Source organism: Leopardus geoffroyi, chromosome E1 (assembly GCF_018350155.1).
Source record: "Leopardus geoffroyi isolate Oge1 chromosome E1, O.geoffroyi_Oge1_pat1.0, whole genome shotgun sequence".
Classification (NCBI taxonomy): domain Eukaryota; kingdom Metazoa; phylum Chordata; class Mammalia; order Carnivora; family Felidae; genus Leopardus; species Leopardus geoffroyi.
This window is the reverse complement of record NC_059330.1, coordinates 20272082-20803969: the sequence shown is the minus strand read 5'-3', so window position 1 is coordinate 20803969 and position 531888 is coordinate 20272082. Positions and strand designations below refer to the sequence as shown.

The following is a 531888-nucleotide window of genomic DNA, read 5'->3' as shown; positions in this document are numbered from 1 at the left end:
CATCCCCATCAAACAGACCTGCTTGTCCCTGCAGAGGCCACACTGGCTTTGCACCTCACTCCCGCTACTGCTGAGAGGATGTCCAGGCAGGATCGGAGGGTGGAGGTGCCTAGTGGGGAGGTGCCTGCTGCGGCAAGAGAGAGCTTCCTTTCCAGGCAGAATCTGTGTCTTCACGGCATCATGTTAATTCCAAGGGGATGGTGCCTGTAGCCTAACTTTCCCTTTCCCCATTCCCCCATCACTACCAACTCAAGATCTCCCCTAAAGCCTCATATGGTTGGCGCCTTCCTCCTCACGCACAGATGCGCAGAAAACACTGCCTGGCCCTTGCTCTGCCTTCCAGTCTCTCACCATCATCCTCCCTCTCCCCGCCTCTCCCCTGCCTGATCCACGAGCATAAGGAAGAGGTATTTCCCCAGTGACCAAATGAGAAGAACCAGGTAGCAGGAGCTAGGAGCGCCTGCCCCGTCTCCTTCTCTCGACAGCTGTGCTCTCTGGCCTCAGTTCCCTTAATTTGAGGATGAAAATAATACTGTACCCATATCTTCGCAGAGGATCTCTGGAGGCCCCTTCAGACTTGAGGCACGTGAGGCTCTGCTCCCCCTGCGCGGGGGGACAAATCAGACCAGCCACGCTCACACACGCGGTGGCCAGGAGGCAGATGGGACACAGCATCCCTGAGATGCCTCCTCCCAAGCACCCTTTCAGTGCGGGGATACGCAAGGCTGTTGCCAAAGCTGGGCTTTAATCCTTAGGGACTGAGTGCAAGGTTGCTGGAAGGTGCCCTGTTTTAGTTTTCTGTCGCCGCTGTAACAGGTTACCACAAACACGGTGACTTAAAGCACAGATTTATTGTCTCCGGATTCTGGAGGTCAGAAGGTGGACACAGGTCTCCCTGAGCTAAAATCTAAGTGTCAGCAAGGCTGTCTTCCTTCCGGAGGCTCAGGAGGAGCAACCGTTTCACCTTTTCCAGCTCCCAGAGGCCACCCACGTTTTGTGGCTGGTGGCCTCTGCCTCCCTCAGCCAACCTGGCAATGATGGGTGGAGTCCTTACAGCACACAACCGTGACCTCCTGGGTCACATCTCCCTCTATCCCAGACCCTCTCCTGCCTCCCTCTTCCACTTTAGAGGGACTCTTGTGATTAGATCAGGCCCTCCTGATAACCCGTGATAATGTCCCCGTCTCAAGGTCATTAACTTAATCACACACTTCAAAGTCTCTTTTGCCATGCAGAGTAATATATTCACAAGTTGCAGGGATTAAGATGTGGCCGTCTTTGGGGGCCATTATTCTACCTACCAAAGGCCCTTTGGACCATATAGACTATGGCTCTCATTTTCCAAATGAGCAGACCCGGGGGTGGGAGGGTGGGGAGGGTGGGTGATGGGTATTGAGGAGAGCACCTGTTGGGATGAGCACTGGGTGTTGTATGGAAACCAATTTGACAATAAATTTCATATATTGAAAAAAAACAAAAGCAAAAACAAATGAGCAGACCCGGGAGAGGCGGGGAGGGACTTGCCTTGTGTCACACAGTGAGTTGGTGGCCATGCCAAAGCTATACTCCCAAGATCCCAGGCTCATAATTCCATTCTAGACCCACCAAGATGACACAAAAAAAGAAGCACTGAAAGTAATCATTTTTCCAGACATTCCCAGGGAGTGTGGAAGTCCCTCTCCTTAGACAAACACACGCCTCACTGCATCAGGCTGGAAAATATCCTACTGGTGCCTAGACTGTCAGATACAGAGGAACAGCAAATGTCCTCAGGCTGCTCCCATCGGGGACAGGAACAAATGAAATTTCTAATCAGTGAGTTGGGAATCTATTGGAGGTTTCTGCCTTGTTCCAGTTTAACAGTTTCATAAATGTTTTAAAAATCTATATCTTAAGTTGCAATTTGAACTGCTTCATTGGATTTCTGGCTTCCTTTAAAAAAAAACAACTTCAGATCAATCTGTGATGGAGCACAGAATATTCTCATGGATTTGGATTGCTTCATGGCTCACCTACGTACACACCCCTTCCGATTTAGGGATTCTGGTTTTGTTCATCTTGGAGCAGGCCTGCATACTGAACCAGTTTAAAGGGAAAGAGACAGGAAATTCGAAAGAGTAAATTAATAGCCAGCTGCTGATTGCTGTTAACCAGTGGTTAACCAAAGACACAGTTGTATGCCTGAATTCTTGGGAGGGGCGAGGTGTTTTTTTCTTATCATTACAAACAAGTAGCCATGTGTGTAATCATTTCCTTAGTGAAGACCCGGGGACATTTGGTAGACAGAAGAGACTTAGGGCTGTGGCACATTTCCAAGAGTGGCCCAAAGGATGAGAAGAAGGCTGGGCGTTTGGAACAGTCACCAGTCCAAACCACAAGGTAGAATTATCAGTGACGTCAAAGGGCCAGATCGATCAATCAATCAATCGATCGATCAATCAAATAACGGCACGTAACCTCAGAAATAGAATCAGCAGAGTTGGCTGCAGTCAGGGAGAGGAAAGGGAATAAGCCGTTCTGTGAGTACAGCCATGCCAGGGACTGAGCTGGCTGCGGGCACACTGTTGCTTTGTTGTTTTTGGCAGAGAGAAACAGAGTTATTTTATTTTCCTTTTTCCAGCTTGCAGCTATTTTTGTAAGAGTCTTCATGAGCACGCCTGGTGAGAAAGGTTCACAGAGGGTCTCTGGAGAAAGGTTCTTGGCGAACTGGGAAGGCGGAAGGGGGAGGTAGACACCACCCAGGGGCGTGATCTTGGTGGGTACCTGTGTTCGCTCAGGGGAAGCTCAGTTCGGCCTGCCTAACCCTAGAGACCCAGGGAGAAACCTGGGACCTCTTCCTCCACAAACTCGGTGGTTTTCATTTGATTTTGAGAGTTAAACTCGAAGCAGAGGTGAGGCCCTCCAGAAAACAGCAGTGCGATGAGCTCCCCATTACAGAATAGAAAAGGGGGCTCCGAGAGGCCACGGATGCCGCCCGCCCTGATCCACTCACAGCCAGGGCAACCTCACGCTGCATAGAACAAGTTTCCTGGCGTAGCTGGGAAGGGGAAACACAGGAAGAACACAGGATCACTATTGATTGTGACTCCCATTGATTGGCTGTCCAGTATGTGCCAGGCACTTGCCTCCAAGGGATTTACCATGTGAGCAGGGAATTCTGACAAGTAGACAGACGACTACAAGTTCTGCAATGGAAGGAGAAGGAGAGAACAGCACCCGCCAAGCGTGGAGGGTGGGGGGGGGGGGGGGTTCGTTAGAGCAAGGACACCACCAATGTAGGTCCAGGGAATCTGAGCAAAGAAAGGGGAAACTGTCCACAATGACCACTGAGAGACAGGCAGGTGCAAAGAATGAGGGGCATGCTGTCACTAAGGCCCTTCAGCTCTTTCCCCTGCCTTCCCAGTGCCTATGACGGTATTTCCCAGCCAGGGTCTGGTTTATTTCATTCTTCGGAGACTCCTGGCACATGGAATCATCTCGTGCATGCATCTGAATATTCCTAGGACTAATAGGTTGGGTGCATTTGGGGCCAGAAGTTCCCTGGGGATCAAGAAACAGGTCAGGGGAGAACCAATCCAGCCCGAGGATAGGCGGGAGGCGGAGAGTCTCTTACTAATTCAGTTTAACATTTGCCCAACTCTATGCTCACTGACTTTGCAAGAGCAAAACAACAGTGGCACAGGCTACAGAGAGTCAAGGATTGACTTTCCAACCCATTTCTGCAGTAAACCGACCAAAGTTAACTTTGGACAACCTACTTCACTTCTCTGGGCCTCAGTTTCCCCCTCTATATAAGAAGAGGGGGTAGGAAACAAACAAATAATCCCTTGGCGGGAGTCTATGAGTCATAGAGTCATAGAGGAGTCATAGAGTCTATGAGCGCAGGCTGAGAATGGGAGTCAGGCATTTAAACAAGTATTTAATGATGCCTGGTTTTCAGGGTAATTATGAGGCTTCAATGGGCTAAGGAAAATACTTTCTATCTTTTCTTCTTTTCTGTTTTCTTCTTGTCAAACATGGAATCTTAATCTTGTTTGGATTCAAAATAAAATGAAAGCTATGAGCTCTCTCCCCAGGGGAAAAAAATGCACATGGTCACTGAGATATATGTTTTATTATAGGAGGGTTATGGACCCCCAGAGCCCATCTGCGACCCCCTAGGGATGCCCTGAGGCTAGGCAAAGATTCCCTGGTCCAGAAAGAGCCAACCTTTCCTTCTCAAAAGTGCCACAGCACCACAAAGAGCAACCAACACTTCTCCTAAAATGACATAATGGCTGTCATTTTTCAATTTACAGGAGGGAAAAAGAAAAGATAGGTAGGATTTGATCAATTTCAAGTTTCTCCCCCCATAATTTTTTTTAAACCTTTGGCACCTGCTGCAGCTTGTGTGCTAATGAGTTCCCACAGATGGCAAAATGAATGAGCGAGCAGAAAATGAATATGAACAGAGAACCTTGAGATGTGATTTCATAAAATTATTTTATGCATGCGATGATTTTGAGGACTGAGGAGACCTGCATACATAGAAAGCAGCTGCAGCTTGCTTTGCAAACATCCCTGTGGCCCGGTTCTTAAGGAACGTGACCACTGGCCCCACCGTACACATGCAGGAAATGCATGCCTTCTGTTCTCTGGGGGCTATTGAGCCCCAGACACACACCACTGTTGACATCTCATTCATTTCCAAGCAGGAGGGTAATGTTTTTTCTTTAAAAAACAAAATAACAATGGGGGGGCCTGGGGGGCCCAGTCGGTTAAGAGACTGACTTCAGCTCAGGTCACGATCTTGTGGTCTGTGAGTTTAAGCCCCACATAGGGCTCTGTGCTGACAGCTCAGAGCCTGGAGCCTGCTTTGGATTCTATGTCTCCCTCTCTCTCTCTCTCTCTCTGGCCCTCCCCCAATCTCTCTCTCTCTCAAAAATAAATAGACATTAAAAAAATTTTTTTTACTTGAAAACAACCACAACTAATAATAATAATAATAAATAAATAAACAGCCCCTGATAATGCCTGTGAGTGATGCATTGGGATGGGGAATTTGAATGTCTTCTCTCCTTGAAGCTGCTCTCCACGCCATGCCTCTGAAGGAAGTGGCTCATGTGGCTAACTTATCACCATCATGGGCCATTTGTCTTTAGAAGAATTCAGACTTTGTGGTGTCCTTTCAAAAGGAATTATATCCAAGTTAAAATAGGCCCAAGACAGGCAGCTCTCCCTGCCCATGGGTCCTGTCCCGTGCTTTAATAAAATCACCTTTTTGCATCAAAAAGAAAAAAAAAGGGCCAAGACAAAGTGATTGGTGGGCACCAAAGCATACCCAACTCAACCAGTCTTGGAGGAAGTCAAGGAACAGTTGGAGGAAGATATCCTACCACCAAGCAGGGTCTCTGTCCAGAATCCCTCACCCCATGGACATTTTCTGTGTGCCCACTATGTGCCAGGCACTGTGGGTTCGTATACCAAGAAGACACAGCTTCGGGGGCTCAGGATCCAGTTGGGCAGAGGCGGGCCACAGATGTGCATGCAAGAATCTGAGCGGTGAGAGAGCTACAGCCAAGGTGCACAAGGCACAGTGCATCCCGCGTGTCTGCAGGGCTGAGGTGGTGCAGGTTTTGGCTAAAGCCTTGCCTGACAGGCAAATACCAGAGCACAGGCTTAGAGGCAGAGAAGAACCTGGGGGGTCTGGGAAGGACAGACCCCTGATGAATGGGAGTGGGCTAGTTTCTTTACTGCCCTCCCTCCAACTGTGCCTTCCCAACCCCAGGGGTCCCGCCAGCTAGAGTCCACGGGCTGGTCAGCTGTGGGGACCTGACATGCTGAGGACAAAGCACAGCCTTTGAGGTCCAATGGCTCCATCTGAATCCCAGCTCCACCAACTGCATTACCATGGCCAAACTCTAGAACTTCTCTGGAACTCAGTTTCCTCCTAAAAATCTCTACTTCTTAAGCACGCTGTGAGGGTAATGAGATGAACTATGGAAAGAACCAGTGTGGTGCCTGACACATGATGAAGCCCCGCCCTTCTTACCTGCCAACTCATGGACAGTGGCTTCTACTGAAGCATCAGGAAGCATTCTGGGCACATCGTAGAAGAGAGGCTTGTGCTCAGTTTGTAATGCTGGCCATAGGCAGGAAGTGGTCACACATATGCCACCCCATAGAAGGTGTTCAGTAAGGGCTGGACCCCATCTGACCAGGCCAGCCTCCCACTCTAGAAGCTTCAGGCCAGTGCCTGGAGTGGAAAGAAAATAGGTGTACCCAGCTGAGATGGTGAGTCTCCCAGGCAGAGCACAGGAACCCAGCTCAAGAAGAGAGCTTGGCAGAATCCCCCTCAGCTGCCAGGAGTCTCTGCCTGCTTCAGATGTACCTCCAGGTAGAGAAGAGATAGCACCTTAGGGAGCCAATCATCTTCTGGAGCATTCATCCCACTCAGCACAGAAGATCTAGAAAATCCCATGTCCCATTAGTCTCCTGGAGCCACACTAGTCAAGAATGAGCTGACTTGGACTAAAAAAAAGGGAAAATAACGTACTTCATTCTCCCAGCTTTCTGTAGAAATCTCTGCCACCTTGTCCAAACCATTCCCCTTCTCCTTCTGCTTCCCCTTCCCACAGTCTCCCATCTTCTCCTCCTCTGTCTTAGCAAACTGTTGAGGACATGGCACAGGCTTCCCAGGTATGCCCCAGATCCCAAGACAGCCAGGACAAACGCTTACCATTCCTCCCCAGGTGGACCCCCAGAGCTCAGGGAAACCAAACAAGGGGCCACTATTTCTTTAAAAAAAATTTTTTTAACGTTTATTTTTGAGACAGAAAGAGAGAGAGACAGAGCATGAAGGGAGGAGGATCAGAGAGAGAGGGAGACACAGAATCAGAAGCAGGCTCCAGGCTCTGAGCCATCAGCCCAGAGCCCGACGTGGGGCTCGAACTCACGGACCGCGAGATTGCGAGATCGCGACCTGAGCTGAAGTCGGACGCTTAACCGACTGAGCCACCCAGGCGCCCCAAGGGGCCACTATTTCTTAGCGCCCCCCCCCTCCACCCGCTGTGCCAGGCCCTGTACTAGGTGCCACACTGCTCTATATTATGCGATAGACACAGTATTGCAAGGTGGCCTTTATCAGCTCTTCTGGCCCCTGAGGAACACTGAGGCTCAGAGAGGTGGAGTGACTTTCCCAGGGTCAGGTAGCAAGGATAAAAGAGGGGGCAGGGGGAACACTGGGCCAGCTCTTCCCAAATCATGCTGAACTCTGTCTATAAGACATAGCCAAGGGGGAAGTAAGTGGCATTTGGATGAAAAGTGGCCAGGGTGGTCCCCCTGAGAGGTAGAAAGTCTCCCCAAGGGGGCTCAGGAGGGGCAGCAGGTCCATCTTGAGGGATGTCTAGGGCCTGACACATAGCTGGTACTTAATACCATTGCATGAATTGCTGCTCTCTTGAAAGGTATCAGGGCTCATTCATTCACTGACTCAGCAAACATTAGCTGACCGCCTACCATTCATTCTTTCATGCATCAGTCATGCATTCAACAGGTTCATTCATGCACTGAGAACCCACTATGTGTCAGCCACTATTCCAAGTGCTGGAAATAGAAGGAACAGACCCATCTCCTGCCCTCATGGTGTTTACAATCTAGTATAAGGAGATTGAAAAAGGATGTATGTAAATTCACACGTGCATGAAATCATCTCAGACAGTAATACACGCTACGGAGGTAAGACAGTGACAGGAGGGGAGAGGAGTTTCCTTCAGCTACAGGGGTCAGAGAAGTCAATCTGAGGAAGTGAGATGGAGACAAGAGCTGGTGGAAGAGAAAGGAATAGCCATGCAAAGATCTGAGGAAATGGCATTTCAGGAAGACAGAGGGCAGGTGTGAAAGCCCTTCCGTGAAAACAAGCCTATTGCCTCAAAGGACAGCATTGATCAGCTGGAGTGTAATGATGGGGAAGAGTGGCAGGGGCTGGTGACAGGTATGAGGCAGCATGCTACACCCAGGGATGCCAGGGATGCAAACCAGCCACAGCAAATTTTCTGAACAATTAAGAGATGATGTATAGGTGTTGGCTGAGCCGGCCTCGTGAAAGATCTTGTGTACCAAGCTGAGGAACTTGGTCTTTAACCTGAAGGTGAGAAAAGTCATTGTGGCCAGAATGCAAGGGAGTAACAGGGTGGAAAGCTCACTGCAAGGTAGGAGGCAGGATGGCAAGGGACATCCTCACAAGGCCATTGCAGGCGTCCTAGGAAAAAAGTGCCAAGGGCTTGAGTTTAAAGTAGTGGTATCTGAGATGGAAAGAAGGGACAGTTTTCAGATATATTAAAAAGGTAAAAGAGGGGCGTCTGGGTGGCTCAGTAGGTTAAGTGTCTGACTCTTGATTTCGGCTCAGGTCATGATCTCACGGTTCGTGAGTTCGAGCCCTGTATTGGGCTCTGTGCTGAGAGCTCAGAGTCTAGAGCTGCCTTGGATTCTGTCTCCCTCTCTCTCTGCCCCTCCTCCCCCTCAAAAAAGTAAAATAAAATAAATTTAAATTTAAATTTAAATTTAAATAAAAGGTAAGACAGACTGGACATAATGAACAATGGAAAGTGGGGCGAGAATGTGATGTGGAAGCAGGGAGATGCCAGGACATAGCCTGGTTACTGTCCTCAACCTGAGCACATCACTTAGAAATTGAAACTTCCAGGTTAAATATAGACCATTTACCCCTCATGTACAGATGAGGGCTCTCTCCCGATTCTTCTCTTCCATCACTACCTGCTCCTGGTCCGCCACCAGGCCTCCAGGATCCTTTGTCCAAGCCTGACCGCTTCCCAACCCCATTTTTAGGGGCCCCAAGGCCATCACACCACCCTAGAGCCTCCAAGTCCTTTTAACAACTCTTGCATCTATCCGAGGACCTCACTACCCACTCCAGAGTGAATGGCACTCAGTGGAGCAATCAACTGATTGCAATCAGCAGAAACATAAAGTGATGTTGAAATAGACTGTATGAATCATCCAGAGATAATGGGCCAAGGGTCTCCAGCCAGGTGAGCAAGACAGCGGACTTCAGGTGACCCAGAACAACCACCTCTCTGCAAAGTACAATGACCTAAGAGCACACATGGAATCATATTGACCTGGGTACAAATTTATCTCTCCTGTCTCCTTATCTGTAGAATGGGGATAACAAGGAGATCCCCATCATAATAATTGCTCTAGGGTCTAGATTCAGTGATGCATGGCACATGGTAGGCACAGTGTTGCTTTGATACTAAAAAGAGAGCAGTATCTCCCTACGACTTAATGAGAATATATCCATTCATCATTGATCCCCCAGACCCCCAACTCCCAGCAAGGACTTTCTCCTTCACCACTGTCCACTTGTGTGAGTAGCTCTCAAGCTTTAGCATCACCTTGACTTGGAGTCAAAAGCTCCCCTGGGGAGGTGGGACACGAGGCAGGGCCAACTATACTCTGGCGATGCGAGCAACCCAACACGAGGCCAGCAGCGGACAGGAGACTGGCCTGCCTCACCAACTGTGGAACTCAGACACCCTCCGCTGTTTGCTGACCAGTGGATTTGGAGATGGCAGGTTGGTAGGGAGGGGCGGTCAACATCCCAGTCATCTCTTCTCCCTGGGAGACGCCAACCGTGCAGAGAACTGCAGGGTTCTCTGAGTCCTTTCCAGAAGAATCTACAGTCTCAACTCAGGGCTCAAACTCTCAGACATCACCTCAGATACTTCTCTTGCCACCACATCCACAGTGATCCTGAGACTCTGCCCACCTTCCTCCTTCAGACACATCCATCCTGAGGACTCTGAGCTCGAGGTGAATGGGAGACAGCGCCGCCTCCTTCAGAGCTTCCCACATATTGAGGAAAGCAGAGAAGTATGGTGTGCTGCCTGAAAGCCATCCACACCCTCCACCCTATCCTCCAGCCTCCCAGCAAGGGTCAGCAGGACAAGGGGTAACTTCCTTACCCAGGCTGGGGTGGCCACCAGCACTTGAATTTCTTGCCACTAGAGGACACTGGAGAGCAGGGTGAGAACCTAGCTGAAGCCCAGGGTGGTGGTTTCCACTCACCACCCACCACCCCTCCTTGGCTTCTGCCAGTGTGTTAACAGTCACCAACTGGAGGGCCAGGGCACTGTGGCCACCCCTGTGACCAGAGTCACAGAAAATAAATGTCCCAAGGACCCTCCCAGATAAGCCAGGGGTATACCACACCAGACCCGGGTAAGGTTACCAGATAAAATATAGGACACCTAGCTAAGTTTGAGTTTCAGGTACATAACACACAGTTTTTTAATATAAGTGCATTCCATGCAATATTAGAGACACACATGTTGTAAAATATATTTGTTGTGTATCCAAAATTCAAATTTAACTCAAGCATCGTGTTTTGGTTATCGTTTTTTGCTTAGCTAAATCTGGCAAACCTAGATCCAGGTAGAGGGTCTAGGAAACTCTACCAGGCATGGGCAAGGGAGGCACTGACCCCCTCCTCCGCCCCCACCAGGCCTCCAGAAATGGAAGCAAGACTTCCATGGTAGGCTTTCTGGAGCCCACCTGCAGCCCAGCCCGGTTGGACAGTGAAGAAACCCTGAGATGCTCTGGCTCTGACATGCCATCAGGAAACACAGCGATAGCAGAGAACCACACTTGGGTTAAACCACTCTTTATTGGTTGGCTTGTCTTCCCAAGCCTGCGTCAGAAACCAAACCACATCTCCCAGCCTGCTGTGCGTGGCCCGGTCCATCCACAGAGGATCCTACAAGTCACAGCCATCCACCCAGTCCTTGAGGTCCTTGCCCTGGCAGTGACGCCTCCAGGCCTCCCTGAGGGTGAGGGATGGGGAAGAGGAGAGACCAAATCAGCTGCAGCCTTTAGTCCCTGCTCAGAGAAGAACAGGAAGGAGGTGTGGACTCTAAACCAGAAGTGAGGTAAGGAAAGGGGCTAGAAAGGGAAAAAGGGACAAGTAAACCCCATTAACTAACAAAGAAGGGGTAAAAAAGGAAGACAACGGCCCTTAAAAAGTCATCTGTCTAGGCTCCTTATTTTACCAGTAGAGATACAAGGTAATTTGTTCAAGTTCACCCGGAAGGCAGGGGCAAAGGCCTGGACTCCTGGCGTCCAGAGCCCTAGTCCAGTGCTCTTTTCTTACACCATGCTCCTTCTGCTGACAGTAATGCCACCTTACAAGCATACAGCCCTTTACAGTCTACATAACACTGTCCTATCCCTCACTCATTTGTCTGCACTCCCCCACCCTCGGCAGCCCTACAACATAGATTAAGCAGGTATCATGTTCCCTATACTCCAGATCAAACACTGAGACTCAGATGCAAATTACTTGCCCAAGATCCGTAGCTAGTAAATGACAGAACTATAGCCACAGCCATGTCTCTTTGGCTACCAGTTCTGGTCTTTCAATTGTTGGTAACTATAGTTTATGGGCTCTTTCAGGACCATTACCTTGCTCCTGCCTCACATTAGCATCTTGAGGAAGGAAGATAAACAAGATCCTGGGGTGCTGCAGTCCCAAGTTGTCAGGGGTTCCAAGCTTTGGTAACTCCACGATGTCAATGTCGAAGAGCCCAATGACCAATTGTGCCCCTAAAGGGCCTCTATAGATCCATCAATGAAGTGTGGTCACCTGGCTCGTTTGTTTCTCCCGTTAGACTGTGAGACCCTCGAAGACAAAGACTTGGATCTCAGCCTCTCTGAAGCCCAGCACCCAGCACAGAGCCTGGCACTCTCAGTATGTGCAGGTGAAAGAAATAAACCGTCTCTTTCTACTTTCTGGAACCACAGCCTGTTATTAGCCTCAGCCACATCTCAGGGGTGATACCTGACATCAATTTACTCCCAGTGCATAAAAGAGCTGTTCTTTCCTTTAACCCAAAAGGACCCATGTTTTCCATCCCAGGGTGGGGTATCCAAGGCCTCAAACCCTTAGACTCCTGCCGAGCCTGCACTCACCCTTCCTGACCTTATAGCTGTGTGTTATGTCCTGCCGATCCTGCCCCACTCCAGATTCCGGTCCTGGAATGTCAACTGTTCCCAGGCCAACACATCTCCAAAGCTGTAGCCATTGTCAAGGCACATCTTGAACCTTCTTTAGATTCACAGTCATTTCTACCTTGTCCTCTCCCTCACTGCCACATATCATCTGTCCCCATGCCTCCTCCACAGCCCTCCTAGCCAACCCCCCTCCTGTCCATCACCCCTGCAACTGTCCTGGTGCAGACCCTGGATCTCTCACCTGGACTCTTGCAAATGCTTCCCCACCATCCCCCTACCTCTAGTCTCTCTCCCTTCCCTCCCCTCCTGGGCTGACATTCACTGCCTCCCAGACTGCTTTACCTGCCTTGTGACAGTCACATCTGTCTGTAGTTCCGGGGCTGCGGCCACCTAGTGTATTTCACCCTCCCCACATTCCGCCCCTGCTGGTGTCTCATCCAGAAACATGGGGAAAGGGAGGTTGGAGACTAAGCAGTGAGACCCCCATCAGAGAAGGCTGTGGGGCCACTGCCTCAGACGCCGCTCTGCGAACCAAAGATCTAGTCCAGTGCCCCATGAGATGCTCATCCAACTCCCTTGCCTGTGAGGATGGTGGCTGCAAAGGCCATCTTGTGGGAAACAGGCAGGAAAAAAGAAAGTTGACAGGATGAGGCTCCGGGGCGCCCACCCATGCTTCAAGCAAGGAATTGCTTCCTTGATCCGTCATGCATCTTGGGCTTTTCTACCAAAGTTAGTTTAGATGAAGATGCCACAGTTAAAGAAGCAAACAGACGGACAAGGTTGGCTAGACCCGGGTCTGGCGGACCTGTAGGCAGGCACCCTAACATAGGCACATTTTGGGAGAGCCAGGCTTGTCTCCATGAGCTGCAGTGAATTCCTCACCCTCCCTGACACTCAGCGTGTTGTCCATAAATAGCGATCTCTATGGTCAAAAGTCACGTGCAAACCATAGATTGTGAAGCCAGGGAACGGTGGCCAAAATAAAGTGAACACTCAGAAAAGAAACTTCCCTCTTGCTGTCCACTAGTCCTGGCCACATCACCCAGGGGGGTTCCAGACCACGTCACTTACCAGCTGGCCAGCCCCTGGGGCTGTTGAGCTATCTTCATGGCACAGATGACAGTGTCCTTAAGGTTAGGATTCAGCAAGTCTGGGGTGGGAGGCAGAGAAACATGATATGAACATGATGAGGGAACAGGGGACAGTGCTAGACATCCACACTCTGTTTCTCTCTCTCTTACACACACGCACACACACACGCCTTCCACAATCCTAAATGCAATCCTGTCTCTCAATCCCTGTCACTGTATCACTCCCCTCCCCACATTCCTATATCTCTCAGAACAGTCTCCCATCCGGGACCCCAAATCAGATTCATGAAGGACCCATGCTCATCACTTGCCTCATCCCTCTGGGCCTCCCACTCAGATTCCCACTCAGAGATAAAGGCAAGGGGAGCAAACCACCCCAGGAAAGAAGCAAAGGCAGGTGCAGAGGCCTGGCCCCAGGCAGCCCCAAGCTCAGGCCCGACCCTACCGGAGCAGTACATCTGGCACCAGTTGGGGACATCTGTGCTGAGATTTTTGCACCATTTCCGGCTGCTGATCTGGAAGATGCCATTGTTGGTGCTCCCATCGGCTTCATGGTCCACAGCAGCTGTATTGAAGCCACTTGTGAAGTAAGCAAGACAGACCCCTGCATAGGGTGGAGACGCGGGCCTGAGGGTCAGATGACCGAGGCCAGCACAGACCAGGACACTCACGGTGCTGACGCCACACAGTAGCTCCTCCGAGCCTCAGCTCCTGCTTCAAGGTGGTCAGGGCTGCCGGACTCCCGCCTACTTTGCAAATGACTCCATCAAGGCTCAGGGGAGCAAGTGACTCACTCAAGGTCACCGCAGCTACCAAAGAGCAAGAGTCGAGACTGTTCCCTCAGGCCTCTGACTCCTAGAGCAGCCTCCCTGCTACCTTACCACTCAGCACACAGTGGGTCCCAAGAAATCTTTGTGGGCTGAATGAACAAGAAAGAGCCAGATCTTTAGAGGCAAGACGAGGAAGACACAGCTGAGCTAGCAAGGAGGCAGGCAATAGAAAAGAAAACAAAATGAGTCCAGATGTGGCTGGACTTCACAGCTTCCCAAAAATCTACCAGCAGCTTGAAAAGTTTGGTGTTACTGGTTTGCTCAGTCTACCCTAAAAGTCAATGGGACTATAGGGGCGCCTGGGTGGCGCAGTCGGTTAGGCGTCCGACTTCAGCCAGGTCACGATCTCGCGGTCCGTGAGTTCGAGCCCCGCGTCAGGCTCTGTGCTGATGGCTCAGAGCCTGGAGCCTGTTTCCGATTCTGTGTCTCCCTCTCTCTCTGCCCCTCCCCCGTTCATACTCTGTCTCTCTCTGTCCCAAAAATAAAAATAAAACGTTGAAAAAAAAAAAAAAATTAAAAAAAAAAAAAAAAAAAGTCAATGGGACTATCCTATCCTCTTGGCAGCCATTATGATTAGGGTACTAAGCTATTCTGTTCCCTTGGCAGGTGACCTTAGCAGCAGGGGTAGAGGATGAAGGAGAATGCTGACCGGGCTGCTTGTGGCCTGCCTCTAACGTATCGAACTTGTGCTGAGTGTCACCTACCCATCATAGAACATTTGATGTCCAAAGGAGAGCTGAAGCTCGGAAAACTGCCAAGGCCACACTCCCTGAGTGAGAGCGGGGAGGGAGGCTAGGAGGAAGGGGAGGCACCTGGGGGGAGCCTGGGGCAGCCTGGAAGGGAGAGGGGTTCTCACAGTCAGCCATGCTGTATCCCCGGTATCCCTCCATGCCGAAATCCTGGAGGGCTCTGGCCAGCTCACAGCGACTGTAGACCTTGGCCTGGCCGGAGGTGAGCAGGCAGCTGAGCAGAGTAGCAAAGGCCAGCAGCATGATGCCCGGCGGGCACAGTTGCCTTCTGGGGGCCCAGCTCCTGGCTTCCATGCACAGCCCCTGCCGCGCTGGCTCACAGCTGGGTTTTGAGATGGCAGACAGCTCAACAGCCCTGGCCGTCCAGTCACAGAAGGTTACCCTTTGGAAGAAAAAGAAAACCAGGGCCTGAGCGTACCTGGGGAAAGGGGCAGAAGGCTCCGACATTGCAAATCAGCTCCCTTGCGGCCCTGACGAAGCATCAGCCACGCCTCTGAGATTCGAGACCCAGGAGAGGGTTCCCTAAGGCCCTCTCCTCTCCATCTTGCTCTATCCTTTCCCCAGCAGCTGAGAGGGGAGGCCACATGGGGAAGAACATGAGCCTATTTGGAGCTCCATACCACCTGCCAGGCATGATCGAATCCCAAAGCCCTGTGTTACACAACTAGGAAGGGGCAAAATTTGGAATGAGACCAAAGTTTACAGGACTCCAGAGCTCCATGAGTTATGGCCATGAGCACGTGTTTCCGGAGGGCAAGGGCCCAGCAATGTCATCACAGTGTAAGTCAGTCCCTAAAACCCGGCCATCAGAGGAAGTCTCTCCTAGTGCTGAGCCTGGACTGAAATAAAGTCCCCTGTACAACACTGCCACCCAGCAGCCCTCCCAATGGGGCAGCCCTTTCACATACACATGGCCCCGAGGTGGTACTGAAACTCTCCTGTATGCCCACCACCCTTTCTAAACCATCACCTTGCAAAAGCCTCTCTCCTTTGAAGCTCTGACCTCGGTTCCTTTGGCTTGCCTCTCAGCTCTGGCTCTGTTGGCCAGCCCTCGATATCACGGAGGACATTCGTCCCTGGTTATGGCTTCCACTCTGTCTCAGCCACCCACTCCCATGGCCTTGCCATCCCTGCATCTTACCCCCTCCCCTCCTCCCACAACCCTCCATTCCAGTGCCTCCTTGACCCCAACCCCTGACACATCTTCCCACCTCTCCTGTGACCTCTATCCCACCACACCTGCTCTCCACCTTCAGAGATAGACACCCAAACCTCCACACACCTCACAAAAGGGTGTCCCTGAAAACCCCTGGCCTCCAACCCCAATGGGCCTTCAAGCCATTGAGGGTGACAAGTGGATTAAGGGTGGGGCTTCTCAGTGAGCCCTGAGTTTGAACCCCACCTCCTCACTGCTCAACATCTCTGACTTTGGACACTTCCCAAGCCTCATTTTCTTCAGCTATGCGACGAGCAAGTGAATAATACCTGCCTTGTAAGATTGTTGAAAGAATGAATGAGAAGAGAAAGGCACGGGGAGAACTTAGCTCTTTGTACTAAAAATAGGTTAGTTATTTCTATTATGGAGTATTTCTGGCACCAGCACTAATGCTCGTCCTTGGCCAGCTTTCTCTCTCCCATTTCCCTCAAAGAGTATTCAAGACGCTCGTGGCTGTCCACAAGCCTCCTCCCCTCCCTGACCCACCCCCAAGCTCCCAGAAGACCTCACCTCCTGCCTCACTGAGGCAGCAGTGGCCTCATCCTGCTCACCTCCACCCCTCTAGCCTGACCATGCGTCGCCCCAGCGCTCGTCAAGGTCTGTCGCATCTGCGAACTCCAGATTTCACCCTTTCCTGCCTCTCAACCTTGCCCCATGGATCACCTCTCCTCTCTTGGGGTCCTCGGCACCTCCTCCTACCGCCTCTCCTTCCTCTGATGCATGGATGCGCTTGGGTCTCGTCATTATCTATACTGACTGGTCTCTTTCCCTCTCTTCTCATGGAAATGTCTATGGGAAAAATTACCCCTTTCTCACCTCCCCTTGTGCTCTCAGCCCCATGACGGTTAGCTTCAGCACCACCACCACTCGCCTGAAACTGTTCTGCCCAGTTCAATGGGCCTTGTCACTTCTCGTCCCACGGGGGCCCTCAGCAGCCCCTCTCAGGGCTGACCAATTCACCTGTGGCCTCTCTTCCTTCTCTTGGCTTCCATGATGCCCCCTCTCCTGGGTCCCCTGCTTCTTCTCAGGCTATTTCTTCTGATTCCCTTTATGGACTCCACTCTGCCTATGTCTTAAGTGCTGGCATGCTCGTCAGCCTTTTTCCCTCCTCTCTTTCACGTCAGGATACCCTGTGGACAGCCCCACTGTGAACTGCCACCCGCGGCTGATGACGTCGTATTCCGTCTTCCCCAGAACGGTAGACGTCCTGTGCAGCTGCCTCCTGGACATCTCCACTTGGATATCCCACAGTCACCTCAGACTAAGCATGTCCAAAACAGAACTGATGTCCCCACTAAAATCTGCTTCCTTTAAGTCTTTCATTTCCGGGTTTCAAACATTCTTGGCTTTAAACACATTTATCCAAACTAGAAATATGGATGGCATTCTTCACTCCTTCTGTCACTACCCCCCTTCACCCTTCCCTAACCATAGATCCCAAAGTGCCACTGATTGTACCCTCCCTCCAAGAGTTCAGACCACCATCACGGCATGCTGGTGGGCTCCTTACATCTAGTCCTGACTCTTCTTCCGAACTGTTCTACACACATTTACCACCATGAGTTGTTTTGTTTTTTTTTTTAAACAAAAAGCCTGGCCACCTGACACCCTGCGTTGGCTCCCTTCATCATTGCTCCTAGGCATGGTCCACAAGGCCCCTGGTGACCCAGCCATGTGGACCTCTTTTCGCTCACACAGTGAGTTCCTGTAATGCCATACCGTTCGCTCATGGTGATCCCACTGTCTGAAGCAGTAGCCCTCTCCTTCTTTTCCATGGCTAACTCTTACTATACTTGAAGGGTCACACCAGAGCTGAGTTCTCCAACACCCCCACACTCCTCGAGCACCCTGTGCCTCTGCTGTCCCTCTGTCACACTGGACTGTAATATGCATGAGTCCTTTCCCACCATGAAGTGAACTTCCAAAGAACAATGGCCATCTTGTTTCTCTTCACATCCTAAGCGTCAAGCAGAGCTGCTGGTTTGGAGTGGCAGCTTAAACTGAAGTATCCTGAGGTCCTGACCCCAACAGCCTGAACCCTCCTCAGCAAAGTTGGAGGCGGGGAGGTCAGGAGTCAGGAGAACCTCACTGAGTTCTCCAAACCTGACAGACACTGAGCTGGGCCTTTCCTGGATGTTTTCTAACTTAATCTCATCTAATCTTCTCAACAACTCGAGAGGCGTAGGAGAAATATCCCCCTTTATGGATGAAGAAACCAAGTTGACTGCTACATGAAGATTGTTTTTGACTTTTTGTAGCCAAGAGATTTAAAACTAATTTCATCTTGAGGGTTTCACGGCAGGTCAAGGTGTACAAGGAGTAAGGTCTGATAATTCAGAGACCAGACACCCGCCAGCAAGGTCTCCTCTCTCTCTCAGCTGGGTGCTCTCCCAGCCCAGGACTAACCCCCCTCCATTTCTGACCATGACCTTTCTTTTTCCATGCCCCTCTCTGGCCAGGCCAGCCAGGGACTGGTTAACAGCTGCAGAAAGAGGGGAAGGGGGCTCACTGATCAGGTGTCGTCCCCACCAGAGCTGACACAGCAGTGACAGTGGCGGCAGCAGCAGTGACCCAACACCCTGCTTCAGCTCAGTACACCCCCATGATAGTGCTAGTGCCCCAGGCACCCAGCTTTAAGAGAATGATGCGAGAGGGCAGGCTCCAGGCTGATGTAGAGCCTTCTGGAACCTCCCAGTTATGTGACCTCATCTTCTAGAACCATCTTTGCCCACTGAGCTTCAACTGGCCCCCTGAACCCCTCAATTTCGGGACTGGGAACATGTTAGGAGTAGCTAGGCCCAACGCTTCTTGGCCATCTACACACACACACACACACACACACACACACCACAATATGTTGAAGGATGACTCCTCAGCTCCCGACAGGACCCTGGTGGTTGCCCAGGGATGACAATGGCAGGTGCACACCGCCCCCTCAGGCAGCCTCCCTCACCGTCAAACTGCTCGCACTGGCAAAAAGTTCTTCCTTAGTGCTGAGCCACAGAAGGCCTGCCTTCTGCATCTGAATGATGATGGTTCAGCGTGGACAAGCCTAGGACAAAGGTGATGCCACGGACCCTAAAGCTTGAGGGACAAAGAAGTGAAGTGGAAGGACATGTGACACCTGTGTCTGTGCCCCACAGGGAAGTCTTTTTCTGTGATCAGTTCATTTCACTTGTTAATTCAAGGTAGTTAACATGCAGTGCAGTCTTGCCAGTGATTCATCTCTTACATATGACACTCAGTGCTCATCCTCACAAGTGCCCATCACCCCTTTAACCCCTCCCCCCATGCCTCCAGCAGCCGTCAATTTGTTCTCTGGCTGAATAGCACACCATTGTGTGCATATACCACATCTTCTCTAACCATTCATCTGTGGAGGAACATTCAGGTTTTTCCACATCTCAGCTGTTGTGAATAACGTTGCAGTGAACACGAGAGCGCTAATATCTTTTTGAGATCCCCATTGCAATTATTTCAGAAAAATACCCAGAAGTGGGACTTCTAAACCATACGGTCATTTAATTTTTACTGTTTTCCACTGTGGCCGCACCGTCTTGCATTCCCACCAACAGCGTACGAAGGTTCCAATTTCTCTACATCTTCGCCAACGCTTTGTGGTCCTTTGTTTTTTTGGTAAGAGGCATCCTGATAAATATGAGGTGATATCTCCCTTGTGGTTTTGATTTGCGTTTCTTGAATGATTAATGACATTAAATGTTTTGTGTTTTTGTTTTTGTTTTTGTTTCACATATACCTGTTGACCATTCGCATGTCTTCTTTGGAGAAATGTCTTTTTGGCATCAGTATTTCTTTAAAAAAATTTTTTTTAATGTTTATTTTTGAGAAAGAGAGAGATACACACAGAGTGCGAGTGGGGAAGGGGTAGAGAGGGAGACACAGAATCTGAAGCAGGCACCAGGCTCTGAGCACTCTGCACAGAGACTAATGTGGGGCTCAAACTCATGAACCTTGAGATCATGACCTGAGCCGAAGTCAGACACTTAACCAACTGAGCTACCCAGGTGCCCCATGGCATCAGTATTTCTTAAAGGCTCCCCAGATGACTCCAGTGTGCAGCCAGGCTTGAGCATTCAGAGCTCTGGACTTGAGCTAAGTACACCCAAGTTCAATGTCTTGCTCTGCCCCCTACTGGCTATTTAGCCTGCCCTGCCCACTAGAACCACAGCACTCAATCTCCCCAAGCCTCATTATGCTCCTCTGTAAAATGGAAATAATCCTTTCGTAATGCATGAAGATGCCTACCACTTAGTTCAGTACATTTTAGCTCTTGCTTTTATTGTCTGGCCCTTGGTGGTGATTCTGTCTGGTTGAGATTTGGGGTTTTTACTGCATTGGCCTGCTTTTACTATTTTATCGCTTCTTTTTATTGAGTAATCTTTCAGCTTATTTTATTTTATTGTATGTTTTGTTATTTCCCACTTGACTTTCACTTTTAACTGGTGAATAAGAAACAGCAGCTCAAAAGGAACAGTTATGAGGGCAGATAAGGTCCCAGTTGGGGGTCAGTGGGTCTTTATTTCTCCACTGAGCTCTGCGGGAGACTTTCCTGTTGCCCCAAAGGCAGCTCAGATTCTTGACCACATCCTAGTAGAGACCCTCCACTGACTCCTTGCAGGTTTAAGTTCCCCAGAAGCAGCTCTTACATTCCTGGTTCTCAGCCCCCGGCAGCACATTAGAGAAAATGCTGATGCCTAGGCCCCATCCCAGGCTAATCACATCAAAATCTCTGGGGTGGGGCTCAGGCATCAGTATTTTTTTTTAATGTTTCCAGGAGATCCCCAAATGCTACCGGGGCTGAGAACCACTGTCCTAACCAGACTTTTTATAGATCCTTAAATATGTGATAATGCTTTGCATCCATGTCATATATGCTATGCTTCATGTTATTCCCTCTGTCAAACACATCCTTTCTATCCAACTCCCTGTTGGCTTCTAGTCCTTTAAACATCATTGAAGCTGGGCTTCCTCCTCTGGCCCACTTGGGCTGAGCTGGGAGTCCCTGGTACCCTTGCACAGCATCTGACGCTAATATGTCATCTTGCCTCCATCACATGACATCAGTACCTTCTTCATTGCTCCCAGCAGACTGGGAGATGCCTCACGAGTCCCCTATGTCTATTTTCCCATTGTGAAGAACAAGATTTTTTAGGGGTGCCCGGGTGGCTCAGTCGGTTAAGCGTCTGACTTCGGCTCAGGTCATGATCTCGCGGTTCGTGAGTTTGAGCCTCCCGTTGGGCTCTGTGCTGACAGCTCAGGGCCTGGAGCCTGCTTCAGATTCTCGGTCTGCCTCTCTCTTTGCTCTTCCCCTAGCTCATGCTCTGTCTCTCTCTTCCTCTCTCTCTCTCTCTTTTGTCAAAAATAAATAAATACTAAAAAACTTTTTTAAAAGAACAAGATTTTTTGGTTTTTTTTATTTTTTAAAATTTATTTGTTGTTTAATTTACATCCAAGTTAGTTAGCATATGGTGCAACAATGATTTCAGGAGTAGATTCCTTAATGCCCCTTACCCATTTAGCCCATCTCCCCTCCCACACCCCCTCCAGTAACTCTCTGTTTGTTCTCCATATTTAAGAGTCCTTTATGTTTTGTCCCCCTCCCTGTTTTTATATTATTTTTGCTTCCCTTACCTTATATATATCTGTTTTGTATCTTAAATTCCTCATATGAGTGAAGTCATATGACATTTGTCTTTCTCTTACTAATTTCACTTAGCATAATACCCTCCAGTTCCATCCACGCCGTTGCCAATGGCAAGATTTCATTCTTTTGGGTTGCCGAGTAATAATATATACCACATCTCCTTTATCCATTCATCCATCGGTGGACATTTGGGCTCTTTCCATACTTTGGTTATTGTCGACAGTGCTGCTATAAACATTGGGGTGCGTGTGTCCCTTCGAAACAGCACATCTGTGTCCTTTGGATAAATACCTAGTAGTGCAGTTGCTGGGTCATAGGGTAGTTCTATTTTTAATTTTTTGAGGAACCTCCATACTGTTTTCCAGAGTGGCTGCACCAGTTTGCATTCCCACCAACAATGCAAAAGAGATCCTCTTTCTCCGCATCCTCACCAACATCTGTTGTTGCCTGAGTGGTTAATGTTAGCCATTCTGACAGGTGTGAGGTGGTATCTCATTGTGGTTTTGATTTGTATTTCCCTGATGATGAATGACGTCGAGCATTTTTTCATGTGTCTGAAGAATAAGATTTTTTAAATTCTAGGTAAAGAAATGAAGAAATGAAAATCACCTAGTCAATTGATTCAGAAACCTTTTAGCCCAGGGTACTCTCTCAGGAGAGCACTGAAACTGGTCCCAAAAGAGTGTGCCAGGGACACTGTGGACATGGAAAAAACAAGTCCTCCTCTGGCCACATGTAGGGAGAGGCTGGAGCCCCTAGGGAAAGACCTGTTCACTTGGTCCATCCAAACCTAGTACATCAAAAACAGAATTCACCTCTTCTCCATAAGTGATGTTTCTGTTTTTTTCACCACCGATCACAGTACATAGTGTAATTGCAAGATATGGTTATCAGGAGTTCTTAGGCATATAAAGTCACTAACCCTACACTAACTAGTCTCACACCAGCATATTCTTTTAGTTTTGTGTCTCCTTTATCATTCTATCTTCCTTCGTATAATGGTTAATTTTATGTGTCTACTTAACTGGGGCACAGGGTGCCCAGATATTTGGTCAAACATTATCTGTGTGTCTGTGAGGATGTTTCTGGATGAGACTAACATTTTTTTCATTGCAATATATTTGACATGTAACGTTGTATACGGTTAAAGTGCACAACCTATTAATTTCATACATTTATACATTGTCACATGATTGCCATGGTGGTAATAATTAGCCACCGTGATACATAATTATTTATTTCTAGTGGTTGGAATAATGGAGTTCCAATCTGCTGGCAAGTTTGAGTATTATAATACAATATTATTGTCCATATTCACTACACTGCGCATTAGATGAAATTAACATTTATTTATTTTCTTTTTTTTAAAACATAATATATTGTCAAATTGGTTTCCATACAACACCCAGTGGAAATTAACATTTAAATCAGATAAATGTAGTAAAGGAGATTGTCCTCCCTAATGTGGGTGGGCCTCATCCTATCAGTGGAAGACCTGAATAGAACAAAAGGATTGATTCTCCCTGCATAAGAGGTAACCCCTCTGCCTGCGTTCAAACACAGATATCAGCCTTTTTCCTGCCTATGGAATCAAACTGAAATATCAGCTCTTCCTGTGCCTCAAGCCTGCCAGCCTTTGGACCGGAACTACATCATTGCTTCTCTTGGGTCTTCAGCTTACCAACTCGCCCCACAGATCCTGGGACTTGCTTGCCTCCATAATTGCATAAGCCTTATCATAATTTTTTAAGTGTGTGTGTGTGTGTGTGTGTGTGTGTGTGTGTGTATGTGCGGTCACCATTGTAACCAAACATTTTTTCGGATATGTAGATATAGATATATACATCCTACTAGTTCTGTTCCTCTGGGGAACTCTGACTGATCCCCTCCTTGTGTGAGGTTTGTAGAAAATCATGTAACAGTTGTCAGGTTCCTCAGTTAACGTTATTCCCTCCCTTGCCCTGGTGCCACTACTGCTGACCTCCTGCCCACCCCTTTTACAGTTTGTGGCTTCTACAGCACAGGGCAGCTGGCTGAGAGCAGCAGACCTCGGCTGGGGTTCTGATATTACAAAACTTACTAGCCCTGTGACCTCGGCAGGGTACTTAGCCTCACTGCCCCTCAACATCTTCACCTATAAAGTCAAAAGAACAGCCACTCACGGGGCTGTTGAGAGGATTAATGATATAACATGCAAAGCATCTTATACAGGACCTGGCACCAAGCAGACTCAATGAAAAGGTGGTTTCTAATTATTAGTATTTTGGGGGGAGGAAACCGAGTAACCGTTCTTTTGAGAAGTGCACCTGAATTGTCAAAATGAGCTCCGAGTAAAAGCACCGAATGATACTGCAAAGTAAAAGCAGGAAGCTTGTTTTAACCTATCGGAGGCCTTTTCTTCATCCAAGTCTGTGCTGTGTTGGCCCTCGCTGAAGTCACAAGATCTCTGGATGAGCAGGGAATTACTCTACTAGCATTCATCTTCTGGGACTTACATCGCAGGGATTTGCTCTCAGGGAAACCAACACCGCCCAAAGGAAAAGGGAAGACATCCGTCTTCACAGAAGTGCTTGTTCATTCCTGTCACACTCTCCCTCCTCATCCGGATGGCCCCCAGAGGTCAAAAATGGGTCTCCATCTCTGTTCCTGCCACTCTGGCCGGTGCTCAGCCTGACTTCTCTGGGACTGCGATGATTTCCTAATGGTCTCTCTACGCGACCTTTGGTGACTCAGTGCAGCAGCCAGATGGTCCTCGGCGGTCTGACCTCTCTCTCCACTTCTCCAGCCTCAGCTCCCTGCACACCCCACTCCCACCCCCAGCCTGTGGGCTTCCACAGGCTTCCACCAACTCTTTCCCAAACTCATTGGCCAAAAATCTCTCCCCCTGGGCACCAGAGAGTTCCATTTCATCCTTCAAAACCAGTCTTGCATTGTGACTTTTGCAGGAAGTGCTAACCCAACACACTCTACCTCCTGAACCCTGCAATTTGTTTTCCAGCCCCAGCACCTTTTCTCTCTTTATCATAGAACTACCACATTACATTGTAATTGACAGTGTGCTTGACAGTAGCCCTGTCTGCCAGCTCTTCCAGAATGAGGAGTATGTTCTGTTTATCTCTGTATTTCCTTAACTATTAATGGCTGAGGCACCCAGAAGGTACCAAATAGCAGTTAGGGGAGTACATTTAAAAACACACTGGTTGGGGAGAGAGAGAAATGGATGAGACTATAAAGATGTTGTGTTCTCTCTCCTGACTGGGATGGTGGGTACACAAATGTACGCATTATAAAGTGACATAAGACAGGGTGCAAAGTGGCTCACTTGGTTGAGCGACAGACTTCAGAGCAGGTCATGATCTCACGCTTTGTGGGTTCGAGCCCCGCGTCTGGCTCTGTGCCAACAGCTCGGAGCCTGGAGCTGCTTCAGATTCTGTGTCTCCCTCTCTCTCTGCCCCTCCCCCACTCGTGCTCTGTGTCTGTCTCTCAAAAATGAATAAACGTTAAAAAGTATTTTTGAATAAAGTGACATAGGATGACACACGCACATTGTGGCAAAGTGGATGTCCCGATTTTGATAGTATACTATAGTTATAGAGGATGTAACCATGGGGGGAAACTGAATGAAGGGTATAAGGGATCTCTCTCTACTATTTCTGCAACTTTCAGTGAGTCTCTAATTATTTGATAATAAAAAGGGTTTTCAAAAGGAAAAATGCACAGGCTAGTTTTACTGGTTCTGACCAAGCTAGTAAAATAATGGGAAATAAAGGGGCAATCAACTCTGGAATTTTTCACAAAGTCTAATTTAAGATTACTTAAAACCAACTAGCTAGAGGGTGAATGTTAGAAGCATAACCCAAGTGTGCTTCAATATCTGGCTTATCTAGAAATCGCACCAAGTTTCTGCTCTAAAGGCCTTCCAACCAGTGCCTAAGTGGTTAGAACCCCAAGCAGAATGAATCAGGTCCATGCAGCTGTGGGGCTGAAGGAGGTCACCCAGGATGAAATCCCCGGAGGAAAACACAAAGCTGCAGTTACACTATCATCTGAGCAGACCGAAAGAGGCTGAATGGGAGGAAGAAATCCACGTGCTTGGCTCACGACTTTGGGAAGCCACAGGACCGAAAAATCTGCGTTCGGGTCCTTAGCACTTTGGGACCCATCACAAGATGGAGATGTTGAAAAGTGAGGCTTCCAGCAAAGTGACGACTTCAAAAGCTTAAAGCCTCTACAAACTGAAGGCCTCTAAAATCCTGAGATTCCTAGCAACCAGGGTGAGCTAACAGCCCAATGATTTCAAGAGCTTAGAGCCCTAAGAGTCTGGGGCCCCTAATAACTGATGATTCTAATAACTTGGGGCCTTTGAGAACCATGAAGTCTTTAATAAATTGAAAAATTGAATAACCTGCGGCTTCTAACAACCCAAGACCTATAATAAACTGAGACTCCTAGCAACCCAGGTCTCCTAGCAACCTGGGGACTCTAATTATCAGAGACTCCTAGCAACCAGGGATATTGTACAACCTGGGGGCCCGGCACACGTCCACCCCTGGTCCCAGACTGCTTCCCACTCTGCAGGGACTGCCCACTGAACCTTGAGAGGCAGTGTGACCTAAGAGACAGAGGCAGAATTGGGAACCAATGGCCTGTGTTCTGATTTGACCACTCACTACATATATAGCCTTTGGCTTAACCTCCCTATCAGTTTCCTTACATTTAAAATGATAATGATTAGAATATTTTGCTCAGAAAAGTATTATGAGAGTCAGGTAAGTAGGTTTATGGGAAAGCACGTTAACAGCTGTACATATGCATGTTGTCTTTTCTGACAGCACCCTCTCTCCTCCCATCTCATTAGCCGCCATATTGCATCATTTCTTCCAAAATGGCTTTCCCATCTAGTCCAGCTCCATCACCACCACCAAAGTCACAGACCTTCTCCACTGTCTTTGCTGCCACCAGTTATCTTTCCAACACACAAATGCCATCATGTCACTTTTGCCTGCAGGCTTCCTCTGGCTCCCTTGCTCTTGGAGTCAGATTCAAACTCTTGGCCATGGTACATAAACTCTTCATGATCAGGTTCTACCTTTCCAGCTTCATCTTCAGTCACTCTCCCAACCCCCACTTCCTTCTTTCACTCCTAAAACAAACCCGAGATGGCGGTATTATCTCAGCTTCACAGGTACAGAAAATGAGACTGAAAGAAGTAGCTTCCCCAAGTGCGTACAGCCTTGAAGCAGTGATTTGAAAGCCAAGTCTGACTCCAAAACCCATGTTCTTTGATGGCAAAGACATCACTGCCTCCTGGAAGCTTCCAAGAATGTGATTCTCTGGTTACTCTCTTGAAAAACCAACTTTGGTCTTTTCCCAAAGCCCCTCCACCCTTTTCTGTGCAAGCAACTGGACAAATTTCAGCTTTGGTGGAGCTTAAGGATTTACACCAGGGGGCGCTATCCTTGCACACAACAACCATAAATGCACATCAGCCCTAAGAGACTACTGAGACCACGCCCAGCAATGCTTAACCTGTGGCCTGTCTCACTTGGCCATATGGCTCATGATGTAATTTTAAGATAAATGGTTAGAAATCTGCTTCCATGTTGCTGCTTCTCAAAAAGGCCCAGTTATTAACATGTTAGTGTCTTTAAAGGGGCATTTTTATTGACATCTTTCCTGTCAATGAAATAGGTTAATCTGAGTTTTAAGAATATACATATTCCTGGGGCGCCTGGGTGGCTCAGTCAGTTGGGCGGCCAACTACAACTCGGGTCATGATCTCGAAGTCTGTGAGTTCGAGCCCCACATCAGGCTCTGTGCTGACAGCTTGGGGCCTGAAGCCTGCTTCCAATTCTGTGTCTCCCTCTCTCTCTGCCCCTTCCCTGCTTGCTCTCTGTCTCTCTCTCTCTCTCTCTCTCTCTCAAAAATAATAAACATTAAAAAAATTTTAAGAATATACATATTCCTCCATAAAGCTACTCTCATCTTTAATTAAAATTAATTCAACCTATAAATACCGTTACAGGTTCGAGTGTCAAGATTGGGAACATGGGGAAGTGGATGGGGAGAGCAAAAAGACTGCTCACCGGTGGTGCAGTCTGACATCCCCATCTTGTCAATGTGAGGACAGAAATCCCCAACGGGAAAACCAACCGCCCCAGGGCCCACAACAAGTAAGAGACGAGATCTATCTTTCCAGAGCACAACTTCATAGTAACACTCCTACTGTAATTGATGAAGAATACACAAGAGGAGCTCCCTGACCTTATTGTTCATGGGCCCAGAGCACATACTAATGAACAGTCAGCCTGGGTATCGTATGGGGCTCCCTATCGTGTGGAAGAGAGATCGTACTTGATTCGATGGGTGTGTTCAACCCTCTGAACATCTACATCTTCATCCTGGAAATGGAGAGAATAACATGTACCCCTCAGAAGGTCTGGCTTTCATTCTGTGTCCCCTCTGACACTTTCCCTGAACCTAGCTCTCTGAATGCTGTTCTCTCTGGGCTGAGTTCAGAGACCCCAGCAGAGACCCCAAAGGTGCTGGACGATTGGGCTGGGAGGAAAGATTTTGTCCCCCTAGTGCCCCCAAAACAATTTCTCTTCCAAACTGCAAGGGAAGAGGCTCCAGGTTCTTGCTATTCAGTGGGCCTGAAGTGGCCTTCAACTGGGAGAGTGGTTTTGTCCCCCAGAAGACACTTAGTAATGACAGAAGACATTTTTGGTTACCACAACTGGGGAGAGGCATGCTACTGGAGTTGAGTGAGTAGAAATAAGGGACACTGCTGAACATCCTACAATGCACAAGGCAGCCCCCGAAAACAAAGAATTATTCAGCCCAAAATGTCAGTAGTGCTGAGCTCAAAACAGTCTTATTTATATACAGCATAAAGCAGCCTCGGTCTCGTTCCCCCTGTGCTCCTACGTTCTGTGTGATGCCGGACATTTCATCTCTAGGCTGCATTCAGTTTCCTGACCCTTGAAATAAGAGATTTTGGTGTGGTCTGATGATCAGCACAGCCCCTCCTAACACTGTCATCCTCTAGCTATGCTTCCTAATCACCCACCTGGTGACTTGGCTTATGGTGTTTTCACTCACCATTCGCAAAATTGAGAGCGTCCTCGTCTCCATTTCTTCAACTATAATATAAGGACAATTATACCTACTTCACCATTCCTACGTTGGTGTGAGGAGAAAGGGGGAATGACCTTATACATAGTTGGTGCCTAATAAATATTGGTCTTTGAAAAAATAAACATCATAATGGATTAGCAGAGGGAGAAGTTCAAGGGAATTATGACTTACTGAAAAGAGTCCTCATTCAACAGCCTCCGGGCCAGAGGGACCTTTGAGACAAGAAAATCCTCTTTTTTCAAAACTTTCCAAGAGGTAGCTATGAATCTTGGGCTTTGCAGGGAGTCAGGAGTGGAAAGCTCTTGGGTTTTGGTGATCCACAGGCCTGTATTTGGGCCTCTGACCCATCCTAAGAGAAACATTTCTGTCAGGAAGGAAAAAAAGTTTCCAATGGAAGAATCATTTCAACAGCTCAACCAATAAGGGGTAGAGTTTACAGAGCTTTGATGCCAAGTCTGACCTGAAGTCAAGCCCCTCTTCTGCCATTCCCAACTGAGTGACCCACTTGTCAATAAGGATGATAAGAATGCAAATCAATTAGAAGCCTTGTGCATTTCACATAAGGGAAAGCATCCAGTAAGTGCTTAACAAATGTTACCTCTTGTTATTACGTGCTAAGAGCCATGTATTACCTGCCTTGGCTTACTTACATTCTTATTCAAGATTTTAATGAAAAATCACAAACATTGTCAAACCCTCTATGGTTCCATGAAAAAGGTGCTTGGTGGCCTATGCTACCCTCCCACTTACACACACACACACACACACACACACACATACACACTCGCATCCCTATATACATGGAAAAGCTAACGTTGGGCATTTAATCAGGGTGAAGATCTGGAGGATGAAGCATATACTCTTGTGTTTTTTAAACCGCAGCATCTTCTCCCTCCCTCCCCTGCATGCCAAAGAACAAGCGAGTCAGAGAGGTTAAGATGACTGCTCTTGACCATATAAAGTGGGGAAGGCATCCGATGAGCACTGAGTAATGTACAGAACTGCTGAATCATTATATTGTGCATTTGGAACTAATTATACTTGAATAAAAAAGGGAGGGGAGGCATTGCCCTACCCCTGAGCCTCAGTAAAGAAAGCAATCCGATAAATCAAACTCTGTCCCGTGGGTAAGCCAAGACCATCTTTACTGATTAAGGGTCAACAAGGACGTAGATAAGTTAAGCTGCACAGAGACCTAACATTGTGAAATGCCAAGTCCCATGGCTAACCATCAAACACCAAACATCCAAAATACAAGGAGGGGTGCCTGGGGGCCTCAGTCGGTTGAGCGTCCCACTCTTTAACTCAACTCAGGTCTTGATCTCAGGGTCATGAGTTCAAGCCCCAGGGTTGGGCTCCGTGTTGGGTGTGGAGCCTACTTAAACAAACAAACAAACAAACAAACAAACAAACAAACAAAACAAGGAGACACTGCTCCCAAGGAATGATCAGAGCCTATGTAGCTCCACTATATCTAAAATCCAGGTCACTACTGTCTTGTAAAGGCTCCCACGTGGGGACAACAGCTGAGTTCAGACCCCACACTGCTTAAAACAGCCTTGCAAACAAGTACGGAGTTCATGGGACTGAAAGGCAGTCATGAACTCTTGGGTGTGTATTTCTGTTCCTGGGAGTGCAGAGTCAGGCTTGGCAGAAGAGACAAACAGGAAGACAGGAAAACAGAGGAGATAGATAGAAGACGACAGTCGGCACCCCTAAAAGATGCAGGCAATAGCTATCTGGTTCTGGTTTCTTAAACATTCTTTTAATTTAAAGTAATTACTGTCCCCAACGTGGGGCTTGAACTCACAACCCCGAGATCAAGAGTCACATACTCTACCAACTGAGCCAGCCAGGTGCCCATGGTTCCTTAGACATTCTAAATAAGAAGTGGAAATTTGCAGCATGCCTAGGTGGCTCGGTCATTTAAGCATCCAACTCTTGATTTTGTCTCAGATCATGATCTCATGGGTGTGAGATCCAGCCCCGCCTCAGGCTCCATTCTGAGTGTGGAGCCTGCTTAAGATTCTCTCTCACTCTCTATCTGCATTTCTCTCTCTGTCTCTGAAAAAAGAAATGAAAAGGAGAGGGGAGGGGAGGGGAGGGAGGGAGGGAGGGAGGGAAGAGAGGAGAGGAGGAGAGGAGAGGAGAGGAGAGGAGAGGAGAGGAGAGGAGAGGAAGGAAAGGAAAGGAATGGGGAACACCTGGGTGGCTCAGTCAGTTAAGTGTCAGACTTCTATTCAGGTCACAATCTCACAGTTCGTGAGTTCGAGCCCCATGTCGTGCTCTAAGCTGACAGCTCAGAGCCTGGAGCCTGTTTCAGATTCTATGTCTCCTTCTCTCTCTGCCCCTCCCCTGCTTGTGCTCGCTCTCTCTCGCTTGCTCTCCCTCTCAAAAATAAACATTAAAAAAAAAATTTTTTTTAAAGAAAAGAAGTGGAAGCTTGCCCCTCTCCTGAATAATCTTTCCTTTCTCCAGAAAAGGTAGCTTTAGTCATCACTCAGTTTCGTCATCAAAGGAAGCTAATTTTTACAAAGGTAATGGAGTTATTCCAGAAGCTTTATCTAACTGTATCACCAGAAGAATTCAACACCTGGCCTTAAAAGTGCTCACTGCCTTCTAGTCTTGGGCCAAAGGGGTTGAGAACAAGCCAGATCAGGGCTCAGGGCAGGGTTGGGTAGAGGGAGAATTTCAACTGCAGGGCTGGCCTCTGAAGAAGGCAGCCCTAAGGGCTCATGGTGCTAAGTTCAAACAGGGAAGCAAGAGGGAGGGTGAAAGTAGCAGATGCCAGGAGGGCTGCTCTGGCTGGGAAGAGGGCACAGCAGCAGTGGGTCTAAGCAGCCAGCCAACACCAGGTATACAGAAGTCACCCTGGAAAATCTGTCCATCGGGGGGAAACAAGTCTTCACCAGCAAGTGGGTTAGACAGCAGGTATCTGGCTCTATTTTCTTGTTTCTCACTATCTGTGCACTGCCTAACCCAGATGTTGATACATAACAGATGCTAAATAAATACACAGAGAACAAGTGAGTATATGACAAAGCCTCTGTAGACACTAAGTCCTCACTCACCTCCTTCTTGCCTCCACCTGCCTGTAGGAATAAAAGCGGATGCCACTGCAGAGAGCAAGGAAGTGGAGAGGCCACATGGGAAGGGGCTGGCCTTTGGCTCAGTTCTAGAAATAGCAACAGCCTACTTGCCCAAAAGGCACCGCCGAGACTGTGCTAGCAAATCAGTAACGATAAGCGTCACAATGCCCCCCCCCCGCGCCCCACAGGACGCTGTGACCTGAGAGCCAGATGTTCCATTAGACAACAATCTCCTGCACCTGAGTCCGAGGGAGGCAAGGAGTGAGAGTTGCAGCAACCCAGCCGGTTGGGGCTGAGTCGTGGAACAAATCGGGGTTGTTTGCTACCCGTTGTCTGGCTCTGCTGGCAGTCAGGTGTGACCCAAGGCATCCTCTATACCTGGTTTCTAGGAGGTGCCCCTTCTGGATCCCATATTGAGACCCAACCTTCAGGAAGGCCTGCTCCTTCTTAACCATGGCTTCAGATCCCCGGACCCTGGATGAGGAAGAGCTCCATGAAATCTCCTAGAAGACGGGTGGTTGTCAAATGATAGTCCATGACATCGGGAGACTCTGCAGAGACATCCCAGGAGGCCCTGCAGGGGAGTAGAGGGCAGGATTCAGCGAACCCCCCCACATCTATCAGAACAGCTTCGCTCTTGTCTATATTATATATTCAAACTCCACGTAAGGATTTGTTTGAAGAAAAGTTCTGAAGCTAAAAAAGTTGATGCCTGTGCTAGATGGATTATTGGTCTCAGACCTTCACTCCCCTGTGGGAGCGTTGTATACCCACATTCTTACTGTGGCTTCACGGTGGACAGAGTGTATATCCCCATGCTTGGACCATTGGGATGCTTGCATGACACTAGCAAAAACTTGCAATGTGCTCGTGCCACTGGACCTACCCTCTAGAACCCCTTCCTTTTTCAATGAGAAAAGTTTGCCCCAGTTAGCTACAAGCCCAAGGAGGCACGTGGAGAAGACTTGGACCCAAACTACAGCGAGAAGCCAAGCTGAGCTGAGCCCACTACAAACCAGCCAAACCCTAGCCAACATGAAGGCCTATAAGCCCAAAATAAATACTTCTTATAAGCCATTGACATTTCAAAGTTGTTTGTCATACAGCAAATAACTAACCACACAATGCTTTTGAAGAACCCTTCCCGGCTTTCATTTAAACAAAGAATCTGGGCCCTTGGAGAAGAAAAAGAGAAGTTGTAGAAGCAGTTGTTGAAGGGGACGGGGAGAGGGGGGAGGGGGAGGGGAGGAAGGGGAGGAGAAGGAGGAGGAGGAGGAAGAGGAGAATAGTTACCATTCAACCATTCCACCTCTAAATGATTACATATCATAGAGCAAGGTTCAGAAATTTTTTTCTGTAAAGGGCCAGAGAGTAAATATTTTAGGCTTTCTAGCCTATGCAGTCTCTGTCCCAACTACTCAACTCTGCCATTTTAGCATGAAAAGCAGCAGTAGTCAATACTTTAATGGATGCCTGTGGACTGTGTTCCAATAAAACTTTTTCTGGACACTGAAATTTGAATTTTGTGTAATTTTCATGTGCCACAAAATATTCTTATTTTTTAACCATTAAAAATGTAAAAACTGGGGCGCCTGGGTGGCGCAGTCGGTTAAGCGTCCGACTTCAGCCAGGTCACGATCTCGCGGTCCGTGAGTTCGAGCCCCGCGTCGGGCTCTGGGCTGATGGCTCGGAGCCTGGAGCCTGTTTGCGATTCTGTGTCTCCCTCTCTCTCTGCCCCTCCCCCGTTCATGCTCTGTCTCTCTCTGTCCCAAAAATAAATAAACGTTGAAAAAAAAAATGTAAAAACTGAGGCGCCTGGGTGGCTCAGTCGGTTAAGCATCAGACTTCGGCTCAGGTCGTGATCTCATGGTTCCTGAGTTCGAGCCCCGCGTCGGGTTCTGTGCTGACAGCTCAGAGCCTGGAGCCTGCTTCAGATTCTGTGTCTCCCTCTCTCTCTCTGCCCCTCCCCCATTCATGCTCTGACTCTCTCTGTCTTTTTTTTTTTAATTTTTTTTTTTAACATTTATTTATTTTTGAGACAGAGAGAGACAGAGCATGAACGGGGGAGGGTCAGAGAGAGGGAGACACAGAATCTGAAACAGGCTCCAGGCTCTGAGCTGTCAGCACAGAGCCCGACGCGGGGCTCGAACCCACGGACCGTGAGATCATGACCTGAGCCGAAGTCGGCTGCTTAACCAACTGAGCCACCCAGGTGCCCCTGACTCTCTCTGTCTTAAAAATAAATAAACATTTAAAAAAATTTTTAATGTAAAAACCATCCATCCACAGTTGAATGGATAAACAAAATGTGCTATATACATACAATGGAATATTATTCAGCTTGAAAAGGAAGGAATTCTGCTACAACATGATGAACCTTGAAGACATTATGCTGAGTGAAATACGCCAGAAACAAAAGAAAGAATGCTGTATGATTCCACTCATATGAGGTGCCCAGAGTAGTCGAATTCGTAGACAGAAAGTAGAATGGTGGAGTGGAGAATAAGGAGTTATTTATTGTTTAATGGGGACAGAATTTCAGTTTGGGAAGATAAAAAGTTCCAGAAATGGATAGAGGCAAGGTGAATGTATTCAGTGTCAGTAAACTATACACCTAAAAATGGCTAAAATGTCAATTTTTAAAACTTTTTTAATGTTTGTTTATTTTTGAGACAGAGAGAGACAGAGCGTGAGTGGGGGGAGGGGCAGAGAGAGAGGGAAACACAGAATCGGAAGCAGGTTCCAGGCTCCGAGCTGTCAGCACAGAGCCCGATGCGGGGCTCAAACCCACGAACCACAAGATCATGACCTCAGCCAAAGTTGGTCTGCTTAACCGACTGAGCCACCCAGGTGCCCCTAAAATGTCAATTTTTTTAATGAAAATTAAAAATAGTAAAACCCATCCTTAATTTTTGGCCCCGTACAAAAACAGGTGCATAGTTTGACTTAGGGGGCATAGTTTCTAACAATTTAACCCTAAGGAAACTCCCACAATGTGTCCCACCAGTACTGTCTGGGTTAAAAAAAGAAAGAAAGGAAATATCCTTAATATTCATCAACAGGAAAATGGAGAAATACATTATGGTAGAATTATTCCATGGAGAATCCAATGATAAGTGGAGTATGCTACAATTTATATATAAAATTTAAAACCCTGCTGAACAATGCTATGTTGTATTAATGGATGCATAAATATGTACTAACAGTGTAAAGACATACATAGGAATGATAAACAGTGGATTCATGGTAATAGTTACCTCTGAGGAAGAGGGAGAAGAATGGGAAGGGGGGGTGTAATATACAGGAAGCTTCAATTATATCAGTAATGTTTTACTTCTTTAAATGAGATCTGATACAAATATGACATAATGTTAAGATTTGATAAAGCTTAATGGTGGGTAAATAGGTATTCATTATGCTCCTTTCTATTCTTGTCTAATCTTTGAAATATTTCACGATGAAAAAATTAATTCAGAAAAAGCAAAGGGAGGAACAAATTAAAAAAAAAAAAAGGAAACCATCAATTAATTTCAAAGCGTGCCAGTAGCAGCAACAAGAATAACAGAAGAGGCAATCAGTCCACCTCACTGATCCTTCTGGACTTTCTGGGGCTTCCTCAGCTCACCTCAGTGGGGCAAAGCCGATGCAGAGGCCCATGTTCAGAACCTAAGGCTGGCTCTGCCCCTTTGGTTTGTCCCTGTGTGGCTGGAGAAGGAAGGCCAATAGAGCCCAGACCACCATACCTGAGAACCATGTTCCAGGCACAACCCATTTTCCAGATGCAAACCTGCCCAGACCCATAAGGCACAAGAAGGCATTTCAGGGTTTCAGGACATTTTCTTGTGAAAACCCGAGATTCTCTCTCACCAGTACCTGAAAGATGGAGAGAGGACAAGCCAGGCTTCTCTTGGGGACTCACTGTCAATTCACAAACAATTATTGACCTTAGCTCTTACCCATATTTAATGCTGTCAATTAGGATTAGACTGGACTGAAAGTAACAGGAAACCCAACTAACAGTGTCTTAAACAAGACAGAAGTTTACTTTTGTCTCACGAGAAATAAATCCAGAGGTAGATAACTCAGGGTAGCGTGAAGGTTCTGTCATTCCAAGGATGTGATTTCTCCTGTTCTGAGATGACAGCTTGAGCTCCAGCTACCAGATCTGCTGTCCAGGCAGCAAGACGGAAGAAAGGGAGAAGGACCAGATTCTTCCCTTTTAAAGGAGTCTTCCGGAAAGCATCCTATGATCTTTCCACTGACGTCTCCTTAGCCGGAACATAGTCAAATAGCCACACTTACTCCAAGGAAAGCTAGAAATATAGTCATGAGACCATGTGGGGCTCCATGCTGACCGTGTGGGTGGAGCCTGCTTGGGATCCGCCCCTCCCCTGCTCACTCTGTATCTCTCTCTTTCAGAATAAATAAGTAACCTTTTTTTTTTCCAAAACATAATGATACCTATGCTATACCTATGTTGCGAAGATTGAATGAATGAATAAATACAAAATACTTGTACTGATACCTGGCACACAGTATGAGTGTATAAGTGTTAGTATTGTCCTTATTAGACAACAGTTGAAAGGCACCTTAAGGAAGAACTAAGGAACACAGAGGATGTTCTCCCAGAGGTGTCAGCCCAGTCCAAAGGTAGGAAGAGGTGACAGCTGAGTCAAGACCTCAGGGATGAGCACAAGTCCTGAGTCTCTCTCCAACCCCACTATTTAAGGAGGGTGCCAGCACTCGTAGGCTCTCCCTAGGCACATATTCTATTTGAATAGGACTAAGGAAAACCTCCAAGAGGTTTTACCTTGAAGGGAAGGAAGAGTGATATGTCCTTATTCCCCACAGCAAGCTCTCCATGGCGCTACGGGCGTAAAAATGAAGGCCTCCTGACACCTAGAGAAAAGTACATGAATGAAGGGAGCGCTGGGTGGCTCAGTCGGTCGAGCGTTAGACTCCTGATTTCAGCTCAGCACATGATCCCAGGATTGTGAGATTGAGTCCCACAATCGGGCTCCATGCTGAGTGTGGAGCCTACTTAAGATTCTCTCTCCTTCTCTGCCCCTCTCCCCTGCTCACTCTATTTAAATTAAATTAAATTAAATTAAATTAAATTAAAATTTTAGAAGTACATGAACTTGGGGCCTTGCTCTGTCTTGGCTCTCATACCACATTCCAGGTATTCTGGTTCCTTGTTCACAGCTGGCAGGCAGCCAGCACCGCACCACCCAGTTTCACCTTCTGAACTTTATCCCCAAGCAGAAAATTGTCTCTTCTATGTACTTCAGAAAGGGGCCACCACATAGGATGACACCACAGTCCATCTGGCCCATGGAGGCCTGAGGGACAGGGCTGTCCTCCCCAGTGCCAACCCCCCCAGGGAGGAGCACTTCATTCTCCCAGGGGCTAGTTCCAGGCTTTTATAATGGGACTTGAGTGACATCAATTCTCATCCCAAATCTGCTACTAAGTCACCCTGTGGCCTTGGGCCAGTGCCTTGACCTCTCTGAGCCTTGAGTCAGTGGGAATAATCATATCCGGCTCATGAGGTCCTTCATTTGTCATGAAGATTAAATGAAATACTGTATGTAAGGTGTTCAAACAGCTCCCAACATGCAGTTGGGCCCCCGTGCACGTAAGGCCCCTCGTCTCCTAAGGTTCCCTCAGCGTTAGCCTGCCCCAGCGCTGTGATGGTGAGACCTGTTAGGGGTTAAATGACTTCTCTTTTGTGTTGTCCTGAGCATTCCTTGTGTCTCTGAACTTAAAGGAGTTTACCTTTGAGCTTTTCCACAGTGTTTATGCTTTTTCAACTTCTTATCACACCTTTTCCATGATGACAGGTGCCCAAATCAGTGACGTGGGCACACAAGATCACAGCCAAATGGGAAGCAAATATCAAGTTTATTCATCAACTCTGGTACATTCCAGCTCCCAAACCACAGCCTTTCCTAGCATTTGCGATGGAGAATTCAGAAAGTAATCAAGGAAATACACAGGACTTCCGACACTCCCAAATGTGGGTATTGGAACATATCACCACACACATACACACGCCCAAAGCTTGCCTGCTGAGATGGGACTGGGCAGCTCAACTACACAGATGTGAACCTTCTAGAAGATAGTCCTGGGCCTGAACCAAATGTGCTCCCCTCTGAGATGACGTAGAAGAGGAGCAATCTGTTTGAAGTTGGGAATCAGAGAAGAAGCAGCCAATCTGGCTCTTGATCCCGAATCACAGTAGCCCCACCCATCAGGAAAAGATGACCCCATAAATGTTAGCCTTTGTCCAGCGGTCTAGACGCTCCTCCTGCGCAGGAGCAAAGACTGTTATGGAGAGTGATACCGCATGCTCTCCAAGAAAGGGGAGAAGAGATGTTGTCTCTCACCCAGCCACACAGGTATCCCCTTTTTAGCCTCAGCTTGAACTATAGCAAACCCCCACCCTTGAACATGCCCACACATGATCTGGAATGATGGAGTTTGGCCTCATTGGTAGACTGCTCACCCAAAGAGAACACAGACACTTGACTAAAAACATGTCCAAACCAGAAAACGAGTGGGAAAATATTGCATGCTGTGTATCTAGTATACAAGGGAAGGTGTTGCTGAACCTTGTTCCCAGAGTCCCTGTGGTTGACACCCTAAAAATAAATAGAAACACGGTGACTCATCTGCCATTCTGAAACATTAACCCAACAGACCAGTCAGCCAGGGTCATAGGCTGACACCAAGAGGGATTTTATCGAAACTTCCTGAGGGCAGGATCCAGCACTCACCCTCACACCGGCGAGGGTCGCGACCCAATGGTTGTGTCCAGTACGGAATCCTGGGGCAAGTAATGCTCTGGGAATTACTTAGGATGCATTCTCTCCCCAGTTCTTCCCTTACCAGCCACATGAGCTTGAGGAGCTGGTTCCCTTCTAGGCCTCGGTGTCCTTCTGGCTAAGTCTCATTTTCCTAATTTCAAAACAGGAATAGCAGTTGCTACCCCTATGCATCTTCCAGGCATGTTGTAAGAAGCCCGTGGACTCCACTGAGCTGGGTGTGGGATGTGTTCCCCCAGAGAGGGCATGGATGGTACACAAAGTCCCATCATGTCAGAAGCTAGTCGAACAGCAGTGACTCCCAGCAAGGGAGTCTGGTTCACCTTTTCATAAGCCAAATGGTGCTGGGTCATCTGGAAAGATAATGTGAGACAGTCTTACAGGCAAGAATAAGGCCAAAGTTGTAAGGAGCAAATTAGGAAATCCCATTTGTAGAAGTAAATACAGTTGACCCTCGATCAAGACAGGGGTTAGAGGTTATGACCCCACGTAGTCGTAAATCCCTGTGTAACTTTCGACTTCCCAAAACGTTAACTACCAATAGCCTACTGTTGACCAGAAGAAGGCTTACCGATGACATCAACAGCCTATTAACACCCAGAGGTATCCTTCACTGTATCCTTACAATAAAGTAAGCTAGAGAAAAGAAACGTCGTTAAGGAAATCATAAGGAGGGGCTCCTGGGTGGCTCAGTCTGTTGAGCGTCCGACTCTTGATTTCGACTCAGGTCATGACCTCGCAGTTCGTGGGATCAAGCCCCGTGTCTGGCTTGGTGCTGTCAGCTTAGAATTCTCTCTCCCCTTCTCTCTCTTTACCCCTCCCCCACTCACACGTTCTCCCTCTCTCTCAAAATAAATAAGCTTACTTAAAAAATCATAAGGAAGAGGAGATACATTTACAGGGCCGTACTGTAAAAAAGTCCACATATTGGTGGACCTGTTCAATTCAAACCCTGATGCTCAAAGGTCAACTGTAATGAAAAGCAGAGAGAGAAATGGCAAAGGTGAGAGAATGAAACAGAAATCACTTTAAAAAAAAATCAAAGAAGCAAAGTAAGAAGTCTGTGTTAACAGAATCCTGGTAATTAAGAGAGAAAGTCAAGGTGGCAGTGGGAGTATAGGGCCACCACAGACGTTCTGCAGAAACACGAGGAGATCAGAGAGCTGCTGTCCAGCCGAATGAGACAAGACCCAGTGAGGAAGTGTGAACAACGGAGCCGTGTGTAGAGTCCTGTTTCGGGAGCACAGTGAGCCTCAGTGAGAGTGGGGGGCAGGCCGTGGGGGAAGAATATGGTTTCCCAGGCCAATTCCAGAACTGGCCAAGCTGTAAAACCAAGATAGTGCCTTCAGGGACTTAGGATCTGGCTCCGGAGTTCTCGAAACTGCCTCAAGACAGAGCAAACGTCAGACTGCTGACCCAGGAAAAGGAGAGGGCCAGCCAAGAAAGCAGCAACACGTTCGGAAGGATGGTGGGCAGCTGGGGCCAGCTGGAGGCCACTGCTGTGGTTGACTCCCACCCTACCTAGCAGCACAGCCTCAGTGCTGGGGCTGGGGGGCCGGCGGGGGGCGGGGGGCACCAGCAGATCTCTTGCGATGGCAGCAAACTGCTCAGCCATCACAAGAGAAATCACAGCGGGGCCAAAGAGGACGTCGTAGGGGAACTGTCGCGTCAAGATCCAGAATGAGCTTTGGACCAGACAATGGGCCAGAGGAAATGTCTGTGGGAGCTTCGGAGGCAAAGAAAATGCCAAACAACTGGGGAAGAGAAAAGAAAGAACCTGGAGAGAAAAGTGCGCATAGGGACTGAGGGTCAGACACAGCATCAAGGTGGCCCAAATGTGCACCACCCTAGGACAGGGAGGGACCAGCAGAGAAAACGTAGGTCATTTCAGTACTTTTTCTCCTACTGGAAAGCTGGAGGGGAAGGCTCTGTGAAAAGCTTCTCTAGGATGGGTTGAAGCCCTGAGTCATCTGCTCTGACTAATCACCCCTGCTTTCTGGCTTCCCAGGTTGAATAAGGGGCTTCTCTTCCATTCTCCTCCAGCCTCTGTGCTTGCTTCTGCCTTCACATTATATTAAAATCATTTGTTTGCACATCTTTCCTTTTTATTTTTTACATTCATTTATTTTTGAGAGAGAGAGACAGAGTGTGAGCAGGGAGGGGCAGAGAGAGAGGGGGACACAGAATCCGAAGCAGGCTCCAGGCTCTGAGCTGTTAGCACAGAGCTCGACTCAGGGCTCGAACCCACAAACCGTGAGATCATGACCTGAGCAGAAGTCAGACGCTTAACCGACTAAGCCACCCAGGTGCCCCTATTTATACATCTGTCTTACCCATTAGGCCAGTGAGTGGTTCTCATCCCTGGCTGCACATTAGGATGTCCTTTAAAAAATAACGATGCCTAGGTCCCCACTCAAGACCGATTAAAGCAGGACCTCTGGGGTTAGGGCTTTTGCATTCGTACTTTTTAACTTTTTTTTTTTAATGTTCATTTATTTTTGACAGAGAGAGAGAGAGAGACAGAGCATGAGCGGGGGAGGGGCAGAGAGAGAGGGAGACACAGAATCTGAAGCAGGCTCCAGGCTCTGAGCTGTCAGCACAGAGCCTGACACAGGGCTCAAACTCACAGACCACGAGATCATGACCTGAGCTGAAGTCGGATGCTTAACCAACTGAGCCACCCAGGTGCCCCTTGCATTCATATTTTTTATTGAAGTCCTCATATGATGATTCAAATATGCCATCGGGTTTGAGACCCACTGTTGCAGACTGTGAGCACTTCAAGGTCAAGGACCAGGTCATGGGTGTTTGAATCTCCAGATGTTTAATGAGAGGATAAGCATGGGTAGCAGAAGATGAAGACCAAGAATCCAGAAAAGAAAAGCAGGGAAGTGTCCTGCATAAGAGGAGAAAAGTAGTGATGGGAGGCTGAGAAGCAGAAGAGAATCTTCAAGAAAAAAAATAAATAGAAGAGAATCTTAAAGATGCCAGGGGCAAAGGAGGAACCTGGATGGAGCTGCGTGATCCTGAGGTTGTCTCGCATAACAAATCTCTCGTTAAAGCTAATATGAAGCTTCAATGCAGAATAAACAGCACCTGCTTCAGAGAGAAATGAGGTGGAGAGGAGTCAGAAATGTGAGTTTCTGAATGTGCCGTTACAATGGACTCTGGGGGCCAGAGCCCTCGTTCTCCACGAGGCGAGTGGGGGCAGAAGCCAAAAGGAAGAGAAAGAACAGAATGGTGATTTTGAGAAGCACTGAAACATGGGAAGGCTTATGACAAGGAAGATGAAACTCATGATTTAAAAATAAAACGGGAACACAAGAGAAAGCAAGCTTGAGAAAGAGAGTGGAGTGAATTTGTAAATCATCCATATGCACGTTTGCTCAAAACGCTATTGTTTTAGCAGTGGGGAAGGAATTAGAGGTAAATAAAATATGCAAATGCATTTCATAATGAAAAATCCTGTGATGAACAACTGAGATAATCGTTATGAAAACTCGCTGAAAAATACACGACATGTTCTAGAAATGTGAGGTGGCATGATTAGCATGCTAAGATACAAGTTGCTGTGTGTGCCAAGAAATTTGGTTCTCCAAATGCAGGTCATTGGTCAACTAAGCAAAGGCCCCCAAGTCTCTTAGTTCAGTTTCAGAGAGCGCTCAAGATGCAGGCTTTCCAGGGCTAGGTCTTGGAGGAGAGCAGCGCTTGCCTGGTGTCCATATTAGGTGCCCTGGGGCCATCCCTGGTTGGAAGAATCGGGTTTAAGTCTCTGGCTATAATACATAGAGCCAGAAAATAGAAAAGCATAAAATAAAGGGAGCAGAGCGGTTAAAAGGAGAGAAGGGAGATGTGTATCTAACATCTACTGAATTGCCTCTATGTTCCAGGCATGGGGCATACGGTATTTCATCTAACCATCAAAATAACTCTACAAGAGCGTCACACTGGCCCAAGATCCTATGAGATGTTGGAGTGCCTCATGGCCCTCTTCTATTTTCACTCCATTCTCTCTCCCTAGCATCGGATCCAGAGCTATACCTTGAACAATAATGACCAATGAAAAATCTCCAGTCTTCTCTGAGATGTAGTCATTATGCCTAACTCCACACAGAAATCTCAAATGCACCTCAAACTCTTCAAGTCCAAAGCACATGGCTTCAACCTCCCCCACCCCTAACCTGTTCCCCAAACTTGATCCTCTTCTGGTGTTTCCTATATCTATGGGGATAGGGATCCCCATGTAGGTGTGCAACCCTGAAACTCAGAAATCTTTCATGAACATTATTAACCCATACCCAAGTCCTATTTATTCTCCCCTAACTTTCCATCCCCCTCTCCCTGCCTAGACCAAGCTGCCATCTTCTCTTGCCTTGTGTGATGCAATCACATTGGGTCTCCCCTTTCTTCTCTGGCTCCCTCCAATCAATTCTCCACATAGAAAGCAAAAGGACTTTTTTGAAATACAAATCTAATTGTTTCTCTAGCCCCACCCCACTCCAACTTTACCAGCTTTGAACAAACCATCTGAATGAATTCTCATTGTTCTTCAGATAAAGACCAAGGTCTTTTGCATAGCCTACAAGGACTGGCATGATTTGACCTTCAGCCTCATTGTCACCTTTGTCTTCCTCTCTGTGTACTCTCCAGTCACACTGGCCTTGTCTCACCTCTTGTCCTTCTACCAAAGGACTTTGTGACCCCACTCCTCAACATCTGAATTCTACTCATCCTTCAGATAGTAGATCCCCTTTAATAGAAGCTTTCCTTGACATCTTGATAGATCAGTATCCCTAATAATCTTTCATAAGATTCTATTTCTCTTCTTAAAATACTCGAAAAACTTTAAATTCTACATTTATTTTGTTTAATCTTTAAGTAGGCTCCACACCCAACATGGGGCTTGAACTCATGGCCCTGAGATCAAGAGCAGCCTGCTCCACAGATTGAGCCAGACAGGTGCCCCTAACTCTACATTTATTTAAGCAATCATTTGTTTAACATCTGTCTTCCTTCACTAGCCTATAATTCTATTAGGGCAGCAGTTGTGTGGTTTATCTCTGCCCTGTGTCCCCAGCACGTAGACAATGCTTGGTACATAATGGGTGTCTGATGGAATTTGCAGAAGGAAGGGAGGCAGGCAGATGGGAAACGGCATGGCTAAGGAGTGGCAGAGTCAGGATCCAAACTGGGGTCTGACTGCCTCCAGATCCCAGGCTCTTTCCTGGCAACAAGGAAGAGAGGAAAAGGGACAGATAAGAGATATCTTCTCACCATCTGGTCCGGACTAAGAGAGGCAGACCAGTGCCACTGTCAATGGAATTTTGTCATTGGTCTTCCATTGGTCATTTGTCATTTGACTGCCAGGCTATGCCTACTTAAATGAAACTCTATGCTAACTGGCTCCATGAGGCATTAAGAGTTATTTGGATCACTTGAATTATACCTTCGATTGTTCTCCATTGTTCTTAGAACACAGTCCTAACGTCTTAGCAAGCTTTCTTGGCTTTTTCTGATTCTCTTTCCAACCCCCTCTCCCATCACTGTTTCTTTTCATCTCAGATTCTAACCAAACATGCCATGTTCCTTCATATCCTACCCTGGGACGTGCAGCTTACTTCCTGCCTGCCTGATCCACGTCGTGTTAGTGCTTCAAGACTCTACCGGCCTCTCCTTATCTCTGTCTCTTTGATCCCTGATTATTCCCACCCTTAACCTTGGGCTGGGTTTGTGGTGGATAAAGGAAGGTTTAATTTCTTCTACTGTTTTTCTGCTTTGCCTTGGCTTTTGTTTGTTTGTTTGTTTAATTGGGTTTTTTTTTTACCACTACATCTAACCTGTGAATATTATTATTAATCACCCACCCATGGCACTCTGCTGCTTCAAACATTTCAACGATATTTATTTGATCTCTGGATGAGAGAGGATTTTCTAAGCATAAAAGCAATGGAAGAAATCACTAAGGGAAAGAAAATCAATCCATTTGACTACACCAAATTTAAAACTTCTGGACGTCAGAAGCCATTCTAAACAAAACTAAAAGGCAAATGACAAGGCTGGGGAAAATATATGCAATAAATATGACAAAGGGTTGTTATCCTTCATATATAAAGAGCTCATATAAGTCGATAAAAAAAAATATTAAAATCCCAGGAGAAAAGTGGGGAAACGACATGAATAAGTAAACAGCTAATAAACACATGAAAAATGTTTAACTTCCCCAGTAGTCAGGGAAATGCAAATTAACACAATGCTGAGCCATTGTTCGACTATCAAATTAGGATAACATTAAAGGCTGGGGAGGGTGCAGAGATCACTTGGTAGTTTTCCAAGAAAAACTAAGAGCTTTTTCAACTTTCGATAAATCCCTATCACCCAGAGGAAAAATCCAGAGTCTAGTCCTCGACCCGCTCTCCTGGCTCATCTCCAACACCCCCTCCTCCCATCCGACACTGGTGGCAGTAATTTCCTGAGCACAGGAGGACGTCCTCCTGCACAACTCCCCTTCCTGGGGCCTCTGTCCCGCTCCACCTCCACCTGCTCCCACCCACCCAATCTCCTCCCCGCCAACACCTACTTCTTGAAAATTCTGAGACATCACCACCTTCCGGAAACTCTCGGGAGCCGGGTTAGGTGCCCCTGCGCTGTGCTCTCATTACACGCGTTCCCTTACTTAGCATTTACTGCATTATATTGAAAATGACTCTTTATGGGTTTCTTTCCACCTTAGATCATATGCACCTCAAGAGAGGCATTATATTTTTATTCATTGCTAGATCGTGTAGATGCTCAACAGATGACTCCTGAACTGATCAATCATGTAATAAATTAATTATTCCATTTTGCCCCATAAATTTTTGCCACTAATCTGGTACATGCACACTTTACTTAAAACAGATCAAATTAAGTCATGTTGGATGGAAAGAATGCCTCACCCATGCCCCAGCCCTCATTTTAGCATCCATGTACTATCATCTTGTGGGTTGTAACTGATTAGTGAGCCATGAAATTAATTTATGGGTCACAACCATCACTTTTTAAGTGAACAATATTAAAACTAGAAGAAAATGGGACGACACTGGTATCTGTTATTTCCTTCCCATTATGGATTTCCCCACCCACCGCCCCCAGGCAGGCGGGAGTGGTTGGTTCAGAACACAAAATGGGGAGTTGAAGTTCCTGCTTGAATTTTTTTTTAAAAAATTTAATGTTTGTTTACTTTGAAAGAGAGAGAGGGCAGGGAAGGGGCAGAGAGAGAGAGAGAGAGAGGGAGAGAATCCCAAGCAGGCTCTGTACTGTCAGCACAGAGCCCAGTGTGGGGCCCAAACTCACAGAACTGTGAGATCATGACCTGAGCCGAAACCAAGAGTCAGATGCTCAACCGACTGAGCCACCCAGGCGCCCCTCCTGCTCAGATTCTTATTAGCTGGAGGGAAGTTACCTATCTCTCTAGGCTGTGGCTTCCTTATCTGTAAAGTAGGAATGATAAAAACACAGATGGATGAAGCAGTGAGGACCCAGTTATGCCACAAATTCTTAAACCCCTGCTCATCAGCATTTCTGACAGAGACAGGTTCCGTATCAGCCAGAAGCAGACCCGGGCACAACCCCAGTATTTCCCTCTGGCACTTTCTTTTCTTTTTTTTTTTTTTTTTTTAATTTTTTTTAATGTTTATTTATTTTTGAGAGAGACAGAGACAGGATCTGAGTGGGTTAGGGGCAGAGAGAGAGGGAGACACAGAAGCAGAAGCAGGCTCCAGGCTCTGAGCTGTCAGCACAGAGCCCGACGTGGGGCTCGAACTCACGAGCTGTGAGATCACGACCTGAGCTGAAGTCGGATGCTCAACTGACTGAGCCACCCAGGCGCCCCTCCCTCTGGCACTTTCTACTCTGATGCCTAGTCCCTCTTCCTCCTTCCCAACCGGTTGCCCACCCTGTTTTATATCATGATTGGGTCGTGAGCCTTTCCGACTCAGGGGGGAAATGTGTACTCAGTGGCATCAGGCAAATTGATGGGCCTGAGACTATTGTCATAGGGTATGAAGGACTCTTTCTAAATTGCTAATCTGACCTTGTCACTCCCCTGCTTAAAGCCTTTCTGCGGTCCCTATTTTGCTCAGAGAAATAAAGCTCTGACTCCTCAATAGGATCTATAGGGTCCTCCGTGATCTAACATCCTGTCCACCCCACACTCCAGCCTCCGCAACCACCTGCACTTCTCAAATCAGCCATGCTCTCCTGGTCCTTTTCTGTGTTGTCCAGTTTGCCCAGAACACCTCTTTGCCCCTTGACGGTCTTGACAGGGGCATCTGCTCCCCCAGGGTTTTTTCACTGACTCCCATCTCCCTGCTCTGTGCCCCGTCGGTCCCAGGCTAGGCACCCCTCCATCACCGCACTGCCACAGCTGTGGTTCAGTCGGCTGCTTATTTGTCCCTCTTGCTTCTTAAGGACAGGGAGGGCACTTTTTGTTCATAGCCCCAGCCTCTAGCACACTTCTCTCCCAGGGTGAGCAAACTGGACAAGTTTGGTGGGGCAGGAGGGCTTAGAAGTGAGGTAGAGGAGGGTGGAGGAAGGAAAGAAAGAAATTGATGCAAATTCTTCCTTTGACACCTTCCCAAGATGTCCCAGGTCATAAAGCAACTCAGGGATTTTGAATTGTAAGTCGTCTTGTTTTTGACAGATCAGGTGCGTGCATTTTCTATAGGATTGGACACAGAGTAGAGCCTCTGGAGAGAAGGAACTTCTGGAATGAGGCAGGTCAGGGTAAGCACCAGGGTGGGCTGGGTGCCAGGAACACGTGCTCCATCTGGAAGATGTCACAAGCTGGAGGAGGCTCCCTGGGCCATTTTCTGGAGGAATGTGAGCTTGAGCAATCAACCCTGGAAACACTGATAAGAGGTGGAGAGATCCATCTTTAGGTTGCAAACAGACCAGGGATGGGGCAGGGACAAGGCTGGGCCACTCTCCCTACTGCAGTGATTCCAGCATTTTTGGCCGCTCAGTTCCAGAGCTTACGAACAGAGACTCCTGCTCAGACAGAGCCAGGGTCACAGAGGTGCTGCCATCTGGGTCACCTGCCTCAGGGCATGGGCGGATTCGGGGAGAGAAGGATTAATATCGGCTAATCAGTACCAGGCACACTACGGGGCATTTCACACACACACACACACACACACTTTGATTGACACGCCAACCCACGAGGTAGTAAGGAGCCTTGATTTTATAGATGAGAAAGCTAAGGACCAGAGAGGTTAAGGAACTTGTCCAAGCTTACACAGTAAATGACAGAGTCCAAATTTGAACCTAACTGTTTTGAGTTTGAAGATCTTACTCGTCTCATACTCCATGCCTAACCTTGAGTCATTCCGTCTTCACAATCTGGGTCTGACGCTCCTACTCCAGGGCAGGGCAGGGGGTGGTGTGTGTCACAGGAGAGCTACCACCATGCAGAAAGCCACTAGCGAACCGGGGACCTGCGACGCGTCCATCCCCTGGGAAACCACACCAGGCTGGATCCCCCGTGCTCATCAACCTGGCCCTCTCGGAGAAGGTAACTTCGGCCAACTCGCAAAGGGCCAAGAGGAGCAGGGAGGCCTCCTCCCCCAGATGGTGCTTTCACCTCAACCAACACCCACCTTATCCAGAGACTTATTTGTCCTGCATTGGAGACAAAAGAGAAACGACGCAGCAGCCAGATCGGAGATCTTGCAGTCTAGCAGACACTTCCCAGGCGTTCAGCAACCTCTCCTTGCATCGACCCAGGGATTCAGGGAGGCGCCAGGACTTGCCAGGGCTCACAGAAGGTTGGCAACAGCGGGCGTTGCTTCAGGGATGCTGGGAAACTTCACCTCCACCCCCCACCCCCACGCCTGCTGGGTGGTATTTAAGATGCCAATTTGGGGCTGTCCCTTTTTGGCTTAGGGCTCTGACCCAGGTTCAAAGGCAGGGACATTTATACCTGTGGCAGCCATTGCAACCCCTTAGCAGAAAGTGGTTCCCAATCTCATTGTGAATGTAGGTTTTTGAAAGGAAGGGAAAATATAAAACAGAAGGACTGTGGATGTCTGTTTGTGGAGGCCACGACATGGAAAATTCAAAGTGGCCTTGAGGAAGTTCCCCATTCATACCTTACCAGCAGGACAAGTTAGCTACTTAGCATGTGTTCAGAGCTGATGGGAATGGACAATCCAATAAGGCGGCCCTGCAGTCAGGAATCCATCATCAGTCCACAGCGAGCTGACCCAAGCTTTCCTCTCCTGACTCCATTTCCCAGGTGGGAACCCGTACACAGAAGCATCCTGCTTTCCAGGAGAAAATGGACTGTGCCCAACGGGACATTTCAGTGACAAACAAGGCTCCAATCTTGATCTTGGAAATATGGGGTCCTGGTTCTCTAGAACCAGACAGAGGCATCTGCTGACGAGTTAGGACACAGAAAATGAAATGGGACCAGACTTGGAGATCCAAACATGCCAAACAGCACAGCATATGAACCAAGGCAGCTCCCAAGCCAGAGCCCTGTCTCCCAAGAGAAACATTGGCTCTGAGATCCTGGGAGAAGCAAAGTACTTCCGGCTCTCCTATATGCTTATGATGGCAATTAAGCAACTCGGATGTATGTCTGGACTATGTGATTGGGATTCTGGGTCCCACAAAGGTCTCATGTCATAAAAATGCCCCTCGTCTTTCAATATTTGCAAAAACAAACAGAACCCAAAGAAAGGGGGAATACAACCTTCACGGATGTCATTGCTCATGCGGAAACTACTTTATGGTGGGATCTTCACTTCCGCCTAAACTCTGAAGGGTCTTGAAATACCTCTTTTTGGGTCATATGCACAATGTGTCCTCAGGACTCTCAGGCTCCCTTCTCCCACCCTGACTTCTCAAATACATCGCACTGCACCCCATACGTCCGAATGAGTCAATAACCACTCGCTTGACGGAAGTCTAAGTGTAAGTGTACTGTCCTCCTAGTGGTAGGTAGGTAAAATTGCAGGCCCAATGACAAGGAAAAATCAACTCGTTGCTCACTTTCAAAGGCAAACCTGGGAAGGGGAAGAGGGACTCAGATGCCCCAGGGACAGGGCAGATAATACAAACAAATGAAACAGACCAGGCGAGTGAGAGAGAGCGAGTGAGTACAAGCCCTGTCAAAAGACACAACTCCCACTGAGTTCAAGTTGATTGTCTTCTGCAGATGCATTTCAGAGTTGCCTTATCTTCGGATTGTTTAAGAGAAGCCAGAAACTCTGATTTCAGGGCAAAACCCTGTGATTTCTAGGTGGTGGCTCAATTTTCTTGAAAACACTAGGTGGGCTAAATAAAGCTGCCGGTCTACCAGTCTCTAAGGCTCTGCTGTGCAGACGGTGCAAGCCGTCTCCTGGAACCGCGGTGTTAGACTGCCACTCACCAGTCAGCATTTGCTACTGCAGCAGAGGCATCAGCTCGGCACGTACAGCTGAACCCCTGAGAACTCACGCTACGGGGAGAAGCGGAAGGTCCGCTGAGCCACCCAGGGACGGCGGCAGGCTGGCCAGCAGGCACTAAATGGCCGACTGCTCCTGCAGGAACCCTTCAGGGCCTGGGAGGCCTTTATCTGTCTCAGAAGCCAAGGCTGCTTCTCGAAGGACTTCCAGGTGTTCCTCCGCAGCAGACAGTGACTGGTCGATCCAGTCCAGGCCCCCGGTCAGGTGGCAGGCATTCCTGGTCACCAGCACCAGATGACTGACAGACAGGAGCAGGGCAGTAGTCCTAGAAAAGGCAGCAGGATCAGTGTCCCTAGGGAATGAGGGATTGCGCACCAAAGCCCACATGGACAGACTCTGGTCTGGTGTTCTCCAAACTGGAGGCCCTTCCCCGGGAGGTTGGTGATTTAAAGATGGCTCCACACTCCAATAAATTTGGGCATGGCTGGGCTAAACAACGTTAACTGAAGCCTTCTCTGAGCCTGTAACATGCATGATAAAGCTGTAAGGACAGAATACAATGTGCTGTGGCTCACTAACTCATTTAAGACTGTTTTCTGCAGCACACCTATTAACATCTCCCAGAAGAGGTTCTGTAGGACTAGTCAGATCTAGTCCATTGGATGAGTGCATCCCCAACTGTTGCCCACTTAAAAACACGATAGACGTACCCCTGCCTGGGGCATCCCTTATTGATTTTGAATCAATAAGGCCCCGAGCTGGTTTAGACCACTCTAAAAACAAAATTTAATTGAAAACCAAACTGAGGAGGAGTGTTTTCTTTCCCAGTATTGAAAGACTCACTGTAGAATATCTTTGATGGAGTGAGTGTATATGATGCAGGTGGGACTGTATCAGATTCTGAGCCCGTAGACACAGCGGGGCGGAGCATGGGAGCAGGGCAGAAAAACCAACTGAAGCCCTGGGAGCCACTGTAATCACTGCAGTCTGGCAATCATCACACAGCAGATCTATGAAATGCTCATGTAAATCCAAGAGACAAAAGAATCTGCTTGTTCTAATGAGTTTGCATCTGGTAGAGGAGTAGAACGTCAAAAGCCAATGTATACTCAGTGTACTACGGGAGGATCACAAGCGGGGGTCTTGGGTACGTCCTGTGGCACGTGAGCACAGCTTGAGCCCAGCTGTCCCTTCCATCCTTTGCCCTGCTTACCACCTGCCCCACCCACCCACCCCCTGGGCAGCACTCACAGCTAGGGCGTGTCTGCTTTTTGGGGGGAGCGGAGGCAGATGGGGGAAAGGGGAGGGAGTGAAGGTGCAGGTAGGATTTACCGTGGCCAGACGTTTAATCCTAAAAATTCAAAGTCTAAGACTGGCTCCCCCTAATCCCAGGCTTCAGGAAGAGCTCGGGCCTCTATCACCATTCACACTCAAATGAATGGGGCCTGCAGCCCTGGGAACCCAATACAGCAGCCTTCTCCACAACCCAGACAGAGGACCTCACAGATGTGATAAAAACAGTGAGCTTCTCGCATGAGAAACCGAATGACCCCTCCCCCCCTCCTCACCGAGCATCCAGGAGTTTGGGGTCCAACGGAGGGTACATCGATTTCACCACATCGTCCACTCTGTGGGGAGGCAAAAGGATTTCAGTAGTTCACTTCCCTGGTGTCCTTTTCTGTTCTTCCTCCATTTCTACCTTTCTTTGTCTCGATCTTCTCTTCTGATACTGAAGAGCCCCAATCTTTAGTGACTCTTTTCTCCAACTGCTTTTGCCTTCTCAGACAGACTTGAACAGGAAGACTTCTGGTTCGATTTGGGGAGTATTTTGTTTTTGGGTTTTGTTTCAGTCCCGATAGTTTTTAAAAAGTGTTAAGCTCGCCCTTCTGGAATGATGGTCAAGATATGCTACTAAATTAAAAGGGCAAACTGCCAAACGATATCTAAAGTTTGATGGATCCACTGGCATGAAAATAAATAAACAAAAGCTATGAAGTGCAGCCGCTGAGCAGTGTGGAGGAATACCCAGCATTCAATCGTGTTACTGCCAGGGATTGGGGTGGAGTGGAAGTTGGGGTTCCTTCACTTTCCAATCTATTTCTGCATTTTGACTTCCGTTAAGTATTTACTACTATTGTGTTTTTTAAAAAAGGTTAAATATAGTTATATAGAACACACACACACACACACACACACACACACACACACACAAAGCCTACAAGTTTAATTTGGGTCCAAACTGCTCCAATGGATTTCCTTTACATACGGTACGATTCGTCGTTAATTTTTTTTTTTTTTTTAAATCAAGTTCAGAAAGGAGCTGCTATTCATTCTGATTTGCACGGTTCAAGATTTTCATCCAAATCCTCGCTCCTGGACTGCGTGGTAGTCAGGAAGAAAAAATAATGATACATTGTTTGATTTTGAAAAGCACTTGAATAGATAGGTAGATGCCCTCCAATGTTCTTGTCTCAGGGCTGAGGGGCTGGTGAGGAAACGCAAAGAACATCAGCGGCCGTCTTCGCCAGCCCCTTTCTCTGTAGTGCCCTGGAGCTGAAGCCACTCGCCTTGAAACTAATACGCTATCAACACACTTATGTGGAATAAATGGAGCAAGAAAAACAACGGGGACAAAAAAAGGCCAGATGAAGAAAGAAGTGTTAAAGGCAAAAAGATAAAGCAAGGGCACTGACTGAATTATGGCAGGGAACATTCTGGAAGCAGCCCAAGGGGCTCAGTAGGACGGGCCAGTGTGCACCAGGTTAGGTCCACTCTCTGAGCAATGCCACACACCCCCCCGCCCCTCTCGAAACAGGGCTAATCCCCAGCCCCAGGGACTTCCTTCCTCCCCAGAAATCTCCATCTCTTTCCTCCTCCCACCACTCCCGGCAATGCCTCCTCGTGACAACCAGGTATCACAGGAACTGCGCAGGCCCCAGGGGTGGCTCTTGCAGTGACTGGAAGCACGATGAAGGTCCAGCAGACAGGAGCAGTGCAGAGTCTCTACTAACAAGGGGTGGCCAGAGGAATGCCTGGTGCTTACCCAGGGCCTCGGCTGCAGGGCCTTCTGGCCAGGCTGGTACAAGTCCCACAGCTACACCCACCTGGGACAGCTCCAGTTCAGAAAAGCCAAGAACTCTTCTGAGCTGAGTCCCTCCCTGGGATTATCTCCTTCCTACTTTCTCAACTCACTGGACGCCCTGGACAGAGTTCAAGTGCTCCAACTCTCATATTCCTTCAGAGGGCTGGTTCCTCGTGATCTAGCCGAGGCCATGGCAACCAGGAAACCGAGAGTCCCTGGAATTCACAGGGAGTGCCACCATTCCAACCGGGGACGTGGAGGCACTGTCCGGGCAGTAAGGCTGCCTGGCTGATTGAGAAAACATCCTGGACCTGGCCAACTCCCGACTGAGGCACATCCACATACCAGCCACCAGATGGCAGCACAAACCCAGTACCACCCTTCTCCCTAAGAAAAGGGCTTTATACTTCTCGACAAAGTCAAGCCCAAACGAGGGGGTGTAGTTGTTGACTACAATCCTGCCGGTTGCCTCCCACGTGGGGTTTTGCAGACAGCCTGGCACTTGGGAGATCTGGATGAGGTATGGCTTCTCTTCCCCCCATCCCCACACCCAGTCCTGGAGGCTGCTGGCTGGGCCGTGGCTGGGCCAGTGGTTGACAGGGAAGTGGCAAGGAGCAGGTCCCTGAAACTGGTCTCCAGTACAGATAGGGCAGGGTGGGGCATGGTCGGTGCACGAGGGTGTGGACACCGGTGGGAAATGTGCTTCCTGGCCCAGAGCCTGGGAAGAAGGGAAGGCAGGCAGCCCCGGCTGGTGTGGGGCTGAGGGAGAGGCAGCAGACACAGTGGGATCTGCAGAATGGACTAGAAGAGTCGGCCCTAGTCACATGCTAGAATTCCCCAAAAAGCCAACCAGAGGAGGAGGCCCATGGGAGGCGGGGGGCACTGTGTGAGACAAGTATCTAAACCCTGGCTTGGTCTCTGAGAATCTAAACCTTCCTGGATGCTCTGTAAATGTCTGGGACGCCTGTAACTGAAGTGACCTATGTAGTTTCCTCAAGGAGCCTGGCCCGCCTGCCACCTCAGCTTCCGGTCCCTCCCTCCTCCCCGTCCCCCCACTCCCCGCAGAGGGTGAGGACCTCAAGGCCCACCAGCTCACCTGGGGCTGATCCGCTTGGCCACCACGATGATGTCACTGACACTGGCTGAGGTCTTCATCTTGGCCCCGGAGCCCATTGTCATGGCAACAAGTTTTTCTGTCAGAGTGTGACAAATCTAACACAGCAAGGAGGGGAGGGGTGACTGAGGGGGGGGGGCGCTCCAGCTCCCCCAAGAGTTTCTGCTGCCCCCACAAACAAATATGGCCCCTGCCTTGGGTTCCATCCCACACCAGGGGCCCCTAACCTAGTGGGCAAACTGAGTGAAAAGCACACAGACGAGAGAAATGGGATGGAAACGGCAAAAGCCAAGGGCGCCGTCCAGCGAGGAGGGAGGGGTGGGAAGCTGAGATCAGGGTCACGGTTTCGGCTTAGAGAAGTCTAAGCTGAATTAATCTGTCTAAGAAAAATCATGTGCTCTAATTTCGCCTTGTCGTTTAGGGGGAAAAACCTACTTTCTATTCTTTCACCTCATGGTTTAGTCTTCCAGAAGGCTAGATCTCCCCAGTGGGGCACCCTCAGGAACACAGCTGGACAAAGGACAGCTGTCCCCTTGAAGCACATCTTCCAAAAGCAGCACTTAGTTCAACAATTATCTGGGGTGACACCACGTTTGTCAACACGGCCATGGCGAATGAGTCTTCGGAAAAAGCAGGAAAAAGGCATGACTACCGCCCGAGGCCTTTCTCATCCATCAACAGTGCTGGCCACCCCCAAAAGCTTGGTTCCCCACTTCCACACCTCCCCGATGTTAGAACCTGGATGTGCTTCTTTCTGTTCCTGGCAAGTAAGTGCCATTACCTGCCGCCTACTTGGGGCTGGAAAAGAGGGTAGAAAGAAGGCCAAGAGCTCACCCAGGAGAGAGCCTAGGCCCCTCCTGCAAGTCTCCACCACAGGGACTCAAGGGCAGGTGGCCAACCAAAAGGGCCTTCAGACCCCAGGGCCTCTCCCCTCTCCTTGGATCTGAGAATCTCAGGCTGGACCATTGATTCTAATGCAGTAAGACTCCTTCCTGCTGCTGACTTATTCCCCAGCTCAGGTGTCATAGGCAGGGACGGGGACAAAACCTGGTACCAGGACACATGCTAGCTGGGAGATGGGAAATGAATATGGTATAATTGCTCTAGTCATTAGACCTGTCTGTAACCATATCTACACCCAAAGAGCGTCTTGGAATTAAATAATCCTGGACCCTAGGACAACTTCCTAGTAGACACTCCTTTGTCCCCCAAGAGAGACAGCTACAGGAGACGTGGGACGAAAGACATCATCCTATCTGTACTGAATGACACTGGAGAAAACATGGGCTGTTTCTGAAATCTTGAATAATTACTGGACAAAAAGATAAAGGTTGTAGTTTCCCAGGTTACTGCGATGAAGAAACCGCCAATATCTGCAACTGACCAAATATTTCAATATTATTCTTATCACACAAGGATTAAAAAACCAAATGCTGGGGCACCTGGGTGGCGCAGCCGATTAAGCATCTGACTCTTGGTCTCGGCTCAGGTCACGACCTCTCGGTTTGTGAGTTCGAGCCCCACGTCAGGCTCTGTGCTGACAGCTCAGAACCTGGAGTCTGCTTAGGATTCTGTGTCTCCCCGTCTCTTAGCCCCTCCCATGCTCATGTCTGTCTCTCTCTGTCTCTCAATAATAAATAAATGTTAAAAAAAATTTTTTTAAAAAACTGTAGGAGACAAGACAATCATTAAAAAAAATGCTAACAATATAAAAATTACCCCAAACTATAAAAACTAGCCAAAACACAAACTGGATGCAATTTTTCACCCAATCATGGAGGTTGCAGGAATTAGAAGAAAAAAATCTGCCTTCAAGTACAATACTCATGGTTTGGATTTTTCAACACCACCGACCGTCCCATGTGGCTGACTATCGTCCCAGCCAGAGAGGGCCAATGAAGGACTTTCTAGTAACTGGGGAAGTCCAGATACAGAACTCAACTCACTGAGCAAAGGGCTGAGCTCTCTGTTAATGAAGGAAAGTGCCCAGAGAGAAGCTGGGGAGCCCACTCCCCCTCAGCAGCTACACAGACTCGGGCACACTGCCTTCCCCAATTGGTGAAAATGTGGCCAGTGACCACGTATGTGGCCTTTCTCACAGGCCACTGTATTAGCAGGACCAGGTGAAATAAAACCTTTAAAGGGTCTTGAGAATGCTCGCGTATAACAGACCACCCAGGAGGGAGTGGAAACAGCAGAAATCCCAAGCGTCAGGCATGTTTAAAAACCTTCTTGCACGGGTTCAGGGCCCTTCCTAAGATGCCCTTCAAGAGTCTGGGCACAGAGGCCCCTGGGTGGCTCAATCGGTTGAGCATCTGACTTCGGCTCAGGTCATGATCTCACGGTTTGTGAGTTCGAGCCCCACATCAGGCTCTGTGCTGACAGCTCGGAGCCTGGAGCCTGCTTCCGATTCTGTGTCTCCCTCTCCCTGTCTGCCCCTGCCGCGCCCTCTCTCTGTCTCTCAAAAAAACAAACAAATGTTAAAAAGAAAAAAAAAAAAAAAAGAGCGTGGGCACAGGGGTGATTTGGTGAGCCCCTCCACCCCCTTATCTCATGGGAAATCCAAAAGTATTACCTTCAAGATGGCAATGCAGTGGGACATGAGACCCCTGGGGAGACAAGAAGAATCTGTCAGTGCTCCTCCTTGCAGGCCCACCTGGCTCCGGCCACCAGCTCGGCTCCTCATGTAGCTCTGACCCACCGGGACACCACCGAGAGCAGGACTGCCTCAGGGTTAAACTGAACAGGTCCAGGAGCTAAATGAGGAGGAACCTTCTTTCCTTTCCCTTCCCCTCCTGTATCCAGCCCACTCTCCCAGGCAGCACTCACCTCTCAAGGCACGCTTTCTGAGAGTTCTGAGCTTCTGACACTGTTCCCTCCACCCCGTGTGACTTTCCCCTTATTCTCAGCCTCTTGAGCACCTCATCTTTCAAGGCCCAGGTCAAAAGGCACTCGCTCCGGGACAGCCTTCATGCAAGCCACCTCCACCTCCCCACCGCAGGCAACTCTAGACATCACCTCCTGTGTGTGCCCACGGCGCTGTGCAGAGACCCACTAACGTTTCGGAGATAGTGTATTTAGTAGAATTCCTAACAGCTGCACTAACTGGCCCAGTGTCCTACATGCAATGTCCCCCACACGTCTGCTGGTGAATGACAATGGCACAGAATGGCACACACTTCTCAACATGTAGAGGCTCCTGCCGGATGGAGAGATCCCTGAGGGATCCTGGAGACAAAGGCTGCATCCCTGGAGCCTGGGTGTCAAATTCACGGGCCCCCTAAGGATAACCCAAGCACATCAAGGTGACTCTGTAACAACCTCTGCCACACGTCTATGGGCCTCAGTGTTTAGATCTACAGAATGGGGGGAGGAAGGACAAACACTGTCATAACAATCTGATTCTCTACCCCCCGATGCTGAGGGCCAGGAAAGAGCTGTAAGTGACTCAGTGCTCCCGGATGCCTGGTCAAGTGCTGTGGCAAAGGAACCTAGAAAAGGGCACCCAGAGGCCCATGTGCCATTTCCAGGGGACTGAAGGAAGTACGCGGTCCGCGGTCCCCCAGGCCTTACGAGGCATCTTCGATCCAGTCTTCGTTCTCCAGAATGGCCTCGATGTGGGGGTTGGTGATGACCACATCATCCAGTTCCAACTCAGACGGCTCCGACTGGGTCTCCATGGCACCGATGAGGTCCACAATGGGCCTGGAAGGAAATGCCCAGGTGAGTGGTTTCGTGATAGGTGACTGTCGCTGACCCTCTCCTCACCGAGGCCCACATATCCCCCAACAGGATGTAAAAAGTTAGCAAGTTAAAGCAGTGACCCCTTGTCCTGGAACCACATTTAACCTTAGTGGGACCACAGGTGCAGGTGGGGCACGTGGCTAGACATGAGTCACAGAGGCAGGCAGGGCACTAAGGACAGCTGAAGCAGAATGAAATGAGCCACTAAGAGAAAGGGCAGGGCCACAGCCATAGGAGGCAGAGAAGGACAGGGCTGCTCCTTCAGCACAAAATAACAGCCTTCTTAAACCCATTTTTCCTTCAAGCCTACCTTTTCCAGAGAAGCCAAAGTTCCTATTACCCAAACCTACCTGGTCTGCAGAATTACTGTCGGGAAGGACTTTGGTCCTACCCCCTCCTCGTTCTACTGGAGAAGTAGGAGGAATCACAACACTGACTTTACAACAGGGGACGCCAGAGAATTCCGTTGAATAGCAGAACTTTCCTGGGTCATATAAATGGGCATTTACAAATTATCTACCTCTTTTTTTTTTTTTTTTTTTTTTTTGACGTTTATTTATTTTTGAGACAGAGAGAGACAGAGCATGAACAGGGGAGGGGCAGAGAGAGAGGGAGACACAGAATCTGAAACAGACTCCAGGCTCTGAGCTGTCAGCACAGAGCCCGACGCGGGGCTCAAACTCACGGACCGTGAGATCATGACCTGAGCCGAAGTCGGACGCTCAACCGACCAAGCCACCCAGGCGCCCCACAAATTATCTACCTCTTAACAGAGATGCTGATAGGATTCAGACAGAGGGATAAGAGAAACTAAGGGTGACCTGCCATGGTCCCTCAAGGGTCGATCCATTAAAACACCCCTAAACGGAAAACTAGATCATGCTTACAAAATAGATTGCACATAAAACGCATCATGAAGAAATCCGTGCAAAGAGGGAGACAGTCCTCTGCTGGGATTTCACACAACCCAGTATCTGCTGCTTCCATGTGTGGCTGGAATGCAGGCCTGGGATCTCCGTTCCTACGAGTTTGGCTGGAAAGAAGTTGGATGTATTCAAATGCTAAGGGAAGTGGCCACTTCTGGATAGATGGCCGCACCTTTGTGGTAGGTGAGCCCGTTCGGTCACTTTCTCCTTAACTAAGTGACAGAGTCAGAGAAGGCTCAGGACATTGCTAAGCTCCGAGGTCTTTCTTGGAAAGGGAGCCTTCGGGTACCATTTTAGAGACAAAAAGCTGAGCTAGAGTTGTCCACTACCAAACTCCTTGGGCTCCTCTCTTTTTTTTCTGCTGTTGGAGCCCCTGGCAGCACCCACCCCTCCTCCCTTCCCCTCCCCGGGCCCACTCACTTGGCATCATAGCGCTGCAACAGGTCTCGAGGCCGGCAGTAACGCTGCCTGCAAACCACCACCAAGGCTGCAAACGAGGCCAGGAAGATGGTGGCCAGCACACCTATGGCGACAATCACCACAGTCTCCATGCTTCTGGGTGGCTCCCTCGGTCCCAGTCACGTCCCCAGCAGGAGCTAAATCTTGAAGGACACAAGGGCAGAGCAGACCTTGGTAAAGAAGCAGCAAAAGAGAGTGGGGCAGCGGGGTCCTACCTGGGGGGGGGGGTGCGGAGAGCCAGGTTCCCCCCAAGTCACCTGCAGAGACCTGAGGGCCTGAACAGAAACGAGATGCATTTTATGTCATGTCCCAAATCTGCCTTTTGTCTAATTAAGAGTTTGCCACCTGCTGGACCAGGTTGGCTTTTCAAATCTGCACAAAAGGAAACATCATAACTAACACCGTTGTTTTCACATCTACACCAAGTGCAGGAAAGAATACCCTCCTAAGAAGGGCAGGATTGCATTTACTGAGAATCTACTCTGTGCCTGGCACTTTGTGTGTTAACTCTTCTAACAATCCTGAGGTAGGTATTAGTATTCCCATTTTACAGTTGAGAAAACAGGTTCAGGAAGGTTAAGTAATTTGTCCAAGCTTCTGTAGTCTGAAAGCAGAAACCCATTCACTTAAACCGGGCTGGGCATCCACCTCCCCTCACCTTTCTAAGAAGGGAAGAAGATTCTAAACATTGTGGAAAGGCATTTGACTGTCACTTTCCGTGTTGGAAACTTACAACTGATGGTAACATGTTCATTGCCTATTGTCTGTTCTCATTCAGGGGGTTCTTCCACACCTATCCGAGACTCAGGCGGAGGAACGAGGGCATCTCAGAGAACTATGTATTCATCGTAGGCTCCTACTAGTGTGCCTTTGAGCAAGTTTCTTCCCCTGTCTGGGCTTTAATTTCTCCATCTGCACAAGAGGGGCCTTGGTCTAGGCGTTCCTATGATCCCAGGATGATGCAGAACTTATTCAATACTACATGCCTCAGAGGGTTTGGACGTTCCCGGTTGGCATTCAATAAGTATCTACTAGGCACCAAGCACTAGGCTGGATTCTGAAGATTGGAGATAATTGAGACATGAACCCCAAACCTTGAGGAGCTGAGAAACAGGTGTACAAATGGACACATGTTTTCTGTTTGCCGGTCAACCACTTCCCCAGCTCAACTCCTGTGCTGTGTCACATGCAGAGAACACGGACAAGAGGTAACTCTACTTGTATGATATTTTCTGAGAAAGCCTTCTTCCCAGGGCAGATGTTGTTTGAGCTGGGTTTTGAAGGATGAGTAGGAGTTTGCCAGGTGATCAACATATGGACTTGGCTGGCTCAAAGTGCCAAGGAGGCCTTTCTCAAAGGTTTCACAGAGCTGTCCCACCACCTGGAACTCACTTGCTCAAGAGGCTGAGAAGGCTGGGGTCTGTCTCTTTTATTTCTGTATCTCCCATAGGAGGGGGGGGGGGGAGTGGGTGGGGAGGGTAATTCTCAGCGTCTGCCTCAATTTCTCTAGATGTGTGTTTCCCTACACTGTCCCTCCTGAAGGGCTACCTCCTTTAGCCCTTTTTCTTTTCTCTCATTTCTGTGTCTCTGTGTTTCTCCATTTTCCTCTCCAGGCATCTTACCCCCTCCCCAGCGTTTCCTGCCCCCCCCCCCCCCCCGCCCCTGCACCGTGGCCTCCCAAGACCACCCGCTTTGTTTCCTGGCTTCCTGTGGGCGTCCTGAGTGTGTTTCTCTGAGTCCCTATGAGCGTTCTGAGTTTTTGCGGCCTTTCTCGGAGCGTTGTGTCAGAATGTGTTTCTCTTTTTCTCCGTGTATTTTTCTCTGTGTGTTTCAGGATAAGTTTTTGTCTCTTTCTCTGTCTTTGTGTAAGCGTGTGGGTAGGTCTCGGTTTCTTGGTGTGTGTGTGTGTGTGTGTGTGTGTGTGTGTGTGTGTGTCCTCCACCCTCTTCACCGCCAAGGGGCTCTAAATCCACCAGGATAAAACAGCCCCAAGCCTCCGCCTCCTTCCTTCCCCCTGCCGGGAACACCCGTCCCAACGCCCAGGTCGGAAGAAGGGACCCCCGGCCCGGCCCGGCGCGAGGCTCGCAGGGCTCCCAGGCGCGCAGCTCCCGCTTTGCCCAACTTGTGGGCGCCCGGGCTGCAGTGCGCGGGCTCCGCGGCCCCAACAAAGGTGCCGCCGGTCCGGCCCCCCACCCTTTCCCGCCATCGGCCCCCATCTCCGGGCCCCGGGACCCCGGCGCGCCCGGACGCCCTCCCTCCCGCCGCTCCGGGGCGCGGCGAGGCCCACCCACCTCAGGCTGCGGCCGCAGGACGCATCCCGGGGGCGCTCCGGCCGCCCGGCCCCGCCGATGGCAAAGTCCGGGCTCGGGACTCGCGAGCGGCTCGCAGGAGCGGGGCATGCCGTGAAGGAGCTGGGCTGGCCGAGGAATCGAGATAAAGTCCCCGGGAGCCAAACCCCCAGGTGGGGGGGAGGGGGGCGGGGGCCGGCCGCCGCGTCCAAATCCCCCGCTGCCAGGCGCCGCCGTCCCCGCCGGGCCGGGGGTGGGCGGGCGGTTGGGGCCGCGGGGAGGCGCTCCCTCAGCCACCCGGCAGGCGCTCCTCGCACCCCTCCCCCCTCCCCCCTAGGGCCCCAGGCTGAGAGGGAGGCCGCAGGGTCCTTACGGCCACCCAACCCCTACGGGGCTGGCCGTCCAGGGCGGCCGTGGAGCCCTAGCAGATTCCGCTGTGGGCTGGTCAGGGAGCCAGTGCGCCCCGCTACACACCGTGGTTTAAATCCTGGCTCTGCCCCTCTCTAGCTGTGGGCAACTTCTTTCACTTCCCTGTGCCTTGGTTTCCTCATCTGCAAAGTGGGCCCACTACTTGTAGGCGTGCTCAGAGCTGATAAAAGGGTCAAATGACATGATGCATGCAGCGCATTTAAGAGTGCCTGACCCAGGGTAGATGCAAAGCAGCGTGAACTCTCATGACAGTCTCATCCACACTGGACACACAAGCAGGCCCACCCCTAACAGTTGCTGTGCCAGGGACAAGTGGAGAAATGCAGGACTCTGGCTGGCTGTCCTGCCCCTTCTGTTTGTGCTCTACTCCAGCGACCAAAGGGAACTCACACTATTGGTTCACCAACCCTGCTCTGCAAACAGCCACCTCTCTGCCATCCCTCAAGCCTAAGGATGCCCACACCAGGAGGTACGGGTTGCCTTGGAAGGATGGAGGTGAACACAGGCTCTGGAGACAGGCTGGGCTTTGGGGGCAGACTTGTTTTCAGAGTCCAGTGAGCCCGGAGCATGGTCTAGAAGAAGGCATGAGTTCTAGATGGTCATCTCCTTTGACCCTCAAACTCCTAGCCCTGTAAGGAAGAGGCAGAATCAGAGTGAGGCCCACTACAGCCTGGGAGTTAAGGCAGACACCCCATCAACTAATCTAAGGTCAGTACTGGTGACAAGTCCCAAAGGGGGCAGACTAGGTCCCAGGCAGCTTAATACAGTCTCTGCAAACTGCTCACTCCTAGGTTACTTGAAATCCACAGAGGTGGTTGTGGGTTTTTGTGGGGGGGTTTGGGTTTTGGGTTTTTGTTTTTTGTTTTTCTTTTTTTTTTGGGGGGGGGCTTACAATTAAAAAAAAATCTAGTTGCCCACATTTTAAAAAATTAACAATTTCACTTATACCTACAGATTTCCAGCTTCTCTGGGAAATTCAGAAGATCTCTCAAAACACAGCCCCTATGGCATGGGTAGGAATGGTGAGTAGGAGAGGGGCGGCTGCCATCCCCAGGCCTGCTCTCCTGGCCCAGGACTTTCCCCACTGCATACAATGCATGTGCGTGCATTCACAGCTCACCTGTTTTATGGAGAGCCTGACCCAGTGACCAGCTGACACTCAGGGACAGGAAGGCTGAGGGATGATTTTGCTACCCTCTAATGGGCTTTCATGGAGAAGCCATGTCAGGGAGCAGGAAGTCCTGATAGCTGCACTAAGAATCAAATTACCATGAGACAGATTAACAGGAGAAAATCAAATTTAATAGCGGACATACAGGGAATCCACACAGACGTGGAAATTCCCAAGACGGTCAGGCAAAATGGGGTATATGTGTCATTCTGAGCTAAGGAGAAGGGGGTAGGGGTCTGGGACTTCAGAGGGAAGGAATACGAGAAGAAGAACAGATATTTGGTGATTGGCTGTTTGCCTGGCTATACAGATGGCCGTTCAGATAAAATTTATCTCTGCTAATAACCCTTATTCTGGAAAGACCCTCCAGTGTAGATTCTTCTATGGAGTTAAGGGAAAAACAAAAGTTTCTCTTGAGCTGTAGGGTCTCACTTGCCTTCAGCTCAAAATAATCTACATGCCAAAGTAGCCCATTCTGGGGTGTGGGGAAACTGTCCCAAACCCCTTCAGCTCTATCTGTTTAAGGAAAATGGGCTTACAGCAAAGAATGGGAATGGGTAACTGGGGACAATGAGTGTTTCCAATTTCTTGGAAATACTCTGAGAAGGATGGAGTGCTATTTTTGTCTCAGTGGTTTAAACATTTGGTGGCCTTGAGGTAAGAAGCTAAACCACATGATAAAGAAGAGGTTGTATGTGTGTATATGTAGAGACCATATACACACACACACATAGAAATACACATAGATATACAAAATGGAATACTACATGGCCATAAAAAAGAATGAAATCTTGCCAGTTGCAGCAACATGGAGGGTATAAGGCTAAGTGAAATAAGTCAGACAAAGACAAATATGATTTCACTCATAGGTGGAATTTAAGAGACAACGTAAGTGGGGCACTGGGGTGGCTCAGTTTGTTGAGCATCTGACTCTTGATTTCAGCTCAGGTCATGATCCCAGGGTCATGGAACTGAGCCCTGCATCATGTGCTGAGTGTGGAGTCTGTGTAAGATTCTCTCCCTCTCTTCTTCTGCCCCTCTCCTGCTCATGCTCTCTCTCTCTAAGAAAAGAAAAGAAAAGAAAAGAAAAGAAAAGAAAAGAAAAGAAAAGAAAAGGAAGGAAGAGGGGCACCTGGGTGGCTCAGTCAGTTAGGTATCCAACTTCGGCTCAGGTCATGATCTCATAGTTTATGGATTTGAGCCCTGCATCCAGCTCTATGCTGACAGCTCAGAGCCTGGAGCCTGCTTCAGATTCTCTCTCTCTCTCTCTCTCTCTCTCTCTCTCTCTCTCTCTCTCTCCTCCCTCTCTCTCTCTCTCTCTGCCCCTCACCTGCTGGCACTCTCTTTCTTCTCTCAAAAATAAATAAAAACATTAAAAAATTTTAAAAATAATAAAAAAAGAAGAAACCACAAAAAAAAAAAAAAAAGAAAAAGAAAAAAGGAGACAAACCATAAAAGAGACTCTTAAAACTAGAGAACAAACTGATGGTTACCAGAGGGGAGTGTGGGGCCACCGCATCAGGTGGTGGCCCCGCGGCCAAGGCAGTGAAAGAATTCACCCAGGGCAGAACGAAGGAGATAGAAGTTTATTGGATACATTGCAAAGGAGCAGCGGGCAGACAGCGAAGGAGAGACTAGCTGCCAGGAGGCAGTGGTGGGGGGCTGTGGTTTAAGGGGGAAGGTGAAGAGGTGTGGGAAAGTGTGGAATTTTCCTTTTTTGGTACCTGTGCCCAGTTGTAAGTAATCCATTGGTCAGCTAGGGATTATAGATATTTTGAGATGGGTCTCCTTTTTCTTCCTTTTTTTTTTTTTTTTTTTTTAATTTTAGAGACAGAGAGGAAGCACGAGTGGGGGAGAGGGACAGAGGGAGAGAGAGAGAGAGAGAGAGAGAGAGAGAGAGAGAGAGAGAGAAATTCAAGCAGGCTGCATGCTCAGCACAGCCCATGACCCTGTGATCATGACCTGAGCTGAAATCAAGAGTTGGACACTCAGTGGACTGAACCGTGCAGGTGCCCCAGGGTGGATCCCCTAATGGGCGTGTTTGTATGCAGCCTGGTGGTCACTGTGGGCCCTCGTACCTCACTCAGCTTTCCATCGCTCAGGTTGGTTGCCTAAGACCAGCCTTTACACGGAGGTGGGGGTGTGGTGGGGAATGGGTGAAACAGGTGAAGGGGATTAAGAGCACACTTACTGTGAAGGGCACTGAGTAATGTATAGAATTGTTGAATCACTATACTGTGCACTGGAATATGTGTCATTCTCATGTATATGTCTTACGTGAGAAGGGTAGGGGTCCGGGCTTAGAAGGGGAGGAAGCCCATCAGCTGGAAAGGGAGAGGAGATGCTTGGAAAACAGAGGTCACCCTCTTAGGTAAAAAGATCAGTTTCTTAGGTAAAAAGAAATCTCTGTTGATAGCTCTCTTCCGGTACAGGCTTTCCTTTCCGCTGTAAATCTAGACGGTTGAGGGAGAGATAAAGAACTTTTCCTGAATCTGCTGGGTTTTGATTGCTTTTAACTCAGAATAATCATGCTAAAGTGGCCCATCTTGGGGCAGCCTGCTCTAGGCCCCTACACAGGTCTTGGATTTTATGATTCTTGTAGGAGAGATATGAAAGAAAACTTCAGCCTTGGGGAGTTTATAACACAAACGGAAAAGACTGAAGAGAAGCAGAATTTGTCACCCCAAAATATGTTTCTGTGGCATAAGGATTGATTTAGGCTGATTCTTTTCTTTTTTTTTTTTTAATTTTTTTATTTATTTTTGAGACAGAGAGCATGAGCAGGGGAGGGACAGAGAAAGAGGGAGACACAGAATCTGAAGCAGGCTCCAGGCTCTGAGCTGTCAGCACAGAGCCTGATGCGGGGCTCGAACTCACAGACTGTGAGATCATGACCTGAGCGGAAGTCAGACGCTCAACCCACTGAGCCACCCAGGCGCCCCTAGGCTGATTATTTTCAACAAATAGCAGATAGGAGAAGCTCTGAAAACCGTTAGAAATTACCCTTTTACAAAAGAAATTTACATGTAGAAGGGAAATCTCCATTTGTCTTGTTTTTGTTTGCTTGGCTTGGCTGGGGACAATATACTTTATTGATGACACCTGTGGAGGTGGGGCTCCCCAAGCCTTTCTCCTTCTTCAGGGGGTCTGGGATGGAAACTGCATAGAGGTCAGGAAAATTCTCAGTGTGTTGGAGGATGAATTGGGGAAAGGACTCCCCAGCAGCTGGGGGCCTTTGTCTTCCTCTTGCTCTCACTTGGGGCTGGTGGTCCAGGGGACTCCTACTCCTTGGAGCCATGTAGGACCATGATGTCCACTACTCGGTTACTGTAGCCAAATTCATTGTCATACCAGGAAATGAGCTTGGCATAGTGGTCACTGAGGGCAGTGCCAGCCCCAGCATCAAAGGAGGAAGAGTGGGTGTCGCTGTTAAAGTCATAGGAGGTGACCTGGTCCTCACTAGAACCCAGAATGCCCTTGAGGGGGCCCTCTGATGCCTGCTTCATCACCTTCTTGATATCGTATTTGGCAGCTTTCTCCAGGTAGCAGGTCAGATCTACAACTGACTCATTGAGGGTGAGGACGTGGAAGGCCATGCCAGTGAGCTTCAGCCTTGGTGGCACCAGTAGAAGTGGGAATGATATTCTGGGGAGCCCCTCAGCCATCACACCACAGCTTCCCAGAGGGGCATCCACGGTCTTCCGGGAGGCAGTGACGCATGGACTGTGGTCACAAGTCCCTCTACAGTGCCAAAGTTGTCATTGGATGACCTTGGCCCAGGGGGCCATGCAGTTGGTGGTGGAGGAATTGCTGACAATCTCGAGGGAGTTGTCACACTCCCCATGGTTCACACCTGTCACAAATATGAGGAAATCAGCAGAAGGGGCAGAGATGATGACCCTCTTGGCCCCACCCTTCAAGTGAGCCCCGGGCTTCTCCCTGGTGAAGACCCCAGTGAACTCCACAACATACTCAGCACTAGCATCATCCCATTTGAGGTTGGCGGGGTCTCACTCTTGGGAGATAGAGATGGGGTTTCTGTTGACAAGTTTCCTGTTCTCAGCCTTGACTATGCCATGAATTTGCCATGTGTGGAATCATACCGGAACATGTAGACCATGTAGTTGAGATCAATGAAGGGGTCATATATGACAACAATATTCACTCTGTCAGAGTTAAAAGCAGTCCTGGTGACCAGGCACTTAATGTGGCCAAATCTGTTTACTCTGACCTTTATCATTGTGTCTCCTGGATGCAGCTGGCACTATTCCAGAAGATGCTGCTGTCCATCAAATGAGGAGGAGCAGAGAGCTGGGAAATACCCATTTGTAAAGCTGTTCTCCCTGTCCCAGAAAGAGAAGATAATCCTAAATCGATAGAAACTTTTACCAGTGGGGAAGGCACCAGCTTAAATTTGCATAACATACCCTTGTTTCCTGTGCTTCCCCCTATCCCCCACCCCCACCCCCACCCCCAACTTCCCATAACTGGCCTGGCCCCACCTCCTCCAACACCTTTCTTTTGTCTTTAGCTGGAGGTGGTATTTCAGGTGGTGGCTTGGGCCGGTTCAGGGAGTTATTCCATTTTCCTGGGAGTCTCCCATGTGTACAGGAGGTATACATGTTATTAAGCTTCTGTTTGTTTTTCTCCTGTTAATCTTTTCATTGCATGAGGGTCTCAGCTAAGAACCTACAAGGGTAGAGGGAAAATTATTTTTCCTCCCCTATAAGGCCCAAACAAACAAACACGTGGTGTAAATGCCCCATTAACTATCCACTAGCCAGCTGCAGGGAGGACAGGATAGTACTATGGCTGTGCCAGTGCATTTACTAGCCAGCTGTCTCCCATCATTCTACCAAGCCCATGCCCCTCAAGTCTCCCTGGACTGACCTGAGATGAGTACTCAGTGTTCTTACTTGCAAGCTATCGAAACTGATTGGGAAGGGGACTTGTCGAAATGACATGGGGTGCCCACAGAATCAGCAGGAAACTGAAGACCCAGATTAGGAAATGGACAGGTACCACAGGGGCTCCAGGGGCTGGGTGCAATTGCCCTGAAATGATTGTGACCCTCTCTTCAACTTTACCCTTCCTTCTAGATTCAAAGTTCTGAGTAGGACTCCTCTCTGTCTCCAACACGGGAGGTACAAGCAGTACCCTTCCTTCCAATACGTCTACACGCAAGCGGGTTTTCTCAAAAAAGGTAAGAAGGATGGTTGCTGGACAGCTCCTCAAAATTCAAGCATCCTACCTATGGCCTCTCCTCACTCAGTCTGAATGCCAAGCCGTAGCAAGAGTTTCCAAATTGAAGACTGAACCCGGTGGTTAGAGAAGAGAAGCCAGCAGGTCATAAATGGTGCTGAGGGCAATAAGGAGGAAAGAGTCTTCATTCTGACCAGTGAGTGCAAGCTTGTGCTCTGCCAAGGCAAGAAGTGAATATTTGTTGAGCACCTACTATGTACCAGACACTGATTAGGCCTCTTACATGCCTATCTCCGTTGATCTTCTCATCAACCCTGGAAAGTCAGTATGTTCATGTTTGCAAGAGAGGAAACAGACTCAGAGGGATGAGGTGATTTACCCGAGCTCTTGCAACTTGCACGTGGTAGGGCAGGGAGTAGACTCAAGTCTCCCTGGCATCAAAGTCCAAACCACCCACACCAGGAAACTGCTAGTTCCTCCAGTGACCTGGGCATCAGAACAGGGCAGGTTGTCATGGCCCTGGCCATGGCTACAACAGATAAAGCCAGTCTATCCCAATTTCGTGTGCACTCTGTTAGGGAGGAAGAATTTACTCTGCCCTTCAAGGTCCTCCTGGCTGGACTGAGACTCAAACTGACATCAGACGGACTAACATGTAAAAGCAAATTTCATTTCGTACTTATGGGGAATCCACACAGACATGGAAATACCAAAGACGGCTAAGCAAAATGAGGTATATAAGTATTTCTGAATGGAGGAGAAGGGGGTAGGGGTCTGGGACTTTAAAGGGAAGGAATGAGCGCCTGGGTGGCTCAGTCACTTAAATGTCTGACTTTGGCTCAAGTCACAATCTCATGGTTCGTGAGTTCGAGCCCTGCATGAGGCTCTGTGCTGACAGCTCAGAACCTGGAGCCTGCTTCGGATTCTGTGTGTGTGTGTGTGTGTGTGTGTGTGTGTGTGTGTGTGTGTATGTGTGTGCATGTGTCTGTCTCTCTCTCAAATATAAATAAATGTTAAATAAATAAATAAATAAATACATAAATAAATAAATAAATAAATAAATAAATAAATGGAAGGAAGGAAATTCACAGGAAGATGAAAAAGAATAAATGTCTGGTAAACAATGTCTGGGCCCCTCAGAAACAGTGGGACCTTGAGGACTTTCATCGAACAGGCCTTGCCGGGTTCCTCCCTGGCTCCCATCCCCCCATATCATAGTGTAGTTATCTACGGTAATAGCTCTCTTCCTGGCAGGTCCTCCTCTCAATTCTTTTTAGGCAGTTGAGGGGGAGGCAAAGAGCTCTTCCTGAATCTGCTGGGCCTAGCAGTCACCCCACTACCTATGATAGATGACAGAAGATAGGGAGGAGCCCAGCTTTTCTTCTAGACTAAGCCAGGTCCCACTGCTTGGGTCAGGGAGGCATCTGGGCCCTCTCAGATCCCTGAGGACAGTCAACTCTTGGAGAGTAGTAGAGAGGGGGGGGTCTTCACTCAGCTCTTGAATCAGCTGGATTGACAATCCCCAACCCCCACCCCAGGACAGCCGTGGGCTGGAAGAGGCTTGTGTCACTAGCCAGCATTGTCCAAACCCCGCATGGTTTTGGGAATGCCCAGACTTGTCCTACGATGCTTGCCCTGAATCCCCAGGACAGCAGGACCCTAGCAGAGAAGCCCCAGTCCGAGCGAACAGCCTCCAGATTGCCTTCAGTGCCCAGACAGTCCACCTCTACTTACCCACCTGAACAGCAGCTCCTCTGTCCCCGTAGAGAGCCCAGGGCTGGTGGTACAGAATCCCCCAAGGGACAATGATGGAGAGAATGGGGTGGGGCTTGAGTGGCTCCCACGTGGAGCAGATCACCCCCAGATCATTTCATACAAGGCTGCTTTAGGACCTGCACGGAGCAGGTGCACTTCAAGGAGTGGTCACTGAGTGTCACCGCTGCTTCCTAGGCATGTGCACTCGTGGGTGGGCTAAGGCTGAAGCATGCTGGAGGGAGAAATTCCTTCTTTGAAACTCGGTTTACGGACCTGATATCTTCTGTGTCTTCTATGTCCTCACCCCTCTCATCCCCTGTCCCTCCTAGCTGGCCTGGATTGTCCATCATGGAGTTGCTCCCCGGCCTCTCTCCTTCCTGGTTCAGAGCAGATACCAGCGGCTGGAGAAGGTCACACAGCAAGATGGGCTTTGCCATTGGTTCGTGATCACAGGCCGAACACAGGCACTCATTGCTGGTGAGCCATCTGTCCCCAGGGACCCAGGTCTCACTCTCCTGCTCCCTTAGACAACAGCTTCATTTCATCAACCCCCTCACAGCCCTCTTCCACTCTCACTGGCTTCCTTCTGAAAGAAAAGATGCGGTGCCTTCTTCACCCTTTGATCATGAAATCTCTATACTTACCAGTGTTTTTATTCATTCTTTCCTCTTTTGCTTCTGCTCTGAATCCTACCCCCTCCTTCTCAAGGTCCTGGATCCTTTGCGTTTTTCTATGTTCTTCTGACTTACTATCTCAGCCCATCCTGCAGAATCCCCATCAGCAAACGATTGAGCTCATCTTAAATACCGCTGTCTGCATACCAAGTGCCTCTGTCTACCCGCCCATGTCTCTGTTCCCTCTCAGCACTAAAATTCTCCTTATGTCTCAATGCCATCCAAAAAGCTGTCTCTTCTGGCTACCTCCATTCGTTCTTCTGCCTGCTCAGATCTGCCTGATGCCCTGCCTTGCTCCAGAGAGTTGACTTCTCAAGGTCACTATGATCTCCATGTCGCCAAATGCCCTGGATGTCCATGTCTCTTTTTGTAAGTGTATTCTTTTTTTTTTTTAAGTTTATTTTGAGAGAGAGAGAGAGAGAGAGAGAGAGGAAGCGGGGAAGGGGCAGAGAGCAAGGGAGAGAGAGAATCCCAAGCAGGCTCCACGCTGTCAGCACAGAACCCGATGCAGGGCTCGGTCTCACAAACCTCAAGATCATGACCTGAGCCAAAACCAAGAGTTGGACACTTAACTGACTGAGCCACCCAGGTGCCCCTCCGTGTCCCCTTTCACACTGTCCCCAGGATTGTGCACAGCGGACCAGACCACTTTCTCTTCCCTTGGCCTCCATACCACCACCCTCTCCTGAACTCTCAGATCTCTCCTCCTCGGTGTGTCCGTCCTCTACCATCTGATTCTAAATACTAGAATTTCTTTAACCTCGGTTTTGAAAAGTCTTGTCTTTTCCTTTTGACCCCATTTTCCTAGATGATCACATTCATTCCTTCTGATTCATGTACATCACCTTTTATACCGACAATGCCCAAACTTACATCTTTGGTTCAGTCCTATCCATTCAGCATCTCTATCTGCAGTGTTCACTGGTGTTGAAAACGTGTCCAGAATGGAATTCTCAACTGTCGCCTCTCCCCAAACACCTGTCTTCCTTCCTCCAGTCTTCGTCTCTGCAGCCAGCACCACAGTTCACCACACGGCTCAAGCCCCAAACCGAGGAAGCCTCACTTTTTCCTCACCCCTCCCCCATCCTGTTAGCAAATTCCATCTCAGATTCATTTCAACGTTTATTTATTTTTGGGACAGAGAGAGACAGAGCATGAATGGGGGAGGGGCAGAGAGAGAGGGAGACACAGAATCGGAAACAGGCTCCAGGCTCTGAGCCATCAGCCCAGAGCCCGACGCGGGGCTCGAACTCACGGACGGCGAGATCGTGACCTGGCTGAAGTCGGACGCTTAACCGACTGCGCCACCCAGGCGCCCCTCTCAGATTCATTTCAAATCCCTTCACTTCTCCCCCTCTCTGCCAACCACCCACACTCACGTGGGCCACAGTCATCTCTCTACTACACTCAGACAAGATATCTCTGACTAGCCTTCCCATTTGCACACTCTTCAATCCATTCTCAACACAGCAGCAGTGATGGAAATGTTCTGTATCTTTTTTATTTTTAATTTTTTTTTCAACGTTTATTTATTTTTGGGACAGAGAGAGACAGAGCATGAACGGGGGAGGGGCAGAGAGAGAGGGAGACACAGAATCGGAAACAGGCTCCAGGCTCTGAGCCATCAGCCCAGAGCCTGACGCGGGGCTCGAACTCACGGACGGCGAGATCGTGACCTGGCTGAAGTCGGACGCTTAACCGACTGCGCCACCCAGGCGCCCCGGAAATGTTCTGTATCTTAATCTGGGTATATATATGTAAAACTTTGGGGTGTGTTCAGATTTGTACACTTTACTGGAGGATAAAATTCAACAACAACGGCAAAACACCCCAAAACCCACAAAACTAAACAAGATGTCAGTTCCCCTGTTAGAATCCTTCAGTGGCTTCATACCATCTTCGGAATAAAATCAAACTCTGCATGACTTGGCCCCGGTCTTTTTCTCCAACCTCCTCTCCCACTAGACTTCTTCCTTGCTTGCCAGAACCCAGCTTCCCTGGCTTTCATTTGGTTTTTTCTAATAAGCTTCAGCTTGCCTGCCTGCCTCAGGACCTTTGCTCAGGCTGCTCCCTCAGCCCAGAATCCTTCCCCATGCTTAGCACCTTTCTTCCTTCACATCACCTACCAAGGCTTATCCAGACTATCACGTCTAAACTATATCAGCCCATTTATTCTTTCTGCTCCCAAATCATTATATTTTTATAATGCTACTATAATTGTTTTGTTTTTCTACAGTTAGGACCAGCTTATACATTTGACACCCACTACACACATGCTATTAGGCTAAGTGCTGCATAGATAACCAATGCAATGAGTCTTATACTCAAAGAACAAACAGACCCTTTTTTTCTTTACTTTTTTTTTTTTTTTTGGCATTGTTGTTCTTATAAATCTAAGTAGAGGGGCTTTAAAAAAAAATCATGCATTCATTCCAGGACAGCAGTCTCTAACCCTGGGGCTGAAGATGGGAGAGATGGTAAGTACATGGTATAATGGGTGAAGCTGTGTCCTCCAAAAAGACAATGGGTAAGTTCAAGTGGGAAGAAGCATGCCTAAGAAAAATTTTAAAGCCATAAAAAATAAGCATTACATACACAAGACAAAATGCCTTTATTTTTTTCCCACAAATTAAGTCAGAGGCTAAAAGCACAGGACCCAGAGACCACCTATGATACCTCGTCTTCCGACTCAGCCCTCTGACATATCTGATTATTTTTGACAAATGCAATCATCTCAACAACAGAGCCATTCAGAACATTTCATTGATACAGAAGCTCTTCCAAGAGGATCTCTGTTTAACTGCTCCAGGGATCTCTCTGCTGGTGATGGTTTTTCTGTGGTTGTAGAAGGACAATCTAACCACCTCCAGGCTAACCTGTTCCAGCAGCCAGTCCTCCAAAGAGCCCAGTGCATCCGAGATCCAGGAGCACCCACCGAAGTCTGGGTGAGTCCGGGACAGAAATGGCACAAGGGTAAGACAGAGCAGTGTAGGCTTCGCACCCAAAGCTGGCAATTTATGGTCTAACCCAGCACATACGCCTTCCATGGATTCGTGCGTACATGGGGCCACACGAATCACCACAGGTACGATGGTAGGGATGTGAGGAAAGAAACTAGGTCATTGTATCTATCAACTGTCTGAGGAAGATGGGTAAGGGGAATTTGTAGCTGGTGAGAAAGAGCACCTTTATCTGTAGAATACACACTAACTCTGGTCACTTAAACTTTTGTGCCTCAAGGGCACCTGAGTGGCTCTGTTGGTTGACCGTGGCTCAGTTCAGCATCCCAGGTGGGTTCGAGCCCTGCATCAGGTCCCGCACTGAGCGTGGAGCCTGTTTAAGAGTCGCTCTCTTGGGGGGGGCGTCTGACTTCGGCTCAGGTCATGATCTCACAGTCCGTGATTTGAGGCCCTGCGTTGGGCTCTGTGCTAACAGCTCAGAGCCTGGAGCCTGCTTCAGATTCTGTCTCCCTCTATCTCTGCCTCTGCCCTGCTTGCACTCAGTCTCTCTCTCAAAAATAAAATAAAATAAAAACATAAAAATTAAAAAAAAAGAGTCTCTCTCTTGGGACACCTGGGTGGCTCAGTCAGTTAAGTGTCAGACTTCAGCCCAGGTCATGTTCTCACAACTCATGAGTTCCAGCCCCACATTGGGTTCCTCACTGACAGTACAAAGCCTGCTGGGGATTCTCTGTCTCCCCCTCTCCCTCTGCCTCCTCCTCCACTTTCACATGCTCTCTCTCAAAATAAAGAAAGAAACTTAAAAAAAAAAAAAGATTCTCTCTCTCTTCCCCCCTCACACTCTTTAAAAAAAAGAAAAGAAAAAACTTTTGTGCCTTAATTTTTCCTAACAGAGGTGGAATTAACATCCAACACCTTCAGAAGATGGAAAATATAATTTTAGTTTTTTTAAAGTTTGAGAGCGAGAGTTGTTTTTCTTTTAAAGTTTATTTATTTTGAGAGCAAGAGAGAAAGAGATAAAGACGGGGGGGGGGGGGGGACAAGAATCCCAGGTAGGCTCTGTGCTGACATTGCGGACCCAACACAGGGTTCAAACCCACGAACCATGAGATCATGACCTGAGCCAAAACCAAGAGTTGGACACTTCACCAACTGAGCCACCCAGGCGCCCTGATAGAAGTTTAGAGTAGATGTTCACACTCTGTATTTCGTATTAGTAAGCATCTTGTTTGAACACTTCTCAATTTGCAGCCTTACCTCCTTGTGCCGACATGATCTCCAGCCACGCTGGGAAAACTCGCTCTTCCTCGAATGTGTCCCTACGTTTTCTGGTCTCCATACCACTGTTGATCTCCCATCTCTACCTACCATGCTGACACCCAACCCCACCTTTCAAATCCTATCCACCCTTTAGGATTCTTCCCCAAGAACTCCTCTGGCTTATCTGTGTTCTACAACTTCCCACTAAAGATCAGGGCTCTGTATATTCTCAGAACCTGCATCACACGCCACTTTATGTCATTCATGACTTCGTCTAAAGTTAGAGTGGCAGCTGGAATCATCAGGAGAATGATCTCAGGTGCCCTGAGAATCACCCACCCAGGACTCTAATCCTAGCTCTGGATGGGCATGAGATGTCATATAAGCAAGTAATATTCTCACATTGGGCCTCAGTTTCTTTTTTTGTAAAAGGAAAGGCTTGAAGCCGTAGTTGAAAGGTTTCTCCATGTCCTCTGTGGGCCCATCCTGCAGGACTTGTGAGCCCCTTTGCGATACAGACCACATCGTTTCCATCTGAGCTCCCCAGCAGACCTGGCTTCTACTGAGACGCTCCATACATTAATCCAACCAACATGCTTTATCCTCACATGCCCTGAGGGGCTGACCCAAGGCACAGACCCAACCCTTGGGAGACTTGCAGAAGCAGAGTGGCCTGCCAGACCCACGCAGTGAAGGACAGGCCAAGGACAGACTAATGATTAGAGGATTACTCAGTCCAAGAACTCGCACAGAGAGCCCTTCCAGAAAATGCAGGTTCTCAGTGGGGGGCAATGTCTCTGGGCATTTTCAGTTGGGAGACAGGGTGCTACTGGCATCCAGTGGGTAGAGGCCAGGGATGCTGCCCAGAATCCCACCATGCTCCAGACAGCTCCCACAACAAAGAATGAAGCAGCCCCCAAACGTTAAGTGCTGGGATTGAGAAACCAGGCCCTATATCACGTATTTCTTTCCTTCTCCTAGCATTCCTTCATCCCATTTTCCCCTTCTTCTCCTAGGATAAGCAACAGAGTCCAAATGAAACCCCTGGAATACAGGGGGCTTTTGTAACCATCACCCGTGAACACTCAGCCCTGCCCTATCGTCATGGAGAAAATTCAAAATCAAGCCTTCTTACATCTGTCACAGAATTACCTTCTTCTCTTCCCCGTAGCTTCTTCCAGAGGGGAAGCCTTCTCTGATTTTGTTCTCTGCAACTGTAGGCTACGAAGTGAGGTTGGGTGGGCGGGAAGGAGGAACGAAAGCCTACCCGTGCTAGGTACATTCGAAGTACAGAGCACCACTTAGTGAAGACCTGCTGTAAGTGCCTCTTCACAGAATAAGAACAGACGAGGTGGTGAATCCTCTCTCTGTAAGAGGGCATTTAAGAATCAATTTCTAGATCGCCTGTCAACAGATCCAAGAGAGACACGAAGAGCTCAGGTGTTCAGAGTTACTGCCAACAGACAGCGAGCCCAGTGGGAAAAGATAGCAACCATCTGCAGATCCAGTTTATCGAAGCTGTTTGCACACAACTTTTCAGGAATTTGGGCGTGAAGAAGGACCCCTGTGTGAGAAAAGCTGAAATCAAGAACACACCCAGGGCCACTCACATGACACGGGTCTCGACCATTCTAAGCTTCCATCAGGAGAGCCTCAACTCACTTGCTTTAGGATTTTCCCCCATGTAACCAAGATAGGCCTCCTCCTTCTTCCTCTTCTTCTTCCCAGAGGCTGAGCTGGCCCTCCCATACTTCTCTTGGGCTGCAGTTAAAGTGTAGTCTTCTTCGGGCATCTTAGGTGGTGTAGGCAAACGCAGTACATGCGGAAGGCTGGATCCTTAACACGTCTAGGTCACAGCACTGGCTGGAGGCAAGTGAGCGCCTCAAAGAGGTTTGCTAGGGGGAGCTGGAAGGCACGCTCTCCTAATAAAATCAGTGGCTAGTGACTTCACCTGCAGGAGACAATACAGAACACTTAAGAAATACTAGGTGCGGAGTCTAATAAGGCAGGCTGATGGTACATTCTGGAAAAGAGCTTGAGGTGGGAAACTCAAAATGTTAACCTTTCCTCTGTTCTTCCCATGTAAAAGAGAGAGTGACCACTTTGACCTGACGGCCATTAACTTACCAGGCAACACGGATCTCCGCGGTGATTCCTTTTACGTGTGTGACCCCAGGTGTTCTTATTATAGTGGCTCTTGGCCACAAAGATTTCCATTCAAAAGGACTGAGCCTGGGATCCTGGAAGCTGCATCTTTTGCTAAAGCGTCCCAGGTGAGTTGGGGCCACCTGGGTGGCTCATTTGGTTACGCATCCGACTCTTGGTTTTGGCTCAGGTCATGATCTCCTGGTTTGTGGGATGGAGCCCTGAGCTGGGCTCTGCGCTGACCGTGCAGGGCCTGCCCGGGATTCTTCCTCTCCTTCTCTCCCTGCCCCTCCCCTACTCTCTCTCTCTCTCAAAATAAATAAATAACCATTAAAAAAAATAAAAGCATCCCAGGTGAATCTAATGACCAGCCAGATTTAGGATTCATTGGTCTGTAAAACCTTCCCGAAGCAACCCCACAAGATCAGGGGTTGGGGTTCGAGGAACAGCTCTGCACGGATGTGCCCTGTGTGTGTGCATTTCCACTGGGAGGGGTACCTGGCTGTGCAAGAGCAATTAGGAACTCAGGTGACAAGGCATGAATAGGGAAGCCAGGAAGTCACTGTACCTTCAAGACTGAAGGTTGAGAAACCCTAGACGGAGAGGTCGCGGACTCCCCGCAATTAGCATTATCAGCTGAGCTACAAGGAAATGCCCAGCCTCACACGAAGGAACAGATAAGAGGATGCCAGAGAACCAGGGTGTCAAAAGAAGAACCAGAACAGAACTCCTCCTTCTCTCAGTTATGAGCCACACTGAAGCCCCAGCTCAGGGGACTGGTGGGGACTGATGCCCTGGGAGCTCCCATTTATCGAGCCCTATGTACCTGACCCCATACAAAGTGTGTAATGTACCTTATTGCAATCAGTTCTCAGGGCAACAATGTGAGGTCGGTATTCGTATTACCGTCACTTTACAGAAGAGGAAACTGAGTCTGGAAGGGCTCATGTGACTTGTCCGGGGGTCCCACATAGTGCACGATGGCAGGACCGGCCCCTCCTTGAGCCTTTGCTCCTAACCCCATGCCCTGCCGCCCTTCCAACCCGAACGCCAGAGCCCCACTCTCCTTGTCGTTACACACGTGTGCTCTGCATGGCTGCTGCGTGCATTTATTCATTGATGGAGAACTTGGAATGTAGTTCCAAGAACTTGGAATGTAGCCTATCTGTGGTGCAGGCTCAACTCCCCTGAATGAATTCTTTGGTGACAAAGAACTATGCTGAACACTTCTGTGAAAAGAAAAAGACAGTCTATGACCTGGCCGTCAAAGCACATCCCACCCACCGCCTCAACTACTACTCTCCTTTTCCCGGCTTCATCGCTCATTATCTGTCTAGTTAAAAATGCAACATATGCATAGAGCGTATATGATGAAATGCACTGGGTGTCTTAATGCAACAAAGTAAATACAAATTGGCAGAAGTCATCTGTGGGATGGCACTCTTCAGTGATGGGGCAATGGGGAACCAAACGAGCACTGTACCGTCCAGAAGATGCTGGAGAGCACTGGAGAAGGGTGACAACAGAGGTGATGTTGCCGTGGGAGTGTAGTAAGAAGCCCTGGCCAGATGGCACTCACTCATTAAAAAATACTCAGCAAATTGTGATCCCCTACTAAGTGCAAGGCCCATGGAAATGGTGCATGGAAATGGTGACGAATTACCGAGAGGAATCACAAAGCTGACATAGGGAGAAGTCATAGGGTGATCAGAAGACTCACCAGCATCTGTTAGAAATCTCAGTCAGCTAAAAAGGATATGCGATAAATTGCCTGCTAATACATTCCCTATCCTGGGGGCACCTGGGGGCTCAGTCGGTTGAGCATCCAACTTCGTTCGGCTCAGGTCATGAGCTCACAGTTGGTGAGTTCAAGCCCTGCATCGGGCTCACTGCTGTCAGTGCAAAGCCCACTTTGGCTCCTCTCTCTGCCCCTCCCCTGCCCACACTCTTTCTGCCACAAAAATAAACAAACATTAAAAAATAAATACGTTCCCTATCCTGAAGATAAAAGAAGCAGTTACACTAACAGCAATGCTAACTTGTATTTAGTGAATGCTCAGTACCTGCCTTGAATTATACAAAGCACTATATAGACATCTCACCTTGTGGTTTTAATACTCAGAAGTATAGAAGAGAGGAGGAAACCGAGGCTTATAAAGATAAACTAATTTGTTTAAGGTCACACAGGCAGTAAGTTGCGAAGCTAGGAACTGATCTCTGATGTGTCTGGCACCAAAATTCCCATCACTATTTCTCCCAAGTTAGGCCTCCCGCCCACCTGCGGCAAAATCTCCTGAGCTGCTTATTGAAATGAAGATCCCCAGCCGCCATCGATGCCTCGGTACAAGTATCTAAAGCTTGGGTGCCACTGTATCCCTAAGGCCTCCTGAGAACTGTATGGGGAAAATGCTCCTCTGATCCAAACCCTGCTCAGTACAGAAGGGCTAATTAGAGACTTGGAAGGGGTGGGGACACTAGGAGAAAGTGACTGTGACGTGGCTAAGCACAGTCAGACACAGACCTTAGACACTGAGAAGGCTGACTTTACGGAGTTTAGTGATAATTGTGTTAGAATTCTACGGATAGAAACTCTAAGAGGGAGATCGACTTGAGAAAAATAGGAGGCTCTTCCTTAACTGGCCGTGACCTTGGCTCTCCTCCTTGATTGTAATTCACTTCGACCTGGTCCTATCTTGGTGGACTATCAGATCCAAAGGACAAACCAAGCTCATAAATAGGGGTAATGAGTAACAAGAAGATGGGACAGTTGGGATTCAGGGCATGGAGTGTCTGGGGAGTGACTCAGGAGTAAGACTGAGTGAAATGGTGTTGGAGCCTGCTTTTGTGCGGCGACGTCTACGTGGAATGGGGGTAGCCTGGAGCCTGCTTTTGTGTGGTGACATCTACGTGGAATGGGGGTGGCTGAAAGAGTCAAGTGGCCCAGGTAAGTCTGGCATTGCAGCACACAGTAGAGGGGATTCAGACATTGGGTGGGACACTGGACTACATAGCTTCTGAGGTCTCCTGGTTTTGTGGCTTCTACTTTTCCCCTGTATCATTTCTTTAGGGTTCAGGTTGTTAGAATTTGGAGAGAAGCACTGCTCATATCATTTCTACTTCTGGATAGTCCGAGGAATTAATCTTGTTGATTCAAAAAAGTCAGAGGGGCACACTGTGCATTACATTGTATTTTGTTTATTTTTCACACTGTGCATTTTAACATCATCTTATTTCGTGATCTTCATTCTAGGAGATGAATACTGCCAAAGCTCACCAGTTGAGAAACTCTGGGTGAACGGCAGGAGGAGAGGGAGTTTGGGGGACAGATTAGAAGATGTCACCTTGGGAATGATGTCACACTGTTCCTGGAGTGTCAGCACTATAGATACTAATCGAATATTAATGGTGGATGATATTAGTACCGAATAGTTGCTACTTTGTCAGGTGGAGGTAAGAAAAGAATCCAAATTTTTCCCAGCCCCAGCAATATCTTATTTAACCTCTACACGAAGCTTTTATTTATTTATTTATTTTTTATTTTTTGTATTTTGAATTTCCAGTTTTTTGTTTGTTTATTTTTAATATATGTTTTAAATTTATACCCAAGTTAGTTAGCATATAGTGCAACAACAATTTCAGGAGTAGATTCCTTAATGCCCCTTACCCATTTAGCCCATCCCCCCTCCCACAACCCCTTCAGTAACCCTCTGTTTGTTCTCCATATTTAAGAGTCTCTTATGTTTTGTCTCCCTCCCCGTTTTTATATTATTTTTGCTTCCCTTCCCTTGTGTTCATCTATTCTGTGTCTTAAAGTCGTCATATGAGTGAAGTCATATGATATTTGTCTTTCTCTGACTAATTTCACCCAGCATAATACCCTCCAGTTCCATGCACGTAGTTGCAAATGTCAAGATTTCATTCTTTTTGATTTCCGAGTAATACTCCATTGTATATATATCACATCTTCTTTATCCATTCATCTGTGGATGGACATTTGGGCTCTTTCCATACTTTGGCTATTGTTGATAGTGCTGCTATAAACACGGGGGTGCATGTGCCCCTTTGAAACAGCACACCTGTATCCCTTGGATAAATACCTAGTAGTGCCATTGCTGGGTCATAGGGTAGTTCTATTTTTAATTTTTTGACGAACCACCATACTGTTTTCCAGAGCTGGTGGGAATGCACCAGCTTGCATTCCCATCTACACCAAGCTTTTAGAGGAGAAAAAAAAAATATGGAGAAAAGAAGGCCACCCCCCCCCCAATTAAAAATAGGAATAGGAAGGGACTGGGGTTACCTGGAGAAGATCCAGGGTGCTGCCCTCCCTGACTTCTCTATCTTCCTCCCCCAGCATGTTGTCTCACAAATGCTCACTGCCACATTGGGCAGTGGAGACTACCCACTACTCAAAGCAGAAGCTTTGAGTTCTGGTCTTAGCTCTACCAGCACCTTGCTCTGACCTAGTCAAAGGCAGGGGCTCTTCCTGGGACTCAGTTTCCCTAGGGAGTATATGTTTGATTATACAACCATTGAGACTCCTTCAAATCTTGCTATTCAAAGTATGGTCTGTAGGGTATCTGGCTGGCTCACTTGGTAGAGCGTGTGACTCTTGATTTCGGGCTTGTGAGTTTGAGCCCCAGGCTGGGTGTAAAGATTGCTTAAATGAAAAAAAAAAAAAGTATCATCTGCAAACCAACAGCAGCAGCCCTTGGGAATCTTGTCAAAATGCAGATTTCGATTCAGTAGGCTGGAGGTGGGACCTGAAACCCTGCATTTCTAACAACATCCCAAGTGATTCGTACACACTTTAAGGTTTGATACATCCTGCCTTAAGACATTATCAATCCATCAACTGATTGTGGTCGTGCCTTGTTGCTTTCCCTCTGGTGGGTTTCTATCACACCCCCAAATGTTCTAGTTCTAGAACCACTTCCAATGGCCAGGATAGATTGAGAGTTAGTGATTTTCTGGCTTGGGGCTTGGAGAAATGCCACAGGCTCCTTGAAATAGAATACTACACCCCCACACACCCATTTTCCTAATAAATAAGCTCACTAATTAATTCATCTACGCGATTCAAAAAATATGTACAGGGCATCAGGCACAGCTTGAGGGCTGGAGATAAAAGGGTGAGTAGAGTATGGCCTCTGTCCTGGAGACTTTAGGGACGAGGCCTGGACAGCCAACTTCAACTCAGTGTGATAAGCACTTCTGTAATTAGTAAAGAGGATACATTCCAGGGAGATGTTTATAGTCAGAAACTATGTTTTCACAGACAGGAAGAGTTTCTGGAGGCTGTCCCAGGCTGCCTCCTCTACCATGGACGCTATCTTTCCTGTGGCCATAAACATGTGGCTTCTCTGCCCACGCTTGGGAATGTGCTATGGGACAGTCCCCATCTGATGACTCACAGGATACTGACAATGATGGTTTCTTGAATTCTTCTCCATTCCCCAAAGATTAGGACCTGTGGTATGACCCTTCCCTTAGCTTGGGCTTCTTAACCTGGGATCCATAGACAGGTTATTTTGGGCAGAGGGACAGAGGGGTCCATGTATAAACTGGTTTTTGTGTGTGCTTAATATACTTGTCTTGGGAGAGAAAGTCCACATGTTTTCATCAAAGGACAGTGGGTTCTTCTCTCCTTCCTCTCTTCAGCTGATATACCCCAACTTCCTCCCTGCTCAGGTTGACTATGTTAAAAGGAGCTTTGTCTGCAGTATCAGCCCTTCCAAAGAGTTAAGGAAAGATCCTTGTTCCCAACTCAACACTATCACAGGTAAGCACAGCTTTAGATCCACAGGGACAGTAGGCATAGAAATCCCTAGAACCCAATGCACCCCAATGTTTATAGCAGCACTATCAACAATAGCCAAAGTATGGAAAGAGCCCAAATGTCCATCGATGGATGGATGGATAAAGAAGACGTGGTGCATATATATACAATGGAGTTTTACTCGGCAATCAAAAAGAATGAAATCTTGCCATTTGCAACTATGTGGATAGAACTAGAGGGTATTATGTTAAGCGAAATTCGTCAGTCAGAGAAAGACAAATATCATATGACTTCACTCATATGAGGACTTTAAGATACAAAACAGATGAACACAAGGGAAGGGAAGCAAAAACAATATAAAAACGGGGAGGGAGACAAAACAGAAGAGACTCATAAATATGGAGAACAAACTGAGTGTTACTGGAGGGGGTGTGGGAGGGGGGATGGACTAAATGGGTAAGAGGCATTAAGGAATCTACTCCTGAAATCATTGTTGCATTATATGCTAACCAACTTGGGTGTAAATTTAAAAAACAAATTAAATAAAAATTAAAAAAGAAAGAAGAACTCCCTAGAACCAAGAGCCAGGTCCTTAGCAATTGGCCAGCTGATCTTTGTCTTTAATAGCTATAGGTGAGAAAATGAACTTTTTAAGTCACTTTCTGGGCTTTCAGGGTGGTGCATGACAGTGAGCTCAGCGATGAAATTTCCCTTTCCTTTGTTCTGTGAGATGTCTATAGAAGGGTAGGGGAGTGGAGCAGGGAGGTCCATAGGTGGGCAAGCCACCAGGGATACCAGTGAGGCAACTGTTGGGTCTGCTTTTACTTTAAAAAAACTTAGGCATCAGTAACCACAGAGAGCATACACGCTGCCTTTGATGTACCATTCATAGTTCAAATCCAGTCTTCAGCATGAAAGAGGAGGAAGCATCTTTTGGATAATACCTCAGGCAGAGAGTTCCACGTAATTTCTAATATGGATGTGAGTGCATTATCAAGTTATTTTGCAACATAAAGTTTCCTTTCTACTTCTGCTCTAGGATGATTTCAGCTTATAAAATAAATGTATACAAGAGCCTTTGAATATGTTGTTTTTCCTGGCCTTCTTGCTTCTGTCTTGCAGGACTCCTGCTGGGGTGAGCTGTCTTCTTGAATGCAGGGCACCTGGTGAAGGGAGGGCAGGGAGGTGGGGCAGCCCAGAAGCATTCTGGGAGAGAACGGGAGCAAATATTTGCTTTGGAAAATTCAGAGTTGATTTTCAAGGATAAGCCAGTAGCAGGTCAACTGCAGAGGAGTTTGGGGAACAATAGCTTTTGTTTAATGTGAACATACAGTGCACAGGCTTGGCCTCAGGACAGAAGTGAACACAGCCCTGAAACCTGCTTCTAGGGGCAGGAGATGAGAATAAGGTAAACGCTGCACAAAGACTGACCTTAATGCAGAAAGTCTACCAAGCGGTGGGGGTGGGGGGGGGGAGGGGGTTGCTGACAACCTCACATCGCACAACCCATAACCCATAGATTCACAGACCATCCCCTATTCATTTATCAAGCAAGTGTGTATTAAGAGCTTTCACATCTGAGGCACTGTGCTACCAGGTGCCAGAGTTACATCCAAGAACAGAACAGACATGGCCCCAGACCTCATGGCTCTCTCTCTCGTGAGAGATGGACAAGAGGCTCGAGTGTATTCAGTGTTGAATGGGAGTGACATTTCCAGAGTGCTGTGGGGGTACGGAGGAGGGACAGCCAACCCTCACTTAGGAAATCAGGGAAGCCTTCCTGGAGGAAGTGATGTTGGGGCTGAGAGGTAAGAGAGGAGCAGAGGTTAGCTAGGCCATAGGGGTGAGGGGTGAGACAACAGGGAAGGGAATTTCAGGCAGAGAACAGGTGGCACCCTCCTTGGGGCATATTTGATGACATTTACATATTCAATTATTTAAATTATAAATATATTGAAAAGATAAATTATTTAAATTATTTTTGGGGTTTCGAATGGTCTGTTTGGTATCTATAATCTCCTAGCATATCTGTGGGAACCAGACCTTACAGACACTCCTCACCAGAGTTTTCAAAGTGTGTGTGGCTTCTTCAGTCGTGGAACATCTGATGTGCAAATTTCTGATGTGACTTTAATTTCTAAGTATTATAGGATTTCTAAAAAATAAACATTTTTATGTTAGGACACTTTTAGACTGTTATTTGATTTTTTAACTTTATTATTTTGAAATAATTTCAACCTTACAGAAAAATTAGAGGAAGAGTGCAAAAAAGTTCCCACACATTCTTAAAATAAAAAAAAAATTTTTAATGTTTATTTTTGAGAGAGAGAGAGAGAGAGAGATAAATGGATAAAGCAAATGTAACAAAACATTAATAATTGGTGAATATAAAGAATGTGTGGGAGGGGGCGCCTGGGTGGCTCAGTCGGTTAAGCGTCCGACTTCAGCTCAGGTCATGATCTTGTGGTTCGTGAGTTCAAGCCCCGTGTCGGGCTCTGTGCTAACAGTCAGAGCCTGGAGCCTGCTTCGGATTCTGTGTCTCTCTCTCTGCCCCTCCCCTGCTCATGTTCTCTCTCTCTCTCTGTCTCTCTCTCTCTATATATATATATATACACATATCCACATGTATTATTATTATTATTCTTTGCCAAACAATTTGAGACATCATACTCTTTACCCCTAAATACTTAGGATCCATCTCCTGAGAATAAGGACATTCCCTTCAGAACCACAATATAATGATCAAATTCAGGAAAACCAATAGTAATGCTATGCTACTATTTAATTTACAGTCTGTATTCAAATTTCACAGATTGTCCCAATATTGTCCTTTACATTGTTCTGGTTAAAGTCCAGGTCACAAACTGCCTTTAGCTGTGGTGTCTTTTTAGGGCCTTTTAACCTGGACCAGTCCCTCAGCCTTTTTTTGTCTTCCAAGCCATTGATATTTTTCAAGAGTACAGGTTGGTTTTTTGTAGGATGCTCCTTAATGTGGGTTTATTTGGTGTTTCTTCATAATTAGATGTAGTGGATACATTTTTAGCAGGTAAGTGATATTATTATTTCTTTCCAAGGAGATGATATCACTCATCATGTCAGTGCGTCTCATTATTGGTGATCGTAACTTTTATTTTGGCTTTTAGTATATTTTTAATTTATTTTTTTATTTTTTAATATTTTTTAATGTTTATTACTTTTGAGAAAGAGAGAGAGAGAGAGAGAGAGAGAGAGAGAGTGGGGGGGAGGGGCAGAGAGTGAGGGAGACAGAGGATTTGAAGCAGGCTGCATGCTAACAGCACAGAGCCTGATGTGGGGCTTCAACTCATGAACTGCAAGATCATGACCTGAGCTGAAGCCAGATACCCAACCTACTGTGGCTCCCAAGTGCTCCCCACCTTTTTTTTTTAAGGTTATTTTATTTATTTATCTTGAGAGACACACACAGAGAGAGAGAGAGAGAGAGAGAGAGAGAGAGAGAGAGAGAGACAGCAGAAGTAGGGGAGGGGCAGAGAGGGAGAGAGACAATCCCAAGCAAGCTCCGCACTGTAAGTGCAGAGCCTGATGTAGAGATCGAACTCACCAACCATGAGATCATGACCCAAGCAGAAATCTAGAGTCAGACACTTACCCCACTGAGCCACCCAGGTGCCCCCTGGCTTTTAGTATATTTTAAGCTGTAACACAAACATACATATCCAAATGTGTTTATATCTAAACGTTATCACAAAGGAGATTAATGATGAGCAAACCTGTTCTATATTATCTTCTTCAAATGCATATTTCAGTGTTTCGTTTCTCCGGCTGTCTCTGTGTATATTGAAACATTTTGTAAATGTATCATTGATTAATAAATTTGTAGCTGTGCACTGGCCTTTAAAAAGGCTGAATGTAACACTCTAATAGTAACAAATTACTGCTTCCCCATGTAAATCAGGATTTTCTTGATATTGTACAACCAAAACAGTGTTCAAAAGTAAATCGGAATCCCGAAGCTGATTTAAGATGATAGGGACCCCCAATGGACAGACATGGGTTCAGCAAAAGAGCCTTACTGGTCTCAATGCCTGATTTTATATTAATTTGGGCTTATAAATTTATAAAATACATTTTGCATATGTTCTGTACATGTGTTATATGTTGGGCTCCTGTCCAAGATACTGATAAAACACACACACACACACACACACACACACACACACACACACACACACAAGAGTTCCTTTGCTCTGTTCATTTGAAAACTACAGCTACATCCCATTGTAGATCCTACCCACTGTGGGATTACTTTTGCCCTAACAACCCCAGGGCTCAGGGAATACACACACATCCATTTCCAATGGGTCACTGAGTGTGCTCCCTTGGTTGCTCGAAATTTCACAAAATTTAAGTTACTAAATTTAAAAATTTTTAAATCTTAAATTTTGTCCCATCCCTCACTCCTATGGCCTCACCAATACAAACATTTTAGGAATGTACCATATTATGCAGTTACCTGCTTAGCCACTGACTGACCCACATAATGATCCAAGCAAAGGACAGCCCTACCTTGGAAAGTGTCTAGCCCAGAGGCCTTATTCCCCAAACGAGGACACTGAGAGCCAGAGAGGTGCCTTCTGAAGAGGGAGAGCTGCTAATGGTAGGCTGCAATTGAGCTCTGCCTGAGCCAGGAGTTGGGGTGGCTTTCTTTCTTTCTTTTTTAAGTTTATTTATTTTTGGAGAGAGAGAGAGAGAGAGCGAGAGAGCACATGGGGAGGGGCAGATGGAGAGGGAGAGGGAGAGAATCCCAAGCAGACTCTTCGATGTCAGCTTGGAGCTGGACTAGGGCTCCATCTCACGAACTATGAGATCATGACCTGAGCCCAAATCAAGAGTCCCACCAACTGACCCACCCAGGTGTCCCTGGGGTGGCTTCCTGATGGCAGAGGTGGCTCCCTCCTGAGGTGATCAAGCTGCCTTCCCCTCTCTCTTGGCTAGAGTCGGTTGTTGGCAGCGGAAGCAAGCCCTGAGCGGGGTCCTTCCGTCTGGTTTACTCATCTCAAATTCAGCCATGGAGTTGGAGCCCAGCCAGGTCCTTGGGAGCCTCTAGATTTCCTAGCAGATTTCCTAGAAGATGGTCTTAAGGGAAACACAAGTCTGAAGAGGTGCAGCTGCCTTAGAAAGTCAGAAGATAATATATCTTCATCGGGAAAATGTAGTCTAAGTTCCAAAAGAATTTTCCAAGCTCAACCAATGTATCTATAAATTGGAGACCACTTACAACTCATTCCACTCTATTAAACCGGTGCGGATTTCATATCGACATAAGCAAGGCAGCACAATAGCTACTTGCTGGTTGCCAACGGGGATATGAAGAAATTTAGGGCATGGCCCTGTGCTCAAGAGGCCTGCAATAATCCTAGGGAGATGATGCATTCATATATTAAAAAGACTTATTAATAATATAAGGTAATGTCGGATGGCATGCTCAGGTCAGTGAACAGAAAGATGGATCACGGAACACTGAAGAAGGGAAGCATTCTGCCATGTGGCTCGTAACTCGAGCAACCTGGATGTAACTGTGGCTTCCTCACTTCCTAGCGATGTGGCAAGTTACGTGAATTCTCCAAGGCTCTGGGCATTTTAAGTGTCCTCCAGATGTTAGCTATTATTACTCTCTCTCAGTCCGTGGGCGAACCATCATTTCGGGGATGGAGAGGACGCGAGCACAGGAGGAGGAGGGGGGCTTCGCGGCAAGGTGATAGAACCAATCATAAAGAATTATCTTCGCAATATCTCCACGAGCTGCTTCTGGAACTCAGTGGGCAGCCATCAAGTATCGTGGAGCAGGCAATTCTGGAAACCTGATTCCACCCACTTTCCTACGTCGGTCCTCCTCGGCACCGCCCACCCTCCCCCCCGCCCCGCGAGATTCCAGCGCCCGTCCCCAGGGGGCGCTGCCGCCCCGCCGCCCAGGCCGGGCCCGGCGCGCGCCCGCGCCGCCCGCCGCGCGCGTGCGCGCCGCCCAGGTGAGGAGGCGGCGGCCTGCGCCGCGGCGGGGGCGGGCTGCTCGGCCGGCGGGGCGGGGCGGGGCGGGGCGGAGCTGGAGAGGCCTGGCCGGGGCGGGGCGGGGCCGGGGCTAGACCAAGGCCAGAGGCGGGACCAGCCGCCGCCGTCTCCGTTTCGGTGTCCCGTCCCCCACAGCTCCGGGCAGCCGCCGCGGGAGAAGCGGAAACTGCCGGGTGCGCCGTGCCGGCCGAGAGCGCGCCGAGGAGCAGCGGGGCGGCCTCCGTCCGGCCCGGACCCGCCGAGCGGCGCGCGGCGCCCCCTCCCCCGCAGCCCCGCGCCCGGCGCCGCGGCCCCGCCCCGACCCCGCCCGAGCTCGCCGCGCGCCCCCCCGCCGGCCCCCCGCGACCCGAGCGCGCCCACCTGAGCCCGTCCGCGCCCACCTGAGCCCGTGCGCCGGCGCCATGGCGGAGCAGGAGAGCCTGGAGTTCGGCAAGGCGGACTTCGTGCTGATGGACACCGTCTCCATGCCCGAGTTCATGGCCAACCTCCGGCTCAGGTGAGGGCGGAGCGGCCGTGCGCCCGGGCGCGAGCCTGCGCTCTCCCGAGAGGGGGCGCCCTTGCGGTGCGGCGGGACTGGGGGTGTCAGGGGCGCGCCGAGCTCGAGGGATGGAGTGCGGCCGGATGGGGGTGTCTGGGGGCCCGCGGAGCTCGGTGGTCGCGCGTTCCCGAGAGAGGACGCCCCGGGGTGTGGCCGCCTCGGAGTGTAAGGGGCGTGTCGAGCCCCAGGGCTGCGCCCTCGGGAGATGGGTGTCCGGGGCGCTGTCCGGACGCGGGGGGTGGGGGGAGGGGTGCGAGTGGTGTGCGGGCGGCCAGCGCGCGGCCCCAGGTGAGTGGTGTGGGCGGGCCGGGTGACCTAATGGAAACAAAGGTAAAGGAAAATAGGAACTTTAGGGAGAGTTGTGGCGGCCACGAAGGCCCTGGGGAGGCTGGAGGGTTGTTGTGGAGAGAGACTCGGGTCTCATCCTGGTTTTACACTTGGTTCGTTTCTTTTTCTTGTTTTTTCCCTTTTTTCCTTTTTTTCTGGCGCGGTTCCATCCTGTCATTCAGGATGCTGTGGAGCGGTCCCTGAGCTGTCCCGGGACACTGGCTATTTTTTAGTTACTCTCCTAAACGTAATTAGACACGTTTCCAGACATCGAAGAGACTGCTCTGCTGGCCAGTGCCAAGATAAACTGTCTGAATTTGACAAGGCATTCATGGTTTCAGTTTTTTTCAAGCAGTTATGGATGGAGCCCTTGTGTTACCGACATCCTTGAGAATGTAGTCACGACTCAACGCCCAAAATGGGCTTCCAAGACTAATTTATTTTAAAAACCCTTCGACGTGTGATTATTTCACTCTTGATACAGTAAAATGTAAACAACTGTAAAGTAGTTTTGAAGGGCGCCTGGGTGGCTAAGTCAGTTAAGCTTCGGACTCTTCGTTTCGGCTCAGGTCATGATCTCGTGGTTTCTGCGCGGGAGCCCCGGGTGGGGCTGTGGCCGCCGACAGCACTGAGCCTGCTTGGGATTCTCTCTCTCCCCGTCTCTCTGCCCCTCCCCAGCTTTCTCTCAAAAAGATAAACATTAAAAAAATTTTTTTTAAGTAGTTTTGATTTTATTTTGTTAGACATTACAATAAATGGAGTTTTGAAAATAACTGAGTCTTTTTTGGGGGGGAAGGAGGAGGTGTTTCCTGGAAGTTCTAGCCTCATTTCTTGCAAGGTTTATAGCTAAATATCACTCCAAAAGCTTATAAAGTAAAAGTCATGATCTAGGTTTGAGTGCTTAACTAACCCTGCTTCTTAGTATTAATTGCCCCTTGTTAACTTTAATTTAAGAATTAAAAAAATGTTTTTTGATCTTTGGAATTGCAGACCCCATAGGGTTTTCCTCTGCTCTTGGCCAGGCTTCCCAGAGTATGGAACAGGGGCACAGATCTGAGTTCTATACCTCTCAACTACAAACTGACCTTGAGCCAGTCTGTGTGTCTGAGTTTCCTAATTTGTGAAACGATGAGGATGTTCACAATTTTTCAGCACCTACATTCTTTTCTGCTTTTACATATCATTGGTTGCAAAGTAAGCATGGGGCTGGAATCTTAAGGAACATTATGAAAGTGAGCCTAACTTGGGGTGCCTGGATGGTTCAGTCGGTTAATCGTAGGACTTGGGCTCAGGTCATGATCTCGCAGTCAGTGGGTTCAAGCCCGGCATCAGGCTCTGTGCTGACCAGCTCAGAGCCTGGAGCCTGCTTCAGATCCTCTGTCTCCCACTCTCTCAGCCCCTCCCCCACTCATGCCTTGTCTTTCTTTCTCTCTCAAAAATAAATAAACATGAAAAAAAAAATTAAAGTGAGCCTAAACTTAACTTTGCAGTTTGGTTCCACATTGTGCAAAGTACTTTAGGAGGTAAGGTGGGAGTTTCCCCAAAACTGTAAGATGTATCCTTACCCCTCAAAGAGGTGGCATGTCAATGAAGACAGGGAGAAAAGTGGAAATTTTTCTGTTGATTAAAATAAAAAGTTAAGAAAACAATAGAAGAGTTAAGCTTTATAGAGGTAAGGTGATTCTCGGCCAAGAAATTGTACAAATGAATTGTTCTGGAGTTCAGAAGAGGGAGAGGTGCTCTAGGTTGGCTGGGAAACACAACATAGAGAAGTTCAGGTGAGTTGCAAAGGATGGGTAAGATTGGTCTAGGTGGAGAACATTCCAGGTGGATACAGTGGTGTGAGCAGAAGAGCGGAGGCGAGAAAGGTGGTTCTGTTTGGTGGTAGTGAATACACTAAGTTGTCTGGAGGAGAAGGAGTTGGTGTTGGGGAACTGTGGGAGGAATCACCAAGCTCATTAGAGCTAGAGTAGGGCTGCCTTCACACTCAGTCGCCAAGTCAGTCAAGGTCCTAGCTGTTCAGACACGTGCATGCATCTGTACGTGTCTCGTCCGTGTGTATAGCCGACAGCTCTGAGAATTGGGTGCAATTGTCAATGTGCAGGTTCAGTGATTGTTCATGGTTTACTTCTAACTCGGGAGTAGTTGGTTCTCGGTAGCGATAAACACAGTCTCAGCAAAGGGTACTAGCAGTACCCCTGCCCTCCTCTTTTACCCAGGTGGAAAGCAGTCCTCTCTCTCTCTGATAGTCAGGATTTCCTATCACCCTGATATCCCTCCAGGCAGTTTTAGTGTTTAGTTGTGTCAGCTACTGGGCTTATGCTGTTGTGGCCCTTGGACATTTGTTTCACTTTGCAAAAGGTGACTGGAAACACTGCAGATCCAGATGCACTTATGTGACGTAGAAGTGTTTTCATCTCTCGCGACACGGGTGGTTGGGCCATACCCCGTGTAGTTTATGGTCGTAGATAGGCAAAATTTGAGTATTTCATCTTTAAGTGGATGTGGGTTCATGAGCCCAATCATTCTTGCCTTTCCCAAGCTCTGGCTCCTTCTCTTACTCCTGTCAGGGGGGTCCTGTCCTCCGCTCTGCACCTGGCTCTTCTGCAAGGCCCTCTTCATTTGTGGTCTGTAACATAGTTAGGCACTGAACACTGTAGCTGTTTCAGGGGTCTGTAGCATCCAAACTCAATAGTAGTTTTCCTGATAGCAGCACCCAGCATGATGCTGGGTACATAACACATTTCCTGGTGACAGCATTTTTCTTGCACAGAGAGAGAAAAGAGAGAGAAAAGGTTAGTTCGTTAAAGGTTTTTTGACATTGTTCATTTGGAATTATCTTTTCATTTTCCTACTCTGCCGACCTTTCTTCCCCTCTTGGAGCTAAAAGTTGGTTTTTAGACAGCTGTCACAATTGATGTAACTTTCCCCCATGCTGTTATTATTTTCGAAAGTTGACGTCAGTGTGTGTCTGTGCGTGTGAATCGGATGAGGCAAGATTCAAGGGGTGATGTGTGTTAGTCTATCTGTGAAGGAGTTTCAATTTATATTTCTTACTCTTGTACGAAAAACTGCTAGTATTTTGAAGGTCGCTTTCTTTCTGTCCTAGAAGTCCCTTGCCGGAGGAGATCTGTTCTATTTATTTCTTTTTCCCTTTTGGTGGAGGTGCTGGTGGCTTTGGTGGCAGTGGTGAGCTCCTTGCTGCATTTTCAAGGGACTGTGCCCAGGAGGGAGATGCCTGCGCAGACACCTCCCATCTCCGTGGTCAGGCCTGGTTCCTGCCAGCAACCCTAATGACCTGACCGCTTGCAGCGCCGGCCACAGTATTCCCACCATATTCTGCTTTCTTTGCAGCCACTTCCTTTCGGGACCTGGAGCCCTTTGGTTGGTTCCTTTTCTCTTTGCTGGGCCGTTCTTGAACTTGAGCTCTTTCAGCACCAACAGCAGCCCTGCGCCCTCTCTCCAACTTAGAATCCCGGCAGAGCCAGCTGCATGGGACATCTGGTCCTCCTGTGCTCCCCTGCTCCCCACTCAGCCATATGTGTGTGTAAAAGGGAAAATGCAAGCCGCTGCTCAGGGCTGATCTTGGGCCGAGGACAGCATCCCGGGGAGATGCTCTTCACAGGGCAGCGAAATACACCGTAGGCTTCCAGGGGTCCTAACTTTGTTGGTGATGGTCGCTGTTTTGAGCATCAGGCATCTGCTCAGCCTCGTATCTTGGCTCCTTGGAAATTTAATTTTTCCTCCCCTCTTTTCTTACCGGTTTTTCTCTTCCATATAAGCGGTCATTTAAAATCGTGACTGCCAAAGCTGCAGGCAACTTCTTTTAACCTAACACAACCTGTTATCAGACCCTTGCTTAGACCTGGGCTTCTCAACTCCAGCACCGTTGACTTTGGGGCTTGGGTAATTCTTTGTTTTGGGGGGCTGTCCTGTGCATTGCAGGATGTTTAGCAGCACCCCTGGACTCTACCTGCCAGATGCCAAGTAGGACCACTTCCTTCCCATTTATGACAACTGAAAATGTTTCCAGATACTGCCAAGTGTCCCCTGGGGGAGGGGTGAAATTATCCCCAGTTGAGAACCCCTGGCCTAGGTTGTTCTCACTGCCTGGAATGTCCTCCTTCTTTCCTCACCCCTGCTCACATACTCTGCCTGTCACTCTTACTCGTCCTTTGAGACCAGTTCTGAGAAGTCTTTCCCAGTCTTCCAAGTCTGGATTAATTATACTCTTACCTGTGTCCCCAGGATACATGGACGCTTGGTCCTAACTGTTAAGAGAACCGGTCAGGTTATATTGTTGTTATCTGCATACCAGCCTTCCCACCAAATAATGAGGTCCTCAGAGACAGAGAGCCTATCCAGATGTGGATCTAGGTTTTGTGGTCCTTAAGACTCATTGCAATTGGGAGGGGGGACCATCTTTAAGAAAAGAGTATTAATTGTGAATGCCAAATTAGATAGAGGATTTTGGAAGAGGACAGTGCCAGTGAGTGGCTGTGAAACAAACCCATCTCTGATCCTTTTGTGTTTCCTGTCGTGCTGGGCACCTGTGTGTTCCATACATTTTTACATGAGTTAACTACGCCATCAAATGTTGGTTGATTATTCTTCAACCAGTGGAATTCTTGACTTAAAAAATGCACACAATCTTCTCAAAATATTGTTCTTATCTAATATAGTTTAACCGTGTGAGGGCAGGACGAATGAGTTGTAGAATTACACACATGCACGTACACACACACACACACACACACACACCCCACACAACCTCTGTACTCTTTCTCTGTGGCTGCTTGGTCATTTGGAAAATTTGGTGGGACAAAGGGTACCTCTTTCTTGCCCAGGGCAAAACCTGAGGTACTCTGGGTGGTCTTAAAGCATGTGTAAGTCTGCAGTTGGTGCAGAGTTCTAGTTAGAAGTAACCATAGTCGGATTTACAGGAGAGGTGAATGGCACACTAAATCTTTTTGGCTTCCCTGTGAAATTCTTTGGCAACCACTTTCAGAGGCCTTCAGAAGAGGACAGTTTGCTCTGTGCCTGTTTTGCACGTTGGCCTCATATTGGGACAAAAATGAGCATTTGGGTTTTGGAGCTTCCATTTGGAGTGAATCACCCTGCCGTCTTGTTTCCTTTCCTACTCTGTGACAGACTTCCAAGACTATTTTTATTCAGGGTCATTTGTTGACCCTGGAGACTTCTGCTGAATTTAGCTCCCAAGTAGAGCCAGATGTGGGTGGAATTGAGCACTCAGAAGCAGCTACTGGTGCGTTGCAGCACGGTTTCTGAAGGGCTCCGCTTCCACATGAGAGAGGTGGGCATTGGCCTTGTGCTTGACTTGAAGACAAAAGATGGAGAGTCTGGTATAGACAGAAGTGTGTTTACTTAATGTTCCACGTGCAAGTGGTCTGCACTATGAGTTATCCCAGTGTGGACAGCCGATGGGTTGCCATTCTCACCGAAGTCTGAGCCAACTCAGCAAAAAGTACCCTGTCTCAAGGACTGGCCCCATTGTATGATGATTCTGTCATTCATTGCCGTGTTGCTTTGGGGACTGGATTGGGTTTTTGCGTCATTGCCCAGCCACTGCTAAGTCCATCTCGTGGGGGACTCTTCTGTCAACAGTGGCTCTAGCCCCATTGGTGACGAGCCTCACTGACATAGCTTATGAAAATGGCAGCTGTACTCTCATACAGAGGTTCAGAGGGTCACAGCATTTAAAAATATACATTCTAAGCCTCTGTCTTTTTGTCTGTTAAATTCTTTGGTCAAGATGATAGTCTTATTTCCTCTGAGAAGCAGACTCCTGTTTGTTCAACTGCTATATATAATTACTGGTTAGATCTCTTTATAGAATAGCATTACCCAAACTTTAGTTTGGGGCACTTATGGGAAGAAGAAAAGGTGGAGCGTGCTTGCTCAGGGCATGGGGCTCAAGGGAAAGAGCACAGGATTTGAGACCCGACTGACCGAGTTCAAATCCCGGCCTCACTTCTGCTCTTTTTAGCATTATGACTTAGGGTAAGTTAACATCCCTAAGTTTCAGTTTCTTTATGTATAAAATGATTGCTTTTTAGGGTTATTGGGATGAAATCACATGATGTGTAAAAAGTGCATGGTTAGTGCTTGGTACACAATTCCCTCTCAACTAATGTTAACTGTCTTCCTGAATCCTTCCCATATGGCCTTGTCTCCCTACCCTGACCTCATAACTGATCCAAAAGCTAGCTGTTTTCGCCTCTTCCTTCCTCACTAAGACAAATTCATTTGGTTTTATTTGGGAGGGGCAAAGATGAAAAATATTCTAGATGAAGTTGGGGTTATCTAGTGGAGAGGGCAACAGCATTGGAGATAAACACATCTGCACCTTACGTCTCTGTCCACTTACTACCACCCATGTGGCCTTGGACAAGTAACTTAGCATCCCTGAGCCTCAATTTTTTCATCTGTAAAGATGATGTTATTGTGAAGATTGTATTGTAGCACCTGTAAAGCACCCAAAATCATGCCTAATGTGCTGTGACTCTAGTCTTTGGGAAGACGAAGCAGAGTGGATCCTCAGCGGGTGGTCCCCAGCTCTGTCTTCTCAGTCTGCCCTGTGGACCAAGCACTGTTGCTATTCCCAGTCCCCTCCATAACTGTCACCCTGAACGTACTCATTCCTAATCCTGCTCCTCCAGGTGTGCCACCGTTTAGTCTCCAGAAGTTGTAAACTCTTTGGAAAAGGAAATCAGTTCTTCATATTACCCATAAATATTCCAAACTATTTTATTCTTTGTGTCTACTGTTCTCTGTTTTTACAAAGGTTGGTGACTTTGGTGCCTGAAATCCCAGGTGCTATAGCTGGGTGGTGAACTTCAAGGATAGTCTTTAAAAAAAAAAGTCTGCTGGGCACCTGGGTGGTGGTTAAGGGTCTGACTTTGGCTCAGGTGGTGATCTCATGGTTCATGAGCCCTGCATTGGGCTCTGTGCTGACAGCTCAGAACCTAGAGCCTGCTTCAGATCATGTGTTTCCTTCTCTCTGCCCTTCCACTGATTGCGCTCTGTCTCTCTCTCAAAAATAAATAATACACATTTAAAAACTTTTAAAAATCCGTAGTTTGTTTCCTTATGTGATTATAATATATATGCATATATATGTGTGTGTACACATGTGTGTGCATGTGTGTGTATATATATGCAGATACACACATATGTCTATAATTTAAGCTTTTAATTCCAGTTAACATACAGTGCTATGTTATTTTCAGGTATACGATAAGGTAATTGAACATTTACGTACAACACCCAATGCTCATCACAGCAGGGGCACTCCTTAATCCCCATCACCTGTTTCACCCATCCCCTCCCACATCTCCCTTCTGGTAACCATCGGTTCTCTATAGTTAAGAGTCTGTTTCTTTCCTTTTCTTTCTTTCTTTCTTTCTTTCTTTCTTTCTTTCTTTCTTTCTTTCTTTCTTTCCCTCTCTCTCTCTCTCTTTTAAGTTTATTTATTTTGAGAGAGAGAGAGAGAGAGAGAGAGAGCAAGCGAGCAAGAGCAGGGGAGGGGCAGAGAGAATCCCAAACAGGCTCTGCACTGTCAGTGCAGAGCCCTCCACAGGGCTCAAACTCATAAGCTGTGAGATCATGACCTGAGCCAAAATCAAGATTCAGACGCTTTACCAACCTAGGCACCCCAAGAGTCTGTTTCTTGATTTGTCCCTCTCTCTCATTTTTTTTTCCCTTGCTATCTTTCTTAAATGCCACATATGAGTGAAATCATAGGTTGTCTTTCTCTGACTTATTTTGCTTAGCATTATAGACCTTATGTATTTTTAGTATAATCTCCTCGCTTTAAAACTAGCAACTACTTTGGGAGGCACCTGGGTGGTTGGTTCAGTTGGTTAAGTGTCCAACTCTTGATTTCGGCTCAGGTCATGATCTCATGGTTCATGAAATGGAGCCCCACGTCGGGCTGTGCACGTGGAGCCTGCTTGGGATTCTCTCTCCCTCTCTCTCTCTGCTCCTCCCCTGCTCACACAAGCTGTCTCTCTCTCTCTAATAAATAAACACTTATGCAGAAAGCTAGCACTACTTAAACTCTTGCTGTGTGCTTATCACTCTAGTGTGTACTTTGGTGAGGGTTATTTTTTAAAAGGTCATTCTTTGGGGGATAGCTGAATTGGGAGTAAAAGATAACTTAATATCAACATAGCATATTTTTAAAACAGTGCTGGTGACAGTGTGTGAAGGGCTCATGTGTTATACAGTAATATTCTGAGGGAATTCAGACAGCGAGAAAATGGGGTTGGGAGTGGGGAGCACGTGCTCTGTGGCAGGGGTAGAACGCAAGCAGACCCTTGGAAGTAGAAGGATGGCGTCTTACTTGGAAACAACCCGGGTCCTGCTGCCTGATGGCTCACAACACACTAGCCTTCTTTCCTTCTCTCTTGCCACCCACTCTCAGCACGAGTGGGCTGGCCCTGCTGCTAGCCAACTTCCACTGCTCAGGATATTTTCCCCTACATCGTCTGCACTTTTTTCATTCCTGTCTTCTACTGCTCCCAAACTCTCCCAACTGGAGACAGAGTTAGGTGGATAAGAATTCTCTTACATTGGCGTCAGTTTGCTCTGTCCTTTTTTCAGACGCGTGGTCAGGATCAGTTAGGAGGAGGGAGTGAGCATCTAACTTCTGAGAAAGTTTTGCAGCAGGTAACTGTTCAGGGACCAGGCAGACCTGGGGTGGAGAACTGAACTCTGGTGGGTTGTGGGGGTGGGATGGGCAGGATATAGTGGGAGCTCAGTTCATTCTTGGGAGGCACTCTGATGACAGGGAGGGTGCCAGAGAAAAACTTTGCTCAATTAAAAAATTTTTATCTGTGACTCATCTTTGGGCCTAGAAGAGGGAAATGGATTTTTTTTTCTTTATTTTGTGTCTAATTACAAAACTTCCAAGATTCAGCACCCAGACTGCGTGGTGAATACTATGATCATTCCATTGTGGGTTAAAGAGACATTTGTGAGTCAGCCTGTGAACCTAATCATGGCTTTCAATATTTCTTGGTGAAATAGAATGGTCTACTTTTGTGGAAAGTGGACCATGTTAAAGTGAAGGGCTCTGATAAGGACTTCAGTTGATGGAGACATGATTCGAGAGCATCATCTGATTCCTCCTTGGTGCTTTGCCCACTTTCCAGTCTCCTTATTATCTAACCTCACCCCTGAAAATATCCCAGTTTATATTCCAGGCATAGCTGCTCATGTGGAACTGGTTACTGTTACATCTGAACAGGACCTCCTTCATTTCCCTTATGTTTCTGCTCCTCGGTGCTCCGTACAGAAGTGTATTTCACTTGAAGAAGATGAAAGCATTAACTCTAGTAAAGCTATTTTGCTTTAATAAAAAGATTGTTTACTGCTTGCTGAACATAGCTTTTTCCAAAAAAGACACAGGCCAATTCATAGTGGTAAAAAAACAAAAACAACAACTTCTGGAATAGATGGAAAAACCTATCACGGAGCGAACACAACTTTGCTTTCATTCCTCTCCTCCCTGTGTCTCCCACGGCCGTATTATGAAGACCTGGTCGGGGAGGGCACCATGCCACTTATATACACAAGGGTCACATAAGCGCTAGAAGCAAATGAGTTAGTCAAAAAATGGCTTCATCTAAAACAATGAAGCAAACACCAAGAGAAACTCAAACAATTTTTTTCCCCTCTGACCACAAAGTCTGCTTTGAGTAACTTGTACAATAGAAGATCGTCCGTAGCGGGGTCAGGGTGATGGCGAATGACTCTATCTCAAATCGCTGCTTTGTGTTCAATATAAAGTCAAGAAAAATTTTATAGTCAATTAAAAAAAAAGTCAAACTCTTTAAAAAAAAAAAAGCTTACATTTATTTTGAATAACCCTAAAATTGGTCATGTTTTAGTTTGGACTTTTATGGACATCTAGGTCATTTACATTTTTTTTTTTATAAGAATAGTCCTTGATACGAGATTGAGTTAGCCTGATTCTGCCATCCTAGCCTATGTTCCTTATAATTAAGCAACCTTACCAAAAAAAAACAAAAAAAGCAAAATAACAAATCTGTAGAGTGAATGTCAGTAGGTACCACTCTGAGGCATTTCTAGCTCCGTTCAACCTGTCCTGTCATATTTCTCATATTTGTGCCCTGCTTCTGGTCTCCAAGTCCTGAGGGCAAGAACTTTATCTTAAGAAGATGAAGTCTTCTTTGTCTCCAAAGGCTCATTTCCATGCATTAAGGACAAAATGTTTTCCCCTCTAAAAACGAATGAAGAAATGAATGTATAATATTTCTGCATCTTTGATTCCTGCCTGAACTATGTATTTATTGTATTTTATATAATTATATAATCGCATTTTTCTGTTGTTGTGACTCCAGTCTTTGGGAAGATAGGAAAATGAAACTGTCATTGCTCTTGGGAAAAAACACACTCAAATAGATAAGTTTTTGCGAAATGGTAGACCTGTTTTTTCCTTTGAAAGGGCTAATAGAACTCAGACATATGAAGCCTCATATCTTACAAGAGGAAGACGTTCTCACTGGTGCTGTGATCTTGAGCTGTCTTATTGTTGCTTACCTTGGCAAATTGACTACCTTTTTACCAGCTTTGTATAGTTTTGTATCTTTGTGGAATATCTCCAAGCCACATGCTTTTTTACAGCAGATCCAGGGTCTGAGCTGATGCAGGTAGGTGCTGTCTTGTGTCTGCCTTCCGTGGTGTCCCTGGAGGTGCCTGAGAGGCAGGCGTGGAGTAGGACTTTAGGCCTCCTGCTCCTTTCTGCTTCCTGCACAGCAGCTCTGCTTCTTACGTACCGGGGTCCCCAGACACTTTTGTTCAGAAGGGAATGCTGTCCCGTTGGAAAAACAGTTTGAAAACCATTGTTCCAGGTGATCGCTTTCCAGATGGCTTTTCTCCTTACAAATATACACAGTTAGAAATATGTCCAACCAAAATGATTTAAAAAGTGGCAGTGCAGTATGAAGTAATGAGCGAAGGAAATAAATTTAGTTATCCAAATTTAGACATGGCTGTATTGTACTCTTCGACTTCTACTTCCTTCAGTTTACTTCAGTTCTTTGGGCCGCTCTAGTCTTAAACGGGCCTGGTCCCTACTGCAAGGTCATTTTGGCAGATGAGATAACAGGTGGGTTATTGTTCTTAACACATCCTACTCAAATGTCAGTGCTGTCTCATTTTTGCTTCCTTATATGGAAGATGAAGAATGCAAGTTGACTTTTTTCCTCAGTGACTTAGATCATCATGATCGTAGTTAGGAACAATTGTTTTCATGCCCTTGGGATTTATTGAAATACGTGTAATGTTTTGCTCCACACCAAATTGATCTAAACGGTTCAACTTTTTTTTTAATGTTTATTTTTGAGAGAGGGAGAGAGAGAGAGAGACAGACAGACAGACAGTGCAAGTGGGTGAGGGGCAGAGAGAGGGAAACACAGAATCCCAAGCAGGCTCCAGTCTCTGAGCTGTCAGCACAGAGCCCGACGCAGGGCTTGAACTCACAAACTGTGAGATCATGGCCTGAGCAGAAGTCAGACACTTAACCGACTGAGCCACCTAGGCGCCCCTAAACAGTTTAACTTTTTAGTGTATATTGGGTAAGTTTCTACAGTTTCTTTCAGTGAATTCTTTCTCTGTGAATTCTCTTCCCTCTTAACTTGTTTGTTTAATCTCTGCTTATAGGAAGGTATATAAAAAAGGAGTTGATGTGTTCCCATGAGGACTGAAGAACTGAACTGGGTACATCAATCATAGGGCATGAGTTTGGAGACCTTTGTTTTCTATCTTCTCTGCTCAGAGTTTTTTTGTTTTTGGTTTTGGGTTTTTTTTTTTTTTTCCCATGGCTTTGATGCATTTGGCTGGAAAGGCAGGTTGGCCAATGCTGAGTTCTGAGTAGATAAGGTGCTACTCTAAAATGTATTGCTGCTGTTGGTATTTGAATTATTTCTGTGGTTGAACAAACCAAAGTATGATGAGTGGACTTCTCATACCATGTGAACTTCAGTGTGAACTTCGTGATTGCTTGTTGATTTGTGACAGGCAGCAGTTGAAGGCAGACTTTGTCACTGTTCGCATCCCTGCTTCTTAGTTTCCTGTTTCATCTGGAAGCTTTACTGAAAAAGAGACTCTTTCTTTAACTTCTTGATTTATTCTGGGATGGTGGTTCCCAAGTTTGGCTTGTATGAGAATTACTCAGCTTTTAGAATATGTAGATGCCCTGGACTCTCCATCCTGGAGCTGCAGGTGTATTCAGCCTCATTAATGCTCAGGTGATTCTAATGCCCAGCCAGCTTAGCAACCACCACCATCCTGAGCTGCCGGTTTTTCACTGCACAGTTGTGTTCTATTGCAGCTAAATGGGCCGTGACTGTAATGTGAGCCGACTGGTATATTAACAAATGTATCCAAACAATCAGCGTTCTTAGTTCTGTTGTGATTATTAAATCAATTAATTATTTGATAGTCATACTTTATTCTTCATCCTGACGACGTGCTTTCTGTTCTTTTATCCAGTGGTTTTGGTTGCCCACTGTTATCATACTATGTTTTTCTTTCTGTCACTAGATTGTCCGTACAAAAAAAGTATAATCATACCATCCTTGTTAATTCCTTGATATATTTCCTTATGATACTTTGAACATATGTAAATTTATAGATTTTAAAATTTGGGATCTTCATGCTTATACCAGATACAATTTTGTAAATAGTTTTCTCATATGATAAAGTATCTTCAGCATTTTTCCATGTTACTAAGTTGTCTTTGAAAGTATGACAGCAACCATGGCTTCTTTGTCTTGCCTGGGGATGCAGGGGAACCAGGCAGACGCAGTTTCTTGTCCCATGGAGCTGACAAACCAGCAGGGGAGACACACAGAATTGGCAAACAAAAGAATAATAGTAATACATAGTAATAGGCTCTATGAAGGGCAGGCACAGGGTCCCCTCATGGGAAAATGGCAGTGGCGTGTGTGCGGTAGGTGTGCATGTCACAGACGAGGCATTTCACGAGGAGGCCGGCTTCCCCCGAGATCAGAAGGCTGAGGAATCTGTGCAGGGGAGGCAGGTGTGCAGAGGGGGAATGAGCTAGGGAGGGCAGTTCGAGCCAGGCAGAGTGAATCACGGGGGAAGGAGAGGGGGAGATAGTGACAGATGGACGCTTGGTGTTTTCAGAACCTGAAGGGCATCCAGTGAGGCCAGAGTCTCCAAGCAGGGTGGGGCCAGGCTATGATGGAGCGCTGTCAGGGCCCACACTTTGCCAAGCGCCTTTGGGAAATGAAGGATTCAAGCTTTGGATACACTGGAAGCAACTGTAGGGCTTTACACTCCTTGCAGTCACTTCAGGGTGATAGCATACTTTTAAGTCTGGGCTTTCTTAGTTTAGTAGCCAGAATTCCCTGGGTCTGATGGCTGTTCTGAATGTTTGTTTTTGTCCGGTTGGGGAATAGAGTGCGGAGTTGGCGATGGCTTTCTATACTTTTCCTTCGATAGTAAACACAAATACAGTCCTGTTTTGATCTGTAGTCTGACAAAGCTATTTCGTGGAGTAGTCAGCCCAAGAGCAGTGCTTTTGTTGGTCTGAAATCAGTCAATCTTGACGGTAACTAATAGGCTACAACTGATTTTTGGGGGCTTTTTTTTTTTCTTTTCTGATTTTATGCCTCGAGCAATAGAAGAATTCTGAGCGATGAAGTCTCTGAGTCATAGAATTTTAATGCCAGAAGGGAACCTGGAGGTTATCTCACTGATGTAAAGATACATGGAGTTCAGAACACAGAAAGTATGTGATTTGTCCAGGATTCTTTTCTCGGTTAGTGGCCTGGTTACTGCTAGAGCAAAAATTTCCTATATCCTAGCTGTGTATTTATTCTTTTGCTTTTCCTCTCTCAGCTCCATTGCTTTGGAATCAAGTAGCAGTTCTTAAACTTCCTTTATGATTACTCACTTAGAACATGCTTGCTTAAAATGATCTGAACAGGTTGAGACAATGGAAAAGCTAACAATGTAAATAATAAGTGAGTCTCTAGTTCTACTGAAGGGCAACGATATAAACACAAAATAACATTGAGAGAGTGCCAACGATGAGGGTTTTATAGCCTATGCTATGCGTCAACATTGATCTGGAAATGTAGGCTTGGAAGTTCTCCTCTGGCTCAATTCTGCCTCTCCTGGAGGGCCGAGTAGTTCCCACAGCACCCAGCGTCAGTTAGAATGTTGTTGGCTGCAACTAAAAGAAAACCTGAACAAACCTGCCGACACAAAAAGGAAACCTACTATCTCACACAAGCAGAAGTGATAAGGGAGGCTCTGGCCAGTCCTCAAGGGCTCTGACTCCACTAGTCTGATTATCTCAGGCCTGCCCTTCTTTTTATGCTGGTTTTGTCCTCAGGCTGGTGGAAGGCTGGTGGAAGGTGATTGGGGTGGTTCCCTGTATCCCACCCAGACCCCCTCACCTCCAGAGGAAGGAGAGGGGAACATGTGCTGGTCTTGTGCTTCCCTCTTAGGAAGCCCCTGCGAGATGTCCTCACATCTCCTTGGTCAGCATTTGCTCACACGCAGATTATTGAACCCGCCACTGGTTCAGAGGAATGTGGTTATCACGATTGATTTGGAATAGTCAGGAGCTGAGGATAGAGTTCACTTTTCCTGAAGCACCTGACTGTGTGGAAGGGAGTAGATACCAGAGCAAAATCAGATTCCTTGTTCTTTTAGGGAGGAATGAATTTTAGGGACAGAATAGGACACTGGAGAGGCGACCAAGAGTACCTACTGTATATACTTTCACAGGCTGTGCGGACAGAATGGTGCTCACTCAGGAAAGAGTGCTCGGTGGGATGGGCGCACTTGAGACCACGTCACTGAGGAATGACTGAAGGAACCGGACAGGAGACATGATAACACAGTTCTCCGGTTCTCGTGGACACCAACTGCGTGGCTTACAAGTTTAAAGGGCACAGTTCTGGCATTATCTACACAGAGATGGCATCAGACCCCACAGATTAAGGGCTGGGTCCCACCAGACTGCCCCCCACTTCAAGACACCAGCCCCAAGTCCAGGGTGTCACTTGTGCTTCTGACCAACGAGCTGTAAATAGGAGATTGCTGTGACCCCTTCCTCAAGTTTGACTGATTTGCTAGACCAGCTCTCAGAACTCAGAGAAACGTTTCCTTGTTTGCCTTTTCCAAATAAAGAGCATAATAAGGGCTGCAGGTGAACAGCTAGATGAAGAGGTGCAGAGGCCAGAGTCTGGAAGCATCCTAAGCATCGGAGCTTCTGTCCCTCCACACTGTGGAATATTATAGATCACACTGGAAGAACACGGCTGTGTGTGTATTGGCCAGAAAGTATGCCACGTATGTGATATAGTTAATGAAATAAGTGGTATAATTCCTTTTTTTTTTTTTTTAATTAAAGAGGTGAGTAGCATTCCTTTTTGCATTAAAACAGAAAGAAGCAAGATGAGCATGGGGTATTTTGCTGTGCCGGAAAACAAGGAAGTCCTCAGAGAATGATGGAAATGTAAAGGAGACATAGAAACCAGTTTGAAGGAGCTCCCATTGTCCAAATCGGGGTCAGTTTGAGCATCAAGCTGAAATGGGAAACTATAGTCCATACTTACATAAACTAATAAATTAATAACTGGGACTTTGATGAGGAATGAGATATTTACTTAGTATCTCCCTACAAAATGCTCATTAATTAATGTCACAGGAAAAAAAGAATGTTGCTACAGTGAAGCCTGGCAGACACTGCTTTAATCATGTGACCAAAAGCATGTGTCCCATCAGCATCAGTGATGGGACAAATCCGATCACATACCATGTGCACAGATGCAGTGGGAACACAGTATCATTTCTGTGACATTCCTGCTGAAGGTGCATCACCTGAATGTAAGCAGAGCAAACATCCGGCAAATTCAAATTGAAGGACAGTCTACAAAGAAACTAATCTTCAAAAATGTCAAGTTAATGAAAAGGAAATACTGAAGAAACATTCTAGAATGAAGGAGACTAAAGAGACATAAAGGTAGAAGCATGACTCTGAGCTGGATTCTTTATAAAGGACATTATCGAGACATTTGGTAGCATTGGAATGGAGCTTGAGAATTCATTGTTCGTAAATGTATCATACTTGAATTTCCTGGTTTTGATGATTATGTTGTGGTTGGGTGGGAGAATGTCATTGTTTGCAGGAAATATATATGAATGGGTGGTGGGGCATCAGGTCAAAATCACTGTCAAGTAATTCAGCAAGAAAGAAGGTATTTGCAAGTTTTTTGGTTTTGTTTTGGTTTTGGTTTTGGTTTGTGTTTTTTTTTTTTTTTTTTTTTTTGGTAAGTTCGAGGTTTTTTGTTTTTTGTGTTTTTGTTTTTGTTTTTTAAGTAACTTCTACCTAACATCAAACAGGTTCTGAAAGGATGTGTGGTGAGTTTCTGGTTATGGGGATTTATTGAAACTGAAGTTGGAGGTCTACTCACCAAGATTGTTGTAAAGGGGGTGTCATGCATCTGTAAGGTTGCTTTACATGGCCTCTGAAGCCCCAAATTCTAAGATTCTGGGTGTCTCTATGCATATTTTAAAGTAATAGTTGAATTTATTAAATGATGCTTATGCCTTAAGTTATTAGGAATCAAATGAGATTGACTTTTTATTCAACAGGTATTATCTAAAACTTTTTGCTAGGGGCGCCTGGGTGGCTCAGTCGGTTGAGCGTCTGACTTTGGCTCAGGTCATGATCTCATGGCTCGTGAGTTCGAGCCCCGCATCGGGCTCTGTGCTGACAGCTCAGAGCCTGGAGCCTGCCTCGGATTCTGTGTCTCCCTCTCTCTCTGCCCCTAACCCACTCGCATTCTGTCTCTGTCCCTCTCAAAAATAAACATTAAAAAGAATAAAAATAATAAAACTTTTTGCTAGAGACTATATACTAAGAACCATATGTAGCTCCCTACAAGTTTGTGATATACTTGGGTGAAAAGGGCATTGACATAAAAAAAGTATATGACTTCCATAGAGTAGTGTAGAATAAATGCCAGGTTGTCGGTACCAACATTATGCAGTTCAGACCAGGGGGATGTTTCTGTGAGCTTTGGAGATTAAGGAAGGCCTCTCTGAAGGTGTGAGATGGGGCTCAGTGTGGAGCATGAGTAAGACTGAGGTATGCATGACCTAAGAACAGCAGGAAGAGCATTCCTTGCAGAAGTCCTCTGTGAATGGTACGATGTGTTCAGGGACCAGGAGAAGACGAGTCGGACAGGTTTGGGGGGTTCATATAGGAGAGCCCTGCATTCAGATCACTATAGTTAGAGAGACAGGACTAGCTTCCATAAAAGGGAAAATGAGGAGGAAACTATGATTGGGATAGCTATGAGACATAAGGCACTGTGTTAGATGGTTCCTAATTCATTTAATTCATTCATTCATTCCTTCATTCATTCATTTATCTCTTTTAATCTATTCAGTTCTACAAGATAGTTGTTACACTTATCCAGACGTGAAACATGTATTCAGAGAAAGAAAATGACTTTCTCAAAGTCACATTGCTAATTTAAGAGGCAGTTTGAATCTGAAACCAGATTGGCATGACTTCAAAGCCCATACCCTTTCTCCTACCTGTGCTGCTGCTCACATAAGGAAAGGAGCAGGGGCAGTGATACAGAATAAGGATCCTGACTATATGGGTAGATGTTGAAACCAGTGTTGGAAAAAGGAGAACGCCTCTCCCATTGAGATCGAGGTGCCCATGGGACATGTCCGTGGGATGTAGATCATCAAAAAGAGGCCAAAGAGTGAGCAAAGGGCCACAGGCTGAACCCTGAGGAAATCTACATTTAAGGGACAGTCAGAAGAAGGATTCTAACAGGAACCTGAAGCGGAGCATCCAGGGAGGTTGGAAGGAAACAGCAGAGTGTGCTATCCCAGAGGCCAAGAGAAGGGGAGTGTGGGCGGTGGGGGTGAGTGCTCCAGAGATCAAGGAAGAGGAGTCTGGTAGATACAGTGCTGGGGAGTGCCTTGGAGACTTGAATGAGCACGGTCTCCTTGGGGGGCAGAGGTGGAAGGCAGTCAGTGGGGTGAACAGTGAGTGGTGGGGGTGAAGGGGTAGAATCGGCGAGTGGTGGTGCAGCTTTTAAGAAGTTTGCTCTGAGGGAAGGAGAGAAGCCACAGCTAGAGGAGGTTGTAGATGGGTTTTTGCTTTTCTGTCATTTTTAAGCCTGGAGAGTTGAATATGAGTAAATGGTGAAGGGAAGGAGGCAGGCCAGAGAGCAGTTTGAGGGAGGAGAGAGTCTAATCAAAGGGTGAGACCCCTGAGGGGATGAGAAGCCAAGTGCTGGAATCTGGAGAATCAGTGGGGGTCAGGATGTGGAGGAAGGGAGCTGCTGAGCTTGTGGTTTAAATGCTCTCTCTCTCTCTACCTCCAGTGCATCAGAAGCCTTTCTGTGCCCATGCACGGTGACCTCACCGACCAGAGCATAGCTGCATGGTCCATGGCATTTCTAAAACAACCTCATCCACGAATAGCACCTGCATGCACATCTGGGTGATGGCAACTCAGGTTGTTTAAAACTGCTCGATTCAGTGCTGTCTGTATGTTGCTATTTGTTCTGAAATATCTTCCATAAAAGTGGGTGTAAAAGGGGGCGCCTGGGTGGCTCAGTTGGTTAAGCAACCGACTCTTGATTTTGGCTTAGGTCATGGTCTTACAGTTTGTGAAATCGAGCCCTGTATGGGGTTCTGCACTGACAGCATGGAGCCTGCTTGGGATTCTCTCTCCCCCACTCTCTGCTCCTCCTTTCTCTCTCTCAAAATAAATAAACGTGGGGCGCCTGGGTGGCTCAGTCGGTTAAGCGGCCGACTTCGGCTCAGGTCGTGATCTCGCGGTCTGCGAGTTCGAGCCCCGCGTCGGGCTCTGTGCTGACCGCTCGGAGCCTGGAGCCTGTTTCAGATTCTTTGTTTCCCTCTCTCTCTGACCTTCCCCCGTTCATGCTCTGTCTCTCTCTGTCTCAAAAATAAATAAACATTAAAAATAAACAAACAAATGTAAAAAAGACAAAATGATTGTAAAAGGAGAATGAGAATGAATCCACCCTCAGGCAGTGAAAGCTAGTCCTGTAGCCCATCGTAGCAGGGGACAAGGAGTGTGAGCTTCAGCTTCACACTGTCTGTGCCACAGGGCACCTGGATGGCTCAGCTGGTTATGCGTCCGAACCTTGGTTTTGGCTCAGGTCATGGTCCCAGGGGGGATTGAGCCCCTTGTCGGGCTCCTCACTGGACGTGGAGCCTCCTTAAGATTCTCTCCCTCTCTCTCTCTGCCCCTCTCCCTTGCTCACTTCTTTCTTTCAAAATACCAAAACCAAAACAAACAAACACAAAGAAACAAAGTGTGTGCGCCACACTTCTCAGAGCTGATTACATTTTGCCACATGTGTTACTTAACTCTGTCGTGGCCTCCTTTTTCACTATTTAGTTTGGGTTCTAAAGAATTGTTTTGATCTGTAATAGTTGACAGATTTTTGGCTTTTTGAATGGTATGAAGCACACAAAAAAAAATAGTTCTAGATCTACAGTCTGGAAATAAGGGGAAGGCGTTACATTAGGAGCTAAAATGTAGTAAGGAGTAAGAACCAAAACTAGGGAAGAATACAGGTTTTCGTCAGTGGTGGGATGGAGAAATAAATTGTGATATTCATATGACAGAATAACTAGATAACAACAAAAATGAATGAACTACATCTACATGCATCAGCGTGAATTAATCTCACAATCATAATATTGAGCAAAAGAACCAAGACACAATACAAAACCATCTGTGCTCCATCTATATAAAATTCAAAAACAAGCAACAATAATCTGCGATGTTAGAAGTCAAGATAGTGGTTATTTTTGGAGAGGAGAGGAAGAAGTGGTTAGGAGGAGGTGACAGGAGGGCTTCTGGGGCTGCTGGTAAGAGTTTTCTTGATATAGGCGTGGCACACAGGTATGTTCACTGTGGTAATTCATCAAGTTGTGCATTTATGACTTGTGGAATTTTATGTGTTCCTATTATACTTCAATAAATTGTGTTTAAAAAGGATTGAGGAAACAGTACAAAAATCAGCAAGTAATTAAGAGTTGGTAAAAGTCCTTTGATCTATGAATGGCATTATAAACCTTTTTGCAGCCAATGAGGATTAACCAACAGTTCTATTAACGTCAGCTGAAGATATGTCATGACTTCAGGGGATTTGCAGAGGCTGGAAAAGCGACCGCTAAATATAAGATGTATGTATGTATGTATGTGAGGCGACATTCACACGTGTACATATGCATTTGTATATCATACGTTGGTGTCCCATAGAGACCACAGTATAGCTACTTAGTATAGCACGTGGATTCAGCCAGCAAAGTATCCAGCAAAGTATTCCTATTCCCTACCCCCAATTCCTGTGTTCTGTAGCTGTTGTTTCAACCTTTATTCGTGCCTCTTCAGCCTTTACCCTACGTTTATTACTCCTCTTCAGATTACTCTCTCTTTTCATTTTGAGTCTCAGATGCCTTGAAAAATTGCACATTTATGGGGTGTTTTTAATCCCAGGTTCTGCTTAACTAGCTTAGTTGGTTCCTGCACAAGAAGTGAAAACTAATTCTAGGGGCCCCTGGGTGGCTCAGTCGGTTGAGTGTCCGACTTCGGCTCAGGTCATGATCTCACGGTTCGTGGGTTTGAGCCCTACGTCAGGCTTTTTTTTTTAACTAGTATGCAGATGCCATTTATTTGGTCCATAAGTACAGTGTAGTCGTATTTGAGTTCTACAAAACACCAAATATAAATAACCTGAAACTGTAACAATACACAAAAATTGGCTTCTTACACAGACATACCAGGCAGTACAAGCTGAAAACTTGAGTAAATTAACACACAATTGTCAGCACAGCTTGCTCAGAGCCTGGAGCCTGCTTCACATTCTGTGTCTCCTTCTCTCTCTGCCCTTTCCCCACTCACGCTCTTTCTCTGTCTCTCAAAAATAAATAAATGTAAAACAAAATTATAAAAAAAAAAGTGCAAACTAATTCTAATATTAGTTTGTTACATGAAATTAAATCTGTTACCACTATATATACTTCATATAGCATAGCTTAAAGTGAAACAAGAATTACTTTTATTATTTGTAGTTTGCAATTGGTTTCGCCAATGAGTTCCGCTTCAGGCCAGGAAAAACTGCTGTTGATTTCCTTAGATGTATGTGCAAGCTTCTTCACATTCAGGTTTATTTCAGGTGGAATTTTGTTTTTTAGAAGAGGGTGACTCACTTATGAGGAATTTTAAATAGCTAAGCAAGGGAGATCTCTGTTTTTCATAAATTTTCAATTGTGTCCACTCTGCCAGCATCCATTTTTATTTCTTTATAACCCTTTATGAGTTAGGTCTTCATGATAACTCTGATTAATAAACTAAACTTCCCAGAGATTACCTATTGCATGGGTTTGGAAGGAACAGAAAAGAAATGCTCCATGAAGTGAAAAGGAGATTTTAGTGTTCTCTAGTTTTGACTGATTCCAGCATAATTCCAGTTGTTGACATTGCTAGTAAAAAGAGTATCTGACTCCCTCCCCCCCGCCCCGCCCCATTTTTAGGAAATTAAGCAAATTTGTGCCTATGTTTGAAAGGAGTATCTATATTAAAGGTGACTTTGAAAAGTGGGCCTCACGTTTGGAAAAGAAAAAGCTAGTGAAAAGTTCTTAGGGATTGAGTTAAAGAAAGACTTGCATACTTTAAAAATCACTGCAAGATAGCTATGTAAACTTAAGGCAGATCCCACAGTGTCATAATGTGGAACTTATTACTTGTTTCAGTAATTTGCTTGTTAAAAGTTACTCTCTTACATATATTGATTCTTAGAGCATTGGTTCAGTTGTGTAGAAAAAAATTCTTAAGTTGTTAATTCATCTTGTATTTTGTTTCGTTTGTGAGCCAAATCATCCATTCACTTAAGCATTTAGTGCATCTAATTTTTTGCCAATTGTATGCTAGGTTTTAGAGAGACAAAGATGAGTAGAATTGTACCCATGACCACGTTGAACCCAAATCTAGAGGGAAAGGCAGATACAAATAATCACAGCAGTGTGATGCAGGCTGCAGTAGAGACACAGATGGTGGGCTGCAGGACCTCAGAAGACCCATCTAACTGTTTCTGGGCCAGGGAGGGGTGAGGGGAAAGAAAGCTTTCTAGAAGAGACATTTGCACTAAAGGATGAGTAGGGCGTTCTCAAGTGGGCATGGAAAGAGTGAGTTCAGGAAGTCCCATGCTTGCATCCTTTCTAGATTTCATTATGTGGTATTAGGGAACCCTTGAAGGTTTTTGAGTGAGGGAGACGGCTTGATCAGGTTTACATTCTAGAATAATAGCAGTTGGTACTGTGAAGGGGATATATCATCTCATGGCCGAAGCTGGAGGTAGGAAAGCCAGTTAGGAAATTACTGAAAGGTGAGAGCACGGAGGAAGAGGGAGGAGAGAAGGAGGCATGGTTGCCGGATGTCCTGAGGAGGTGGGTGTGAGTGGCCTTGGTATTTAATTGGGTATCAGTGGAGCCAGAGGGTAGTCTGACTCACCAAGGTAGGAATTTGGGGATGGTGGTGCTAGAGGAAAGATTTGGAGTGTGGGATGGAGGGTAAGATGGCAGGTTGAGGCTGTTGAGGTTCTCTTTCTTTCTCTTTCTTTCTTTCTTTCTTTCTTTCTTTCTTTCTTTCTTTTTCTCTCTTTTTTTTTAGAGAGTCTGCGAAGAGGGATAGAGGGTGACAGAGAAATTCTTAAGCAGGCTCCGTGCTCAGGGTGGAGCCTGACATAGGGTTCGGTCCCACAACCCTGGGATCATGACCTGAGCTGAAATCAAGAGTCAGATGCTCAACCAACTGAGCCACCCAGGCGCCCTGAGGCTGTGATTCTTGTGAGTCATTACACTGGATTGTCTAGAAGCCACAAAACTTAGAGGAGTGACAGGTACTAGGGACATAGGTGTCAGCGTCTTCTGGATATGATGACACCTGATGCTTCTGGAGTACATGAGATTACTGCGGGAGAATGCATACATTGAGAAGAAAAGACACACACCTCCTTTCAGAAAAAGAGTTTGGGGGCGCCTGGGTGGCTCAGTCGGTTAAGCATCTGACTTCGGCTCAGGTCATAATCTCACGGTTCGTGGGTTCGAGCCCCGCATCGGGTTCTGTGCTGACAGCTCAGAGCCTGGAGCCTGTTTTGGATTCTGTGTCTCCCTCTCTATCTGACCCTCCCCTGTTCATGCTCTGTCTCTCTGTCTCAAAAATAAATAAATGTTTAAAAAAAGAAAGAAAGAAAGAAAGAAAGAAAGAAAGAAAGAAAGAAAGAAAGAAAGAAAGAAAGAAAGAAAGAAAGAAAAAGAGTTTGGGTCCTCTTATTGAATTTGTTTCTCATACATGGGTTTTTACCCCCCTTCTCAATATACAAATGACCCTTATGGAGAACTTGGAAAGTGCATAAGTATTAAAAGACCATGAGATTCACCAATAATTCAATTCTTGTTTCCCAAGAAAATTGCTATTAACATTTGGATTATTTTCTTCCAGACTTTTTTTTGTGCATATACTTTCCATACAGTTTAGATACCACTGTATATTTTTTCCATTGAGCATTAATTCAAGCACAGTACTATCTTATTAAAATTATAAATAACATTGCATTTAATGTTTCTGTGTGAGGATTATTTCTTTTCATTATTTATGATTACAATGTTTTCTTGCTTTTGATTACAGCATTTTCTTAGCGTGGGTTCCTAGAGGTAGAATAACTTGGTTGAAAGGTATAAACAAAGGCAAAGCTTTACATTTTATTATTTTTTTATTGTAAGTGGGCTCTGCACCCAGCCTGGGGCTCGAACTCACAACTCTTGAGATCTAGAGTCGCATGCTCTACTGACTGAGTCAGCCAGGTACCCCTAAAGTTTTACATTTTGTTAAGTGTTTTTCAAAATGGTTGTATTAATTTATACTCCCACTGACAACAGCTCTAACATTTAAGGAGTTCATTAGACAAAAAGTCAGTAGAAGAGGTAGATGGACCAGAAAGTAATGGTATGAGAGAGGCCCTCAGAGGAGAGGATTTCTAGAAAGAAGCATCGGCAGTAGTGAATGCTGACGTCACAGACGCCAAGGATGGACAGACCCATCAGGTTTGGTATACAGGTGGTAGCATAATGGTAGGGGGTTAGCCAGCTTACAGTGAGCTGAGAAATGGATGAAGCAGACGTGTTCATTCTGGAACATAGCTGTGAAGGACAGGAAAGACAGGGTTGTTATGTAGAGGGGCTCAGAACTGATGGAAGGGATGGTGTTTGTTTTAAAACATTTTTAAATTTTTTATTTGTTTCAGAGAGAGAGTGTGAATGGAGTGTGAACAGAGAGAGAGAGATTGATTGATTGATTGATTGAGAATCTTAAGCAGACACCACATTCAGCATGGGCACGACCCTGGAATCATGACCTGAGTCAAAATCAGGACTTGGACTCCCAACCGACTGAGCCACCCAGGTGCCCCAAGGATGTCATTTGTTTTAAAAGGTGCCTGAGATGTTGGCATATTTGGGGGGAATAGGAGATGCTGAGGAAGTGAGAGAGGATGGGGTCCCAAGCTCCAGGGCCACGTCTTTTTCAGGGACAGGAGGAAGGGTCATCACGCCGTGAGTATAGGCTGCTATGCGGCAGCTGGAGGTGCTTCCATCTAACAGATTCATTTTTTCTGGGAGCAGAAGGCAAGACTCACTTGAGAGCGGAGGGCACACAGAAACTTCAAGCTTGAGGTGAGGGTGAGCGGGTTCACATTCTGACGTGGGTGCTGGTCGAGGGAGCCGGTCAAGGATAACCATGAGGATCACCAAGTAGTGTTGAAGGTTCTCCTGAGGTTGAAAACCACGAATCTGTAGCTCCCCATCATGGGTCTGGGCAGTTTCTCTGGCATTCTCAGCAGCCCAGGTACAGGGGAGAAGCAAAGCAGTCAGTTGGCCATCTGAAAAAATTTCCTGCACAAGTACATTAAATAACTTTAAGTACAAGGAGGTTTATTCCTTCACAAATGAGAAAAAAATAGATTGACTTCCATGGAAACCTGATGACCAGGCTCCATCCAGGCCTTGGTACTACTCTGTTCCCTGGGAATTCACTGATTCTTGTCATTGAGTTTTACAAAAAGTTGGTTAAAGTAAGAAAGGTTAGGAAAAGAAAAGTTGGCATATTCTTGTATGACACATCATAAACAAAAACGAGGTACATAGGTTGAGTTAGGGGAAAGCAAAAAATAATTTTTTAAATGTTTATTTTTGAGAGAGACACAGCATGAGCAGGGGAGGGGCAGAGAGAGAGGGAGACACAGAATCGGAAGCAGGCCCCAGGCTCCAAGCTGTCAGCACAGAGCCCGACACAGGGCTTGAACTCACCAACTGTGAGATCGTGACTGAGCCGAAGTTGGACACTTAACTGACTGAGCCATCCAGGCACCCCGGATGATTGTTATTTTTATGAGAAAAGTTAATATAGTTAGTTTGATTCTCTCTTAACATATTATAAAGAAATATTTTCTTTATTCATCCTATTATTTTTTCTTTTACATGGTTTTGAGTGACATCAGTTTTCAATGGATATAAACAACCATTCTTGGGAACAGTAGCTATTAAATTGGTTTGAAAGCTGCTTGACAAGGATGAAAAAAAATATTATTTCCCAAAGGACTGCAGTAAGGCTGATGACTTTTATGCCAATGGAAGGCCAGTTTTTAACCACAAAAATTTCCCTGTAACCTTTCATGATTGGAAACATATTACTTGCTATTCAAAAACACAAGCAAATTAGTGAGGAGAGTTTCTAAAATAAGCTGAAGGGTTAGACATATAATTTGCGGATGCCATGTCATGATAGTGAAGTGTATTTCCTTCTGTGTTTTGTTTTAGACTGTAGAGAGTACATGAAACTCTACAGTCCAGGCTTCAAACATGTTTTTACAACTCAACTGTAAGAGGAGGACGCTTGATTTTTAAGCACGGCTTCTTCCAAGTGTATATGTTTTACTATATAATGCTTATTTCTAGCAGTGTATTTCTTCTTTTATAATATATAGTTTATCTAACTTTGTGTTGATGCACAGGAATTTAGGGAACTTGGCATTGTCTTTGAAATGGCTGTGTAGGAGCATTTTTATTATAGGGCAATTCTCTTAAAGCATATATTTTAAAGAACAAATATGAGCTACATATGCTGACAGTAAGGGTGCAGGAGGCCGGGTTAGAGAGTAACTGCACCCGTAGTTCAAGCTGGAAGTAATCACTGGTCGACAACATACCAAGAGTGTGTTGTGCTGTAAGGAGGGAATCAATTTTAGATGCAGTGTGACCATCAGAAAGCTAATGACAGACTATGGTGATTCTTCAAACTAAAGGTGTCTGCAGCATCCAGAACATTCTGTTTCCTTGCTCACTCAGAGACTCAGCTACCACAGAACTACTTGTTTTCCTAAGGAAATGTAAAGAGAGAGATGAATTAACTTCTTTGGCAGCTTTTCACTTTGGCATAATTTAAACTTTCCAAAAAGTTACAGGAGTTCCCACATACTTTTCACCCAGATTCACCAATTGTTTGATATCCACCAATATTTGAGAGTGAATTACAGACATCGTGCCCTTTTACTCCTAATGCTTTAGTGTGTACTTCCTAAGGACAAGGAGAGTGTCTTATGTGACCACAGTGCAGGTATCAGAAGCAGGAAATTTTACACTGAATTAGATAATAGTCTTGTTTCAAAGTCCATATTTGATTTTGCCAGTTGCCTCCGATAATGCCTTTCATAGCAATTTTTTTTCTGGTCCAAGATTCATATCATATCTCTTTCATCTCATTTAATCTTGATTAACTGAAGTGAAAGGGAGGGGAACACAGGCTTCATTTCATGCTTTTGTTGTATACAATCTATTTCAGCATCTTCTCTGAGAACGGAATGATGGAAGGTTTTATGTAGCAGTTATCATATAGGAAATACCTGTCTTTCATGGTTCATCAGTTAGTAACTTTTCAGCAGATGATTTACTTTTGGACAAGCAACCACTGGTTCTTAAGAAGTCTTGCTATATGGGTACCGTTGTGTGCTGCAGTATTAAGCTTTCTTTTGTTCAAAGCGGTCTTTTTTTTTTTATTTTTATTTTTTAATGTCTACACCCAACATGGGGCTCAAACTCACGGCCCTGAGATCAAGAGTCACACACTACTAACTGAGCCAGCTAGGAGCCCCACAGGACTTATTTTTAACATGTGTTAGCTACTATTTCATCATACATTTTGTGTAAGTTCCTGGTAATATGGTTCTAAAGTATGTCCTGTGTCTTATCTTCAGCTGAGGAAAGATGAGAAATGGCCATCATCTTTCTGCCTAAGGCCGGTCATTCACTTTTCTTTTCACTGGGCTATGGGCTAGAATTATTCTCTGGAACAGGTGAACAAAGCAGCATATGCTTGTGATTCCAAAAGCATTCGTCACCTTCACCATGTTTGTTCCATTGAAAATTGCATGACAGTTTCCTGTACTGATGTTTCATTCTATAGAAGTTTTGCAGAGTTGACATTGTGCTTCTAATTAATTCCCACAAGAGATGACGAATTCCCAGATTGAGATTTTTATTAAAAGTCTCATGGCCTAAATAGAATCACAAAGCTAAGAAATACAGTACAATTTTTAAGCAGTTATTTTATTTGATTTTATGATTCTATGGAAGTGAGAATTATGTTCTCATCTATTCTGTTGTGTTTTGTCTTGATTATTTTCATTTTTATGAATGTTTGGCTGCAAAAGGATATATTGTTCCTCCCAAAATTTACCTTGGAATATGTTTTCTTTGTGTTTATATTGTCAGTCTGTTTCCATTTTTATTTAGTGATTTGAATTTTTTTTTGTAAAGTTTATTTACTTATTTAAGTAATGTCTACACCCAGTGTGGGGCTTGAACTCACGACTCCAAGATCAAGAACAGCATGCTCTTCCAACTGAGCCAGCCAGGTGCCCCAGTGATTTGAAATTTTTGATGGTTTTTGTACATAAAATGAACAGTTTTCTAAATATCACTAATTACTGTCATTTATTTTTGCAAGACATATTTCTATTTCAGATGATAGAATTTCAGCCCCTAAAGCACAAAACTAGATTTTCACCTGAAGATACATGTAGATGCTTACCTACAGATGACTTATAAGTGTACTAAGCCTCAGTGACTTTGTCCACATTGCAGACTCTGTTATGCTGATCAGATATAAATATAACAGTAACATGCATGATCGCATGACATATATGCACTTTTTTGGTAATGCCTGAGATGATGCTGAAGTAGGTATTCTGCTATTTGACCTTTCAGAAGTCAAGATCAATACCACGTACGGGTGTCACACGATGAGCTGACTTGTCGTTTCATTAAGCCCAAGTTGCATTGCAGTCCAGTTCTTGAACTCTGAGGTACCAAGTCTGTGTGAGGCAGGATGAGATACCAAGACACAGTCTTAGTTCTGTTACAGAGGAGGAAGAGGGCAAGTGGCTGCTGGGTCACAGCCCCCGAATCATTGTACCACGCCTCAGCCTCGTCTTGTACCCCTTTCCCACTGCTCGCTTTTCTGGAGCGGTACCAGCTGTTTTTCAGTTACCCTAATTTGGCACAGGTTTTTTTCCTATAATTTTTCAGCGATTCATATTTTTTAGAGGAAGATCCTTAAGTAATATTTTCCTTTCTTTTAAGAGGGCAAAGCAAGGGTGTAGAAAGCCACCACATGAGTGGAAAATGTTCTTGGAGTGGGAATCGCATCATTTCTGTGGTGCTGGAAATATTCTCTGCCACTGTCCAGTTCGGCAGCCACTAACCACATGTGGTGGTTGAGCTCTTGAAATGTGACTGGTGCCACTGAGGAACTGAATGTTACATTTTATATCATTTTATTTGACTTAAATTTAAATAGTCACACGTGGTCAGTGGCTACCATATTGGATTGTTCAAGTTAACACTGTCATTCACCAGTCTGAGACCGTCTCTGAACTCAGGCTACTTATCTTAAAAGTAAGGATTATCTTTTGCATAGACCTGAGAACCAAATACCATCGTGGATATAAAAGCTCTTTGAAACTCATAAATTGAAAATATGAAAGGACTTTATCCATATTATGGCCCCGCGGTCTTTTTTCATAGCAAAATTGGAAGCAACTACTTTTCGTTGCTTATCTCAGTCCTATTCTTTCCCCTGTTCCATTGATTGCTGCTTTTAATGGGGAAAAACCTGTAGTCTGTCATGTAAATAGGGAGAGGAAAGCAAAATTAAGATAAAAAACTAAATGGGGAGACAAAATAATTCATTATTGTTGAATTGTGGTTGAAACTTACTGGCTCTTAAACAGGTTTGAAAGTGAGGGGCGCCTGGCTGGCTCAGTTGAGTAAGTGTCTGATTCTTGATCTCAGCTCAGGTCTTGATCTCAGGGTCTTGAGTTCAAGCCCCTCATTGGGCTCCCAGCTGAGTGTGCAGCCAACTTAAAAAAACAAAAAAAAAGAAAAGGTTTGAAAGTGAAAATTGAAGACAGATTTTTTGATAAATGAAAATTATATGTATAAAAATTCACACATACATATATGTCCATTTTTTTTAATGTTTATTTATTTTTGACAGAGAGAGAGAAAGAATATGTGTGTGTGTGAGCTAGGGAAGGGCAGAGAGAGAGGGAGACACAATGTAAAGCAGGCTCCAGGCTCTGAGCTGTCAGCATAGAGCCTGATATGGGGCTTGAACTCACAAACCATGAGATCATGACCTGAGCCGAAGTCAGATGCTTAACTGACGCCCCACACACATGTCCATATTTTAAAATATGGTCAAGATAGAAAGTTACAAAGACAAAAATAAAAATCACTCAAAATCTCACCATCCAGAATAGCTATTGTCAATGTTTTTGTTTGTTTTAATTTTTTTCATGTTTACTTATTTTTGAGGGCAGGGGGAGGAGAGTGTAAGCAGGGGAGGAGCAGAGAGAGAGAGACACAGAATCTGAAGCAGACTCCAGGCTCTGAGCTGTCAGCACAGAACCTGATGCGGGGCTTGAGTTTTTGAACTGTGAGATCATGACCTGAGCTAAAGTCGAACACTTATGACTGAGCCCCCCAGGCACCCCAGTGTGTGTTTGTTTGTTTTATTATTTATTTTATTATTATTTTATTTTTTTAATGTTTATTTATTTTTGAAGGAGAGGAAGGCAGAGCATGAGTAGGGGAAGAGCAGAGAGAGAGGGAGACACAGAATCTGAAGCAGGTTCCAGGCTCTGAGCTGTCAGCACAGAGCCTGATGTGGAGCTCAAACCCACAAAATAGGAGATCATGAGCTGAGCCAAAGTCAGATGCTTAACCACTGAGCCACCCAGGCGCCCCTGTTTGTTTGTTTTTTTAAGTTTATTTATTTATTTTGAGAGAGTGTGTGAGCATGAGTGGGGGAGGGACAGAGAGAGGGAGAGAGAGAATCCCAAGCTGGGTCCATGCTGTCAGCACAGAGGAGCCCAACACAGGGCTGCAACCCACAAACCTTGAGATCATGACCTGAGCCAAAATCAAGAGTCAGATGCTTAACTGAGTCACCCAGGAACCCCATCTATGTTTTGATGTGTCTTTTCAGGTATCTTTTTCTTATACATGTGTAACTTTGTAAAAAACACAAATATGGTGGTGAGGGGTGCCTGGGTGGCTCAGTTGGTTAAGCATCTGACTTGGGCTCAGGTCATGATCTCAGGGCTCCTGAGTTCAAGCCCAGCATCGGGCTCTGTGCTGATAGCTCAGAACCTGGAGCCTGCTTTGGATTCTGTGTGTCCCACTCTCTCTCTCTGTCCCTCCCCCGCTCACGCTCTGTCTCTCTCTGTTTCTCAAAAATAAATAAACATTAAAATTTTTTTTTAAAAAAATGGGGTGCCTGGGTGGCTCAGTCAGTTGAGCATCTGACTGTGGCTCAGGTCATGATCTCATGGCTTGTGAGTTCGAGCCCCATGTCGGGCTCTGTGTTGATAGCTCAGAGCCTGGAGTCTGCTTCGGATTCTGTGTCCCTGTCTCTCTCTGCCTCTCCCTCACTTATGCTCTGTCTCTCTCTCTCTCTCTCTCAAGAATAAATAAAATATTAAAAAAATAATAAAATCCCCACAAATATGGGAACATGCTGTGTTAGCCTTCATTTTAAAAAATGTATTATTGATATTTTTACATGTGAATAGACATACATCTACTTAAAAGATCTATAGGTTTTTAATTACAAACATAATAGTTACACAAAGTTAAAAATTCAAGCATTGTATAAATATAGAATGTACAAAAAATTTTCATAATTCATATCCCCCATGGCATTATTAATTGGTGTACAGGTCTGTCTTTAAATACATATACATATACAGGTATACATACATATTAGTGTGACTTTAAATTTTGTTTTTATAAAAACTAAACTACACTGTATATACTTTCTTAAGCTTGTTTTTTCACTCAGCAGCATATGTTTTGTACACTTATTTAACATGTTATTGTATTTCATACAATGGCATATTTAATCAATTTAGTGGTGAGCTGGTTTCATTTTTTTGCTAATAAATAGATATCATTGTACTAACAAATATCTGTGTGTGTGTGTGTGTGTGTGTGTGTGTGTGTGTATGTGTGTGTGTTTTTTTGGTATAGATTCCTAGAAGTAAAATAAGGAGTCGACGTGTGTAACTTTTTTTTTTTTTAAATTTTAGAAACAGAGCATGAGCAGGGAGAGGGACAGAGGGAGAGAGAGAATCTTAAGCAGTCTCCACACTTAATGCAGAGCCCAGTGCGGGGCTTGATCCCACAACCCTGGAATCATGACCTGAGCCAATATCATGAGTTGGAGGCTCAACCAACTGAGCTACCCAGGAGCCCCAAAGTGTGTGTGCTTTTAATATTTTTATATTTATTGTGAGATTGCTGTATAGGGAAGTAACATTAATTCAGCAGAGCATGAAAATGTCTTCAGAATGAGTATTGCCATATTCATTTGGGGAAAAAAAAGCTTTATCCTTGCTGGTGCATTTTCTTCATGTTAATCTTAGCTTGAAATTCAGCTAGATAAGTTTATGTGGACATATTGTTAGGGAACTATAGAGCCCACATTTTGCCTGTATTACCTTGAAGAAACCCACTGCCATTCCTTTAGTTCTGATTCCTGGATCTGTAAACTGCTTCTTCCTCCCTTACTTCCATCTCTTACATTCCCCTAAAAGGTAGGGAAATAGAAAATTCAGTGACTCTGGATTTCCTTGGCATACCACATAGAAAACATGATTTAGTGACTAAGAAACATAAGGCTAGTAGTCAGTACTAAGCATTCCATTTGATTCATTCAACATTCCGTTACTGATTTGGCAGGTTATTTGGCTTTGAATACATTTTATATAAACACACTTCTCCATTTTCTCCTCAGTCACCAGAGTTTGTTCTTTGTAAATACTCAGTGTGGTGTATGAGCTTTAGAATAAGATGGAGTTTACTTCTTTGGCTGGTTGAGTACTTTATATATATATATTTTTTAACATTTATTCATTTTTGAGAGACAGAGTGCAAGCAGGGGTGGGGCAGAGAGAAGGGAGACACAGAATCTGAAGCAGACTCCAGGCTCTGAGCTGTTAGCACAGAGCCCGACGTGGGGCCTGAACCCACAAACTGTGAGATCATGACCTGAGCTGAAGTCGGGTGCCTGACAGAGCCACCCGGGTGCCCTGGCTGGTTGAGTACTTTAAATCAAAGGTATTTCATAGACTCCAGTTAAACACACACACACACACACACACACACACACACACACACACAGTTTGGCTTAAAAATTGAATTTAAGAGTAATTCCTGCTCTTAAAGAGAATTAGGAATGAAACAACAGTATTAACTGTGTGGAGTAAAAAAAACAAACAAAAAAACAAAAAACATGTATTGAAAGAAATAGAAAGAAATAGTGATTTGGGTCAGGTAGAGTCTTGGAGAGCTTTCTAGAAGAAATTAGATACTCAACCTGGTTTTTAAAGTTGGTGGGATTTTGTGGTCTAGATACATAGCGTGGGAGGTGTACTCTGAATGAGAGTGAGGAGAAGGCATGGAAAACACCATGGGTGCAAGGTTGAGTGCCAGCAATATCTTGGAAATAGCATACAGCTTCCCCTGACTGGAGTAGATCATCTGACCTGAGAAAAAGCAGGAGAGGGGGAGGGGATATGGGCAAGAGAGAGGAGGAGAGAGAGTGACCCAAGTGTGTAAAGTGTGTAAAGACTTGGAGGAATAACTGAGTATTTTTATTTTATTTTATTTTTTACATTTAATTTTGAGAGACAGCACAAACAGGGTAGGGGCAGAGAGAGAGGGAGACACAGAATACAAAGCAGGCTGCAGGCTCCAGGCTCTGAGCTGTCAGCACAGAACCCGATGTGGGGCTTAAACCCATGAACCGTGAGATCATGACCTGAGCCGAAGTTGGATGTTTAACCGACGGAGCCACCCAGGCGCCCCTAACTGAGTATTTCTGACCAACAAAAGTACTAGAGAAACCGTCAGTCCAGTGTGAATCTGACTTCTAAAGGGCCCACGTGAGTCCTGTCCACTGGGACACTGCTGGACTTAACTGTCTCAGAAAACTTACAGCCACCTAAACTTCTCATGCTTCACGAAATTCCCTGTACTCTTCGTCATCTCCCCAAATGTCATCCCTGGTATTCCCACACTGCGTCCCACTTCTCCTCCTGACTCAGGATTATCAACTCGTACTCCATCACATCCGTCTTCTCAACCTTGAACTGCATCATCACACTGTTTCAGGGACCCTCGCCTGGCAAAAGCCAAGCCCTGGACCTATCAAACTGGTCTTTTTTGTTTGCTCTTATGATAGACCCAGTACAAGGGCTGCTGAGCCTTGCTGGAGAAAATTAGGCTACTTAGTCAATAAATTTACACTTGCTAACCTCACTTGTCTTAAATCTGCTGGGCTATCCTCCTCGGCTGTGTCCTAGGCTTCTTTCTCCCATTTCGTGCAGTACCTTTTTCATATTCTTTCCATTAGCCGCATATTTCCGTCTTGCTACTCAAAGAAGTACTTCTTCAGACCTGAATGCCCATTCCTGCTGGCACTTCTGCACCCATTCTCTCCTCCTTCCCTCCTGTCTCAGTAGAAGATGTGCTCATCCTCCTCTGTTAGGCCAGTCCCATCCTCCCTGTCCACAGGTCCTGTCTCTTCTCATCCTCACAGGGACATGAACTTCTCAATTATGACTTTTCTCTTTTGAATATTAGTCCTTGCCCTCTCTCCTGCATCTTTTCCTTCAGTATTCAAATCTTGCAGTGGTCACCTGGTGTTTTACCAGACTAGGACCAGCCCCCCTCCAATCTAGTCAAGTATAACTCTGGGAACCACAGCATAAATACAAAGCAGTCCTCCTTTTGGCCACCGTTGATTGATCCAAGAGTGGACACCTGACTTGAATTGGACCAATCACCGTTCTTCACCAGGATTTTGTATTTGAAATGAAATCCTGTTTCTCTCTCTTTTGGTGGCTGAAATTCAGAATGCATACATGTTTGGAACTGTTGGGAGTCAAGTTCTATGTGAAGATTGGAGAGTAGAAAACAATGATAGCAATGAGAAAACAATGAGAGAAGAATGTGAATGAATTTGAATCGATTATAGCAGAAAGGTAAAAACAGCATCCCCTGAGCTTATTTTACAAGCAGTGATTCCCAGCCCTTTTCCTGTCATGACCCACATAGAAAATGGTAATATCAGTACTGCCTGTTGAGGGAAATGGATAAGGCTGCGCTTATGGCTGGTAGGCACACCTGTAATCTGAGCACAGGTTAGGAAGCTGTGTTCTACAGTGTTCTGGGAGAGCACACCTGTAACCCACACCCAGGTGGGGTCACCCTGTTCCAGTATCTGGTTCCAGTTCTTTGCTTGAGTCCCAGTCTGTAGGTCCTGTGAGATATCGACATAACCTTCCCGTAGATGTCATTTCCTCCAAGCTGCCTTCCTGAACTCCCAGCTGCTCCTCCCGTGTGCTCCGGTAACACCCTGGGCCCTGTACTCTTAATTATCTAATTATTTGTATACCCTGTTGAACTGTGAGTCCCAAGAGGGTAGGAAGCACATCTGCCGTTTTATCATTATAGCCCCAGTGCCTTGGAGTGTCGTAAACATCTCCCGAGTGAAGGAATTATGTTCTGCGCAGATAAAAAGATTAAGAAGCAGATTGTAACTAGAACAAAGTCTTAAGTAAATATTCTTTCTTTCTAAAGGAGACAACTTTTGAATGGGCGCCCTGGAAAGGAAAGTGCATGAGAACTATGTCTTTCTGGCATTTTCACTCAAGGAGCTTTTTCAGAGCATGAAAGCTTCCAGTTTCTCATATTTCGACTTGAATTACATATCTCAGTATTCATATTGGAAAATAAGACTCAGGCCATCTTCAGAATAACAAATCTCTTGTGAAAAAAAAATGCTTCAAAAATCCTGAGAATAAATATGCAGGCATAACAACATGGGCAGTTTCTCTGTTGTCCGCTGGCAGAGTTATGTATTCATTCTTATTTATCAATACTGAAAACTATAAGGAGGGTCAGTTTCTTTCTCACAGGGTCAGTCTCCTTCCTCTGAGGTTCTCCTTCATTCTCTTTCCTTCTCTGAAGGTAGCCCTTTACCCCGATTGGTTGTCTGTCACAGAATTTCCACGTTTGGTGCTTCACTCTGCTTTGGTGTGAGAGACCAGACTACAAGTGGTTAGCAACTGTGTGTGACTCCATGTAGCTTGACCCAGATTTTTAAAGCATTAGTCTCTCCTAGGGTCTTCCTCGTGCCTTTGGTCCTTAGACCCCACTACTACGGCTTCTAGCTATTTTGGTAAGCCTCCATATGCTTTGAATTCTGGCTGAAGTTTTTTTCTTTATTCATTGCATGGCGTTTGTAAAAATAAGGTTCTTTCTTCATTGGGATGTAGGCATATCTCTGTTTAACACTGAATTTAAAAACTGGCGTCTGGGTGGCTCAGTCATTTGAGGGATCCAACTTCAGCTTGGGTCATGATCTCGCAGTTCATGGGTTTGAGCCCCACATCAGGCTCTGTGCTGATGGTGCAGAGTCTGCTTGGGAATATCTCTCCCTCCCTCTCTTTCTCTGCTCCTCCCCCATTTACTCTCTCTATCTCTGAAAATAAACTTTAAAAAAAAAAACAGCTGTCCATCTGGCTCTCTCCAACAGCTGGGCCTGCCTTCTTGGCTTAGAGCTTAGTGCTCCCTGCTTTTGCTTCTCTTTGGTTTTTGACATTTCCTGTATTTATGGTCAAAATTAAGACTCTGCTGTCCTGCCTTTCTTCCCTTCCATTTTTGTTTTGCTAACCATACATTATTTTTGCATAATTATATCACAAAAGGAGATATGGCTCAGCAGCAATTATTTCAAAAACCTTAGGGGAAACAATATATGAAGTTGTAACCCTTCATAGGTTAATTTAAACACTTAATGTAAGTTAAAATAAAGTCCCAATTGGATTGGAGTGGAGTCAGGTGTACAGGAGGGAACTTGGCTAAGTAATTTCAAAATTAATATGGAAAAAATAAATATGTGATAGTGGCATAGAAACGTTTGAAAGAGAAGAGTATGGAACCAGGATATAATCTAATCTACCACTGGTACTCCAAGTAGCTTCTTGGCTGTCCTCTTGACTTCTTCTAGTAAAGTATTTTTCATCTTCTTATAGCCAAGTAGTCTTTCTAAAATGCTTATCTTCATGATTGAACTCTTCAGTGGCTTGCCTCACCCTCAGGATAAAGGAGGAACCCACTGAAGGTCTTGCATGACCTCACTGGACCCTTGTCCAGCCTCAGCCACCTTCGTGCTCCATTCGCAGTGAAATGCTCTCAGCCTCTGCTAGCGCAGAGCTTTCTAGCACACCTCCCCCTCAGCCACAAGACATCACCCCTCCAGGAACCATTTTCTCATTCCCCACCTCCAGGTTAGGGGCCTGTTAGCTCACTCTGCATATCCTATCATCCATATCACACACTATTGTCACTGCCCATTGACTTGTCTCCATCTTCCTACTAGCCCGTAGGTGCCATAAGGACAGAGACCAGGTGTGTCAGGTTGACCATTTTAATCCTAGAATTTAACACAGTGCAGGTGCTCAGTGAATATTGGCCAAATGAAATAATTATAAGGCTGTATGCGATGTCTGTATAAGGCTATAGATGTTCCCCAATACAGCAAGAATAAAAGGACAGATTGAAAGAACTGAAAAGACAGCCCAGGAGACTGCTGCATGTATAAAAATTTAATAAGTGATTAAGTATGCATCATACATCCGAAGAAGAAAGGAATATTTACTTGATAAATGGTACTGCCACAGCTGGCTATCAGTTTAGGAAAAGATAAGATTTAGAGATGAGTCCAGTACAATACCCTCAAAAAAGGTTGCTAAGGAATTAAAGAGTTAAATATTTTTAAAAACTGGAAGAAAATGGATGTGAATATTTACAGAGAAATACTCATAGAGTATGTATATACAGAATATTGTAGAGAAAAGACTTTTTAAGTTTATTTATTTATTTTAAGAGAGAGAGCTTGCACGTGTGCACATGCGAGCCAGGAAGGGGCAGAGAGAGAGAGAGAGAGAGAGAGAGAGAGAGAGAGAATCCCAACCTAGCTCTGCACTGTCAGTGTGGGGCTCGAACTCACGAACTGAACTCATGACCTGAGCCAAAATCAAGAGTCAAACACTTAACCAACTAGACCACCCAGGTACCCCAAGAAAAGACATTTCTAAGGTAGGATATGATTACAGATTTGACCACATAAAAGTTTTAAAAGCCCAAAGCAAATTACATCCCAGGAAATGATTCTAGTAAATAAAATAAATAAAAATATCTTAAAAATATCACATATATTGTATATTAAATATATATAAAAGGAAAAGAAAAAGGTTAATATGTTAAATGAATGAGAACAATTCTAAAGACCCCAGTAGGTAAATGCATATGCAGAAAATGAACAGACCATTTGTAAAAGTAAAGTATAAACAGCAAAATTAAAATATTTTTAATTTTACTAGTAGTCACAGAACTAAATATTAAAACAACAAAATACTGATAATTTTTTTCTATCAAACTGATAAAAAAAATTTTTTTTAAGACAGAGTCGGTGAGGACATGGTAAATGGATATTCTCACGCATTGTTGAGTACCAACATCAATTGATAGAGTTCATTCTGAAGCTTTTTGGCTCTGTGTATATCAATACCAAATGGTCATATACATTAAGTAACTCTACTTCTTGTAAATCTAGGTTAAGGAAACATTTTAGGTACAGATAGAGCTTTAAAAGATGGTCATCAAAGCATTTAATTACAGTAAGAATTAGAAGTGGTCTAAACCTCCAGCAGTAGAAAAATAAATGATGACTTATCTACTTGAGAGAATAATACATAGCTATTAAAAATGAATATGAGCCACATCTGGGAGAAAAGATTTTCACAATATATATATCTGATAAAAGACTTACAACCAGAACATAAAAGGGACTCCTACCCAAAAAAAAAAAAAAAAAAAAGGCACTTTAAAAAGAAGAAAACCAGATGATACATTCCCCAGAGTAACTAAAAGTAAAAATCCAAATATTGGTGAAGATAAGAAGCAGATAAACTCATTTACCTATTGCTGGGGAGAGTCACTTTGGAAAACCTTTCTCAGTATTTCCCAGGCCAACTATATACCTGTCCTATGATTCAGCACTTCTAACTCCTAGGTATATACTCAGGAGTAATGAGTTCAAGTGTCCACCAGAAGACATAAACAAGGTTGTTCCTTGCAGCTTTAATCAAAGTAGCCCCAGGGCACCTGGGTCTGACTCTTGATTTTGCTGTTTCTTGGTCCAAGGGTCCTGGGATCAAGCCCCATTGAGCTGCACCCTTGGTGGCGTGGAGCTTGCTTGAGAGTTCTCTCTCTCTCTCTCTCTCTCTCCCTCTACCCTGCTGCATGTGCACATGTGCTCTTTCTCTCAAATAATAATAATAATAATAATAATAATAATAATAATAATAAAGTAGCCCCAAACTGGAAACAACCCAAACGTACATCAACAGGAGAATGCATTAAACAAGTTGTGGTATACTCCTATATGGAATGTTGTGTGACAATAACAAGAGAACAAACGAATGACACACACAACAAACAACATGAACAAATCTCACTGACATCATGGTGAACAAGAGAAGAGAGATCAAAGGAGCACCTCCTAAATGATTCCATTTATGTGATGCAAGAACAGGCAAATTAGTTGATCATGACAGGTATCAGAATAGTTACCCCTGGGCGGGAGAATTGACTGAGAACAGGCACAGGGGAACCTTCTGCTGTGATGAAAATTTCCTGTTTGTTAATCTGTATGCAGTTACAGAGGTCTATACATATGTCCAAATTCAACAGACTCTATGGTTCATATGAATGACCCCTTTACATTTCTCATTAATAAAAAAAAAAAAAAATGGAGGAGATGCCTGACTGGCTCAGTCAGTGGAGATTGCAACTCTTGATCTTGGGGTTGTATGTTCGAGCCCCATGTTGGGTGTAGAGATTACTTTAAAAATAGAATAAAAACTTTTTTTTAAAAATTAAATAAATAAATAAATAAATAAATAAATAAATAAAAATTTGGGGAAAAATTGTATATGTGGCCTTGGATAAGTCAGTTCATTTTCCTAAGCTTTAATATTCTCATTTGTAAATCATAATAATACTTAAGTTGCTGGTTTACTTTTAGAATAGCACATGGTCAGTGTGTAATAAGTTGCAGTTTATTTTCAACTAGAAATATTTTTAAATGATTATGATATGTGAAATATGTATAACTTGAATAATATGGTTAGAGAAATACAAAAGAAACAAAACTCCATTATGCATTAAAAAATTCACAAAATTTATTCAGTAGATGTCTTTAGTTGGCGGGATTAGTTTTTTCTTCCTATTTTTAGTTTACAAAAATGTTTAATGAGCATTGCTTTTAGAATGAAACCTATTAATCTTCAAACATTAGAAAAATTCAGTCAAGGGGCACCTGGCCGGGTCAACTGGTAGAGCATGTGACTCTTGATCTCAGGGTCATGAGTTTGAGTCCTGCATTAGGGGTAGAGTTTACTTAATAAAAAAAATTGGGGGTGGTGGTGCACTTCAGTGGCTCAGTCAGTTAAGCATCTGACTGTTGATTTCGGCTCAGTTATGATCTCGATCTCATGGTTCATGAGTTCAAGCCCTGTGTCGGACTCTGTGCTGACAGTGCATGGAGCCTGCTTGGGATTGTGTCTCCCTCTTTGTCTCTGCACGTCCCCTGCTCATTCTCTTTTTGTCTCTCAAAATAAAACATAAAAATAATTAATAATTAAAATTGTAAATTTCAGTCAATAGTAAGTTCAATATGAACCTACAATTAGTGTGAATCTCTAAATATTCTCTTTTAGGTTAGATTAATTGAAGAGGATTAACTACAACTAAGGAGTGATATTTATCTGGTTTTAGGTGCTACCATTCTATTTTTTAAGTGTTGTTCTTAATTTATTTTTGAGAGAAAAAAAGAGACACAGAGCATGAGCGGGGGAGGGGCAGAGAGAGGGAAACAGAATGCAAAGCAGGTTCCAGGCTCTGAGCTATCAGCACAGAGTCTCCTGAGGGGCTTGAACTCATGAACTGCAAAATCATAAAGAGTTGAAGTCGGATGATTAACCTACTGAGCCACCCAGGCACCCCTAGATGCCACCATTCTAAAGGGATATAAACCTAGAAGATGTTCAGAAAAAGCACAACCAGGAGAGCAAAGAGATTCTGGGCTGTGGAATGTGAAAGAAGGCAGAAAGAACTCTCGGAGAAAAAATACCGAAAAGGATCTGATGGCTGTTTTCCAATTAGAAAGGCATTTGTGTGACAAAGCATTTGTTGTGTTCCCTGTGGTCTCAAGCAGGACTGGAATCAGCAGGTAGAAGCCATTCCAGGGAAGAGGTTTCTGGGCTGGATAAGAGAACCCTTTGTGGCAATGCTGTTCATGTATTCAAGACATTGATGGAGTGCTTTTCTGTTGTAGGTGCTCTGCTAAGTGTAGAGTTCGAAGAGTAGGTAAGGCATGGTCTTCAGTGAGCATGTACAGTGACGAAGGAGCCTGTGCGTAATGTTTTCAGTGCTACAGCACAAGTATGAACAGAATGTTCTGAGGGCACAGTGGAGGCAGCTTTCTCTTCTGCAGGGAATTGGAGGAGGTAACATTTCAGTCAAGTATTAAACAATGGATTAATCAGTGTTTGCCAAGGAGCCACGCAGAGAATGGTATCTGGAGCAGAAAACCAGAGCTGTGTTTGATGAGCCTATCAAGGTATGTTTGGGACAAATTGTTTAGGATCTTGTATGCCCCTTTATAGGCAATGGGAAGTTATTAAAGACGTTTAGGAAAGGGAGTGGTGTGCGTTTAGGGGGTGATATAACTCCAGCCATGGTGTGTAAGACCAGCTGGATGGGGAGAGACTGATGGCAAGATGGAAGTTGGGGGAACATCCTAATTCTCAGGGGGCAGATGATGCTGGCTGGGCAGGGAGTTGAGTGTTACTGGAATGAGGGGATTTGATCGCATAGCATGCATACCTGAGGGAGACCCAAGAGGTCTCGATGACAGATTGCTTCATGGGTTCAGAACTGGGTAAGGGGGAAGAAGGAATTGAGGGTCATGCTTGCAAAACTGGGGGCCTGCTGACCCTGACCTTATCCACAGGCACCGTTTGATCATGGTTGTAGGAACAGGGGAATGGACACCATCATGTGTCTGCTCCACGAGGGCAGGTACCATATCTGTTTGTTCACTGCTGTTTTCCCAGTGACTGGGACAATGAGTGAATGAGGAATGAACGAATGAACGAGTGATTTGCCATCTCTCCCAAAGTGGCCTACTAATTTGGTGGCAATTCTTGGACTTCTGTCTTTTGTACTTAATTAATATTGATCAGGTTAAACATGATGTCAGATGTTAAATTTTGGATAAGTGGACTCATTTGTTCATTTAGCAAACAGTTATTGAGTGTCTACTCTATGCCAGGCACCATTTTTGACTCTAGAGGAAACAAAAAAGACAAAAGTCCATGCCCTCTTGGAGTTTTTATTCTAGTGAGTGGAGACAATGAAACTAACAATGAAGAAGGAAGATACACAGTGCATTAGATGGTGGCAGATACTGTGGAGGAAAAGTACAGAGAGGGGCGAGGTAGAGGGGGAGTGTGGTGTGCAAACTTCATGTAAGGTGGTCAGCAAAAGCTTCATGGAGCAGGTGACATTTTAAAGAAGTGGGGATGTGAGGAGGACAGGGGGGTCAGAGCTCAGGGTGAATTGGAGTCGGGAGTGCGGATGGAAATCTGTGACACGTGTCTGAGATCGGAAGCCTTGGAGGGTTTGAGCAGAAGACTGATGTGATAGATCCTAACACGGTAACAGAACCACAGAGAGAACAAACTGAAGAGGAGGCAGGGGCAGAGGCAGGGATTCCAAGTGGGAGGCTGTGCGATGATCCAGGTTAGTCGATGGTGGCTTGCACCAGAATGGCAGCAGCAGAGGCGGTGGGCAGTCAGGTTCTGGATGTTGTCTGAGGGCAGGTACTGCTGGCAGATCAGCTGCCGGGTGGGGAAAGCAGGCTTGGGGACAGTATCGGGAGCTCAGCTCGAACACGTTACATGTGTAATGCCCCACAGACATCTAACTGCAGATGCTAAGTGGGCAGCTGGATATACTCTTCTGAGGTTCAGGGGAGAAGTCCAAGCTGAAGATGTAAATTCCATTCTGAGAGAACTTGTTAAGGGAGTGTAATTTATGAACACCCAGGAAGGGGAATGCCGTACACAATAATGTGTGCTTTAGAATCATGTAGAAGTGCCTTGGGAAGATTTCAGATCATGTTTTGTAGACACGAAAACGTTTTATAGATCAGATAAATAAGTTGCTCACCTGTACCCAAGTGAAAAGGTGTTTGCATTTTAAAGGACAGTGGATTCTTAAATCATGTATAACCCCTATTACTTGCATTTGCTTTTTAGTTTTACTTTGAAAATAAAACATGCCTTTTTCCCAAGTCAGTAAAATTAGTGTAATAACATTTTTATTTTATTTATTTTTTAAAAATGTTTTTATTTATTTTTGAGACAGTGAGAGACAGAGCATGAGCAGGGGAGGGGCAGAGAGAGAGGAAGACACAGAATTCAAAGCAGGCTCCAGGCTCTGAGCTGTCAGCACAGAGCTGGACGCGGGGCTCGAACCCACAAACTGTGAGATCATGACCTGAGCTGAAGTTGGACACTTAATCGACTGAGTCACCCAGGCGTCCCAACATTTTTATTTTTATTAATTTTTTTAATGTTTATTTTTTTTTTCGGGGGTGGGAGGCAGAGAGAGGGAGACAGAGGATCCCAAGCAGGCTGTGTGCTGGCAACAGCAAGCCCAATGTCGGGCTCAAACTCACCAACCATGAGATCATGACCTGAGCCAAAGTCAGATGCTAAACTGACGGAGCCACGAGGCACCCCTGAAATCGATGTTTTCAAATGCAGCTGCCTTGACTCCAAATTTACTTTCTTAGCTTCTTTTGCCCTTCTCATTAGTGTTTGTTCTCAGATTTTAAGTGAATTTTAACAAGCATACGATGTAATTAGGAAACATTGCAGAGTTTACCAGACTTAATCCCTAACTTAGGAATATCGGCTGTCAGAAGATTGGGAGCCAGAAATCATATTTAAGCATTTTTATAGCTGAACACTTCATAATATATAACCACGGATACTGTATTTACTCTAGTGTTACTTAGGATTTCCTAATAGTATTTACTTTAGTAAGAAATTGTGGAAAATAGCCATCTTGATACAGTGGTATGAAATGGGGGATTTATTTATTGGTTAGTGAAATCTTTCCCCTTTCTTTTAATGTTTAGCCTTACATACCCAATTAAGTAGCATTTATTATTAACTGTATGTGTTGCGAAAAGCATTTGACCATGTCTGGGATTAGGGCAGTTGCCTCAGGCACCACCTGAAGAAGACAGAGCCTGAGTTGGTGAAAAGGTGGAACTACATTCATTCTTTTTTTTTTTTTTTTTGAGAACCATTTATGGAGAGTCTACTCTGTTTCAGGCATTTCCTTCAATCTGTAGATGTTAGATGTAGAGAAACTGAAAACAGGCTGGAAGATGGTGGAATACAACACAGTGCTCTGGTAGGGGAAAATAGATTCAAGAAGCATTGGGAGGCAGCCCCCACAAGTCCCACTCAGCTCCACGTCATTCATATACTGACAGGAGCTGACATTCATGTAACACTATGTGTCAGTGACAGTTCCAGCAGTTTACACGTATTAATTCTGAACAACAGCCCTAAATTAGCTTAATTTTGCACCTGGGGAAACAGACGGAGAGGTGTAACTTGCCCAAGTTCACACAGCTAAGTGGTAGAGCCAGGATTTGACCTAGGTAGGGTATCACTTTTTTGAGTACTTCCTTCCTGCCAGGCTACTGTATGAATACCTTACGTGCATTCATCTGATGAATGCTTTTACCACACGTGGAACATCGTCCCCCTGTCCCCAAGGCTGTAGAAGCCTAGAGAGCCAGGTAGCTGAAGTCACACAGCTGGTAAGTGGCTGAGCCGAGACAGGGGCTCAGGTATGACTCGGTCTGTGCCACTGCATTGCTTCACTTAGGAAAAGTCAGGAGACAGTGACAGATGCTTTGCACTCCTGCGTAATGACTACGGCAAGCCTGGTTACCTGATTAGGCAATTCACATTCCAAGAAAAGGAAGCAACAGGTCAACATGGGCTTATCTAAATATTTGTTTAAGAGTAACATGGAGGGGCGCCTGGGTGGCTCAGGTGGTTGAGCATCTGACTCTCCATCTCAGCTCAGGTCTTGATCTCAGGGTTGTGAGTTCAAGCCCTGTGTTGGGCTCCACACTGGTGTGATGCCTACTTAAAAAAAAAAAAAAAAAAAAAAGTAATTTTCACCACACATGAGTCTAGTTACTTGCATTATACCAGTAATTAATTATGTGGGTTTTTTTTATTACTGTGTTTATTTAGATTTGAGCATATGTTACTTTGTAATTGATCCTAAGCCTTCATATTAAAAACAAATTAGTGGAAGCCTGATGATCACATTTCTCTTTAACAGATATTTTAATGGGATTACTAAGTATTTCATTATCTGAAAGCATGTAATGCTCTATCAGCATGGGTTTTCCTAAGCAGTGTTCACGAATTAGTTAGAACAAAAATGAAATTCCATCTGTGAGAATTTACTTTGCTGCCTTTATATTCAAGGGTATTTTTCATAGGTTTTCTTCATTAAAACTCAGCATGATCTAACATAGCAAAAAAAAAAAAAAAAAAATTAAAGCCTATTTTTCCTCAAGATGAACATGATGTGCTTTGAAAAAAATATTCTCGGGGCGCCTGGGTGGCGCATTCGGTTAAGCGTCCGACTTCAGCCAGGTCACGATCTCGCGGTCCGTGAGTTCGAGCCCCGCATCAGGCTCTGGGCTGATGGCTCAGAACCTGGAGCCTGTTTCCGATTCTGTGTCTCCCTCTCTCTCTGCCCCTCCCCCGTTCATGCTCTGTCTCTCTCTGTCCCAAAAAATAAATAAACGTTGAAAAAAAAATAAATAAATAAAAAAGAAAAAAATATTCTCTTAGCAGAATTTTGAAAGAATTTCTGATTAGATTAGCACTCTCAAAATTGCTGCTTAAAAATGTGTTGCATTCCATTTTTTAAAATTTGTGGCATTATTTCTTCTATCTGTTGATCACAGGCCAGTGATAAATTAAAAAAAATCTCATCCTTCCCTGTCTTTTGCACTCATGTCAGTATCTTTTAAGATCTTTTCCTTTTGGGGGCGCCTAGGTGGCTCAGTCGGTTAAGCGTCCGACTCTTGGTTTCTGCTCAGGTCGTGATCTCACGGTTTGTGAGTTCAATCCCCTTTTCCTTTGGTTGTAGAAAATTTAGAAAATGAGGTTTAAGTAAAAGGGAAAAAAAAACTAATTCTTATATTTTGTGATAACTGTTTTTAATATTTTGTATATATCTGCCCAGACTTTTTTTAGCCTACATATAATAACTGTGTAGAGGTGAAATGAATGCCTATGTGATTTTATTTTAAAAATAAAAATGGATTCATGCCATAAATAGGTACAAAACACTTTCATGTGCTGTCGTTTAAAAACATTTTTATGTCAGTAGATCATATCTCTGCAGCATTATTTTTATCCACTTTGCACCCTACTGTATTTCAGAGCATCAGCTCTGCCTACCCCACTTCAATCCAGTGTTAGTGGCTCCTGGGGTGCTATGCTGTTATACACTTTGTGTATGATAGTCAGTGATAATTATGTTGTGATAAATGGCATTTTCACTGGATGGAGGAGTTTGCGTTAATGATGAATATCTTGATCTAAATGTTATGACTCTGTTCAACCCAGTTATTCAGAACACGGTTGAGGTGGAAAAAGTAAATTTAATTTCATGAAAGCTGAAATAGATCTTGTAATCAGTGCCCCTTATTCATAGAGACCATCTCAGGCCTTTACCTGGGGCTCTTTTTCTCTATTACTTTAATTAGGACTCTAGGACCAAGCTTCAGTTACCTGGGAAAATTGATGATACCTCAATTAAAATGACTAAACCTATTAGGTCAACTCTTTTATTCTTAGAAGAAATGTTTATTTCGTTAACAGTAAGGGGGAGGGAGAGACCTTTTATAAGGGATCGTGTACCTCATAGATACTTTTTGTTCCCGCTTCAGAAAACCCCACAAGGCAGGTGTTCTGTCATGTCTGTGTCTCTTGTCTCTCTACTCATTTCCTCATTTTCTTGAAAAACAAGAGGAGACTCAAGGAGCAGCTCCTAGCAAGCGATAAAACTGAGGTACTGCCACAGGAATGACTGGACGCCCACGTTTCCAGGATTCATGCGAAGGTGTGGATAGGAGTCAAAGTGGAAAAAATAACTTTTGATTTGGGTACATGACTTTATCCACGTATTTGAAAATAGGCATGTCTGATATTCCGGTCAATATCTGCTAAAAAAAAAAAAAAAGTGGGGGGGGAGATGAAAGCACCCTGAGAAGCCCTTGCTCAGAAATACCCTTAATGTATCTAGTTTCCTACTCAGGGCCTGCTCAGCTCCTCCCTGTTAGCTGACTCTTTCTTGCTACTATTTCAAGATCTCATCTTAAAAGTAAATGTTTTGTAGTTTATTTTGGCACCCACCCTAGCATATTTTCTTTCTATCATTTCCATTTTTGTCCCTAACTTATTTTCTCCTGCCTGGGTGGGAGTGGGGTGGTGTAGCTCAGGGTGTCCCGAGCCTTGGAGTCAGACCTGAGATTTACACCCGCACTCCATCATCCACTAATAGCGTGGCTTCAGGCAAGTTTATTCAGCTTGTGTGTGCCTCAGTTTCCATAGCGGTAAAATGCAGAATCAACAGAACCAGTAATGCAGAATATAGTCCCATATGTTTATCGTTGAAGTTCAAAGGAGAATAATGTATAGGAAGTGGCAAAACTTACTCCTATAGCCCTTTCACTCCTTTGAATAATATGAAGTGAGTGATTTTGCTCAGTGGCTTACACTGCACATTCCCTACTCCCCTCCCTCCCCTGGTCCCCACCCACCTCCTGCACTGGAATACAAGATTTAAGACAACATCGGAACAGGGCATACCACTGCCAAGAGGCTTCTTCTCTGGGTGACTCCCACGTACACACCTGTTTCCTGTCTTCTCCTTCTAATAACACGGAAGAATAAAAACGCAGTCTGATCTACTTACACGAAACAATGACCTCTTACCCAGAGCCTTTTTGGAAAATAATTCCTGCCATTTGTATCCCTGGCTTCCACGTCAGCTCATCCGCTGAGGTCTTACTTGAAGTGTTTTCAATGTGCTTGTAACGTCTTCCATGCTCAGTGTGTTTATTCTTTGCCCGGTATTTAGCGGTTAGTGATCATGTGCTTTCGCCAGTGGTGTGGTTCTGACTTGCTGTTTTTTGATGCTTTTCAATGTTGTCCATTTTCTTTAGTGAAAATGCAGTTAATAAGTAAGGATAGGCACCAGATTTTACCTGCAAGTCAGATTTCTGAAAATAATTTTGAAAATGTTTGTCTGCTTAAATGAGAAGGGTTTTTTTTTTTTTTTTTTAAGCTTGCATTTTCCTCATTGCTTTGGCATAAAAGATAATTCCTCCTGTACGTAGTCACTGAGCGTCTGTTTTGTGGACTTTAGATTCTGGAGAATTTGTCTTTGAACCTAGTAATGGCTTTTTTTCCTACTTTTTGGGTACATGTTAGTTGAATGGATTGAAGGTTGGGAATACAGAGAGCTAAGAAAACACTGTGCTTTTTAAAAAATAATGTAAGGCTTTCTACTAAATTTTTATTGTGGTAAAACAAATACATAAAATTTACCATTTTAACCCTTTCTGAGCGTACATTTCAGTAGCATTCAGTGTAGCCATCACCACTGTCCATCTCTGGAATCTTTTCGTCATCCCAAACTTAAACTCCATGACTATTAAGCACTAACTCCCTATCTTACCACACCCCACCCCCAGCCCCGGTATCCACTATTCTCCTTTCTGTCTCTATGGATTTGACCATTCTAGATATCCCGTGTAAGTGGAATCCTACAATATGTGTCCTTTTGTGATTGGCTCAGTTCACTTCGCATGTTTTCAGGGTTCATCCACGTTGTAGCAGGTGATAGAATTTCACTCTTTTTGAAGGTTGAATAATATTCCATTCTGTGTTCAGCACCCGCATGGTTTGAACTGCACGGGTCCACTTACATGATTTTTTTTTGGTAAATACCCTATGGCAATGTAAAAGGATCTTCTCTCCCAGGTGATTTTCTTTTTTCTTTTTCTAAAAAATTTTTTTAACGTTTATTCATTTTTGAGAAACCGAGACAGAATATGAGTTGGGGAGGGGCAGAGAAAGAGGGAGACACAGAAACCGAAGCAGGCTCCAGACTCTGAGCTGTCAGCACAGAGCCCGACGTGGGGCTCAAACCCACAAACTACAAGATCATGACCTGAGCAGAAGTCGGACACTCAACCCACAGAGCCACCCAGGTACCCCTCCCAGATGATTCTCTCTCTTTTTTTTTTTTTTTTTATTTAAAAAAAAATTTTGTTAACGTTTATTTATTTTTGAGACAGAGAGAGACAGAGCATGAATGGGGGAGGGTCAGAGAGACAGGGAGACACAGAATCTGAAGCAGGCTCCAGGCCCTGAGTTGTCAGCACAGAGCCCCACGCGGGGCTCAGACTCACGGACCACAAGATCATGACCTGAGCCAAAGTCAGACACTTAACCCCAACGGAGCCACCCAGGCGCCCCGCAGATGATTTTCTTAATAACATTTTCTTCATTCTAGCTTACTTTATTTTAACAGTACAGTATATAACACATATAAAGTACCAAATATGTGTCAGGGGACTGTTATGTTATTGGTAAAGCTCCCTGTCAACAGTAGGGAGTTTATTAGTGTTGAGTTTTGGGGGAGTCAAAGTCATACACAAATTATTGGCTGTGCACATTGTGGGGGGGTTGGTACCTTAACCCCCATGTTGTCCAAGGGTCAACAGTATATAACACATTTTATTTCTTCATCCCATCCATTGATGGACATTTGGGTTGGTTCTCTGTTCAGTTCCTCTGCCCATTTTAAAATCAGATTAACTGGGTTTTTTGCCATTGAGTTGGAAGGATTTTTAAGTATATTTTGGGTATTAACTTCTTATGAGACATATGATTTGAAAATACTTTTTCCCATAGGTTGTCTTTTCATTTTGTTGATAGTTTCCTTTGATGTAGTCCGACTTAGCTTTATTTTCATTCTCTTTGCTTTTGATGTTAAATCCAAAAAGTTATTGCCAAGATGGACATCAAGGAGCTTACTACCTGTGTTTTCTTCTAGGAGCTTCATGGTTTCACATCTTATGATTAAGTCCTTTATTCATTTTGAGTTGATCTTTTTGTAGGGTGTAAGATGGGGGTCCAGTTTCATCCTTTTGCACGTGGCTGTCAGTTTTTCGAACACCATTTATTGAAGAGACTATCCTTTCTAACCCTTCTATGTTCTTGGCTCCTTTGTTATAAATTAACTGGCCATACATGCATAGGTTCATTTCTGGACTCTGTATTTTCTTTTACTGATCTATTTTTATGCCAATACCATACTGTTTTAATTACTGTAACTTTGTAATATAGTAATATTCTGTTAACTATTACCTATTAAGTTAACTTTCAGCATGCTCAGGCAATTAAAAATACCAAAAGCATTTCAAAACTCTGTGAATGTGCACACGTTACCTTACTTAAAGTTCATCCTGAAATGAGAAACAACCTGTGGTATAAAGGAATGTAGTGTGGACATTATTATTTTAATAGTACTTAATTTGGGTTTGAAAACGTTCCACACAAAGCTGAATAAGCTCAGCAAGTATTTCTAATATCACAATTTTCAAATAAGCCACAGCTGAAAAAACAAAGGTGTGCTATTCTTTGGATAAAACCTTCTATTCTAATTAATTTTTTCACCTGTTTTAATTTGAGGTACTTTTCTATCCTTCTTGTTTTTAATTACTAAAGAAAACACACTAGTAACATTCAATCTGAATCAAGTAAAATGTGAAATTTTCTCTCTCCCCTTTCTTCCACCAATCCCACTCCCTAAAAGTGAGCACTGAAAGTCTGGTGTATCTCTTTCCAGAGCATGCAAGCATCCGGACAGCCAACTAGTTGCATGTATGAGGAGGGAGAGAGGAAGAGAGGAAGGAGAGAGAGGGAGAGGGAGACAGATCCCATGAGTGTGTTTGTGTGTGCGTGTGTGTGTATACACACACGTAGTTTCAAATTAAAAGACAAAAGGCACCGTGCCATAGTAATGTTCTACAGTATGGTTTCTTTTCCACTTAATGCAATATGCCCTTAATCTTTCCCTGTGCCACTATACTGAGTTCTGCCTTATTCTTTCCAGAGGCTACATCCTGTGTCTCTGTTTGAGTAGAATCATCCTGCTATGCACAGATCTAACTGTGATGTGTTGGCATTATAAGCACACTGCAGTCAATACTCTTGTATATGTATTTTGACACATTTGAGCTAGTATTTCTGTAGGATAGAGGCCTAGAAATAGTATTGCTGAGCCATTTGCATGTGCACATACCCATCATTTTAAGGCCCTTTGATACATTTTACTAAATCCCTCTCTCAGGTGCTTGTACCTATTAACGAAAAACTTTATCCCTTTGTCACTAGATTTTGCGATTGTAAATAGCGTTTGCTGATCTGATGGGTGAAAAATGGTATTATTATTTTACTGTACATTCCTGGATTGTTAGTGAGGTTGAATGGCTTTTCCTAGACATTTCGGTTTCTATTCTAGCTATTTCTATGTTCCAAAGTGCCGGTTTTTATTAGACTGTTTGTCATATTCTTATTGCTTTTAATAATTTTATATGTATTACTCCTGTCTACTGTATAGGTTGGAAATATTTTTCAGTTTTTCTTTTAACTTTGTGTGTAGTAACTTTTGCCAAAAAAAAAAATGTTTAAAATTTTTATGTAGTCAAATCCGTTGGCTTTTTATAGCCTCTGGGTTTGGTATTGTGATTGTGAAGACCCTTCCAGATCCAAGATTATGAAAATATTCATCTACCTTTTTGTTTATTATGTTAAGTTGTGAATACATTTGTAATTTACCTTTGCATAAGATATGAGAGTAGAGATCTATTTGTTTCAGCATAGAGGCTCACTGGTTTCAGAGCCACTTATTGAATAATCTGTCCTTTACTCATTATTTAGAAATATCACCTTTGTCACATGCTTTTCATATGAAGGAGTCTGTTTCACTGTGTTACCCATCCAGCTGAGAGGCAGTTGTGTGTAGTGAGTTAGACCAGAGAGAGCATCAGCTCTGGAGGAAGAGTTCCTGGGTCAGACTTAGCCAGCACTTACTGGCTGTGTGACCTCAGGCAGAGATCCCATCTTCCTAAACCCCAGTCTATTAACTAGGGGTGGTGTACTGGCTACTTTGCAGGGATGTGAGGTTTAAATGAGATAATACCCATAAAGCATGTTAGGGCAGCATCTGCTTGCCTGACAGGCAAGGATTGGAAGAGCAGTAAACTGTTAGTATTAATGTCATTACCATAACCATGAGAGCTGACCCTTCATACTGCATTTTGCTGTGTGAGAGGACAAAAATCTCTTCTTCTTTACTTTTCCAGAGTTGAACTTCAAAACCAGCTTTTCAAGTTTCAAAGTGAAAATTCCTTAAGATTTCGAATGTTAATTGCATTAAGTTTATTAGGCCAGTTTTGGGAGAATTGCTTTGTTCCAAGTGAATGTTCAGTGTTCAACATAGAGTTTGATTGTGATCTTGAGTCAGCATGAGTTTACTGATATGACATATATACTTGGTTTTAGTTCTGTCTGAATTTGAATATATTGTTTGCTTTTTACTTTCTTAAATGGGTTTTACCCTGTGTTTGGTGGCTGCATTGGTTTATGTGTATTTTCCTTCTGATTAATTTGAGCATTTACAGTTAGTTTTAGGGTTTTTTCCCCTAGGAGTTACCTACGTAACTACAACTTGATGTTCCGCTCTCCCTTCCATCACCCGATTTTGGATTCGCTACGTTCCTATTATTAGTTTTTTCAAGTGATTTTCAGTTAGGGTTATGTTTGGTTTTTATGGACTAGAACTCCATCCCCAGTGGCTTAACCGAATAGGGGACATTTTCCTCATAAAATGAACAGTATGGAGGTGAGCGGTTGGGTGGGTGCCATGGCTGCGCAGTGTCACCGGTAAGCCTGGCACTTGGTGCTGTCCCACTTGGCTGTCCTTGGCTTCTGACGTCACTGTTCCTGCTCATCTCATGGTTATGCCACAGTCGGTCCACCATCTACGTTCCAGACAAGAAGAAAACAAGGAGGCCAAGGAAAAGGGGTGCCTCTATTAAGGATGCAAAACTTCCTAGAAACCCTACAGATAGGTCTTACTGACCAGAACTATGTCACAACTTCACCCTGGCTGTTACCCTTAGCTGGGAAGGTGACTATTTCTAAGTGGGCACATTGCGTCCCTGACCCAAATTGGGGTCCTATTAGTAAGGAAGAAAGGTAGAAGGATATCAGGTAAGCAATTAGCTCTATTGGGTACAAGTTCACTGTTACACTTTTTTTTTTTTAAAGGATTTTCGTTTTGTTTTTTAAGTTTATCTATCTTGAGAGGGAGCGTGCATGAGCAAGCACAGAAGGGGTGGAGAGACAGAGAATCCCGAGCAAGCTCTGTGCCATCAGCGTGGAGCCCAGCTTGAGGTTCAAACTCACAAACCATGAGATGATGACCTGAGCCAAAACCAAGAGTTGGGCACCCAGGCACCCCTACTTTTATACCTTTAAATGATAACATGTATTCATCATGGCTAAGACTGCGAGTTCTAAGAAGTATCTGCTGACCCCCATTATGGAAGATGAGGAAGTCAAAATATTTAAATGATCTTCTGCTTTTCTTCCTCCTCTGTCTTCTGAATTTTGCTAATTACGTTATTATTTCTAACATATGTCATTCTTTTATAACATTTTTATTCTCTCATTTATGAATCCAGCATCTGCTTCTAGTCCTTTTGCTACAGTTTCTTCCTTCGTCCCTGGGTTGATAACTATTCATCTGTTGGTTTCTTCAGAATCGACTCATGTGAACTATTTCATTTCCATCCTTGCACGTTTTTAAGTAACCGCCTGATGCCTTTGTACTGAAGTGACTGTTGGGTACAACATTCTGCAGTCATACTTCTCTTTGTATAATCCTTGCTGTTTTCTGCAGTTGAGTATTCCTGAAAGTCTGAAGCCAGCCTGATTTTTCCTTCATAGGTGGCTGTGGCCTGATTTTTTTTTTCTTTTTCTTAATGGTCATGGAATTCATTTTGGGGGGTTTGTTTTTGTATCTTCAAGGCACAGTAACCTCACTGTGTCTTGATGTTCATTCATCTCTATTAGTTTATTGTAGAACGTATGTAACCCTTCACTAAGGTCATTTAAGGTAACTTTTTTAATTTATTGAACTATATCCCAGAACACCTTTTCAGCTCTCTATGTTCTTTTCTCCAGAAATCCCAGTCAGGGAGCACCTGGGTGGCTCAGTCTGTTAAGTGTCCATCCAACTTTTAATTTTAGCTCAGGTCATGATCTCACAGTTCGTGAGTTTGAGCCTCGAGTGGGCTCTACACTGACAGTGCAGAGCCTGCTTGGGATTCTCTCTCCCTCTCTCTCTGCCCCTCTCCAACTTGTGCTCTTTCTCTCTCTCTCTCTCTCAAAATAAATAAACATTAAAAAAAAAATCCCCGTCGGAATTTGTTAGTTTGCCATTGTCATTTCCTGTATCTGTTATTTTCTGTCTGATCCTTTTGTTTTCCATTTTATCTTCTCAGTTTTTCAAGTTCATCTTCCATAGCCCGAGCTGTGTTTTTAACAGGTTCTTTGCTCCTTTTTGTTGCTACCATTACTACCTTTTTTTTACATATTGACTTGATTTTACTCTTCCTCTCCTTTCTGAACTCTGCTAGTTCCTTTTTTTAAACTTTTACTTGTATCATTTGTTTTTTATTTTTTTAATTAAAAAATTTTTTTAATGTTTATTTACTTTTGGGAGAGAGAGAAAGAGAATGAGGGCAGAGGCAGAGAGAGGGAGACACAGAATCCTAAGCAGGCTCCAGGCTCTGAGCTGTCAGCTCAAGCCCAGTGATGCAGGGCTCAAACTCACGAACCTCAAGATCATGACCTGAGCAGAAGTTGGACGCTTAACTGGCTGAGCCACCCAGGCGCCTGTATCATTTCTTTTCTTTTCGGAACTGTTTTATTTTTGTTTACAGCTCTTATTTCATAAAGGCTCAACAAATTACTGATAACAAATTATCACATATTTAGTGACTTCAAAGAACACACATTCATCATCTTACATTTCTGGAGGTCAGAAATCTGACGTGGGTCCACGGGGTGAAATCACACTGTCAGCACACCTGGGTCCCTTCCTGGAGGATCTCAGGGAGAATCCCCCTTGATGCACACCCTTCCCAGCTGCTAGAGGCTGCCTGCATTCTGTGCTTGGGGTCATTTTCCTCCACCTTCGAAGCTAGCAGTGGTAGGGTCAAGTCCTTCTCACATCACAGAGCCCTGAGCTCCCACAGCCCCATCTCCTTCCAGCTCTGACTTCTCTTGTGTCCCCCTCTTCATTTTTAAGAACACTTGTGATTGATTACATTGGCCCCACCTGGGTAATCTGGGCCACTCTACCTCCGTTAGTTGATTAGGAGCCGTAATTCTATCCAGAACCTTATTTCCTCTTTGCCATGTAAGGTGACAGATTCACAGAGGTCAGAACATGGACAGGTTTGGGGGTAGGAGTGGGGCATAATCTGCCTACCACAGAGATCATTTTAAAATTAATGGTTTGGGCCATGATTTTTACCTAGTCTGGGAAAAATTATCTTGGAATATATTCTTTTTTTTTTTTTAATTTCCTGCATTCTTTCTCTCTCTCTCTCTCTCCCTCTCTCCCTCCCTCCCTCCCTCCCTTCTCCCCTCTCTTTCTCAGTAGTAATTTTTAGAGATAAATTTATGTTTGTTCATAAGTAAGAGGAGTTTTTCCACAACAGGCTGTTAGGGATTGGGGGAATAAAGGTAGGTGGTAGTTTGCATTTAGGTCTCTTCATGGATATTCAGTCCTAAGGCAGGACTCGCTCTCCCTACATCCATAGGGAAGCCTCACGCCAGTCAGGGGTGTGTTCATTTGTGTGTATGTGTGCATGTGCATGATTGAGTTTTATATCTCTTCAGCTGACAGGCTCCTGGCCACCCCTTATTTCTCTTACCACAGTATTGTACCTTTCTTATGTAATTCTTAAGGAGAAGTTTTAATTAATCACCTTGTTGATTTTGAAATATTCCTAGAAGACAAACAATGAAAGTAATGGTAATAGTAGACATATTAGTTATTAAGTGTGACTGCCCACCACCTACACCTTTTAAAGAGAAACTATTCTGCTGTGGCCTTGCCTGGCAATGGCTGTGTTTCAAGCCATCTGACCCCCCCCCCCCATGTCCATCCACCTTCACCCTGCCACAGCTGCGACTGGACTTGATCCAAGGATGCCCGCCTGTGGTCTTACCAGCAACCTGTGGCTTGATTCAGAAAGTTTAAATATATATATATATATATATATATAAATGTTTATTTATTTTGAGAGAGTGTACGAACAGGGGAGGGGCAGAGAGAGAGGGAGAGAGAGAATCCCAAGCAGACTCCGCTCTGTCAGCACAGAGCCCAATGTGGGGCTTGAACTCACGAACCGTGAGATCATGACCTGAGCCGAAATCAAATGTTGGATGCTTAACCCACTGAGCCACCCACGCACCCCTTGATTCAGAAAATTTTAAGCACCATGTCTTTGGAATCTTCAGTCTCAGCCAGTTACTAGTAGTGTAACCTTACAAGTAGTTCATGTTACTCAAGGTTCACCATGCCCCAGTTTCCTTTCTGTAAGATATTAGATCCTTTATAATGCCGTTTTGAGAATTAAAAATAGTTAATCCACATAAAATCCTTATAACTGTCTGGCTCATCCTCAAAGCTCCATATATGGTAGCCATTACTATTACTCTATTAGAAATTTGGAATTAGGAAACCAAATAAGTAATAGAGGTACCAGGAGAGGTACTATAGCTAGAGTGTCATGAGATAGGACAGTGGTTTTTACTCCTTTGTGGGGTTATTGCCCCCTCCAGGACTCTGATGAAAGTATAGAGAATTGCCTGCAGAGGAGTGTATATGCATATGTCACATATGCAAGATCAAGGTCGAAAGCACCTCATGCAGAGAATGAGGGGAGGGGGCTGAGGCAAGGCAAAACCGTATGGGAGTCAGATTTATGAAAGCACAGAGACTCATCAAATCAGAGGGAGCTGTTTCATAAACATGGCAGAGTGGACTGACCGAGGAGAGAAACAGCAGCCGTGAGTTTCTCTAGAACCAGCCTCGGTTCTAGGCCCAGCAATTCCTGCCCCAGGAATCCTCGGGGATCCCTGCTGGTCTCCTCACTTCCCTGGATGGAACCAAGGTGGCCTGGGTCTCATCTCGCGCAACCAAATTAGCCGGACAGAATGAGTGACACGGCTGACTTTTACGTGATGGATTATTGCTGCGTCATTTCGGATGGCCTTTAGCCAACTGTATGAAGTTTTCCTGTGGGTGTGATTGTATCAACAGGCCCAATGCTTTCAGAATAAAGTGAATAACCAGCTGTAGTGGCTTTCCAACTGCTGACTTCCTTTTCTGTAGGTTGAACCCTTTCCAGGCATATCCTACTTTTTCACATTCCAGTTTAAGGAAAAAACAAGGAAGAGGTGGCATCAACCTCTGTAGTAGAAATCTTTTTAATTTTGGTTAATCTTTTAAAGTTTTTGAGCTGAAAATGAGGCAGAACTTTACAAGATTTTAAAGATGGAAAGAATTTTAGAGATTTTTGGGTTCCCCTACTTCTTTCAGAAATAAAGGAGTGGCGCCTGGATGGCTCAGTCGGTTGAGCGTCCGACTTCAGCTCAGGTCATGATCTCGCGGTTCATGAGTTCCAGCCCCGTGTCGGGCTCTGTGCCGACAGATCGGAGCCTGGAGCCTGCTTCGGATTCTGTGTCTCCCTCCCTCTGCCCCTCCCCCCGCTCATGTTCTCTCTCCCTCTCTCTCTGTCAAAGAATTAAGAAACATTAAAAAGTTTTTTTTGTTAAGACATAAAGGAAAGCGGACCCAGCATCATGTTGCATTCTCTATCTCATTTAGTGCTTGAGACAACAACCTTTGTGTTATGATAGGTGAGGTAACAGGCTTAGAGAGATTAGCTCCTTGCCCCAGATCAGAGATACAGCAAGTGGTAGAGCTAGGATTTGGAACCTACATCTTTCTGACTACAAAGCACAGTTATAACGCCTCCCTGGTCTCTAAACCTCAGGCTACAGAGGAGGCTTTTACGTTTCTTTCTCTCAACATGGTCTTTCACCATCTCTTCTAGAACAAAAGGCTGGAAATGTACATGCCCCACTTTTTTTTTTTTTTTAATGTTTATTTATTTTTGAGACAGAGAGAGACACAGCATGAGCAGGGAAGGGGCAGAGAGAGAGGGAGACACAGAATGTGAAGCAGGCTCCAGGCTCTGAGCTGTCAGCACAGAGCCCTACGTGGGGCTCGAACTCACGAACTGTGAGATCATGACCTGAGCCGAAGTCAGACGCTTAACCGACTGAGCCACCCAGGCGCCCCCATGCCCCACTTTTTTACCTGTGGGCCAGAAGGCTCTTGCGGGCACTCATGTAGTCTCCAAAGCAGTGCATTATTGACCCACTTCTAAGGTGGAACTTCTGTTGGATATTCAGCCAACCTTTCCATACAGAGGCTTTCCCGTGACACCACAGTGTGGTGGTGCTGGTGACCATGGGCAGAGACCGCTGGGGCAGCAGTGATCCAGTTTGAGTATTAGCATAAATAATGTATGTTTACAGAGTATTTGCAGGAGGAAGGAGTGGTTAAGAGCACTGACTCTAGAAGTAGACAGCTTGGGGGAATCCCAGCTCTTCTGTGTAATACTTGAGTGACCCTGGGCAAGAGTCTACAACCTCTTCAGTTTCCTTATCTGTAACATAAGAAGTGTGTAATCCATCAGATTATTGTGATCACATGTGTAATCCACCTAGCACAGTGCCTGGCTTGATAACGCTCAGTAAGTGTTAGTTGTTACACTGCTTGTGAACGGTTAGGAGAAACAGCAGGAAGAGGTAACATCAGTTTCTTACTGAAATTCTCTCTTAGTTTGGTTAATCTTTTTTAAGTTTTTGAGTTGATTTTTTTAAAAATCATTTTTTATTTATTTTGAGAGAGCGAGAGTGCGAGGGAGAGAGAGAGAGAGAGAATCCCAGAGCCTGACATGGAGCTCGAACCCATGAACTGTGAGATCATGACCTGAGCTGAAGTCAGGCACTCAACTGACTGAGCCACCCAGGCACCTCACTTTTTTAGGTTTTTGAACTAAAAACAAGTTGTAACTTTATAGGTTTTTATAGCTGGGAAGGATAACTATCCTTGAAAATGGCAACTCCTGTGTTGAGCTGACAAGACCAGTTTTTAAAACTGCAATCATTTTGAGTGTCTGAGTATAAAATATTTGTTTTCAAAATGCAGAAAATGTATATACATTTTATGACTATAATGAAGAGAGGTAGAAATACATTCTTTTTCCAAGTTGTTTTGTTGCTGAACCATTAAATAATATGGCTGTTTTCCTGTTCGTCAGCAGGGTAGAGAAGCTTCAGTCCTATATCTTCTAGGACTATAAAAAGCTTAGTTTTCCTATGCCTTCTTACAGTGTTGCAGTGAGGTAACTAGTAGATGAATACTATTTTTATTTTACTTATAGCAATATACCAATATTTAACTTGAAACATTAACTCAGACTTCTTTTCTGGTTCACTACCCAGATGAATAATTTTCAAATATATTTGTTCTCATAGACTATATGATTTGTTCTAGGGCCATATTTATTTCTCTACTTTCCTAGACATTTCCATGCACAATGGAAGTATTAGTAGTTTGCACAGCTTACTACCAATTAGTGTATGAATTGTGCCAGTGTACAACTTATTGTGGTACAATGTACATGTTATACAAACTTACAAAATACAATAATGTGTAGTTTATTGTAAGGTGATGATTCAGGACAGAGTTTTATGCATAAATTTGACAGGCTGGCATTTGTGAGTACAAAAAATTTCCATATGCATTTAGGATTATAATAGGTTGGCCTGGAAAGGAGTTTAGAGACTATTCTAGACTAGCGTCTCATTAAATAGAACATTGCGGCATAAATAGCTACTGGTGTAGGTTACATCGATGAATGATGGTAATTTCCCCTTCCCAAAAAGTTTAGACGATATGGCTTCACTTGCCATTTGTCCTCCCTCTTTTGGGTTAAAAAACATGACTATCTTGTATTTGAAGAAGACAAATTAGATTCTGTTTTTATGGTAAAGATGGATTAGGGTTTCGGGGCACCTGGGTGGCTCGGTTGGGTGTCCGACTTTGGCTCAGGTCGTGATCTCACGTTTCGTGAGTTCAAGCCCCCTATCAGGCTCTCTGCTGTCAGCACAGAGCCCACTTCAGATCCTCTGTCCCCCGCCCCTCCTCCACTCATGCTCTCTCTCAAAAATAAACAGTAAAAAATTAAAAAATGAAATATGGGTTAGGGTTTCGATACTGAATACTAAACTCATACTTAATGTTATGTCCAGGAATTTTCTGCAGTATCAGCAGTTGGGTTGTTCATCTATTACATGTAGACTACTTTTTAAATATAAAGCAGTTGTCTCAATGAACTAATATTCACTAGTTACAAATAAATAGGGTAAGCATGTTAAAAAAAAATTGTATTCAAATGTTTTTTTCCTTCCCCTAGTATTTGAAGATACAGTTAAAGAATTGTAGTCTATTGCAAACTTGATTGGTTAAGATCACACTATATTTAAAATTCAGTTTTAATAGCATTACAGCCATTAAATGGGGAGAAACCAAAAGAATTATTAAAACTATTTCAAAGCTCAAAACTAGAGATAATAATTAATATTGGAGTAAGTTTTCAGTCCTTCCTACTACAGCCTGCCCTGTTCCCTTGGTCTGGAACATTCTTAACCCTTCCCCATCACCTGTCTAACCCTTACTTATCCTACAGGGCCCTGCTTTTGTCTCAGTAAAGCCTCCCCTAAACCAGGTCTCATGTGAAATACTGTTTTGCATTCCTCTTTCCTACCTCTAGTTTATCTAGATTATAATAATACAGTTATTGGTAATTTTTAAGAAACCGTGCCCCCCAGTTAACTGTATGTTCCATCAGGGTAGGAACCAAATGTGTCTTTTTTGCTGCCGTCTCCTTCACGTTAAACATCATACTAGTACATAGACATCCTCAATAAGTAGTTACTGACTGGTGGATGAATGGATTCCTTGTTTAGGATGCTAAGCCCTACTTCACATAGGGCTTCAGATCATGTTAACTGCTACTAGGTCACCATGCGTAAAGGATTTGTTTGGGTTTGCAAGCCCAGAAATTTAGTTTTACCATTTTGATTACCAGATTTATTGGTACTAGCTAATAAACTTACAAGAAGCTAATTTATATGTCAGAATACAATTTTTAAATTTACAATGGGAAATGTACCTAGGAGCTGGAACTTATGGCCTGTACAGATGTGGCCGAGACAGTAATCACTGAATAACCTTGTATTTCTCTACATTTCCTTGCCTAGCCTGCTGTTAGGTTGGGATCGCATGACCAGTACTGGCCACCGAACTCTGAGCAAAAGTGGTATGTGTCATTTGGGGCCAAGGTAATTAAGAGCCAATGTGCTTTCTTCATTTCTCTCTCCTTTGCCGTGGTAGCGTTGTAGGCCACGTGTTCCAGCTGGCAGATCTGCAAGATGGCGGACTGCCTGACTGCACGACTGCACGACTAAGTTTACGTGAGCAAGAAGTAAACTTTTATTGTGGTATCCACTGGGATTTCAGGGGTTTATTTCTTCCTATAACATAAGCTAGTATTATCCTGATTAATAAATCAGGAACTTTCTCTTGGTTTATAAATTTCCATTCAGAGAAACTAATTATGAATCTGGAGGTTGTCTCTTGGGAAAAACCTCCATATGTGGGTCTTCACTTGTTTCCTTGAGCTTGAACTACCTAAAATGATAACTATGATTTACATAAAATTATGAAAATAAGAGTTAACAAATGAAAAACTTAAGACACTTAAGTAATTAATATCCACTAACTAGGATCTTGTACTTTAGAAATAGTATTTATGATTCTTAGTGAACCACGAGTTTGGAATGATTTCTTCCACCGTAATATTTTTAGTATCTTGTTGGTGAATCTGGAAAATCTAGGTTGAAATGAGCAACTTCCATAAATCAAGATCTTAGAAATCTTCTGTTTTTTTCTATATTCCTTCAGTTTTTGTATTCTCCAATTCTCGTAGCAGTAGTTTATGCAATGAAATGGATCTCTCATAGGGTAATTTTTTTCATAAGGTATTTTTCTTTTTTTGTTTTTTAAGTTTATTTATTTTGTGTGTGTGTGTGTGAGAGGGACAGAGAATCCCATGCAGGCTCTGCACTTTCAGTGTGGAGCCTGACACAGGGCTCAATCTCATGAACTGTGAGATCATGACCGGAGCCGAGATCAAAAGTCAGACACTTAACCGACGGAGCCACCCAGGCACCCACATAAGGTATTTTTCAACAGTATTATATTTGAGTACTTGAATTCTTACTTCCTTTGAGATAGGCTCTGTACATATGAATAAGTCTTGTGTTTTGTCTTCAGAATTTTCCCATCTGCAGCAGAGACTGCCAACTATTCACCAAAACTTATTTCCTTTCTTTTTTGGTCACATCTTCTCTTGTAGTTATATGTGTCTTGTGACTGAGTACTCACCAGTGGAATTTCTGAGGTCTGGCCACTTCCAGGGCTAACTCATAAAAGCCCTCCCCCGTGTGAGTCTCCATTTCTGCCTCTTTTTGCTGTCCGGTGATCGGTGCCTAAAGCGATTAGGAAGTCCTATGTTGAAGATGGAGGAGTTTCTGTCAAATGGGTCACTGAATGACTTCCTGGAGCAAAGGCCTACTCCCCCACCCAGAAACATTTGTATTGGACTAATGTGTGAATAACAAATAAACTTCTCATGGTAAGCCACCGAACGTTGGAAGTTTATTTGTTATTGCAATGAACATTACCATAAGGCAACATTTAATAGCTAATACAGCAATTCCAGAGTAAATATTTAAGTTGTCAAGAATGATTAACTTATGTCTTAATTTGTAATGTGTTCCATGCAGAAGAAACAAAAGTTTCATTTAGAATAGGCTGCTGAGTCTTAGTCTCATTTTCATTATTCCAAATTGCTTGGCTCTTCCTGAAGGAGCCAACCAATGGCCCCTCTGATTAAGTAGGCCCTCTGTTTATCCTTCTTCCTCCCACCCCATTTTATAAGGTCATATTCTGTGTTTACAAATCCAAAGCGCATTTACTCTTATTTGTAAGTGCAGTAGGAAAAAGAGAAGGGATACATTTAAAATTGTCAACACAAATGTAGTTTTTATGTGACTGACTGGGGCTCTGGCAGGTCACTTTTCTAAAACATATTTGCTGCCTTGAGAAATTTACCAACATGTAAAAGCTACTCTGGTTTCAACCCTCTACCTAATGCCAGGGCCAGAAATCTAGCTGTTCTTGACTTGTCTCTCTCCTCACCATTCCCACCCAGACGAGGTCAAATCAGTCTCCTGAATATATTTTGAACCTGATTCCCACCACGTTCTAATTTCATTCCTTCTTAAGGGAGCTTTGGACACAACTCTCTCCTGACTGGTCTCCCTAGCTCTGGTCTTAACACCTTCATGACATAGAATTCCCTTTCTACAATGCAGAACTCAACAGCTCATGCCTCTCCTTTGCTGATGGGTGTGAATGACTCCATGCTTATAAATTATATTGGCGTGTTGGAATTGTTCACGGGCAGCTCGTGTCACCATGTGGTCAAAGTTATTGTGAGGGCTAAATGGCATGGGCATGAAGTTCCTATCTAGCCTGGTGCTTGGCATTTTTTCAGGACTCAGTAAATATTCTTTTCCTATCTGTGAGTGACTTAGTATCTTGTTTAGAGACAGCGAGGGTGTTGTGACACTCTGCTCCTCCGCAGGTGGAGGTGTCTCCATGGTGCTCTCCGTGGTCCTGCACAGGAGTCCTGGGCCCTGCCCCGGCCCCGGTCCTCCGCTGTCTCTCCAGCTCCCTCGTGTTCAGTCTTTTTTACTGTTAAGCCTCGTTCTTCCCCTCAGAGTGAACCCATTCCTTTATTTTTTGCCTTCAGAAATTTTGTGTTTTGTCTCCACTTCTGTGAATACTGCTAATTATGACTAGGCTGTTTTCCCTTCCTGTGATTCAGATGTAGGTAAGATGGTGCACAGAGTTAAGAGCATTTATTTACTCAACGGTCAGACTGCTGGGTTTGAATCATGGCACTAGCACTCAGATCAAGTCCCCAACCTTTGGAACCTTTGGCAAGTTACTAAACTGCTCCAGTCCTCTTTTCTGCCATATGTAGAAGAGGAGTTGTAAGGATAAAAGGAGTACTTCTTCTAGTACTTTTGGAATGGGGTCTGCCACCTAAGAAGCACTGAATAACTGTTAGCCGTTATTAGTCATAGTGGGACCTGGAGACCTCAGATACTCTTACGTAGCTCTCAGTATCACTTATGTGCTGAAGCACCCTCTCCTCTCACATCTTGCTTTCCCTCTGGTATCCCACAGGAACTCAAACTCAGCATTCAGAGCTAAGCTCATCACCTTTTCCCTGTAGCAGAGTGCTTTGGCTACAAGTAGCAAAAAAAAACCCAAATAAAAGTGACCTAAACAACAAGGGAGTTGTTTCGTTCTTGTAGCAAAAAGTCCAGACGTAGGATGGATCCAAGGTTGCATAATCTTATTGCTCAGTCATGTCCTCAAGGACCCAGGTCCTTCCCATTCTCTCAGTATTTTGACTTGTCCTCTTAGGCTGGCTCCCCTCACCTCAAGATGAAGATTCAGGCACTGTGTGCATGTGACAATGTTCTAAGAGGATTTCTACCTCATTTTCACTCAGATCAAGGAAACTTTCCTAATCTGATCACTGACAAGGGGACAGGAATTCCCAGTTTTAGTTTAGACTAAGATCCATCCTCCTGGAGCTGGGGATAAGATTCTGTTCCCTGAGCAGGTGACTGGGAGTGAGTTGGGAGGGGAGTGAACTGAGCAGAATCAGAGCTCTGCTGTCCAAGAAGGGCCTTGGGGGATGAATTTGAGTAGAGAGTCAACAGTGTCTGCTGCAGAGTTTGAAATATTTTGTAATTAGAAGGAAAAGATCTAGGGTCGCCTGGGTGGCTCAGTTGGGCATCTGACTCTTGATTTTGATTCATGATCTCACAGTTAGTGGGATCAAGCCTCACATCAGGCTCTGCACTGTCAGTGCAGAGCCTACTTGGGATTCTCTCTTTCCTTCTCTTTCTGCCCCTCCCCTGCTCATACTCTCTCTCTCTCTCTCAAAATAAATAAATAAACATTAAAAGAAAAAGAAGGAAAAAGACCTAAAAATGAATTGGGAGTCACAATGAAGTCAGGAAAACTAGGTGGTGGGTATTGGTAGAAAATCAGTTTAGGAGTGGGGCTGGAGCATGGAGGACAGATGTGAGGGGCATAGCTGTGGCATCCTCACTGGCGTGACATAGGGATGGGGGGAAGAGCTTCATTTGGTTTCTATTTTTTTCTTGGCTAATTGGGTACCCTTCATGGAGATGATGAAGACAAGAGGATGAGTAGGTTTGATGGACAAGGATTTAACTGAGTTGTTTTAAACAGAGTCTGGGGTGCCTGTGAGACATCGTCATGGAAGTAGCCCATAGGCAGTTGGAAGAACTATTTGAACTGGAAATACAGATTTCAAAATGCTGCTCTTCAGCCCCCAAAGGTTCTGCCCCTTCTCTCCTTCATTCTTCTTTTTTTTTTTTTTTTTTTTTAATTTTTAAAATGTTTATTTGAGAGACAAAGACAGAGCATGAGCAGGGGAGGGGCAGAGAGAGAGGGAGACTCAGAATCTGAAGCAGGCTTCCATCCAGACTCCAAGCTGTCAGCACAGAGCCTGACACATGGCTCAAACCCACGAACCGTGGTGAGATCATGACCTGAGCCGAAGTTGGACGCTCAACCGACTGAGCCACCAGGCGCCCCTCTTCTCCTTCAGTCTCATGTGATTTCCTAGTCTCCTTTGAGCCCTCGTCATCCTTTATTGCCCATCTCAGTTCAGTAGCCCTCTTTCTTTCTTCTTAAGGAACCCCTGCCTTGGTGAAACCATCCTTTCAATCATTATCTGTGTGCCAGGGCTTCAGTGTAACGGTGAGAGTCAAGTAACCATCACTTAGAATTAAATTCAGGGGTACCTGGCTGGCTCAGTTGGAAAAGCATGCAGCTCTTGATCTCAGGGTCATGAGCTCAAGCCCCACGTTGGGTGCAGAGATTACTTAAATCAATAAATACAACTTTTTTTTCCTTTATTTTAGAGAGAGAGAGTGTGCATGTGCATGTATACACATTAGCAGGAGAGGGGCAGAGGGAGAGAGAGAGAATCCCAAGCAGGCTCCACACTCAGTGTGGAGCCTGACACAGAGTTCAATCCCACGACCATGGGATCATGACCTGAGCCGAAATCAAGAGTCAGACGTCCAACTGCCACCCAGGCGCCCCATAAACCAATCAATCATTCTTTAAAAATTTAATTTTGAATTTATAAAATGAAATAATTTAGTAGATCTGCTTTTTGAAAGGCCATAAAAATTATTACAACAAACAAAAACATCTCCCCAACCAAAATACTTCCATCCCCAAACCCCGGAAGTTGTGATGAGTGGACAGAGTTATTTAAAGTTATATTAAAAGTACAGATTTAATCTTATAGTTCCCCAGAATTATAAACATGAAAACTAGTGATCAGAAGTACTCGTTTTCAGTGTGCTCTTTAGACCTCACTTACCCGTGGACATCCCTTCTCACAGTCTGATGCCGGCTGCCCAGCTGCCAACGTACATCCACCAAACCCAAGAACCCTGAACTTCAGGGTCGCTCTTGGCAATTCTTCCCTGCTTTTCTTGCCAGCAGCTCCCCAACCCTTCCTCCTCAGCCTCATGTCTGCCATCTGGGCCCTCTTCTGTTCAGCTTCCTTGCCTTTCAGATGCAACCTATGTCACATTAGTCCCTGTCGGTCACTACGATCACTGTGCTGCCGTTTTTCCAAAGGGTTTGCAAACACCTTTCAGCCACATCAGTCTCCTTGCTATTCCCTGGTCATACCTCTCCACTCACCCGCACACAACTGGTCTTACTTTGTCCTTGCCTGTCGCGTATCACCCTCAGCCCCTCTTTAATCCACTTCCGCTGTTAGGTCAAGAGGAAGCATCAGCTAGTTTTGGCCTGCCTCTGGGGCGGCTTGAACACTGTGAATTTGTTTTGCAAATACTACATAGATTATTAGCTCACCTGACAATTATAGTTGGACCTCTTCTATTAAGATAATAATATGAAAGGTTTGGGCATCTGACTGACTCAGTGCGAAGAGTATGCAACTCTTGATCTCAGGGTGGTAAGTTTGAGCCCCACACTGGGTGTACAGATTACTAAAAAAAAAAAAAAAAATAGGAAAGATAATGTGAAGCTTTTACCCAAATATTAGCAGTTGTTATTACTGCTGAGCGCGGAAACACAGCATGAATGCCTCTTCTTTTAAAAACAGCCCTAGAAGAGTATGGGGAGGCAGGCACTCTCATTGAGAAGCAATTTAGAACTATCTTTCAGAATCCACCCTAAATATACATATGTGCATGTGTATATACATATGCATATATATGCACATATTTGCATATGTACATAAGGGCTATACAATTTATATATGTATAATTTCTCAGGGCACATAGGAAATTGTTAGCATTGGTTATAGTTAGAGGAAGGTACTGGAGATTGTGGGATAGGATGTGAAGGAAACTTCCATTGCATTCCTTCGTGTGCCTTTTGAATTGTGATGGTTGATGGATTACTTATTTAAAAAAATTTTTTTTCAACTTACCATTCTATACTCAGGAATTTTATTTCAAGGAATTTACTTACTCTACAGAAATATTTGTATAGAGGCACCTGGGTGGCTCAGTTGGCTGAGCGGTTGAGTGTCTGACTTCAGCTCAGGTCATGATCTCACGGTCCATGAGTTCGAGCCCTGCGTTGGGCTCTGTGGTGACAGCTCAGAGCCTGGAGGCTGCTTTGGATTCCGTGTCTGCCTCTCTCTCTGCCCCTCCCCTGCTCACACTCTGTTTGTCTCTCTCTCTCTCTCTCTCTGTCTCTCTCTCTCTCTAAAAAACGAGTAAATGTTAAATTTTTTTTAAATATTTGTATATGTATTAGCAGACTTGTGTGTAAAATGATGTTAACGATAGCATGTTCATAGTAACGAGTAACAAGAAAGCTAGGAGCAACCTGAGAGTCTAGTAGGAGTGCCCCAGCAGTTATGACATAGCTGTACTGTTGTTTAGAAAAACAAGGTATGCACATACGCTAACATGGAAAGATTGCCGAATTAGGATAGGATGGATTATGCTTCAGTCACAAACACCCCCCAGGTCTCAGCTGCTTAACATAACAGGGGTTTATTTCTCACTCACATAAAACCTATGGGTCCAGGAGACTCTCAGGACCTAGTGAGCCCTCGGGCTGCTTTGATCTTGTGGCTCCGCCTCTCACGCACACAGAGCTTCCTCATTCACCTCGGCAGTGCCATGCCAGCTTTTCTGTGCTTCGGCCCAGAAGTATGGACGTCTCACAGCTGTTGGCCAGAACTAACACCATGGCCCCGCCTAACCACAAGAAGGGGTTGAAATGCAGAAGAAGAGATGGAATGTCTGGGGTTACAGCTCTGTCTTTGCCATATGCAAACATGGAGCCACAGGCCCATAAAGTTTTCTGGAAGGATCCAGAAGAAGTGACTAACAACAGAAACCTCTGGAGAGTGGGACTAAGTCTTACCCTGCTTGAATATTTTTACCACTATTTTTTATATTTTCAGCCTAACAATAAAATGTTTAAACCACCTTTAACACTATAGTTTATAGTAGGATTCATGCATACTAACTTCTGTGGGGTTTTGTCAATCTGGTTTAGGTTGACCCTGGAGTCTTTTCATGAAAAGAGAAATTCAAGGTTGAGAAATCTGAATTATACAATTGTTAGTTTACCTTAAGTGAAATTATTTTATAGCTCTATTATGTAAGTGGGTATGTAATATGTGTAGAGCAGAGAGAATTGCAAAATCCACCTGTATTTGTCCTTCCTTATGTTATCGCGTTAGGCCATGCATGTGGCCAGTGTTATAAAATGGGAAAAGCCATTCACCATGTATTCTGCATCATTCCTTTCCTCAGTATGCTGGAACTAAAGGGCAGGCAAAGAAATAAGTAATTCATTCACCCTGAGCAAGCAAGGAACTGACTAGCATTGCCTTGGAAAGCTAAACACCCAATGAGCTATAAAAATGCAGTAACAGATGACCTAATTCTTACCCTGAAGAGAAATATTTTAAAAGTGTATTAATCTCTTTAGGCATTCCAAATAGGAGGGTTCACTTTTACAGGTTTAATGCACTCTTTCTACAAAGCCAGACATTCTCATTTACAAACGAGGTATAAAATAGACATTTAAACTCTAATTGAAAAAATAAAGAGCGTGTAACACCTTAGGTGTGGTGGCATAAGGTTACTTTTATAATCGTGTTCTCCCATCTCTCATCAAACCCCAGGACAGCTTAATCCCTGAAGTTACACATGGCCCAAAAAGAGCGATGTCGTTTGAACTCGGGGAGAGTCTCTAAAACCCCAGCAGAGAGTGCACAGCTTCCAAAATAACTCTTCCAGGATCAGGTCCAAGGCCAATGCTGCTTTGGAAGAGCTCAACTCCAACCTTGGTGTCTCTTTTTTTTTTTTTTTTTTTAATTAAAAAATTTTATTAGAGGGGCGCCTGGGTGGCGCAGTCGGTTAAGCGTCCAACTTCAGCCAGGTCACGATCTCGCGGTCCGGGAGTTCGAGACCCACGTCAGGCTCTGGGCTGATGGCTCAGAGCCTGGAGCCTGTTTCCGGTTCTGTGTCTCCCTCTCTCTCTGCCCCTCCCCCGTTCATGCTCTGTCTCTCTCTGTCCCAAAAAAAATAAATAAACGTTGAAAAAAAAATTTTTTTTTTTTTTAATTTTATTAGATATTGTGAGCTGGGGTGGGGGGAGGGTTGGGGCAGAGAGAGAGAGAGAAATAGAGTCTTTAAGCAGATTCTGATGGGGCTCCATTCCATGACCCTGGGATCATGACCTGAACCAAAATCAAGAGTCCAATGCTCAACTGACTTAGCCACCCAGGTGCCCCCCAACCTTGGTGTCCCGATGGGGCTGCTTTGACCAGGGTTAGACTGCTGAATATATCAGCCTTTTAAGCTCGTACTTTTTCTTTCAAAGAATTCTTTTGCTTTTGAGATTATTTATGTTTTATGTGTAAATGCCACCTCATTTTTATGGTTTTATTGCTCTATCAGTCATCCCTGCCAGTAACACACTTGACCATCAGTTTTGGCTCCAGACTCAGTATGTGAGAGATTCATACCTCAGGGCCCACCCTACTTCAGGCTCTTTTGGTCTTCCTTTCTCTGCACTTGCTTTCACCATTATAGTCCATTCACTCCAACTGTTACATTGGGAAAAGATGTGTCTTTTCCAGACAAAAAAGGCTGTGAATGAAGATCATTTTGCCAAGGATTGGGGATTAAGTTAAACTGGATTAAAAAGAATACAAATTTTATTTTCCTGGTGAAACTAATAGTGCTAAACTATAAATTTAAAACAGGCCCTGTTAAAAATTTAAATGATTGTAAACATAACAAGTAATGAAAATAACTGCTTATACTTTCTGAGGTTTTTATGTACTTTTCCATGAGAGCTGTTAAACTATCCCGAAGGATTAGTGCTCCTACTGTGGAGGATAATACCCAGCTTGGGTCACACACGGCCTCACCGTAAGAATTTCACAGCATCCAGGATGGTCTAAACTTTGTGAACAAAATGAGTTCACTGATCTCACTCTTGGCTGTCACTGTAACGTCAAATTGCCATCAAAGTTTCTAAATGTCCTCCATTTCTGTCCTTCCACAGGCTAAGCAAGAAACAGTTTGCAGACTGGTGCCCTGGGAGCAAGTGTTCTGGGAACTAAGGAGAATGTAAAGAAATACAGGGACATTTGAAATATTAAATAGCAATACAAAATGAAATAGTTTAAGTAGGGTAATATTGGAGATGCCCCAGCACAGCATCCGCTTAATAAATTGTAAAGACAGCAATTGTCTTCAACCTCCAGTGCAGGGAGAAAGCTTATTCAGGCTAGAGATGCCACACAGAGAGCCTTATGGAGATGGTAGGACTTGAAATAATTCTTAAGGGATGGAAGGCTGTTTAAAAATACAAATTGGATCAATTTTAAATTATGAGTAGTTGTAGTATCTTGATTAACTGATGAATTGTTCTATAAGCCAGAAGTGAACTTAAACTTAGTCATACTGATTAGTAATGTATAAATCCTGATTTTACCAGATAAATCTTTTTTTTCTTTATTTTGAGAGAGAGAGAAAAAGAGAAGGAGAAGGAGAATGTAAGTGGAGGAGGGCACAGAGAGAGCTTGGGAGAGAGAGAGAGAATTTGTCAGTGCAGAGCCCAATGTAGGGCTTGAACTCCCAAACTGCAAGATCATGACCTGAGCCAAAGTCGGACGCTTAACTGACTGAGCCACCCAGATAAATCTTAAGGTCAGCCTTTAAATGCCAAGGGAACTCCCTTGCTTGTGTTCTTTTTGAAAACCTTAAATTAAAAAAATTAAAAACAAAAGTCTTAGTTCTTTTGAATCATCTTCGCAACTACTGTGTTTGAATCAGCTTCTTTGTAAGTAGCGATACTCAGAAGATTCCTTTAAAGAGCTCTGTTTTGCAGATGTTGTTGTGTAATACGGGTTCAGTCCTTGCCAGCTCAGTCTTCCTTTTTTGTTTATACTGCATGTAGTTTGTACTGCATCACTTCCTTTGCAAGAGAATTGACTGCGGGGTCCTAGGGCAGGGTCATTTTTTTCATTGCTTTGCACAATGCCTATTACCTATTTCTGGTATCAGAACTTTCTATTAGTCATCACCAGAAACTATTATTACACCTGTCATCTGGTAGTGTGGTGAGCTGTTTACAAGTTACAGATGAATGTGTGTGTGTATTTTTCCCCCCAAACCAATTTTATTACCTATAAACATTAGCCCCATTTTTAAAATAGGATAATATCCCTTAAAAATCCATTGTCCCTAGCCCTGAGTTTTGGCACAACTTGGTGCGCATTGCAAAACACGAACCATCTACTAGAGTAATAGCTGCTCCCTTTATACAGGGCACACACTTGTCTCGTCCCCTCTGTGTCCTATGGACTGCTTTTCTGCTTCACTTACCTATCTTGCCGGCCTGGATTCTGTAGACAGCTTCATTTGATTAGGGGCTAGTGCGTAAGAGCCAAAACCACACCAAAACAAAACCTTCAGCTTTACCAGCGCCATCAGCTACCTTTCCTAATTTGAATTATGTGCCATTTGAAGAACAAAATGATATTTAGCTGACCCCTGAACTACATGGGGGTTGGGGCACTGACCCTCCATGCAATTAAAAATCCAAGTGTAGGGGCGCCTGGGTGGCGCAGTCGGTTAAGCGTCCGACTTCAGCCAGGTCACGATCTCGCGGTCCGTGAGTTCGAGCCCCGCGTCAGGCTCTGGGCTGATGGCTCAGAGCCTGGAGCCTGTTTCCGATTCTGTGTCTCCCTCTCTCTCTGCCCCTCCCCCGTTCATGCTGTCTCTCTCTGTCCCAAAAATAAATAAACGTTGAAAAAAAAATTAAAAAAAAAAAAAAATCCAAGTGTAACTTTGACTTCCCAAACACTTGACCAATAGCCTACTGTTGACCAGAAGCCCTACTGATGCTATTAACGGTCGACTGACACATATTTTACATGTTATACGTATTTTATACTGTATTTTTATAGTAAAGTAAGCTAGGGAAGAGAAAAAGTTATTAAGGAAATCCTAAGGAAGAGAAAATACATTTACAGAATGTACTGTAAAAAATCTGTGAAAGTGGACCTGTGCAGTTCAAACCTATGTTTTCAAGGGTCAACTGTATAATCCTGTGGCTGTAATCGGTTGGGCCATTTTTGAAAAGTAGGTTATTATAATTTGTATAAATAAATAAAATATTGTGTGTATGTATATTTCTGTGCATATACATACACACGTATTTGAGAATAAGACAATATGAAAACATACTGACAATTGAGGAATCATCTGAGAGAAGGGTATTTGGAAGTTTTTTAATGCTCTTCTGAGAACTTTTAAGTTTGCAATTATTTCAATATGAAAATTATTTTTAAAAGTCAGAGCTAACTCTCAACCACAGATTGTCAACAGTAACAAAGATGTTTCTTCCCTGAGTGATTAATCTTTTAGTCAGAATTTGAGGAAAGGAAACATTTAAGGCCAACATAATTGATACCATGTCTTACAAAGTTATTTTCCAGCAAAAAAAAAAAAAAAAAAAAAAAAAAAAAATTCTTTCCTGTAGTTGATATTAAGACCAAAACTCAGAGAAAATATTTTTTGTATGAATTAATAACCAAAAAATTTGTCTTTGCATCCAGTTTTAGTACCCTGACATAAGAAAGCATTCAAAGCAGAAATGAATGCATTGCCTCTCTGAATCTAAAGAAGGACCTTATTAGCAAAGTGTATACGTCTTTGCTACTGTGTAGGCATCCACGTATCAGATATTTTAAACAAGCAACAGATCTGAACTGTTTGTTCATTCGTGGTGATGAATTTGTGCCAGTTCAGCCCCACACTTTGGTCTAACCAATGGTATGTGTCTCCTAGAAGGCCAGTCAGGATAAAAGCTGTATTCCGCATAGCCACAACAGAGGACAAAGATAGTCAACCATAGAATTCATTCTCCTTATTTTCCCAAACAAAGTGAAACTGTTGGGCCTAGATTTGGAAGCCTTTTCAGCCTGCTGCAGTGTCCTTTTGATATGCCCCTGTCATTCTTTGAGAACTTCCTTATTTTCTGGCTCAGTAAGATTCCAGGCTCATCTTGTGCTTTTTCCTGTCCCAGTGAGGAAATCAGCCATTTCTCCAAAAAGCATTGGTATCGTCTCTGTGTGGCATTTGGAAATCAAGATTGGGTAGTAGGCATAGTTGTTGGGTAGTGACATAGTAGGTATGTCATTGCTTGTAGACTTTGTCAGAAGAGCTTGGCAGGTGGTGGATGGGGGGGGGGGCAGGAAGGGATGGAGCGGAGACACACAGATGTGCTATTTCTTTTGTGTTAAATACCATCGGTTCATACCGATATCTCCCATCGCAGTCCGACTCCACGGGGTTTATTTTAGCCATCTCCTTCGAAATTTGTAATTTCCTTCCGCAGTAGTGAGAAAACGGCTCCCTCCATCCTCAATATTTTACTTATTTTCTCAGTCCTCCCGAAGGTAAGTAATTTCCCTCCCATGTGGGCCGCCTCCCGACGCCTACCCTGCAGGACACCCCTACCCTGCAGGACACCCCGGCTGCACCAGCGGAACCCTTACCCTGGCCTCCTCGTGTGCACTCACCGGGCCAGCTGATCTGTTGGCCAGACCCTTGACTTTTTAAGCTTAGACGAATTATAAGCACAAACTTGAGACAAAGTATTTCCTGAAATTATAAAATCAGAATATTAATTTTTTACCTTCAGTCACATAGTTTCATTTCGATTCTTATTCACAGAGGAAGATGGGACTTATTTAAGGAAAGCTTTGGAAATAATGCTATTGATAAGTAGGCTTCGCTTTCCTTTTACTTTTTGAGATGTAATATTAACAGACGTTTCCGGAAACTGTTTACTGAGCACGGTTGAACTGGAGGACAGCTGCTTTCTGGGGGCAGCTAAATCTTCTCTCACTGGCCTGGGAAGCTCTGAATTCAGTCCTGGTTGGGATGACACTTAAAAAATAAATATGATAGTATTTGCCTTAAATTTGTGACCAAGCTATTTACATAAATTCCTTTCTCGGTTTGATCTAGCAATAAAAATGATTTAATTCTGCTTTAGGAACTAAGAAAAAATAAGGAAAATTATTTGTTTTTTCCATTTCCTGATGTATTTGATCTGTTTTTAGTTTTTGACTCTTTTCTTTGCCACCACATTCTTATTCTCTTAGTTCACTTCCTCATGTCTGGTATTCCTGAGTATAGAGAGCGCTGGGCTATTTTCCTGAGTGCAGAAGGACTGACAGCATAAAGCAGGGTAGTAGAATATCTGTATCGTGTTTGTCTTTGGAATGTGTTGATTTTTATAATTGAATATGAGTCCATTTCATATTTTGAAGTTTTTATAATTCACCTCTTCATGGTTCCAGGTCCCTCCTCCCTTAGTAAAAATTCCCCTGGATGCCACAGCAGTATACTAGGAATAAGCAGAAATAAATTTGAAAGAAATCTGGCTCACGGCCTCTTAGGAGACATGATTACAATATGGGAAAAAAGTTGCAAAATGCAACATCTCAAATAGCATGTGACGATGGAAACCCTTTGCAGAGTGGTAATAGTTGATGTCTTTTGCCTTTTATATCTTCTTTAAATTCCTCCATATCCAGCTCCCTTGTCCTTACCATAACAACTCTATTGCAGAACCAGCAGGCATTATTGAGGGGCCCCAGTGAGCAGCACTTGGTACTTCACTTGAGGATGCCATCGGACCCTCTTAAGCTTCCTTTGGGGTCTGTTGGCATCAGAGCAGTGACAGTATCATCAGATCAGCATCATGAAAATTCCGTGTGCCTCCAGACGCTCCCAGCATCAGAATAGCCCGTGTGCCAATTTAACCTCCTCCTGCCCTTGAGGCTGCTGTCCATTGTCCTAAAGCAAGGCCACCTAAGTGACACCAGTTCTACAGGCTGATAGGGGAAAGGAAGTTAACCCCTCCTCTACATTAGACACAAAGAAGGTTGTTTAGAAAAAATAAAACCAAAACCCAAAAATACCCTCCAACCACAAACCAAGAGAAAGTGCCAAATAGAAGAAGTATAAGGTTAATGCCAATTTTAAAGCTTTACTTGAGGAAATGTGGCCTTATTGGGTGTTATAGACTTGTGACAAAGCCAAGGAGAGCCAGCTGACAGAGTTTCTGACCATTCATTCATTCAATAAAAATTTTTGCTGGTTTTAAAATCCTCTGCTCCGTTCTGTGGTTCACCCAACAGAAACAATAGCCAAACACATAACTTAGGAGCATCTGGGAAGCTTTCCAGTTTTCCTGTTTTTACACAATCCATTCTGTAACAGAAATAGATCTCCTTTCGAGGCCAGTGAAAGCTGTGCTTGTAACTGAGATTCCTCCAGGCAGAGATGATGATTAGGTGATTGCTTTAATCGTATGGTAATTTCCTTCTCACCTGTAACTGGGCATATGATGTCAACAAAAGAAGGTTTGGAAATTTTTCTATTAATACTTATAAAGTATAATTAGCAACAGACATGAAAAACATCTGATTGCAGTTCTTGGCACAGTAAATGTTAGTTTAGTGTGACTTTGTTTTCTGAACTTAAAACAGGTGTTGTCACAGTCGCTGAGATGGAAATAATCCATTCACTTGGCTGCTTAAAACCATTTATTTCTTTTCAGTGTTTCCTGCCACAGGTCCTACCCAGCTTGTACCTGAAAGGCCCCTACCTGGTCGCCTCAAGTGTCAGTAGCTCTTAGGAAAACCTTGCTTTAGCTATATCAGAGCCTTCCTATGTGACGAAAATCGGCATAAGGAATTCCGGTTTTTAAAAAGTGATGTAGTAGCCTGATTAGGTTTTCCATCATTCACTAAATTAGGCAGAGTGACAGAGTGTACAGGTTAGGTTTCCTGTCGCCCAGAGAGCCGAATATCTAAGGCTAGTGTAAGGTGAAAAGGATTCCTCTCTGAGGGTCAGGGTAAGAGTGTTCAGTACTGTGGTGCAAGTGGCTTATAGTATTTTAAATGCATAATTGTTATCATGTCATGTAATTGTGCATTTCTACCAAAGGGGTTTCCAACTCCAGCCCAGGTCTCGCTCATTTTCCTGAGCAGTGTTGACTTAGAAATAGGCTAATCCCTTGGTTAAGGCAGAATGCAATTAACCACTTCCCTAGGCATGCCAGAGAACCAAATGGTTAATACAGTAGGAAATCATTTTTAAATGAAATGGACAAAAAGGATATATATAAGTTTTGTATATATAGAAGTTGAACCTTGTGTTGGAGAAATTGTATTTGTCACTTGTTGGTTGGAGGACAAAATATAGTGTCATGTTATTAACAGGAAAAGTTTCATTCTTATTTTTTGGTCTAGATCTTTATGTCTGTCATTATTAGACAATCAGCATTTATTTCATAGCTAAATAATACTTATTGGGATGTATTCATATGCTAACCTTATAAAATATGTAACATCTTCATTGTATGTGTGCGTTTGTGTGTGCTTTACTGATTTCATTTTTTTTAATTTTTTAATGTTTACTTTTGAGACAGAGAGCATGAGTGGGGGAGGGGCAGAGAGAGAGGGAAACACAGGCTCCAGGCTCTGAGCTGTCAGCACAGAGCCTGACACGGGGCTCAAACCCACGAACCACGAGATCATGACCTGAGCTGAAGTCGGACCCTCAACTGTTTCAGCCACCCGGGTGCCCCATGCTTTACTAATTTTAAATGCATGGGAGTATTTAAATATCTGTTAGTCTGAGGACCTATAGTTTATAAAGACTCTTAACGTCACTGAGAGTGATTTTACTGTGGTCCAGTTCACCAATCTCTGTATTTCCTCTACTAGGATTTTGGCAAAACCAAGCAGTCAATTAAATAATTAAATACTGTCTAAAAGCTATGTAGTGACAAATGATGACCAAAACAGACAATTTGCATTCCGTGGTATGGATTTGGTCAGCTTATAAAATTTATAATCTCGTGAAAAGAGCAGTTTTCCTTAGAAGATCAAAATGAAGCCATTTTGGGATTCATTTTCAGCAGTGTGAAGTTACACGTGCTCTAACCTAACAGTGATTCTCCGCCCATCGTGGACATGTCCTGACTTTAGCTGTTGTAGAGACTCTTCTGTCAAAGTGGTTAACTGAGTGCCCTGTGAATGGCCAGTACCCTTCTCACTGCAGTGACAGGCTTGAAAGTTGAACCCTTTTCAGGTATCCCCAGCAGACAAAAAAACAACTGAAAAGCAGTACATTTCCAGATGTCAGCCCAGGTGCTGTATTTGCGGGCCCTGATTTGCTATGCCATATCTGACAAGGTGGGTTTTTTTTTTTTAATGTCCTCAAGACTTAATCTTGTTTTCATTGAAATATACTATAAAATGTTCTGTTTCCTTTTGCTCGGTAACTAAATAGTAGTATTTGGTAAAAGTGTCCTTTATGGTCAAGAATTTAGACAGTGAGCTGAGAAGGAACTATTGTATTATTAGGAGTATTATTTTGACCGCATTGCCTGGGACCTTGGTCAATAGCCTTCAGGTGGGGAAGGTGTTGTGTTTGTTTCTGCCATTTCCTTATACTGGGAAGGGAGAATGGCTGAGTAACTTGACATAATCAAATTCAGGTAATAAAAAAATTAAAATAAAACCCAATCTCTTGTCTCTTACTGGGCAGCAGGGCATGTGGCCTCCTCACAGAATTTGCCCTCGGCAACAGGTAGGGATTTCTGGTCGCCCTCCCTACGTTCTTGGTACTCTGCATCTGCCATCCTGTGTGTTGTTGCCTTTGTGTCCAAAGGATCAGGTTTAATTAGCTCCTGAGAGAAAGAAGAGTGAGACTCATCCTCACTTGGCTCTTCTCAGGAATCTCAGACCCAACACAGCCTGTGCGGCTCACGGTCACCTTCCAAAGTCAGGCTCTTCCTCTGCTGCCCCAGCGCTGTATAACAAGTGCCGTTGTGGTCAGCCCCACTGGTCGTGTGAGCAACCTTGACCCCTCCCTCTGTTCCACCTCTCACATCCAGTAAGTCACTCTATCTAGTCAGTCCTGCTTCTGCTCTGAAAACCTGTCCTCTGCTCCCTCTCCCCACAGCTCCACCCCAACCAGGGCCCCAGTCATCCCTGGCCAGGACCCAGGCAGTGGGATGGGACCCACCGCCAGCAGTGGCCTTCTCACTGCTCCACTGCCAGGCACTCAGTCCTCTCTGGCCCACAGTCACAGGGGCTTGCAAAAAGCAAATGTGATCAGTGCCTGAAATCTGCCCTGGAGATAACCTCCAAAAGCCCACGACACTGCAAGGTCTCACCCACCCACCCGCCTCTCCCCTCGCAGCCCTCACGTCTGTCCTCATCACCCTGAATTAGTGGAGAGACGGGTCTGCCTGTTCGTTCCTTCACCATGGCTCCCAGAACAGTGCTTGGGACGTGGGCGCTAATAACTACTGCGTGAATGAACAAGTGAATACAATAAAATTACAGACAGCAATAAGAACGTTTAAAGTTAGTATTTCTCTGCAAGGCATGTCTTACTGTATCATAGAAGTGTGTTTTGAAAAAGCAAGCGTTGGGCCTCCTGGGTGGCTCAGTCGGTTAAGCATCCGACTTTGTCTCAGATCCCATGGGTTGGTGAGTTTGAGCCCCACATTGGACTCTGTGCTGACAGCTCAGAGTCTGGAGCCTGCTTTGGATTCTGTGTCTCCCTCTCTCTCTCTGCCCCTCCCCTGCGGGTATGCGCTCTTTCTCTCAAAAATAAGCATTAAAAACATATTTTTTTAAAGAAAAGAAAAAGCAAGTATTATCTAAAAATGAATATATCAAAAACAAGGGTTTTTTTTCATTACAGAAAGGAAGGAAGGGGGTACCTGAGTGGCTCAGTCAGCTCAGGTCATGATCTCATTGTTAGTGAGTTCGAGCCCTGTGTCGGGCTCTGTGCTGACAGCTCAGAGCCCGGAGTCTGTTTCTAATCCTGTGTGTGTGTGTCTCTCTCTCTCAAAAATAAATAACATTAAAAAATGTTGGAAGGAAGGGAGGAAAAGGTAAAACAATTCAGCCAGGCATCTCCTGACCATACTTTATGGTTAGCTACCTTTTGCGCAGCTCAAGGGAAGAGAGGTTGCTCTGGAAAAGCAAACCAAGAGATGAACTCGGGAAGTCAGTCAAACCCCTGTCAGTGGCCCTCTCACAAGTTTCCTGTGTCCTGTGGAAAGCCTGAACATTTTGATGGAAGGTTTTCTGACTTCAGAGGGTCCCTGCAAACTACTGGGAGAACGCTTTCTGGACACGATGCCGAGCTAGATCAGGATTCATTATGCTGGCACAGTGACCGCCACTGTGAGGGTTAGTGGCACAGATGCAGCGCCCCGGAGAAGGGGGCCTGTCCTGCCATCCAGACGGCCTTGTCACAGGACTTCATGCATCTCGCTGTACCCTAACCCTGTGCCAGCAGTGCTCCGAGTGTTGCAGTGAGCAGAGGGTCTCACTTCTTGAAACCGTCCCGGGAGGTGGGTGCCGATGTGATCCCACCATCTCACTGATGGGCTACGGTGGTCTCCTCAAACGTTCTCTTTTCAAGGCCTCGGTATGTCAATAAAAAGGCAAAATAAAGCATCCTATTTCAGGTGCTCTGAAGGCAGTATATAAGTCAGGAAGTGCCTAGAGCTACCTATATGGAGACTGTATAATCACATTAATAATTCAGATGTCAAGAAATTCAAATTTGGGATGCCTTCTTTGGACCCTCCCACTCCTAAAACTGGATTAGGTATCCCTTGTCTAAGCTTCCATAGTATCCTTTCTGTCTTTGTTATTGCCTTAAATCTTTTCTGAAACAGTATGGTGGGGGTGTGCCCACCCATGTACACGCACGCACACACACATGCGAACAAGAAAGAGAATAGGAGCAACAGGGAAATGACAGATTTTTTAAATGTGTACTTTACTTATTCTGAGAGAGAGAGAGAGAGAGAGAGAGAACACAGGAGGGGCAGAGAGGGAGAGAGAGAATCCCAAGCAGGCTCTGCACTGTCAGCACAGGAGTCCTATGTAGGGCTCGAACTCACAAACCGTGAGATCATGACCTGAGCCGAAATCAAGAGTTGGATGCTTAACCGACTGAGCCACCCAGGCGCCCCTTAAAAATACGTAATTTTTAAACCTCTGTCACTGTGCTTACTACATGGCATTGTCTGCGTCTGGAAGTCTTTGGTACAATAATACCATATGCCTTATTCTTTGTAACTCAGATGTTCATAAACGCACACAATCAGTAACTAGCAGAATCAGGATTCAAGCCTAGGGCTCCAGGGCTGTGTGACTCTGATGCTCATAATCTTTCTAACAAACAGTCCCTGCCCACTTCAAGAACTTGCAGTCTAACAAAGGGGATTAAATGAATTGATTCCATCACACAGAGGCCATGATTTTGCCAGAAGCAGCAGCAGCAACAAAATGCCTTCACCCTTGGGAGAGATTCTCATCTAACTGGGGAGAGTGAACTGAACATATCGGAAGTTGGCAGTAAGCTGATGATCATTGCATAAGTTGCCTCCATCAGGGAAGAAAAGGGTCAAAGTTTTGTGTACTTTGAAAATAAAACTGCCTTATAATCTGTCCTTTCGAAATGGGCCAGCATCGTTGGTTTAAAAAGCCACACCCAGAACACAAACTGTAGCTGGAAGTATAAGTTGCTGCAGCCTCTTTGGAGAATGATTTGGCAAAAATTCACAAATTTAAATCGTGCGTATCCTTTGACGTGGCAACTTTAGTTCTAAAAGTGTGTTCTACAGGTGTATATACACATATGCACAAAGACATAGATGCCGTTGTATTTATAGTTGCATTGTCCATGATAAAAAAGGTGAGTAACCACCTAAAAGTCCAATAGGGACTAATTAAATATACTATTGTGTGTTCACTCGTGAAATGAAATACTACGTAGGCATAAAAAATGAGGCTTTTCCCTATTTATATGAAACTATTGCCAAGATTCATTATTTCAATTGGAGAAAAAATGTCATTCATGTATAAGACTATCTGTATGGATATGTATGTATTTGAATAACCTATTTCTATTTTAAATTTTTTTAATGTTTATTTATTTTTGAGAGACAGAGACAGCATGAGTGGGGGAGGGGCAGAGAGAGAGAGAGAGAGAGAGAGGGAGACCCGGAATATGAAGCAGGCTCCAGGCTCCGAGCTGTCAGCACAGAGCCTGACGCGGAGCTCGAACTCATGAACCGTGAGATCGTGACCTGAGCTGAAGTCGGTCTCTCAACTGACTGAGCCACCCAGGTGCCCCTGAATAACCTATTTCTAGAAGAATTTACAGAAAACCAGCAGCAGTAGCTGCCTCTAGCCAGGGAGGTTGTGACAAAGATGAGAAACGCTTTTCACTATCTAATCATTTATATTTGTTGGATCTTTTACTAAGAGTCTATATTGCTTGTGCAAAAGCAATAAATAAAAATCTAAACCTCTATGAAGAAGCTTGGATTGTTTACTGGTAATTTTAAATTTGTATATAATTTCACATTTATAGAAAAATGCAAGAATTATAAGAACCTTCCTATGAGAATGCCTGGTATTTAGTTGTTGGGTCTCTTTGATTTCTTATAATATAAATAGTATTTAGCCTTTCCGGGTTTTTTTTTTTTTTTTTGATATCCAAAAGTTGTATTTAATATTTTTAAAATGTCAACAAATTATAGATTCATAAAAGATAAAGCTATACAGATTTTAAAAGTATAGATGATTTTCTTTAATTCTATTCAGTATTAAGTGAACAGAGTATATTAATGTTGGTTATCTCATATTGATTAGAATCTCTAATGTATAGCCTTATATACCTTTGGTTAATTAAAAATAAAGTAGCTAACAAAAGAAGTAAATATACTTTCTTTAAAAAAGATTTTCAAACAACTTCCTGTCCTGGAGTATCTCCTTTTTTTTTTTTTTTTTTTTTTTTAATTTATTTATTGTTTAATTTACATCCAAGTTAGCATATAGTGCAACACTGATTTCCTTAATGCCCCTTAGCCATTTAGCCCATCCCCCCTCCCAAAGCCCCCTTTAGCAACCCTCTGTTCTCTATATTTAAGAGTCTCTTATGTTTTGTCCCCCTCCCTCTTTTTATATTATTTTTGCTTCCCTCCCCTTATATTTATCTGTTCTGTATCTTAAATTCTTCATATGAGTGAAGTCATATGACATTTGTCTTTCTCTGACTAATTTCACTTAGCGTAACACCCTCCCGTTCTATCCTCGTAGTTGCAAATGGAAATATTTGGTTCTTTTGGATTGCCGAGAAATACTCCATTGTATATGTATACCACATCATCTTTATCCATTCATCCATCGATGGACAGTTGGGCTCTTTCCATACTTTGTCTCTTGTTGATAGTTTTGCTATAAGCATTGGGGTACATGTGCCCCTTTGAAACAGTACACCTGTATACTTTGGGTAAATACCCAGTAGTGCAGTTGCTGGGTCACAGGATAGTTCTATTTTTAGTTTTTTGAGGAACCTCCATAATGTTTTCCAGAGTGTCAGCCTTTCTGTTGTTGTTGTTGTTGGTTTTACTGTGAACTTTCCCAGTTATTTTGTAGAATGTCCTTCAATTTAGGTTTATCTTCTGTTTCCTCCTGGTTAGATTCAGGTTAAATGTTTTTGGCAGACACCACAAAAGTGATTGTTGTGTCCTCACCACATCATATCAGGAGGCACAGTATTTGTGTTCTAAGCCCTGTGGCTACAGGAAAAGAAGCTTTAGGTCCTTTTGTAGCACTTCAGCTGGGAATTTGAATCCCTGAGCCACTCTTTTCATTCATCACTTTGTCCAGTGACATTAAGAGTTAACCAGCCAACCTCATATATTTGTTAGTTTTCCAGAAATCTTTGCAAATATACTCACAATCACCCAGCTTCTTGTTTCTTATAAGAGGTTGATTAAGAGTATTCATTGGAGATATGTTTTTTATTGCTAGATCGCACCATGGACTATCACTGTTCTTCTTGCTACTGGAAATAGAGTCATTAGTGGCCTTAAATCTGATCAGAGAGCCATTTCCTGAAACTCCAGAAACAACTCAGAAAAACGCTTTCTTAAAATTCTGTCCCTCTAGAACCACTCTCAATACAAAATCCACATAAGTCGGACTGCTCCAGAGAAACAGTACCAATAGGATGTATGTGTGTGTGGTGTGTGTGTGTGTGTGTGTGTGTGTGTGTGTGTGTGTGTGTGTGTGTTTATAAACACACATATAGAGAGATTTTTGGCTCACACAGTTATGGAGGCTGAGAAGTCCACACTCCTCAGTCAGTAAGCTAGAATTTTAGGAGAGCTGATGGTGTTAGTTCTAGTCTGAGTCCAAGTGTGAGGGCAGGAGAAGACCTGTGCCCTAGCTCAGAGACCATCAGGCTGAGAGACAAAGCATTGTTTCTTACTCACCCTTCTGTTCCTACCAGGTCTTGGCTGGAGTGGATGAGGCCCACCCAGTTGGGTAGGGCACTCTGCTTTGCTCAGTCCTACTGACTCTAATGTTTCTCTCATCCAGAAGCACCCTCACAGCACACCCAGAATAATGTTTGACCAAATTCTGGGCACCTCCTGGCCCAGGCAAGTTGACACATAAAATTAACCATCACGGGCACATATGTCAATTTGTGTCAATAGTGGTGATATTAACTTTGAGCACCTGGTCAAAGTTAATGAAGTCAAAGTTAATGGCCACTTAATGCTTACAGGGTTTCTCTCCTGTAAAAGTTATCGTCTTTCCCTTTGTAATTATTGAGTAATTTGCAGAAGATACTTTGCGGCTGTGTAACTATCCTGTTCCTCATCACACTCTCAGCTACTGGTTTTAGCATGCACTCATAATTCTCTAACTCAACGTCATTCCACCATAAGGAAGAGCTTTTACTTCTCCAGTTCACTTCTATTTTATATCAGTACGGACTCCTAGATTCTTATTTTATTTGGGGGGTTATAATGTCACTGACATTACTCATTTTAGTGCTCATGTGGTTCCAGATTTGGCCAGTGGGAGCCTTTTACGCTGATTCCTGTTTCTTTTGCTATGTCCCTGTCATTCTTTGAGTACTTCCCTACATTCTGGCTCAAGAAGACATTCCAGACTCATCTTGTACTTCCCCTGCCCCAGCTCCAGAATTAGCTTTTCTCTAAGGATCCCTGGGTCCTTTTAGTTAAGAAGAATAGTGTACAAGCCAACATCTGAGTGTCCTTGCTTCTGAGCTCCCTCAGAGGGCAGAGCTAGGAAATGTGTGCTCATGTCCACATCTCTCTCTCTCCCTCTCCCCTCCCTTCAAGTCACTGCACCCCACCAGTTTGAACTGATACCTCCAGTTCCAAGTCAGTCCTGCATACGTTGCAGCTTCCTTCCCTAACAGTGAAAAACATGTCCCAGAGGGTGAGTCAGAGTAGATACTATTTTAATTATATTTTCCTGGAATATAAATTACTGTTTGTATCCAGAGTACATGAAATTGCCCATGTGAAAGGAAAGGTTATTTTCAGTTGAGCATCAGGATGTGGCCCATTAAAAACTAGGTGATATCCTGCTGTATTTAATCTCCCCTCCTCCCACTTTTGAAAGTCATAAGGAAATAAGAGAAGTGAAACTAAGTACATAATTTAAAAAAAAAAAGTAATGATGGTAGGCGATTTAAAGTCTTCCATACTTGACGGCCTAAATTTTCTCTATAAATAGGATGCAAACCATTTGCTGAGAAAATGGAGGTGGGCTAAGGGGACTCATTCATTCCTTCCTTTATTTTTTGATTCATCGAATATTTAACCATCCCCTGTAAGTTCCAGCACCGTATTGCATGCTGAAGATAAAGCCATGAACAAGGTAAATATGGACTGTATTCCTCTGGAGACAGAAAGTAAACCAACAAGTAAACCAACAAGAAGCTCCTTGTGGTAACTACCATAGAGGAAACAAGTGGGATGATGGTGGATAGGTGCAGTTTAGATGGGGAAGGATCTTGTTTTATTCTTGGCCAGAGCAGTCATCAGGAATGGTTAACGTGAGATAAGCCAGTATCGGGATGTCAGATTGGCTTGACATTAAGACTTCCCATTGAAAAGATTTAAGGATAGGAATGAAAAATTAGATTTATATTTTGTGGAGAACGGTTTAAGAGGGAGTCCTGCCAATGAAGGTGATACCTGCGATGGGGAAGACACCTGTGACTCCATACTCTTGCTAACGTTGTTCACTGTCAAAATTCCTCATGTGTAGGTGGAGAATTGTACCCTGTTGTTGGTTTGATTTGCATTTCTTTAAACATGAAGTGAAACTGAGACACTTTCATAGAATTTATTTTGGTATAACTAGTCGTATTAGTTTCCTAGAGTTGCTATAACAAAATACCACAAACAAATTTGCACAAATGGGGTGGCTTAAAAATAAGGTCAGACATTTCTTGTCTCACAGTTCTGAAGACTAGAAGTCCAACATCAAGGTGTCAGCAGGGCCAGGGTCAGTCTGGAACTGGCGGGGGAGAAATCCTTCCTTGCTTCTGCCTAGCTTCCCACGGTGACGTTGGCTCACAGCTGCGCCTGTCACCTCTGTCATCGCGTGGTGTCCTCCCCGTCTGTCTCAGTCTTCCCATGGCGTTTTCCTCTTCTCATAACCCGGTCGTGTTGGATTAGGGCCCACTCTAATGACCTCATCTTGATTACATCTGCAAAAACCCTGTTTCTAAATAAGGTCACTTTCACGGGTACCAGGGATTAGTACTTCAGCATATCTTTTGTGGGGGAGAGCACAATTCAAGGCATCACACTGATGGTCTATGGATTTTGTTTTTCCAGGTGGCTGACCTGTTTTCTGACACACTCTGTCGACATACGTTCTTGGTGTAATTGTTTGCCATTTTGAAATGTCACCATTATCACACCAAAGTCTTCAGAGACCCAGTCACGTGATCTCCATTATCTCCCTCTTCTATACTGCTTTCTACTTGAACTTTGTTTTTCCACTTCATTTTGCTTGCTTTTCTTCTTGTCTGTATGTTCAGCAGTATCCGTTCCCATCTAATATCTATCTATCTATCTATCTATCTATATATATATATATATATGTATGTATGTATATTTTATTTTGAGAGAGAGCACATGAGCAGGGGAGGGGCACATGGAGAGGGAGACAGAGAATCCCAAGCACGCTCCCTGCTGTCAACATGGATCCCACGGACCAGGAGATCATGACCTGAGCTGACCAACTTAACCAGCTGAGCCACCCAGGCGCCCCTCATTCTGATGTCTTTTAATGTGGTCTTCATTTCTGTGGGGTTTTCTCCTCTTCTGTTGTTTCCCTGAGCTCCTTGGTTTCTCATCTCCTGTTTCAAAAAAATGGTTTTAAACATTTTTTCTCTATTTTTTTAAAAATGTTTATTTTGCAAGAGAGAGGAGGGAGATCATGCGAGTTGGGGAGGAACAGAAAGAGAGAGAGAGAGAAAGAGAACCCCAAGCAGGCTCCTCACTGCCAGCGCTGTGCCCCATGTGGGTCTCCATCTCACAAACTGTGAGATCACCACCTGAGCCGAAATTAAGGGTTGGAGGCTCAAGCAACAGAGCCACCCAGGCACCCCTGGTCTCTCTATTTTTAAGTGGTGTTTTCTTTGTTCTCTTGGTTTTTAGAGGGCTATATTTTCTTTATGTGTTTTGCTTCCATGCAGAAATATTTTTCCAAAGTTTTTCTCCTTTATGACATACCTATTTTTCATGGGTATTCTTGATCTGCCTTTTGTCCTATCAGTTTCTTTGCCTAGTCTTTCTTATCATGTCTTATCCTGGGCCCCATTCTGGGTCACTTTTGATTATTACCATCTTTGAGTAAATGTGGTTGGTTTAGTTAGTTATTGGATTAGTTAGTTATTGAAAGAGAGTATGTGGAATGACCAGTAGATAGCTGAGTTTGGGATCATTATTATTTTTTTTTTTCATCTTTTAAATTTATTTTTGAGAGAGACAGAGTGTGCATTAGCAGGGAAGAGGCAGAGAGAGAGGCAGGGAGAGAATCCCAAGCAGGCTCCTCACTGTCAGTGCAGAGCCCTCTGCGGGGCTCCCACCCACAAACTGTGAGATCATGACCTGAGCCAAAATCAAGAGTCGGACGCTTAACCGACTGAGCCACCCATGCTGAGTTATTTCTCACTTTGACTGAAATGGCAAGAAGCTTGCCTGACTCGCAGGCAAGCCCTGTGAGCATGCCATGAGACATCTGGGAGGTAAGGTGGCACCTGTTTTCACTGCTCAATATCACCTGCTGCAGAGAATCGTACCTGCTTTTCCTCGTTTGCCTCACCACACCGACAGTGTAATGCATTACAATTGCATTGTAATTGATTGCAGTGCAATTGCAACAATGTAATGTCTACTCATTTCTTCATTCAGTCCCATCTTGCAACTAACTATTCAGAAGTGCCAAATGGGACTCCTTTTGTCCCACAGCCACCAGCACCCTGAGACTCTGCCATTCTCAGAGAAGATGGTTGGTTTGTCCCCTGGAGAACCGCAGCCTCCTGTGGGGGGCGCTCTGCTCTGGAGCCTGCACGCGCACAGGTGCCTGCTCCCTCTCGGCAGCCTCCCTCCCCCGCGTCTACTTTTCACGGCACCTTGCAACTGTTCTTCCTAGGTCATGTTTCAGAGTTGAGGCTAGGTGTTTGTCCCCTAGTAGGTAGTTTTCTGGTTTCATTTCGTTTTGTTTTGCTTTTGAAGGAGTGGGAACCTGTTGAGGATGGGGGGAGGAAGAGACGGGTGAGGACAAGGTATTGTAGGCAGAATGAACCTGTGGGCAAACCATGAGGTCGTGGTGTCCTTGGGGACCGTAAGTATCTCATTAATGTAACAGCAGGCTGAGACGGAAAGAGGGGATCGGGAGGTGTTGACGGTGGATGTGTGGTGGGCAGTTAGGAGAGTCAAGTGAAGAGGAATTTGGAGGCCGCGTCACAAAAGGCCTCGCGTGCTTCGCGTGCCTCGCTCTGAGCTTAGTATATTTCTCTTTCGGTTCCTCATTGAAAGGGGTGTTGTGATCATCTTTGCCAACATGGTACCTGCCTTCATTACCTTACCTATCATTTGTTAGTATTTATTTGCAACACTTCCCTGCACTTTGTTCATCTTTTAATTCCCAGAGTCAGGCCCAGTGTCTGGCACAGAGTAGATATTGAATTAATATTTGAAGAGTGCATTATAAAAGTTTGTCACACAAGCTTCGCACACAGAGATGCCTTCCTTGGTCTCTTATAAGAGGTGGCTTCACCCTGTTTGTCGCTGAGGATCGTGACACTAGTTCCTCATGGAATGTAGGCATTAGCACTACTCTTATAAGAGGTGGCTTCACCCTGTTTGTCGCTGAGGATTGTGACACTAGTTCCTCACTAATGTGGGCATTAGCACTACATTACCTTAGTGCTAACTTCATACGTGAGGCTTTCCCAAGCAAATTGGAATCTTGGGTTGGTGTTACTGTGTACACTGGCACCATCTAGTGGTGATTTTAAGCCTTAACCAAACTGAAAGTTTCATGTGTGGTAACCAACCTGAGAGTTTCAAGTAAGTTTTTAACATTTTATAAATTACCGAGGCATTGTATTTAATACCATAATTCGTTGACCTTTTGCCGCTCTCTTCACGATAATATTTGTGCATTTGATGCTATTATGCACGTAGTTTATTGTGTTTTAGAAACATGATGTCTAGAAGCTTTGATAAGCAAAATATTCTATTTGGAATAAAATGGAATTTACTGATTAGGCAGACCTGGAATCTTAGAACAGCATTCTAATCTCATATGTTATTTGCTGTGTCTTATTTCACAGAGTTCCACACCTGTGAGGTAATCTCTTTTTCCCAACATCTTCCTCCTCCTCCCCCTCCCCCTCCCTCTCCCCTCCCCCTCCTCTTCCTTCCCCTCCCCCTCCTTCCCCTCCTCCTCCCCCTCCTCCTCCTCCTCCTTCCCCTCCTCCTCCTCCTCCTCCTCCTCCTCCTCCTCCTCCTTCCCCTCCTCCTCCTTCCCCTCCTCCTCCTTCCCCTCCTCCTCCTCCTTCCCCTCCTCCTCCTCCTTCCCCTCCTCCTCCTCCTTCCCCTCCTCCTCCTCCTTCCCCTCCTCCTCCTTCCCCTCCTCTTTCCTCCTCTTCTTCTTCTTCTTCCTCTTCTTCTCCTCCTCCTTCTTCTTCTTCTCCTCCTCCTCCTCCCCCCTCCCACTCCCCCTTCTTCTTCTTCCTGTTTAGACAGTGTTTCTAAAACTAAAAAATCATGTCCTTTTAATTCTCATCCTTGAAGACAGCTGTTGAGAATGTCCTGCAAATTTTCAGGTTAAGCCAGAAAGGCTTGGGTAGTGAACCTTAGCCTTTCATTACTTTTGGGGGGTGTTTGAACATGAGTTATGTGGACATTTTGCTTGTGGCTTGTTGTTCGTTGATTAACAGCTGAGGCAGGGAATCAGATTATGATTATTGAATTGATTCTTCACATGTAGGGATTATTGTGATTTAAGTAGAAACGTTAATAAAATAAAAGCATTTATTAAAAATATTTTTCATGCAGAGTGTAATTGGAAGCATAGATTAATTGCCCACCCCACCCCCTTTTTTAAGTACTTACTCAATGCCAGGGTGAGAGTGCGGTGCAATTGTCTGTTTTACAAGTGAAACCCATGGAGGTGAAGTGGTTTTACAAGGTCGCACAGCTATCGTATTTGCAGTGTGAGCATTCAGACCCAGATGTAAAGGACTCCAAAGTCTGTGCTTCTAACCACCATGTAAACTTGGCATCCAACAGTTAGGCTTCCCAGGAAAACCACAGTAGAAAAATGCACAGAAAATCTTAAAGTGGTGATTAATAGCTTTTATTTAAATATATATTAGCTATTTAATAAAACCTTGGTTTTAATCTACTGTTGATTATCAGCATCTCTTTGTTTCCACTCCTAATTATAGCCAACAGCCTTCATTCCATTGTGAAGGAAGTTTAAGGTCCTTGCCCTTGTGGTCCCAAAGAATTAGTTATTTCCCTGCTGCTCTGGTCCTGAGCAAGAGTTCTTAGAGATGTGGTCGTTGTCCGGGAACCAGCATTTAGCCTGTCTTGGTGCTCCCTTCCTTCTTGGATGGGAGCTCTGTGTCCTTCCTGTGCCTCTCAGCAGGTGGAGTGTGTTACCAACAACTTGTATAGAAATGTCCATTTGGGTGTTGGCCTAGCTCTGGTTCATGTGTGTTTATATGTGTGAGTAATGTATAAACCGTGACTATATATGGGTTTTCTAAGTTTTATATTTAAATTTTTTCTTGGTAAATATAGACACACGATTTTGTGCAGTTGAGTCATACTGTATATGCCAGGGGTTTTCTTTTTCCCCTTTGTTCCTAAAGCTTCCTTCCATCCACCCACACAGCCTCCCTCCTCATCACCCTGTTATATGTAGAAAAGGTATGTGAAACAGAACACGTAGTCTTCCATATTTTTCCATGCTCGTGTAATCACTTATCAAATATATCTATGCACGGTGATACATACAAATCACATAATGGGCAGCATTCCAGAATTTTATGGTAAAAAGGTGGGATCCTGTTAGAAATACTTTATAAAAAAATACACATACCTTTCAACCAGCTGTCTCACAGAAATAAAAGCACTGAGTTGTAAGATTATGTGTCAGGAGTATTTCCTACAGTATTATTCATAATAGCAGGAAGGAAGGGGAATGATTGACTAGAGAATGATAATCTATACCATGGAATTTTAGGCCATCATTTAAAACAATGAATTTGAGGGGCACCTGGGTGGCTTAGTCAGTTGGGCATCCGACTTCGGCTCAGGTCATGATCTCACGTTTCGTGGGTTCGAGCCCCACATCGGGCTCTGTGCTGACAGCTCAGAGCCTGGAGCCCACTTTGGATTCTGTGTCTCCCTCTCTCTCTGCCCCTCCCCTGCTTGCACTCTGTCTCTTTCTCTCTCAAAAATAAATACAAACATTAAAAAAATTTTTTTTAATTTTTAATAATGAATTTGATGTATGCCAGAAGCGTCTCCTCTATGACTCTGTTATGAACTTTAGTGTTCTTATTCCTTTACTGACGTTTTAGTGCAGATTCAAGAGGGAGAAAAAAAAGAAATGTATTTGTACAGTTTTCTTTATAATTGAAAATCTGGCTAAGTAGATTCCAAGACCTGCTTTATCTTCTGTTTCTCCTTTTACTAGAGCTCTTAGTAGCACCTACTTATCCTTTCATATTTCAGAAATAGGAACTATCCAGTCCACAAAAAATTAAATTCTTTCTTCTTTCCTGGCTTTTAACTCCTACTGGTCTTTTCTGCCAGCAACATCTGAAGGGGCACAACCTAAGCATTGTCTCTAAAATTAAATTCAGAATTAACGAAATGTCAGTTCAGAAACCGTTCCCGGGATATTTGGATTTTCTCGGAAATGAGGCTCTTCGGAAAGACAGTGTTTCTTTGTAACCATAGCTGTTCCTTTTTCCATCTCTTTTGGTCCTGTGCAGATTTGAAAAAGGGCGTATCTACACATTCATTGGAGAAGTCGTTGTTTCTGTGAATCCTTACAAGTTGCTGAACATCTATGGGAGAGACACGATTGAGCAATATAAAGGACGTGAGCTGTACGAGAGACCGCCTCATCTTTTTGCAATTGCTGATGCTGCTTACAAAGCTATGAAGAGGCGCTCAAAAGACACTTGTATTGTGATATCAGGTATTCAGAAGGGATCCCCTGTACTTTCAGGGTCAAAATCCACTTAACTTAGTAGGCACTCAAGGATCCAAACTGTTGAATAGATCTTTTTTGAAGTTAGAAAGGTAAGCAATTTTATTGGAGAAAAAAAAAAGTACAGTGAGCATTAACCAAGAAATCCTTTCTGACCAAAGTGTAGTCTCGGTTCATTTGCAAATACACATTACGTGTGGATGGGCTTCTGGTCAATTTTGTAGACTGAGCCATCATGCACGATTCTTCCTCTCACCTCAAAGACATAAAAGTACTGGATAAAATGTTAACAAAAAGTCATTTTAAATAATAGCAGAATGAAACCAAGAAAATGAAGTCCTGAGTTACCAAAAATGAAGAATGAACTCAAAGTCGGATTGGTGGAAGGGACCATACAGGCATGGGGACCAGGGATGGGCTCTCAGAGCCAGAGGCTGGAGCTCTAAAGCCTGAAGAGCAGAGAGACAGGTGATAGACTCTGTGTGCCCGAGAGCTGGAGCTGACCCCTCCGAGTAAAGCTGAGCTCTTCGAGGAATCTTGTGTAGTAAATTGAGGACAGGGAAAGTATCTGCCCGCTGACCCAGGATGGCGTCTCCCAAACTGTGGGAATTTATTTTGGTGCTAATAATACCTCACATCTGCATTAGGGGCTTTATACTTTAAAACTACTTTTTTGATCTTCATTCCATTTTGGTTATCAAAACTGTCGGGTGGTAGGACAGTTGTGTTTCTACTTCATAGGTGAGAATATTAAGGGTCAGAGGAGTTATGTAACTTAATGTTGGAGAATTATATCCTAGGACTATGTTATATTAAATGATAAAAGCAATATTGCCTGATTATAAAAGAAAGAAGGGAGCAAACAATCATGTAAGTGTTTAAGAGCAAAAGCCCCTTCCCTCTGAATAACCTGTTACCCCCAAAACTTCAGCAGTAACAGCTGTTAATTTAGTGTTGGTCCTTTTATACATTTTTTCTGTATATTATACATAGAGTCACACATGCATATGAAATTGTATTATAAACATATTACAGAATTACGTTATAAACGCTATTACATGTGTTTTTCCATTTAACAACACAGAGTGGGCACTTTTCCTTAGCATACATACCTCTACGGAAGCAGGGGGTTCTCAACAGTTGTGTAGGATTCCATTGAATAGTTGAATCATTTATTTTGCCTGGTCCTCTACTGACAGGCATTTTATTTTCACACTTTAGCTGTGACACATAGTATAGTCTGCAGAAATACTCCTTAAACCTTTGAAGATTATTATTATTATTGTTGTTGTTATTATTTGATTATATTCATATTTTTAGTATTTATGTAGTATAAATTTCTGCAGGTGGAATTCTTGAGTCAGGAGGCATGTACATTTAACAATTGGGTAGCTCATTCTAAATTGATCCCTTCTTCCCACATTACACCAGCTGTCATGCTCTCTCTGTGACACCGTGTCTGGAGCCTGCTGTTTTGTTTTGCTTTGTTTTCACCAAAATTACTCTAACTTTAATTTTCTGGAGGAATTATTTCATCCTCATGAAGATTAGAAGAAATTTGCTATAGAGAATGAGGTTTTATGAATTTAGCCATGGCCACTGTTTGAGGCACTAGCTTGTTGCTTTCCTGCTATACTCAAGAGTCACAGCTGAGTACAAAGACTTTGGTCTAAGGAATTTGTTTACCACAGTTTATCTCTTGATATTTTTGTGCTAAATCTTAATTTGTAATCTACTTGTTATTTTACTTCTTTAGTAGTTTTACTTTTTTTTTTCCAACATTTTCAGATCTGTTAGAATCTATACCATATCAAGATAGGAGGAAATAACTCATAAAAGCAAACAATGAAACGTAAAGAATTTTAAGTAACTAACATCAGAATTTGCAATTATTCTAGTAAAAACTAGCTTCCTCTTGGTTTAAGTTACAGTGTTAAGCCTTGCACAATTTTTCCCCCAGGGGAGAGTGGAGCTGGTAAGACTGAAGCCAGTAAGTACATTATGCAGTACATCGCGGCCATCACCAACCCCAGTCAGAGAGCAGAGGTTGAAAGGTAAGGGCAGAATAAAAATGGGGAGACATGCTGATCGGAGCTTCATTTTCTTTCTTTCTTTTTTTTAAACATTTATTTATTTTTGAGAGAGACAGAGACAGAGCACGAGTGGAGGAGGGGCAGAGAGAGAGGGAGACACAGAATCCGAAGCAGGCTCCAGGCTCTGAGCTGTCAGAGAGCCCGATGCAGGGCTCGAACTTGTAAACCCTGAGATCATGACCTGAGCTAAAGTTGGATGCCTAACTGACTGAGCCACCCAGGCGCCCCATTTTTCTTTTCTTTTCTTTTTTCTTTTCTTTTTTTTTTTTTATGTTTATTTTTGAGAAAGAGTGCAAATGGGGAAAGGGCAGAGAGAGAGGGAGAGAGAGAATTCCGGTCAGGCTTCATGCTGTCAGCATAGAGTCCATGAACCCACGAACCGTGGGTTCGAACTCACGAACCGTGAGATCATGGCCTGAGCTGAAGTTGGACATTTAACCCACTGAGCCACCCAGGCGCCCCAAGGAGACATTTTTCTTAATTGTGACACATCCCACTTATCATTTGGACTTTGCAATCTCCTATAACAAGGATAAGAATGTAAGTTATCTTAATTTCCATGGCAGCTCAGGAGAATGACTGGCTGGGAACTAACTTCATTTTGTTTTTAAACTCAGTTGGTATAGTAGAGTAAGGCATTTGTAGATTTACTAGTCTTTCATGAGCATATCTCACCAGAGTTTTAAAGATAATTGCCTTGGGGCTCCTGGGTGGCTCAGTTGGTCATGATCTCAACGTTTGTGAGTTCAAACCCCACATTGGGCTCTATACGGTCAGCAGAGCCTGCTTTGGATCCTCTGTCTCTCTCTCTGTCTCTAACAAACACAAAGATAGTTGCCTTTGTTTACCATAAGCGTGGAATCGCCCCTCCCCACATTGTAAACGTATACTTCTGTGTGTGTGTTGTGTGTGTGTGTGTGTGTGTGTGTGTGTGTGTGTGTGTAGAGAGAGAGAGGAGGTTGTGGGGTCACTTACGGCGGTAGTGGGTTGGCTGCATTCGGTTATTTCAGCGGCCACAGTTATTTCTATAGCAGGCATGCTTGTGTGCTGGTACAAGAGAAATTCTGTCAGTGAAGTAAAAACAAAGATTTAAGGTCTAGCATGAAGTTAAAAAGTATCCACTGGGAGACACTGCTTCCTAGAAAGTTAGCATTCATTGAATAAAGAATGAATTAAGTAACTGATACAATGGAGAGATTTCATTCAAACAAAATGAGCCTTTTCTAAACTAATAAAGACCGTCTTTATAATGTATAACTAAATGCAATAAATTTCAGTGTTTTAGGCTTTACAAACAAGTACTTTTAAAAATTGTATCATTTTCTGTGTCACCCATTCTTTCTCTTGAGAACATACCTTTTTTTTTTAATTTTTTTTCATGTTTTTATTTATTTTTGAGAGAGGGAGAGAGACAGAGCATGAGCAGGGGAGGGGCAGAGAGAGAGGGAGACACAGAATCCGAAGCAGCATCCAGGCTCTGAGCTGTCAGCACAGAGCCCGATGCGGGGCTCGAACTCACAGACCGTGAGATCATGACCTGAGCCGAAGTCGGACGCTTAACCGACTGAGCCACCCAGGCGCCCGAGAACATCTTTTTTTAAAGATTTTTACTTATACAAATAAAACATGTTCACTTAAACTAAAAATTATAGTCTTTTGTCCCAGGTGGAAGGTCCCTGAAATCCCACTCTGCAAACTCCTCCCCTGTCAACCTAGGAAACTATAGTGAAGTGTACTCTTCCCTCCAGCCTTTTAAGCATCGACTAACGTATGTGCATATACACATACACTCACGCATACACACGCACAGTCCCTGCCACACATATTATTTTGCAACTTAATTTCTCATTCATTAATATGTCCTGTGGACATCTGTCTCCATCAGTTCACACTGTAGTAGGAAGACAGTTACTTTTACCCAACCCTGTTGGTGGGCAGTTAGGGTTGACTGGTTTGTTTTACTGTCGCAAATAACGCTGCTGTCAGCATCTTCGTATGAACCTTTGGATGTGCTTTAACAAAATCTAGTTTTCTAAAAGGCTCGGCCTGGAAAACTCTCTATAAGGACTCTCGTTTATCTGTGTTCAAGAGTGAAGAATATGTTGCTCAAGTCCAACTGCGTCTTGGAAGCCTTTGGAAATGCCAAAACCAACCGTAATGACAACTCAAGCAGGTTTGGAAAATACATGGACATCAACTTTGATTTCAAGGGGGATCCTATTGGTGGACATATCAATAACTACTTATTGGAGAAGGTAAAATGTGTTTAACGTCGGAGGGGAATGTCTTCGGGTGCCGAATTTTGTTTAAACCTAATAGTGCTTATACAATTTCTAGAATGACTTCAAAGTAGCTTTTAATCCTACTCTGCCTCCCTTTGTGCTTCTCAGTCAGCTTTCATGACAAGATATTCTCCTTTTGTGTTCTTGTTAGTTCTTAGGATATCAGGTTGGGAAAGGCTCGAGCTTTGTAGATAAGGATTTAGGGGCGCTTGTGGTGGGGGCGGGAGTGGCATTCGAGTATGTGCCACCCTCCGGGTGAGGTCTGGCCAAAGACCAAGCCAGGACTGATCAGTTCCACTCTGGTGACACCACCATCTCCCATGTGTCATCTTGTTGTTTTCCTTAGTGCACCACAGGACAGCTAGCGGGTCCAGTTTCTGAAATTACACTCTTCTCACAGAATCATGCCCGTACAACAATCTTTTATAACTGAGGTATAACTGACCTTTCACATTGTGTATGTTTAAGGTATACAACATATTGATTTGATATTCCCATCTATATTAATTTGAATCTCATTTTCTTCTGGTTTCTATTCGTAGCATCCTTTATGGCAGTGTAATGCAGTATAATCTAATTTTTAAGTTTATTTATTTATTTTGAAAGATACAGCATGGGGGGGGGGGTGGCAAAGAGAGAGGAAGACAGAGAATCCCAAGCAGGTTCCACACTCAGCATGAAGCCCGACCCGAGACTCAGTTCCACGAGTGTGAGATCACAACCTGAGCCAAAATCAAGAGTCAGACATTCAGCCAACTGAGCCACCTAGGTGCCCCAGTATAATCTATTTTTTTTTTTGTTAAGTTGAAGTCAGACTGGTAAGGAAATAAGTGTTTTTGTCAGTGTCAGTTACAAAAGGACTGGAAATCCCAGGTATTACCAGTCTTTTTCCAAGATGTTTTAGGGCTTCACTTTATGTACCTAGTCAATCAAAAGGACCCCTTTGAATGAACATACATTTTGAGCCCTCTCAGAGCAGCCTTTTGGAAGCTAAGGCAGGGGCCTTTACAGTCTGATCTTGCTCAACTGATTTTCCTACAAGATATAAGGCATTGCTCTGAAATGCCTGGCAGACCCTGGGGGAAGGCAGTATTGTGAATATTACTCCCTAAACATTCCTTCCTGTTTTCCCACTTCCAATCCTCCTTCCCCCAAAAATTCCATCTTTAGGCTCTGGGTTAAAAAAAAAAAAAGTTTCATTTTCAGAAAGTTTAGGGAACTCTGTTTTAAGCAGTAAAAAGAATAATAAAAATTGCACAGAGGAGGCCTAGTTTTAGGTGGGTAATCCATGGGGTCTGTTAGGACATTTAAATGCACTGTTGGTATACGATTTCCTGAGAATTGTGGCTTTTTGACCTTGAGGTGCGTTCTCAGATTAACGATTTCATGTGGTGTTTTTTAGTCTCGAGTGATTGTGCAACAGCCAGGAGAAAGAAGCTTTCATTCTTTCTATCAGGTTAGTATTTGCTGTTGTGCAGGTAATCGATCATTTGCCCAGTTGTACCAAGGATGAATATTCTATATCCGGGCTCTGCCCTGTCCTGGGCCTCCATTGCCTCCGTTGGCCCACAACACATTACACATGTGCACACGTGCACCCAACCCCCCCCCCCCCAACCCATATGCTGCTTCTGAGATGTGATGAGCGTGATTGTTATAAAGAACTAGTCACATGACTGACTACCTTGGTTGAGCATCACATTTCTTTGCAATGTAGAGAGTAGTTTAATATCTGTAAAGGCTTTTGAAGTGGTAAGTTCCGAATATGTTAAATTAATTGTGTTTTATTTTTGATAGAAGCTGTTGTTCCCATATTTGGGAGCCCCATGGATAGCAATACAACTTCAGTTTTATTTTGCTCATGGAAGCTATAAAGCAAGATGATTACTTAAAACGATTATGAACACAAGGGAGGATTGTCTTCTTTATCCCATCAAAGCTCTGATTGCTTAGGAAAAAAAATCTAATATGTCTTTTGAGAATGCTTTTAGAGTTTAAGGCAAGATCTTTTAAAATAGCCTTTCTGTTAGCAAGTCTTCATGTTCAGAGAACAAGTATGATACATTATTACAAGTTTTAAAGCCAAAAGTAATATAAACCAATGCTAATAAATAAAGCGGGTGATCCAATGAAGCAGTGCTGTTTGGGATTTGTACAAAGAGAAACTATAAATCAGTAAGATTGATTTCCCTGTGGAAACTGTCTCTGCAGGTAATTGAGCGGTGACAGTTGAAGTTGAATACAATTCAGCAGAGTTCAGTTTCTTCTAGGAACTGCTTTAAGGGTGCTCGTTCGTATGTACAAATTCTGGTGTATTTAGTTTAAGAGATCACTTTTCAAAATCTGATAATTATACCTTTTAAGTAAAACAAAGCATACAGTTTAGTGTAGAGAGTTTAAACATGCTGCCTTCCAAAGGCATGTTCTGTATAGAAAAGCTACCCATATTGTGCTTGTGTTTTTGTTGACGATTCACCATGTTTTCATTCAACTATTTTTCTACCAAATGTAGAAGAGTTCTTTTTATTTCCAGAACCCATAACTTCTCCCCAGTATTTTTCCCACCGGATGAAAGTGTTAAAATTGGTCTTTGTTCAACACTGCAGCCATGGTTATTTATCCGGTGGTGCTCCTGCCTTGGATACAGAGATTGATGAGGAGAGGCTGTGTGTTTCCAGTGTGGTTCAGCATGTGACTGTCTGCTGATGTCTCTTACTTCTGTGGCAATATTGACTTTTTCTGAATTCTGAAACGCAACCCGATCCTGTCTAGATAATGAGGCTGTTTAGCAAGTGTCCATCACAACCCACAGGCACCTGTTTGACAAATGACCATAGTAAAAACAAGATTACCATTGCCAGAATGTTTGCTGTAATTGGTTGTGTATGTAACTTACCAATTTATTTCTAATTAAATATTTTTTCAGCTACTCCAAGGAGGTTCAGATCAGATACTACGCTCTCTACATCTCCAGAAATCCTTGTCATCTTACAACTATATCCGCGTAGGAGCTCAGTTAAAGGTAAGGGCTTCTTCTCTGAGTTGTAGAATCAAAGAATCAGAGGGGACATTAAGTAAAAGTCTAGTCCAGCCTGATGCCTTTAAGCAAATGAGTGACTCTTTTCTTCTTCTGGTTTTTAAATTCTCGCGGACAGAGATTCACTACATTGTTGGTCAGCAACTTCACTCAACAACCATTTCTGTATTTCATCACCATCTGATGGGAAAGAAGTTTCTGTCTTGTGATCTTGTGTTTTCTTTGAACTTTTAACCCTATTCCTTTTGACACTATGAAAAGATTGATAGGACAAGGAAATCCACCTCAAAAGAAGATACCGTATGATTTGGCCACAGGCGAGTTGGGAAGACAGAAGGAACGTTAAAAGCACTTTGGTTGAAAATGAGAATCAAAGACCTCCATTCACTATTATTTCAAGTATTGATTTTAACGTATACATAGTTTTGTGACCCCTGGAACATTTCTATTCAGCCTCCAAAATTTTCCACTTTTTTTTTTTTTTTTCAACGTTTATTTATTTTTGGGACAGAGAGAGACAGAGCATGAACGGGGGGGGGGGGGGGGGGGGGCAGAGACAGAGGGAGACACAGAATCGGAAACAGGCTCCAGGCTCTGAGCCATCAGCCCAGAGCCTGACGCGGGGCTCGAACTCAACGGACCGCGAGATCGTGAGGTGGCTGAAGTCGGATGCTTAACCGACTGCGCCACCCAGGCGCCCCTCCACTTTTTTCCTCTTCATTTGCATGCGGGTCCTTTGCACTCACATATCAGATGCTTTTCTCCTTTTTTATTTCTAATTAGTTTCCTGCCGGTCACTTTACAACTAATCCTAATAACATAGTAGTTTGTTGATGGTGGGTTATAAAATGGTAATTACAATATTATCCTGTTTTGTTAGGGGAAAGGTATATAAATACATAAAGTAAGCTATGGAGGGAAATAGACCAAGGTTTTAATTACTGATTCAGGTTGGATGAGGTTACAGGTACATGTTCTTGTACTCTTTCATATCTTAAATTTCTTCTATAATAAAAAATACATTGCTTTGTAGTCAGAGGAAAAATAAAAGAATTTATGAAAGGAAAGGATCCAAGGTGTGGGAGGTGGTTTTTTGTTTTTTGTTTTGTTTTGTTTTTGTTTTTTTTTTTATTCATCTGAAGCAAATTATACCTGCATTGCTGATTTAGCCATATTTTTATTGCCATGCATGGAAAGAAATGATATTTAGGCTTTCACGATTAATTTTCCGTTGTTTGACTTTCAAGTTGCCTAGTTGTTTTGTTTTGTTTGCTTTTACAGTCATCTCAGAGCAGGATGTTTGGGTGAAAGTTAATTGAAAACAAGACAATAGAGGGCAACATTCGAGCCTTGAGCTTTCTGAGAGTAGGTGAGCGGCCCTCAAAGACCAGAAGGGGATTATGAAACCGGCACTTAAAAAGCCCGTGACCAGAGGGGCTCCTGGGGTTTCAGTCGATTACACATCCAACTCTTGGTTTCAGCTCAGGTCATGGTCTTGTGGTTCCTGAGTTTGAGCCCTGTATGGGGCTCTGTGCTGACAGCTCAGAGCCTGCTTGGGATTCTCTCTCTGCCCCTCCCCCACTTGTGCTCTTTCTTTCTCAAAATAAATAAACATTAAAAAAAGGAAAAAGCCAGTGACCAGAAATGTTCCTCTTTAATCAAATTGTCTTATTGACCAAATTACTTTGGACCCGGTCATGTGGCACCCCCACAGAAAGCCTTTGCTCTAAGCTAAATGTAGCTTGGGTTCCCTTTTCCAAGAGTTTCCCAGTCCTCTTTTCTCTGCCTTCCTTTTTCATCCTCTCTAACAGAAACAAAGACATAATGTGTGATCATAGTCCAAACCTAAAAAACGAAGCACCGGCAGAAAATAAAAATAAATAATAACTAAACTAAATAATAACTAAAGCTTACCATCCAGAGATAGTTATTGGTAATGGTTTATGTATATTCTTTTCTTTTCCTTTCTTTTCTTTTTCTAAAGATTTTATTTTTAAGTAATCCTTACATCCAACACGGGCTTGAAATCATCACCCGGAGAACAAGAGTCACATGCTTCACTGACCCAGCCACCCGGGCACCCCTGTGTATATATATTTATGAATGGAATCATGCAATAAACTCTGATTAAATAAGCTTGCTTTTATTAAATCATAATCATTAATATCTTCCCATTAACAAATATAAGTTAATAGCATGATTTTAGTAATTATAAAGTATTATACTCTGTGTCACAATTTTACTTAACTACCCTAAAATATAGAAATCATGTTGGCACAAAAACAGACACATAGACCAATGGAATAGAATAGAAACCCCAGAACTAGACCCACAAATGTATGGTCAACTCATCTTTGACAAAGCAGGAAAGAACATCCAATGGAAAAAAGACAGCCTCTTTAACAAATGGTGCTGGGAGAACTGGACAGCAACATGCAGAAGGTTGAAACTAGACCACTTTCTCACACCATTCACAAAAATAAACTCAAAATGGATAAAGGACCTGAATGTGAGACAGGAAACCATCAAAACCTTAGAAGAGAAAGCAGGAAAAGACCTCTCTGACCTCAGCCATTGCAATCTCTTACTCGACACATCCCCAAAGGCAAGGGAATTAAAAGCAAAAGTGAATTACTGGGACCTTATGAAGATAAAAAGCTTCTGCACAGCAAAGGAAACAACCAACAAAACTAAAAGGCAACCAACGGAATGGGAAAAGATATTTGCAAATGACATATCGGACAAAGGGCTAGTATCCAGAATCTATAAAGAGCTCACCAAACTCCACACCCGAAAAACAAATAACCCAGTGAAGAAATGGGCAGAAAACATGAATAGACACTTCTCTAAAGAAGACATCCGGATGGCCAACAGGCACATGAAAAGATGTTCAGCGTCGCTCCTTATCAGGGAAATACAAATCAAAACCACACTCAGGTATCACCTCACGCCAGTCAGAGTGGCCAAAATGAACAAATCAGGAGACTATAGATGCTGGCGAGGATGTGGAGAAACGGGAACCCTCTTGCACTGTTGGTGGGAATGCAAATTGGTGCAGCCGCTCTGGAAAGCAGTGTGGAGGTTCCTCAGAAAATTAAAAATAGACCTACCCTATGACCCAGCAATAGCACTGCTAGGAATTTATCCAAGGGATACAGGAGTACTGATGCATAGGGGCACTTGTACCCCAATGTTTATAGCAGCACTCTCAACAATAGCCAAATTATGGAAAGAGCCTAAATGTCCACCAACTGATGAATGGATAAAGAAATTGTGGTTTATATACACAATGGAATACTACGTGGCAATGAGAAAAAATGAAATATGGCCTTTTGTAGCAACGTGGATGGAACTGGAGAGTGTGATGCTAAGTGAAATAAGCCATACAGAGAAAGACAGATACCATATGGTTTCACTCTTATGTGGATTCTGAGAAACTTAACAGAAATCCATGGGGTAGGGGAAGGAAAAAAAAAAAAAGAGGTTAGAGTGGGAGAGAGCCAAAGCATAAGAGACTGTTAAAAACTGAGAACAAACTGAGGGTTGATGGGGGGTGGGAGGGAGGAGAGGGTGGGTGATGGGTATTGAGGAGGGCACCTTTTGGGATGAGCACTGGGTGTTTTATGGAAACCAATTTGACAATAAATTTCATATATTATAAAAAAAAAAAAAAAGAAATCATGTATATTGAAGATACTTTGGGTTAAAGGGAAGATAAAACTCAATTGAAAGTCTCCAAAAACAATCAGGAACTTAATTGTCTCACATAACAAGAAACCCTGAGATGTGACAGTTCCGGAGTTGGTTAATTTAATGCCTTCACAGCTTCGGTGGGGATCAAGATGTTGTTTGTTTCTTCACCTTAAAACTCCCCCACTTCACTGGATTTGGTTTGTGTGCTTAGGCTGATCTTCCTCACGGTCCCAAAGTGGCAGCAGCAGTTCCAGGAGTCACAGGCAGAGGAAACGTTCCTGGCTTATGTCCCGTTTTAGCTAGGGAAACCTCATGTCTTTCTTACTGACCAGAATAGCATCACAGGCCCATGGCTGAGCAGTCACCTGGTCAGAGGAACAGGATCACTGTGATTAGTTTACACCAGTGAAGATTTACCCCTGGAGGCTGGGGGAGAACCAGTCCTGAAGGACACGTGCACTTGGAGAGAGGTGAACAGATCAGGGTTCTAGCAGCCCATACTTCCCCAAGTAGGACATTTTTTCCCCCTAGTTTCTATGCAATTCCAGCACAGTTGCAGCTTCTAATAATACTAATATCTGATACTTGTCAAGTGCTTTTTATGTGCTAGCAACTAAGGAGGCATCTCACGTAATTCTCATTCGGTTCTCACGGCAACCCTGTGAGAAACGCGTTATTATGCCCATTTCACCCATGAGGAAATTGAGACTAGATGAAGTTGAGTATCTTGCCCAAGGTCAGAGAACCAGGAGGTGGAGGAACTTGCCTGGCTGCATCCTGGGTACTAGAAGAACATGTACTCAGAGACCCCTTCCCGTGTCCCTCCTCACGAGATGAGCATTAGGCCAGCTCCTTGATGTCCCAGCCAGAGGAGAAATTCACCCAGGAGAGGACCAGTCGGGCTCAGGCCCTCTGGAGCTGCTGCTTTGGGAAGACTTTGGAGATGGGCAGCTGACCATCACTTCACTGTGAATTTCTGTAGACGTGTTTGTATTTCCAGCCTGATGGCTGCAGCTCCTCGAGGCTGGTGATCTGTCTTTGAACCCCTGTCTTATTCTGATTGGGCCGCTACAACAAAAGTGCCAAAAATTGGGCAGCTTTTATACAACTTTATTTCTCACTGTTCTAGAGGCTGGGAAGTCCAAGATAAAGGCACCTGCGGATTTGGTGAGGGCCTCCTTCCTGGTTTATAGATGGAGTCTTCTCTGTGTCCTCACAGGGCAGAAGGGATGAGGAATCTCTGGGGCCTCTTGTAATGGCACTGATCCTGCTTCTTGAGGGCTCCACCCTTGTGACCTAATTACCTCCCAAAGGTCCTACTTCCTAATTCCATCACCTTAGGGAGGGCGGGGGGTCACGATTTCAGCATAGGAATTTTGGAGGGATACAAATATCCAGTCTATAGCAACCCCCCAAATCAGGTAGATCTGATGCGCTGCGTGCTTGTGAAAAAGTGGTTGTGATTCCAGAATATTCAATAGCCAGCTGAATGATTGAGGCAGGCCGGTTTGCTTTGGGGGGGCCTGCTTTTCCCCACCTGTGAAATAAAAAGCCTGACTGTTCAAGAGAGAGAGTGTTATTCCCAGCCTGTACAAGAAGGCTAATTCTAGGGGGAAAAAAGCCACCGGCAACAACAGCCAGATGTGTGTCTCAGAGGCTCCCACAGCTGGTATTTCCGTTTGTGATTCCACGTCTCATGTTTTCTTCACTTGTGACCGAGTGGCCGTCAGCTTCTGTGAGGCAGCTCAGGACTTGCTCCCTCACTGAAGGTTCCAGACAAGTATGTGATGCTTGTTTTGCCTGATGGTGGCCATCTCGCACACAGATGGACATTGTGTGTGCTGAGTGATGTTTCTGCCCCTGAAATAACTTTCATTTTCTTGAGGTACTTGGTGAATTGCTACAACAGCCTCAAGACCTTGGCTAAACTTGAATGTAGTCTCATAATTGGTAGATGTTCACGTTCGTCTGCAATGTCGGCGACTTAAGTTCTCCGTTTTCATTCCCAGTCTTCCATCAACGATGCTGCAGAATTCAAAGTAGTAGCTGAAGCCATGAAAGTAATTGGCTTCAAACCTGAGGAGATTCAAACGGTGTATAAAATTTTGGCTGCTATTCTTCACCTGGTGAGTAGGAACGCCTTTCAGAATATGTTGCTTCCCTGTGGAGACAGGAGGCTCTTTCGGGAGACTTTGCATTTCCCCTGTAGCTTTCAAAAGTAATTTACATGAAGAAAATTTCTCTCCGTTTTGAAGAAATTGCTGTATCTGTGGTTCTCTCCATCATTTTATAACATTATGAAGGATTTTCTGAGCGCTATAGGTTTTAAAACTTAGCTGTAGTTAGTTGTCTTACTGGTACATCAGATTTTCAAGCGTTTAATTCCGAGGATTCACGTATTCAGTAACCACGTGACTACCAGTGGTATAACCTAAACACTTCTGAACAGAATACATTTCTAAAAGCACTTGAGACGTAGAATCATCAATTATCAGCACTGGAATTTTGACCATCTCACTTTTCATGTTGGGAAGTGAGCCCTAACAGGGTGGCATGACTGGTCAAAGGCATAGCCAGGTCACGGTGGCCGACACTGCAGACCAGGTTGGCCAGCTCACGGGTCAGTCATTTTCTCCGATACCACAGCAAACTCAGAGGACATGGGGGTCTGCTTGTCAGATGTCTTTCGTTACCATTTGTGTAATTATAGATGTTGAAAACATAATGAACATGGAACCTTAGAAAAAATGAGGGACAACATGAGTTCAAATCTGGAATAAAAGTCACCTTTTACTTTAACGTGGCAAGATTTAACTTCTAGTGAAATGTGCGGGACCTGTATAAAAAGTATTGTAGGGTAATATAACTGTTCTCTTAAAGAAATGTCCCTAACTAGGAAGACTTTAACATTATTAATCGTCCCATTCTTTCAATCAGTTTATAAATAAGGTGCAACATTATCCTTCAGAAGCCAAACAGGAATTTCATTTTTAAGTTGACACAACGACTCTAGAATTTACCCGGAACAACGAACATGTAAGAAGATCAAATAAATGTACTAAAGAAGAGTAGTGAGGGGGTGGGGGGGGGGGGAGAAGGGACGTTACGAATTCTACCAGATTTAAAATGATAGTAAAAGTGACAGTGCTTTACAACTTGTTGCACAAATATATCATCAGATTAATCAACAGATTGGTTCATGTGCCGGACAGTTGGTAGGTGGTTAGTAAGTATTTATTGCTTATTGAATAAATAAAATATAGATAGACTCACAAACTTGGAAGGGGGGAGTTTAATATATACTACAGGTGACATTTTAAATCAGGAGAAAAAGTTTGACCGTTTGTTCAATAAATAATATTGGAGCAACTAACTACCCTTCTGAAAAAATAACGTTAGATTCTTTGCACTACACAGCGACATAAATGCTAAGTGAGTTAGAAGTTTAAACGTAAGGGGGAAAGCGGTATATTAGAAGAAAATATTAAATATCCATAAAATCTTTGGAGTGGGAATGGTCTAAGTATGACACAGAGTAAGGGAAACCATAAAGCAAGAGATTCATAGATGTGACTACATAAAAATGTAAAACCTCTGTCCATCAGAAACAAACAGTGCAGATGAAAAGATAGGTGGGTGTCTGGAGAAGAGAGATGGGCAGTGCACTAGATTTTTATATAAACGTGATGTGTGTAAGAAATCTGTGCTACAAACAAGGTCACGTTGAATTTTATCTTAAGTTGGCAAATATGTCCCGGATGTAATGTTTCAGAATCTGGCTGGAAATGGTGCGTCTTGTTTTTCTTCACCCTGCTTTAGGGAAATTTAAAGTTCGTGGTGGACGGTGACACGCCTCTCATTGACAATGGCAAGGTTGTCTCTATCCTAGCAGAATTGCTCTCCACCAAGACGGACATGGTTGAGAAAGCCCTTCTCTACCGGACGGTGGCCACAGGTCGCGACATCATCGACAAGCAGCACACAGAGCAAGAAGCTAGCTATGGAAGGGACGCCTTTGCCAAGGTGGGATTTTAACTGACACTCTCGCAGGCCTGGTGTCGACAGACCTTTACCAAGGCTGCAGGAGTGGCTTCTTTGTTACCTTCTTGGTCTCCTGTCCACCCACCCCTCTTGCTACTTCTGTGAGGATGTATCCAGACGTTCCTAGAAAGTGGGTTAAGGCTTTTAGAAACCATGATGTTTGGGGCCATCACAGTCTCCATAAAACCCCCTGACTGCGAGCATCATTCTCAGGACACATTCTGAGGAAAGTGAAGCTCACTGACTGGGAAGCTAATGATGGGCCCTCTCCTCGTCCTGCATTTTGCTTTGCTCCGCCAGTGTTTGATGAAGACCACCTCAGGTTCCCCGATGGAGTTCTCATCCCTTGTCTTTAATGTCTGTGTGGTGATGGCACCATGATTTATTAGCCATCCTCCTCCTAAGTCATTCACCTTGTTTCCTTTTTCTGCCACGACAGATAATGCTGCCAGATCCATGTGTGTGTATCCCTCCACACCAGCACTTTTATTTCCGTTGGACAGACTCCCAGGAAGGAGCTCACCAGAGCTCGGGACACACTGATTTTAAACTTTAAATTTACTGAGTTTATGGGTGGACGGTAATACTTGATTATTACTTTAATTTTCATTGCTAGTGTATTTGAGCGTCTTGCCATATTTTTTTGTAAGGTATTTAAATCCATTCTGAGAATTTCCTGGTAATGTCCTTAGTACATTTTTCTTCAAGGCCGCTCTCATTTTATTGCCAGTTTGTAAGAGCTTGTAACTTTAACTCTTTATCTGTTATCTGCATGGCAAGTGTTTTGTGTCCCCAAGTTTACATTTCCTTGTTTTCTTGGTCTTTTGGCTGGTTGGTTAGGTTGCCGCATATTCTGTTTTTACCTGTAGAAGTCTCAGGCTTGGTTTTTAGTCTCAAGAGGAATTTGGATTTATCCGAGTGCAGCGGAGAGTGGGAGATTCTAAGCAGAGGCAGTGACAGCAAGTCTGCGTGTTTAAAACGATGGCTCTGGCTTGAGCATGGCGAATCTTATGGGGGCTGGGGGTGGCAGTGAGGAGACCGTTACGGAGATAGTTCAGCATCCAGGAGAGAGACCATGGCAGGTAGTGTAGAAATGGGGAAAAGAGGATGATTTGAGACAGACCGTATTTGGGATGTGAAATCCACAGCCCCTGTTTGTCTGGGGAATGATAAAATCAAGGGTTATTCCTAATGTAGTCTGGCTTCAGCCTATGTCTCCTGCTTCCTTCCACACCACACTCCAGCCTCCTTTCTTCATTCCAGTGCTCAGGAATTGGAGCTTGTCGTTATCCCTTTCTCCTTCCAGCTGTAAGGCCTCGGCACATGCTGTTGCCTCTGCTTGGATTGCTTTTCTCTCCCCCTCTTTCCTGGCCAACTCTTACTCATCCTTCTGGTCTCAGCCCACTTTCTCAGAGAAGCTTTCCCTGGCCTCCGAACTCTGAACAGGTTTAATTATCCTCAGATCCCACGCAACTCACCTTGAGAGAGAGAGAGAGAGAGAGAAATTCTTTCCTTCATTCTACTCCCTATGCTCCTTGGAGATTGAGACTGTGTTTATGTTTGTTTAGTACTGTGTCTCCAACAACCTGCATATAGTAAGTACTCAGCAAATATCTGTTGAATGGATGAATGACGAAATTCCTAAATTTCTGGTGTCATTTGTTCTTGGTTAGAAGTAGAGTATGAACAGTTGTCAGAGGTAGGAAGATCAGGATCCTAGCGGTACGTGTGTCTGTGATGGCCGCGAGACCTCTAGGCATGTTGTCAGGTAGGCTGGCAAGCACAGGAATCTGGCGCTTGGAGGAGAGATCTGCGTTGGGGGAATATTACTATTACATATCACTATTATTATGTTACTACTGTGTAATATCTAAGGAGATGACTCAGGAGGTGTTAAGAGAGTGAAGAGGACTGAGGCCAGTTAGGGGAGACCCTATCAGAGGTCACCAAGAAGGAACAGCCAGTGAAATGAGAGGAAAATTAAGGTAGTGACATATCACGAATCCCAGAGAGGAGAGTGTTTCCAGAAAAGGGTGGGAAACCAGGTGGAGTGAGACTGAGCGTCTAAGATGTCCATATAGAAGCACAAGAAAGTGCCTACATTGAGGCGCTTGGGGTCCTTGATGAACCATTTCAGGGGAGCGGTGGGAGGTAAGCAGAGCCTAGAGTGGATCAAAGAGTAAAGGGGAGGCGAAAACTGGAGGCAGTTTGTGTAGATGAGTGCAGGTGGAGACAGTGTAGCTGGAGGGAGCTGTTGACAATGAGTGTGCTAAAGATGTGGCACCGCAGAGCGTGTTTGTATCAGCACGTGCGTGTGTGTGAGTGTGTGGTGCGTCTGTCCACAGGTGTCTTTGTGTGAGTGTCCTTGGGTATTGGATATGTGTTTCATTCTCAAGGACTTCAAACTGTGGTCTTTGGTCCAGATCTTTACGTAGCATTGTAAATCAGTGTTTATATTTTTAGAATCCATAGGGCTCTACTGGGACATAGATATTAACTCATTGGTTCCCCGTGTTTTTGTTTTTGTTTTTGTTTTTGTTTTTTTTTTTTAATTTTAGAGAGCACACACGAGCAGGGGAGACAGGTAGAGGGAGAGAGAGATTCTTAAGCAGACTCCATTCTCAGTGTGGAGCCCAACACAGGGCTTGATCCCACGACACTGGGATCATGATCTGAGCCAAAGTCAAGAGTTGGACGCTCAACCGGCTAAGCCGCCCAGGCACCCTGGTTCCCCACTTTTTAATACTGGATGAAACTCACAATAAAGCAATGGAACAAACTCTATAAGGGAGTCGGCCAATTATTGATGTAGCTGGGCACAGAGACACATGTGGGGATGGTGTTGGAACTCCATAATGACTGATAGTAATCTTTAAAAAACCCAAACCATTTACTTGAGTGTTGCATACATCATGTCGTTTTTCTTATTTGGAAAAAATTTTGTTTTAATGTTTTATTTATTTTTGAGAGAGATAGAAAGACAGAGTGCGAGCAGGGAAAGAGCAGAGGGAGAGGGAGACACAGAATCCAAAGCCGGCTCCAGGCTCTGTCTGAGCTGTCAGCACAGAGCCCGATGCGGGGTTCCAACCCATGAACCAAAATAGCATGACCTGAGCCAATGTCGGACACTTACCCAACTGAGCCAGGTCAGTGCCCCTTCATCATGTAGTTTTTTTTTTTTAATTTTTTTTAATCTTTATTTATTTTTAAGAGGGAGACAGAGTGTGAGCAGGGGAGGAGCAGAGAGAGAGGGAGGCACAGGATCCAAAGCAGGCGCCAGGCCCTGATCTGTCAGCACAGAGCCCGATGTGGGGCTCGAACATCAACCGTGAGATCATGACCTGAGCCGAAGTTGGACTCTCAACCGACTGAGCCACCCAGGTGCCCCCATCATGTAGTTTTTAAACAGGTGATGTGCATTTCTAATTTTTCTGCTTAGAGTAACAACAGCTACATTGAATGGTAAGGAGAAGGTGGATGGTAATGTAAAACTTACCGCAAATCTAAACAGAAGACTCCGTCCCATGTGAGGACTGAGAATTAATGATGTCGTTTTCCTCACAGGCAATATACGAACGCCTTTTCTGTTGGATTGTTACTCGCATCAATGACATTATTGAGGTTAAGAACTATGACACCACAGTCCATGGGAAGAACACTGTCATCGGTGTCTTGGACATCTATGGCTTTGAAATCTTTGACAACAACAGGTAAACTGGACAAGGTACTTAAAACTCTGTTGTTTATTTTCTAATTCTTTGAACCTCATGGATTCCTCTTCCTACAGCTTTGAGCAGTTCTGCATCAATTACTGCAACGAGAAGCTGCAGCAGCTCTTTATCCAGCTGGTTCTGAAGCAAGAGCAGGAGGAGTACCAGCGGGAGGGGATCCCCTGGAAGCATGTGAGTGGGCTTCTCCGGGAAGCACCTTCATGTGCTTCATGTGTCAGCGACAATGTCAGATCTTACCATTTTAGGAGTTTTGTTTTAATCTTCTCGAGTATGTGCAACACGTAAACATTAACTTCCCTTTTGGGGATATGCGATTACAAGTCACGTTCAGGGTTGATAGGTGCGACTTCTCTAAGCTGCTGGCCTGCCTTGTTGGTGCCCAGAAATGCTGAGTTACCACCTTTGCACTTTCTAGCTGATGCCACATGGGTTTTCTGGTTTGTATCTGTCTAGGAGAGTTTAGTGTCATTTAGAAGTTACTCGGAGCAGTGACTTTTGCCTTAAATTGGCTGGACTTTGCTTCCAAATTTAGTTTGTCTTCTTTCCTTCCTCTTTCTCCTCTTATTTCTACTCTGTAATCTAAATGGCATTGTTATCTCCAGTTAATATGGTTTATATTCTCTGAAATCCATGCATGGAAACACCTGCATTTACATTTATTTCCATTGGCTTGCCTTCGTGTCACACCTTGTTACCACCTCATGCCCCTTTGTGAACGTTGACAGTTGTTACAGTCAAACAGTTGCAGTGAGGTAGAACCAGGAGCGGGACTGCCCCAGGACACAGGCCCCAGACGTCACAGCCAAAAAGCATGACTTACTTGGCTCTCTTGTTGCTTACCATTAGACCCCCTGCTTAAGACAGGATGAAACCTACTAAACTGTTCTTTTAAATTTGTATTTTTAAACCGTCTTGAGAACAGACTTGAAAAAAAATGCAAAAACTTTTGAGTTTCCACACGTCTCTGTGTTTATAAAACTGTGTTTGTCCTCTTGCCAAATAGAATAGTGTTTTTTAAGTATCCAACGTAAAAGTAAAAAGCTATTTGAGGTGTTGTATGTAAATTACTTTTATATTTCTTCCCACCTTCCTACTTTCTGTCTCCTCCCATTCAGAAAGGGAGACAGTGGTATAATTAATAGCTGTCCTGCCTCAAATTTCATATTCACCTTCCATCATGTGTTAAACATCAGAATACCATAAGAAAATTTTGTTCAAGTATGTTAGTGTAATTTTACCAATTTACAAATGAACCAAAAGGTGTATTATTACTTTATAATAGGATCACCTACAATTTTGATTTACACCGTGAACTCTCGTGGCACATTGGAGATGGAATTCAATTAAGTTTAGATGCAGCTTTCTTTGAACGGATCTGGTGTACAATTTAATACACAGTATAACCGAAGCTTAGATTTTTATAGCAAATTTAATCATGAAACTTATGATTCAGATGTGATTCAGAGATACTGGCCAAAAATACCCTTTAATAATTGGGGTATCCAATTCCACAGGCATAGCTGATAAGGAGAAAAGTCAGCAGTTCTAGTAGGCTATTCCAAACATCTGAAAAAGGAGCAGAAGCCCTAAAAATGTAAAAATCCTTAGCAAAATAAACCAGGAAATAAATGTCCTAGAGGGGGCAAAAAGCTAGATCCAAGGTAATTGTCACTGTACTAACTACATGCCAGGTCTCCCCAAATTAAAGTCTCTATTCTGGGTAATTATTTCCTTTAAAAACTCAATTTCTGAACATAGTGATTGATTTTGTTTAATGTTTTTTTATTATGGAAGATTTCAAATACACATAAGAGCAGAGATCGTAATATAATAAACTCCATGGACCCGTCACCCACCATAACAGTTACAGTGGGTTGCCAGTCTTGGGTCGATCTGTACCCACCCACACACCCCCAGATTATTTTGAAGCAGATCTCAGACATCATATTATTTCATCTGTAAATATTCCAGTGTGCTTCTCTGAAAGATAAAGCCTTTTACATTGTATGGCATTTTACAAATACCGTAACCATGATACCATTATCAAAGTAAAAAAAAAATGTAATGGTCATTCCTTATTATCCTCAAATATCCACGCAGTGTTCACATTTCCTCAGTTGTTTTACAGGTTTGTTTTTACAGTTTGAATCCGGATCCAGGTAAGGTTCTTACACTGTGGTCAGTTGGTAGGACTCTCGCATACGTATAGATTTCCTCCTCCATCTCTTGTTTCCCTGCAATCTTCCAACGAAGAGAACGAGTCGTTTGTCCTGTGGACCTGCCCACAGTCTGGATCCTGCTCGTTGCATTCCCTTGGTGTCATCTGATATATGTCCCTGAGCCGCGTATGTCCTTGGTTGTTAGATCTGGAGTCTTGTGTGGTCTCAGAATCAGTGTTTTTCTGCCAGTCTGTTTCAGAGGTGGTATATGTGGATTCCCATCAGAAGGTCCCTAAGCTTGACTCACTTTTGCAGGCTTTTGGTGCTGTAGTTTACAAGTCATTTTTGGCTGTTGAGAACTTGACTGTTAGGCACAAAGCTGCTCTATTTGGGGTGGGAATGGGAGCTCTGTGCCCCTGAGCTACTCGTCATATCTCTTCTTGCCCCCTGGAACCCCCAAGAAGCCTCCTGGTAATCAAGGTTGCTGGAAGAACCTGGTATGGAAGCCACGACTTTAAGCACTGAAGTAACATTAAAGTTACAAACTAAAAGTTTCTGAACTTCTCAGCAAAGACTAATCGCTTTAGTTTTACAATTGGAACTTTAGAGGACTTAATTATTTTGTCCCTGGGACAGAAGACTTAGTCTTTAATTCCATACTCCCAAAGTCTAAGACTTCAGCTAATAATTAGTATAGAGTTACTGCTTTTTGAGAATAGTAAGGATATTTTTTCGAAAGATGGAAATAACTTTTTCTCCCTAATTAGGAAATGTAATACATGTCCACAGTAAAAGTAAATATTTAGGCCAAGGTTTCCCCACCTCTGCAAAGTTGACGTTTGGGCCAGATGAGTCTTTGTTATGGGGCTGTCTTGTGCATCGTGACGCCTAGTGGCCTCTTCCCATGGCACATGTGGTCATGATCACCAAAAATGTCCCCCAGCAGTGCCACATGCCCCCTGGGGGGAAAAGGTCATCCTCTTGAGACTCACTGATTTAGCAAACTAGCAAAAGTATGAAAAAGGAAGTAGAAGCCACCCAGTCTGCAGACGTTCAGTCCATGGATACAGAAGAGAACTTGGAAGAGTAGGGGGAGAGCTGAAACCCACAGACAGATAACCGGCATGAGCACCTGGAGCAGGAGTCCACATGAGACTGTAATAGTCCATTGTGAACGTATAGGTCTTATGGTAGGTGATGGAGACGACACTCGAGTTTAGGTACCTCCTGAATGAGGGGGACACAGGAACACACAGGACTAAAAGTGTGATAGCAGACTGCCCACCTTCAAATGATGTACAGCTAGCCTGAGTTAGTCCGGCGTGAGTGTGGTGAGATTTGTGCTGTAGACCATCCAAATAAACAGATGTAGCAGAGGAATTTTGTGTAAACTCTGTGTATATTGAAGTTGCTGAAAGGCAGATGTTATTTGGAACTTCTTCTTTTTTTAATGTTTATTTATTTATTTTTGAGGTGGGGAGGGCAGAGAGCAAGGGAGAGAGAATTCCAAGCAGACTCCACACTGTCAGTGCAGAGCCGGACATGGGGCTCTGTCTCATGAACCGTGAGATCATGACCTGTGCTGAAACCAAGAGTCAGACATTTAACCGACTGAGCTGCCCAGGTGCCCCTGAAAAGTTTATTCTTCTCTTTTGTGGAAACTTTCATCTCAGAATTAGATTTTTTTTTTTGTATTTTTCCCAGAGAAATCTCAAAACTCTGTTAAACCCATGAATGCTTTTTAACTTTGGGGAAGCTGGAGAAGATGCTCTTTTGAGTTTTAGTCATCTGGGGCCATACAACTAAAAATTCAAGTTGTGGTATGATACCTTAACCTCATGAAGTAACATATCGAATAACACTTTAAGGTTACTTGTCAGTCCTTAGTGGAGTGTGGCTCTTGTGGTTAATGGCACACAGATTGGGAGATTGAGAGTATGAAGGAGTAGGGTTAGGTATAGGATTCAAACAAAAGTTAGTGATGACAGAAATATCACCAACTTTATCCTTTTTGCCTTGAGCTATACTCAGGTAACACAAAGTGTTCATGACAGAGTCAACAAGGAAGTTAAAAACTAAACCTGTGGTAGAACACATGCTCATTTTAGCATCAGACCTCGTTAATGCTACTCACATACGTAACACCAAGGAAGCTTGACCTAAACTCCTGAAACCAGTGGAGGCATCGGGGTTTTGCCTGGCCCGCTCTCTGTTCCCTCTGGACCTGCTTCTGTGCTGTGTCCTGCAGATTGATTACTTCCGTGCTGTGTCCTGCAGATTGATCACTTCCGTGCTGTGTCCTGCAGATTGATTACTTCAACAATCAGATCATCGTGGACCTTGTGGAGCAGCAGCACAAGGGGATCATTGCTATCCTAGATGACGCCTGCATGAATGTCGGCAAGGTCACCGATGAAATGTTCCTCGAAGCGCTTAACAGCAAATTGGGCAAACATGGTCATTTTTCCAGCCGAAAGGTAGTGTGCTTCATGAGAACTTCCTCTACTTTTGATGTGTAGGATTTTCCCCATTGCTGGACACAATTAAATGGTTTTAAATGTTGGGTTAAAAGAGGTCCACTCAACTAAGCAAGAAAGAGCATAAGCAATCATGAAGCAACTTACTACTGTAAGTAAATCCTGCCTGTCTGGTTTATGGGATGACAAGACTGATAAAAATCATAATATCCAGGAGAGGGAGCTCCAGACTATTCAATTTGCTAGAAATAGGAAAAATGAACATGATTTTAGAAAGCATGATGTCATTTATAACCAATAGGTACAGAGGCCTTGTTCATGTGCTAGAATTTTGTTCCTGCGTCGGATAATTCTGGCACCAAAAACAGCTTTTGTCCTTGACTTTTTACTGTCATCAGTTATAAAACGTAGTATGTGTCCTCTGCCATAGTTCTTCAGGCTATGTGACTTTCTTGAAATGAGGGGAATTCTAGCTGTAATTCTCGTTGTTACAAGGAATTCGTTCCCTTAAACGAATGGGTATCTTTTAAACTCCCCATTTTTCACATTCTAAAAATGTCGTTAAACAGATGACATTTCTGTAATGGGTGGTGGCGGTCGGGGTTATCAGACCTTTGTGCCGTGCCTCGCAGATACTATGTTTGTCCTGGGCGGGGCAGACCGTCATCCTGGTGGTCCGCCGACACTCTACCAATACAGGCGTGTCTAGCAGCCATAGACTAAAGTAGGAACAGGTTCCGTGCACCATCACTTCCATAAAGAAAGGAGCAAACATTTCTGCTCCTCCATATTTCCATGTAAATCTTTGACACACTGCCATTTTTCTTTTTTTGCACAAATAGATCTATTTTCTGACTTTGTCCCCTTTGAAACTGTGTAATCAGAAGAGTAAGAATCCACAATTAACTGGATAAAAGCACAAATCATTGAGAAATAGATTACTGACTGATATTTATGTTAGGCCAGTTTATTTCTAAAAGATTCTCCTTGGTCTGTTACTGAGGACTGACTTGGATCCCTCCTACAAGTCGGTCGGCTGTCAGATACTACGGTCTGACCTTTGACATGAGGGTTCTGGTCAGAACATTTCCCACATTTGATACAAGGACTTGCTGTTTCCAGGCGTAATCCTGGATGCTGGGGACAGAGCAGTGAGCCAAGTTAGAAGCAACCTACACTATTTAGAGCGATCCATTAAAAGATGGTATTATTACGTGGGCAGATGTCCTGTCTTAGAGAGCTGGGTTACCCATGTCCTTTATAATCCCAGCCCAGGTTTTGGAGACTCACCTACATCCTGCCTACCAGATGGTACCTAATCAGTGTTTGTAAAATTGAATTGAATTGGTCACGATTATACCAAATAGATCTTATGGAATATTCAGTTTAAAACTAAAACATGCAAGGCTCCACTTCATTTAAATAAATTAACTATGAGTCTCATATGAGAAGTGACCTCATTTTGATTCACCTTGGCCATTTATACACCTGAATTAAATTTGTCCACCAAATATTTTGAAACATAATCTCATTCTTAAAGTAGCAACTGTACATAGTACTTTTAAGCAGTTGCCACTGATTTAATAAGAAATTGTGAGGGGCGCCTGGGTGGCGCAGTCGGTTAAGCATCCGACTTCAGCCAGGTCACGATCTCGCGGTCCGTGAGTTCGAGCCCCGCGTCGGGCTCTGGGCTGATGGCTCAGAGCCTGGAGCCTGTTTCCGATTCTGTGTCTCCCTCTCTCTCTGCCCCTCCCCCGTTCATGCTCTGTCTCTCTCTGTCCCAAAAATAAATAAACGTTGAAAAAAAAATTAAAAAAAAAAAAAAAGAAATTGTGAAATGATGATTTATCTGCAGAAGTGGGAATTTTCTTTCTTTTTTTTCCTTTATTTTATTTTTTTTTTAAATGTTTATTTTTTTTTTTTTTGGAGAGAGAGAGAGAGATGGGGGGAGGGGCAGAGAGAGGAAGAGAGAGAATCTCAAGCAGACTCCACAGCTGTCAGCACAGAGCCTGACGTGGGGCTTGAACTCAGGTACTGTGAGATTATGACCTGAGCTGAAACCAAGAGTCTGAGGCTTGACCTACTGAGTCACCCAGGCACCCCTTTTTTTTTCCTTTAAATGTGGAAACCCAGGTTTCTCTGACTCTCAAACCAGGTAGCTCCTTCCTCCAGGATTTGTCATCCCCCAGACATGTCCTGAGATATTGGGACCTTTAAAGTGTCCCAATTAATTTCTGGGATTATTGCCCTAATGAGGGAAAGAAATGAAATAACCAAGCAGTCAGGATATTTTCATCACTATGAACCTTTCCTTTAAATAATGCTATACTGCTGTATGCTAAGCCAGGTATTATCATTTGCTATTGGTTACATGTTATCTTGAGTTATGGGCGTGTGAAATAAGTTTCTGCCTTGTATTTATTTATGGGGCTGAATTGTTTTTTAGACGTTAAAGTTATCATGGAGAGACAGGTAAATGATCCAATAAACCATGAAATTACTATTTAAAGTATTGTGAGCGTACAAAGTTAAATGATAACATAACTTCTTTCCAGAAAGTAAAGAAAAATCTAAAATCTTCTGCGTTCAGATTGGTTGAGACTTTGCAGTATCCAAATGTGAGAATACTCAGCATAGGCATCTCCTGGGTCCTTTTCCATGAGGAGCTTTATAAATAAAAGGGTTTTGTAAAATGGTTAATGAGAGACAGAAGGAAAGAGGAATTCAATTTTTTGGAGATCCCTCTGTATGTTATGTATGTTATGTTGGTCTCTGTATCTCATTTCACCTTTAGAACAACTCTCTGATAGAAGTAATTATTAAAGTTGAAATGAAATTAAAAATTTATAAAGTATTAAGTTTAAAAAGTTAAGTTAAAAACAGAACCAAGATTTGGACCTCGGAAATCTGACGCTCATTTCCTGGAATTATTCACTTGTCTAACTAATAAACTAATTATTCCTTTACTAGTCCAGTTATCAATATAGAAGCCACCATACTGAAACTTAAGTTTTTGTACGTAAGTGTACTCAGTGCTTTATGGATTCTTGGATGTCTGCTTTAGAACCTGTAGGATGTCAAGTGATCCTTCACAGGGCAGACAAAGAAGTCTGGGTGTTACTATAACAAGGAAAATTACAGAAAGCAGTGGAGACCACCAGGCTATAAAAAAACTGCCTGTCCGGAACGTATTCCTCTTCCATGAGAAAGAGCTGCAGGAGGCTGATCTTCTTTGAAATGATGGCCTGAACTTGAGTCCCAGCTTAGCAAAAGACAGGTTAGCCAGGCCGTTGTGTACGTGGAGAGCACAGACATTACATCTGGTCCCAAGAATCATCAGAGCTACCACTTACAAGCCATGTGACTTGGGCCTTAGTACGTAAAAGAGAGCTCATAATACTTAACTTACTTTATCAGTTGTGAGGACTGACTGAGACATGTGCATTTAGCAGACAGCAAGCCTTCAGTGTGGTGCTCCTTGAGTGGAGTGTGGAAGAGAAAGAGACTCTGGATAGGCTGGGCCGCACCCAGGCAGCAGCCAAGATTTTAGCACTTCTCTCCCAGGGACTTGGACTTCTTCCATTTTCCAGCTCTTCCCTCCCCTTGCCACTATCCTTCTCTGCATCCAGCTAATGGGAGGAGAAAAGGAAGTGCAGAAAGGATCGCCCACTTCTTACCAGATTTGGCCTGACATAACCACACTTCCTTTCCACTCACCGTCCATTGTCCAGCACCTGGTCACTTGGCCATATCCAGCTGCAAGGGTGGCTTGGAAATGAAGTCCAGCTGTGTGGATTTCCTGTGTAAGCTCGAAGGTTTTGCCATATAAGCCTCACACGGTGGGGCATTATCTCATTCATAATGGTATCATGATTTGTGACACTATCATCATCTTATATGAAATTGGAGTATATTTTTAGGAAAGTGAAAATAGCCATTTTCAAAATAATCTCCTTATTGATTTTCTTAGCTCTGCGCCTCAGACAAAATCCTGGAGTTTGATCGAGACTTTCGAATTCGACATTACGCAGGTGATGTTGTGTGAGTATCTTACTTTGGTACCTAATGCGATGACTGGCATGCAACTTCATTTTAGAAAATATAACCAGAGAAAATAAAAACTGTTTTCCTATTTATTTGCATTTTTCCACCATTTCATAGGCCAGTATATTTTCATCTCCTCACTTAAAAAAAAGGGCATAGCTTCATTCATTCCTTGTTTTTCAACCATTTCTTGAACCCACACTATGGCGGCCATGCACATAGTGTGGCCACTATGGCATAGATGCCACTCACATTAGCTGATGGATAAATAAATCGTGGAAGAATGTTAAGAACATATAGAAAGATGGGTAAGATGGGTCTTTTTCTGGAGAAGCTAACAGTTCAGTGGTGGGTGTAGCAGATACATAAGTCACTCTAACGAAGAATGAGAAGGGTCAAACTAGAGATGTGCAAGGCATTATGGAAATATTGAAGAGAAGTCATTAGCCCAGGGCAAGGAGTATAGAGGGGTTTGGGGGGAGGAAGTGCTATCCAAGCTGAGTCCTAGAAGTGAGAGGCTTAGGGGAAAGAGGAAGGGAGGAGGGAGGAGGGAGGGCATTCCAGAGCCGAGAGCCACCCCTGTGTGTGAAGAACTACAAGCAGTTGGGTAACTACAGGAAAATTAGTTTTGCCATATTACTTTTCAAATGTTAATTGAAAAAGTAAAATTCTCATAAGCCAATTTTTCTGGTCACAATGTAAGAAAAGTAGACATTGATAAGAAAATATGACTAAAAATATAACCACCTTAGCATCTGCGTTCCCTGGGGCTACTATAACAAACAAGTGGCTTAACAAGAGAGAAATCCATTCTTATTCCGAAGGCCAGAAGTCGAACTCCAGGTGTCCACAGGGCCACATGCCAGGGGTTCTGGGGGAGGATTGTTCCTCGCCTCTGCCAGCTTCTAGTAGCTTTTGGCTACATGTCTCCAATCTCTGCCTCTGTGGTCACAATGCTGCCTTCTCTTCCGTGTGTCTGTGTTAAATCTCCCTCGGCCTCTATCTTAAAACTACAATTGTGATGGCATTTAGGGCCCACCTGGGTAATACGGGATACACTTCTCTTCTCAAGATCCTTAGCATCATCACACCTTTTGTTGTGTAAGGTCACATTCACAGAATCCAGGGAATTTGACAAAGATGTCTTTGGTGGGGGGGGGGGGGTTGCAGTTCTTCAGCCTACTACACTTAGGATGCTTTGTCCACTGAACACTGCCTCTTATCTTATTATTGTTTAAAGTTTCCTCTTTTCCTTTGTCCTTCTTTTATACGTTAGGAGTTCTATTCATCAAACCCATTACAGGAAGAGATTACACAACAACAGAAAGGCAAATGATCATCTCTACAAATGCTGAAAAGACATTTGAAGGGATTTTAATAGCTGTTCCTGATTTAAATTAAAACTGAATCATAAAATAATATGGCTCAAGATTATCACCCCATCTGTCAAACTAGCCATTAGTGCTGGAATAGCACCATATTCCACTTTTTCTGGTCCTGTTCCCAGGTTCCAGAATACTAAGAGGGAGGATCCAGCGCGGTGCAGACATCTCCCGCTGAAAATGCAGGCCTCACTTACAGGACACTTTCATACAGTTCAGAAGCATAAAAGCAGAGCTGATCAGAGGCCATAGAGACCAGCCAGCCCGTCCCCTTTGTTTTACAGATTAAAAGGTTTATGTAAAGTCTTGACTTATGTAAATTTTTACCCAAGGTCACACACTGCAAGTTTCTGGAATAGCTGAGACTGTAGCTAGGTTTCCAGACTCCTAGTGCTGGATGCTAGCTGACCCTTTTGAGGGATCTCCAATGCCTCAGACGTCCCCTTCTCTCTTTCAGCCCTTCAGTCCCTTTCTAGATTCTTAGTGGATATCTCCTTTGTGCACAGTGTGTTATAAGGTGTGGTCTCGGCTCACGAAGAGCTTCCCATGTAAGATGCATGTGTACATATATGGTTGTGTGTGTGTTTATTTATACCCATAAATATGCATGTACATATATATCCAGACACTTACATGCATACATCAGGACAATAAAAGATGGTCTAAAATAATCACCACATGACTAATAACAGTATTGTCAGAATTTAGAATAAGCACATGATGTAGTATTTCTGTGTGATAAATCCAGGAAGGCTGATGGTAGCTAGTCCATAGATTCTAGGAATTATTTTTAAAGGGAGAAGTGGGAAGGGTGCTAGAAATATTCAGGAAATAGTAACTAGGTCCATTTAAGTGGACTGTATCCTTTTTGTAGCATAGAGAAGTAGAAATGTCTGGAAAAGTAGATTGAGATCAAATCATAATGAGAACTTAAAGGCCAAAATAAGGACTATGAAGTTTGAATGTTACAGGTTAGACAATAGGTAAAGAGTCAGGTGGCTTCAGGGTTTCAGTCAAAAGCGACTTGAAGGTCTTAGGAAACAGATCTAGGATGCGGGAGGCAAGGAAGTCGTTTTGGACCTGGTGACCTTGAAGCTCCTGTGGGCTGTGCAGCCTGAAGGAATCTTCTTAGAGAATCAAATATGTGAGGTGAGAACATCAGCGAGGGGTCTGGGTTAGACATCTGAGAATTATCTACACTGATCTGATTGTTAAGGACAGGCAACAAGGTAGAGCCGTTGGGAGCAGGTGCATCTGGAGTTCCTATTTGCCTCACACCTGAGCCTCTGTCCTTGTCACCCTGAGTCCTCCATTACTTTCCTGCCCCCAGCACCACCCTTACTGCCCCTGGAGTCCACACCTGCCCCTGTAACAGAGCAGCTCCGATCCCTCCTTCATCACCAACTCAAGTTTATGTGGGCACTCAGCACCTGACACTGTCCCTCCTGGTTTTCTCTCAAGCACTCCATGCATGTGCCTGCTCCTCCCCCTTCATTTGATCTGCTTCCCTGTGTGATCTCCCTTCCTCTTTCCCCTCTGCTTATCTAAATCTTACCGTCCTTTGCAGTTCTCCTTGGATCCTTTTATCCCACCCTGAATACACTGAGAGAACCTTAGGCAAGTCACTTGACCTCCCTACGAAGAGACTAGTAGTTCCTGTCTGTTGCTGTTTTGCTTTGATCTTAGGAGTGCTGGATGATAAACACAGCTATCTTTTTGAGAGTCCCCTTTTTGAGGTAAGCAGTAAACAAGCAGTAGAAAATGGCAGTCTTAATCATAATGATTGATGTTTGCTCTCCTTTTGAGGAATAAAAACAATATGCCCTCCACTTAGTAGGTAAATTTGGAATTTTTAAACACAGGACAAAATGGACAGTATCAGCTCCACAGATGATTGTTTGCATCATTAAACTGGAAAGGCCTGTAGATTTGTAGAGAAGCTTAAATGTGGCTCTTGCTTAGTGAATAATGCATGTTTTCTGTGGTTTCTTCCCCTCTATTAGCTATTCAGTCGTTGGATTTATTGACAAAAATAAAGACACTTTGTTTCAAGATTTCAAGCGCCTCATGTATAACAGGTAGGATTGAAATTTTATTAACTATCTTTCCATTAAGCTCTTTGACATATATATTGCATAATATGTATGCACATGATTACTTTTATGTGACAGCTTTAAGAGCTTCTGGCAAATTTTCTAGTTCTGTTTGATCATATGAATGAAATAATATATTACTTTGTGATTATGGAATCTATCAATTTAGGGCAGGGCCCTGCTGCTGATATCATTTTCCTTGATCTCCCTTGGGTTGCCTCAGTTTTTCTGTTCACTGCTACCATCCTTCTGGCACCCCTACCGGTGTCCCCAAAGTAGGCCAGTGGCAGATTCCCATGGTAATGCCTTTGCCTCCAACTAAGACACCACTTTTAATATCAGAGTGGCATCTGATGTCAGTGTTGACAGAATCTGAGTGGACAGAACCTTTTCACAATCCAAGAAAATGTGGAAAAGATGTGGTTAAGTAAAACCAGGCAAAGGATAGTAAGTTCAAACCCAGTAGGAATGCTTTGGAAAGAGGCCCATAAAGAAGACATTCTTAGCCAGTTTCTTCTTTGGGACTAGAGATACATGTAGTCACTCATATACTAAATCTGCATAGTCAGTTGGTCGGGAGATCATCAAAAATGTGTTGCACACCTATGAGCCATACATTCTTCTATGCCCTGAAATCCAGCTGAGAAAAAATTTAGGCTATTGCCCCACCCTCACGAACCTTCTACTCCAGTGGAGGTGACCACTTATGCAACAAAATAAGTAACTTTCTGGTAGTGACAAGTTGCCGTGAAGAAAAATAAAGTAGGTAGGAGATTGAAGGTTATAGACAAGGAGGGTCAAGGGAGGCATTATCGAGAAGGGTGGTCAGAAAAGGCTTCTTAAAAGAGGTGACTTTTGGGACACCTGGGTGGCTCAGTCAGTTAAGTGTCCATCTCTGGATTTTGTTCAGGTCATGATCTCACGGTTCATGAGATTGAGCCCTGTGTTGGGTTCTCCACTGACAACACAGAACCTACTTGGGATTCTTTCTCTCCCTCTCTGTCTCTGCCCCTACCCCACTCGTGTGCGCGCTCTCTCTCTCTCTCTCTCTCTCTTTCAAATAAATAAACATTAAAAAAAAAAAAAAAAAAAGATGTGACTTTTGAGCAGAGACCTGAATGAAGTGAGGGAGTAAGCCATGAACACGTGGTGGAGGAGAGCATTCCAGGCAGAGAGCAGCCAGTGCCAAGGTGCCAAGGTGGGAGTGAGCGTGGGTATCTTGAGAACAGGCTAGTGCTGCTAAAAGCAGAGTGAGAGGTGGGAAGAGTAATACAGAATGAATTTAAGGAGTTTGGCAGGGTGTGGATCAAGAAGAGTCTGTGAGCCAAGGTAAGGATGAAGTATGAAGAGAAGCCATTGGAATTCATGGTAGGGCGCGATTTATATTTTAAAGAACTCACTAGGGCTACTGTGTAAAACACATACTATAAAGGGCAAGAGTAGAAATGAAGAGACCAAATAGACTAGTAATCCAGATGGTAGTAAGAGAGGTGATGAAAAGTGGTCAGAACGAGTGATACTTCAAAAGTGAGGCCAAGAAGATACGCTGATGGATAGGATGTGTGGTGTGAGGGAGAAAAACAGAAATCCGAGACGGTGCCTGAGCACTGGGGAGGGATGCTTGCGGAGGGGCCAGCTGGGTGGGGGAGACCCAGCGTGTTGTCCTGGACATGTTATAATGTTGGACGCTCGGCTGGAAATGCCAAGCAGGCAATTGTAGGTCCGCATCTGGAACTCGGGGTTAAGGAGGAACTGGAGCTATAAATTCATGGTCCCTAGTCTATTGACAGTATGTAAAGCTGTAAGACTAGATGAGAGTAATGAGAGTGAGCACAGATAAATAGAAGAGGTCAAAAAGACTAATCCCTGAGACTCTCCAGCGTTCGGAGTCGAGCAAAAAACAAGGAACTAGCAAAGGAGACAGGGCTGCCAGTGAAGTAGGAGGAAAACCAGAAACCTGGTGTCACAGAGGCCAAGCCAAAAACAAAGTGATTTTCTAAAATATGCATGTATTTATTTTGAGAGAGAGAGCAGGGGAGGCGCAGAGAGAGAGAGAATCCCAAGCAGGCTCCACACCATCAACACAGATCCCGACGCGGGGTTCGATCCAATGAACCGTGAGGCGATGACCTCACATGAAATCAGGAGCCAGATGCTCAACCGACTGAGCCTCCCAGGCACCCCCCAAAAAAAAATCATAAACTCTGTGAAATACCGTCAAAAGGGAAATGCTGTGAGGGCCGAGATTAACCATCGGATTTGCTGACATGAAGGTCAGGTGGGCCCTTGACAGCACTGGTCTCAGTAGAGTCGTGAAAACAAATGTCTGGTTGAGGTGGGCTCCAGAGAATACGGACTATGAGATGTAGAGACGTTGCGTTTAAACGGTTCTTTCAAGAAGTTTTCCTATTAAATGGTACGTCTGTATGGGTGTTGAAGCCACCAAGTGATGGAGCTGTCAGCACCAGAAAGTTACAGAGACATGGGAATGCAAGAGGGGTCCGTGGAAAAGCTGGTCATGGGGAAAAGGGACTTTCAGAAAGGAGTTCCAATGCTTGAACTTTCAGTTAAGATGCACCCATTTTGAGGGACGAGTGATGGAGTCTGGTGTTGCTCCGCGGAGTAAACAGCCTCAGTCAGCCAGTGGCAATATCAGCATGAGTTGCCAGGGGAAGGCACCCAGGATATGTAGCAAGAGGCTACAGAAGGTGGCATTTATTACCTTCGTTGTTTTTTTGTTTTTGTTTTTTTATGTTTGTTTATTTTTCACAGAGACAGAGCATGAGCATGAGCATGGGCAGGGGAGGGGCAGAGAGAGAGAGAGGGAGACACAGAATCCGAAGCAGGCTCCAGGCTCCGAGCTGTCAGCACAGAGCCCGATGCGGGGCTCGAACTCACGAACCGTGAGATCATGGCCTGAGCTGAAGTCGGACGCTCCACTGACTGAGCCATCCAGGCGCCCCAGCCTTCATTACCTTCGTGAATTTTTTCTGGCCCACAGGTCCAGCTCAGTGAGAGGAACTCCACCTCCTAGTGTTGGGCTCACGTAATCCCAAGCTCACAGGATTCGTGTAGAAACAAAGCTGCGTGTGGGTTTATTTCCAGTGAAAAATCTGACCATGACATGGAATATTTGCATTGGTATGACAGGCTGTCCTCCCCTATTGGAAAACTTGCTTGGAGAGTCAAATAGCAGTGAGAATCTAGTTTATTAACTGAAAGTGAAAACTATTACCCATAGAATCCATAGTGCTTAGCTGCTTGTGTGTGTAAATGGAGAGGAAGGGAGCCGGCAGGTGGCACGCCAGGTGCACAGACTTCACTCTTGACTTCCTCACTTCTAAGCCATGCAACTTCTGTCTTATCTATTAAGCCTACTGGGTTTCTGGATATATAAGGTTCCCTTTTAAGAAAAGGGTTCTTTTAGACATTTGAAAACTATTTTATTATTACATTCATGACTTACGGGCCTGAAGAGTTCTTTCTCTTTAGAATGATTGTATGGATCGCTTTTGGTTCATTATATATGAATTCAACTATTTAACAATAATCATAATAAACATCTTATTTCCTTCATTTCCAACCTTCTCTCCTCCCTCCATTTACCAAGTAATATGGGAATAATCTCTATGGCCAACAGTGAGTAAGGTGGAATTTGGGGCAGCAACCGCATGGACTCAAAGTCTGCGATCTCCAGTCTTTGGGCTGCATCAGAATTTTCAAAGCACACATGTTCTACTTTCTGGTAATTCTATTCAGTAAGTGTTAGGGAGACACCCAGGCCTCCTCTGAACTAAGGGTTGAAAACCATTACCTTAAATCCTCTCTGCTAAAGACTAGAATGGAAGATTTCAGGAGAAACGGTACGCCCTTATGCGGTCATTTTGATGGTCAGTGCTCACCGGGAAACTAGGGACAGGAGCAGGGAGGGGTGAAATGGGGACCCTGAGCCACACACAGATCATGGGGTTATTTTAGCGCCACTCCGGTGGTAGTCAGCACCCCCCGCTAGCAGCGGCGAGGGGTGGGAGTGCTGCTCTGTACAGGCCCGGTCAGTCTTCAGCTCTCCCTTTTTCCTCTCTGCTCTCTGCGCACTTATTCTGGCATCTCACACCTGTCATTTCGGGCCTCTGCGTGCAGAAGTTTACTAGGTATTTGGGGAACCACCTCAGTTTTCTCAGTTTTACACCAGGGAAAGAACAGCGGGCAAAGCGATGGCAGTAGTAAACACAGCAGAGAATGTCCTTGCCGAGTCCTTTCTCTCTCTTCTCAGCCCCCAATTAAAAAAAAAAAAAAAAGATTTCTGACAAATAGCATCGTACGATGACAGGTGGTAGCTACTGGATGTGAGCGCTGCATGACATTTAGAGATGCAGAGTCACCGTTTGTACACCTGCAGCCGATGTAACGTCATGTGACAACTGTGCACAAATAGGAAGGAAGAAGGGAGGGAGGAAGGAGGAAAGGAAGGCAGGAAGAAAGAAGTTTCCAGGAAACAACAGTTTGAGTTCCAATTACTTTAAAATCAAAGACACCCAAAATGAAACAGGAAGCAAATCAGAGTTGAGACCACCACGCATGTTGTAAAAAAACGTCTCCACAGAGCTAAATGATGATTTTTACATAATTTTTAGCATTTAAACTGGCCTGAAGTACACCATAGGAATTGGATGGCAACAGTCTTAGTGTCACATCAATAAAATATTGTAACTGCCAGTAAATGAGTGTGCAAATTCAGCTGCAGTGAGGGATTTACTGGAAGGCAATGTAAACATGGTTCTTTTATATTCCTGTCTGCCTTGTTAGAAAGAGCTGGCTTTTTGTCGTGTTATCTGTTCTGTGTGAGTGTTTCTTCCGATGAGAAGCTCCTTTCGTGCCCATGTTTTCTGCCATGCCACATTGAGCATCGTTTTTCACTAGTGGCTTGTCCTCCTCCTGCGGACCACCCAAATCTTTTGATTTTATGTATGTATTGTAAGAGCCGTGTTAACCATTTGAGGGTCCTAGGTAATGATAATGTAGATGTCACTTTAAAGAAGTTTAAAGAATTTTTTTAAGTTTATTTATTTAAGTAACCTCTGTACCCAACCTGGAGCTTGACCTCACAACCCCGAGATCAAGAGTCACATGCTCCACAACTAAGCCAACCAAGTGCCCCAAGAATCTTGTTTTTTTTTTTTTTTAAGTTTATTTATTTATTTGGAGAGGGAGGGAGAGAGGGGCGGGGTGGGCAGAGAGAGGGAGAGAGCAAATCCCAAACAGGTTCTGCACTATCAGCAGAGCCCAACACAGGGCTTGAACTCACAAACCATGAGATCATGGCCTGAGCTGAAACCAAGAGTTAGATACTTAACCAGCTGAGCCACCCAGGTGCCCCAAGAATTTTTTAAATGTAGGATAGTTTGGACACATCTTCTCCATCTGTGATATGGTATCTGCCACTATGCTCTCTCAGCATAATTTTCTGGATGGAGTCTTTTTTCCAGGTAGGCTTTGTGACTCCAGTCTGCAGTCCACTCGTGGCTCCAGGGTGCAGTCCACTCGTGGCTCCAGTCTACACTCCACTGTGGCTCCAGTCTACACTCCACTGTGGCTCCAGTGTGCACTCCACTGGGGCTCCAGTCTGCAGTCCCCTTGTGGCTTCAGGGTGCAGCCCAGCAGGATTCCTTAGCAGTTTCTATTCAGCTTATTTGAATGTAACATTCTCATTGCTCTTTCTGTGCTTCTCAGTTCAAATCCCGTGCTGAAGAATATGTGGCCCGAAGGCAAACTGAGTATTACAGAGGTGACCAAGCGACCTCTGACCGCTGCCACCTTGTTTAAGAATTCGATGATCGCTTTAGTGGACAACCTTGCATCAAAGGTAATTATTTTCTTTTCTACGTATCCATTTTATCGCCACTTTTGATGGTGGTCAGCACCATTTGCTGTCATTGGTTCCCTCTTGATATATGTTATAGAGAACGTATGATTCGCTTTTTAGGTGATTATGATAAATTGCACTGAACCATATAGATATTTAAAGTGAATGTTGTAATTGAATTCTTATCCCTGTTTTGTTTTCTTTAACATGGCTGGCTGAAATAGTTGTATGCCAGATGAAATGCTTTTCATTAAATTTGAGTTTTTTATGGTTGCTGACAAGGGGAAACTCTTAGTGAGATCTTTAAAAACTCTACGTATATAACTAAAATAGAGTGTGTGCTTAGCAAAATGAGCTTCAGCCCTGTACTGAAGAGAGGGCTTGGCTTAAAAAATAAATAAATCTTGAATTAAACAGTAATATGCCAGGGGCGCCTGGGTGGCTCCATCAGTAGAACGTCCTACTCTTGCTTTCGGCTCAGGCCAGTCTCCTCTCTCTCTGCCCCTACCCCACTCATGCTCCTTCTCTCCCAAAATAAATAAAGATTTTTAAAAAACAGTAATATGCCATCTGTATCTCGTGTCCATATACAAAATGACCAGATAGAGTTTCAAGAGGAAGTTTAGTATTTAAGTATTGTCCTTAAGCTGTTACAAAAGTTGAAATAAAATGTTGTATTACTGACCATTGTTTCTTCTTTTTATTGTTCCTTTCAGGTGTAGTACTGTTTGATAAGTTAAGTCTGTTTCTTTCCCCCCATTAAAGAGCAGATTTCTAGCCCAAACTGCTGCTGTTGATAAGTTTGATAAATTAGGCAGCATTCTGGGGCTCATTATTTTTATTCTTTTTTTTTTTTTTTTTTTTTTTTAATTTCCCTGTTCTGGTGCTTTTCATGTGTTTTTTATTCTTCATTATTATCTTTTTAAAAAAAAACAACTTCCTTTCTAAGAATTTAAATGTATGCTGTTTCTGGTTACTTCACTGTGGATAAATTAGGCAAATGCACAAGAACACATCTGTTCAGTAGCGTTCTATTCCATTTTGTCAGGTTTCTTCGGCCCCACATGACAACAAATAAGCACAATTTGTTGACTTGTAGAATCAAACCTCCAGAAAGGCAGGGCTGAGGATACCAGGACCGAAGACCAGAACACCATTAGAAGTGTTCCTGTTGTCCCTTAGCTTCTCTGTGCATGTCAGCTCCAACCTGCATCATCCTGCAAGAGGGACGGTGAACCTAGAAGGGAGGCGTGTGACCCAAGAAATGGAGAATACAGAATCTTATAAAACATGCTTATAGAATATGTTATGGTTTATAAAACATATTAGATGTATTTCATTAACTACAAAAGAATCACCATTATTTTCTAAAATTGGTGTTTAAATGTGCATTTTTAAAAAACAAAAATTCCAGGGACACCTGGGTGGCTCAGTTGGTTAAGTGTCTGACTCTTGATTTCAGTTCAGGCCATGATCTCGGGGTCATGAGATCGAGCTCCATGCCTGGTGTGGAGCCTACTTAGGATTCTCTCTCTCCCCTTCTCTCTGCCCCTCCCCTGATCGCATGCACACTCTCTCTTTCTAAATAAAAATTAAAATTCTAGAACCATCTGTAATTTCTGTTTCAGGAATTGCATTCAGCTGCTAATAAAAGAGAGATCCCCAAATGAGGGGCTCAAACAAGAGAGACATTTATTTCTCTCTCCTGTAAATAAGGTACAGAAGAAGGTATTCCAGGATGGGTATGGCACCCTTAAGATGGTTAGGGAGTTGGCTCCCTTCTGTCTTTCTGCTCAGCCACACTTGGCACTTGGCGTCCATCCTCCTGGCCCCAGGTGGCAACTGGGGCCTCTGCCCTAAGAGACTTCCTGCGTGCCTCACACAGCATGCTCCTTCCATCTTGTTTGCTATGCCAAGTTTCCAGGGAAGCTGGGAAGTGCATTTTTATTCTGGTCAGCAGCTCACCTAGCTAGAAGTAAGGATTCTGCCTCAGAACAAAAGATGCTGGGTAGGAGGTAGGCAGCGAGCCTGGCAGTCTGTGCTATAGCTTCCCAGTCTGGGTGTTCGTGGAGGAGCGGGAATGAGGGAGAGAACAGGGACAAGAAGAGGAATAAAGACATCCTCCCAGCCCAATAGAAGGCAGGAAGGTGGATGGGAAAGCAACAAAGGAAAACGTTACTTTTAGAAAACACAAAATAAATGTAAATAATCGGTATTCACCGTAAATGTAAATAGACTAAGAAGACTAGACAGATGGAGAATCCAGGCATATGCTTGTCTAGGAGACACTGAAACAGAACAGTATGCAGAACGATGAAAAAGAAAGAGGTGAGCAAGAATGCATCAAGCCCTTCCCCCCCCCCCAAAATGATTAAAAGCAATATTAATGTGAAAGAACATAGAATTTAAGACAAAAAGTAGTAATACAGATAAAGAGATCAATAACAATAAATGAAAACACCCAAGACAATAGAGTCATTTTGAACTAGGTACCTACCAATATAGCTGTGATTATCCATAAACTCCATAAAGCAAAAAAGAACCTGAAAACAATTTTAAAAGGAAAGTTGACAAGTTCACAATCCTTGTGGGAGATTTTAAACCAGCTGTACCAGAAACTGATGTTTCAGGCGGACAAGTAAGAAGGCAGAAGCGTTGAAAACCAAATTTAAACTTTAATGGATCAAAAGAACGCTGCACCCAGGGAATAGGAAATACATATCCCTTTCAAGTATACATAGAACATTTCCAAGAACTGGCCACATACTAGATCACAAAGGAAGTTATAACCATTTAGATATAGTCTCCATCCTCACAGCAAATAAAAATAAAGGGCAGCCTTTATTTATTTATTTTTTTAATGTGCTTGGGAACTTGAGGGAAAAATTCTCTCCTAGATAACTCACATATTGATGAGGAAATCACAATGGAAATTATAAAATACATGGACCTACATGATAAAGAATTTATCAAAATCTGTAGAATGCTGCTAAAGTGATCCACTTGTTATATCTTTATTAAAAAAACAAGATTGAAAGTAAATGAGTTAAGTTCACCTCTCCACTCAAGAAACCGGAAAAAGAATCCCAAAGAAAATCAAAGACAGAAGTAAGAAAATGGCTTTTAAAAAGCAAAAATTTAAATTAATAGGTCAAAAAATTAGTCAAATAGACAAACCTTTAATGAAACTGATAAAAAAGAAAAAGCAATATTATGAATGAAAAAAAGGTGTATTCATATAATACAGAGATTTTTATAAGGCATAGAATATTGTGCACAACTCTATGCCAGTGAACTTGAAAAATTAATTTTCTAGAAAAATATGTTATCAAAATTAACTCAAGAAGACATGGAAAATCTGAATAAATTAGTAACCTTAACGACTCTGAATTACTAATCAGAAGTCTGCCTTCTCCCAGGTTTGCCAAGAACATGAAGCCCAGATGGTTTTACAGATACATTTTATAAATCCGCCAAGAAGCCAGTAATTCCTATTATATATAAACTGTTTTGGAGGATAGGAAAAAGACCACTACCCAACTCATTTTATGAGATTAATATTCCCTTCATAGTAGGTTAATATGAGAAAATAAAATTAGATACCAGTTTCATCTAGGACCATGGGAAGATCTTAAAAATATATATGACTAATGCATTTGCTGGGAACATAGTGAAGAAAGCGCCTACTAAAACCGACTGAAAACAACTAAGATGTTAGGTAAAACATAAAAATCCACTTCTTGAATGCAGCCATGAACTAATAAGAAAGTAAGGAACATGCAGGCCACAGACTGAGTGAAGGCAGAAGTTAAGGAAAAAGAAGATGCTGTCTCTTTGGGGATTTGTTGAAGTAGGTAACTTTGGGCATAGGTGTTCAAGGCTGGGTCCTCAACTGAAGCCCAGGGCCTGCCCAAAGTAGAGTGTCTAATAAGAGATTATACACAAACGTGCATGTGCACACACATGGGCAGGTCTCCAAAGGACTGCATCCTCAAAGGGATGCATATAAAGTGAACAAGAAATAATCCCTCATTTTCTGAAAGGAAAACTGCCTATATTGGTCCATGGCCCTGAGCCGAAGCGGGAGTGAACACTTCTGGAGAATTATCATTGTAAGCAAGTTTTCATGAGGTTTTCAATCCAAACTCACACTACCTGGATGGCCTAAAAAGCTTAAATCAACAGTTTAGTTTGAAATGGTCATGGCCAGGGATCCCCAAGCATATGATAGAAGCAAACAGTTTTTTTTTCCTTGAAGAAACCACCTTCAAACCAGACCTTCAAGAATTTCCACAGATAAAGTTTTAAGGAAAATAAGGAGTTCACCACAAAGAATTACTACACACATGAACAAAGTACCAGGTGCAAGAGTCAGAGTCATGAAAACTTCTTAGAATGGAGTTATCAGAAACAATACAAGAATGTTTAGTATGTTTCAAGAAATCAAAGGCCTAAAAATATGAGAAAAAGCAAGTAACTAGGCAATTGATAGAAATTAAAATTAGCAACTCAAGGATAGGTTTAACATCAGTTTAGACAAAGCTGAAGAGAGAATAGAGGAATGAAAGAAAGAAGTGGGGAAATTATCCAGGATTCTACTTAGACCAAGAAATGAAGCAAAAAGAAACACTATTAAGAAACATGGAAGACAAAATGAAAAGGTCTAACGTGCATCTGATCAGTTACTCATGGAAAGGAGAGGATGGGCAGAGCAATATTGGAAGGTATATTGCTGAGAATTTCTACAGTGATGAAAGATAACACTCTCTTGGAGTCAGGAAGTCTGGTATATCCCAGGCTGGAACAGTTACAAGAAATCTGCATCTAGGCACATTGTGAAATCCCAGAACATCAAAGACTAAGAAAATGCCTTAAAAGCAGATCCACTTAAAAGAATAACAGGCTGAAAGAAAAGAACTGTAAACCAAAATTCTGTGCAAAGAGAATGAATTTGTTTCAAGAACAAAGACACAATAAAGAATCTTTCTGAAAAAGAGGAGAGGGTTACAAGCGCACTAAGGGACGTTCTAAAGGATATACATACATATCAGGATGGAGGAAGGGTATACAAAATGAAAGTCTGAAATGCAAAAAGAAGAGCAAAGAAATTGGTAAATAGGTGGGTGTGCATAAATAAACTAAAATAATATTGGATTAAAAATACAGATTAGAATAGGGGTGCCTAGGAGGCTCAGTCGGTTAAGCGTCTGACTCTTGATTTTGGCTCAGGTCATGATCTCACAGTTTGTGAGTTTGAGCCCCACATCGGGCTCTGTGCTGACAGCACAGAACCCGCTTGGAATTCTCTCTCCCCCTCTGTCTTTCTGCCCCTCCCCTGCTTGCTCTTTCTCCCTCAAATAAAAATAAACTTTAACAAATACAGATGAGAATCCAATAGCACAATAATAGTATATAAATTAGAAGGATAAGGGATTAGAATTCAAGTGCTTAAGGTCATCGGTTATTCAGAAAAATAATACAAACATTACTTAGCTTGTAATCCTAATAACACACAAATGCATATTAAATTCCCTCGTGTAGTCAGTAAAAGAATAGAAATGAGTTGGGTTGAGGTCAGAATGAGAAGTAAGTAATCAGTTCTATAAAACATAGGAAAGAGGAGACTAAAGAACATAGAAAAGCCAGGATAAATTAAGATGGTAGAAATAAATCCAAATATAGTAGTGATTACATCAAATGTTAAAAAAAAAAAAAAAGATACAAATGGTCAATTTGGTCAAAGAAAAAGAATCCAGAAAAATTAAACATTTAAGTTTAAAGTTGTATCAGACAAATTCTGACAATCCAGGGTCACCCCAATCCAATTTCAGGATCTGGAGTGGGTCAGCAATGGACCAAATTGTTTTCCATCCACTTTGGACTCCCAGGGTTAGCTCTTTAGGATTGCAGACCAGTGTCCCTTGTCTATGGCTTTGGGTTCCAACTTGCAGCCCCCTGGCCCCACAAGGCCATCAGAAGCTGTGGTAGTCTCGTGGCTGTCCAGATGAAAACTGCCCTGAAGTCCGGCCCCACTGCTTTCCATTGTAGTCTTACTCTCATCTTGGTTATCTTATTAGCTCTCTGATGCATTTGAGAAGATTCCCCCCCTTCCCATATCTGTCTAGCGCTTTTCCTAATGACTTCATCAGGAAGGTTGTAGCATTGCTTGGTCCTCCACCACCAGAAGTGGAAGTCCTGACCCCTCACTTTGTCTCAGAATCTACACAATGTATTCAATGCATGCCTTGTCTCCCCACCTGGATTATAAGTCTTTTAAACATAGGGAGTGAGTTCTACTAATTTTATATATCTCTTGATATCTCATGAGGTGCACCCTAAACAGATGGTCAGTAAATTATTAAATGAACTTGAATTTGCCTGTGACTCTATTTGGCAGTGTTCAAAGCAAGTTAGATAGGCAGATGTCTAACTACAGTGCCTTCTGGCTAATACATAGACCGATCAGTGTGCCTTCACAAATAATGTTTTTTACATAAAATAGAGGGAGAAACAGGCTAAAACATGCCAGAGAATGAGATCAGTATTAACTCTTTCAGTTTAATCTTTATAAGACTCTTGAATTTGTCAAATTTAGAGTTTCTTAGGCTGAGTCAGTCTGGATATTTATAAACGAGAGAGGAGGCGGCATTTATAAATTGAGATAGAATGCTGATTAAATATAGAGAGAGTATTTCCAGTAGATTCCTTAACTGAAGATTTTATATTACTGAACAGGATGGATAGGATTCCCCCCCCCCCACCCCTTAGTTGGTCATTAGTGTGTGAGCTAGTGTTAACTTCCTGTGCATCATCAGTACTGGTAAAATTCCATTTAACTGGTTTTTGTTTAGTGAAGTTACTTATACTACTCCAGTAATACCTTATACAAAGATTGCTTTGCCCACATAATTATAAATTATTGAGTTCAGAATATTTCTAAATTCACACTGTAATTTTCTTTTTGACCCAAAGGTCACCTAGAATTATGTTTCTTAATTCCCAGACGTATACGATTTTTCTAATTATCCTTTGCTCTTGATTTCCAGCTTAATATCATTTGGTCAGGGGATATATACTCTGTGTGATTTCAATCCTTAAAAATTTGTTAAATGTTCTTTATATATTTTGTTTATATAGAGAGAAATAACTTGTGTTATACTCTGTACACATCCACTAGATCAAGGTTGCTAATTATATTGTTGTCCAGTTCTTACTAAGCTCTTAGTTTTGTCAGTGCTGAAAATGCCAAAATCTGTGATTCTGAATTTGTCTCTTCCTCCTTGTTGTATCTTCTGTTTTTGCCTTAGGTATTTTAAGACTTTATTTAGGCTTGTTCAAGTTAGAACTATTATTTCTTCCTAGTGTTTGAGTTATTTATCATTATGAAATGCCTCTCTATTTCTGTATCATTTTTTGCCTTTGCATGAATAAAACAGTTACACCACCTTCTCTCTTGGCCAGGTTTGCTGGTGTATCTTTTCCCACCCTTTTACTTTCAACGTTTCTGTAACCCTGTGTTTCAAGTATGTGTCTTGTAAGTAGCATATAGTAAGATTTGTTTTTTTATGCAATCTGACAATCTTTGTCTTTTGAATATGTCATTACTCTACATGACTTTTAATGTAGTTTCTATATGTGGCATTTAAATGGACTATCTCGTTAGTGCTTTCTGTTTGATGCTTTTGTATTTCTTTCTCTTTCCTTCTTTCTTTTAGATTGGTGATTGTGGGCAAAGAGTAAGCAAAATTCTGTTCCTTCTGCTTCACAACTAAACCTCAGTCAAATTTCTAGCTCTGTTCCCCTGTTAACCCAGTAAGGTGTATCTCGACAGTATTACTATGCAACATTTCTTATGACTTAAAAATTACCCCTTTTTGTAAATTGCATCTCCACTGAGAGAATAACAAATGTCTGGTGGAGATGATTTATGTGGGCTTCCCTGACTGTGGTGACTCCTGTATTAAGCATGTCCCTTTTAAGAACCCTGGAAGCTATGTCTTCAGACCTACATTAAGGGATATTAGATACTATGGGGCATGAGGCTTTTAAACCAAGGGTACTTTCCATGCCTGCCCCATGTGGGTCTTATCTCTTTGTCCTTAAGCTGTCACCTGACTGCTGTGTGGACTGCTGCAAGGACTGTGACACTTCTGTTGGCAAGCCATGTTTTTGAGTAGACTCATGCCACATGTGCCCATGAGTCCTTTAGTCAGAATATTTAGTTAAACCTCAGAAGGCACCCTTTCCTCACCCTCTGACCCCTGCCACTCAGTGTTGTGATTATTCTTTATTATTCTGGAAGATTTATATCATAATATTGTTTTGGTGGTTATTTGAGTGATTATAATCCCATTCTTGAATATAAAAAATCTAATACTATTTGGTACTTTTACCTCCTTCCTAGACAATGCAAGGTCCATAAAACATTTTAATTCCATTTGCCTTCCTCTCAACTTCTATGCTATTTTGGTCACGTATTATAAGTGTACATGTGTGTGTGCGTGTGCACATGTGTGCACGCGTGTGGCCAGCAAGATGACATCATCATCGTTGTTAGTACATATAGTCAGTATGTGTTTAGATTTATCCATTTATCACTTCTTTTTTCCTTTCTGTACCATTGACCTTCATCTGGGACCATTTTTCTTATGCCTGAGTTTTATCCTGTTATATTTGAAGTCTGTTGTTGACAGAGTCTCTGCTTTTGTTTACCTGAAAATATTGTATACTGTTTTCGTTTGGGAAGAATATTGTTGCTGGGTGCAAAATTCTATGTTGGCAATTTTGTCAGCACTTCAGAGATAACACTCCTTTGTCTTCTGGATCCCGTGGTTTCTTGTGAGAAGTCAGCTGTCAGTCTGTTTGTTGCTCCTTGAGGTAATGGATCTTTTCTCCTCTGGCTGCTCTTCTTTGGTAGTCAGAAGTTTTACTATGACTCTCTGAGTGTAGTGTTGTTGTTTTGTTTTGTTTTTTATCCTCCCAATTCATAGGACTTCTTCAATTTGTCTTAGTTGGGTTTTCATCAGTTTTGCAAAACTCTTGGCTATTGGCTCTTCAAATACTGCTTCTCCCCTTCTGTCTCCTCTCCTTCAGGATTTGAGTTACTCGGACCATCTCACCATAGCTACCATGCCTCTTAACCTCTCTCCTTTTGTTTCCATCTTTTCGTCTCTCCATGCTTCACTCTGGGGAATTTCTTCTCACCCACCTTCAGCTGTTCATAATCTTCCTGTCTACTGACCTACTGACTTCTCAGTTTCCATCATTGTATTTTTCAGTCCTGTGTTTTTAATTTGATTCAGTTCATTTTTTACATACATAGTTTCTGATTCTCTAAAAATTCTCAGTATTGTCTTTTGTCATCTCGAGCATGGTAAGCATAGTTAATTGTATTCTCACTATTAACTCCATTATGTGGATCCCCGCAGGTCTGTCTGTTTTGTATACTGTTTTGCTGTTTCTAATTCTTGTTATCATGGTTCCTTATGTGTCTGGGTAATTTCTATTTTGCTCCCAACATAATATTGGCAAAATTGTTTATAGAAATAACTGGAGACCTAAGTTTATGTAATCTTTCTCCAGGAAAGATTTACCTTGGCTCCTTTTAGGCAACCAAGAGCTATGCTATTTCAAGTCCCTGTGAGGGACTGCCTGCTTCTGACTCACCCTCATTGCTAGTGGCAGCCTTTTCGGATCCCAGCCCAAAGTGAGAGGGGTTTACCCATGACCTCCTCCTTTTCAGGCCCTGCTCTCTGATCTCTGTCCTGCTAGCCCCCTGAGGCTGCCAAAACCTCTACCCAGATCCCATCTGCTTCCTCTGGAGTTGGGAAATTCCCCCAGGAAAAAGGACTTCTCAGACCTGGAAACTTCCACGGTCCTGCTAGATTCTGGTCCCCATAATTCTCCACTGTCTTTAAGCAAAATTTTTTAAATATTTGAATTGCTGATTCTAGATGTCTGCAGCATGGGTGTTGGTTTAAACTAGTCTGTCATTACTGAAGTGGAAGCCCTAATACCCTCTTTTTATTTTTTATTTTTTTTAAATTTTTTTTTTCAACGTTTATTTATTTTTGGGACAGAGAGAGACAGAGCACGAACGGGGGAGGGGCAGAGAGAGAGGGAGACACAGAATCAGAAACAGGCTCCAGGCTCTGAGCCATCAGCCCAGAGCCTGACGCGGGGCTTGAACTCCCGGACCGCGAGATCGTGACCTGGCTGAAGTCGGACACTTAACCGACTGCGCCACCCAGGCGCCCCAATACCCTCTTTTTATAAATTAGATAATTAGGTCCAGAGAGACTATCATAGTTAGTTAAGAGCAGAGACAGTGAATGCCCAAGTGTCCTGATTCTGTGTGATGCTTATTCTCTTTTTTAAAATAAATACAGCTTGCTTGCTTATTTATTTATTTATTTAGATGCATTTATTTAAATTTTAGCTAATATACAGTGCAATATTGGTTTCAAGAGTAGAATTCAGTGATTCATCACTTACATACAACACTCAGTGCTTATCATAACAAGTTCCCTCCTTAATTCCCATCACCCATCTAGCCCCTCCCTCGCTGACCTCCCTCCATCAACCCTCAGTTTGTTCTTTATTGTTAAGAGTCTCTTGTGGTTTGTTTCTCTCTCTTTTCTTCCCCACCTCTTCCCATATGTTCATCTGTTTTGTTCTTAAATTCCACATATGAGTGAAATCATATAGGATTTGTCTTTCTTTGGCTGACTTATTTCAGTTAGCATAATGTTATTCTAGTTCCACCCATGTCGTTGCAAATGGCAAGATTTCATTCTTTTTGGTGGCTGAGTAATATTCCATTGTGTATATATACCACATCTTCTTTATCCATTCATCAGTTGATGGCCATTTGGGCTCTCTCCATAGTTTGGCTATTGTTGATAATGCTGCTATAAACATTAGGGTGCATGTGCCCCTTTGAATCTGTATTTTTGTATCCTTTGGGTAAGTACCTAATAGTGTAATTGCTGGATCATAGGATAGTTCCATTTTTAGTTTACTGAGGAGCCTCCATACTGTTTTCCAGAGTGGCTGCACCAGTCTGCATTCCCACCAGCAGTGCAAGAGGGTTCCCCTTTCTCCGAATGTGATGCTTATCCTGTTACAGCACTGCCAAAGTGTACAGATAGATTTAGTAGCATTTTGATATTTGCTGTGCTAGTGACACTTAGTTTATTCATCAAGCAATAAAAGCCCTATAGCCCTCACATAAATAGGACCCCCACCTCCCTTCCCCATCCCATTAAGGTTGTTTTAAATTTACTTAAACTTTTAAAAAGTGAGCCACACTGGGGCAGCTGGATGGCTCAGTTGGTTAAGTGTCCGACTTCGGCTCAGGTCATGATCCCACGGTTCATGAGTTCCAAGCCCGTGTCAGGCTCTGTGCTGACAGCTCAGAGCCAGGAGCCGGCTTAAGATTCTGTGTCTCCCTCTCTGTGCCCCAAACCCCAATCATGCTCTGTTTCTCCTACCCTTTCGCTCTCAAAAATAAATAAGCATTACAAAAAAAAAAAAAAAGATTTTAAAAGGGAGCTGCAGTCTTTCCCTATAAATCTTCCTTTACAGATTCAGTGAACGTTTTGTCACTCATCACTATTTGTAAGATTCTGCTTGTACTTTATAACAATATCGATCCTTTGCTTAATACCTAAGCCAAGGATTGGTGTTCCAGAATAGGGAAGAAGTATCAGTTGTCTGTTAATTGATAACAAACCACCCTCAAATCTAGTGCCTCGAACAACAGTTTATTGTGTCTCATGATCTGGGGGGTTCACGAGCCAGTCCTGCTGGGCTCACCAGGTGGCTGTGGTCAGCTGAGGTTACATGGTCTAAAATGGCTCACTCACATGCTGGGTGACTGGGATACCTTGGCCTCTTTCTTCATCTAGTTTTTAGTCCTGGATTTCTTCACATGATGGAAGAAGTGTTCCAAAAGTTCAAAGCCTCTCAAGGATGAGTCGCCACAAATAACCCAGTATCACTTCTGCCATATTCTGTTGGGTAAGACACATCACAAGGGCAGCCCAGATCCCAGGAGTGGGGTGGAAAATTCACCTCTCGTTGGGAGGTACAGCAAAAAGCTGTTTGTTTTTTAAATCTGCCACAGATGTGATGAAAAGAGGCAGGTATGCCAGGCAGAATAATGGGCTCTGCATTTCAGCTCCAGGTCTCTGTGACCCCAACAGAGTGTCCTACAATTCAGTTCAATCCTGACACTAACTACCCAGAACAGCCAGATGAAGAGATACACAGAGCAACAAGGTCTGGAGGGTCTGGGCATCCAGAGAGCAAGAGCCTCTGCCCCTGTGGAGATAGGGTCCATCATCCTCCCCATGGGATGATATGTTCGCCAACCAGAAAGCTCCTTGGAGCCTCGGTGTCTGAGTTTTTTAAAATCGGGGTTTTATGACCTAAGCATGACTGGTGAAATCTTGAGTCTGTGATTGGACTCAACCTGCAGCCTTCCTCCCCTCCCTGGAGGTCAGGCTGCTGAAAGTCCCATCCCTCTAATCCTGTGGAGGGTTTTTGTGATGACTACATTCCCCCCCCCCCCCCCCACCTCGTCCTGGAGCTGTCTGGGAACTGGGTCTGAGTTGTTTCATTAGCATAACAAAGATACTCCTACCACTGAGGAAATTCCAAGGGTTTTAGAAGTTCTGTGGTAGAAACCTGGGACAAAGTCCAGAGAGGCGGGGGTGGGGGTTGAGATTTTATTAGAGCCCCCCAAGGTTGTCCATGCCTGACTCCCCAGAACATGTAAACATGTTATGTTGCATGACAAGGTGGAATGAAGGTTGCAGATGGAGTAAAGACTGCTGATTTTCGACCTCAAAATAAAGACATTCTCCTGCATTATCCAAGTAGGCGCTATGTAAATTTAAGAGTCCTTCAAAGGGAAAGAAGGATGCAGAAGAGTCAGAAGCAGGGAGATGGTATATCATTCAAAAGACTCAATAGGCTGTTCATTACTGGCTTTCAAGATGGAAGGAGGCCATAAGCCAAGAAATGTGGGCAGCCTCTAGAAGCTGGAAAAGATAAGAAAGTGGGTTCTCTCTAAGAGTCTCTAGAAAATAAGAGCCCTGCTGACACCAGGATTTTTAGCCCAGCGAGAACCATCTTAGACTGCTGACCTCCAGAACTGTATGAGAATACATTTGTGTTGTTTTAAGCCACTAAATTTGTGGTGCTGTCAAAAAGCGACCTCCCTGTTTCAGAGCCGAAGTATAACTCGAAGATAGAGTTTGGGATAAAGGGGAATGACAGCTTTATTGCGCAGCAGGCCAGGGCCTTCAAAAACTGCAAGCCCTCCCAGAGGAAGGGGCTGGGGCGTTTTATAGGGACACACAGGATCTAGCCTGTTCTGACAGCAGTTGTGTGGGTGATACCAGCCCCCTTCCTCGTGTCTTTAGGCTGGGTACCAAGTTCCTGGAGCAAAAGGCTAAGAAGGGAGGAGGGAGGTTTGCGGAAGAGACGAAGAAGGTTCCTTTAAGATCCAACCTCACTGGAGCGTTAGTGCAGCCGTTTTGATTTGTGTTCAACTTTGTGCTTTTAAGCAGTCTCCGTGGTAATCTGCAGCAGCAGCAATAGAAAACCAATACAGTAGGGCCTAGAAGAAGGAAGAAAGTGGCATTCTTTTTTCATCATGGAAAGTAGCATGATAAGTCTATACTTGGAGCTTCCTGTGTAGATGTTGAAAACTCACTCCGTTCAGAATGCAAGTAACTTCTCATTCTTCAAATCTCTCCTACTTCTTAAATTATTTACTACTACTTTTTACCTCCAGCCCACAGTGGAGCTCAAAATTGCCTAATTATCTACAGAAGACTCTATCTCTTAATTAAAGTGCATCTGTGTGTCTGCTAGGTAATAGATCAGAGAAGGGAACGTAACTCTTTACTCTGCAAGTAGGATACATTTGACCTCCTTGATTCATCCAGTGATAATTTGTTACCTTCAGCAGACCAGGATCTATGCCAGCACAGTTTTATACTTAAAAGGAGTTATGATCTGATGCATGGTACAAAACTTAATTGGCCCAAAGGGAGGGATTTCTTGCTAGGCTCTTTCTTAGAGTCCCTGACACCTACAGGAGGTTTTGCAACTTCTCTCCTTATAAATTTTAATCTCGTTTTCAAAAGCACAAACTACTGTGATGATGTCAGTGGTGGTGATGATGGTGGCTGACACTATGGAGCACTTGCCATGTGCCAGGGCTGTGCTTACGTTGCACATTCTTCATGGCAGTTCATCTTTAGCACGGCTCCTGCCTCTTTCTATTAAATTACTCTTTCTAGTACTTTTTAACTTTCTTTCTGTCAAGACACATAAACTCAATGTTTACATGTCTCAACTGTTTACCCCTTAGTTTTATCCCCTTTCTACAATTCCTGATGATTCCTAAAATATAATAAAGCAAAATTTTAGCTAAATGCACAAGAACTTCCAGTCTTGAAGGAGAAGGAAGAATAACTATTCCCAAGTTTATGTCTGAGAAATTGGAGGCACTGAGCTTAATTTGACACAATTAACACTGATTACACATTAGCATCCTTAGTTTGGGATTTTTCTCCAGTGAAACTTACCATTTGCTGATTTATTTCTTTAGGAGCCCTATTATGTACGTTGCATCAAACCCAATGACAAGAAATCCCCACAGATATTTGACGATGAGCGCTGTCGCCACCAAGTAGAGTATCTTGGACTACTGGAAAATGTGAGGGTGCGGCGGGCGGGGTTTGCCTTCCGCCAGACCTACGAGAAGTTTCTTCACAGGTGAGAATGGACTAAACAAAGAACCTGGCAGACCCTGAGAACTCCGGAGTGCTCCCTGTGTGTGACGCTTCGTCAGCACGTGTCAGATAGTCTAAATATCTGTTGAAAGAATAAGAGTTGAGGGAATAGCAAATATGAAAGACTTTCTCAGAGTCAGCAGGAGACTCTCCCTGAGTCTGCAGTTTATGGGCCGTGAGAAAAGATTCATTCTTTGGGGAGAAGATGTGGGCCGTATAGCATGGGAGGAAGATCATGGACTCGGAGGCACATCTGGGTTGGAATCCGGGGTATGCCACTCATTTGCGGTGTGATCTTAGGCCAGAAATTTAATGTCCGACTCTGTTTCTGCATCTATAAAATGAGTATAATACTACCTCATTAAATTAGCCTAACTAAAAAAGCTAGGTGCCTGGCACATAATGGATGCTCAATTAATGCTGCTTTGTCATTACCAGTATTAGTAATTATCATAACAACAAAATATTAAGCAATTAATCATGAAGACCTTGAAATTAGTCTACCTGGTTTGAATTCTGGCCTTGCTATTTCTTAGCTTTTTGACCTTGGGCAAATCACCTAATCTTTCAATGCCTCTGTTTCCTCATGTATAAAATGGGGGTAATAATAGTAACTACTTTTCAGGGTTTCTGGAGCATTAAATAAGATTATATCTATATCCATATCCATATCCATATCCATATCTATATATCTATATCTATAAAGCACTTAGAATAGAACCTGGCATGGGGCGCCTGGGTGGCTCAGTTGGTTGAGCGTCCGACTTCAGCTCCGGTCATGATCTCACGGCTCGTGAGTTCGAGCCCCGTGTCAGGCTCTGTACTGACAGCCCAGAGCCTGGAGCCTGCTTCGGATTCTGTGTCTCCCTCTCTCTCTCTGCCCCTAACCCACTCTCATTCTTTCTCTGTCTCTCTCAAAAATGAATAAACATTAAAAAAATTTTTTTTAAATAGAACCTGACATATAGCAGTCATTCACTATATGTAAGATATCATCACTGCTGTTATTTATTGTTAGTCATGATGATGATAGCGGACAACTGGGACCCATCAAGTCCCTTTAAATTCCATCTGTTTATTTATCTAAAAACATTCATTGAACATTTTCTACAGACTACAGATTCCACAAAATGTGAATAAATAGATAAAATATTGGTTGGTCAGAAGAGTCTCTAAGGAGATGATGCTGACAGGAACCAGCCATACAGAGGTCAGAGAGAGGGGCAGGTAGGGCAGAGGGAACAGTGAGAGAAAGGCTCTACTGTAGTGGTAAGTGTGGTATGTTAGGTAGCAAATGTAGCCATGTGGTTGGAGGCTGCTCACTGACAGGGCAGTGGTGTAAGATGAAATCAGAGAGGTGGACAGGGGCCAGATCATGTCAAATTCTGTAATCCAGACTAAACAATTGCGATTTTGGCTAAATGTGGTGGGAACCCGTTGGTGGATTTGAAGCCAGGAGCAACACAATCTTACAGTTATCTGAGGAGATACTGTGGCTGCTGTGTGGATAGGAAGCGAGGTGACATTTAGGGATGTCACTGTAGGAGCCCAGGGAAGGGGGCTTGATAGCACCTTGAGCAAGAGATTCTTACAGATCCAAGGGTACGGACAGATTTGAGGTATGTCTTAGGGGAAAATTGGCAAGGCTTGCTCACGGATTGGCTGGATAAGAGAGGAATAGAGAGGAACAGAGGGTGACAATTAGGTTTTGGCATGAGCATCTGGGTAAGCATAGTGCCATATGCCGACAAAAGACAGGGGAAGAGAGAAGCTTGAGGAGGTCGTGGAACAGGGGCAAAGACAGAACTGAGATTTGTCTGTTGACCATTAGGTTTGAAATGGCTACTAAAAATCTAGGTAGAAACATTAAGTAAGTTACTAAACACACATATCTGGAGCTCCGGGAGGAAGCGCAGGCTGGAGATGAGATGCTGGAGTAGTTAATGTAGACGTCCTATATAAAGTCTTAGAGCTGGATACATGAGAAGGAGCCCATTCAGATCCTGTGCGATCTGACAGGAAGGAACCACCGAAGAGAAGAGAAGGAGCAACCAGTGAGGTAGATGAGATGCCAGGGGAGGGTTATGTCACAGAAGCCGAAAGAAGATGGTATTTCAAAAAGAAAAAGCAGAGTCGCCAGATCAAATGTTGCTGCGCAATCAAGTAAGATAAAGGCAGAAGCTTAAGCATTAGATTTGGCAACATGGGGGTCAAGGGAGAATAGGTTGTGCAGAACCCGATCTGAACAGGTTGGGAAGGCGAAGCGAGAGGCCAGATGCCCGTAGACAACTCAAGTATCCATGCCGTGAATGAGGGCAGGAAGAATGGAAGGAAGCAGGAGCAGGAGTGGGATGTGAGGTCAGGAGACACTAGGGAATGTATGCAGGTGGGGCTGACGCGGAACAGAGGGAGAACCTGGTGGTGCAGGAGAAAGGGAGGTCATTGTCATCACCGTGATATCCCTGAGAAGGCAAGGCTCAGAATCCCAAGCACAGGTGGAAGGTTTGTCAGCTCTAGGTCAGAGCGGGGACACTTCCCCCATAGCAACAGGACAAAAGACAGAGAATACGAATACGGATGCAGAAAGGCCCAAAAGCTGGCTGATGAACATGTTCCTATCTGACTGCTTCTGTGTCCTTAATCAAGTATGAGGCGAGACCAGGAGTGGAGAGTGAGGACAAGGAGGGGTGGTGTGGGAGGTTTGAGGGGAAGTAGGAAATCTCATTTTGGAGAGTGGGAAAGCACAGGTTCATACGGAAGGATTGCCACCAGGAAGATCTGAGTGTCCGTGTGAGATCTGAGGTTATAAATGGACAGTGAGGCGACCAGCGTTACTGTTTTTCTCCACCGGTGTTCAGCTGCCTTTGCACAGAAGTGAAAGAGATTGCGCTAAATGGAGACCCCCTAGAATGAGTAAAGCACAGTAGCCTGGAAAATTCGAATTTGATTTGACATCGATCAAAAGGTCATGCTCAAAACTGACCATCTTCCTTATTAAAATCATACTGTTCTTTAGACTTGGTGTTTCATTTGCTTATTGAGGCTGTAAAGTTGGAATGTTTTCATGAATAGAGATGTGTTCATTCTGAGTCTTGATTTCAAACAGTGTAGAATTATGTTAGAGAGATTGCTTGTCTGCTGTTATTACTCTTAGAATTGTAGCAACTGCTCAGTCAGAATTTGTTATTTTGTTACCACCCATAAAAAAATCAGAAATTAAAATGAGCAGGGTGGGGGCTGGGTAACTATAGGACGGGGCTGAACCGAAAATGTGTGATCGTGAGACACATGATCCGACTCCATGAGCCGTGGAGAGTAGCTGAGGTAAGAGAACAGTAAGCAAGCAAGCTTGACTTGGAGGAGACAAGGAATTTTGTAAGTGCATACATATCTTCTACATTCAACTCAGGAGGGTTTGGTGTTTTTTTCTTGGCATGAGACACATGCCATAAGGATGGGAATATGTTTTCTAAAACATACATAAAAATACAATAGGAAAGATCAGAAAGAACCTGTGAATTTCAAATAAGGGCGGTCTTAGCAGTGTAAGCTTAAATCCACTTCTACCCCAAGAACATCTGATGTTCCCAAATAATGTAAATTGTGTGTCTTTAAAACCAAGAAAATGCACAACCACGCTATGGAATCAAGAAGGCTGGGGGGGGGGGGGGGGAGGGGGGGTCGTCTCAGTGAACTTGGAAATAGGACTCCCTCCTAAATCTGATGTGAAACAGATGGGAAGACCCAGGTACAACCAAGGTTGCAGTTTTAAGGAAAGACTGCCTTTGCCATTCGGGAAGCCATCCCGGCTGCTGTGCTGGAGTTTGCCACAGTGGCCAGGACAAGGGAGACATCGTAGGCACAATGGCCAACACCCAGGAAGCAACAGTAGCCACTTGACTAGAGGTCAACCAAGGCCAAGATGTACACAGAAGGACTCTATGGAAGTAGACGAGATCACAGCCAAATGTCTGAGAGAGACCAGACAATGAAAAAGAGACAGTAATCTCAACAGATGCAGAACCTCACCCCTGAGGAATCAGACCAAGGAGTAAATGGCATTGGAATAAGCCTGTTTAATATTTTCAGAGAGAGGAAGGAGAGAAATTATGGTCCTATAATAGGAATATGAAGTTAGAAACAAGAACAGGTAAATATTGAAAAGAATCATTAGAGGGGCACCTGGGTGGCTCAGTTGGTTAAGCGTCTGACTCTTGGTTTCAGCTCAGGTCATGATCTTGCGGTTTGTGAGTTCGAGCCCCACATCGGGCTCTGAGCTGATAGTGTGGAGTCTGCTTGGGATTCTCTCTCTCCCTCTCTCTCTCTCTGCCCCTCCCCTGCTTGCTCTCTCTGTCTCTCTCAAAATAAATAATTTTTTTTAAAAAGAATCATTAGAGATTAAACACATTCAGAATAAACACAACTGAAGAGAGAATTACCCATCAGTAGGAGAATGAGTCAGCAACTTGTCGGATAATTGTACAGTGGCTACTAACCAGCGTTAGAGGGAATGAATAACACATTATGTTGAGAAAAAAGATAAGTCACAAAAGAATACATACTTTATGCTGCCACTTATATGAAGTTCAAGAACAGATAGAAACCAGGACAGGAGTGAGTTCTGGAGTGGGGAAACTGATGGAGAAGGAGAGCCAGGAGCTCTCTGAGATTGTGGAGATATTCTGCATCTTAACGGATGTCAGTTTTAAGGGTGTATACATTGTTCAAAACTTGATGAGTTGTATACCTAAATGTGTGCATTTTACTGCATGTACATTTTACCACAATTTAAAAAAGTTAAACTTCTTTTAAAAAGCAAATTAGTGAGCTGGAAGATCAAGTTCGAAGACTTCTTCCAGATCTCACGACAGAAAATGAGATGGGAGATGCTAAAGAAAGCTCAGACAGTACATAAGCTTCATCCAGGAGTGCCAACACCTGTTCAGCAGGAGTGAGAGGAGCGGAGAGAAGAGGGGGGACGCACTGTATGAACAAATGGTGGCCAGGAATTTTCCTGACCCAAAAAAAAAGACAGAAATCTTCAGACTGAACGAATACCTTCAGTGTAAAGCATGTGAATTTTTTAAAAAAATGAAACCTAAGTACATTATGTTCACTTTTAGAATGTTAAGAGATAAAGAGAGATACTTAGAGCTCCTAAAAAAAAAAGAGAGACAAAAAATACTACCAGGGAATGAGAATCATATGGATATCAGACTTCTCATTAGCAACATATGATGCAAATAGACAAAGCGGCAATATCTTGACAGTGAGGGGAAGTGAACTTTATACTTAGAATTTTATTCCGTGCCAAATTATCATTTAAGAGTCTGAGTACAATAAAAATATTTTCTGACATATATAGGTTCAAAGAGTTTAGTATTCATAGATCCTCTCTAAAAAGTCTTCTAGAGCAAAAGGAAAAATAAATGCAGAAGAGAAAAATGGAATGCAAAAAGTAATATTGAACAAATCAGTAAAACTTTTGTTGCATCTAAAAACATATCAACTGTAAGCGCGGGGCGGGGGCGGGGGGAGTCTTTGGTAATAATCTGGAACAAAAATTAAAATTGGGATGAGAAGTATAAAGAAGTAAAGACTTTTGTGCTGTTTATGGGAAGGATATAGATGGTAATTAACTAGACAGGAAAATATAAGCATATATTTTCATATAAATATATAACTTTTAGATATTAAAAATATTAAGATAATGATAATAGTGGCTAACATTGTGAAGTGCTCACTGTATATACTAGGCACTATTTTTCTTTTTTTTTCAAAAGTTTATTTATTTTGAGAGAGAGAGTGCAGGAGTACCTACATGCATGTGAGTGGGGGAGGGGCAGAGAGAGAACTAGGCACTGTTTTGAGAGCTCTGCATGTAGTTAAGTCACTGGAAGTGACAACCAGATAAGGAGAAGATGGTACCCCCCATTTTATGCAGATGAGGAAACTGAGGCACAGGAAGGTTAAGAAATTGCCCCAGGTCACAGAGCCAGGACGTGGTGGAGCCATATTTGAACTTGAGCAGTTGACTTCTGAGCCCACCATCTTTAACAGTGCATTGCCTCACAGTTGAATGGATGGCTCTCAAATCAAAGGAGAAAATAAAATGAAATGAAGAAAACTCAAGTCTATCCAAGAGAAAATGGCAAAAAGCAAACAGAAAGCACAACTAATAGAAAATATGAAAGAAGTTGGGAAACCTGAAACATACTAATAATCATAATAAACGTATTAAACTTAACTTTTAAAAGACAGAATTGTGGAAAGACAAGTCTACGTAATTGATGATTATGTGAGTTGAGATTAGGTCCTCTCTAGAATCATCTAGAAAGGGTGTCGTATGAGACAGTGGGGTATGCATCTGGGAAAAATAGCCCATTTCACTCTGCAGACTGTGTTTATCATCCACTTTACATAAAATGAATTTGTTCAAGTTGAGAAATTGCCATTTTATTTTATTGTCCTACTGACTGAACGAATTAACAGTATGACATGGGGTGGGATAGATAGTGTGTAGGAAGGACATTGGACTAATGTTTCCAATGATGTTAGGAGAAAAAAATAATATTTCCACTCTGAATTTTTACAGATTTTTTGAAGCTGGGATTGAACCTAAATTTTTACTTGTCACTTTTCCTTGTTTTTATTTCTTTTATTGAAATAAGAGAAGGAGTTTAAATGTTCTGATAACCTGCTAAAGTCTTTCAGGGAGATAATAACTAGTTGTCAGGAAGCACAGGAGTTCAGCTTTTTAATCCACAAGTTCAGGATGCTGGTTTCCTGGAGAACTGGGGTCCATGCCATTTTATCAACTGGGAAGAAAGGAAGAACACCTTAGCTGAGCGCTATGGCAGAGAAGTTGCTTCCAGTTTCTACAGTGTGCCTAAAACTTCAAACACACCATCACTACCTGTATTATAGCCCAGATGTTGACTCTTATTCCAGTTTTATAATGAATGTGGGATGCTTCTGATTTTGTTTCCTTTCTTCATATGGTGTATTACCTCTGTCTTCATAGTTGAATGATTGTATTTGGTTTCTGTTTCTCTCCCTATGGGGCAGGTGAATAGGCTTTTAAGTGTATAGAGAGGAATAATGGGAATTGATGGTCGATGAAAGATCAAGAAAAGACTCAAGGATTAGAAGGAGCCAGCCTTTCAAGTAGTGGATTAACAAGCATTGTAGGCAATGGGAACAGCATATGCAAAGGCTTTGAAGCCAGAAAGAGGCAACCACATTATAGGTCCCTAAAGAAGTCCAGGGTGATTGGAGTATTGTGCTAAAAGAGGAGAGCAGTAAAAGATAAAAATGATGTACGGCTTTTTAGAAAACCACTGAGGCAGCTGAGCATACAGAATGGATTGGGGAAGAAATGGAAAACAATTCAGGAGTCTATAGTAGTAAACTTGATGGTAGCTTGAATTAGGATTGTGGCCGTAAAGATGAGAATAGTTGAATTTTAAATATATTTTGGAGGTAGATCCAAAAGAATTTGATGATGAATTAGAAGGACAGATAGAGAAGAGAAGGGATCAAATTACAATTCACAGGATTTTGGCTTTAGTAACTGAGGGCATTGAAGTGGGAAAGAGTGAAAGAGAAATATAAAATGCCCTCAAGATTTATGTAGGCATTGGATGTATGCATCTGAAGCTCAGAATTGAGAGCTTGGCATGGATAATAAATTCATGAATTGAAAACTAAAGTGGATAGAGGGGCATCTGGGTGGCTCAGTCAGTTAAGCATCTGACTCGTGATTTCAGCTCAGGTCATAATTTCATGGTTTGTGAGTTTGAGCCCTGAGTAGAGCCCTGTGCTGGCAGTGTGGGGCCTGCTTGGGATTCTCTCTCACTTTGCCCTTCTCCTGCTTGCTTTCTCTCTCTCTCTCTCTCTCTCTCTCTCTCTCTCTCTCTCTCTCACACACACACACACACACACACACACACACACAATAAATAAACAAACAAAGTGGATGGAATAGATGAGGTCATGTGGGGAGTTTTATGTAGAACAGGACCTATTACGAGCCCTGGGCTGCACCAACATTTTGGGGTCCAGTAATGGAGGAGAAGTAGCCAGAAAATGAGACTGAGAAGAAATATCCAGAGAGACAGAAGAAAACCAGGGAGAGCATGGTGTCATGGAATCTAAGAAAAGAGAGATAAATCAAGAAGAAGGGATTAGAAGCCACTTAGATGTCTGTTTTATCTCAACAAGAAACGTGTAAAACCTGGGAAGGCCATTTAAAGACTCCCAAGAAGCACAAGAGTAGACTTGCACAAATGGAAAGGTATCCCTTGTTCTTAGATGAGACAGTTCCACATCATAGATAAATTTAATGAATTTAATGTGGGAACCCAGTAAAAATGCCAGCAAGGATTTCTTTGTTTGTTTGTGATTATTTTCCTCTGGAAACTATGCAAATTGATTCTAAAGGTCATATCGAAAAATAAACATGCAGGAGTAGCTAGAAAGACCCTTTAAAAAGAAAAGGATGAGGAGAGACCATCAGATATTAAAAAATACTTTAAGACATCTGTGATTAAAACCACATGGGACTGGGGCGCCTGGGTTTCAGTCGGTTGAGCTTCCAACTCTGTTTTGGCTCAGATCATGATTTTGTAGTTCATGAGTTTGGGCATCGCCTCAGGCTCTGTGCTAGTGGGTGGTGCAGAGCCTGCTTGGGTTTCTCTCTTCCTCCCTCTCTCTGCCCCTCCCCCACTCACACTCTCTCTCTCAAAAAACAAAACAAAACAAAACGGGACTGATGCACAGATGAACAAGGCAGTGAAACAGACCAGAATGTCTGTGATAATAATAATAACTAGAAATAAACTGAAGTACATACAACAATTTAGTATATGATTAAAATGGCATATTAAATCACAGGGAGAAAGATGGGACTTTTTAGTAAATAGTGTTGGAACAGTTGGGTGACCACTTGACAAAAGATTAAAGTTGGATCCATTTCTCACACCGTATACCAAAATAAACCCCAAATGGCTGAAAGATTTAAATGTAGACAATGAAAGCATCCAACTACTAGAAGAACTCCTAAGTGAATTATTCTGTCGCCTGAGTAGGAAGAGAGCCTTTCTTGCTATGGATTAAAATTCAGATGTAATATATGAAAAAAAATTACTAAATTTGGCTACATGTAGTAAACAACTTGGCACTGGGGGAAAACAGTGCTTTGGTAGGCAGCCTTCTGAGATGGCCCCAGCCTTCAGAGATCCCCACCTCTCTGTACTCATGCCCTTGGTAATCCCCTCCCGGTGGCAGAAGTAATAGAATGTCACTTTTTTCAAAGTTTCTTTATTTTGAGAGAGAGACAGAGAGAGAGCAAAGGAGGGGCAGGGAGAGAGGGAGAGAGAGAATCCCAAGCAGGCTCTGTGATGACAGCGTAGGTCTCGCTCTCACAAAGCGTGAGATCATGACCTGAGCCACAATCAAGAGCTGGACGCTTAACCGACTGAGCCACCCACATGCCCCTAGAATGTCACTTTTGAAAGCAGGCTGTGACTCTTGCTCAGTTTCATTCCTGAGAAGCTAGTGTGTAGTGAGCCACCTTACGAGGGGCCAACATGGCTGCTTGCACCTAGAAACACAATTTGCTTTTGTGTATTGATCTTATATGCTTGGTTTTCTTTTAGTGATAATAGTGTTTATCTGCAAATCTGCTTGATTTCCTCTGAAGCAGGTCATAATGTTCATTTTGTTCCTTCCCCAATCATATACCAGTTTGTTTATGGTTCTCACTAATGCCATGATTGGGGTATCCCTTGTCTTATTTCTGTTTATGAGAGAATTTGCAAAGGTAACCCATTTATGAATGGTATTTGCTGTAAGTTCTTGGTAGGTGAGCCTGTATTAAATTAAGAAAATACTCCTCTGGTTTAGTAAGAGTTGTTATCATGAAGGAGTATTGTATCTATTAAAGTCTTTTTCTACATCTCTTATCAGATTAATGAATAGAATTCATTACTAAGTTGTTTTTCTATGAACTGTCTTGAATTTATTGAATATTTTTGAATAGTTTTTCTGTATCTGTTGAGACCATAAGGTTTTCTCCATTAACATATGCCCTGTTCATTTTTTCACACAGATACAAGATGATCTCCGAATTCACCTGGCCCAACCATGACCTCCCTTCAGACAAAGAGGCTGTCAAGAAGCTGGTTGAACATTGTGGTTTTCAGGATGATGTGGCTTATGGGAAAACCAAAATTTTCATTCGAACACCCCGAACACTGTTTACCTTGGAAGAACTCCGTGCCCAGATGCTTGTGAGGATTGTCCTCTTTCTACAAAAGGTAGTTTTATGTTTTATATATAAGGATCAGCTCTTGCTTTTATGTTCTCAAAAATTTATTGAATGTTTTCTTTGATTCAAGAAATGTTCATGATGGTATATTCTTTGTATCGGTGCATATCTTACAATGTTTTCTGTTGTCTTCACACATGGGAAATTTATTTGGCTGCCTGAGCTCAAAATTATTCTATCCTCAAAACTCAAGGCATTTTATCTTCTGATATTTAAAGTTGGAGGGATGTCTGAAGCAGCCAGCTTTCTGTCTCTTGTTATTTTCTGAGTTTTTTCCCTCAGCTTAACTGGGTAAAGGGCTTTTTTTTTTTTTACCTTGTAATTCAGAAGTTTTGTCAATGTGTTTGACACCCCCTCCTCACCCGTCATTACCCACCACCAGCACTTGACTCAAGAGTGGGGTAGTGACGTAAAGCTCAGTGGATTGTAGTATCTGTCATAATTCTGCGCAGGGCCTCCTTCTCACTTCATTCACTCACTCATGTTTTTCTTCTTGTATGCCATACCTATTTCCATACCTTCCATATGGGCCATTTTAAAATAAAAAGTTATAGATGGGTATTTTTAAAACTCTTGTGCCTCTGTGAGAATTTTCTGTGGGATATGTACCAGGAGAAAAGCTGCTGGGCCATAGGGTGTACATAGACCTGATTGGTATAAATAGTGCCCGTTTTCTCCCCGGGAGGACTCCCAGTTTGCATGGCCACCAGCTCCCTGTGGGAGTTACCGAGTGCCCACATCCAGACTCGTACCTTCTAGCCACCTCAATTTTGCAAGACTGATAGGTATAATCTCTCATTGTTCTTTTACTTTGTATTTCTCTGGTTACCATTGAACCTGAGCATCTCATTAAATGCTTGCTTGCTTTTGGGGTCTTCCTATAAACTGCCAGTTTGTATCCTTTGTCTGTTTTTCTCCTGGAGCTGGCATCATTTTCTTGTTGATTAGTGGGAATTCCTTGAATATTTTGGACATTAATCACTTTTTCACGTTAGACATTTTAAATTTTTTTTTTTATTTTTATTTTTTTATTTTTTTTTTTTAAATTTTTTTTTCAACATTTATTTATTTTTGGGACAGAGAGAGACAGAGCATGAACAGGGGAGGGGCAGAGAGAGAGGGAGACACAGAATCGGAAACAGGGTCCAGGCTCTGAGCCATCAGCCCAGAGCCCGACGCGGGGCTCGAACTCACGGACCGCAAGATCGTGACCTGGCTGAAGTCGGACGCTTAACCGACTGCGCCACCCAGGCGCCCCTCACGTTAGACATTTAAATACATCCTATTCTGTAGGTGTTCTCATGAACCGTATCTGTCGTATGCTTTGTTGAAGAGAATCCTTAATTTTGATGTAATCAATTCTTTGCCTTATGTTTTGTTGAAGAAGGCTCTCCTTGTCTCCAAGTCACAAAGACACTAGCCTCTGTTTTCTCCACTGAACTGTATACTTGGATCTTCCACATTTAGATCTTGAATTCATTTAGAACCTGTCTACATATTTGGTTTTACGTAGGTATCCGGTTTCATTTTCTTCACTATAGTGAACTGTTTTCTCAGTACCATCTACTAAACAGTGTGACCTTTTCCCATTGATTTGTGGGGCAACACTTAACAACTGTCGTTGTATATATTCCATCTCTGAATGTTGTATTTATACAGTTGCCCATTTTTACATTGATGCCACGTGGTTTTTATTGCAGTATGTCTTAGTGGATAGTAGAATAAGTTGTCTTCTCTACTCTTCTTTATGAAGGTGGATTAACCTATACATAGACCTTGATTTTGCAAAATAAAACAAATTAATATGTGTTTATGGGGATTCATTAAATTCAACAATAATTTTTATTAGGATTGCATTGTATTTATAGATTAATTTGAAAGAATTAACATTCTGATAGTATTAAATCATCTTAAGAGTACAAAATGGGCTTCTTTAAATCATTTCTTTGACCTTTAGATTTAGGGAGAGGCCTTATGAATTCATGGTTAATTCCTAGATTGTTTTTGTTACTGCTGTGAATTTTTTACATGCCAGTGTTGGTACAGAGAAATAATATGGGCTTATGTTGGTTTATCTGTATCCAGAATGAAACCTTTGTTGATCCTGTTAGTTTTTCTGGGGAATTGATTATATCATGTGCAAATAATGAAGGTTTTCTCTTCCTTCCCAATTGCCAACAGGTTTCTAAGTTTAGGTCTCTTTCATGTATTTTGCCTAGAACTCAGAAAATCTTTTGGAGTAGCACACTAAATTCTATTTCATCCTGAAACAGTTTTTCTATTAACTGTTGTTTTGTTTTGTTTCTTGTATTGCCTTTACTCAGATCTGTGTTATGCAGTTGGTGTCTGTTTTCTGTCTGCCATGGTAAATTATTTGCCTGCATCTTGTTCCTCTGTATATTTAAATCCTTTATGTTGATCTTCAGTGATCTTCAGTACTTAACCAGTGATGTTTTTTGTTGTCATTCTTTTTGCAGATCTGATACTTTGTTTTTCTCCTTTATACCTATTCAAGAGTTTGACTCGGGCTCAGGGTTTGGCCCTGAAGGACAGTGACCGTCTCTCTCCATTTGTTTGGGACAGTCCTGGTTCGTGCCTGTTGTCTCTCATAACTGTTAGTTTCGCTCTCTAAAGTGTCACGGTGTAGAACATACATTATTTAGTTGCCCTACCCTGAACTCACTTTCTGTCCACCTGATGACTGATAGAATCCTGTTCTTAAGTCTCCACTGGCAGGTTGTTCACCTCCTCAGTTGACAGTGTCCCACAGACTTTAGTCTGCGGCAGTTCTGCTAATCAAAGATGGCGCCCCCAGCCCCACGAGCCAGCTCTTGTACAGTACGTATTCTCACCTACTATGACTCTTTCTTTGTCCTCTCTACAGTACCTCTGCTTTGTTTCTGATGAGAAACTACAATTTCTACTTAGAAAGGGGAGATTCTAAAAGAGAAAGGATGGCTACTTCAGAAGCCATCACCCGTGCCATGGAGGAAAAGCTGTCCAGTCTTCTCTGTGATATAGATCTTGCATTTCTTAAACATAAAGCAGTGAAGCAGGAAATAAGGATCTTCCTCTGAATTCTCAGGCAGGCCATTCTAGGGTAGGATATAGGTGGTCTACTGATTATGTTCTTTAAACCAACTCCACAAGCCATAAAATTATTGGAAATTTCTCTCAGCTTCTGGGAATAGGTCATTAACCACCTAACTTTTTATGTGATATGTGTTTTTATTTTTTCTGTAACCTTATAGAAATGGAACAGGAAGTGAAGAGAGGCAGCATTAGGAAATGCTATTTTAAACCAGAATCATCTAACAATTGACTTTTATTTCCTTTTTAAATAAAAAATAGCTTTATATATTTTTCTGATTATATGATTAAAGTGTACTTATTGAAAAAACAAATTCAAAGCATATAGAAAAACATAAGAGAAATCATGGAAAATAACCTAAAATCCCACCATCCAGAGGTAACAAACCATTAACATTGTGGTGCCCATCCTTGCTAATATCTTTCTGTGCATATATTCAAGCATATATGCTATAAAATAAATGAGGTCGTGGTTCACATGGTGACTTTTTAATATTTTGTTACTCTCTTTCCCCACATTTACCATCTCTGCCTGTCCACTTCTCACCACCTGTGTCACAGGGTCCCCAAGACCATTTCCAGTTTTCGTGATTCACTAAAAGGACTAACAGGATATAGTTGTGCTCATGAGGAAAACTTATTACAGCAAAAGGATGCAAAGCAAAATCGGCAAAGGGAAAAAGGCAAATGGGGCAAAATCCCGAGAAAATTAGGAGCAAGCTTCCAAGAAAAGCTTACTTTCCCTATGGAGTTGCACAGGACATGCTTAATTCCTCCAGAGATGGATTGTGACAGCATGTGCGAAGTGTTGTCTACCAGGGAAGCTCAATGGAGACTCGGTGCTCAAAATTTCTACTGGGGATTCATTATGTAGGCACCCTCTGCCTAACATGTACCCAAGTCCCAGACACCCAGAAGAAAATCAGGCATTTAGCATAAACCTCATTCTTTGCACAAGCAGTGTAACCGCATTGAGCCACTCTTACCATTTAGGGAAAGTTTTATATCAGCATGTGAAATTGTTTTCCAGTCAAGTTCCCAGACACAACACTAGCCAAGGATCAACCTTGGAAGCAGACCTTTCTAGGGGTGGCTGGGTGGCTCAGTCGGTTGGGCGTCCAACTTCGGCTCAGGTCATGGTCTCACGGTTTGTGGGTTTGGGCCCCGCGTGGGGCTCTGTGCTGACAGCTCAGAGCCTGGAGCCTGCTTTGGATTCTGTGTCTCCTTCTCTCTCTGCCCCTCCCCTGCTTGTGCTCTGTCTCTCAAAAAATAAATGGGGAAAAAAATTTAAAAAAAAAAAAAAAAAAAGGAAGCAGGCCTTTCTAAGGGTACAATCTCAGGCCTGCTGTGTTAACTCTTTTCTGGACACCCGCAAATCTTCCATACTTTTAATAGACTTCCTTATACATATAGGAATACTTCATCCTATGCACCAATACTTCAATGCTAATGCCTTCATTTTTTTAAATAATTTATTTATTTTTTAATTTACATCCAAGTTAGCATATGGTGCAACAATGATTTCAGGAGTAGATTCCTTAATGCCCCTTACCCACTTAGCCCATCCCCCCCTCCCACAACCCCTCCAGCAACCCTCTGTTCTCTATATTTAGGAATCTGTTATGTTTTTCCCCTACCCTGTTTTATATTATTTTTGCTTCCCTTATGTTCATCTGTTTTGTATCTTAAAGTCCTCATATGAGTGAAGTCATATGACATTTGTCTTTCTCTGACTAATTTGGCTTAGCATAGTACCCTTCATTCTTTTTGATTGCTACAAGTAATACTCCATTGTGTGTGTGTGTGTGTGTGTGTGTGTGTGTGTGTGTGTGTATACACACACCACATCTTCTTTATCCAGTCATCCATCAGTGGACATTTGGGCTCTTTCCATACTTTGGCTGTTGTTGATAGTGCTGCTATAAACATGGGGGTGCATGTGTCCCTTCGAAACAGCATACCTGTATCCCTTGGATAAATACCTAATAGTGCAATTGCTGGGTCGTAGGGTAGTTCTATTTTTAGTTTTTTGAGGAACCTCCATACTGTTTTCCAGAGTGGCTGCACCAGCTTGCAGTCCCAGCTAATGCCTTCATTCTGTGCACTGGATTCCCATGAGCAAGATTGTTGGTTGAAGGGTATATATTATATTTGTAATCATCATCCATATAAACAGTTCACATTTTGTAGCCCACAGTGTAAGTGAACTTCTTTTCCCTAATTTTTTTTAAGTTTATTTATTTATTTTTGAGAGAGAGAAAACATGCACAAGCAGGGGAGCAACAGAGAGAGGGAGACAGAGAATCTGAAGTAGGCTCCAGGCTCCGAGCTCCGAGCTGAGCTGTCAGGAGCAGAGCAGGATGTGGGGCTCAAATTCACAAACCTCGAGATCATAACCTGAGCCGAAGTCAGACACTCAACGGGCTGAGCCACCCAGGCTTCCCTCCCTAATTTTTTTTTAACCACAGTGACTTTTACCAGGCTTTTGAATTTTTCCCATTCTTATCAATAAGAAATGATATCTCGTTGCTACTTTAATTTTGTATTCTCATGACAAGGTGTATTTGTTTGTCTTTTGGGATTGCCTTTTCTGTTACTTGCTTATTCACATCCTTAGCCCAGTTTTCTGTTGGGTTCTTTGTCTTCTTATGAATTTGTGGGAGCGATTATCTTTATTATTGCAGGTGTTTTTCCTAGGCTATCATTTGTCATTGACTCCACTTATGGTATACTCTTTGACATGAAATTTTTCACTTAATAGGTCTTATCTTTTTTTTTCTTTATATCTTTGAATTTCTTCAAAAAAGTTATGGTTCTGGGATTTAGTTTTTATACATGGTATTATCTAAGGGTCCAGCTCTGTTTTGTTCCAAATTAAAAACCAGCTGTTCTAATCCAGTTTATTTAAAAATTCCTCTTTTTCCCCACTATATTGAAATTTTGCTTTTGTCTAATAATAAATTCCCATATATGCTTGAGTCTGTTTTCAGAATCACTATTTTATTCCATTGACAATTCCTATGCCAGTGTCATACTGTGTTACAGGTTTTAACTTGTGAGAACTAGCTTTCAGTGTATTGTCATACTGTTTCTGTACCTTAATAGAAATGCAATGGCAAGTTGGAAGACGCAAAATCAATGATGTTGACCAAAACCAGAACCTCCAAAATTGTTCTTTTTTTTTTTAATTTTTATTTAACTAATCACTACACCCAACGTGGGGCTTGAACTCACGACCCCAAGATTAATGGTCTCACACTCCTCTGAGTGAACCAGCCAGGCGCTCCCAAAACAGTTGTTCTTAAAGAAATAAACTGCATAACCACAGAGACTGCAGAAGAGATACAAATTGCATTGCTTTCTGATTTGTAAAAAATGTATGGTTCTACACTGTCACTATCTAAACCACTAAGCATTCAGTATCAAGAATTACAGATGATCTGTTTAGTGCATCCTGTTTTCCATCATATACTTAGTCATATGCTTGACATTTTAGGAGATCTGTGAAATTGCTCCAGATATCTTGGGTTTTTTTTTTAAGAAATGACCACCTTAAAAAAGACATCTAGAGTTTCGAGACTTTTATTGTTTTATAGTACATAAGTAGTAGCAGTACAGGTTCATGTAGGAAGATGAAAAACATAGAAATAATTTTATATTTTTAAAATATAATTTTATATTAAATATAAATTAAATCATGCCATATTCTTGTGTAAACTTTTTTGTTCTGTCTTTATGTGTGTAAATTTTTATTTGCATGTTCATAATAGCTGGCTTAGCCCTTAATAGGATTTACTAGAACTTCCTCAATCAATGTGCTATCACTAGATGTTTAGGTTTCTCCAGTTTTTCACTCTCTAGGTCCCGCTTCAGTGCACAGGTCTGCAGTGTCTGACCCAGAATTCAATACATGTTAGCTATTGTTATTACTACTCGTACTGCTATTCCTGCTACTAGTAAGTACTAGTAATCATCCTTGATTATTTTCTCAGAATAAATTCTCAGGCACAAAATTTTCGGTTTAAAAGATAGGCACTTTTAAGATTTTCTGTCCCCTTTGTCAGATGGCTTCCAGAAGGATTGGACCAGTTTATGCTCCCACCAGCTAATGCATGAAAGAGCTTGACTCACTGAAGCACTGGATATTTTTAGTCTTATAAACACCCTTTCTGAATGACATGAAACCTGAATGTCTTGCCTGACTGCTGAAAAAAGCTTTTTATGCAAAACCCCAGTTGTGTATACCTCTCTGCATCACCATAGGAAAAGAATCAGAATGGCCAGTGAGATTTTTTTAAAGGTCATACTTCGGTTTCTTTCACAGTACACAATTGTTTCACTTACCCACCTACCCTCTACATTTGAGGGTGTGTGTGTGTGTGTGTGTGTGTGTGTGTGTGTGTTCCTTACATCACATTTGAATGAGAGACCAAATAAGATGGTGTTTCCAGGCAGCACTGAAGACACTATTTAAAGATTTCAGAATTACAGCTTTAAGCAAGGAGGTGCTGAGAGATCAGCAGTCAGCTCAGCAGCGAGCACACGAGGCTGAGCTGACGTGTGTAATGAGCACGTGTGTTGTGAGGCCTGTCTGTCCCAGCTGATCTTGTTGTTTCAGCTTTTTTCCGTCTTCAGGTTGGATTTTTCTGGTTTGGGCTTTCTTACTATTTCTCTTCTATATGCTGTATTCATTAATTCTCAGAAAATAAGATGCTTTATTTGTTGCATAAATTGGGAAATCCTGAAAGAAGACAGTAGTAGTTCCTAATGAAATTCTTAATGAAAATTTCATACCAAATGCATTACAAAGAGTCATGATTCTCTAATATTCTGTACCCATTTAGTTTAAAATACGTTGCTGTCTTAGAAGTAGAGTATGGCTTCCCTCAAGAAACTCTCCCTTCTTGTTTTTGGTGCATGTGTAGTTTTAAATTTATATTCTCATTTTAGGGAATCATAGGGCAAGATCAAAATTGTCACATAAGGTGATATGAAAGACGGATTCTCAAAGGGAGATGGAAAAGGATTAGAGAAATTTATCTGTTGTGTGGCCATTAACAAATTTGGAATCGGTTGATGGATTTGAAGAGTGGCTTTCTCAATCCATCTATAAGATAGTGCCTTTGTGAATTGTGTCTTCATTTGAGGGAATGAGCCCTTTCTTAAAGGGCGTCTAAATTGATTGTAGACAGTGGTCTTAATGGTCACTGAGACCATTTCAGCTCGCACAGCTTTGATCCTAGCTCTAGGAATGTAATTATCCTTTCCAGTGTGCCGTGGTGTAATTATGAGCTCAAGGCCCTTACGTCACATACTGAAGGCTACTAACCATAAGCATTCTTTCTTAAAGGAATATCTTAAGGCTTTAATCATTTTCCTCCAAGCAATTGTGGGTACCCTGGGATTATAGCTCATAAATTCCACAGCTGCCAGCTCCTGACCTGCTTCACACTACATGCCATGGCTTTCCCAGTGTTTATTGTTTCCTAAATGTGGCTCGAACCTTGTAGCACCCATGGCACTAGGAATTGTCAGGGACACAGTCAAGTTTGAGTCTAAAGTCAATTGGCAGTCTTCTATTACAATTATGTGAAACTGTAGATGTGTTTTTACAGGAAATAATAGAAGCCTCATGCTCTAAGGATTCAGATCCATTGGCCTCCTGAAGTTCATAGGCTCGTAGAATTTTCTTTTTGCTTGAACGGTAGCTTCCTGATTAGAAGATGGTAGTGGTTTGATTATTAGGTCTTAGAAAAATTGGCACAGTCTCATAAGCAGGTATGGGAAACAAAGGAATGAGTGGGGAAGGAAGGGTGGAAAATATGTGAGTGTGAAAAAGAGGTTTTGATAAAGCTGATGAAGGAGGAAAAGACCTCAAGCTAGTGAGATAAAAATATTCAAAATGTGGGCTAACCTCACATGTGATTGTTGTTTCCAATTTTATGTGGAGTTCAGGATGGAATTGTAGGATAGTGATCTTCAATAAGTCAGCAGTATTTGAACACATTGTATATAATGTTTAATAAAGGACATAGAGAAGCATGTAAAGTCCAGAGTCCTTTTGAGATGGCACATGGGAAAATTTCTTCTTGCTCTTGTGAGGATTAGCTGTATTTCTGAGCCAGTGCCCTCAAACTGGCAGTCGCATTATGGGGAAGGGACCACACTGCTGCAAAACCTCCTTTGTGAAATTTCCTGGAATGGTGATATTGGACATCCTTGAAGTGTTCCTGAATTTATGGGGAATGCTTCTAGTGAGTTTCTTTTCTTTTTTAATTTTTTTAAATGTTTATTTCATAGGGGCACCTGGGTGACTCAGTCGGTTAAGCATCCAACTTCGGCTCAGGTCTTGATCTCGCGGTTCATGAGTTTGAGCCCCGCGTCAGGCTCTGTGCTGACAGCTCAGAGCCTGGAGCCTGCTTCAGATTCTGTGTTTCCCTCTCTCTCTCTGCCCCTCCCCTGCTCATGCTCTGTCTGTCTCTCTCTCTCTCTCTCTCTCTCTCTCTCTCAAAAATAAACATTAAAATTTTTTAAAAAATAAATATTTATATTTGAGAGAGAGATAGAGACAGAGAAACAGAGCATAAGCAGGGGAGGTGTAGAGAGAGACAGAGACAGAATCTGAAGCAGGCTCCAGACTCTGATCTTTCAGCAGAGAGCCCTACGTGGGGCTCGAACTCACGAACCATGAGATCGTGACCTGAGTCGAAGTCACACGCTTAACTCACTGAACCAACCAGGTGCTCCTTCTAGTGGGTTTCTATTTTTGCATGCCACTGATGGAGGTGGATACATTTGAGCATGTGAAGGAGGTTTCCATCTATTTCTGTTGTGTTAAGAAGAGTACTTTCAAAATCAAGAATAGATGTTTAAAAAAAAAAAAAGAATAGATTTGAAGTAAGTGAAACTACTTCTTCACGAGAACCAAGATGCTCATGTAATTTTTTTTCCCTCTTTTGAGCCATCAGTTCTGAGACTTGTACTAATCAATTCAGTGTCAATATTATGTTTGCCTCAGCAAGGTAACCTTCTTTTCCCATGTTTTGGAATGATCTAGTAACATTGGAGGTGATCTGTTCAGGTTGAATTTCCTGTGAAGACATCTAAGAAGGGGCATTTTTTAGATCACAACTCTTCAAGAGCTTTCTCTAGTTCTTCATAATCATTGATGTGTTTTTATTTTGTGCCTTCTGTGGAATCAGTTTGGGTAATTTATATTTTCCTAGAAAATCATACAGGTTCTCAAATTTAATTGAACAGAATTGAACAGAGTAACCTTTTAGGTTTCTTTTCATCTTCCCTGTGTCTTTAGTCATTCCTCTTAACATTTCTTATTCTTACTCTGTGTATTTGCTTTGTGCCCATTGTCTTTTTTCTTTATCAACTTTAGTTAATGATGCGTTTCACTGTTTTTTTTTCTCAGTGAACCAGCTCTCTGATTTATTCATTCCACCATTTTCTCATCTTTAATTTATTAATTTTGCCTTTTATCTTCAGCAGTCCCTTCTTTTTGGAATGAAAAGAGCAGGAACAAGCAGGCGATTATCTTTTCTCCAACTTCTGGAGTTTTAGGTGCTTCATGCATTTTTGTCTTTCACATTTACTAATGGATATGGAATTTGTTTCCAGAACTACTTTTGCTGTGTCTGTTGGGCCTGATAGGTTATCATTTATTTTTATGTTTAGATTTCCTCTTTCCCAAAAAGTTGTCTTAAACTTCTTTTTTTCTGTTTGAAAGTATTTACTGTTGTTTTTTTTTTTGTTTGTTTGTTTTTTTTTTGAGCTGAGCTAACTGATACACATGCTCCATTAGTTTCAGGTGTAGCAGACAGTGATTCAACAAGCCTACATGCTGTGCTGTCCTCACAAGTGTGACCACCATTTCTCATCGTACAACGCTATTCCAATATTATTGACTGTATTCCTGTGCTGTACCTTTTGTCCCTGTGACTTATTCATTCCATATTTGGAAGCCTATACCTCCCACTCCTTTTCCCCCATTCTGCCCAGCCCCCCACTCCTCCTCCCCTCTGGCAGCCATCAGATTTATGGGTCTGTTTCTCTTTTTTGTGTGTTTTGCTTTTCAGATTCCACATGTAAGTGAAATCACATGATATCTGTCTTTGTCTGTCTGACTTACTTCTTTTAACATAATACCCTCTAGGTCCATCCATGTTGTCACAAACAACAAGATCCCATGCCTTTTATGGCTCAATAATATTCCATTGTGTGTGTATATCTATATCCATATATGTCCATTATATATATATATATATATATATATATATATATATATATATATACACATACCACAAATTCTGTATCCATTCATCTGTCGATGGACATTTGGGTGGTTTCCATATCTTAACTATTGTAAATAATGCTGCTGTAAATACAGGGGTGCATATATCTTTCCAAATGTGTTTTCATTTCCTTTGGGTAAATACCCAGTAGTGGGATTACTGGGTCGTATGGTATTTTTATATTTGATTTTTTGAGGACCCTCCATACTGTTTCCTATAGTAGCTGTGCCAGTTTGCGTACCCACCAGCAGTGCACAAGTGTTTGTTTTTCTCCACATCCTCGTCAACATTTGTTATTTTTGTCTTTTTGGTTCTGGCCATTCTGACAGGTATAAGGTGGTATCTCATTGTGGTTTTGGTTTGTATTTCCCTGATGATTAGTGATGCTGAGCATTTTCTCTTGTATCTGTTGGCTAGTTAAGAATATTTTAAAAGTCATTTCCAGGGGCACCTGGGTGGCTCAGTCAGTTAAGTGTCCGACTCTTGGTTTTGGTTCAGGTCGTGATCTCATGGTCATGAGATCAAGCCCCGCGTTGGGGTACTGAGCACGGAGCCTGCTTGGGATTTTCTCTGTCTCCCCCTTCCCCCCTCCCTTGCTCACTTGCTCACTCTTTCTCAAAATTGATAAACATTTGAAAATCATTTCCAGGTGATACCATGTTTTATGGGTATGTTTTATTTCACTTTCTAGTTTGTTAGTAACTTAGTTTCACTGCATTATAATCATGGAATGTGAAGTGTACTAACTCTAGTTTCTAGAATTTATTGAATTTGGGGGGCCTAATATATAGCCACTTTTTGAGTATAACTTGGAAGAAGGTGTATTTTCTCTTTCTTTTTGGACATTTTTATTAGGAAGCGTTGCAAATCCTCACAAAAGTAGAAAGAAGAGCATGAAGAGTCCCCATGTTGCCTTCTCCAAGCTGCAACAATTATCAGTGTTTTGCTGTTTTTATTCTATTTTGTCTAGTACTCACCTTATGTTTTTATGTGTGTTTGTTTGGTTTGGTTTGATGGGTTTAAAAAATTTTTTTTAATGTTTACTTATTTTTGAGAGAGACAGAGACAGAATGTGAGTGGGGAGGGGCAGAGAGAGAGGGAGACACAGAATCCAAAGCAGGCTTCAGGCTCCGAGCTGTCAGCACAGAGCCCAACACGAGGCTTGAACTCACAAGCTGTGAGATCATGACCTGAGCCAAAGTCGGACGCTCAACCAACTGAGCCACCCAGGTGCCCCTGGCTTGATGTCTTTAAAAGAAGATTCCCAGATGTATGGCCATTTTGCCCTCACATACTATTATAGTCTCTACAGATAAGGACTTTCGCACACCACTATCATTCCACTTAAAATTCATAATACTTCCTTAACATCACCCAATATATAGCTTGTGTTTATTGTTCCCAGTTGACTTAGAAATGTCTTCCCACAGATTGTTAGGGATAGGAGTCCTGCTGCTGAGGCACCTTCGAGAATGGAACACATTAGGCTTCAGCATATTAATTATGATTTTCAGTGACATATCATTTCATCCTTAAAAATGGTTTGTTTTAAAGGCAGCTCATGTATCACAAGGACTGCCTGGTTGGTTTGTCCTAATTAACTATAATACTGTTTGTATGTTCTTGTACTTGCTAAACGTGCATTTTATATTTTCATGCTTGGGTTATATTATAGCCCCAATCACCAAAAGAATCTTGTGAAGGATTAATATATGTGCTGCCGAAGCGAGCACAAATCTTGTGAAGGATTAAAAGTAGCTCATTAAAACATAAGCAGAGAGTGAAAATAGCAAATTCTAAAACTGAGAATACAATCATAGCTATTTTTTATGTTTATCTGAGAGAGAGAAAAAATGCATGCGAGAGGGGGAGGGGCAGAGAGATGGAAAGAGAGAATCTCAAGCAGGCTCTGCACTGACAGCACAAAGTCCCACCCAGAGCTTGAACTCACGACCTGTGAGACCATGACCTGAGCCAAAATCAAGAGTCAGATGCTTAACCAACTGAGCCACCCCGGCGCCCTGATCATAGCTATTAATTATAAATAGTCTCAAAGGTTGACACCGACCTGAGTATAATAATTTTGTAAACCAGCCAAAAGAAAAAGTGTGAAGAGAATCACTTTCTGAAAAGTGGATTTTATTGGTTTAGTTTTTCATTTGCCCCTATTCCCTATTGTATCATTTATTGTGAAACTTGGTCAAGTAGCGGCATAAAGCCTCGGGGGCTTTCACGTCATTTTCAAACAAGGCTCACTGACTTCTTTGCGAAACCAGTCAAGTATTTTCTTTCTGAGACTGAAAGCAAAATAATTATCTTTAAATGATTACTGATTGAAATTGACTACTTTTGCCCTAAAAAAAAAAAATCTAATGCAGTAACTAATCTTTACTGAGTGATGGGCAATATTTTGGGCACTTTTACATATATTAACTGGATCTTTATAAGAATCCTGTGAATGAGCATCTGGTATTACTTTCATTTAGGAGGAAAGAGAACTAAAGCCACGAGTACCCGAGGGACTCACTGGAGGTCACACAGCTATTGAAGGCCAGCACTGGGACGTGTCCCATAGGCCAGCCTTCTGCACACACTCTTACCCACTGTTCTCTTTAACCACAGTGGCATGACTCACACTGTTGAAGAAAAGGTCATAAATCCAGACACAAAGGTGATTGTGGCATCATACGCAGAGAGGAAGAAGGTGATTTGGCAAAATTCCTTTATCAAAGGACCTTGGTAGACATCGAATGATGTCCGAGTCATTTACTATTAAGTATGTGAACTAAGATACATTTTTACTGCAGTTGAAAGGGAACATTTATGTTGAAAGTATGAACCAGCTTTTGACATATATATATATTTATACAGTAATGAAAAGTAATCAATGACTCTACCTTTTTTACTGAGAATATAGGCTCCAGGAGAAGACATTTTTATTTGTTTTGGTGAAGGTGACTTTTGAGCCACGAGTAGGTTGGGAAAGGTGTGTTAAGATGATTGTAGACAAAGCATAATCTTAATTACAGGGAGGAGGAGAGGAGATTGTGGCCCCCCCAGTGCCAATCCATTCATTGCTTCATTCATGGGGACTATTCATGGTCCAAAAAAAGCCACTTGACCTTGCCTAAATGTTGAAAGGAATAAGGAAAAACTGTGCCTTTGATCAAATTGACTATATGTCTGTTCAGTACGTTGCAAGAAGTAGGTGGCTAGTTGCCACCTCCTTCCCAACACTGCGAGATGTGGCTGTGTGTGAGAAGGGTGCTCAGATGCATTTTATGTAAGTAATAAGCTGGATTTGTTCATTCATTACTGAATAGGGACATAAAAATGAACAGTATTCCATCCAGAAGAAGCTGACAGCCTAGTGAGGAGGGAGATGTATTAGAACTCCAACCAGTTAATGGAGTAATTGAGACACTCTTGGGCATATAATCACTACTAGGTGGGCCCAGAGGGGAGACCCTGACCCTCCAGAGGGGAGGATAGAAGGCTTTCTGGAAAAAGAGGTACCAGAAGTTTGAGAACCACTCTGTTAGATTCACATTTTACTTGAAAATACATTCATAAGGAGGACAGACCTTAATCTGTATTTCATGAACCATTTATACAGGTTGAATTCACTGGAACTGGATCGTTGATATTGCAGTGGGCTAATCATCACTAAGGGATAAACTATGACAAATACAGGGAACAAACTTTTCTGCGAAAATAACAAATGTTGTTCTCCAGAATCAACATAGACTAGTCCTAGTCCTTGGAGTTATTGAAACAGCTCTTTCGATGTTACAGGGAAGTTCTTTGCCCTTCTTAGAAAACAGCCATATGGATAATTAGGACGCAGTCATACACGGCTGTGGTGCAACCTCCAATGACAGAATTAAATTTAGAGTTAGCTTGCATTTTATAACAAGTATATAAATATTTACTAACCTTTTCTCTTGTTTACCTAACAAGATGTAAGGAACTAACTCAGGACTTGTCCTTAGGACTTGGTCAACAAGCTCCCATTCTGTCATGGTTCCTCATTAATAACCACTATTCAAGGCTGGCAGCCTCTGATTTGAGTATATTTTTTTTGTCATGGTTGTGATACCCTGTTACCACACTGTGCTGTACAAAGTCTTTTGCAACTTGATCTTTTTTCACGCAGCTTGTTTCTCAATTTTTTCTGGGTCCATAATTGTAGCTCTAGTTTATTTACTTTTACTTCTTTATGCCATTTCATTATTAAAGAGTCATTTGTTTTCTTAATTATACTCAGTTTTTCAGTTGATCCTTCCAACTCATACTACAGTGAACATTGTACACATTTCCTTTCTACAAGTGCCTGAGTCTCTGTGGGGCAGGTCTTCTCAAATTTTGAGGACCCCAAGAGCCCACCTTAGAAAATTCAAGAGTAGGGGGCACCTGGGTGGCTCAGGCGGTTAAGTGTTGGACTCTTGGTTTCAGCTCAGTTCGTGATCTCACCATTCATAAGTTCGAGCCCCGCATCGGACTCTGCGCTGACAGTGAGGAGCCTGCTTGAGATTCTCTCTCTCCCTTTCTCTCTGCCTCCCCCACTCACGCTCTCTTTCTCTCAAAATAAATAAATAAACTTTAAAAATTTTAGAAAATTCAAGAGTATACCAGCTCACATTCCATTAGCTATCAGAGTGGTGATGTTTATCACATGTGATATAGATGCTGGAAAACTCCACTGTTAGATTCATGAGAGCATGAAAATTATAAAGGTAAATAACCTGCTGGTTTGTATTATGAAATTAGCTTTTCTTTTGAGACTCCCTTGGAAGGGTCTCAGCAATCTCAAGGTTCTCCAGTCCACATCCTAAGAACTCCTCTAAGGAACAGAACACACACTGCAAATGCTAGGTTTTTAGAGTCTGCACGTTTTTCAAGTTTACTAAGGATTACCCAGTTGCTTTCCAAAATAATTGTCCCCACTTAAACTTATCTTGAAACATATGAGAGTTTTTATTGTTCCCTAACCTTATCAGCAATTTCAGTTGTCAGAATTTTTTCATTTTGACCAATCTGATATTGACACCTAAGTCAGTCCTTCACCCTCCTGCAAGCTCACTCTGCGTAGGGGTATTTATCACCTCCTCCTAGCAGTGGGCACCTCAGACATTCAAGTTGAGATGACTAGCAAGCCGTTGGACATATGAGTCAGGAAGGCAAAAGGAGTATAGCAGATTTCAGATGAGAAGGACTGGTCAGTATCAAGCCTAGAAGCACCCAACAAAACAAGGACCGAGAAGTACCCACTTAATCGAGCTTTTAGGAGACCACTGGTTTATGAGTCACCATCATGGTAAAGCTGATCAGGATGAAAGCAGAGGGCAGGAGAAGAAGGAACACAGACCAAGTACCAGAATCCTTGAGTGAGAAAGTAGACTGAACATTTCTTGGTATCTTGTGGTAATGAAAATAGGTATGGGAAAGGATGTATGTTCTTAATGAAGAAACCAGGGAGAATTGTTCATGTGTAAGGCATTTGTAAATGAATACTGAACACGGAAGCCCTACCGCTGTGTGTGTTACTAAGCGGCACTGTCACAGTAACATTACCATGAATAAGTCATTTATTTTACTCTTGCAAAGAAAATTTCTGTTGATTTATAATATAGCCAATAACTGATGCCATGTAGTATTTACATAGAGACAAATGCAAAGGCATCTTAGAACAATAAAAGTGCTTCAGCAGAAATTTAACAGAACAACAGAGCATTCTTTCCCCTTCCTCCCTCCCTCTCTCTTTGCCTCCCTCTCTCTCTCTTTGCCTCCCTCTCTCTCTCTTTGCCTCCCTCTCTCCCCACCCCTCCCTCCCTTCCCTCCCCTCCCTCCTTCCCACCCTCTTTCCATGCCCCCACTTCAGCTTCCCTTTTTTTCTCCTCCCACCTAACTGATGAATAAAAAAGATAAAAGCATATTTGGAAAATAACAGTGACATGTGAAAAATAATTTGTTTCTTATTTATCTCCTCTCAGATACTGCCAGTAAGAAACCCCTGCCACCCCTTCCCCAGCCTGCTCCCCCATAAGTTGGAAGCAGATGATTTGCTCTCCTGAAAGAGCAGCAAATCCGTTGCCTGGGTGATATCTCATTACTAAGGCAACCAATTTGGTGCATCAGTGTGAATCCCAATTTTAAAATGTAATTATGCCAAGATATGTACATATGCTTGAGATTTGCTTAAAAGGAACCCGTTCCCCTTTGGAAGGAAAACATTTCCTATGTTAGGTGAAAGAAAGGGTGAAATGTTGCTTTTATTCTGTGCTAGCTTTGCAGACACCTTTCAACCGAGCTCCCCTGCTATGCTTAGTAAAAGAACTTGCGTTGGTTTTCCCCTCGCCACTTTTTTTTTTTTAACTTGAGATGTTCCCTTTCCAAGACACTTCTCTCTTGAGACCTGTCACTCATAGCCCAGCAGCTGTCGTCTCCATGACAACATTTTCTGGCCCCTATAGGTGGTGGTAGGAAAAAAAAAGGAAGGGAAAAAAAAAAAAAAAAACGTTGGCTGCATTTTTCGTTGTGCTTTTTCTTTTTTTAGTGGCTGGAAGCTCAAGAGATGGACTGTGTGTAAGGAATTAATTAGTGAAGGAGAAGTGATCTGTGAATGGATGTTTACATTAAATTACAAAACTTCTGAACAGTTCAGTGAGGATTGCTGTTCCAGACTCAGATGAAAGATGTTGCAGAGAGGATATGTACAACCAACAGCCTGTCTGGAGGAGGGCTGTATTACCCAGGTAGCTGATGGTGTGCACAGCCAGGCCAAACAATACTGTTAAATCACTGCTGAGCAATGACTGTTTCCCCCTCAACAAAAATTATTATGTATAAATAAAACATATTTAGGTGCAGGGAGTATTTGCTTTAATTACCAACCTTATTAAATAATGAAATCCCTGCCGCTCATTAAGTTTCCCATTTACTGCTGCTGCCAGGAATCTCCGGGCTCAGATTTGTACTCAGATCCCCTGGATTTCATGTGTGAGTGATTGTCTCCCTTCCCACCCACACCCCTGCCCTGTGGCCCAGCTGTCTTTCCTTTATCTTTACTTGGGTGACTCCATTGTCTATGGAACTTTTACTGTAAGCTCCCTCAGATCCTTTTGGAAATAATTGGGCGACAAATATTAAAGACAATGATGAAAATGTTTTATTATAATGGGCATTTACTGCTTAGTGACCACATTGATATTTAATGTAAAAAATCACCCCCCCCAAAAAAGATGATTTTTAAAACTCTAAAAAGAAAAAAAGACTTTTCTAAAGTACATAAATTTGCCACATACTTCATTAAGCTAAGACACTTAATGGATGATAAAGTATGTACTAACTACCAAATTAGGTATATAATGGCATACATGTGGTTTAAGTGTGAGGGCTGCAGCGTTGAGGTTTATTTTATTCCCTTTCTTACTATAGCAAATTTATGTAACTACTACCAAGAAATCCAAGTGTTATCAGTAATTGTTAATATTCTTTATCGTGGCAGGTGGCACACAGCCTGCTTGGACGATTAAGTTTTTCTAACCAAAAAAAAAGTTGATGAAATATTCAGCATGTTCTGGGAAATGTATCATTATTTATTGCCTATATTTAGAGCATTCACTTTGTCTTTATGGGAAGACATATAGTGGCCTTAAACTCCTTTTTTTAATTATTTCAGCAAGTGCAGAATATAAATACCTTTAATAGACAAAAGGCCCTTCAAAAAAATTAATACCTCATTAAAAAATTGAGCAAAAATATGGGTGATCAGTTTGCCAAAAAAGAGAGAGAGAGAGAGAGAGGAAATGGCCAACAGCCATTTTTTCACCTGTCAAATACTCAAAGTATTTTTAAAAAAATCATACTCAGTGTTGCTGAGGATATGCGTACTGTCAGCATAAGAGTAAATTGACAACTTTCTGGAAGGTAATTTAGCAGTGTGTTTCCAAAAACTTTAAAATTAGTTTGCCTCTGATCTTTTAGAAATTTTTACTAGGGAAATTCTTGTGAATGTAATATAAAAACTCAATTGGAAGAATTTTCAACATGTCATGAAAGTGGAAAATAATGGAGAAAAATGTTAGGAAATTAGTTATATAAATTATGGTATATCTGTACAATCAAGAACAGATATAACAATGTAACTATGTAAAAAAAAAATTTAATAATAGGGGCGCCTGGGTGGCTCAGTCGGTTGAGCATCTGACTTCGGCTCAGGTCATGATCTCATGGTTCATGAGTTCGAGCTCCGTGTCAGGCTCTGTGCTGTCAGCACAGAGCCTGGAGCCTGCTTCAGATTCTGAGTCTCCCTCTCTCTGTCTCTGCCCCTCCCCTGCTTGTGCTCTGTCTCTCTCTCTCTCCCAAAAATACACAAAAACAAATTTTTTTAACTTTAATAATAATAAAAGTGTTTATAATAAATGCTAAGGGAAAACATGTTACAACACAGGATGCTCCATATGATTCCTTTTTAGCCACACTGCTAATTCTAGAAGTATCCACATACACCCCTCCACACACACACATTCACACACCCATTATATATACTGAGGAGGATCTAATGAGTCATTCCATTCTGGGGCTTTATTCATTACTAAAGAAAATTTAGAACTATTTATATTCAGTGGTTTTTGTCAGAAAGCTTTAATGTTGCCAAACATCGCTATCTATTCAAATTCAGCACTACAATGAGACTCTGTATTTTGAAGAAAACTTAATTTCAAAATAAGATGTTTAGTTGTCAGCTGTCCTGAGTTGGTTTTATTGTATTTGTCTAGATACAAACACTGAAAAAAACTGAATACTCATAGAAAATATGTTGGTTTGGAGAACTGAGGATACAGCCAGGATTTGTCATTTAAGCGCAAAGTACTTTGAATTATTCACAAGTTTGTTTTACTTTAAATAGATTATAAATAGGAACAACATATAGCTATCACTACATTATTTCTATCCAAAATTTTAATTAACAGTTTCTATTATAAAGTGATACATGTTCATTTTAACATATAGAAAATTATTTTGAAAAGGTAATAATACCACCCATCATCTCATCCCCAAAAGGTAACTTACTATTACCATTATGAATGGGGCACCTGGGTGGCCCAGTCAGTAAGCGTCCGACTTCGGCCCGTGATCTCGCGGTTCGTGGGTTCAAGCCCCGTGTCGGGCTCAGGGGTGACAGCTCGGAGCCTGGAGCCTGCTTCAGATTCTGTGTCTCCCTCTGTCTCTGCCCACCCCCGCTCACACTTTGTCTCTCTCTCCTTCAAAACTAGACATTAAAAAAATTTTTTTAACATTATGGAATGTATCATTCTAGGCTCTGTCCTGCTCTCTCCTACACATACACACACACACACACACACACACACACACACACACACACCTTTTTAAATTGTAGTCATGCTGTGTGCACTGTAAGGGCTTTTCCAGGGTGAAAATCAGCAGACCCGTGGCGATGCCGTGGTCCTCTACCCCTGAAACACTTCCGTGTGATCTTCCTGGTGTCCTTCCTTGACCCTCCTCTGTACAATATCCCCATTTGTTTTAGTGATGTTTCTCTGTTCAAAAACCCTTGCATCACGTACAGGGTGAAGATCAGGCTCTTCCAGAATCTGGCTCCAAGCAGCTCCATCTCCCATTACACACACCAGTGACTGCACAACACCAGTGTCTCTTCACCGACCTCACAGGCAGACCTTACTTCTCCTCCTGTGTGCTTTCTCATGGACTGTTTGCCCTGCCTTCAGTGCTCTTCTCAATTCTGCCTCCTCACTGAAGCCCTCCCGGCTATCCCAGTCTCAATAAAGCTGTCTTTACTTCTGGCTCCAGAACCCATTCGTCAGTTGGATATGGCTCTGAGGCAGTCACTGCAATGGGAGGCAGGAGCCATGGGCCGGCTGTCGCTTTCAAGCTCGTGTAAGGTTTAAATCGTCACCTCTTTTTTCTGTAAAATGATAGATGTGGATATGGGCGCATCTATCACAATTAGGTATGAGGTGTATTATGAGTAATTTGCTACTAAGAATAAGTTATTGAAGATAATTATTTTGTAAGTAAGAGCTGATTCGAGGTTATCTCTATAAAATTTATACTTGCTTCCTTGAGTGTGTGAGAAAAGCACGTTAGGGGTTTTACAACCCCTGAGAGCAGTGTGTTGCACACATGAATGTCCTTCCTAAGGAATGCCACGGGAGACCCAGGGTGGAGGATCTCTCGGCTAGATGATCCATCATAAGAAGTTTTCAGCTCTGGGGCACCCGTGTGCCTCGGTCTGTTGAGCATCTGACTCCTGATTTCAACTCAGGCTGTGATCTCATGGTTCATGAGTTTGAGCCCTGCATCAGGCTCTGTGCTGACAGTGTAGAGCCTGCTTGGGATTCTCTGTCTTCTCTCCTTCTCTCTCTGCTCCTCCCCTGTTTGCACACACATCCCTTCTCTCTCTCTCTCTCTCTCTCTCTCCCCCTCCCTTCTCAAAAATAAATAAACTTTTTTTAAGAAAAAGAAGTTTTCAGCTCCAGAATTCCTGCTGACTCCTATTATGTCAGTAGGCTGTAGATCATCTATTAATTTTTCACATTTGCCTTATCTCCTTAACTAGATAGCAAGTTGTTGAGGGCGGCAGTGTCTCTACCCTTGTTTCTGTTTTACCCAGGGCCCCAACACGGTGACACTGGGTGGCATTTGTCAGTAGTGTAATTATATTATCATTACTCAATACTAGGTGCTTCGGGATTTATAAAGTTTCGTATTAGTTACGTTCTGTAGGAAATCAAAGATATTTATTCGTGCTTATGATCTATTCAAGTGCATTTAAATGAGATACCTTCAGAATACCAAGCAAATGGAGTAGTTAATTAGTAGGCACAAGAGCTGTTTCCAACTGGGAAAGACAAACTTTACACTTTAACTCTGCTGCCAGAGTTGAAGAACATCACTCGCTTCTGTGTGATTCCTAGACTGCACCCCTGCCTGACCAGCAGGTAGCTGTTCACTTCAGTCAACCACATGGCACTCAGTTCCACTCTCAGCTTCAACGCTTACGGGGGACGGGGGAGGGGATGCTTTCAGGCCCCTGTGCTTCAGTTTCCTCATCTATGAAGGGAAAATAATACCCACCTCACAGTGTGGTTGTGAGTTAACATATTCAGCATGCTTTGAACAATGCCTAGCACGTGGTAAATGCCACGGGTTCACTATTAATATTAACATTGATGTCATCAATACTAATATTATTAGCAATATTGGTTTGGGTTTGTATCGGTTAACTGTTGTCACAGTTATGCCACACTCTGCCTGTATTAATTTCCTAGGGCTACTGTAAAAAATTATCACCAATTTTTGGTGGCTTAAAAACACATTGATTCTCTTACAGTTCTGGAGGCCGCAAGTGTGAGATCAGTGTCCCTGGGCCCAAATCAGGGCGTGGCCAGGGCCTTGTCCTCCCTGATGGTTATAGGGGGTGATCCACTGTGTGCCTGTTCCTGCTTCTGGTAGCTGCCCACATTCCATGGCTCGTGGCTGCGATTTCTGTGTCCACAGTCACAAGGCTGCCTCCTCTTCTGTCTTTGGCTCTCCCACTGCCTCCCTCTTATAAACACACATGTGTTCCCATTTAGGTTCCAATTAGACAATCTAGGAAATCTATGCATTTCAAGATTCTTACCCAAATCATATCTTTGACGTCCTTTTTTTTCCATTTGAGGTAACGTTTACAGGTTCCAGGGATTAAGAGGTAGAAGTCTCTTCAGCAGTGGGGGGTAGGGGGCGCACCTGGGTGGCACAGTTGATTAAATGTCTGACTCTTGATTTCGGCTCAGGTCATGATCTCATGGTTTGTCAGTTTGAACCCCGTGACACTTGGGATTCTCTCTCTCTCTCTCTCTCTCTCTCTCTCTCTCTCTCTCCCTCTTTCTGACCCTCCCTTGCTCACACTCACTCTCCTCTCTTTCAAAATAAATAAGGGTCCATTATTCAGCCTAGCACATCATCCTAAAACTTAATGGATACAGCAGTCAGAATGTATTTCTTCCTCATGCATCTGGGATGTGGCCATCCCATCTCAGGCCACAGGTGGAGTATAGATTGGCTCCACATATTGGTCATTTTTCTGAAGTTAGTAGGTCTCTGGGGCATGTTCTCATGGTGATGGCAAAGCCTAAGAGGTTAAGGTTGACCACACAAGCACACAAGCTGTTCAGGTTATCTGCATTTATATCCCATGACCAAAGCAGATCATATCACTGGGATGGCCCATGGATGTCAGGAGGGAAGGAATAAATATTTGCTGTAATAATATAACCTAGCACATTGTTCTCTGTAGGTGACAGTGACTTATAGCCAAACTAGTAATATACTTATTTGGGAGGGGGAATAAAATCCAAGACTAAAAGCAAAGCTATTTAGTAATAAGACCATTTTCTATAGTTCTTATTTGGTAAGTCAAGGAGCTATGTCCGTTATGGACTTAGTCTGGCCAAATAAATATGTTCCTGAAAGTGTTGATCCTAAAGGATTTGTTCCATGATTTTTTACTTAGGAGATAAACTTCTAAAGACATGGAAACTTTAAGACTCTTTAGGAGTCTCTTTGTCATCATGGAGTGACTCAGAGGATTCCATGGAGGTATGAAAAAGAAGCAAAGATTTTTCTGCCCCTGTGGAAGAACAGAATATTTGTTGGATAGCCTCTCAAAAAGAGCCATAAACTGGAGCAGACGGAGTTAAAGCCAAAACTCGGCTGCTGAGTTAAAGCCAAAGCTGTAGTAGTTACAGTATCTTCTCGTGTCATCTGTACCCTATGAGCTTGAATAGTGGCTCATCGAAGTAATCCAACCAGGAGTTGGTTCCATATGCATTAACTGGAATCTGATTTTTGTTCATTTGAAAAACCAGTATACAATATTTGTATATTTGAATTTGATAGCATTTCCCAGCCTGTGATATTTTTTTTCTCTCCTCTCATTCTAATTATAGAGGGATTCTGTCATACCCATAGGCCTTGCATGAGAAGGAATAACACACAGTAGAGTTTATGGGCTCTTAAGTCTCGTTGACCTTAAGAGAGAGAATAAGGATGTAGTGCGTCACATTTTCCTAAATCACCTGATAAAATGCACTCACACTAAGGTGTTGACTTTGGTCAAAAGAAGGAAAATAAGGCAAAGGGGGAATTTTTCATGAAAAGTCTTGTAACTAGAATGAAGGAACTTAATTTCGGACATCTGCATTTTCATAGCTGTAGCAGAGCCAACTTATTTAAGACATAGATGTTATATTTTTCAGGAAATTCTTTTAATGTGCAAGGAATATTCACTGAAAACCAGACTTTCACACAGCAGGTTACTCACTGGCAATGGGCAGCAGCGTCTCAGATTGTCACTTATTTGTGCTCGATGACTGGATTGCTCTAGAACCATCCTAGAACCATCGTATCAGCCGTCAGCATTGATTTAGAAATTCCACTCAGACTCGAGACCTGCCCAGCAGCTGCCGTGTATTTCTGCCTTAAACACTTCATAATTTGCTTGGCACATATTCGCAGTTATGCACCAGGATAAGCTATTTCTTTTAAATGAGCTCTTAAACCCCAAGGTTACCGAGCTTTTCTTGAATGCAAAACACCTCTGGGGCCTTTTTTGACACACAAGCAAGTCTTCTTTTTTTAAACTTACAAAAAAGATCATTTAGTTTATTCAAGCTAATAAGCATTCATTCGGCATATGTGCTTATTGCTGGGCACTCAAAGGAAATGCCGTGATGAATAGAAACAGTCCGAATCCTCGCAGAGCATACATTCTCATCGAAGAGTAGTGAGAGAATAAGTCCGTAAGTTACTACACCTTGGGTACAGCCATGAAGGAAAGGAAGGGCTCGGTTGGGGCAGTCATTCCAAGGGCAAGGGAAACGTATTTTGGATAGGCTGGTCAGGGAAGACCTCGCTGAGGAGGTGACATTAAGCTAAGGCCGAAAAAATGAGAAGGATGTGACCCTAGGAAGAGTGTGGGGAGAGAACGTTCAAGCAGGGGTGGGGGATACATACACAGAGAGGCTGCAACAAGAAAAAGCTTGAACATCTTGAAGGCACTTTAAACAGTACCAGTATAGGGGTGCCTGGGTGGCTCAGTTGGTTGAGCATTCAACTTCGGCCCAGGTCATGATCTCGTGGTTCATGAGTTCGAGCCCTGCATCGGGCTCTGTGCTGACGGCTCGGAGCCTGGAGCCTGCTTCGGATTCTGTGTCTCCTTCTCTCTCTGCTCCTCCCCCACTTGTGCTCTGTCTCTCAAAAAATAAATAAATGTTAAAAAAAAATTTTTTTTAATTAAAAAAAATAAAAGCCTGGATGGCTCAGTCGGTTGAGCCAGCTTCGGCTCAGATCATGATCTCGTGGTCGTTGAGTTCGAGCCCCACTTCAGGCTCGCTACTGTCAGCACAGAGCCCGCTTCGGATCCTCTGTCGCCCTCTCTCTGTCTGCCCCCTCCTGTGCTCTCTCAAAATTAAACGATATCAGTACAATGTGCTCTCACTTTTTGTTGCTTTGTTGCTGGTGCACATCCACTTCTTCAAGGTTCAGTGCAGCAGGGTTTAGGTCTGTGCAGGTTTTCAGCTGGAATTTGGGTTTTGCCTTTCCGGAAGGATGCCTACAGGGCAGCTATAGAAAAGTCCATGAAATATTGATCACAAGCCAGTGGAGATGAATGGAAAAAAAATTAAAAGGAGGAGGAGGAGGTGGATTTTGATGATCCTAAAATATCTCTAAGGTTCACATACACAAAGAACACATTAGGCGGTCTAATGCTGGTGTTCATTTGAAAAGCAGTCTGATTTGTTCTCTGAATTCAAGATATGCTTGCTCTGACTTTGCATGAAACTGCTGATTTCTTATAATTGATCCATAGTACATATTCTTTTCACTATACCTTATGCCTTTTGCAATCAGGTAATTTTATGAGTTTGTGTGTATGTCTGTGTAGATATGTGTATGTATGTATACATATAATTATATGTATATTATGTACATACAAATATTTTATTTTTATTTATTAAATATTTGTTAGCATGTGTGTGTGTGTGTGTGTGTGTGTGTGTGTGTGTATGTATAATCCCCCTGCCAATTACTTCCCAGTGGCTTTTTCCACCACTGTTTCAGAGGAGTCATCCTCATTTCCAATATTAACTATGAAAGTGCTGGGGCGCCTGGGTGGCGCAGTCGGTTAAGCGTTCGACTTCAGCCAGGTCACGATCTCGCGGTCCGGGAGTTCGAGCCCCGCGTCAGGCTATGGGCTGATGGCTCAGAGCCTGGAGCCTGTTTCCGATTCTGTGTCTCCCTCTCTCTCTGCCCCTCCCCCGTTCATGCTTTGTCTCTCTCTGTCCCAAAAATAAATAAACATTGAAAAAAAAAATTAAAAAAAAAAAAAAAAAAAAAAAAAAGAAAGTGCGTGCCCAGGTAGGAGCTGACTTAGATTCAGTCCACTCCCAACAGGTTGATCCAAATAGGACATTTCTCCTGTCACAGGCATGGCTATAGCTAGTAACTCATTTGTATTTCAAAGAAGCCAAAGCTTTAGTGAGCATTTCACACATCTTTAATTATGGATAATCTACTGGGATGGACACAATGTCCTGACATTCATGAAGTGATTGTAAAATAAAGGCTCTCTTCCACTTGTGATTGAGTTCCCCCATCGCATCTCCAACAGAGTTTACATTTTAACGAAACAAAATCATTTTATAGGCACATACTTGATTTTAAAGTGGAGAAGGCCTTTTTAAGTATAGCAGCAGCACAAGAATAATACAAAAAGACAAAGATTGATAGGTGTCCCTGCATAAGCATATAAAATTTCTGTTTCTAAAAAACAAAAATGTATCACAGTGTGTTCAGTTGCAAAAAAAAAAAAAAAAGAGAGAGAGAGAGAGAGAGAGAGAGAGAGAGAGAAAGAAGAAAGAAATAAAAGAGAGAGTAAAAGAAAACAAAAGAAAGTGCACTTCAAACCAGCATAGAATTTGTAACGGATTTGATGACAAGCCTTCGTTGTGCCTGCTCTTGAATCCTCTTCATTCTAAGTGTGGCTCCCCCTTGTGGTTGTGAGATAGCTGCTAACAATTTCAGCGGCCACATTTTCTCCATGGTCAAGGAGAGTCACTTTCAGAAAGAAGTCCTTGGATGTTTTCTCAGAAGAGTGAGAAATTTCCTTCCTCAGAACCACCTGTCCAAATTCTTCTTGTGTTTTATTGGCTTGACCCAAAAACCATGGCCAGGAGATGGTAAAGGGCAAAATGCTAAGAAATCTTCACAAATGTAATAAAAGGTTGGCTTATTTTCATATATAAAAAGCCCTTACAAATCATTATGTAAAATTATGAGTGTGTGATAGGTAAAAAAAAGGAATGAGGAGATATTTCACAAAAGAAACCTTTCAAATAGCTGGTGAATTTTAAAAAGTTGAATAACACTAATAAAGTAATTTCATCATAGCAACAATATATTATCAGTTTAGTCACTTCTTTTTATAAATTTGTTTTATTTTTTTAATGTTTATTCATTTTTAAGAGAGAGAGCATGAGTGGGGAAGGGGCAGAGGGAGGGAGACACAGATTCTGAAGCAGGCTCTAGGCTCTGTGTTGTCAGCACAGAGCCCAACGTGGGGCTTGAACTCACAAACTGCAAGATCATAACCTGAGCTGAAGTCAGACACTCAACCGACTGAGCCACCGAGGTGCCCCTAGTCACTTCTTTTTAACTGTTCACATGGTAGAGTTTGGAAATGGGAACTTTAGTATGTGGTAGGTGAAAACAACAGCAATTCTGTGTCTAGAACCTCGTAAACCATTTATATGCATGAATTTAGGTATGATGATACCACTAAAATGATATTCATGATTGCCAAAAAAGAAATAGAAAATACTCTGGGGTGCCTGGGTGGCTCAGTTGGTGAAACGTCTGACTCTCGGTAAGAGCTCAGGTTGTGATCCCAGGGTCGTGGGATGGAGCCGTGCATTGGATTCCATGCTGACAGCACAGAGCCTGCTTTAGATCCTCACTCTCCCTCTCTCTCTGTCCCTCCTTGGCTTGCTCTCTCTCTCTCAAAATAAATAAACACCAAAAATATCTTACACCAATAGAATACGCCAAAAACAGAAAACACCAAAACTGTCTTACAGCAGACTATTGGTTAACTGAACCATGTGTATCTATCTGACTGAGTACCATCAGGTCATTCAGAATCACATTACAGGAGGCTTTTTGATCACATGGGAAAATGTACCTGGTGTATCAAATAAAAACCATTCCAGAGCATTTTATGATTATTATGTGGCCCCAGTTTTGTATAAAATATGTATTTAATCATAAAAGAAAATGAGTCCATTTGACTACCTAAAACTGAACGAAGAAAACAGAAAAACCACTTCTGGATGGCAGTATACCATAAACAGAATCAGAAGGTCACCGCCTGGAAACAGATTTAAAACACCATTGACAAAAGGATCATCCCTTTCATTTATAAAGAGTTCATATAAGTCAATAAAGACAAGTGAAAGAAAATGGATTAAAAAGACTAGAAATACACAGTTCATGAAAAAGAGTTACAAATGACAAATAAAAATATAAATGTATTTGAGGTGCCTGGGTGGCTCAGTCCGTTAAGCGTCCAACTCTGATCTCAGCTCAGGTCTTGATCTCAGGGATGTGAGTTGAAGCCCTGAGTTGGGCTCCACGCTGCATGTGATGCCTACTTTAGAAATATATATTATGCTAAGCAAAGTAAGTCAGAGAAAGATAGATATCACATAATTTCACTCATATGTGGAATTTGAGAAACTTAACAGATGATCATAGGGGAAGGGAAAGAAAAACAAGATAAAAACAGAGGGAGGCAAACCATAAGAGACTCTCAAATACAGAGAACAAACTGAGGGTTGATGGGGGTGGGGAAAATGGGTGATGAGCATTAAGGAGGGTACCTGTTAGGATGAGCACTGGGTGTTATTTGTAACTGATGAATCACTGAATTCTACTCTTGAAGCCAAGTCTACACTGTATGTTAACTAACTTGAGAATGAATGAATGAATGAATGAATGAATGAATGAATATGTGTTTATGTATATGTATATCTATATATATAACATATACATATATATGTATATAAATATTTTTTAAATAGATTCTAGAGAAGTTCATTGAAAAATTAATCACATTCCTACTGACATCAATTTTAGATCTGTTGTGACTTGCTTGGTACATAACTAAGAAACTTCACTTTTCAAATATTGTATTACAAAATATTTTGGGGGGAAGAAATGGTAGGAGTTCTTACAAGATTATGTTTCTAGTAGGATTTTCAATAATAATAATTGTTACAGCTATGTGGGCAAATGTAAAACCTCAACATCACTGAGCATGTCTAGCATTTTACTTTATCTAGATCTTTCTGTAAATAGTAACATCTCTTTCTGTGTCACCACATTATTCTAGCATGAACTACATACTAATTTGATCCCATGTATCGCCCGCTTTTATAAATCATGCACTCAATGCCATTGTATTGGGGTGGGGCGGTAATTGAGTTATGACCAGTAATGGTCTTCATAGTTTCTTAATCCTATTATGTTCAACCTGTGTAAACTTGAACTGTCAAAAAAGTATCTGTCCTTATTAAGTGTACATTTTCTTATGCTATTCCCCCTTACACTAAGTACAGTCTAAGACAGGGAAATGAAAAGAGGAAGAATATTTCTTGTTCACCCTAAGTATTCCAAGCACCCTTGTCCAGATTATTTCTTTCCCCCAAGAAACATCTTTCCCCAGTATCCCTGTCATGGACACAGGGACACTGGTAACTGTGGTATGCTGGGCACAGGGATACATTGAGAAGCACTCGTCTAAACACAGCCCTGCACTGGTAACTGATGGCATGCTGAGACACAGGGACACACTGAGGAGCACTCATCTAAACACAACCCTGCTAGCAACATCTTACATTGCCTAGAACCAGAGCCAGGCTGTTAGCAAGAGTTGTGAACGTGGGTTGCATTCCTCTGTAGAAGCAGAGATCTCAGGTCTAGAAAATTAGTGTTCCCCAAAGTCAAGCGTTTGCCAGTAGAAATATGTTAATGTATGACTCAAAGAAACTTAAGTCAAATATATTCCTTGTGGTTTTTCTAATGGGGAGTTATTAGAGAAACTTATAACAACATATTTCAAAAAGAAGTGCTTTTTAAATACCTATATTTTTTAACTTTATCTTGAGAAAGAACAAGCATGTGAGCAGGAGAGGGGCAGAGAGAGAGAGGGAGAGAGAATCATAGCACAGAGCTCAGTGCGGGGCTCGAAGCCATGAACTGGGAGATCAGAACCCGAGCCAAAATGAAGAGTTGGATGCTTAACCAACTGAGCCACCTAGGCACCCCTTAAATACCTATTTTTAATGTACATCACATGTCTAGCACAAGGCCTGGCACATAGTAGTACAATAACGTTGTCTCTCCCTTCCCTTATGAGTAGTAACAGTAATCAGAGGGAAACCAAAGATTGTGGTCGTCAATTCCATGTGTACTTTGGATTGGAAAGAACCTTTGAATAAATTTTTCTTAATTTTTTCTTAAATTTTTCTCATTACCGGTAACTATTTAACAGAATACTAGTGCTTGCTTTTTTAAGTTAGCTAATACAACACCCTCACTTTTCAGGTGAAGAACCTGAAGCCTCCAAAATTTGACTGAAAAATTCTCCCAGTAGTCCAGGGGAATGCCAGCCTCTTGCTCCGGGTCAGGACTCTTTGTACTCCACCCCCAGACTGTGCTAGTCAGGGAGCTGTCCCTCTGGGCAGTGCTGGACTTCTTGAAAAAGTCTCACTGTGGCTGAGGATTCAAGCTTTGTTACATGACTGGATCTTACTTTTTAAGGAATTAGGTTGTAGCTGTTTTCCAGAGATCTCATAGGCATTTTTTTCTAGGATATCATGGGTATCTCCTCTCTTCCTTCATATTCCCTACGGATGCTACACATACAGTAGGAATTTAGGAAATTCTTGTAGAATGAACCAATGCTCAAAATAATGCTATGCCAAAGCAGCATATTTTGGGATGGTATATCTTGACTCCCTTCCAAATGAGTAATCTGTACACAAAGGATTCTGTAGTCAAATGTTTTTTACTTTCTGTTGAACAAAGTTAAAATAGATTTATTTACATGAAACTTTTCAGAGCTTTTAATATGCTAAATGTGCATCATGACTTTCCCAAAAGAAATTACAGTGTGCAGCTTTCCTGGATTAAATGAAAATGGAACTCTTTTTCAGAGAGCATTTCAAAGGCCCTGTGTCCCAGAATTCACTTTTGGAACGCTATAGAAAAGAATGTTAGGATGAACCATTGGCAGGTCCTTTCAAATATTAGTTATTATGTGAGCTTTTGCATGGTCTAGGGAACCATTTAAAATTGAGATCATTTGCAGGCATCTGAAAGCAAAGGTCTACTGGGTTACCTTTTTAAGGAGTCCTGCATGTTTTAAATACTAAACATAAAGTTTAGTTTCTTCAAAAGTCAGGACATTTGTTACACAAGGTAGAAGCCCAACTTGTACCTATCAGTATTAGATGGAGGTAGATCTGGGGGTGGACAAAGCAGTAGACATCTTCAGACAAAGCTGAAACATCCCTAAGATGCCTCATCAGATCTGTTCATGTGCCTACACACATGACCAAAGCCTATTGTTCTCTGTCAAAAAGCAGATTTGAGATAGCCTTGACCTCAAGAGATTTTGAACGTGAGTTATCAATTGTATACACTCTCTTTCAGAAAAACAAAGTCAAACCAGAGAGAGCAGTCACTTCAGCACAGTGCCACATAGTGTTTACATTTGAACAGGGCTGAATCCTGAAAGGCTCATCGGAGCTATTTAACCCGTTAGCTGGAGTAATTTTATTTTTAATTGTCTTCAAAATAATTGCATGTGGGGCTTTGATAGAGTTCATGCTCAGCTGGTCTTCTGACGCTAATTGACCAAGAGGTCCAATTGCTTCTTGAAGCTACAGTTGCAAGTAGGCTGTCAGATCGTGGTATCATCATAGTAAAGAAGAAGTGATTAGCAGGCAGTCTTGTGTAGACTGAAGAATTGTGAGGCCACCATTAGCCAGATCCATTCTGGACAAGGCCGTGTATAAAATGTATGAGTCCTAAATGAAGGTTTACAAGTCAGCTGACTTTGCAAGTTAGTCAGCCAGACGATGGTAAAGCAGCTGAGGGATGGTAAATTACATTCCACCAGGCATACACAAGCCTACACACACTCTACTAAGTTCATCAGGACAGCTTATAATGATCAGACTCACATCTTTCTTTGTTTCTTTCGTTCGTTCGTTCGTTCATTCTTGTCTATTTTACTGGTTTTACATTTGTTTGTTGACTAAAGCTTTGGTTATTTCATTACTTCTTAATTTCCCCCTGTGTCCTCAAGATGCTATTAATTTATCTATAAAACTAAAGAATTTTGTGTCTAAATATATGCCAAGAACCTACAAATTCTATCCACTCAGTCTTATTTTCTTCTTGTTACATACTAACCTGCTATTCTGGTAAAAACATTGGCACTGGCACTTCGTAAATAGTACTTTAAGTCTTTCTTCATTTTATCCTTCATAGAATATTTGAGTTGAAGAAGAGTAACTTGGGAAGACGTTACTGTCTTTGAGTCTTTTTAAAAAAATAACTCCTAGAAGAGGCCAATCCTTCATTAATCAATCAGTCATGAAATACCCACAATAGGATGCAACCATCATATTCTACAGTAGTTCCCCCTTGTCCACAGGGGATACATTTCAGTATCCCCAGTGGATACCTGAAACCATAGATAGAACTGAACCCTGTATATACTGTGGGTTTTTTCCCCATATGTACATACCTGTGATAAAGGTTAATTTATAAAAAAGTACGTAAGAGATTAATAACCATAACTAATAATAGAGCGATTATAACATTATATTATAAAAGTTATATGAATATGGACTCTGTCTTTCAAAATATCTTATTGTGCTGTACTTACCCTTTTTCTTATGATGATATTATGAGGTGATAAAATGCCCATGTGATGAGATGAAGTAAAGTGAATGACATTGACCTTGTGATGCAGCGTTAAGCTACTATTGACTTTCTGATGATACCTCAGGAGTACCGTCTGCTTCCACACCATGGTTGACTGTGGGTAACTGAAAATGCAGAAAGCAAAACCATGGATAAGAGTGGGGGGAACTACTGTAATTTGATGGGGTATGTGGATAGATTTTGTGGATTTTACGGTTTGCTTATAGTTCAACCTGTTACCTAAATAAATTCTTCTCTACAACTCTTTAACAATCAGAAACTGTCAGAACTCTGCCAGAATAACTATCTGGGGGAACTTAAGTTTAGAAACATAGGAAAGATGCTTCTCCCAAAAGTTGTCCCTAGGCATGGAGGGCCTGGGGAACTGAAATTTTGAAGGGTTCTGGTTGTGGAAACCAAGAGAATATCCAATTCAGAGTACTGGGGAACTGTTTGAGAACAGGACAGAAAGGGCACAACCCCCATGAGTACTAGAAAACAAAAACAGAAAAACAAAACACAGAGAACCGGGGGGGTGGGGGGAAGGAAAGCTGACCTGTGTTTATTTCTGAGACTAAGCTGAAGATACATAATTGACCTACTTCTTAATAAAGCATAACCTAGAATCCTACATATTTTGCAAAATGAATCTTGTACTTTAATGACAGCCAGATGTTGCTTTGAAATGCCTGACCACTGAGGAAGTATGCACCAGAGGAAAACATGGTAGAATTAAGATGGCGTTATAAAAACATCTGCTTAAACATGACAGATTGTGTTTATATCCACTCCCTCTCAAAACCCCTAAATGAGCAGTAAGGGATAAAAATGGTGGAAACCCACAAGGACAAATAGAACCATCGTAGCAACAACAGACAAGAGCAACAACATCAACATAATTTTAGAAGTAAGTGGATGTGTGATTAGTCCCCCAAGCAGGTGGAGAAAGCTGACATCTAAAGTGCCTGCAGGGAAGAAGGCAGACAGGTAAGCCAGTTTACCCATCCATAGGGCTGTAGAAAATTCAGGAGTGGGAAGGGCCAAGAACCTTTGGAGGTAAGGGTAAGGAGGAGAGCTGAAGGAGGAAGTTGGTTGACAATCTGTATGAAAAGCAAAATAAAGGTCTCCTCCCAGACCGCACAAAGCCAGGTGACGACCTCAGTCTCATTCTGGTAGAAGAAGCTTACTCTGAAAAAATAGAACCAGAGAAGCTCTTGGCTCTGGGGAACACCAGGCACAGTGGAGGAGAGGAGTCAGGCACCACATTGAAACCAAGGAAATTAAGTGAAAATCTGGATTCTAAAGATTCCCCACCGCCCCACCCCCACCCCCACCCCATGCCTCTTTACTCAGAATTCTGGCAGCAAAGAGGAAAAACACTAAGACACTGACATTCTGGAGTTCCTCACAGATGGTCCCCACCTAATTACTCTATGTATTAAAGCTCCCATTCATAAAGCACATACACAGATTTTTTGAGTGGCATTCCGTAATGGATGGCCAAAGATCCCCAGACATTTGGACATTTGAGGAAGGCCTCTAGCACAAAAGGCTGAGACCAAGACAAATGGGAGAATAAGGGACTTAGAAGTAATATACAATGCAGGGAGCAGTGTAAAAAGTAAAACCATGATTCATATCCACAGAGAGGAAAAATGAGATGTTGCTTTTGTTAACCAAGAGCAATGTGCTTTTAAAAGAAATATTTGGAGAACACAGATAAGCTCTTGAAAATGGAAAACATGACAGCCAAAATAAAAGATTTAGTATGAGGCTTGGAAGATGAAGGTGAAAACATTCATTCATTCAGCAGATACTATTGAGAGGCTACTGTGTCCTTGACATTATTCTAGGCAGTGGTGTATCATCCGTGAGCGAAAAAGACAAAGAGCTCTTGGCCTGGTAGAGCTTACATTCCAGTAGGAGGAGAGTGTAAACAGTGCAATAATACATGAGTTCCATGGTGTTGCAGAGGGTCAAGTGTTAGAGGCAGGAGAAAAAATAGAGCATGGTAAGAACAGAGAGTGCCAGAAGGGAAAGATGGAGACAAGTTGAATTTTAATTTTTTTTTCAACGTTTATTTATTTTTTGGGGGACAGAGAGAGACAGAGCATGAACGGGGGAGGGGCAGAGAGAGAGGGAGACACAGAATCGGAAACAGGCTCCAGGCTCTGAGCCATCAGCCCAGAGCCTGACGCGGGGCTCGAACTCACGGACTGCGAGATCGTGACCTGGCTGAAGTCGGACGCTCAACCGACTGCGCCACCCAGGCACCCCGACAAGTTGAATTTTAAATGGATGGTCAGGGCCAGGCTCACTGGGAAAGTGACCACTGAGCAAGGATGCAGAGAGAGAGAGTGAAGAAGTTGGCCGTGTGATATCTGGGGGGAAGATCATTCTGGGCAGAGGGAGCAATTGAGTCTTGGACTGGGGAGGCCTGGATTGAGGCCTGGACTCGGGACGCCTGGGTGGCTCACTCGGTTAAGCATCTGACTTCAGCTCAGGTCACGATCTCGCGGTTCGTGAGTTCGAGCCCCATGTCAGACTCTGTGCTGACGGCTGGGAGCCTGGAGTCTGCTTTGGGTCCTGTGTCTCCCTCTCTCTCTGCCCCTTCCCCCACTCATGCTCACTTGCTCTCTCTCTCTGTCTCTCTCAAAAATAAATAAACATTAAAAAAAAAAAAAAAAAAAGGAAGGCCTGGACTCAAGAGGGTGCTGGCCTGTGTGAGGGGTGTTGGTGGAGGAGTGGGGGGGGCGGGTAGCTGGGGGTAGATGGCAGGGTGGCTGGCCTGTGTGGGAGGGGGGGGTGCCAGGGTGGCTGCAGTTGGCGGGGGCGGGGGGTAGGTAACCACACCAGAGAACGTGGTGCCTTGTAGGTTAGTGTGGGGGCTTTGGTTGGCTGTTACTCAGGGAAATGCAGATCAGGGAAATGCAGAATGGTGGCAAAGTTTTAAGCAGAGAAGTGACATGATCTGATTTTGGTCTTGAAAGGATCACTCTGGCGCTGTGTCGGCAGAGTCAACTACAGGGGGTAAAGGTACACAGGAGAGGAATTGGATTCTCTCAGTAGCAAGGATGTATCCACTGTTCTCTGATGGTCTCTCTTTGTACCTGGGCTATTCCGAGTCAGCCTCTCTGTTTGCCTCTGTCCTTTTTCCTACCTAAGAAATGACTTGCTGGCCCTCTCCCCTGTCAGCCTGCCTTCTGCTTTATATCTTCAGATTAACTTTCCCTCCCAGATCCCACTGTGTCTCCTTCAGCTTTCAGCTTCCACTCTTGCATCATATCCTAAAACATATAGTATCTAGTTAGTTCCTCTTTAATGTTAATACCGTTTTAACAAGGGCCCCTTTGGCTCCCTTGTTTTTTTGTTGAACCTCTCTAGACATATGCAAATAAATATTAAACATTTGCTTATTGAATGTAACATTTAATTCTCTGCTTTCTGACATTCCATCATGAGGCAAAGTCCTCTACAGTCACAAGCTTTATATGACTCTCGAAAAACCCAACAGCTTAAGCTGCTTTAAACAAAGAGGGAAGTGGGAAAATCAACAACATCCCTCCCCTGCACAGACTAACAAACTCTTATGGGAGTATATCTGTTTAAACCAAATATGCTTAGATTACAAGGAAAAATACATGAATAATTTTTTTCATGTAGTCCTTTTCCTCTGTAGTTTTTCAATGCTACTTTTTCTCTGAGTAAAAAAACTAAAGCCTAAGGGACTTCTGATAAAGTTGGCACTATACCCGCAGGCTCACAAAAATTTCTTTCCCCAAAATTTGCTGAAATTAACAAAAATGTAAAACTTCCAAAGAACATGCTTTGAACCCCAAAACCAAGAAAAGATCCCAACTTCATACCATTAGCTGAGAAATGCCACCCAGAAAAAGAAAAGTGGGACCAAACTGAACGAAGGTACTAAAAAGATCAATACATTCTTCAAAGAGAAGAGTGGAACATGGAAAAGTACAAGGAGGGAATTCTGAAAAGTCTCACTGCTTTTGCTGGTGTTGGCATTGAGTATAGGTGTGCCAGAGGGAAGGCTTAGAATAATCCACACCCGTCTAGGGATCCCTTCTTCCATCAAGAAGACATTCTCCCTCAGGCAAGAAGAGTGCAGAAGGTTTACCATCCTTCCTTGCCTCTGATATATCAATAAGTGGGCAAGGAATAGGGGAAGCGCCTATTAGAAATAATATTAGGGCTGAATCAAGAGAAAGCTCCACAAGACATGGAAAAAAAGAATAGCTGTCCTCCATCAAGCTACGAGATTACAAGACACCCCAGACTCGGTGAAGCAAACTTCTGGTGCATTTCTTTTCTTTTTCTTTTTTTTTTTTCTTTTTTTCTTTTTAATGTTTGTTTTGAGAGAAAGAGCCAGAGTGTGAGCAGGGGAGCGGCAGAGAGAAAGGGAGACACAGAATCGGAAGCAGGCTCCAGGCTCTGAGCTGTCAGCACAGAGCCCGACGCGGAGCTCGAACCCACGAGTGAAATCATGACCTGAGCCGAAGTCGGACGCTTAGCCGACTGTGCCTCCCAGACGCCCCTGGTACATTTCTTTACTCTTAAGGAAGGAGCTCGATGGCAGCTACCTCAAGCCCCAGCTCTCTTTTCCTTCCTCTTGGGCAACCGGGAGACTAAATAAAGCATATAAATAATGGACATCTGGTCCACATTACAGGTGGAAGAATGAAACAATACCCAATCCAACACTATTTGGGGGCAGTTAGTAGGCTGAGAAAGAATGGCTCACATTCATTAGAGTTTCCAGGACGCACGGACACGCGACTGAGGCAAAAAGTCTTCACATACAAAAAAGAAAGTAACACAGCCCGCTGATGACAAATAAAGAATAGTCATAACTACCCGTGCTTATTGAGTACTGGCTATCTACCAGGCATTGTTTTTTAAGGGTTTTATGTGTATTAACGCCTTCAATCTTCACAATACGGGTACAAGCTAAGCACCATTGTCATCTCTGTTTCACAAGTAAGAAAACTAAGTCAGAGAAGTTAAGAAGCCGGCCCAAGCGTACCCAGGGTTTGAACACAGGCATTCTGTGTCCAGAGCCTGTTCTCAGCCCCTCTGCTCTTGCCCTCCAAGACACAGCATTTTAGACAACTGGTTTATTCTCAAGGAAATCAAAGAGAACAGAAATTTACAGGACATGCACCCTTTCTTGGAAGCTATTGGAGGGAGGAAAACCAAGAAAAAGGAAGACAAATCCTCGGGGATCCAATATGGAAGAGTAGTTTAAAAAGTTTCTGGGATAGGAACTGTGCCCTAGGCCAAAGGGGCATAAAGGATACGGGGAATATCAAAGAAAAAGACAGGTGATGTACTCAACAATCAGAAAAGTCATCACTGATCATTTGATGGATCTGTTAGAGCACCGTCAAAAATTAGCAGTAGGTATATAGAAAGTAAAGCAGGTTTTTAAAATGAGTCAGTTATTAACTATAAGCAAGCACGGATTTACATGACAAAGGAAAGTGCAGAGATAGAGCGAATCTATATGTAACATATTTAGTGTATATTCTATGGAAATCATTTGTGCATTATATAATAGTATAACATGTAATGTAAATACTATCGACTTAAATGTTTGATGTGATTATTATTGGGATGATAAAGGAGAGGTAAGAGGGAGGTGAGAGAGCCAAATCACCAATGTCTATAATCTGGATAATGTCCAAAGGGATCAACCAAGAAATAACAGTATATGTGCATTATTTGTTACTACTGGAAGCAGTAGTTAGAACAGTTGTGTGGACTGAGACTGCGAGGTGGGGCAGTGGGATCAGGTGGGCGAAAGGAAAAGCTGCTGTCTTTTTAAATCAGCATTTGATTTGTAGAATACCATCTGACTTTTTTAACTAGGCAAAACCCAAAGAAGCCAAAAACAAAGATGAAATGTTGTTAAACGTTAAAACCTCCCCCTGAAGAAGCACTTACTTATAAAATGCTTTCCCCCCCCCCACAAATTACTAAAGAATTAAACCAAAAACATTTTAATGAGAAACTCTGTGAACCCTCCTTAAAAATTAAAAATTGATTTCCTATACAGGTATGGCTCCAGGGAGTCTTAACTGCCTTTCTGTTAAAGAGAAAAGCAACCAACAAAATGAAACTTTGAAAATTGTGTTTTGTTTAAGAAATTGAATCACAGACTTCCACCCTGTAATTGTATTCTTTTGGTTTTTCAAGATGCTAAAGAAGGGACCTTTATTTTAGCACTAGGGTGGAGGCGTAACAAAGCCATCTGCATGATGGATTTGGCGACGGGGAAGAGAGCCATTTTGGCTAAAAAGGGTTGCTGTACTGACGCCACGTGCAGAAACAAGTTTTCCCTGCCTCATGGTCTTTATATATTCTGTTTATACGTGAGCTCTAGGTTCCCATCGCAAACTGCTCATGTGTCATGTTTCCCTTACATAGCATGGCTTTTCTTGACTCGTTGGTTCCTCTTCGGGGTCCCTTGGTGACCTCACATGTCGCTTGCAAAAAAAAAAAAAATCTATCCATATCGTGCAGCAGGCTGAAAAAAGGAGAACATCGCAAGCACGTATGATATGCCAGTTTAGGAGTCGGCATGAAGAAATCCTAAAATGACTGTAATAAAGGAAGCATTACACAAGGTTTTCTGAGAAATTGGTGGGCACAGGTGGGGATTTAAGAGGAAATGAAAGAAACCTGAGGGAGTCTGGAAGCCCCATACTGTGGGCTTTGAACTAGAGGTTGAAAATCTTGGTCCTGGGAGGCTGGAGACGGGGTGGGGGGGGGGGTCGATACCAACAGCCCAGGAACTGGAACGGCTAATTAATTAGCAGCAGTAACTATCAACCAGAACATGATGGCAGTGTGTACGAGCAGTTTGTTGAAGAAAGTGATGTGTGTAGTTTGGGGTCTTGGAGACTGTAGTAGCAAATAAGGAAGAGAAAGGGGTTTATGCTGGAAGTCTTGTAGAAGGAGTAAATTTTGGTGGTGGAGGGGAAGAGCCAACAATGAAGTAGAGATTATGCCAAATTCCTTTTTACTTGAGAGACTGAGAAGTACAGGAATGTGGGCAGAGGATCCTGAAGGAAAAGCATAGGTACCTCTGACTTCACCATGCTTGGGTAAAGCAGGCACAGAGACATTTATATATTGTGTGATTGATTTCTGAGCACAGAAAAGATGTTAAAAGATTCTTGGTCATCTGGTTTACCCTTTCCCTGGGATTACATCTAAATTGCGGGATTACATCTAAATTTACACAGCACCTGGGGAAGGGAGCCGCACAGGCTGTGTAGAAGTCCGTTTGTAAATGCAGCGTGAGGGGACACTAGCGGCCAGTGGTGTAGTCTGTGTAAAGCTAGGTTTCATTAGAGAACTGTAGACGTTGATGGCTTTTGGTTCTGACTCATCCTGCTTCCTTTCAGCATCCTTAAAATATTTGTCCAGAGGGGCGCCTGGGTGGCTCGGTCGGTTAAGCGTCCGACTTCGGCTCAGGTCATGATCTCACGGTCCGTGAGTTCGAGCCCTGCGTCAGGCTCTGTGCTGACTGCTCAGAGCCTGGAGCCTGTTTCAGATTCTGTGTCTCCCTCTCTCTCTGCCCCTCCCATGCTCTGTCCATGCTCTGTCTCTCTCTGTCTCAAAAATAAATAAACGTTAAAAAAAATTTTTTTTAATAAAAAAAATATATTTGTCCAGATACATTTGCATTTTGGCTTTCTTCTCTTCATGACTGTTCAAGGACTCTGCTTCAGAGTCAGCACACAGCCCAGCCTGGTGGACGTCATGAACAGGTAGACCGCTGAAGCCAATGACCAACGTGACTCCTGGCGCCATCTGTTGGTGGCAGGCGGAACTGACGTGCTTTGTCCCTGCCTGATTTTGTTGGCAATACGCAAGATCCCACGTTGGTACTTCATAAGTAGAGGAGCGTATACGATTTCAAAGTCATGTACTACCGACTGAGCCAGCCAGCAACACTTTTCTCTTTCTTTCTCCATTGTGAAGGTGTGGCGAGGCACGCTTGCCCGCATGCGGTACAAGAGAACCAAGGCAGCTCTGACGATTATCAGATATTACCGACGTTACAAAGTGAAGTCCTACATTCACGAGGTTGCCAGACGCTTCCACGGCGTCAAGAGCATGAAGGACTACGGGAAGCACGTGAAGTGGCCAACCCCACCTAAAGTTCTTCGCCGTTTCGAGGAGGCCTTACAGGCAATTTTTAATAGGTAAGAGCCTGCTGCTTCCATTTATGGTAACACACTTAATATATAAAGTCACAAATCTGAGACCGTGGTATTGGCCCAGCCGTCTGCCCATGTGACTTTTACCTCATGTCTTCAGGTCTGAAGGTTTTGCTTTCAAAGGGGCATCTGTTTACCTCTCAAAATAGCGGAACCTGTTTGTATCTTTCCCTGTGTCAGCACACAGCTGACAGCAGTGTGCACAACCCCTGAATCATGCCATAGTTAAGCTATTACATGCTATCTCTTTCTTTTATGAGCAAGAAATAACTATTTATTAAAATCACCACATAAAACTCAAACCAGAAAGTCTGTTAATCCTTTGCTTCTCTATCCTGGTTATGAAACATACCAAGGAGTTTATGAAACATACCGATGCCCACATCCTGCCTCCAGAAAGTCATGTTTAACAGAACCAGAGAGGGGGGCCCAAACAGAGGTCCTTTTTTTTTTTTTTCTTTGAGAGAGAGAGGGAAAGAAAGAGGAGTGCAAGTGGGATAGAGAGAAAGAATCTCCAGCAGGGTCCACACCCAGCACAGAGCCTCACGACCCTGGGATCATGACCTTGGTTGAAATCAAGAATCAGACACTCACCCAACTGAGCCACCCAGGCGTGCCAAACAGAGGTTCTTTCCAAAGTTTCCCAGATGACTTTAAAGTACAAGGGGGAATGCAGTTGTTTTAAAGCAACCTTTTTTTATTTTTTTAACACAGTAAATAAACACCCATGTAAAATCTAATATCTTTTCAGCTGATCTTCGTTTTTGGCAGGCTGCCCTGAATCTGTGTGTAGTTAGTTACTCACAGCTCCCTCCCTTTCATCCCATAGCCTGTTTGTTGCCACTGGGCACCAGGTACATTTAGCTGTGGCTTAGATACAGCCATCCAGTCACACACACTAAGCTAGCAGTCTCAAATGTGGTCATGTGGCATTGGGGTATTTCCCAAAGAACACGATGAAATAATTGGCCTACTGAATGTAAAAGAACTAATTTCTAATTCTGTGCTAAATCAGATTTCATCTTCTTTTAGAGTTAGCTCTGTATAACTGGTGGCAGATATCAAAAGATGTTTAAAAATGCAGAGGAAAAAAATGCTTTAATATGTATCCTATTTGCCTTTTGTACAAAGAAAAAGAAAAGAAAAAGAAAGAGGAATGTTATCTCATAAAAAGGAAAAAAATCAAAGAGTAATTACTGAAAGCAAAATTACCTCTGTTCTCAGATCTAATACGATCAATGTTCACTGTAAACCTTGGCAGGCTTTTTAATGCACAGGTAAGTGTTTTTCATGAATGGTATCCGTAACCTGCACTTTTGACATAATTTAAAAAGTAGCTAAGCTGTACGTGAATACATGCTCACTATGGTTTTTTTTTAAGTAAAATAATACGGAAATATATAGGATATCAAGTTGAAATTCTCCATACCTCCTCTCCTCTCCTCTCCTCCATCATATTTCCTTCCCCTGAGATAATCACTCATTAACAGTTAGTTTGCACCCTTATATACGTCTGTGTCTGTGCGTTTACAAACACATGCCCCCATGTAAGGGACAGCATGGTATAATGGTTAAGAACACAAACCCTGAAGCCTGGGTCCATGTTCAGTCTCTGTTGCTGCCTGGTTGTGTAACCTTGGGCAAACTAGATAATCTCTCTGTGCCTCAGTTTCCATACCGTATTATGGTAAAAGTAGCGTAATAGTAGTACCTGCTTGTAAGGTTGTTGAAAAGGTTATGAGTAAATAGATCTATGAAGCGTTTCAGATAGTAACTGACACATAATAAACACTGTAGAAATGTTTGTTCATACTAAGAGTGTGTATGCATATCACATATCATTTGAGACTTTTTTCCTCTCTTTTTTTACACAAATAAGGTTATATGACTACTTAAAGTTTTTGGAGGGGCACCTGGGTGGCTCAGTCGGTTAAGTGTCTGACTCTTGATTTCAGCTCAGGTCATGATGTCAAGGTTCAGTTCATGAGATCGAGCCCTACGTTGGGCCCTATGCTGGCAGCATAGAACCTGTTTGGGAATCACTGTCTTTCCCTCTCTCTCTTTCTCTCTAAATAAATCAATAAACCGAAAAAAAAAAAAATTGGTGGGGGGGGTGGGGGGGAGACCTGTCCATGACAAGAAAGATCTATGTAGTATTTTTAATTGCCACCAAGAATTATTGATTTGACTGTGTCGCACTGTGACCTGTACAGTCTTCTTTTTAGATTTTGATGGTTTTGTATATGGCCTATAATTGATTAATTATTGCAAAATTCAGTTTATTCGTTTAGCAGATACTTACTCCAGGCCAACTGTGTCGTGGTCACTGGCCTGGGTTCCAGGGATATGGTGACAAAAAATAAAGATATAAGAGATAGTCCCAGGCTTCTTGGGAATGAGCACGTTGAAAATAACGCATCTGCTGTGTCTGCTAACCTTGCGCACACACAGACACACGCGCGTGTGCACACACACTAAATGAATCCTGCCAGTTGTGTTAATCTCGTCCAAAGGCAGACTTTTTCTGTTAAGGGCCAGATAATAAATATTTTAGGCTTTATGGGCTACATATGGTCTCTGTCACATATTTTCCTTTGTTTTGCTCTGGTTTTGTCAAACATGTAAAAACTATTCTTAGCTCACGAGCAGCACAAAACCAGGCCATAGGCTGAATTTGGCACAGACTGTGGTTTACCAACCCCTGATGTAGTCACTGTATCCTACTTAATTTATTCTTAACTTTTTTGATCTGTGGACTACTGAGAAATTAAAGGATTCCACTCTGATCATGGGTTTTTGTTTGTTTTGTTTGTTTTCTAAAATCGCAGCGTGTCTAATCATGGTTAAGCTCGCTCCTGTTCCTCACAGTAATTCTTTTCCATTCTGGAAAGACTGGGAGCCTTCCTCATGCTCAGCTTTGCCCCCCTTACCATGTTGTCGAGACTGGTGATTTGTATGGCCTCCATAAACATGCTGTTGGGGGCTACATAGGTTTATAGGTGACAGTTTACTTATCAGATGCCCAGCATGCCTCTGGAGTCAGTCACGTATAGGCCTTGTCCTGGGCCACTGTGGGTAGTGAAGAAGGGACAGACGGACTGGGCACTGAGGCCGAAAACAGACCAGCAGATAGAGCAAAGACGTCCCCCCACTGAGAATAAAATTTGGAACCTGAGGGCTAATTGGGGCAGTTGCTCAGCAAGCCGCTTAGTGTTGTAGGATGTGCCCGTCATCAGTTGACCTTGACTATGACCACCAACTGCTCCCAACCTGTCATTCTGCCAGCCTTTTGTGGAATGACCTTAGGACAGTCTGTCCCATTGGAGTGTCAGTTGGCCCCAGAGAGCAGAGAAGAGAATTTCACTCTTAGGCTGAGCCTTTACTTCTTCCATGGCTGTTGTTTTTGTATCCTGCTACCTTTGACGCTGTCTGCTGCAGCAGATGGCCCCGTCTCACCACGGGCAGCCATTCTTTGTGCGGAGAACTGGCACATCTCCCACCGTGAGATCCTTCACCGCCTGTCCTGGCCACCAGCCCTGGCTACTTCAGGCCCAAGGACTGTCCGTGCCATTTCTGCTGAAGGGGTTCCTCTCCTCCCACCAAGTGGACCGCACAGTTCAGCACTGAGCCACCTCACCAGCAGCTCGGGCCCGTCTGCCTCGAATCTCTAAGAAATGCTTCATGTCTTTCAGTTCATTGATATCGTTCTCATTTGCTGGTGCTGCTACAGAGTTTTTCCTCGTTTTTATATTTATTTGGTTATTTCAGTAGGAATTTAAGAGAGAAAAACAAACCTTTAGGCTCAAGTCACCCTCTTGAAAATGGAATACATCTTGGGCAAGTCTTAGATGGAAGCCTAACATTTCCAGTCTAACATTTCGTGTACCTACTTAGGGGAGAGAGCACCACCTCTCCATGTTAGGTGCGTCTCATCCTCATGTCCTGAGGAAGCACAGCCAGAGAACCACCGGCCCGATTACTCCATCTGATAGAAAGAAGTTCTGGGGGCGCCTGGGTGGCTCAGTTGGTTAAGTGTCTGACTCTTGATTTCGACTCAGGTCATGATTTCATGGTGCGTGAGATCGAGCCCCGTGTCAGGCTCCGTGCTGAGCATGAAGCCTGCTTAAGATTCTTTCTCCCTCTACCCCTGCTCTCTTTCAAGGAGCAGGAGAAGGAGGAGGATGAGATGGAGTTGGGCATGTTGTTATTCTGGGTTTGCTTCCATTCCCCTGCTTTAAGACGGCATAAGTGCATGTAGGGCTCAGATGGCTCTGATAGAATAAAAGCTTTGTGCTTGTTTTTCTCAATCAGGAATAGATTAACTTATGTTTTTTAGTTACTTGGGCCAACAATCTCAGAGTCGTCTTTAAATTCTCCCTTATTCTCTTGCTCCCACATCTAATACATCGGCATCTCTCCTGGCGTGTCCTTCAAAACACATCTTGGCCCAAAACCTATCTCTGCCTCTACCATTCCTTCTGCAATCCCAGCCGTTGATCTCTCCCATGTGCATTACACAAAGAGCCTCCTACCCACTCCAGCCTTCTTTCACACGGCAGTTGGGATGATCCTGTAAAGCAGGGGTCAGGTCATGTCCCTTCCTTGTTCAGAACCTTCCAGTGGCTTCTAGTCTCATTCAGAGTAAAGGCCAGAGTCCTCACAATGGCCTCCGTGGCTGTGGATCTGTCCCTGGGCTCCTCTCTGGCCTCCCCACCTGCTCCCCTCCCCCACACCCTTCCTGCTGCAGCTTCACAGGGCTCCTCACTGGTCCCCCAACCCACTCAGCAGGTACACACTTTAGAACCCTTGCACTACTGTGTTCTTCCTGGAGAAGACGCTCTTGTTCAAATATCCACACACCCCCCTCACTTCCTGAATGTCTCTGCTCACAGATCCTGATCAGTGGTGCCCCCCCAGACCTCCCTATATCAATAACACCCCAAACCCGTTCCTGCTCTCCACGGTACCCCTGTCCTTCCTTCCTTGCCTGAGTTTCTCCATAGCACTTAGCACACCACTCATGCTTGTTGGTTTCTTTGCTGTCTGTCCCTGCTTCTAGAATGTAAGCACCTAGCAGAAAGGACCTTTATCTGACTGTTCACTGCTGGGCCTCCACCGCCCAGCATCAGGAGTTTAGTAAGTGCCTAGGAAGCATTTATTGATTAATGAGTGATGAATCCAAACTGTCTGTGCTCTAACTATAACTGTTAGGAGAACCCACGTATCATGAAGTTCTAGTTGCTTTCAAAACACACAAATGACAAAGAAAGTTATGCAAATCTTTGTCTAACAAGCTCTGTGTATATTTTGGAGACCTTTGATTTTTTTTTTTTGGTTGTTGTTGTTGTTGTTGTTGTTGTATTGAGTAGCATGCAAGTACTTTGGTTTAAATTCTGCTCAATGGCAGCTCAGTTATTTTGGGGAATGAATGGGATTGGGCTTGTAAATCCTAACATATTTCGTTTATTGACTTACAGATGGAGAGCATCCCAGCTCATCAAGAGCATGCCCGCCTCTGACCTGCCCCAAGTCAGGGCAAAGGTTGCAGCCATGGAAATGTTGAAAGGCCAAAGGGCCGACCTGGGACTGCAAAGAGCCTGGGAGGGCAACTATCTTGCTTCGGTACGTCCAGGAGAACAAAGTACAATCGACTCCTGCTCCCTTTACAGGAAGGATTTACAGAAAGGGAAGAATTTTTCTGCAAGAATTTGTGGAAAGAACAAGACACCTACAGAAACTAAACTTCTATAAGTGATAAGATACTAAACAAAAAGATTTTGTTGCTTCTAACTGTGCAATATTTGATGTTTCCCTGCTTTAAAAAAGGTTGTCTGTGTCTCTGTGCCATATGTATTAGGTACACTCCGCAACCTAATTTTTACACATTTAAACATTCATTCCCTTGCATAAGTCAGCAGCAATTTTTAATTACCACCTTTATATTAATTATTCCCAAAGCAACATTTCATTCTCCCTCCCATCCCTTATTTTAAAAATTTTATAGGCCCTCCGGTATTATTGTGACACCCCTTTAGCTGCTCACCATCTGGGATGGGAGATAAAAGTATGTGTGTGAAACTGAGCATGGTTACAAAGCAGGCAACCGAAAGATTCCCTTTTCATCTAAAATGCTAAGCAGACTCATTTTGTCATGTTTCCTTTTTCTTTCAGAAGCCAGATACACCTCAGACCTCAGGCACTTTTGTCCCCGTCGCAAATGAACTGAAACGGAAGGACAAATACATGAACATCCTCTTTTCCTGTCACGTCCGTAAGGTGAGGCGGGCTTGAAACAGACCTCCACGGGAAGAAAAGATGCATTCAGATGAACTTAAACTAGCCGTGACTGCAGGAAGACATCACACAAGGTCCATCCCTAGCTACACCACCAGTGAGCTCTGCCTGCCTGTGGGGAGGCATGGGTGTAATGGCTGATGTGACTTCGGCTTCAGGGATAGGTTCTGAAGCCTTTGTAAGGGAAGTGGAGATTTTTGGTAACTGTTTCTAGGGAGGAACCTCCCCGAGATCAGGGATTTGTATTTTACTGTGTGTGAGTCTTTCCTAGCATGTGCCGGTCTACCTTGCATTTCATGAGCATTTAGTACCTTTTTTTTAATAATTATTTTTAATATTTTATTGATTTTTGAGAGAGAGAATGAGAGAGTGAGCACAAATTGGGGAAGGGCAGAGGGAGGAGGTCAGAGGATCCAAAGCAGGCTCCGGGCTGACAGCAGAGAGCCCAACACGGGGCTCAAACTCACGAATCACGAGATCATGACCTGAGCTGAAGTCGGATGCCCAACTGACTGAGCCACCCGGCACCCCAGATGGTCATTTAGTATTTTTTTATACATGTTTTATTACTATTTTAAAGGAGGGGAGGGAGGAAGGACATAGGTTAGAAAAAGGAGAAGAACAGAGAATTTGGGAGGTGGGGGAAGGGGGAAGTTATGAACTATGAATATAGTTGCTTATCTGAGGCAACACATGGGTGTGGACTGTTATTCACCTATAGATGATGGCCTTGGGGCAGGCAGAAGTGTGGAAGTTGGAGAGTGGAAGGCAGGGGACATAGTTGGTTTTTTAAAATTGTAGAATACTTGTTTTCAAAACATACAGAGGACATTACAATAATTAATAAAAGCATTGTGCAAAATTAAGCAAATAAACTTCAAAATATTAATGAAATGGGTGAATTTAAGAAAAATATTTCCTAGCTTGACCCCAGAAGAAACATTGACAAATATGCCAATATATTCCCAAAGGAGGAAAGAATTATCTCATAACAAAAGCCCAGGTTTGGGTGATTTTACAGTTGTTTTCTTTCAAATCTTGAAACAATACACAATTGCGATGTTATTCAGGTCAAAATAATGAAATATTTTTCCATTGTAAGTTTGGCAAACTTTAAGATGTTGATAGCAACCAGTGTTTGCAAGAATTTAGAGGAAACACTGTTGGTAGGAGGCCTTTTAAGTGAATAGTTTGGCAATAGCTATCAAAAATTTAAATGCTCAGACCACTTAATCTAGGAATTCCACAACTCAGGATTTATGGTACAATATATTCACACGTATATCCAAAAATAGAGTTTTATATGTTGTAACAGCCAAAACACTGGGAAAAAATTACATAAATATATGATTAGACAAACAAATTGTGTATGTGCACCGTAGAATACAGTGTAGCTATAAGATGAACAAAAGAAGGATAAATGTTAAAGAAACTTGAAACCATGGTTTTCCAGTCACTCACATCAAGCAAGGGAAGACGGCGATTCCTAAGATACAAGAAGTAAATGAGTGAGCCCTGCAGTTAGCTGGTTTACTTCCTTGAGAGACTTTCTAGTCTGTGGATGAGTGGGGAAGCCAAGGCAGAGCTCAGTAGACTCCGCTAGTGAAACAAGAGAGCTGAGCTGAGAGACATCACACAGCTGGAGTTTGCAGAGCAGAGAGACAGAGAACAGCATGCTGCATAGGGGGACCTCCAGATAGCCTCAGAAGGTCCACAGCAGGTGTTCATCTGGGCGCTGCTCAGCATGTGCATGTGAAGCAACTACCCAAGGTCAGAGAAACAACCACCCCAAAGGGTAAGAAGCAACAATGGCCAGCACTCACCAAGGGTTGCAAATAGTACCTGCTCCCACCAACCTTTGGAAAAACCTCATGATTCATTGGATACCAGGGAGAGTACAGACAGAAATCTTGGCATTGCTCTTAGGGAGTAATTAGCCCTTGACTAAATGCTGCCCCAATCCCAGCCAGCAAATCTTGAAAACGTGACCCAAAAGAACCATACAGTTTCCAAGAAACCTGTGCCCCAGAACAAAGCTCAAAAATATTTATGGGAATACAAACTCTTTAGCACCCAAAAGATAAAATTCAGAATTTGTGCCATTGGATCCAAAATTACCACGCTTACAAAACAGCAGGAAACTACAACCTATAATGAGAAGCAAAGTCAGTCATTCGAACTGATCCAGGACTGACATAGATTATAGAATTAAAAGACAAGGTCAGGGGCACCTGGGTGGCTCAGTCAGTTGGGCATCCGACTTTGGCTCAGGTTGTGATCTCATGGCTCGTGAGTTCGAGCCCCGTGTCGGGCTCTGTGCTAACAGATCAGAGCCTGGAGCCTGCTTCGGATTCTTGTCTCCCTCTCTCTCTGTTCCTCCCCTGCTCACGCTCTGTCTCTTTCTCAAAAATAAATGGACATTAAAACAAAAAAACAAAAGACAAAGTCATTAAAATAATTGTTATGCATATGTTACGGATAGGGATAAAAAACAGCCTCTAAGGTCTTTTTTTTTTTTAATTCACTTGATGAGGTTAACAGCAGTGTAGATATTGCAGAAGAAAGATTTGTAAACTTGAAGATACAGCAATAAAAGTACCTGAAATGAGACACAATGAGAAAAGGGGGGAAAAAGATGCCACCGCCTTAAAAAAGAGCAAAAAATTAGGACCCTGCAAGACAGTGTCAAGTGGCCCAATACACGTGCTTGTGGAGTCCCTGTAGGAGAGAAGAGAAGGGGGAAATTTAAAATATTTGAAAAAATAATGGCTGAAATTTTTTCAAATTTGATGAAAACTGCAAACTCTTAGACTCAAGAAACTCAACAAACCCCAAACACAAAGCAACATGAAGAAGACTGTACCAAGGCACAACATGATCAAATTGCTTAAAAGCAGTGATAAAGAGAAAAAAGAGGGGCACCTGGGTGGCTCAGTCGGTTGAATGTCCAACTCTTGATTTCGGCTTTGGTCATGATCTCACAGTTTTTGGGATCAAGCCCCACATCGGGCTCTGTGCTGACAGTGCGGAGCCTGCTTGGGTTTCTCTCCCTCCCTCTCTCTCTGCCCCTCCCCTGCTTGCTCAAGCTCTCTCTCACAAAATAAATAAGCATTTTAAAAAGAAAAAAGATTGAGGAGAAAGATGAGGATGCATCAGATTCCTTGTCAGAAAACAATGCAAATGAGAAGATAGTTGGATGTGAGAGCTTCTTCTACTGAAAGAAGACAAAGGCTGTCAACCTAGAAGTCACCACCCACTGAATACATCTTTTAAAAACCAAAGTGACACGGGGGCGTCTGGTGGCTAAGTCTGTTAAGCATCTGACTTCAGCTCAGGTCACAGTCTTACCTTTTGTGAGTTTGAACCCTGGGTCGGGATCTTGCTGTCATCATGGAACTTGCTTTGGATCCTCTGTCCCCCTGTCTCTAAGTCCCTCCCCTGCGCATTCTCACTCTGTCTCTGTCTCTGTCTCTCGCTCTCTCTCTCCCTCAAAATAAATAAACTTAAAAAAGATTTTAAATAAATAAACCAAAGTGAAGTAAAGACTTCTTCAGACTTATCCAAAAATATGCATTACAGGAAATGTTAGAGAATGTCCTTCAGAGAGAAGGAAAGTGATTCCAGACAGTAATATGGGGCATACACCAAGGAATGAAGAGTAAGGGGAATGGTGGCCACATGTGTTAATAATATTTTTCTTATTATTTAAATTTTGGGGGGCACCTGGGTGACTTAGTTGAGCGTCTGACTTCAGCTTAGGTTGTGATCTCACAGTTCGTGAGTCTGAGCCCCACATCGGGCTCTCTGCTGTCAGCACAGAGCCCACTTTGGATCCTCTGTCCCCCTCTCTATCTGCCCCTACCCCGCTTTCTCTCTCTCTCTCTCTTTCTCTCCAAATAAATAAATAAACTTTCAATCAATCAATCATTCGATCTCCTGAAAAGACAATTGCATACCAGTGCTCATAGCATTCTTCACAGTAGTTAAGGTGGAAACAACCCAAATGTCCACGGACAGATGAATAAAGAATACATGTATCCACATGATGGAATACTGTTCAGCCATAAAAAGGAATGAAATACATGCTACAGGGTGGATGACCTTGAAGATATTATCTGAGTGAATAAGACACAAAAAGACAAATACTGTATTACACTTATGTGAAGTAATAGATTAGTTGCATTAATAGAGAAAGAAAGTAGAATAGTGATGACCCCGGGCTGGAGTATTCAAATATTCTGAGGAAGAAGAGATCACCTCAATACGATACAGACTTTTTAACAAAATAGGCAGTAACTTTTTTTAAACTCCGAATGAAATAAACATCACCAAGGAAAGCTTGTTGACAGTATGTTGGAGTCTAATTCTGAACTCATAGATCTGGAAACTCTTTTAGAAGTAGACCTGGAGTTGATCAGACAATCAAGAAATGGCTTTTGCTGACCAGAATCAGACACAAAACCATATATAAGCCACAATGTCAATTGGTGAATTTCACAACAGAATGTGTCATTTTATTGAATTCTCATATCTACCATCTAGGGTACTCCCTTTCTAGTATCAAGCTATATGAGAAATTAGTAATCAGAACAGTTGACCAAAGAGCATTGAATGGTTGTAAGAATTATGTCATCTACTACGGAAAAACCTGATGTCTGATTCTGTCGTTCCAGTGATGACAGTTTGATGTCTGACAGCATGTCTCTACCTGGATCCTGCTGGACAAAAGCTGAAAAATTCTTAGTCATGCTCCTGTGTTTCTAAATTCAGTGGAAAATAATATTTCTTCACACTATGCCTTAAATAATTTAATTTTTTTTTTATTTGAGTATAGTTGACATGCAGTGTTACATCAATTTCAGGTACAACATAGTGATTCAACAACTGTCTACATTGTGCTATGCTCACCACAAGTGTAGCTATCATAGGTCACCAAACCACATTATGACAATATCATTGACTGTATTATCTATGCTGTCCCTTGTATTTCCATGACTTTTTCATTCCATAACTGGAAGCCTGTTTCTCCTACACCCCTTTATGCAAATGCCCATCCCCCTCAACCCCCCTACCCTCTGGCCACCATGAGTTCGAGTTTGTTCTCTGTATTTATAGGTCTGATTCTACTTTTTGTTTATTCGTTGTTTTTTTTTTTTTAATGTTTATTTTTGAGAGAGAATGATAGAGTGTGAGCAGAGGAGGGGCAGAGAGAGAGAGGGATACACAGAATCCAAAGCAGACTCCAGGCTCTGAGCTGTCAGCACAGAGCCCAACGTGAGGCTCAAACCCACAAACTGTAAGATCATGACCTGAGCCAAAGTCGAAAGCTTAACCAACTGAGCCACCCAGGCGCACCATTTGTTTTCTTTATTAGGTTCCACATATGAGTGAAATCATATGGTATTTGTCTTTGTCTGTCTGACTTATTTCACTTCACATAATACTCTCTAGGTTCATCCATGTTGTTGCAAATGGCAAGGTCTCATTTGTTTTTATGGCTGTGTGATATTCTATGATAGATATCTCACATCTTCCTTATTTGTATAATACTGCAGTAAACATAGGGGTGCAAATATCATTTTGATTAGTGTTCTCATTTTCTTTGGGTGAATAACCAGTAGCAGAATTATTGGATCATATGGTATTTCTATTTTTAATTTTGTGAGGAATCTCCACAGTTTTCCACAGTGGCTGTACCAATTTACATTCCTACCAGCAATGCATGAGGGTTCCTTTTTCTCCAGATCCTCACCAACACTTGTTATTTTTTGTCTTTGATTCTGACCATTCTGACAAGGTGTAAGGTAATATCTCATTGTGGTTTTGATTTGTATTTCCCTGACGATGAGTGATGTTGAGCATTTTTCACGTGCCTGTTGACCATCTGCGTACATTTGGGAAAATGTTTGGGTCCTCTGTCCATTTTTTAATCATATTGTTTGGTTTGCTGGTGTTGAGTTTAGATAATGCCTTTTTTAGAAACTTATCAATCCCAAGGACATGCCAAGGTAAACTTGGTATGATTTCAGTAAAGCCCTTTCCTTTCTGCTTTGAGTCTTTCTGAAACGACCACTTTCCATTAACTACAGTTATAAAATGTCCTTAAAGGTGGGAGATGTCTGCAAATAGCTCCCTTCACCAATAATGTGTTTTCTGTTGGTCTAACTCTCCAGGGGAACTTTATCTCTGGCCCCCTGTGGTGGTGACTAAAACTATAAATAGATTCTTTGGTTGAGGATTGCAGCATGGGGAGTAGAAAGAAATAAGATGAGATCTCATCGAGTAGTGAGTCTGTGAGCCAATTTTTCTATTACTTTATGAATTTAAGAGAAAGGAAAACAGTGTTCCTATGCCATAATTATTTTAATTAACTTTGAATTTATAAATTTATATATACATGTTAAAATTTTCTCTCTGCCACTTAGATTCAGCTGAGTTACACAACATAAAGCTCTTTCCTTGGTACATGATGTCCTTGCCACTCACTTGCTCTGTTTTAAGGATGATTTGAGTTGTTAAAACCCAAGGTAGAGATTTATCACCTGTTCTCCTTAGAAATTACATTTTTATGTAAAAAGGACTGTAATATTTCTAAACAGCACTTCAATAACATTTCTGCTTTGAGGTTTTTGTCTTCTGGTTTCCAGGTTAACTCATGGACCCATCACAGAAGGAAAGTCCTCTCCACTTTACCAGTGTGCTCTGTTGTTGTTGACTCTTGTGTGAACTCATGAAATTATGCAACAAGCTTTTCTTTTTCTCATGTTCTTGTGCAACGCACATGTATTTCCTCATGAGATTTTGCCCAAGAGGAGGGACTGCTTTTACTTATTATTTAGGATCCACTGTAGATGCTCTGTAGTCTCCATACTCTAAGATAGATACAAATGATGAGTGGATTAGTGTTCTCCAACATGAGTTTCACAGGCCAGTGTTGTGTTGAATGTATATTAATTTGTCTTTAAAAAGGATTCCTTGTATCATAATTGGGAAATGCTGGGTTCAGCAGTTAAATATACTCTTTTAAGGGCAGAATTCTCAGAACCTTTAATATGTTCATGGGTTACGAGTATCCCTGGGGAGGCCATGGTTTGCAGCGTTCCTCAAACCTACCTGACTTGGAACCCTTTCTTTCACGAAGCCTCATCTGAGGCTGGTGTTGTGTAGAACCACTTAGAAAAAATGCTGACACAGAAGCTCCACAGTCACCTTGTTTCAAGTCTTCTGACAAGGGCCACCTCCCTTTCATGGCAAAAACCATTGCTGTGTGAAGTAAATAATTACTACCAAGAGTAGTATACTACCACTTGGACTCTAGTTTCCTCTTAATTACAGATACCATTTTTCGTCAAGTTGAAGGCTGAAAAATATGCTTTGGTTCGAAAAGAAATGTTTAGCAAACTGACTGATTTCTAAAACTATGAGGCAGAAGGGAGGAGACCATAAAATTCAAAAACCTAAATTTGAGTTTGCTGTTTCCTACCCTGCTGTGTCCCGTCTTACCTGTCCTAATTTAGTTAGCTGTGGATCCTGCCAAAGGTAACAATGTGTTCAAATTTATCTCTGACTGCTTCACTTGCATCTTGAAAATGTGGTCTTGAGAGCAGGGATGGAGAATATATAATCACAAGTGTGGCTTCCCCTTTACCTTGGGGGGAGGGGGGAGGCGTTTAGTGTTCCTCGTTGTTTTGTTTTGTTTTGTTTTGCTTTGCTTTTCCTTCTGAGGAACTTTTTCCACTGAGGAACATGACATTATAGTGGTTCAGAAATTTTTTGTGCTCAGTTTTGATTTAACTATTCCCCAAATCTAAGATTGAAGCATCCCAATTAGCATATAGATCATTCCTTGTTTATGAAATGTTCTGAGGTTAATTCTATCTGTTAGGGAAAGATTTACCTACAAACATAGGCATACTCTGACTCTCTCTGGCACTCTACAGAATCACACAGACATGTACATTTTCTCCCTATCCCATTATCTAGATTTATTTTCTTTTATGTGATTATTTTCACGTGTTAATTTCTTATCTATCTCAACTACTAGACTCAGATTCTTATTATAACCAAGGGCTTCATGTTGTTCCTTTGTATATCATCAGCAGCTTATAGAGTGCTTAAAAATGCACATGGCAGGGCGCCTGGGTGGCTTAATAGGTTAAGCATCTGACTTTGGCTCAGGTCATGATCTCACAGTTCATGAGTTCAGGCCCCACGTCGGGCTCTGTGCTGACAACTCAGAGCCTGGAGCCTGCTTCGGATTCTGTGTCTCCCTCGCTCTCTGCCCCTCCCCCACTCACACTCTCTCTCTGTCTCTCAAAAAATAAATAAATGTTTAAAAAAAAATGTACATTGAGGGGCGCCTGGGTGGCTCAGTCAGTTAAGCGTCTGACTTCAGCTCAGATCATGATCTCACAGTCTGTGAGTTTGAGCCCCATGTGGGGCTCTGTGCTGACAGCTCAGAGCCTGGAGCCTGCTTCAGATTCTGTGCCTCCCTCTCTCTCTGCCCCTCCCCTGCTCATACTCTGTCTCTCTCTGTCTCAAAAAGAAATTAAAACATTTAAAAAAATATTTTTAATGTACATTGCAATTTTGGGAAAAAATTATCAAATTATTTAATTTAAGGAAATGCTTACCAGTATAATTTTTTTCTAATTAATAGGAATCATGTGTTGGATTGTAAATGTAGGAAAAAATGGGGCACCTGGGTGGCTCAGTCGTTTTAAGTGTCCGAATTCAGCTCAGGTCATGATCTTGCAATCCATGAGTTCGAGCCCCGTATTGGGCTCTGTGCTGACAGCTCTGAGCCTGGGTCCTACTTCGGATTCTGTATTTCCCCTCTCTTTCTGCCCCTCCCCAACTCAGCTCTATCTCTATCTCTCAAAAATGAATAAATATTGAAATAAATAAATACAATCTTTTTAAAATGTAGGAAAAAATTAATTCAATATCATTTTTAGCTGTCCGATTATAGAAAGACCCTTTTCTCCATGAAAGTGTGAGTCTGTTTTTAAGGGTAGCTACGACCAAGTAATACGGGGTTGCAAGTACAGACACAAGTGTTTCTCCTAGATCCACCCGGGACGGTTCCCGGGGCCGGTCAGCATTCTGTGCAGAGTATTGTAGTGATGGCTGCTGCTGAGGATCCTGCCCTCCAGAGACATAGACTCTGAAGGAAAAGAGTAACTCATGGGACAGACACTTCAAGAGATAAAAGAAAATGTGCAAATAAATCTCAACAGTTCCAACCAGAAGAAGAAAATAATTCCAGATGAGCAATCCATGCGCTTCTACAGTGCGTGCTATGTTAGGGAGCTTTTTACTAAAAAGATAGCTTAACTGATAGTCTTCCAGCCTCAGAAATAAGAAGGCAAGAATCCACAATTCCTCTTTCTTCAGTGCAGAAATGGTTTTCCAAGACCAAACCAGGCAACGGGGACTTCAGCTGTTGAGCAAACGTGCTTTCATTTGCCACTGGGGAAATCTGTTTCGCACGTTACGCAACCTCCCCAGTGTGCTGCTGTATTTTCTAGTCTGACAGTTCTTATCACCAACACTGACTGGCTCACGTGGGGAAGAATGCCTCTTGAAATTATCTTGTGGGGTTAAAAGTGCTCTCAAAACCAACAGGTGAGTAAATGCTACAAGTCGCCCACTTTGGTACTGGGCGCTGCAAGGTGTAAGAAAAAAGCCACCATATGACAGTGACTTCACGGAGCTTCCAGTCTGGCTGGAAGACAGAATTACTGTCTGTGAAATAATAAAGCGGTAAATAAGAATCAGCCCTGGATATTTGAGATGCTACACTGTTTTGCTTCTGTAGTTGTGTTGAGGTATACAGTTCAGTGAGTTTTGGCTGGTGCGTACACCCATGTAAATCACAGCCCTGTCCCAATATAAAACATTTCCGTCACCCTGAAAAGCCCTCTCATGCCCCTTCTGAGCCAAGCCCTACCACCACCAAAGGCAACCACTCTTCTGAGTACTTTTACCATAAAATATTCTGCTGTTTCTTGACCTTCATTTAAAAAAAAAAAAAAAAAAGATTTTTACTTTGTTTTGAAGTAAATTTGTAAGTTTTATTTATAACTATTTTGCTAACTTATTTTTGGCTACTTTACAAGGAAAGCAGCTTTTTTATATACTTCCAATTTTAAGATAATCTGAGTAATCTCTTATACTGGCTGAGTTACTTAAATCTAGATTAGTGAGGTTATAATCAGATTATCACAAGTTTAGTGAGTAAAATCAATCTCCTGTGCCAAACATAGCTTCAACTATAAGTTTAAAAACACAGTGTTCTATGGGTGCCTGACTGGCTCAGTCGGTTGAGCGTCTGACTTCAGCTCAGGTCATGATCTCACAGTTCATGGGTCTGAGCCTTGCCTCTGTGATGACAGCTCAGAGCCTGGAGCCTGCTTCGGATTTTGCATCTCCTTCTCTTTCTCTCTCTGCCCTTCCCCCACTCACACTCTGTCTCTGTCTCCCTCTCTCTCTCTCAAAACTAAACATTAAAAAAAATTTTTTTTGAAAAAAGGAAAAATTCTTGAAAGTCAGGTAAAGGAATCAGAATCTGAGTGTCAGGAGACCTTGGAGACTCTAGTCTTTGTATTCAAAGCAGGAATCCCCCTACCACATCCACATCAGGCATTCACTTTGATTCTGCTTGAATCCTTTCCTTGTGGGGCATTTACTGCCCTTCCACGCAGCCCACTCTTGTTACGGACGGTAGTAATTATGAGGCATTTGTACCATTGCCTGTGGAAGGCACTGTCCATTTTTGAACATGTAGATTTAATGACATACTCGTCATACTTAAGGAAATTTCATCTAAAATACACCTATCCATTGCATTAGGAAAAGGGCAGAATGCATTGTTTCAAATAGGGGTTATGTTTTTTATAGCTTTATTGAGATATAATTCACATACCACACCATTCACCATTTTAAAGTATACAATTCATTGGCTTTTACTGTGTTCACAGAGTTGTATTTCCATTACCACAGTTTTCATAACTCCTTAGCTGTCAGCCCTGCAAACTTTCCATCTCCCCCAGCTGAGGCAACCAATGATCTACTTTCTGTTTCTACAGATTTGCTTATTCTGGACATTACATATAAATGGGATCACACAATATGTGGTCTTCTGTTACTGGCTTCCTTTACTTAGCATAATCTTTTTAAGGTTCATCCATGTTACAGCGTGTGTCAATACTTACTTCTTTGTACTGACACATTATATTCCATTGTGCGGATATATCCTATTTTATTATCCGTTCATCAGTTGATGGACATTTAGGTTGTTTCTTCTTTTTCACTGTCATGATTACTGCTGCTGTGCACATTCATGCAGAAGTTTTTGTGTGGCTATGTTTTCAATTCCCTTGTGTATATACCTATAGAATTTCTGGGTCATATGCTAACTCTGTATTTAACTATTTGAGGAACTGCTGGACTGTTTTCCAAAGCAACTGCATCATTTTACATTCCCACCAGAAGTGATGAAGGTTCCAGTTCTCCACATCCTGGCCAATATTTGTTATTACCTGTCTTTTTTATTATTGTCATTCTAGTGGGTGTGAAGGTGGTATCTCATTGTGGTTCTGATTGACATTTCTCTGGCGGCTAATGATGTCACGCATCTTTTCCTGTGCTTCTTGGCCACTTGTCTGTCTTCTCTGGAGAAATGTCTGCTCCAATCCTTTACCCGGTTTTTTGTCTTTTTATTATTGAGTTACATATTCTAAGTTCAATATACATTCTGTTCCTTTAGAGATACAAGCCCCTTATCAGAAATGTGATTTGCAAAACGTTTTCTCCTATCCTCTGGGTCGTCTTTTCATTTTTTTAATAGTGTCCGGGTCACGTGTTTTTAGTCCCATAATTCTTCCGGGTTCACAATTCTGTAAAATTGTGAAATTTAAATTGTAAAATTCTACAAACCCGGAAACCACTACTCCTTCTAGATCTCTGTTCATCCAGGAGAACGGGACTTGCATGGTAAATATCTGTTCAAGAATGTGTCTCCACCACCAGCCACTGCTGCCCCTAGAGGTTTTCCTGCAGATAATTTGATTTCATTCTGGGTGAGAGATTATAGTTTATTGGTTTGTTTTCTTACAGGTGAATCGATTTAGTAAGGTGGAAGACCGAGCAATTTTTGTCACTGACCGTCACCTATATAAGATGGACCCCACGAAACAGTACAAGGTGATGAAGACAATTCCGCTCTATAATGTAAGTGTTTTCTGCTCCTTTCTGAATAAGGGATTCTTAACCTGGTATTCCTGGACCCCAAGTGGGTCAGTAATTGATCACTACAACCTTTGGGGCTTTAGGGAGCCCATGAATTCCTGAAATTGTATGCCAATCTTATGTTTTGTACAAATGCACAATTTTCCATAAGAAGGATCCAAGAGTGCCTGGCTGGAGCGTGTGACTTTTGATCTTGGGGTCATGAGTTCGAGCCCCACGTTGGGTGTGGAGCCTATTTAAAAAAAAAAAAAAGAAGAAAAAGAAGGATCTGAAGTTACCAATAAATTAATGAAGCATTTTAAAAAGCCAAGTGTAAGCGTTCTGCATTCTGTGTAATCTTTCTGTATTCCTAACCTTACGTACTGCTTAAATGTTGTGACACATAATGTATTTTCTTACATATTTTCAAGAGGTTTGTTTTTATAGGGAAATGGAATCAGGTAGAAAAACAGTAGAGAATTACTTTATGAAAACATTACCTCTCTTTCAGAGGTAAAATGTGTGCTGTTCCCAAAAGTTCTTTTCACCAATATATTTTCCCTCTGATCTAAACTCACTCAGCTGTTCTCCATAGGGTTTTCAAGTTCTATAATCATTTCTCATTTGAAATATGAAATTTGGTGGATATCTCCCCGAATCTCAATATAAGATTTTTTTTTTTTAATTTTTCTCCTGCTGTATGTGGTCTGCTTTACAAGTGACTGTTGGTTCTGATTCTTCCGAAAGATCCTGCTGACTACCAGATCCTTTTGAGAGTCAGGTGGTTTTTGTCTGTCTGCTAGTTCCTAAGGAGAGAGGTCTGTGTTTGTCCAATAATAGAATCCATGAGGAGTATTATTTAAAGATTATCTTAAATCCTCTTGGTATCTGCAAAGGAGAATAGGAAACATACTGTTTTGTAGTTTTATGTTGTTAAATCAAGAGTCCTGTTGGTTGTGAGGGACCACAGAAAGGAAACTATTCCTGGGTTTGCTAAATGATTTGGGACGTCACTGCAGGGTTGATTATGGGGTTGAAATTTGTGTCCATTACACTCCCTGCCCCCAACCCAATACACACACATGCATCTTTCTCCCTTTCAATAAAAAGGCTAATGGATTGCAGCTAAGAAGAAAATAATATTCTAGGACATTCTTGATTTCATATTGTCTTCTTAGCAAGCGCTTGTAATCTCATGTATCAATCACAGTTTAAGCGTAATAACTGCAGTCTTAGAGTAGGAGACGAAGGAGGATATGGGAGAAAATCAGATTTTGTCAAAGTCAAATGAAGTGTGGAAACAAACAAAAAAATAAATTGTGGCCTGTGTTTTATTTCTTTACTTTCTATTAAAGGGAGATCAGTCACAGCACTTGATACAAGTTCAATAAATAGCTACGCAACTCTGAACCGAAGTTATTTTGCCAAACTGCCGTCCTTTTTCATGGTGACTTGTGTGTCACTGTTCCCCTTCATCATCAGCATCGTTGTCAATGTTGTAAACAATATATAATATAAAAATTAACGGCGTTTAACAATTGTAGTAAAGGTAAAACAATGTCAGTAGAATGGGTACACAGTGTCACGGAGGCTATCAGTCCTCTGCCTGTATCCCACTGCACCCCCTGATCATTTCTGGGCATACCTTCCTGACTCCAACAGTCAATGTCCTTGTCAAAAGTCCCCCATCAGGCTGTCAGAACCCCCTTTGCCTGCAGCCCACGGTGGTAGCTGGTTTAACAAGGCCCTGTTGGCTGCCTTTCTCTCCCTGAACCATCTCCCCACTCCCTTGCCAGCGTCCCTGCCCCTCCCAAATCACTTCTGTATGTTTACCAGCCTTTGTCTCGGGGTCTGCTTTGGGAAGAACTAACTTTGGAGTAGCGGCTGCGTCTTAGAGGGCGCCAGGTTGAAGGGGACAGAGGACTTCCAACTGAATCTATAAAAATGTTCTTTCAGTCTGCAACAATTATGGCAAACTATTAAGTGTTGATCGTGAAAACATGAGTCTTTGTGGCTTTTTTCTTTAAACTTTTTGTATGATCAGAATATTTTGAAACTAAACAGAGTTTAAGACAAGGAACCTTTAAACGATAAGAGTAGTGAAGAAACTGGGAAGGGAAGGAAGAAGATGATCTCAGTTTTAAGCATGTTGTGTTTCAAGGCAGTGGTGAAACTTGGAAGGTATACATTCCACAGATAATTGGAAATCCAATATAGAGGAGGAAAGAATTCAGCACTCAAGATAAAAATTCAAGAGTGGATCCATATATAATTGGAGGCTGAAATTATGAGTCTAGAGAGAGAAAGGGGGCAGGTGACTCGAGAACATTCACAGCTAAATGGTCAGCAAAGAATCGCTGAAGGAAATGGAGTAGAAGGAAATCTCTCAATGGGCTTCCATTTGCTCACCTCTCTTTTAATGCATTGAAAGAGCTCTAGTTTCCCTTCAGTACCATCAGTTATGAGTTATTCTAAGAAAGATAAGAACTATAGGAACACTTTCAGAATCCAGTTGGAAAGTTCTCAGAAGTCAGCGTAATCGCTAAGAACAGATAGCTGAGGGGCCCACACCCTTCTCATTCTCATGCCTCTCATTTCTTTTTCATAGGCTCCTTTCCTGTCTCAGTTAAGCTTTTCTGTCCCCAAGAAACAGATTGGGACCATATACTGTCTTGAGTAATGTTTTTAATGAGGATACACATGGTAGTCAGGGAGAAGAATCTGGCGAAAGCTAAGGAAATGCTACCATTCGGTGTTGAAAGAAGCTCTAAGGGGCTGTGTTACCCTGTAGCCCCCTGAGCAGCACGAGTGCTGGGAGAGTCTGCGTTCCTGCCATCCTCTCAGGCTCTACTTCTCTCTGTGTGTCTTCTTACTAACAGTCGCTGTCCTTGCCAGATGGCATGGGCCAGCACTAGGCTTAGATCTAAATCAGCCAACCCAACAAACCATCCGAGTGTCATCCTGCAGTAACATATTGCACACAAGCTCCAGATGAGGCCTCCCCATAGCAACCAATTCCGTATGATCCACATTGCTACCGTAGTTCCTTGTTAAGCGCTTGTTAATTCATGCATCATCTTCCCTGACTTTTCCTGGGATAGCATGGATAATTACTGCAGTTCATTTGGGGCATAATTGATCCCTTCCCCCTACAATCTTTGACTGCTGTCCTTAGGCCGAAGTCATCTTTGGGCCCTGGTCACAGACCATGCTGGGGTGGGTCAGTAGGAGAGAAGTGCTTCAAACAGGCAGCTTCCTCAGGCACCCTTGGATCCTTGGACTCCTCCCACCTACACCTGTTCCAATCTCCTGGATCCCAGTCTTCGTCAAACAAAAACTAAATCATGCTCATGGATGCCCATTGTGGTAAGAGTTTAGGTGATGCTGTAGTTTGGCTATGTGTCTAATCAGTTTCTAAATCTGGTCTTCATCAGTGCTTTTTAGCAGAATGTGTTTCCTTAACTGCTTCCAGCCCGCAATATGGGACCAATATTTGTTGCTTTCCTAATGCACCGTAAAAAGTACTCAACCAATTTACTATCTCTGCATCTCCTAACCCATTGACCTTGTATAAAGCAGTAGCACCTAAATGCCCCAGGCACTTAACTCTAATGGGCACATGCAGCGGCTCCCAGGGGCTCCCCAGAGATCGGTTAAGTGACTGCTTTATCCCTCCAAACCACAGCTTTACATGCTGGGTGGAGAGATCCTATCCTTGTTGACAAGCTTGCAGCAACCAGGTGCACATCCTGTCTGAGAGGTGTTTCTTGTAGCATCCTGGTGCCTCATTTCTTTCTGCTAGATCTTGAGGCATAATGAACAGAGACTTAAGGAGACTCAAGAAATGGGGAGTTACACCTCAGTTAGAATGCCAGTGTAGGAATTATCTTCATTTGGGGTTTTAGAGAGCTGTAGACCAGATTGTCTTGTTACAGCCTCAATAACTAAACTCTTCATTCAACAAGTGACTGCCGAATACTCATTATGTGCCAGACATATAGGTATTGTGGCACAGAAGTGTCAAAATAGTCAAAATCTCTGCCCTTACAGAATTTACATTGCAGTGGGGAGGGGAGGCAGCAGACTCTACTTACATGTATATATTTGTGCATATATGTATATGTATGCATGCATATATATACATACATATACACATCATATAATCCATTAGAAGGGATAAGGGAAGAAATAGAATAGGGAAGGAAGATAGAGGATATGAGGGGTGTTATAATTTCAAATAGAGTGATCAGGCCTCACCGAGAAGTTGACATTTAAGCAGAGACTCATAGGAGCTAAAGAATGAGCCATATGCTTACTTGGAGGAAAAGTATTTAGGGTACAAGGAACAGCAAAGACACAGAGACGTGAGCAGGGAGGAAAGAGTGAGTCTACGGGGGGCTGGAAATGTTTTGCGCCTTGATCTGGTAGCAGTTACTCTTCTGTATATGTTTGTTAAAATTCACCAGGCTGTTTCCTTGAGATTTGTACTTTCTGCTGAGTGTAAGCTATATACCTCAATAAAGGGGGAGGCAAAAGAGAAAAAGAAAGCTATCTATGAAAGAGGATAAGGGAGGGGGTATGTCAAAGAGAAAAGTGAAGTAAATGAAGCAAATGATAATTCAAGCCCAGGGGGAGTTCTGACCCACTCAACAGCCAATGGTGTGTGGACCATTATCGCACAGCATGTGAAACAGTGACAGTCATGTTTGCTTTCTCCTCTGTCTAAACAAGAGTACATCCCCACTCCCCTCCACCCAGAGACGCAGCCCTCAGCTGTTCCTCAGAGGAGAGGGGAAGACACTAACTAAACGAGGGTGGACGCCTGATATAAGGGAAGCCAGTTGTAGTCTGCCAGTGACCCAGTCCTGGGGCCACGAGCTCCTCGCTGTACCTCTTACGTTCCCTCCGTGTTCCCAACATTGATCAGATGTGCTTTTTTCTCATTGTTTCCCGGATCAGTTTTGCTGGAGACCTATTTTATTGATTTCATTACCTTTTCATTGACCTCTGCTCTTGTTTTTTTTTCTTCTCCATTCTCTAGATTTACTCTGTTGGTTCCTTTTCTAGCTTTTTGAGTTGAGGGGTTAACTGCTTTCATTTTTATTGATTGATTGATTGATTGATTTACATCCAAGTAGTTAGCATATAGTGCAATAATGATTTCAGGAATAGGTTCCAGTGATTCATCCCCTACGTGTAACACCCAGTGCTCATCCCAACAAGTATCTTCCTTAATGCCCCTTATCCATTTAACCCATCCCCCCACCCACAGCCCCTCCAGCAACCCTCAGTTTGTTCTCTGTATTTAAGAGTCTCTTATGTTTTGTCCCCTCCTTGTTTTTATATTAGTTTTGCTTCCCTTCTCCTATGTTCATCTGTTTTGTATCTTAAAGTCCTCATATGAGTGAAATCATATGATATTTGTCTTTCTCTGACTAATTTCGCTTAGCATATTACCCTCTAGTTCTATCCACGTAGTTGCAAATGGCAAGATTTCATTCTTTTTGATTGCTACATAACACTCCATTGTATATATATACCACATCTCCTTTATCCATTCATCTGTCAACGGACATTTGGGGTCTTTCCATACTTTGGGTATTGTCAGTAGAACTGCTATAAACATTGGGGTGGATGTGCCCCTTTGAAGCAGCATACCTGTATCCCTTGGATAAATACCTAGTAGTGCAATTGCTAGGTCATAAGGTAATTCTATTTTTAATTTTTTGAGAACCTCCATACTGTTTTCCAGAGTTTCTGCACCAGTTTGCATTCCCACCAACAGGGCAAAAGAGATCCTCTTTCTCCACATCCTCACCAACATCTGTTGTTGCCTGAGTTGCTAATGTTAGCCATTCTGACAAGTGTGAGGTGGTATCTCATTGTGGTTTTGATTGCTATTTCCCTGATGATGAATGACATCGAGCATTTTTTCATGTGTCTGTTAGTCATCTGGATGTCTTCTTTGGAGAAGTGTCTATTCATGTCTTTTGCCCATTTCTTCAATGGATTATTTGTTTTTTGGGTTGAGTTTGACAAGTTCTTTATAGATTTTGGAGACTAACCCATTATCTGATATGCCATTTGCAAATATCTTCACCCATTCCATCAGTTGCCTTTTAGTTTTGCTGATTGTTTTCTTCTCTGTGCAGAAGCTTTTTATTTTGATGAGGTCCCAATAGTTCATTTTTGCTTTTGTTTCCCTTGCCTTCGGAGACGTGTTGAGTAAGAAGTCGCTGCTGCCAAGATCAAAGAGGCTTTTGCCTGCTTTCTCCTCAAGGATTTTGATGGCTTTCTGTCTTTCATCCATTTGGAGTTTATTTTTGTGTGTGATGTAAGAAAGCAGTCCAGGTTCATTCTTCTGCATGTCGCTGTCCAGTTTTCCCAGCACCATTTGCTAAAAAGACTGTATTCCATTGGATATTCTTTCCTGCTTTGTCAAAGATTAGTTGGCCATACGTTTGTGGGTCCATTTCTGGGTTCTCTGTTCTGTTCCACTGATCTGAGTGTCTGTTTTTGTGCCAGCACCATACTGTCTTGATGATTACAGCTTTGTAATACAGCTTGAAATCCAGGATTGTAATGCCTTCAGCTTTGGTTTTCTTTTGCAAGATCGCTTTGGCTATTCGGGGTCTTTTCTGGTTCCATACAAATTTTAGGATTGTTTGTTCCTAGCTCTGTGAAGAATGCTGATGTTATTTTGATAGGGATGTTTTTGTTTTTAAATTTTAGTTTTTAAAAATGCATTTAAAACTGTAAATTTGTGTTTATTAATGACCTTGAGCTGAACTTCACATGTTCTAATATGTGGTATCATCCTTGTTGTTCCATTTTAATTATTTTGTCATTTCCATTGTGAGTTCTTCTTTAAGCCATGGGCTGTTTAGTGGTATATTTTCCAATTATTTTGTATGTGATAATTCATAGTACATGTGTGTATGTGTTTTCTATAGGGAGGAAGTTCACAAACTTCAAATTCATTTATTGTGAAACAATCTGTTTTGTATATATTTTATGTATACAAAAAATTAATTTAAAAAATTTAAAATTCAAAAAAGAATTAATGTATATAACACCACATGAATCTGTTACCCTATAGCCAACATTCTACTGCACTGGCATTACCCCTAAGTTATTTTTTAAATATAAGAATCTATCAGATCACTATCTGTTGTATTGTTCTCATCAGTTTCTGTTAACACTAAAACATACTGCAGAATTAAAAACATTTAAAGAGAAGTGAATTAAAATCTAGAAGGAAGAGGGGCACCTGGCTGCCTCAGTCAGTTGGTTAAGCTTCTGACTCCTGATCTTGGCCCAGGTCATGATCTCAGAGTTCATGGGTCCAAGCCCTGCACTGGGCTCTGTGCTGATGGCATGGAGCCTGCTTGGTATTCTGTCTCCCTCTCTGCCCCTCCCCCGTTTGCTCGCTCACTCTCTCATGCTCTCTCAAAATAAATAAAAATAAACTTTAAAAAAGGAAGGAAAAAGAAAGAAAAAAGAACAAACTAAAAGATAACCATTTTTCTTTTCTTTTTTTAATGTTTTATTTATTTTTGAGAGAGAGAGACAGAGTACGAGCGGGGAAGGGCCAGAGCAAGAGGGAGACAGAATGTGAAGCAGGCTCCAGGTTCTAAGCTGTCAGCACAGAGCCCAACACGGAGTCGAACCCACAAACTGTGAGATCATGACCTGAGCCAAAGTCGGATGCTTAACCAAGTAGCCACCAGGTGCCCCTAAGCATTTTTCATTTTATGACTTAGAAATTTCAAGGCACTTGGGTGACTCAGTTGGCTAAACATCTGACTGACTCTTGATTTCAGCTCAGATCTTCTTTTTTTTTTTAGATGTTTTATTTTTGAGAGAACAAGAGAAAGACAGAGTGCAAACAGGGGAGGGGCAGAGAGAGAGGGAGACACAGAATGTGAAACAGTCTCCAGGCTCCAAGCTGTCAGCACAGACAGAGCCAGATGCGGGGCTTGAACACAAGAACCGTGAGATCGTGACCTGAGCCGAAGTCGGACACTTAACCGACTGAGCCACCCATGCACCCCTCATCTCAGTCTTGATATCAGGGTGGTGAGTTCAGGCCCCACACTGGGCTCTGTGCTGGGCATGAAGCCTACAAGGAAGAAGGGAAGGGAAGGGAAGGGAAGGGGAAGGGGGAGGGGGAGGGGGAGGGGAAGGGAGGGGAAGGAGGAAAGAAGGGAAAGGAAAGGAAAGGAAAGGAAAGCAAAGCAAAGCAAAGCAAGAAAGAAAGGAAGAAGGAAGGAAGGGGAGGGAGGGAGGGAAGGAAGGAAGAAGAAAGAGAAAGGGTGGAGAGAGAGAGAGAGAGAGAGAGAGAGAAAGAAAGAAAGAAAGAAAAGAAAGAAAGAAAAGAAAGAAAGAAAGAAAGAAAGAAAGAAAGAAAGAAAGAAAGAAAGAAAGAAAGAAAGAAAGAAAGAAAGAAAGAAAGAAAAAAGAAAGAGAAAGAGAGAGAAGGAGGGAGGGAAGGAGCATGGAAGGACGGAAGGAAGGAATCCCCTTCTTCTCTGCCATTGCCCCATTATTCACTCTTACCATCTCTCTAACAGGTCAAAGCAGTATTATTAATCCCTTATATCAATACGTAAAATAGTCCCAGTCCAATTTCTCTTTGAAAATGAGTGTCTGAACTAGAACTGAATATATCTTTGCTTTTGTATTCTATTTTTTGGTGACAGGATCCCATTAGAATAGAGATTTTCAAACTTTCTCATGAGGCTTGGGGTAATTGAAGTAAACCTGAGGTCACTGGATTAGCAGACCCTTGGAAGGTTTTATTGACATGTGGCATACCCCGCCCACCTGTTCACATCCGGGCAGATATTTTAACTCTTTTATTGGAGTATACCCTACATGCAGAAAAGTGCACAAAGCTTAAGGGTAGAGCTTGATAAATGATCACAAAGTGAACCCATCTATTCAGCTGTTACCAAAGTCGAGACACAGGCCATTAATAGGCCAGAAAGCCCCATTGTGTTCCCTCCCGGTCACTGTCTTTTAGTGTCTATGTGCATACACTTTCATCGGACACTTACCCCGGCGTGAAACTGTAGTGGACAGATGCAGTTTCCCAAAGGAGAGTGCTCATGTACACCTCCACCAACAGCGTGTGACCGTTCCAGGTGCAGCCGCCGTCTCTCCAGCACTAGCTATGGAGAGTGTCCTCAGTGTTAGCTGTTTGGGTAGGTATGTGGCAGTTACTCATTGTGGGGCTTTTTTTCCCCCAGCTTTATTGAGATGTAATTGACATATAACATCGTTCAAGTGTAAGGGCACATGTGTAAGTGCCGATGTGATACACTTACACGTTGCAAAATGGTTACCACCTTAGCATTGGCCCACAGCGCCATCACATCACATAATTACAGTTTCTTTTTTGTGGTGAGAGTATTTTAGGATCCACTCGCTTAGCAACTTTCAAGTATATAATGCAGTATCATTAACTGCCATCACCATTGCCGTTCAGCAGTTTCCTAGAACTTACTCATCTTACAACTGGAAGCTTGTGCCCTTCGTCCAGCATCTCCCACTTCCCCTGCTCGCCAGCCGCTGTAACCGCCACTCTACTCTCTATTTCTGTGAGTTCGGCTTTGTTAGATTCCACGTGTAAGCAAGATCATATAGTATTTCTTTGTCTGGTTTATTTGGTCCAGATGGTAGGATTTCTTTCTCTCGTGGCTGAATAATATACAGTTATGTATATATACCACATCTTTATCCATTCACTTGTTGATAGATGTGGATTGTGTTTTGTATTTGCATTGCCCTTTTTACTAATAAGGTCTGGCACCTTTTTGTGTGTTTATGGATCATTTGGATGCCTTTTGTGAATCTCTTGCCCATCTTTCTATTCAGTTGTCTTTTAAAAGTTGATTTCTATGGGCGCCTGGGTGGCTCAGTCAGGTAAGCGTCTGACTTAGGCTCAGGTCAGGATCTCGCAGTTGTGAGTTCAAGCCCCACACTGGGCTTGTCTCCCCACCTTCTCTCTGCCCCTCCCCTGCTTGTGCTCTATCTCTCTGTCTCTCAATAATAAATAAATATCAAAAAAATATTTTAAAAAATAAAAGATAAAAGTTGATTTCTAGTTCTCTTTATATTTTGCACAAGTGCCCCTTGGCAGTTACAGACGTTACATATATTTTCTGACTCTGTGACTTGACTTTTCATTCTGTAATGGTAGGTTTGAACAAAATTTTTTTTATGTTAATGCAGCTCAGCTGAGCACTTTTTTCCTTTGAGGTTGATGCAGGGGTTTTTTTGTTTGAGAAGTCGTTCCCCATCCCAAGGTCACAAAGGCATCTTCTGTTGTACTCTATACACTTTATTGCTTTACCTTTCACATCGACAGCCACAGTGCTCCTAGAATTGATTTCTGTGTGTATGTGACGCTGTAGCCCTGCATTCATTTTCCCCCCTGCGTATAAACAATCGGCCTAGTACCACTCATTAATTTCCATATCCCTCCCCTTCCATTTCACCTTCCTCCCAGCATGATGTTCTCACTAGCCACAGCCATATACATGGAAAGAGAGCAGAGGAGGGTGGTAAAGCAGATCTCATCAAAAGTGACAACATTTCCTCATTTTCTTTGTCTTAATGTCAAATTCCTTTGGGAGTCTGGCAGGTTCAGAAATGAATGAAGCCCATACTCTACCACAGGGCAGTCATCCCTCCACTGTAATCGCCATGGCCATGCCTGAGTCCCACTATGCCAGGCCTTTGGATTCCCCTAAAAAAAGCTGAAGTCTGTATTTGATGTTAGTCTCCTGCTTGTTAAATGCCGTGCAAGCCAAATAAAACACATCTGTTGGCCATATTCAGCCCATAGGTCACCGCTTTGCTACTCCTATTAAAAAAAAAAAAGATCTTTGAGGCACCTGGGTGGCTCAGTCAATTCAGTGTCCGACTTTGACGCAAGTCATGATCTCACAGTTCATGGGTTTGGGCCTTGTGTTGGGCTCTGTGCTGACAGCTCAGGGCCTGGAGCCTGCTTCAGATTCTCTGTCTTCCTCTCTCTCTCTGCCTTCCCCCACTCACGCTCTGTCTGTCTCTCTCTCTCTCTCTCTCTCTCAAAAATAAACATTAAAAAAAAAAGATCTCGTCATCTGCTTTTTTTTTTTTTTAAGTTTATTTATTATTTTGAGAGAGAGAAAGAGCAAGGAAGGGGCGGAGAGAGAGGGAGAGAGAGGATCCCAAGCAGGCTCTGCCCTGTCAGCACAGAGCCCGTGCAGGGCTCCCACAAACCATGAGCTCATGACCTGAGCCAGAATCCAGAGTCAGGTGTTTAACCAGCTGAGCCACCCAGGTACCCTGTTGTCATTTGTTAGTTTAAATGAGCTATACCTGTGTGTCTCAGCCTCTTCCATGCCAAACTTTAAAACTTCTAAAATCTACGTTATGTTTTATTCTGGATTTTGTGTGGCAGGAACCATAGAAACACTAACCATTTCTCACTTATAAAAAGCTATAACTGGGTGTGAGCTTCATAGAAGGATACATTTCCTACTTCAATTAGCAAGGAAGGAAAGGAATAAAGGAAATTTTGGGAGAGGTGTCTTTCCTGTCTGGAGAACTCTCTGCCTCCTCAGTGTTAAATGCTAATTCCATCCTTCTGACTTTTTATTATCAAGTTTTTCGAATGTGTAGAGAAGCTGAAAGAATAATAAGGGAATAAATGCCCTTATGCCCTCCACCTAGATTCAATAAATATTTGTTTTTTTGCTGTATTTGTTTGCTCTCATGACACTTTGCCACCAAATGCTCCTGTGTGTATATGCCCCTGCGAACAAGGACCTTCTCCTTCATAACTATCGTCCCATTTTCATATCTGAGAAAAAAACATTTCCATAATATCACTTAGTATCTAGCACTTAGTCAAATGTCTCCACTCATTCAAAGAATGTCTTACACTTATTTTTAAAAATAGGTTCCTATTATAGAGGTACATGTCTTTTAGTCCAGAACTGTACCTCCACATACAGTCTTTTTTTCATGATGTTGACTTTTTATTTATTTGTTTATTATTTTTACATTTTTTTAATGTTTTTATTTATTTTTGAGAAAGAGAGGGACAGAGCTTGAGAACCATAAGATCGTGTCCTGAGCCAAAGTCGGACACTCAACCGAGTGAGCCACCCAGGCGCCCCTAATTTGTTTTTAACATTTTTTTTTAATTTTTTTAATGTTTATTTATTTTTGAGAGAGAGAGAGAGACAATGTGAGTAGGGGAGGGGCAGAGAGAGAGAGAGAGACAGAATCTGAAGCAGGCTCCAGGCTGTCAGCACAGAGCCTGACGTGGGACTCGAACTCATAAACTGTGAGATCATGACCTGAGCTGAAGTCGGACGCTCAACCAACTGAGCCACCCAGGTGCCCCAACATTTATTTATTTTTGAAGGAGAAAGAGACAGAGCATGAGCAGGGGAGGGGCAGAGAAAGAGAGAGACACAGAACCTGAAGCAGGCTCCAGGCTCTGAGCTGTCAGCACAGACCCCGATGTAGGGCTTGAACTCATGAGCTGTGAGATCATGACCTGAGCTGACTAAGCCACCCAGGCACCCTGGGTTGACTTCTTAAAACAGCATTTTGACTTCTTAAAACAGTCATGAGGTTGACTTCTTAAAACAGCATTATTAAATTATCATTTACTGTAATGGGCTCAACGGTGCTTCCCCCAAATTCATTGGTTGAAGTTCTAACCCCTAGTCCTCAAAATGTGGCTGTGTTTGCAGATAGGGTCTTTAAAGAAGTAAATAGGTTAAAATGAGGTCATTGGGGTCAGACCTGATCCTGTATGACTGGTGCCCTTTTAAGAAGAGGCAGTTGGAACAAAGACAGGTACAGAGGGAAGACCATGTGAAGACAGAGAGAGAAGATGGCCATCCACAAGTGGAGGAGAGAGGCCTCAGAAGAACCACACCCTTCCACATCTTGATCTTGGATTTCGAGCCTCCAGAACTTACTTAAGCCATCCATTCTGTGGGGCTTTGTATGGCTGCACTAGCAAACTCCTACATTTACTGACCCTAAAATTCACCCATTGTAAGGTACAGTTCAGTTACTTTTAGTAAATTTATGCTTTTGTACAAACATCACACAGTCCAGTTTTAGACCATTTCTATCACCTCAGAGTGTTCTCTTGTACCCATTTGCAGTAAATCCCCGCTCCCAACTTCAGCCTATCCTTTTACCTTTTCTAGAAATTTCATATACATGGAATCATACAACAGGTATTGTTGTGTCTCTCGCTTCCTTCACTCAGTATGCTTTGGAGGTTCATCTAGGTTGGGCCGTATGTCATTGATTTGTTCATTTAATTGCTGAGTAATATTCTACTGAATGGATATACCATATTTCATTTCTCTATGTACCATGTCATGGACATTTGGCTGCTAGGTGCATTTGCATACAAGTCTTTGTGTGGGTATGTGCTTTTATTTCTCCCGGGTGGATATCTAGGAGTGGAATTAATTATTTTATCATATGGCCTTTGTTTAACTTTGTAAGAAACTACCAAACTTTTCCAACATGGCAGCTCCATTTTACATTCTCTTCCGTATATGAGAGTTCTGGTTTCTCCACATCCCCCCCCCAGCACACAGTCTGCATGACACTGACTTCTTAGAGTCTAGAACTGGTCTCGTCTGGATTTGTCTGTTTCCTTATGGTTCATTTATTCTCCTTGTCCCTGTAGTTCCTGTAAACCAGAAGTTAAATCAGGAGGCATTAATTTTATTTGCACAGTGCGCTTCACTTCTTGAGATCATACCTTGCAGCTCAACAGAAGTGGCATATGTAGAGCTAACCCTGCTTTGTGATCGTCTTTAGAATATGTAGCCACACTATTATTATGTTTCTCCCACTGTGGTCTAAGTTTCTGTCTGCTTATAGAATAGATACCCGGTGTTCTCCTCTGCACGGCTAGAATTTAGCATAAAAATAAAGATAAATATCACCATGACATAATTACATATTGATAAGTTGCCCATCACTATAACAATACCTGTTATTTTCAGCTTCTTTTCCCGGTCTTTTTTCATAACCGAATTCTTCTAATACTTTGTTCTTGATCTTTTTTGTTTAAGTTTTTACAGCTTATTAATCCTCTCGTGAAAAGCCTGCACCGTCCCTGAAGGTGACTACAGCCACCACAGAACCTTTACTCCTTTGTGCCGGCATCGGCACTGTCCTCTGCATTCCCCCCCGACCTTCTTCATTCTGTTCTTGTGTTCCTTTTGCTATTTTCTTGAGGTCTTTTTCTTCTCATGTAGGCGATGTCTTGCAAGTCTATGTTTGGGTTCATTTTCCTTCTGTAATCCAAGGAGTCCTAAATCGTGCCAGAGTCATTTGTCTTACCACCACCAAAATGCATCCTAAATCCAAATACAAAGATGATGTCTGATGTGGTCTTGTATGTTTTGGCCAGTTTTCCCAAATTTCTTAGTTTCTGTTGCCTTTCTGGGGTGAAGGACGTAGATGACCATTTGTTTCTGCCATATTAGTCAGTTAGTCGTGAACTTCCTGGCTCAGAGAATAACTATGTTGTTCGTAATGGCGGTCAATCGTCAGGCAAGCCGGGAGGGAAAGCTCTATATTTCTTATTTATTTCTACAACTTGTAGCTCTCTCCCCCAAACCCTGGCAACCTCTGATCATTTTACTGTCTCTGCAGTTGTGCCTTTTCTAGAATATCATATCACTGGAACCATATGCTTTATAATCTTTGTAGGTTGGCCTGTTTTACTTAGCAGTAGGTATCTGAGGTGCCCCCATCTCTTTCCATGGCTTGGTAGCTCATTTCTTTTTATCACTGAATACTATTCCAATGTATGAGTGTGCCGTAGTTTGTCCATCCTTCTGCCTATTGGAGGACATCTTGGTTGCTTCCAGTTTGGCACCATCGTGAATAAAGCTGCTGTGAACACTCACGTCCAGGTTTTTGTATGGACGCAAGTTTTCAGGTCATCTGGGTACATACCTACAAGTGCAGTTGCTACATCATGTAGCAAGACTAAGTCCGGCTTTATGTGAACTGCCAAATTGTCTCCCAAAGTAGCTGTACCATTTTGCATTCCTACCAGCAGTGCATGAGAGTTCCCACTGCTTTGCGTCTTCACCAGTATTTGCCAGTGTCAGTTTAAATTCTAGCCATTCTAACAGTCATGTAGTAGCGTCATGTATTTTTCTCGTAGCCTAAGCTACGTAGCTCAGTGTATGCCGGGGTCCAGCTAATCTCTTCAGGAATCACCCTCCATTCTCTGTCATCAGTTGGTTTGTGTTCAAGAGAGAAAGACTGATCTTTATGTAAGCCTAAACAAAATATAATTAAAATATAAATTTGACACCTTTTTTCTCTTTCATTAGCAAAAACGATCCAGCCTGCTTATCATTTAGCAATGAGTCCAGTCGCTCTTCGCAGGAAATATAAAAATAAGAAATCATGACAGGTTTTTGAGACTGTTTTCAGTAAGCACTGTTCTCACAAATGGCACAGTCGAGTAATTATAAACAGCAGTCTGAGAATGAAACATTCAAGTTACAAGTGACCCCTGTCTTAGCCACAGAGTGGCTTTCTTTGGACAAATAGAGCGGAGTTGGGATAGGGTTTCAGCCAGCTGGATTCTTTGTTACTGTCAGATTAGCATCATCCGCCTTGAGTCACTCTCTACACTGTATTTGTAAGTTGTAATAGCGAATTAAAGCATCATTTCCAATGTCAAGAAAGGTTAAAAGTTTTACATGGGAAGGAGGGTCAGAATTTGAATGTTTTGCAAAGCTGGGAGACTCGTGGTTGCTGGGCTTGATATGGAGAACAGTCAAGAAGTAACCTACATAATTAGTAACATGTACAGAACTTTGATCACAACCTCTTTAACTCTGAGAATCAACCTAGAGGTCACTATAGGTGGGTGGAAAAGATTGCACCCCACGGCTGAGGTGAGTCGCGTGAATCAACGAGCTTGTGTCTTGTGAGTTCACGGGGACATGGGCTCGCCACAGCCAGCACTCAGGGAGCTGGTTGCCAAGATCGAGTTTAATTTGCGTAAACATAAAATCTGTTCACTGGTTTCAAGTGAGACCACATAAACTGAAACATTTAACCCAACCTCAGCTGGGACTCTTCTTATCCTTTTGTTGGTGAGCTGTGTTGGTTTTGAAAAATGCTTGAATCTGCCCACTAATGCTGTTTGATATAGTCCCTTTTTATCGGTGTGGGCTTGATGGCCAAGGAAGTAGCCAATTAATTACACAAATATCTCCTTTAGTTCTGTGGAGAATACAGGCAAGCAGGGAAGAGAAAAGAGACAATTATCAGAACCGATGTGAGTGTTTTGTAGAGGTAAATGGGTTGTAATTATGCCGGGCTTCATGCTTTATTACTCCATCTGACAGTGACTGGCTAGAAAGCTATCATTTCATTTGGAAGATGGATCGTCTTTATAATGTGTACAGGGGTGAGCCCTGCTGAAATCCATCGCTGTGGGCTCTGCTCCCGATCACCGTTGCTAAAGCACCCTGCCCTCATGGCAGAGTCCCAGGAGAAGGTGTTTCCATGGTAATCTCAATGAAGGCGGTCAGCTGATGTCTGGCACCGCCTGAGCTGCTGTGCGCCAGCCTTCTCCCCTCTCTCCTCCCTCGAGCGTTTAAACTGTATTTATTAGTCCTCTTTAATGGAAAGTATATAGCCCCTTGATGTCGACATGGAATGTGCTCGGGTTTGTTCATTTATTTATGTAGGTAATAAATTTACCTTCCTAATTAATTCTCAGTAAGTCCCAGAATCTGTATTATTTGGAACATCTTGTGCAAACGTTTATATTTTTGCCAATTACAACAAAGAGTTGCTTAGCAGTATTAGACTCTAGAACCTCTGTTCTTAGAAAACAGTGATGTCTGTATTAAAGAGGAATTTTTTGTAAAGATACAGATATTAAGATTTCAGTTTAATTTTTCAAGAATCTCTTCTTGCTCTGGCAGCTTTGGCAATGAAACCACTTTTCCACTCTCCTTATAATTTTCTTTAAACACTCAATGATTTTATTATTGGATTCAAGTAAGTCACATGGTTTGAAAACACTTCTAAGAAATGTGACAGTTAGCCATGTTCTCTAATTTTCTTTTTTTTAGTAAGAGACGAAGAAGTCAGAATTTCAGAGCTACCCAATTGATTGTTTTCCTGGCATTTGTTTAGAAGTAGATGCTTTTTGTCAAACCAGTTAGAGACCATTGCTTATGTTAAACTACTAAGTCAACCAATTTATAATGTCAAAAGTCAGTGCTTTGGGGCACAAGGTAGAGTCCATTTTCATTAGTACTATACTTGGAAATTCAATTACAAATGTAAAAGATGCACTAAATCAGTATCTGAAAGCAACAATCATTAGAACCAATTTATGACTCCTTTAAAAAGCTATCTCATTAAAGAAGCACAAAGCCTTTAAACCACTAAAGTATAGGAAAATTAGTACAGCACCACCCTATTTATCCAGAGGTCAGATTGCCAGGAACAAGATCCTTTTAAAGCAAAGCCCTAAATGGAGGCATATACATAAAAAGATCTCTGCGTTTGCAGAAATAGATGTCACTAAGCTGAAGCAATAATAGGCTTCCTTTTACATAAGTGTCTTATCGGAGCTCTCTTATGCAGGAAACACTTTTGAGCACCTACTACACGCTGTGCGTTTGCCAGGCATTGGCAGTGCAACAGCACATCACACAGTCTGCCCACAAAGTCTCATGGACCCAGGAGAGAGGCAGAGAAGTGTCCCAGCCCGTCCGCACAGGCCCGCGGCAGCCCTAACGTTCAGATGACCATGGTACCTCTCAGGAGGAACCCACCCCTCAGAGAGGGAGGCAACCCACCCAAGGCCACAACTCTCCCACCCTAGTCTGTTATCCCACACCCTTGAGGACCTTGGACTTCACGGTCCCGATGGTGAACTGCTCCCACAACCTCCTTTTTGTAACAAACAATACACACAACTGATATCCTATTTCAAGAAGAGGAGAGAAATGACAGAACTAACATTTCTCATGCACCCGATGCCAGGCATTTATTAGGTAATTTAACTATGTTACATCTCCATCTTTGTAAGAATCCTGTGCAAGAAGCTCAGTATCCTTCCATAAACGGAGAAACCAATTCTCCTATCACGCAGGATTTTAATACAGGTTTTTTAGACACCCAAGCCGAAGTGAGCCATATGACGAGGCATCTTCTGGCTTCTAGAATGCTCTCTCGCTTTCTGTCTCCCCCATTTCCCTTGTTTATTTATGTCTTTCTCACAATAATAATTGCTTTCTAAAATATTTCATCTTGGGGCGCTTGGGTGGCTCAGTTGGTTAGGCGTCCGACTTCAGCTCAGGTCTGATCTCACTGTGAGTTCAAGCCCCACGTCAGTCTCTGTGCTGACAGCTCAGAGCCTGGAGCCTGCTTCGGATTCTGCGCCTCCCTCTCTCTCTGACCCTCCCCCACTTACACGCTGCGTCTCCCTCTCTCTCAAAAATAAATAAACAAAAAAAAAATTTTTTTAATATTTCATCTTAACCTTTTACGGATAAGTGACTTGTAGGCCCTGGGGATCCTTCAGGAAATGACATGATCAAGACCAGGGCTCATGTATTGGCTGTGTTCTGCATGTCAGAGGCTCTCGAGGTACAGTCCATGGGGATACAAAAAGAGAAAAAGAAAACCTTTTGTTTTATTTGTCAGAAAGGAAAAAAAAAACCCGCCAACCGGCACCTGTGAAGGGAGCTGCCACATTGTACTTCTATTTGCACAACTGTTTCTCTCTGAATTGCAATCCTGCCTTTTCCAAGAAGGAACAAATAGGAAACGGGACTCCAGTCTCAGGCAACCCAGGAAAAAAAAAAAAAAAAAATGGCATGTTTCCATTGCTAACCTGATACTTAGGAGTATTTGAATTTGCTTTTATTTAGTATCCACTTTTAAAGCCAAACTGAAAATGTCAGTAACTTTTTAACTCAGGGGTTCTCAGTCTTGGCTGCACATTGGAATAGCCTGGGGAATTTTGTAAAAGTTCTGATCCCCAGGCCACACACAAGCCAGACCAATGAAATGGACTCTGTGTGGGCAGACCTGGGCATCAGCATGGTTTAGCTCCCCAGGTGAGTGCAGTGTGTAGTCAGGTCCCAGAACCACTGATCTAATTATTTTGTTCCCCAAATATATTCATTTTTGTTGTTCTGGCTGTTTCTTAAAAACCTCTGTCAAAAGTTGGGCTTACCCCAAAACTCACCTCTGCCATTACATTTGCCTGTGTGCGCGCACACGACCGAGAGACAGAGACAGGGAGGAAGGGAGAAGAGAGAAAGAAAGTGTGTATGTGTATGCTTTTTCTGGAAAGCCCTGAGATCTTGTCCGCTGCATCAAAAATCAAATCTTCTTTAAGGTACTGACTATGGTCTTATGTTTGAGGACTGTCTTATTGGAAAAGTCTCCTTGGGGCGCCTGGGTGGTTCAGTCAGTTAAGCGTCCAACTTCAAAAGGAAGAGTCTTCTTAAACAAGGGTAGTATAACAGTAAAATCACCTCATACGTGATGGCTCTCATCCCTTATGATGAACATCTGCATACACTGTCTCACTTGACCCTCCCCACATCACTGGGAGGCACCCTATACTGGTCCTGAGCTCATAGGTGTTAAATGAGCTTGTCTCTCTGTTACTGGTTGAAGTCCGGAGCAAACTTTCTTTACACTGAATTATTATAATGAAGTAGTGGGGCACCCCAGAGAGAATCTGATTTTTTAATGTAACAGCCATAAATATTTCATCTTACTAGAATTATATCTAAATAAAAACATCGTTACAGTGTGCCAGGGGTGGGGGTAAATCTGGTGGGCTAAGTTAACAAGTTCGGGATCATCTCTCTTGGCTTTGCTAAATTACTTCTTTGGCTTCTGTGGATGGAGCAGTCATTTGCTCCTTAGGCAGCCACCTCCAATGGCTGTCCTCACATCCCTGCTCCATTGTGCCTTACCCTTTTACAAAAGCTTGTTGAGTTGTGAACATATCTTACTTTGCATTTAAGGAGTATTGCACTATAAATGGTGAAGGATAAAAGAGAAATCACATCCCAGTGGGGTCTGGCAAACGCACATGGTAGGATGCATGGAAGTGTTATGGGGGTTTGTTGAATTCGCGCCCCATTTTAACAAAAACACCCACCTCAGCAGAGTATTGAAGCCTGATATAAGATGCATGTAAATAAGCCTGGAATAATGCTTTTAAAGTCCTTAGTGTAGTTCTTGTTACATAGCAAAATACTCAATAATTACAGGCTGCTCGTAGCCCCCTTTGCAAACTGGCAATCCTGTGCCTGTCGAATCCAGAGGAATAGGATAAAGTCCCCCTCCACGTCCACACTGTTGACTCTTTCCTCTTGATTTTCATTCTGCCTGGAGTGTTCTTCTCCCAGATACCTTTGGGGTCCCGGCCCCAGATAACCTCAAACGGGTCTTCTAGAATGATACCCCCCAACTCCATCCTGGGCCTCTCTATGCCTTTACACTGCTACTTTATTCTTCTTCATTGACTGGGTCACCACCTTTCACATTACACAGTCGTTTACAGTCTGGTTCCCCAAGGCTCCCCATTAGAACAGAGATGCCATGAGAGAAGGGTCATGGACTCTTGTTACTACCATACAGTATGTGCTCAGTAAATGGGTGTCGCCGAGTGAGTTGGAGGAGTCAAGACTGGAGACAGAGAAGGCAATTAAGAAGCTGCTGTAATCCTGTTAAGAAACTAAGGGGGCTGGATTCAAGAGCTGTTTAAGTGGTAGAAACGACAGGACATAGACCTTGAGGGGAGGAAAGGATGTAGTTTCATAGGTTTCTCTCCTGATCAGCTTGGGCAGATGGCAGTGCTGGTTACTAACCAAGGTGGGAAGTGCAGAGGGAAGCAGGGCTGTGGTAGGAGGATGTGGAAACGAAAGTAAGTTCAGTCCTAAATGGATTTCATTTCAGGTGTTTGAGGAACATAAAATAGAGAGGCCCGATGACATTGGACTGTCTAGAGAACAATCCAGAATGGAGACATAGATTTGGAAGCAATTAATGCATGGTAGCTGAGACCGGAGAGTAGACGAAAACATCCAGAGGTGAAGTGAGGCGGCAGTTATCTGTAAGGCAACCAGGAAGAACGTGCTTTGGAGGCTACGAATAAGGGTGTGGGTTTGATAGAGGAGCACATGGGAACCATCAGAACTTCCTAAGCAAAGAGAACCCTTTGACTCATCTCTACCTTTTATTCTCATTGTCTTCTACACATTCAGTACATTTGATTATCTGCTAACTTTGGTTCTATGACACTATGCTATGTACCACGGAAACAAAGATGAGAAAGACAGGGCACCTTCTAATTTTTAAGTGGGTGAAGCAAACATACAGAAATCATCACGATACAAACTATTAAATGCTAAAACAAAGATAAGCATGAATTGCTGTGCACATGCATGGAGTGGGTAGAAATGGCTTCTCAGACAAGGAAGAGTTTCCTGGGGTTCATAAGTATATGCAATCACTTCTGCATTTTTCTGCACTGGGCGCTTGTTAGCTTGTGTCAAAATGTTTTAATTTTTTTTTTAACTTTATTTTTGAGAGGGAAAATGAGAGAGAGTGTGTGAGCAGGGGAGGAACAGAGAGAGACAGGGAGACACAAAATCCAAAGCAGGCTCCAGGTTCTGAGCTGTCAGCACAGAGCCCAACAAGGGGCTCCATCCTGTGAACTGCGAGATCATGACCTGAGCCAAAGTCTGACACTTAACCAACTGAGTCACCCAGGTGCCCCTAAATTTTTTTTAAGGGACATAATCTGACTTACATATTTTTTAAGTTTATTATTTTTTTAGTGGACACTTACAGCTTTTTTCAAAATTCATTTTTTCATTTTAAAGAGTGACATAATCTGACTTACATTATTTTTTAAGTTTATCTTCTTTTTTTAAAGAAATCTCTACATCCAACATGGGGCTCAAACTCATGACCCTGAGATCAAGAGTCACATGCCCTCTGACTGAGCCAGCCAGGTGCCCCAGCTTTTTTCAAATTCTTTTTTTTTTTTAAGATTATTATTTTGAGAGAGAGAGAGAGAGAGTGGAAGAGGGGCAGAGAGAGGAAGAGAGACAATCCCAAGCAGGCTCCAAACTGTCAGCACAGAGCCCGTGCAAGGCTCAAATCATGAGCTCTTAATCAACTCTTGATTTCTTGACCCAAATCTTGTCCTGCTTTTTTCAAAATTTTTTTTGTTTTAATGTTTATTTTTGAGAGAGAGAGAATTTGGGGGAGGGGGGCAGAAAGAGAGGGGGACAGAGGATCTGAAGCTGGCTCTGCACTGACAGCAGAGAGCCCAGTGAGGGGCTCCAGCTCACGAACCACGAGATCATGACCTGAGCCGCTTAACCAACTGAGTCACCCAAGCGCCCCTTGCTTTTTTCAAATTCTTAACGGGGTGTGTGAACTACGGCCTTTGGCAATGCAAAGCAGCAGATTTTAAGTGACACGATGAGGTTTATTTTTTAGGACGCTAATTCTGACAGCAAAGTATGGACTGAAATGCGGAGAGGCTGGTGAAATACAGACCATTTCAGAGACTCTTGGAATAATCTCGTTGGATGCAATGGCAACAGAGATAGGAGAGACAAGCCCTAGGAGGTTTCTGAGATAGTCTTAAAGTTAACATTAAGAAAAAATATTTTCTGTGTGCCAGGCACTGGTTTCATCTTCTATCTGCATTAATTTAGATCATTTTTTCATCCTACCCTGCCCTCTCTTTTGGGCCTGGGACGTGGTATAACTGGTGGCTCTTAATTGAAATAGGGCCTTTGAGAGGGAGGTTGGTTAGGGCAAGGTGAGGGGTTTCCTTTTGGCCAGGTCCAACAGATGGGCCCTCCAGGAGACCCCTGCCTGCATTTTCCCCAGACACGCAGAAATACCCACCCATCCGGAGCTCCAGAGAAAGGTCTAAGTTTGACATTCACATTCGAGAATTAGCAATATTTTAATGACAGGGAAACTTGCAGCCTCTTTTCCCCAAACAGGGCTCATGTTGTCCACGCGTGTGATCTGTGCCTTCTGACTCCTCAACCACATTACAAATTCCCTAAGGAGGAAACCACATTTTCTCATTTGTTTGCATGTATAATCTGGAATAGAGTGTTCAGACTTCCAGTTCTGGACCAGATGGGATAGATGCATTTTGCCCTGTCCCTCTCACTAAATACAACTAAAAACCCTGGACATTATATTATAAAACAAACATAAGGAGACTCTGAAAGATAGAAGATAGACTAGCTAGGGATGTTAGGACTTGAGAAGCTGCATGGCAGAACGTTCTCGGAGTTCTCTTGTTGCCCCCTACACACCCTGGGACTGGGTGCTGGAAAAGCCCCCAGCCCAGAAATGCTAACGGGCATGAATGAGAAAAGCTTGCTGTCTCTTGAAAAAGGACCAGGAAATGGGCAGCCTCATAAAACAGAAACCTTTGTGACAATAAACACTCCTCCAGAAAACCCCATCCCCACCCCACACTTCTGTCTGTAAAGGCCTAGGTGGAAGCCTAGACCTCTGCCCTTGGCTGGCAGTAAAGAGGCCTTTACCTCTTTACTGCCTCATCCCTGCTAGGGTGGTATTGAGGAGACCCAAAGGGGAGCCCGTATTTCCACCTCCCACCCAGGGCAAGGTAGGTGTCTATTTCCCTTTCCATAGTATCAGGGGAGGCTGGGTGAGGATCCTAGGTTTCCACCCCCTCCTGGGGGTTGTGAGGTTCCTCTCATACTCCCCGCCAAGGTGGTACCACTGGAGGGGCACCCAGGTGCTCAGTCACACGAGCATCTGAGCATCTGATTCTTGATTTGGGCTCAGGTCATGATCTCACGGTTCATGATTTCAAGCCCCGCATCAGGCTCTGCAGTGACAATGCAGAGCCTGCTTGGGATTATCTCTCTGCCCCTCCCCTATTTGTGCCCTCTCTAACCCTCTCTCTCCCTCTCCCTCTCAAAAATAAATAAACGTTTTTTAAAAATGGTGGTGTCAATAGAGACCAAATTGGGAGGCCTGGACTCCCACTCCCATTCAGCACTAATGCATTGGTGCCTTCTTCCCCTACTGGTCCATTTTTAGCAAAAGCCTGCTCAAATAGAAGGCTTAAATTAGATCCGGTGTCTGATAGCACAGTACCCAAAATGACCAGGATACAATTGGAAAATCACTCATCATCCCTAAAAGAAAAAGGTACTAGTGTAAATGGATTCAACTCGTTGACAAACACAGGTTAAGGAAAGTAAGCCTAAAATTATGAGTGAATAATATTTTTGCATCGAGAGGATCATTAATTTTTAAGGGTAAAAAAATTCAATTAAAATACCAATAAGGACAGTAACTTAATTAAGTTGGTATTTTAAGAGAGGGAAAAAAATGAACTTAAAATGGATAATATAAAATGTGATTCAATTAGTAAAACAATTAGCTTTTTAAAATAATAATTTGAGGGGCGTCTCGGTGGCTCAGTCTGTTGAGCATCCGACTTCAGCTCAGGTCACGATCTCGCGGTCTGTGAGTTCGAGCCCCGCGTCGGGCTCTGTGCTGACTGCTCAGAGCCTGAATCCTGCTTCAGATACTGTGTCTCCCTCTCTCTCTGCCCCTCCCCCGCTCGCTTTGTCTCTCTCTCTCTCTGTCAAAATAAATAAACATTAAAAAAAATTTTTTTAAATAATAATTTGACTGTGTGGGACCCAGTTACTTAATAGTTTTACCTAAGTCAGTGGCTGCGTGTGGTTGGAATCACTTGGGAAGCTTTAAGAAACTATAGATGTGCAACCCGATCCCAGACCATATACATCAAAGTATCCTCAGTGATTCTAATACTCAGCCAAAGTTGATAGCAGTGGACCCCATAGCCATAGGAGATAAATAGAACATAAGTGGATTTTTACCTTTGTCAGAATTCATTTCGACCTTCTGAATAGTCAGAATACACATGACAGAGTTTGCACGCTAAACTTTGCATGCTCTTTCTCAAGGAGTGCCCTCTTGGGCCATTTGTCTTGTTTCGTGCACCCTCGTGATGAATCTGACGATCTGTTTCCAAGCCCACAAAACAGTAAACCTGAAGCAGTAATTAAAAGGCAGTCTCTTACAGGCAGGCATATTGACAGTTGCAATATATGAAAATTGAAGTATGGGAAGACTCAGAAGGGACTCAGTTTGATTCCACTAGATGGCTTGGTATTAAAATCTGTTGAAGTGATTTCTTGAGCTCTTTCCTGAGAGCAGCCTTTGTGGACTTAAAATTCAATTTCTTATGAAACTACTGAATTCCAACTTGCAAGACAAATCCAGGAACTCAAATATTCAGATATTCTAGAATAGAGACCTCCAACAGGCCTGTCTGAGATTTTTAGCAAATGGAAAGCAATTAGCCACTTGGCCGATACCCAAGAATTTGTAGGTTCTAACCACTTTTCTAGTAAGGAATTTGACAGATTTAATCTAAATATGAAATAGCCAAATTTGCATGTCACAAATGAGGTATGCACAACAAAATGAGGGGCACCTGGGTGGTTCAGTTGGTTGAGCCTCTGAGTCTTGCTTTCAACTCAGGTCATGATCTCAGTTTCCTGAGTTTGAGGCCCACATTGGGCTCTGCACTATCAGCAAGAGCCCGCTTGGGATTCTCTCACTCCCTCTCTCTCTGCCCCTCCCCTGCTCACGTTGTCTCTGTCTCTCACAAAATAAATAAATAAAAACTTAAATTTTTTTTTTTAATTAATAGAGAAGGCTATGACAGTCCCAGCTTCCTGTGTGATAGTTTCTAAAGGAATTTTTGTTTAATTCTGCTAAGTATGAAGTTGATTCACAATGAGAACATTATCTAGGTTGTGCATTTTCTTCTTGATGGTGCCCTAAATCCCTGAAAAGATGTGGAATATTTGGAAGCAATTGGAATTCAATACAGCCATGTTATTCATTCAGTTAGATGAATTGGTATTAGAAACTTACTGAAGAGTTTTACTGAGTTACCTTCATCAAGCTGTTCAAATCAAGGGTTGAAAGCCCCTGTCAATCAGTGATATAAACTTAGCCCTTTAACCAATTTATTACAATTATTTTCACTGATCAATAGTACTAGGCTCATAACTAAATGCTTGTGTATAAGGTCATTTATATTGGCTTTGAGATAGTTTTTTTTAATGTTTATTTATTTTTGAGAGAGTAAGAGAGCTCTAGTGGGGGAGGGGCAGAGGGAGAGGGAGACACAGAATCTGAAGCAGGCTCCAGGCTCTGAGCTGTCAGCATAGAGCTCCAGGTGGGGCTCAAACTCACAGACCTCGAGATCATGACCTGAGCCGCGTCAGATACCACCCAGGCACCCCAAGACAATTTTTTGTTACTGCTCATGACGCACATATTGTATGATAGGTTTTATTTCACCATTAGAATGTCATGTGGTTTACACATGTTTGATTTTTGGAACTTGTGATCCAGAGATATGATCATATGAACTCCAGTAACCCTGCAGATGCATGTTTTAAAGCACATTTACTAATTGATGTTTACCCATAACAACTCGGAATCCTTAAGAAAGTAAAAGAGTTAATTTTATGACGTTTAATGAAACTGGAAAACATTTCTAAAATACAGTATTTCCTTAAATGTTCTTCCAACATGGTAAAATTTTCAAAAAGTTGTTGAAAGTGATACTTGTTTATAAAGGAATACACTTAAGTTTCCCAAATGATGCATTCTTTCCATGATACGTTTACCAAATGAAGATTTCTCGATTTTCTTGTCATTATTGTTGCTTAAGAATCTATCCCAATGTTAAAACCACAATCATTTTATTATGGACATGAGTTCTGTAGGGCACAAATTGAGAAACAGCAAAGCAGATGGCTCATCTCTGCTCTACAATGTCTGAGGCCTCCAGTGGGAAGACTGGAAGGCTGGGGGTGATCCAAGGGCTGGGGGTGGAATAACTGAAGGCTTGTTCCCTCACCTGACTGCTGCCCGGGCCAAGAGGACTTGAAGGCTGGGGCCGCTCACTGGAGAGCCTTCTAAGGTCTTTTGTTGATGCTTGGCTTCCTTACAACATGGTGGCCTCAGAGTAGTCAGACTTCCTACCAGGTGTCTCAGGGCTCAGAGCATGAGTGTGCCAGTGACTAAGGCAGAAGCCACACCCCTTGTGTACCTAAACTTGGATGTCACCAGCGTCCCTTCAGTTGCATTTTAGTGGTTAAAAGTAAGTCTTTGGTCAAGGGGAAAGGACAGAGACCCCATCTCTCAGCAGGAAGAACGTCAAAGATTTTGTGACTTTGTTTTAAATCCTCCACAGTCTACCCGTTGGTAGATTATTTTTCACTGCTCTGACTTTCCGAATACACTCACCCCTCCCAAGATGCCCCCAATTCTCCTCCCCATATGGCACAAGTTCAGGGTTGAGGTCCAGGCTCCCATCATCTGAGTCAGGTGCGGTTCCTCAGCTAGAGTTCTTCCAATCTGAAGACTATGAACTTCAGGTCTTTAAAAAGGCAAGTCAGGGGCGCCTGAGTGACTCAGTCGGTTAAGTGTCTGACTTCGGCTCAGGTCATGATCTCGTGGTTTGTGAGTTCAAGCCCCACTTCGGGTTCTGTGCTGACAGTTCAGAGCCTGAAGCCTACTTTGGATTCTGTGTCTCCCTGTCTCTCTGCCCTTATCCTGTTCAGGCTTTCTCAAAAATAAATAAATGTTAAAAAAAATTTTTCAAAAATAAAATAAAAAGACAAGTTATCTGCCCCACATACCCAACACACAATGGCGATGCAAGAGTGGGATTTCCTGTGGACACCGTCTATTCCAGGAGATGGAGAATGGAGGGCACAGTGTTTGCATCTGAGTTAGCCTTCTTAGTTTGCTTCTTGCCCACCAGGGGCTGAGGGTCCAAAAGCCTTGTCACATTTTATAACATCGCTCTTAGTCCAGCCTGATAGAATTCCTGTGAGATATTCACGGACCTACTGTGCATCAATTTATAATCCACTATGTTAGACAGAAACCACACCCACAGATCTCTGCAAGACAAACTCTCCAGTACCCTGGGCTCCTTGCGAGCTACCATGAGACACGGCTCTTAAGAGTCTTAAAGCCCCGGGGCGCCTGGGTGGCGCAGTCGGTTAAGCGTCCGACTTCAGCCAGGTCACGATCTCGCGGTCCGGGAGTTTGAGCCCCGCGTCAGGCTCTGGGCTGATGGCTCAGAGCCTGGAGCCTGTTTCCGATTCTGTGTCTCCCTCTCTCTCTGCCCCTCCCCCGTTCATGCTCTGTCTCTCTCTGTCCCAAAAATAAATAAACGCTGAAAAAAAAAATTAAAAAAAAAAAAAAAAAAAAAGAGTCTTAAAGCCCCTACTGTTTAATAGAGAAAATGTGTAAGACATGGCCTGAAGATGTTTAGAGAGCCTTTAGTCTGTCTGGAAGTTTCTATGCAGCATTGCCTTAGATCTTTCTGAGGTTTTGACAGAGGATTTTACAATCCCACTCGGATTTGATCATTGCCCTGAAACCATTTCTTAATTTGAGACTCATTTGCCATCTGGAGAAGCCGGGAATAAGAAACAGTTGTATTTTGAAACCCCACAAGTGCCAGCTTCTTTATACTTCCTCTAAATTTTGTATGAAAGCTGAACAGTTCTTTATTAAGACCAACTCTTGCCTCTCACATTTTTTTCATAGACAGCAAGAAGAAGCCAGATGGCACTTTCAATATTCTATCTAGAAATCCTTATCTAAATCATTGAATTTGTCTGGTACATTTTCCAGTCTCGACCTTCCCATAGGCAACAGCATTGTCAGATTTTCTGCCACATCATAACAAGGGTCTCCCGTCCCCAAGCTTGAAATATCATTCTCCTTGCTTCCCTTGTGGCCTTCGCCGGCCACCTCTTAAAGCCCATCGCGATTCTACTAGCAGGCTTCCCCCCACTTCCCAAAGCCAGCGCCAGCTACATAGGGCTGTGTTATAGCACCTCACTCCTCCTTCCAATTTTTATTCCAGTTACTATTGCTGTATAACAAATCCCCCGAGGCTTCGTGGAGTAAAACCACCACCATTTTATTATGTTCATGGATTCCCTGAGTTAGGAATCTGGAAAAGGCACAGTGGGACCAGTTTGTCCTAGCTCCACAGTGTCTAGCTTCAGTTGGGAAGATTCAGAGGCTGAAGATGACAGATGACTCAACAACTGAGGGTTGGAATCATGGGAACCCGCTGACGCTCACTTGTGTGGCACTGGGACCGGGGAACGCGAGCCAGCTCAGCTGCCCAGAGCGTCAACACCTGCCCTCTCTGAGCGGCTTGGGCTCCTCTCGCACAGCAGCCCCAGGACAGTCAGCCCCCTCACATAGGGGCTCAGGGGACAAGCACTTAATTAGCTCAAGTGATGGTCGTTTGTAAGGGGGTGCACTCTTAGTTTCCCTAAACTATGTGCTTTATGACAGCCTTGCACAGTTAGGGTCTCTGATTTATAGCTAGTTGGGCCACAGAGGGAGAGGAAGAGGAGAAAGAAGGAGTCAAAGGGAGAGAAGGATGGAGATTGAGAGAGACAGATGAACAGAGAACCGAGAGACAAAATGAGAAATAAAGTCACCAGGCGTCCTGCAGAAAGTCAGGGCATCTGCCTTCCAAGTTTCTGAATGGAAAACAGCATGAACAGAATGTTCTCTCCATCACTGAGCAGCCAAATCAATTTGTTAATTGAGATCAAAAGAGCATAAATATTATGATTCTGCAGTCAAACCAAAGAATGAGAGAATAGTAAATCCACAAGGCCAAGTGTGTGTATCAAAATACAAGCAGATACATGAAGAAATTAAGTGGCCACTACAATTTTATGAAGGCTCTTTGTGTGTTAGGCACATCTTTGGTCAGAGGGGGAAAAAAAACAAGATAATGAAGTCCCTTAGAAGCGTATGTAGATTCATGTCCTTCCCTTGACGTTCTGACCTGCTCACCAGTGTCCTGGGCGGGCTGACCTCCTTGCTGCCAGCCCAGTGGCGGGGTCAGCACAGATGCAGAATGCACCGAATCGGGGTGGGTTGAGCCCGACAGCCCACCCCCCTGCCTGTTCCCACCTGGCAACTCTGGAACAGTGTAGTCCCTGGCCCCAGGGACCCCGCTATGCCTTTTCCTGCTGTGTTTCATGCCAACTCTGTGGGGTGTTATTCCCAGAGGTTGCCTCTCCTCTCCTTGACCAACTCTTAGAACAGAAACTTAAAACTGGGGGTAAAAAGTAGTAGGCACAATACTTTGTTTATTAAGTGGTATTTGGGGCGGGGGGAGTGTAGGTAGAGAGCATTAACCACACAAGAGACAAAATCCTCCCACTCGAGAAGACAAGGTCTGGAAAAAGAGGCCCCAGAGAGAAAACCAGCCATGAAACACCATTAAAAAAAAAAAGCATATGTTCTCCTCCCTAGTTAGTCCTTGATGGTTTTCAAGGGCTCAATCATCATTTTAAAAGATTAATTCTTTTTAAAGTAACAAGAGCTGAAGGGCTCATGGTCTATTACATTATTAGAGTCTTTTGTCATAAAATGTCAGAGCCTTTTCTTGTGATTCATGTATCTCCGGAAATCTTCAGCTTCTTAAAATTATTGCTTGGGATTCTGGATTTATAGCTAGCATCTTGGGTCCCACAATTTCACCGACAAAGCATGTGCACGCACACAGAAAGGCAGAGACATAAAGACGCAAACAGGGAACTAAAGAGGAATATGGAGCAAAAAAGATAGCAAAATGACATGTAGTTCCAGTGTACTTTGGAGGACTATTAGCCCTGCCCCCTGACCCTGTGTGCTATTATATCTCCAGGAACAGTTCTGCAACTATAGACTTCCACTTGGCATTGGTTCTTGTCCTACAAAGTGAGATCGAATCTAGTCCAACAACTATGGGTTCATAACCTCAACATAATTTTTTTTGAGTATTGAAAACTAGAAGTCAAGAGGCCAAGGACGGTCCATCTGTTAAAGGAAATCAAATGAAGTTGAATTCTAGCACAAGAAATCTTACTACGAGAAGGCAACCACAAACAACTCTAAATTCCAAACCACCTATTTTAAGTAATCTTGAATGACTCTGTATTGTATTATTATAAGAACTTAAGTGGCTCCTCTAAGATCACCATAATAGCATTTGGCTGGTTGATCATCTTCAAAGAATAACAATTTTCTTTGTAACATTCTCATAGTCCTAGTTGTACAACCCATGAAAACAGCAAACGGATAAGGAGAAAATTCAGTGTTTTGTGAGTTTTGTTCTTACTACTGTGGAACCATGGATTTCTAGGTCTAAAGTAATGAGCTCATCTTTTGATCTCTCAAGAGCTAAATAAGCCAATTTGACTTACAAATATAGAACTGACTTAAAAAGAACAGTCAGAGGGAACTCTCTAGCATGATGGAAATGTTCTGTATCTTGGGTGTCAAAAATCATCCACCAATACACTTAAAAATCTGTGAATTTTGTTTTATGTTAATTATACCTCAATTTTAAAAATCTTATTTGACTGATGGGTCAAGTTATATGGAGTATTTTGGTGGGAATAGAGTTATGCTTTAACTTCCACTTAACTCTTGTTTTACCTGCTATTTGTAAAAATAATAAGAGGTAAAAGGTATGTATTAATATACTTAGTCTCTCTCATTTAAAAATTGTATTAGGGGTGCCTGGGTGGCTCCGTCGGTTAAGGGTCCAACTTCAGCTCAGGTCATGATCTCATAGTTTGTGGGTTTGAGCCCTGCATTGGGCTCTGTGCTGACAGCTCAGGAGCCTGCTTCAGATTCTCTCTGTCTCTCTCTCAAAAATAAACATTAAAAAATTTTTAAAAATAAAAATTGTATTAAAATATCCAGGCAACAATTCTCTATGCTCAGTCGTGATGCTTGTTCTTACTGTTCTGTCCTTTATCCATTCCACAGTGGGTGGGGACACCTGGGTGGTTCAGTCGATTAAGCATCCGACTCTTGATTTTGGTTCAGGTCACTATCTCACAGTTTGTGAGAATACATCAGGCTCTGTGCTGGCAGGGTAGAGCCTGCTTGGGATTCTCTCTCCCTCTCTCTCTGCCCCTCGCCCACTTATGCGTGCTTTCTCTCTTTCTCTTTCTCTGTCTCTCAAAATACATATTAAAATTGTTTTTCAAAGATTACTAGGTGGTCAGGAAAAAATTAAACCAAATGTTATAGTGATGATATAAGTATAAATACATTTGAGTATTTACCAGCCTACTATGGAAAGAAATACCATGGAGTATTGTAAAATAAAAATGATGCAAATACCAGACTTTATACTTGCCTAGAAAAAGTGAAAGCTGTCAATCCTGACTGCAAGGAAATAATTCTAGTTGGACAAACACAAAGACACTACATAAATGTGACCTGTTGATAAACTGAGTGATACTGATGCATTTCTTATTACTGAATCATCCTTACACTTGTGGAATATGCCCTCTTGGTCATGGTGTATTAGCCTGCTGAATTCAGTTTCTTAATGATTTTGGATTTTTTGTCTGTCCTTGTCAGAGTGGTGTGTGTGCATGCGTGCATGTGTGCATGTATGTGTGTGTAAGAGATCTTCCTCAAATTTTGCTACTAGAATTAAATGAGCCAGGATGGTTTCTGCCTTTCTCTTAGGTTCTAAAGCATTTTCAGTAGCATAGGAATTACCTAGGCCTGGAAAGTTTGCCCCTAATAATCATCTGTGCCCAGTAACATTTAGGAGAGTGATTTCCTTTCTTTTTTTTTTTTTTTGTTTTTTTTTGTTTATTTATTTATTTTGGGGGGTGGGAGGGCAGAGAGAGACAACTCTCTGTAGGCTCTCAAGTAAACTCTGTGCTGAGCATGGAGCCTGCTTAAGATTTGTGCGCTCTCTCTCTCACTCTCTAAAATTAAAAAAAAAGAATGTTTTCACAGTTAGGAATCTATTTTGATTTTTTTTCTTTGAGTCAATTTCAGTAATTTGTATTTTCCCTAAAATTCATTCGTTTCACAAACTCATTCATTTCTTTTAAATTTTTTTTTTAACATTTATTTATTTTTGAGACAGAGAGAGCATGAACGGGGGAGGGGCAGAGAGAGAGGGAGACACAGAATCGGAAGCAGGCTCCGGGCTCCAAGCCGTCAGACCAGAGCCCGACACGGGGCTTGAACTCACGGACCGCGAGATCGCGACCTGAGCTGAAGTCGGACGCTCAACTGACTGAGCCACCCAGGCGCCCCTTCGTTCATTTCCTTTAATATAAAATTACAAATGTTACTCTCTTATAATTTCTAAAGTCAACACACCTTTTCTTAACTCTTGTTCTCATTTGTAATGTTAGGTATTTGTGGTTTTGCCTTGCGCTTTCTTGATTAGACTCTGCCAAGGGTTTGGTTCCTTTATCAGTCTTTGCAAAGACCTCTTGGATTTATAGAAGTTGTTTTTCTCATTCATCCACTCTTGCTTTTCTCTTAACTAATTTTTATTTTGATAGATTTCTTTTAGTCTTTCTCTGGATTTTTGATATTTACTTCCTTATTTAATAATAAAAGTATCTAAGACAACCTGTTTTCTTTTGAACATAGCTTTAGCTGCATCTGTGAATTTCGATGTGTAAAATCTCTTTCTCGTTAATTTATTATCTGTAATTGCAGCTCTGATCTCTGTAGTCCAGGGCTTGTTTCCTTTTCATTCTCACTAATGAAGTTATTTTGTTGTTATTAACCTTTTCGTTGATTCCTAGTTTTATTGCACCGTGATTATAAAATGCGACCAACCACTTACCCTACTTTCTGTAATGGGGGAGGAGGCGTTACTTCATTGTGTAATACCTAATAAACATGTATAAGTAAATACAAAATAAATACATAATATGCATAAACGTTTCAGGGACCATATTAAATGTGTCTAGAAGTTCCATTTAATTGCTAATCGAATCTATTGATTATTCAGCCTCCCTCCACCCTCATTTACTTTTTGTTTGCTTGAACTGCCAAAGGCTCAGCCACCCACTAAAATCATAATTCAGTCCATTCTTCTTGTATTAGAACAGTTTGGGTTTATATGTTTCAGTACTTTTTATTCGATGCATGAAGACTGGTGGGTTTCATTTTTTAAGTTATACTTTTTGTTGATATAAAACAAACAAAAAAACAGCCCTGGATTTTGCTTTGTTACTACTATTCCCATCCCTGCTTTCTTTCTGATAGGTCTTTGCCATCCTTTCATTTTTTATCTTTCCATGTCTTTGTTTTAGATGTTTTATAAACAGCATAGTTGGGGTGCGTGGGTGGCTCAGTCGTTTTTTAAGCATTCTACTTTGGTTCAGGTCATGATCCCACGGTCCATGAGTTCGAGCCCTGCATCAGGTTCTGTGCTGACAGCTCAGAGCCTGGAGCCTGCTTTGGATTCTGTGTCTCCCTCTGTCTCTGCCCCTCCCCTGCTCACACTCTGTCTCTCTCTCTCTCTCTCTTAAAAATAAATAAACATTAAAAAATAAATAAACAGGGGTTGTGGGAGGGGGGATGGGCTAAACGGGTAAGGGGCATTAAGGAATCTACTCCTGAAGTCATTGTTTCACTATATGCTAACTAATTTGGATGTAAATTTTAAAAAATAAAAAATACAATTAAAAGTATATATATATTGAAAGGAAAAATAAATAAACAAACAAACAAACAGTTAACTCTTGGTTTAGTTTTGGTTTTACCCAGTAAAGGAGTTGTAACCTATTCACATTTTTAATAGAAACTGACAAGATTTTCTTTTCTTAAATTTAATCGTATGATTTAAATGCTTTCTGTTTTTAATTTTTTTTTTTTTTTTTTAAGAGGGAGAGAGAGCAAGAGTGAGTGCGTGAGTGGGGAAGGGGCAAAGATAGATGGGGACAGAGTATCTGAAGAACTGCAAGATCGTGACCTGAGCTAAAGTCGGATGCTTAACCGACTGAGCCACCCAGGTGCCCCAGTGCTTTCTATTTTAATGCTTATATGCTATTTCCTTTTTCTTTTGCTTTCTTTTTTTTTTTTTTTTTTAGTTGCTATGTTGGTCAAGTTTTATTTATCCTCTTTTTACTAATGATTCAAGAGTTATACATTCATTTTAACTCTAATAATGATTACTGTTAAAAGTTTAAACTGATCTCTTCATCAATACCAAGAATAAAATGGATTTACTTTCTGGGGCACCTGGGTGGCTCAGTCCGTTGAGTCTCCGATTCTTAATTTCAGCTCAGGTCATGATCTCACGGTGTGAGATCGAGCCCACAGCGGGCTCTGCGCTGAGCATGTAGCTTGCTCTTGTGGGGGGTGGGGGGGATTCTCTCTCCCTCTCCTGCCCCTCCCCCACTTACTCATGTATGCACACGTACTCATGCGCGCTCTCCCTCTCTCTCTGTCTCTAAAAACATCAAAAAAAAAATTGAATACATTTTGCTGGTAAATAGCTTAGTTTTTTTTTTAATTTTTTAAAGTTTATTTATTTTTGAGAGAGAGAGAGAGAGTGTGTGAGCTAGGGAGGGACAGAGAGAGGGAGACACAGAATTTGAAGAAGGCTCCAGGCTCTGAGCTGTCAGCACAGAGCCCGACACGGGGCTTGAACCCACAAACCACAAGATTATGACCTGAGCCTAAGTTGTCCACTCAACCAACTGAGCCACCCAGGTGCCACATGGCTTGCTTTTTTTTTTTTTATATATATATGTTATTTATTTTTGAGAGAGCAGGAACGCAAGCAGGGGAGGGACAGAGAGGGAGACCCGGAATCCAAAGCAGGCTCCAGGCTCTGAGCTGTCAGCACAGAGCCCAACGTGGGGCTCGAACCCACCACACAAACTGTGAGATCATGACCTGAGCCAAAGTCAGATGCTTAACCAACTGAGCCACCCAGGTACCCCTCTCTATAAAATTTTTTTTCATATTGAATATTTTTTTATTATTATTTTTCTAAATTTATATCCAAGTTAGCATATAGTACAACAGTGATTTCAGGAGTAGATTCCTTAATGCCCCTTCCCCATTTAGCCCATCCCGCCTCCCACACCCCTTCCTGTAACCCACTGTTTGTTCTCCATATTTAAAAGACTCATGTTTTGTCCCCCTCCTGTTTTTATATTATTTTTGCTTCCCTTCCCTTATGTTCATTTGTTTTGTATCTTAAAGTCCTCATATGAGTGAAGTCATATGATTTTTGTCTTTCTCTGACTAATTTCACTTAGCATAATACCCTCCAGTTCCATCCACGTAGTTGCAAATGGCAAGATTTCATTCTTTTTGATTGCTGAGTAATACTCCATTGTATATATATACCACATCTTCTTTATCCATTCATCCATCGATGGACATTTGGGCTCTTTCCATACTTTAGCTGTTGTTGATATTGCTTCTATAAATATTGGGGTGCATGTGTCCCTTCAAAACAGCACACCTGTATCCCTTGGATAAAAACCTAGTAGTGCACTTGCTGAGTCGTAGGATAGTTCTATTTTTAATTTTCTGAGAACCTCCATCCTGTTTTCCAGAGTGGCTGCACCAGTTTGCATTCCCACCAGCAGTGCAAAAGACATCCTCTTTCTCCGCATCCTTGCCAACATCTGTTGTTGCCTGAGTTGTTAATATTAGCCACTCTGACTGGTGTGAGGTGGTATCTCATTATGGTTTTGATTTGTATTTTCCTGATGATGAGTGATGTTGAGCATTTTTTCATGTGTCGGTTGGCCATCTGGATGTCTTCTTTGGAGAAGTGTCTATTCATGTCTTTTGCCCATTTCTTCACTGGATTATTTGTTTTTGGGGTGTTGAGTTTGATAAGTTCTTTACAGATTTTAGATACTAACCCTTTATCTGATATGTTGTTTGCAAATATCTTCTCCCATTCTGTCGGTTGCCTTTTAGTTTTGCTGATTGTTTCCTTCGCTGTGCAGAAGCTTTTTATTTTGATGAAGTCCCAATAGTTCATTTTTGCTTTTGTTTCCCTCGCCTTCTGAGACATGTTGAGTAAGAAATTGTTGCAGCCAAGGTCAAAGAGGTTTTTGCCTGCTTTCTCCTCAAGGATTTTGTTGGCTTCCTGTCTTACATTTAGGCCTTTCTTCCATTTTGAGTTTCTTTGTGTGTGGTGTAAGAAAGTGGTCCAGGTTCATTCTTCTGCATGTCACTGTCCAGTTTTCCCAGCACTACTTTATTCCATTGGATATTCTTTCTAACTAACTCCATTAGTTCAATGGAGACTGTCTTTATTCCATTGGATATTCTTTCCTGCTTTGTCAAAGATTAGTTGGCCATACGTTTGTGGGTCCATTTCTGGGTTCTCTGTTCTGTTCCATTGATCTGAGTGTCTGTTTTTGTTCTAGTACCATACTGTCTTGATGATTATAGCTTCGTAATACAGCTTGAAGTCTGGTATAAAAATTTTTTAAAACTAAAATAATTTAAAAACTTGAAATGGATTTAGTTATTTCCTCCTGTGAGTGATGACAATATTTTTCCTCTTCCATGTCTTCCTACATTTTCAGACAAAAGAGACACACTTTTTAAAAAGTATGTAAAGTTTAAAGTTATTTTCCTGTGCAGAAAACTTATTTTTTGTTCCCAGATACTTGAAGATATTATCCCCTGTGTTTCAGAAATGTAAAACTTCCTCTGGGCTACATTTCCATATGATTCTCTCTTAATTAAATTGGGCTGGTATCTGTGACTCTTTTCTATCTAAAGACTGAAAATCTTTGTGACATTGAGAAATTTTCTTCTATTACTTGATTTTCTGCAGTATCTGTTATTTACTGCTTTCATTTTGGTTTTTTTCCTATCTTTATTGAGGTATAATTGACAAATAAAAATTGTACATACATTTAAAGGTGTGCAATGTGATGTTTTGAACCACTGTGGTTTTTTTGTTTGTTTTTTTTTTTTCAACGTTTATTTATTTTTGGGACAGAGAGAGACAGAGCATGAACGGGGGAGGGGCAGAGAGAGAGGGAGACACAGAATCGGAAACAGGCTCCAGGCTCTGAGCCATCAGCCCAGAGCCCGACGCGGGGCTCGAACTCACGGACCACGAGATCGTGACCTGGCTGAAGTTGGACGCTTAACCGACTGCGCCACCCAGGCACCCCTGAACCACTGTGTTTTTAATTTATCATGGTTATCTTTCAGAATGATTTCTGTTTCTAATGTTGGTCTGTTTTGTACTTATAAGTGCAAGTACAAATTAGGGATTTTGTTCTGGTTCGCTCTGCTTTCTTGCACTTACTCCATGGCAAAGAAGGACACCTGCTCTCATTCCCCGGACTAAGCCTCCTCCTCCTGAACTGCCAGGGCTTTTCACTTGTCTAGCTGTGTCCGCTGTTTGCTCGTCCTTGCTGAGGAGGGCCTGGGAGGACTGAGATGGTTTACAATCAGAGACTGTATCTACCCTGTTCGAAATCTTAAATATCAAAAAGAGGGAGGTTTCGGTTTATAATAGCACAGAGATCCCACCAATGATGAGAGAGAAGAAGGTAACTAACAGAGTGAAGCCTGGATAAGGAGTTGCACTTTTGTTCAGAGAAGCTGATTTATGTGTGTGGCTGAGAGAGTGACCCCTTCCCTAACTGATGTACCTCAGTGCAGGCATTGCTGGCATATCTCCTTTTAGATTAGGGTGTAAAAACCCTTGAAGGCAGAGGGGATTTTGCTTGTTCATCTTCGTATACCTCTGAGTTGCTGCTATTTGATCCTTACCACAGACTTATAAGGTAGATGAGGCGTCTAGTATGATCCTCATTTTGTAGAAGAGGAGACAGATGCTCCAAGAAATCCAGTGACTCACTCCGTCATGTGATCGAATAATCACAGGGCCGAAGTGGGATTAGCACCCAAGTCTTCCCTTTCCGTGCTGCTTTTCCCCACTTACCGTCCTGTCTCCCACAACACCAGGAGACGTTCTGGGTGCTGTGTGTCCCGCCTGGGCCCCACCAGGGGCTTAATCTTTCATTTTTTGTGTAGCAGAAGAAATTGGGTGCTCTCTTCCCTCTCTTTGTCTGGGGCTCTGGCCCACAGGTCTGAGCCTACACATGAGGGTTTCCTAGGACCAGAAGCAGCATGTCGCCAGATGGGCTGGACAGGCAGGGGCAGAAGCCTGTCCCTGGAGGGGAAGGGAGCTGAGAAAACAGTCCTGGGCTCCTTCCCCCTGGCCCAGGCAGCACCTGGAAGGGGCCTTCCATCTGGGTGGTTCCAGCACGTGCCACTGAACCTCTTCTCCCTGAAGCTCTGCAGCCAAGGCTCCCGGGGTATGTTGGCAGAGTCGCTGCTGTTAAAATCCTCATTTTATTAGGCTCTAATTAAGCTCTCCTGCGAAGTGCTACATAAATTCAGTTTTGAATTTTGCATATGAAATCAAATGAGAGGGAAGCATCACAGACATAAAATGTTTTTAGAAATGACAGTGGTATGTTTAATTTAATTGTATAGAATCATCTGGATGGGATACATCTACGTGGCAGAAAGATTGATATGTTCTCTTACCAGTGGCCTCAGAAAGTCCATGATCCACATAGGTTTGTGAAGTGATTTCCAATGCCTTAAATACTTTTCCTTCTTCCTTCAAGCACTGACCCAGGCATTCTTTAAAATCAACCCGAGAACTCACCTCCTATGAACATGTATTCACTTGACGTTTAGGAGTACTTACTTATGCAGCTTCTGTTCATTTGTACGTGACATTTGAAAAAGCTTACGATAAAGAGCATGGTGCTGGCTTAGTCTGCAGACCTGAGTTCCAGTTCCAAGGTCTACAGACCCCGCTAACCTCTGTGAGCCTCAGTTTCCCTATCTGTAAAATACGGACATGAAACTAAGTGGCCTTCCAAATATACGAACTGTTAAAATGTTTTCCAGTTGTTTGTTTGTCTCTTCCACTGGTCCAACTGAATTGTGAATCCCCCTACAGCAGGCTTATGCCTTCAGCATCCCTGGTATTTCCATCCCCGCCAGGGAGCCTGGTGCTCTGCATTGCCCCCAGCGGATGCCCTGTCGGTGTTGATTGCCAGACTGACAGCACCTGTGGCGGCCAGGAGGTGGCACTTTGGTATTTTCTGCAGCGAAAGAACAAACCACAGAGTGAGAAATCTCTGAGGCTTCTGTTTTACTGACCAAAGTAGACTATCTGGGGATCAAAATAAGCAAGGAGCTGTATTTTTGTATTCGCATGTAACAAAATTGGCTTTTGCTGGTGGTTGTGTACAGTCTACGGGTCTTCGCACATGTATAGATTCGTGTAGCCACCACGCCAGGCAGGATACGCAGTTGTCCATCATCCCCAGACAACTCCCTTAGGTCAGACTACCCCTGACCCTAAACTCTGACAGCCACCAATCTGTTGTCCATCCCTATAGTTCTGTCTTCTAGAGAGTATCACATAGACAGAATCCTACAGTATGTAACCTATTGAGGCTGACTGCTTGCACTCAACATAATGCCTTTGAAAGGTATCCATGTTGTTGCATATCAATAATTTGTTTCATTAGTTTATTCCTTTTATTGCTGAATAGCATTACATTGTAGAGATGTTCATAGTTGATTTATCCATGGATATTCTATTCGTTTCCAGTTTGGGGCCATTGTGAATAGAGTTGCTATAAACATTCCCATCTAAGTTTTTGAGTGAACATACATTTTTATTTCTCTGGGATATATGCCTAGGAGTGAAATTGCTGGATCACATGGTAATTCTAATGTTTTATTTATTTTTAAGACAGAGAGAGAGACAGAGCATGAGCCGGGGAGGGGCAGCAAGAAAGGGAGACACAGAATCTGAGGCAGGCTCCAGGCTCCGTGCCGTCAGCACAGAGCATAACGCAGGGCTCAAACTCACGAACCATGAGATCGTGACCTGAGCCGAAGTCAGATGCCCACCTGACTGAGCCACCCAAGCGCCCCACATGGTAATTCTACATTTAACTCTTTTAGTAACGGCCAAACTGTTTTCCCAGTGATTGTATCAATTCACATTCCCACCAGCAGTGTATGAGAATTCCAACTCTTCTGCATCTCCACCAGCTTGTCACTTTGTTCTTGTTGTTGTTTTTGTTTTATTTTGGCCATTCTGATAGGTTTGTGGTGGTATCTCATGGTTTTAATTTGCATTTCCCTAATAGCTAGTGATGTTTAGCATCTTTTCATGTACTTATTTGCCACCTGTATGTCTTCTTTGGTGAGGTGACTTCAAATATTTTGCCCACTTTTAACTTTTTTCTTAATGTTTATTTGTTTTTTGAGAGAGAGAGAGAGAGAGAGAGAGAGAGAGAAACCATGTGTGCATGAGCTGGGGAGGGGCAGAGGGAGAGGGACTGTCCCAAGCAGGCTGCATGCTGACAGCTCAATCTGGGACCTGAGTCGAAATCAAGAGTCAGATGCTTACCCAACTGAGCCACCCACATGGTCCCCTTTGCTTATTTTTAAATTGAGTTGTTTGCTTTCTTATTGTTGAGTTTTAAGAGTTCTTTATATACTCATCTTCCTACCAGCGTCTTCCTCAAAAAAAAGTTTTCAGTTTGGTTAAATTCAGTTTAACATTTTTTTTTTCTTTTATGAGTTACACTTTTGGTGATATTTCTAAGAAATATTTCCCCAATCCAAGGCCACGGAGATTTTCTCCTGTTTTCTTCTAAAAGTTTTATGGTTTTACATTTTACATTTACATCGATGATCCATTTTGAATTCATTTTACAGAAGGCCTGAGATTTAAAGTGATGTTTATTTCTTTTGACTTGTGAATGTTGAAATGGTCCAAGTTATCCAAATGTCTAAGTTATATCCTTTCTCCATTGAATTGCCTTTGTAGCTTTGTGAAAAATCAATTGGCCGTGTTTGCACCTATTTCTGACTCTTCATTCTGGTCCACTGATCTGTTTTTATCCATTTGACAATTACCTTATCTTCATTACTTCAGCTTTATAGTAAGGAAATGAACTACTGTGAGTCTTTCAACTTTGTTCTTCTTTCTCAAATGGTTTCGGGTATTCTAGTTCCTTTGCCTTTCCACGCACACTTTTTTTTTTTTTTAATGTTTATTTATTTATTTCAAAGCGGGGTGGGTAGAGGGAGAGAGCAAATCCCAAGCAGGCTCTGCGCTGTCAGCACAGAGCCTGACACAGGACTCAGTCTCCTGAACCACAAGATCATGACCTGAGCCAAAATCAAGAGTTGGACACTCAACTGACTGAGCCACTCAGGTGCCCCTCCATACACAGTTTAAAATCAGCTTATTGATATCTACAAAATGTTATGCTGGGATTTTGGTTAGGATTGCATTAAATCTATAGATTAACTTGGGGAAAATTGGCATCTTAACAATATTGTATTTTCCGATCTATGAATTTGTTATTTCTGTTTATTTACTTTCATCAACAATTTGATTTGATTCTGTACTTTTCAGCATATAGGTCCTACACATGTTTTTTTAGATTTACGTATAAGTATTTTTGGTTTTGGAAAAAAAATAAGTATTTTTGTTTTTGGAGTTGCTGTGGATGGTTTTGTTTATAAACTTCTGTTTCCAAAACTATATGCCAACTATACTTAAATTTTTTTTTTAATTTTTGGGGCACTTTGGTGGCTCAGTCGATTGAGCTCCAACTCTTTGATATTGGCTCAGATCATGATCTCATGGTTGGTGAGGTCAAGCTCCATGTCAGGATCTGTGCTGACAGCTCAGAGCCTGCTTGGGATTCTCTCTCCGTCTCTCTCTCTCCCTCCCTCTCTCCCTCTCTCGCTGTCTCTCTCTCAAAAATAAGTTAACCTTGGGGCGCCTGGGTGGCACAGTCGGTTAAGCGTCCGACTTCAGCCAGGTCACGATCTCGCGGTCCGTGAGTTCGAGCCCCGCGTCGGGCTCTGGGCTGATGGCTCAGAGCCTGGAGCCTGTTTCCGATTCTGTGTCTCCCTCTCTCTCTGCCCCTCCCCCGTTCATGCTCTGTCTCTCTCTGTCCCAAAAATAAATAAACGTTGAAAAAAAAAATAAGTTAACCTTTTAAAAAATTTTTATTTTTAAAAATTGTATTTCCAGGGGCGCCTGGGTGGCTCAGTCGGGTAAGCATCCGACTTCAGCTCAGGTCATGATCTCGCGGTCTGTGAGTTCGAGCCTCGCGTCGGGCTCTGGGCTGACAGCTCAGAACCTGGAGCCTGCTTCCCATTCTGTGTCTCCCTCTCTCTCTGCCCCTCCCCCATTCATGCTCTGTCTCTCTCTGTCTCAAAAATAAATAAACGTTAAAAAAAAATTTTTTTTAAATTGTATTTCCAGTTGTTCATTACTAGTATAGAGAAATATCTTTGCATGTTGGCCTTGTGACCAACAAGACTTGGTGACCTTGCTTAACTACTTACCAGTTCTAGGAGCTATTTTGTAGATTCCTTGGGGGTTTTTTTATGCAGACAATCATGTAATCAAATAATATAAAGACTCTCGTTTCTTCCCTTTCGACCTATATGCCTTTTAAATTTCTTTAAACCTACCTTATTGCGCTGGCTAGGGCTTCTTGTATGATGTTGCACGACAGCAGTGACATGGAAATCCTTACCTTGCTTCTGATCTCTGCAGAAAGATCTCTTTCACCACTAAGTGTGTTGTTAGCCGTGGCATTTATATAGATGTGATTTATCGGGTTGAGTTCTTTTCTAATCCTGGTTTCTTGAAGGGTTTTTATCATGAATGGATGTTGAATATTGTCAGGTGCTTTTGTTGTGGGGTCGTGGAGCACAACGGCCAAGAAAGAATTCTTAAGACATCGTAAGGTACATCTTAGGAAATTTATTTAAGTAGCATGGGGACAGGACCCACGGGCAGAAAAAGCTGCACTTTTGCTCTATGCAGCTGGTGGCTGTATGCCTAGTGCTCAAGGGGGAGGAGATGTGCAGGGAGTAGTAGATCATAAATGCTTCTTCTAATTTCCACTCGTAAAACTACATTCACTAAAAAATTTTTTTAATTAAAAAAAAAACTACATTCACAAGATTGCTCTGGTGCTTATTGTTCAGTTTGATATTAGCTATCAGTGAGATGTACAGGAAGTCATGAGACCCTTTAAGAATGTAGCAACCAGCACATATTTGATCCTTATCAAAACTATGCAGGCTGTATACGGGTCAGCCTTCTGGGCTAAAAGTGAACATTTTTCTGCTTCTATCCCTCATCATTTACCCCCTGACCAGTTTTTGGTCCTTGAATCTTTTAAGGTTGTTGAAGGGCGAGGGGCTCATCTTCTGTAACTTCTTCAAGCTGTCAGGGATCATAGAGATATCCCTACCTATGGACTGAAATTGGTCACTCTCTGTCCCTACAAGTAACTATAATAGAAGGTCATTGCTGTAGAGTACAGAGAAGACATCTGGGTGAATTTGTTTTGAGTAGTAAGGATCTTTTGAGTGAAGGAATTGGCACCTGCTTGCATGTATCTCAACAATAGAAAAGAACAAAGCCAAAGGGACAACACATTAGCATTATTATTATAATGAAAATAAGAAGAGGGGCACCTGGGTGGCTCCTCGGCTAAGCCTCCGATTCTTGATTTCAGCTCAGGTCATGATCTCATGGTTTGTGAGTTTGAGCCCTACATCGGGCTCTGCACTGTCAGTGCATGGGATTCTCTGTCTCTCCCTCTCTCTCTTTCCCTCCCATGTTTGTGCTCTCTTTCTCTTGCTTTCAAAAAAATAAATAAATAAAGTTAAAAAAAAAAAAAAAAGAAAGAAAAGCAATGAGAAGACACTTTAGTGTGGACCATAGTCCACTTCCAGACCACAAATGTAACCAATCATTAAGTGGCAATGTAGGGTCTTTAAGAGCATCAATTTGATTATTCATATCAGTAAGTAGTCCTGTTATATTTTTGTCATAATCCAGAATGGAGTCACAGCATTCTGCCTTAATAATGGCACACACTCCTCCTTGTGTTGCTGTTAAGACATCTATAGCCATTATATTTTGTAGAACTGCTTTACGCACTCGGGTCATTTTGGTGTTTAATAATGTAATGCTATTTTGAGAGTCATTTTAAGATCTTAATTGCATATTTATCAAGGGCCTCTATGTGCCGTAAAACATCTTCTAGACCTACTGATGGAAGAAAAATAGATGTCAGATCATCATATCATCATACTAATGGAATGCAGACCTTGTCCATCATTGTTTTAGCTATGGAAGATTCACTGGACTTGTGATAGTCTTAGTGCTATGACTATGAGTCTAGGCATAACCTATAGTACATCTTCCAATACAGCCTGGTGGAAGCCATGGCCAAAAATTTGGCCCATGTAACCATTGTGTTCCATTAGGTGCTAGCCATCTGATGCCTGATCACCTTGTCTAGTCAATAGCAAACCAGTCAGTTGCCTATAAAATAATGGTATGGTCACAGGCTAATGGGGTAACCATTCCATTTAGCCGGTACTATTGGGCTATGAATCAAGGGTATGGTTTTTCTCTTCTTAACATAAGGGACGGGCCTTTTGGCTTAGTTGTCCTATTGTGGTAGTAAGCCACATATATCCATCCCGTATTTGAGATAATCCTTCCTGGGTATTATCTCAAATAATAGTCAAGGAATTTGTTGTCGTCAGACTATCTACGGATTGGCATATTCAGTTAAAATTTTGATAGTTTGAGGATAAGAGAAAGGCTTCTTTTGGCCTGGAGAGTCCCATGTAACATTTACCATAGGTCAGCAAGAAACATTCTTTTTAATGATAAAAGCATCCCTACATGTGCTGGTATTAGGATGTAGTATCATTTCAGCTATGTGTGGATGTAAATAATGTCAATCTGTACCTTGTAATGGAGAGTCTCAGCAAGGGAGACCTTAAGTGCTTGATGTGGACAGTGAGCCACAAGCCCAGCCCGAAGATTGGTTTTGGAGCTCAGCGTAGTGTTGTGCCCCTTGTAGAAAAGAGTTCCATTTAGGTATGGTGTGTAGATGGCAAGTACAAGAAAAAAGACCTCCATTTCTTTTTCTTATCTCATTGTTTAAAGAGTATTTTGAGATCTTCCACTGGTTCACAGGAATATGAGGGCACGTTGTTCAGTTCGTTGTCATTCTCCCACATCCAGGCTAACCCAGGGCTCAGCCAGCCATTATTTCTATAAGTCCATAGTTAACTCCATGGAGTGCGGTATAATCTGGTTTTTAGGAGCAATTGTGTTATCCCAGACACATAGAATTGATCAGGGTGAAAGCTGAGTTACCCAGTTGTTGGGGTATCCATTCCATTGTCCAGCTATTTAAATAATCATATGTCCATGGGGTCCCTTTTATTATCCCCACAGAGTAACAAACAGGAAGACTGTCTATATATGAGCTATCATGGCAGTATCTCTGAAGTTTACCCCAAGTTGTCTAGCTTAGGCAAACAACAAGCATTTAAAGACAGCTAATTAAAACTAGAACCTAACATCCATAAGGATGCATTATTGAGAAACATAATTTTTCTCAGTTCACCCTTATTTCCAGAGATAGCCAAATCAAGACTGATTCATTTGTAAAACAAGTCCAGTTGTAACAAACTTGGCCTAATTATTTACATAAGCTCAGCAAGAATAGTGATTGATCATATAGATCCTTTAAAATCTGTTTTGTGGAAACTTTTCATAAGGAATCTGTAGATTGAACTTTTTTGAGAGGGAGAGCACATACGCAACCATGTGAGTGGGTGAGGGGCGGAGGGGGAGAGAGAGAGAGAGAAAGAGAGAGAGAGAGAGAGAGAGAGAGAGAGAGAGAGAATCATAACCAGGCTCCACATGAGGAGTCCCAACAATTTGAGGCTCCGTCTCACAACTGTGAGATCATGACCTAAGCCAAAATCTAGAGTCAGAAGCTTAACCAACGGAACCACCCAGGTGCCCCTCTAGATTGAACTTTTAATAGCTGCTCAAGGGTAGAGCTGAGCCAAATTGTTGTCATCAGACTTGCCTACAATACCTATAGATTTGGGTGCATTCCTCTTCTTGAGGTCCCTAAAATATCCTGAGGTTTCCTGCACCTGCCAGGAAGTGACATTCTTTACTCACCTGGTAAGGCTGCTGGGAACTCTGTAAGCAAGGTATCAGGCCAACATTTTCTTTTTTTTTTTTTTTAATGTTCATTTATTTTTGAGAGAGAGACAGAGAAACAAAGTGCAAGTGGGGGGATGGGCAGAGAGAGAGGGAGACACAGAATGAGAAGCAGGCTCCAGGCTGTCAGTACAGAGCCCGACACGGGGCTTGAAATCACGAACCGTGAGATCATGACCTGAGCCAAAGTCAGACACTTAACAGACTGAGCCACCCAGGCACCCCTCAGGCCAACATTTTCAAGGGGCTTTATTGACTCCATAAAGTCAACCTTAATTCCTTAGAGCTGTCTGGTCATATCTGAGTCTATGCATGTCTCTCTTACATAGGACATTCCAGTCAAAGCCTTAGTAATATAACCAGTGTTTCCAATGGTGTCCTTTACAAGGAGAATAGATTCTTTTTAAGTTTTCTTTAAATTCCAGTTGGTTAACATATAGTGTAATATTAGTTTCAGGTGTACAATACAGTGATTCAGCAGTTCCATATGTCACCTGGTGTTCCATCACAAGTACGCTCCTTGATCCCCTTCACCCATTTCACCCATCTCTCCACCCACCTCCCCTCTGGTAACCATCAGTTTGTTCTCTGTAGTTAAGAGTCTGTTTCTTGGTTTGCCTCTCTCCCTTTTTTTTTTTTTTTTTCCTTTGCTCATTTGTTTTGTTTCTTAGACTCCACATATGAGTGAAATCATGTGGTATTTGTCTTTCTCTGACTGGCTTATTTCATTTAGCATTATGCTGTCTAGCTCCATCCATGTCATTGCAAATGGCAAGATTTCATTCTTTTTATGGCTGAGTAATATTCCATTGTACATATATACTACATCCTCTTTATCCATTCATCAGTAGTTGGACAATTGGGCTCTTTCCGTAATTTGGCTATTGTAGATAATGCTGCTGTAAACATCAGGGTGTATGTATCCCATTGAATTAGTATTTAGTATACTTTGGGTAAATACCTATTGGTGTGATTGCTGGATGGGAGGTTAGTTCTATTTTTAACTTTTTGAGGAGACTACAAAGAGAACAAATTCTTATTGAACTTATGCAAATAACTAATTGCCAAGAAAGAAAGAATACCCACTGGGAGTTTCTGAATTCTGGAGGATTCCAAAAAAGAAAAGATTTAAGTGTTTCAATTTGTTCACGAAAGAAAACTTTATCACATTTCTACAAGTCATGGATTTCTTAAGAGAAGGTTTCTTTAGGGGCACCTGGGTGGCGCAGTCGGTTGGGCGTCCGACTTCAGCCAGGTCACGATCTCGCGGTCCGTGAGTTCGAGCCCCGCGTTGGGCTCTGGGCTGATGGCTCAGAGCCTGGAGCCTGTTTCCAATTCTGTGTCTCCCTCTCTCTCTGCCCCTCCCCCATTCATGCTCTGTCTCTCTCTGTCCCAAAAATAAATAAACGTTGAAAAAAAAAAATTTTTTTTTTAAAAAAAAAGAGAAGGTTTCTTTAAATCTAGAAGAGCAAACATTAGGAAACCAGCAGTGTGTCAAATAAGAGTCACAAAAACCATAATCATCTTCCTCAGTCTGTTTAGTCCCGTTCTCCTAATTCTAGTTGTTCAGATGCAGCTTCTTCCATTAGTTCTGGATATGCTTAACCATTTTAGTTTTATGATTTTAAAGATATCAAAAACCTGTATTTGTCAAAAGTCAGTTTCCTGAATCTCCTTGAAGACAAACTCATTCTGCAAGAGCATCGGAACAATAACTGTAAACCACAAGAGACTCAAAAATAGAATGGTTAAAGATCTGATAAGAGAGTTCATTATAATGTAGCTGACAAGGAAATTTAGTTATTCCTGTGACACATAGCATTTTAATAATTACAATTATTTAATTTTGACCTTATACTAGAACATATTAAAACTTCAGGAATTTCATATATTTTCTACAATATATGAAATTATATTTTTTATATATTTTTAAGTATATGCCTAAATAGGATTACAGATCATTCTAAATTTAATATTTACATTTAACCGAGCTGGCAGTAAGAGATTCTACAGGAAGCTAGAGTTGTTAGCAAAACTTGAGAAGTTTTAACTTTCTTAAGTAATCAAAGACCTGATAACGACAAAACACAGAAGCTTTGGTTTTCTGGGCAGATAAAGAAAAAGAAAAAAAACTTCATTTACATTTTCTTATCAAAAGCAGACAGCAATCCAAGAAAACTTTGTCTTTTTAACACAGAGAAAAGCAGAATTTCAATATTATGCCAATGTACTTTTAAAATCCATTCATTTCAACCTCAATCTTGACCATACATAAAATTCTTTTCCAAAAAATTCCCTTCACAAACCTTCTACAACTTTCTTTTTCATTCAGATTTTGTTGTAAACATTTTCTCCCCAAACAACCAATCTCATTTTAGGACAGAATTTCTTTTTCCCTCAACAAAAGGTATTCTTTCTCATAATCCTCCACTCCTATGTACAGAGTTGCTTTCCTTATGTCTATCAGTCTTTTTTAAAAATTTTTTAACATTTATTTATTTTAAGAGACAGAGCATGAGCAGGGGAGAGGCAGAGACAGGGGGAGACACAGAATCCAAAGCAGGCTCCAGGCTCTGAGCTGTCAGCACAGAGCCCAACATGAGGCTTGAACTCACAAGCTGTGAGATCATGACCTGAGCCGAAGTCGGATGCTTACCTGACTGAGCCACCCAGGCACCCGTCCTTCAGTCTTAATTATATTTAGCAGAATTTTAACTCTTAGAAACCTTAATCTCCAAAGAAAATTAAGTAATAATCACTTGTGAATGGTCTGTTACACCAAAATTCTTTAGATCTGAACTTCATGAACATATTTCATAATTTCTAAAAATATGTTTTTCCATGGTACAACCTTTCAACCAAGCATAAAGCAAGTTTACCATAGACCCAACATCCTCAGTTTCTTTGTGGTAAGAAGCCAAAAGCCCAAACCTACATTTAGTAAACATGCTTTAGCATTTATTTGGAAAAGACTTAGATATCCAATAAATTCAATCCAATTTATTGTTTAACTTAACAAAACTTCCAAGTGTCAGGAGCGCCTGGGTGGCTCAGTTGGTTAAACTTCCAACTCTTGATTTCAGCTCAGGTCATGATCTCACAGTCATGGGATCAAGTCCTGTGTCAGGCTCTGAGCTGACAGTGCAGAGCCTGCTTGGGATTCTCTCTCTCCCTCTCTCTCTCTCTCTCTCTCTCTCTCTCTCTCTGCCTTTCACCCTGCTTGCATGAGTATGTGAGCTCTCTCTCAAAATAAATAAATATTAAAAAAAAAATTCACAGTTTCATGTTACCAAAAATTTTGAAAGCTATTTAAAAGTTTTACCTATGGGGTGCCTGGATGGCTCAGTGGGTTAAGGGTCCAACTTCGGCTCAAGTCATGATCTCGTGGTTTGTGAGTTCAGTTCCCACATCAGGCTCTGTGCTAACGGCTCAGAGCTTGGAGCCTGCTTTGGATTCTGTGTCTCCCTCTTTGTCTGTCCCCCACCCCACTCTGTCCCTCTGTCTCAAAAATACACAAACATTTTTAAAGTTTAAAAATAAATAAATAAATAAATAAATAAATAAATAAATAAATAAATAAAAGTTTTACCCATTAATCTTTTATTTATTCAGCCTACTTGTTCTTAACAATTACTCGTGAAAACTTTGAGACAAAATTAACCATTATTTTAAGTCATCTTTCTGCTGACAAATTGCAACGCGATAACACGAGTTTATTTGACCTTTTGTAAACCTTGGTAGAATAAAAGTTTTATATTTAGTGCTGATAACTCTAAAGACATGTTTACCTTTAATTAAACTAACAAACTCAAATTAGCTTAAATGCCAAATATATTGCACCTGGGCACACTAAATGTCAATCAGTTTGTTCCCCACTGTCAATTTTTACCTGGGGCACCGGTGGGGAAATCTGAAGTGAGCGGTCGAAGTCCAGAGAGAGGTGCTCTCCACTCCTTGATAGCAAGGAGAGGAGGAACAGGAGCCAATGGCACTGAGGGCATGAAGGATGGTATAGGAGCCATTATGCGAGTGGCACCCAACATGGTGGGGAAAGAGGAGCAGGCAGAAGAGGTGAGGTGCTGCCAGCAAGAGGGCAGAGAAAAAGGACTCTCTCAGTCCTAAAGCTCATCAGCACAGACAGATGAACAGGCACACCTTTTGTTTCCATCCACAAAAAGTGAAAATAGGCAGTCCATGTCTGGTGGAGAAGACAGGGAACCTCCCTGAAGCAAAAGGAATTTTGAAAGCTTGTTGGGAGTATTCTTTAAGGTCCCCATCCTGAGGTAGACTTACAGGACAACTGGCTCCAATTATCATAGCCATTAACCTAGGAAATGAATGAGGGAGAAAACCCCACACAACCAGAGTCAGGCAATATTCATTCAGTACTCTCAAGATATATTCCAGCTCTGACACACAAAGAAGCAAACAAAGAGGAGAGAATAACTCAGGAAAAAAGAAGGAGGCATATACAGGATCTTGGCAGAGAGATGGGGGAAGGGAGTGGTGCACATAGAAAACATGACAAAACACAGGGAAGGTGGTGGGTTAAGTAGGACGGGCCTGGGCAGCCAGCTGATGGTGGATTGAGAAGAAAAGGGTGAGGAGAGGGGTGTCCTCGGGCCCCCTAAAGGAGTATGGACAGATGAGGGTTTTGGTAGAGGGCCATAAAGGCCTGACCATATGGGATTTTGGTCCATTTTCCCTGATGCCTACCAAAAGGTCCAATTGATAAATAGTACTGAACCTTAAAGACCCATCAATGGGTCATTTTTTTTTTATCATCCTTCAGAGAACATTGAGGCCAAGCATTATTACAGAAAAAGATGAGGCACTTCTTCTTTAAATCCTATTGTCCAGATTGACTCCATTGTGTTAGGTAATAACAGCCCAAAGGAAAATCCTTTGGGATCAAGGAAGCTGATCCTATAGTTAATTCCTACAAATGGAGGAGAGTCCATTAGCTAACTAGGAGTCCATTACCAAAATCCTCCTCAGCTTCTAAGTGGCATCCCACCAGGAATATTGCTGAAGGTCCCTGGGATTCAGAGTGGTGGGAGGCATCCCTCAGTGTCAACCACTCTGACACCATGGTACTACCTGAGAAGGGGTGTCAGTGATTGGACTGAAATGCCACAGAGATTGGAGCTGCCTCTTTCCATTTTGGGGGTATCAATATATTTTGCAACCGGTAACAATACCCTTTGTAAGACTCTGGATCTACTATTAATGGATGAGGTAGAGGCCCTGGCCCTTGTTAACAAGGAGCAGCTATTTGGTATCATATTAAGTGACATATATCTAAGCTAGAAGTACTTTCAGTCTGAGAGTAGGACTGAGAACGCCAAACAGCCCATGGGCAAGACAAATGAAAGACGTGAAGAAACGAAAGTACGGAACCCCTATCTAATCCAGGAAGCTTTCTTGTGAGCTTTATCTGTGATCCAGTCCCCTGCTGGGTGAGTGCCTCAACTGGATAATAGCTCCCACCAGTCACTTTCAGGAATCACATGTGGTCAGATGTATCTTGGATTTTATGCCCATTTGAGGGATCACACTGGATTATTTAGGAGGAAACCTTCCATGGGAGTCTTGAGATCAGCGGCCATCCTAGGGACATGTATGTCTGTCCTGTGATGAGTATTAAAAGAGTATTAAAATACTCGAGTATACAAGTATTAAAAGAGCAGATAAAACAGAGACTGATTTCTGAGCCCAACGCCATTACAGCCAAGGTACTCGTGTCCAGCCGGGCAGCAGAAGTTTGTCTTCCCCTTAGTAGGGCCACGGGCAAGAGGTTCTCTCCTGAGCATTCAGACAAGACACATTCCGAAGGGTTGTACTATTCAGGACATCTCTGGAAAAGAATAAGAAGTAGAGGCTGGGGGAATAAAAGGGTTTTAGCAGGTCGCACTGAGGCTCTTAGATTCCCCCTATAATCCCCTTGCAGGGCCACCAAAAATGTTGGTGGGTCGTGGAGCACAATGGCCAAGAAAGAATTCTTCAGACATTTTACAGTGCAAATTAGTAAGTTTATGTAAGTAGCACGGGGAAAGCTCTCTGCTCTGTGGGCAGAAAGAACTGCACTCCTGCTCTATGCAGCTGGTGGTTATATGCTTTGTGCTCAAGGGGGAAGGGACGTGCAGGGACTAGTAGATCAAGGGGAGCCCCTCTGGCCCAGTCTGTGGAATATGTGACTCTGATCTCAAGGTCGTAAACACAAGCCCCACGTGGGGTGTAAAGATTACTTAAAAATAAAATCTTTAAAAATATTTAAAACTAGGGACGCCTGGATGGCTCATTGGGTTAAGCATCTGACTCTTGATTTCAGCTCAGGTCGTGACCTCACAGTTTGTGAGTTGACGCCCCAAGTTGAGCCCCTGCTTGGGATTCTCTCTCTCCATCTCTCTTCATCTGCCTCTTCACCACTTGCGTGCAGGCACCCACTTTACCTCTCTCTCTCTCTCTCCCTCTCTCTCTCTCTCTCTCAAAATAAATAAATAAACTTAAAAAAAATAAAATAAAAAATAAAGATAAATGCTCATATTTCTGCCTGTGAAACTGCTTTCTCAAGATTTCTCTAGTGCTTGTCATTCAGTTTGATGTGAACTGTCAGTGAGATTTAAAGGCAGTCATGAGACCCTTTAAGAAAGCAGCAACCAGCACATATTTAATCCTTATTGAAACTATGCAGGCTTTAGGTCAGCCTTCTGGGCTAAAGGTGAATATTTTTCTGCTTCTATCCCTCATCACTTTCTTTGCATCAAATAATATCACGTGGCTTATTTATTCTGTTGCAGCAATGGATTACATTGATTAATTAATGAATTCTGAACTAGCTTTGCATTTCTTAGATAAACTCTACTTGGTCAAAGTATATTATTGTTCCTATATGTTGTTGGATTTCTTTGTTAATATTTTGTTGGTCATTCTTACATCCATATTGATGAAGGGTTTTGGATATTGGTTTACAGTTTTCTTGTACTGCCTTTATCCTTTTTTGGTATCAGGATAATGCTGCCCTTATAAGATGAGCTACAAAGTGTTCCCAGTGTTATTTCTTCTTTAAACATTTGGTAGGATTCACCAGTGAAGTCACCTGAGCCTAGAGTTTTCTTTTTTGAAAGGTTTTTAACCACAAATTTCATTTTTTAATAGATAAAGCAGTACTCATCTTATCTATTGCCTTTTGGGTGAGTTTTGGTAGTTTGTGGCTTCTAAGGAATTACTTGGTTTCATCCATGTTATTAAACTTATGTACACAGAGTTGTTGAAAATATTTTTCTTTGTTATCCTTCTAATGTCTGTATGGTCTATAGTGCTATCCCCTCCTCCATTCTATATTGGTAATTAGGTTATCTCTCTTTTATCCTCAGACTAGAGGCTTAGCAATTTTATTGATCTTTTGAAACAACCAGCTCATTATTTCATTGATTTTTCTCTATTATTTTTCTGTTTTCAGTTTCACTGATTTTTAGTCTTATCTTTATTATTTCCTTCCATCTTGCTTGTTCCATGAAACTTGGAAAAGACTGAAGCTACCAGGGTCACTGATCAAAAATACATTATTAGGGGTGCCTGGGTAGCTCAGTCAGTTGAGCATCTGACTCTTGACTTCGCTCAGGTCATGTCTCATGATTCGGGAGATCAAGCTCCACATCAGGCTCTTCACTGATAGTGCAGAGTCTGCTTGGGATTCTCTCTCTCCTTCTCTCTCTCTCTCTTCCCCTGCCCAGTTCATGCACACACACTCTCTATCTCAAAATAAATAAACTGAAATGTATATATATATATACATATATATATATAAATATATATTATATATGTTTATTTTTAAAATTATACATATATAATATAATATGTATATTATGCATATAATTACGAAATGTATTTTTAAATTTATTCTTTTGAGAAACCATCCTAATAGTTTTCCATGTTTTATGTCTTTGCAGTTGACTGGTCTGAGTGTCTCCAATGGAAAGGACCAACTTGTAGTGTTCCATACAAAAGACAACAAAGACCTCATTGTCTGCCTTTTCAGCAAACAGCCAACCCATGAGAGTCGAATTGGAGAACTTGTTGGAGTCCTGGTGAATCATTTCAAGAGGTAAAGCTTGATTTTTGTAACTGAGGCAGGTTTTGAACATATGAAATCTTTCATCATAATTCTTACTGAACTTGCTTTGTGCCAATTTCAATGTATTGAGTTATTTTCCTTTAGAAGAACGACATAAATCATCCATTCCACAGAAGGCAAAATTAGCATCTAGGCTTAGTTTCAAGATTAGGAATGATCCTCTGCTTTTCCAGCCTCCAGCTGAACAAAAAATGATAGAATTTCCCCAATTGTGATTTCTTCATCACCAGTCCAATGACAGAAATCCAAAAGACAGAAAAATTACTTTATATACTTATTGTCACAGCTTCTCATTTATCCCAAATGTAATCAGCAATTGTGTCTACTGTGAATGTAAATTAGAAGACTGGTTTAGGATGACATATAGGTACATGAAGACTGAAGGAATTTCTAAGAGAGGCAACAACCTATACAAAAACGCAGAGTTTGGGTGGCATATGACATATTCACAGTGAACCTAGATGTCTGGGGTATTTGTGTGTGGGTGTGTGTTGTGAACAGTGATGTGAGAAATATGCACAGAGCATCGACCCGGAGAACGATGTGGACCAGGGAATGATCTGTCTGGTTACTCATTGGAGTTGTTTTAGAGATGGGGTCTTCCTTCCCATAGGACATCATCGAGCATTTGGGGTAGAGCGTTTCTGACTCCAAAGTCAGATGTTCTTTCCAGTGTGGCAAACTGTCTGTCCCCGCCTCCCCCCCACCCTGATGCCAGGGGAAGACCGCTTCTCAAAACTCAGGGTCCAGTTCCTTTTCTTCCTCGATGACACTTCCTAAGTTGCCAGAAGCGGTCTTCGACTTTCCTTATCAGTATTGTGTTGTTGTTTTTTCTAACTTAGATATGGCTTTTCTTTCCCTAAACAAAGACATATCTAGAATCAGATGTCCACCTGTCTAATTCGACTGTGTTCATTTTGCTGATCGGTGTGTGCAGTATAAGCAGACCATTTATTTTATATTATTAAACTTTGTATCCTAGATCAAAATAGGTCCTTAGATATGTAGTTAAATGCTTTTCAGTGGTGTGGATAAAATAATGCGTAATGGTCATCCGGTGGGAAAAAAATAAGAATCTAAGGAATTACCAAAAAACAATGATAAACAGATAAGTTTGAAAAATTCCCTTCCATCTGCCAAAGAGTGCTAAGAGGATACTAAGGAGTTTAGAATAGAAGGGAAAGACATGGAGAAGGCATCTCTACAGTAAAGTCATGGCTCAGTTTAGGAGGCTTCTTTTCCTTCTGATAGTTAGAACAAAGTAAGGACAATTAAAGGGATTTTAATCCGCATGCCTGTACTAATGCATAGTTTTTGCCTGGAAAATATTTCTTCTCAGTCTGGGTCCTTGTTTAGCAAATTCCAACTCTTATTGAATGCTTCTGTAAGTAGGGGGAAATGGGAAACTGGTCCTAGCACTGTCAGTTGCTGTCTCTCCCTAGCATATGCATTCTGAGATAACATTTCTACTTGTATTCCCTCCGATCTTTAATATATGGAAGAATTTTAAACATCTTTAAAAATTATAAATGGAAGGAAGAGAAGGCTGTCAAAATGCTAGATTTTTTTATAGTTTATTCTTGATGTTCTTACTCTATGAATAAAAGGTCAAGCATGGACAAGAGATAAAACCCCTCCTCCCTGCCCCCAGGAAATTCAGGCTTGGAATTTCGACTTAGAGTTAGTCAGCAACTTGATATTGACTTCATAAGGAATGGTTAATTTGATTTCTTTATTAGCTGTTTTCCCTTATTACCAAGTATCATATCATTGGTGTGACTTTAAAAATGGCACTGTGTTGGGGTGCCTGGGTGGCTTAGTCGGTTAAGGATCTAGCCCTTGATTTCGGCCCAGGTCGTGATCTCACAGTTCATGGCATTGAACCTTATGATGGGCTCTGTGCTATCAGCACAGAGCCTGCTTGGGATTCTCTCTCTCCCTCTCTCTGCCCATCCTCGCTCGCTCTCTCAAAATAAATCAATGAACATTAAAGAAAATTGTATTGTGTTTTACAAGTACAGTGATGTGGCACATGATCTTATTTGTCCCTGGGTTAATTGCAGAAATCCAAAGTTGAGAGAGATTTAAGTTCAGACAAATATTTTATCTTCCAGGTAATTTCCCTAAAGTACATTCTGAAAGGTTCTCTGGTTAGAACTCAGAAAGAAAGGCTCAGAATAGCTGAATATAGCATTGATAGATTAGATTTGAACAGGAGTTATTATCTTCAAAAAATCGTAAAGAGAAGGGCGCCTGCGTGGCTCATTCAGTTAAGTGTCTGACTCTTGATTTTGGCTCAGGTCATGATCTTACAGTTAGTGAGACTGAACCCCACGTTGGGCTGTGCACTGACAGTATGGAGCCTACTTGGGATTTTCTCTCTCTGCCCCTCCCCCCCTCAAAATAAATGAACAAACTTTAAAAAAAAATTATAAAGAGAGAGGATTAGGACTTAAAATCCATGAGCAAAATTCCAACCAAGTATCAGAGAGAAGAGAGAGAACTAAAAAATTTGATAAAAGAGCATCTCATTTGGGGTGCCTGGGTGGCTTATTTGGTTAAGCATCTGACTTTGACTCAGGTCATGATCTCTCACTCTGTGAGTTTAGCCCTGCCTAAGGCTCTGTGCTGACAGCTCAGGGTCTGGGGCCTGCTTCAGATTCTATGTCTCCTTCTCTCTCTGACCCTTCCCCACTTGTACTCTGTCTCTCTCTCTCTCTCAAAAATAAACATTAAAAAAAAATTTTTTTAAATGAGCATCTCATTTTATTAGGCCAGCACAACACTATACCCAAAACAAGGAAGGATAGCACAAAAAAAGAAAATTATAGTCTAATCTCACTTTCATGTGGAGATTTTTTTTAACCCTAAATAAAATGCTCCCAAATTAGTCCAAGAGTGTCTGTGGCCTAAAGGAACTTCTAAGTCATGCTGACCTCAGTGTCTGGAGGAGGTCAAGAGAAAGGACACACCCAGCTGAGGGAAGAAGTGGCCTCGTGCAGACGATACTGCAGATTGGAGAGAGGGTGATGTGAGTTCACATCCTGAAAGGAAGCTATAGGACAGCTGTACATGGTGCCCTCACCTCTTCAAGAACTGCATTTCAGGGGTGCCTGGTGGCTCAGTCGGTCAGGTGTCTGATTCTTGGCATCGGCTCAAGTCATGATCTCGCGGTTCATGAGATCCAGCCTTACATGGGGCTGTGCATTGGCAGTGCGGAGCCTGCTTGGGATTCTCTCTCTCACCCATCCCACCCCCACCTCTTGATTCATTCTCTCTCTCTCTCTCTCTCTCTCTCTGTCTCTCCCTCAAAATAAATAAGTAAACTTAAAAAAAAAAAACTGCATTTCAGCAAATAGCTGCCCCGCTCAAAGCAAATAATAAACCAGAAAGAAAAGAGCAAGAAAACTGTGCATAGGCGATATGAAACTAAGGAGCAAAGAAAATAAGAAAAGGCAGATGAATAAAAAAGAAAAATAGGGGCGCCTGGGTGGCGCAGTCGGTTAAGCGTCCGACTTCAGCCAGGTCACGATCTCGCAGTCCGTGAGTTCGAGCCCCACGTCAGGCTCTGGGCTGATGGCTCAGAGCCTGGAGCCTGTTTCCGATTCTGTGTCTCCCTCTCTCTCTGCCCCTCCCCCATTCATGCTCTGTCTCTCTCTGTCCCAAAAATAAATAAATGTTGAAAAAAAAAAAAAAGAAAAAAATATAAGAATAAACTTTACATTTAAAAAAAAAAAAAAAAAAAAAGGACAGCTCAAGCACAGACCAACCAGGGTAGATGCCATCCAGAAACACCTGATACAGCCATACCATTCAAGTCCTGGCCCTGTTCCACAGATCAGAAATTATGCCAAAGGGGAGGGGAGGGGACCCAAAGTCAGATACCGGTAGATATGCTAATAAAGTTAAACAGGCTTCTTTACTGTTGTTCTTCTCAGGGGCTTTAATATGGCTTTGTTCATTTTATTTTTTTTTTTTTAATTTTTTTTTTCAACATTTATTTATTTTTGGGACAGAGAGAGACAGAGCATGAACGGGGGAGGGGCAGAGAGAGAGGGAGACACAGAATCGGAAACAGGCTCCAGGCTCTGAGCCATCAGCCCAGAGCCTGATGCGGGGCTCGAACTCACGGACCGCGAGATCGTGACCTGGCTGAAGTCGGACGCTTAACCGACTGCGCCACCCAGGCGCCCCGGCTTTGTTCATTTTAAATATAGCCAATAAGAAAGTTATAAGGACATATCTGTATACATTTATATGTGTGTGTATATATGTATCCATACATACATGATTATATATATTATAGACAATTTCTGGAAAGATATGCAGGAAATGGGTAACAATGTTAACTCTGGAGGGAAAGAGGGGAGATAGGGTACTAGGAGAAAGGTAGGTGGGAGATTTACTTATTTTTCCTTGTAAACCTTTTGCAATTAAATATATGTGTTACTTATCTAAAAAAATGTTTCATTTTTAATAATAAACAAATGACAGCTAGTTTTTAGGCCTATTATATAGGCCTGAATTCCTGGATATTCTCTTTTCCCATTTAAAAAAGTACAAAAGAACAAAAAAGCTTTCTGAGTGAATGATCTATCTTATGGCATTTGAATACTTTGAAATAAACCCAAATAACACCTCTTGGGACACAACTGAAACCAACTGTAACATCATGTCAACTATACTCAAAAAAAAATTTTTTTTTCTAATGTTTATTTTTGAGAGAGAGAGAGAGAGAGAGAGAGAGACAGAGCGTGAGCAGGGGAAGGGCAGACAGAGAGAGAGACACAGAATCCAAAGCAGACTCTGGGCTCTGAGCTGTCAGCACAGAGCCCGACACGGGGCTCAAAGCCATGAACTCTGAGATCATGACCTGAGCCGAAGTTGGACGCTCAACCAACTGGGCCACCCAGGCGTCCCAAATTTTTTTAAGTAAAAAAAGATAAAAATAAAAAAATGTTACAAACCTAAAACCTCTGGGCATATCCTCGTTCCGTGTGGTCGTGTTTTGTAGGCACGTAGCCCTTGTCTCTGGTGGTGGTGCCAGCGGCCCGCCAGGCCAGTTTGCTTTGCAGAGGTTATGAAAATGGCTGACTCGGTTTTGGGTTTGTGTCTCATCCTCAGCAGTGGCTACCTGCTGGTCGTGAGCTTTTCTGCCCACTAGTAAACAGATGGTCTCACATTGGCTGCCCTGACTGCAGAGTCACCAGAAACTCAGCGATATTAAGCTGTCAAAGGACCCATCTGCCCTAAGCAGCTGTCCAGGCATTTGCCTGTCTGGATGCTGGAAACCTCAATTATAACCCCAACTCATAAGCATAGAAACTTATTTTTCCTGTTTTGTTTTTGTGGATGAAAGCCTGAAGTCAGTGCCATCTCCTTCTTGTTTTTTGGGTTTTTTTGTTTGTTTGTTTGTTTGTTTAGCAGTATCTGTAATATCTGCTTAAAAAACGCCATTGCAGGGGCATCTGGGTCGCTCAGTCGGTTAAGCATACGACTTCGGCTCAGGTCCTGAACTCAACGGTTCATGGGTTCAAGCCCCGCGTCAGCCTCTGTGCTGACAGCTCGGAGCCTAGAGCCTGCTTCACATTCTGTCTGTCTGTCTCTCTTTCTCTCTCTCTCTCTCTGACCCTTTCCCCCCCACCCTCTCTCTCAAAAATAAATAAACATTAAAAATTTTTTTTAAAGAACATCATTGCTTCTGTTCTTTTAACTCAAGAATAGACTCAGACCAATAAGCAGGCCATTGGTTTGTCCCGGGAAGCACAGGCAGGGGGCCAGGGGAAATGAGGCCTCTTGACCTGAGGTAGAGGAAGTCAAAGGCCTCTGCTCCTGGCCCTTCTCATCCAACAGTCACTGCTCACCGCCTGCCCGCCGCTCCCATGTGTGTCTCCCTCTCCTCTGTCCTGGACCCCAAATGCGTGTTCTCATGGCCCTTCCTCTGCATTCCCAAACTGCTTTCCTGAGATGCCTGGTTTCTAATCACAGCAGTGTATGTAACAACTAAAAGTGTAAAACAAATGAAAATACAATAGGTGAAAACAATGTAGATAGCTAACTGTAAAGGATTTGTTAATTAAATTATAGTCCACCTCCTTCATGGAGTATTTGGGCCAGTTAAAATTATAATTATCAGAAACATCTGATTTATGGTGAGAGAAAAGTGAGTGACCACAATTTACCATCCTCAGTGTCCCCAGTAGAGATACACAGGAAGACACAGAGAGAAATGCCCACTTTCCATAGTACTAGAAACTGGAAGTATTACTCAACCATAGGCCTCTGACAGGGACATCCTTCACCTCTACTCCCTTGTCATCCCATCAGGCCTTCCCTGCCCATCTTGGTAGAGAATAACAGTTCGCCCCCACCCCCCCACCCCATGCTCCCTGCCCCCAGCCCTACTTAACTGTTCCCCACGGCTCTCATCTCCTTCTGGCAGTATACCTTTACTTCTTTCTTTATCAAATGCGTTCCAGCTAGAATATAAGCCCCCACGTTAGCAGGAACTGTACTTGAGCTGTTCACACCAGTTGCCCTGGTGTTTGGAATAGTGGCCGGCACTCAGCGGGCTCCCGCTGGGGACTCCTGGACACTGAGGCTGGCCGCTGGGGCCCCCTGGCTGTAGGACGCTCTAAGCCCTTCCCCACTGATGTATGCTCTTGCCTGCCAGAAGATGGTAACTTAGCCCTCCTTGTATATGAAAGAAAGGAAGAACTCCGTTACAGTCTCCTTCCCTTTATGAATGAACACCTCTTGCCTTGTACTGGTTACAGGATTACAGCTCTAAGCAATGTCATACGTCTAGGCACAGAAGTGAATGGGTATTCAGGGTATTAAATCAACTAAAAGAGCTACCAGAAGAGCCATGGATACACTGTATGCTGGGGGTTGCAGCTTTTCGTTAACTTATTTTTAACAACAAAAGAACTCCAAGTAATTTCAGGCTCTCCTTGTCAGTAAGCTGACAGGGGCGCAAAATGTAGGGATTCCTGCTCAGATCAGCAACTGCAGAATGAGTAAAAGACTTCAAAACTACAACGAGAGGCTGCGTGCATAAGCCGGCTCCCAGCTTAGAGGCTGAGAAGTGGGCCCTAACTACGAACAGGTGCTGTGTGGAAAGGAACCCAGAAGAACCCATGTGCAAGAGCTCCTGGACCAAACAAATGTCTCCTTAGTCATGAGATCTGTGAGGAGCAGTAGTAATAAGAAAGGCTCAGACTCCTTTGTAACTTGTCTCAAAAATTATGGAATGGCACATTTTCTATAATTGTCATTTTAAATGTGAAAACGAAAAAATATATATATTTAAAAGTTACGAGATTATTTTAGGATATCTTTTCTTCCAGAAACAAAGCAGCTAGTAACCAGTAGATGCACATAAAATTTTCATAGTGGAGAAAAAAAAAATCGACTTGATCCACACACCATCCTTGGTAAGATAGAATCATTACCAAATGAAGCAAGGAGTTATATCCTGGTCTTAGGAGGAGAGGTGTCAGGCCTAGAGATATCACACAAAATGAAAAGAATCCGACTGAGGTTGTAAAGAGAAAAGAAATTTTTGTACGAAATGGAAAAGGAAAGCAACTTTATAGGACTAGATGGCTCAGAGAACTCCTTGTCATAAAAAAAAAAAAAAAATCAGGGAACAAGTTGTTAAGAGATATTCTATTCCTTGCTGACCAAAAGAAATGGGGGGAAAAAAATCAAGCCCAGCCTAGCTAAATTATGCCATTCAGAATTAGTAACTTCTGGCTTTCCACATCTGAGGCTTCTTTGATGCAGAACAGTTCTTGGTCTTGGTGTTTAGCATATGCAGTGAGTTAACAGACCTAGTAGAAATGCATGTTTGACAGGAAACAGACAGTGTGGCTCCTGGCCTAGCTCTGCCATCAGCTAGCTATAAGCTCTTGAGCAGATCAAACTTTTTTGTTCCATGGCTTATCTGTAAAATTAAAGGTCTGCACCACGTTTGTTCATTCAGTTAAAAAAATATATATTTCTATTTGCATAATGATGAGAAAGTTCTGGCAGTGTTTCACAGCACTGTAAATAAACTTCACAGTACTGAACTGTACATTTACAAATGGCTAAGATGGTAAAAATAAAATGAAAGTCAGTGCTGGTTAGCCAGCACCAAGAAACAGGGAAAAAATATTTCTTGAGGCTCAGTCACACATCAGATATCATCTTCACACATGGGGATACAAAGACCAAACTCCTCCCATCAAGAAGTTGGTGATCTATCAAAGGAGACAAGTGTATAACTGGTAATAAGTTTGTACAAGTTTAAAGAAAGTGGCTTAAAGCACTTTAAAGTCAGAGTATACTGACAGGAGTAAGACATGGGGAAAATGTTCTGGGAAAACTTCATCAAAGGGAAGTGGAATTTGTATTAGGCTTACACAGAGATCTCTAAGTTAAAAGTGGCAGACTTCCCAGGGCGCCTGGGTGGTTCAGTCAGTTAAGCCTCCAACTTCAGCTCAGGTCATGATCTCTCAGTTCTTGAGTTCAAGCCCCACATCGGGCTCTGTGCTGACAGCCTAGAGCCTGGAGCCTGCTTCGGATTCTGTGTCTCCCTCACTCTTTGCCCCTCCCCTTCTTGTGCTCTGTCTCTCAAAAATAAATAAATGTTAAAAAATTATTTAAAAAAAAAAAGTGGCAGACTTCCACTTCTAGCCCAAATGGAATAACAAGGATGAGATTTACTCTCCTTTCTGATTATAGCTCTAAACAGACAAAGTAAATAAAACAGGAGTTTCCAAGACACTGGATATCAGACAGTAAAGGATAATGATTTATGAAAGACAACAAGCAAATGAGATGAACCCTGCAGTTGCCCCAGCTTACTGCCTTGAGAGAATATCCAGGCCGTGGCACACGGAGGGGGAACCATTGTGGAACCTGGGGATTGGGAGACCAAGGCCGCTGAAGTTTGCAAGACAGGGTAACAGAGGATACAGCTACACAGAGAACTCGGGAAATCTGCAGGGATTCCTGTTAAGTATTCATCTGAACACTGATTAGTGCATGTGTATTAGAAAACTACCTGAGAAAAAAATAATAATGCAAAAATGTCAACAGTGATCATGCCTGGCACTCACAGAGAGTGAGGAGTAGTGCCAGTCCCCAGTAGCAAGACTGGAAAACTTCATGATTAACAGGGCATTGCATATAGCATGCAGAAGGGTCTTGTTTCAGTACTAGGGAATAATTAGCCCTAGATTTAACACTGCTCTGGCTTCCCCTGATAAAGCCTTTTGTTGTGTTTAAGTTTTATTTATTTATTCATTCATTCATTCATTCATTCATTCATTCATTTATTTACTTTTTGAGAGAGAGACAGAGAGACAGAGGGAGGGAGGGAGAATGTGATCAGGGGAGGGGCAGAGAGGGGAACAGAGGATCCGAAGCAATTTCCTCAGTGACAGCAGAGAGCCCGATGCAGGGCTGGAACTCATGAACCACGAGATCATGATGGCCAAATTTGGACACTTAACTGAATGAGCCACCCAGGTGCCCCTCCTCTAACAAATCTTAAAAGCAAGACCCAAAAAGATCAAATTAGGGGCATCTGCCTGGCTCATTCAGTAGAGACTGCAACTCTTGATCTCAGGGTGGGGAATTCACACCCCATGTTGGGTATAGAGGTTACTTTAAAAAAATGAATAAAAACTTTAAAAAAAAAAAAGATCAAATTATTTCCAAATAATTTCAGCCCAGAAAAAGCTCAAGTATATTTAAAGGAATACAAAATTATCCAGCATGTAAGTAGGTAAATTTCACAATATCTGGCATTCAATCAAAATAGCAGGCCTGCAGGAAAGCAGAAAAATACAACCCAATATGAGAAGAAAAATCAATCAAAACCAACTCAGAATTGCCACAGATGTTAGAAATAGCCAACAAGGCTATTAAAATGGTTATTATCACTGCATTATAACAGTTGAAGACACAGAAGGTATCCAAAAAGACCCAAATCAAACTTCCAGAAGTGAAAACTACAGTGTTAGACATGAAAATACACTGGATGGATTTAACAGCATATTAGGCATTGCAGAAATAAAGTCTAGTAAACTTGAAGACCCAGCAGTAGAAACCATCCAAAATGAAACACAGGCAAGAAAGAGAAATTTTTTGGAAAAGAAATAGATCACCAGTGAACTGTGGAACAACTTCATGTGTAAATGAAGTCCCCACCAAAGGAGGGGAAGAGTGAAAAAAAATTGAAGAAATAATGGCTGAAAATTTTCCAAATTTAATAAAAACTTTATAAACCCACAGATCCTAAAAGTTACATGCAAGAAATCATGAAGAAACTACACCAAGGCATATCACAGATTGCCCAAAACCAATAGTAAAAAATTAAATATTAAAAGCTGCCAGAGGAAAAGGACATAGTATGTACAAAGGAAAAAAGACAAAGATATCGCAGATTTCTCATTAGTTACAATGAAAGCGAGAAAACAATGGAACAGCATCTTCTTGGTTTTTAAGTTTATTTTTTTAGTAATCTCTACACCCAATATGGGGCTCAAACCCATGACCCTGAGATTAAGAGTTGCATGATCTACCAACTAAGCCAGCCACACACCCCAGAACAACATCTTTCCAATGGAAATACCAATGGAAAAAACTGTCAACTTACAATTCTATACCGAGCAATATTACCTTTCAAAATGAAGATAAATTGAAGACTTTGTCCATTAGGCAGAATAAAAATAGAGCACATGGAGGGCACCTGGGTGGCTCAACAGGTTAAGCATCTGACTCTTGGTCATGATCTCACAGTTTGTGAGTTTGAGCCCCACGTAGGGCTCTGTGCTGCTAGTGGGGAGCCTGCTTGGGATTCTCTGTCTCCTTCTCTCTCTGCCCCTCCCCCATTCATTCATTCATATTCTCTCTCTCTCTCTCTCTCTCTCTCTCTCTCTCTCTCTCTCTGTCTCTCTCAAAAAAAAAAAAAAACTTAAAAGGTTTGGACCACCTGGGTGACTCAGTTGGTTGAACATCTGACTCTTGATTTCGGGTCAGGTCATGATCCCAGAGTCCTGGGATCAAGCCCTGTATCTGGCTCCACACTGGCATGGATTCTGTTTTCTCTCTCTCTCTCTCTCTCTCTCTCTCTCTCTCTCTCTCTCTCCCCTGCCCCTCTCCCCTGCTCTCACTCTTTCTCTCTAAAATAAAAAATAAATAAATAAATTATATATAGCACATGGAAATATAGATCTCCACAAATGAATAAAGGTCATTAGAAATAAGTGCTACATGAGTAAATATTATCAGATTCTTTCCTTGTTATTTAATTATTTTTTAAAAGACAATTATCAGTTTAAATAATAGCAGTAACAAAGTAATATTGGGTCAATTCCTGAAGAGAATATAACAAACCTAAATGTTTATGCCTCTAATAAGAGTTTCAAAATACAGGGAGCAAAAACTGGTAGAACTGCAGGGAAAAATGGACAAATCCAAGTTCAATACCCCTCTCTCAATAACTGATAGAACAAATCAACAGAAAGCATATAGAAAACCTGAAGAACACTATCAACCAAATTGTCCTAATTAGCATTTATAGAGCATTCTACCTAACAGCATCAGAACCCACATTCTTTCCAGACATATCTGCCAAGATAGACTGCATTCTGTCTGGACCATGACACAGGTCACAATTAATATAATGGATTCATAGATCCCAGCCATAATGAAATAATAACAAAAAGATCTCTGCTAAATCCCTAAATAATTGGAAGCTAAATAACACACTTCAAAGTAACCCAGGGGTGAAAGAGGTAATTAAAAGGACGGATAGAAAGCATTTTGAACTGCATTAAGATAAAAACACAGCATATCAACATTTGTGTAATGCTGCTCAACGAACACTCAGGTGGAAATTTATAGCACTAAATACCTAGAATAGAAAAGAAGAAAGGTCTCAATAAGTAACCTCAGCTTCCATTTCAAGTAACTAGAAAAAATAGCGAATTAGACCAAAGCAAACAGAAGAAACACAATAATAAAGATCAGAGCCGAAATCAATGAGACAGAAAACAGAAAAACAAGAGCAAATATCAATGAGACCAAAATAAAATTGATAAGCATCTAGTCAGGTAATGAGGAAGAACCGAAGACACTAATTACCAATACCAAGATGAGACATGCATGCTGATTCTGTAGATATTAAAAAGATAACCAGGAATATCTTTATTAATATTTTATGCCTGTAAGTCTGATGACTTATGGACAAATTCCTTGCAAGGAGCAAACTTCCCAAGGTCACACAAGAGGAAATAAATAACCAGAATAGTTCTGTGCCTCTTAAAGAAGTTAAATTAGTAATTAAAACTTTCCCACAAAGAAAACTCCAAGTCCAGATGGCTTCACCAGTGTGAATTCTATGAAAGAAATTATACAAGTTCGGTACAGACTCTTCCAGAAAATTGAGGGGATACTTCCCAATTCATCCTCTGAGGCCAGCCTTACCCTGATACCAAAACCAGAAGCAAATATGATAAGGAAAGACAACTACAGCAGTATTCATTGGAAATGGAGATGTAAAAATCAATGTATGTAATTTACCATATAAATAAAACTAAAAGGAAAAACCGTCAGATATTTCAGTAGATGCAGAAAAAGCACTTGACAAGATTCAACATTCATTTCTGATAAAAACTCCAGCCAACTAACAATAGAAGTAACTTCCTTAATCTGATAAAGGGCATCTATGAAAAATCTAAAGCTACTGTATTTAATAATGAAAGACTGAATGCTTTCTCCCTAAGATAGGATTTGGCGCTATTGAACAATTTTTGGATAACTGTACTGTCCATTTGGGAAATTTGTATTAATTGAATAATTTATATTGTCACCTTTATTGTATCACTTTGGGAAATAATTTGGCAGTGTTTTGTTTTTTTTTAGTTTAAACACATGCCTGCCATATATTTCAAGTCATGCCACTGTGAGGTATTTAACCAAGAGAAATGAAAGCAAATGTCCACATAAAGACTTACACACAAATGTTCACAGCAGCTTTATTTGTAGCAACCAAATACCAAGGAACAATCCAAACGTCCATTAGCAGGTGAATGGGTAAGTAAAGTGTGGTCCATCTAGGCGACCCCTACTCAGAAATGAAAAACATGAACTGTGCAAGCACACTACCGCATGGGTGAATTTCAAAATTCATTTCAAAACAAATGCTTGGTGAAAGAAGTCCACCTGAAAAGTGTACATACTATGACTTCATTGATATAAAATCTAGGAAATACAAATTATAGTAACAGGAACCAGATTAGTGGTCGTCTAGGAAAAGAGAGTGAGTGGGGAGGGGCAGGAAGGCAGGATTGCAAAGGAGCACTGGAAAACTTTTTTTGGAGGTGATGGGTATGTTAAGTGTGGTGATACTTTCACAGATATACACACACCTCAAAACTAGTCAGGTTACATACTTGAAATATGTGGAGTTTATCGTATATCAGTGATATGTCAATAACGCAGTTAACAAACGTGGGCCTGGGATCTGGGGCCTAGGGAGGGATGTGCAGATGAGATGGGGCGGTGTATTTTGGGTAGAAGAAAGCATAAACAAAGCCATAAAGGAAATATTTGAAAGCACGTGGGTCCTGTCTGAGAACAGTGAGAAGTAGTCCCGTGTGGCGGCGTGAGAGGCTGTGTGGATGGGAGTGGCAAGAAACACTAGCAGAAAGGGTGCTCCTAGGGGAGCTCAGTCATGACTCTGACTCTTGATTTCAGCTCAGGTCATGATCTCACAGTTCTTGAGATCGAGCCCCGAGTCGGGTTCCATGCTCAAAGCCCAGAGCCTGCTTGGGATATGTATTCTCTCTCTCTCTCTCTCTCTCTCTCTCTCCAGCCTTCTCTCCCCCCTCTCCTCCTCTCTCCCTCTCCCTCTCCCCCTCTCTCAAAATAAATAAATAAACATTTTAAAAGAAAAGAAATACTACCAGAAAGGTGTGGAAGAATGACCAGATCATCAAAGACTGGAAGGCAGTTTAATGAGTTTGAATTGATGCCAAAGCTGGAAGAAGTCACCAAGGAGAACATGTAGACTGAAAAGAGGGACCAGGTTGGAACCCGAGGCAACTCCTGGGTGTCATGGGTGGGAGGTCAGCAGGGTAGAAGGAGGCTTGGGTGAAGTCATCTCTTGGAAAGAAGAGGAGCAACATGGCCAGATGCCTCACCAGCAAAAGGGATTAAGCCCCAGAAAAGTCCATTTGACTTGGTGGCCTTTGGAAGTGCCGTTAGTAAAGCACTGGGGGCAAAAGCCAAGTTATTAAAAAATAATAATAAGATTGAATGGAAGTATAGTCTGATCTTTCAAATATTACCTTCTCTTTCTATGTGAAATTCTATGGTTTTAAACTCAAAAGTTTAATTTTTTTTGTACCATACATTTTCAAAAAGACCAGTTCCCAGCGTGTGTGGTGTAAGAACCTGAAACCAGTTGCAGATGTGTTCTAAACTCAGCTGGCTAATCCCAATTCCCGGGTGAGCAAAGTTCTACAGTTGTTACTCTGCTGGCCATAAAAGCAGTAATTCTGTCATTGGGAAGTAGTTGGGGGTCCTGAGAAGACCAGGGTACAGTTCTTAAACCCTGTGCACACAGGGATTCTGATAGCCTTGAGACTCGCTACCCATGGAACCGCCTGTCATTTGATGGCAGCTTATTGGACCTCTCATGTGGTTGAAAAAAGAACTTAGGACCACTAACAAAGGGAAATATTTTCACCAAGTAACTTATTTTATGTATACAAAATTTCAAAGCCATATTCTGTTACCTTCTTATATACAATTTCTGCCAAGCATTTCTTATGTTTTATAAACCGAAGCATTCTAACAACCGACTCTAGGGTCTCTTTGAAACCTCTTTCTGAATGTTCAAAGTTCCATCTGCTGGCCTCTTATTTAGGCTTTGTTTTCACCTGTCACCAGTGGAAGGTCAATCATATTCACTTTTTTGTGACTAGACCACAAATCCTTGGTAAATAAACTCAGCATTGTTAGTTACATGATAGCCATCTGTTCAGAAGAACAGAACTCAAACCTGAAAGGACACCTTTAGCAAAATGAAAGGTATAAAATAAACATCCGAGCACCTGACAAGTCTTGATTAACTATTAGATATTGCACATTATCTCTGCTCTGAGTCACTGACTCTTTTTAAAGGAGCAGCAGTAATAAATCAAAGCTGATGTTTATCAGATTGAGAAAATACGGATACTAACTTGTAGAAGCACACTTCTTAGGCACACAGACTACCATCATATTTAGTCCGATAAGTGATTTTGATATCCTAAACAGGGTGTGAGGTGTCTTTGATATGTGTTACCGAATTTTCTTTAGAGTTTTGTACCATTGAGAAAACTCTTCCACCTTTATTATATAAAAGATTAGAGTTAGAACATCACATTGTCCTCAGGAAGCCTTGGCAGGTGGCTAATGCAGATTCCTAAAGCGGCTGTCCTGTGTTGTGTCCATCCTGGACAGAGGGGTAAGAGGGTCAGGGGACCCACGTTCCTTTAAATATAAAGCTTCAAAACTTTGCCATCAGTTCCAGTCCTTGGAACCCAAATAGCAAATAGGGCAGAGTGGCAAGCTTGCCGGTTCCATGCTGTTCTTTGTCTTGCACATTTGAGAAAACAGATGCTTGACATGCTTCCTCTTCCTTCTCCTTGCCTCACCCCTGATCTACCTGGCAGCAAGCTAAGTGTATTGCAATTTTGTTCTCTTATTCTATTAGTGGATTCCCTTTAGTAGGCAAAAAGGAATCAGATGTAAGGCTTTTTGTGGCTTTGAGGTTCCTGCCTGCCTTGTTTCTGCACCTCCCCTGTTGCCGCGTCTCTCAGGGGAGGGCATTGATTGACCACAAACCAAAATAAAATGACGCTTCCTTGAGGTTAAGCATAACGGGAACCTACCTTTTCAAAAGTCCTCTTCTCTTTTCCATTGCTGTGGGTACATGAACACACTCTGGGCTGGCTGCCACTCGGGGTAGTTGAGCAGAGAGGCGGCCTGGGAATCCTCCAGTCTGTGTGATGAGTTCATTCTGGATCCTTCAGGCTAGCTGTCATCTCCCCAAGGGGCAGCCATCTGGGCAAGCTCCAAAGGAAAGGAACAGGAACCCTAAAAAGGTAATAGAGGGAAGACCACCTGGAGGGAATGGGATGGAAAGAGGAAGCCCCTGGGCAGACAGAGCACTCACCACATCCAATAGGACTAAAATAATGAGGTCGATATCCGTAAATCACCCCAACGGTCACTTCCCGTGTTGTATGCAGTCACACCACATGTATATTTAATCTTGTGTAATCAAAGCATATTATAAATGTAAAACTTATAATAACACCTTATTAATTTCTACCTTTTACTCAAAATGTTCATCACTAAGTAAAAGGATACAAAAGAAATCGAATGTAAGACTTGGTAGCTTGAGGCTTCTGCCTAATGATTTTTTAATGGACGGAGCTATATAGACCAGATCAGTCGATGGCGGTAGGGGCAGAGCCACAGGAAACATGAAGGACATTTGGTCTGGACCGAAAGGAACCTCAGATCATTTAGATACTTGTTAATTATTTCAGTTTTACTCTAGAATATTTTTGTCATGCTTAGTCTTATTTCACAGAATATGGACTGAATTTTTCATCCAAATTAGTGCTTTAGGTTTGATTTCTATGTGTCCACTTTTTATGGCTTTTATTTGTATCAATAATAGCAACAACTGCTTCTTAAGATCCTACTATTGTGGGGGCACCTGGGTGGCTCAGTTGGTTCAGCATCCAACTTTGGCTCAGGTCATGATCTCACAGCTCATGAGTTTGAGCCCCGCGTCGGGCTCTGTGCTGACGGCTCGGAGCCTGGAGCCTGCTTCCAATTCTGTGTCTCCCTCTCTCTCTGCCCCTAACCCACTCGCATTCTGTCTCTGTCTCTCTCAAAAATAAATAAACATTAAAAAAAGTTTTTAAAAAAAGATCCTACTATTGTGCCAGTTTATATAAAGTATGTGATTTAATCCTCAAAGTTCCTCTACAACAAAGTAGATGTACTTACCCCCATTTTACAGGAAGAAAGTGGGGTTCCAAACACATAAATGAATTAAAATTTAAAAATAAATAAAAGCAGAACATATAAATGATGTACCCAAGATGACACAGCTGATAATTGGCAAAGCAGAGTCAGATTCAAGTTCTCCAACTCCAAATCTCATGATCTCTCAGAGCCACTGCCTTTATGTTAGGACCAGGGGCCTAAAAAGCTCGAGAAGGGTAAGCATCTTGACTTTCTCTGGGCTTCAACAGCAGCTCACCTTGTATGCCTGTGCTTTCATTTTCCCAGCCTATGACAATGAGCCCCGGCTCAAAAATGCCAGGCCTTGTCTAGGTTAGTTAGGTGCCAGAGATACAGCAGTAAGCCAGACCCCGTTCCTTACCACACCAAGTATGCAAATGGGTAACGAAAAGCAGTTGCACTTGTGCCAAAGGCCATGAAAGTGAACTGGGAGTACTGGAAAGAAGAGGTTTGCTAAGAAAAGTATTAGGAACGACGCAGGACGGTAGGTAGCCTGATCAAGAGAACAATGTGTAGACGCAGTGCCTACATTTGGAAGGAATCAAACTGAGTTTATTTGCTTAACATACTATAACTCAAACAGAGTCAGTTAAATTTGCTAACCTGACGTAATTTTGTCTTGTATGCACCAGTCTGAGCAACCATTCCTTGCCAGGACTGATACAATTGTGTTCCCTCTGTCTACTGTAAACATCTTTTGTGCGAAGTCTTAATTGAGACTGGAATTATACCTAAAAGTGTGGACATGTGAATTCTCTCCCCTTATAGTGAGTGCCAAAAGACGATGGAAAATTGTCTTTAAAGCCCTGAGGAGAAAGTGTTGTCAAACCAGATAATTCTTTACCCAGCAGGGAAGTGTCAGTCCAGTGTGAAGTTGGAAGGAAGGAAGCAAGCAAGCAAGCAAGCAAAGAAAGAAAGAAAACAGGGGGCACCTGGCTGGCTCAGTCAGTAGAACCTGTGACCCTTGATCTCAGGGCTGTGAGTTCGAGCCCCAGGTAGGGTGTAGGCATTACTTAAAAATAAAATCTTTAATAAAGAAAAAGAAAGGAAAAGGTGAGAAAGGGAAAAAACACAATTGGACAAACAGGGACTTTTCATACACCCTTTCTTAGGAAATGTTCTGAAGATGTATTCCAACAAACTACGGTAATAAAAAGAAGAAGCAGGAAGAGATGAGAGCTGAGAGGTAGTAGGTCCAAATCAGGAGGGAAATAAAGTCCAAGTGGTGGGTGTGGAATCAGTGTAGTTCAGAGCAAGGAGGTAGAGAACTTCAATGAATGGTACCTAGGGAAAGGGGGATTCAGAGGGTTTTTATCTAACCGTAAAAACTAGATCATGAAAGAGAAAAGGCAATTTGTAAATGGGGGGGGGGGGCGGGCGGAGTTTAAGAGAGAATGTATTTGGGGACATTACTTACGCATTCCATTAAGTAACGAATAATGCATGGTTGCAATAATAAAACACTGCTTGATTTCCAGCTTTTGAACTTAATCTTACACAAAGCATAGAGACCCTACCAAAACACGAGTTGGTAATAATGAATCTTTTTAATGCTTTTTATATTCCAGGCGCACTCCTCTAGGTGACTGGGATGCAGGCAGTGAACAAAGTAGCCCTCAGCACTCACATTCTAGGAAGGGAGGTAAACAATAAACACACATAAATCAGTAAAATAATGTCTCGAGTCCATGAAGAAGAAGGATAACGTGATGATAGAGCATAGCTGGGGTCAGGAGGTTTCTCTGCTGTCATGAAAGACCTCTCAGAAGGAGGGACGCTCCAGTTAGGATTTAAATAATGACAGGGAAAAGACCGGGGGTTCTCCCAAGCAGGAGCAAACTTCCTAAAACTGGAATTCTCTGTGATGGTCAAAAGATAAGGGCCAGTCCCGCTGGAGCAGTGTGCCTGAGGGGGGAGGGCAGGGAATGGAAGTTAGAGATAGCCCAGGGCAGATCACTTAAGGCCTTATGGGCAACAGTGAGGGGGTTGCAGGGAGAGAGACTATTTTTTTAGCAAGGGGAGCAATGCGAGCTGATTTATGTTTCAGGAAAGAAAATCACCCCGGCCATTTTGTAGAGGATGGACTGTAGCAGGGACAAGGGCATGGCTGGTCCGGAACATCAAAGGTGGTCACCTGCACTAGCATGTTAGTAGTGGACACAGTGAGAATGACAGGGCTCACGTGAGACAGAAGGGGACCACAGGACTGATACCTGGCCGGAGCCCCTGGTAGCTGGGGTAGCACTGACTGAGAGAGGGGTGTCTGAGACAGAAGCACCTTTTGGAGGTACAGTCAAGAGCCCATGATGGGAGATGTCACAAAAGAAACATTCTTCTCAGCCCCCAAGCATATGAAAGTAGAGCTGACAGGAGGCAGGAGCTGGAGGGAAGCCAGAAGCGCTAGAAGGAGCTGGATGCCGATATCCTTACTTCACATGGTGAGCCAGAAAGAAATGGTTTCTTGACAGAATAAAGTGAAAAGGATGCATCTGCTATTTAAAGTAATAAAGATGATCAAGAGTGATAGAGCTGTATTGATGAAGGTATAGATGAGGAGGAGAGAGGGGCTTCCTAGTGATAGAAATGCAGATCTGCCATGAAAGGAAGACAGAGGCTAACGTCTAAACCTGATAAAGTCAGAAAGAACAGCCTAAGCATATTATTCAGTGATTGAAGAACTAGAAATAGAAGCGATTTGAAACAAGCACCGAAGAAAGGAGCAGCGGGTCAAGGGACCGTTGCTTTTAGTTTTGTGGGGTTTTTCCCGTCCTCTGCGTGGGTTACTTTGTTAAAGAATAAAAGGGTAATGATTTCAGTCACTTCAACAGCGTCAGATTTTCTGCATGTGGAATGGAAGTGCTTTTTGATTCCCCCAAATTAATTGAACGGTGGTAGGTTGGTGGGGGGAGGATGTTAAAAGTCTTATTTTGTCAAAATAATACCAAGAATTTTCCACGTTAAAATGTGCCAGCAGGTGGCAAAAGAAAAGGTTAGTTGTCAGTTCCTTTCTTGACCTGTAGGAGTTTGAACATTTCTAATTTAATATAATTTGAGAGGCTCCTGGGTGGCTCAGTCAGGTAGGCGACCGACTCTTGGTTTCGGCTCAGATTGTGATCTCACAGTTTCATGGGTTCGAACCCCTCGTTGGGTTCTGTGCTGTCAGCTTGGGATTGGGATTCACTCTCTCCATCCCTCTCCTTCCGTCCCCCACTTACACCCAGGCTCTTTGTCTCTCCCTTAAAATAAATAAACATTTTTTTAAATTTGATTTGCATTTAGAGGCGCCTGGGTAGCTCAGTCGGTTAAGCGTCCGACTTTGGCTCAGGTCTTTATCTCACGTGAGTTCGAGCCCCACATCAGGCTCTGTGCTGAAAGCTCATAGCCTGGGTCTTGCTTTGGATTCTGTGTCTCCCTCTCTCTCTGCCCCTCCCCCACTCCTGCTCTCTCAAACATAAATAAACATAAAAAAAAATTCCCGGGGCACCTGGGTGGCTCAGTCGGTTAAGCGTCCGACTTCGGCTCAGGTCATGATCTCGTGGCCCGTGAGTTCGAGCCCCACGTTGGGCTCTGTGCTGACAGCTCAGAGCCTGGAGCCTGTTTCAGATTCTGTGTCTCCCTCTCTTTCTGGCCCTCCCCCGTTCATGCTCTGTCTCTCTCTGTCTCAAAAATAAATAAACGTTAAAAAATTTTTTTTAAAAATAAAAAAAATAAAAAATAAAAAAAATTCCCTGTCCTCTTTCGCCTTCTAGAGAACCACCCCAGTCTCTACCAGCCTTCGCGGTTTTTCTAGGCCATTTGGCAACCTTGATGGAACGGAGAGCTCCAGGCAAGGAAGAAAGGCTTGCTGAAGGAGCCAGTCAGAAGGACCAGAAGGACGGCAGCCATAGGGATAGGTGCTAACTGAGAAGGTGACAGCTGAGGGAGGGTTGGGTGGGGGCTGCAAGTATATGTTTTAGCTAGAAACCTGTGGTCAGTTCATTGGCAATGACCTACCTTCCCAGCAGGTCCCTACCCCCTCCCACCCCTTTGCGTTCATTCTCCATCCCAGCTAGCACGCGTCCTGCTGACTCACCTACTGTAGCAGGAACGGGAGAAAGATCCTTCCAAGGCCTCCTCCAAGTGGTTGGGGTTACTTTCAGGAGAAGTTCTTCTGTGTGTTTTTATTCCCTTTTCCCTCCATCCTCTTAGCCTGTTTACTGTTGTGACTTCTGATTCTCCTTCTGCCCCACCTTCCGCCTCCCAGACCCTGTCCTCCCTGGAGCCTGGGGTAAAAAGTATGTTACTTCTTTCCCTTACCTCCCCAGCAACAGAGCTGTGCCCCCTGTGGCTTGCGTTCTTGGAAGCTTAGCTATGGCTGAGAGAGAGAGAGAGAGAGTGAGTGCGTGTGTGTGTGTGTGTGTGTGGAGCAGAAATGTGTAAAAATTCCATCCATGTTCCATCCCTAACTCCTCAATATTGGGGCACCTGAGTGGTTCAGTTGGTTGAGTGTCCTACTGCAGCTCAGGTCATGATCTGACAGTCCATGAGTTCAAGCCCCGCATTGGGCTCTGTGCTGACAGCTCAGAGCCTGGAGCCTGCTCTCTGTGTCTCCCTCTGTCTCTGTCCCTACCTCACTCATGCTCTTTCTTTCCCTCTCTCTCTCTCTCTCTCTCTCTCTCTCTCTCTCATAAACAAATAAAAACATTAAAACAAAAAATTTTTAATATTTAATACCTCAGACCCCAAAACTTGTCATTGTAGAATCCACCTGGGTACAGAGCAGTCATGTCAAAGTCAGATTTCACCCAGTCTTTTAGACTTTCTTGAACTTTCCAGTAATGGGTTTGGAAGCATGAAGAGCCTAGAAAAACCTGAGGAAGTGCGATGATCTTAGCTTACTGTGGATAAGTGTTTACATGTCCCCATCTTACAACCAAGAAAGTTTGACTCAACATTAGGACAAGTTCTTGACTGTCAGAGACAGGTGAAATGATGGGACCTCCAGGTATTACTGCTTTTTGTCCTTAGTGAACCCTAAAAATACTGGTTGACGAGAGCCAGTCAGACGACCTCTTGAGGCCCCTCTGGTTCTGAGTTCTGCTCATCTTTCACTGGCAGTTGATGGAGTATCGTGAGAGACTGTGGGTTTGGGAAGAGCTTAATGATCCCCGTGAGTTCAAGGCAGTGGTCAGGTTTAAACAGAACTCATCCCTGACTGCTTGGTAACTGCTCTGTTTTAAAGGACCTCCAGCTCCCTTGGTGATTTATTTAATGATCTTAAACATCCCACTCAGGAAATTTTGTCCTGTTTCTAAACCAAAATTCCCTGTGCTGTGGTTTCTTCTGGTTCTCAGGGGCTGTGGGAACAGCCACCACCACCTAGTGACTCACCTGTGACACTTTCATAGACTCACCTCTGACCTTTCATGTCTCCTTTATTCACGGATCTTACTCTCTGCCTCTCTACTGTATGCAGTTAGGTGTGCCAAGGATCAACGCCAGTCAAAAAGCTGTCATAGGGGATGACTACTGAGGGGCATTTTCTTCCTCACTCTGTAAAGTAACTGGAAATGCAGATTTCTCTAGATTTAAGAGTTTACCAATCATTGCTCATCACTTCAAGATTAAGGCTTTGGGAGAGGGAAAACATTACTGAGACAGGGAATTCACACTGCTGGGTGTGTACTCCATTGCTCACCCCGTGGGAGGTGACATTTTTCAGTCTTCTTCGGGGAGTTTCCTTCCACTTCTCTTGGGTGTTCACCACTGTAAGAAACAGGTTGGATAGGGAAGGGCCACACAAGAATTCACACCGTGTCTTCTCTGTAGCAAACACTGATCCGCAATTTGTCGCGGGTCTGAGAGCACCACATGTGAGTTAAAGGCTAGGAGCCCTGCGTGCCCTTGGGCCCAACACAACTCAGAGCACTTCTGACATTAGTCACCACTCGGCAGGTTCAGCATTTTGGCCCAGAGCAATACGATCCCCAGTGAACAATGGAAATGAAATATGCCTGTTACCGTCTTCACCACCGAGAAAACAAATTACTCATATACTGTTTTTCCATACACTCACGTATGTGGAAATCGACTAAAGTTTCCATGATAGCCAGACAGTCGGTGACTCTTAATAAAACACGATAGTCATAAACATTTATTTATAACCCAGAACTCTGTATTTATTGGAAAGGCAATATTCTCTAGTCATGGAATTTGTTCATTCATTATCAGCTAACATTCACTGAGCACCTAAGACAGATGAAACACCCTTCTTTATACACTGGGGGTATCCACAGGGTGATTTCAGTCCCCTGACCTTTAGGAGCTCACAACCTAGAGAGGGAAGTGTGTATAAATACAAATACTGATAATCCAGGAAAGGCTTATTAAAACTGCATGCCTCCCCGCCCCCCCCCCAACAACCTCTGCCTCGGAGAATGTGTGAGGCTGTTCTGGGAGCTGGTCTGGGAGCAGGAACACTCACTCATCCAGCAGAGAAGTTAACCAGAGCTCAGGTGTGCTTGTGGGAAGTGCAGGAAGGGCAGGTACCTCTGGGAAGCTGGTGTGGGTGGGGAAGGGTCAGGGAGAGCTGACGGGCACCTTCTTTGTGGGATGACCATAGATCCTCGCTTGCCAGGGACAGGCCTGCTTAGGCCTGTTGCCCCAACATAATAATTGATAGAGCTGTCCCTTTAACTCTCAGGAGTGGCCCAGACAGATGAGAAATCCCATAGCAACCTGACATATACTATATAGAAGAAGTTGGTAGGTTGTATAAAGCGAGCGAACTAATCAGACTTGTGTTCTGGAAAGACAGCTCTATGCCATGAAGATGACAATTTGTAGACGGAAGAGTCTAGAGGCAGAGAAGACTCTCACAGAGAGGGAAGGAGATTTAGCAACCACTTGCCTTGAAAACAAACTATATTCTAACCATATTCTAAACACAAACTTGCTTAAGTGCTGGTTCTAAGAATACGTCTGTGCCCAATTGTAATTTTCTGAACAGGATCAAAGTTGCATAGATGTTCTGAATGTGGCCCTAGTCTTTTAAGGTCTTAGTAATTTTCAGAAATAATAGTAGCTATGTATCTTATCAACCTGCCTTTAAAAAAAAAAAAAAACAGAGATGGGGAGAAGGTTCTGAGAAAGTCTTAAGGGGAGAATTTTTAATGGTTTTTTTGAAGAAAAGGTCTTAGTGAGGTCGAGGAGCTGTGATCACCCAAGTTTGGGTTAGAAGGTGGCATCGTCTTGTCCTAGGAAGCTGCTGCGGGCCATTATTGCGACATGCTTGGATTGCTTTCCTAGTGTCACCAACCGGTTTTACTGAGCCACCCACGGTTCACAGCCACCTTTTCCGAAACTAGTAAATGCATCTCTGACATGGCTGCCTCGGACCGGGTGTATCTCTAAGCCACGGAAATGAGTTCACTGGACATGGAGACAGAAGCTGTCACAGTGGCCTCGTTCGCACCACTGGGCCAAGCAGGCCTCGATACACAAGGCCCTTTAAGTCAACACGCTTCATAGGTGTGCACCCGTGCTGGCCCCCTTGTGGCGCACCTGCGCTTCCTTCCCGTGGGGCTGCTTGGGCTTGATGGCTAAGCATGATGACAGCAGGAGACCCCACAGTGGCCCAGTCATCTGGAAGGGCCCGGGGCCTGAGTTACTAGTACATTCATGCTTGAGAAGCAGTGACACAGCAGGGAAAACACAGGCTCCGGACAGACACTGGTATGCATTTAAGTCCATCTGTGCACAAGAGACCTTGGGTGTTTTATGAACCTCTGTCTACCTCCTAATTCCTCGATTCCTCATCAGTGAAGCGAGGAGAACAATGCCAGCTTCGCATGTTGTTGGATTCAGGTTAGTCTGGCCAAGCACCTGGCACAGGTGTGGCACAGGGTAGGTGCTCAGTTGATAGTGGCCAATTTCCTTATTATTGTCATCATGATTCTTACTGTCCCAACAGTCATTCGCTTAAAATGTATCTTTTGAGCACCTGTTGCTTGCTGAGCAGTGTTCTCTGCACCAGGGGTGCAGCCAGGAACAAGATAAACAAGGTTCCTGTCTTCAGGATGCTTCCTTCTTCATTTGCTTCTTAATTTATTAACTTCTGTCGGCCCACCCCCCTCCGTTCGTGGCCCTTTCTCAGTGTCCCTCAGCCTCGCCGAGAACCTTCTGTCTCCTCGGTAGTTTCGCCCTGTTAGGTAGGTTATATAAAAGGCCAGCAGCTGTACCTTCTACTCTTGTCACTCACCTGCAGAGCCACACCGGCTGCCTTTACTTTCTCAAGGAAGGGGTGCATCTGTCCCTTTCAGGAAGTTGTAGTGAGTTCCACGAGAAGGACTGTGTCTACGTTCTAGAGGCTCAGTAATTACATATTAAATGAGTATTTATTTGGGAAGCTATGAAAGGACTTCTATACACTGAATGTGTTTGATCTTAGTTAGAAACACTCCAGAGCAGGTGCATGGAATTGACCCTCAACTCTGGGCTCCCTGTTCCTATATCACCGGTAACAGAGTCCTTAGGTGAGAGTGTCTCCTGATGGCCACATTCTAGCTCAGGTCGGTCCTGAATAGATAGATGTCCACAACAACCAGAGGGCTGCTGGCCAGGCAAAGGACAGCTGCTCTCAGGGGCAGCGGCGGCAAGGCAGAGGTTCGAGAGCTAAGGGTGGAACAGATTACAGAATGTCGGCCACTGCTCCCTGTGGTCAGGTGTCCAGGGCCCGGCGGGGACACAGTTTCAGGGGCACAGACCTGGGAGCTACACCGTAAACGTGGACACTACCAAGATGCCCTCTGTTGCTAGAAAGAAGAATCTCCTCTGTAAGGAACAGGTTTAGCACATGAGTGTATTTTCTAGCTAATGAAATTATTTCTAGTTTCTACACATTATGAAGTAGGAAGGGATACCTCCCATCAAGGGTAATTGTGAGATTGGGGGGTATGTTGTCTCTAGAGTGATCACATATCACTGTATAAGTGTGACAGCAATGCGCACGGGCCTTGGGATTCACTACTGTGCTTTCGCTCAGTGCTTTTGGCAGTGTCCATGGCTTTGAGTCTCTGATGGCTCCTCAGGGAAAGGCCTGAAAGTGGGACTACATGGAAGGGCCTCTGTGGCTTTTTCTTCATTATCTCTTGCGGTCATTGTCACTTTCCCTCTCATTTTATAGTTAGCCGTAGGCCTCTTGTGTCTCCTCCACTGCACTACAAGCTCACTGAGAGCAGGGGATATACCATGCATGTATTTGGGTCATCCACTGCACCTAACACAAGAAGCACTAAATAAATATCCAAGGAGGGAAAGAAGGAAGCAGGTCGTCAGTAGGCTCTGGTTAGACGGGAGGGAGGGTGTGTAATTCACCCTGGCGTGTTCCTGCACCACAGCGCTGCCTGCGTGGCCACTTAACTGTAATTGCTAAGTATAGGGTGTCAGCTCAGAAAGGGAAGGGACTCACGCTGACCGAGATTTTCTAAGTGACTCTGAAGGAAGCTGATGTCAGCTTCATATCCAGGTTTGTGTGAGTAATTAGAATCTTCAGAGCGCAGGTTAAGAAAAGTCTACCTTGCCGGGGCGCCTGGGTGGCTCACGTGGTTGAGCATATGACTTTGGCTCAGATCATGATCTCGCCGTTCGTGGGTTCCTGGGTTCGAGCCCCGCGTCGGGCTCTGTGCCAACAGCTCAGAGCCTGGACCCTGCTCCAGATTCTGTGTCTCCCTCTCTCTCTGCTGCTCCCCTGCCTGTGCTCACTCGCTCACTCTCTCCCTCTCTCTATCAAAAATAAACATTTTTTAAAAGTTTTTTAAAAAAACAAAAAACAAAGAAAAAGCTACCTGCTACTCGATAGCCCCCTTCTGAGCCCACTGTGGCCAAATCGTGAAGGTAAAGAAACGGGAGAGGTGCGAGGACCCACTCATTTTGTGCTTGGGCTCCGCTCACAGCCCCCACGCAAGAGCTGCACGGCCCACAGTGGCGAGGACTCCACGTGGGTCATTGGAAGCCGCCACTGTTAACATGGGAGGAGCTTCTCCCAACAGTCCACGTGTCGTCAGTGGGCAGGCTGGAGGCAGCAAGTTGACTTCCAGATTCTTACAGATAAAGCAAAGCAAAGCAGATTTTAATCTGTTGTTGGTCCATCTCACTAGCTGCTGCTACTCCTACATTCCCGTGTGGCCTTGCGCCCAGGAAAAACAGTAAACCAAAATAAGCATCATACTTAATCAAGAAAGGGTTTGTGAAACTAAATACATTAAATCAGATATTAAGCAGCTCAGATCGATGCATAGCAGTTTAAGATGGGATTGACTGCATGCCATGAGGGGCAGGGAGGAGAGAGAAAGACCTGATTGACCTTCTGGCCCCTCCCGTGTAAAGCAGAACTTCAGTTTGGAATGACTGGGGCTCATGCTTACGAGCTTTAGATTAACCTCCTCTCCACTAATTCATTATTTATGTATTTAAAAATACCTCGTACAGCAAAGAAAATGGACAGTTCAAAAAAAACGAAATGGTTCATAAACATCTGAAAACATTTCAACTTCATCGGTAATCAAAGGTGTGTTGGGGCACCTGGGTGGCTCAGTCGGTTGAATGTCTGACTTCGGCTCAGATCATGATCTCACGGTTCGTGCGTTCGAGCCCCGCATCGGGCTCTGTGCTGACAGTTCAGAGCCTGCAGCCTGCTTTGGATACTGTCTGTCTCTCTCTCTCTCTCTCTCTCTCTCTCTCTCTCTCTCTCTCTCCCTCCCTCTCTCTCTCTCCCTCTCCCTCTCTCTCTCTCTCTGCCCCTCCCCTGCTCTCACTCTCTCTGTCTCTCAAAAATAAATAAACACTAAAAAACATTTTTTAAAAAGTCATAGGGGCGCCTCGGTGGCTCAATTGGTTAAGCATCCAATTTAGCTCAGGTTCATGATCTCACGGTTCACGTGAGGCTCTGCTGACAGCTGGAGCCTGGAGCCTGCTTCAGATTCTGTGTCTCCCTCTGTCTCTCTGCCCCTCCCCCACTCATGCGCGTGCGTGCGCTCTCTCTCTTTCTCTCTCTCTTTCTCAAAAATATATAAACATTAGGGCACCTGGGTGACTCTGTTGCTAAGCATCTGACTTTAGCTCAGGTCATGATCTCACAGTTTGTGAGTTCAAGTCCCACATCAGGTAAGTTCGAGCCCTGCTTCAGGTAAAACATGAGCCCCGAGTAAGCCCCACTTCTCTCTCTCTCCCTCTCCTCTCTCTGCCCCTCAGGATTCTCTCTCTCTCTCTCTCTTTTTCTCTGTCCCTTGCTCACTTTCCCCCCCTCTCTCTCTCTCAAAAAATAGGTAAATAAATAAATAAACATTAAAAATTTTTTTTAAGTCATGAAAAGAAAGGGTGGAAGAAAATATACCAAAGTGGACAATGCTAGGTGCTTTAGTTTATACTCCTTTCAACTTTTCTGTGCTTTCTGGCTTTATTTCAGTGACCATACATTGCTTGGTAATCAAGGGGAAATTGAAAGAAAAAATAATTTTAACTTTTTATTAACAAGTTAATTAGTAGAAGGATATGTAAAATATGAATATTACCGTGTTACTATGTCAAAATATTGACCATGATTCTCTCTCTGGATGGTGAGATAGTCATGAGTAAAATTTTATTTCTACTCTGTTATACTTTCCCCCATTTTCCAAAATTTTTATAATGAACATGCATAAATTTGAGAATTAGAAAGAAAAAAAAGTTGGAAAAATGAAAGCATGAAAAGTGCAGAACTTACAAGACTGAGTTAGCAATAGTGGCTCCCAATGATGCTAGTTTGCTTGTCAGTATCTTCAGAAGCGTAGCTTTTCTACGTGGGGGGCTCAGTCAGTTGAGCAGCTGCGCATTATAGTCAGACCTGCTCAGGTCATGATCCCACCACTGGGGAGTTTGAGCCCCGAATCGGGCTCTGTGCTGACAGCTCGGAGCCTGCTCGGGATTCTCTCTTTCCCTCCCTCTCTACCCCTCCCCCACTTCTCTCAAAGTAAATAAATAAACTTAAAAATTGTTTAATGTAGCTTTCCTCTGAATGATCCGCCAGCTCATCTTGAGAGTCAGAATTGTAACTTGAGGTGTAAAAGCTTTACATATGGATCATTTATTGTACATCTATGCGTATTCAAATTTCTTTTTAATTCAAACCCTCCCTAACATACGTGCAGCAAATTTCCCTACTCTTCTCTTTGGCTTTGCCTCAGCAGTGTGTACAGACTAGAAACCGTGTCTCTGCTGGCCAACCATGGCCATGTGAATCAATTACCATACTTATGCATAAAGGAGGGATGAGGCTTTTCCCCAGATAGTTTAATACTTTAACAACAGGAACATTCAGTTTGTTGCAGACACTCTTGCAGTTGAAGGAGGATTACTACAGGGTGACTGCTCGGTCATCGCATTGCAACAGCACAGAAGTGATAAATACAGAAGGTGACAAAAGAAATCCTTCATTTAAAGTTCTGGGGCTAGGAATGGACATAATTTATTTACATTCCCAGAAACTGAAGATAGGTAGTCAGTAAAAAGAGAAGGAAGCTTAAGATAGCAGGAACAGTATGAGGATGGAAATAATGACATGTGAGAAAAAGATAATGGTAATAAAACCCAGGGAAGATAAACTTTAAACAGTTGCGATCCCTACTGCATATGGCTTACAGGTATGTGATTTTTTTCAGAACATTTTTTTATACAATCTTTTCTCTAAGGAACCTCCCCCATAGGTAAAGGGAAGGAAATTTAAGATCCCATTCAGTGATTTAGAAGCCCTTGAAGGACACTTTGGCTCACAGAAGACTCATAGCCGATTGGTCTTGGGCCAGTAAACCTCACTTTGTTATTCTCTATAACAAGGGGGTGATGCCCGGCAAGCTGAGGATCAGATTAAAACTGTGTGAGCATGTGTGTGTGCTTACACGTGCATGCGGTACTTGGTAAGCACGTGAAGACAGTACTAAACAGAGTTAACACTCACCCGATCCTTCTTCCATGCTAGGCTCTATTCAAAGCCCTGTGCTGCATATGCTCACGCATGTAAGCCTCACAACAGCTCTGAAGGTGGGTGCTATTATTATCCCCATTTTATAGCTGAAGAAACTGAGGCACAGAGGGGTTAAGTAGCTTGCTCAAGATCACAGCTAATTAGTAACGGACATGTGCCCAGGCAGTACGGCTCCAGTGTCCGTACCCTCTGTGTCTTGTGCTCTGGACCCTGCTACCCCACCGTGTAAGGTACCGGTACCGCCCAGCGCAGGAGGCGTGAAATATCTAGAACGGAAGCACATTTTAAAATAGAAAATGAGAGGGGCAGAGGAGACGGACCTTGTAGATGACCTCTATTTCCTCTCATCTCCCTGGGAATTCATTCTATAGAAACCAGTGAGAATTGCGGAGGAAGCTTTTTTCTCTTGAAAAGAGCAGACATTTCTGGGCTGCCTTCCTGTCAGCGGTGGTTATCTGACAATGAGCCCTTGAATGGAGAGTGTTTGTTGGCTGTTCCGAACCACAGGTGCGAGCATGTGATGAGAGTGGCCCGTTACTTATTTTCTGTTTATCCTGCAGTGAAAAAGCACTAATATAATGTGCTCCCATAAAGTGTGTATAAATCACTTTTAATCAAACTTCAAAGAACTCTCTCCACTTCCAAGGGTGAAGTCTTTTTTCCTTGTCACTCCATCTCAAATTAAATGTTAACTGTCTAGTGCCTGACATCACTCTAGTTTGGTTGGACTCAGAAATAAATTGTTTCTGTCAGGCCTGGGCACTTGGGTGTTGGAACCTAAGTCTTTAGAGATCAGAGCCCTATCTCTCAGTGTCCCACAGCTGCCCACACAGATAAACTGTCAAAAATTAACCCAGGGGCGCCTGGGTGGCTCAGTTGGTTAAGCGTCCGACCAGCTCAGGTCATGATCTCGCAGTCTGTGAATTTGAACCCCACGTTGGGCTCTGTGCTGACGGATCAGAGCCTGGAGCCTGCTTCCAATTCTGTGTCTCCCTCTCTCTCTGCCCTGCCCCCACTTGTGCTCTGTCTCTGTCTCTCTTTCTCTCTCTCTCTCTCTCTCTCTCAAAAATAAACATTAATTTTTTTTTAAATAAACCCAGAGGTCAGCAAACTGTGGCCCACAGGCCAAATCTGGCTCACTACCAAGATGATTTTGCATTTTTAAATAGTTGGAGGAAAAAAATGAAAAGAAAGAAAATATTTTGTGACACCTGTTTCTATAAAATTCAAATCCATTGTCCACAAATAAAATTTTATAGGAACACCACCATGTCCGTTCATTGCGTCCACACTGCAACAACCAAGTCGACTAGTTACAAGGCAGGCTGTGTGGCTTGCAAAGCTGAAATGTTTACTGCCTGGCCCTTCACAGGAAAACTTTGCCGACCCCTCACAAGCTGCAACAGAGCATCTCAGTTGGGCCCACTTTTACAGAGTAGGTTAAGGCCAGTGAGTGAAAGGATCACGTGAGCCTACTGAATGACACTGTTCAGACCTTGGACTTGATGTTTTATCCCATGAGTCACTAACCATCTGTACACTCATCAGAGTGAAACTGGACAGTCATTCATCAGCTGCTTAGTTGGAGTGACTCCCTGCACTATTTGTAAAATATTTGGGGTCTCTGGGAACACATTTTATTTATTTATTTTTAATGTTTAATGTTTATTTATTCTTGAGAGAGAGCGAGGGGGAAGGGGAGAGAGAGGGGGAGTCACAGACTCCAAAGCAGGGTCCAGGCTCCGAGCTATCAGCACAGAGCCTGATGCGGGGCTCAAACTCACAGACCGTGAGATCATGACCTCAGCTGAAGTCGGACGCTCAACCGACTGAGCCAACCAGGCGCCCCTCATTTTTTTTTTTAAAGTAGACTTCACACCAGGTGCTGAGCCTAACGCGGGGCTTGAACTCATGAACCTGAGGTAAGAGTCGGACGCTTAATGGACCGAGCCACCCAAGTGCCCCTGAAGTTCATTTTACTTTGTTTTTTAATTTTTGTTTTTACATTTATTTATTTTTTGAGAGACATAGAGAGACAGAGCACAAGTTGGGGAGGGGCAGAGAGAGAGGGAGTCACAGAATCCGAAGCAGGCTCCAGGCTCTGAGCTGTCAGCACAGAGCCCAACGGGGGCCTCGAACTCACAAACCGTAAGATCATGACCTGAGCCAAAGTCGGACTCTCAACTGACTGAGCCACCCAGGTGCCCCCCCCTTTTTTTAAATGGGAGCACATTTTCAAAGAAACATCATCAATTATCAGGCTCCACAAGGAACCTATAAATTCTTCAGATTAAGGAATTTACGTAATGTACTTTCTGACAGACTCAAAAACACTGTAAAGTCCCTATTTGCCCTGCCTTTTTTTTTCTTTTGAAGCTCAAGAATTAGTTGCTAACTAGTTGCTAAAATCTGTTCAAAAATATACTTAAAATGGGGTGCTTGGGTGGCTCAGTTGGTTAAGCTTCTGACTTCGGCTCAGGTCATGATCTCATGGTTCAGAGGTTTGAGCCCCACATCCAGCTCTCTGCCGTCAGCACGAAGCCTGCTTTGGATCCTCTGCCCCTTTCTCTCTCCCTCTCTCTCTCTCTCTCTCTCAAAAATAAGTAAACCTTAAAAAAAAATTTTAATGCAGTTAAAACTTTTCCTAGACACAAACCCCACGTGTCTGCCTAATTTTTGGTGACCTTCTGTGAGCTGAGGCTGACCCCCAGGCAGCGTTTCATCATCTGCTTGTGTTGTAGTGATTGCTCAGTCCCAGAAGGGGTTCCTCGACCCGCTTGAAACCCCACAGAAACCCCCCTCGTGCATTCAATCAGAGCGCACGCTTGGTGAGTGCCTGTGGCGTTCCAGGCCTGCACACCGTACCCCGTCTTCCTCTCAGAGCAGTTGCAGACCACTTCAGGGAGCAGCTGTAAGGAAGCAACCACATTGGTGTTGGAAAACTAGAGAGGGGAGAAGCTGGCAGAGATGTGCATACAGGGTCCCACAGGAACACGGAGGCAGGCTTTTCAGGACAGTTGGTCTTTCCATTGTCTGTCCATTCCACAGACAACTGTGTGCGGCTAAATTGTGAGGCCCTGGGTCACAGCCCCCACCTCCCGGAGCTTACACTCAAGTGGGGCAGACACACTGAGACCAAGTAAACGAATAAATAAAAATAATTTTATTCGTAGTAAGTGCTCAGGAGGAGCGAGCAGGGCTCTGAGACAGAGAACTTACTTAGGGATAGAGTGATCAGAGAAGGCCAAGTGAAGAGGTGTCATTTAGGGTCTGAAAAGATGAAAGGGAGCTGGTCATGTGGAGACCTGTCCAGGCAGAAGAATAGTTGATCTAGAGGCCCCGAGGCAGCAGAGAACTTGGTGAGCTTGAGGAGTTGAAAGAGCAGGAGTAGGACAGGCGGACCAGTTAGAAGAATGAGAAATTAACCAATCCCGGGAGTGTGGTGCAGAGGAAGGAGGGGCAGAGCTGTGCGGGCAGAGGTTTAGAACAACAAGGCTTGTTGGTGGACACGCGCATGACTCTGGAGGCCTCCAATGTGGGACTCCCGTCAGGAAGAGCAGGCTAGGAAGCCAAGGAGGAGCCAGATTGTGACAGGCCTTGCCTATCAGGCACAGGATTTGGGCTCCGTCCAAGTAGACAATAGGCAGCCCAAACACAGGGGAATTTTGTGTCTCCAGTTAAAAACATTTTTTTTTTCCCAGATAACACAAGTAACTCTATATGTGGGAATTTTGAAAAATGTACACCGAGACATTGAAAAACAATCTGTAAGCACACATTCAAACCATTGTTAACATTTTTATATCCTCTTCGCATACAGATATATGTAGTTTTCCAAAAATGAGATTTTTTTAATACGTTCTGTTTTATAATTGTGATTTCACTTACGCATATGAAGCAAACATTCTGAAATGTCTTCCTGGGTCACTAAGTATTCTTTTCCAGTACGACATTTTTTTTTCAGTTTATTTATTTATTTTTAGAAGGAGTGAGTGAGCACAAGCAGGGGAGGGGCAGAGAGAGTAGGGGAGAGAATCCCAAGCAGGCTCCACGCTGTCAGTGCGGAGCCCAACATGGGGCTCAATCTCACGAGCCATGAGATCTTGACCTGAGCTGAAACCAAGAGTTGGATGCTTCACTGACTGAGCCACCCAGGCACCTCTTCATCTGTCTTTCTTAAATGAGATTCAATACTTTCTCCCATCGGTCTGTGTACTTGTTATCTGTATATGTGTTGTGAACTGTTCATATCCTTTGCCTCTTTTTATCTTTTGGTGCCTTTATCATTTGGTTACTAATTTGTCAGAGCGCTTTAGATATTAGGACTGTTAACCCTCGTATACGTTACACGTGTTTTCCCGGTCCATCTTTTTAAATTACAGTATTTTTCTAGAGAAGTTTTGCATTTGTAAGTAGTCAAATCTGCCTTTTCCTTTAACCTTTGCATGAATGATTTAAAAAGTCTCACTCATCCAAAGACCAGATAAATATTCACTGATGTTTTCTTCTTATTCCGTATTCATTTTGTTTTGTCAATTTCAATAACTCCTTGTCTTTAATGAGATTTCTGTGTTAAAAAGATAAGTGCAGAATTGTGGAGGAGGCTTTAGAGGGGAAGGAGCTGGTATCCAGAAGACTGGTTAACTAGCTGTTGCAGCTGTGGCCCAGAGAGACATAGTCATGCCAGTGATTCTAACCTTTTCCATCCCGACATGGTCCAGTTGCACAGCCTGTGCCCCCCTCTCTCATTCTGCACGGTGATTCTCAACTGGGGTGCAGGGGATGGGAGAACCTCTAGTCTGTTGAGAATCCCTGGTGGAGACTGAGAGGCGAGGATCTATTTAACAGAGGCCAGTTAGCGGCCGCTGATAGGCTGTGGGTCAGGAGCAAAGGAGCTGGCGACTCCCAACTTTTTATTTGGGTGACCGGGTAGATCGTGGTTCTTTTAATCCAGACTGTAGAGACTAGTAGAAACAGGGCCTTAGAAAGGAGGGGAGGGAGGCGCACGGGAGATGATGTAGGCTTAGGACTTACTCATTTTGAAAGGCTATCTGTCAGTTCAGGTGGAGATATCCATGCAATGTCTGCCCTGGGGAAAAAGATTTGGAAGCCTGTGGCTTCAAGGAAGTCAAAGCGGCGAGAGGGAATGAAACAGTCCATGTGTGGAGAACCAGAAGAAAAACATGGCCACACAGGAACTCAGGGGGAACACCAGAATTTAAGGAGTCAGAGAGGGGGCGTTGAAGAGGAAAAATAAGCAAAGGAACCAAGAAATTGTCAAAGAAGCCAGAGGACCAGAATGTTCCAAGAGGTGCCAAGAGAAAAAGAGTTTCAAAGATAGAGAATGGTCTCCAGCACTGGGATTTTCTAGCACGATACTTGGGTTCTTCACCGGACAGTCAAAACCCACCTCCTTTTTCAGCTACCGTTAGACTCCCTGTCCTTACATGTCAGATCCATCAACACCTTAGAGTTGTCCATACTGCTTCCTCTGCCCACAGCGATAGCCCGCCCCCCCTCCATCTGGTTAGCCACTCATCTTTCAAGAGCTACTATATCAGCTCTTCTGTAAAGGAAATACTGTCCATCCCTCCCCAACATTGTCCTGTCTGTCCTCAGAGATGCCACAGCACCTGTAGTGCTTACCTCTAGGCTAATGTGTCACCTGGTGTGGTAGTCATCTACTTACCAGTGCTTTTCAGGCTTTTCTGAGGAACTCCCCTCGCCGTCACAGAGTAAACTCAACGTTTACTAGAATCAGACACTGAGGCGGCCTCTGGCATGTCTCTTTCAAAATCCTGTTTTAATAATCAACACTACTTTTCATTCTGTCATTCCAGATGTTGGCTTTAATTTAAACGCGTGTTAAATTATTTCCAGTTACGTACTTGGAATCAGTCTTCCCAGAAGATTCTCTGTGTTTCTTCTGTGGCTCCTCATTCTATAGCACACTGTGGAGGATCAAGGGAATCACACCCCAGTGTAAGAAGCTTAACTGGAGGGTGTGATGAGAGAGAAAGCAGTAGCGAGAAGGCACCAGCATTATAGTTTATCTTAATTTGGGGCATTTCATGGCTGCTAGGGATAAAATGAACAGGTAGGCTTTTTGGTCTTTTATGTAACGGAGGAGACCTGAACGTGTTTGTAAGCTGAGGAAAAAGTAATAGCCAGTGGAGGAGAGACTGGAAATATTTATTCAACTCCCTCGAGAAAGAACTATTTATCAAGTAGCAACAATGTGCTAGGCACTGTACCGATATGTGACCAAAACAGAGTTCCTTTGCCAGGGCTCTCCTCTCAGCAGGACTGCGAGAGAGCAGGAAAGGATAATGGGCTGTCATCCAAGGAAAGGTGGAACCTCACGCTTACTGCTGCCCTCACAGGGAGAACAAAATATTTTAATGTTGGTCTAGGTCAGACATAATTATGGAGGTGAGACTGCTGAATTTCTTAAAAACCACATGCATTCCAAAGCGTACTGGATATGGGGTGTGTGTGTCATGAAGAAAGAGCAAGAGAGGAAGTCTGCATATGTCCAACGCATATTTGCCAAAAACAGTTTTCTCCCATGATTCAGACGAGGTGATGCTCTCAGGATGCAGAAGTAGAACAGAGGCAGAAAAAGACATGGTCGAGTCTCTGTCTAGCTGGTTAGCCTAAGCTTTTCTGGGTTTTAGTAAGTGACTCATTTCCCCTTTGTGCGATTTTCTTAACATATTCTGCCTAAGACTAGCTGTTACATCCAAAGAGAAATAAACCACAGGATCTGGGAATGGACCACACATTGATTTAATCCATTTTGTAATCACATTAATGTCCATTCTCTTCGAGTCCTATAGTTTAGACCATCTCACAGATCCCCACCGCCCAAAAGTCATTTGTCACCAGACACTGGCCACTCCCTGCTTAGTTACAGTGCCTAAAATATTTTCAGCATCAAAAACTATAAGAGATCTCATTTGTAACTCTACATTCATATCTGTTTCACAGATATTATTAAGAAGAAATGGCTGTGAATTGAATAAAAGATTCTTTTTAAATGACTTCACTTTTATTATATCTGTTCCTTTTATTATAGGCTATCCCCAGATGCTTTTTAGAAGTAAGGCAGGGTGTATTTACAAGTACCTTTTAAAATTACTTAGAGAACAAATCCAGAAAGACTAAAAATGTTGGGCTCTGTGACCTGCTTGTTTTTCATGATGCAGTAATACAGGGGCCTTACTAATCCTTTGTGATTAAGCGTGGAAAATTTTGCTTTAATCTTTGCAACAGGTTAGATCATGAGACCGTGAACACCAAACAAACAAACAAACAAAAACCCACTATTGAAAATTTTTTATATTGAATATTGCTTAAATCATTGCTGGAAGCTTTGAAAATCATTTTGTTTCATTGGTAACTGTAAAGAGACTTGACCTAACATATTGTAAATATTGGGCTCTAAATTACATTTTCTGTAAACTATTCACTCTCGTAGAATACTAAGTTAGAAAGATTTTTGTAGATTTTTTTTGCACTTTGCATTTTAACCTCACTGTACTCCGGTAAGGTGGGTAACAGAATTAACGGTCTCCTCCACGTGACCAGTGAGGATATCAAGGCACTCAGATGAAAGAGACGTACCCCAGGTCACGCGGACAATAGATAACCTGCCTACCTCCCAGACCTTGCCACAGAAGAGTTTATATTCTAAGGCAGGGACAAATGAACATTTATAAGAGTAAATCTCATTCCCACGAGCAGAAAGCAGCACCTTTAACACCACTTACCATAGGGCTTTGTAAAGTTGTAAGGTCCCTGTTGAACTCCTCCCATGACCTTGCTGACATTTTCAGAAGGTGTCCCAGAGGTCTCTGCTCACTGCCTGTCTCTAAATGTCGGTGTTCATATTTGTAAAAAGTTATGCAGTTTGTGGAGAGTGTGTGTGTATGATGTGTAAATACAGAAGTAAAAAATGACACCGAAGAAAGGGCCAGACATCCATTCATGGAGTCTCATCCGAAACGGCAGCTTCCTTCCAGCACTAGGGAGCAGGTCTCTTTCCTGTGGGGCGAACAACCTCGGTCTGTGACCTGCCCAGACCTTCTTGCTCAGCTCAGGCCCGAAGCCAGCTCCAGCCATAGCTCTGACCCCTTCCCCATTTCCCTCTTCTCCCACCTGTACCTGGATGTTGTAGAGGACAAACTTGGCCAGAGCCAGGTTTTCTCACTTTGGGGCTCAGTAGGAGAGCCAGTAATTGCTCTTTCCTCGTGTCAGGAGGAGACTAAGAGGGGCTTTCACACCAGGCTGTCCAAATGCCGCTGCTCTTAGTAAAGTCTCCATCCCTGGAAACACATAAGCTTAAACCAGACTACGCTTGGGATGTCCTAGAAGGTGTCAGTTGGAAGGAGAATCACAAAAGACTTTTCCTAATCTGAGCATCTATGATTCTAAGGCAGTGGAAGTCACCTGGATGCCTGTGGACACAGGAGCCCAGGAGGTGTGGTGTGGTAACACCTGTGCCGTATGGGAAGGTGTGGCATTTATTTAATGTACCTAATTGCTTTGAGCTGCACATTCCTTCACTGTAAAATTGGAATGAAAATACCTGCCTCGTGGGATTTTCATGCAGATTCATTTAAATCATGAAACAGAATATGAAATGCCTGGCCCAGGGTCTCAGGCACTGCATAAGTGACGGTTATGTTTAAGGATTTGCTGTAGTCTGGGTGCCATAACATATACAAGAATGATTTGATTGCTGCCTGGGACGGATGGGTTCTCCTTCTTGGTGATTTGGTCAGCCTTTAGTCACAGAGCTCAACAGGACTCTCCATAATGCAAAGTAAAGGAAACATCACGATGTACTTTGTGTTGCATCTCTGGATTTGCATTTGGGCATTACTGACCTACCCATAAACATAAACGTTGAAGTTTTATAGAATATGAACTATAATGGACTTTGGCTTTCCTTTCTTGGGGTTCCTCCTAAAAGGCAGGAGAATTCATTTTTCCATATTTGGAAGCACAGAGATTTGGGGAAAGCGGTAGGCTCTCTTTAAACAGTATTCCTGACAGCTATCATCCCCGAAAAAATCCTTTGTCTGCTTCTCTAGGAAAGGTGCTGGAAAGGAGCCAGCATGTAGGAAAGAAAAAGACAACTGGCACAGAACAGAAATGTGTGCTAAAAATACTAAAACCAACAAGGATTCATCTGAAAGCAGAAGAGAGTCAGTGTATGCCCCTGCTTCTGGACTTGCTCAGAACCGTGATGGCTCCGTGTTATTTGGGGATGACAGTAATTACGGAGCCAGAGTGCTCCTCGGCAGAGACAGACAGAGTTCCAAGCCGAGGGATGGTTTCCATGGCAATAGCATCAGCATCTGAATGACTTCCTGTCACAACAAGTTGGCGATTTAATGAGTTCATTACTGAATTCCAAAGGAAAAGCAGAGAGCGGATGAGCTCCTGTTCAGCCCCCAAAGTGCCTAAATCCATAGTGGGAGAGCCATTTCTGTCCATGCAGCCGGGGCCGACACGCAGACGAGCTGGGTGTTGCAAGGCGGGCGTGCCAAGGGGAGGGAATCCGTGCCTGAACGTGCAGCCACGTGATCTGTGAGGGCCTCAGTGCCTGCTATTCTGAGAGTGTGAGAATCCCGAGAGTCTTCATTATAAGCTCGCCCTGATCCAGCCTAATGAAATTAATGATCACAGCAATCTAGTCCAGGGGCTTCCGTAGCCCCCAGTATCCCATGTCATTTAGAAAAATCTAAGGAAAAGGAAACAGACCTTAAATTCACAGAGCATACAAACAGAAGTGGGGGATGGGGGGGGAGCTTGTGACCCTACTTCCATTCTTCAGTGTCGTACAGAGAGAGAGCGAGAGAGAGAGAGAGAGAGAGAGAGAGAGCGAGAATATAGAACAAAAAAAAAAAAATCACGTGGATACCATCAGAAATCAGTGGTGTCATTCATTTGGTCAATTGCATATAAAATTTGAACTGAGAGGTAATGTATCACAATAAGAATGAATCATAATTAACCTTTCATACCTTGCTGTCTTTGCTAATGTAAATCTCCCACCTGGCTGCCAGGGTAACACAGCCGCAGTCTGGTCGATCAACTAGGGGCCAGGTCGGGACACAAGTGAGGGAGTGGCCATGATTCCTCGGGAGCGCCTTGGTGGCAGGAAGCAGAATGGTACTCCATTCCTCTCACATCCATTTCCCCATTAGTTGGGTAAATATTTGACCCCTCCAAGTGTTCACAGTCCAATAACAGGGACAGAATACATTCAGAAGGAAAGAGACGTGCTGCGGTTTCTTGACTGCCGGGCACGACCACCGTGCCACCTACTTTACATGCGCTCTCTCCTTGCGCCCTCTAAGAGCTCCCCAAGATGGGTGTTGCCCCCACTTTTCAAATGACAGAACTGAGACCTGGAGAGGCCACGTCACTCGCCAGAGGTGCCCGTGGTTCGTAAGTGGCAGAGTCAGGATTTCTGCTTCATCCTCTCCAACTCGGCCCATGTTCTCATCCGCTTTGCGTAAAGAGAGGTGCAGAGTCCGGGCCAGGGCCTTCGGGGTGAAGAGGTCAGAGAGGAGGTGCAACTTAATGGGACCTCACAAGGTGGACAGATTCCCCCCCCTACATTAAGCAGTGACCCCAGGTAGGTATCCTGAGGCCGGTGGACCAGTCTGCACACAGTTACAAGGAGGAGAGGGAGTTTAGAGACAGGAAAATCACAGCGAACTAAAAATACTCTTAGAATAGCGTAGAACATAGAAGGGGGATGTGACATGCACGTGCCAGTATTGATCCTTTTGTGTTTTAATAAAGATAAGGACAAGCAGTTGCCTGACTGGCACACCTTGGAAGGATGTGTCATTGACTCTCATTTGTCGAGATGCGAAGGTACTGACTTTCAGAAACGACATCTAGCGTATTTTCCTGGGTGCCTGAGAGCTCAGTGGCCTTTCATGGTTTTCCAACCCTAACCAACAAAATACACGGGACAGGAGAAGGTTGCTTGCGTTTGCTAAGAATGCTGCCCTACAATGTGGCTAATAACGCAAGTTTTTACCAACTACACCCTCCTCGTGTTTGGAGGTTCCTTTAAAATACATCACTGTTTCATTAAGTCATGTGGACAATTTGGACAGTGTTGTTAAAAAAATAATAAAATAAGAGACCAGTGCCATATGAAAATAAGCATGCCCTTTTTGCTTTAATACGCATAGGGTTATGTGGTCGAGATTTAACAAGGCCACTTCTGACGGCTACACAGACTGCCGTGCACCATCTTACGGGGGCGCCTGTCACCTCGGCGGTGATAGGAAGGGCAGCCCTAGAGCCGTGCAACATGGCAGCCCTTGTGTTTAAACTCTCAGGGATAGATAAATCCATCTTGGAGTGGAGATAAAGATCACTGCACCCAGTTTCCCATGGTATTTGCTGCCCACACCATGCCACCCTGGCTTGGATGCGTCTGGGCTGGGGCACCCGCCGCTTCTGAGTGTCACGGGGCATTTCACACAGACCTCACCGGGCGGATTACTGACTGTGCTTATGATGGGGGGAGTATTCAGAAAGTAGTCATTCCTTCTTGTCCCCAAACTGTCGGCTCTTTTTGAGCATTACCTCCTACAGGCTTTGCGAACGTATTTTCCATATGCTGCAAGGTGTAAACATCGTGCTGTGTGTGCTCTTCAGACGTCCCTTCCCGTTAAGTACACACGTCTGAACACGTGCGTCGGTAAAGTGTTAATAAACTCACAGGGGCACAGCTGGAGAGGGCTTGACCGGTGTCACAGGAAAGGCAGTGTGCCCCATTTCCCTGCCACTCTGTGGGAAGCGGGCCCTGGGGCAAGTCTGCACACGCGTGCGCGTAAGCCCGGGCACCAGAGCAGTTGTGCCAGAGAAATAGGGGAGCTCTCCAGTCCGGAGAGCGAGGGGGAAACCTCCTCTTTCCCTAGGAGAGCTTTTGCCAGACTGCCGGCTGCTACAATGAGTCTGTGTAGTCCTGGTGGCTGTTCGGCACTGCCATTCCTTACCCTGTGTCGCTGTGCTGGGCCCGAGCACGTAAAGACGAATGAGACCTGAGGCAGGTGGACAGATGCCATCCAGAATGGTAAGCGCCGTCATCCAGAGGTGTGCCGGCAGCTGTGGGAGCCGAGAGGAACAATGGCTGACCTGGAGCCAAGGATAGGGCGGTCTTCGGAGCCTACAGGGGGGAAGCTTCTGGAAGAGAGAAAGCTGAGGAAATGGAAGGGGAAGAAAGGAAGAATTAGCCGGGGGAGGCAAGGGGAAAGGAGCATTCTAGTAAGAGCAGGATGTGCTGACGCTGTTTCACGGGGCTCTAAGGATAACTTCGTGTGGGGTGGGAGGGGGTGTGGAGACTGCCCGAAAGGAGGGTTGAAGTGGTGGAAGGGGGCCAGGGATCGGCAGGGGCCGAGTGCTATAAAGCTTCAAATGTCAGGTGGGTAATGGCTGCACGTGTAGGGGATCTGCCTCGTGCCAGAGACTGTGAAGGCTTTGCACCCATACCCTCTCTTGTCCACCTGCACGTTCTCTTGGGGCTGGGACTGGAGCGTGGACCCTCTGAGGCTATAGACTGTCTATCTGGCCATGAAGAGCTCCACTGAGCTGTAACTCACAGGCCATTCACTTCACTCATTCAGAGCCTACAATTCAGTGGGTTTTAGTACGTTCAGAATTGTGCACGATCCACTTATCAACTTAGACTGTTTTCCTCGCCCCAAGTAGAAGGCCCATACCCTTTGACAGTCACACCCCCCACACACCATTCCCTCTAAACCCCTACCCAACCCCAGGCAACCACCAGTCTGCTTTCTGTCGCTATAGATTTGCCTATCGAGACGTTTCATCCAATGGAGTCGTATAACATGTGGTCCTTTGGGACTGGTTTCTTTCACTGAGCATCATGTTTTCAGGGTCCACATATGCCGTAGCAGTGTGTCCTATCAGTACCTCCTTTTTATTGCCAAATAATATTCCAGTGTATGAATATACTTACATTTTGTTTATCCATTTGTCAGTTGGTGGACGTTTGAGTTGTTTCCACTTTGGGGCTATTATGAATAATGCTGCTATGACCATTCCTGTAGAAGTTTTCGTGTGGACTTGTTTTCATTTTGCTCAGGTATATACCTAGGAGTGAGATTACAAGGTCATGTGGTAGCTCCGTGTCTAACTTTATGGGGTACTGCCACATTATTTTCCGAAGCAGGTGCACCCCTTTTACATTTCCACCAACAGTGTAGGAGGGTTCCAGTGTCTCTATTCCTCACCAACGCTGGGTGTACTGTCTTTCTTATCACCACCATCCTAGTCAGTATGAACTGTATCTTTGTGGTTGTATTTGCATTTTCCTGATGACTAATGATGTAGAGCATCTTTTCATGGATTTATTGGCCATTTTTATATCATTTTAAAGCAATGTCTATTTAGATCCTTTGCCCATTTATAAATTTATTAATGTTGAGAGAGAGAGAGAGAGAGAACATGAGCATGGGAGGGGCAGAGGGAGAGGAAGAAACAGAATCTGAAGCAGGCTCCAGGCTCTGAGCTGTCAGCACAGAGCCCGATACAGGGCTCAACCCCATGAACTGTGAGATCATGACCTGAGCCGAAGTCAGACGCTTAACTGACTGAGCCACCCGGGTGCCCCAATCCTTTGCCCATTTTTAAATCATTATATCTTTTTATTATGTAGCTCAAAGACTTCTTTGTATATCCTGGGGCACCTAGGTGGCTCTGTCAGTTAAGTGTCCGACTCTTGGTTTCAGCTCAGGTCATGATCTCACTGTTTGTGAGTTCGAGCCCCACATCGGGCTCTGAGGTGACAGCGTGGAACCTGCTTGGGATTCTCTCTCTGCCCCTCCCCCACTTGCATGCGCTCTCTCTCTCGCTCTCTCTCTCTCAAAATAAATTAAAAAAAAAATTTTAAAGAGTTCTTTGTATATTGTAGATACAAGTTCCTTATCAGATATGACTTGCAAATATTCACTCCTGTTCTGTGAGTTGTCTCTTCACTTTCTCAATGGTGTCCTTTAAAGCACAAAAAGTTTTAATTTTAAAGTCCAGTGGATCTGTTTTTCTCTTGTGTTTTGTGCTTTTGGTGTAGAGACTAATTTTAACCAATACATCATTTGAACTTGATCCTAGAAGTTATGAGTAGCTACCAAAGGACTTCAAGTTGTAGAATGACAAGATTTATAATTTTTCTGTAATTTTTTTAACGTTTATTTATTTTTGAGAGACTGCAAGAGACAGAGCATGAGCAGGGGAGGGGCAGAGAGAGAGGGAGACACAGAATCTGAAACAGGCTCCAGGCTCTGAGCTGTCAGCACAGCCTGATGTGGGGCTCGAACTCACAAACCATGAGATCATGACCTGAGCTGAAATCGGATGCTTAACCGACTGAGCCACCCAGGCGCCCCAAGATTTATATTTTTAAAAAATCAAACTAATGCATGGGTAAGCTAATAATGGTTCCCAAAGATATGTCCATGTCCTAATCCCTAGAACCAGTGAGTATTAGTTATTTGAAAGAAAGGTCTTTGCAAATATAATTAAATTAAGGATCTTGAAATTAGGAGATTACCCTGGATTATCCAAGTAGGTCCTAAATACCACCACAAATGTGCTTATGAGAGAAAGGCAGAGGGAGGCTTGACACACCCAGAGAAGGGGGTGGTGAGGACAGAGGCAGAGGTTGGAGTGACACAGCCCCCAGAATCCAGCAGAGGCAGGGAACCCTAGAGCCTTGGGAGGAACGTGGCCTTGGTGACATCTTGCTTTCAGACTTCTGGCCTCCAGAACCGTTGGAGAGAATGCATGTATACTAGCAGCTTTGTGGTAATTTGTCGCAGCAGCTGCAAGAAACTAATACAATGTAGTTTTTAAAAAATCAAATAGTGGATGGGTTTAAAGTGAAAGGGGAACCTGGCTGGCTCAGTTTGTGGGGCGTGGGACTGTTGATCTCAGCGTTGGGAGTTCCAGCCCCACGTTGGTTGTAGACATTACTTTAATCTTTAAAAAAATAATGAAATAAAATGAATATATAAACAACATGCTATAATGTCATCTTTTTAATTTCTCATATTTAGACATAAGATTGACCTTTGACTATAAAAGATGATGGTTTATTTCCTTCCAATTATTGTTAGTTTTTTCATTACCTTCGGTTTATTCTTTGTTGCTTTTACAGTTCAAAATACCATATAATCAGATGTAAGATGCCATCTGTTATAAGATGCACCACTATTTTATATTCCCCCAAGGAAAAATAACGCTGACAATTATACCTTATTTTTTAAGTTTAATTTTTGAGAAACAATTATCCTTTTAAAGCGTTGTCAATGGGGCACCTGGGTGTATGTCAGTTGAGCGTCCAACTTTGGCTCAGGTTATGATCTCATGGCTCGTGAGTTGGACCCCTGCGTCGGGCTCTGTGCTGACAACTCAGAACCTGGAGCCTGCTTCAGATTATGTCTGTCTGTCTGTCTCTCTCTCTCTCTCTCTCTGTCCCTCCCCCATTTGCTCTCTGTCTCTGTCTCTCAAAAATAAACATTAAAAAAAATTTTTTTAAATAAAGAAACATTAAAGTATTGCCAAGAGTAAGGAGCATTCCGGTTTCAAAGATATTAAAGGCCAGGAAAAAAAGTATGAGTTTTGGAATCAGTGAAATACAAAAACATACAAGAATCTCTTTTTCATGCTCCATCAACTTCAGACATGACCTCTCTTAACCAACCACCGTGTCAAAGGAGGAAGATGTAACTGTCCCTGCTTGAACTTTTGACACCTACAGGTTTACATCGTTAATATTTACATTGTTTTATACTTTGATGATTGACTCTAAAGCTGAAACCCCTAACGAGGATTTATCTTTCTATAATTTTATAAACATTGTTTCTTTTGGTGCCAAGTAGTATACTAGGATTACATTTCCTTCCCTATGGAGTCATTTCTTTCTCTACTGACACCTGTGTTACTTAGTGGCCCTCAGTCCAAACTATTCGTTTCAGGGGCACCTGGGTGGCTCAGTCGGTTAGGTGTCCAACTCTTGATTTCGGCTCAGGTCATGATCTCACGGTTCATGAGATGGAGCCCCACATTGGGCTCTGTGCTGACAGCTCAGAGCCTGGAACCTGCTTCAGATTCCCTCTGTCTCTCTCTCTCTCTCTCTCTCTCTCTGCCCCTCCCCCACTCATGTGCTCACTCTCTTTTGCTCTCTTTCTCTAAAAATAAATAAACTTTAAAAAAGACTTTATTTCATAGAATCTTAATATGTTGTTTGTCACAGATACATCTCATGCCAATTATACAAAGTAATTAGACCCTAAAAACTAAACATTTTTTTAAAATTACTTATTTTTGAGGGGTGCCTGGGTGGCTCGGTCGGTTGAGCGTCCGACTTCAGCTCAGGTCATGATCTCATGGTCCATGGGTTCGAGCCCCGCGTCGGGCTCTGTGCTGACCGCTCAGAGCCTGGAGCCTGTTTCAGATTCTGTGTCTCCCTCTCTCTCTCTGCCCCTCCCCTGTTCATGCTCTGTCTCTCTCTGTCTCAAAAATAAATAAACGTTAAAAAAAATTTTGTTAATAAAAAGAATTAAAAAATAAAAAAATAAAAATTACTTATTTTTGAAAGAGAGAGAAAGCAAGGGAGGAGGGGCAAAAAGAGAGGGGGACAGATGATCTCAAACAGGCTCTGTGCTGACAGCAGAGAGCCCGACATGGGGTTCAGACTCATGAACCATGAGATCATGATCGGAGTCAAAGTTGGGTGCTTAACTGAGTCACCCAGGCGCCTCAAAAACTAATCATTTACGATACTGGCATTTATAGTGCCTGCTCTTTAACGTCACTATTTCTATAGACCTTCTCTTTAATTCCTCAATTTCTCATCAGGGCCAGGAGTAGACAAACATTTTCAGTAAAGAGCCAGATAGTAAATATTTTAGGCTTTGCAGACCATGCAATCTTTATTACAAGTACTTGACTCTTCCATTAGGGCACAAAGAGCATCGATAGATAATATGTAAATGAATAGCAGACATATCTGTATTCCAATAAAACTTTATTTAAAATCAAGCAGTAGGGGCACCTGGGTGGCTCAGTTGGTTGGGCGTCTGACTTCAGCTCAGGTCATGATCTCACAGTTTGTGGGTTTGAGCCCCACATCAGGCTCTGTGCTGACAGCTCAGAGCCTGGAGCCTGCTTCAGATTCTGTGTCTCCCTCTCTCTCTCTCTCTCTGCCCTCCCCTGCTTGTGCTATGTCTCTCTCTCAAAAATGAATAAACATTAAAAAAAAATTTTTTAATAAAATCAAGTAGTATGCCAGATTTGGCCCATGGGCCTTTTTTTCCCATCCCCTGACTTAGAAGAATAAATTCTGACCTTTATATCTTGGAAGACAGTCAGGATTTCAATTTGGAAGCTTTTGAATAATTTAAATGACTGTTACATGGGTCACACAAGACCAAAATAAACACCTGAAAATCTCAAATTCTTGAGATGTGGTTGATATGGGCCTATGTCAGAGCCCTAAGAGGAAACAAGTCTGCTGAAGTTGTACTCTTGTACGTTTCTCCATTTCTTGGGTAAATCAAGTAAGACAGAACAGAGAAACAGCTTTCATCCAACCGCACATTTCTGGGTCAAAGGTGGCCTTTCAACTCCAAAAATAGAATTCTTCCCAACCTCCACTTCCTGCTGACAAGAAGTGTGAACCCTTCGATTTCTAACTGTGAAAGGATGCAATTCATGGGACTTTTTTTTCAAACCACCAAAATGAAATCCTGAGTAATGAAGCTTAAAAGAAGTCAGTAACAATTGTTGGAACATTGCCAATGTTTAAGGGTGTCAAGTGGGAAATTCTACAGATCAGACCCAGATCAGATTCCAAGATATAATTCAAACTTGATAATGAAATATATATGGCATACTAGTATTTTCTTTATTCATACTATCATTTTTTTTCCAACTCAAATGTAATTCTAAGCAACTAATAAACTGGCATTGCCTTTAGAATTATCCATATGAGGGGCACCTGGGTGGCGCAGTCGGTTAAGCGTCCGACTTCAGCCAGGTCACGATCTCGCGGTCCGTGAGTTCGAGCCCCGCGTTGGGCTCTGGGCTGATGGCTCAGAGCCTGGAGCCTGTTTCCGATTCTGTGTCTCCCTCTCTCTCTGCTCCTCCCCCGTTCATGCTCTGTCTCTCTCTGTCCCAAAAATAAATAAACGTTGAAAAAAAAAAATTAAAAAAAAAAAAAAAAAAAGAATTATCCATATGAAAATCTGGGAAATTGAGGGGCACCTGGGTAGCTCAGTCAGTTAAGCGTCTGACTTTGGCTCAGGTCATGATCTCACATTTTGTGGGTCCAAGCCCCGCGCCAGGCTCTGTGCTGACAGCTCAGACCCTAGAGACGGCTTTGGATTCTGTGTGTGTGTGTGTCTCTCTCTCTGTCCCTCCCCTGCTCTCTCTCTGTCTCTGTCTCTGTCTCTCTCTCTCTGTGTCTCTCTCTCCAAAATAAACATTAAAAATAAATAAACAAACAAATAAATAAATGCATAAATAAAAATCTGGAGATTGGGGCGCCTGGGTGGCTCAGTCGTTAAGTGTCCAACTCTTGATCTCAGCTCAGGGCATGATCTCATGGTTCGTGGGTTCGAGCCCCACATTGGGCTCTGCACTGACGGTGCGGAGCCTGTTTGGGATTCTGTCTCTCTCCCTCTCTCTCTGCCCCTCCCCTGCTCACATCTTCTCTCTCTCTCAAAATAAAATAAACTTTAAAAAAAAAAAATCTGAGAAATTAAGCCAGCCTGACGATTCATCACTTACTTAACCCACACATCCATATTTATGGTTCCTTTTAATATCTAAACCTATAAGAGCCTACTCATTTTATCCAGCTGCAATAATAAAACTCAGTTTGCAGTTTTAAATGACTTGACACATTAGGATCTTCTTTTGTTTCCCCTCATCAAGTTATGACTTGTGATTTCATTTGCACCAGGCCCAGAAAATAGCAGAACCCAAGTCTGTAGCCTTGGAGACCTTAACTCCGCTCTGCTCCCCTGCCTCTCGCTGGGCTCTGCCTCTCAGGACTGAGTACAGACTGCAGGAAGAGAGTTAAGTGTAAGAAAGAAATTTGCCCTTCCCCCTCGAGTTGCTACAACCTTGCTTCTGGAGGAAAACACTCTGAGATCCCCAAAGGTATTATCTCAATGTTATAGGCTTTTATATAAATACTGTGTAAGCACAATGTATTGTTTCCCTCCCTTCAAAGAGACTGAAATCTTTGTTGTTAAATTATTTACTCGATTACTTAGTTATTTACTATATGCTTTGTAGCAAATGCTCTGTGGTAGGTCATAAAGTGAATCTTGGGGCGCCTGGGTGGCGCAGTCAGTTAAGCGTCCGACTTCAGCCAGGTCACGATCTCGCGGTCCGTGAGTTCGAGCCCCGCGTCGGGCTCTGGGCTGATGGCTCAGAGCCTGGAGGCTGTTTCCGATTCTGTGTCTCCCTCTCTCTCTGCCCCTCCCCCGTTCATGCTCTGTCTCTCTCTGTCCCAAAAATAAATAAACGTTGGGAAAAAAAAAAAAAAAAGTTCACAGCTAGAAACCACAATAACAGATGATAGCAAAGTTCCTTTTTCAGCTCATTCTAAAACTTTTCTTTAAAATTACCGTCACCAAAAAAATTATATAAAAAGCTAGGAACCACACATTTCACAACCTTCCTCGAGCTCCTTCAACCCATTAGTATGTCATTTCATGAAACCATAAAGTATTAGGGAAACCATTTACCCTTCTATCAGTAATAAATTATTTTGAGGACTACTTCAAACAGTCCAAATGTGTATTTTTAAAGCACAGAATTCCATTTTTATTACTAAGCCCATTTAATTAAATCAACTCTAGATTCATCTCAAAGTTTCAAAACTGGCATTAAATAAAAAATACATTTAAAAAATTGTCTCTTATTTGGGGCACCTGGGTGGCGCAGTCGGTTAAGCGTCCGACTTCAACCAGGTCACGATCTCACGGTCCGTCGGTTCAAGCCCCGCGTCGGGCTCTGGGCTGATGGCTCAGAGCCTGGAGCCTGTTTCCGATTCTGTGTCTCCCTCTTTCTCTGCCCCTCCCCCGTTCATGCTCTGTCTCTCTCTGTCCCCCAAAAAAATAAACAAACGTTGAAAAAAATAAAATAAAAAAGTGAATCTTTTTCACTTTTAAAAACACTTTTTAAAGTTTGCATCTTAATCACCCAGTGCTCATCACGACTAGCACACTCCTTAATCCCTGTCACCTATTTCCTCCATGCCCCCACCAGCCTCCCCTCTGGTAACCGTCAGTTTGTTCTCTACAGTTAAGAGTCTGTTTCTTGCTTTGCCTGTCTCTCTCTCTCTCTCTCTCTTTTCCTTTTGCTCATTTGTGTTGTTTCTTAAATTCCACATATGGTATTTCTTTCTCTGACTGACTTATTTCATTTGACATTATGCTCTCCAGCTCCATCCATGTCGTTGCAAATGGCAAGATTCCATTCTTTTTTATGGCTGAATAATATTCCATTGTGGGTACACCATATCTTTACCAGCTCATCAGTCGGTGGGCACTTGAGCTGCTTCCGTATCTTGGCTGTTGTAATTAGGGCTGCTAGCAACATAGGGGTGCGGGTATCCCTTTGAATTAGTATTTTCGTATTCCTTGGGTAAATACCTAGTAGCGCAATTGCTGGATCAGAGAGTAGTTTTATTTTTCGCTTTTTGAGGAAACTCCATACCGTTTTCCACAGCGTATAAAGTGAAAATTTAATCAGCAGTCAAGTGAGCAAAAGTTGCTGTATTTTCATTGTATGCTTTAAAATGCCATCTTTGTGTAAGCTAAAAGTTTTGTCTTGTTTTCCCAAAAGTATACCATCTTCTCCTACCACTGCTTGTGGATTAAACCCCAGATGTAATTTAGACAGGAACCTTCCATGGAAACAGCATCCATGCTTCTTATTTCAGTGGGAAACTCCCCCTTGTATGTAATATTGTCAGGCCCACACAAAATGCCTCCCGTTACTTTGCAAAGACTAACAGATCGCAAATGGCCACGAGACACAGCTGTATGGACTTGGCTGAATGATTTTCATTTTTCTGGAGAACAAAAACTTCTGTGTGTTAACTTTCCATTCTCTGTCTGTAGTTGGTCACACAGACTGACAAGGACGACACCTGTTGTTCCCTGCTGACTGAAGCATCGCAGCTGGGGATTTGGAGAGTTCACCATATTCTGCTCACTCCATTCATTTCTTCTTGTGGCCCTCCAGCTGGTTGGTTCAACACCACCAAAACATGTGCCCATATCCACAGGGGGTAAAAAGGAAGCGGGGGGATTTTTTCAGTAACGGAAACACACGTCCCAAAATGAGGAGTTAATATTAGCCCTAGCATTTGTCCGTGGTACATTAGCAGAAACTTCCCCCAAACTCTTCAGCCGTGTTGGGTTTTTTTGTTTTTGTTTTTGTTTTTTTACTTCCCCCTTTGCAACAGATTATTGCACGACTCACTGAAAGCTTCTGGATACCGTCCTAGTTAAGGATTTAAACTTTCCACATTCTCCCTGAGAAAAGGGATCTTCACCTTGTTTACATCTACATTCATATAACCTTGCTCATAGATGTTCTTTTTAAAAATGATACAAAGCTGTAAAAAACTGTGTGTGTGTGTTTTCCAGATTATGAAAGTAATTGCTCCATGTTCGTGGGTAAATTTTGGAAAACAAAAAAATCTAAAGAAAAAATTTAAATCACCAATAATGTTGTCATGCAAAAATAACTACACTCCTACTTTATTTTTTAAATTGTTTTTAATGTTTATTTTTGAGAGAGACACAGAGACAGAGCATGAGCAGGGGAGGGGCAGAGAGAGAGGGAGACACAGAATCCGAAGCAGGCTCCAGGCTCTGAGCTGTCAGCACAGAGCCCGACACGGGGCTCGAACTCACAAACCACGAGATCATGACCTGAGCCAAAATCAGCCACTTAACTGACTGAGCCGCCTAGACACCCCTGCACTCTTATTTTAATATCTATGAAGTTTTGGAAAGTTACATGACTCGAGTAATTTCCCATTAACATAAAACTTTGTGCAAATGTTTAAAATTGCTTATAAAATGTGTTTTCTGGGGGTGCCTGGGTGGCTCAGTCGGTTGAGCATCTGACTTTGGCTCAGGTCATGATCTCACGGCTTGTGGCTTCAAGCCCCACATCAGGCTCTGTGCTAAAGCTCGAAGCCTGAAGCCTGCTTCGGATTCTGGGTTTCCCTCTCTCTCTGCCTCCCTGCCCTGTTCATGCTCTGTGTTTTCTGGGCATTTTGGAAGTTTCCAAATTTTTTATTATAATATGTGCAGGATATTATATTATATTATATTATATTATATTATATTATATTAATTATATTATATTATATTATATTATATTATGTTATGTTATGTTATATTATATTATATTGTGAGCATCCTGTAGTAAGTATCTGTTGACATTGCAGGTTATTTCCTTAGCATAAACTTCACCTAGGGAAGGATCTTAGAGGAAAGAGTGTGCTAACAAACAGAAAAGCAAGTGTGAAATCCAGCAGGGGACAGAGCGCCTGGTGCATGGAGGAACTGAAAATAGTTGAGCCAGCTGGGCAGAGAGTGACAAGCCCGTAACTGGAGAGGGAAGCAGGGCCCAGAGACACTGGAAGGAGTTCAGACCCCTTCCTGAGGCCAATGAGAAACAGAAGGAAGGTTTCAGGCAAGAGATCAGATTTGTAACTCACATATTCATGTTTTAGTAAGATCCTTCTGGTTGCAGCTTGAAGAGGGGCTGGGAGGCAGGGAGAGCAGAGAGGAAGCTGTTACAGGAATTTTGGTGAGATGCGGTGCAAGTCTGGATAGGTGGCAGTAAGGATTAAGGGAGGAAAGGTGGTTCTGGAAGAGATTTAGAAGGTAAAAATCTACAGGATTGCTGCAGAAAGAAAGAAAGAAGGTGGAGTCAAGGCGCATCTGGAGGCATCAGGCTTGAGCAGTTGGGCGGGTGATTGCACAGTAACCCCGACGGCCTCCTACCCAAGAGGAGGTGTCCAGAAGCCAGCTCAGTCCAAGGTTTGGGCCGTCCAACTCTTGATTTCAGCTCAGGTCATGATCTCATGGTTTCATGAGTTTGAGCCCCACGTCAGGCTCTGCACACTGACCTCATGAGGCCTGCTTGGGATTCTCCCTCTCTCCCCCTGTGTCTCTGCCCTTCCCCCACTCACACTCTCTCTGTCTCAAAAATAAACTTTAAAAAAGACCAAAAAAAAATTTTTTTGTGACACTAGCCACCTCATAATGGTTGTCCTCAACTTTTAATATTCTCCCATCTATGCTTCTTAAAGTAACCCAAGTATCCCACTCTGGGCACCCCTTTTAAGGCCATGGGTCATCATAAGATGTTGGCTCTCCACTCTTTCATTTGCTGTGAGCAATCTCTTAATTCCTAAATTCCTGTCACTTCGGGGTCACAATTAACAGCAAATGGAAACTTCGTAGTAGCTCAGGAGAAGGCAGAATGTACCTGGTTGATCAATAAAAGGGAGATGGAGGTCAGAAAACCATTCACATTTTTATCCTTCCTTTGTCTCTGATGCTTGCTCCAGACGGCTGCCTTCTGAGCACTTAGACCGGAAGTTGTCCGTGCGGTTCTCAGTGTCCGTATTAAAGGCAGGGATGGTGCATTGCGGGACCTCCAGAGTGTTCTCCTCCTAGAGGAGCACAACGGATTGGATCCCACTCCACACCAGTTGGGCTCTTTGCTAATGGCAGTCTGCAGCCGGGCAGCGAGGTAACCACGGACAGCAAGTATAAGCTTCAAGTGCAGTCACCTCTAAGTACTGTTTTGTGGTTCCTGATCCTACTGTAGAGGCACGAATTTTCCCTGTTCGGTAAGCAAACCAGGAGAAATATAATATCTGGTGCTTAATACTCCAGAAGCTTAAACGTTGTCCCAGTCACTCTCTTGCACGTTTCAGCGTTACCGTCTGTGTATATTTTGAATTCACTCCCCTGTGCTGATCGTGCTTGTCAGGTATTAAAATAATCTGGTCAAACCTTCACTGAATGCTTCTGCTGGCATGCATCATAATGCATGCACGTGGCCTTTTTGTTTGATTAATTCCCAAGGATGTTAGTGCTGAGCCAGGTTTAGAAAATTGGGGATTAATATCTCTAAATGCTGAGCTGATCCCCCCCCCCACTTTTTTTTCCAGGAAAACAATGACCTTTGTAGAATCTTTTTCCAACAACATTCTTACTTGCCCTTCATCGGGGTTTATGTAGTATCGCCGAGTAAGCCCACTATATAAATCAGAACTCTTTCAGTTGACGTGACCAGTTGAAACCCGAAATTGAATATCCTGGAAGGAACTGGGAGGTGAAGGACCCTGGGGGTTTAAGCACTAGCAGTAAGGACTTGCTTGCTGTCAAGATCCTTTTTCTTCCCCTAACCCGACTCCCCAGTCTCTGTGTGTTGGCCTCATTCTGTCCTACCACAGGCTGCTTCTACACAGGGGAACTGTCGGCCACAGGCCGCTCCAGGCTTGCATTATGCCAGCATAGCAACCTAAAGGAAAGGGGAAAGCTTGCCTCATTCAAATATATGAATCCTCCAAGGAAAGTCTGTGAGTGGCCCACATTGGATCACGTGCCCTCCACCCTGGCTCCAGCACTGAGGCCAGGGAGTAGGGTCCAGATCACGTGCCCTGAGGCCGGGGAGCGAGGCGCTGTGATGGGCGGCTGCGCCCATGGTTGGAGTTGGGGTGCGTCAGTTCTCCAAAGGGAAAGAAGACAGCACCAAAAGAAGGGGGCAGACCAACCCCCATGTGGACTATGCTCAATATCAAGATGTTCTTTTCTCTTGAACGATAGCTCTAATTATTGTCCCAGAGTGTCCTGATGAGTCACAAGGAAATTATGATATTCTTGGAACTACACTAACCATCTATCATTTTTCTACCCTCCTCAGTGTAAGTTTCTTAATATTTCCTTATGCCATACTTTGTAACATATGTTAAGACCACAGTTAATGTTTTAAAAGTGCTTTCAGGGGCACCCCCTGGCTCAGTGGATCGTGTGACTCTCGATCTCGAGGTTGTGAGTTCAAGCCCCATGTTGGGTGTAGAGATTACGAAAAAATAAAATCAAATAAATAGATAGATGGCTTTTGTGTTCATTATCTCATTTAGCTCTTTTAACAATCTGAGCCATTTGTTATTCTAGTAAACCCATTTTACAGATGGCTAGAAAGACTTAAAGCAGTTCTGTGACTCTTCAAGACCACAGATACAGTATAAACGGGGGCTCGGTGAATACAGATCCTCTGGGTTCTTTGCTACTTCCTCTTGGTGTCAGCACCTGAGACACCTGTCACCTGTGTTTTCATTTGGGTTTGGATTTACTTGTATTTGTCTGTTTCTTCCCGGAGAACAGAGGCCTGTGCCATCCACTTTTCCTGCAAACCCTCACGAACCTCCAGTGCTGTGGATACTGTGAATGTTCACTAGGTGATGCTGACCAGTAATGAATTAGGGACTCCAGACACTATTGTTGAAATGTAGGTACGTCGGAGAGCTCTTGACGTTGTGGAGCCAGTGTGCAATGAGAAGGCTGCTTGGTTCCCCAAGCTTGCTGATGTGACGGAAGATGGCATACGACCTGTTCTATAGTCAGGAGCCTTGTCTCTGGAGAGCCTCTCGGAATGGTGCCACAGCTACAGACAGGGCATTCTTCTCTCAACCCGGGGGATTTCTCACCCCCTGTGCCCCTTCTGTGTCTTCCCTCACAAGGACCACAGAAGCACCTCAGCATCCCAAACCCAAAATCATTCCTTAAGCTACAGGCACCTACCTCCCGCCTTTAAAATGCAGCAGGAGCCCAAAGTTGCCCCCCAACCAAAAGGCAGCACCCCCTCCCGCCACACTGTCCTGGCCACGTTCACACAGCGCGCTCTGCAGTTCAGTGTCCCCATATTCCTCTTTTTCAAGTAAGTCCCATTCCCAAGGTTATAACACTTATCCCTACAAAAGAGTTTCAAGATAGAAAGAAAACTCATCAGGCATTCCTTTATCCCTATATTCTCCTTGACAGAGCATCTTCTTAGAACTGCAAAAGAAGTCCTTCTCTTTTCCTTTTTCTTGGGGGGGGGGGGTGCTCCCTCTGTCCAGACTGCTTGCTCCTCTAAAGTGAGTCCTTGCCTTCTGCTTCCCACTCTTGTCTCCACTGTGCGTCCATGATGCCTTCTGGGAGCACCGCCCCACCCCCACCCCCACCCCTGGCTCTGCGATTCCTTCATGATTCTTTTTCTCAGTTCACAGCTACCTGTTCCAATTTACTATGAATTCCTCTCAGAAACGACCTAACACTGCAAAGCTGGATGAGAGCAATTGCTGATTCAAATCCAGGAGAGGGGTATGCGCGTATGTGCACGTGTGTGCGTGCTTGCGTGTGCGTGCACGTGTGTGCGAATGTGTGCAGAATTTTGATGCTGGCTCTACATAGTGAATATGATAATAGGAAATGATTGTCCCTCTCTCTTATTGGTCCCAGCATACGATGCCTGTGGGAACTGAATCAGAAGCTTCATCAAGCGGCACATCTAAACTATATCTTAAGTTTCTCATTGCTGCTGTAAGACGTGACCACAGACTTCGTGACTTAAACAACAGAAATTGTTTTGTCACATTTCTGAAGGCCAGCAGTTGAAAGTCGTTATCACTGAAATGATTTTGACCTCAGATCAGAGTGTCCACAGGACGGAGCTCCCTCCAGAGTCCCTAGGGGAGAATCCATTCCAAGCTTCCTCCAGCTGCTGGGGGCTGCTGGCATCCCTTGGCTCGTGGCCACATCGCTCCCATCTCTGCCTCCGCAGTCACGTGGCCTTCTCTCTTCTGTCCGTGTCAGATCTCCCTCTGCCTCTCTTACAAGGACATTTGCAATGGCATTTAGGGCACACCTGGATCATCCTGGATAACCTCCCCATCTCAAGAGCCTTATGTAATCACATCTGCAGTGTCCTGTGTTACAGTGTGAGGTAACATCCTCAGGTTCCAGGGAATCGGATGTGGATACCTTTTGCGGGGCCGCTACTCAGTCTGCCATACCACCCATCCCCATCATTCCCAGACACGTGTCCCCAAGTTTTTTATACGGGCCAGCTCCTCTCCCTTTTGACTTCCTTAATCTGAGGGGACCAGCTTCTTAGCACATGTCACCCAGTCACTCTCTGCCACCTGCGGTAGCAACAGGGTCCTTGGTATCCTGCTTCTCCTCCAGTCAGGCGAGCCCTTCTTCCCCACAAACATCGGCCGGGGCCGGGGCAGGAGAGGTATAAGCCTTAAGCGGGGTAGATCCTGCCCAGGCCAGTGCTGTTGCCACAAGAATCAGGTTGTTTCGCATCTGCTTAGCCTCGACTGCTGTGCGAAATGTCTTGCCTCTGCCTTCCTGTCAATATTTCTAGACCGTAAAGTCACCGAGGACAGAAGGCAGACCCTCGGCTTATAGCCCATGGTGCCCGGCAGTGTCCCCAGCAGGCCGGACACTCTGTGATGTTTGCCTCCTTGCGCACGGCCCTCGGACGGCCGCACGTCCCCTCCCTTCCGGTCCTCTTGCCAGGACCCGGGGCTGCTTTGGTAGCACCAGGCCCGGCTTCAGATGCCGTTGGGGCCACTCCGAAGCCCTGTGTGTACGGGGACCCCGTCCCTCTGGCCGTTGCTGCGGCCCAGCGTTGAATTTGCCGAGCTGCGGTTAGAAGAGGGCTGTGCCGCCGTGGTACACACTGTGTGCGCTCCCACCTCCAAACGCCTCGCGGCAGTGAGGGCTGGGGAACGTCATCTCGCACAAAGTAGTTGTGGAGAAGCTGGCAGTGCTGCTGAAGGTAACCGCCGATAACCGTGGCTCGTGCGTTCGTTCCTGTCTGCCTAAAGCACACGGTTGGACGGGGAGAAGGGACGCGAGTGGAGACCGTATGTAACTGAAAACTTCCTCCACTGTAAGAAGGACTCTCTTGAGAGAACTCTCTCCTAGTTGGAAACCTATGCTGTCTCCTTGTCGAGAATAACCACACCTTAAAAACAAGGGTCAAAACTTACCAGCCCACAAAAAAGAAGGCTTCATGAGGAAGGATGGCCAGGATACAGATGTCGCTAGCTGTTTTCAGGTTATCCCGCCACGATTTTCACTTTTCGTTTATGTGTCAGACACGGCGTCACGTTTTTGTCCATACCTGCACAATTGAAGATTTTTGTCAAACTCGGAACTGACAAAGGACTTGACTTGAATAGATGCCGTGATAAAATAGAAAGCTTATTACAGAAGTGATTTGAAAAACAAAGAATTCGACACAGTCTAAAAAATACATGGTGGAGGGGGGGGGAAGAAAAGAAGGAGGGAGTTCTTGGTGAGCCTGGAACATTATTCAGCACATATTTGCCAGGCACCTGCTGTATGCCAGGCCGGACACTGGGCTGGGAAGTGGGGGTGCAAGTGTGGACAAGACCTGAGCCCACCCAGGAGTTTAGAGTCTAGTGGGGAGACTGGAGGAATAAACAGGCCTGTTTGTAATAAAAATATTACAGTCCGAGGTGTTAAGTGCATCAAAGAGAGAGTTAACCCTGTCTTAGAGGATCGGGAGAGGCTCCCCAAGGGATGCTGATGTTGAGAATCAAATGAGAAATAGCGTTGGTCCGGAAAAAGGACCCAGAGTCTTCCAGGTGGGAACAGAATATGCAAAACTCCTAAAGGCAAAAGCATCGTGGTGGATGGGTGTATGGGCTGAGCCAAGAGACTGATGGCTGAATGAGCCAGAGAAAGGCAGGTAAGCACCTGTCGAGGAGAAAAGCTGTTAAGGGGGAGCAGGAGGAAGCCTGCAGCCAATCCGGTCCGGCTTTCCCCTCAGCGGAGTGACCCAGCCTCTGGTGCATGGTAGCTAGTGTCACTGAGGTAGGCTCCTGGCAGGCCAGCTACCTGCCTCATCCTTCCTCCTTTCTTCCTGAGACCAGGAGACAGCAGCCCCTCACTCAAAGCACAAAACTGAGAGGCGGGTCTTCAGGAAGCTGTCAGGACCTGAGTGTTCTGGGGCTGAGAAGTTTGGGTTCTGAGAATAGAAAGAAACCTTCCTTTCTAGCAGGATTCTGGCCCCATCCCCAGCCTGGAGCAGGCTCTCAGATGCACAGCTCTGATGTCGCACCTCAAAATCCAGGGGGAAAAGTCTTGAGATCCCCCGGGGGAAAAAAAAAGAAAGAAAGAAAGAAAAGGAAGGAAGGAAGGAAGGAAAGAGAAAGAAAGAAAGAAAGAAAGAAAGAAAGAAAGAAAGAAAGAAAGAAAGAAAGAAAGAAAGAAAGAAAGAAAGAAAGAAAAGAAAAGAAAAGAAAAGAAAAGAAAAGAAAAGAAAAGAAAAGAAAAGAAAAGAAAAAAGAAAAGAAAAGAAATTTTAGAAATCACCTGACAAGAAATGTCAAGTAATATTGACTAGAAATCAAACCACAGCAGCTGCTTTCCACAGCTGCATGCCATGTGGTGACCGTGTCTGAACAAACTAAATGAGTCTAAAAATAACCAGGAATGTAAAATTCTTGAGGAGCTGGGTTTCTGAATGAGATAGCCACAGAAATGAGGGAGAGAGGGAGGGAGATTTGTCTTTGGGCCATTGGATCAGTGATCAGAGGTGTATCACCCCAGGAGCCGAGGACATAACACCGGGAACTTGCAGTTCCCCACTCGAACAAATTGCGTGAACCTCGTTGTACCCATTTTACAGATGGAGGAAAAAACACGTTGACGTCTGAGCTCTTTCAGACTAAGAGTTCCTCTTCTCAGCTGTAATCCAGGTCCAGGTGACTTCCTAAGGAAAACAAAAGTCATGAAATACAGAAGTAAGTCACTTCTTCGTGGTTTCCATCATAGTCTGAGCCCGTTAGAGTGGAGGTGTTTATGACACTTTCCTAAGAAACCCCTTTTTTTTTCAGTTGTGAAATTGAGACTGGGACTTTCTCCCCAGTAGAAGAAAAAGTTGATGTCCGAAGGAAGCATGCTCCACCAAGACAAAAGCAAAAGGATGCTTTTATTATTATTATTATTATTATTATTATTATTGGGAATTTTAAAAATATACCCATTTAGTACCCCCCTCCCCAAACAATATACTTTCCCATGCATAGAAAAGCACCAGCAGACTTTTTTTATGGCCTTTTTCCAGTAAGGAAACGGGTTTATCCCCGATTGTAGCAGCCCTGTAGTAATCATAATAATAGTACCAGCAGACGCTGGTTAAGTGCTTAGGCTGCAGGCGCTGTGCTAAGAAAGCTCTTTGCCATGGCTCATGACTCTTTGATCTTCACAAAATCTGGATGAGGGCGATACGACTGTGATCCCCATTCCATGACCAAGGAAGCGTGTGTTTGGAGAGGTGTAGAAATTTGCCCAGGGCACACTGCCTGGCAGTGTGGACGCTCAGTTGCCCCAGTTCCGTTATTTGTCACAGAGGTCAAATGGACTGGTTTTTTAGAGACTCCTCAGTTTCCTGTGGAGAGTTTTTCTGCGTTTGATTTGCATTTATTTCGCCCTTTCGTTATTGGTGAGACCCGGTGCTTCCTTTTCCTCCCAGAGACTGGATGAATGGGTGCCGAATCGGAGAGCAGAAGCCCGGGTGAGGGTTTCGCTTTCACCACTCGCCACCTCAGTGATCGTGCACAATTCACCATCCCCCTGCACCCGGTTCCTTGTCTGTAAAATGAAGTTGCAGGAGTATAACAGGGGTCCACCCCTGTGCTCACCCCCTCTCTCCCCTGCGGTCCTGCCTGCTCTTTCCCTTCCTTCTCTTCCGGGCCATCCTTCTCACATGCAGCGGGTGGGCAGGGGACGTGGTGTGAGGGCCGGCTGTTGTCCAGGAGGCTCGGGGGACCCCGAGAGAATGAGGATATCAAGCGGTGTGATGTTGCCCGGTGGAACGCACAGGTGAAGCCGGACCCCCTCAGCCGCGAAGCGTAAATCGGACTTGGCTTTAGGAGCTCTGCACCCCTGCTCGGGTTTCTCCTGGGTCTCCCTATCCTTAGCGTCCTCACACTGCCCCTTAGCCTCACACCAGCTTTGTACCGGGTTGTCCCGTCCTCCCCCTGTCCCTCCCCATCTCAGCCTCACATCTTGCTCCGTGCCCCATTCCCTTGGGAGTCTGCTGTCGGTTTGGGAAACGGGGTCTCACCTGCAGGTGAGATGTTCCCAGATGTCCCCTCCAAACCCCGTAGTGCTTTAACTCATCTTCACATCAGACATTTGAAAGGCATCCAGGAAATGAGGGTAGTTTGGGACAGAACTCTTTCCTTCTGGTTTCCAATGGGAAACCAAAAGATCCGTAGGTCTGGTGGTGCCTGCTCACCATTAGGAGACAAAATCACGCCTTCCATGTGGGATGGGAGTCAAGACAAAAAGTGGGTGATGCCCTGTGAAGATAATGTATTTGATACCATTTAAAATTTTTTTTTAATGTTTTATTTATTTTTGAAAGAGAGAGAGAGAGAGAGAGACAGAGCATGAGCGGGGGAGGGGCAAAGAGCGAGGGAGACACAGAGTCTGAAGCAGGCTCCAGGCTCCAAGCTGTCCGCCCAGAGCCCAACGCAGGGCTTGAACCCACAAACAGCGAGATCATGATCTGAGCTGAAGTCAGACGCTTAACCGACTGAAACACCCAGGAGCCCCAGATACCACTTTAAATTAACATGTCCTTTAACCACAGAACATAAAATTATTTGTTCATGGAGGATATGTACCTTTTATTAGACATGAATATGTGGAATATTTCAGGGAAACTGGGATTTATTTCATCGAGGGCAACTGGTTAGGGTTCTGTGGACAAAGAAGTCCTCACCACCCATATCTCTGCAAATTCACGTTTCCCCAAATCATTTTAAATTTTTGGCCACTCATGTCACTACTTATGTATATTTAAGTATTCCTTCAAGCTCTGCCTCCCAAACCTAGAAGCGGCTTCTGTGAGGCATTGAAAATTCCTCTTTCACTTCCTCAGACTCCTTCTCAGTTTGTTCTTGATTGTGTGGGAATTCGTGGGCCTTTATCACACAGAGTCAGCCTCTAAAGGAAAACTGCTTTAATGTCACTGTCATAACGCTCATTCCAGACTACAGAAATGCTGTGTATCGCTTGGGCCTTGTCCCTATTTTAGGTGTGTTTCCAAGGAGTAGGTTGGTTGTCATGGTTTAGAAGAACTTTGCTGTCAGGATCCAGTAATACCAGAGGGAGGCACAGGCCATCTGTCCCTCAGGGAGAGGTCTTCAGGAAATAAATAGCCTCTGGCCAGAATGTTTGAGATGTTTCTCTGCTTAAAGTACAACTCAAGGTCAGATCATTTCTCAAGGCCCACTTCTAGAATTCTGAGCTTCCAGAATTGAGGTTTGGTCTTTTAGGTCAACGTGTAGAAAGGTAGTGTGTTGTCTGTAGGCTTTCCCCAGTCATACCGGTCAGGAAATGCTGGACAAAGGGGCTAATTCCCTGCCCCCGTGTTCTTAGCTTCTTCGTCCTTCTGTCCCCTGTTCCACCTCCATCATTCCACCTGCAAGGAAGACGAACGTCGCCTTGCCAGTCATCTTTGAATACAGGAAGGTTAGAGTTCTGGAATGCAGGCATAAGAGCAGTTCGCATTAGTTTGATTTTATTTTGAGAGAGAGAACACATGCGCTCGTGCACGAGTGTGAGGGGAAGTGGGGAGAGAGAGAGGTAGAGACAGAATCTTAAGCAGGCTCCGCACCGTCAGCGCACAGCCCGATGCGGGGCTCGATCTCACGAATTGGAAGATCATAACCTGAGCCAAAATGAAGAGTCGGACGCTTAATGGACCGAGCCTCCCATGTGCCCCCACATTTATTGCTTTTATTCAGTTTTTCTGTCCGTGGCTATGGCAAGGCCTGGTTGAGAATCCTTCCTTACCCTGGGATCCCAGAGTGACTTCCAAGATTAGCACAGAACACAGAGGACTCTTGGAATGGACACCTGTCTAGCCAGACAGAGCCAGTTCTGTTGGTCAGGAAATGGCACTCCGGTCAGATTCGATGTGCTCTCATCCCTGGGAATGCCACAGTCCTGGCCACGGCAGCTGAGAGCAGAGCTGCTGGGAGCCAGCTCCTGCCAACCTACACCACCCCATCACACGCCTGTTATTCATCAACATGCCTCTTTAATATCTTACAAAGTGTGATGCTCCAGACCCAGGCAAGATGTGTCATAAAGGGGAGACTTCGCCTGGTGGATAAAAAGGCATGTGTTCCTGCCCACGTTTTTGCTATTCGCTGAGTTTTCAGAAACTTCCCAACCACACCCCTTGGTCTTTGTTTGAGTTCAAAGGGAGGCATCTGTGCTAACAGGATGTTTCTGGGCTCAGTCCCTATTGCATTCAGGAGTCTGACCTTGGGAAGTCCTCTCTAGAGACTTCATTTGAGCCCAGTGCCCAGGCCATCCCCCTCGGCTAGTGTCCCATCATGGGCTCAGCAGTTACAGAGATGGTGAGTTTCTGCCCTCAAAGGGTAGTTTCACGAGTCTCTCCCTGTTCATGCAGAAATACAGTCTGAGAGATAATAGCATGAGGTTGGGCTCCAAGTACCAAAAAAGAAAAAACAAAAAACAGACTGATTTTCTGGAGCAGGAATCTGAGCAGGAAAATTGTCATGTGTGGCAAACGGCTGCAGGATGATTCTTGCGGCCTCAGTCTTCAGGGTTTCCACTAATCCTATTTCACATGTCTGCAGGGGTAGCCCTTTCTCCCCCCACCCCCCCGCCCCCAGCTTTTAAGCATTTCTGTCCAATATATATGCCTGGTGTAAAGGAGAAAAACGAAAGAGCCTGCAATTCGCCCAGATACCCCATTTCTTAGTGTTCTTGCCTTTAAACCAATCACACCCTGTTAGCTGACCCAAATCCATATCCCCATTCCCTTTCAGCCACCCAGTGAGCTCAGTGTGCCAGCAGATGAGCTAAGCCCCAAATCATCACCTTCTCTAGAAAGACAAACAAATAAAAACAGCCGGAAGGAGGGAGGGTGGACGGGGAGGGGGTGCATAAATGATGCATTAAACTACAGTCTGGAAGGAGCTGGCGATGCCGGGCCTCCTCGGTGGGCGTGCGTGTGTGTGAGCACACATTTTCCACCCGCAGCACCCCCGCCCCAGGCCGGCAGCGGCGGCGGCCTGTCAATGTCAGAGGGAATCGCTAATGCGCGCGTCGCCATGGCGACCAGGGGAGCGGCGGAGCTAAAAGCAGCAGCCTCTGCGGGCCCGCCTCCCCCGCCGCAGCCCACCCTGGGCTCTGCGGCTTCTCTTTGTCTCGCTCTCCGCCTGCGCCCCCACCTCCGTCCCAACCCCCTCCTCCTTCCCCCTCCCCCTCGCCTTTGTCGCCTTGCCCCCCACCCTCCAGCTGCAGGTATGGGGGGGGGAGGGGGAGGGGGCCGGGGGGGAACTGGGCCGGTCCACACGCACCCCTTTGCTAATCTTGGAGACTTTAATGCCTCACTTGAAACCAGTCTTTTCAAAAGGGGATCAGGAGAACAGGAGCTGGTCTTTCTCACCTGGACGCCCATCCGTGGCTCCTTATCCCTGTGGCCGTGGCCCTCCCTCTCTGGCCACCGGAGGGCAGGACAGACAAAGGAGGTCAGGTGCTGCCCACTTTGCCCTCCACCCCCCCCAACCCCCACCCCCCACCCCAGTGACTCGGACCTGGAAGTCCTGCAAACTCACTGCATCCGGGCCTCAGAGAGCTCATCCACTACGAGTTCCTTATCTAGGTGAGGTTGCTGCCCCCAGATCAGGACGTCCAGGGCTTGGGCTCTTTGGGTTGGCAGTGTGTACCAAAATGTGCTGTGCTGCTGTTAGCATTCAGGGTCACCTGGTAATTAAGGGTGCCGAGGCCACAGTAATGACCCCCAACCCATAAACCCTTCTGTTACCCACCTGTGTCCTGGGGCCACAGAGCAGCTCTAGTGGAGGGCACAGCTTAACACGTCAGATTGTCTTATGTTCTAGCTGATGCCCTCTTCTTTACAAGAAAAAGTAATAATCATACAAAAAGAAAACATTTGTGATACAGCGTGGTCTAAAGAAACAGCTTCTAGATACTAGCTGTATCTATCCAACACATAAGTAGGCATTTGGTTTACCTGTAGGCATTGAAACGACCTTTTCCATGTTCTGAAAGTCACACTCAGCATTTAAGTGATGAAACGCTGATTCACAGCCCAAAGCCGGGACCGCTCTTGTCATGGCCCTGAGTCAGTGGCTCTCTAGTATCCTCTGGTTTCCTCAGCATACCATGGCCCCATTGCCATCATTCCTACATCAGAAATAAAAGGCATTCTTGAGGATGGGTATGGCTGAGGTTTCAGCTTTAAAGTCACCCGCTGATAAATAAATGAATTTATCCTATATAGTCACACACAAAGTTGTCTGGACCACCGATGGCAAAGTGGAAGTGCAGGTGCCTGTAGGGAGGAGGCCAAGAGGCCAGAGGACAGGGTAGAAGGCGAACTTGCTTTCCCTACATATACCCTCGTACCTGTGGGTGTTAGACCATGTGCATTTATTATTCACTTTTTAAAACAAAGCATGATATTAAAATTTAACATCACTTCCTCGAGAATGCATTTCCTCATTTCCCCCAGAGTAGATCTATGTGATTCCATAGCACCCTGTACTGTTTATGTTCAGTGCTTTTCCCAGAATCCTGGCTAAATGGGGATGAGTGTGTAAGTCTCCACACCAGACTGTAAGCTCTGGGCTGGGGGGGGGGGGGGGACAGAAGCAAGGATTGTCTTACACACCACTGGGTCTTCAGGGGCTGGCACGCAGTCAGCACTTAGTATGTACCTGTTGAATACAGAGGTGAAGAGAAGTGGATGGGAGGGTACTGACAGAGTGATGGGGCCAGGGGGTTGGCAGGGTGCTTATCTCTACAGCCCTCCTCCAAGCTTAGTGACCTTTCAAAAAATTTTTATTTTTTTAATGTTTATTCTTGAGAGAGAGAGACAGAGCATGACGAGAGGGGCAGAGAGAGGGGGAGACACAGAATCCCAAGCAGGCTCCAGGCCCTGAGCTGTCAGCACAGAACCTGACATGGGACTCAAACTCACGAACCATGAGATCGTGACCTGAGCCGAAGTTGGATGCCTGACCAACTGAGCCACCCAGGCGCCCTGCTTTGTGACCTCTCAGAGGCTCAACCTCTCCTGTATCAAATAGCTCTATAACATACTTGCTCCAAATAATTCTTGTGTAATTGAAATGCATCACAATAAGGAACTTGATGAATCAGTTAAACTGTATATAAAGGGAACCCTGTCATTTGCCAAAGCAGTTCCCAAGCAGCTGATTGGAGCAGTTGTCTGAGGCAGGTCAGGGCCAGCTCTTCTTCCAGTCATTCTGGAAGCTCTGGTGATCTGCAGTACGGTGTGGCTCAGGAAGCCACCTGGGGCTTAACAGCACCAACGTCCGGGGGCCACACACACACCAAATGAGTCAGTCTGTAGGAGTGGAGCCTGACCACTATCAGGGCCCTGTTTTGCAAGTGCTTCTCTAGTCATGGTGCACAGTCAAGGTTACGAATCATTGCTCTGTGGGCTTCTCAGAGGAAGTGGGGACACTTTGCTCACCAAACCCAGAGATTCTATTTCGGCCAATAAGCTGATGCTAATACACTTTATCCTGGACAAAGAGATTATTTGCTTTAGCCCACTTCAGGTTGTTTCAGTCCTGCTCGTGGAACCTCTCCCTCTCTTTGCCTTAAAAAGCCTGTGGGTCCCTTTCTGCGATAGTCGTTTAAAACAAATATGTAACTATCTATCCAGGGCACGAACCATTTTTCAGACTTGCCCGGGCAGCAGTGACCTAAATATTGCTCAGGGTGTCTGACTTCCAGCCCCAGAGGAAGAGTGTATGTGGTTTGCTTGTTTTCATGCTAATGAAGTTGAGCCAGTAATGCAAGGTCCCCATCGGGACGGCTGAATCATTCAATGCTATGAAATCGTTCTTTAGACAGAAAGCAGTGGTATAGGGTTATTATGGAATTGTTCAGTTTTCAGCAGAATCACTCAGGCACTCATGCAATCTAATTTGTTGTGCCATTTTTAATTGTCAGGAGATGAACACTGGAGGAACGTTGGTAGGAATGCCTCAGCCCATTTTACCAGCCAGAGTAGATCTTTGGAAAGTGTGACTAACCCATTTGTGAGCCAACAGGTGTAGAGGTGGATTGTTCTGTCCTCTCTCCCAGGTGACCCCGCAAGCAGTAAATAAGGCCACTAAGGCTGTACACACACAGCAGGGAAATCTGCCTACACTGCCCACCAAGATATTAGATGCAACTGACTTTCAACTAGAGGTGTGCCTGCACTCGAGGTCAAGGCAAATTTGGCTAGCAGCCACCTGGGGGCACTTCCCGTTGAACTCTCTTAGGAGACTGGGCAGCAGGGAAATCAAGGTTAGTCTTAGGCTCTTTAGTTAGTGATCATGGAGAGAACTGGAACTCTTCATGGCAGGCAGGAAAAGCTCAGATGTGGCTTAAGAGAGCCCACATTCCCATTTCCAGCCAGCATGCTCCAGCCTGGATCCATACAACCCATTTCTGGGAACTTAAAAAGTAAGAGAGCAGTCGCATAGACTTGAGACCCCATGGGGCTTTTGATGTGTCTACCAGCAACAGCATGGTGAGTGGTTTCTGTGATGTGGGATTCCTGAACAAGAAGGACTGGACCACCGCCACTGGTTCCTCTCTCATTACAGGGCCAGAAATAGATGCCCCATCCCAGGAAAAGGGAAATAAGGCTGCATGGAATGTTTCATCTGTTGGAATATTGTTCTGTGCTGCCTGACAAGATTACTGAGTTCTCAGTTCTATAGCAGCGGCGTTGAGTAAGAGTCTGAAAATTGATGCATTATGTACTCGCTTAAAATAGCAAATGCAGAATAGAAAAACCAGAGCTGCTAAGAAGTGTGCGGAACATATTGATAGAAAGGCCTGCTTCGCCTCTGTTATTACCAGCATGAAAGGGTGTATCAGAGCAGGGGGCAGATTTTCCATCAAAAGCATTCGTGTGGTGAAGGCTTCCGTACCGCAGTGAGACGAGGGTACATTTTTTAGCTAACGTAACTGCATGCAAACCCTTCTGTTCTCAAACAGGTGGTAGAAAGTGGGCAGTTTGTTTCTTTTCATCTCAGGGTTCTGGAGTTGGTTTATGAGATGGTTGCTTCTGTTTTAAACTCTTTGAATTCCCCTCAGAACAAAAATCCCCAGTGCCTTGCTGCCTAATCAAATATGCTTTGCCGTGGGTTACAGTTGCCTGGATGGGCAGCAAAATTTAGTAAGAGTGAGGTGGAAAATGTATAAAAAGAACTGTGTCATCATCATTTGTCGGCTTAAATGGGATTTTTTAAGTACCCAAGAACAAGTTGAAAGGACCTTCTGGGATCACAAGCCTCTCGCCAGCATGGCCCTAGAAGGCGGCAGAGGTGAAGGGCTGTCCTTGATCAAGCAAAGAGGCCTTGAGACGCAAGGGCTCCTTTGGCCTCACGTCAGTTGTTGAACCAACCTCCTAAACGTGAGAACCTACTTCACTGAAGCACTTCACTCCATTAACAGACGTTCATGGAGCACGTACTCAGCACCAGGCTCTGTGCTAGCCACTCTGCCTGGGTTTTCTCCACCTCTCACCAAAGCCCTTGGGGAGAGAGGGCATTGCTCCCTGTTAATTAACTACCCCCATGGAGGAAACTGAGCTTCAAAGGAGCAGGTGATGGGCCCGGGCCAGACAGCTGAGCTCAAACCCCAGACCAGCTAATTCCAGAGGGCAGGTTCCCTCCACTGTGCCCCATGGTCTCCTCCCTTGATTAAGCAGCATTCCTAGAAATACAAAGAACCTAGAGGTCCCCAGGCCCCGGGTCTGCCCTGCCGCTGCCCCCACTATCTGGAATGGCCGACTCTAAGGTGTGGTATAGTCAGTTCCACAAGACTGCTGGGTGTCCGAGGGAAATCACTTTTTCCAGGCTCGGCGAGCAGCACTTGGATGTGGTAACGGCCCCTAAACGGGGACTTGAACTAACCATTGAGTAAAACATAATTTGCCGATTGTCATGGGACACTGACCAGTTTCCAAATTCCTGTAGGGCACCACAGTTTTAGAGAATGTGACCTTCTGTTTGCAAAGCCAAGATTTCTTTTCATTTTTCTCTTTGTTATTTCCTTTATAATGTGTACTATCGCTCCTAGAAATACTGCTTTAAAAGTTTGGGTACTTTCAGATAAAGATTGCTGGAAGGAATGGTGGGGAAAGTGTAAAAAAAAAAAAAAAAAAATGGTAACATTTAACAGGGAGTTTGAAATACTAAGGGGCTCGGAATGGGGGAGAATGGCAGCCAGGTCACAGAAGGCACAGTTGCTCAGACAGGCTGCTGTGCTTGCCACGGTTAACAGCGCATTTCCAAGTTCTAGGCTTATTTGCCTAATAGAACACAGCACCACAATCATATTGTAATAGCATGCGTGAACAAAGTAGGTTTTGTGAAACGGTTGTGATACATGACCGGCTCACGTGTTTCTCTTAAGAAAAGGAGAGCAATGAGTTCTGTACCCCTGAGTCGACATCATACATCATGTGTAGTGAAACCCTTTGGATGATTTTCCAGAGGAAGTTCAACTCCACACCGGCCAAAACCAAACTCATTCTCTCTCTTCCCTCACCCAAGCTGAAGAGCTAGGAACATTGGTAGACTCCCTTTCCCCACCTACATTAGTCAGTCACCAGATTCTTACCCTGATGCATCTCAGACTTAACTCAGCTTTGCCCTCTTACCGACCACAGTCCTTGCTCCCTTGACTGGCAGTTTCCTAACTGGTCTTCCAGCCTGAAAATGCCCACATCAATCTCTCATCCACATACCTGCTTCCTCTCTGTCAATTTTACATATTAGCTTTTTATTAAGCACCTACTGTATGCCAGCCACTCTTTCAAGCACAGGGGATATGGAGAAGGTTCCACTCCCATGAAGTTTACTTTTGGGAAGGGGGTGGGAGCCATAGGAAGACAGACAGTGAGCAAGCCAATCAAACAAGTCAGTTTCAGATCATGGTATGTGCACAGAAGAAGACAAAGTATTATCTATCTTCCCTCCTTGAGATCCCTTAAGGATGTCCCCATTGCCTACAAAGTTAAGCCTCAACTCCTTGCTTGTCTTCCACCCCAGCCTATCTGGCTGGCCTCGGCTCTCACCACCCTCTCCCAAACACACTTCAATCCTGAACTCCAGTCCCATGCTTGCCGTTTTCTGCACACTCTCTAAATTTCACTTTTAGGTCAAGCTTCAGGGTCATCTCTAAGTCCTCCTCACCCTCCGAGGGGCCGTTCATTGCCTCCTGTCTGTAGGGTTCTAGAGATCTCTGTGGGCTGGGGAAGCCCAGGTAGGCCTCAGGAAGGAGGCACAATTAGAGCAAGGGGGATGTTCTCAAAGGAAGGAGAGACACTGACTCTGCCGGGCGAGCCCACTGGGCTCACTGGGAGCCTGTCGTCATGGAGAGAGCCCAGTTTGTTCAGACAGCATATCTGCCTAGCAGAGCCATGGGCCACACAGCCCAAGAGGCTGCCCCTCTCGACAAAAGCCTCCACATCTGCCTGGTGGTGGGCACCTCCCTCCACTCTGAGCTTCCTGAACGCACTCTCTAGACCTCATGGTGCCTACTCAGGCGCCTTATAGAGTAGCCGTTTAAGTCTGCCTCCCTCCAGGGGCTGGAGCTCCTTCAGAACGGAGCTGTTTTATTATTGATCTTGCAGCCCAGAGCCTTAGACACAGATGTGTGATGTAGAACATGTTTCAAGACAATGCTGACAAATTCCTGAGCCTGTGAATAAACGTTTTTTTGTAAGTTTATTTATTTTGAGAGAGAGAGTGAGCGGGGGAGGGGCGGAGAGAGAAGGAGAGAGAGAACCCAAGCAGGCCCCGCACTGTCAGCACAAGAGCCCGATGCAGGGCTTGAACCACAAACCGTGAGATCCTGACCTGAGCCAAAATCAAGAGTCAGACGCTTAACCGAGCCACCTACGAGCCCCTGGATTTTTCTTGGTTCCTAACACTGTTCAAAAATGCCATCCTTTGGGGCGTATGAGTGGCTCAGTCGGTTAAGCATCCGACTTCAGCTCAGGTCATGATCTCACGGTGTGGGAGTTCGAGCCCCACATCGGGCTCTGTGCTGACAGCTCAGAGCCTGGAGCCTGCTTCAGATTCTGTGTCCTCCTCCACTCGTGCTCGATCTCTGTCTCTCAAAAGTAAATAAACATTAAAAAATGTTTTAAGGGGCGCCTGGGTGGCGCAGTCGGTTAAGCGTCCGACTTCAGCCAGGTCACGATCTCGCGGTCCGTGAGTTCGAGCCCCGCGTCGGGCTCTGGGCTGATGGCTCAGAGCCTGGAGCCTGTTTCCAATTCTGTGTCTCCCTCTCTCTCTGCCCTTCCCCCATTCATGCTGTGTCTCTCTCTGTCCCAAAAATAAATAAACGTTGAAAAAAAAAATTTTTTTTTAAATGTTTTAAGAAATGCCATCCTTAAAAAATAAAAAAAAAATAAAAAAGAGGGGCACCAGGGTGGCTCAGTCAGTTGAGCATCCAACTTCGGCTCAGGTCAGGATCTCACAGTTCGTGACTTTGAGCCCCGCATCAGCCTCGCTGCTGTCAGCCTGTCAGCACAGAACCCGCTTCAGATCCTCTGTCCCCCTCTCTCTGCCCCTCCCGCTGTATTGTGCCAAAAATAAACATTTTTTAATGCTATCCTATAAGTCCCAACCCAGTGAAAATAACTAAGCTTATGTATACATTCTTTTCACAACTCTCTTTTAGTATGTACGCCCCCAGTGTGTAACCCCCCTCAGTGCTCAGTTCTCAGAGCGGGAACTGCGATCCTGTTAGCCCCTCTGTAGAGCGGCCCGGGGCCACACGCAAACAGAAACCCAAATGCCTCTTAATGATGGGGAGTTGAATAGGCAAATATAGGATGGTGTTCCTGACAAGCCACTAACGCGCATCTGTTCAGAAGAAGATGTGGGTCCTGGTGCGTGTTCAGTCCAGTCGTATTTAGCACCTTCATTAATGATGTGAGGAGAAAATAAACACCAGTGTTCACAGATGGTGCTAACTTTGGCAGTGCTGTTAACAGAAGTGTCAAGATAGGAGAAGTAGAGATGTAAGCAGGAAACAGCAAAAATGTTAAAAAAAACAACAACAACTCTCAAACAGATATTTTTTGGTAAAATAAAGCCCCTTAGAGCACAAGCACAAGACGAGAAGTTGAAGGGGGAGAGAGGGAGAGAGGAAGGGGGAGGTGGAAGAGAGAGGCAGGAAAGTGGAGCTTTCACACAGATGTCCCCCAAAGGCTCCAGAGCCTCCAGAGGCACCGTCCTCTTGTCAGAGGTGATGCCACATGGCCTGGGTGTCCCCCTGACCCAGCCTGAGATGCAGCTGTGTTCACAGCCGCGGGCCCATTTGTTTTGTGGTAGGCTTTTTGTTTGGTTTGGCGGTGTTGTGTTTTGTTACTTCTGTTTGTTGTTCTTTCCTCGTATATTTGAGGGAGCTGAGGGTATGGTTTTGTTCTTACAGTTCGGTTTTCAGAGGCTTCATTATCCCTCGCATAAAGCATCAATTTGGGCACTTTGGGAGGGACAGAGGAACGCAGCCTTTAAAGAAAGAGTCCAGATTCCAAATGTATAAATAAAGCAGAATGCAGCATCCTCCCCACCTTGGTCTCCGACGGCGGGGGGGGGGAGACAAATCACAGAGCGAGCGGCGGTCCCCGGCACGCGGAGGCCGGGCCCTGCTCCACCTCGCCAGGGCACGGCCGCCCACACACAGGGGACAGCAGCCTGCCGGCGTCCTCCTCAGGGACACCGAATGGAAAGTCAAGACACCAACACGCACCAGGGAATAGTCAAAACCGTGCACAAACTCTCCAAGCGCCAGGACAGAGCCCCCATTCTTTGGCAGCCTGGAATCAGCCAGGCCTGGCAACGTCAACCGCCTTCGGGCCAGGGGCCGAAGAAGGAAATGCCCAGAAAGAGAAACACACAAGTGGTAAAAGGGGGTCGTGGTCATAGGCAAGAAAGTCCAAACCTCGGCGTCCTCACAGCGGACGACAAATGCTTTCGAATCTGACTCATGAGCACCAAGGATTAAGGAACCCCGCGCCGCGGAGCTGGTGGCCGGCACGAGAGCCAGAGGAGCGCCTCCGTGTGGGACTGAACAGATGGGGGCTCAGTGGACCCCCTGGGCCTAGGGGTGGGTGGCCTCAGCACTTTGCACCGCGGGGAATCCTTGACCTTGACAGCTTCTCTGTCCCTGTCTACAGCACGGGCATGATCTCAGCACCTCGTAAGGTTTGGGGAAGCATTGAAAGAGGCACTGCGGATGGCAAAATGTTTAATACACTGCCTCGTACGTGGCAGGTTCTCGATGAACGCGTGATTTTCAGCCTCCGCTCCCCCAATTCAAGACCGTTTTACGACCGCACGAGGCATGCTGCTACGTAATACCAGCCTTAGTCACCACGTGTGTGTTTACGTATTTTTGTTTCCAGAACCCATCAGTCCACATGTTTGCCATCCTACCATGTGTTTTTATTTCCCTGAGCACTTCCTTAGCAGAGGGGCAGGAGTGCCTACCATGGGAAAGCTTGGATTCACCAAGCGAGGCCATGATTCACTTTGCAAAGGGATCCTTCCCCAAAGAGCATCCCCGTGAGCATGCCTGGTGCCTCTTACTTGGCCTTTCCACGTAAACAGACCCTTGCTCAGAGTGAGGTGCCAGGGGCCCGTGTCCCCAAAAGCCTGACGGACTCACCTCTCAGCAACACTGCTTTGAAGATGCGCCAGGCTGGCCTCGGGTCTTCTGGTTGGCGTCGTATGTCACAGTGAATCCCCGTGACTTTCTCAATCATGTCTTTAAAAAAAAAAAAAAAAAAAAAATTATTTCTCTAGACTTATATGCGACTCCTATTTTGTATTAGACGCTGCGCTAGGAGCTCTCAATGGGGGGATGAAAAACACTTCTGCTGTGCTCAGAGCACGTAGTAAAGAGGCAGAGCAGCTAACAAAGTCCAATGACTATTTTCGTGGCAGTTTGCACAGAGCTTAAGGCTTGGACTCTAGCCTCGTTGCCTGGGTTCAAATTCTGGCTGTGCCGTGTGACCTTGGCAGGTGCTTAGCCTCTTCAGGCCTTATCTCCTCTTCTGAAAATGGAACTTACCACATGCTCTCACGAGGATCTCACGAACCGGTGTTTGCGAAGCACGTACCATATGCTTTTCTGCTATCGTTCTATTATTATTATCCAGACACGCCTTGCTTCATGGTGTGTCCCTTTGCTGTGCTTCACAGATCAAAGATGGAGAAGTGTAATCAGAATTCTCGGAGGGGCGCCTGGGTGGCTCAGTCGGTTGAGGGTCCGACCTCGGCTCAGGTCACGGTCTCGCGGTCCGTGAGTTCGAGCCCCGCGTCGGGCTCTGTGCTGACGGCTCCGAGCCTGGAGCCTGTTTGGGATTCTGTGTCTCCCTCTCTCTCTGCCCCTCCCCCTTCTTCTCTCTGCCCCTCCCCCACCCCCTCAGAAATAAACATTAAAAAAAAATTTTAAGGATCCTTGGAATCACATACACGGGGATACCTCATTTTATCGGGCTTCACTGTACTACCCTTCGCAGCTAGCGCATTCTTTACAAACTGAAGGTTTGTGGCCACCTGGCGTCGCGCAAGTCTGTTGGCACTGTTTCTCCTAAAGCACTTGCTCACTTTGTATCTCTCACGTTTTGGGAATTCTCCCGCTATCTCAGATGTTGTCATGATTATTGTATTGGATGTGGTGATCTGTGTGATGTTACTACTCTAATTGTGATGGGGTGCCCAGAACTGTGCCCCATATAGACGGTGAATTCATAAGTAGATGTGTGCGTTCTGTTCCCACCCCCACTCCACGTCTCTCTCATCCTTTCCCCCAGCCTCCCAATTCCCTGAGACACAACGATATTGAAATTAGGGCAGTTAGTGACCCTACGGTGGCCTCTAAGCGTTGGGGTGAAAGGAAGTGTCACCCGTCTCTCCGTGTAAATCGGAAGCTAGAGGCAATCAAGCTTAGTGAGGAAGGCCTGTCAAGAGCTGAGACAGGCCTGGAGCTAGGCCTCTTTCACCAAATAGCCAAATTGTGGATGCAAAGGAAGAGTGCTTGAAGGAAATTAGAAGTGCTCCTCCAGTGATCACATGGATGGTAAGAAAGCGAAACAGCCAGGGGCACCTGGGTGGCTCAATTAAGCATTTGATTCTCAGTTTCAGCTCAGGTCATGAGCTCATGGTTTGTGAGTTCGAGCCCTACGTCAGACAGTGTGGAGCCTGCTTGAGATTCTCTCTCCCCCTCGCTCTCTGCCGCTTCCCACTCACACTCTCTCTCTCTTATAATAAATAAACTTGAAAGAAAGAGAGAAAGAGAGGGAGAAAGAGAGGAAGGAAAGGAAAGGAAGAAAGAAGGAAAAACAAAGAAAGAAAGAAAGAAAGACAGAAAGAAAGAAAGAGAAAGAGAAAGAAGGAAAAGAAAGGAAAGGAAAGGAGAAAAGGAAAGGGAAGGAAAGGGAAGGGAAGGAAAAGGAAAGGGAAAGGGAAAGGGAAAGGGAAAGGGAAAGGGAAAGGAAGGAAAGAAAAGGAAAGGAAAGGAAAGAAATCAAAACAGCCAATCACTGATTTGGAGAAAGTCTGAGTGGTGCAGAGAGAAGATCAAACCAGCTACCACATTCCTTTGGGCCAAAGCCTAATCCAGAGCAAGGCCCTAAGGTTCTTCAGTTCTGTGATGGTTGACGAAGGTGAGGATGCTGCAGAAGAAAAGTTTGAAGCTGGCAGAGAAGTTACTTCATGAGGTTTAGGGAAAGAAGCCATCTCTGTAGCACACAAGTGCAAGGTGAAGCAGGTGCTGATGGAGAAGCTACAGCAAGTTCTCCAGAAGGTCCAGCTAAGATCATTCTGGAAGGCGGCTGCAGTAAACAGATTTCCAGTGTAAGTGCAATAGCCTTCTCTTGGAAGGAGATGCATCTGGGGCTTTCGTAGGTAGAAGTCAATGCTTGGCTTCAAAGTTTCAAAGGACAGGCTGACTCTCTTCTTAGAGGCTAAAGCAGCTGGTGACTGTAAGTTGAAGCCAATGCTGGTTGACCCTTTTGAAAATCCTAGGGCACCTAAGAATTATGCTAAATCTGCTCTGTCAGTGCTCTACAGATGGAACAACAAAGCCTCAATGACAGTCATCTGTTTACATCATGGCTTACTGAATAGTTTAAGCCCACTTTTCAGACCTAGTGCTCTGAAAAAGATTCCTTTCAAAACAGGACTGCTCCCTGACAAAGCACCCAGTGACGCAAGAGCGCCAATGGAGACGGGTCAAGGAGCCATTTCAACTCTCAAGTCTTATTTCAGAAATACATTTTGGAAGGCTATGGCTGCCACAGATAGTGATTCCTCTGAGGGATCTGGGCAAAGTAAAGTGAAAACCTTCTAGAAAGGATTCACCATTCTAGATGCCATTAGGAACATCTGTGATTCATGGGAAGGTCAGAATATGAATGCTCACAGGAACTTGGGAGAAGTTGATTCTCACCCTCCTGGAGGACCTTGAGGGGTTCAAGACTTCAGTGGAGATGTGGTACGATAGCGGGAGGATGAAAGTCAGAAGTGGAGCCTGAGGGTGGGGCTGAAGGGCTGCCATCTCACGAGGAACCTGGAACGGATGGGGAGCTGCTGCTTACGGCTGAGCCAAGAAAGTGGTTTCTTGAGCCGGAACCTACTCCCAGCAAAGACGTCAACATGACAACAGAGGATCTAGAATATGACATACACCTAGTTGATAAAGCAGCAGCAGGGTTCCAGAGGCCTGACTCCAATTTTGAGGGAAGTCCTACTGTGGGTAAAATGCTATCGAACAGCATCACGTGCTACGGAGAAATTGTTCGTGAAAGGAAGAGTCGGACTTCATTGTCTTATCTTGAGAAACCGCCACGGCCACCCCGGCTTCGCACCCGGCCCCCTGATCGGTCAGCAGCCGTCAACACTGTGCAAGACCCTCCACCAGCGAAAACATTGCGACTCACTGAAAGCTCACATAGGGTTAGCATTTTTGTAGCAATAAAGTATTTTTTAAATCAGGTATGTACATTTTTTTTTAGACAATGCTATTTATTACACACTTTAGTAGACTACAGCATAGTGTAAACTTAACTTTTACACGCACTGAGAAATCAAAAGGTTCAGGGACCTGCTTTATCATGGGATCTACAACCAAACCTGTGGGGTCTCCGAGGTATGCCTGTATTCACCTTTATTTTTATTATAGCATAGTCAGAAGGTAATTTCTGTCTGATGGTAATTCTTAGGTATTTACCGCACTCCTTCTGTGGTCTAGTACCTGACCCGCGTGCCCAGTGTCGCTTCTCTAATGTGTGCCCGATTGTTGAGCATAGTGAATACACACATACACACAGGCTTTTTTTTTAATTATTTTTTTTTATTGTTTATTTAATTTTGAGAGAGCACAAGCATGGAAGGGACAGAGAGAGAGAGGGAGACGGAGAATCCTAAGCAGGTTCCAGGCTCTGAGCCTGATGCGGGGCTTAAACTCACAGACCATGAGATCATGACCTGAGCTGAAGTCGGCCGCCTAACAGAAGGAGCCACCCAGGTGCCCCCACCCAAGCTTATTAATTGGGTTCAAGTCTATGTTCTTTGGTTAAAGTATTTTTTTTTTTTAAGTTTATTTTGACAGAATGAGAATGTGAGCAGGGGAGGGGCAGAGAGAGAGGGAGAGAGAATCCCAAGCAGGCTCCGCACCACCAGTGCAGAGCCTGACACAGAGCCCGACCCCACGAACCATGAGATCATGACCTGAGCCAAAATCAAGAGTCAGACACTTGACCAACTGAGCCACCCAGGGGCCCCAAATCTATGTTCTTTTAATATTGTCTGCTGATCTGTGTTTTAGGAAAGCACATTAAGATCATTTTCTATGATGGCAGATATATCATGACAACCGTCCTGCTGAACTACTCCCTGATAAAGAAAACAATTATTGGGGCACCTGGGTGGCTCAGTCGGTTGAGCAGCCAACTTCGGCTCAGGTCACGATCTCGCGGTCCGTGAGTTCAGGCCCCGCGTCAGGCTCTGTGCTGACAGCTCAGAGCCTGGAGCCTGTTTCAGATTCTGTGGCTCCCTCTCTCTCTGACCCTCCCCCGTTCATGCTCTGTCTCTCTCTGTCTCAAAAATAAATAAACGTTAAAAAAAATTTTTTTTTTAGAAAACAATTACCTAACGAGTTCGTTCCCAGCAGCGTCTTTTGCCAGCCTTCTTGTGATTCGTATTTGCCTCGTGTCTGGTTTCATTTAACTTTTCTTTGTCATGATGATTTAGATGGGTATCTTGCAAGTAGCAGGTAGCTGCATTTCTAAATTAAATGCGAGAAGTCCCTTGTAACAGGTTCACACGCCTCGGCGTTCACATCCACGCTAGTGATTTCTTGTTCCCATGTTGCTTCTTGGCTGCTTTGGTTCCTGTTTTCTGCCTTGCATTAGATGAGGCAGAGTTTCTCTCCCCCTTCCTTCCACTTCTTCCAGAGTTGCATGTTTCCGCCGAACATTCTTGTTTACCATTAGTTTTCTTCACACCCGCGCAGGTCTTAGGAAATCTAAAGTTCATCAGCGTGCCTACCCTCCTCCCAGATGACAAAGGACCTCCAAATGCCTCCCTTGGACCATCACCCCATCTCTCATGTTGTTGTTTTCCAGGACTTTAGATCAGTGTTGGGTTGAACCCCCAAAGTTAGTCGTCTTTATTTATTCATACATACATGCATACAGTGAATGCTTGTTTAAATTTACCTTGGTGTCTGAGAAAGTCTTTGTTTTTGCCCTCGTGCTCGATGATTCTAGGTTGGTGGTTATTTTCCTTAAACACTTGGAAGAGTCTGTGTTTTCATTATTTTCTCACATTTGATGAAAAGGTCTGTACCTTTGCAAGGAATGTGTCTTTTCCCTGTGGGAGTTCTGAAGGTTTGCTCGTTGCCTTTGGTGATCTGCAGTGGGGTTTGCTTTTCAAGAGGTTTAGTGAAGACACCTTGAGGGTTCCAGTCTTTACTGGAAAACTGTGTGTCTTCCCACTTTGCCAGGCTAGAAGGCAGGCTCGGGTGACCTTTTTCTGGATCGGGCAGCCTGCAAGGGCTCAGCCTCATTCCACACCTCAGACCCAGTTCCCCTCCCATGTGGCCCGCGTGGGCATGTCTCCTGCTCAAGCCAGCATGTCCCCACCTTGGCATCTGCAGGGACCCTCCCTCTCACAGTGGCCTCCTGTCCCCTCCTTCCTTCCAGCTCCTGGAGGTCATCCTTTCCTTCTTTCAGCCTCCACTTTGATTTTAAATATTCTTTTGGTGGAATTTCGTTCACGTTTCTAGACCCTGGTAAGCATCAGGGCCATTGTGAGCTCAGATCGTGCTGCTGGAACCAGCACAGCACCGTTGCACACTCGGAGCCGCGAGAGAGCAGTGGACACAAGGGACACTCGGCTCAGCCCGGGGCGGGGGCGGGCAGTTCTCGAAAGCTCTGGGGAATGACTGAAGGGGTTTCAGCAGGGGAGTAACGGGCTCCTTTTGTGCCTTGAGGAGATATGTCTGAGGGCAAGGTGGAGGACAGGTTTGAAGTGGGGTGTGGGGCAAACCGAAGGCAGAGGAATCCATTGGGAGGCTTCAGCAGGGCCGAGTCCTGGGCTGGGATGGTGGCAGTGGAGAGAGACCGAGAAAGCTCGGTGAACAGAGCGTGGTGACTGGCTGCGGGCAGCAGAGGGAGAGGAGGGATCCAGGCTGACTCCCAGCTTGCGGGTCTCGTGACCAGGTAGATGATGACCACTCTTGCAGTCGTGGGTGTGACAAGAGGAAGGGACCAGTTTGGGGGAAGGGTCCAAGACGATAGCTCAGTGTTGGACACAAGAAGACACAGCTGTCGGTGCAGCTCAGGGCGTTTGTCTAGCAGGTGGCCGCAGATATGTGCTTGGACCTCATGCTAGGCTGGGGACGCTGACTGGGTAACTGTCATCGAAACCACAGGCATGGGTGACACTACTGTGGGGTAATGTCTGAGATGAAAGGGACTAAAGATAAAACAATACTTAAGGAGTAAGTTTGCTCCTGCCGGAGTCCCCCTTCTTCTGAGGTGCCAGTCTGATGTCACCACGTGGCCCTCCTGCATGTATCCCATGCGAATCACAGGGTGTTCGTGTGTGCCTGTCACCCCGTCAAGAATGGGAGTGCCTTGGGGCACCTGGGTGGCTCAGGTGGTTAAGCATCTGACTTCGGCTCAGGCCATGATCTCGTGGTTCGTGGGTTCGAGCCCCGAGTTGGGCTCTGTGCTGACAGCTCAGGGCTTGGAGTCTGCTTTAGATTCTGTCTCCCCCTCTCTCTCCTGCCCCTCCCCCGCTCATGCTCTGTCTCTGTCTCAGAAATAAACATCAAAAAAAAAATTTTTTTTTTCTTAAAAAGGGTGACGGTGGCCAGGGCAGAGAGAGCAGAGGCAGGGCCACAAGTAGGGCACGTGGGGTTTCTGCCCACCGGTTCAGTGCTGTGGAGGCAGGCGCCAGGCTGGGGAGGGGCCGGGGGCCTTGGGACAAGCTGCCTGCGGAGAGCCACGCGATGACAAGGGGAGCTTTATCTTCCACAAAGAAGTGGTGACCCCATACCTCACCAGAGGCAAACTCGAACAGGACCCGGTAGACCAGGAGGTGGGACACCCCCACTCTCAGGACCGCATGGCGCTGGACCGTTAGACTCGCTTTAGAAGTGACCGCAGTCCAAGGAGCCATTCGGCCCCGGCAAAAACAGAAGTAGCACTTCCTAGGCCTCTGTGGTCTGACACGAGCAGCGGGCCTTGCTTCCTGAAGTGACGCAGCTACACACACACGAGCTCCAGACGCCCCTTCCGTGGCATTGCCCCCGCGAGCGCCCGAGCCTCCGCGTTTGCGCCTGGCTGGTGCCCAAACAGAGAATGGCCTGACCCGGGGACCCTGGGGCCCGTCACAGCACGCTTGCTACACCTCTGATGGCTGTGAGAAGCGTCCGTTTACAACCTGCCTGTGCTCGGTGCCAGGCGAGCTTCTTCCCGCCACGTCCTGTGAGCAAACACGGGAGTGCGTAGCGTTAGCCTCACATTCTCGGGAACACCTCGCCAGCCCCCAGAGGACGCGTTCACAGGCAGTACCCTGCCCTGCCCCCCTCTCCCGTTCCATTTCCCTTCAAAGTGCATTTAGCAGAACAGGGTCACCACTACTCCAGCAGGGGATGCCAGCAACGCCACTGAGAAGAGAAGCTGGCCTGTTCGCTTCTGCGAGTCCTGGGGGGCATCAGAGCAGACCAGTGGGTGGGCGTCTCCACGTCCCAGCCGAGCGGGGCTGGACGAGAGGAGACATTTTCTGGGCCGGTACAGCTCCCGGGGAGACTTTTGTTGCCCTCCTCTGTGCAGGCCCTACAAAAAATACAGGGCTCACTTGATGGCCCCCATGGATTGGGTCTTGCGTTTATCCACAGATTTCTCTCATGAGGACAGGAGCCTAGGTGCAAAATGAAGGAACGTAATTTGATAAAGGCCATTTGCCGGCAGTGATGGCTTAGAACAGATGAAACAAGATGAAAGTCCCCGAATTCCAGAGTTTGCTGAGCCATTAAATCCTGTAACAGAAGATGGGGAGGAAAAAAACCCCTCCCCCTTGCAGCCAGCCTCCAACGGCAGCTGTCATTGGCTTGGCGTGCCATCAGGGGGAGATACCCTGCCCCCACCTATTAAATCTGCTCTCCTTTCTCTACAAAATGAAGAAGGTGCTCGAGCTTTATGAAGATCTCCAATGTGGGGAAGCTCCAGCAAGAGAGGTCAGATGACCCTTCCGGAATGTCCAGTTCCTGTCTGCCGCTTGTACCCAGCTACTGTCCTGTCTCCAGCACAGGCACAAGCACCCCCTTGCTGGTCTTAAAACCATTTCAGTTGAGCTTGAAATGAGAAAAGAAAACATGGTTTGAAGGCAAGTTCTTAGGTTTCCTTTAGATCCATCCACTTTTTTTTTTTTTTTATTGTTGTAAAAGACACGTAAATTTACCATTAGTCACATTCAGCACATTCACGGTGCTGTGCGACCATTACCACTGTCTAGTTCCAGAATATTCTCATCCTCCCAAAGCCTGGAAGCAGTCCCTATCCGCCCCCACTCCTGTTTCTGTCTCTATGGATTTGGGAACTCTGTACATTTCTTGTAAGTGGGATTCTACACTACATGGCTTCTTTCACTTGGCATGTTTTCAAGGTTCATCCATGGATGAACAGTTCCCAAATAACAGTTCATCGAATGGATATACTTTGTCCCTTCATCACTTGGTAGAGATTCGGGTTGGTCCTGCCGTTTGTTTACTGTAAATAATGCTGTCATAAACATTCCTGTACATGTTGTGTGAACATCTGCTTATGGTTCTTTCGGATAGATCTCCGGGAGTGGAAGGGATCGCCGGGTCACGTGGTAATAATTCTATGTGTGACTTACTGAGGAACCACGTCATCTTCCTTTGTCACCTGTCGATGGCCGTGTACGGATGGCACAGGCAGATGATGGCTTAGCCGCTCTTGAGACCAGAAAGTTGTTCTTCCTCCAGCCAATGTTGTTCTGTTGCAACGTTGTTCTGTTCTAAAAGCATCACATGTAGGGGCGCTTGGGTGGCTCAGTCGGTTAAGTGTCTGACTCTTGTTTTTAGCTGAGGTCATGATCTTGCAGTTCACAGGTTCGGGCCCCGCACTGGGCTCTGCGCTGAGAGTGGGGAGCCTGCTTTGGATTCTCTCTTCCTCTCTCTCTCTCTGCCCCTCCCCTTCTTTTGTTCTCTCTCTCACAAAATAAATAAATACTTAAAAAGCATTACATGTAGCCCCTCACCCCCCTCTTCTGGGAAAACCCCTCAGCACCCCATGAAGATAGGCTGGGAATTGGGGCAGGGCCACTCAGTGCTATGCCAAGGGAAGGAGCAGGAGCACAGGCACAGACTGTCACTTAAGGCGACAGTACGGAATATTCCTTTGCTAAGTAGCAGGCCTCCCTTCTGGAGCCCTACAAGGATCTCAGCCAATCATGCCCGACACTTACAAGGCTGCAGGGAGCACCTGAGGTTGGCAGAGATGTGTTCCTGGGAGGAAGCAGCCGGCCAAGCAGAGGACATGAGCCCGCACGTCATGGTGGCCCTGTGAGCCCACGACAGCAGTGCAGCTACAAATGTACATGTCCCCCGGCAGCACCTGGGGAGCATCCCTGCACACACAGTGCAGTGTGTGAGCCCCATAGGTCCTCCCTGCCCTCCAGGGGCTCTCATTCTAAAAGCGGAGACCAGTACCCGTGCTGGGACTGCTCCCCGATTGGGACACAGAAAGGCTGGGACAGAAACTCCCAGCCCCGCCCAGTGTGGGGAGAAGCAAATTGGAGGACTGGTTCTCTGTGGTTTTCTCTGTCCTACAACCCTGCACCGGGGCCTCCGTTTTCAAGGCGAAGTCAGGCGTTGCTACCCTGTGACCCGTTCCACGGTAGCCATTCACTCCTCTTAGGTTTCCCACCGGCCTCAACCCTGCACCAAGACTGCAGAGCAGATGCTGGAGACACCCAGAGCCCAAAAGAGGGAGGAAGAGTGAAGTCAGGGGCAGCTCTCTGCAGATACTGTACTCAGGGCACTGGGAAGGGTCTGGAGTCCGAAGGGCCCTATTGAAAGTAGCAATGTCCCAGTTGTACCAAGACAAGAACGTGGGGGTGGCTGGTGCGTCCCATCCCCCGCCTCAGTGTTTGGAATGTGGCCCTGTTAGAGCCATTTCCCCAGGACTGGGTCCCCCAGGTGCATCTAGAACCTACTCTGTGCACACTGCTGTACCATGGGGAGGACAGGGGCAGACACAGAAGGCGGGAGGCAGAGGCTGTCCCCAGCAGTGCACTGAGGGAAGGCCAAAGGGGAGGCCTCTGCCAGGGTCAGAAGGGAGACATCCCCAGAGGACATGATTCCGGCCAGAGGCGCCCAGAGGCTGTGGCAGGGTGACAAGAGGGACACGGAGGCTGACCGAGCCCTGGTAGGTGCAGGCTCGGGGTCCCGGAGGCATCTCCAGCTGCGGGCAGAGCTGAGCGCAGGGGCTTGGCTTGCCCTGGGCCAGCCCGACAGCGGGATGAGGGTCTCGGGGCCCCACACCTCGACCCTGCACAGCAGCCCTGGCTCCCCCAGGAACCCAGCCGTGCCTGAGTCACTGCCTCTGGTGGACTCTATTTTTATGTCCAAGTCTGATTAAAAATAGCTAAGCCAAGGTTTTAGCTGCAGCCGGCAAGACATTAAGTATTAAGACACCTAATGCCCACAAGTGATAACCTCGGGTCTCTTCCTGATCCACTGTCTGCCCGTGGGACACACCCCGTGAGAGAGCAGGCGGGAAAGGGGCGGGAGGAAGCCTGAAACACCTCGGCTGCGTCCGTCCTCCACGGCGCAAGGGCAGGGGCCCAGGGGGCCCTGCTGCACCAGGCCAGGACCCACAGATGCCGCAGGCCTTCCTCTTAACCCCTTGCATCTCTCAGGCACAAAGCAGCTGAAGGGGCATAAGCCCGGGCGCCGGGGCTGAGCCAGCAGGAGTGAGCGGATGGACAGAAGGCGCCTCTCTCCACTGGGCACAGCCGGGGCGGGACTTCTGGAAGCCATTCCTCTGGGCAGGGAGGGCTCGCGGGCAAGAACCTCCAGTCACCCCCGGACGCGCCTCCCAGTTGCCACCAAAGACAACCAGTCGTCCCGAATCAGAACCCCACGCCCCTCCCAACAAGGCCCTCAGCCTGAAGCCAGAGCCTCGGCGGCCCCAGTGCCACCACGTTTCCCCGCTCCGGTCCCGCCCAACAGGCCAGGTGCTGTGGAGCCGGGCAGCAGTCCCCTGATGGCTGCTGGCTGCTGGCTCTGGCCTGAGGCTGCAGCCCAGCCCCGGCCTTGGCTGCCCTCGCCCTCTCCGGGGGCACCACTTGGGACCGTGGCCCCAGGGCACCCGCGAGGCCCACAGCAGCTCGGCGATCGGCCGGCCCCAGGGGTTGCCGGGGAAGCACACCCCACTCCGGCTGCCTGCTAACTGCCCATCTGGGCTTTCTCCTTTCGGTTCTTCCAGTGAGAAGCGCCACCTTCAAGTCAACGTCACCAACCCCGTGCAGTGCAGCCTGCACGGGAAGAAGTGCACGGTCTCCGTGGAGACGCGGCTCAACCAGCCGGAGCCCGACTTCACCAAGAACCGCTCGGGCTTCATCCTCAGCGTGCCCGGGAACTGACCGCTCACCGGGGAGGCCTCGCCAGGGCGCGGGGGCCGCCGAGCCGGGCAGCCGCCCCCCAGCCGCTCCGCATCGCAGGCCCCCGTTTAATTGCCGACTGCCCGCTGCTGCCCGCTTCAAACCAGCTCGCGAGGGTCTGTGCTTGGAGCCCAGCCCTCTTCTGCCTCCTCCAAGACTCCTCCCCTGAGGTCTCCTTGCTGCCTTTCTGCCTTTGGTCTCCATTCTCCTCTGCCCCGACTTTCCACGGTCCTCACTCCACAGACCCAAGACCCTGGTGCCCTGCCACAGAGCAACTTGATGGTGCCTGGAGTCAGAGAAGCCTCTGCCCTCCCCGCGCCCCCTGGCCAGGTCAGGTCAGTGTGCCCTGACCCGCTGACCAGCAACCCGGCCTGCGAGGGGTGGATGCGATGTCCCCAACCAAAAACGTGCTCCCCTGGGGGACTGGCCGGGGATGGAGCCCTGCTCTCTCCATGAGTCCAGCTTGCCACCCCTCTTTCCCCCAAGGTGACCACAGCCCCCCCCGCCCCCGGGACCTCGCTCAGTGCTCCTTGGCAGAGCCCCTCCCCCAGCAGTCAGCCAAAGCCACCAGGTGAGCAGGTTCACCTGCAGGGCCAGCCCCTCAGCCCAGGAGCTGGCAGCTGGCAGTCCAGCCGGGTGCCCCGGGGCCCGAGGCCACCTCTCCGAGAGGGAGCAGGTGCTCCAAAGGCCAGCTTCCTTTACCACACGGCCTGGGCCCATGGTGGTTGCACACGGACACGGTGCGGCTTGCAGGGCTGCTCATCCGGTACGGCGTCTGTGGTGCCCACACTCCTGTCAGAACACCAATAAGAAAACGGAGTCACGGGAGCCAGGGAGTGAGTGCTTGGGGGGGGCGGGGGGGGGGGGGTAGTTGGGATGTTTTCCCCTTTCCACACCTCTGTTTCCTACTTACTTGGAGAATGAGGACCGGGGCCAGAGGGGCGGAGTGACAGAAACAGAGTTGGGGGGTCCTGGCACTGCAGGCCAGGCCAGGATGCCCACCCTGCCCTGCATACACCCCCCGCCGCAGCTGGGGTCCGGGCTGGGCACACAGACCTCGCGCCAGGAGAGGGCCACCGTCTTGCCGGTCCGTGCCCGGCCGAAAGCACGGGCGCCTCACATGCCTTCCTGAGACCGCCCTGCTCCTGAGCCACAGCTGAGGACTCCGCCCCGAGCCTCTGGGCAGCCCAGGCCTCCAGGCCAGGAGCCTTAAAAGGAGGGACTTGGGACACTCTGTGTGGGGAGGGCGCTGAGGGTGAGCCCACGGCTCAGGAGGAGACCATCAGGGTGTCAAAGGGACGTGCTGCTGTTTTCTTCACTTTCTGCCACAGACGCTGCCCGCACCCTACCCCCCCACCCGCTTCCCCCCCCCCAACCCCGCCACGCTCCCGACCTGCCACATTGACGCTGCAAAACACACCAAGTGCCTGAGCACAGCGTCCTGTGCCTGACATGGTCACCTGGCTGACCCCCAGGTGGTCCCAGCAGCCTGCTCTCATGCACACACGCCCCCAGCCCTGACTTCCCAGGGTCTGTAAACATCTGCACCCTGTGCAGTTTGCAACAAAAAGTCCTCTTGGCATCCTGTCCTCCGACACCCATTCTCATTCTTGAAGCCTGGTCAGCTGCCTGCACAGCACAGAGGTGCCATCAGCCTGGTTTAGCAACAGAGTTTTGCCAATCACCTTGACACTAGTTGAACCATCCTAACTGGAACGGCGCCTCTCCTTTCCACTGACTTCCCCACACCTGTTGCTTTACGCTAGATATGTGCACAGGTATGTTTTAGACACACCGAAATGGAACATGCCAATGAGGGTTTCTCTGAGGCTGGAGTCCTTTCTCCTGCCTTCCAGGGCCGCCTGTGGCTCCCCGGCCCAGCGCAGGGGCCTCCCGCCGAGGGCCGGTCGACAAGCACTTTCTCGTGATGTCCTATCCCAGCATGTGGGAGGAAAGAACGACCAGGAACTGAGGGTGTGGTCTCAGTCATGCTTCCTGGGTGCCCGGGGAGAGCCCGAGGACACAGTGATTGTATGCAATGAAGTGTTTCTCTTGATCTAATTAAATGCAGTTTTATGGTTTGCTGCGTTTATTCCTATTTTCCATTAAATTAACTTTATTTCTAGAGCATATTTTGATTTACCGTCAAGAGCAATAAAGCATTAAATCTTATTTTTAAAGGTGTCCTGCTTATCTGTAATTGAGAACTATACCTACAATTGTGACATTTCAGCTGGTAAAAAGCTGTTATCCCAGGGGATGGGAGGGAGCATGAGACACAAATAAGGTAAAATGGAGGGTAATTTACTGGAGGCTTCTGAACAAAAATATTAAACAGCTAGCGAGAAGAAAGCTGTGGGAAGGCCAGGAGGTGGCGGAGTTCAATGGAAGCATTTTGTTCCACCATTTTGAGGCCCGTGCGCTAGGCTCGAAGTTCACCTGGTTCACCATGACCGAAGTCCAAGCGCGTACGTGAAGGAAGGGCTCCGATGCCCACAGCGGCCGGCTGGGGACCATGGGGGTGGCAGGAGAATGAGCCGGAGGCATCGGGACCTCTCAGGACAGAGTGGGGGCGGGGGCTGCAGGTGAGCTAGGTGCAGAGATGGCAGAGCATCCCCACGCCCAGGAGCCACCCGGTCACCATCATGGGGCGGGGGAGGGGAGGTGGGGGGGAAGATGGGGGGGAGAAGCACATGCAGCCCCGCTTCTGTGACTCAGACCAAGGGAGACGCCCTGAGAAAAGTCCGTGGCCTCGATCACAAGCTGACAGCTCTCAAGGTACAAGCTGGGTGGAAATGCCTTCCTAGTGTCCAGGGGCACCTCCGGACCACGGGGTGCAGGTCCTGGGGAGGCTGGAGTCCATGCTGCCCTAGGCCCTGAAACTTAGGTGGCAGGAGTGGGCACAGAGCAGTGGCCATGTAGCCGCCACCCTTGCCACAATCATGGGCCATGGTGGCTGCTGATCTGGGAGCCCCAGGACTGGATTGGTCACTCTTGGAAACCTGCACAGAACTAAACTGACAGGGCCAAGCCACGCGGACACCCCTCCACACGCGCTGGCCAGAGAGGAAGCATCCCGGCATCCCAGCGACGGGCGCTGAGCAGAGCCTGGCCCGGGACATGTGGGGGCAGCAGCCTCAGAGCCAAGCCCCACAAATGGGGTCTTGGGTCTGGTGCCCCTTCGGGAGCCTTAGCCAGCCCCTCCCCAGGACACGCCTAGGCCTGCTCCTCCCCACCCCCAACCCCATGGCCGCAGGGCCCTGTCACCCAGCTCCGCAGAGCCAAGGGAGCCTCTGAGGAGCAACTCCTGCCCCCGATGCCCGACTAAGCCAGAGTTGACTTCACCTGTGCTTCTCTCTTAATCACCTTAACTTTGAACACACTGGTTAAGCCCTTGCACTGAGCCCTGACCTCCCTCCTCTCCCCCCACAACCCATAACACAAATCCAATTACGTTTGGAGCGGAGGAATCATTTCTACTAGCCCCCCCCCCCCCCCCGCCACCCCCGCTCGTGAATGACATGCCCACAAAAAGAGGCCTATGTAATGGATGGTCAGTGCATTTTATTTAATCAGCACAGTACAAAAATAAATAAAAATAAGGGAAGGGGAATTAAATTACAGCCAAACTGAGCTTCATGACCTTGTCAGATTATAAACCACACATACTTACAAACACACTACACACACACATACAGGATGAGACAAATATAAATTAATGTTAACAATACCCACGGTTTGGTCAAAGAGGAACTACAGAACAAATTGCACTAAGAACATACACCGCACGCGTAATTAGCAGTTTCAAATATACAGCTATGAATAATTCCGAGTGGGAAAAAAATGGCACATTTTCTTTTCATTGCAAGTTTAACAACTTTGGAACAAAACTAGATTCTAATAATGTATGGAAAGAATATATCAACCCTTCAGGTTTACAAGAAAAAGAGGAAAACCAAATCCTGAACTATTATTCCTGTGACTTGTTCTGTCGACGGGTGTAATGCTCACAGCCATCTGTTCTAAGATTATTTTTCTTAAGACACAAAATGCTCCTGGTTCGCATGCACAATATCACTGTAAAAGCAACAGTTAAAGAATAAAGGGTTTTGTTTTTTTTTTTTCCGTAGGTTAGTTTTTTTTTTTCTTTTTTTTTTTTTTTTTAATCGTTGTTCTAAAAGTAGTCTTCATAGCAGCATGTCAAATGGGTTCACTGCCTGCACGCTCAAGTACATGGGTTCCTTCACACGATCCTGACCGGCGCAAGGGCAGGGAGGAGAAACGTGGCAGGCTTCACACTGGGGGGGGGGGGGGGGGGGGGGGGGGGCGCGGACCAGAGACTTATTTCCTTAAGTCCCCGACCACTCCTGAAATTTGCACCTCCTCCAAGAAATAAAAAAATAAATACGGAGAAAGAGAAGGAAACGCACAAAACCGGAATCCTGGGGATGCAACTTAACTGCACAGTTTCAGGCCAAGTTCAGCCGCCCAACGAGTGGACTACGGACACGCGCCCCCTCCTCTTGAGCCTCGGCACCCGAACCTCCCTTTTCCAAGCCGCCAGGGCCTGCCGCCCCCGAGGGCCTCCTACCTCAGGTCGCACGTGGCGGCGGGATCTGAACAGACAGGCCGTGCGACAGCTCCACCCGGGGAAGCGGCCAGTCTGCGCCAGCAGTGCGGGCAGCCGCAGGTTCCTTCCAGTTCCACGGCAGGTTATCTGGCAGGCCCCGGGAGGGCTCCGTGGGCCTTGAGGCGCAGCCGAGCAAACGCCCTCCCAGCACGGAGCAGGCCCTCCTCCTCTGGTCTGGGAACCGAACGCTCCTCTTAAACCTGGGCCTCAGTTTCACAGCTTTCTCTTGTTAAGCGTCAATTTCAGTAGTGTTTGTGCCGAAACCAGCAGCCACCTGGAACCTAATCCTGTGTCAAAGGACCCTCTGCCTTCCCCCGGCCCCCCCATGCCAGCGCTCCCCGTGGGGGGGGGGGGGGGGGACTGGGACTGGAAGAGAGAAGTCTCCAGAGCGGCTTCACGTTGCTCTTTGTTCCCCAAAGCCGGAGTGCCGGGCCATGGAGGAAGACTGGCTCCCTTCTCCCGCTCCTCTCCCAAGTCCCAAGCCACCAAATCTGGGAGAATCAGAAAGGAAACTGATTAAGCACACATTGCGTGTTCTCACAGCCGCTAGGGTGAGGCGGAAACCCCAAGCAGCAGCTGCAAATGATCAGGCGCAGAATCAGCAGGCTTCGGAAGCAAGCAGGAGCGTTACTCCCGTCTTGGAATTGTCTCCAAGATCCAGTGGTCTCCTCGGGCCTTGCAGGGCAAGGCTTCGTCTTCAGAAGAAACTGAACTGTTTGGAAACAGCTTTAAATGAACAGGGGTGGGGAAGGGGGTGGGGGTTGCAATCACTACCACATCACCCTGATCCCTGACATCACCCCCTCACCCCAGCTCTGTGGACCAAAATGTCACATGCACCGGCAAGAGGCCTTAGCCCTTAGGTGGGCACTGGCTGGTCTCGGGCACGACTCCCCCACCCGCCTGGAAGGCAGGCTGTTGGTAATGGGCACCTGCAGCTGCCCTGGCCTCCGCCACAGGGTGAGTAAGCTGCATTAGTCAAATGAAAAACTCCCCCAGGAAAGGAACTGTCCCTAGCTCCACCCTACTCCTTTAGCTAGGACCCCAAATCAAAGAACTTCATGAGTCAAACCAGCTCACTGACCAACACCACCAACATGGCTGGGAGCAGGGGACGAGGGGTGGCCAGGGGGCAAGTTCTGTGTCTTCACTAAAGGAAAGCCCTTCTCCCTAAAAAAGAAAAAAGAGCAAACCAGGGTCGTGTGCGGCCAAACGACAGGACGCAATCTTTGTACCAGGCCAGCTTCTCCATGATTGAAGAGCGGTCCCCGGGTGGCGGGCATCCGGCCTTCACAACCCCACTCGTGGCTCGGTCAGGGCGGTGAGCTCCACAAGCCTCTGGGAGAATGGACGACCCAAAACAGGAGCCAGAAAAGGACCTCCAACCGGAAATGCCAACTGCTCCCTGGGCCAACTGGCCAGAGGGCCCCCGCCTCCGGCTCCCATGCCAGACGCAGCGGGCAGCCTCACCTGCCCTGGTCCAGCAAGGGCACAGGTGGCAGAGGCAGGTCAGTCCTTTGAATTCCCCAAAGTTGAGAGGTTGGTGGCCTGGGTGGCTCTGGATACATCTTCTGGGTTTTGCACAAGGTTCGGGAGTTCAAAAGCGCCCAGAGTTCTCAGCAGGGCTGAGGAAAACCCCAAGGAGAGAAGGTGGGAAGGGACAGGCCCTCGGTGGCTTTGCTAGACACATACTGTACACAAAATCTGATTTGCTTAATAATAAATTTTTAAAAATGAATTGAATCCTTGAGCCAGGATGCGGGCTACAGGGCTCACCGATCGAGCCCGAGGAGGAGCCGCTTCTTGTCCTCCTGACCGCTCTCATTCTTCAGGTCGGAGAACACCTGTGTGAAGTAGTGTGGGTCGGCGTTGATCTGCAGCATCTTGGAGCTCATGAGGTTGATGACGGAGAGGCAGCGGTCCCAAAAGGCCTCCTTGCAGCTCTCCACCAGGAAGGGCTTGAGCGGGTAGGAGATCTCGTTGCCCATGTAGGAGTAGGAGAGGTACAGGCAGGTCAGCAGGATGGCCTGGAGCTCGTGGTCCGAGCCCACCTCGGAGGAGATGACGTCCCTGCAGAGCATGTAGAGGAAGACCACGTTGGCCGGCGTGATGAAGCCCTGGTCCTGCCAGCCCTGCAGAAGCAGCGAGCGGTCCACGCTGCGCAGCCAGAGCACAGGGTCCGTGGGGGACAGGTGCTTCAGGCGGTAGCACCGGCGGCAGAGAAACTCGCCCAGGCAACGCAGCAGCTCGCTGGTGGACGCCTGGACGATGACACGTTTGGGCGTCCCTGCGGAGGTGAGAGCAGGATGCGGGGCCTTCTTGACCGAGGAGGAGACCCCGGTCTGGGAGCCCGAGAGCTGGCTGGCAGGGGGTGCGGGCGGCTGGGCCGGTGGGGGCTGGGCGAACGTGGACAGGTTGGCGCACGACAGCGACTTCTTCAGGTTCTCATTGTTGAGGTGCGTGATGTTGTTCTGGTAGCTGCTGTTCGGCTGCACCTTCTTGGAGTTCTTCTTCTTGGCCGACACGGCCACGATCCTCTTCCAAGGCAGCACGGAGATGATGGAGTGCCGCTTCAGATTCTTGTCCTTGGCGTTCTTGCTGTTCTGCACGGCCGTGTAGTGGCCCACCGTGGCCGCGCCATCCTCAAACAGCGTGGCCTTCCGGTAGCTGGGGGACAGGGACAGCACCGTGCCCATGGTGCCGCTGCGCGCCGGGCGGGGGCCCGCGCCCCTGTGCGCCCAGCCTGCCGGCCGGAGGGAGAAGACAGCTCAGCGAGCCCGCGGCGGCCCCGGGCAGGAGGCGGGGGCGCTCCCGGGGGCGCGTGCTGCCCCTTCAGATCTGCGTGGAAAACAAGATGGTTCTCAGCACCAGGCGGGGCTCGGCGCCGCGCTCCTCCACCCCGGCCCAGGCGGCCCCCGCGGACTTGGCCCCGGCCCCGCGCCCCTGCGCCCCCGCGCCGCAGCCCGGCCGCCTCCACTGCAGCACCCCCCGCCCGCCTGCCGCGGCCGCTGCGGTCCGGACGGCGGCGGGAGGGGCCCGTGCGCCGGCGGGAGGCGCCCAGGGACCCCCGCCTCGACACCGCGCGCGGCCTCGACCCCGACCCCGGCTCCTCGGGGGCAGCGGGCGGCCGCGGGGCGCAGGCTTACCCGGCAGGCAGCGGCTCCTGCGCTCCGCGCCCTCCCTCCGCAATGCGCGCCGCGGCTCGGGCCCGCGGTCCCCCGCGCTCGGCGCGGCTCGGCGGGGCTCGCGCTCGGCGGCGGCGGCGGCGGCTCCGGAGCTTCTGTCCAAGGTTCTGCAGACGCCGCGGCCCCGCCCCCCGCCGGCCGCCTTCGCCGCCGCCGCCGCCGCCGCGCTCCCGTTCCCGCCCCGGCGCGCTCCTCCGCGGCCTCCTTGTCGGGGGCGCGCGCGCGCGGCCCACGCGCCGGGCTGGCCTGCTCTGGCCGGGGATCCCGGGGCCGCCGCGGTCCTCAGCGACAGCCGGGCGCGGTGCAGACAGGGACGCGGCCGCGATCCCGAGCGCCTCTACTCGCCGCGCCCCTTGGAGGACCCGGACTCGGGCGGTGGCGGCGGGTACTCGCGGCGCCAGCCCCGCCCCGCCCCTGGGGCCGCCCCTCCCGCACCGCTCGCCGCCCGCTCTGCGCCGCCGCGCCAGCAGCAGCCCGGCCGCGTGAGAGTCCTGGGCGCCCCGCGCAGCCGAGCTCGGGGCCGGGCCGGGGGTGGGAGGGGGAGCGCCGGGGGTGGGGCCGAGGGCCGAACCCGCCCGCCGCCCCGCCCAGACACGTGCTGCCTTTGTTCCCGCCGCGGCGCCCGCAGCCGCGGGCCGCGGGGGCGCTCTCGGCCGCGTCCCCGCCCTGGCGACGCGCGGCCCGCCCGGACTGAGGTTGCCGCACGAGAAGCCATCCACAGAGGCTGGCCGGGACTCCGAGATCCCTTTTTCCATTAACATCCTCGCCACCCGGGAAAGATGCTGGGGCGCCGGGGGAGGAGAAGCCTTTGCTGAAGCCACTCGCATCCCGATGGGCTGTCCCATCGACTTTCGTGCCTCCCCCTCCGGGTCCTCTGTTCCCGCACTCCAGGTAAATGCCCCGGGCCTAGAGGTAAATAGAAATCCAGGCCAAAGAGGCCTAGGCGTTCCGGGTTGGTCCGCAAATACCGCCTGGCTTTCCCACACCAATAGGGCTCTGAGAGCCCCTGGGTCGTCCGCTGCCCCAGAGACGGGCCAGTCCTTCACAGATGTGACCTCGACGTTTCCACTGGCCTTCTTACCAGTTCTAGTAAAGCTGAAGCAACCGTTTTTCCAACCAGCCTCTGATCCTCTGATTTAACTGGTTTTCATGCAAAACATGTATCATTTGAAGATCTGGCACCAGTAAAATTGTAAAATTCTGACTCGACTAAGAACAATTCCTCTCACAGACAAGAATTCAGATCCTTCACAAGAATCATTCGTTTTTCTTTTAGTTTTGTTCTGTAAATTGATTTAGAGTTGACCACAAACCAGAGAAACAGAAGCTCCAACCCATATCTGAATCCAGATTATCACCTCTGGACCAAAAGATAAGGAAGTGGTAATCCAGATTAGACTACCCAATTCCCTGGCCACTTCACACGAGGCTGTCAACCTGTGCCAGCTCTGCCAGTTCTGCCTACTGCCCTACACAGAACAATGCTGCTATCGAGTCAGAAAGCGCTAGAATTTGTGTATGTACTACCCAGCGATTTCTCTGTCAATAGTGGCAATTGAAAGCTTTAGGGACTTTGGTGACCGTAGAATGGAAAATGCATTGTTCTGTACCCAGAGGGCTACTTCTGAAACCTCCACAGCAGCTGTCATCTTAACTTAGATGAAAGCAGGCCCTTAGCTCACTGCGCCCCTCCCTCCAAATGTTCCTCCGTGTACAACCTCTGCCTGCTTTGAAAATGGAGTGATCCTCAACCCTCCTTCCCTATAGTAAGGAGCTTGAAGAGGTAATCTCCTCCAGGCCCCCTGGCCCAATTACTCTCTTTTCTCTCTCTAAGGCTAAGCCTTTCTCCCACCAGCCCCAGGTGGAGAGGCCCAGAGGCCCAGCCTTTGTCCATATTGCCTCTCAGGGTCGCCTTCAGATTCTGGTGTTGAGCAAAGGTTAAATGCTTTCCATTTCACAAAACGGGCCTAGATTTCGAAGCCTGTAATCCTCCCCTTAGAACTATCTGGACCCACCCTGTTCCCTATACCTACAAATTTCAGTTCTAGCTATTCCAGTTCATGGCAGACAGCACCAAGGTCCACTTTACCCCATTTCAATTTCCCAAACCTAAGAAGCATGCACTTGCCTGGGCCTTTTCCAATCTGACCACACTCTGGTATCTTCTCTTCTTGCCTTTGTTCAGCCAGCCTTCCCTAGCACTTTCAAAAAGAGCTCTTTGCATTACTACCTCAATCTCCTCACGTGTCAAAGGCAAAGCCATGTTTGCAGCACAGCATGAATGAAACGTGCACTGCCAGCCCGCTTGCTACTGTGACTGAGGAAAGAGGCTGACCGGAAGTTCTATCCACCCGGCCATGCCCACTGTTTCAAGGCACCCACCATCACCAGCTCCACCCCAAGCCCCCATCACAGCTCCAATTGCAAGGCAAGGAAGAAAGGTCAATATTCTGCCACAAATGGCAGAATCAAGGCCCCAGAACGCAGACCCGGCTGAACGAAGCAGAGCTGTTTTCTTCCCAGTCTTCTTCAGAGAAGAGCTCTAAACCCCATCAATCAGCCTATTTATCCTATAGCCTGCCTCTAGCTTCTAGAAGGGCCAGCCTCCTTGTTACCTATGCCATTAGCCTTCTGCTATAGCTGGCATTCCTGTGTATCATCAGAGAATCCCGTCCTCTGCATGGCCCCATTCCCATACTACCCCAAGAAGGAGAGGCCAAGGCCCCAGCCAGCTACCTTCCAGAAAGGGCTCCAGATAAAGCAAGGCTAAGCCCTGGCTTCTGAGGAAGCCATGCTTTGTTCCTTCAGGGATCACAGAGCAGCATCTAGTGGCCCTTCTGGGCAGCACAGATTACATAACTAGCACTCAGCAGTGTTCCAGAGCCAAGCGCCTCAGCCTCTGCTCCCAACACCAGCGCCGTCTCATTAGCACACAAGAAAGCCTTGGCACTGATGCACGCTGGTGCCAGGAAGGGTCCCTAGATGAGGAAGCCTGGCCCAGGCCAGCCCATGGGCCACCGGACCCTCTCAGCTGTGTCCAGACCCAGCCTCCTGGAGGCCAGGGAGGGAAAGCAGGAAAGCAGTCCCAGAGGTCTAGAGCAGCACAGTCCAAAACAGTGTAACGTGAGCCACAAAAGCAAGCCACATAGATAAAATTGAGTATTTTCTAGTAGCCACATTAAAAAAATAAGAAAAAAAAAGAAACAGGTGGGTTTTAATAATATATTTTATTTAACCCATGATGCTCAAAATATTTCAACATCTATATTAAAAAGTTGAGCTATTTTACATTTTTTGTTTTATACCAAGTCTTCGAAGTCTGGTTTGTGTTTACACTTGCAACGCATCACACTTCGAATTACCCACATCTCAAAGGCTCGACAGCCACATGAGGCTAGTGGCTACACAGTGGACAGCACGGGTCTAGAGGAGGTCATCAGACCCACAAAGGGAGCAGAGGAAAGGGCTGCTGCCGACTGAGCTCCTCGGGGCTGCCCTAGGCTTGGGAAACCCTCCCTCTTCTCCAGCTCTAGGGCTGACTGGATCCCTTTGGAAGATCTCTTAAAGTCCTTTAGTGAAGCAAAATCCTCCCACAAGTGAAACTACAAAGAGACTATACAAAACTAAAACAGAATGAGAGTGGTTTGGACTGAAGTAAACTGGCGGCCAGAGCGCACACCTCTCTCCTGTCAGCCTCAGAGCCCCTCAAACCACCACTCCCAGGGTCTGAGGAGCTGTGTGAAAAATCATACGGCTTTTCCAAAAGATTCCAACTAGAAGCACAACCACAACTGAATGTCAGGACTCCCCAGACACTTGCGTGACTTCATATAACCCTCACACCACAATTACCTACCACGGAAGCGGCAGAGGATTACAACCCAAACCGTGTCCTCACTGGACCGTGTTGCCTTGGAAAAACGGAAGGATACCTGCACACCACTTCCCGCCTCCGACCTCACCGACAACTTTCTTACCCGAAGCCCTCCACTTCACCCTGGGTCCAAAGGTCTCCCATGAAGCAAATGAGATACCAGAGCTTTGGCCAGTCTAGAAGGCTACACAGAGCTGTGTGGACTTGATCAGAAGCCCTCCAGCACTCAAGAAAGGACACTTTTTGAAAAAAAAAATTGTTTTTATTGGAACTCATCTGAACATCAGATATACCTGGTGTTGGTTAGCAAGAACCGTTTGTACATTTGATATTGATGGTGCCAAAACCAAAACAGTGACTGGACATGACGGGGAGAGATGATGAGAACAAAAAACCTGATTTTGGAGAGGAAAGTAAAAGCCAGTCAGATTCAGTGAGGATGCAAAACCTGGTACAACAAAATCCTTTTACAAAATATAAATTTATTACGAAAACCTGGAAGGATCATCTGAGAAAGGGAAAGAAAAAGGAGGCCAGCGGGAATGAGGCATGAGGGGAGGAGGAGAGGAGAAGACAAAGAGATGAGAGGAAGAAAATAGAGCTGAGCACGACGGAGGTACAGAAGCTTACCTGCCCAAACGGCATGAAAGCCTTGCTATGTGATCTCATCATAAAACAAAGCATGCGGAAATACAATGCTCTACCTCCCATCCGTTCGATTTCTAAGAGGTAAATAAAGAAGCTCCCTGGGAGGGGGACATGAGGTTGCTCGAAAACCCAACAACGAAGATTTTAAAAAAACAAAAACGAAAACAAAAACAGCAAAAGCCCCACACCCCACAGTCGCATTTCCAATGTTCACTTGTTAAAAAAAGACTAAATCCATCTGACAGCAGGAGGAGGAGGGGGACAGGGAGAGAAGCTGATGGATTTCAGACAGCCTGACTCCCCTGGAGGAAAGGAGGGAGGGAGAGAGACATGTGACGGTCTCCTGGTTGAGAGGAAAAGAGAAGGGACAGAAAAGAGCAGAGAAGGGCAATTAAAACACTGACGTCTAATCTAGTTTACTGTGTTAAAAAGAGCCACATGCACAGCAGGCCCCCTGAGGGCCCACACTGCTCCCGCGTGGCCCTGGTGGACACTAGCTCCTGGCCGCATCCCCACTCCTCCACAGGTCGGCGCGAGCTGTGCGGGTGCGGCTGTGGCGGGACCTCCGGCTGGTGTGCTGGAGCCACTGTCGGGGGGAGGACGGGAGACAGGCCACGTGGCAGGGGAAGAACACCGAAACGCCGCATTTCAAATAAAAAAGAAAATAGCAGTCTATACACAGTTGTTTGTTTTGGTTCAGTACAAACAGAATAAAAAGTCGTTGCTTTGATGGTCAGGCAAACACCCAATTCTGAAGAGGAGGAGAGCTGACGCCCAGCAGGTGGATGAGGAGCCCCAGTGGTTGGCGGAGCGCCTGGCTTTGCGGCCCTCTCCCAGGAGGCAGAGAGCACAGCTTTAGGTAGTGTAAGCCTTTTTCCTTTTATTTAGAATAACCTTTTTTTTTTTCTTTTTCTTTTTTTTTTAAGCAATTTCCCCACTCCCAAGTCGGGCCAGTAAAGATTACATGAAAACTGGCACACCTATTGGCTGGAATACAGATGCACCAAATGAGGATTTAAAAACTTTCCGAGCGAAAAGTAGAACAAAAAGAAAAAAGAATCTCCTAGCATTTTCCCCAAAGGTTTCACTCTCCCGCCACACACACTCTCCAAAGGACCGCTACAGATCCAACTCTGCAAGAGAAGACAGAGCAGTGTCAATCGGGGAAGCTGCGAGGCCACCAGAAGGCTTTCAGTCTCGACAGGCAGAAGACAGCGCTGCCCGGGCCTGGGTCCCGGAGCCAGCACTCACCTATGTCAGTTTCTTGGCTTTGTTGTAGAGGGAATCCACTACTTTACTCATGTTCTGAATTGTTTCCAGAGCAGCTTCATAAGTTTTATCTACTGGGGGTTCATCGAAAATAATCAAGACACCCTCCCCCTGGTCCAAGATCCCTGCAGGAAACACAAGGGCAACCCAGGTAAAAGAACGGATTAGACACAAAAGCACTTGAGAAGCAGCCCACTCCCTAGCTGCCTCCCTTTCTCCAGAAAGGAGGAGAACCAGAAAGCATCTCCATGTTCCATGTGCACATGTCTATTACACATTCTCTTATGGGGATAAGAGGGGCAAGGATCCCAGGGAGCCACCAGGTGAAACAAATGGAACATCTCCTTTCAAGATAAACAAGAGTGTGATGCCTCAGCCACATCCCCACCACCAGCAGCCCCCTCGCCTATATGACTTACTCACCATGAAATTTCTTGTCAAGAATCATCTGTGATAATTTCCTTTCCACGTCGGCCTAAAATCAAAGCACATGATGAAAGGGACTGGTATCCACTAGTCGAAGATCACACGGGCATGAAAGTTTTGTATAAAAGGGCAAATGGATTGAAAACAAAACGGCAACAATGCAACTCGAGCTCTGAGCTCATGGTCTCCTTACCACATGAAGAAGCTTGAGGACCTTCCAACCAGGCCCATCCAGTGTAAATGCCAGCACCTCCATGTGCCCCTCTCCCCGTCCCCACCCCCAAGACAAGCTCAGGACTGCTTACCTTGGAGAGTTTGATGAGGCTAGATATGTGTTCAATCTAAAAGAAAAGGCAGAGAGACAGCGACACCGAGAGTCATGCTTCTGCCTCTAACATGGAGGTAGAGTGGGGGTGGGATTGCTGTGTCTCCTAAAACCTGGCCCAGCGTCTCTCTGGGACAGACGGTCTCTGGTCATGCTTAGGTCTCTCGTGCTCTGTCCGTCTGCCTGCCTCTCATTGCCAGACAACACACACTCCTACCCCACATGCCCCTACAGGAGTATCTACCACAGGCACGGTGACTACAGAAGCAAGGAGGGGACTGCTCTCAGATTACAAGCAGAGGCCATCTCCCCGGCCTCCACCCCACAGCACCTCCACAAGAAAAGCTCAAGCCTCTAGCCCTCCAGACACAGCCCTGGAAGCAAGTTCCTATTGTGGATAGGTGTGGGAAGGGAGGGAGCTAGAGAGAACGCTTAGCCAGAGAAGAACCAGGGTCCCCCGCAGGGTCCTTACCTGAACTCGGGAAAAAGGCTCAATGACCCGGATCAGATTCTGTTCCAGCAAGTTGTCATACAACTTGGCCAAGTGTGTACTGATGATTGGGTCATCCCGGAGCTCTGCCCGGTAATCTGTCAGGGCCTGCCAAGAGAGCCGGTCACAGAGATTGGCACACAGAAGCACCTGAAAGGCACACTACTCCTAGCTTCCTAAGTAGTCTGCTGGACTTTGTAAATCCATGGTTGACTGAAGTTATGGAGGATCTGAGATGAAAGACCACTTATGACAGAAAGTAGAAGAAAAGAAACATCGAGAACTAAAAGACGGAGCCCCTTCTCAGCACCATCTTTCTATAGGAAAGTCTCACGTTGACAGCTCAAACCACATAAGCCCCAAGAACAGCTCAGCTTGAAAGCCAAATCAACTATACAAGCAGTTCTCAAGATGTATCCACAGAGTGAATAGGGTCTCCGTGAAAAAAAAGGAAAAAAGTTTTTTGAGGTAAATAACGGGAAATGCATTCCACAACTGGCTCGTGGAGTTTTACAAGAACATCAGCATACAGTTCTGCAGTTAACAGAAAGCAAAGCATCTAATTTTGTTTAGCCCTAGGGTTTCCCAGACCCTTTTCCCAAGGAACACCTACTAACAGAAGTGTCCCATCAAACATCCCAAACTTTAAAACAAAATGATCTATTTTGTTTATTCATGAATGTAATTTATCTACCCTGAGAAATGGTCTCAATATCCAGCCTCATGCCAGCTGTGCTATAAGGTGTTAAGCAACCAAATCATGACAAGTAAGGAAGTGAATGAAACCAGCAAGAAAGCTCTGCAAAGATGATGAATCTTGGGGGACACCCACAGCCAAATGGTCTAGCCTCTGTCCACACTACATTTTTCTTCCTAGATCTAGGTTTGTTTTTATTAGGTTGGTCAATATACTCAGACTAAGAGAAGAGAGGCTCAGAAGAGAACAGATAAGTCTCACACTACTGCTCAGGCAAGTTCTCCCTTTTCAAACCTTCACTAACAATGAGTGGAAGGCAGAGGAGACAAAGACAGCCTGAAGAGTGAACTGAGGAAGTGTGTTCCAGTCCACTAGCATACATCAAGACTTCTCCTTTGCCGACAGACGAGAAGCAGAGCTGACATTTCTGGAGCTGAAGGAAACCCTGAGACCGTGGAATGTGGAACAAGTGCCAAGCCTGGCATCGAACCCTGACATGTGAGCTGTGGGGCTTCGGGCCTTCTCGCTGAACCCCAGCTCCCTCAACTATAAAATGCAGGTTAAGAGGTTGTTGTGAAAAATTAAGTAGAAAAGGATGACAGAAACAAATGTTTGAAACTGAAAATTACTATACATAAATGAGGTATTACAACTCAACAAGTTTCATTGTACAAAAGTGCTCAACTCTTTCCAGGTTTTGATACTGTACTGTAATTAAGATGTAACCATTGGGGAAACTGGGTGAATGGTACATGGGATCACTGTGTACTATCTTTGAAACTTCTTGTGAAACTATTATTTACAAACAAAAAGGTTTTTTTAAGTATGTAAATGCCCCTCTCCTCCACCCAATTCCCTACCAACCCAATACCATGCTTACCTTTTCAAAATCTGCCAGTGATCTGTTCTTGCTAGCCTGAGCCACACATTTTAATGCTTCTGTCTAAGAGTAAAGAGAAAAGCAGTGAAAGTGATCTATTCTGCACTCAGACCTAATCCACTAAATGTCATAAGCAGTACACTATGTCCACACAACTTTTGGATGCAAGGAAGAACCTGCCCCACCATTGTTTTTCAGAGGCCTGGGAAGAAAAGCTAGAAAATGACGAGAGAACTATGATCTCTTTACCCCTCCTCCAAGGCTCTTTATGCCCAAGCCCCCAGACTCTTTTTGCCCTTAGACCTGATCATACCTGTGCTTCATCAACTCTCATTCTCCCAGGTTTGGTACAGAGCACGAGCCAAGGTCTATTTTCATTAGGGTTGAGACACCAGAATTCTACCTATTACACTCAATGTTAAAATGCCACAGAGGGATGAAGGTACAATCAGTGGTTGAGAGCAACTTCTAACCTGGTTAATAAAAGGCACTTCACCAAGCTTTCAAGTCTCCACTCAGCAAGACATCTACAATCTTTCTGGGAGACTGTTCTGACTCCTGCTTGAAAGTGGTCATCAAGGTACAAAGGACCAGAAGGACCTCCTCTCGTACCAGCCTATGCACTTACATAAGGACGCTATGTGTTACACAGCAGACTTTGAAATGGTGCAAAACTAATCATTAGTCTGTCTCAGCATTTATGCCAGACAGAACAGATGTCACAATTAGAAACGCCTGGAAATGAGAGCCAGATAACCCAAGTTCAAAGTCTGGCTCCACCATTTACTACTTACCTGACCCTGTCCTGGACACTTGAGACCTCTCTTAGCCCATTTCCTGAACTCTAGTTCCATACAGGCAATGAGTCCTTCAATGTAGTAATAACGACTATTCCTGTGGTCAAAACTACGAGGGGATCTGAAACTTTTTTGGATGAAAAGCCATTTAGGACCACTTGTAGAGAAGAACAGTTTCTTCCATCTGTTAGGGCCATTCCTCCAAGGACATAAGATTGTTAATGGGTCTATTGTTCAGAGACAACTGCATTTGAAATCCAGAAAGATTACTTTTACTTTACTAGTGATAATCAAGCAAAGTACAAAGAAGGGATGGTCCAGACTTCTGAGACCACCTTTACACAGGTCATACTCATACCTACTCAGGCACAAAAGGGGCTCCTCCTGACTATCAAAGGCCTCTTGCACCACACACACTAAGGACATGAATTGGAAAGGTACTGAGCAACACTTGGATGAGCCATCAAAACCTAGTTTCTGCACCAAGCACTTCAACCTCCCTAAAGCACATGTGCACCAGACCTTACCAGGCTCCAGATTCTTGGAGAACCCAAGATTTCATAGTCTGCACATATTAAGTTAACAAATCAGGCTCAAGATAGATAAAATTTTTGGTCAAAGCAAAATGCAACCTAACTTGTGCAAATGCTATGGTTCAGTTCTTATAACTCCCTCAAACCACCTGATGTCCATAAAAGCACCAAGCACAGACTCTCCAGGCCAAGAATTTAACAGTACAGGAAACACACTGCATGGCCTTAAGGGAAAGGGGTGGCAGGGGGTAAGGGGGATCACATGGAGAATATAGAATGGAGACCTGAAGAGCACTGGTCATGACTGACAATGTGCTGGCCTCAGAGTAAGATGAGGATCAGAACTTCAGTCAAAGTATTCCCTACCTGCCTCCCTGCATACCGAAGCGCAAGTTTCCCGCTCACCAAAGCCTGGACATCTTCTGGGCTAGAAAAAAAAAGACAAACTTGGTCAACTGCTCCAGGATGTTAGGCTTCTAAGTATAAGTTGAGGCAGGTTTGTCTCAGAATTCCACGGAGAAGACCGCCCATAGAGGTAACAGTCCCCACACCCAAACCCACAGGCCCCTCACCTCACAGAAGGCAGGCTTTCTTCACTCTCTGCCTAAGCCCAGCACTTGAGAGCAGAAAAACTCCAGCATTAAAAAGAAAGCAGCACTGAACGTCCCAAAAGTAGTAGACCCAACAGACAGAATAATGTCGGTCAGTATCTCATTACTCCCAAAGGAATGTTGATAAATTCTGTAGAATTCCTTATGAAAAGATCCGTCATACTTGCTGTTGTCCCCTTTCTCAAACCTCTCCCTAACCTCTTCCTTAACCCACCCCCATTCTGGGTGGCCCACCTGGCCAGTGCTGGACTGTAAGCTAATTTCCAGGCCCACTGTCTGGTGCTCAGCAACTCTCTGGTCATAATAATTGCAGGATGATGAGAACACTCCAAGAGAGTCTGGAAAGGAGATTTCTAAAATCTGTCTCCCTGATTCTCAAAGACTAGCAAGGAAATGTGCTCTGGAACACCTTCAATCCCCCCACTCTATGTCAACCAGCCCCAGAGGTGGCCACTTCTGCTTCTGTAACCAGCCCAACTCCCTGTGCAAGCCATCTGTATGGCCAAAAACTGAGGTGAAGAACTTGAGTTCTCATACCCCCAAGTTAATGTGTACCTACGTGTTGAGCATGATTTTGCACAGCAACATGTACTTCAGAGATGTGATGGCCTTGGGGCTATCGATGGAATCATAACCCTCAAATGCCTCATAGAAATACGAGTATGCAGTTTTCCAATCCTTCTCCTCTGCTGCATGGATAATACCTGGGCATTAAAAAGAAAGGAGTAAAAACCATATGAAATAATAGAACCATCAAAGATCAGAGCTGGGAAGGGCCTCAGAAATCTATCCCAACCCCATCTACTTAGTGATGAGGTCAGGAAGGGATAAAGGGCCTGCCCCAAAGTCAATGCCAGCTAGTGGCAGAGCTGGGATTAGACCCAGTTCTTTAGTCACCAAGTTCAATGTCATCTTGACAATATAAATTCCAAAGGAGTTAGAGACCCTACTCAAAGGGGATCCTAAAAACCTTTAAAATGCAGGGGCAGGCGGGGAGCGCTAACATCTTTCCCCAGGCTTCCCATCACCACCATGGTTCTGCTATCTTCTGAAGCCACTAGAAAAGGCCACGTTTAGCCTCCAGGACGTCACCCTCATAGGTCAGGAAGTTCAACCAAATATCCTGGACTGCCTGAATGACTTGTTTTGGTAACACGTCTTTAAGACAGCTTGCCTAAGCTTGACATTTTTATATGTAAGCAGCTCTCATAAGAAAAAAGAAATCCAATCTCTTATACTCTCATTTCAGATACTTGTCATTTACAAGTGTGCTTTTGCCTAGATGCAATCAATATACAGACTTCATATAATGCTAGACATATGAGCTTAATTTAACTGGACATGGTTAAGCAGTACTTCCTTCGGCTGATAGACTACAGTTTAAATAATTCTCTATCATTTAGAAGTTGGAAGGGCACCTGGATGGCTCAGTCAGTTAAGTGTCCGACTTTAGCTCAGGTTGTGACCTCATGGTTTGTGGGTTCATCGGGCTCTGCACTGACAAGCTCAGAGCCTGCAGCCTGCTTTGGATTCTATGTCTCCCTCTCTCTCTGCCCCTCCCCTGCCAGTGCTCTCTTTCTTTCAAAAATAAAAAATAAACCTCAAAAAAAAAAAAAAAAGCTGGGTTGTTCCCAACAAGGCTAACTTTGATTGAACTTGCTATTACTTGCAACCTACACTATCACTTGGGATAACATGAAATTTAGTTTTTTCTAGCTTGGGAGGCATCTAAGCCCTCAGAGTCTGTATTAGTTTTTGTTTTTGTTTTTTTTCTTTTTTAATTTTTTTTAACGTTTTTTTTTTTTTATTTTTAATTTTTTTTTTTTTCAACGTTTATTTATTTTTGGGACAGAGAGAGACACAGCATGAACGGGGGAGGGGCAGAGAGAGAGGGAGACACAGAATCGGAAACAGGCTCCAGGCTCTGAGCCATCAGCCCAGAGCCCGACGCGGGGCTCGAACTCACGGACCGCGAGATCGTGACCTGGCTGAAGTCGGACGCTTAACCGACTGCGCCACCCAGGCGCCCCTAACGTTTATTTATTTTTGAGACAGAGAGAGACAGAGCATGAATGGGGGAGGGTCAGAGAGAGGGAGACACAGAATCTGAAACAGGCTCCAGACTCTGAGCTGTCAGCACAGAGCCCGATGCGGGGCTCGAACTCACGGATGGTGAGATCATGACCTGAGCTGAAGTCGGCCGCTTAACTGACTGAGCCACCCAGGAGCCCTGAGTCTGTATTAGTTCTAACTCCACTTCAGCCTTTATGAGGTTACAGACCTCAGCCCCATTTGTTTATTACCACAGTGCTTCCCAACATTCTTAACATCAAGATACTCAGAGAAAGTATTCAGCACCTTGAAATAAAAGGATAAAACTACTTACACGTGACCCAAGGGAACAATGTTTCAGCACATTTTATTTATTTGTTTATTTACTTATTTATTTATTTGAGAGAGGGTGCAAGTGAGCTGGGGGCAGAGAGGGAGAGAGAGAATCCCACAAGGGGGAGGGAGGGGGGGGGGAGGGAGAGGGAGGTAGAGATGGGGATTGAGAGAGAGAGAGAGAGAGAGAGAGAGAGAGAGAAAGAAGTGGGCATTAAAGGCAGGGCTCGAGCTCACCCAATGCGGGGCCCGAATTCACGAACTGTGAGATCATGACCTGAGCCAAAGCCAGATGTTTAACTGACTGAGCTACCCAGGTGTCCTGTGTTTCAGCACATTTTAAACCCACCTATCATATACTTGCGTGCCTGTATACCATCTGGGAACTTGTGACTTAATAACCATTTACTGAGTGTATGTGCCACACCCCAGTACTTTTAAAATACTCTACCCAAGAAACCTCTCATTTTGAGGCTAAAGGAATCACCCTTCTTCTCTACTGTTCTTAACTAAAGAGAGCTGGAGAAAATCCACCCTTCTCTGTAGCCAAGGAGAGCGCCCTCAAGAATGTCCAACAAACTATTAACACTGCTAAACTAGATTAGACAAATCCCCATTTCCCACACCTCCTGGTCCTGAGCTAGAAGAGAACAGACCAGACCCACAGTAAGACTAGTTTAAAAAAAGAAAAAGAAAAAGAAAAGGTAAAATAAGGGCCAAGAACTGGTATACTGCTTTCCCAAATACAGTAATAAATAGGGACCACATTAGGACTCCAAGCAACATGGCTATTATAGGTTTATCTATTTATTTATTTAAAGAGAACATTTTTTGAGAGAGAGAAAGTACGCACATGAGCATGGAGAGGGGGGCAGGCAGAGTGAGAGAGGGAAGGAGGGAGAGGGAGGGAGAGGGAGGGAGAAAGAGAGAGAGGGAGGGAGAAGGAGAGAGAGAGAGAGGGGGCGAGAGACACGGAGAGAGAGAGAATGAATGAATGAATGAATGAATCGTAAGCAGGCTCCACACCCAGCACAGAGCCTGACTTGGGGCTCAACCTCACAACCATGAGATCATGACCTGAGCCGAAATCAAGAATTGGTCCTTTAACCGACTGAGCCACCCAGATCCCCCAGGAGGTTTATTATTTAAAAAACAAAACGGGGCACCTGGGTGGCTCAGTCAGTTGAGTGTCTGACTTCAGCTCAGGTCATGATCTCACAGTTTCATGAGTTCGAGCCCCGCCTCCAGTGCTGACAGCTCACAGCGTGGAACCTGCCTCAGATTCTGTGTCTCCTCCTCTCTCTGCCCCTCCCCTGCTCACGCTCTGTCTCTCAATAATAAATAAACGTTAAAAAACAATTTTTTTTTAAAACAAAACAACACAGCAACAAAAAAACTGAGACTGTCACTCATTCAACACAAATATTAATGCCTACTATGTGCCAGGAACTGATATAATTACTACAGAGAAAATATGAAGAAAAGGCCCTCATGAAGCTCACAGTCACACAGTGGGAAAGATGGTCACCAAAACAGAAACAAGACTAGTACCACAACAAGACTAGCACCATGTACAAAAGAATAGAGCTTTGATAGGGAAGTCCAAAAGAAAAGAAAGCACAACTGGATCTGGAAGGGTGCACAGGAGTCTGCCAAGGGGATAGATGAGAAGGGGGAATTTCCAGGCAAAGAAGACAAAATACACAAAGGCACAAAAGTAGGAACACATGAAGTTATCTGGTAACTGATGAAAAGATGCTTTCCTTTAGCTTGCCATGTTAAAGTAAAATGTAGCCTGGGAATAACAGGAAACCACTGGAGAATTTCAAATAAAGGAGTTACATGATCAGATTTGTGTTTGAGAAAAATGACTTTGGGGTCAGTAGTGGATTGGGAGAAGTAATCAGCAACGGTTACATCAGCAAAACATTGCTCCAATGCCCCAGACCTTTATTAGCACAGTGACTGTAGGATGGGGAAGGAGGAGGCAGGTTTGGAGACAAACTAAACCTGATCTAGCAACTGACTACATATGAAGGGTGAAGAGAAAAAAGAGTCAAAATTAACCCAAAGACAGTAGCTTGAGAAACATTAAACCAATAATGATACTACTCACTTGAACAGGACAAAAAGTTTGAGAGAGGCGTTAGATAATAATTTTGCTTTTTGACATGTTGAGACTGAGACACCTGAGACATTTAGGTATGTATGTCCATTATGCAGCTGGAAATCTGGACCTGGAATTTAGGAGAGAGGGAAGCTACTGAAGGTCTAGGTGAAGAGACCACTGGTGGCATGCAGCAGCGAAAGCCACAAGTGAGTATGAGATTTGAGACAGGAAACAGAACAGGAAGAGAAAGAAGCTAAGAAACACATTGAGAAACACCCACACTTAAAAGTCAGTCATAAGGAAGAGGAAACAGCAAAGTGTGACCAAAGAGAGTCAGTCAAGGGAGGAGAACCAAGAAGACACTGATGTCAAAGAAGACTAGAGTGTTCAACAGGGTCAACTTCCCCCCAAAAGGAGAGGTTATAAGGAAGTTATTGACTTCTTTCAAGGAGTCAGTAAAGGAAGGATACTTTTTCAGCTTTTTCAAGAAACTTGACAGAAAAAAAGACAGCAATTTAGAAAGGAGAAAGGCCTATGCTTTTGTAGCTGGGGCAGTTCAAGGACTAACAGGAAGATCCAAGGGGAGAAGAAAGACTGAAGACTCAGAATGAACAGAAGGACAGGTAAAAGAATCAGTGACAGAAATTCTGGAGAGGAATGAGAAGAGGGTTCATGTACACAGGGCCTCCATTTCCTCTGAGAAATCAGATGCAAATTCATCTCTTGCCCATGAAGGAGGGCATAAGGAAAGAGGAACAGCTTAAAGAGAGTGCCAATACTGGTGAAAGCTAGGTGCTGTGGTAAGAGCTTCACGTTCATCATCCCATTTAATCCTCACCACGATCCTATGAGAAGGTACGACTATCATCACCATTTTACAGATGAGCTACAGATAAATAACTTGCCCAAAGCCACACAGCTAGAAACTGACAGAACCCCAATTTCAACCTAGGAAAGGTAGTTTGTAGAGCTTCTGCTCTTAACCTCTGAATGATAAAACATATCATGTGATATTCACAATACCTGATAAGCAAGTAGGACAGGTATTCTTCCGCTTATACAATTATAAACAAAGATTGCAGAGGTAACACCAGGACTTCAAACTAGTAGTCTTTTTTTTTTTGTTTTTACTGTTTATTTATTTTGAGAGGGGGGATGGGGGGGGAGTATGTGCAGGGGGGGAGAGAGAGAGAATCCCAAGCAGGCCCTACACTGTCAGCAAAGAGCCCAACTCAGGGGCTCAAACTCACGAACCGTGAGATCATGACCTCAGCTGAAATCAAGAGTCAGATGGTTAACCGACTGAGCCACCCAGGCGCCCCTAAACTAGTCTTCTGCCTCCAATTCCAGTGCTCTTTCAATAATGATGATAAACTAGAATAAAAGCTGCTAGCTACAAGAAAAAGCATTCTCCTGCCAATCCATGGCCTCCTAGCCCCAATATTCACACACTCCATCAGAAAGGTATCCACTACACTCAACTGCAATTGGGGGTAGTAGGGGAGGCATTCCTCAGGGGAATTCCTCAGGGGAGGCCCTGATCTGAGACCCTATGGAGAAGTCCAACATGCTTTACCAAGGTCTCCAAGTGACAAGAGACTTGGGTTAGTCTAATTCTGAAGAGAAGTGCTACCACCCTAAATGAGTGACTAAGGTGGAAGTTAAGGGAGCTTTTTAAACTTGTGAGACCTTTCTAGGCTCTTGGCTATAACCATCATGTCGCCTGGACCACCACAGATAACCATGTTCTTAATATATTTTAGGCAGTTAACAGCAAGTTAATAGGAGGGAATGTATCCTTCTAATTAGTTTCTCTGAGAAGCTTGAGTAGAATCAGCCAATTACATTCTCCATCCCCATGCCCCCCATTCCTCCCCACTGTAAGATAAGATGAACTTTAAGAAAACATGCCATGAGTAGCTAGGGTGTTACCTGATTGCATATCCAATGTGGCCTGCAATTTAGGGGGGCAGTAGATAGCATTTGCTGTAGTTCGAGCAGAGGTTAAGGCAGCTCGGGCTTTCGGCAGGTTGCTCAGGGCATGGTATGTTTTGCTTTCTAAAAGCTGTACTTCCACCAAAAGGGCTTTGTCATCCATCTTTTTCAACTCCCGCAGCAGCTGAGAACCTGGAGCAGGAAAAAATATATACCCCTTTGTTAGCCATAATCTTAATACCTTAATACTGTAACGTCTCACTCTCCCACCCTCATAAGAACACTCAGGATAAAGAAACTGGCCTGAACTCAGAGAGGTAGTCTATTTGCAAGAATTAATTTTTTTTTACTTATGTGCTATTTTCTCTTCCAAAAGAGAAACACAGACCTCTTTGAAGTTTTCTACATACTAAAGACAACATTAGGGCCAAAAATCCTATAAGCTTACTCAGAAGATCTGAATATAGTGAGAATCTCCACCCAGAACATGCTGAAACTAGTTATTCAGTTCAGACAGCCACCTGGTCTCATTCTCTTCCTGTCTAGCAATCATAATACTACATAAGATACGCCAGGCACTAAGATTGGAGGGGGAAGGAAAGAATTCTGGATATGCCACTGTTCTCCAAATACACCTTCTTCTCATCTCAGATGAGAAAATCAAATCCAAATAGACTTGCATCATATATACAAATTAACTCAAAATAAATCAAAGACCTGAACATAAGAGCTAAACCCATAAAACACAGGAGTAAATCTTTGTGATCCGGGATTAGGCAATGATTTCTTAGGTATGATACCGAAAGTGTAAGCAACAAAAGAAAAAACAAATGGGACTTTAAATTAAAATGTGCTTCAGGGGCACGCCTAGGTGGCTCAGTCAGTTAAGCGTCCAACTTCGGCTCAGGTCACGATCTCACAGCTGGTGAGTTTGAGCCTTACGTTGGTCTCTGCTGACAACTCAAGAGCCTGGAGCTGCTTCAGATTCTGTCTCTGTCTTTCTCTGCCCCTCCCCCGCTCACGTACTGTCTGGCTCTCTAATACAAATAAACATCTAAAAACAAATCTTTTTTAATGTGCTTCAAAGGACACTATTCAAGAAAGTAAAAAAGCAACCCATAAAATAGGGGGAAAAATTTTGCAAACCACGTATCTGGTAAGGGACCTGTATCTAGAGTGAACAATAAAATGACAACCAACCCAATTAAAAAACAAGCAAAGGATTGAATAAACATTTCTCCAAAGACATACAAATGGCCAATAAGTACATGAAAAGATTCTCAACATCATTAGTCATCAGGGAAATGCAAATCAAAACCACAATGAGATACCACTTGCACCCCCCACGAAGATGGCTAAAATAAAAAAGACAATAAATAAATAAAACGTGGCATAACCACACAATGGATATTCAGCAATAAAAACGAATAAAGTACTGATATATGCTACAGCATGGACGAACCTTGAAAATATGCCAAGTGAAAGACCATATACTACAAGATTCTATTTATAAGAAATGTCCAGAACAGGAATATCCATAGGGGCACAAAGTAGATTCATGCTTGCCTGGTGGGGGGTGGGGAACAATGGGAAGTGATAACTAATGGGTACATGGGTACAAGGTTTCTTTCTGGGGTGATGAAAATGTTCTGAAATCAGATTGTGGAATGATTGGACAACTGTGAATATACTGTATTCGTGTAAATTCAGTAGTAAAAAAACAATGAATTGTACACTTTTAAAAGGGTGAATTTGGGGACACCTGGGTGGCTCAGTTGGTTAAGTGTCTGACTCTGGATTTCGACTCAGGTCACGACCTCACAGTTCACGAGATCAAGCCCATGTCAGTATATTCATATTCTCTCTCCCTTCCTTGCTCTCTCTTCCCCCCCCCCCCCGCCCCTCCCCTGCTCACGCATGTGTGCGCTCTCTCTCAAAATAAACTTTATTAAATAAATAAAAGGGTGAATTTTATGGTCTATGAATTACATCTCAATAAAACTATTGTTTTTTTAATGCTACTATTTGAATCATATGAAATCCCATTTTGCTGGATAAAAACTTAATACTGGCAATTTTTTCAACTTTAATAGAGAACCATAATCTTTCATCTGGGGAAAATAGTCCAGATCTACCCACTAATTTAAAAAAAAAGAAAAAAGAAAAAAAAGAAAGAAAGAAAAAAAAAAAGCAGCAGGCAAAGACTCCAGGGTGTTTAAAGGCCACACAGGGAAAGCCTGTAGTCGGCCCACTCTAGCTGCCATATACATTTGCACCAGTTAACTTCTTGGGCTTTAAAAGAGATTTTAAATATAATTATAAACAAGTATAGTAAATGTAATAGTCAAACACTTGCAGTTTGATCCTTTTGGTTTCTAAATCTGACAGACTAACTCTGGGTAGTTATTCAGAACTTCCAAATGGCATTTTTCCATGACAGGTTCAGTAAATGTAAGCCACTTTAAATCCTTCTTAGAAGTAAACAGAACATAAGTTGTTAGTATGTAACCAGTAAGAGTGGCCAGGTTCAGAATACATTTATTTAGCCAGCTAGGATGCCTTATTACTTTCTACCAGCTTACTTACCCAAATGCAATGCTTCCTGGTACCTCTTGGTATCAAAGTACAAAGACACCAGTCTTGCCTAGGAAAGAGAAAAGGCATTGACTGACAGAAAGAAAGAAAAAGGCCAAAGAAAGAAATCAAAGATTGACAGTCACAGAACTGTTACTGTTGAATACACAAGTCCTGGAGAGAGCACCAAATCCAGCCCATTATCTCCTACCATGGCCAGTGATTGTTAACTTTACTGTGCTACTGCTTACTCTTCTGAGCCAAACAGCAGGTCTATCTCAAAACTGCCACCAGAGTATTCTCCTGAGTGGGATTACTATCAATAACCTTTGGCTGCCTGGATAATACAAAATTACTGAAAATACTTTTGATCAGAATGGTGTTAATTACATTCACAGTCTAATGCCCAAAGACCTGAAATCAGTACTAGTGTAGGCACATACCTCCAAAGCTTGGCGTAAGAAAGTTCTTTTCTCTGATTTGGCCCATTCGATGCACTCTAAACACAACTCGACCTGCAATGAAGAGACAGTACGTGCAACATTATGTCCTCACATTCTTCCCACAGACCTTGCTTTGGAGAACAACTTTAATTCCCTCCTTATATGTTACCCATGTTGCTCTGTTTAATGTCACAGGGGACATGCCTTGATCCACAGTATCTCAAAGTGTAATGGTTATATCATAATGGAGAATCAACTTGGTTTTTTACACACAAAGTATTTTTGTGCTTAGATTGTGTTCTTTTGGAAAAGAGCTTCCTCTTTAAGATTCCTCTCCTACCTTCCCAGAAGGAACCCAGAACTTCCAACATATATAGCCCTGGAATATAGATTTCTACAATGGATGAGAAATCTTTAAAGCAGAAACTTCTGCAAATAGTAACAGTAATGTGTTAATACGAACCCACTGGTAATAAAGGGGAGAAATTCTCAGACTAAGCACAAATGCCTTGTTCCTAACACTTGCTTATATGACTCTAAAGGCCCTTTCCAATACTAAGAAGTGCAACGAACCGATTCATCATCACAATACAATACACTTAGCACATACTAAACCGAGTAAAACAAAAAAAAAAAAACAAAAAAAACAAAAAAAACTAGAATTAGCCTAGCACTTAAAAGGACTTTCAAGCTTTATTTAATGGTATGCTTTGGGAGCACATGGCTGGCTCAGTCGGCAGAACATGTGACTCCTGATCTCAGGGACGTGAGTTTGAGTCTCATAATGGGTACAAAGCCTGCTTTTAAAAAAATGAATAAAAATAAATAAAGGTGCTTTGAACCCCCAGTTCTATCTGCCACCCAAACAGTGATATAACATGCAAAGTAACTGATTTAAAGGAGTGTTGTCGCTAGATGGTCTACATGCCATCAGGCATCTGTGACATCTTAGCTTTGAGAAAGTACATATGAACTACTTATATCACTTATATACATATTAAGATCTTATGTCACTTCCGTTGAGGCAAGTTTTGTTATTAAGATTCCTAATGAAAGCATAAGATAAAAAGAAACTGAACTTTCTAGAGAACTAATTGCTAATACAACAGGTCTTTAAATCCAAAGTTCTCTTAAGAGGTGTGTAAGGAAGGAAAAGGAAAGGAACATAATCCAGATTGATAGATCATCTGCCTTTAGATCCTAAGTTCCAAGCTCAGTGAAGAAACAGATGACATTACATGGTATTTAGCGGACTCACCACCATAAGAGTCACTGGAACCTTTACAATTCACTGAGGCCCCCTGGTGGCTACTTAATCTCCAGCACTAAATTCAACTGACCTAATAAAAATTCTACAAAAACTAAAATAAAAGCAAGCCAACCACAATTTCAGTGTTCTGCATTATGTTCTGAAAAGCCAACCTCAAAGTCAGATCAGTTCATAATGTGAATGGAACTGAAAATACTTTGCTGAATGTGTTTAACAATGAAAATACAAGAGTCCTTAGTCCTGTAAGTCTTGGGAGGGCTAAGAAATGCTTACCATGCCAGTTTTACACAGGGAGCTTTTTCAGAGAATACAAAAATGGACGCCGAGGCTCCTGATTCAGTAGTCTCGAACAGAACCTGGCCACTTGGATGTAGACCTCTAGTTAAGAAACACTGAATTCTACTCCAGCATCTCACCTGTCTCCATTCCCCTGAAAGTCTAGATGTCAAGTGACTCGCTCAAGGTCACGTAACAGCTACCGGGATCAGAACTTGACCCTATCTCCAGTGCTCTCGTTCAGGTCAGTACTGGTATTTCTCCTAAAGCAGGGACTTTTTTACAAACTGAACTGAGATCTGTTACCCATTACAGGGGTGCATATTCTGCACTATCTAGGACTGTAATTGGTGACACCAGCGCCTCAAATTAAGTAAAAATTTTAAAGGCCATTGGCCTTGCTACACAACTATTTTGTTTGAGGCTTTGTGCCTTGTTAATGCTGACAATGACTGATAAAGGGGATAAGAATGTATGAGAAGCCCATGCTTCTAGAGGAAGCCCTTATTTGAGTACTAAACTTTGATGTGGGCGAAATCAGACATTTAAGTTTTCTTTTTTTTTTCTTTTTTTTTTTTTAAGTTTATTTATTTATTTTGAGAGATGGGGGAGGCACAGAGAAAGGGGGAAATGGAGAAAGGGAGAAAGGGAGAAAGGGAGAATCCTAAGCAGTCTCCACTCAAGGTCAGTGCGCAGAGCCCAATGTGGGGCTTGAACTCACAAAAACGTGAGATCATGACCTGAGCCGAAATCAAGAGTCAGGCTCTGACTCCCAGGGCTCCCATTCAGACATTTAAGTATTTTTAAAATGACTTTACTAACTAAATCCTTATGGGAGAAAAATTACTACTATTCCAAGTCTGAAGTCCTCTAGCATGAACTCCTTTCCACTGAAATAACTGTTTCAATAACAGGATTCAATATAAGGTTTCTTAAAATGTACTATTGTGGTTTCAGCTGGATAGACTATACCAAAAAATGGCTTTCCATAGTCAATTACCTAGAGATCCCTGAAAGGTAAAGTTAATTTTGAAATTTCAGTTTACAGGGGTGCCTGGGTGGCTCAGTCGGTTAAACATCTGACTCTTGATTTCGGCTCAGGTCATGATCTCACAGTTCATGAGTTCGAGCACCTACATCAAGCTCTGTGCTGACAGTGCAGAGCCTGCTTGGGATACTCTCTCTCTCCCCTCTCGCTGCCCCTCCCCTGCTCGAGTGTGCACACACGCACTCTTTGTCTCAAAATAAATAACTTAATTTTAAAATAAAATAAAAAAATGAATCTTTTTAAAAAATGAAATTTCAGGGGCGCCTGGGTGGCTCAGTCGTTAAGCGGCCGACTTCACGCAGTCCGTGAAGTTTGAGCCCCGCGTCGGGCTCTGTGCTGACAGCTCAGAGCCTGGAGCCTGTTTCAGATTCTGTGTCTCCCTCGCGGTCCGTGAGTTTGAGCCCCGCGTCGGGCTCTGTGCTGACAGCTCAGAGCCTGGAGCCTGTTTCAGATTCTGTGTCTCCCTCTCTCTGACCCTCCCCCGTTCATGCTCTGTCTCTCTCTGTCTCAAAAATAAATAAATGTTAAAAAAAAAAAAAAATTTACAAAAAAAAAAAAATGAAATTTCAGTTCACTCTGGCAAGAGTCAGGTTCAGTCCCCTCCTCACCCCAATTCTCCACTCCTCTCCCCTTGCCAACCATCCCCTCACTCTCTTACCCCACCCCCTTACGTCACACATACATCCTCACTTTCTGGGCTCCAACCCTTAGTGCTGTAATTGACCCAATCCTCACCTTTTGGAATATGACAAGCTGAAAACTGTTCTGTAGATCTATCTGACTTCTGCTCAATCCCCAATCAGAAAAAGGCAAGGAAAAATTCCCTCCTCCAACCTCTTGGGTACCAAACTCCCCAGCATAAAACTCCTAGCCCTCTTAACAACGTTCTGAAACAACTTTTGCCTCAGGCTGCAATACTACTGTGACAGGGACCTATAACTTGCTTCCCCATCCTTTCCCATCACTCAATCAAATATTAAAAGAACCTAGATTTTTCCAAGATGAACACTAGCTCCAATTTCCCCAAGCCAGAGACCCTGAGTCCCCTAGAGAAATGTAGTAACAACACACTTTTATCTCAATTCAATAAATTTATGTCTTAATTCAACAAAGTATCTCCTAAGCATCTACCACAGGGAAGGCATAATCCACACACTCCTCCAGCAAACACTAGTTCTGTAGCTCCTCTGCACCAAACTACTCTAAGTACCAAGGGTACAGCAATGGACAGGACAAAGTAGCTACCCTCACGGAACTTATATTCTAAGGAGTAAACAGATGTTAAAAGTAAAATAAATATGAAGAAAAGTAAAGCAGAGACAAGGATATGTTAGACAGGAGGACCTAACCAGACATGGGGCCACATGATAAGGCCAGTAAATCCCACTAGCCAATTACAGGACAGTGCTAAATTATGATTTAATAGACTTCCACAAAGGAGTAGGAAGACTGAAGATTGAACAAATGCAGCTCTATCCGTGGAGTTAACTCTACACTCTGTGAAGGGACAAATTCCAGAGATGTCGGTGTACAAAGGAGCAGCTTTGATAATTAATTTTTCCTGCCTAAAAAGTTCCAAGTAGGGGCACCTGGGTGGCTCAGTTGGTTAAGCGGCTGACTTCGGCTCAGGTCATGATCTCGCGGTCCGTGAGTTCGAGCCCCGCATCGGGCTCTGTGCTGACAGCTCAGAGCCTGGAGCCTGCTTCGGATTCTGTGTCTCCCTCTCTCTCTGACCCTCCCCCGTTCATGCTCTGTCTCTGTCTCAAAAATAAATAAACATTAAAAAAAAATTAAAAAAAAAAAGTTCCAAGTAACACACATCAATCTGTTTCACACTAATGTTTCTTGGTCAGCCCATTATAAGGCACCCTATTTCAAACAAAAGATGGTGTCACTTTTTCATGAGAACAAAGTATGATAAAAAAATTTTTTTGAAAGTTGAGTTAGATTAGAGTAACACCCCTTCCTTTAAAATCACTTTTTTTTTTAAGTCATTCATAAAAATAGTTCTAATGCTTTGGTTCAAAAGGCAGCCATCTAAATATTATCTATTTTTGGGGTGTCTGGGTGGCTCAATTGGTTGGGCATCTGACTTCAGCTCAGGTCATGATCTCACAGTTCGTGGGTTCGAGCCCCATGTTGGGCTCTCTGCTGTCAGCACGGAGCCTGCATGGGATCCTCTGTTCCCCTCTCTCTGTGCCCCTCCCAGCTCACACGTACACACGCTCTCTCACTCAAAAATAAGTAAACATTTGGAATAAATAAACAAATAAATAAATATTTTTGACCTACCATCGTGAAACATAGTTCTGCCACAAATTTGAAGACTTCTCTACAAATGGATTTTCTAGAAATAAATTTGGTGTATGGTATTTAAACTAGGTTTCAAAGAATTGTTAAGACTAGAGAGCAGATTTTACAAAAGACCTGATTTCAAAGTGGGATCCATATGTCCTAGATTTCTGAAATTCATTATTTACTCAATGTTTACTGTGCCCTTTCATACCTTTTACTTGTATAGCCACAGAGATTACAGCAAACAATTAGACATATAACCAACCAGCAATTCCTACCCCTGTCCTTACATATCTGACATTTTATGTATTTATTGTCTGCCTCCCTCATTAAAATATAAGCCTCATGAGAGCAGTGACTGTGTTTTTACAAATGTATCCCCAGTACTGAAACAGTGCGTGGCACACAGCAGGCACTCGGTGACTACTAAGCAATGTGTCTATAGGAAAGACAACAACTATATTCTTCCTACAAACAGATTTAAGCAACCACAATATACCCTGTTTGAATCTGCTGCTTTTTACAGAGTAAGTTTTAACTTTGGTGGTGTCTCCTCCTGAAGTGCAGAAATACAGCTATCTTTAAAAGTTCAGAAGAGACTCACTGATTCCAAACAGGCACTGATTCCAAAGAGGCACTCTTCAATACAGGTCTGGTCTGAACTTGCAGACAACACGTACAGGTACACCAGAGTCACTTCCGCACACACAAGACACAAACACATGGATGCTCACCCCTCAATAAAGGCATATATGCGGTACAAAAGACGCCAGGAAGGGATGCCACAAGACTTAGTGCTCACAAGGAGCTTTGTGACACAGAATGAAAGGTACCACAGACACAGAAAACATTACAAAGGTGTGGCAATACAATACCTCAAAGACAAGAATCAGTTTGTAACCCTGATGTAATGAGGATTCCAGGGACCACTGACAATCTCCACTTACAAAGCAAAGCATGGAACAGACCCAAAGTATCAAATGCCCTGTAACAAAGAGAAACTGACATGATAAGTCCTGAGCTGTCCTCCCAGCTGTCCCTTCCACATTAGCACCACAGTGCAGGCAGGCATTTCTTTCACTGAAACAGATTTTTTTCCGTACGGTCTACCTTCTGCCATTAAAGTAGCTTACCTCCTGCCCTGTAGCTGCTTCCATATCAAGAAACAAATCAAGAAGAGATCGGACCAGACGAGCTGCCTTAGCCTTGCTGATGGAATTCAAGAAGGGTCGCACATACTTCAGGAGTCCTCCAAGCTCTGCGTGGAAGGTAATTCAGAAAAGAAAAAGTAAACATCAATATTAGAGACAAAATACCCATTAAAATAATGATCCAAGCTCATAAAATCCATCTAAATGAAGCATAGTAGGAACATAAAGCATTCTTAGCAGGTAACAGAGTAGCAAAAATGAGTCAACAATATATACCAAGTATGTATTCCATTCCGTACTCAGCTCCTGGATTACTATGAGGGCCCTGGGAAAAACTCCCGTCTCTAGGCCTCATTTACCCATCTTAATGAGAGAGAAAAAGCAAAGCCCTCCGTCTCAGAACACAGTTTTCTAGAAGGTGAAATATGCTGTGCTTCTGACACCTGAGGCGAAAATCACTCCCTCATAGCCAACAAATCTGATCAGGTTACAGGAGGGGTGTTTTGTTGTTGTTGTTGAATTTCCAAGTCCACCGTGGCAGCTCCCCCTTAAACAGATGAAGATTTTCAATTCCAGGTTTCCTCCTCCTCCCTTTTCAAAGTTCTCCCCAGGTTAGACTTTTAGCAATATCCCTTCCCTGGCACTCTTCTGAATAAACTTTTCACAGAAAAGTTAGGATGTATTCCCCTTAAAGATATACAATCCATTAAAGATATATTTAAAATTCCTCATTAATCTGCAAAGCTTAAGTCTTAAACTATGACCAAAACAGGTGTCCACCACAGAAGTTTTCCTCCTTATAGGAAAAGAAGGTGGAACAGTAATTTTAAGGGAGCATCTTTGACCAAACTATGACCAAAACAGGTGTCCACCACAGAAGTCTTTCTCCTCTTATACAGGAAAAGAAGGTGGAACAGTAATTTTAAGGGACCATCTTCAGAAACAAGAGTAAAAATTGTAGAATATTTCAACTCAATAACTAAGAAAGTATTTGGAATGTAGGTTAAAATTACTTTAGTGCCACCGCCTCTTTAATATTCTTCAATTGTGGACTCACCCTCCTGAGGATTCTAATTCAGGGCAAGCAAACCTCACCCTCCCAAGAATGCTAATTCAGGGTCCTGAAATCCTCATCTGCCTGAACAGTAACAGGATGCATGGGGCTGCGTCAGGTACCAAAGGAACTTTATACATAGAAAAGTTCATCTTTCTCTTCACTCTCCAGTACTGACCTTTGATTCCACTAAGGTTTTTCCCATTCTGCCACTCCATTCATCCCTGCATAGACTATACATGCTTCTGCTCTCATGTCTCACTCCTGCTGCATTCCCATGTAGAATTTCTCCCCCACCTTCTTGACCTATGTAAACCTTACATATCCTTTTAGGTCCAGCTAAAGTCCTGCTGAGTCTTCCATGACAACTCCAGACCACACTGATTTCTCCTTCTCAAATTCTTTTTACATTTATACAAATCTTAATTATATGCTCATAGCTTTAAAAAAAAAAAACTTCTTTAGTATTTATTTTTGAGGGACAGAGTCCGAGCGCAAGCAGGAGAGGGGCAGAGAGAGAAGGAGACACAGAATCTGAAGCAGGCTCCAGACTGAGCCGTCAGCACAGAGCCTGATGCGGGGCTCGAACCCACAAACTGTGAGATCATGACCTGAGTTGAAGTCAGACGCTTAACTGACTGAGTCACCCAGGCGCCCTCACAATCACAGCTTTTTAAAAGTAGTCTAGTACAGGAGCACCTGGGTGGCTCAGTCGGTTGGGCATCCAACTCTTGGTTTCGGCTCAGGTCATGATCTCACAGTTAGTGGGCTCAAGCCCCGCATCGGGCTCTGTGCTCAGAGCTCGAAGCCTGCTTGGGATTCTCTCTCTCCCTCTCTTTGCCCTTCCCCGACTCACTCTCTCTCAAAATAAATAAATAAACTTAAAAAATTTTTTAATAAATAAATAAAAGTAGTCTAGTACGATGTCCCTTCTCCCACAGTATTTCCTACTATGACAGAACAATTCTGAATAATCTCTAATGACAGAAATTGTTCAGAAAGTAGACTATTTGGATGTTGGTCAAACTAAATTGTTCCTTTATTTAAAACACAAGTCTGTACCCTCTTTCCACATGGCTTCAAATCTCTGAAGATAACTACCATTTATATCTCTCTAACTTTCCCTTTCTCCAACTTAACCATCTTTAGCTATTTCAACTCTTCCCCCAATGTCCTGGTTTCTAGATTCCTTGTCACTGAATAAACTCTAGTTTGCAAACATACCACTTGTGGTAACCCAGAACTGAAAACAACTCTCCAGGTAGGATCTGACCAGTAAAGCCATGGCCTAATTCTCTTGATCTCGCCACCACATGTAACACAAGGTAGCCTACTTCCTTTTTCCTAATAGCATTTTTTGTTTAGACCGAGTCCATTAAGGTCTTTTTTGCATAGACAGGTAATTCCCCATCTCCCTGTTTTGATAAATACTTTTAAGTATGCATCTTTATACTTACCACACTGAATTTAATCTTGCTGGCTTTGGCAATAACTCTGAATCTTAATCCTGTCTACTGTACTGAGTCATCTACAAAAACAAGCAGGCCTTCTGAAATGGCTTTAGCCATAATGCCAGATGCTGACCATAAAAATAAGGACAGATCCCCAGGACATGATGCTAGAGACTTCCCTTGAGGTTGACAAATGATTTTCATACCCTTTACCTATCATTAATATTATGGAAAATGTTCAAGTATCTTGCTTACATCAGATACGTAATCTGTATCATTCCTCTAACCCAGAAATGGGCAAACTTTTTCTGTGAAGGGACAGATAGTAAATATTTTCAGCTTTTTGGGCTATGTGGTCTCACTGGCGGGTACTCGATTCAGCCACTGTAGTGCAAAAGCCATCACACAATATGTAAACAAGTGGGTGTAGCTGTGTTCCAACAAAACTTTATTTACAAAAAACAGCTGGCAAGCCCCTGCCTATGGAGCTCTGCAAATCTACTGGTCTGATAAGGCTAACCAGAGAAGAGAATGGAGGTGAGTTTGGAATAATCCTTTCTTAATAAACCCACTGTCTTAAGTGATTAAAACCTACTTATCAAATAATCTGTCCCAGATATTAATGATTACCAGTTTAAAGTGTCTAGAAATTATTCTTCTCATTATCTTCATGCAAAGAGAAATAATATTTGCCCATCCTCAATTTTCTTAATACTTCTTCATCCTCCATGACTTTTCTCAGAATAATAATAGTGGCTCTATAAATATATCTGCTAGAACTACGCTTTTGATATTAAAAGACAAAAATTGTCAGAGCCTAGAGACTTGAACTTACTTAAAGAGACTATCTGCTCTCTCTTCTCTCACCTAACTTGGCTTTAATTCTCTTTCTGATATGTTCTTTCTCTTTTTGAAAATCATTTTCCTTCCTGGAAAAGGCTGAAGTGAAACATGAACTAAGCAGCCTGCCTTCCCTCTAGCACCTGCTAGCATTACGGTAGTTGCTCTAAGCGCTGAGTGTTACTCTTCTTACCCTAACCAGAAAACAAATGACCTCTTCGTTGCCAAAGACTCAGCAATTTTTTTTTATTCCCACAGAATCTACTGACTTTTTCCTGCTATTTATTTATATTTATATGACCAGAATTTCCTTTTTAGAACCTCACAGAATTCAACATAATCCTTTTAGAATCTCAGGCTATGATATCTGCAGATCCTGACCCCAGCCATAATGTCTGATGGTGCTCAGCACCACTTTCAACTACTATCATGCATCCAACCTTGCCTTATTCACTAATTCCCAAATGACTGCTGTAGGTCAGGGACCTTATCTTACATTTTTTTAATGGAGTACTTAGCACAGTGCTAGCTGTATATTAAATGCATAATAAAACAAAACTGTAGGTTGGAAATTGACATCTCTTCTCAGGGAACCAAAAATCAAAGGAAACAATATAAACCTATCAATTATGAATAGCAGTTAGGTACATGAATGTAGGCCCCGCGACTTCCTTAGAGTTTCTATTGTATATACCTGTACCCATCACACTCTTAGAAAACAATGATAAATAACTTGGAAAAGTTTCTGAAAGTCCTTATGATTCACCTGTTAAATCCCAACAGGTTGAGCTATACACTTCTAAAGTTCTCAGGTACTGAGTCACCAAAAGGAGAAGGGCAAGGAATAAGAAGATAAAATGAATAAATAAATAAAATTATAAACAAATTCAAGCAGAAATAAATAAATAAATAAAATTCAAACAGAATAGTTAATATTTTGGGATAAATTTTTGAAGTGTTGACTATACTACATGCTACTTGTAATTACCCGTGCTACTGGAGGAAAACAAACATTTGGATATTTCAACAACCGAAAAACCTTAAATCACTTTATCTGACTTTCTACCTCTTTCAAGAAAATTACCTTATTAATTATATTGTGTATGGACTAATTATCAAAACTATTATGCAACACCAAGCTCACATTAACTGACAGTCCAAAGAAATCCATAAATATGTTAAATAGGAGGGAAATCAGTCTAAAAAAAACAAAAACAAAAACAAAAAAAAAAACACAGGGGCACCTGGCTGGCTCAGTCAGAAGAGCATGCAACTCTTGATCTTGGGGTCATGAGTTCAAGTCCCATGTTGGATGTAGAGATTACTAAAAAAAAAATAATAAACCCCCAAAATAAGTAAATGAGTAAGTAAATAAATAAATTTTCTAAATGGAGGGAAAAAAACCAGTACCAACCATTGATAATCCATAAATGATTAACTACAGAAAGCAATAACCATTATACCATAAGACCATGAGCTCTGAAGTGGGACTAATTGATTCAGATCCTGGCTCTCCCACATACTAAATAAGTGACTGGGTAAGTTATTTAACTTTTCTGTGTTCAGTTTCCTTAGGTGTAAAATGGACAACTGTATCTACATTATCAAGTTGTTTTGAGGATGTAATAAACTAAATCATTTTTGTGCTTAAAAATGCAACTAGTTGATAGTAAGCATTTAAAAACTGTTTTTATCATAAATATTTTTAATGATATTTTAAATAAGATACAAAACCCATATAAACACATCCTCCCAATTGCATACATCTTTACTCAACTTTCTATTGCCTAAGCTTAATAATAAGTTAGTTATCCTTAACTGCGAAAAATCTTAGTTCTCAAGTTCAAGAAGTTTTGCTAACTTACACCTCCTGGGGAATATGATTTTGGGGAAAGTAATCCAGGAGGTAACTTACCAGAGCTTAATCCACTTAATTAAATAAGATCTAAATTCACTTTAAAGTTGACAAAAAATCACCCGTTTTAAGCTTAAGCAGCCTTCTCTCTCAACCCTATTACCACTTTACAGGTCAAAGACCCTTCCTGGTCTCTTATTCCAAGGTCACACACACCCATCATCAGAATAGCATCTGAAGCCTACAAAGTCAGTGGTTCAATTACAACTAGAATGTTTGGGCAATGACATGCACAGAGTCCCAGGTAACAGTGGAGAAATCTCGGGAAGGCTCTTTCCATTTGTTATCTTACTTACTCTGTATCAGGAAAAAAGGACTCACTCTCTCTCTCACTCTCCCCCCCCCAAAGAAACTCATACCTCTCTCGCTCACTCTCCCTCCCTCTCGCTCTCCCTCTCTCTCTCTCTCTCTCTTCGACTCACTTGGATGCAAAGTCCCTAGTCATTTTCAAGACAAGGGCCCAAGTCGCTATCCATCTTAAGTATAACAGAGCTGAAATCACTGAAGACTGCTGCTACTCGTGCTGCTGCCCTTATGTAAGGGAACACAGTGAAAATTCCAGCCAGAAGCAAGTCAGAGACCACCATATCCCAGCAGGGCCAGGAGCTTCCCTCACCCGCAGAACAAAACGGTTCCACGGAAGAACTGAGTTTAAAGTTCACCCAGCTTCCTCCTAAAGAACCGAAGCTCAACAAGTTGACAATAAAATGACTACCAATAAACTGTGTGGATGTATTCCTAGGATCCTTTACACAAACTTGAAAAACCTCACCCAACATTTCAGGTAAAAGAGAAAGCAAGCCATTTGCAGCACTTACCTGCAGCTTGTCCAGTCTTCGCCAAGAGAGACCCGAGTTCCAGGATACTCTGCTCTTTGACCTGCACTGCCTCCTCATCATTCTCCTGAATGTCACGCTTCACTAGGAGAGGAAAATGCAAACCTTCTTAAAATTCTGACAAAAAATGAAGACTGAGGGAAATTTCACCCTCACAAGACCAATTACAAACACTGTCACCAAAAGACAAGTTCTAGATAGCTAAAAACAAACAAACGCACAAACTCTAAAAGTGAAATCATCATGTGGGATACGTCCCATGTAAATCATAAAAATAGATTTCTCTCTGACTTTAAATGTGCCTTTTCATTCTATCAATTAGAATTTCCCTTACCCACCTACACTGAAATTTCCATTGCAGTCACTTGGTTAAAGCAAAATTCAAACAAGTTCTTCTTATTTGTGGTGGTAAGCCCCATGCTGGGCACTATGTTACTGAAAATATTAAACATACGTATACGTTTACCTGCCACAAACTAAAATCAAATGACCAAGTTACTGATGAGTAAAAAGCCAAAAGTCTTTCAATAAACTTTAAACCTGTGTAAAGCCTCACTGATGGGTGTGCTAGGGATAAGCAGTTCTAGGAAGCCATTCAGGAAGAACAACCCAATCAGAGCTCCAGTGTGATCCTTAGGAAGGACTGGTGCTTTATAATGGATGCAGGACCTGTTAAAACAACTTTGTTCTATCTGTCCCACTTTCAGCTGTTAATAACTACTCTACCACTCACACACTGAATAACCTCTCCGAGTTTGTGGTGATAATTTTAGCGTTCATCACTAGTTCTCACTTCTCTTACAAAGCATCATGACTTGACAAAAACCAAGATTTTGATACTCCATGATGGAGTCTGGAAAAAGTACGGCTGTAACCATCATGACTCAAGCTTGCTCTAACAGGGAGGCTTTCAGGCAACTCTCTCCTAGTAGAGTGGAAATCACAAAATGTTCCAACTACAATTTTTACTAATAGTTTCACATTATAAAAGACAAAATATTAGACACTAAGCACACATACAAAAATAAAATCCATACTTCTCACATTAGTGTGTACTCACAGAATAAAAATACATGTGTGACTGAGATGACTCAGTTCTGTAACTATAATAACTTAATTCAAGATCAGAACTTCAAAACGAAAACCTTTCATTTACCAATACGATCCATCCACAGATGCATCTTAACCCCCATCTCCTCTCCGAGCCTCCAAAAACACCAAAGACAAAGACATCAAGATCCTGTCATTGTCTTTTCTCCCCTGCAAGTCAGGAATATCCAAATACAACAGACTAGGAAGTCAACACGAAAGCCAACATCCTGGAGGTCCCACATACACGTGCATTCTTACACTACTTGTTGATCCAATTCGAATCTTCTCAAGCTACATTAAAAAGATCACATTACTACATGTGCAGTGAAGAGCAAGCCCATGCCCTAACCGAACCCTTTACGACTGAACATTAAAAGCCTTCTGTCCTCACAAATTTCTGTTCACACCTGAATCTCGATAGAAACCTGTCGTAAGGGACTGGCTGGAGCTCCCATTTCAGTTTTCCTGTTGGGCGCAAAGCTAAGGCAATCATACTACAATGTACCGAAAAGTGTCTTTAATTTCTTCCGGCCGTGTGCAGCCGGCCGGTTCCCCGAACTCCGCGGCTGACAACTAACTCCCCGAACTCACTTCCCACCTTCTACGAGGGAGACCAGGACGATTAGTCACCTCCTCGAGTCGGACGGTCCCATCTCGCTCGTACACCCTACACGGGGGCAAAGGAACGTCTCGGGCACCTCTTCAAACCAAATGCCAATTGTCAGTGTGTGTCCCCTCGGTATTTTCCACATTCAGAGAGAGGTCTCCCTTTAGTGGAGCCTTCCGATGGGAGGCTGGGGAGAGGGAGCAGCTCCCAGCGTCCCGAGGAAGAAAACTCCAAGAGCAAAGCGAGCGCTAGCGCTGCCACCCGGAGCGGGCTGTGCTGATAACAACGGCGGGAAACCCTGTCTACAGCGGGTTTCGCCAAGGCCCTTCAACTCGAAGCTCTTAGTCCTGCTCGCGACAAGCCCGCCGGCCGGCACTGCTCCCGGTCCCGGGCCAGCCCGCAGGGGCCAGAGCCGGGGCAAGGCTGGGGAGTGGTGGGGGCCCCGGCTCGGCCCACCCTCCCACTCCACGCTGAGCCCACCGTGAGTCAGCAGCCGGCGAGGGAACGCCGGGGCTGCCTCGGGGCTTCCCAGCCGGGTGGGACCCAGGGGGCTCCAGGGAGCTGCGAGCGGCCTGTGCCCCCGGCCCGGCCCCCCTCACACACAGTGAGTCAGCAGCACCAGAGCCGGATAGCCCGGCCCCGCTCCGCCGCCGCCGACCCGCACAGGCCGAGCTGAGCCGGCAGGGTCAGGGAGGGGGCGCGGCGACCTTTACCGATGGAGTGGAGAATGTCGATGGAGGCCTCCCGGTCGGTGCTGAGTAGAGACTGGGCTCTCTGGAACTCCACCACCGCCGCCGCCGCCATCTTACCGCTTTCACACCGTCCCCGGCCGCGGCCGCCGACGCCGGAAACACACTCCCGGAAAGCCCGCCCTCGCGTCCCTCTTCTCTCATGGCCCCTCCCCCCTCCCGTTCCCAGAGCACCACGGGAGTTGTAGTCTCTCCGCCGGGCGGGGCATGAGGAGTGAGGGTGAGCACTGGGGCGCCTTGGCTGGTGGGCGGCAAACTCCCCAGCACCGCCTAGCGGTCAGTCCGCGGGCGAAAGAGGCGGTGCCTAAAAACTGGAGCCGGAGGCTAGTCTCCACCCACCCCAAAAGAGGCCTCTTAGCGGCGACTCCCTTAGCTCGCCCTTGAGAGGAGTTTTTGAACCCTCGCCTAGGTAGGTATTCGTGGAGAGCCGTTTGGCTTCCTTTGTAGCTTCCACGTTTAACCACTCATTCAGGGCAATGAACGATCTTATAAAGTGCTCGCAATGTGGCAAAGGATAGCACCATTCAAAGGCGTTCAAGTGTCTAACGACATTTGTCACACACACACACACACACACACACACGCACGCGCACACACTTTCCAGGCTAGGATCCTATAGAATCATAGCCAGCCTGTGATTAAACCCACCAGTGCCGGGGAGAACTGATGTTGGAAAGTGAAATATCATCTTTGCCCCATTCACTCAATAAATCCCTCTTGGGAGTCACACCAAAGTCTAACGGCTACCTGGACTCCTCGGCTCAGAAAAGAAAAAAAACTGGAGTTTTCTCTCTAATATCTCCAGTGCCTTCAACTAAAATCAGAGATGCTTGAAAGGCTGTCAAGTGGCCGGAGAAAAGACTTTCTATGTTGACCACTGAAGGGAGAGCCTAAGGGAAGGGCTAAAAATAGAACAGAGGCAGTTCAATATGAGGAATATTTTTCTCTGGGTGAAGACAATCCAAAAAAAATATGTTGTCCCCTAAAGGGACCTGTAAAGGGAATCAACATTGCTCTCCTCTCTGACTGGGTTAGGCAATTTATATATCTTCTTTTATCCTCCCAACAATGTTCTGAAACATCTTTCCTAGATGAGGAACTGGGTTTAAAATGATTTGGTGAAATTAATATGGTAACTGACAGAGCTGAGATCTGAAAGTTAGGAAATGGGCTCCTACTTCCTGGATGTATCCAGATGAACACTGGGTAACATCTCATCAAGTTGTAAACAGGATTGATGGCATTGGTGGGGAAACAGATTAAACGGCTTCTAGATTTCTCGAAACTCTGAGATGCCATGAATCTCAGTATAAAACTGAGACTTGCTTTGCTTAAAAAAGGCATTCCTCCCTCCTCAATTTGGCATGGATGCTAATGAGTTATAAAATTCCAAAGCAGAGAACAAGTCATAAATATCTTCACCTTCTAAAGAAGACCTACCTGTTCATCCCCAAAGACTTACTAAAAACTGACTAGACCAGTTCTAAAACCTCCACTTCCAGCCTCCATCAGGGAGAGAGAAAAATTCAAAAGGAATCCATTAGAAGAAATCATGAAAGAGGATGAAACGTTCACCTCACTATAAAGAGGAAGCACTACAAAAGACTGGTGGTGTTTGCCAGATCTTTCTCCCAAGCTGGTGAGTCCTGCTGACTACAGGAACTTAGAAAGCCATCTCTGTGCAACCACCATTGTGAGAGCTTTGAGGTGAACCAGACCTGTCTGTCCAGGAAATTGGGGTCTTCATGCACATTCATGAAGGCGGTTACCCACTTTTGGCCTGCAGAATTCTAAATTAGGGAAGGGGGCCAATACATTCCACAGTGGGACAAGGAGAAAGGGCAGCAATGGGGGAGCCTCCCCTACCTGTGTTTGGCATGGACAAGTGGCCAACTCAAATAAGAGGCTGGAAGAGTGGACATCAAAAAGTTATAACTGGGGTGCCTGGGTGGCTCAGTCGGTTGAGCGTCCAACTTCGACTCAGGTCATGGTCTTGCAGTTCGTGAGTTCGGGCCCTGCACCGGGTTCTGTACTAACAAACAGCTCAGAGCCTGGAGCCTCCTTCAGAGTCTGTATCTCTCTCTCTCTCTCTCTCTCTCTCTCTCTCTCTCTCTCTCTCTCCCCCCCCCCCCCCGCTCATGCTCTGCCTCTGTCTCTCAAAAATAAATGTTAAAAAAAAAGAAGAAGAGGGGCGCCTGGGTGGCGCAGTCGGTTAAGCGTCCGACTTCAGCCAGGTCACGATCTCGCGGTCCGTGAGTTCGAGCCCCGCGTCGGGCTCTGGGCTGATGGCTCAGAGCTTGGAGCCTGTTTCCGATTCTGCGTCTCCCTCTCTCTCTGCCCCTCCCCCGTTCATGCTCTGTCTCTCTCTGTCCCAAAAATAAATAAACGTTGAAAAAAAAAATTTAAAAAAAAAAAAAAAAAAGAAGAAGAAGTTATGACTGAAGAGGGATCTTAAGTTCCACAGGTATGGCCTCCAAGGAAGCCTTAAATGCTCCCAACAAGAGAATCAGCACCTGGACGCCTGCCTCTGATGGCATTAGTCATGTGACAGACTTTATTTACTTTCCTTTCCTTCCCACTTCTCTGCCCTCCCCAAACCCATACACCCCACCACTAATGCCAGAGGAGACCCAGACACAGCAGAGTGAGAGAGGGAAGAGAAAGAAAAGAGGAAAAGTATAAGCTAAACACAAATTTCCCACTGAGAGTCAGAGGGGGGAGAAGCTTTAAATTATAGGTTCACAGCAAAACTGAGCAGAAAGCAAAGACAGACTGGATTTTTTTTTGAGAGAGAGAGAATGCATGAGCACACATGAGCAAGGGAGGGACAGAGAGGGAAAGAGAGAATGTTAAGTGGGCTCCATGCCCAACGAGTGCCCAATAAGGGCACTTCAAACTTTCTCTGCATGCATCTGATAGTCTGAACCTTGCGAGGGTCTGGTTACCATCCCCCTCACTGGGGGCCACAAAGTGTTGCATAATCTGACCGCTATTTTTCCGACTTCACCCCATACTCTGTTCAGTTGACTCCTTTTGTTTGTTTCTTTCTTTTTCTTTTCTTTTTTTTTTTTTTTTTTTTTTTTTTTTTCCTCAAACATGCCAAATTCTTCCCCACCTTGAAGCCTTTACATTCTCTCCCTGGGTTTCAACTCAGAGATGGTTTCTGCAAACAGGCCTTCTGTGTCATCCCATTAAAAGTAATCTCCTCTACCTCCAGCCTAGTAACCATCATACCGCTTGGTTTATTTCCTTCCTAGGACTTAACACAGTCTTCGATTTTACTATCTCACTTGTCTAAAACTCACTGCCCTCCACAAGGTTTTAGCGACCTTGTCAATCTCGTCCACAGTTACAGTCCCCAGCTCCCACATAGTGGCTTACACACATGGCAAACCCTCAATAAATATTTGTCGGATGAGTGCTAGAATCTGTCCTGCCATAAACTTCTGCTGCCCTAAATGTCTATATCCTGCACTATGTGACTGTTTAGGCATTGCTATTCAGGTTGCAGTAGGGGTGAAAGGACTGTCATGATCAGCCATGACCTAGGGTTTATAGGACTGGCCTGAAAAGATTAGCTGGACCAAAATCCAACTCCTCTCTCGGGAATTGGGAAACTGAAAGACTGAGCCGGTTAGCCAAGGGAACTGAACTCAAAATCTGTCACTTGGAACCAACGAGACCCAAGTTGGCAGAGGGAAAACTCACTAGAGGAGTGAAGAGAAGCAGGAATGTCGTGGAAGGGAATGCCAACACCTGCACAGAAGGTCACCACCTCAGTTCCTAACAAGTTTCTGATTTCTACTTCCACCCCCATGAGGCCCACCCGTGCCACATTCCCCATTCTGGAAATACTGGGACATGTTTCCTTTCCAAATATCCTCCAAACTTCCTCATTATGTCAAGAAGAAAGGTTCAGTGTGGTGTCATTATGTGTTTAATGGCTCTTCAATATTCGTTTATCTTTCTTTTCAGCCAACTGAGAGGAGGCAACAGTATCTAGCTGGCATTATGCTTCCTTGTTTTGGTTTTTATAGGTACATCCTAGTTATGGCCAATACTACTGATTTTCCATCGAAGGTAGAGACATACAGTTACCCTGAAAAACAAAATGGATCAAAATAGCAATACATATGGTATGTGGACATGGAAAAAACCAGGAATATGTATGATAAGCAAATGATTATTTGCTTCAGAAATCCAAATTCTGGTTTAAATACCACTATGTAGCCAACCATCTACCTCCCATCATCTTTCTTTTTATTCCGAAATTACATCTCTGATTGGAAGACCAGGAAGTCCTTTGGATCCCTGCCCTAAATTTATAATCTTTACAGATGACTTTCAAGTTACTTCTGGCAAAGGCACTGTATACTATAGAAAAAAAGTATGGAATTTGAAGTTGGGCAAACATGGAGCTCAAATCTTCTCTCTACTACCATCTAATAGTCAAATTACTTAAACTTTCTGAGACTGGGTTTGGTTATCAATAAATTATTCTTAAAATCTACTCTACTTGGGGCACCTGGGTGGCTCAGTGGGTTAAGTGTCCGACTTCGGCTCAGGTCATGATCTCGCAGTTCGTGAGTTGGAGCCGTGCATCAGGCTCTGTACTGACAGCTCACAGCCTGGAGCCTGCTTCTGATCCTGTGTCTCCCTCTCTCGCCGCCCTTCCCCCACACGTACTCTGTCTCTCTCCGCCTCTCAAAAATAAAGAAAACTAATAAAAAACATTTTAAATAAATAAACATTAAAAATGTTTTAATCGGGGCGCCTGGGTGGCTCAGTCGGTTAAGCATCTGACTTCGGCTCAGGTCATGATCTCACGGTTCGTGAGTTTGAGCCCCGCGTCGGGCTCTGTGCTGACAGCTCAGAGCCTGGAGCCTGTTTCAGATTCTGTGTCTCCCCCTCTCTCTCTGACCCTCCCCCATTCATGCTGTTTCTCTCTCTGTCTCAAAAGTAAATAAACGTTAAAAAAATTTTTTTTAATGTTTTAATAAAATAATAATAAATAAATAAATACAATCTACTCCACTTGATGGTTGCATAATAATGCATATACACTTAATACCACAGATTTGTACACTGAAAAATGGTAGAAATACGTTTCATTACATATATTTTACCACAATAAAAAAAATCTACTTCACAGAATTCTTTGAAGATTAAAATTTTAAAGACACTAAATCACTTCAGCGCTGTGACTGACACCTATAAGTGCTCAATAAATGGCAGCTGTTAATATCATAGTTAAGTTGCTGATTAAATTAGCTAATTAGCATCACTACTCCCCTTCCTCAGGGAGCCCTCATAGAGAGCTAAAGGATCCTTTAATTAGTGAGTTTTATTGCAATCAGCTCTATCAATCAATCGTCAATTTTGTTTCCAATCTTAGACTTCCTCACCCTTGCCTCACCTCCCTTCCCTCTCTGTAAAATTTCTGTCTCTACACTATTCCGAAACACACTACAAAGCCCTAATCTCCCCCTTGCTACTCTATATTCCAGAACTATTTCTTTTCCTGAATATAATTGTTAATTTTTTAATTTTTAAGTAATCTCTACACCCAATGTGGGGCTCAAACTCATGACCCGAAGATCAAGAGTTGCATGCTCAACCACCCAAACCAGCCAGGCACCCCTATAATAGTTCATTTTTCACTGAGATTTTTAAATGTTTTATATCCCATAAATGACCAAGTAGGGAAATGCTATAATGTACTATCCTACTAATATAAGAGGATACACTTCTGCTCTCCCTCATACTTTGTGCAGTGCAGAGACAGGGAATTAGGTTAGCAATTCTAAGCTAGTGGTGATTCCCCAGCTCTACACGCTGGCTGCCATTGAAGTTCTAGAAGCGAAAAGAAAGTACAAAGTAGACAAAGTATATCACTATTATCCTTTCATCTCTCTTTGGAAATCCTTCTCTCTCACACTGCCACCTTTCCCCAGACCTCCAGGTACCTTGTTGTATTTATGTTTTATTACAATTCTCCTTCAGTGAAAGTCTGTTAGTGATGCACTTTGTCTTTGACTAAAAATGTCTTTATTTCGACCCTCTTCCTTTTTTTTTTTTTTTTAACATTTATTCATTTTTGAGAGACAGAGAGAGAAGGAGCGTGAGTGGAGGAGGGGCAGCGAGAAAGAGGGAGACACAGAATCTGAAGCAGGCTCCAGGTTCTGTCAGCAGACAGCCCGACATGGGGCTCGAACTCATGAACCGTGAGATCATGACCTGAGTCGAAGTCAGACACTCAACCAACTGAGCCACCCAGGCACCCCTTGACTCTCATTCTTAATTGTTCAAATGGGTACAAAAATTCTTATATTGACATTTACTTTTATCCAGCATTAAAGATATTAAAGATGACTGTTTTCAGTCTAATTGAAATTTCTTTGTAGGTAATCTGTCTTATCTCTCTGGTTAATTTTATTTTTATTTTATTTATTTTTTAAATATTTATTTATTTTTGGGAGAGCACAAATCAGGTAGGGGCAGAGAGAGGGGGACAGAGGATCTGAAGTGGGCTTTGCACTGACAAGCTGATAACAGTGAGCCTGATGTGGGACTCAAACCCACGAACTGCGTCATCATGACCTGAGCCAAAGTTGGACACTCAACCAACCGAATCACCGAGGCTCCCTTTCTCTGGTTAATTTTAATATCTTTTCTGTGCTTGGCTCTCTACAGATTCACTACAAAAATATTTACATTCTAATGAGTCTAAAGACTCACTGCCTCCTGAATCTGAGGATTCATGTCTTACATTAACCTTGAAAACTTCTCAACCATTATCTCTTTAACGATTGCCTCCTCTGTTTCTCTTCTCTTCTGAAAATCCTTTGAGATGTAAGTTAGCTCTATGTTGTCCAATACAGTAGTCACTAGTACATGTAGTTACTGAGCATTTGAAATATGATCAGTCCACAATGAGCTGTGGTGTAAGTGCAAAATGGAAAAAAAAATTTTTAATATCTCATTCATAATTTTTATATTGATTATATATGGAAATAATATTTTTATTAATTTTGCCAGTTTCTTTCTACTTTATTTAATATGGGTATTGGAATTTTTTTAAGTTTATTTATTTATTTTGAGAGAGAGAGAGAGAGAGAGCAAGCAGGGTAGTAAGTGGTAGAAAGAGGGAGAGAGGGTATCCCAAGCAGGTTCCATGCTGTTAGTGCAGAGTCCGATCGATACAGGGCTTGATCCTCAGAACTGTGAGATCACAACCTGAGCTGAAACCAAGAGAAGGGCACACAGCTGAGTCACCCAGGCACCCCAGTATTAGAAATTTTTTAATTATGTATAATCTCACATTATATTACAATTGGACAGCACTGTGTTAGACTATCTGCTTCTTTTCACCATATTTCTTATCTTTCCCATCTTTTTATCTCTCTGTGCTACATTCCAGGTGATTTTTTTTAAATGTATTAATAGCCCACTGATTATATCTTCAGCTGCTTCTGATCTGCTATATGCTCCATCTACTACTATGCTTTCATTTTAAACAAATTGAAATCTATATGTGCATTTCTACAAGATTTATTTGGTCCTTTTCCGAAATATTGTATTATTTTCTTATGCACTGGGTTCCTTCTTTTATGTTTTTAAGTATACAAACCAAAGTCTATAATCTATATCTGGTAATTATTTGATCTTCCTGGGGACCCAGTTCTGCAGTTTATTGTGTTTGCTGAATTTCCCTCCTGGAGGATTTTTTTTCTCATGTGTTTGTAATTTTGAAATATGAGCTCATCTTCAACAGGGTTTTATCTTTGTTATTCCTAGGAGATCTAGAGTGAGTTTGCTCCTGCCATACTGTTCCAATATCACTGTTCCATGAGTGTAATTTACATTAGTTTACAGGCTTTGGGGAATTCCTAGAGATATTATTCCTAGAGATAATAATAAAGAAGAGAGAGGGGCACCTGGGTGGCTCAACTGGTTAAGCATCTGACTTCAGCTCAGGTCATGATTTTCCCAGTCTCTCTCTGCCCCTCCCCTGCTCACGCTCTTTCTCTCTCAATCTCAAATAAACATTAAACAATTTTTTTAAAAGTCGGGGCTCCTGGGTGGTTAAGTGGCTGACTTCGGCTTAAATCATGATCTCACAGCTCATGAGTTCGAGCCCCGTGTCAGGCTCTGTGCTGGCAGCTCAGAGCCTGGAGCCTGCTTCAGATTGTGTGTCTCCCTCTCTGTCTGCCCCTCCCTGGCTCACGTTCTGTTTCTCTCTCTCTCCTTCAAAAATAAATAAACATTAAAAAAAATTTTTTTAATAATAATAAAGAAGAAAGGCAACTACCATAAAGATAAGTAATACCCCTGAAGTAAACAACCTAATGTATAAAATAGAAAAATTATTCAAAGAAATAATTTTTGAAATGTCTTTTTTATAAATGAAAAAAAAAAGTAGTTACAGGTGGAAATAACAAATCATATCCCAGGAAGAAAAAAAATTGGCACAGAATGATAGAACTCTCTATCTTAGTTAAATAACTAAACACCAAAGTTAAAGAAAGTATTCTTTAGACAACAAGACACCAGCAAGTTGACTAAAAGGGGTAAAGTGGAGTTGTGAATCAAGCTTCCCTCACACCTAAGGCAAGGTTCGATGCCAGAAGATAGTGACATGCTGTCACAAATTTGAAAAGAAAGAAAATGTGGCCCGAGAATATTATACCCAGTCAGTATATTCAAATATAAGAGAAACAGAAAGGTACGATGTTGGCAACATTAAAAAAAAAAAAAAAAAAAAAAAGTCAGGGAATATAAGACAAGGAACTTTTTTAGAAAAAACAAAATTGATTAAATCTAATTTAGTGATGGACCAAAACAATGAACTCACTAATAGGAGAGCACTGCTGGTGGTGAGCTCTGATTCCATATAAACATAGTACTGAGACTAAACAGGATGTAAAGCAAATGTTAAAAACCTTGACAAATAACAATATAACTACGGAAAACAATGGGATGAGGAGAGAAGATGGAAAGCTGATCAGTGTTAACTTCAATTTCTTCATCTTTCTGTAGTAAGATGTTAGGTATAAGTGTCCAAAAAGTAGCTAAAATGCACAATTATTTCAATTATTTAATGTTTTTTAACACCCCTCTTCTTAACTTTAAAGAGATAGTCTAGGAAATAATAGTTCTTCCAATGGAGAAATATTTACTGAAATTCAACCGTTTCTTCAATTTTACTTTTTTTTTTTAATGTTTATCTATTTTTGAGAGACAGAGATACAAAGCACAGGCAGGAGAGGAACAGAGAAAGAGGGAGACACAGAATCTAAAGCAGGTTCCAGGCCCCGAGCTGTCAGCACAGAGCCTGACACAGGGCTCAAACCCAGGAACCATGAGATCATGACCTGAGCCGAAGTTGGAAGCTTAACCGGCTGAGCCACACAGGTTCCCCCAATTTTTTTTAATAGAGATTTATTTTTATCTTTTTATTTTTTGGAGAGAGATGGCTAAGTGAAGGAGGGGAAGAGAGAGAGGGAAGAGAGAGAGAATCCCATGAGGGGCAGAGAGAGAGAGAGAGAGAGAGAGAGAAGCAGGGCTCACTCAAAGCGAGGCTCAAGCTCACCCAATGCAGGACTCAAACTGACCAGCTGTGAGATCATGACCTACGCTGAAGTCAGATGCTTAACCGACTGAGCTACCCAGGTGCCCCCATTTTACTTTTTCTTTTCAGTAAACTCTACTCCCAACGTGGGGTTTGAACTCACACCCCAAGATCAAGAGTTGCATGCTCCACAGACTGAGCCAGCCAGGCTCCCCTCTTCAATTTTACTTTAATTTCCTTTTTTGCCGGTTAATTTCTGACAAAAAAAAATAAGTGGAGAAAAGTAGTAGGAATTATAAAACAAAACACCTACATTGCTACCACTCAAAATTAATAATTGTGTGTCAAATTTTATTCATCTTCTTAGGAAATAAAACATTAAAAAGACAAAACTATTGGGGCGCCTGGGTGGCGCAGTCGGTTGAGCGTCCGACTTCAGCCAGGTCACGATCTCGCAGTCCCTGAGTTCCAGCCCCGCGTCGGGCTCTGGGCTGATGGCTCAGAGCCTGGAGCCTGTTTCCATTCTGTGTCTCCCTCTCTCTCTGCCCCTCCCCTGTTCATGCTCTGTCTCTCTCTGTCCCAAAAATAAATAAACATTGAAAAAAAAATTTAAAAAAAAAGACAAAACTACCATCCCTTCAAGCCAGCTTTCCCAGCCCTACCGTTCTCACCAAGCAAACACTTGTCATTCTGTCTAGAGACAAATCAGTAACTGATATACAATATTGCTTTGTGTGAATAATCATTTTTTATTCACATAATGGTAGCCTATCAATCATAGTGTTCTGCATTTTGCTTTTTTCATTCTACATTGGGGAGTGAACTGCATATAGAGCTATTTTATTCCTATTAACTGTATAAATTGCACATACTCTCCCAGATTTATCCACTCCACTATTAAGGAATATTTAGATTGTTATTCTTTGGCTTTTGCTGTTACAATACTCTCATGCAATCGGCAAAGCTAAAAGGCATCCAACGGAATGGGAGAAGATATTTGCAAACGACATATCAGATAAAGGGTTAGTATCCAAAATCTATAAAGAACTTATCAAACTGAACACCCAAAAAAACAAATAATCCAGTGAAGAAATGGGCAAAAGACATGAATAGACACTTCTCCAAAGAAGACATCCAGATGGCCAACTGACACATGAAAAGATGCTCAACATCACTCATCATCAGGGAAATCCAAATCAAAACCACAATGAGATACCACCTCACACCTGTCAGAATGGCTCACATTAACAACTCAGGCAACAACAGATGTTGGCGAGGATGCAGAGAAAGATTTGGATCACTTTGGCACTGCTGGTGGGAATGCAAACTGGTGCAGCCACTCTGGAAAACAGTATGGAGGTGTCTCAAAAAGTTAAAAATAGAACTACCCTGCGACCCAGCAATTGCACTACTACGCATTTATCCAAAGGATACGGGTTTACTGTTTCAAAGGGGCACATCCACCCTAATGTTTATAGCAGCTCTAATGACAATAGCCAAAGTATGGAAAGAGCCCAAATGTCCATCAACAGATGGATGGATAAAGGAGATGTGGTATGTATGTATGTGTGTGTATACACACACACACACACACACACACACACACACACACACACATACACACACACACAATGGAGTATTACTTGGCAACCAAAAAGAATGAAATCTTGCTGTTTGCAACTATGTGAATGAACTAGAGGATATTATGCTAAGCGAAATTAGTCAGAGAAAGACAAATATCATATGTCTTCACTCATATGAGAACTTTAAGACACAGAACAGATGAACACAAGGAAGGGAAGCAAAAATAATATAAAAACAGGGAGGGGGACAAAACATAAGAAACTCAAATATGGAGAACAGAGGGTTACTGGAGGGGTTGTGGGAGGGGGGATGGGCTAAATGGGTAGGGGGCATTAGAGAATACACTCCTGAAATCATTGTTGCACTATGTGCTAACTAACTTGGATGTAAATTAAAAAACAAAACAAAATAAAAATAAAAACAATGCTCTCATGGACATCCCTGCACATACGTGAAAGTTTCTCAGTATACCTAGAAATGTCATGGCTGGATTCTATAGATAGGCTCGTTTTCAGTTTTATTAGATACTGCCAAATTACTATTGCAAATGACCATGTATCAGCATACCCAGTCCTCTCTCAGGTGGTGTGACAAAACACCATTTTCTCCATACCCTCGCCAATACTTGGCATTTTTGGCAATCTAAGTGAAATAGTATCTTGTACTCACCTAAAGTTAATAGTTGGGACTATTTATATGATTGTTTAATCTTTTAGATGGACTCTTCTATAAAAAGAGGGACTTATAAAAGACTATATGGACTATAAAAGATGGACTATAAAAGATGGACTCTTTTATAAAAATCAAATTTCCTCTTAAAAATTTTTTTCTCCACATCACATTTTGACTGGTATTAAATTGCTAGTCCAGATGACTTTTGGTTACTATTTGCCTGGTATGTCTTTTTCTATTTAATATTTAGGTTTTCTATGTTGCTTTGCATGTGCCTCTTGTACACATCATATTGCCGGATTTTGGTGTCTGAGTGTGGGTTTTTTCATATTTTTAAAGTTTATTTATTTATTTTGAGAGAGAAAGAGCACAAGTGGGAGAGGGGCAAAGAAAGAATCCCAAGCAGGCTTTGCTCTGTCAATACAGAGCCTGATCAGAGGCTCCCACTTCTGGTCCTACTATACATAGGATTTCTGCATGCACACTGGACTGCCATTACCCTCTTCAATTCAATCCCATCTGATTGTAGTCGAGAATTTCTCACGATCTCTGAGAATGCGCATTTTTTTAAAGCTCATCTATGAACACATGAAATACTTTTTTTCCTATCATTTCTACAGTTTGGGGGGAAGGACTGAAACCACAGGATGTGCTCAGTTCACCATCTTGGATGAGAAACTCTTCCATAAAACTCAAGTAAAATATTATTTTTGTTTAAAATCATCATGTATAATATTTCATTTATATACTTCTTTTTCCATCCATCCATCCATCCATCCATCCATCCATCCATCCCTCTGTCCTTCTATCTATCATAAAAGAAGAGATGCCTAGGGGGCGCCTGGGTGGCTCAGTCAGTTAAGTGTCCAACTCTTCTTTAAAAATTTTTTTTAATGTTTATTTATTTTTGAGACGTAGAGTGCAAGCGGGGAAGGGGCAGAGAGAGAGGCAGACACAAAATCCAAAGCAGGATCCAGGCTCCGAGCTGTCAGCACACAGTCCAATGCAGGACTTGAACCCACAAACCATGAGATCGTGACCTGAGCCAAAGTCAGACGCTTAACCGACTGAGCCACCCAGGTGCCCCGAAGTGTCCAACTCTTGATCTCAGCTCAGGTCTTGATCTCAGAATTGTGAGTTCAAGCTCCATGTTGGGCTCTGCACTAGGCATGAAGCCTAACTAAAGAAAAAAAAAGGAGCACCTGGGTGGTTCAGTCAGATTCTATGTCTCCCTCTCTCTCTCTGCCCCTCCCCTGCTCTCTCTCAAAAAATAAACTAAAAAAAAAAAAAAAAAAAGAATCTAAAAGACATCCAGAATCCATTTAACTTAATATTAAAATAGTTACTTCTGGGTGGGTGGAATTTATTTATTTTTAATTTTTTTTAACATTTATTTACTTTTGAGAGAGGCAGAGTGCAAGTGGGCTCCAAGCTTCAAGCTGTGAGCACAGAGCCTGACGTGGGGCTTGAACTTACAAGCTGTGAGATCATGACCTGTGCCAAAGTTGGACGCTTAGCCGACTGAGCCACCCCGGCACCCCATATTTTTATTTATTTATTATCTTCTATTTTTTTTAATGTTTATTCATTTTTGAAAGTCAGAGAGAAACAGCACAAGCAGGAGTGAGGCAGAGAGAGAGGGAGACACAGTATCCAAAGCAGGCTCCAGACTCTGAGCTGCTAGCACAGAGTTCAACGTGGGGCTCGAACTCACCAACTGTGAGATCATGACCTGAGCAGGATTCTGACACTTAACCAGCTGGGCCACCCAGGTGCCCCTCACCCATATTTTTAAATGTTTATTTTTGAGAGAGAGAGAGAGAGAGAGAGAGAGAGAGAGAGAACATGAGTGGGGGTGGGGCAGAGAGAGAGGGGGACAGGGGATCCAAAGCAGGCTCTTTGATGACAGCAGAGAGCCAAGTGCAGGGTTTGAACCCACAAGCTGTGAGATCATGACCCAAGCCAAAGTTGAACGCTTAGCTGTCTGAGCCACCCAGGCATCCCATGGGTGGGTAGAATTTAAAGTGATTTATTTTCTAATTGTTTACTTTTTTTTGAGTTTATAATAAATATGTATCATTTTTACAAATAAATTCATTCTTAAAAGTATGTTAAGGTCAGCTGTCTTTGAGTGTTACAGGTAATTTTTAATTTTGCCTATCTGCATTTCCCAATTTCAACAGTGTGCCTATATTTGTGTTATCATGTTGCGTTTTTTTTTTAAGTTTATTTATTTATTTTGAGAGAGAGAGGGAGAGTGAGCAGGGAGAGGAGCAGAGAGGGAAAGAGAGAATCCCAAGCAGGCTCCACAATGTCAGCGCAGAGCCTGACTTGGGGCCGATCTCATGAACTGTGAGCCGAAACCAAGAACCAGTCACTTAACCAAATGAGGCACCCAAGTTGCCCTATTTGTGTTACAATGTTAAGAAAAAGCTCAAAAGGTGAGCAATCTGAAATCGGGAGCCATCAGAACCTGTAAATAGTTCAGTAGCACCATCAAATACACTAGAAGGATTGAGGAGTATTGTTATTTTCTAATAGGAGTGGTTTGGGTCTTCCTATTTTGGTTTAAGTAACAAAATTGATTAAATCACAAACACATAGGAAATATCTGTATCAGGGCTTTCACAGTTGAATCGTTAAGTACAGTCAAGCCAGTCTTCTAGAAGCCCCTTCTCTGTGAAGACCAGATGCAATAGAGAGAGTTCAGAGGAAACTGGTCCAAATGACCAACTGGTGAATGGATAAATAAAATATGGCCTCTCCATAGAATGGAAAATTATTCAGCAATAAAAATGAAGTCCTGATAGATGCTACAACATGGATGGACCTTGAAAAACTCACACTATGTGAGAGAAGCCAGTCATAAAGACTCCATATTGCATGATTCCACATAGGAAATGTCCAGACTAGGCCAATGTATAAAGACAGAAAGCAGATTAATTGTTGCCTAAGACTGGGGGTATTGGAGAGAAATGCGAGTGACTGCCAATGGGTATGGGTTTCATCTGGGGATGATGAAAATATTCTAAAATTGCAGTCATAGCTGCACAATGCTGAATATACTAAAAAACAGTGAACTTGACTCTTTAAATGGGTGAATTGTATGGTATGTGAATTATGTCTCAATAATGCTGGATTTTTTAATTTTTTTATGTTTTTATTTTATTTTTGAGAGAGCGAGAGAGACAGAGTGTGAGTGGGGGAGGGGGAGAGAGAGGGGGAGACAGAATCTGAAGTAGGCTCCAGGCTCTGAGCTGTCAGCGCAGAGCCTGACGCAGGGCTTGAACTCACAGACTGCAAGATCATGACCTAAGCCGAAGGGACGCCCAACCAACTGAGCCACCCAGGCACCCCTCAATAACGCCGTTTTTAAAAAAAAAGAAAAAACTGGTTGCTTACACATCTGTCTCTTCGTGAAAAGTATTCAATTTTTCCCTTGGGCCTCTGAAATCATGCTTTATGCTAGGAAGTTTTGTTTGGAAACACATTTTGTGCATGAACTGGGGCATTAATAGAATCACAACCATTTATACAAGGCTTCGTGATGTCCACAACTTGCTCCGTGTGTTCCTCCTCCACCAGGTGAAGCGAAATGATTAAGAACATGGATTACAGGGGCTCCTGAATGGCTCAATCAGTTAACCATCTGACTCTTGGTTTCCACTCAGGTCATGATCTCACGGTTTGTGAGTTCAAGCCCTGCATTGGGCTCTGTGCTGACAGCTCAGAGCCTGGAGCCTGCTTCGGATTCTGCGTCTCCTTCTCTCTCTGTCCCTCCCCCGCTTGTGCTCTGTCTCTGTCTCTCAAAGATAAATAAATGTAATAAAAAAAAAATTTTTTTAAGGTAAAAATAAGGATTACAAATAAGAACAGGCCTGAAGTGCTGATGTTATCGGGGTCGCAGCTAGAGGCTAGCAGTGAAGCAACATAATGACCTGGCTATCAATCTTAGGAAATCTTTAGCGTGGGGGTGCTTACCAAGTAACTGATAGTGAAAATTTCACATACATTACTTCACTTCATCCTCAAAATAACCTTTAATAGGTACTACAGATCTGTGTTTTATAGATGAGGAAACTGAGGCTAGCTTAGAGAAGTGAAGGAGCTTTCCAAGAATCCAGGATCAGGAAATCACGAGTCAGGGAGCCTGGGTGGCTCAGTTGGTTAAGTGTCTGACTCTTGATTTTGGCTCAGGTCATGATCTCACGGTTCTTGGGATCAAGCCCTGCATCTGGTTCTGTGCTGACAGCAAGGAGCCTGCTTGGGATTCTCTCTTTTCCTCTTTCTCTGCCCCTCCCCCATGCACACATGCACTCTGTCTCTCTCATAATAAATAAACATTTTTTAAATGAAAATAAAGTACAAAAGTTAAAAAAAAAAAGAAAAGACAGAAAGAAAGTCATGGAGGCAGTCCAAATTGGACAAAGTCAAGGAGACTGACAAGATAAAGACTTAACTCACCAAGGACACCTCCAACAAAAAAAGGCATGCACTCAGATGTCACTGCTCAATGCCTATGTTCTTAGCAGCGTCTTAATCACACAGGCATGTGGTAGATTTACCTTCTCTGGAAGTCACCATTTCTCCTCTTTTTTTCAGAGTGAATTTTTCTTGACCTTTTCATTACCTGGATTCATCTCAAGAGCATTTCACTGTCCATTTTTGAAGAACCTTCTTAGCCAACTAATTTTCCTGTCTTTCCCTGAGTGCAAGCTAGGGAGTTCCAGAAAACTCTTCCCTGTATTTGCTTCTTGGGGCCTGATAAACATTTCTTCAAGGTGTGGCAACACTTCTGTGTTGTGTGCTGCAACCAGCACATCGTCAGATCTTCGAAGTCTAGTCAGAGTGCTGTATATCTCAGGTGGGAGGGTCTTTCACACCCATGTTTATTTATTTTTTTAGGTTTCCGTTATTTAAGTAATGTCTACATCCAATGGGGGGCGGGGCTCGAACTCATGAACTGTGAGATCATGACCTGAGCTGAAACCAAGAGTCGGACACTTAACCAGTTGAGCCACCCAGGTGCCTAGGTGCAAACTCTTGACAGAGCAGCATGGTTACAAGACAAATAAGCATTCTGTATTAAGCCAGTACCACCAAAAGTACATTTTTAGAATGTCTGTCTTCTGACTTGGCTAATTCCATAACACATATAGACAGGTGCCCATTTTTTTAATTTTTTAATGTTTATTTTATTTTTGAGGGAGAGAAAGACAGAGCCCGAATGGGGGAGGGGCAGAGACAGAGGGAGACAGAATCGGAAGCAGGCTCCAGGCTCTGAACTGTCCTGACATGGGGCTGGAACTCACAAGCCGTGAGATCATGACTTGAGCTGAAGTCGAACGTGTAACAGACTGAGCCACCCAGGCGTCCCGTGGTGCCCAAATTTTAAACAAGAATTTTGTGTCATCAGAATGAATCTTCCTAGCAGAAATTATTTCTGGTACTAATGGTGGTAGTTCTCCATTATACAATATATAATGCAAATGTGTTTATAATCTGAGTGGCTAACGACAGCTTTTCCTGATGTCACATAGTTTCTCTGCATCCATTAGTTTAACCAGTCAATTAAAAGACAGAGATTTGGGGGCACCTGGGTGGCTCAGTCGGTTGAGCGTCCGGCTCAGGTCACGATCTCACGGTTCGTGAGTTCGAGCCCTGCATCGAGCTCTGCACTGACAGCTCGGAGCCTGGAGCCTGCTTCAGATTCTGTGTCTCCCTCTCCCTCTGCCCCTTCCCCACTCATGCTCTGTCTCTCTCTGTTCTCAAAAATGAATAAACGTTAATACATAAATAAATAAAAGACAGGGATTTTTACTGAAGACTCCTTGTACACCTGGGTTTTCAATCCCATCTGTCATCTATAAACTTCCCATTTTCAAACGACCCCCTTAGAACCCTTAGCAGAGAGCAAAGAACAGAATTCTATGCCATTAAGTTGTAGCCTACAGATCATCAGATGGTAAAGGTACTCTACATATATTATTTCATTCAATCCTCCCAGAAATCATATGGAAATAAGTATTATGTAACAACAACAAAAATAAACAGACTGCTAGAAAAGATCAGAGCTAGTATCCAAATTCAGGTTATTCCAACCTAAGAACCCATGCTCTTCCTACTACCATGATTGAAGAGAGAGACACATTCATGTAAAGCTATGATACACATTATAGCATGACGTCTCATAAGAGAAGGTATAAATGAAAGCTGCCCAAACCCCCAATAAGGATTCTTATTAGCTGTAGAAAACTGGGGAAGATCTCAGGAGGAAATGGCAAATGAAAGAGGACTTTATGAATGAATAAAATGTCATCCAGTTCTGAAAATACGGCCATCAGGTAAGTTCTCCATGCAGACTCACAGGGATTATCCTTCATACCCATATTTCACCTGAAAATTCCTCAGTACTTCAAAGCCCTGCTCATCTTTTTTTCTTTTTAAGTTTTTATTTAAATTCCATGGGGCTCCTGGGTGGCTCAGTTGGTTAAGTGTCCGACTCTCGATCTTGGCTCAGGCTCAGGTCACTTGGTCAGTGTGGAGCCTGCTTGGGATTCTCTCTCTCCCTTTCTGTCCCTCCCCTGCTTGTGCGCTCTTTCTCTCTCTCTCTCTCTCTCTCTCTCTCTCTCTCTCTCTCTCTCTCTCTCAAAGAAACTAAAAAATTTTTAATTCCAGTTAGTTTATATACAGTGTGATATTAGTTTCAGATCTACAGCATAGTGATTCAACACCTCCACACAATTCCGGTGCTTATCATGATAAGTGCACTCCTTAATCCCCTTCACCTATTTCACTCATCCCCTCTCCCCTCTGGTCACGAGTTTGTTCTCTATAGTTATGAATCTGTTTCTTGGTTTGCCTCTCTTTCCTTTGCTCTTAGATTCCACATATGAGTGAAATTACAAGGTATTTGTCTTTCTCTGACTTATTTCGCTTAGCATTATGTTCTCTAGCCCCATCCATGTCCTTGCAAACGGCAAGATTTCATTCTTTCTTATGGCTGAGTATTATTCCATTGTATATGTACACCACATCTTCTTTATCCATTCATCAGTCGGTAAGACACTTAGGCTGTTTCCATAATTTGGCTGTTGTAGATAATGCTGCTGTAAACGTCAGAGTGCATGTATCCCTTTGAATTAGTATTTGTGTATTTTTTGGATAAATACCCAATAGTGTTATTGTGGGATCATAGGGTAGTTCTATTTTTAACATTTTGAGGAAACCCCATACTGTTTTCCATGGTGGCTGCACCAGTTTGCATTCACACCAACAGTGCAAGATGGTTCCCCTTTCTCCATATCCTTGCCAACACCTGTTGTTTCTTCTGTTGTTGATTTTAGCCATTCTGACAGGTGAGGTGATATCTCATTGTAGGTATGACTTGCATGTACCTGATAATAAATGATATTAAGCAACTTTTCATGTGTCTGTTGGCCATCTGTATCTCTGGAAAAATATCTGTGTCTTCTGCCCATTTTTAATTGGATTATTTGTTTTTTGGGTGGTGAGTTTTAGAAGCTCTTTATAGATTTTGGATATTAACCCTTTATCTGATATGTCATTTGCAAATATCTTCTTCCATTCCATAGGTTGCCTTTCAGTCTTATTGTTTACTTCAGTGTGCAGAAACTTTTTATTTTGATGTGGTCCTAATAGTTTATTTTTGCTTTTGTTTCCCTTGCTTCAGGAGACATATCTAGAAAGAAGTCACTATGGCCCATGTCAAAGTTACTGCCTCTGTTCTCTTCTAGGACTTTTATAGTTTCAGGTCTCACATTTGGGTCTTTAATCCATGTTGAATTTATTTTTGTGTATGATGTAAGTGGCCCAGTTTTCTTGTGCATGTTGCCGTCCACTTTCCCCAACACTATTTGCTGAAGAGACAGTCTGTATCACATTGGATATTCTTTCCTGCTTTGTCAAAGATTAATTGGCCATATAGCTGTGGATTCAGTTCTGGTTTTTCTATTCTGTTCTATTTATCTATATGTCTATTTTTGTGCCAGTACCATCTTTTCATCACTACAGCTTTGTAGTATATCTTGAAGTCTGGAATTGTGATGCCTCCAGCTTTGCTTTTCAAGATTGCTTTGGCTATGGGGTGCCTCAGTGGCCCAGTCGATTGGGCATCTGACTCTTGATTTTGGTTCAAATCATGATCCCATGGTTTGTGAGGTTGAGCCCTGCCACGGGCTCTGCACTGACAGCACAGAGCCTCCTTGGGATTCTCTCTCTACCTCTCTCTCTCTCTCTCTGCCCCTTCTTCATTCATGCTTTCTCTCTCACTTGCTAAAAAAAAAAAAAAAAAAGATTGCTTTGGCCATTTGGGGTCTTTCTGGTTCCATACAAGTTTTAGAATTGTTTGTTCTAGTTCTGTGAAGAATACAGGTGTTATTTTGATAGGGATTGCACTGAATGTATAGATTGTTTTGGGTAGTATAGACATTTTAACAATATTTGTTCTTCTAATCCATGAACATAGAATGTCTTTCCATTTCTTTGTGTCATCTTCAATTTCTTTGATCAGTGTTTCATAGTTTTCAGAGTATACCTCTTTCACCTCTTTGGTTAGGTTTATTCCTAGGTATCTTATGGGTTTTGGTGCAATTGTTAATGGGACTGATTTCTTAATTTCTCTTTGCTGATTCATTTGTGATGTATAGAAATGCAACAGGTTTCTGTACATTGATTTTGTATCCTGACTTTATTCATTTATCAGTTCTAGCAGTTTCTAAACCTACTTTATTGAAGGGTTTTATTATAAATGAATGTTATGTTTTGTCAAATGCTTTTTCTGCATCTATTGAAATGATCATATGATTCTTACGCTTTATTAACATAGTGTTTCATGTTAATTGATTTGCATATATGAAGCCACACTTGCAACCCAGTAATAAATATCAATTGATCAAGGTGCATGATTTTTTTGATGTATTGTTGGACTCGGTTTGCTAGTATTTTGAGAAGTTGTGCACCCATGTTCATCAGGGATATTGGCCTGTAGCTCTCTTTTTCAGTGGAGTCATTCTCTAGTTTTGGTATCAGGGTAATGCTGGCCTCATAGAATGAGCTTGGAAGTTTTCCTTACTTTTCTATTTTTTGGAATAGTTTGAGAATAGGTATGAACTTTTATTTTTTTTAAGTTTATTTATTTTGAGAGTGAGAGAACATGCATGTGGGTGGGGGAGGGGTGAAGAGAGAGGGAGAGAGAATCCTAAGCAGGCTCCACACCGTCAGCACAGAGCTCAATCCCACAAACTGTGAGATCATGACCTGAGCCAAAACCAAGTGTTGGATGCTTAACCAACTGAGCCACCCAGGCACCTCAAGAATAGGTATGAACTCTTCCTTAAATGCTTAGAATTCCCCTGGGAAGCCATCCAACCCTGGACTTTTGTTTTTTGATTACTGATTCAGTTCATTTGCTGGTTATTGGTCTGTTCAATTTTTCTGTTTCAGTTTTGATAGTTTATAGGTTTCCAGCAATTTATCCCATTTCTTCCAGGTTGTCCAATTTGATGGCATATAGTTTTTCATAATATTCTCTTAGAATTGTTTGTATTTCTGTGGCTGGTGTTGGTTGTTATTTCTCCTCTCTCTCATTTGTGATTGTATCTGGGTCCCTTCTCTCCCCCCCCTTTTTTTTTTTTTTTTGATGAGCTTGTCTAGAGGGTTTTCAATTTTATTAAAGAACCAGATCCTGGTTTCAGTGATCTGTTTTTTTTTTTCCTTTCTTTTAAAAAAATTTTTTTTTTCAACGTTTATTTATTTTTGGGACAGAGAGAGACAGAGCATGAACGGGGGAGGGTCAGAGAGAGAGGGAGACACAGAATCAGAAACAGGCTCCAGGCTCTGAGCCATCAGCCCAGAGCCCGACGCGGGGCTCGAACTCACGGACCGCGAGATCGTGACCTGGCTGAAGTCGGATGCTTAACCGACTGCGCCACCCAGGCGCCCCTCCTTTCTATTATCATTTATTTCTGCTCTAATCTTTATTATTTCCTTCCTTCTGCTGGCTTAGGCTTCCTTTGTTCTTTTTCAAGCTCCTTTAAGTGTAACATTAGGTTGTTTGAGATTTTTCTTGCTTCTTAAGGGAGGCCTTAATGCTATATGCCTTCCTCTTAAGACTGATTTTGCTGCATCCCAAAGGTTTTGGATTGTTGTGTTTTCATTTTTCATTTGTTTCCATGTATTTTTTAATTTGATTTCCTGGTTGGCCCATTCATTGTCTAGCAGTATGTGGTTTAACCTCCATATATATGTGGTCTTTCCAAATTTTTCTTGTGATTGACTTCTAGTTTCCTAGCATTGTGGTTAGAAAAGGTGCATGGTATGACTTCAACCTTCTTGAATTTGTTAAGGCCTGTTTTGTGGCCTAATGTGTGATCTATTATGGAGAATGTTCCATGTGCACTTGAAAAGAATGTGTGTTCTGCTTTCTTAACATGGGATGTTCTGAATATATCTGTTGAGTCCATCTGGTCCAGCGTGCCATTCAAAGCCATTGTTTCCTTGTTGATTTTCTTTTTAGATGATCAATCCATTGATGTAAGTGGGGTGTTACAGTCCCTACAATTATTGCATAATTATGAATTAGTTCCTTTATGTTTGTTGTTTTCTGTATTTGGGTGCTTTATGTAAGGTGCATAAATATTTACAATTGTTGTATCTTCTTGTTGGATTGTCCCTTTATTAATATATAGTGGCCTTCCAGCTCTTTCTACCATCTTTCTGTGCCGCCATTATGGTGAGCATGAATGTCCTGGCAGATCCTCTCAAGAGCATTAACAATGCTGAAAAGAGAGGCAAACGCCAGGTTCTTATTAGGCCATGCTCCAAAGTCATTGTCCGATTTCCGACTGTGATGATGAAGCATGGTTACATTGGCGAATCTGAAATCATCGATGAGCACAGAGCTGGGAAAATTGTTGCGAACCTCACAAGCAGATTAAACAAGTGTGGAGTGATCAGCCCCAGGTTTGATGTACAACTCAAAGATCTAGAAAAATGGCAGAATAATCTTCTCCCATCCCGCCAGTTTGGTTTCATTGTGCTGACAACCTCAGCTGGCATCATGGACCATGAAGAAGTAAGACAAAAACACACAGGAGAGAAAATCCTGGGATTCTTTTTCTAGCGATGCAATACATTCATACAAATAAAATGCCTCACTGGAAAAAAAGGGAAAAAGGAAAAAAATATATATAGTGGTTTTGTCTCTTAACAGTCTTTGTTTTATAATCATTTGTCTAGGGGCACCTGGGTGGCTCAGTTGGTTAAGCCTCCAATTCTACATTTTGGCTCAGGTCATGATCTCACCAACTGTGAGGCCCATGCTGTCAGCATGGAGTCAGCTTGGAAATATCTCTCCCAATCTCTCCACCCCTCCCCTGTTCACACCCATGCTTTCTCTCAAAATAAATAAAATTTTAAAAATAAATAAAGACTAGTTTGTCAAAAAAAAAAAAAAAAAAAGCTTAGTTTCTCCCATGTAGGTATTGCTACTCTGGCTTTCCTTTGACATCTATTTGAATGACAAATGTTTCTCCAGGCCCTCACATATCTAGGTGTAAAATGAGTCCTGGGGCATCTGAGTGGTTCAGTTGGCTGAGTGTCCAACTCTTTATTTATTTATTTAAATATATGAAATTTATTGTCAAATTTGTTTCCATACAACACCCAGTGCCAACTCTTGATTTCAGCTCAGGTCATGATCTCATGGTTCCTCGGATTGAGCCCTGCATTGGGCTCTGTGCTGACAGTGTGGAGCTTGCTTGGGATTCTCTCCCTCCTCTCTCTCTGTCCTTTCACCAGTTCATGCTCTAAGTAAACCTAAAAAAATAAAATAAGTCTCTTGTAAGGCAGCATATAGAAGATGGATCTTGTTTTTTTATCCATTACGTCACTTTATGTCTTTTGCTCGGAGCATTTAGTCCATTGACTTTCAAAGTAATTATTGATAGATATGTATTTATTGCCATTTCATTACTTGTTTTGTTGTTCCCAGAGATTTTCTCTGATCCTTTCTTGTATTTCTTTCATGTATTGCTGATTTTCTTTAGTAATATATTTGGATTTTGTTCTCTTTATTCTTTGCATGTTTACTGGTGGTGTTTTTTTTTTTTTATTAACTTGTTTTACTTTTTATTTTTTAAAATTTACATCCAAATTAGTTAGCATATAGTGCAACAATGATTTCAGGAGTAGATTCCTTAGTGCCCCTTACCCATTTAGCCCATCCCCCCTCCCACAAATCCTCCAGCAACCCTCAGTTTGTTCTCCATATTTATGAGTCTCTTCTGTTTTGCCCCCCTGCCTGTTTTTATATTATTTTTGTTTCCCTTCCCTTATGTTCATCTGTTTTGTCTCCTAAAGTCCTCATATGAGTGAAGTCATAGGATTTTTGTCTTTCTCTAATTTCACTTAGCATAATACCCTCCAGTTCCATCCATGTAGTTGCAAATGGCAAGATTTCATTCTTTTTGATTGCTGAGTAATACTCCATTGTATATATATACACCACATCTTCTTCATCCATTCATCCTTTGATGGACATTTGGGCTCTTTCCATACTCTGGCTATTGTTGATAGTGCTGCTATAAACATTGGGGTGCATATGTCCCTTCGATACAACTGTATCCCTTGGATAAATAGTAGTGCAATTGCTGGGTTGTAGGGTAGTTCTATTTTTAATCTTTTGAGGAACCTCCATACTGTTTTCCAGAGTGGCTCCACCAGCTTGCATTCTGATGGTGGTTTTGATATTTGGTTAGCATTTGGTTTGTATATAACCTCTTCTGCATACAGCTGCCTATATTGTTGATGGTCATTTAAGCTTGAACCCATTCTTCTCTCCTCTCCTCCTCCTGTTTTAGATACATGTTATTGTATTTTAAATTCTTTTTTGTGTGTGAGTTCCTTGTGGATTTTTTACAGAGACATTCACTTTTACTGCTTTTGTGTTTCCTACCTTTATACTGTCATTTTTGGGCTCTCCTTTCCACTCAAACAGTCCGCCTTAATATTTCTCACAGGGAGTACTGCTCGTCTTCAGAATTCTCTGCACTCCATCTACAAATGCTCCCTGAGCCATATCTCAAACCAAATTTCCATTATAATTTTTTTCAGGATACCTTGGGTTATTCTTGTTTAAAAATAGACACTTAGCTCTGAGGCATACAGCTTTTCAAGAGCACTTTTCATTCCACCCATCCCCTGCATTCTGGATCATTTGTATCGACTTAATATTGCTTAATCTTAGTTATACTTTACAAGATCTCTTTCACAACTTTTATAAATATGGCCTGGTCTAGGGGCGCCTGGGTGGCTCAGTCAGTTAAGCGGCCGACTTCAGCTCAGGTCATGATCTCGCAGCCTGTGAGTTCGAGCCCCGCGTCGGGCTCTGTGCTGACAGCGCAGAGCCTGGATCCTGTTTCGGATTCTGTGTCTCCCTCTCTCTGACCCTCCCCTGTTCATGCTCTGTCTCTCCCTGTCTCAAAAATAAATAAAACGTTAAAAAATTTAAAATAAATAAATAAATAAATAAATAAATAAATAAATAAATAAGGCCTGGTCTTTATTCCCCTTCAATAACAATTTTAGTCTAAACACCTAAAAGCAGAGTGCCTGGGTGGCTTAGTTGGTTGAGTGTCCAACTCTTGGTTTTGGCTCGGGTCATTATCTTGTGGTTTCATGAGTTCAAGTCCCACGTCAGACTCTGCTCTGCACAGGCAGTATAGAGCTTGCTTGGTATTCTCTCTCTCTCTCTCTCTGTACCTCCCCCACTCAAGCTGTCTCTCAAAAAAAAATTAATAAACTTAAAATAAATAAACAAACAAACAAACAAATAAATAAATAGCTAAAAGCAATAGAAATGGGGTGCCTGGGTGGGTCAGTCAGTTAAGCATCTGACTTTGTCCATGATCTCACAGTTGGTGAGTTTGAGCCCCTCACTGGGCTCTATGCTGACAGCTCAGAGCCTGAAGCCTGCTTCAAATTCTGTCTCCCTCTCTCTCTGCCCCTCCCCTGCTCATGCTCTGTCTCTCTCAAAAATAAACTCTAAAAATTTTTAGAAATAAAAAATAAAAGCAATAGAAATAAGCATGTGTTTATTTAACTTTAATATAAAGAATAAAGAAATCCAGAGGCTCCTGGGTGGCTCAGTCAGTTGTGTGTCTGACTTCAGCTCAGGTCATGATCTTGAGGTTCATGGGTTCAAGCGCCACATCAGGCTCTGTGCTGACAACTCAGAGCCTGGAACCTGCTTTGGATTCTGTCTCCCTCTCTCTCTGCCCCTTCCCCCACTTGTGCTCTAATTCTCTCTCAAAAATAAATAAACATAAAAACAAAACAAAACAAAACAAAACAGCGGTGCCTGGGTGGCTCAGTCAGTTGAGCATCCAACTTTGGCTCAGGTCATGATCTTGCAATTCATGAATTTGAGCCCCATGTCGGGCTCTGTGCTGACAGCTCGGAGCCTGGACCTTGCTTCAGATTCTGTGTCTCCCTGTCTCTCTGCCCCTTCCCTGCTCACTCTCTGTCACTCTCTCTCAAAAATAAATAAACATTAAAAAAAATTTTAAGAAAGAAACATTTATATTTAAAATGAAATCTAACAACTAGGGTACCTGGGTGGCTCTGTCGGTTAAGTGTCCAACTTTGGCTCAGGTCATGATTTCATGGTTCATGAGTTAGAACCCCGCATCAGCTCTGTGCTGTAAGCTTTGCTTTGGATCCTCTGTCCCCTCTCTCCGCCCCTCCCTTGCTTGCTCTCTCTCTCTCAAAAATAAACAAACATTAAGAAAATTTTTAAAAAGAAATCTAACAACAAAACTAAAAACAGGCTACCACAATGTTTGCATTTTCTTAGATGATTAAATGTTAACAACACACAAGTTTAATAATTTACATGGTAGCATTTTCACTAAAATTTCTCTAAATTAACAATGAGAAATTAACATTAGATGGGAACTCATCTGTATTGAGTTTACATACCTTTGAGGTACAAATAAAATATGCCAAACATTGCTGTAGATGTTTGTATTATTTTAAAAAAAACTTTTTTGTAAAAGTTTGTTTATTTTAAGAGAAAGAAAGAGCGGGGAGGGGCAGGGAGAGAGAGAATCCCAAGAAGGAACCAAGCTGTCAGTGCGGAGCCTGAAGTGGGGCTTGAACCCACAAACTGTGAGATCACAACTCGAGCTGAAACCAAGAGTCAGATGCTTAACCAACTGAGCCACACAGGCGCCCCTGTATTACTACTATTTTTTTTTTTAAGATTTTATTTTTTTAAGCAATCTCTGTCCTCAACGTGGGGCTCGAATTCACGGCTCTGAGATCGAGAGTTGCATGCTCCACCAACTGAGCCAGCCAGGTCCTGAAGCTTGTATTATTGATGACAGAATATTGTACTTACTGTATGCTAGGCACCACACTAAGATTTTATTCAATTTTCCGAAGACCCTACGAAGTAATATTAGTGCCATTTTTACAAGTAAAGAAATTGAGATTCAAAGACGCTACTTGCCCAGGCTTACGTTGTTACTCAGGATTTCAATCCCAATCACTCTGATGACGGAACTTCTGTTCATTCAACTATACAATACCACTTTCATCTCCAAATCTGGCACATAAAAGGAGGTCAAATTAGCAAACCAAGATGAGATTTTCCAAACATTACCAATTATCTCACAATACCTGCACATGTGGGATCATGATTAGTCACGGATAAAATCTGCACCTCAATTCCACAAAAGCAACCAGAGAAGGTTCTGTCGGCCACCTTAACACACACCTACCAGGTATTACACATCTGTCACCCACAGGCCAGTCCTGGTGGAAAACCTCAACTTGGCTTCGGTCAGGAGAAAGCAGAGCCTCAGGACCACCCCAAAGGCCAGCTTTCCCTGATACAGTAGCATTGCTCAAATCTGCCTTCAGCTCAGGGCACCATCTCTCAGTTCGTGAGTTGGAGACCCACACCTGGGCCTCTGCTGCAGAGCCCACTTCAGATTCTCTGTCCCTCTCTCTCTGCCCCTCTCCCACATGTTCACCCTCCCTCTCTCTCTCAAAAACAAATAAACTTAAAAAAAAAAAAAAGACTGATTAAAAAAATAGCTTTGCTCAAAATAATTCCATCATTGCATTTGGTAGAGTCTTCTGTTAGAGATTCCATTCTATTAGGAAGCTAAATTCTACAAAAGTTTTGTTACAGTGTTTACAGGCTCACTTTGATATGAACAAGGAATTCTATACAATGTACAAAACAATCTGCAATAAATTTGCATACTTTTGTATCAGTGTAATTAATATGTATATGTGCTGCCTTAAGAGTACCCAGTGAATGCCATCATTTATGTAATATCACCATATGAATGCAACCATAATGTATGACTGATGTATAATTAATATGAATGGACCATTTATTCATCATTGATGCTTAACTGGAAAAAAAAAGGTTTTCTGCATATAAATAAGAGACATACCATAAAGCAATGGCTCCCCTATTTCCCAAATTTTAAAATCCATTTCCACTTAATTATATTATTGATATGCTGATCATCTCAACATCCCTGTGGAGTTAATAATAATGATAATAATCACAGATTTTCTGTTATTCACCTCAAGGACTTTTTTTTTGTTTTTGTTGACATTTGACTTGTTTCATGTACTTCAACTGCTAGACTTTTCATGTCTTATTTCTCATCTATTTCAGATCTAAAAATAACAACAGGGGGTGCCTGGGTGGCTCAGTTGGTTAAGCGTCTGACTTTTGAGCTCAGGTCATGATCTCACAGTTTGTGAGTTTGAGCCCCACATCAGGCTCTGTGCTGACAGCTCAGAGCCTGGAGCTTGTTTCAGATTCTGTGTCTTCCTCTCTCTCTGCACCTTCCTGACTCATGTTCTGTCTCTGTCTCTCAAAAATAAAAACATTACAAAAAAAATTTTTTAATAAATAAAAATAATAAAATAACAACAGTAACCTACAAGGCATTAATCATCTAAAATACTTCTAACAGGCGCGCCTGGGTGGCTCAGTCAGGTAAGCATCTGACTCTTGGTCTTGGCTTAGGTCATGATCTCACAGTTTGTGACATTGAGCCCCACGTCAGGCTCTGTGCTAACAGTGCAGAGCCTGCTTGGGATTCTCTCTCTCACTCTCTCTCTGCCCCTCCCCCACTCGTGCACGTGCTTTCTCTCTCTCAAGATAAATAAACACTTTTTGAAAATAAAACACTTCTAATAAGCAAAATTGCCCTTTAGATGCAAGGGGCCAAATTTTGCACACAGATTAATCACTCCTTGCACAAACACAATATCAAGGAGGGTGACCTAGGCTGAATGTTTTAACACATAACTCAGATTGTTCAGATGAAAAAATTCTAACTGTGGAAAATGTAATTTTCAAAAACATACCAAATCAGCCATTATCAATTGTGAAATATAATTTCAAAATGGTATAATAAACAAAAATTCCTGGGCACCTGGGTGGCTCAGTCGGTTAAGCGTCCAACTTCGGCTCAGGTCATGATCTCACAGTTCATGGGTTCAAGCCCCATGTCAGGCTCTGTGCTGACAGCCCAGAGCCTGCTTCAAATTCTGTGTCTCCTCTCTCTCTGCCCCTCCCCGCTCACACTCGGTCTCTCAAAAATAAATAAACATTAAAAAAGTAAAATAACATAAACACCAATTCTTTCTTGTAATACAAATGGTACACATCAAATCAATACATTGTACATCTTAAACTTATACAATGTTATATTCTAATTATAGCTCAGAAAAAGCTAGAGATCAAAGGGGGGAAAACATAACAAAGCCTATGAATGCCATCACCATCTATCATTACCATATCTCAATAATCTGTGTCTCTCCCTTAATCACTGTTTTCACATTTACACTTCTGGTGGTATATCCCCATGATATCTGTTGATGTTACTTGAGGCCAGCATCTTTGTCTTATCTTTGGTTCCCCAAGAGCCAATACAAAACCTGGCACAAATCTGCTCCATTAAAAAAAATGAAACAAGGAGCACCTGGGTGGCTCAGTCAGTTGAGCATCCAACTTTTGATTTCGACTCAGTTCATGATCCCAGGGTCGTGTGACTGAGCCTTGCATCAGGCTCTGTGCTGATTGTTGAGCCTGCTTAAGCTTCTCTCTCTCTTTCCCTTTATCAACTTCGCTCTCTCAAAAACAAAACAAAAATAACCCTGCCCTATAAATAATCACTGAATTGAAACAAACCTTCTTTACACATCTTTGATGAACAAATGAAACAACACATGCAAAAATGCTTTGGATACAACACTGGTTTGTCAATGACTCTTTGAATATGACATAAAAGGCACTGGCAACAAAAGAAAAAGTAGACAAGTTGGACTTCCTGAAAATTTAAAAATTTTGTGCACCAAAAGATACTGTTATCACACTGATAGTTATTGGAACAGGAGGTGGGGGCGGGGGTAGGTTAAATGGGTGATGGGTCTTAAGAAGCGCACTTGTGATGGGTACCAGGTGTTGTATGGAAGTGATGAATCACTAAATTCTACACCTGGAATTAGTATTGCACTGTATGATAACTAGTTGGAATTCAAATAAAAATTTGGGGGAAAAGGGGTGCCTGGGTGGCTTAGTCGGTTAAGCGTCTGACTCTTGATTTCAGCTCAGGTCATGAGCACACAGTTGGTGAGATCGAGCCCCACACTGTGCTCTGTGCTGACAGTGTGGAGCCTGTTTGGGATTCTCTCTCTCGCTCACTCTTGCTCTCGCTGTCTCAATCTTTTCCCCTCCCCCACTCGCACACACTCTCTCTCAAAATAAATGAACATTAAAAAAAAAACTTGGGGAAAAAGAAAACAAAAACAAAATACTATTATCAGAGTAAAAAGGCAACCCACGGAATGGGAGAAAATATTGGCAAATCAAATATCTGATAAGAGTTTAATATCCAGAATGCATAGAGAACTCATAAAACTCAAAAACAAAAAAACAACCGGATTCAAAATTGGGCACAAGACATTTCTCCAAGGAAGATATACAAATAGTCAATATATACATGAAAAGATGTTACACATCACCAATCATTAGGGAAATGTACATCAAAACTACAATGAGGGGCACCTGGGTGGCTCAGTCAGTTGAGCATCTGACTTCAGCTCATGGTTCAAGAGTTCAAGCTCCACATCAGGCTTGCTGCTGTCAGCTTGCAGCCCACTTTGAATCCTTTGTCCCTTTCTCTCTGCCCCTCCCTAGCTTGCGGTCTCTCTCAAAAACAAAATAAACGTTGGCACAAAAACACTCAGATCAATGGAACAGAATAGAGAACCTAGAAATGGACCCGCAAACATATGGCCAACTAATCTTTGACAAAGCAGGAAAGAATACCCAATGGAATAAAGACAGTCTCTTCGGCAAATGGTGCTGGGAAAACTGGACAGCAACATGCAGAAGAATGAACCTGGACCACTTTCTTACACCATCCACAAAAATAAACTCAAAATGTATGAAAGACCTAAATATAAGACAGGAAGCTATCAAAATCCTCGAGAAGAAAGCAGGCAAAAACCTCTTTGACCTTGGCCACAGGGACTTCTTACTTAACATGTCTCCAGAGGCAAGGGAAACCAAAGCAAAAATGAACTATTGGGACCTCATCAAAATAAAAAGCTTCTGCACAGGGAAGGAAACAATCAGCAAAACTAAAAGGTAACCAATGGAATGGGAGAAGATATTTGCAAATGACACATCAGATAAAGGGTTAGTATACAAATCTATAAAGAACTTATCAAACTCAAAACCCAAAAAACAAATAATCCAGTGAAGAAATGGGCAAAAGACGTGAACAAAGACATCCAGATGGCCAACTGACACATGAAAAGATGCTCAACATCACTCATCATCAGGGAAATACAAATCAAAACCACAATAAGATACCACTTCGCACCTGTCAGAACGGCTCACATTAACAGCTCAGGCAACAACAGATGTTGGCGAGGATGTGGAGAAAGAGGATCTCTTTTGCATTGTTGGTGGAATACAAGCTGGTGCAGCCACTCTGGAAGAGTGTGGACGTTCCTCAAAAAATTAAAAATAGGACTACCTTACGACCCAGCAATTGCACTACTAGGTATTTATCCAAGGGATATAGGTGTGCTATTTTAAAGGGGCAGTGTTTATAGCAGCGCTATTGACAATAGTCAAAGTATGGAAAGAGCCCAAATGTCCATTGACGGTTGAATGGATAAAGATGTGGTGTATGTATATGTGTGTATATACGCACACATACATACATACATGCAGTGGAGTATTACTCGGCAATCAAAAAGAATGAAATCTTGCCATTTGCAAATACGTGGGTGGAACTAGAGGGTATTATGCTAAGCAAAATTAGTCAGAGAAAGATAAATATCATATGACTGCACTCATATGAGGAATTTAAGATACAAAACAGATGAACATAAGGGAAGCAAAAATAATATAAAAACAGGGAGGGGGACAAAACATAAGAGACTCTTAAATATAGAGAACAAACAGAGGAGTGCTGGAGGGGTTGTGGGATAGGGGGATGAGCTAAATGGGTAAGGGGCATTAAGGAATCTACCCCTGAAATCATTGTTGCACTAAATGCTAATGAACTTGGATATAAATTACAAAATAAATATTTTAAAATAATTTTTAAAAAAATTAAAAAAAAAAAAAAAACAATGAGATACCATTTCATGCTCATTAGGATGACCACTGTCACAAAAAAAGAAATAACAAGTTTGTGAAGATGTGGAGAAATTAGAACCCTGGTACACTGTTGGTGAGAATGTAAAATGGTACAGTCACTGTGTTAAACAGTATGATGATCCATCAAAAAATTAAAAATAGAGGGGCGCCTGGGTGGCGCAGTCGGTTAAGCATCCGACTTCAGCCAGGTCACGATCTCGCGGTCCGTGAGTTCGAGCCCCGCGTCGGGCTCTGGGCTGAGGGCTCAGAGCCTGGAGCCTGTTTCCGATTCTGTGTCTCCCTCTCTCTCTGCCCCTCCCCCGTTCATGCTCTGTCTCTCTCTGTCCCAAAAATAAATAAACGTTGAAAAAAAAATTAAAAATAGAATTGCTATTTAATCCAACAATTCCACTTCTAAATATATACCCAAAAGAATTGAAAGCAGCGTCCCAAACAGATATTTGAACACCCATGTTTTAGGCAGCATTATTCACAACAGTCAAAGCATGGGAACAACCCAAGTATCCATCGATGGATGATTACATAAGCAAAATGTGGAATATACATATAATGGAATATTATTCAGCCTTATAAAGGAAGAGAATTCTAACATATGATACAACAAAGATGAATCTTGGAAACATTATACTAAGTAAAAGAAGCCAACCACAAAAAGACAAATACCGCATGATTCTATTTATATGAGGTACTTGATCAAAATCATAGAGACAAAGTAGAATTGTGGTTGTCAGAGATTGGGTAAGAGGTGTGGAAAGTGGGGCTGTGTTGTTAATGGATATAGTTCCAGTTTCTACAAGATGAAGAAGGTTCTGTGAATGGATGGTGGTGATCGTTGTACATTATGCATGTATTTAATACCACTGAACTGTACATTTAAAAATGATTAAGATAGGGGGCACCTGAGTGGCTCAGTCAGTTTAGCATCCAACTCTGTTTTGGCTCAGGTCATGATCTCATGGTTTTATGGGTTCAAGCCCTGCATCAGGCTCTGCACTGATGTTGCAAAGCCTGCTTGGGATTCTCTCTCTTCCTGTCCCTCTCTCTGCCCCTCCCCGACCCACGCGCTCTCAACATAAACAAAACAAATTTTTTTATTTTTTTTTTAACGTTTATTTATTTTTGAGACAGAGAGAGACAGAGCATGAACGGGGGAGGGTCACAGAGAGAGGGAAACACAGAATCCGAAACAGGCTCCAGGCTCTGAGCTGTCAGCACAGAGCCCGACGCGGGGCTCGAACCCACGGACCGTGAGATCATGACCCGAGCTAAAGTTGGATGCTTAACCAACTGAGCCACCCAGGCGCCCCAACAAAACAAATTTTTAAAAAGAAAGGGGGCACCTGGGTGACTCAGTCTGGGCATCCAACTCTTGACTTCAGCTCAGGTGGTGATCTCACAGTTCATAAGACTGAGCCCTGCATCAGGCTCTGTGCTCACATCACAGAGACTGCTTGGGATTCTCTCTCCATCTCTATCTACCCATCCCCCATGCTCTCTTTCTCTCTCAAAGATAAGTATTTTGTTTTTAAGTCGATCTTAGGAAAATTATATTAAAAAAGATTTTTTTTAATGTTTATTTATTTTTGACAGAGACAGAGACAGGATGCGAGTGGGTTACGGGCAGAAAGAGAGGGAGACACAGAATCCAAAGCAGGCTCCAGGCTCCGAGGTGTCAGCACAGAGCCCAACACAGGGCTCAAACTCACGAGCTGTGAGATCATGACCTGAGCTGAAGTTGGACGCTCAACCGAGCCACCCAGGCACCCCAGGAAAATTATATTAAAAAGAAACACTTATGGGTGCTTGGGTGTTTCACTTGGTTAGCGTCTGAATCTTGATCTTGGCTCAGGTCAAGGTCTCATGAGACCAGGGGATGAAGCCCCACATCGGGCTCTATGCTAAAAGTGCAGAGCTTGCTTGGGATTCTCTCTCTCAAAAACAAACTTAAAAAAAAAAACAAAACTTTAAAGTATCTGTAGACAAATGAAACAAATTAGCTCTCTGTACTGCCCTTTGTCAGAGCCCACCTTCCCTGATCTTTGCAATCTGAGTAGCCCTCACCTTCAAGTTCAGCCCTCCTGCAACCCTATCAGTTCCAGAGTTAACCCTGACCCCAGACAAAAGGTAATATAAGGTCAGGTAGGACCCAAGGTTACCATAACATCTGTGTGTCCGCGAAGTCCATTCATCCCCTAATTATCAATCTACCCAGCAAAAATTCATGGAGTACTGTGTCAGACACTATGCTACATTCCAGAGTCAACTATGGCTTTATAATTCATCTTGTCCCTCACATTCTTCTCCTTTAAAGGGGTCTTAACATTCAGGGCTGTTTTGCTTTTTCATACGCATTTTAGGTTAAGCTTGTCAAGTTCCAGTGAAAATCACTGCATAAATCATTTAATGTACAGATTATTTGGGAAGAATTGATATTTTCCTGATATGTCTTCCCATCTACAAATCTGTCTCCAAATAGTGAGGACTTCTTTGTCTCCTGATAGTATAATTTTTTTTCATAAAAAGATCTTTTATTAATTTTGGAGTAGTTTATACTTCAGGTTATCATAAACTGGTTCATTTTGCCATTATATGTACTAATTGTTACTTGTGTGTGAGAATGCTGACCTTTATATAATAGTTACTTGGGGCGCCCGGGTGGCTCAGTCAGTTGAGCATCTGACTTCGGCTCAGGTCATGATCGAGCCCCCCATCGGGCTCTGTGCTGACAGCACAGAGCCTGGAGCCTGCTTCAGATTGTGTCTCCCTCTCTCTCTGCCCCATCCCTACTCATGCTGTGTCCCTCTCTGTCTTAAAAATAAAATAAAAACATTAAAAATATATAATAGTTACTTCATTGAACTAATTGTTTCACCAATTTGTAGATCCTTTTGAATATCCAGGGTAAACATCCTCCGCAAATAAGACAGCTTTGCTCTTACTTCCCAATTTTATATCCGTTAGTACTTTTTCCTGTCTTAGCATGCAGTTGAATAGGGGATAGCATGAAATGCTCCTTACAGTTGCACCATCGATTATGATGTTAAGTCTAGGTTTCTTATTGCTGGCAAGCGAAAGAAGTTCTTTTCTAGTTGTTTACTAAGAGTTCTGATCACGGATAATTTTATCCAATCATTTTCTGTATATGAACTCACCATATGACTTTTTCTTTTTTAAGTAGGCTTCATGTCCAGCACCAAGCCCAACATGGGGCTTGGACTCAACGACCCCGAGATCAAGACCTGAGCTGAGATCAAGAGTCAGATTGCTTAACTGACTGAGCTTACCCCTGATTTTCCTCTTTTAACCTGTTGGTAAGTTTTCTGATGTTGAAACTTTCATTCATTCATTCAACAAGTATTGAGTGCCTGTGATGTGTCAGGCACTGCTTTAGATTCTGGGGAAATAGCAAGAAACAGACAAAAATCCCTGCACTCATTAAATTCTAGTTGGGAATACAGACAACAAACAAGAAAATAAAATATACTACTATATTTGTGGATAAGAATGCTTTTGTTCTGGGGTGCCTGAATGGCTCAGTTGGATGAGCATCAAACTCTTGGTTTCGGTTCAGGCCATGACCTCACGGTTCATGGATTCCGGCCCTTGATCTGGCTCTATGCTGACAGTGCAGAGCCTGCTTGGGATTCTCTCTCTCCCACTTAATCTCAAAAAAAAAAAAAAAAAAAAAAAAAAAAAAAGCTTTTGTTCTTTGTAAGCTGAGTTTTCTTTACCAATTTCTGATAGAGCTGCTTCAGAATTTTCCACCATGACCAGTGAATCTGTCAATTTCTTTTTGTAATTCTCAGTTAATACATTGGAAAATGCATACTATTTTAAGTTTATTTATTTTGAGAGAGAGAGCACGCACAGAAGCGCAGAGAGAGGGAGAGAGAGATAGAATCCCAAGCTGATCCGAGGAACCTGCCCCAAGCTCAATGAGGGGCTCGAACCCACGAACCACGAAATGATGACCCTAACTGAAATCAAGAATTGGACGCTCAACCTACTGAGCCACCCAGGCGCCCCAGAAAATGCATAATTTTTAACTATAATATCTTCTTACTAGATCACTCTTTTGTCACTAATGTCCTTCCTCTCAATTAATGGTTTTAGCATTAAATGTTATTTTGTCTAATAATAATATTACTGTGCAAGCTTTTACTTAGTACTTGCCTAGATTTTCTTTTCAACATTTTTCATTATTCATTTTTAGCTGTCTTTTTTAAGCAGCATATAGATGTTTTTAAATCCAATATGGGGCGCCTGGGTGGCTCAGTCGGTTGAGCGTCCAACTTCGGCTCAGGTCACGATCTCACGGTCCGTGAGTTCGAGCCCCGCGTCAGGCTCTGGGCTGATGGCTCAGAGCGTGGAGCCTGCTTCCGATTCTGTGTCTCCCTCTCTCTCTGCCCCTCCCCCATTCATGCTCTGTCTCTGTCTCAAAAATAATAAATGTTAAAAAAAAAATTAAAAAAAAATAAATCCAATATGATCATCTTTTACACCGTTCGTTTACTGTGACTACTCATATAGCTGGACTTACTTCCCCATATTAGTGTCTTCTGTATATCCCTTTTTCTTAGGCTCTTTTCTTGCCTTCTACTGAATTCATAGATTTCTGTATTTTCTTTTATAGCTCTTGTTTGTAAACCATAGATTTGCCTTCTACTGAATTCGTAGATTTCTGTATTTTCTTTTATAGCTCTTCTTGTTTGTAAACCATAGATGTCTTTTTTTTTTTTTTTTCAGTAGTACTCGTTTTTAGAGGACACACTTAACATTTATTCTAAATGTTCTGCAGCTATCTTTGTCTTCTTCCTGGTGGTTCTTAGCACACCACGGAACAAGTGCTCTGTCTTGTCTATTACCATTTAGAGCAGTTCTCAGAGTATTTCCCAGGACAATTTCAAAAATCTACAAGGTTAAAACATTTTTATAGTAATACTAAGACTTTGCTTTTCCCCCCCACACTGCTGACATTTGCACTGATGATACAAAAGCAATGATGAGTAAAACAGCTGGCAACTGAGCATGAATGCCGGCACTGGTACCAAACTGTCCCAGTGGTCATTGTATTCTTCATCGTCATGCATTCACCAAAAAGAAAAAACAAAAAACAAAAAACAGTTACACTTAAGAATGCCCTTGATGAGGCAATAAAAACTGTTTAATCTTATCAAATTTTGACCCATGAATACATGTCTTTTTTAAAACTCTGAGTGATGTGGGAAATATGCATAATGCACTTTTGCTGCACATACAAGTACGAGAGTGGGTTCATAGAAAAGTACATGTGTGATCGTTGAGTTGAACTAGCCACTTTTTTCAAAGAACATGATTTTATGTGAAAGAGCAACTGAGAAGAGGCACCTGGCTAGCTCAGCTGTTTAAGTGTCCAACTTCAGCTCAGGTCATGATCTCACGGTTCATGACTTTGAGCTCCGCGTCAGACTCTGTGCTGACAGCTTGGAACCTGGAGTCTGCTTTGTATTCTGTGTCTCCCTCTCTCTCTGCCCCTCCCCCCACTCACTCTGTCTCTCTCAGAAATAAACATTAAAACACAAACACACCATGTTTGCCTTTCTCACTGTCACTGGGCCCAGTTTTTCACAAAGCAATAGACTCAACCATTCTGTCTGTTTCCACAAGCTGAAATCCCGGGCCCTGGCTTCACTTCCCTATTCCAGCTCATTCACCTCAGTCATGGAGCTCTCAAGGTGGTCTGTTTTACCAACAGAGGTCATACTCCTAGCCACCTTGGTTTTAGACCCAGAGTCTGAGTCCTAAAGTGAGCCCCACTCACCACTAGGGGTTTCTTTTACATTTTTAGTCACGTGAATTTATCTGTTTTTTCTTTTTCCATTTTCTCCTGGGTGTGTGAGGCCGAGGGACTATGTTGAAGCATGGACTCATTCTACTATCTCAATCACAAGCCATACTTTATTTCTACATTTTTAAAAACGAGAATCTTATGGCGCCTGGGTGACTCTACCAGTTAAGTGTCTGACTTTGGCTCAGGCCATGATTTCACGGTTTGTGGGTTCAAGCCCTGCGTGGGGCTCTGTGCTGACAGCTCAGAGCCTGGAACCTGCTTCGGATTCTGTGTCTTCATCTCTCTCTGCCCCTCCCCCGCTCGTGCTCGGTCTCTTTCTCTCAAAAACAAACATTTAAAAAATAAAAAGGGGTGCCTGGGTGGCTCAGTCGGTTAAGCGTCCGCCTTCGGCTCAGGTCATGATCTCATGGTTTGTGAGTTCGAGCCCTGCGTCAGGCTCTGTGCTGACAGCTTGTAGCCTGGAGCTTGCTTCAGATTCTGTGTCTCCTTCTCTCTCCGCCCCTCCCCTACTCGTGTTCTGTCTCTGTCTCTCAAAAAATAAATAAATGTAATAAATAAATAAATAAATAAATAAATATCTTATAATCAGAAAAAATCAGGTGTATATGATATATATATTATATATATACATACACACCTGATATATTGTATAATGTATACTATATATATATATACACATACACACACCTGAGTTTTTTTCTGATTACAAGATTCTCATTTTTATTTTTTAAATGTTTATATATGTGTGTGTATATATATACATATATACATAATATATATATACACACACACATTATATTTTACATATACTCTCTTCATTATTTTACCATAACCGAGGCAAATAATAGAGTTATGGATGCAAAGAGTAGGAAGGGCCAAATTCTCATATAGGGAACTGGAAAAGGCTTCCCATTTCAATCATTCATTTGCCAGCATCCCAAAATGTTCTACAGATTCACTGGAACCAGAAGGGAAGAAGTGAAAAAAGCATCCAGGCCCATCTAATGAGCTTGTGAGAAAAGCTCCGTGATGCAGTACTGGGTAGAAAGGTCCCATCACAGATGAAGTGGCAACAGTGCAGTGGGGGCAGGAGCACAGATATCAACTTTGGTTTGCTGCAGCCCATGTCTCTTCGGTCTGCTCTATTGTCATATGTGGGAACGGAGCCAGTTTAGCAGTTCAGTAAGAATCATGAGAGAGAGGGGTGCCTGGGTGGCTCAGTCGGTTGAGCATCTGACTTCAGCTCAGGTCATGATCTCACGGCTGCTGAGTTCGAGGTCCCTGTCGGACTCTCCACTCAGTAAGGAGCCCACTTCAGATCCTCTGTGTCCCTCTCTCTGCCCCCATCCCCCACTGCTCTCTCTCAAAAATAAATATACATTTAAAAAATTTAAAAAAAAAGAATCATAAGAGCCAGAAGGGGGGTTTTCAGCTGGTTGGGGACTCAGAGACAGCAGTGCTGAGAGTGAAGCAGAACAAATGAGTGGGCAAAAAGAGGGTCAGTTCTGAAAGCTCGAGTACGAGTAAAGAAGGTGGAAATGGGACATGGACTCGGACACTGAAACTACATTCAAGTCAGAATGAGTTCAACAGCTGAGCGCAGGAGCACATTGGTCCTGACCCTAAGGTTTAGCTGGATCTTGAGATGGGGTGGCAATCTCCTAGCAGTGGAGAGATTAGGGACGGGGTCGGACAGGGAAATTCATACATTCAGAGCGTTAGACCATTATCATCAAGATGGCTGAAGATCCATGAAACTAAACTTCAATTTCCTCAGTGCTATGCTCTAGCTCTATTTTTTTTTTAGTATCAAAAGTGGACATTAATTCACAAACAGCAAATTATAGAAACCTGCCTCATGTCTCAAGAAAGCAGCAATTTGCATACAGAAAGATATGAATATCAATTCAAGGTATTATTAAAGACAGCTTCATTCCTTTTTCTCCTGTCAGTTTCCTTAAAATATTAAAACTTTTAAACAACATACCCTAGGGGCACCTAGGTGGCTCAGTCGGTTAAGCATCCGACTTCGGCTCAGGTCATAATCTGGCAGTTTGTGGTTCAAGCCCTGTGTTGGGCTTTGTGCTGACAGCTCAGAGCCTGGAGCCTGCTTTAGCTTCTGTGTTTCCTTCTCTCTCTGCCCCTTCTCTACTCATGCTCTGCCTATGTGTCTCCAAATAAATAGACATTGAAAAAAATTTTACATAAAACAACATACCCTAGACTCAATGCTACAAACTATTAACTTTTTAAAAAACAAAAAACAGGGGCGCCTGGGTGGCTCAGTCGGTTGAGCTTCCGACTTTGGCTCAGGTCATGATCTCACGGTTCGTGGGTTCGAGCCCCACGTCAGGCTCTGTGCTGACAGCTCAGAGCCTGGAGCTTGTTTCAGATTCTGTGTCTCCCTCTCTCTCTGACCCTCCCCCACTCGTGCTCTGTCTCTCTCTGTCTCAAAAATAAATAAACATAAAAAAAATTTTTTTTAAACAAAAAACAGTGAAAGAAATCTTCAGATCCAAATTTCTTGGTCAAGTAAAACTAAGAGATTGGTCACTAAATTACAAAAACAAATCCATGTATAACAGTCTCAACTTCTAAATAAAAGTTCCTTTTCATTAACTCCAAAATATAAAAATGTTGATGGGTTGGCTTCACAAAAGTTGTGTCTGGACCAGAAATGCCCAATTAGAATATACATCACCCTAAGGTGCTGGGTTCTGAGTGGCTAAGCTCTACTGACAAGGTACTAGCTAGTTGGGCTTGCTGCCAGCAAAGTGAGTGTCAATGATTGCTTAGAAGGGTACCAGCAGTGTCATATATGAGATACTTAAGCATGGTATCTTACAAACCAATAATCATTTGAAGTGTCTGGGGAGATTACATACCTTAAGAATTGATTTTATTCTTCAGTTATCAAATATTTATTGAGCCCATACTATGTATCAAGCACTAGATCTGGCTTTCAAGAAGCTTGCCATGAATGACATTATTAATAAAAACATTAACAAGAAAAATTAAAATAAACTATATGCTGTGTGCCAGATACTGTGTTTTACGCTTGGTCTCTCACTAAACCCCATTTTCAGGGTGGGAAAACTCAAGTTTAAAGGTTGAGTAGCTTGCCCAAGATCACATAGCTAGGAAGTGGTAAGGAAATTAGAACCCCACACTGTTCCAGAGCCCCAAATCCTAGCCACTGTGCATACTGCTTCTAGCAACGGAGCTAAGACATAAAAGTGTCACTATCAATAAGGTCAAAAGTGAAAATGGAAAAAAGCACTGTAGGTAATTTGGGAAGGACATTGAAGATGACAAATTTCTTCCAATTAGGTGAGTGAGGAATGACTTTGTGAAGCAAGTGATATTTATACAAACTTTTGTGGGAAGACTAGGATCTGGCTGTACAGAGACAGGACAGGAAAGACTAGGTGTGAGAAATAGGGCACTGCATTGGAAGTCAGACGATCAGGTTCAAGCTTTACTCCTCCCTCCTGGGCTGTACGACAAGAAGCAAGCCTCCTACCTCCCTAGGCTTTAGTTTAATCTTATGTCAAATGTCCAGTTTGGCTCGTTTAAAAAATTATGTATTACATGTAGGAAGATAGCCACAGCATAGTCATTTATAAAAGTAAAATCTAGGAGACTTAAGTTATCAATCATCAAGAAATAACTAAATAATCCAAATTATTATTCAGCTTTCCTAACAGTAATTGTGGAGATGGTAGCAACATAGAAAAGTGTAACAAACTGCAAATCATAAAACTGTGTGCACTATTACAAACATATATATATATGAGTACACACAGAGTAAAGGATAATGCACAGAAATAACGTTTGCAAAATAAAAATGCACATGCCAAATCTGTGTCCCAGATCTCTTAAGTAAAAAACCCTAGGGGTGAGAACTGAAAATATATTTTTATTATTATTATTTTTTAACATTTATTCATTTTTGAGAGACAGAGACAGAATGTGAATGGGGGAGTCGCAGAGAGAGGGAGACACAGAATCCGAAGCAGCTCCAGGTCTGAGTTGTTAGCACAGAGCCCAATGCGGGGCTCGAACTCACGAACTGTGAAATCATGAGCTGAGCTGAAGTCAGACGCTTAACCAACTGAGCCACCCAGGCACCCCTGAAAATACTTTTTAAAAGCTTTCCCAGTGACTCTGCTATATACCCAGGGCTGGGAGCCCTGGATATCTAAGTGATATCTAAGATTTCTTCCAACTTTGACATCCTAATTCTCCAAGAACATTCCACACACCATGGCAGAGTAGACAAACGCTAAGAAAAGATTATAAAAATGTATAGGGACCAGGGATTGGCTTGGGGTAACTATACCACAGGATATATTAAAGAAGGTATGGAGGCCACAAAAGGCTAAGAAGGCACTTGGACATTATGCTGTAGGCCATAGGGGGGTTTCTACGGCTTTTGACACAGAGCAGCGCCAGTCCTCTGGGTCTGTGGCCTTAGAATCCTTGGGGCCTCTGCTGCTTTTGGATGCAGGTTGGCATCATTGGATTCAAAGGGCCCTCACTGGTCTCCAACCAGGTCCCTAATCTCTTCATGAGGACAATCTAAGCTACCTGTTAGGGACGGCAAGATGGCAGTGTCCTGGCATATTAGATACCACTATACTCTCCCTCACCGAGGCAGACATCACTAATCAGTCACAGTACTCTTTCCCAATAAGCGTAGTCTGCCTCAAAACATTTCTCAAAATAGCCCTCCAGGAAGCTAGTAGATCCTACTAATTGCAGAGATTTGCCATTCCCTACTCTGAGCCTTCTGACCAGTACATACCTCTTCAATCTAGCTTAAAAATGCTCCATGGGTTGTACAGGAACTCTGAGAATTCTAACTTAATTTTATGTGTCTGTTTAAGTAGGTCACAGCTTGATCTTACACCAAAAAAAACAAAAAACAAAAACAAACACAAACCTGATGAACAAAATATAGCTCTTGGTTAAGGCAGTGAGCTTTATGGATTAAAAAGAAAGCATATTAGGAGCACCTGGGTGGCTCAGCCGGTTAAGCACCCGACTTTGGCTCAGGTCATGATCTCACAGTTCATGAGCCCCAAATTGGACTCTCTGCTGTCAGCACAGAGCGCGCGCGCGCGCGTGTGTGTGTGTGTGTGTGTATATATATATATATATATATATATCAAGTAAGTCACATATGGGGCACCTGGCTGGTTCAGTCAGTAGAGCATGTGACCCATGATCTCAGGGTCTTCAGTTCAAGCCCCACATTGGAGGTATAGATTGTATTAAAAAAAATAATAAAATAAAATCTTTTTTAAAAGTCATATACCCTAGACTTATATAATGTTATATACCAATTTTACTTCAATCTAAAGAATCATACAAAAATACAGACAGGGGTGCTTAGGTGGCTCAGT

The 531888-nt window shown here is 43.7% G+C and overlaps 7 protein-coding genes, 1 long non-coding RNA gene and 1 pseudogene across 13 annotated transcripts; 3 read left to right on the top strand and 6 right to left on the bottom strand.

The window, feature by feature from the left end:
• Nucleotides 1-10647: 10647 nt before the first annotated feature.
• On the bottom strand, nucleotides 10648-31921 carry SPACA3 (sperm acrosome associated 3). Of its 3 annotated transcripts, XM_045488087.1 has the most exons (6): nucleotides 31769-31921; nucleotides 28869-29046; nucleotides 14787-15061; nucleotides 13546-13704; nucleotides 13081-13159; nucleotides 10648-10823 (listed from the first exon to the last, which is right to left on the bottom strand). In XM_045488087.1, exons 3-6 carry the CDS (start codon nucleotides 14971-14973, stop codon nucleotides 10757-10759), a joined length of 492 nt encoding a protein of 163 aa, XP_045344043.1. In that variant the 5' UTR covers nucleotides 14974-15061; nucleotides 28869-29046; nucleotides 31769-31921; the 3' UTR covers nucleotides 10648-10756. The 3 variants fall into 3 exon arrangements, with proteins under 3 accessions (XP_045344043.1, XP_045344042.1, XP_045344041.1); XM_045488086.1 differs by lacking the exons at nucleotides 28869-29046; nucleotides 31769-31921 and adding an exon at nucleotides 18425-18636; XM_045488085.1 differs by lacking the exons at nucleotides 28869-29046; nucleotides 31769-31921 and adding an exon at nucleotides 18405-18631.
• Nucleotides 31922-49359: 17438 nt separating this feature from the next.
• On the bottom strand, nucleotides 49360-61891 carry TMEM98 (transmembrane protein 98). The gene is made up of 7 exons (XM_045488084.1): nucleotides 61659-61891; nucleotides 59329-59510; nucleotides 57812-57943; nucleotides 56814-56847; nucleotides 54221-54336; nucleotides 51611-51670; nucleotides 49360-50367 (listed from the first exon to the last, which is right to left on the bottom strand). Exons 2-7 carry the CDS (start codon nucleotides 59457-59459, stop codon nucleotides 50160-50162), a joined length of 681 nt encoding a protein of 226 aa, XP_045344040.1. The 5' UTR covers nucleotides 59460-59510; nucleotides 61659-61891; the 3' UTR covers nucleotides 49360-50159.
• LOC123603326 lies at nucleotides 60653-73555 on the top strand. 2 transcript variants are annotated; one of them, XR_006714829.1, is made up of 5 exons: nucleotides 60653-61537; nucleotides 63039-63106; nucleotides 68355-68458; nucleotides 70542-71255; nucleotides 73323-73555. It is a non-coding gene; the product is annotated as an uncharacterized LOC123603326 (long non-coding RNA). The 2 variants fall into 2 exon arrangements; XR_006714828.1 differs by lacking the exon at nucleotides 73323-73555 and having other exon boundaries at nucleotides 70542-71359.
• Nucleotides 66491-67706, bottom strand: LOC123603322 (annotated as a pseudogene).
• Nucleotides 73556-79212: 5657 nt separating the features above from the next.
• MYO1D (myosin ID) lies at nucleotides 79213-447865 on the top strand. 3 transcript variants are annotated; one of them, XM_045488082.1, is made up of 22 exons: nucleotides 79213-80195; nucleotides 182388-182596; nucleotides 184569-184662; nucleotides 186791-186956; nucleotides 188386-188439; nucleotides 189910-190005; nucleotides 195723-195839; nucleotides 197533-197736; nucleotides 201319-201464; nucleotides 201542-201656; nucleotides 205951-206121; nucleotides 210092-210162; nucleotides 213551-213625; nucleotides 219371-219503; nucleotides 234130-234296; nucleotides 244425-244632; nucleotides 286127-286350; nucleotides 291843-291987; nucleotides 292537-292641; nucleotides 304780-304893; nucleotides 359962-360116; nucleotides 445519-447865. In XM_045488082.1, the coding sequence occupies exons 1-22, from the start codon at nucleotides 80164-80166 to the stop codon at nucleotides 445673-445675; spliced, it is 2958 nt and encodes a 985-aa protein (XP_045344038.1). In that variant the 5' UTR covers nucleotides 79213-80163; the 3' UTR covers nucleotides 445676-447865. The 3 variants fall into 3 exon arrangements, with proteins under 3 accessions (XP_045344038.1, XP_045344036.1, XP_045344039.1); XM_045488080.1 differs by lacking the exon at nucleotides 79213-80195 and adding an exon at nucleotides 89162-89571; XM_045488083.1 differs by lacking the exon at nucleotides 79213-80195 and adding an exon at nucleotides 131137-131404.
• A 1372-nt stretch (nucleotides 447866-449237) lies between these two features.
• Nucleotides 449238-453127, bottom strand: CDK5R1 (cyclin dependent kinase 5 regulatory subunit 1). The gene has a single exon (XM_045488078.1). The coding sequence runs from the start codon at nucleotides 453017-453019 to the stop codon at nucleotides 452096-452098; it is 924 nt and encodes a 307-aa protein (XP_045344034.1). The 5' UTR covers nucleotides 453020-453127; the 3' UTR covers nucleotides 449238-452095.
• On the bottom strand, nucleotides 453046-457511 carry LOC123603318 (translation initiation factor IF-2-like). The gene is made up of 2 exons (XM_045488077.1): nucleotides 453470-457511; nucleotides 453046-453161 (listed from the first exon to the last, which is right to left on the bottom strand). The coding sequence occupies exons 1-2, from the start codon at nucleotides 454351-454353 to the stop codon at nucleotides 453092-453094; spliced, it is 954 nt and encodes a 317-aa protein (XP_045344033.1). The 5' UTR covers nucleotides 454354-457511; the 3' UTR covers nucleotides 453046-453091.
• Nucleotides 457512-457622: 111 nt separating this feature from the next.
• On the bottom strand, nucleotides 457623-488225 carry PSMD11 (proteasome 26S subunit, non-ATPase 11). Its single transcript, XM_045488076.1, has 14 exons — nucleotides 488054-488225; nucleotides 485624-485725; nucleotides 479528-479652; nucleotides 473506-473577; nucleotides 473075-473132; nucleotides 470486-470680; nucleotides 464618-464762; nucleotides 463814-463874; nucleotides 462118-462180; nucleotides 460523-460648; nucleotides 460031-460066; nucleotides 459723-459774; nucleotides 459282-459424; nucleotides 457623-459163 (listed from the first exon to the last, which is right to left on the bottom strand). Exons 1-13 carry the CDS (start codon nucleotides 488142-488144, stop codon nucleotides 459282-459284), a joined length of 1269 nt encoding a protein of 422 aa, XP_045344032.1. The 5' UTR covers nucleotides 488145-488225; the 3' UTR covers nucleotides 457623-459163.
• A 21894-nt stretch (nucleotides 488226-510119) lies between these two features.
• On the top strand, nucleotides 510120-511104 carry LOC123603320 (40S ribosomal protein S15a-like). The gene has a single exon (XM_045488079.1). The coding sequence runs from the start codon at nucleotides 510667-510669 to the stop codon at nucleotides 511057-511059; it is 393 nt and encodes a 130-aa protein (XP_045344035.1). The 5' UTR covers nucleotides 510120-510666; the 3' UTR covers nucleotides 511060-511104.
• Nucleotides 511105-531888: the final 20784 nt, after the last annotated feature.

What these genes read in the sequence shown, in the direction of transcription:
- CDK5R1 (XM_045488078.1), bottom strand. Translation starts at nt 453,019, where the DNA reads ATGGGCACGGTGCTGTCCCTGTCCCCCAGCTACCGGAAGGCCACGCTG.
- SPACA3 (XM_045488087.1), bottom strand. Translation starts at nt 14,973, where the DNA reads ATGGAAGCCAGGAGCTGGGCCCCCAGAAGGCAACTGTGCCCGCCGGGC. An exon ending in GGGATACAGCATGGCTGACT is followed by an intron (nt 13,705 to 14,786) that starts GTGAGAACCCCT and finishes CACCCTATGCAG; the next exon opens with GGGTCTGTCTTGCTTACTTC. An exon ending in CCCCAGGGGCTGGCCAGCTG is followed by an intron (nt 10,824 to 13,080) that starts GTAAGTGACGTG and finishes CCTCACCCTCAG; the next exon opens with GGAGGCCTGGAGGCGTCACT.
- PSMD11 (XM_045488076.1), bottom strand. Translation starts at nt 488,144, where the DNA reads ATGGCGGCGGCGGCGGTGGTGGAGTTCCAGAGAGCCCAGTCTCTACTC. An exon ending in AAGCAGCTACAGGGCAGGAG is followed by an intron (nt 473,578 to 479,527) that starts GTAAGCTACTTT and finishes TCTTCATTGCAG; the next exon opens with GTCGAGTTGTGTTTAGAGTG. An exon ending in TTCGGTATGCAGGGAGGCAG is followed by an intron (nt 462,181 to 463,813) that starts GTAGGGAATACT and finishes CTTTACTCTTAG; the next exon opens with ACAGAAGCATTAAAATGTGT.
- LOC123603320 (XM_045488079.1), top strand. Translation starts at nt 510,667, where the DNA reads ATGGTGAGCATGAATGTCCTGGCAGATCCTCTCAAGAGCATTAACAAT.
- MYO1D (XM_045488080.1), top strand. Translation starts at nt 89,477, where the DNA reads ATGGCGGAGCAGGAGAGCCTGGAGTTCGGCAAGGCGGACTTCGTGCTG. An exon ending in GCTTTCATTCTTTCTATCAG is followed by an intron (nt 188,440 to 189,909) that starts GTTAGTATTTGC and finishes ATATTTTTTCAG; the next exon opens with CTACTCCAAGGAGGTTCAGA. An exon ending in AAGCGCCTCATGTATAACAG is followed by an intron (nt 213,626 to 219,370) that starts GTAGGATTGAAA and finishes TGTGCTTCTCAG; the next exon opens with TTCAAATCCCGTGCTGAAGA.
- TMEM98 (XM_045488084.1), bottom strand. Translation starts at nt 59,459, where the DNA reads ATGGAGACTGTGGTGATTGTCGCCATAGGTGTGCTGGCCACCATCTTC. An exon ending in GACTGGATCGAAGATGCCTC is followed by an intron (nt 56,848 to 57,811) that starts GTAAGGCCTGGG and finishes TTGTCTCCCCAG; the next exon opens with GGGTCTCATGTCCCACTGCA. An exon ending in CCCAAACTCCTGGATGCTCG is followed by an intron (nt 50,368 to 51,610) that starts GTGAGGAGGGGG and finishes TGCCTTTTCTAG; the next exon opens with GACTACTGCCCTGCTCCTGT.
- LOC123603318 (XM_045488077.1), bottom strand. Translation starts at nt 454,353, where the DNA reads ATGGGACAGCCCATCGGGATGCGAGTGGCTTCAGCAAAGGCTTCTCCT. An exon ending in CAGGAGCCGCTGCCTGCCGG is followed by an intron (nt 453,162 to 453,469) that starts GTAAGCCTGCGC and finishes TTTTCCACGCAG; the next exon opens with ATCTGAAGGGGCAGCACGCG.